Raw genomic sequence first — 576,716 nt, 5'->3', positions numbered from 1 at the left:
AGCTGGACAGGAATTCATTGGTAGGAGATGAGTAATCTGTACATTTATGTATTTTCCATCGCACCTCACTGCTTCCCTAGAGGAGAGACGAGAGAAGTCACATTATAAGATTTGACCTTTTGCTTACAATGTTCTGGCTGTCGGAAATGTTCTCTGTACCTCCCTGCACATCTCTGAATATGGCTTTTTTTTTATTATTTTACTTGCATTAGCTAAAAAAAAAAAGTGACACGCAAGAAAATATTCCCATAAAAAAATGGGAACGCTGTGGAAATATATACATTCCCCTCCTTAAGAGTTGAACTGTCTTAGGCGTGTGTACTTAGTGTATACATTGTTAAGCTGTGAGGTGTGAATACTTCTGGGCTGTTTCCTATGCATTTCTAAGGTGTGTACATTGCAGGCATAAATAGCATTTACCGTATTAGTTAAATTGTGTAAATTATTCTTCTCATTGTCCTATTCCCCCTTTTTATTTACCAAGAGTTTTGGATTTACAGAAAATGTTTTAAAGATAACAGAGAGTCCCCAATGTCCCCTGCCTTTAACATCTTACAGGGTACATTTATCAAGCTAATGAGCCAGTATCAGTGCACCGTTATTAACTAACATCCATATTTTACTAAGATTTCCTTATTTTTCCCTAATGTCATTTTCCTCTTTCCAGTCTGAAGACGGCTTGGGTTCTAATATTAAAATCTTTAGGTTATTAGCTGCTCGTGACACTGAGACTCAGTTTTCTCAACAGTAAAATACTAAAACTACGGCATCACCCCATATGGTTGTTGTGAGGATTAAAACAAATGTGTGTGACGACGCGTGTGTTACTTCTAACGTTCTTGAAATTAATTAAAGGCTAATTGTCAATATTTTATTTAGCCAACATATTTTCCTCGGTAAGTTTTGTATCCTTGAAAGGCAAGTCGCTGTTGTTTCTCACACACGAATACAACATAATAGCACCAGCCTTGTACCTACCAGGCTGAAGACAACAATTTGCCAAGTTGACTTTGTGAAAGTAAAACACTCTTAGAATTACATAAACTCTCCAGGTTGTTGGTGAAATGTTGGGCAAATTTGTATGTCTTCTACCTTTTGAATAAGTAGGGAAAAATGTTGTTAAAGATACCTTTTTTTTTTTTTTTTGGCCCTGTTTTTGTTTCTAAAGAACAAAAGAAATGTGTGGCTTCTCTGTGATAGGAAGATGAAATGAAAAGGAAAAAAAAAAGACATCTTTTTTTTTTTACAACAAGCTGATAATTTATGGAGGAAAACGCATCTAGTAGACAGGCATGAGAGAAGATGTATACAAGGGATAGAGTGAAAGCTTGGGGGGCGAAGGTGGGTCACGCTGGAGGAGCCGGGGCAGTGGGTAGGCCGTGGGAGGGGAGCTTGAAGCTTTCCATGAGCTGCCGGGGTGTACAGGCTCTGTGTGCAGACGGGACCTCAGCCGTTGCAGCTCAACGGGAGCGTATTCCAGTAAAGAGAGGACAGAAAGGGCAAGAAGTACAGTGTGGTGATAAAGGAACAGGTTTGGACTTGGATGTACTTTATTCAAATTCTTTTCCTACACCTACAAGTTGTGACATTTCAGGCCAGTTATCCAATCTTTCTAAACATGAGCTCCTTTTCACCTATTAAATGGAAAAACTAGGCCTACTGGACTGAAGGATTGGATGCAATAAATGAACTGATATTTGGATTGCTTGGCACATAGCAGATGCTCAATTCATTTTTGAATTACCTTTCTTTCCAGTTCCTTTTTTTTCTTTTTTTTTTATTTGAGAGACAGGGAGACAGTGAGAGTGCACGGGAGGTGGAGGGGCATAGGGAGGGGGAGAAGCAGACTCCCACTGATCAGGGAGCCAGACACCAGGCTTGATCCCAGGATGCTGGGATCATGATTTGAGCCCTGGGGATCACGACTTGAGCCAAAGGCAGATGCTTAACAAAAGGAGTCACCCAGGCGCCCCATCCCACTGGTTTCACTAATTTGTTGATAGTTTCCTATTGACATTTATACCTCTGACTCATGTTAATATTTAACTCATTATTCCTCTACTTCCTATCTGAGATCTTAGCTGTTTGTGACTATATTCATCTTTGCAATCAGGGCACTGCAGCTGCAAGGGGTCCGCTGTGCAATAAAGAATTGATGTTTGGAAAATGAACTTCCAAATCCAATAACTTTTTTCATAATTCAATGGCTGTTAGGTATGGATAAAATCCTTGCTAACATTTTATTTCCATATTGCAGCACAGGTCGGGGAGCGCTCATTTTACTTCGAGTATACACATGAAGAGCCCGAGATGGACAGAGCTGACCCCTGGCCCAGAGCACGCCACTAGCAAGAAACAGAATGCAATTCCCGACTCAGGCTAGGTCGCCGTGTGTGCTTTTGCTCTTGCAGATTTGAGGGTACTTTCAAAACAGGCCATTGCCCAGAGAATTACCAGCCCAGATCGCACTACTCCATTTGACTAATTTAGCACTCGTTGGTTCTGAAGGTTGGGAAGAAGTGGTTGTCCGGAGATTTGCAGGAAGACAAGCCATCACCATGAAGGAGTTAACCTCAAGAGACTGCTCGGAGCGCACTCACCATCAACCCCCAGAGCCAGCGCCTCTGAAGGGCACAGAAAGCCTGGTTTGATATTGTCAGAAAACTCATAAATGTTTCATAAGGGCTACTCACAAGAAGACGGAGATAAAACCTCACCAAATGACCTCTTTTGATTTTCTCATAATGGGAAGATTATAAATCCAGATGAAACATCAGGCCCGAATGAAGACCTGCCTTTTGAAAACGTGAAAATGCCTCGTCAGAATCCATTTTGTCCTATCTGATCCCGCACGTTCCCCGCTCCTCTGCACTTGAAGAGGAAGGAGGTCATCAGATTGTCACCGGCAAGGGCAGCTTGGCGTCCCCCAGGGAGGGAGGCCCACCCCAGCCCACCCCAGCCCATGCCAACAGGCCACCTGGCAGCACGGAGCCTGTCCTCGCTAAGAAGGACCTACTGGGGCTGGACCAGGCCCCTCTGCAGGCCCAGGAGGTCACCCTTTCAGGCTGTCACACGTCCCTCCGTGGCCACCAGGGCTCGGCCACAGCATGGCCAGGGGGGCACCTCCACTCAGGCACGTGGCCTGAGTGTCCTGCATATGAAGTACATGCCTGTGCACTGACACGCTTCAGGGGCCGCGTGGCACTGTGCCACACACTGCCGACGGACTCGTATTTCCCTGTTACTTCCCCGATAATGATTTTCACTGTGGAAAGACAGAGAACACCAACAAGCAAAAAAGAAAACAAAACTCTCATTTACTCAAGGGGCAAACACAGCCTCCTGTGGGTAGAGTGAGAATCCTCCTGAATAACAACTTTCAGGGAAGCTTAGTTTTCTCTCCAAAATTCTTTTTTCTCCCATGATTTCCCCTCTCTTGATGACATCATAGCCTCTGACTTAATCTAAATCAACATGTAGAGAAATACACACACACATACACACACATATGATTTTGGTGTGAATGGTTCCATATAGAAAATATACTTAAATCATGTATCCTGTATGGTTTTGTATATATTTTATTCTATAATGTGTTGATATATACATATGCATATGTGGCATGCAGCTTACAAAGGGTATATATATATATATATATGTATAAAATTACATAATATTTATGTGTATATATATTACATATGTGGGTAATTATATTAAAAGACATACACACACGGTTTGTATTTGATATGATGTCCATTTTGCTTACCCCCTGCTATACTTAAAATACTTGAACCCCCAATTCTAGTTTGCTTGAGACCTAAGCAGCCAATGAGCTTTAATGACCTAGCAAACCTCTTCTCATCCGTTGGGCCTGAGTTACACTATGAGCCTAGGAGTGTTCTGGGAGCACCTGTACCCAGGAGTACAGCAGTTGCAACAGCCTCCTGGCCCCCTTCATTTGATAAATCCCACTCTACCCTTAGAGAGCAATTCTGCCTTCTTCCTCTTCCATGAAGATTCTCTGAATTTCCTAGACTACAGTGAGTATCCCATTTCTTTGGATTCTTAGGACCACATACAATGTATGTAATTTTTTTTAAAAGATTTTATTTATTTGTTCATGAGAGATGCAGAAAGAGAGGCAGAGACACAGGCAGAGGGAGAAGCAGGCTCCATGCGGGGAGCCCGATGCAGGACTCAATCCTAGGACCCCAGGGGTCATAATCTGAGCCAAAGGCGGACACTCAACCACTGAGCCACCCAGGTGCTACTGTAGGTAATCCTATATTTCCTTCTGATAATGCTTGCATAAGAGACTTTCCATTTAGTGCCTCTTCTCTTTCAGAGTTATTGATCCTTGCTCTCGGGGTAAGGCTGTTTCTGTTCAATCCATTAACTTCCCTCTAACTCGGTTTCCTCATCTTCAAATGGCGGTTATAACGTGCTGGCCCTTTTGGATTGTCATGAAGTTTACAGGAGTTATAAATTAAATTTATATGTTAAATATATATAAATTAAATATATGTTAAATTAAATTAAATATAAATTAAATTAAATATATATGAGATTAAATTTATATTAGATTAAATATATATATAATGTGTATGTGTGTATGTATATAATGATGAATGGAGGGAAAAAGAACTCCAGAACTTAGTATTGGCCTATCAAATATTTGTTGAATTATATTAAAATGTGAATACACCTCTGAGCCTACGAGCCACTTATCATCATCATCATCATCATCATCGGTAGTTCTAATAGGAATTTGTCATTCTTAGCTCTATGGCTTATTCCCAAGTGGGTCTAAAAAAAAAAAAAAAGACTTTCTTCCTTTTGATTATGTCTTATTTTTACCTTATTTTTACCTAAGTTCCCTGTATCCAAAGTTCTCCATAAAGTACTCTAAGCTCCCCCAGTGAATCCATGTACCAGTTTCCTGTACACATGGTTGGTTACCTGGACCCATTTGTTCCTTTCTGGTCTAAGGTGTTTTTACAACTTCCACTTAACACTTTCCTTAAGGACATTTGAACCTCACTGAATTTCTGTTAGGGTGTTTTGTTGTGGTTGTTTACCAAGCTTTCTTTGCATATGTTACATAAATTGACTCCTGCCGCTCTGAAACATTTTCCATAAAGGCAAAAAATATTTGAAAATTGACTAACAAAGAATGGAAGAAATGCCAAATAATCAATTTTACACTTTTCTAAAGATCATCATTTTACTTAATAAATTTGGGGGCAAATTACATTAGTCATCACTGAAATCATATCAAATTAACCAAGTCTTGCCCCGTAAGAGCTAATTTGCAGGTAAGTACCGCTATTCAAATTGACTCCACTGCCCCTGGGGTAGGCATGTGGCTGGATGCTTAAGTGCCTTCCCACAAACGAATAATGGCTGGGATCACTGGCTTCTCATGCAGCATCTTCGTTTGCTGGGATAACCTCAGAAGCCCTTTTGCCTCATTAAGAACACAACCTTATTTATTTTATTGTATTTTTTTACTTGTTCCTATACTTCCAAAGCTGGTATTGGTTAGAGGAGGTGAAATCTTTTCCAGAAGGTGAAACTGAATCAGCAAGGTGTTTTTCCTTCAACCTTCCTAGTTTCTTACTTCCCCTGCAGAGGGAAGATAAGGCTGATTTTCCTCACATCTTTGCACGGTTCTCTCCTTCACAACATGCAGGTTCTGCCTCATTGTCCCTCCTCACAAGTAACCTTCCATGACCACCTGACTTCACACTGGTTTAATATCTTCATGAACTTACCTCAGGATTCCTCACCAGAATCTATGAACTCCGGTGGTGACTAATCCAATTTCCTCACTGCCCAGCTTCTCCTCAGTATAGACTGTCGGGCACATGACAGCCACTGAGAAACATATTTGTGGAAGGAAGGAGGGAGGGAAAGAAGAAAGGAAAAAGGAAGGAACAGTTAAGTGGTAACATTTTAACTACAATGGCCTTGACTAGGGAGGCATCTACAGCTGAAAATGTGCTTCAGTGGGAAGATCTCCAAAGGCTGGTTCTTACCTAAGCTCCTAGAGCAATGGCTAATGGAGCCATTTAAATTCTTGTTATAGTTCCAATTGCCAGAAAAGAAACCTGGACTTTAAAGAAGACTTAATTCCCCCGAATACAATGTAGATACTTCTCTGGAATGGCTCTGTGCACCTTTGCACTACAGGTGTAATTGACCTGGGAACCCAGGAGACAAAACTCCCTGACAGGGGGAGTCCAGCCACAAATAATGTTGACTCCGTGAGAAGAACAGAGTGGGATCTGGGGGAAAGGAAGGCAAAACCATTTGCTCAGGGCTCAGTTTTCCTTAGCCTTTGAAAGAAAGGCTTCAGGGGTGCCTGGTTGGCTTAGTTGAGTAAGTGCCTGCAGTTGGCTCAGGTCATGATCCCTGGATCCTGGGATTGAGCCCAGCATGCGGCTCCTTGCCCAAAGGGGAGTCTGCTTCTCCCTCTCCCTCGGTTCCTGGCTTGTTCGTTCTCTCTCTTTCTCTCATATAAAAAAAATAAAATCTTAAAAAAAAAAAGAAAAGCTTCAAAGGTCATCATAGATCCTGCATGAGGGAGTTCATCAATATAGGAATATAAAAAATAATTCAGGGCCGAATCACCAGGATGTTGTGTGATGATGCAGGTACACTGTAGGTGAAAGAAAGACATGTTAAAAAGAGATTTTGAAAATGCTAACATGTGCTCTAAAACCATACCTTAATTAATTGTATTCAAATCTCTCTAGAGCCACCTACTGATGACCTACCTCAGGTGCTCTCGCAGAAGCAGCTTTCCTCTGAAGGCATCTCTCACTCAAAAGTCACTCTTCCTCCTGCTGGCGAATAGATTCAACTCCTCTAGGATCCCGCTGCATCAAATATTTGGTTGCATAAGAACCGTTTTGAGACATAATCCTGCTTGACAGCAACCCCTTCCGTGGAAAGCAGACAGGCTCTGGGAATCCACTGGGGGTGCTTCTCTGCGCTCCGTGGGTTTTAGTCATCTGAGATAAGTCACCAGCTGCAGGCATTCTTCCCTCCTGCTTGCATGCGAGGCACCTGCACTTCCATTGGTCTCTACCAACCACAGCAGTGACACTGAGGCCATTGCCTTCTCTTAGCAGTACAGGGTGGGTCAGTGCTTACTTCTGAAGCCCCTGGCATCTCCAGGGAAGATTCCAGTTGTTGCAAATGGGTCGTACAGTCAGGAGAGGCCAGGCCTTATACAATAACACACGGCCCCAAACCCTCATGGTCTAGGGTAACAAAGTGGATTTCTTAGGCTCAAAATGTCTGTTGCGGGCACAATCAGAATTCCTGCAGGAAGTGGCTCTGTGAGAAGGGAGGCTTCAAATCCGCTCCATCCTTGCCCGATTGGCAGCAGTAAGAGAAGGAGCAGGGAACTGCCTCAGTACCTCAATACTGCGAACCCCACACAATAAAATACACCCACCTGCTTCTCCCCAGATGCTTGTCTGTCCCATGTTACTTATCTCAGGAGATGGGACCTCTGTTTGGCAATTTTCTTGTGCCTAAAACACAGACGTTATCCTTTCTTTGTTCTATCCATTCCCTGAGCCTTCCTATCACATCAGTAAGCAAGTCCTGTCAATTCTGAAATGTTTTATATGTTTCCAAGGAACTTGTTTTGATAATATCTCACCTGACCCCACTGCATATCCATCTCCTACCTCCATCTCCCCCTTCACCTCAACTTCTTCTACTCCAGCACCCACACATATCTCACCCTGGTGGAGGGCTCTAAACCTCTACCAATGGGTTCCATTACTCTTAGAGCAAATCTGAATATCTAACATCTGCTGGAAATCCTAGACTTGTCCTTTCCACACTTGCATGTGTTCATACTCCTTCCTCCCCACACTCCCCTCACTGTGCTTACACACAGAGTAGGGTTCCTCTGTTTTCAATTCCTCTATTGGATCCTGTCTTTGGAGTCCTTCACATCTCATGGGCTTCAAACATGATCCCTTAGGGGATCCCAGAGCCAGATTACCAAGAGTCACAGAGTCAGAGGTCTCACAGAAGGGTTTGATAGCAAGTCTTTCAGGTCCCAAAATGCATCCTCTTCCCGCTGCAAGCTGTTAAGTTGTGAGTATCTAGTTAATACTTGTTGGGTTGAACTGCAGAGAGAAGAGTAAATATAAAGAAACCTTAGAGTGAGTTGAGGAAATCTGAGAAGACGTGGCTGGCAGCTTGCAAGTATTTCTTCGGGTATTTCAGTGTCAATGAGAAATACTTAATGATATTCCTTTCCTAAAGACCACTGAAGGTTTATGATAGAAAGATAGGGAGTTTTAACAAATGTTATTAGAGCTCCTTTGAGACACTCAAAGAACCTTTAAAAATGTGATTCCTGCTTTCATCTTTATGACCAGAAATGTTAAGTACTTAATTAGCATTTTATCAAATCACTGACTCCTGGAAAAAGGAGTGTAGATCAAGTATGAAACTTTCTAGAAACAGAACACTGGATCCAGCCTACTCACTCCTGCATCTTCTGGGAAATAACCAACAGAACACAGAGAGCTCATTGTTGATATTTTCTCACTTGCCACCTTTCACATCCAACAACTGTTCTGCTGCTGTCAGATATTCGAAAAGTCACGCTGGCCTTGGAATTCAGTCTATTCCCATGGTATCCAGGGAAAATAATTTAATTGTTTAAATATTCGCAGTAAGGGAATCATAGGAGAAAATGAAAGCTGTATCTCGGTGCCACGCTCACTTACACAATCTGCAAGAAGATCCAGGTAGTAGCCACCAGTCTTTGGCTCATTGGTTTATGACAGTCTCTGTTTAGGACTCCAGGTGGGCTGCTGTATTTACTCCTCCGTGTATGAAACATCACAGCTGGATGAGGTAGTTCTGTGCATGTCTAGTTTGCAAATAAGGAAACTAAGACCTGCCAAAGGCTTTGTTAACATTTGCTAGTGCTTAGTAAGTACTTCCTGTGCCATAGATTCTGCTGTAAGTGCACTAATTTATTTATTTTTTCAAAGATTTTATTCAATTTATTTATTTGAGAGAGAGATAGAGAGTGACAGACAGAAAGCATGAGTGGAGCAGGGGAGGGACAGAGGGAGAGGGAGAAGCAGATTCCCCACTGAGCCTGGAGTCAGACATGGGACTCGATCCCAGGACCCTGAGATCAGGACCTGAGCTGAAGGCAGATGCTTAACTAACTGAACCACTCAGGTGCCCCCTAAGTGCACTAATTTCATTGTCTAATCCTCCTGTGCTCTTGAACTTAGATGCTCTCTAAGGAAGTTGTACTCTGGCTGTTGACAAAGAAATCTGATCTCCTACCACCCAGTAATGTTGCTATCTTAAGACTATTGTGTTTCCAACACTATAGACATGGAAGAGAGAACCTAAGATTAGTAAGGATGTTGCAGATGCCTGGACTGCAAGAGGAGGACATTATTTCCACCTCCATTCCACTGGACGCAAATCAGCATCATGGGCCGAGCCTCACTGCCAGAGAGAAATATTCTCTGCAGATGACAAACTAAGTAAAAAGCTCCTAATGTTACAATTGTTAGAAAGATCATATGTGTCTTTTTCTTCACTGATCCAGGACACAGGTTCTGATGGAGATTGTATTCTCTTAATAATGAGGGAGCACACAATTATACAAAGGAAGGGGGTAAAAACATGGGCTTTTGGAGTCATGCAAACCAGGGGTTCTAAGTCATTCTCTGTCATTCATGAATTCTGTGACTGCTTCCATGTTCTATAATTGTATCATACCTATTTCCTTAGCTATAAAATGGTACTTTGTTTTTGTCAATTATTTGTTCTTAAAACTGAGATTACTGGGTATTTAGGCAAAAAGAAAAAAAGATGAGCGAAAATAGATATCCCCTGGTCTCAAGAAAGTTATATAGTAGCAGAGAAGGCAGACGGTAATAAGATAATCAATAATCATAAAAATAAATGGAAAGCTGTATTAGTTGTGAATGTTAATAAGCATGTGTGCATGATGTCACTGGAATGTATAATGGGATATTTTTCAGAAGAAATGAGGGAAGGATTTTCTGACATGACCATGACCCCTGTGAGCTGTGAAGGAACAGGCAATGGGAAGTGGGGGCGTCTGAAAATGAATGTGAGGGCTCTTTACAAACACATTAAGTGAAATCAGAGGGATATATTGGACCGCGGGAGGTGAGCTTCTGTTTTCCTTACACGAAGAGATGCAATGAAGACAGTAAAAGTTGTGAGTGGCTTTTCTAACCCTGTGTACAAAGAAAAGATGCTACTGCACAACCCACCTGCCCGACACACACAAAAACTGAAACAAACAAAAATGAAAACAAAATCCTATCTCCCCTGAAAGGCAGTAAGTGACTTCTATGTTAGTGATGATGGTCACTTAGTGTGTCTCTGCTGCTCTTTGTAATTCATTGTAGGACATCTTGCACGGGGCTGCAGACTCAAGCCTAAGAAATCTGTGACTTATGAGTTTTTACCTATGCATTCTGTTGAACCTTAGAGATGGATCAAATCTCAACTGTTCTTTGCATCAAAATAATGACATGGCAGCCAGTATACAGTCAGTGCTCAATACTTGTTAGTTGTCGCGCTTGACCTCCACAGCCCTAGAAACTGAGACACGTATAGTACTGCATCTCTGTGCAGCCTATGCTTTATCAAGTGGATGCAGATGTCAACTAGCACATCCCTGAGACGCTAGAGTTCATGTGCCCCTTGATGACACATCTGAATATTTCAGGGCAGCATGTCTCCTTAGGCTGTAGGACATAGTCATGGATTCCTAATCACCATCTACAACCTACTAGACCTTGGCTTGGAGAATCATTGTGCCTCAAATCTGAAGAACCTAACTTCCATCTACAGTGTCCTATCTCATTACTATGAATCGTTCTAATTCAGAAGAAGAAAAAAACACATTAAGTTAGACAGAAATGAGGCACATCAGATACTTAGGTTTATTTTCTTATTTTTTTTTCAAATTCTAGGTGAGAATTATTAATTAAGAGTGAGTTGGCCTTTTCACAAGAGCTGAATAAAGTGTGTATTCCATCAGATAATTGACAACACAGGTTTCTGGGTGAGTAGAAACCTGTATTCTGGCCTCATCCTTGCTACTTCTCAGGAAAGAACATTAGATTCAGAGAGTGATATGTATAAATAGTGAGTTTGCCACTTAATGTGACTATTAAAGTGTTTAAATAGGATGGTATGTGTAGAGCATCCAGCACAGTATCAACCAGAGACCAAGGTTAGACAGCAGATACATTGATTGACTTGTCTGCCTAACTCCATTTGTTTATTGGTCATGATCTTGCCTGAAAGATTCTACATAAAACTTGGTAGCTGCATCTGGGCTCCACAGAGAAAAAGCCATGATGAATTACTGATGTCTTCTAGGGTCATGGGGAGGAGAGGTGATGAGGGGGCATGTGGCAGCCTCAGATTTACTTATCCGTCATCCCTGTAAAAGACGGTTACTATGTCTTCCCACATTCCACAGTGTTCCTTGGCATCAGTGGCCTCATCAGTCTAATGGGTACAGTCAGACCGACCATATGGGCATCCCAGGGTACGGGAGCTACAGCTGAGTTGATGCCTGGGAAAACTCTTAGCAAGGTAAGTGGTTGAAAAATGTTGTTTGAATGATTTTTTGTATTATTTAATCACTCACGGATCATGGAGTGGCTTATAGAACCTTATAATTTTATTGCCTCACAGAGCCTCAGGTTAGTAATACAAAATTAGAACAAATATTGTCTCAGAAATCAAATAAGTGTACTTTGACTCCACCGCCCCTTCCCCATGATCCAGACTCCTTGTCATAGCAGAAATTCCTGACATTATCTAGCACCAGTCTGTATCTGTGAGCACATTTTCCAGAACTCTACCTTGTGTTGTCATATCTCCTCTTGTAGTAAAACACAAAGATTCCTAAACATAAGAGTCTTGTCTGATGTATTCCTGGCAGCGTCCCTCAGGCTCACGGAGTCTGGCTCATCATAAGAAAGATTCTGTATGGCCCTTCTGGGATTCGCCCCTGGGACTGAAGGCTTTGCTGTCATGAGCAAAAAGATTCTACGTCCCCACAATATATATGCAGGTGGGTGCTGTGTGGCAATGAGGAGTTCGACACCGGGTGTGCAGCCGGGGGATGGAAGTAGCTCTCCACTATCTTCTGGTCTCTCAGTGGGTGCACAAGAAGACCCCTTCCATGCTGGAGATGGGAAACCAGATCTAGCCTCCTGATTCAGGGGACCTTGCTGTTGTTGAGTTATTCATCAAGACCCCAAGGGATAACAGATGAATAACTGAACTCTACATTAGAAACTAATGACAAACTATGTGTTAATTAATTGAATTTAAATTAAATAAAAAAAAAGACCCCAAGGGGATGACAATTATTTCTAAGTAAAAGTGCCACGCTAGGGCAATGATGACTACTTGACACAGCAAGTGGGTGCAGGTTCTTGGTAAGGGAATAAAGGTAAACATCTTGACCTAACACTGTCCACACTGAACTTACTCCAGATTTCATTCCTGACTCACTGTTATCCATTCACCACACTGCAACTTCTGGAATCATTTTAAAACATAAAATGATTGGACATATCACTTGTTTGTTTCTTAAAGTTCTTTGATGGCTTCTCATTGCAAATAGAGTAAAATATAAAGTCCTTCCATGTTTTAAACTCTAGGAGATACTCAAAATCTGGCACTCCCTGTCTAGCTTCCCAATGTTGTCCCTCTCCTACCCTATAATGGCCTCCAGGGCTTTATTTACATTTGCAAAGCTCTTCCCATGTGATGCATTGGAATTTCACTTTCTCTGCTTCTGGTTCTCTTTCCCCCACACTGTAGGTATCTGGCCCCTTTCATTTTCTTTTCTCATTTGAAACATCATTAAGTCCAGCCATCTTGTTAAAATAGGTGCTCTACACTGGCCTCTATCAGGAACACTGTTTTCTTCCTATCACTGAAAGCAATGTATTATTATCTATTCATTGTTCGTATTTTATTAGCTTCCATCTTTACTGGGTTGGACGCTTAAAAGCAAAGACCTTTTGGTTTGATCTTCCTCTGGATACAAGTATCTACAATTGAATCTTGCCTAAATCATTGTTGAATGCACATTGTAGGTCTTAATAAAATTTGAAGAAGGAAGGACAGGAGATGGGAAGGAAGGAGGGAGGAAAGGTGGGTGAGAAGAAGGGGAGGGGACTGGAGGGGGCAAGAAATGGACAAGCTCATGATGTTAGGGAGGGCTATGAATTCACTTGCATGTAGGAAGAGCCATCACTAATGTTTCTTCCTTCAACATCAAGTTCAAATGACACCTCTATGAAACCATCCCTGGTACCCATGGGTAGAATTGGGTGCTCCCTTCCCTATGTTGCCATCACATCCATTCTGTATCTTTGGAAAGATAAAGCAAAACAAGAGTTCTAATCTTATGTGATAACACTCCCACCCTGAACACCCAGATGACTGAGAGAGCCCTAGCACATTGTGTAGGGTTGGTTACATAAGATTCAGACAATAAAACTAATTGTAGTTGTTAACACTAGCTTTAGGGCACCTGGGTGGCTCAGTCAGTTAAGCATCTGCCTACAGCCCAGTCATGATCCCAGAGTTTCAGGATCGAGTCCCGCATTAGGCTCCCTGCTCAGCGGGAGTCTGCTTCTCCCTCTGCCCCTCATCCTGCTCATGCTCTCTCGCTCTCTCTCAGTCTCTGTGTCTCTCTCAAATAAATAAATAAATCTTTTAAGAAATATTAGTTTTAGTATCATAAATTGACTGTACTTTTTTGGTAAACTAAATCCAACTTTGTCCTCTTTAATTCCATATCTGTTGGTGTCAGGCTTATTACTCAGGACATGAGCCTCAGGCTCAGGCTTTTTCTGTGCTTCTGGCCCTTTTACATCAGCAGCATCAGTAAAGGCTATGCCTCCTACATGTGCCTTACAGTGGCTTTTCTTACATTTCATGTACAGACAGGTACCTGGGGATCTTGTCAGAGTGCAAATTCTGAGTCGGCATACCTGGGGTGGTCCAAGCCTCTGTACATCTAACAATTCTGATACACAGACCACACTGAGCAATGAGACTCTATTACACATTCAAATCCAGACAGTCAACTTGAAAGCACTTTATCAACCTCTGAAGGAATTTTCTTGTCTGATGACAGAAACCCCCCAGTAAGCCTAGGGCCATAATTCAGTGTCAAAACTAATTACAGATAAAGTGAATGTTAATGGCTATCACATAAACCACTGGTTATTGATTGGCCATGCATAACACGGGATTAGTGCTACCTTGTATTGACAGAGGCTCTTGAGTCAAACGACCTGGGTTCTCATCTTGCTGTGCCATTTGCTAATTATGGGACCCTGGTAAGCTGTGTAGCCCTTCTGAACCTCCGATCTCCTTATCTGTGAGATAGACATAGTAAAAATATCTATCCACTAGAGTCTGTGCAAGAAATAAGACACCGTACACTGCTCTTAGTAGAGTGCCAGCAAAATACAAGCGCACTATGTATGTTATCTGTTTTCTTTTATTGGCAGATTTCCTTTCCTGGGAAGCCATTCCCAATTCTCACTAGCGAGAGTTACTTATTCTTAACTCACTGTTGCCGAAAGAGCACTGCCTGGTAATGATCTGTTCCAGTTCCTTGTTTCAAATAGATATTACACATCATCATCCCAATGGGCTACCATCGTGCTGGGAATAAGTAGGATTTGTATATCTGTTGGAGAAGATCATCGAGAAGGCATGACTGCTGGCTGACCCTCAAACTGGACCCAGATAATCAGAGACTCCTCATCATCTCCTCTGTCCTTGGAACAGGCATTCTGTCCCCACCCTCATTACCACAGTGAGAGCCATTTCCACGGACGGCCTTGAGAAAGCAATGTGCTGCTAAGACTATCTGGATGGTATATGTAACTGAAACTCACCAAGACTTATCTCTAAACTTTTAAGATTCTGGTGAAAATTTTTAAGATTTTTTTTTTTTTTTTGAGGAGGAGGTGCAGAGATCCCCTCACCTAGTGCCCAAGACAAGACTCATATATGTGTTCCCTTGCTCTTAAAAGTGCCATCTACCCATCTGAAGTGGTCCACCTCTTTCTTCCATATTTCTCTTTCCTCCATGTATGGGGGACAATTTTTGAACCAACAGTATCCTGGGTGAATTACTAGAGTCTGATTTTGATTACTTGACTTTTTTGGATAAATCCGAAAAGTAGTGTCTCCACCACTATCTTTAGTACCAGACATTTTCCCACTAAAATATCTCTTTACAATCCACCTACCCTTGTTGTCAAGGTCCAGAAAAACCAGCTTCTTCAGGGAAGCCATTCCTGATACTCCCAGAGAAGCTCCCTCTTCATGGTCATCATCAGTGACACTATTTGTGAGCCTCCTCATGGCAGAGTTGAGGTGGTTTCTCTGCACAACTAGCTTCCATGTCATGTGTGTATGTATTTTCTTTTAGTTCTAATGTAAACTTAGTTATTATTAATTTTAAAAAATCTAGTCCAAAGAAAGCAATAGTCCCTCTCTTTATTGGTAAGGTCCTGCCAGGGCAATTGAATTCCATGTTAATCCCTGGACTCTAGAAATCAGATAGAACCGCAAGAGAACATGCAGACTTAAATAGGAAGAGTCTTGAAGTAAGTCAAAATCATGTCATATCAGCAAGAGAAGAAGGGACAGGCAAGTGGAAAATCATGTTGGCATGATTAAACATTTCCCTGTGAAAGAGCAGGCCAACTTCTTACAATGCCCCAAAGAAAACTGTGTGCTGAAATAAATCATGAAATAGTCCATAAAATATTTTTTAATGATCCAAATTGTGCAAACCATAGCATTGACTGACACAGCAGTAATGAGTTCCCCGCTTGAGATGTCTGACCCCAGGCTGAAAGGCCATATTAAATGAGGTTCTTAGCAATGCTACACAAGCATCAGATGATTGCTTAAACTAGACACCTTCACTATTAGCTCCAACTTTGAGAATCTATGATACTCTCTCAAAGCCACAAGAAGATAGAAACTGTGTCCTCATGTCAAGGCCTCGCACCCAGTGTATCCTCAAAGTACAGACTGAATGACTGAATTAGACCTCTTTTATCCCAGGCTACAGGGAAATAACTATCTGGCAGGTGCCCTAAACCTATCTGTGGACTACCAAATTTCAACGCAGAACTTTAGGAGCATTCTGGGTAGTGAATTAGCTTTCAACAGCCAGAAAAGTTTGAATGAAGAAGAATTTCTTACCCTAAATTTCCCGTTCTAATTGTGAAGACACAAGCAATAAATGTAATTACCTTGTATTCACATTCATGTCATAATTATTTCTTACCCACTGTCTGTAACTATCTCAATTATCTGGAATGGTTTAATGCCACAGACAAAAATAGGGTAGAGTTGGCAATAACAATAAAGCTAAAGAGGGTCCTGGCTACTTTATGACTCTGTGGAGCCATTATGTTCCTCAGCATCCAAGTGAGGCAGATAACAAGAGGACATTAAAATTTTAGCATCCTCAAACAACAGTATGGTTATTGCTTATTAATTATACCAAAGGAGCACAACTAATGAGTTTAATAGGTAGCATTATGCATCCCAGCGACAGATCGGAGGAAGGCAGTGGGCCATATAAAATTCTTTAGGGGAACAACCAGCACCATCTATTACCAGTTACTCAGCACACCTAAGACAAATGGAAATAAACATGAAAGGCTGGAAGAGACCTTGATTCATGGCCTTTTCGTCTTCAGTGTAGATTACAATTTGTGCATTGTAACAATGGTTTTCACAGGTATTTTTTTTTCCTTCAAAAAGTATGAGAAACAATTTTGAATCTTTTTTTTCTCTTGTCTCTCTTCTTCTCCCAGTGAAAGAAAGGACAAAGGAAGTGGAGGGCGTGAGAGAAATGTCTGCATGTTTGAGAAGTGTACCTATCATGAAGAGTAATTTATAGATCAAAAGGCAAGCATATTTTGAATTCACAAGATGATGCTGAGTTGTTTTCCAAAAGGATTTCTGAAATTTGTATTCCTATCTTCATGCATTAGTGTATATACTTCCCTACCAAAGGGTGATCATTTTAATTTCTTCCTGTATTTTTACATCCCCTATCTAATGTTGAAAATTGTATTTGATGGTTTTTTTAATTTGTATATCCTTGATTTCTAATGCATGTTTCATTATGTCAAGTATCTGCCATTTATTCTCTTATAAATTACCTGTTCCTTTCATTTACAGTTATTTTATTAAGTTGTTTTTCCTATTAGTGTAGAAACTACTTATGTATTCTGAGTATTGGTCAATAAAAACCCACAGATGTTGGGGTGATCAGACAAGGATATTAAAACCCTGATAAGAAACATGTTTAAGAAAAAAAAAGAAACATGTTCAAGGACATAGAGTTAAATATAGTTATGATGAATAAACAAATGAAAAATCTCAAAACAAATGGAAATTATTAAAAAGAAGCAAGTTAATGCAAATAATAAATACAATAACTGAAATTCACTTGAATGGATGGATGGATGGATGGATACATACTGAGATTTAGAATCCTAAAATACATGGATTTAGAATCCCAGAAGGAGAGGAAAAAGAGAATGGGAAGCAATATTTGAAGGTATATTTGGGAAGCCATATGCTTGTCATCATCCCCTTAACAGATCAGGGTATTCCCAGGAACTGACTTCTCTACTCCTAGATACCTTGCATTGCAATGTTCCTGCATCCACTCAACCCTAGATCACATCATCACAACATCAATATCTTCTAGACAATCTTCTCCTTAATATCCTGTTTTCTGACCCCTGTCTCCTAATCCTCAAGATGACTACATCTTGGAAGCTAAAGACAACAATATTTGTATCTTCTGAGACCTACAATTTGCCAACACCAGCACTTTTTCACTGTCTTTCATTTCCTATTGTCTGTACTTTCTCCTTCTATAGGTATGGAAATCTGTTATCTCTAGAAATGGCTTCCAAAATCCTCAGTTCCCTTGCCCTTCTATATATATATATATATATATATATATATAAACAGCCAATAAGTTTCTCCAATTTATTATTGAAAAAGGACACTCACTGAGAAGAGCTCACTCATCCTCCTTCTAATAAATCAATAAACTTTTGTTGTTGTTGTTGTTGCACTTGGATCCCTGTGCTCTGTGTTCTCCACTATTAAAATGGAAAATGAAAAATGTGTTGAATTTTACCAAGGCTACTCAACCAACTTGCATTTGTACACCTTGTTTCTATCCCCAGTTACCTACTTGAGAGCTCCCCTCAGGTGGTCGTCCTCTTTCTTCAGCTCTATCAATTTCTAACTCACTGCTAGGATAGTATCTGTCACATAGCAAAGTTCATTAAAATGGTGATTATGGTCAAGATACTACATACCTGAGCACTATACAGCCACTCTGCTGTAATTTCCTCTACTCCACTAGGCCTCTCTCCCAGTCTTTCATTCATCTTAATCCTGCCACTTACTCCACCATTGCACCTTTCTTATCATAATAAATGGCTCCATTTTTCTGACATTTGCTTCAACAAGAAACTTAAGACTTACCTCTCACCTTCCATACCTATCTTTTCCTCTCTCCCAGTATCCATTCCACTGGGATATTCTATAAAGATTGTAGATCTAACTGCAAGTTGACTATGTTCTCTCCTTCTACCATCACTGCCTCTCTAGTCAAAATGATTATCATATCCACATGAAAGATAGTGATCTCTGAACCAACCTTTCCTTTCCCTATGCTAACACCCACAAGAGTGTTCCTTATCCCTTAGAGTAATCTGTAAACAAACTTTGTGTCTTTGTACTATTTTTGCTTAAAATTCCTCCATGGCTATCTTTCATGCTTACAGTAAAATTCCAACCCCGTGCCTTGCCTACAAAGCCTTGCATGATCTAGCCCCATCTATGCTCTCAACCTCAATTCTAAGTATTCTCCCACTTTCCCATACAGATCCTGATACCCTTTCTTCCCTCTGCTCCTTGAACACATCAAGGTAATTCCTGTATTAGAGACATTATGATGGTTAGTTGCTTTGTTCTTTTGTTCTGGCTCTTCAAATGGGGGTCTTCCTCAATTGTTCAAATATCAACCCAAATTTCTCCTGTAGAGGGAGTCTTTATTTGTGGAAAGTCACACACACACACACACACACACACACATACATCTATTTCTTTTTCAAAATTTAGTGTACTTTGAAATTACTGCTTATTTAATGTCCCTTCCTCCCATATGTAAGATTGATGAGAACAGTAATCTTGCCTTACTTGTTTACAGCTGTATTCACATCACTAAGAATGACTCTGAGTATAGAGTAGGCACTCAATAAATGTTTATAAAATGAGTAAGCAAACGGGAGAACAATAAAATATTAAGCTAAGCTAGCTTCAAATTGCCTTCTCTTCCCATTAGCTTATGAACAGAGACAGGAGATGGCAGTATGGTGGTTAATATTTATATTTATGAATTCAATTCTTGATATTAGGGTGGCTCGGTTATGAGGATGTCTTTGTCAGGTCAATGCTTGCTTATTGGGCATACAGAAATATATATTACTTCTAAATTTAGGTTACTCTCTAAGAACTGGGATAGGATACAGTTAAAATCGGGACACATCAACTCTGATGGAAGAAGCATATGATAGTAACAAAAATATGATTTAAAACAATTGCCTCTTAAAAAGGAAGTCAGTATTTTGTAAGTGACCTTGGAAAGTTTTTCAATTTTTTAGCCTAAGTGGATTAAAGTGGATTGCATTAAATCTTATTTAAAGCCCATTGTAGAACTAACTTTCCATGCTCTATGATTGAGTATGTTCAGGCTGAAATCCAGGGAGAAAGCATGTGCGCACTGGACATCTGACTGTGGAAAGATATCCAAATTGGAAAACAGAAATAGTCAATATCTCTATCTGTATCTGTATCATATATGTCAATATCCTTACTGATTTAGGAAAATGGCACATTAAATAAGAATTCTTAGCTTACTGTAACTTATTATCTATGTGTCCTTGTCCAAGTCATTTCCTTTCTCTCAACCTTGGTTAATTCATTTCTAAAGTGAGGGAATTAATAACACCTAACACAGTTGCTATTATAAGTAAACCGTATACAAAGTCTCTATAGATTCTAAAGCCATCTGTAAGTGATAATTGTTTGCTGTTGCACAAATTTACAGAAATAGGAGAGAAACGTGTTTGTTCCAATAAAACCCAGAGGGTGATTACACTGCCTATGATTCAGGTTTATTAGTGGTTGTGTTATTTTGTTGATATCATTATTGTTGTTTATTTAGCTAACATTTTCAAGTGTTTATCATGTGCCAAACACTGAGTGAAACACTTTGTAACTCTTTAAACCACATCGAATCTTTGTCAAGTAAGTGTTAATGGAATTCTACTTTTATAGATGAGGATACTGAAGTTTTCAGAGTACTCAAGTTACTTTCCCACTGCAAGAAGCATCTGATAAATACTGGCACCAGAAGATAAATCCACGCCCTCAAACACCACATATCATGGTCTCACCAGCAGAAAATTAACAAAGATTAACTTGAAAAGTGAACTACAATGTGTTGGAACTGCCTCCGTCTCTCAAGACAGGTGTACAAACCACTACAGTTGCCTTGATCTTGTATGACTAGGAGAGGTTATGATGTAAAATGCAGGATGTCCAAAATTTTTAGTGTTCCTACACACTGCATAGGTCTCATAAACCATCCCCTGCCTTCTGGCTGACTGACCACCTCTTCTCCAACCACACCACTGTAACCACAGCAGCAAGCACATTCTATAATATCCGTTTACCCAGCATATTACCTATGCCCATAACACTGTCCATCTACACTATATATGGGAATGGAGAACAAGAACTTGGGCATTCATATGTTTGCTACTGATGTGCAGATAATTCTGGGATATTCCAGCTGCTGTTGGCCTATTATAATCAACCCAGATGTCTATCTCTTTGAACTAAAGCCATCCTTGCCTCTCCTGCCCAGCGCTCTCGCACTTCCCTTTGAATACAGAATATCAGCCACATTTTGTTAATATCAACAAATTCTGAAATTAAATTCAATATTCTGAATTTAATACATTTTAAAAATCCCTACATTACCTTCTTGACATATTGAACTTAAGATGTTTTGAAAACCAAATTCTCTAATTTGACTGCTTAATTCCTGTCTGTTTTTTTAAATTCATCACATAGTATGAAACCAACTTGATATATATTGTAAAACTTTGGCCAATATAAAATGACAACTACAATATGTGATTCTAGATAAATTTGTCCTGGCTATTTCTGCTCTGGTGAGAAATTCATTTCTTATTAAGATGGTCTAGCCAGTTAGTAGGCAGGGACAGATAGTAGAAAGTTCAATGTTATGTTGACCTCACAGCTACTCCCCAAACATATTTTCCTTTGTAGTACTCTGGAGTCTCAAAAGCAAGAAAATAATAATGTTAAAAACCAGTTCACATGCAGCCAGCACATTTCACTTTAAAAATCACAAAATATCTATCCTAATCATCACCTGAAGCTGGGAGACATATATTAGTATCTCCTATGTTACAGAGACCTAGATGATTATGTGGCTTTCCCAGGGCCACATTTTAGAATAAAGACAAAGCTATTACTTGAATACATTTTCCCCCTAACTTCTAGTTATATATTTTCTCTACTTCACTATTGCAATAGTGCCAATATTTAAAAATAATTAGCATCCTAACTATCTTCTCTGTTCCAAACGAAAATCCCTTGTTTAATGTTTGGAGGTAATCTGATTAATGTAAGCAATGTCCCAAGCAAAGGACTGCAATCGCCCTTTGCTCATGTTCTGCTTGGGTTTCGAGTTTAGTCTGGTGCTACTTGCTAAGTGCAAATCTAAGGAGAGTGACAATTTGTTAAGGGGTAAAGAAACTGTCATATGAAGATTAATAAAATCTATAAGAGAGGAAATGGCATTTGCGTTCAAGAGTTTGAACAATTTTTGAAAATTTTATATATTTTATGTAGCTCCAGAAACTAAATTAGGATAGCAGATACATGTTAGAGGAAAACTAATTTCAGCCCATTCTACTTTGTCTAGGTCAAGTCTAATATTTCATTATCTCCTGGATCCTTCCAATGAATGAACATACAAATTAAGGAAGAAGATATTTTAGAAGTCACAGCTTTCTGACTTGAAATTTGACTGCTCCACAAGCATGATCCCAAACACCTAATTCTCGAACCCTTACATGAAGTACTTTTCTCATGACCCACATTTTCATCCATTTCTCTGTACCTCTGATGCCCATTTTCTATTTTAAATCCCCATTAGGTCCCCAGTGAGTGGACCTCAGAAATAAATCAGTTAGGAATGCTTTCAGCTGCAAGTTAGTAAGATACTTGACTAAAAGTGCATGTTGTGGAGTTTTAAATTTCACCCAGAGTTAATGCCACAAAATGTAAGTCTGGAAATGCATGGCATAACACAGTGAAACTGACATCACTGAAGAAGCCAGATTACTAAATTCCAACAAAAATGAAATAAAAGGGATTCCCACAGTGAGTAGGAGATTGGTCCAAAGCAGCATTTCCTGACATGGGATTCGATAGCCATCTGAATCACATGGGCACACTGTGTACAATCCATAAAATTGGCTCTTGTGATTACATTATAGAAGAGATCACTCTGGACATTCTATCATGAAGAGATAGATGCAGAACAAAAGCAGAAACAGAGAGACTGGATGCAAATGTTTTCCATTGCTGCAGGTTGAAGAGGAGGGTTCAAATGAAGTAGAATCATCCATAAGTCATCAGATAGGCATCTACATCCTAACACTCTGAGGATCTAAAGGAAGGTCACACCCAATGGAACAGTTAGCATTACCTTTGAAGATAAACTTAATCTGACCTACTTTTTCGAGGTGTCACCAAGGTGAACCACCTATTCATGAAATTCTTTAAAAGTACAGAGTATATCCTCTGTTCATTTTTTAATATGTAAAGCTCTGATATTGGCATAAGCCCATTAGGAGTCAGTACATAACCTCCCAAACTCCAACCAACAACCAGATACCATAGTTATTTGCAGTAAATTTTAGAAACATGTCAACCATTTAGGTAAATCTTCTCTTGATTCCTTTAAATTTAATTGTATTGATGAATGTAGAGGCTAGTCATTTGGAATTGATTTCTATTGATTTGTGTCTAATTGAATTCAATTAAGCCCCAGTGATTTGCATTGAACAAATTAAATTGCACAGACTAATTGGATTGAAGGCATTCTCACTGAGATGGAGAGCATTCATGAAGATGAGCCCACTGTGATATGGCTCTAATATTGGCTCCTAGGGTGACAGTTATTGGAAAATTATTAAGACTCAACAAATGTTTCAATTATTAAGAACACATTTTACAGAAAGATGAGCTACATAGGTCTTGCCATTACATTGAACTCTTTGGCTCCCTAATCTCTAAATAGTTCAAGATTGGTTCTAAGCGCTGCTCTTCTAATGACATTTGACCTTATTTATAAGAAATAAGAAATGTCTTCAGAGAAAAGAGAGAAGGCAGATAACACTTATACAACCCTGGGTTGTTTTGGAACATTAATACTCAGAATATACCCACAAAGAATTACTTGCTTTGAATGCACCTTAAAATTTCATATCTTCCCAGTGTTGTCTGTTCATTATTCCTACTACCATTGCAGTGGCTGCTGCAAGGTGCACCCTGACAATGCCCCACCTCAGATACTTGTCAGTCTTTACTTATTCCCTGGGGCTTCTCTGTTGACCTCACTGCAAGAAACATCACAGGAATCCACAGGGAGGGGGCACCTGTGTGCCTCAGTCAGTTGGGAGTCTGCCTTCAGCTCAATCATGATCCTGGAGTTTTGGGATTGAGCCCTGAATCGGGCTCCCTGCTGAACTGTGCCTCACCTCTTTCGTGCTCTCTGTCTCTCTCAAATAAATAAATGAAATCTTTAAAAAAAAAAAAAAAAAGATCCACAAGGAGACTATTACATGTAAATTAACAATACAGGATAGTTAATATCCCAATGAGTGAAACTTTGAGTAAGGATGAATGAGAGCTGTTATGAACTGAATATATCTTTTTGTTGAAGCCCTAACCCCCAAAGTGGTGATTTTTAAGAATCAGGCTTTGGGAGGTAATTAAATTTGAACAAGCTCATGAGGGTGAAGTCCTTATGATTAGTGAGTTTAAAAAAAGAAGAGAATTACCCCCAAAATCATAAGATACCTAGGAATAAACCTAACCAAAGAGAAAAAGGATCTATACCCTAAAAACTACAGAACACTCCTGAAAGAAATTGAGGAAGACACAAAGAGATGGAAAAATATTCCATGCTCAGGGATTGGAAGAATTAACATTGTGAAAATGTCAATGTTACCCAGGGCAATTTACACATTTAATGCAATCCCTATCAAAATACCATGGACTTTTTTCAGAGAATTGGAACAAATTATTTTAAGATTTGTGTGGAATCAGAAAAGACCTGAATAGCCAAGGGAATTTTAAAAAAGAAAACCATAGCCGGGGGCATCACAATGCCAGATTTCAGGTTGTACTACAAAGCTGTGGTCATCAAGACAGTGTGGTACTGGCACAAAAACAGACACATAGATCAAAGGAACAGAATAGAGAATCCAGAAGTGGACCCTCAACTTTATGGCCAACTAATATTCGGCAAAGGAGGAAAGACAATCCACTGGAAAAAAGTCTCTTCAATAAATGGTGCTGGGAAAATTGGACATCCACATGCAGAAGAATGCAACTAGACCACTCCCTTGCACCAGACACAAAGATAAACTCAAAATGGATGAAAGATCTAAATGTGAGACAAGATTCCATCAAAATCCTAGAGGAGAACACAGGCAACACCCTTTTTGAACTCGGCCACAGTAACTTCTTGCAAGATTCATCCATGAAGGCAAGAGAAACAAAAGCAATAATGAACAATTGGAACTTCATCAGGATAAGAAGCTTTTGCACAGCAAAGGATACAGTCAACAAAACTAAAAGACAACCTACAGGATGGGAGAAGATATTTGCAAATGACCTATCAGATAAAGGGCTAGTTTCCAAGATCTATAAAGAACTTATTAAACTCAACAACAAAGAAACAAACAATCCAATCATGAAATGGACAAAAGATATGAACAGAAATCTCACAGAGGAAGACATGGACATGGCCAACACGCACATGAGAAAATGCTCTGCATCACTGGCCATCAGGGAAATACAAATCCAAACCACAATGAGATCCCACCTCACACCAGTGAGAATGGGGAAAATTAACAAAGCAGGAAACCACAAATGTTGGAGAGGATGCGGAGAAAAGGGAACCCTCTTACACTGTTGGTGGGAATGTGAACTGGTGCAGCCACTCTGGAAAACTGTGTGGAGGTTCCTCAAAGAATTAAAAATAGACCTGCCCTACGACCCAGCAATTGCACTGTTGGGGATTTACCCCAAAGATGCAGATGCAATGAAACCCCGGGACACCTGCCCACTATGTTTCTAGCAGCAATATCCACAATAGCCAAACTGTGGAAGGAGCCTCGGAGTCCATCAAAAGATGAATGGATAGAGAAGATGTGGTCTAGGTACACAATGGAATATTACTCAGCCATTAGAAACGACAAATACCCACGATTTGCTTCGACGTGGATGGAACTGGAGGGCATTATGCTGAGTGAAATAAGTCAATCGGAGAAGGACAAACATTATATGGTCTCATTCATTTGGGGAATATAAAAAAATAGTGAAAGGGAATAAAGGAGAAAGGAGAAAACATGAGTGGGAAATATCAGAAAGGGAGACAGGACATGAAAGACTCCTAACTCTGGGAAGCGAACTAGGGGTGGTGGAAGGGGAGGTGGGCGGGGGGGGTGGGGGTGACTGGGTGACAGGCGCTGAGGTGGGCACTTGACAGGATGAGCACTGGGTGTTATTTTATATGTTGGCAAATTGAACACCAATAAAAAATAAATTTATATAAAAAAGAGAGAACAAATTGAGGGTTACTGAAGAGCAGGTATGTGGCTGAATAAGTTAAATAGGTGATGGGTATAAGGGAAGGAACTTCTTCTGATGAGCACTGGTTGTTGTATGTAAGTTATGAATCATTAAATTATACACCTGAAAAAAAAAAGAAGAGAATTAGCTATCTCTCTATATGCCATATGAGAACTGGTCAAGACAACTATGGGTAAACCAGGAAGAGGGCCTCTTCCAGGAACCAAAACCTTGATCCTGAATTCCCCAGCCTCCTGAGCTCTGAGAAGTAATTATCTGCTGTTTAAGGCACCCAATTGACAGTATTTTGTTATAGCAGCCTGAGTAGACTTATACAGTAATTAATGTGTAAAAGTTTTCTCCATTTCTTCTCTTTTTTAAAAAAATATTTATTTATTTACTTATGATAGACAGAGAGAGAGAGAGAGGCAGAGACACAGGAGGAGGGAGAAGCAGGCTCCATGCCAGGAGTCCGACGTGGGACTCGATCCCGGGACTCCAGGATCGCGCCCTGGGCCAAAGGCAGGCGCCAAACGGCTGAGCCACCCAGGGATCCCCCCCATTTCTTCTCTTGAATGGAGGCCCTGAGGTGCTTTCCGTAGGCTTTTAGGGTGGTTACAGGGGACCAGTCATTCAACTCCCTAATGTATCTTTGCTTTAGCTTTTCCTATTTCAGAGCTTTGTTCCCATACTTACCTTGCTCCCAAAATAAAGTATACTTGAGCCTTTGTTTCAGGTTCTATTTCTGGGAAACTCAGGCTAAGTCAATAGAGTTGTCTTAGATTTGCATATAAAGAAGTTAAAGCTTATATAGATAATATTTAGTAAATATTTCACAGCACAAAGTTCACTGAATCTGCTTCAAACCGAGATCTGTGTTACCACATAACTCATAAGAGGAGGGAAGAACCCACTGGCAGAACTCCTTGCTCATCCAGAGGGACATATGTGATTTCTGATCTGATTCTTGGTGTTCTACATCACCCCAGGCTTTGCTTGTATCAGCTCTCCAAAATCGGACTGACATCCATCTATCTGACCAAGTTTCTAATCCAGTCAGGAGAGATTCAGGAGGCATTTCAGGATTGTCAATCTTAAAATTAATCTCTGCTTAAAATCAATCTCAACATGCCAAAAGGATGTGTGTAAGGAATGAGACCCAGGTCACTTTGTTCACTTTGGCTGCTGCATGTCATCCTCTCCATTTTGTTGGCCTTGGATTCTTCCTAGATTTCCCAGTGCTACCTGATTTAGGATTACTGCAGTTCCCTGGCCTTTGTCACTGGGTCCCAGCATGCTCTGTGCCTCTCAGGTCCCCATTTTGCTTGGAGCACTTTCCTAATTTTGAGTAGTGCCTGATACAATATGGCACCTTAATAACTGTGAGAAGTAAAGGTAGAGAATGGGGACAGAGATCCAAAGACAAGTGACAGAGAAAACCCAGGTAATTATTTCAGAAGCTATCCAGCCATATATGCTTTCTTATTCCTGCACAAGAGTTGGTTTTAGAGCTAGTGGATCCTTCCTTGGAATCTTCCCTGAAAATTTTGTGATTGACAGCCACTAAAAAAAGATAAGACTGTCCATTCTTAAGCTCATGACATCTTTCAACACCTATGGACATAGTCTCAGTGTCTTCAAAGAGTATTTTTTCTGATGCTTACAGTCTGAGTGCACTCATTGAGAATTTTGACAACACTCTAATGATTTTAGAACACAAGACCCCACATTTTCATTTTGCATCAGGCTCTATAAATTATGTAGCCAATCTTGGGTAAGTTATTGGAAAGTTAATAAAGCTTAAACTTTATATAAGGCTTTGGAAGAGTTTTAGCAAGGTGTTCACCTGGTTTGTGTTTCAAGAAAGTTTGGAAAATATGTGTTGTAACACTTCCTCGTCAAATTTTCAAAGCACTTCTGTGCATATGACTTATCACATCTACAAAGCAAATAAGGGAGGTTCTTTGGGGAGACATTTTATTTTATTTTACTTTATTTTATTTTATTTTATTTTGGGGGGGGAGACATTTTAATCCCCAAACTAGGTTAAGGGCCATTTGGAGTTCCCACAGAATTTTGTTTTCCTTTAACAGTTAGTGGCTATAATCTGTCGGAGTCCCTCTTCTATAGCAAATCACAAGTTCCCAGGGGATAGGACTCATGTGTTACCAACCTTTGTCACCCCACCTCTTGGCATGGAGCTGATCACTTAACAGACAATCCTACAGGTTTCTTTATCTGAAGTTAATATGTTTGCAAGACTTTCTGGAGAACTCTACAAAAGGCAGTATTATTTCCTTAAAAACTGGTAATAAATTTCTTTCTTTTCCCCTCCTCCATTGTATCCTTCCACCACAGAAAACTGAAGGGCACAGGAATCAAAGGACAGACAAAGCAAAAATATTTTGAAAGGCTTTTAAGAAATTGTGATCCAAACATTTTGCCTACTGAAGACCTGAGACATCTGTGCAATCCTGGGTAACGAGCTCATTTTGCCTGGTAACTAAGGAGGCAGCTCATGTGCCAGCAGGTCAGAAATTCATCCATATGTTCACATTTTTCAGTAGCATCTGGGCATTTCTACTTTGAATCCTAGAATATCAGAGCCAGAAAGGAGCTTGGAGAGCATCTGTTCCAGAACCGCATTTCATGTTCCGGATATTTGGATCCAGCAAGGACTTGAGGGTGTGCCCAAGACCACAGGGCACATCAGAGTCCAAGCCAGAACCAGAACCATCATCTTCTGGGTAACAGTCTCTTTCTGCCTAGTTTTAAGTTTTCAGTTACTGTCACCATCCCTTTCCCTTCTCCTTGCTCAAAAGAACAACGTGAAATAACTAAAAGCAGCAAAATATTTCCAATGATCCCACTTGAAATAGATCCTATACATTCTCCTTCAAATTATAGGGGCCATGGCTCTTTCCAACCTTATAATTCAAGTCAGACAAAAACAAGATCACAAAGCTGTGAGAAATATGACTGGAATTTTAGAGTTTCCAACCAGGAGGCAGGACTGGGACTGAATCCCTGGATGCTGCTCCCTCTGCATCTTGTTAACACCATTGGTTCTGGTTTGGAGCTTGGGAGCCCAAGACAACAAAGGTCACCTTACCGTCTCAATTTCTGCCAGTCCCTAGGGAGGTGACCAAACATGGACTACCTGAGTCCAAGGATGCATGCCTGTAGGTAGAAGAAGTATTCTGATGGGCTTCAAAAGCTTTGTCCCGGATAAAATCCACTCCACGGCCAGACCTGGCCTCAGTCTGTTCCACTGAACGCAGCTTTCCATTCCTTCCCGCTGATCCTCTCTCTTGCTGCCTGGCCTATCTGTACCTCCGTGCTGTGCACTATTCCTTTCACCATCTCATCTTTCTGATTCTTGTTTGGCCGGGCACTCTGTACCTGATCTCTGATGGGGACCTTTCTATTGCAAATGCTTTAGACGTGCAGTCTGCTGTTCTCCAGTGTATCAACCTCCCTCTCAGCTCCCACCACCCTCCTGCCTCTTGTCACTCTCCACTCCAGAGGTACGGACCCCCTTCTGTTTTGGTTTCTGCCACAGGACGTTCAGCTTTGCTCCTTGGTCGCTGGAGTTCCCCACACTCCACACCTTCCCCATATTCAGACACACATATGGATCATTCTCTCTGTCCCTTCAGGTCTCTGTTCAAATGTCACCTCATCGGAAAGCTTCCCCAGCCATCCTATAAGATGGGCATCTGCCCAGCTCATAAAACTGCATGCTTCTACTGCACGCCACTCTCTGCATTCTCCCTCCACCTCATTGTCACTGTGACACCCCAGTACACAATTACAAAATTACGGTTTTACATAAGTTTACCCTGTGACAACATAGCATATGGCTATTTGTTTATTTTCTCTCATCCACTAACTATAATATAACTCTATGAAGACAAGCACTTGCCTTTGTGTTTGTTTTTGTTCCCCTTTATTGATACTATATTCTACGTAGTATGTCCTTGAAAAATATTTGTTAAAGTAGATAGAGGTTGTAAGCATTTTTTTTTTTTTTTTTTTTTTTTTAGAGAGAGAGAGAGTGAGCACACACAGGTGTAAGTGGTGGGGGGATGGGGAGGGAGAGGGAGAGAGAGAATCATAAGCTGGCTCCACATCCAGCATGGAGCTCTCTGCAAGAGAGCTCACGACCCTGAGATCATGACCTGAGACAAAATCAATAATATATTATATGTTAATTGTTAATTAACATATAATATGTTAATTAATTGGATTTAAATTTAAAATTTAAAAAATGCACACAAACACACACACACAAGAGTCAGATGCTCAACCAGTTGAGCCACTCAGGTATCCGAGGTTGTAAGGAATTTTAATAAATGAAATATAAAGTGTTTTGATGTTTTATGTAAACTCTTAAGCTCTCTCTACATGAAAGCAGCCATGACTGAAAACGAATCAGCTTGTATCTCACAATCTCTAGACAGGGCAGTGGATTGTCTTCAACTCTTGTGTTCTGCCTTTTGCTTCTCTCAGGATTTTCTCTGTTTTCCAATGTCAGACCTTTAAGCTTCCCATCCTTCCTTCCAAACACACAGCTCTCAGAAATTGACGTGAGAATCACTTATTCACCCCTTGGTGTGCATTTATGCCTGTCACAAGGATAGATGCATTATACAACTCGTGTTCAGTGTGACAAAAAACATTCTGTGTTCTGATACAGCTTCTTCTTCTTCTTCTTCTTCTTCTTCTTCTTCTTCTTCTTACTGGTGTTTTTTTTGGCGGGGAGGGTGTTTTGTTTTGTTTTGCTTTGTTTTACGCAGCAGCAACAGACTGGATAAGTTTACTTAGGGCAACCAGAATACCTACTTTCCTACAAACACTTGCTTAGGAAACAGCATGATGAATGGGAAGAACCCAGGCCTGGGGATCGAGGAACTGTCCTTCTGTCCTAGCCTATCTTTACTAGGGAGACAGGATGGCCAGTGGCTACCTGTTCCTCTCCCAGGAGAAGGTGATGCAAAGCTCCTGTTCTGGCCCATGCAGTCTGCAGCCTGAGTGTCTCTGGAGATGATGTCTTGTTCTTCACAATGGGCACTTTAAAAATGCAAAATCGGTAAGAATAGGGAAGAGAATACAGAATAAGTACAAGATAATAGAAGAGAACTATATTACATATAGTAAAAAATTAAGAATGCACAAAGATAGGGAAATATAGATTATATTTAAGTCAAAAAAGTAAAGTTAAAAAAGCATCAATGCAGAACAAAGATTATGAATAAACAAGAAGTACAGAGTTCTTTAAAAAATTAAAAATGATGAACTAATAAAGAATAATTAAAGGGAATGAAGAGCCTACAGAAACTAACCCAAAACAGAAAATAAAAGAAAGGTAAAGTAGGAAGAAAGTCAAGACTAGAAAATTTGAGATAGCAGAAATAATATGAAGAAGGAGAAGAGAGAGAAAATTAGGGAACAGGTGGGTGAGTAAAGGGAAAAATGAAGAAGGGTGGAGAACGAGAAGTGAAGGAGAGAGGGTGAAAAGAGGCACCCAAAATCAATAGAAAAGAAATTCAGTGAGGAAATGAAACAAAACAATGTAGTTAAGGAAAAAAAGAAAGAGGAAAATATTTTTAAAAATGAGCAAAGAAACAAAAACACTGTGATCAAAAGTCATAAAAGTGAAAGTAAAATAAGGACATGGAAGAAACAGTTATTGGAATATTATGGAACTAGGAAAAGTGAAATAGAAGGTAAATAAAGTGAGAAAAATCAAAATTAACAGAAAGTTGAAAATAAGATTTTAAAAAAGCAGTCAAGGAAGAAGGATATGGAGGTGTGGACTCAGTTTCTCCCTCCAGTCATGGACAAGGAGGCATGCCCCCTTCATGGCGACCATGGGGAGACTTGACTTGCATAAAAGCTTTTGGGCACAGAGATGGAGAAAATTCAGGGTTTGTGTGTGAATGAAACCCTTCTGGAGGCTTCTTACAGGTGAACTTCCTCATGGGTGAGATATTGTTTAAGCCCAAATTGACAAATGCTTTATACCTCATACAAGACCAGGGACATAGGGATTCTCTGTGGAGGAGGGTGATGAGAGAGAAGAGGATAAAGGACCCTAATTTCAGAATCATAAACAGAGACCTAGCACCATGAACAATGGAAAAGGAAAGGTAATAAAACAAAATACTTACAATACAAAAGCACTAGGAAGGAATTAATTTGTGCACAAGAAGAAACAGAGAAGGTAGGGTGAAAGGAAGAAAAGAAGGAAGAGAAAAGATTATATAAAAGATAAAACAAATCGAAAGAAGAAAGAGTTAAAGGAAAGAAAATCATAAATTTTACTAGAAATCTGGTTATTTCGTTGAAATGCCTTTGCTATAGTTTGTGAGAAGTTGATTGTATGCCAGGGAAGAGAAAAGGTGTGGAGTCACTTAAGAGCTGCTTTTCCCAGGTTTTGTTCAAGGTGTGAAGCATCTGTAAAAAAAAAAAGTTCTGGGAAAGTATCATGATAGAACTAAGTTTCTGAATCAGCATTTCATCTATAAGATCGCCTTCCTCTCTAAAAAATAAAAATAAAAATAAAAGAATATTCTTGAATAATATAGCTAACCTAAACAGTTAATCAGCAAGACTAAGAATACAAATTGAGCTCCAGTAACAAAATAACAATTTAATATATTTTTAATTGGGAACAGGTTTTCTTCTGCTGGTTTTAAATCTTTAAAGTATAATTCTCCAATCTCACACAAATAATTCTTCTTATTTCCACTACTCTAAGCCTGATAGGCTCCTAAATCACCAGGATCCTCAGCCTCTGCGTGATCACTTACACCCTATCTTTTGTTTGGAACATGATTTTTCCATTTTCTGTCAAAACTCTAAAGGAAGGGGGTGACAGGAAGAGCAGAGACAGCTGATTGTGACTTTTTCTTAATGAACTTGCCTTCCTTGCATCAAGCAAACATCTTGATTTCAGAAACACCATGGAGGTAATGCCTGAGTAGTTCAGTCAGTTAAGCATCCAACACTTGATTTAGGGTCAGGTCATGATCTCAGGGTCTTGAAATTGAGCTCCACATCAGGCTCTGTGCTGAGCATAGGGGCTGCTTGGGGATTCTCTCTCTCCCTTTCCCTCTAGCCCTTCCTCAAAAGAAAGAAAAAAGAAAAAAGAAAAGAAGAAAAGAAAAGAAAGAAAAGAAAAGAAAAGAAAAGAAAAGAAAAGAAAAGAAATAAAAAAGAAAGAAAAGAAAAGAAAAGAAAGAAAAGAAAAGAAAAAAGAAAAGAAGAAGAAGAAAAGAAAAGAAAAAAAGAAAAGAAAAGAAAAGAAAGCCCATGGAAAGTAGATTAAATACTTGAATTTTCAGCCACACATTCTCTTCCAGATCTTTCTTTCTATGTTTAGGAGATACACTTCACTCTATTGTTTTAAAAAAGATTTATTTATTTATTTATTTATTTATTTATTTATTTATTTATGAGAGAGAGTGTGCAAGCAGCTGATGGTGGGGTAGAGTAGAGGGAGAAAGAGAATCCTGAAGCAGAGCCCCTGATGAGCACAGAGCCCAATGCAGGGCTCCATCCAAGGACTCTGAGATCATGACCTGAGCTGAAATCAAGAGTTGGCTGCTTAACCAACTGAACCCCCCAGGTGCCCCAACTTTGCTATTTTTTTAAAGATTTTATTTATTTATTCATGAAAGACACAGACTGAGAGAGAGAGGCAGACAGGGACAGAGAAGCGGGCTCCAGGCAGGGAGCCTGATGCGGGGCTCGATCCCAGGACCCCGGGGTCATAACCTGGGCCAAAGGCAGGCACCAAACCACTGAGCCATCTAGGGATACCCCAACTTTGCTCTTAAATATAACAGATGTCTATAGGGGGCAAATTCCAAAGGAGCACATTGAGGGGTTGGGCTCTCCCCAGAGTAACCTTCAAGGCAAGGATTCAAGGGCAAGTAGTTTATTTGGAAGATGTGGCAAGCAAGGATAGGGCAGTGAGAACAAGAGGAGTCGACTAGTAAAGGATGAGTTCTCAAGTCACCGTGGAGGACTGGACATGGAGAATCCCATGAGGAATCCCTGGGAAATGCCTGGGAATTAACCCACCTGAGGCCAAGCAACTGGATGTTTTATACACCGACTCTTCTCAGCCCTTGCTTGAGGGCAGCTAAGGGTCCATCATGTGTATGGCTTGCCCCCCTCCCCCAAGTTCTGGAGAAGTCCCCCAAACACAAAATTCAGTTACTGATAGATATTTGGAAGTCCCTGAAGGCACCTGGTGTGGTAGGACTTGGAAGATAAGAGCAGGACAGGGATTGCATCAGGGACAAAGTGAGTTCGGGAAAACAGCCACACAAATCTCCCATCTCTGGGAGTGTATCAGCATTAGGATTTCTCATGCATCACCTCGAAACTCTGTAACCACCCTATGGGGGAGTATGGTTTTCCTCATTTACAGATAAGAAAATAGTCTCAGGGGCATGAAGTTGCTTTCCTAGAGTCAATCCCCAGAAATGACAAGATTAAGTCAAAATCAAGATTTCTCTTACTAGACCCCTTAACCTCTTTTACTATAAAAAGTGTGTCCTGCAGAGAAAATATGAGAAGACACTAAAGCCCTCACTCCAGACAGATACTGTGTCTAGTGAGTCTGTCCTGTTGAGGGATGGGGGCTACTCTGAAAAGTGCTCCCAGGTCGAATCCATCACCCCGAGCCAGAATGTTGTCCCTGTTGATATCCTTCCTTTTTTCTCCAGTCACTTCGTAGGTCCCCTCCCAAAGTATCCAAATATAAAAAAAGATTTAACTACTGTTCCCACTAGGAAAGCACTTAGCAAAATAATGCAAACTGGAGGAAATTAGAAGGTTTACATAGTTCTTATAGTTGCTATTTTCTGTCAACAGTGATAGAATAAATTAGAACAGAGGCATAAAAATAATTAAAGATCATGGTCTATATGGCAAGAACTACTAGACACGTTACTTCAATTACTAGCAAGTCTTCCCAGCACTTCTTCACAACAATGGCATGGTGGGAATTTTAGTGGAGACATGCCCACCTGTTTACATTGCTAATCTTGGCCTGGTTCGTGCCAAGCCCTTGGCAAGGTGAACTACACCCTTAGAAAAAGATTGCAGAGAATTCCCTTGTCTCACTTCATATCAACAGAATACTGTGTTTGCTTGTTAATATTTTATTTATTGATTCATGAGAGACACACAGAGAGAGAGAGAGGCAGAGACACAGGCAGAGGGAGAGGCAGGCTCCTTGCAGGGACCCTGATGTGGGACTCGATTCCGGGACCCCAGGATCACAACCTGAGAAGAATGCAGACGCTCAACCAACTGAGCTACCCAGGCGTCCCAGAATACTGGTTTTGATATTGTATATTGGCCTCTCTCCAAGCCAAGGGGTTAGCCTGTTACTATTTCATGAATGTTGACAGATGACACAAGATGCCTGAGTTGGAGGTGAAGGACTTCAACCCCCTGGGGAAAAGCAAATGGATTATCATCAGCACATTACCCTTGTTCTTGCCTCTGGTGCTTATGGGGAGACGAGCCTGACATGGCCCAGATCATTGCTGCACATGCAGTGGGTTTGCTTCACATCTAAAGAATACCTGGTTGGGGAATTCTATTACCTTTATAGCAGGGTGTAAACCAGCCTGCTTTTTGTCCCGGAGGAAGTGCTACCTCATCTCTCAAGGTCACCAGCTACAAAAAACAACACTGAGAAATGGCCTGAGTAAAGAGCATTTCTAGCCCTCAGCCCTGGCATACCTGGAAGGGTACAAGAAGCCCATAAAGGATTGAGTTTCTAAGGTACCTGCACCCCATGTTTGCTGCAGCATCGCTCACAATAGCCAAGCTCGGAACAACCCACATCTTACTGTTTGTGGCAATGTGGATAATCCTAGAGGACATTATGCTGGAGTGAAATAAGTCAGTCACAGGAGACAAACATTACACGATTCCATTTACAGGAGGAATCGAAATTAGCCAAACTCATAGAAGCATAGAATAGAATGATGGTTGCCAGGGGCTACGAGGAGGCAAAAATGGGGAATTACAAACCAGCAGGCATTAAGTTTCAGTTAAACAAAATGAAAATGTTGTAGGGACCCATGGTACAACATAGTATCTATCCTTAAGAATAGGACATCTCCACTTTAAAATACTGTAAGTGGTGGGGCGCCTGGCTGGCTCAGTCGGTGGAGCATGCAACTCTTGATCTCAAGGTTGTGAATTTTAGCCCCAGGTTGGGTGTAGAGAGTATCTAAAAAAAAAAAAAAACCTTGGAAAATATACATGTTAAGCAGATAGATCCCATGTTAAATGTTCTTTACCACAAGCACACATACAAATACGCAAACACAAAAGAACAAAAGGGAATTTCTGGAGGTGGTATGGGTATGCTTAGTACCTTGGCTGTGATGATGGAATCTGAGTGTTTGCATATGTACAAACTTCTCAAAATGTATATATTATATAAGTGCAATTCTAATATATCAATTATACTTCAATAAAGCTTGTATATAGGGGGATAGGGATATATATAGGGATAGGGCAGGTGTTGAGGGGGTATTATGGAAACTAGACTTCAGTGTTCATATCTTTGTGGATATTTCTTCATATTTTAAAGTACGTAAATATATTACCTATTAAAAAGTAGATGTTAAAGTTTTTACTTTAATTTTAGTCAACATATGGTTTTAATTTTGTTTCAGGTGTGCAATAGAGTGAAAAAGTAAATTTTAATGGAAAAAAATGAAAAAAAGAATAAAAAAGAGGAGTGACTTTCTCCATATAGTGAACTTATCCATCATGACTTGGGATTTCTTTATAACACAAGGTAAAGCGTATGCTGTGTATAGAGTAACCCAAGGGCAGAAATATTCACTCATAGTAAGTGACATATAAAATGATTTTGTATGCAATATATTCAATACCATGTAACATGATTTCATAAAACAAACAGTGCTTGAATAGCTGTTGACTGTCACCTGCTTTGTTGACAAAACATTACACAAGCTATACAACCCATCTCTAGAGAGTACTATCTGTCTTGCCAGGGCATACTAATGACGTGTTTACATTTAATGGAGTCACAGTCCAATGCCCCACCCTCACCCTCCACAGGGCAAAACATTAAAGAACACCTAAATATTTGAGCATGTGATTTTAACAAAAGTCAAAGAATTTTAACCTAGCTCAATGCCTTTGAGTTTCACATTTATTCAATCCTTCATTCAACAAAAATGCATCAAGAACCTGAAATATCCCTGACATAAACAGAGTGCCAGCGATTCCACTTGGAGTAAGGGCATCAATCACCCAGTAGGGCAAAGAGAACTTGCAGAAATTACCCCACTTTGCAAACATTTCACTGAAAACCAGAAAGGTCAACTTGGCATATGGTCACCCAGCTGGGAAATGCTATGAGGTAGAAGACTTCACAATGCGAGGAGAATCTTCTCCTTTACCTAATAGGAAAATCACCCTCCTAACACCCTATTCCAAATTCTGTTTATCCTCCCCTGCTCTTCATGCTTCTCTTCCTTCTGCCACAGACACATAGACACACGATTCACAGACCCATCTCATAAGGGACAGAGCGAGCTGTCTTGTCCATATTCAGACAATGATTCCAACACACTGTTAGGTTCAACAGAGGTCATCCCAGCCAGTTAATTCTGAAATTGCCCCCTTCGTCCCTTCAGCTCTTTTCCTTCCTTAGCATTTCTTGATTTTATGGCTAGCTCTCACCCCTGATTGAAAATGGCACTTTTAGAAAGTTGAGAGATGACCACTGTGGCCATCTTTGCAATGACTCAATCTGTCAAAGGAAAAACAAAATCAAAAACCCCTCATGCGGGCTGGAGGCCCTGCTCATCCAGAGATGAAGTCATAAAACCATTTTCCTTGCAGAGTTATTTCTGTGCATTGAGTTCATGTCTAATTTTCTGGAGTGGTGAGTCTCAGGATTGAAAGTACTTGTGTCTCCCTGACCAAATATATTAGAGCTGACTGCCCTCAGATGCTGAGCTGCATGACTTCAAACAGCACAGACGCTGACACTTAAATTTGAAGATGCGAAGAAAAAAAGAGAGAGAAACAGCTGGAGGGCACCTATCCCCCAAAACTGTGAGACATTGAAGCACCAAAATCAAAGAACATGTGGGGAGCACCCAAACTCTGAGGTGATGCTGGGAGATGCTTTATTTTCTAGGAGAGACAAGAGATGAAAAAAATTAACTGAGGACAGTGTAACTCACTTTAAAGTCATTTTGACTTATTTGTATGAAGTGTATGAAGCCCCTGAGCAGAACAGCTAAGTGAGGGGTAGCAGGATCTGAGTGGAGGTGCAGGCCTTGGTCTCCTCATGGGGGCAGGGGGATGGGCTTGCATAGAGGTACCAAGAGTTCCTGTTCTAAGATAATAAAATAGAAATATTAGAGGAAACAGTTTGAACTTGAAGTGGAGAAAAAAAAAAGAAAAAACAGGAGACATTTCCCAGGAGAGACCATTCTGCATCCCCAGCATCCCAGATGCATGCTTTTCCTTTCCTCACTGCACTGAACTACCTTAAGTTTTCCTGCTCACCTGGACCTCTGCTGGGGCTGTTCTCCTTGCCTCCTTGCAGTCTGGTACTCATACGGGCAAAGGAGTGATCTTACTAAAAAGAGAAAATGTGGTCATGGAACTCTCTGTTTAAATACCCTTCCACCTATAGCTTCTCCTTGGAGAATTTCTGGTCCTTGAAGGCACCCCTGGAGGCTGCAATAGGCACGCTGTTCTCCATGTCAACATGTAGCATTCTGCTTGGTCAGTGAGCTTTCGCTGCATAACAAATACCCCCCCAAACCAATATTTAGCTTGAGATCCCCTGGGTAAGAGCCTAGTGAATCTTCTAGCCTGGGTTGCTTCAATCCTCTCTGCACAAACATAGACTTGTCTCTGACCTCTGGCTGAGAGCTTTACATAAGTTAGCTTATTTCGTCCTTTAAAGTCCCCCAAGCAGACACTACTAACTTTGCTTTACAGATTAAAAACTGAGTCTAAATATCTAAGAATCTTGCCTACAGTCATATGCCTAAAAAATGGAATGAGCTTTCCTGCACAGATCTCTCTAACTCTGAAGCCCATGAACTCTGCACTCTTTCAGCTTTAGAGAAAACAGGCAGGTCATTGACAGTAGTTTCTCTAATTTAAAAATTAAAATTAGGGGATCCCTGGCTGGCTCAGTGGTTTAGCGCCTGCTTTGGGTCCAGGGCGTGATCCTGGAGTCCTGGGACCGTGTCTCACATCAGGCTCCCTGCATGGAGCCTGCTTCTCCTTCTGCCTGTGTCTCTGCCCCTCTCTCTCTCTGTGTGTGTCTCTCATGAATAAATAAATAAAATCTTTAAAAAATTAAAATTAAACTCCATAAAAAATATTAACACTATTACTATCTACACATTGAGGACATGTATTCTAAGACCATTTGTACTGTAAGAACCACAGACTAGCTTGCTGGTAAGAAAGCCAGGCTCAGGTAGGTTCCCAGAACTTCAGCTGTGAGCCTTCAAGACTTGTGGCCATTGGGAAGTTCTCTAATATTCGGGGGCCTCGTATGCTTATTTGCTGGTACACTGTTTTAATCTATCGAAACAGTAATAAGATTACTTAGAGGGTAATTTCAAAGATTAAACAAGATCATCACAAAATGGTCAGTACCGTTATTATCACTCTGTCAAAAAGAAGCTATTAGGGAAAGGAAACTTGGATATTGTGATTTATAATAAGAAATACATATAGCGCCCTAAAACCATTAAAAGGTGTAAGAGATAAAGGTGTCTTTCGTTATGTTAATGAGGTGGCTTTTGGATTCTCTTGAAAGGTTGGAGCTGGTAACCAGGAGAACCAACCACATGAATAGAGGGTTGGAACTTTCAGCCCCAACCCCCCTCCCCGCCCCCCCCCCCCCCCCCCCCCCCCCCCCCCCCCCGACCTCAGGGAGTTGAAAGGAGCTGGAGGTGGAATCAATCCCTAATGGTCAATGATTTAATAACCATACCCATTGAGTGAAATCCCAAAAGGGCAAGGTTGTGAGAGCTTCCAGGCTGGTGAAATCCTGGAGGTGCTGGGAGAGGATCACTGGAGAGGGCTTGGAAGCTCCAAGCTCCAAGACTCTTTGAGTCTCTCCCATCTGGCTATTCCTGAGTTACATCCTTTTACATCATGAGTAAACTCATGATCTAGTAATTAAAAGGTTTCTCCAAGTTCTTCAAGCAACTCAGCAAATTCATCAAATCCTTGGACAGGGTCATGGAGACTTCTGGGGCTTATAGCCAGTTGCTCGGAAGCACAATTAACAATCTGTACTTGCAACTAGCATCTGAAGTGTGTGTGTGTGCTGGCAGGGGCTGGAGGGTAGCCTTACAGGACTGAATCCTTAACTTGTGGGACCTGATGGTATTTCCAGATAGATAGTGTCAGAATTGAGCTGAATTCTCGGACACCCTGCTAGTGTCTGGGAATTGCTTGTTGGTATGGGAAGTCTATACACATACACATACACATACACACAGAGGAATTGGGTCCAGGAACCCAAAAGAGTAGCTATTTGGGAACATGCGAAATGCAAGTGGTGGCACGACGCTGCATGGACACCAAACAAGGGCTAATCCCCTTCTTGTCACAAACACAGTGGAGGCCCGAGAACGGAGTCTGCTACTGGACGTGTCACACATTGACTCTTGACAACTAACGTATCTGTTACTTTGGACGAGCTATCCACCTTCTGTGTCTCCGTTCCATCATCTGTAAGATGAGAAAAATAACAGAACCTAATACACAGGGTTTTGTGGTAAGGGAGAAATGAATATATGCTGAATTGTACAGAATACCAGGCACATAAACATTCCTAATTACTATTAGCTACTACTATTATAGTATTTTCCATAGATTGACTTGCAAAGAAATGTTGAATCATAGCCAATAGAAATATTTGTAATTCCGTAGGGAAATATGCCTTCTTTGATTACATCTTTTTATTATGATTTTTATCAGCATTATCATTAACATGATCATTATTGCTGTTATAGTGGGTCATTAGTCATACTAATAGAGGTAAGAAGTTTAACTGTGCTGACATCAGCCATATAAAGGCATAATACTATTGAGCTACAAATCTTCTTGTTTTATTGGTTCCCAAAAAATGAAGGGGAAGCGATATAAGTATCAGATACTACACTAGGTAGTTTATATAAGCCACTGAATCACAGTCATCTTCTGATTTGAGTACATAAACTCTACTTTACACATGAAATTGAGGCAGAAACTAAAATTTTGCTTAAGATTACGGGATCAGGGGGATCCCTGGGTGGCGCAGCGGTTTGGCTCCTGCCTTTGGCCCAGGGCGCGATCCTGGAGACCCGGGATCGAATCCCACGTCGGGCTCCCGGTGCATGGAGCCTGCTTCTCCCTCTGCCTATGTCTCTGCCTCTCTCTCTCTCTCTGTGACTATCATAAATAAATAAAAAATTTAAAAAAATAAGATTACGGGATCAGTATTTGATAGATCAAGGCTTTGAACGCAAGTCTCACTAACTTGAAGTCCTGGTTCTTTGCATTATTCTACTCTATTTTTGGAATGGATACACTGTAGGGAATGGATTTCAGTTTCTAAGTTTCTAGTAAATTAATCAACACTGTGTTGTGATGAGATGTGCAGCAGACACAACATAAGGAGACTTACCTTAAGCCCTGAGCTCTTCCACTTACTAAGAATGACCTTAGGCAAGGCTATTTGTCCTCCTTGGGACTCAGTTTCCTTATCCATAAAATGGGTGCACATAGTCTTTACCCACAGGTGGTTGACAGACTTATGTAAGCAAAGGAGAGACTCTTAACTCTAGGGAAACAAACTGAAGTTTGCTAGAGGGGAGGTGTCGAGTGGGGATGGGTAACTGGATGATGGGCCTTAAGTAGGGCACCTGATGGAATGAGCACTAGGTGTTATATGCAACTGATGAATCACTAAACTCTACCTCTGAAACTAATAATATACCATATGCTAATTAATTGAATTTAAATGAAATAAGTTAATAAAAATGAGTATGGGAATGTTTTATGTATCATAAAGATGCTGGGGAATGCAGTGAAAAGTCATGTAGTGTCAGTAAATTTGTGATTATCTCAATTATTATATATCCTCAGGCAGTATCCATCCTGGGACCCCTCACCTTTGTCAGCCTTTTTAATGCAATCTTCAATTCCTCTTTTCTACCCCTAACCCAACCAACAGGAGCTCTGTTTAAAAATATATTCTATGTCCTTCCATGGTCACTACCAACTCCCTAGTCCAAGCCACCATCACCTGCAACTGGATGACTCATTGGCCTTGATGACTTACTGCCCTGTCATCACTTCTTCCCTTCAGAATCTATTTGCTCTAGATCATAGATCATACCACTTGCCTCTTTCCAAGTCTCCATTATGCTAACAATGAAACCCATACCTCTTGCTGTGACCTTAATGGCTCCGTGAGACCCAACTCTTCCCCATGACTCTGACTCAGGTCCCATTCCCCAGCCTCCCAAGCACATGGAGTGTCTTTTTGTTCTTCCATCACTCACAGCCTCTTTGAGCCTTAATGCCTTTACACTTTACCTTTTAGAAGCACTCCACCCCCAGTTCCCCATGTGCTTCCTTGGTACCATATGGGTCTCAGCTCAAAATGTTCCTTCCCATAAGAACCCCCTGGTTCCTCAATCTAAATAAGCAGCCCATTGCAATTTCACTCATAGCCATGCTATCCATGGTCTGTTGCCATTTACTGCTAACTGAAATTCATTCATTCGTTTTTGTGCTTTATTCGTTCACCTGTTTCTATTACCTTGACAAGATTTTGACTCCATGAAGGAGGAGCCTTGTCTATTTTGCTCACCATCAGCCCCCAGACCAGTGCATAGCTATGCAATTCATATACACCAGAAGGATTTCATTTTATTTTTTTAATAAATTTATTTATTTATTTATTTATTTATTTATTTATTTAATAAATTTATTTTTTTTTATTGGTGTTCAATTTGCCAACATATAGAATAACACCCAGTGCTCATCCTATCAAGTGCCCCCCACAGTGCCTGTCACCCAGTCACCCCCATGCCCCGCCCACTTCCCTTTCTACCACCCCTAGTTCGTTTCCCAGAGTTAGGAGTCTCTCATGTCACCAGAAGGATTTTAAAGGGCAAATCTCTCTTATGCTGCTGCAATCCTGCCATGGAATTTTCTGCCTCCTCAAATGTTGCCTGCATTTTTCTTAACCATCCTGGTCCTGTTCCTGCCTTGCTTTTCCCAGTTAGGGTGCTATTTTCTGTGTGAGAGCTGCTCCCACAGCCCTCCTTGGATTGAACACTAATCTACTCTTTTTTTTTTTTTCATTATTTAGATCTGTGACGGTGTCTCACCCATAGTGTATTTCTTCGAGAGTGATGGGAAGGGTGGAGTAACATGTCCTAACACTGGCAGTCAGTTGGCCATGTTATATGTCCATCGCCTGCTCTGAATTCTACTTCAGGACTTCAAGGATCATTTCTCCCACTTCACAGATGAGAACATTCACGTTCAAGTAACGGCCTTAGGGTTGCACACCTTATAGGTTGCAAACCTGGGGATAGATCCAGGTCTGACATCAAAGCAGATGTTTTCTCCACTGTGTTCTTTCTTTCTCCCCACCATGTCAACCCCAGAACAAGGCTGAACTTAACTGAAGAGATGAAAAGGATCAGGATGGGATGGAATGGGGGAGAAAACAAGGCTGCTTTGAAGGCCACCACTATTTCTCAGTGTGACCCGAGACTCCTATGTCACATCCTTGTTTACTCTCTGATCCCCTTGTCCTATTTCCAGATCCTCCCAAAAGGGAGGAAGGAGATCAGCTGCTGGGTAGAGCACCCCCTTCTGATCATAACGAGGGTTCCCTGTATCCCTGAGCTGTGAAGCTCATTGTTCCTTGGCATTTGTTTTAATGGTCACAACGAATGGATTGTGCCTGCTGGATGCTACTGAAAATTAGGTTTATTTGAAGATAGACTCACTTCAAATTGCTAAAACCTTCATCTCAGGTTGCAAATATGTCATTCATGCTTGAAAAGAAAAGAAAAATATAGCATCTCTCCCTCTCCCCGCCCCGCCCCCTGTGATCTATACGAGATGAAAACCCACCAAATTAGAATTACATTGTTCTCGCTGGCATTCAGCCAGCTTCTCACAATATTCAAGGCAATCATTTCATTTCAACAGCTCATAGAAAATATGTTTTTCTTAGTTAGAAAAAAATTGAATTAGAACTTCACATTTGAAATAATACTAGGAGCAGCCAAATTCAATAAGCCAGAACAGAGAATGGGGGTAGGTTTTGGGACATGTGTGTTTTAATCTCCATCCAGCACAATTTGCTGACAGCTCCTGAGTAAGTCATTTACCTTCCCCAAGACTCATATTCCCTACATGCAGAACTGAGCACCTGTTATGTATTCCAGAGCTGAGAAACATTATTGGAGTCGGAAATAGAAAAACACAGCCCTAAAACCCAGGTACCTTCACAGACGGGGCGTGTTCAAGCACATGTCTGAATCTCAATTTCTTCACTGGTAAAATGAGAAAAATAGGGCCTCCCTCACAGGGCTGGTTGGGGGTATTAAATGAGATGATGCACATGAAATCACCAAAATCCTGGCTGACTAGGTGCCAAGATGTTCAGTTGTGTGGCTGATAAGTGAGTTACAAGTCAGGGGTCAGCAAAGTACAGCCTGCACACCGGCTGCCTGCTTTTGTAAATAATTTTTTTTAAGATTTTATTTATTTATTCATGAGACACACACACACACACACACACACACACACACACACATATATATATAGAGAGAGAGAGAGAGAGAGGCAGAGACACAGGCAGAGGGAGAAGCAGGCTCCATGCAGGGAGCCTGACAGGGGACTCGATCCCAGGTCTCCAGGGTCATGCCCCGGCCCAAAGGCGGGCGCTAAACCTGCAGAGCCACCCAGGGATCCCTGTAAATAAAATTTAATTGGGATGCAGTTAATACCCATTTATTTAGATAATGTCCATTACAACAGCAGCATTGTGTGGCTGCTTTTGAGACCAGGGGGCCTTCAAAATTAAAAATAGTTACTCTCTGGCCCTTTCCAGAAAAAAATCTGCCAGTCGTGGACTGAGTGATTGCTAATGTCCCTTCCATCTCTGACTTAGGAGAGAATTCTCCCTCTGTTCTTTCTTTCTTCCTGTCCTTACAACGCTCTCCTCTACTTCCTGCCTACTGAGCAGTTTCCTCTTTCTTTGCCTGCCTCCTTTCTTCCTCTTCCTGCTCCTCTTTCCTTCTTTTCTCCAAAATAAGATAAAGCCCCTCCTTGCTGGTAGATGGAAGTGGAACTGGTCCAGGACCCATGGCTTGACCTCTGTAGCTGGGACAGGATGGCATCCTACAGTCACCCATGTCCTGAATGTCCTTAATCAGGAAACAACCAGTACACAGTTCCAAGTGGCCAGACATTTCTTGGATACTACTGAAGCTTTGTACTTGGTACCATGCTTTTTCTACTTTCAAAAATCAGTTTGTTCAAAAGAAAAAAAAAAAGAAAAAAGAAAAACAACTGACTCTTAACTTACAGAGAACTGGTCATTATCAGAGGGGAGGTGGGTGGGAGGATGAGTGAAATAGATGGTGGGGATTAAGAGGACGCTTGTCTTGCCGAGCACTGAGTCATGTAGAGAACTGTTTTTTTTTTTTTTTTTTAATTTTTTTATTTATTTATGATAGGCACACAGTGAGAGAGAGAGAGAGAGGCAGAGACACAGGCAGAGGGAGAAGCAGGCTCCATGCACGGGGAGCCCGATGTGGGATTCGATCCCGGGTCTCCAGGATCGCGCCCTGGGCCAAAGGCAGGCGCCAAACCGCTGCGCCACCCAGGGATCCCTGAGAACTGTTGAATCATATAGTGTACACAGGAAATTAATACAATGCTGTATGTTAGTCATATCTAAATCAAAACAAAGTGTGTTTCCTAGAAAAAAGATATTTCGTTCATATAATTATTTTATACTAGACTATGAACTTCTTAAGGATGGGGTTATCTTATTTGTTCTCAAGATCACATATATAGAGTTTACTCTTGAATGACTCTGGCATTAGGGGTGTCATCCCCCCATGCAGTCACAAATCTGTAACTGAAAAATTTAGCTATTAATAGCCCTCTTTTGAAATTAAAATAAATAAAATAAAAGCCAATTATACATATTTTGTACGTCATATGTACTATATACCGTAGTCTTACAATAAAGTCAGCTAGAGGAAAGAAAATGTCCTGAGGAAAATAATAAGGAAGAGAAAATACATCTACAGCAGTATACTGTCATTATTGGGAAAATCCATATGTAAGTGGACCCCATATTGTTCAAGGGTCAACTGTATATCAGAATGCCTGGCATTTAGGCTCATTAAGTTTTGTTGAACTGAACAGTTTTCTTCAGGATTACATGTTTCTTGTGAATTTCACATTATGTCATTCTGATGAATTCTATAGTGTGACTTGGTCTTGTTATTATCTGCGTGCTTAAGAGAAAATAGTTTGTGGAAAGCAGGAACCAACACTTTTAGCCCATATTATCGTTACAGGATGAATAAATGAAGAACAACAAATGATATGCTTTTTGTGATTTGGATGGTTCGAGGAGGTTATGCCCTTAAATTAGAAAACATCCAACACCCTTTCCTCCAAGCCTCTGCTCTGAAACTGTATTCAGTAAGGAAGATGCCTGGGTACAGCTGGGCTATAAACGAACCTCCACTCTTTACCCAAGTGTGACCACATCCACCTGTGAGACATGAAATACATTTCCATGATCTGCTCATCAGTTCAAAGTGGGTCCAATTAAAGCCTCATTTGCAGGAAACTATGATTAGTTTCCTGCAAATTGGAGGAAATGCAGTTCCAATCAAATACATAATTCCCCTTCCCTTATGAGTCAGCTTTCCTGGTGTTCTATGACATTTAGCAGTTGGCATAACCCTCAAAATTGTTCCTTTTGGGAAGGGATCCTTGCGTTATGAATACAATTCTAACTTGACTTTGATAGAATTTACGTTTTTCTGCCCAGCCTCTCCCAATATGACCTTATTACATTTGCAAACTTTGAGGTCAAGTCAACCATTTTTCCATCCAATTCTAGTACTGTCTGAGTGTGAATAACAATGGCTTCCACTTACAATATTGAATTGGTGGATACTTTCCAAAGGGCTTACCCACCTTATCTCATGTAATCCTCAAAATAACCCCAGGGGGAGCATGTGAAATTGCCATATTTTATAATTAAAAATATCAATAACAACAGCAACAAAACAGAAGTATAAAATGAGTCACTAAATTATTCAGAATTGCATAGTAAGCCATGAAGCACATTTCATAAGTGGGTCTACTTAATTCCTTACTCTGTCCTCAGGAGTATTTTATGATGTTGGTCTTCAGGCCAGTCAAGGATGGAACACTGGAGCAGGATACTGGACAGTCATCACAGTAATACTAACATTGCTGCAAGAAGCCACTGCTTTAGGCTGGATGTTCTGGTAATTGCAGTAATTGGAAAGGATTGGTAAGCCATTCCAAATCTGAGAGATCCTTTAGAGAAGGATCTGGAAAACTAAGTTTATCACATTTATGATTGTAAACACATCAAAAGGAACTACATTGTGCCATATGAAAATTATCTGAAATTCAAATTTCAGTATACACAAAGTTGTATCAGAACACAGTACCATTCATTTATTTTTGTGTTGCCTATGACCACTTCTGCATTACCACAGCAGAGCTGAGTAGTTACAACACAAGTCACATGGATAGCAAAGTCTAGAATATTTGCTATCTGTCCCTTTAGTATATTTTGGGCTGCAATCTCATTGTCATCTCCTGTGTGGAGGCTTGGTCTGTTTCTTTGCTCTCTCTTGAACATGAAAAGTGCCAATAATATCTAACCTGAGGTATATAATTTCACTGACACTGTCAGGACTGAAAGGCTTTAATTCCAGCTGGTCTAACCATGATTGATGCTTTGAAACCCTCTATAACAGTCCTGTCCAACAGAATTTCTTGTGATGATGGGACTGTTCTCACTCTGTGCTGTCAAATACAGTGTATGTAACCATATGTGGCTACTGAATCATTGAAATGTGGCTGGTGCGACTGAGGAATAAGACTTTGCAATTTGGGTTAATTCAAATTTAAGTCTCAGCTCCCACATTGGACAGTGAAGCTCTAGGAGTTCCTTGCTGAGTCATCATGAGGCCTCAACTTGACTGATTTAATGCCAGGCTTGCATTTTATCATCGAACAACTCTTGCTATTTGACAGTGATGTGTTTCATTGAGAAAAGTTCCCCAATAATTTATATACCTTATTTTTAGTTCAATCACCTGTGGCCATGAAAAATAAGCCTAATTTCCCTGACACTGTCAATCCTTCATACGTCTGAAGCAAGTGAGAATGTGTACCAATCCATTTAAATATGTTGAGAGGCATGCTGCATCTTCTAAGTTTGGACAGGAAGCAAAGGGGGTGTGAATACACCAAGTAGAACTAGGGCTAATAACATCACCTGCTGGATATTTTCTACCCAGCATGGAAACTCCTTTCTGTTTAGGGGCTTGGGTTCTAGTGGGTAGCAGGAATCCCACCAGGGAAGGAAGCTAAAGCTCAGGTAGATTGACTAAGCTTCTGTCAATGGCCTCAGTATCCACATTTAATTTGGGAAAAATTAGACAAATGGGACAGAGATAGGAGATTACTCAAGCAGAATGGCAAAGTCCAGTGACTGATTGTCTAATGAGAGAGTCTGAACCTATCCCTTGGCTATGTTCTCAGTTTCCTCCACACTTAACGTTTCAGTCCATTGTCCATACCTTAGTCTCCAGCCTTGCTATTGCTTCTCTGTGATATACTTTTAGAAATTTCTTGGCTGTTTAAGTTAGCCAAATTGATTTTTGTTATTTACAACCCAAAAGCCAGAGTGGGATAACTATAGAAATTACTTCTGTGGAGTTATAACTGGTTTTGAGGTTATTAATCAAATGTCCAAGGATCATTTTTTTTTTTTTTATTTTTAGAATGTGGCTGGTTTTGCTTGACTTCACTCACATGCAATGCAAAAGAATCAAGATTGGCTTGGAGATTGCCAAAACCATGTCTGTAACTCTCAAATGAACTAGTAAGGACAGATATAGCCTGGCCCCATGGGGGCCACATGGAAGAAATAGGTATGTGATGGTCACTATCATAACACGATGATCAAATGCTGGTGGGGAATATAAGGAGAGGGAAGAAAAGCCAGGAACACAATAACCCCCAGTAGTGTGAGTTACATGAAATGCTATTTTCTCTTTTCTGCCTTGGCTTTTAGCAAATTCAGAATTAAATTTAAAGCTTTGAAAGATAGAAATTTTATAAAACTATGTAACCAGGGGACTTGGCTTATTTATTTCTAGTCTCTTGATTTTGCTTTAGATTTTATATTCCTGTTGTAAGGGTCTTCTATGTCTTTTTGAGTTTAGGTTATCTCTAATGTTTTGGATGTGGATAAGGTACAAATTTAAAACAAATTATTCAGCTTCATTCAGAGGAACAAAGCTTTCCCTGTGCAAAGACAATGGCTAGGTGTGGGAATCAACAATGTGGTTCCTTCTAAGAGAAACACACACTACCTCTGAGGAGTGATCTGTGTAAAATAGTTCTCCAGAAGAGGCTTTGGAAGTTAAGTCTGATGGTCTAAGCCACTGGGAGAGGAAGTATGAAGCAGAAAAAGGATGGCAGTGAGGGGAATTCAGGGCCTAGTCTAGAGAAATAGACTTGCATTCAGGGAGTCAGGAGGCTGGTTGCCCTGGCAGATAGTCAAGATTTGCACAAGTGTGCTACAGGGATTCCTGTGGGAGCCAAATAAAAAAGTACACCAGGATTAAAAATGGTGCCAAATGGTTTCAGTAGAGGTAAACACGTTAGTTTGGAAAGATAAAAAAGGGCTTCCTGGAGCAGGTGTCTTGGACAATAGCTGAGTTTGGTGAGAACAAAGGAAGGGATTTACAAACTATGCTAGGTTTCTGCGTGTACACCTTGGTCCTGGGCCATGGCCTTGTACTGGGGGCTCCAAGCTTGCTGGGAAGAAAAAGGAGCTGGAATCATGTAGAGAATATTCCTCTGTCCCAAGCCTGCAGTTCAAGCAAGAGCTGACCCTGGCACTTAGAATCACAGACTAAGTCAGTAGATATTAAAAACCCAGAAGGAAATTCCCAAAATAAGTCTACCTCTTACCTGAGAAGTCTGGTTCTTCCAGCTGGTGTCCTTAATTCTTGGATCCTGGGGGTCAGACAGATCCTATGTGCTGTGTGACCTTGGGCAAGTCATCAAATCTCTTGATCTTTGGCTTTATCACCTGTAAAACCGAGTTGATAATACTCAAATTGTGGGAATTTACTGTGGATATTAAATGAGACAATGAACTTAAAATCCCTGGCATGTCAAAGGCTCTCAATAAGTGATACTGACAGCTCATGTCCCAAGTCTCTCTGTTCTTCCAGGCATGATTCTGTTGTTTGTGTTTCTGCTGCTTGGAACACACACAAGCTCCATCAATCTGAATCCCAGCCATTAAGTCGCAACCCATGTCTCCAGTTCCACGTGTCCTTCCTATGCTTTCTCATCAGAGTGACAGTCTACAACCTTGTCTTGTCAGTGGGGGAACTTAGCTACATTTTCCTACAGCACTTCTTTTTACCAAGCATCACAGAGATTTATGGCCACAACTTATCACGCCTACTAAACTATAATCTCCTGGAAGTCAGGGTCCAGGACTGCATTCATCCACATTTACCTCAAGCCCATTGCAATAAACCCTTACCCAGAGCCTGCTGTCTTCCAGACCCCATGGTAGAATCTGGGAACACAAGGATGAGTAAGTCACAAATTAGCTTGAGTTCTCCAGGGGCCAGCAATCATGACAAAAATAACAGCCACATGGTGTTAAGTTCCTAAGAGCTTCATCATGTCAATGTGTTTTCAAAGAATATGACTCTGGAAAGACAACCATGAGAGAATGTTGTCTAGAACTGTAGGTCTGTTTAGAAATCAGAATTTTAGAATCTTGTAAAAAAGAGGGTGGGGAGAAAGTATATAATACTAGCCATGAGCAGAGAAAAGATGCCAGGAATTACAACACATTCTGCAGTAACTGATGTTGGCTGGGAATCACATACACTCATGGTAATTGAATGGAAAAGCCAATCTTCCAACAGTGAAAAGTGTGCCCCCAAACTTTCATTGTTATTTCCCTCAAGAGCATTTACAGCATGTTTGCCAAATTCCAGACACTGAGTACTCTAGAGTTATAAAATTAATTGACAATACTTGCCTATAAAGAGCTCCATCAGAGAAGAAAAGAAAGTAAACATAATCACACCCAAGTATAAGTGCTATGGTGGGAAGAAGCACAGATACTATAGAGAAAGGGGAGAAAATTTTTCTTTATGGACATTGCAGTGAAGGAGGGGTCAATTTTATTTAGACACTTATTTATGTCCTTGATTCTTTCTTGATTCTTAACCCTCTGCTCTGTAATGACAACATCAAGAACCATGGCAGACATGGGTTTTGAATTAATAGTCAACAACATTTCAACAGTCAACAATATTTCAACTCCTTTAGAATAGGAGTCAGCAAACTATGGCCTGCCATCTGTTTTTATAAATAAAGTTTTATTGGAATACAACCATATACACTCATTTATATATTGTCCACAGCTGCTTGTGTACCAAGCAGCAAAGTTGAGTAATTGTGATGGGGATGAGTGACCCACAGAGCCTAATTATTACTGTATATATAAAAAAAAAGAAGGCCAACCCCTTTTTAGAATCACATTGGAGTCAGTGCTGGGGTTTATGTTACTGAGCACCCATATTTGTTTCAGGCATGGCTATGTCAAGGAGTAGAAGGAAAAATGAGAGAGGAAAGGAAGTTCATATTCTCTGTCTGTCTACCATCTGCCAGGCTCTGTGCTAGGCTCCAAAGTCTGCATCAACCCTCATGACCATCTGTAAGGTCGTCATTGCCCCCATTAACATATTATGAAAGTGAGGATCAGAGAAACTGTCACTTTCCTATTGTTATTCAGTTAATGACAAGCTGATACTTTATCTCAAGACTTTCTAACTCCCAAGCACTATTTGCTCTGAGACAACCTTGCTTCTTAAGGAGCAGAATATTAAAATCAATCAGCCAATCAATCAATTGAAGTAAGAGTACTGTAGGCATTGGTAACTTCATTGTGTGAAGTATGTAAAGTATATGATTTTAGTAACCTATGAAGTGATGCTCTCATTTCTCAGAACCAACTGAAAGATGACAAACACCAAAACAGGAAGGGTTCAAACATCACCTTTATCACTACTAAAGCATTATCAGAGGTTGTGGCTATGACTACAGCCAAAAGAACATGTAAGTAGTGCCTCCCAGAACTGAATTTACCTGTCCTCTTCTCAAAGCTCTGGGAACCCTAAACCTCCCTGTGGGTTCTGCAACCAAACAACTCATGGTGCAGAGCTTTGGAGAACATGTGCTTCTGCAAGGAGAGAGCTTAATGGAGGAGAAAGGAAGCAGCTGAGCCTATTTGCTGGAGCACAACAATACAGAAAGTCACTCCTCCCAGAAGGCACAGAGGATGAGCAGGAATTTGATTCTAAAGTCCTTCTACAACAAAACACAACATGGAGAGAGGGGGTCTCAACCAGCCGCTGTGTATTAGAAACTCTGTTCTTGTCAGAATCGGGGGCATGGGCTTCTTCTGTCCTCAGCCTCATACCCCAACTGATGGGTAGCCCTGGGAGCCTTTGGGTCTCAGAGAAGCAGCCTCGCCTTTACCATCAGACCCAGGTCCTGCTGTGCACTTCTGGTTAGCACTGAAGCCAGGCAGCCCTCACCTATTGGGGTCCTGCCTGTCCTTTCCTCTAGGATTTGAACTCTCTTCTCTGTTCTCCCAATTTTTGGAAGGGGCCATGTTTGAAATGAACAGATACTCCTTAAACTGTACCATCATTAATTTCCTGGCCATGAATGTCAGCACAGAAATTACCCAGAGATGGCTGCCATTCTTGCTAATCCAAGCAGATCAGAATCTGGTTACAGTTCCACATAATTTTAATAGATTCACCCAGGCAGGACATACAGAAATAAACATCAATGTCATACCAGCTAAAATCCTACAGAAATTTACCAGAGTGCCTTGTGAAAGCCTGCATGAGGGGTGCTGTCCTTCCTCCTTCCTGAGAGCCCAAATGCCAGAAAAGTCAAGTTTCTTCTTCCTGACACTGACATCACACCCTGCCCCCAGAACAGATCACAGAATTTTTATTACAAGTCTAAGAACTGAGTGATGTACTCCAAAGCAGACGGATGTTCCCCTTTGGGGGCAAATATCTCTCATGTGAGAAGTTCCAGAGGCTCTTGCAGCTCCTTTGGTAATTCCTGTTCATTTCCATTGTCAGGCCAGCAGAGAGATGAATGAAGTCTTCCTCAAAATCTAAGGTTACACTCTGTGAGCTGCTCTGATGACAGAAGAAAACCACAGATCATCCCTGAAAGTGGAACATGTGTCGTTAGGATCTCATAGGCCACTAGGCACGTGAATACACAGTGAGCATGACTACAGTTTGGTGGGTGTTCTACAAAACAGGCATGTCCAACATGTGCAGTGGGGAACAAGGAGGGTATGGTTTATTCTACTGGGGTGCTATCAGACAAAACTGGCAAGTAAAATTGAATTTTATAGGATTAACTCATTTTTTGAAATATTTTATTTATTTATTTAAGAGAGAGAAAGAGAGACTGCATGCATGTTGTCAGGGAGGTACAGAGGGAGAAGGGTATATTAGGCAGACTCCATTCTGAGCACGGAGCCCGACACAGGGCTAGATCCCAGAACCCTGAGATCATGACCTGAGCTGAAACCAAGAATTGGATGTTTAAATGATTGTACCACCCATGTGCCCCAGAGTAAATTCATTCTTAAAGAAGAAAAGGAAAGAATCTAGAATGATTAAGGTCATTCACAAAGGCATTCATGAAGGAGTAAATGTCAGGAGAAAAGAGTGAGGTTGGAGCCAAACCATATAGGCTTGGAAAACCCTATGACTCATCTGTTTATGCAGAGCAATCAACCCAAGGCCTGGCTCCCTGACCTCTGCACCAATGTTTATAAAATGAAACCATGGTGTGTTCAGAAGGATGCTACTTCATGCCTAAGGGAGGGGACTCCTGCTCTAGGTACAAACTGGTATCTGACAACCTATAAGATTTCAAGGATGGCGATAGGACAGGATAACAAGGGGACAGCTTTGGGAAATTCAGCAAGCTATCTAGTATTCCAAGAAGAAAAAATGGAGGAAGGGTGCTCTCAAAATAGGAGGAAGTTAAGGGGTAATTAGAGGAGGAAAAAATAGAATAAACTTGCTGTTGACATTTAGCTATTTTGAGAATTATAAAGCTAATTTATGGTGATTGCTTCCAAAAGGATATAGAGGTCTTGATTGTTTCAACAACTGATCCACAAACATAATGAATATCAACTATGGGCAAGATACATGGCTGGGTCAGATACAATGACAAGAAAGAAAATGGAATTTATTGAGTGCCTTCTGTGTGCCAAGCACTTTATCACTTTTAATCCTCAGAAAATCCTGTAAGGGATATAATTGTCTGCACTCTGTGGAAATACAAAAATGTGAAAGAGGATATGACTGCCAGAAAATAAAGGGCTATGGTGGCTGCCTGCAAATGACTGCTTCTGTAGATCAAGTGACCCTCAGAAAGAGGATCTATGATATGAGCAGGGGAGATGCTACCGTAGGGTTGTGTTCCACATGCCACACGGCAGCTTATGTAGCATCAGGTGCTGGTTCATGTGGGTTCCATGAATTGGGCCATAAGAGATCTGGCCTTAATCTATAGGTGATGGAAATTCATTACAGGGTTTAAACCCAGGAGTATGGTGATTTTTAAAATTCGGAGTGATCAACCTAGGAGTGGTATGCCAGGTGTAGTGAGATGGGGTAAGACAAGAGGGAGAAAAAGCAGTGAGGAAGTAGTAGTAGTAATCTAGACAAGAAGTGATGGGGGACAAGGAAAGAGCAGGGGTCAGGAATCCAGCAGGTGGAGAAGCTACAGAACTGGCAGGAAGGGGCAACTGTGTCCAGCAGGGTGCCGGGGGAAGATATAAGGAGGTTGGTTGGCTTTGAGTTTGAGCTTCAGTTCCCAGATGGGTGACTGTCAAGCACACACACAAGACAAGATTCACCAGTGAAACACACCAGCCACTTTTCAATTCAGACAGTTTACCACCTGAATGTGGTAAGGAAGGTCAACCAAAGGCACCAGCTCCCTGTGATCCTTGCTTCATACACCAAAAAGACAACATTGCAACAAAAGAGAGTAGATGAGCACAACATGAGCTGGGGGCATCCCGGATGGTACTGGATAGTGTCCCCGAAAGCATGTCTAACCAGAATCTGAGAATACGAGCTTACTGGAAACTAGTCTTTGCAGATGTAATTAGTTAGTCATCTTGAGATGAAATCATCGTGGATTTAAACTGGGCCCTAATTTCAACAGTCAGGGTTCCTATCAGAAGAGGAGAAGACAGAGGAACAGAGAAGCAGAGGCAGACAGTGGAGTGATGTAGCCACAAGCCAAGGGACACCAGAAGTCACCAGAATCTGGAAGAGGCATGGAAGGATGCTCCTTAAGGGCCTTTGGAGGGGGTGGCACCACACCAACACCTTAATTTCAAACTTCTGCCTTCCAGACAAATGAATAACTTCCTGTTGTCTCAAATTTCCATGTTTTAACAATTTGTTATGGCTGCTCTAATTAAATAACACACTCTTTTTCTAAAGAGCCAATATCAGGCTGCAACTGAGAAGTTTTATATTTTGAAACTCTATTTTGAGAAGATGGGGCAAAAAGCCCCATATTCCATGAGACCTCAGGAGGTGATGAGAAATTGTCTCATGACATCCTCCCAAGGGGACTGGGAATTCAGAAGATGGCTTTGTAGGAGGCCCTTCCAAGTTGCCCATCCCCACCTATCCCCTAAGGACCACAAAGTGTCCATCCAAGACTCAGATTAGCTGCAGGTCAAGCCCTTCTCTGCATGGGCCTATGTGGCTGTATGCAGGGCTGCCCAGGATGCCATGGCAGGACCATCACTCTGGAGATGCCATTCTCTGGCACTGCAGTCACTCACCAGAGATGCATGGCTGGGCACTCAGTAACAGACAAGAGCCCGCCCTTTCCTCTGAGATTGTATGGATGGAATGGAAAATTCTCAGACCTGAGCTCAGTCACATTCTCTGATGCTGAGACGACAAGATGGAGAAAAAAAGCAGTGAGGAAGCAGTAGGTTTAGGTTTCCTTGGCTGATACAGTCCTGATTCATGCGTGAGAATGATGCATGAATTCACTTCCAACACCTCTACCACCTCCCACCCTGGCACAGTCTTCGTCTCCTACTGGATTTGCCAGGATCCTCCACTGGGGCCTGACCCAATTCCCTAAGTACATTCCTGCTGACTCAACTTCCCTCAGTGACTGGAATGTGCCACCTCCTCCTTAGGTGGGTCTCTGATACCTCTGCTCTTGATGCATCAGTGAGGATTACTCTTAAAAACGAGAAAATTCTTCCAATGTCTTAGTGAACCTTCTTGTCTTCATATTTTATGACTTCATAGTGGACTCTTTCCTCAATTCCCTTAATTCTTTGGTTTCCCATGGAATGAAATTTCACACACAGATAATTTCTAAACTATGCTGATAGTTACTGCCCTTGGATTATATTTTAACCTGTTGGTTACACCAGCATGAACCTCAGTGATGGGGTCCTAAATCTTTGCCCATTCCAAACCCATTGGCTTAAACTTTCCTGGCTATCTGAATATAAAAATAAAAATATATAAATAAATAAATAAATATATAAATAAAAATATATAAAAAGATAAAAAATATAAAATATAACCTTGGATTATATTTTAACCTGTTGCCTACACCAGCATGAACCTCAGTGATGGGGTCCTAAATCTTTGCCCATTCCAAACCCATTGGCTTAACCTGTCCTGGCTATCTGAATATCCCCATGCATATATTTTTTTGAAATGTACCATATAATGGGGAAAGTAATCATATGAACCTTAAGGCAAGACTACCCTAGGTCCAATTCCTATGTCTGCTGCTTATGAGTTCTGGCTTCATGGACAAATTATTAAACATTTCTTGGCCTTAGATTTCATAAGAGAGCATTATAAGGATTAAAAGAGCTAACCTAAAATCACCTAGTACATTGTCACACAGTGGAGACTCAATACTCAGTGATTATCAGTAATGAGTGATGATACTAATTTTGGTAATGTTGATCGTGCCTGTATTTCTCCCCCACCCCAACATGAGTATTACGTTATTCTCCATGAAGGCACTCATCATTTTATAAGTATTAATACTGTCCATTTTTCTGGACATTTGCATTAAATGACAAATTCCTTGAAGGCCATCATCTTGTTTCAGTCATCTAGTAGGAGGATGTAGCATCTGCGATATGAAGTCTAAACAAAATTATTGTCATCACTCTCCTCCTCACTTTATTAATTCTTTAATAAGATGTGCAAATAGCCAGGTTAACTTGAAAGAAAAAAATAATGCTTCTACAATCTGTATAATTGTGTTGTATATTTATAAAATATTTTAAAATCTAAACTCTGAGTTACATATTGGATGATAATTATATGAACAGTCTGAAATGTAAACCCATATTGTACATTTTCCTGCTGGCAGAGATGCATTGAATAGAATTGTACAGTATTTTTTTCTCTCTTTAGAGGTTATTTAACTCTATCAATCTTATTTCCAGTTCAATTATGAAACCAACATGCCACACATACCATACGTCCAAAAATAAATTTAGTCTTCTGAATATTAATTAACATTGTTTCAAAGAGACGGGCACTGTTTATCATTGATTTAAATTAAATATTGAGAAGGAAATTAAAAAGATTTTTATTTCATTTATTCAGCAGCAACATTACAATTTATACAAATGAAGGCATAATTAAACAGTCTGCCATTAAATTACAATCTGCATCTCATGTAAGCAAACATATTAAAATTGAAAATGCTTGTCATGAATATAAAACCAGCTTGCCTGAATAGGAATTACTCCAAATGTACAATGCACATTTAAGCAACTGCTTTGTTTATTTTCCAAAAAGGATCATGGCTCTTTTGATATGATGAGACTTACAGGTTTCATTACTTTTAAGATATATAGTTGATAATAATTCTAATAGTACTAATAACAGCTAATGCTGCATAATCCCTGGTAAACATGTAACTCACACCAATAAATTGAGGATTTTAACTCATGAGATGGATAACCATATTATCGATGGCTTTTGTTTGTCTAATTGATTGATTGGTTCTGTTTTGTTTTATGGATGAAGAAAAGTCATGTGGACATGGCCCCCCAGAGAAGTAAACTCTGGGGAAAACCAGGGTATAGCCGAGGAAGAAAGGGATGGAACCATTCAGCAAAGAAAAAGTTCTAGGATGAGACTGGTTCTGGGATTTGCCTGGTGGAAGGCTCATACTCAGTTAAAGCATTAGTCCAGAACACTAGATAGTCACTAAGAAAACACCACTTTCTTATAATAGGTTGGTGGTCTTACATAGATTTAACTCTCTGAGTCTTCACTTGCTAATCTACCAAAAGAAGATGATAGGATTTATAAGCCTTCCCAACCCTCCATGGTGAATATCACATGATAATAGATGGCGGCTGGTATCTACTAGGTGTGCAAAAAGGACATTTATTGAATGCTTGAAAATGCAAACTAGAATTTAAAAGCATTTACAAGAAAGAAATGTCATCTCTACCATGTATCAAGAAATGGCTGTGAGAGGAAAAAATGGAATCTCAGGGAATCTCACATAAACTACCTTGCCCCTGTTTTCCTTCCCCTAGTCCTGCCCCCTTGATATCTGGTGGTATGCTTTGCAATCCGAATGGTCCCTAGTTACAATCTATAATTCTCCTAAAGACACAATACTCATGAATGCTCACCAAGGTAACAGCATCCAAAGCAGTAAACAGAAACTTAAATGAATAAAACAAGCAAGTTTACCCACAGCACTTCTAGGAACCATCAAATGCTAACTGCACAAAATTGATGTGACGTGATATACACTGATCTGACCAAGCAAAACTGGATTCAGGAGAAATATGTTTAGCTAAAGAAGGAATTTAATAATAAGGATGCATCTCAGAGAAGGACATGAACCCTGTTACCAGACGGGTCTGTTAATTTGACTATTAAAGATCCAACTTCTTCACCTGGAGTGTGCTTATGTGCTGATTTGAGCTTTAGTGATCCTCTAGTGCTTCAATAGAGCAACTGACCTGCCTCATGTCCAGTCAAGGTAGAGTGTTACCAATGGTGGCCCCACGTTCAGCCCCACTGAAACACTTCCCCACAAATCAGCTAACTACCCTCCTTTGTAAAGTCCTTCCTTTTAAAAGCCATCTCAGGGTATCGCCACTTTCTAATAATTCATGTATTCATTCCATATATTTTCAGCTCAGAGTCCCAACAGGGACTTTGTTAAATGTCGAAGAGGCAGCAATGCCCAGATGCTAAGGCTCAGAGCCCACTGTTCACCACTGCAGCGGTCTCAAGGTTTTTTGTTGTTGTTGTTTTGTTTTTAAGATTTATTTACTTATTTTGGAGAGAGAGAGAGAGAGAGAGAGAGCACCAGTGGGATGGACAGAGAGACGGAATGAGAATCTCAAGCAGACCCCACATTGAGCTTGGAGTCTGATGTGGGGCTCAGTCTCACAAACCTGAGACCATGACCTGAGCCAAAATAAAGGGTTGGCCACATAACCAAATGAGCTACCCAGGGGCCCTGCAGGGGACTCAAGTTTATGTGTTAGATTGCTCATCTCTCCAACAGTATTGGTTATGACGGTGTCTGGCTGTCCATTTTTCTGTTTACTAAGCACCCATTCCAGTGTTGTTGGCTCAATATATAGCCAAGACCCCTTGTACCTGTTGAATAGTTCTGACCTCCTCGGTAAGCACTCACTCTCCCACAGGTCCCTAGTCCACCCCGTTGCAGTGGAAAAGGCCACAGGAAAAACATATCATGGCCCAGCCTCCTCTGCACACCCCATAGCTGATGACCTAGTAATGGACTCCTAACCCAGCCAACCAGAAATGGGGACCAAAAGGGGCCCAACCGGGCTTCTCTGTGGAGTGGATCTGACAGTTGATGACTGACTGGCAGCTACTTCCTGCCATGTTTAATGGAAAACAGTGGCCATGGATGTGCTGATCTGAAATAAAAGACTCCTCAAGACCTAAAATGCTCAGGTCCTCTTCTTCAGGCCTTGTCCAAGACCAGCCTGCAGCCCTGCCCTTGGGTACTATGAGGCATTCCCCTTAGCCATGGAAGGAATCCCCTTGTTTTATTCAACAAACCTAAGGAGGTTACTAAAGCATGCACCCAAGTAGTCAACCAACTTAAAATCTGTATGTCTTTCCCAGCTCTCTGCTTCCCCCTCAGAATCAGCTTAAAGCCCTCTTGATCAGACTGTGTCCAGATAAACAGATGGTTTGGGGAATATATCCCACTTCTATCCATTTTCCAGTTTGATTTATTGAATCTAAAATCTCAGTCAAATTCTGCTCTGCAACACCCTCTCCAGAAACAGTCATGAACTTTCTCATTTCCCAGCTGCTTCCCATTTGGTTAGAAGAGCTTTTGAAAATATAATTTGAGCCTAAAATGTTTAATTTTCACTGACCAGCCAGGGTGTTTTTCTATTTGGAGATCTATCCTATATCTTTCTGTAGAACAACAGAACAACAAAAGTGTTATTAATAGAACATCCTCCATCAACCATGAGGACTCATGAGCTAGAAATTTAACTTCCTTTCCATGAGCTCCTGACTCTTACATCATCTTAGCTCTGGACACCTGAAGATGCATGGAAGTTTTTCAGTCAGAAATGCTTTGAGGACCACTTACTTGCCTTCATAATTCAATTAAAAGGATAAATTGCAGGCCTTCCAGGAGTTTCTTAAAGCCCCTTTTTTAACACAAAAGTATGACTATTTCAGCCGACTCTAATAGACACTGTGAGCTGTTTCTACCTTCCCTAGTCACATTCCTACTGCTTATCTCCACTAGGACTTCAGTTTAATAGCATTATATTTTGACTCAACTTTCTTTCACTACACAGCTCTTGTTTTGCTAGAGCAGAACATCACTTCTCCCACTCAGTGTATTTTATTCTCTCCAGCCAGCCCCAACCCATTTTTTCTGGGACTTATTTCAATGCCTCCAGTAAGCCAGTTTGGAACTCCTCTTATTAAGAAGCAGAGGTACAGGGATCCCTGGGTGGCGCAGCGGTTTAGCACCTGCCTTTGGCCCAGGGCGCGATCCTGGAGACCCAGATTGTATCCCACGTTGGGCTCCCGGTGCATGGAGCCTGCTTCTCCCTCTGCCTATGTCTCTGCCTCTCTCTCTCTCTCTCTCTCTCTCTCTCTCTCTCTGTGACTATCATAAAAAAATAAAATTAAAAAAATTAAAAAAAAAAAGAAGCAGAGGTACAAAGACTCAGGTCTCCAGCATTCTGTGTATGGCCCCTTTAATTTGCCTGATTTTCTCTTCTCATAACTTTTCCTTCTCAAAATCAGAGGCCATTTCAGCCTTTACAATGTCACACCTCTGCACAGACTTCACCATAAGAAGTTTCTTCATCAGAAAACATTCCCGTTGCAGGTAAGCTTAGCTGTAAAATGGACCATATAATGAGTCTTACTAAATGAAGGTTATTGATTGGATTGCTTTGGTAGACATTTGGTGAAATCAGTAATCATTTCTCAGGAGCCATGTCCCTGAAAATTGTTTTCTGTGTTGTTTCCTTTCATTTCTTTCCAAACTAACAGCGACTGCAAATGGCTCTAGATCTGGCTGTGATCCCTCCTGATATAATCAGTTGTCACAAAGAAAAATCATTAGCATGATGCAAAATTAATTAGAAAAGTCTGTTGCAATTTATAAATATGCATTTGTGGTTAAATAAATCTGAAGATGTGGATTTCGCTTGACGTCCCTCAGGGTGGATGTTTTGCATGCTTGTAGTGCACCAAACAAGAAACCTAATCAGATCGGTTCTGCCATAAATGAAAGCCATTTATTTGGCCCTAATTGGGATCTGAGAAGTTATTAAAGCATATTTTTGGAGTTTGTTCAAATTAATTATTGTGAAGCAAATGGATTTATAGGCAAGCTACTTTCTCAAAACATTTTCCCCCGAAACAGCTGTACCTTGTTCTAACAAATGAAAATTATATGAATAGAGAAACTGTAATGGTCTATCCGGGCTGGAAAGAGAAGTGGGGGGACCTAGATTTATGGCAGAGGCTTGGAAGGTTGTCAAATAAAACAGAGCTGTTTTGTATCCGAGCTTTCAGTATCCAACTCACAAATCCTTCTAACACATTTCCACTGGAAGAAATGAGTTTACTGCCAGGAAGAGGAAGCACCCTCCTATCCAGTTGATCCAGGGACGCACAGCTTTATTTTCTAGATCGAGACTTGTCCTTGATACTTAAGAAGCAGTCTGGTAAAGTAGCTCTAATTTCTCTAAACCCTAATTTATAAGGTTGCATGGGCTGGAACATTCTACCTCTAAGTTAAGGGATTCAGGGTAGAATTAACTGGGGTTTGGGGGGAAACTGGTATTTCATTATGTGGTGACTTAGAATTTTTAATGAAAGAAAACTCTAGATATTTATGTTGTTTACTCTTTCTCTACATTATATATACTATCTGAATTGAAAGCAGGCTTTGTAACAAATACGACATGTTATTATATTAATAAGTATTTCTACTTTAATGGAAGCCACCTATGAGAATATGACACTTAATGCCTTCTTTAACCCACATGACCACCACTATAGGAGTCCTCGTTCCTCAGAACCAGGCACCGTAGTCTTAACACTACTGACATCAATGACTTGACTTGTAGAATTATATTAGGGGCCAGTCGGTTCTTACCTGGGAATAAGGAAGTAAGGTGATGTAAACATTGTATATTATTTCACTAGCTCTACACATTGGCATTATAGAGGATGTTCTGCATCTAGCAAGGGATAAGATAGGTGGACTTTATACATATACAGGTCTTTTCCCCAAAATTCATCCAAATACATTTTGTGAAACAGTTGAATTTTCTGTTTATACTTCTCCAAAGGATCGGCAAACCTTTCTCATTACCCACTGGTTGCTGTTGTCTTCTTCATTTCTCTCTCCCTGATATTATTCCCGTTACAATACAAGCTTCTCTCTAGGGTGATTTCAGCAGCTGACAGCTTTCCATCAGCATATCACAAGCACAGCACAATCCTGTTTCCAACCACACCCTCTCCAACTCAGTAAAATAAAAAGGAAAAAAACTAGATAAGAAAGCATCATGTGCCATAATTTAAGGGTCAATCATAAGCTTTAAAGGTCAAGCATGATTTCCAAATAAATATAATTTGCTTCACTTTGAAAGAGGATTTGCGTCAACATGTGACTCAATCAATATTTGCTGAATCAAGCGATGAGTAAGTAAACAGGAGACTGTCTTACCGAAGCGTGCTTCACTCAGCTGAGCGTGAGGGGACTCAGAGCACAGCTCACATCCTCTTCTCTGAAGAACAAGGGTTGGAGTTCCAAGAGATTTCCTGGAGGGAAAAAAAAGAGAGAGATACACCATTTGAAGATTAGTTCCCTCCAAAGTTTTTATTGGTGCCTTGCCCCTAATTTAGCTTCTAAAACAAGGATGCAAAACATTGGAAGGTAAATGTGGATCCTGGGAAAGAAAGCAATGAAAACACTAATGTGAAGAGTCATTTTTGTAGTTTTAAAGAAAGATCAAACCCTGGAGAGAAAGCAAACAGTGATTCATCGGGGACTCTAGCCCAATCTCTGGGAGTCTGGGACCAACACAAACTAAGGAAAAATTCTGCCTGGAGTCTGCAACAAGAGAGAAGAGTTGGTGTCACTCAACTGTGGCATTATTTCAGAGGGACCCCAGAATGACATTAATGAGGTCCTACGAAGGTCCCAGGAAGCAGTTCCAGGCAGAAGGAAATGCAAATCCTCTCTGGAGGAAAGTATTCCACATATAAGACCTCAAATTCCCATAGTTTAACAAAGCATGAATTTTAGAAACAAAAATCACCAAATATGCAAGCAAAGTGCCAATAGAAATAAAAACAATTTAAGAACCCCCACTCACCGAATGATTTGTAAATTACAGATACATATTCTAAAATAATTTGTCATGAGATGTTGGTATATATATGGTATGGTATATATACCAACCATATGGTATAAAAATGGTATAAAAATATGGTATAAAATAAAATATGGTATAAAAATGGTATGGTATAAATAAACCAGCAAATTATATGGTATAAAATATGGTATAAAAAACCAGCAAGTGATAAGTTACTATCTGTAATGGGTTGAAATGTGTCACTCCCAAAATTCTTATGTTGAACTTCTAACCCCCCTATATCTCAGCATGTGACCTTATTTGGAAACAGGATTGTTTCAGATACAGTAAGTAAAGATGGGGTCATACTGAAGTGGTGGTCTAATTCGCCAGGACTTGTGTCCTTATTAAAGGGAGAATTTGACACACAGACACACACAGACAAGATAATGCCATGTGAACATGAAGGCAGAGACTAGGGTGGTGAATCTCCAAGGCCAAGAACACCAAAGATTGCTTACAAGCTGCTAAAAGCCAGGGAAAGAGGCTTAGAATAGATTCATCCTCACAGCTCCTGGAGGGCACAGGTCTGCTTCTACCTGATCTCAGACTCCTAGCCTCCAGAACTCTGAGGCAATAAATTTCTATTGCTTAAGCCACCCTGTCTGTGGTACTCTGTTATAAGCAGCGCTAGCAAACTATGCAAAATCCAAAGCAACCAGGAAGATTCATTTTAAAATAAATGAATAAGGACACCTGGCTGGTTCAGTGGTTGAGCATCTGCCTTTGGCTCAAGGTGTGATCCCCGGGGTCTTGGGATCGAGTCCCACATCGGGCTTTCTGTATGGAGTCTGCTTCTCCCTCTATGTCTCTGCCTCTCTCTGTGTGTCTCATGAATAAATAAATAAAGTCTTTTAAAAAATAAAAATAAAATAAGCTCTATTCAGAGCTTTGAAAAACAGGAATAAATTTGTCTAAATTTAAAACACAGCTAATAGTGTATCCATCTGCACTATGCATGTGAAAGAGAAACCAAATCATTGTAGGTAGATACAGAAAGGATTGAATGCAGTGTAACTGGTAACAGTCCTGTCCTTTCCCAGCATCCTGGGTGCTCACAACCAGTGGAAATGGTGGTGAGAGTGGAAGCTACTTCTTAATCAGCCTTGGGTAGGAGTTTGCTTGTCTGTCCTCTGGTTTCCCGAAGATGACCCACATGCATGGGGGGTGACGGTGGAATGAGATCTTGCTCCTGGAATAGCTATTAGGGCCATGCTGGTGGATCACTTCTGATGGTTTGGGGAGTCAATCCAGAAACAGATTATTTGGGGGAAAAAAAAAACAGATGCCCTGGATTTTAGCCAGTCGCAACAACCAGTACGTCGCTTCACCTCTTCATTTCATAGCTCACATAGAAACACACAGAATTCTACCTTCAATTGAATCTTTAAAATACAGTCTCCTACTATTTTGGGGTTTCCAGACAGAAGGTGATTCGCATGTAGGGTGAACAAGCCAATGATGAGACCCCAGCAGAGGGAAGCTCAGAGCATACTGAACACGGTAGAAGCCAGAATTCCTATGAGAACATGGACTTACTGATGTTCTCAATAATGTGTAATAACAATCTGAGGAAGTGGAAACAATAGAATCAAAAGACACTGAGGGGAGACTGTGAATGTCTAATAGAAGTTCTTATCTAGGGGGATCCCTGGGTGGCTCAGCGGTTTGGTGCCTGCCTTTGGCCCAGGGCGCGATCCTAGAGTCCCGGGATCGAGTCCCACATCAGGCTCCCGGCATGAAGCCTGCTTCTCCCTCCCCCTGTGTCTCTGCATCTCCCTCTCTCTCTCTCTCTCTCTCTCTCTCTGTCTATCATAAATAAATAAATAAATAAATCTTTAAAAAAAAGTTCTTATCTAGTAAGCATCCTAGAAGCAGACAAGAGAACAGAAAATGTGTCATATTTAAAGTTGGAATTCCTAAAATGGGATAAATAAGTCAAATTTTGATTCCTAGTACTTTTTTAGACCTTTGAACAACATGAGTCCACAAGTATAAGAAACACAAGGAATGCCAAATAGGATAAATGAAAAGAAATCTCACCCTGGTCACACGGTCATGAAATAGAATACAGCAAACAAAATGATGATCTTATAATCAGCCAGAAAGAAAGACAGATCAGTTATTAGAGAATGATAATTACACTAACAGCAAAACTTCTCAATAAAAAAAGAAGCTAGAAAACATGACAATTATACCATCCAAGAACAAAGAGAAATTAATTATCAACTCAGAATTGGTTATTGAATAAAGCTCTACTTCAAGAAGAGAGGCATTTCAAGAAAGCAAACAAAAATCAGAGTCTGTCCTTAATACTAGGTTTCTAAAGTATTTCTTAGAATCAAGAAGAATAGATACCTAGTAACAAAAGGTTGACAAACATGAGCAAATGCAGACACTGTCTGAATAGTGATAATGGTAATGTGGCTGCATCTGTGGTTTATAAAATGGGTCAAACCAAAATTTTGAACAGTCGTTGTCAATCATGTTTTGAATAGCAAAATCTCTTGTTGGGAAAAGTGATATTAACTATATGAAAATCCTTATTTTATTTATATATATTTTATATATGTTACATATAAAATGATGGCATTTGAAAGAACATAAGGGTTTGACTTTTTTAAAAAACCCAGTAGAATAAAAAAAATTGGAATAAAATAAAATAAATGATAAAACAAATAAGCTGAAAGTAATCAGTCGAAAAGAACTCCACTTAGGGTGAGGAAGCTGAGGAAGGTTAAACAATAATTATAAATGAGTTGAAAATGAAAAAGTATAAATGATAACAAAAAATTATAAATAAATTGAAAATGAAAAAGTAAGTATAAATGATAACAAAAAATTATAAATAAATTGAAAATGAAAAAGTAAGTCTAAATGCTCTAAATACTACAATAGACCAAATTCTTTATTTAGAATATTTTAACATAGGATAGGGGCGCCTGGGTGGCTCATTCGGTCAGGCATTGGACTCTTGGTTTGGGCTCAGGTTATGAACTCAGGATCCTGGGATTGAGCCCCGAGTCAAGTTTCACCCTCAGCTGAGAGTCGGCTTGGGGTTCTCCCTCTCTCCCCTTCTAAGCCTCCCTCTGCTCACTCTCTCATAAATAAATAAGTCTTTCAAAAATATTCTAATATAGGATTATGAAATGATCACAACAGTTCCCATTTGCAAGAGATACAAATCAGAAACACCGAATGTAAAAATATGGAAAAAAAAATACACCACACAAAGAATAGCCAAAATAAGCCAGGCTTAGCTTTAAAATGTCATACAAAATAGACTTTAAGACCAAAAGAATTGTCATGAATATAAATGGTTGAGTATGATTCTATAGCTCTAAGCTTCTGATAAAGAAGCCTCAGAATACAGACAACTGTGCTAATCAATTAGTTGTGGGGATCCTTTCATCTCAATGTGCACAATGCATCATCAAATCACCACAATGTGCACCTTAAATATCTTGTAATTTTTAATATCAATTATACCTCAACAAATCTGGGGAAAGTACATTGAAGTTCTCTTACCAAAAATATATGTGTAGGGGTATCTGGATAGCTCAGTCGATGAAGTGTCAGACTCTTGATGTCGGCTCAGGTCATGATCTCAGGGTTGTGGGATTGAGGCTTACACCAGGCTCTGTACTCAGCACAGAGTCTGCTCAAGATCCTCTCTATCTTTCCTTCCTAAAATATGTGTGTGTGTGTGTGTGTGTTTATGTGTAATATAGAGAACAGAAATAGGCAAGATTAAGAAATCCCCATCATACAGGGATTTCTTCTACATAACCTCTCAATTATTCACTCCCTCTGCCTGTGTCTCTGCCTCTCTCTCTCCCTGTGTCTCTCATGAATAAATAAATAAAATATTAAAAAAAATAAATTAAAATCTCACCACATTCTCAACCACAAAGCAAGATTCAACAAGTTTCAAGTAGCTGGTGTCATACAAAATTCTCCGACTTTGGTGAAGTTACGCTGGTGGCAGAAAGATCACACCCGTAGCCCCAAACTCTCTGACCTCTGCACTGATGCCCTTAGATACGGCCTCTCCCATGACTCTGAACTTGGCATGAGACCTGAAGCATTACTGAAATGAGCAGAACCTTGAGAAAGTATTTGCACACATCAACTTCCTCTCCTTTGGGCCCTGGCCACTACCCAGCCCGTGTCCATATTTTATGATGCTGCCCCATGAAGACTAGCAAAGGTGCATATGTAACCCACAGAAGGCACAGATGCATGAGTGAGACCAGCCAATACCGGATGACCTGTCCTGGCAATTCATAGGAGCATAAGCAAGCAATAATAAACTGTTATGTAGTTAAGCCACTTAGGTTTTGGTGGGGGGGAGGTGGTCTTCGGTGCTTTATAGTAGAGTGTAGAGGATACTATATTCCTAGATGTGGAATTTCAGGATAAATATATTTAAAATAGGTATTAGCAAATCATCCCTCCAATTCCAATGGTGCTGAGAAGAACTTTTACCTTAAGATCTCAATCTTTTGAATACAGGAAAGTGACATCTCATGTTATAATTTGCATTTAAAATACACCCATTGAATCAGGTAATAGAATATAAAGAGCTAAGCAGCCAGTAAAAAAAAATAATAATAATTATATGTGTGGGTACGTATGTCTATATTTTCACTCCATCGGGCAATTTTTATGAAGCACCACTTATGTACAACACCCCAGGACGATGAGACTTTGATAAAGCTCAGGGATTCCTCATGGACAGTAGAGCTTTTGAAGGCGGGTCTCTCTCTAGAGTCGCACGAAGATGATGCACCAGGCTCTATGTAGCTGGAGTAATTTATTTAATAGGTGCACCTGCTCCTGCCAGCTGTGAAACATTTGATAAGGTGACCTGAGGCTCATTCCAACTGCCTGGTGTCACCTGAATGGCACACAGGGAGGGAGGAAGTCGGATGTAGGAGGGAGACATTCGGGCACCTTTGAAGTGGAGGTGGTTGCTATGGAAACCCTTCTGGATGGAGTACTGGGGAAAGCCTGTCTCCTGAGTTCAAAGGACAAATTTCTGTGACAGGTGTCAGTTGGGGGAGGGGCTGGACAGGGAGCCCAGCCTCTTGACAGCTGTGTGAGAAATCTTAATAACTAATAACCCCGGGGAGGAGGGCGGGCAATGCCATGATCGAGACTCTCACGACAGGGCGCTCTGAAGAGAACCCCAAAGGGCACACAAGACATGAATCAGGTTTATATTGGGTGACAAGGGGATCCCTGGGTGGCGCAGCGGTTTGGCGCCTGCCTTTGGCCCAGGGCGCGATCCTGGAGACCCGGGATCGAATCCCACGTCGGGCTCCCGGTGCATGGAGCCTGCTTCTCCCTCTGCCTGTGTCTCTGCCTCTCTCTCTATCTCTCTGTGACTATCATAAATAAATAAAAATTAAAAAAAAATTTATATTGGATGACAGGATGTAAAGCCATCACATTTATAGGGAGTCAACCAATTTGGTGGAATGTTTACTCTGTGCCAGGCGCTGGACCCCAAATGGAGGATCCAACAGTAACCAAGACAGAGCCCGGCCCAAGTGGGGAGAAGCCCAGAGAACGTGAGGATGGCAAGGCTCGTGATGTGGGCAGCACAGGAGTCACAGAAAGCCCCCCAGGCTGGTGCCAGGGGAGCCAGGGGAGCAGGTGCGGGAGGAGGCGTGGCTGGAGAACACTGCCAGAAGCGGGCACCCCAGCACCAACATCGTGACTGGTGGGAGCCCGTCTGGGTTTTGATCTCATCAGTGCAACTGAAAAACTTTGGGACAACACATCTGTCAGACACTTGAGAATTGCCTGGTATGGTGGTTTTTTAAATTATTTTCCTAATTGTAAGCCAGTATTGCAGAGGACTTAGTATTGGTTAAGCAATTAGCTAAATAATTTTTTTTTTTTTCCTGCCAGAAACAGCTCCGTGAACTGTCATCCTGACAACTCTATCCTCGGAGCACTATCCTTACCTCCGCTGCACAGTGGAGGCGGCTCGGCATGGAGGAAAGACGAGGTCAAGAGCACCAGGCTCCCTGGCAGCAGAGCCTGTGGCCGCAGCCAGTGGGCCCGCGGTGCCCAAGCCTCACCGGCTCGCCCGCACCATCTCCGCGGCCACACGGAATAGGGAGCCCTTCCCTGGCGCTAATGTAGCAGAAGTGCCCCCTCCTTCTCACTTCTATCTCATCTAACAGTCACATCACCTGGCAGGCGAGGCATTAGCATCTCCCGGTGGCATGTGCAGGGAAGGCGACATTTGGAAATTAGGTGCCTTGCAGATAATCGGCTGCAGAGCTGCAAGTGGCCTAGCATCCTTCACGGCCTCAAAAGGTCACCGACATAGGTGAGGTCAGTTACCTCATTTGTCCACCTTGAGCTTCATGATGGGGAGTCGTCCTGTGCGCTGGGACCCCTGTCTCCCCCATGCCCTTTTAGCCAAGCGTTTTTTTTATGCAGGTGGAGCTGGTGGCCTGGAAGGCTGGAGAGAAAGCCCATGTGCTCCGGCCAGCAGGGATGGGGCAGCAACACGAGGAGAGGGATGCGGAGTCGGAGTAGTGAGGATCTGCTATGCTCCGGGTGTCTTTGTGGCCTCCGAGAGACAGATGAATAATAAAACGCCACGCTGCCGTGGGCAGAGGCGCCGGGAGGGCCACGGAAGCAGCACCGCCGAGCCAGCAGCCTTCGCCCGATGGGGAGCCGTTTCCAGATAGAACCCAATTTGTTATCTGCTCTTTTCCTGCCAAAAATCCCGATGAGTCAAAATGGGCCCGTCTGTCACAGCACTTGATGGCAGGACGATGCTGGGCAGGGGGACCGAGCGGTCCCCGGAGGACAGGCAGGCCTAGGAAGGATGCTGGGCATGTGCACGGCCCTCCTCCTCCCTGAGGGCGCCCACTGGGGTTGTGAAACCCCAGCACTGACTTTATAACCTTGACCGGTCGTCCCCACACCCTCCACCCCCAACCCGGGAGCCTACAATCCTCTGCCGTAGAGTTAATAAACCAAGGAGCATGCAGGACACCCCCGGTGTGCCTGCCATGGTTCCAACGGCTGTCCATGCACCAGCTGCTGTGCCACAGCCTGTAGCCACGGTAGTGTTAGGATCCTGCTTTAGATGCAGCGCCGAGGGTCACTGGGCTGAAGGAACTTGTCCAAGGTCACACAGTGTGTTAGTGGAAAAACCTGGACTAAGTTCAGACACGCATAGATGCAAACTTGGGGGGGCGGGCATTGAGGAAAACTGGGAGTGTGGTCATCTTAGAGGTCGGGATTGGGGTAGGATGGGAAGGGAAGGATATGGTGGAGGAGAGCAATGAGCGTCTGCGCAGAGCTCAGGACACCCTCGCTTCTTGATTGGCTCGTGCTTCCTTGAGGGTTCTCAATCTTTGCACCATTTTCCTTTTGGGATGGGTAATTCTTTGTCATGGTGGCCGTCCTGTGCATTGGAGGGTGTGGACTGGCATCCCTGGCCTCTACCCACTAGATACCAATAGCATGTTCTCCCTCAGTTGTGACAACGGAAAAATGTCTATAGATTTTGCCGAAGGTCCCCAAAGGTGCAAAATCTCCATGGTTGAGAACCGCTACTTTCCTATGATGTTCACTTTCCAAAAACCAGTTAGGTACATACGGTCATGCTGTGCACATTTCTGCACGGCTGCTACATTTCCCATTAAGGTCAGTTCAAACGAAAAGAAGAATCCACACAGTGCTTGGGATGGGGTAGGTGCTCCACATGTGGTCTCCTTTCCACGCTTCTTCCAGACCCGACGCCCCGTATCTCTGTGCACATCCGGGAGGCATCCTATGGCAATATCCCTGCATCCTACTTCCAGAAACCCAAGCCCTGGGTTCTACCTACATTTTACCCAGCCCGACTTAGTTACCTATCACCCATCTCATCATCTCCCATCCTCATTGTTTTGTGAATTTTTTTAACATAAAAAAAAGTAAACCTGCGAAACAGTAAAGCTATATAGTAACATATACCTTTAGGCCCATCGAGTCAAATCAGCGGATGTTGACATTTTGTCTCCTTTGCATCAGAAATTTTTATAAATAGGAATTGATAAATTAAAAAAAAAAAGATGTTTTTCTTTGTAATCTTCCCCAAATCCACTTCCCTTCCCCCGCCAGTGGAGGTTATATGATGAAGCTATAGTATGTTATTTCTGCTATGATTCTCCGCCTCGCCACATATACGTTTGTGTCAACAAATAACCTTAGTACCCATTCTCGTAGCTAATATTCCCGATCCTTGCACTTCTATGTCACAAAGCCAGCCCAGGGCTTCCCTTGTATTGTCTTGCTTATATTCGCAACAGACCTGAGACACCCACTGTGATTTCTCCCCATTTTACACGTAAGCAAACAGAGACACGGAGATGTTAAATAAATCCACCAAGATCACATAATTAGATTCTGCGGAAAGGTTAACTTTTGCAAGACGGTTATCAAGCAGACATCACAATTTGCTCGCCCATCTGTTTCGGCGGGTAGACTCTTGAGCTCCGGGGCACAGAAAATGTGTCCCTTTGTCTCAGCGTCCCTGGGGCCTATGAGAAGTGACACTAATAGATGGGCACACAAATGAACAAGTAAACAAAAGGATCAAGAATCAATAGACAATTGCGACTTCTCCCCCCAACGATTTCCTGTTTCCAATCAGGCGCTCGCCCTCCTCCCACCGGCTCCTTGTTGCTCCCACAGCAGTAGCCTCCTCAGCCCCTGCCTAAGACTGTGCTCCTCGCTTAAAATTCTCTTTGCAGTCGGGGCTTCAGAGGCCGCTTTGAAGTCAGGCGCAACAAGGTGGGAGCGAGCCCAGGGATATCGCACACGAGTCCGCCAGGGCACCAGGCAGGCCTGGAGGGGAGTTGGGGAAAGTGTTCTGCGGCCTGATCTGAGGCCATCAATGCTGGATTGCAAGCGGCTTGTCGTATCAATGAGGTCACTCCGGGGTGGAGGGGCGTGAGCTGGACACTGTGAGCTGCTGGGACAGGCCGGGGACACCTGCAGACATACCTGGGCACACAAATATACCTTCCTGTTAAGGGGCACCCGGGTGGCTCAGTGGTTGAGTTTCTGCCTTTGGCTCAGGTTGTGATCCTGGGGTCCTGGGATCAAGGCCTACATGGGTCTCCCTTGCCTGTCTCTCTCTCTCTCTCTCTCTCTGTGTGTGTGTCTCATGAATAAATAATTCTTTTTTTTTATAAAAAGGGAGGCATTGTATATAGATGCTACGGTTTTACATTTATTGTGTGTAGGCTGAAGGTCAACCTTCTGAAATCGAGGACCAAACCAGGATGAGCCTTCAGTGGGGTCTTGCAAGCGTGTGTGTCCTTCAAGATGGTGCCTGCAGGTGCTGGGAGCTCAATGACTGGGGACCCGCTGCTGCTCCTCCTCACCTGGCCCCAGCCCCAGCTCACAGCCTCCACAATCCCTGTCATCCAGCACCCCCGACTACCTCATTGCCAGCATCGCTAGATCCCCCTCGTTGTTTCCAGGGGGAGCCCGAACTCTGTGTCACTCACCCCCCTGCAGGCTTCCCTCCTGCTGGCGGAGAATGTCACATCCTCTCTGTGACCTTAGGATGCAGGGCGAGGGATCCCTGGGGGGCGCAGTGGTTTAGCGCCTGCCTTTGGCCCAGGGCATGATCCTGGACACCCAGGATCGAATCCCACATCGAGCTCCCGGTGCATGGAGCCTGCTTCTCCCTCTGCCTGTGTCTCTGCCTCTCTCTCCCTCTCTGTGTGACTATCATAAATAAATAAAAATTAAAAAAAAAAGGATGCAAGGTGAAACCCTACATCCATCGCCGTACCCATTCTAGTGGGGTGATGAATCTAGCGATTACAGTTGATGACATAGGTAACTTTCTAAAGTCATGATGCCGATGCCGGTGATGACCATGACAGTGACAGTTTCCCTCCCTTCTATCTGGCTCAGCTAGGTATCCACCGACAGGTATCCCTCGCTTTTCAAAAGGTCACCTTTATGGAACACCTGCATCAGTCCCTGTTTCCACGCACTAGAAGGAATCCAAAGATGATTTTTGCCTTTACAGAAAAGGGCAAAGAGGGACAAGTGTGCAGCACTGGTTTTTGCAGCAAGCTGGTTAAGAGGCAGCTCCGGAGCGGGGACAGTGGTGCCACCCAAGCGCCTTCCCTGGGAACTACACTCAGCATCTCCGCTTCAAAGCACCTGAGCCGTGGGCACCTGCGCTTCATCCCTGTTTATCCTTTGCACCCATAAGCAGCGTGTGGCCTAAGGTATCTGAAAAGCCCTAGAGAGGCTATCTTTGGGCCTGGGGACGCTCAGAAATGGTTCCACATGAATTAATAACGGTAAATGCTTCCTCGGTTTACATCATTTTAAGTTTTCCTGGGAACGCTCTACTTCCCAAGAGGGGAGTAAGCCTGTATCACCACCTGACAAATGACACTTTTACTTGCACCTGCTTATTGTTCTCTCTTCCTCCTAGAACATAACTTCCATCATGGTAGGTCCTCCGTCTCCCTGCTCACTGTGGCATTGCCGGGCCCTAAGTCACCACAGAGTAGGTGTTTAATAAATGCCAGCTGGTTAGAGGCATGAGTTGAGCACCTGCCCTGAGTGAAGGGGCATGGGAAGCACTCCAACACCCTGTCTCCATGAATTCATCAGAAACTTGGTAGTGGCCATCCTGACGGCCTCAGAGCAGAGGAAACGCAGGTGGGAGGGCCAGGAGGTGTGCAGAATGTGTGTCCAGAATGCAAGGTGTGTCCAGGTGTGTCAAGAATACAGGGTGGTTCTCTCCAGATGGTGCAGCTAAGTAAATAGCCATAAGGCAAGGCTGGAGCCAGGTGGCTCGGTCCTCTGCATGTGTCCTCTCCCCCTAGCTCACTCTGCCTCCAACACTAGGCTGGCAGGGAATCGATGAAAGGACTCCATCAAGTGTGTTTGGTAGACTTCGGTGCCCAGAACCGTGCTTGAAACATATCAGGCAATGAATTAATGAAGATCAAGTACAAGCAAATACGTCTCGTAGAAAGTGGACAGAGCTCGAGGTCAAGGAATTCCAGGCTTTCCAGGCTGGATCTGGCCAGTCATAAATCCCTTCGACTGCATCTCAAGAGGAGCTCCAGGAAGATGAGGATGGAGACTCGCACCTGCCTGGACAGGTCGCCCTGGCTCCCAAGCATGGCCCTCTGCTGCCCTCTCGTGGCTCACCTGTCGGAGAGCGCGCGGATGCTCCTCATCTGTGCACAACCTCCAGGAGCGCTCATCCACCCTGGACAGGATCCTGCTGTCTTTTCACTAAGGTTTTAGTAGCAGAGCCACAGCAGAGCCATTGCAGGGGGAACATTGGTTTTGGTTGGGGGAGCTTTGGGGACTCTCTCATACAGAGATCCCGACCCAAATAAGCTTATGCTCTGTGTTGCTTGTAGAATAAACCAACAACAAGGGTCCCTTTTTCTGAGCTTGCCCGAGCAAGAACTGCACACTGAAGGGGATCCTGGCCGTTGGAATAATGTTTTTCAGAACCCAAATTTTGCCGTTCTGACCGTTTTATGGATGGCAAACTGATTAGGCGTTGAGTGTTGTGATCTCAAAAATGTGCTCCTGCTCTGTTGATGAGCAGATGGTACTGTCCACATGGAGACAGAAGGTCCCATTTGAAATTCATGTTGAATTGTCACACAGGGTTAAGTAGTCCTTTACATTCTATAAATAAACCCTACTTACAACAAGAAAATGAAAACTCAATCCGAACTTCTAAGTTGATTTCAGTGGATCAGAGGACTGAATGCTTCCTTTGTGTTATAAAGTACATTTCTTTTTTGTCTCAGTGTATCTTTTGCCCTTGAATATGACATTTGCCATGGATTATGAAAGTGCCTGAGAGCATGCTTTCTGAGAACCTCATTAAGGAACCTATCCCGGGATCCCTGGGTGGCTCAGCGGTTTGGCGCCTGCCTTTGGCCCAGGGCGTGATCCTGGAGACCTGGGATCGAATCCCACGTCAGGCTCCCAGTGCATGGAGCCTGCTTCTCCCTCTGCCTGTGTCTCTGCCTCTCTCTCTCTCTCTCTCTCTCTCTGTGTGTGTGTGTGTGTGTGTGTGTGACTATCATAAAAAAAAATTAAAAAGGAACCTATCCCAGGCGATGGTGCTCCCACAGCTGAATCACAGACTCATGGGGGCATTCCATGTGGAAGGAGAGTTTGGAGAACTATATTCTCATTTTTGGCTTTGTCTCTGGAATAGAATTTCCTTCACTTGACCACAAACAGCAGCCAGATACTCAAGAGAATCATTTCGGGCTCTCCCAAAATCGCTTAGTTTTGTTTCAACTTTGAACTGAAAAAGAAAGAAAGAACATATATAAATTGCCGGCTTTGTATCAAGTATTAAGATAGGCGTTTTGCAACCGTGAGCTCATTAACTGTTACTGTGATGGATTGGCAGAGGCTGCTCATTTGTCTATTGCCGTGTGACAACCCTCTCAAATCTTAATGGTTTAAATAATTATTCTTTTTTCGTCACAATTTTCATGAGTTGACTGGGCTCATCTGGCGATTCTCACTTGGGCTCAGTCATGGGATTGCAGTTAGGCAGTAGCTACAGATGGAGTCTGCCGAAGGTGATGTCGAAGATGGGTCACTCACCTGACTGGTGATTGATGCTGGGTATCGTGGAGCCATCCAGCAGAATGCCTATTTGTGGCCTCTTCTTACAGTATGATGTCTGGGTTTGGAGAGAAGATGTCCCAAGAGTGAGCATTCCATGAGAAAGACAGTGGGAACTCCTGGGTGGATTAAGGGCAACATCTAAAATTGGGAAAGCATCCTTTCCACTGAATCCTATTAGCCAAAGAAGCCATATGTCCAGTCCAGATTCAACAGAGTGGAAAAATAAACTGCACCTCTTGAAAGGGGGCTGGCAGAGAAGTATGGGGATGAGACAGATTGCTGGATCATACATATCCTCCATATGCAAATTCTGCTTTCCACTCCCCCGAGGACTCCAGGACCTCAGCTCATCCCATTACAGTATCAGCTCAAAGCCCGGGGTCTCATCAGCCGAAGCAGACCCAGATGGGTAATCGTCCTACAGGCAATTCCTTGAATCATCTTGAGTATGATTGACTTCAATCTGAGGAACCTCGAACTAAAGATACAAAACCATCCACTGTGCTCTTGTCAAACACACAACCGAGCAAAGAATTCCTTCAATAGATATTCCTACCCAAGGGACAAAAATCAAGAGGTGCATAGCAACTAGTGGTCCATAGTGATTCCAGTTGTGCACTTATTGCCAGCGTTTTGGTTTGAGACCTGTCCTGTTCCCTCCCTGGTTGGGCTCGGTGTTCTTGGATCCCCTGTCGGGGTCATCCACCCATTTGCTACAAGAAGTAGACTATGTTTGCAGCTGACCATGGTCCTCAGCCTGATTCCTGCCCATAGGATGCCTCAAGTCCATTTTTAAGAAGACCCTCTTATATTTTTGACTATTTCTATCCAGGTTTCTCTAAGCAGTATTTCCGATGATATAATAAAAATAATAACAATAGCAACTAAATCACTATATTTTTTAAGATTTTTTATTTATTCATGAGAGAGCGAGAGAGAGAGAGAGAGAGAGAGAAGCAAGCTCCATGCAGAGAGCCCCACGTGGGACTCGATCCCGGGTCTCCAGGATCACACCCTGGGCTGAAGGCAGGCACTAAACCGCTGAGCCACCCAGGGATCCCCTAAATCACTATATCTTAAAAATGTTATGGGCTTATATTTAGTTTTATTGAGGTTTCCTTTATTAGATAAAGCCACAAACAACTCTTTTTGAGATATCTCTCTGGCATGAGCTCAGAATCACAGTGCTATGGAGGAAAATCTTTAACTTCCTTAAGAAGCCCTTATTTGTATAGCTGAGAGGGGACTGTGAACGTTTTCTGTATTTCTCTTTCTCAAATCTTAACAAAGCACATCACAACCACATACTTGAGATGATCTCTACCCTGTAGACATTTCTTTCTTTTTCTCCTTCTTCTTCTTTTTTTTTTTCTTTTTGGTAGCTTTTCTCTGCTTGAAATGACTGGTTATGAGAAACAATTGTATTTTTGAACCCAGAATGGCCTGGATTCTTGATAGTTCTTCTAAATTCTGCTGGAAGAGTGAACAGTTACTCTTTTTTTATTTGCTCGTTTTTTAAAAAGCTCATCTTCTGTAGAATATCCATGGCTAAAAGAAAGGACCTGGTACTTCTACCATGATGCCCGATAAGAGTTTTAGGCTAACACACCTGTACACCGGATTTTTCGTGTTCGTGTTTGCACCAGTTTTTTCTCAGATTTCTGTGAGTCTGTATAATGTTCCCCCCCGATCCCAGCATGGTTTGCTCATCTTCCTTGTGGATTCCACTACAGCCTCTCCAGGTTCTTCAGCCCCATCCTGAGATTTTGTTGCAGCAACATACATCTTCAGTCTGGTACCTGTTTCTCTCCTGGCCTTCTGTTGTATGACAAAACACCAGAAAACCTTGTGTGTTAAAAGCATAATTTATTTTTTGTTTTCCTCGTGAGTCTGTGAGCTGTCTGGGCTCTGGTGAATTTTGTTCACTGGGGTCTTCCATGATGCTTCATGAACCTAGATTACAGGGGGAGTCTCCTGAAAGCTCAGGTGGCTAGACTTCTAAGGTGATTTGCTTACACAGTGGCAGGTGACACTGGCTGATGCTAATGCTGCCGCTGAGGTAGGGCTGCTGAATGGTGCATTTGGGCATGCTTGAGCTATCACAGTACAGAGTCTGGGCTCTGAGCTGGAATATCCCAAAGACAAGGGCCCTAGGAGGCAGGACATGGATGTTGCCTGTCCAGTTAAGGGCCATGCCTAGCCTATGCCTGCAACTTGCACAGTGTCCCTTCTTCTGGGCCCATCACGATGGGCTTTATCATGTGTTGGGTTACTCTAAGATCACATTGTAGAATAGCTTGTGTGATGGGAGATATTTTTGTGGCCAACTTTGGAAAATTTAATGTGCTATAGAGGCACTGCTCTCGGGTTTTATACGTAAAAAAAGAAATATCAGAGTTTGGCACTGTCTCCCTTAGTCAAGGGCTTCGCTCAAGCAATGGTCTTCTGTCATCCTTATTTTTCCATTTTAAACAATTTGCTTCTGTCACCCCCCCCAAAAAGGCGTGCTCTAAACTCCCCTATTTTAAGGTAAAGACTCTCAAGTCCATATCAACCTTCAATGGATTCCCTATTTCTGCTCCTGTTTATAGCAAGCTTCATCTCTGCCCATTCTTTCTTAAACCCTCTCTGATCAGCTGTTGCCCTCTTTTTACCAACTTCTCATTGATATCACCAAACTATCACTTTGCTAAACCCAGTAGTTGATGGTTCAGTCCTCATGTTACTGCACATATAGTAACCTCTGACTGAGTTGACTTTTCCTCTACTAAATGCTTTATTATTTAGCTTCCCCAATAACAGACTCACATTGTTTACCGTCCACCTCACTGGCCAGACTATTTTTCCTATCTTAGTTATCTCTCATTTCATAACCTTAAAATATTGTAGTACCACGGATCTCAGTGTTTGACCTTGTCCCTTTTATTTTAAAAATTATATTATCACTCCCAAAAACATCGCCCAATATCATGGACTTGAATATCTTCTATAAACTAATGTCCCCCCCAGATAATATCCTCAGCTTGGACCTTGACTTGATCACCAGACCACATACCCAACTGATCATTCACCATCTCCGATAATGTCCAGTAGGCATCATACACTTAACTGATTCAAAATTGAATTCCTGTATTTATTCGCAAAGTTGTCTCTGTAGATCCCTACCTGAGTTAATGGAAATTCTGCTTTTCTATGATGTCAAACCAAAGAGTAGCAGATTATCCTGAATTTATCTCTTACTGTCAAACCATAGAACCAGCCCTTCAACAAATCTCTTTCCCTTACCTTAATAATATATTCAGAATATGAGCACTTCCTGTCTTTCCTCCATGACTATCCCAGTCTGAATTTCTACCAGAATTGTTTCAATAGCCTCTTTGCTGTCTTCCTTTATTCAAACTTATTTCCTGTAATATATATGCAACAAATCAGCAAATCATCCTTGTGAGATGTATGTCAGATTATTAGACTTCTCTGCTCAAACCCTGCAAAGGCTCTCTGGCTCATCCAATGTAAAGTAAAACTTTACAACGACCCATAAAAATATAATCAGCTTCCTACGGAGCAGCTCATTGGACTCCTCCAATAATTGTACCAAATCTTGGACTCAGTGTTGGTTTCTTGTCCTGACAGATTAAGAATTTAGCAGCAGCTGTAGCCTGACCAGTCATAGCAAGGAGACACTCCTGCTGATGGTCACATTCACTCCTGACACCATGGCTACTCTGTTTATGGCTCTCTCCATAAATACTGGGGTGGCTAAGGGCAAACATGGCCAACATGTCCTACCCACTAGATGTTCCAGCACCTCTTCTGTGGCAGATGCTCTCTGGTGGGCATCAATGTGAAACAGAAAGAGCCATACACTCACACACCCCTCTGCACTCCTCTTCCCCAGACATCCCGATCTCTTTTCTCTCAGATGTTGTACATTTTAAAGAATGCATACAAACCCTAAAGATTTACAAATTTCTATTATTTCACAGGCTGCAATCATGTTGTTCAATTGTTGAGGGACAGGGATAATACATATTATTGACAGAGCGCACAAATGAGCCATATTGTGTGCTAGATGGATTCGTGTATCCTATGTGTCCTCTCAACAGCTCTCTGACATGTGTATGATTACCCTGCTTATTGCAGCTCTCAAAGGGAAAGTGATAGCAGGGCTGTTAACTGGTCGAGCTATGATGGGAACCTAAGTGCATCTGACTCACACCCTGCATTGATTGAATAGCGTAGCGCTCAGTACATGGTGGGCTCTTATGAAATTCACTTCAAGGCCCTTTACAAAGGAAAGGATAATTCTCACTGGGGTAATATGAAACTAATAATGAGGTTTATGTAGGAGGGATTTGTAAAATGCAAGATGCTGAAGATTGCCATATCTGCAGTAAATCACATTGATCCCTGCTTCTCTAGTGTACTGGCTATTTCTTGAAATTAAAATCAGAAAATCATGATATTAGAGACTAGAAGGTGAGACCTTTAAGATGATCATGCCAAATGCTTTCGTTTTGCGGATGAAAGGGACTCAAGTGCAGGGAGAATAAGTGAGTTCCCTAAAATCAACTCATAAGTTAGTCCCAGTGGCTGAACAAAGACCCTGGCCCAGCCCAACTCTCTCCCCATTATAAAGTGAGACTTCAAATGGAAATTTCATTTCATTAATGTCTTTCATTAAGCTGGGACCCTTCTCCCAACCTCACTTAAGCAGAATCAGCCAACCTAATTCAAGCCTAAACGAGTTGATGAAACAGCAATTGTAACAGATTTCACATTTCACACCCCATGCATTGTACCGTGTCCACTGGAAAAAAAAAAAGCAGTGGCCATGGAGAGCTCACTCCCAATAAAAAAGTGGAGTGTGCACAGGTGGTCTTTATATTCGAAGCCAGCTCTACGAATCTATGGCTCTCCTGTTGGGGGATCTTGTTTCCTTCCCATTCTATGTCTCTGTTTCACGATTGCTTAAGTGGCAAAGATAAGAAAAATGGCACAAACATTTATTAGTTGGTTTATTTATCTTTGAAGCAGGATTTATTAGGTGCCAGCAACAGAAATCCACTCTGGCCATTGGAAAGGAAAAGTGAGGTGGGGATGACTGGGAAGACAAGAATTAGTTGAAAAATGAAGGCAGGCCTTAAAAAGAAATACATGAAGTCAGGACTAAATGAGTTGGCATTCGTGAGGCACTTCAGATAGTGCCCAGCATGCGGTAAGGACTGTGATATATGGGGAAATAAGAGAACAAAATAAAGACTGGGACCAGGGCAGCTCTGCCACTTGGCACAACAGTAGCTATGACATTTTTATTCATGTCACCATCAGTGCCTTTGTGCTGACCAAATTCCAAGGGCAGTCTGAGTGTCCCAGCATGGACTGTGATGCCATCCCCTGGCACGACCAGAAGGGGCACTTGACTGGCTGTCCTACTGATAGGGCATAACAAAGTGACAGAGGTGGCTTCTCAGTGCACCGCCGGTTCTGGCATCAACCGCAGTGCACCTGAAGGCTGGGCAGTCCAGAATGGTGCTCTCCAAAATTTGTATCATCCAATTCATGCAAAAATATTAAGGATTAATATTCAGTGTTAGGAGCCAACTCCCAAGGATGGAAACTCATGGCTGTGAGATTCATGAGAAATCACTTCACTCTTCTACACCCTAGGATTCTTGTTTGTAAAATGGGAGGGTACAATAAGAATGCCATAAAGGTCTTTAAGAGGAGCCCTAAAAAATAAATTTATAAAAAAAATCTCCCCCCCAAAAAAAGAGGAGCCCTAAAAGCATGGATGCTCAGAGCAGGCCTGACACGTCAGACACAATCAATCAATTGTAAGCTTTTCTCATCAGCCATGGGCCTTTGGAAAAGGTTCATGCTCTTCCTGAGTCTCAGTTTCCGCTCCTGAAAATGCAATCCGTATGCTATCAGCTCTGCAGCACCACAATCAGGGGATTAGATGTAGTAGAGGAACAACAAGTTGTAATAGAGTCGATGTCTACTGAATTATAGTAAGAATGAATTATTATCAATTTCATTATTGCCATATTTTAAATGAGGAAGCAAAGATGCAAATCATTGAACTCACAGAAGAATGGCTTTACTACTATCATTTTGGGCTTTGTTATTGTTTGACCAAATCTATAATTATAAGACTGTGGGTTATAAGCCAACCCAGGCACGGATGGGACCCCAATTTTCTCCTGCACAATGGTGTTCCTTGAACTATTCCTTACCGTAATCGATGGAAGGAGCTGGGCATCATACCATATGTGTCAGCCACCTTCCAGGATGTGCGATAATGGGGTGTGCTCTCGTACGACACTGTCAAGCCCTGGCAAGGGCTGTTTCTACATTTCTGGATTCCTGTAATGAAGGATGCAGTGAAAGAGTCACAATTTCCCCGCAGGTAAATGTTGCTCTTCCAACTCCACCACTGGGGAATCAGTAAAACTCAAGGACCTGAGCGAATTGCCAGCAGGTGTGGATATTCAGACAGCTATAAATTATCACTAAATTTGGCACCAAACAGAGCGGTATTTCTGAATAATTCTTTTATGCCTGTCATAAGAATTTGGCATGCAATTCTGTGCTGTAATACATGTCGTAAATACAATAATTTACGGTTTGTTTCTACCCAGTACTGTGCAGTGTCGTGCTAAACTTGGGAACAAGTACAATTAGAACTATAATCAGTTGTGACATTTCTTGAAATGTTTCTATTTAATTGTTGTTTTTTTTTTTTTTGCTACAGACTGACATTAATAGCTATTTTTTTTTGAAAAGACAAATCATAATAATTTCTCTAGAGAAAAAAATGACAAAGATAAATGATATTCGTGCAAGAAAACAGAATTGATCCAGAGACAGATGGTTGGCCGTGTGAAAAGGAAAATCAGAAGTTCTATGGCTTTAGTTTGGCACCCTGTAAGCATCACCTAAAGGACAAACAGGAAGTGGCCAAATGTATTTCCATCTCTTCTCCTCCTTGTTATAGCCTGCATCGCTCGGTGGCAGGTTGGCTCGGGCTCTCCTCCAAACAATGGGAAGAGTCCAGGCTTTGGAGGCAGGAACATCTGGGGAGCAACCATGGGATCACCAATCACTTTCTAACAATGGGACTGGGGGCAGCACTGCGCCACCTGTTTTCTGGGGGTTATACTACCAAATTTCTCAGAGTTGTTTTGAACACTTGTTGATATAAATAGGCAGAAAGGAATTGGGATTTTTTTAATGGGCTTTAGAATCAGACTAGCTCAGTTTGAATTAGATCTCTGCCACTTGCTAGCTTGCTAACTTAGATCGGTTAAAAATAATAACTGAAACTAAAACAAATTACGTCGAATCTACTCTGTTCCAGGCACTATATTAATCAATTACTTATCCATCCTCATTGGAATAGCAAATAATAATGTTGGTATGTATCTTCTATGCTGCCACTATGTAGGTATACCTTTTACGCTGCTCACCACTTGCGCGGTGCTCATCATACAGTGGGGTGTGTAGCAAGCACTCAGGAAGACTCAGACATCACTAGAGCTGTGATTGATCCGAGAAAATGTATGGTAAGCAGTATTTCTTCCCCCCTGTAACCCGCACTGGCCCTGAGACTGATCTTGTGGGCAGATTTCATGAGCTCTAATGTCTAGGACTAAATCATGGTTCCTGGCATCTGGAATTGTAATATGGAAAAGATTATGTCAAGCACTTTTAACAGAGCTACAAATTCTTTAGGGGGGCACGTGGGAAACATTAGTCAAACCCGAAGGTTACTGGGAAAAGAAGTTGCTATGGGGGATTGAAAAAAAAAAAAGCAAAAGTGGAGAGACCATTATCAGTATAGCTGGATAATTAAGTAAGCAGGACTGGGTTTCCCTCCTTCAGTGAGAATCTGTGCCAGGGAGACTGTCTGCCCTCTAGGGGTTGAGGATGCAGCTAGAATCCTCTTCCTCTTGCACTCATCACCTCTTGCACCTCCTTCTGTTGTTTCCAAAGCCCTCCACGGGCTGGAGTAGAGATGAGGAGAAGCAAGGAGAGTGGAGCCCTGCTTACCCAAATGGCACTCCCATCATCTGGCTTCCCATGGTCTGGGTCTGGCAGGGCTTAACGTAGCTCTCTCTCACTGTGGGTGACTCGGGGTAGGCCCCTCCCTAACATTTACAGTCTCTTAGCTGGAGACCCCTGGCTGGGAAAACACACCCCATTTTCGTGATGATGATCACTCACATATCTCCAAGCCCTAGAATTCCTGGCGTCGGACTCCATCTTCTCCTCTCATGACCCTCTTCTTAATGCTAATAATGTAAACTCTCTGTCTAGGTTTTCAACAGTCATTCTTTCTAAGAAGCCAACGCCATTCATTTAGTAAACACATCTGAGAACCCACTACATTCCAGCATCTTCCCAGTGCTGGGGGAACATCATTAAGTGGGAAGCCCCTGGGGGAGGCAGAGAGTAAGCAAACTGAACCTATGCACAGTAGTAAGCTCTGGGGAGGAAGAGCTGCTTTTGATTGAACAATGAGGAAATGCTTTTCCATCAACGTGGTAACCTGTGAGCAGAAAGTGAGCATAATGAGCAAACTGAAGAGCGGTCTGGCCAGAGGGGTTTGCATGTTCAGGGCTGCGAGGTGAGGACAGACATGGCATGAGACAGGAATGCATATGAACACGGGTGTGAGCAGTAGGTAGAGGAGCAGTGTTCAGTGCATGGATGAGCTCATCAGAAGGACAGGAATTCTGGGAAGAAGGGCTTCGTATCCTTACCTTACTCAGTAACCACGGGGGGATTCTGCCCTGTACTAGCCCCTTGAGATGGAGCCTCGACACCTGAAATGTGAGTGTGCATAGGTGTGGCATGACTCGTGCAGCTGACACCAACAACGATCTCTGCCTCCAAATAAGATAAAAGTTGTTTCCAGTCATTTAATCTCTATTAAAGGTGCCAACCGAGCCTTTATTGATTTTTCTGTTAAGAGAAATTAGAAAAAAGCATGAGCCTAATTAGGTTCACTGTCGTGATCACAGCAGCTGGACGCTGGCACTTCCTTTTCCAAGGTGTTTGCCTCAGCTGAAACTGGTGCTCTGGGCTCTGGGAGCCCCAAGTCAAAAGGCAAGGCTTTGGGAAATGGGCAAAGGGAGAGAGAGAGAGAACAGAGTGGAGGTCATATTGATGGAATTTCTGGTCTGAGAGCAATGCTGGTAACGCTCTCCAACACAAACAGTTATCTCTGTTGGTCTGTCTGTCACGGGAGACACCCTGCTCAAAGGTAAAGGAGACCTTTTAGGTCTGGGGAGGCAATGAGAACCTGACCTGAGCAAGGGGTGCCTGGCTTGTGATGAATCAATAGCCAATGTTGGACACATCCATCATCGCGTTGGGCTAGTGCAATCACAGAAGGTGACAGCGAGCCCTCTCTTCTCCGTCCAAAAGATGGAGAGTGATATTCCCTGAGGATATCAGGGAAACCAAAATAAGAGACATAAAGTAGGAATTATATTCAACAGAGTTCATTATTGGTTAAGCGTGAGCCCAAACCAAACCCCAGAGACTCTGGCCTTAGGCCAGCAGAAGGCCCTCACCTGGGCTGAGTTAATCCTTGGCAGATGGATCCCAAAAGGAGTCAGGGAGACCCAGCACAGAGCCATGGAAAAGGGTTCACTCAGAGGTTCTGGAGACAGTGACTATTTCCCAGACAGTACACAAGTATTTCCATACTTTAACAATAAGTGTGGTGCCAGTGAATACAGTCTGAACACCTGCTCTACCTGCCTACCGTCCAAATATTTATTTCCTAAAAAAATAAAAAAAAAATTCCAAAGTTTCTCTTTTCCCCTGGCTGCAGGTGAGCTATGGCATTTAACAAATGGATTGATTATTCCATGCTTCCATTCTGAGAATCTCAAGCTTTCATTTGGCATACGCTGGGGATAGAGGTTGTAACATTAATTTAAATCCAAGAAATCCATCCTTGTGCCTCCTCCTTACTTACCCACGAGGCAAAACAGATCTATAACATGGCCCTACCTTCAACGAGCTCTCGGTACAGGGTGCAGAGGGATCCAGAGTATGGTGTGTTCAGAGCTTTGAAAGAAGAGTGTCGGGGGGGGAGCACCTAAATAACCTCACCTGTGAGAAGAGACTTAGTCCAGGAAGGACATTCTGGAATCAGTGAGGAACATCCTTCCAGGTCTAAAAGGTAAGTTAGTGGATAGAGAAAGAAGGAGGGTGTTCCAGGACCTGGGAAAGGAGACTGAGCAAGCATCCTGGGAATGTGTTATGACTAGAGCATGTGGCATATGGGAATATGGAAAACATGGCAGGAGTTATCTGGTTTTGAAGATGACAATTGTAATCATAACCTTCTTATTAGTCTCCTAGGGCTGCTGTAACAAAGTGCCAGGTACTGGGCAACTTGGAACAACAGACATTCATTATTTATTATTTCACAGTTCTTGAAGTCTAGAATTGAAGTGTTGGCAGGGCTGGGCTCCCCCTAAGGCATGAGGGGAGGATCTGACCCTGCCTCTGTCCTTGCTTCTGATAGCTTCACATGTTCCTTGGCTTGTGGATGTATCGCCCGACACTGACTCCACTGTCACATGGCTGTCTTCTCCCCATGTGTCCTCACATCATCTTCCCTCTACGCATGTCTGTTCCTGTGTCCAAAGTTCCCCTTTTCATAAGGATATGATCCCCTTTTCAGATGGGATTAAGGTCTACCCTCATGACTTCATTTTACTTGATTATCTCTGTGTATACCCTGTTCCCAAATAAGGTTGTATTCTGAGCTACTGGAGATTATTAAGACTTCAATAAATCTTTCTTGGAGTCACAATTCAACCCATAAAGTTTCCCTGGTATGAGAATGGGATTTTCCATTTTACAAAGCTCTTTCTTATAGAATTATATATTATAGAATTTCCTTATAGTATATATACATAGCCATGAATGATGGATTTCACTTAATTCTTTCATGCACACAGCAAGGATTTATGTCATGATTATAGACAGCATCTATTCAACACTTAAGATTAATCAGCACTTTATATACTTACTTTCCAAACCCTGACACCAATGCAAAATATTATTAATCTCTGGTTTCCAAAAGTGCAAACAGAATCCCAGAGATAAAGTAGCTTGCACATGGACACAGAGCTAGAGAATAGAAAACTTGTGCATTGAACCTTGATACCCACAGGGAAGGCCAAGCTGGAGAGGCCTGGTGGAGGCGAAACATCTCAATGTGGAGCCATAAAAATGGAACAAAGACTTCTGGTCAAGAAGATGGAATTCATAACCCACTTCTCTGTGTCTCAGTGCAAAATTGTGCCATTTACCCCTCTAATCAATTAAAGACATGGATCCATTCTCAGAACCAGAAAGAAATTGGTGTAGATGAGGAGGAGGGAGCAGTTCCGAGGGGCAAGTGCTGGTGGAGGTGGATGGTAGAGCTGAACAGCTCCAGAGACAAGAGACTGGAGCCAAGTGTGGGACCAAACCTTAAGAGCACATGAAGGAAAAGAAGCCAAATATGGGGCACCTGGGTGGCTCAGTAGTTGAGCATCTGCCTTTGGCTCAGGTTGTGATCCCAGAGTCCTGGGATTGAGTCCTGCATCAGGTTCCCCACAGGGAGCCTGCTTCTCCCTCTGCCTATGTCTCTGCCTCTCTCTGTGTTTCTTATGAATAAATAAATAAAATATTTAAAAAAAGAAAAAGAAAAGCCAGATCTGACCCAAGTAGGAGCACTGGGTGTTATGCTATATGTTGGCAAATTGAACTCCAATAAAAAGAAATTAAAAAAAAAAAAAAAAAAGGAAATAACCTGGGTCAACTCTGCCTGCAGGGAGGATCTCGGACCATGCTCACATTACTGAACTGGACCAGAAATAACTACCCAATAGGTTTAATACCACTTTCTATGCTATAGAGACTAAAAAGAAGCATCCCCATATAGAAGTACTTTGTTTCGTGCCTGAACAGAACCACAATCTGCAAGGCACACCAAAGACACAAACCCTTTACTGTGAAATGCAATTGAGGAAACACACCAGATCCAGCCGTACAACCACAGAACCACTTTTCCCAAGGAGGGAAAGCATGTGGAGAAAGGCTGTCCCACTCAGGTTGCCACAGAAAAACATCAGTGCACCTGAGCTGCCATAAAAAACACATGCAGAAACAACTCAGATGCTTGCAATAGAACTCGTGAGGCAAATGTAAAAGGACTTTAAGGTAAATGTGCTTAGAATGCTGAAATGGGAGGAAAGAGCAATTTTGCAAAGAAAACGATGTTAAGTAAATTCTTAAAATGGCACAAAAATAAATAAATAAATACATAAATAAATAAATAAATTAATAAATAATAAATAATAAGAAAATGTTGGAATTCAAAAGTAAATCCACTGAAATAGGTCAGTAAAATAATATTCATAGTAAGCATAAATATATCAGACTTAGCTCAAGAGAGAATTAGTGAATTAGAATTTAAAATTGGAAAAAAATCCCCCAAAGACTATATATATACATACATGTATATACACACACATATACATATATATAAAATATTCATATATATTCATTATATAAAATATATACAAAATAGTGTATATATTATATGTTTATTATGTAATAGAGCATATAAAATAAATATTAAGTACCATATACATATACATGTATTTATTACATATATTTTATATATATTTGTTATACATAATAGACCATATATAATATATATAAAATACTATATATGCCATATATAGTGTTAAAGTATTGCATATATATTAGTATAGATAGTATTAGCATGTATTACTATAGTATTAGTTTACATAATATTGCATATGTATAGAATATGAGAAAGATTTATATAGATATACCTGTAAGTACATTATAGACTATATATAGATATATCTACACACGTAACAGAGATGCATGGAGGTACACAGATGGTAAGTATGAAAGCCAAGTAAAAACACCAAGAGAGCAATGGGACCTTCAATATCTGTCTAATGCATGTGACACAATACAGGGAGGGATAGTGAAGATGTGGGAAATATTATTCAAAAAGCCAATGGTTGGAAAATGTTTGGAGCTGAAGATTTCATGGTGTTCAGAACCCACAAAATAGTTTCCTCCAGCTGACCCATGTCCCCTTCCTCCCTTCCTCCAGCACTGACTCTGGCTTGCAGATGCCATTCATTCTCATTGCTCAGCCACCCAACTTCACCCTCCTTCACGTCATGATTCAATGCTTGGCTACGCCTCCCACCTGAAGCAGAGCAGATACAACTGAATCTTCTCCAACCACTGAGTATAACCTTGACAGCATGTCCCAATCAATCAATCAAGTGGTAAGCTAGACAGAGCTTTATTTTCTAGACCTTAGCTGGCTCCAACTCTGAGGCTTCCCTGATGGCATACCCTGTCTGCTGGGTAGACAAATGATCCATTGGCTCAGTGGATGCTACCCCTTTCTTCCTCTGCTCTCTGTTTGTCCTTTGCTGGGGATGACTGTTGCTTCTTAATTTTCTTACTCAAAGGAGGATTTTATATAACATCTAAAGTTTGTCCAAAACAGTTGTTCTGACCTGGACCAGCATTACCATGCAGTGCCAACTTTTTGCACTATTGTGTATGAGATTTCCTCTAATTCTTCACATATTCATCTTCGAATTTAGCCATATGTTAGGAAACAGGCAGAAATAAAGAAGGATTTCCATAGCTTGGAAATTCCAGAAGAGGGGGCATTCTAATAATCAGTCTACTGGTCCAAGGAAAGCCTGACTATAAATGTATTTAACATTACATCAGCATTAGATATTCTCAAAATAAGACAGCCTTGCACTAACAAATACTTGGTATTTTTTACCCTTACATGTTTTTTTCCTCTCTCTGGGAAATTGAACACTTTTGCTTAAGGAGGTTATTCTTCTATTGACTTACAAATGCTTCACATAGATGAGATCTTGGCTGGGCTCCTGCTTACTCAGTCATCACCAGTTTTAGGGTTGTTTCTTGACTTCTCTTTTTTTAACCCGAGAAAGAAACAGGTTCAGGTTCCTAATGGCTGGACATTTCCAACTCACAATCCATGACATTTTCTAAATGTTAAGCTTCCTAAATTCTAACTTTCTGATTTGAAAAATTTACTCAAAAGAAGTTATTTCTGAATGAGATAAAGCAAACAAGGCATGAATAGTCTTTTGATCAGATTTTTACTGCTACAAGAATGCAAGGTAGGTAATCTGACTTGATCAGGATGGAACAGTGAGCACTCAAAGGCATAGAAGTAAGAGCCACGGGTCTTACTTCTCACCCAGCACAGTCAATCTCTAATGCTGAAGATGTTATGACAACAGTGTCCAAAGCACAAGACCAAATGGAAAACACCCAAAGCCTGGAAAATCACCGCTGTGGCCAAGCATGAATCCTTTCCCTTTCCCTGCTTAAAAAAATCTCTTGATGAAAGCCAAAGTCCTCCATGTGGTATCTATAGTCCTTCCAGTTCTAAGCAGAATCTGTATTTCCAGACCTCTCTCCATCCACTCCCTGTTATCTCCAGCTTCCTCCAATGCCTCTTATCCATGCCCTGCCTCTTAACACTCAACAGGCTGTCCACTTACTGGAACAGGTGACCATTTGCTGACTTCTCAACCACTATTAAATCCTTATAAAATGACTAAGTAATGACTCAAGTCAGATTACTTGGGATTTAACCTTAGCTTTTGCATTTATAGTCATGTAACTTTGGGAGAGACTTTTAAATTTCTTTAGGCCTCAGTTTCTTCGTCTCTTAAATTAGAATAAATCATAATACTTACTTCCTATGGTTATTCTGATAGTTTTTACAAAGATTTTATTCATTTATTTGAGAGGGACAGACAGATAGATAGAATGTAAGAGAGAGTGTGAGCAGGGGGAGGGGTAGAGGGAGACTCCCCACTCAGGATGCAGGGCTTGATCCCAGGACCCTGAGATTGTGACATGAGCCAAAGGCAGATGCTTAACCACCTGAGCCACCCAACCACCCCAGTTATTCTGATAATTAACTGAGGCAATCCACATACATCTTAGAATAATTGTGTCTAATATATATTTAGGACTCAATCCATGTTAACTGCTTTTAATTTCTTCTTCATCTATGCAGGTCAATTCCAGTATCATTTCTTGGGAGACATTGCCATTGGCTCCTCCAGACAACACAATGAAGAAGGTCTTTTGGCCAAAGTGGAAGAAGTGGCATTACAATCTAAGCCTAAGCCTTCCAGATTCCACTAACACATTCTCGCTTCCTAAATTCCATCATTTAGGTTGAGTTGGTCAACTTAATGATCTAAGAAAGGTTACTGAACACCCAGCAACAAATGCCAGAGATATGGATGTGGCCATTTTAAACTACACTATTGAGCCACCAGGAGACTGCAGCCAGAGAAAGACCTCAGGATAATGAAGAGAAAAATCAGCCAGCAGATTCCAGCCCAAATTGCTGACCCACACAATTATATGCAAAGAAACAGTTGCTATTGAAAGCTATTAACTTTGGAGGCTTTCTGTTAGGTCTGTTACTCAGGAATAGGAAATTGATAAATTGCACATCTACAACAGAGCATGCAATAGTGTGCACTGGCCTGAGCCTTTTGACACATTGTCACATTCATTAATTTTTTAAAATCCTACAATAAACGTATCAGTCTACTCCATGTAAAGAAACTCAATCTTCAAAATGTTGTATTAACAGTCAATAAAGCCAGAGAAGGAATTTACAAAGCATTTGAAAACATCTACCTTAGTTTATAGGGATTCAAGAGGACAGTATAAGGCCTGGCATGTACCTCTGCCTCCCTCATCCACTTGTGTTTTTTAACAAATCAGTTTTGGTACATTGAAATGGTGATGTTGACTTCATGGACAACCCAAATTTTGTGAGAAGATGAACATTTAGTTGAGGGTTGCAGGTGCAAGTGAAACTCTTTGGTACATATCCCACAGAGAGACAAAAAAATGTTTTCTTGAACCAAACAGATACTATATATCGGTAACAATCTTCATACTTGTTTATCAAATTTTAAAAATTAGGGAGACAGAACATGAAAGACTCCTAACTCTGGGAAATGAACTAGAAGGGGAGGAGGGCAGGGAGTGGGGGTGAATGGGTGATGGGCACTGAGGTGGGCACTTGAAGGGATGAGCACTGGGTGTTATTCTGTATGTTGACAAATTGAACACCAATAAAAAATAATTCATTATTAAAAAAATAAATAAAAGTATATAATCAATCGATCCTCACAAAAAAAAAATAAAGGGAAAATATAGTATGACCTCCTGCATTGACAATTTTTAAATGTTAATTGTTTTTAAACAAAATATTTAAGCATATTCTTTATACTGCTAGCTATTTTGCAGCCCTATAGCCAAAGCAGACTTACTAATTATACTTAAACAAAAGTGTAAACTACTCCAACTCTAAGAAACAACACAAAAGCAATAGGACAGATGATGATTTGTTGAAGTAAAGCTATTCTTTAGTCTGTGACTATAGTCTAGCTGTTTGGGGCAGAAGCTCTTTTGAGTCTGTCCTGCCTATATTCTATGGGGCGAGGTAGTTTCTTGCCATTTTCAAAACCTGTTCATAGATTATGTTATAATATCATTGAACTGACTATGTATGTCATCTCCTCACCCAATGGCAGACAATTCTCCTGGATTATGATTCTCATAAACACAGTGGAGTCTGCAATCACAAGAGAGTCCTTATACCAAAAATGGTTATCCTGATGATTGTTGACATATCTAGATTATTGATTAGAATAAAACATTTAAAATCTTTATGTAGGACTTAAGGATCTGTGAGGATACTTCTAAGAACTCCAAGGGCTGGATGACCTAACAGGTTAGGGAACCCTGTTCTACGTTTCATATATGGCAAAGATCCCAGCAGTAATTCCATTGGATTTGCTGTCCTAATTGCTATGAACAAATCCAAAGAATCTTATCCCTGTGGCCAAGGATAATGGCAGCAAAAGAGAACCAGAAATGAATTCTATATTGATGGATTATAATGAGATTCTAGATCCTCAAACTGAAGCCTCCATAGGCTTTTATCAGCCTGATTTATAAGCCTTGCTGACCTCAAGTAGACATTCACAAAGACCTCTATTCCTCAAAACGTTAAGTGTAAGATTACCATATGACCCAGAAATTCCACTCGTAACTCTATACCCAAGATAATTTAAAACATATGTCCACACAAAATGTATACGTGAATGTTCACAGCAACAATACTCTCAAGAGTCAAAAACTAGAAACAACCTAAATATCCATCAATTAACAAATAACCAAATACGGTCTGTCCCATCCATGGAATATAATTTAGCCATAAATATGAATGAAGTACTAAGGCATACTGCAGCAGGAATGAACCCTGAAAACATTTTGTTATGTGAAAAAAGCCAGACACAGAAGGCCACATTTGTAGAATTCCATTTCTAAGAAATGTACAGAGTAGGGAAATCCACAGAGATAGAAAGTATATTAGTAATTGCTACAGGTTAGGAGGAGGGAGCATGGGCATGACTGCTAATGTATAAACGGTGATAAAAAATGGTCTGGAATTAAACAGTGGTGATGGTTGCACAACTCTGAAACTACACTAAAACTCACTGAATTGTATAAAGTATTGAATTTTATAGTGTGTGATTTAAATCTTAATAAACACAATATATTTTTAAGTGGCTTCAAGGGATTTTCATTCATATTCCAAAGAATGAGCAGAAATTTCCCAGGCAAAGTATTTATGGACCATTCAGACATTGTGTGGACGAATCGGCATGTCTGGACGACAGGTTTTATATAGGGAAGAGCTGCATATAAAGCAAAAAGAAAAGTCACTGACAGTGGATTATGAAGATCTGTTTATGCCATGTGAAGGAGTTGGGTCCAGTTTTCTGAAACTCTAGGTGGAAGGCGGCCATTCAAACAGGAACAATGAGCAATTATCATCATGCTTCCAAGACGTACAAGAGTATGCTTGACTGTTTATTAATTTTTTCTTGATTTGTTTTCCCTGAAACTTGTCTAACACATCATGAGTACCTCCTTTTTCTGATCCACCAAAATGAAAGATTAAGAAAAGGACATGTGCCAAGACATGGGGTAGAGATGGGAAACATAAAAACTCAGTGAAATGGAAATGAAAAAGGAAGTCTTGCAGCCAGCCAAAGCAGGGGAAAACACCTCAAAAACTATAGCTGGTGAAATCTTTGTGACCCCTGAAAATATCTTCCTTCTTTCTTGTCTGCATGGTACAGATTGCCTCAACAGACTCACTGTTTTGGCTGGAAAATTACAAATGATTCACATTGTCTTTAAAAAAAAAAAAACAACACCTGAGTGGTCAGGCCATGTGACTGACTTGCTCAAGGCTGATGGACTGGTTGGCAATCATGTAGACTCAGTCATTTGTAAGAACCTCATTGCAGGCAGATCCCCTAAATTCTCACCTCTGAATAGATAGAACTCAGAGGCTGGTGTCACTTCTGCACAGACCAGAGATGGCAGGTGGCTTAAGTAAGACGGTCTTTCCAGGCCTCAGCTAGAGAAGCAAAAACCAGATCTACTCTCCTTTCTTTATAGCTGGAGTTCCTCTCTCCACTATCAAGTAACCTGTTGGATAAAGAAGTAACTTTTTCCTGCATAAACTGAGGCCAGGAAGCGAATCCATCCTGGCATGGACTGCAGGCTTCCTCCATCCATGTTTAGGGAACTCAAGGAAGCCAGTGGGGTGGGAGTTGGAATGTCCCCAGATCAGTCAGATGCAGAACTATCTCCTCTCTGCTTCTTAAGGAAAATCTGCATTGTGGATTAGCTATTGGAGAAATACATGGTGCTATGTATTCACTGGGAGAAACAAGTACTGAACTATGACAAATGAAAATCTGTGACTGCATCAGTGTGTGACTTTCCTCACTGTGAGGTAATCACTCTCTTCTGTCGCTGGAAATACTGTTCACTAATATGACAAAAATACTGTTCACTGATATGACAAAAATGCTCCCAGTATTGAGCATGATACCTGGCACTGAGTAGACGGTCAGGAGCCTTATATGTTGAAACAGTAAACATTTAGGGATACAGTCCAAGAAATAAATAATATGCACAGCGATATCCAAGGTAAATCATATCAAAGAGGGCTTTGGAAAGTGACAAAATCGTAGCCCGAGTCATGTAGGGGGGCTAAGATTTCTCATCGGGGTCAGGGAATGCCAAGGACCTCTGGTCTGCAGATTATCTGAGATTGGAAATAGACTGTGTTGAAAATGTAGTGGATGTGGGGAAGAATCCTTGTGCTCTGGTGAGATGCCAGCTGTGGTTTCTGCAGCCAGCCCAAGCAAGGAAAAACACCCAAAAAAATCTTTATGTGGAAGCAGACATAGGATGGACATTTGCAGCCGGCTGCTGGAGAGCTGGTCCATGACAGTGAACCTCAGTCAGAAAGGCACCTGACCTCCTCTCCAACTCATTCCTCTCCTGCAGCCATGGCCCCAGACTGATGGGACAGACAGTCTTGGAGAAAGGGCACATTTCACCCTGACCTGTCTGCGGTGTAGTCTTTCACGTCCATGGTTGTGTGGTACTCTTGGTTTCTGATCCAACCCTATCTTGGTCCATTTTCAGAGGATTCTCTTTAAGATTCTTGGATGTACAAGGCCAATAGTCAATAGTCCAGTGGCTACAGCATCCTGTATATCAACACATGCTAACCTAGCACCAGCCCAGAGGTCCTAAGGTCTTCCCAATATTTTCTGGGAATAAGGGCTTAATGCCTAACCCACCTCCCCTCTACTCTACACACACACACACACACACACACACACACACACCTGTACATGCACACATGCACCATAACCACAATCCATTGACTCAAGAAGAATTCTCCTTCCTAAGACTTTCAAGTGCCCGAAAGGCAGGCTCTAAAAACACCATTTGCTTCTGGCCTCTGATCCTTTGCCCTGTTTCCACCTCCACCAGAACAGAAGTCTGCAGGCTCACTGGTAAGGAGGCCACAGCCCAAAACTGGCAGAGGTTTGTGGCCTCTGGTGTCACTCACCACCACTGTCATATGTACTCTTCTGCATTCCCAGAAGCACATTTTTACTGTAACAACAGCAACAACAATAAACCAACATTAGTCAAATGCCTGCAGCTTACTGTCTGTGAAAATCAGTGTTTCCGCTGACAGTATTATGTTCTCCTCAAAATAATTCCATTTCACAACTGGGAAATCATATACACACACTCACCGAGATGATTTATACCATATCCTGTGGTCAGTAATTAACAAAATCCACACTCAGACAAAAGTTGTCTGGCTCTCAACTTGCCATATTTTTATTATCCCAGAGAATCCTGTGTGCTGGCAAGAACTTCAAGAGAAATGAAGTGATCCAGCCTCAAACCGTGTCGATTAGAATGTAAGCTTTGCCTTGTGCAGTTAGCACTTTTGAGGGCTGGGAGGCAAGAGTGGACATCTCTGTGCAGATCTCGAGGGATGACAAACAACACACTCAACACAGAACTTAGTCCATAATTACTGCCTCGGACACTGTTTAATGAATATCAACAGTTTCTCACTCGAACGAGATGTGCAATTGAGACTTAAAGCAAAGTATATCCTTTGAAATGTTTACAAAGCTGTTTGTGAAGTAGACAGTATAGAGTTTTTTATGTTCTTGCCCTATGCTTCTGGCTGGAAAGCTGTTACCTTTCCATTAAGATGCAACACTCATTTCTCTGTGAATCGGCCCTGCCACTCCACCAGCCCCCATCTGAAGGCAAAATTCATCAGCCTTTTACTGGCCCCACAGTCTTCCCCATAGATCATTCTCTTGTCAGCATTGAAGGCATCTATTTAGTCTCTAATTTCAGGTGGCACCAAACTTCATAAAGGTAGGGGACATTCTGACTCAGCTTTTTATTTTTTAGTGTATAGTCTCAAGAACTGTGCAGACGCCTGCCACGGGACGATAAGCGACTCAGACAAGCAAAAACTTTAGAATCTATTCCTTATCCAGGGTCACAATGGAAGCCTCCCAAGGTAGGGAAGTCAGGAATAGCTATGCATTTGCATAATTGAACTCCATTTCCCTTCACTTGGTCTTGCTCAGTTATTGAGACAGATACAGGCACTTCAGGATTGCCCTAGAATTAGTGCCGCTGATGAATACTATTTAAATAGTGTCCTGTGGTAGGCCAAATAAAGGTGCTAATAATGCTCATGCCCTCACCCTGTAAACTGTGAATATGTTAGTTTATACAGTAAGAGGGACTTGGCAGACAATGATAGTTAAGGATCTTGAAATTGGAGACTAACCTGGATTATCCTGGTGACCACAATGTAGTCAGAAGGGTCCTTACGAGAAAACATGAAGGTTGTTGTCAGGGGTAAGATCTGATGATGGATGCAGGCTGGATTCTCAGAAGTGGCCACAAAGCAGGGCGCCTTGTAAAGGTAACCAAGGTGAGGACACAGATTCTCCCCTAGAGCTTTCAAAGGACCCCGGCTTGCCAACATCTTGCCCACTCAGCCTGATTTTGGATGGATGACTTTCAGAAGTTTAAAAAAAAAAGTTTAGGATAATACATCTTTGCTGTTTTCAGCCACTGAGTCTGTGGTAATTCATTGTAATAGCAATAAAAAACTAATCCACTGCCACTTCATAGCCAACACTATCCCTAATGATAGTGCTGTCGATCACAGGATCCCAAAGAAAAGATGGCAGCTCCATATGCAACACAGAACCCAACCCAGCTCTGTCCCTTATGTGGACTGTCCAGGTGTGGAGGAATGGGATGGGCTGCAGGGAAGGGGGCAACCAGAGGGGAGGGGGCAACCACTGTGATATCTCATCCTTTAAATATCATGCATGCCTCTTCCTCTTTCTCATTTGGACAACAATGCCTTTTTTCTACAAAGCAGGGAACAACACAGGTAAGGAAAATTTTCAAGTGTGCTGGCTCCTGTTGGCTGTGGTGGTTTTGCATTATCCCAGCTCATCCAAAAGACGGATCAAAAAAAAAAAAAAAAAAAGAAGACACCGTGTCCTGGTCGCCTTCATCATGGCCCCACCAGCTCCTCCAACACAGTGCTTCTACTTCAATTCTCCCCGCTTCTCCTCCCCTTGAATTCTGTCTCCAAGAGGGCATAGGGGCAGGGCTCACATCTGCACACATTACCTCCTCCAGAGGAGACAATCCCGTGGACTGTGGAGGAAATGACTGTCCTCCCCCATCACTCCCACCCCGTGCCCTGGTGGTGTGAGCTACTCCCTGCCAAGTGATTAACATTTCAGATTCATTTTCTCAACTTCGTAAAACCTTTCATTTCCGGTCTTTCATTTGGGCCATGTTTTACTTTTCATAATACATATTTCATAATTTACCATTCATTTACATTTCAATTAAGGATGCTGGCTGTTTGTAAAAGCTACCCTGATGGGGGAGTGTGAAATAAATTATTGAAGTTGCTATAATCTGCACTTCCATTACCACCTCATTTACCCTAATGACACTAAAAAGATTGTCGCCCTCAATACAGTTCTTCTCAGTAATAGAAATTCCCTTTGGAGTCCAACACACTGAGACTATAGATATTTGCATGTGGTGCTAGATATGTTAATGAGGCAGTTGCTGGCTGGACTTCACCCTGGGAGCCTTCATCTGGGACTGTCTCAAATAGAAATTAAACTGTATCCAGAGCCTCCCAAGAAGATGCCCATGGGCTTGAATAATGAACATTTAACAAGAAAGCCGTTAGATTATCATCACCATAGCCTTAATTCCCTGGTCGTCTTTGGCACCCATTTTGCACATGTCATTTTGCTTTAAGCCAGGAGGGAGGGTGGAAGTAAAGACACTAAGTATACAGGGCATCTGCTCTGTAAGGGATGTGTTCTGAGGACTTCCTCATATCATCTCCCAGGAATTTCTGAGGAATCAGTCATTGGGAAAAACTGGCATGTATGCAAATAACTACAATGTAAATTGTAAAGGGGAACAATGGAAGGGCAAAAACAAACATTTACTGAGCTCCTACCAAGTTTAGTGCATTTTGCAAATGTATTTTCTTCCTAATATTTCCTGCCTAAACTTATTCATTGTACTTTATTAACAACAGATAATAACTAATTGTTACTGCAAATGTATCATGGAGCAGCGGAGCAGCTGCCACTGCTGGCCTGCTCATATGCTCGTGTCATTACTGCTTCATGTTGTACAATAATGACCCAATTGCCAATTGACTGACAACATCTACATCTATTTGCCTAAGGGATTTCTTGAGTTGTCAGAGCTTAGTTTGTTCACCTGAGTGACAAGCCAATGGTGCCACCGAACTAATGCAATGCCTTCTCAACCCAACAGGTCTCATGCAATAGCTGATAGAAGGTGGTGTATAAATACCCCATCTCTCTCACCTCCTATATGCCTGAGGCATGTTCTGTATAGTGGATCCCAGTTTTGCCCATTGGGGTTAAGCTCCAGCTACACAAAAGTTGAGAAGCCCAATAACTCACCCCGTATTGAATTCCTTTCTTTGCCTTATTTCTCACTCCCTTGTAGATATTTTGTAATGTCACATGTTCAATCAACTATCTGTACTTGAATCCTAGTACCTAACCTAGGGCTGTAGCCCAGACGGACATGCTTGTTTGAAATCCATTAAAAAGAGTTCAGTCCTAAAAAAAAAAAAAAAAAAAAAGAGTTCAGTCCTGCCCCTGAACCCCAACTGGGACCCTGGGTTCCTGGTCCCTAAATATATCCAGACAGAGTCCCCAGGAATTGCCTAGTTGGATTTCCAGTTATTGCCGCTTTCAAACTTTGGTTTATTCTTTACATATTTGGAATGTGATAGACAGTTGAGTTGCAGTCCCCCAAAAGCATACCCACCCAGAAACTTAGAACATGATCTTATTTGAATAAAGGTTTTGATGATAGAAATAACATTGTCAAAAATGAGAGTGTGCTCTATGAGGGTAAGATCTAAATCCAATGATGAGTGTCCTTACAGAGAAAAGGAGAAGACACAGACATTCAGAGGGTAAGGTCATGTGAAGACACAGACAAAGATGGCAGCTATGCGCCCTATTACCTGGAGTCACTCAGACCCAATGAGCACAGTATGTTTCGTGACAAAAATAACATATGCTTTATATCTGTTAGAACATTTTAGTAGTTTTGTATTTAACAAAAACACGTATAATGCTTACTAGGGGCCTGTCACTGTTCTATGCATTCTATAAAGAACCTCATTCATCTCTGTAACAACAATATTATCTTCTCAATTTTACAGATGAGCAAATTGAGGCCAAGATTTAGGAAGACACCTTGCAACATCACACTTAAAACTGGCAGTGCTTGGCTTTCAATCTGAATGGTCTACTTCTAGAATCCAAGCATTTATATGCTAGACCAGCACTGCTCAAAGTGTGTTTCCAAGACCAACGTGTCAGTGCCACTTGAGAAATTATTACAAAAGCTCATTCTCAAACCCAAACTCAGATATGACAAATCAGAAGCTCTGAAGGTGAGAACCAGACACCTGAATGATAACAAATTGTCGCCTCAATTCTGATCCACACTGGAGGCTGCAGATGAGGACCACTGGTCTATACCTTGTTGCCTTTCCAAACAGGATTAACATTCAGGAACCCTGTGTTTAAGTCCTATATGGGCCACCAAATCATGCTGTGACCTCACTTGCCTGTTTAGAAAATGAATGTCATAAACTCTGTTCCACTGAACTTATTCCAGTCCTCAAAAAGAGGACCCCTCTAAAAACACAATGAGCTCTAAAAATGAAATAAATTAGTAGGGATATTGTATTTTCCAGGAAGGAGACACTGAGATTTTGTCAAGCACAGCATGACCTGCACCATAATCAGACTTCTAACTTTTTATCAAGAAAGATTATATTTGAGTTTAATCCTCACACGCAGGCAGGAGAGACTCAACAGGACAAAGCGTGGGAGGAGAGTAGCAGGGAGACACATGTGGACGAAGTCTGGCAATGAGGTTAGAGACTTTATTTAACAGGAACAGTGTGCCACAGAGGATCTTGGTCTGACTGCAATTTTTCTGATAATATCCAATAACAGTTCTCTTAAAAATCAAATCTCTCCTTCCCAACAGTGCATGTATTTACATGCCACATTACTGAAATCACATAGAGAAGCTTGATTGTTATCTTCCCAGAAGACAAAAACTATTAAAAAAAAAAAAAACTAACTTAAATGCGTGTTCTCATTGCTTCTGTCAAGGAGTTGAGGCATACACATAATAGTTAAATGGCAGATTTTTCCCACCTGTTTATCTCATTACAGATCTTTGGAACTACTGTTCTGAAGCCTCCCCCGTCTTCAGAGCTGGTACTCATTGGGTGCCACAGAGAATATGAGATATTATTCGAGGCCTGAGCTCATATAAACCCCCCTGGTTTCCAGGACTCTGAAATATTGGCGTCTTTACACCCTTTCTACCTCCTTTATACTTATCACACAAAACTCTCCCTACCTAGACCTTGACCCTCTGGGCTTCTTTCCTCCTGCCCCAGCAAAGCCCTCCTACCTCTTCACACAAGCTCTGAGACCCTCTCTCTGTCATGACTTCTCATTCTGTCTTCTGCTCTGAGCCTTATTTTAGGGTTATAATTCCTTCCTGCATTCAGGCATTGGTCTCACATACTTTTTACGATGTACCTATTCATTAATTCCAAAAATAAGTGGGATCATGTGCAACTTGATCCCTATCTCTGACAGTCCTTGAAGACTGTCCCATCTCTAATGCTCTGTGGTTACATGAATCTGGTAGCAGAACTCCTGTTGTATTCCTGCTCTGACAAGTATTAGCTGTAGAACTGATTCTAAAAGTTCAACTCTCTGAATGGTCAACATTCAAGAAGAATCGCTGCTGAGACCAGGAATCCCACCTCTGCCCCTCAGACCCACAGGCTGATAAGCTATCTGCAATTCACATTAGAGAAGAACATTCCACACTTCGCCTGTGATTTGTATAGCTGACATTTCCAGTGGTGTTCCCTTACCCTCCATCCAAATGGCAGCATTGCCTCTTTCACATTAAATAAATCAGAGGTATAAGAAGAAAAGAAGGAAATTTTTCGGCAGATGGCTCCGATTTCTCAGCTGTATCATTGCTGATCTAGGAGACTAACATTTTTGCACCACGAGATAAGTATCAAATTATATGCAAATGGGACTTCAGAGCACATAAAGCACAATAGATTCTCAGACATAAAGTGAATTGTTTCCCTTCTTTGTTGTTGTTCTTTGCAATGTATGGTGTTGACAGTAAACATTTGACATATTTTACAAATAAGAATCTGCTTTATCAGTACAGTCACCAAAGCCAAATAGCTCATTTAGGTATAACTCTGGAAAAAAAATGTCAAGGGTGATTGTCTGAAGGTACCAGGCTGGAAAACAAAATAAATATCCTATTTATTTAAACAAAATAAATATTTTTTAACAAAATATTTACACTATTTAACTATTAACTATTTAAACAAAATAAATATTCTTATTAAGGAAGCTAAGAGTTGGGTTCCAATCCATGATGCAATTATCAATTTGCATACGTTTTAACAAGTACCATGGCATCTCTTCCATGGTTGATACATCTGAGAAATGGAGCTGGTAAGTTTTTCCTACACACAAAACTCCAGTGAGAATAAAATAAGTTGATGAATGTAAATATGCAAGCCCCTTTATTTTTATTAAGTTTTTAAAATGAATTCAGAGAAAATGGCCCAGTGTGGCTCATACCATCACACAAACATGGCATTGCTGTAGCTCAGAATTTCTCAACCTTGACACTTGCCATTTTAGACCAGATGATCCTTTGTTGAAAACTTCCCTGTGCATCGTGGGATGCTTAGCATCATTCCTGCCTTCCATCCACTAGATACTGGCAGGACACTCCTGTCCGTGTCCATTGTGACAACCCACAATGTTCACAGACATTTACAAATATCCCCTGAGAAGCCTCTCTTACAAAACCACTTCATCTAGATCCTGCTGATTCTGTAGCTTTTCTTTAGGTCCTCTGGGTATTGAATCTCATTTCTAAGAATATGCAAAGGTGACCAGTCACAAGGGGAGTGATTCACAGTGGCCAAACTTGCATGGGGCAGATGGGGAATCAAGTGCCAATTTAATGGTTAAATTAAAAAAATAAAGCTGGCATCTGGCCCGCTGGAGTGCTCATGCTGGCTGATCAGTGCATGTTCCCCATCAAATAGTCTACATTCTTATCATTAGGTTGTTTGGCAAGGAGCATGGTTCAGAGCAAGTAGAGTGAGTTTGATCATTTCAAGAAGGATCTTTATGGAGTCAGGAGACTGTCCGGGTTATTTGGCGGAGTAGCAACCCCTATACGGTGCTGAAGCCATACTGATTATTTTTTTTTCTTTGGCTTTCTCCCGTTTCTCACAAATCTGTGAGTATCCCTATCTTCTCCATACACATCCTCTTCACATGCACACACACATGTAAAATACCATTAATTAAGCAGCAGGTTTCTTGATCATAATTACCATCATAGTATGGATTTTCTATAGCTTATTCTAACTCTAATTTTGAAAGACAGTCTTTGATAGGAGGATTTTTGCTCTTCCAAACTCTCAACAATGAGCATCATAAGGTACCTGTCTTGAAGCACACACATTTTTTTTATTTCTCAAGAAAGAATTCTGAAACATGAGGTGATTGGGTCAGATGCATTGTGCATTTTTTATTAACAGTACTAATGAAAGTGATGGGGTTGCTGAGGATGATGCTAGTAATTATTATGCATTGTAGAAATACACTACCACTGTTTCCAATCAGTTCAGAGAAACTATCGGCTTCTTATGCTTACCCAAATAGTGGTCCACCATGATTGCATGCACCCTATGTACCTGGCAAGACTCCCATTTTCCCTCCCCTCACCCAATATCCAGAGGCTCACCACCACGGTCTGCCAGGAGACCATCAAGGTGAACTCCAGGTGAGTGCTCTTTACCACACTTACCTAGGTCTCCATAGGAATCCTGGGACTCATTGTGCCATCAATTATTCCCTGGACTCTGACCTCCATGGGTATCATTGGGCAGTGAAGCAGCACCACCCTGGCTTCTGCATTCCCTCTCTGCTTCCTGCCTTGCTCTTTCTGCTCTCCTCAGCAACCATCAACACCTGCATAAAGTATCCCATGCTTATATATTTGATTACCCCTCTGCATTCTGACTGCAGCTCTAAGAGAACAGGCATTTTCCATTTTGTTCACTGCTGCCTTCCTGTCCTCTAGAACCATGCCTTGTGTACCAGGATGTTCAATTAAATAGAGCAGAATCGATGAATGAACGAGTGAATGAATATGATTATGGTAAAAAATGACTACTTTGGAAATTTGGAGAAAAGACAGGTGGGAGGAATGTGGAGAGCATCAGAAGAGGTTTCACAAAGATGGTGGGATGGGAACAAGGTAATTGATGTCAGCCCCACCTCAGAGCATTCAAACACTGCTTGCCTTGTCACCTGACAACTTTGTATCTTCCACTCCAGAGCACATTAAAAAGGAAGAAAAAAGAAACTCCCTTTCATTGTATTTGCTGACTTCCACTATTCCATAACCTACCTACTTTCTCCCAAGAAGTTCCAGCCTAGCTACTCAGCTCCCAAAACACTGAGATATATCATGACCTCATGATGGGTTTGGATGGTTTTCTATGACTTACAAATCCTGTTCACCCTGTAATTCATATGGCTCAGTGGCACCCACCACCCCACAGAAAAGCCCCACATCAATGTGACTCCACAACACCACACTTGCCCCACCTCTACATTACTCCAGTCTTCTCTTCCCAGCACCATTCTTGCTGGGAGAGAGAGCTCACACAAATGACCTCACCATCCACCTAGCTGCCCACAAGTTGGAAGTCAGGGAGCAGAGTCAACCTCCACATGCAACCAGATACACATCTCGCCCATTCTATTTTATTATTCCCAAAACTATCTACATCCCTCCAATCTCCTAAACAAACTTACTCATCTAAATATTGTTTTCCTGGATTACCAGAACTGCCTCCCTACACTAATCTGGTTTCCTCTCTGACCAATATTTTTCTAAATGAAACAACACAGAAAATTTGCCTACTACCATTTCATGCCTGAAATCTACAGACTATTGCTCAGCTTCTCAAGGGCACTCCCTCTCCACAACAGTCATTATCACAGTGTACGTGTTCTCCATGCTCACCTGGAGGCCCAGTATTGAGTTTTAACAAGTTTCTCGGCCTTGAGTGGACTCCTTAATCCAATAAAAAAAGAAAAATAAAACAAATCCTCTCTCTTCTTCATTTAAAATTTTTCTCTGTCTAATGTTTTCAGGAAAATTCCAAAGTCCTTAGCATGACACTTAAGCCTTTGGGTTCTGGCCCTGACACACTTTCTAGGTTCATCTCCCACCACAACCCCCTGTCTAATGTTCTATGTGCACCTGCAATCATGGAGTTGCATTCTCTGCCTAGGTCAGACTCCTGTACTCCCACCTTGTGTGTCCTTCTGCCCCCCACAATTCCCCACCTCCTATTTGTCTCCAACATTTCTAGTCAGCCTTCCCACTTAGGTGTTTCCTAACTGCAAGAAACCCACTTTTCCTATGTCCTCAAATCTATGTTATGTTTAGTGCTTTCATAGCATTCTATGAGAGGTGGTATTTTGTAGGGTATAAGCACGGATTTCAATGGAGACCACTAGGGTGTGAAAGGTAGCTCTGCGACTTCCTGCAAACCACTGGGCAAGTCATTTTACTTCTCTATGCCTCAGATTTCCCATCTGCAAAAATGGGAGTAATACCAGTGCTGACTTCGTAGGATAATTATAAGACTATTAGTTCTTAGGTATATGGTACATAAAGGAAGTGCTGCGTGTTACCACTATTACCATCTCTAACATCAAAATAGTACATCATTTTTATGCAGACTTATACATGCAAACCTAACATATAGTAGGTGTGTTATAAATGTACTTTAAAGGTATGGCTGAACTTGAATAGTGAGAAAATACTCAATTAAAAATCAAGCTTCAGAGACAGCAATATATATGTGTCCCATCAGAGATAATGAGGGATAATTCAAACCTCTTAATCTTGAAGGTTGATCCTCAGCCTTCCCATCAGGAATGAAACGTCCCAGTTTACAGTCATTTAGGAGAGTAAACTTAAATATTAAAAAAAGCAATAAACGTTAAAATCAGGAAACAAAATATGACCCACCTATTTAATTTTTTTCTCATATTTGTAGCTAAATACATGATTTAGATATATGACATTTGTGTTGGTTATACATTTCAGAAGGTCCCATAATGTGGGGAAAAAAGGCAGAGGGGGTTTGGGCACAAGAAGGATCACTGTGCCCACAAGCCGATGGCCAACTGTTGAATGAGCACAATCTCTCAGATCTAGTTTCCCCTCATGTGTTAACTTCAGAAATAATTTTTATCCTGCAAATTCCACTGCTTCTCTAAGGATAAAATGAGATAATGGATGCAGCAGCACTGTGCAAAATGTTGGTGATTATGCAAATGTAAGGGGCTATTGGAGAGAAGCACTCCATTGAGGTCAAGGAGATTCTTCTTCACGCATGTGTCAGGTCAAGAAAGTACGTGTTGAGGTTTTGAACGGATAGAGAAGTGATCCAGGGACATAAATCTTCCCTATTTCTGACTTTTTTTTTTTTTTATTTTCTTCTTACTTCTCCCACTGAACCTAAATAAGACATCGTTGATGGGAAAAGAAGTCCTTAACTCCTCCACTCCTCTGAATACACAGGTAGACAGTTGAAGCCTGAGAATGACTTCAGCCCCTGGCAAGATCATTTCATACTGTTCAGAATCTGCTCTACCCCCTGCAGGGCAAAGGGGGGAAAAATAGCTCTTTCTGTTTTTCCCTCAAGGTGAGAAATCATAAAATGAAGATAGAGACAGAATAACACAACTGGAAAAATACAGCCAAGAGCTCAGGGATTCTCAGGCTGTCAATTTGGCTTTAAAGATGAAGTGGGAAAAGGATGCTGGATGTCTGCACCAACCTAAGAATATGATGTGGAGGGGGATGGAGGAGAAGATGATGAATGGGGGCTGTTGCTGAAGTGGGCTCTGAGAGAAGCCCACATCTGAGCTGCTAGTGCCCTTTCCTTTGATTCACCAAACATGCATACCTCTATGAAGGAGCAAAGGATTTTTTACTATGGCATTAATCACAGTAGGTGGAGCCTGGCAGAAAGAGCACTTTTAGAGACGGTGGTACAATTAAAAGTACACTGGCCTTGAAATCATAAGCAATGGATCCATTAGTTATTTTATGCACTCAGTACCCCTTTATCAAGGGTCTACTCTGTGTCAGGCATGGCGGCAGGTGCTGGGGACATACAAAATTAATGCAACTAGGTCCACGATATGAATAAAAATTCAGAATCTCCTGGGAAACAGATTCTAAAACATACTTCAGGGGTGCATCATGGGAGATATAACAGTTTAGGTAGGTCAGAATGACTCCAAGGTAGAGCACAGGATGCATCATGTAGCCAGAGGGCAGGAATGGAGGCAAAGAATAAGAGCAGCCTTCCCAGAGAGTGGAGTCCCAAAGAGTCAGTACAGTTTAGCAAGGGCAGGTATGCTTTAGGTCCCTAAATCTTGTCTCCCAAATATGGTTCTCCTTTATGGTCCTAACTTAGAGAATTACACTACAGGAGCTGAGTCAGAAACCTGAGTGTCAACCCCGTACTCCCCATCAGCTGACACATGTGGGTACAGCACAGCACAGAGGTGGGAGTGGGCATGTTGAGGCCCGTGTCTGCCTTAGAGACTGCAAGGGCCAAGTTGGATCAGGAGCATAAGTAAACACCACTCAAGAGCTTGACTTTTCTCCCATGCATTCTCATTGGTGAACTTTACCCTTCGGTCAGCCTGGCTGGAAATAATTGTCAACAAATATGTGAATTAAATTCAAACCCTCCAAGGATCTCTTAACAATGTAAATAACCAAGCAAACAACATTCTACAAAGTAAGTCTGAATAAAAACAGAGAAAAAGAGGACTCATGCTTGCATGCAGGCTTGTTGCATACAGTAACATCTACCTCTTGGTGGCTTCAGTACCTAGTAAAATGGGGGCATTTCTACTTCCCATGCCTGGGGTTTAGAGGGTCACTGGCTGTTAAGGAAAGAAATTGTACTTGAAAGTCATATCTCTCTGACCCATCACACCTTACAAAATGTTGTGTGGGTCTCTGATTGGTACCATTGCCCAAGAGGTCATCAAATCATCTACTATCTGTGAGGCGTATGTGATAAAACCATTACACTATGGAAAATGACAAATCATCTACCGCTTATTAAAGCGCTTGCAAAGAGTTGATTTTTGCCATACAAAAATCTCAGGGCCCTGTTGTGATGTGCTTTTGAAAATTAAGCATGACTGGGACTTCAGAGAGTGGAGCAGGGCATGAGGAGCATTTGAAGAACATGCAGCTGCTTTTGCCCTACGGTTCATAGCAAGAACCTGTGGAGTTCTGTAGTTTAAAATAATAATGGATTAAAGGAGTCATCTTGTATATCATGATAATAGACCATCCCAGGTCTGTGGTCTTGGCACAGAGAATGAGTGTCCCCAAAGTTATCATTCCAGCTGAATTCCGACTCCCCAACAGCTCCAGCTGAGGATGTTTGAGAACAGATATTTATGCCAATTTTTAAAAATTCTTCATCTGCCTATTTCTGGGCTCTTCAAATAGTTTCTTAACCTTGCTGAATCTCAGTTTCCTATATATGAGAGGCTTGATAAAGTCTCATGCAGAGTCAGGATTAATGACATGATGTTAATTGTATGTACTAGTGCCCTGGATCACAAAGGTAGTGCACCTGGACACAGGCTTCAAATCCTACCCCTGCCACCAACTTCCTGTGAAGTTTGTGTCCAGGACCAGACTTCTTCAACCCTCAGTTTCTTTATGCAAAAGAGGAGATGTAGAGAACACTTCACAAAGTAGCTATGAAGACTTGAGACTATATACAAAGTCTAGTGCAGTGCATGAAACTCATAAATGTGCAAAAAATGGTAGCCATTTTCATAGTTAATTCAGAAGTACTTTGTATGCTGACCAGATCCTCACAGATACTAGGCCTCATCATCTTTACTATCAAGGCACAAGCAAAATTCATTGTATCTTAGAGTATTATTCTGTTGGTCCATTACACAACATTAGGTTTTCAACTCAAAGTCAAAAATCATTGGGAGCATTTATTATGCACTTCAACTCTTCTGGCAAATATATTGAAGGTGACTCAAAGAAAGACATGGATCAAGCCAGAATGGAACTTTTTCATCCTACTTGACTCTGGGGAACAGAATTGTATCATGAGCAACACAGTTAAAAGCATAAAATAACTTTACAGGCTTTGTAGCTCTTTCAAATCTGTTTTCTTACTTGCCCCTCACATGAGCACTGGTAAGTAGATGGTGTGACTTTAATACCACAGCACTAAAAATCAGCCATACCCAAGCCCAAAGTATTATGCTGAAGGTCCACAGATTAGGACCTTCGATTTTCTCATTTGAGGTCATATGCACTCTTTATGAGCACACCATACCTCTTAAGGCTGCCAGGGGCAGGAGGAGAAAGTAACCCATGACAAAGGGGAGGTAGGGGTGGACAGCCACTGCCAATGACAAGTTCTTTATCAGCATGTGGTATCTCTTAGGGGCTGGAGTGCCATTGGCAGAGATGGCATCAAAGGAATCAAAGCATCAAGGGAAAGGGTTATTCAATATTCATCCATTCAGGACAACTGTATGCTATCTGCCAGATGCTGGGGATAAAGAGATGAATAGGGCAAAATCATTGCCTCCAAGGAGTTTTGGTTTTATGGCAGAGACAGAGGCATTGGTGGACAATTATAAAGCAATGTGAAAACTCCACGGCACACCCATAGTAAAGAGGGTGGTCTGACGCTGCTTGAGTCTGAAAGGGTAATTAGGTTGTGATGAGATGAACATGGTCCAAAACACCTTCCAGATGCAGAGTCCAGCAAGAGCAAAGCCATGATTATAAGAAACAGCATGAGCATGAGGGGAATCACAGTATATTCACAAGGCAGGCAGAGGCTCCAACAAGGAGGCTGGGCGCATGGGCAGGAGCCTGGAATGCTGAATTACATTTTAGATACTTACTTTCAGTTTTCCTTCAGTTCTTAGGTCCCTTGCTCTCAAGGAGCGCACATTCTTGAGAGATGAGGAGGGAAGCAGGAAAGGACATCAATTTTCCTTCTGACCTACTTCAGCAAACCAACTGTCTAGTGCACAAAAAAAATGTGGACTTACGATAACCATAGACAGGAATTTATTCTAGCTCTGGTGTCACACTCATCCTCCCCAGCCTCCTTGGATCCCACGCCCTGTAGATTAACAACCATGGCATCTGTTGTGGTTCTTATTTTCTCCCTCGACATGGCTCAGGTTTATTATCTACACTGGGCTCTTGGGTATCTCTTCTAATGTATTATTCTAATCAGCTCAGAAATTATAAGACATGTTAAACTATAGAAAGGCAGTTGCTCTCCATTTTTAGCCTCTGAGCTTCAGATTTCTTATTTTAAATGATTAAGCAAGGGAAAAGCAAGGGAAAATACCCTGAAAGAGCAGACATGTACATATATGCATACAGAGTGTAGGCACTCAAAATAGTGGTAATTATTATAAGGTTTAAATTCCCCAGACCTGGGGAAAGTTCTATCTTATCCATTTGTGGCTTGTACAATGAAAATTTGACAAGAAAAGGCCCTCAATGTCTTCATTATTATTACCTCGTATTGCTGCAAAACTCTGCTACACAGTCTGTTCTATCTTGAGAAGAAAAGGTGTTTTGGTTTTATTCATCACTTCCATCTTTTGTTTCTCAGAATCGGCCCCCACATTCAGAGCTGCCATCTCCCTTTCTCACCTCAACATTTGAAAAATACCAGGGAATATCCATCCATGAATTCACACATGAAGTTGTTTATGGCAACCAGCCCTGCTGTTTCTTGGAACTTAGTTATGATTCAGTCTTCTGAAATTTAACCTGAAGTAGTAGAAATACACAGAATTTATCATTCATGGTCTTTTAAAAACACAGTTTATCGGGACAGCATTTTGTTTTCTCACAATGACAATGGTCAACTGGACTCTGAGCGAGTGATAAGACTTGTGTCTTCTTCATCTCAATATTTCCTATATCCAGCTTGGGTTTGAACTGTTATGTATGTAACATAAATCTCTCAAGTGAAACACTGACATATTATTCATCAGGTATTTAGAGAAAAGCATCTGATAGATGAGAAATCTGAATACCAAAGTGCTTATGTGATCACCTAAGTGGTAGATCTGGGAGTTAGCCTGGGAAGTTGAGTCTGAGTAAATTACAGTTAGCTCAGCTGGGACTAGGGCGGGGGGGCTTACCTGAAGTTTCAGGGGCAGAACAAGCTAGAGGTGAAAGCCGAAGCTCTGCAGTAAGTGGAACAGAATGGGGAGTGCAGAATGAATATAACAGGGGAGGAAGAGGATTGCGTTGTTTGGCCAGTCCATAAACAAGAACCAAACATGTTCTTCCATGTTCCAGGCTGCTCTGGAGGTGTGAGAAATTCAGTGTTGAGCAAAACAGAGAAGGCCTCTGTCCTCATTCAAGCTTACACTCTTTTTGTTTTCAGCCACCCATGATGAATGTGCATCAGTATAATTTCTAAAGAAGAAAAGAAAAGCCCCTTTTTCTAAAAGAAGATGTACTTTTTATCTTCATCTAGGAGGCTCCTGGACAATAGCAGGGAATGGTTCAATGTGTCCATTTGTTATTTCTTGGGGTTTCTAACTTCTTGGGTGAGTTTAACTGACCAAAAAAAAAAAGAAAGAAAGAAATTGTCTAGAAAAGAACTCCTGTTGTTGATCTGTTGGGTAGAAATTAATTGGATGTCTTCCCTTTCCCCAAAATGAACCCCACAATATTTATTTTTTTTATTTATTTTTTATTTTTTTATTTATGATAGGCACACAGTGAGAGAGAGAGAGGCAGAGACATAGGCAGAGGGAGAAGCAGGCTCCATGCACCGGGAGCCTGACGTGGGATTCGATCCCGGGTCTCCAGGACCGCGCCCTGGGCCAAAGGCAGGCGCCAAACCGCTGCGCCACCCAGGGATCCCACCCCACAATATTTAAAGAGAAGATAGCTAATCAAGTTGCCGAAAGGAAAATGATGTGATTGTAAATGTGATTTTTCATTCATTATGAATCAAAATCTCCACGAACATCTAATGTCTACATTCTTTCTCCATATAGAGAAAGCATTAAAAAATCCCAAGAATGATGATTTCAACTGCGAATGTGCACTGCATGGCCCTGCTGCCCACTGTGACTCTTGTTCTCTGATGTGTACCAACCCCTGCCCTCACACATTATCTGTGTTTCACTCATGTCTGGTGATGCCCAGGGTCAGACCTCAGCTTCCTTACTGCAAGAGACTTAAGAGATGAAATGCTTCACATAGAATCCAATAAATATTGAATGAATGAATAAGGGAAAAATGAATTAACAGGTAAAGGTTCTCAAAAATATCAGCAGCCAACAGATTTTTCTGCACAGACAATCTAAAAAATTGAAATAGTGTGAAGAAAGGACAGGTGCTGTCAAAGACATTCTGTGTGTAGAATGAATTACTCAAAATAGCACAGATTTATTGGGTTCTCTACAGCCTAATCTTGCTGTGGATGATGCAATGGGCACTTGATGCTATAAGTAACACCAGATATTTTGAATTTTATAAGTAAGCTCTGGATTCTCCAAGTCATTAAAAGTGGGTGCACTAATCATTCAATTTAGGGATTAGCTGGGCACCACTTTCCCTTAATCACCCATGCTTGTTCTCTTGTGAGGACTCTTTTTAAATAAGGTGGAGGCAGAAACCCCTAACAGACAAATCTCCTGAAAAACAGAGGTTGTGGCCTCAGCAAAGCGAACAGGATTCACCTCTCACCTGTCACCCTCACTCATGCTTACACCATCATTGTCGTCATGGGTCCATTATGAAAGTGCTTGAGTATCATCTCTAAAGAAGACAAGAAAAACCCCAACTGCCAAATGAACATGCATTCTGATGTGTGAGCAGAGTGCTCAGGAGCCACTGAAAGCTCAGAGAAGTCAGGAGTTGAAGAATCTGTTTCCAAGACACAGCCAGGCTTGCTTGGTTCCAACACATCCATTTGTAAATAACTTTATTGCCCTCTCTTGGAATGGAGAAGTATTGGCAATTTGTCATTTTGGATCACAGATCCCTTCAAAATACTGACAAGAAGGTAAAGGAGGGAAACTGAGTGGGAAAAATTAGAGAGAGAGACAAACCATGAAAGACTCCTAACTCTGGGAAACAAACAAAGGGCTGTGGAAAGGGAGGTGGGTGGGGGGATGAGGTAACTGGGTGACAGGCACTGAGGAGGGCACTTGATGGAATGAGGACTGGGTGTTATACTGTATGTTGCCAAATTGAATTTAAATTTTTAAAAAGTTAAAAAAGAAAACTTATAATTAAAAAAAATACTGACAAAAAGTACAAATCCTTTCACTCCCCAGGAAAATGCACACATATGAAAGAGAAAGAAAGAAAGAAGAAAGAAAGAAAGAAAGAAAGAAAGAAAGAAAGAAAGAAAGAAAGAAAAAGAAAAAAGAGCTTTATTGTGGTAATAAAGTTTATTTGTATTCCAGGACCTACAAAATTGAGCCACTCCAGTGGCTTAGCTCACATCAGATATCTAAACCAAATCTAAGGCAGCCTTCACTAACAGGAAACACCAATCAAAGAAAACTAACAAACACCAATCATAATCCTGAATTCAGCCTTAGTGAGCTTGTCTTATCTAGAAATAGGACCTGTCAGCCTTATAAGGAAATCCCTGACCCCGTAGCCAACAATGCTCTGCTTTCTAAGTTGTTTTTTCAAACATCTGTCAAACTCACTCTTGCCCCAAATCCCTTGGGAACAATGCTCCCCTGTTCTTAGGCACTAGGCTCTCCCAATCCACAGACTGTTTTCCTTGAACAAAGGACATCAGCCTCATTACTAAATTGCTTTAGTGTTGTCATTTGACAAGGTATGGCTTCTATACAAAAACTGCCATTTTGATGAGTTTGGACATATGTGTGCACCTGTGAAACCATCACCACAATCAAGGTAATAAAATTCTATTATTTCCAAAAGTTTCTTGGCATTTCTTGGTAAGAATTTTGAACATAGTTTATTGAGTTTTGTACATCCATTAAAGTCCATGTATGTCAAAGTACAATACACGGTGAGGAAAGACTAATGTATTTTTTTCTATGTATATATTTAGAAAATTAGATCTTGAATGAATCTGCATAAGTGACAAAATATGTGGACGTGGACAAGTGGAGATAGTTCAGAAACCATGGAATCTGAACCTGAGTTCTGCTACCTATTTAAAGTACTGCCTTAATTAAGACACTTAACTAAGCATCAGAGCTTAGACACTTGGAGCTGCATTTGGTGCAAAAGGAACATTAATGCCATTCTCAGCACAAAGATAATGCCTATAAAAAGTCCAGCAGAGGGCCTGCGAGATAGTTGGGTCTCAGTGCATTTGTTCAATGGAAATTAAATTTGAATGATTACTTACTGAATGGATGTATTCTCTTTGTCTAGCTATATGGTAGTCACAAGAAGAGGCATGGCTCAAATACCTGGAATGTGGGCACTGAACATGTTTAGGCCTGATTTCACCAAACTGATAAGTCATTGTTCTTACTAACAAAAAGCTAGGAAAGCTAGAATAAAAGCATGGCAAAGCTTGAAGAGACTATAGGCATTATTCAGAGGTGAAAATAATCATAAAATTCTAAAACTGAGGGCAGCCCAGGTGGCTTAGCGGTTTAGCGTTGCCTTCAGCCCAGGGTCTGATCCTGGAGACCCGGGATCGAGTCCCACATCAGCCTCCCTGCATGGAGCCTGCTTCTCCCTCTGCCTGTGTCTCTGCCTCTCTCTCTCTGTCTCTCTGTGTCTCTCATGAATAAATAAATAAAATCTTTAAAAAAAAATTCTAAAACTGAGTGTCAGGCCCTGTGTTCAGCAAACAGAATGTCTAGTGGCACCATGCCTGCCTCCATCAGGACTGGAGTGTCAGCAGCAGACCCCAGCGAGAATGCAGGTGTCTGGGCCCTTGAATTCTTCCCACTTGGGCACCTTTCAAGGAAACAGAGACCTTGACTGATCTCCATTCAATGAGAGGGAAGCAGAGATCTCAGGAAACATCCCTGTAGCATTGGATGAAGAGAGATTTTGCAAGATGCTGATGCAGGATTGATCAGGATACCAGAGCTGTCCCCTCTGCCTGAGTCTTCACCCTCTTTTCTGAGACAGTGATTAGAGGGAATGAATGAACAATGGAAGAATGTCCTGAGCAGTTGACAGTAGGGTCCTGATTCTTGACTCTTCTCAGCTTTGTTGTGAAACAGTACTTTTGTTAACCCCTGTAGCCTCTTGAAAACTGCTCCATCATCACTGGTTAAAGAGATAATGATAACACTCTCAGCCAGCCACAAGTCCATAGTGAGGAGTAAATGAGGGTCCCAGGTGTAGTGTGTCTTGTACAGGTATCTGCAGCAATGGGAACTCTAAAGGTAGTAGCCTCATGCCTCTCTGCACTCCCCATATTCTGCAGTTCATGGTGGGGTGTTCTCTAGCCAACACTCCGAAGTGGGGCACATGCTAGATGTTCTCTGTGTCCTTAGCCCCCAGAATCAGAGAACAGACCCTGGTCAATCAGGCGATTTCTCCCATCTTACAGGAAACTTCCTGTCACCAGAAACATGCTGCTGCACTGAATTCTTGCAAAGCACCACAGCTGGTTGCCTGACAGCACTTTTCTGAGAGCAGGGTGGATAATTTATAGGAAAGAAGCAGATGTGAAGAGAAAGGGAGGCTTCCCTTCTTTCTGAGAATCAGAGGCATAAATGTCTTCTTGCATATTCTAAAGAAATGAATGGATTCGATCAGCTTTGATCTAAAGGTATCACCCCTTGTGCAAATGAATGTGGAATTAGACCATGATGTTCACAGATAAAAGATACACAGACATTAAGTCATTGTGAACTATGTGTAATAAACCTCAGGTCTTTGATATTCTTTAATTATGTTAAGTTTCACACTGCATCAATAAGTCCCATGGTGCTAAATGATAGGTTTTTGTCATTTTTAAAAAGCTTTAAAAACCTAGAGTATTCTTAATTAGGATGATACAATTCTGTGCTTGTTCTGAAAACTTGTAAATGTCGTATCTATTGTTAATACTTTTAAGATTACTTTCATTTACTTCTTTGGACTGATTACCCAACCTACCAGAGGGAACCGACTACCTTGGTAATATTGCCAGCTCTAGAATCTAGGAGGGCAAATGGTAGCATAGAAAGAACATGGGAGGGGGAGGTAGGGTAGTTGTCTTATCCTCAAATTCAGGCTTTGCTTTTACTAATTCCTCAGTGGGAATAACCCTGTCTTATTGATCTTTTATGTATCCAGCAACATTCAATTAATATCTCATGAAAACATAATTGGCTGCATGAATAAATCAACCAGCCCATTCCCATGCATGCATGCTATTAATTCCCTAAATGGTGATGATAATGCTTTCCCTACCTCACGAGGTGGTTATAAGAAATAAATGTTTTATTAGGGCGGGGGGATAGCCAGATATATAAAGGGAAGCCAACCTGCACTGAGTATCTTATCCTATATCCAACCCTAAGCTTGCCATTGATATCCACTGCCTAACAGAACTGTCACAATAAAATTATTATGATGTCATTTCCCTTGTCATATTATAGATGAGGAAAGTAGAGCCCAAAGATGTTATATTACTTGCCCAAGTTCACATACAAATGATGAAACTGGAATTTGCATCTGCATCTCATTCCCTCACCCAAGTTTGAAGGAAGACAGGTTGTTGGGGCTGGAATATATTAACAACTAGTTAATAAGGGAAGAAACGCTGCTTTACATACCTCTCAGATTGTCAGCTCTGCTCCACTCCAGTACTCTGTAAATAGCGTTCTTCTTATCAGCAAGTAATGCTGCTTCTCATTTAAAACAAGTAGTGTAGTTAGAGTGTCCTTTGATGGTCCTTCAAGAGCGACTGGCCCAGGAAACCAGCAAGGGAGGGGAATATGGGGGGCGTAGAGTAAGAGGCACATATAAATCAAAGCAGGTCACTGCGAATCCTTTCCCAGAAGCTTTTACATGGAGCTTTTATGTGAAGCTTTTACATGGAACTGAGACTTGGTCTCCTCCTGGTGGGAGAATTGTGAGCTGTGTGTTGCTGGAGTCCTGGTTCCAGGGGAGGATGAGACCCCATGTGAGACCTCACGTAAGTATCTCTGAATAAGTCAATAAAACTTCCTTAATATCCTATTTCAGACAAACAGGTGAGTTGAGTTCTTGACATTTGGAATGATCTATTTTAGTGACTAGTTTCCTAAGTCCATTTAGGATGAATAAAGGCCAAGGTAGAAAGTCTTTCCTGTGCCACACGAGGGAAGTCACTGCTCGAAGTAAGAGATGGCATAGTCACTAGCACGTACATCTGTGGGCCAGATCCTCTCTCTGCCACCATTTAAAGTTTTTAATCATTCAACAAGAGATATTTGTGGAGTTATCTGAACTGAGACAAGGAGGCAGAACTACTCCAGTAGAAGGCAATTCCACGGATAGGTTCCAGGCCACCTGGCTCTTAGCTATTGGATAGTCATTTCATTATGTCTCTTTCACAACACCCTCTTCTGCCTTCCTTCCATTAATTTATTGATTACTCTTAATAAGGCATTTGTCCAGGCTCCACAAGAGTGGGAAGAAGGGAGTCACTTTCCTGGAAGAGTTCTGACTGGTGGTAATATTTAAACAATGATCTATAGCAGTTTGTGACCAGATTAAGAAGCCTACACCCTACAACACCCAGAGATCGTGTTCTGGGAACCCATTCTACAGACCCCTTGAGTGTCTCCCAAGAGAGAGGAGTATCCAATATAAGCCCTCTTCATCAGTAGATGAAGCCCTCATTAGAAACCTACATTTGACCATCCATTAATGAGGAAAGGAAGGAAGGAAGAAGAAAGAAAGAAAGAAAGAAAGAAAGAAAGAAAGAAAGAAAGAAAGAAAGAAAGAAAGAAAGAAGAAAGAAAGAGAAAGAAAAAAGAAAGAAAGAAAGAGGTAAACCATATATTTTATTTTATTTCAGCATAAAAAATATAAGTGCAAATTTGTCAAACTTTTACAAAGTGGCAAAGACTTTTCTCTGAAAATGACTTTGCCAATTACATTCAGAGTTGTCCTCCCATATACACGGCACACAAAATGAACCATCTTAATTGGAACATCCACTTTCATTAAACGGAAGTAGGAACTGAAGACACTGGGGAATTAACTTTAAGGTGTAATCGTTTTTAGATTTTGATCATTTTCCCTCAATATTTTATAACCACATCTAACCCAATAAAATTGGTGTGTGTGTGTGTGTGTGTGTGTGTGATTTATTTAATCAAGTCTTCCCAAAGCATTCAGCTAATTTTTCATGAAAGCATCAACACTCTCAATTTTCATACTCTTTTCCAGTCCTGTACATCATAATTAAATAATGTCATAGGCTTTGGTCAAACAGAATGGATTCTTGGTCAGTTTTATGTATCGGAGGTTAGAATGGAAATTTAACAAGCAATTACCTGAGTTAGATGTTGAGTGTGAAGAATCCTCAGTATGAACATTTTGAAAGAAAATGGTCATGAACCTATTTCATGATTCTCAAACCCACTTAGTCATCTGGAGAATATAAAATGGGATGTGAGTGTGGAGGGTATTTGGTCAGGAAATTGGAACCTATTATTAGTTTCTTGGCTTGCTACAATGAGGTAACACAGTCTGGGGTTTAACCAGCAGAATGTACTATACTGTATCTCAGCTCTGGATCCTGGAAGTCCAGAATCAAGGTGTCAACAGGGTTGGTTCCTTCAGGGGGCTATGAGAAGAGAATCTACTCCAGGCTACTCACCTGGCACATTCACATGCTCCCTATGTGTCTGTCTCTAAACCCTCCTTTTCTAGAAGGACATTAGTCATACTGGATCAGGGTCCAGCCTGATGACTTCATTTTAACTTGATCCTCTCTGGAAAGTCTCTATCTTCAAACGAGGTTACATTATGAAGAACTAAATGTTAAGACTTCAACATATGAATTTTGGAAGACACCATTCAATCCATGACAGAACCTCTTTGGTGGTGATGCGACCTAGTCCTTTCTCCCAGAATGGCACTGTCTCATTATGCCATGAGTTGGCAACAGAAAGACTCACTCCTGTAGGAAACCACTCAGCATCTTGAGAGCATGAGTGATGCACTTGGAAAGCAGGGATGAGCAGTGCTTGCCTCCTTCCTAGGAAGTCTAAAGCTGAGTGTGGAAAGGTTCTCACCCTTGCTGGTGAATCTAGAGGTCATAAAAAGGCTCTGGTGGTAGGATCAGGTGGTTGTTGCTGGGCTGGGTGGGCATGAACACTAGGATTTGAAGGACAAGGAACTATATGCCTGATTGAGTTGATGGTTTCAGCCATGACACTGTAATCCCTGAATTGTAATTGCAATCACTGAATTAAAACTATGTAAATGGTTTAACATATCTGTAAAACTATAACATAAGATGTTACAGAAAAGCCATGGGCCCCTCCCAAGTTTTTGTGTAGGATAAGGGAAGAATATCCCCAACTAAGACATTTGAAAGGGATAGTAAGAGACCAGAACAAAGGTGCCTTTCATCTGGCCATGAGCCATGCCTTCCAACAGATTGTTTATGCAACTGCAGCAGCATAGGAAGAGCCATGTTGGGGCATAGCAGTCAGGGACACCGCCACTCTGGGGACAAGATCACTGCGTGTTCAGAGCCATGACAGAGCCACAGTGTAAAGATGGAGCAACTCTAACTGTGGAAAAGCTAGAAGAGTTTTGAGTGGCACACAAAGAGATGATCCCAGGGGAACCACAGAAACAGGTCCTATATGGTGACACTGAGCGGAAGACTGATTAACTTTCATCGGTTCTTTCACTTCTCTGAGCCTGACTGTCAATAAGTGCAAAGTGGGAAATACTTGCTTCCCCAACATCAAATATGAAATTGCTTCATAACCTGCCAAGGATGCCACAAAGGTCAGACACTGGGAGAGCTGTGGGTAACAAGCACCCAGGACTAAGCCAGGGCTTCCTGGGACCACCAGACGGCCATCTGTGTGCTCTGCTTGGACAGGATTCACTCTGGGGCTGCTTCTTGAGGAATGACAGCTTCCAAGGTCCTATTTCCTGCAGGACAAATTCAAGCTCCACTACCTGAGAAACCCCCAGGATATGACCTAGACTAGGCTATAGCTCAGGGCTAATCTCTTCCCTGCTTCGATTTTGGACTCTAGAAGCACCAACACCAACAGTTATATTGCCATTCTGTTCAGCCCGTTGGGACTTTACTCATGCTATCCTCCTTGCCTAGAATAGTTTTACCTACAACATAACTTCCCCTATCACAGTGCAAAGGACAGAGGACAATCCAATGAGGCAACAAGAGAATTAATGACAATGGTCATTAACCACCCGACAGGAGCCCCTCATTTGCCTGGGGAAGGGCACATTTATGTGGGATCGCTGTGCTAATTGCTGAGCAGAATTAGGATCTCCCACCACAGATGAGGCCTCATAATCTTCAAGACACAAGAAACATTTGTAAGGTCACATCAGTAAGTGAGACAGGAAGAACACCCAGACACTTGGCTCCAAATTCCAGCTTTTCCTGCAATTCCACACAACCTTGGAGATAGCAGTTGAGGTGGAGACAAACATACAAGTGCTCATTGAACACTCAGATATATATTGAACATCTATTGTCAAATGCTCGGCTTCAAGGTGCAGAGGTGAACAAAACAGACATCATCTTTACTTCCAAGGAAATGGTAGCCCTGTGGGAAAGGGTCTTACAAAAACTGAAAAAAAGAAAAAAAGAAAGAAAGAAAAGAAAAGAAAAGAAAAGAAAAGAAAAGAAAAGAAAAGAAAAGAAAAGAAAAGAAAAGAAAAAGCCCTTATGGGGACGGCTGGGTGGCTCAGTGGTTAAGGGTCTACCTTTGGCTCAAGTTGTGATCCCAGAGTCCTGGAATCACGTTCCTCATCGGGTTCCCCACACGGAGCCTGCTTCTCCCTCTGCCTGTGCCTCTGCCTCCCTCTCTGTGTCTTTTGAATAAATAAATAAAATCTTTAGAAATATATTTCAATAAAAGCCCTGATGATAGAGGACACATCAGTAACAGCTGGATCTTAAGAACATAACCACACTGTACCTCATACCTGGCCTTCGAGTCCATAAACATGTACTCTGCGAGTTGTACTCAAGAAGATTCTGGAGTTCAAGGAAAAGGTATCTCTAAATGTCAAAAAAGATTTTCTTTATAAAAGAACCTTTAGGGCTCTCCCTAAAAGGTAACGAAAGGGGGGATCCCTGGGTGGCACAGTGGTTTGGCACCTGCCTTTGGCCCAGGGCACGATCCTGGAGACCCGGGATCGAATCCCACATTGGGCTCCTGGTGCATGGAGCCTGCTTCTCCCTCTGCCTGTGTCTCTGCCTCTCTCTCTCTCTCTCTCTCTGTAACTATCATAAATAAAAAAAATTAAAAATTTTTTTTAAAAAATTAAAAAAAAATAAAAGGTAACAAAAGTCCCCAAGTCTTAATTATGAATAAGTAGCAAATCCAAAATTTGGACCCAGGCAAATCCAGCCCCAAGTCCATACTCTGCCCAGATGATGTCCAGTCCACCTTCCTGCTCTCATTTGAACCTACTCCTGCCTGAGACGTTCAGAAAACTTACACTGTCTTTTTTGCAAGACTGGTTGGTGTATGGTAACTAGATACTAAAGAACAGTTGCATCACTGATTGATGTCATAGGTCCTCTGTGCTTTGCCCCACATCACTGACTCCAACCCCACCAGAGCTCTGTTTGAAATATCCTCACCAAGATGCCCATCTGCTACAAAACCCTCCAATTCTTTCATAGCTCTGGTAAATAATATTTATAGAGTCCTTATTGGCTTATATTTGAATATCACACAACATTATGGTATGGGAAAAAGATAAGAATATTCTTAGAAGATGTGTTGTCTCATGCAGCTCAACCATTAACTGGACATCAGATGTGTCATTACTCCCCTGGACTTGAGCACTCTACGCAGAGGCATCCAACACTACCTCATTCACTACATCAGACACTCAGTTAGTTTTAATAACTGGCACCTCCTGTGTGCCAGGAAGTGATCTGGGATGGTACTCACTCATTTATTTTATTATATTTATTTTACTCTCTAGAGCAGAGAATAAAACAGGCATCCAAAAAATGTTTGCTGAATAAATGGATAAATACACTAAAATACAAATGCTATTATTGAGCAAGTGAGAGAATTTTCCATACAAGATATTAAATTTGAAATTGCTTTTGTTACAAAAAAAATTACCAAAGAAGCCAAAAAATTAAAAATACACTATCTCATGATTGTAATAAGACCAAAATGATTAGCAATGCAGAGCACTTCTTTTACTTATTTTTCTCATGCATATACAAGGAAGAGCATCTATTTTTGATCAGTCAAATCAATCAAAGGAAAGGACTGTAGTGAGTTTGTACGTGTGTTAGATACAGTGCACAGTGCTGTGGATCTAAGAGAAATAAGCCTCTCACAAAACTGAATTAAAATCACTGTTTAGATGATTTTATGACAGAGAAAGGCCAAAAAGGTGATTTAAATGTGATGAGTGTCTTAGTGAAGGTGCATATACATAGGTCTCTTTGAACTTACTGCGTACTTGTCCTTTGGCTTCTGAGAAAAAAAAAAAATCTTTGAACTAGGTATTCCAGAACAGCTTGCAAATAATCAGAGAAAGGGCTTATAGGCTATAGGGCACATAGCCTGGAGAAAGGCATGAAGGTCTGAGGGTGTGCGATGCCCTCAGACACCTCTGGGCAGCACGGAGGCCACAAGAAGAGACCAAGGGGCTGGGGAATATGGCCACAGCCCAGAGATACTCTGTGTGAGCCCCCTTTCCCAACACTAGGCAGAGACAGCATGATTTTTTTTTTAATTTATTTATGATAGTCACAGAGAGAGAGAGAGAGAGAGAGGCAGAGACACAGGCAGAGGGAGAAGCAGGCTCCATGCACCGGGAGCCGGACGTGGGATTCGATCCTGGGTCTCCAGGATCGCACCCTGGGCCAAAGGCAGGCACTAAACCACTGTGCCACCCAGGGATCCTGAGACAGCATGATTTTATCCTACTACTGTGACCCCCTCCCACTATTTGTGCAGAACCAGGGGGAAGGCACAGAAGCTTGACTGAAGTGCAGGCAGGAAACAGCAGCATCAGGAGCAAGAATGACTGAACAACCGACCAACTACTTACTTCCAATCAGACAGTGCCTTTGAGTCAAAACGACGCCCACCACCTTGAAAGGTCTACTCTCTCTCTCTGTCATTTTCCTGTGGACTGGACAGGATCTGAGGTCGGGCTCAGGAAGAGAAAACATCTCCTCACATCGCCTGGAAACCACCTAACCCATTGGCCTTCTGGCAGGCATGTTCTCATTCAGCTGGATGTCACCCAGAATTCCACAAGAAGCTACTAAGTGTGGTAGCAGGTACTTGCTGGCTCTACTGACACCTCATTAGCGTGACCCCCAGTCCTGTCCTGATGCCCCTCTGCTTTTTTCCGCCCCCAACACTACTTTTGCTGGCACACCCCAGCTATAATGAGCCACCTCCATCTGAAGAGCCCAGTGTCTCTTTCCATCCAGATATGAGAGGGATATGGGCAGAAGGGCAGGTCAAAGCCAGCCAACACTGCCCAATACCACCCTAGTCTTAAAATAACACAAGGAACCCAAGGCACAAAATGAGACTGCTATCAGCCTCCCTCCTCTCCCAACCATCCCCCCACCAGGATCTTACATCTGTTTCCTTGGAAATGAAAGATTTTTTTGCAAATGCTAGATAACAATGTGTCATTCTGAGCGTTTCTCCATGTATATGTACAATCATCTTATTTATCATCATTATCTGCCACTAACCCACTTTTCTCCCCTTTTATCCTTACTATCTTGCTTAATTTGAAGTGTGTAGCATGAGAGGGGAAATTTCGTGGGGGAAATTACCAGTTCCAGCATGACATGGGAGGTATGTTTTGAAAAAAGTGACTGGGAAATCGTGAAAAAGTTCCATCCTGAATAATTGGTCCATCTATCTTCTGCTCTGCAGGGAGATGAGCCTCCCTCCTCCTGTCCATTCTAGTGCGCTGTCCCTACTCTGAAATGCTCAGCATCTTGTACTTGTCTGGCATTTTTCTTTTCACAAAAGTCTCTTCATTTACCTTCTGCTCCATGGAACTATGAGTGCTTGAACACAACAATGCGGTCTTATTTGCCTAGCCATGCTACCCCTCCTGACCATCCAACAGAGGTGGATACACAGTAAAATAACAGCTACATACCACATGCCATGACCCACTCCGGGGGCTTCCAGTGGGTTGTTTAATATATCCTCTGCATCTCCCTCCCAAGTGGATGATGCTACAACCCCCACATTAGAGATGGGACATACATACCACTCAGAAGGAACAGAGCCAAGATTAGGAAACAGGCAGTCCCATTCTGGAGACCACTCTCTTCACCACTAATTTCTACTGGGCTCAAGAAACATTTACTCAATGGAATAAAAACACATGCATAATTTTAGCCTAAAGGAAAAATATTTTGCTGGTAGGCGTGTGGCTGGAGGGACTTGCATCTGAAGGGTGATTTTGTAGAGAAGAGATAAGTCTTGTTCTGATAAAGTTTAGAGAAATAAAATAGAGCCAATTAGTTCTTGGGATGCATCTTTTGGCTCAAACTAAAGAAAACCTTCTGAAAGTCAGAACTGTCTGTCAAAGCAAGGAATCAACTAAGGAGTAGATTTCATGCTACTGGGGACTCACCCTACCCTGGAAGAAACTATGTCAAGAATCCTGCAGAAGGCATCAGTGCCCAGGGAGAGGTTGAATAGAGGGTCCATAAGCCCTCATGCAAATCATTGCAACATTCAGGGAGCCCACAGTCCCCTGATGATGACTGCACACAGACTTCCCTGGATTAACCATCCTCAGTTCTACAGGCACCACAAATCTCCCTTCATGAGGCCCCCAAGAGTTTGCACATATGCCTGTTGTGAGTTTACCCTTTTGGGTTTGTCTCAAGAAAGCTGTAAGCACCTAGGGAACATGTAGCATCCCAAGGATGCTCAACTCTGTACCAATAGTCATTAATAGGTTCTCAGTGAAGGTTTGCTGAGCAAATGTTGTTGATGAGTGAAGGAGCCTGGCAGAAAGGCAGACAGAGCATATCCCATGGGATGATTCATTCTCCTGCAGCCTGCCCGTGTTTGAGTTCTGGTGCTTTCTTAATTCCACTGTCTTGTAGTCCCTATAAAATCATTCATCAATGTATTTGTCAGAGCTCAGTGGAAAGAAACTTGTGAGGACAACAGCCATAGCTAACACTGATGAAGCTTTCATTAATGGAAGGCTCTGGGTATTTACATGCCTCATCTTACTTTATCCTTGAACAACTAAATGAGGGGGGATCATATTTATTATCCTCATTTCACAGAGAAAGAAACTGATGACTGATCCAAGGTCACAGAGAGTAAAATAGAGAAGTCAGGAACTCAAGCAGGCATTCAGGCCTTAGAGTCTACTCCTACCCACCACCCTATGGACCTACTGTGGTTCATTAACCAGCTACTTTGCAGGAATTATGTGAGGTTCTTTATATACTCTGACATCTAATCCCCACACTAAGTATACAAGATAAATACCACATGTCCAATGTAAATGATTTGCCCAATGACACAGTAAATTAAAGGCCATGGACAGGACCTGAACTTTCTTTTGCCTGATTCCCAAGCCATCACCCTAATGCAATTAAACACTTTGAGACACGGTATTGAAAACCAGGGATATTTGTTCAATTTTTTGCCAATACTTTTGCTTATTTGCTCCTGCCTACCCTCAAAACCCAAGCGAAGTATAACCATCATTTAATTCCTTCCCCTTCCCTCTCTCCTAAAGAACATTTTGGGGGCACCTGGGTGGCTCAGTGGCTGTGTCTGCCTTCAGCTCAGGTCGTGAGCCCGGTGTCCTGGGATTGAGTCTCCCTGCCTATGTCTCTGCCTCTCTCTGTGTGTGTCTCTCACGAATAAATAAATAAACTCTTAAATAATATAAAAGAACATCTCAAACATTTTGGTATATTTGCTTCTGGAAGCAAATGTATGCATACATACATTTCTGCAACACTGGCATCACAATCTACACACTGCCTCATAATATGCCTTTTATCATAACAACATAAAGTGAAAATTTTCTGACATCATCATCTACTCTACAGCAGCATTTTCAATTGCTACGTGGTATGTCATCTTTGTACTATAATTCAGTGACAAGTCCCTACTGGTACATAATGTCTTCTAGTTTTTATTGTTAAAATCAATGGAATAAAGTTCTTTGTAAATAAATAGCCTGGCATACCCTGTGTACATGTATGTGTACATGTGTGCACACACATACCATAGCAGTGCTTAGGAGAATTGCCAGGGTCAAAGTGCATGGACATTCGAATCTCATGATCCATGTTACCAAAGTGCTCTCTGACGTCTGTCCATTTCTAGTGCCACAGCAGCATGTGAGATGGATCACAGCCAGACCCTCAGCAACAGAGTTTTAAAACTTGCAAACCCCTTTTGTCAAATGGACTGCAGACTTCTTCCTTCTTCTTCCCTAGTGTGTATTTACACTTCTTTCAGGAACTTCTGCCATGCATTAAAGCTGGCTGAATTTGATTTTGCCTCCACTGCTGAGTTATGAGTTTCCAGAGAGCAGAAATTATATAACTCATTTTAAGTTGTAACCTAACCTAGCACACGAGCTGCTCCATAGGAGATGCTCAGAAACGTGTGCTGGATAAAGTCAAACTTTGCCAGCAGTGAAAGAAGGTCACCAGTAAACATTCTCTTGAGAATTCAGCCCCCATTTGTTATCAAGGTGGGATATCTGTATTTGTGATGACATAGTGCTGGGGTTCCCCAGTTCCACTGCTCCAAGCTCAAGACTCTGAGCCAAACCTTTCCTGAAGAACATACTCTGAACGTCTCTTTATTCATCTCACTGAACACCCACAGCCTGCTTCTTCATATATGGCACGCGAAATATAAATGTCTCCTCAAAATCCACAAAATGTAGACAAGTTAACTTCCGTGTGTCATCTTCAAAAACCAGTGATTTGTACCTCTGCATTTGGAAGGAAGCCACCTTCAGGTACAGGTATATGCTAATGATCATTTCCAATATCACTGAGACCCCTTGAACAATCACTGCTCAGACACTCTGCATCTATTCTTGGCAATTTACCCCAAGGGGCTTATGGACCTACCTCATCCCGATGACCTCAACTCTTCAAATTTATCTCAAGATATTCCATAACATGGATGCTTTGCTACATGTTTCCAGCTCTTGCCAGAATTATTAATTCATCAATTCATCCATTTATTATAAAAATAGCTAACATTTATAGAATATTTACCATCTGTGAGGCATTGTGCTAAATTCCTTACATATGGTAAATTATTTAGTCCTCACAAGAGTATTATGAAGTAGACGGTATTGTCATCTTCACTTTATGGTGACACAAATGAAGCTAAGGATCTTTCTTGAGTCTATGGTGTTAGGAGGTAGAAGCATGAGGAGGCCTGATTCCAAAGCCCATGCTCTGAAATGCTGTAACAGTCAATATATAGTTCATGGGATCTACAGTGTGCAGCCCTCCCCGCTGGGCGTCACTGGTGTGAACTTCATTCTTCCTACCTAAGATGCCTTATGTGAGATATTATAGATCAGGGACCTTGTGTGAGGACTCGCTGTGTTCTGATTGCAGCAGCCATAATCAGGCAAAATTATTTCCGAATGTGTTTTTTGTGTTGTTTAAAAGAAGCTACGACCCAGCAATTCACTACTAGGTATTTAACTCCAAAGATACAAATGTAGTGATCTGAAGGGGCACCTGCACCCCAATGTTTATAGCAGCAATGTCCACAAGAGCCAAACTGTGGAACGAGCCCAGATGTCCACCCACAGATGATTGGATAAAGAAGATGTGGTCTATATATACAATGGAATATTACCCACTAGAAAGAATGAAATATTAGACATTTGCATGGATATGGATGGAACTGGAGGGTATTATGATAAGCAAAATAAGTCAACTGGAGAAAGACAATTATCATATTATTTCACTCATATGTGGAATGTAAGAAGCAGTTCAGAGGATCATAGGGGAAGGGAGGGAAAACTGAATGGGAAGAAATCGGAAAGGGAGACAAACCATGAGAGACTCTTGACTTTATGAAACAAACAGGGTTGCTGGAGGGAGGGTGGGTGGGGGGATGGGGTAACTGGGTGATGGGCATTAAGAAGGGCATGAGATGTGATGAGCACTGAGAGTAATACACAACTGATGAATCACTGAACTCTATATCTGAAACTAATGATGTACTGTACAGTTGGCAAATTGAATTTAAATTTAAAAAATCTGAGTTCTCTATGTGTCAGCTATTGGTCTTATTCACCCCATCTCACTGTCATAGGCCTCACCATTCCCTGTTTGCTCAAAGCCTCATAAATGGTTCCCAATAATCTATCCTCTTAATTCTGTCCCTCAAAATATTATTGGAGTGGGTTTTCCTCAAACATAAACCCTATATCACCATCTTCCATCCAAATTTAATGACTCCCCTTCACTTCAAGACAAGGTCCATTTGGCAAGATACGTCTGTGGTCTGGCTAGACCTCCCTTCAGTCATGCAGGCCTCTCCATGTTCCCATTATAAGTCACTTTACTACATATTCTCTCCACTGTTCCCTTCTCCCACTGGTCACTATACCCTGTTTTTTACTTATTTAACTCTTCTCCAGTCTCTCAAGGTTACCAAGTCAGTTAACCCTAATCTGAAGGCACCCCCATTACTACTCTGTGTTCAATGAAATGCCCTTTTTAGTTTCTGCCTCCACACTTCTATAATGCTGAAATTTTGCCATATTACATATAATGCTCCATCAAAGCTGCTATAGACTAAAAGTCTGCCCCCCCCCTCCAGATTCATATGTTAAAAACTGACCCCAGTGTGTTGGGATTTGGAGATGGAGTCTTTGGGTGGAACCCTCATCAATGGGATTAGTACCCCTATTAAGAGACCTCAGAGAACTCTTTTGCCTATTGCCATATGAGGACACAGCACCAATAGCCAACTGTCCCCAGACTCTGGATCTGCCCATGGCATAATCTTGAACTTCCTAGCCTCCAGAGGAAAAAAAAAAATTCTATTGTTTATCAGCCACCCAGTCAATGATATCCTGTTAGAGCAGCCTGAACCAAATGAAACAAAAGCCATGCCTTTTAGTTTGGTTTCTCATAGAGTCTGTGGGCTCTTGGGAAAGGGGAAGAAATTATCTCTAGTCTCCATGACTGCCAGATTTTCAATAACACCTCACATTCTGCAGGCATGCAGGAGACTGCCCTTCTTCCTCTTCATCGCTTAATATAGTCTGACAATGACATTCCATCACTTCAAGAGCACCTGCTGCTGGTAAGATGATCCACATTCCTCCAGAGATATTTTTTTCTTCTTTATGTCTTCTCATTTCTTTATTTGTAAATTTGTTTTGTGTTCTTTTTCTCCTTTATTCTTATTATTCTTCCTCACTTTCCTCCTCCTTTCCCCTCATCCTTCCTGAACACACGCCTGAATATTTCAAGTATTACTTGGCACCTACAGTGTACCAGAAGCTTTAGCAAATGCAGCAGATGGGAAGGTACACAAGAAGAGCTCCTGTCTTCTGCTGACGCTTCCCTGCTATAAAGGGAAAATGAGGACAGGTAGCTAGGCATTTGTGGTGCAGATTCATAGTGATAGTAATAGTAAGAAGACAGCTCAGGGGTGCAGAGGTAGGCTCCTACCACAGCCCAGAGAGCAAGAGGCAGTCAAGGCTTCTGTGAGGAGAGTTTACTTTGTTGGGACATAAAAAGAGACAACAGTTAGCAAAGCAAACAGAAGAAGAGGCATTCTGGGCAGAGGGGAGAGCTTCAGCAAAGGCAGGAGAAGCCTGATAGTAATAAAAGCTACAAACACTGCCAGGGGGTGAAGGTGAAAGGGGACAGAGTCAGATGCTGAGGGATTAGGACTTGTGGGCACAGAGAGAGTTAGGAAGTTTCCATGTAAGACGTCGTCTATACTAACATTCGTGAAACAATTACCAAATGTCAAGTACTCTTATAAGTGATTTGTGTGATTTTTCTGCTTTAATATTCCTATAAAAACTTTGAGATAAGAACAATTTTTGTCTCCAGTTTAAGAATGGGAGACTGAGGGATCCCTGGGTGGTGCAGTGGTTTGGCGCCTGCCTTTGGCCCAGGGCGCGATCCTGGAGACCCGGGATCGAATTCCACGTCAGGCTCCCGGTGCATGGAGCCTGCTTCTCCCTCTGCCTATGTCTCTGCTTCTCTCTCTCTCTCTCTCTCTCTCTCTCTCTCTCTGACTATCATAAATAAATAAAAATTAAAAAAAAAAAAGAATGGGAGACTGAGGGAACATGGGTGGCTCAATTGGTTAAGCATCTGCTTTTAGCTCAGGTCATGATCTCATGGTCCTGAGATCAAGCCAGCGAGGAGTCTGTTTCTCCCTCTGCCCCTCCACTATTGCTATCGCTTTCTCTCTCTCCCTCTCTCTCACTCACTTGCTCACTCTCAAATAAATAAATAAAATCTTTTTTAAAAAATGGGGAACTGTTAAAATACCAAAGAGATACCACTACACACCTCCTGGAATGGCTAAAATCCAAAACACCAATAACACTAAATACAGATAAGGATGTGGACCAACAGGAACTCTTCGTTCAGCGCTTGTGGGGATGCAGAATGGTGCAGCCACTTTGGAAGACAGAGTGGTAATTGCTTACAAAACTCAATATCCTCTTACCATATGATCCAGAAACTAAGCTTCTTGATATTTACCCAAATGAGTTGAACACTTGGATCCATGCAAAAGTCTACACACAGATGTTGACAGCAGTTTTAGTCATAATTACCAATACTTGGAAGCAGTCAAGATGTCCTTCAGTAAGTGAGTGGTTAAACAAACTGTGGTGTGCCCAGGCAATGGAATATTATTTATCTCTAAAAAAAAAAAAAAGAATGAGCTATCAATGCATAACAAGACATGGCCTCACCTTAAATGCATACAGCTGAGTGAAAGAAGCCTTTCTCAAAGGGCAACAATCCCAATGATGTGGCGTTCTGGAGAAAGCTAAACTATGGAGCAATAGGATCAGTGGTTTACAAGTTGGACACAGAGAACTTTTATAATTGAAACTCTCCTATGATGCTATAATGGTGCATACATGTCGTTATTCATTCACACAAATTCTTGGATAGAAAACATCACCACTGTGGCTGGCTTCCAAGAAGTCAAGCAGAATTTGCCAGGCCCAGGCAAGAAATGTCCCTAGAATCAACACAGCATCCCTTCCATAATGTTATATTGGCCAGAGCACTTACAGGGCTAGATTTCAAGCAGTAGATACAGAGACCCCCCACTTTTGAGAGAGACAACAGGCCACAGTGTGGAAAAGCAGGCAAGATGGGACATAATGAAACCAGTTTTAGAAAAACACCATCTGTCACAGTCCTACAAATTAAATGTTTCCATTTGTTTCCTTGTGTTTTACTTTTAGGAAAAATTGGATAAAATCTAATAATTGCCCTTGCAGGCTAGGCAGGGGACCTTGTGCAACTAGACCCTGCCCTTCCTTTCAAATTTTAAAGTAAACAATGTCATTGGTGATTTTTAACCCAAAAAGGAAAAAATAATAAGTCCAATTTACTGTGACATCAATGCCTAGCACAGTTCCTAGCATATGGTCAGTGCACACAAAATTTTTTTTTCATATTATATTGGCAAAAATGTTTAAAATATTCAAAAAAAACAGGCAATGTGAACAGAGACAAGTCACTGAACTTCCCTGAGCATCTATTCAATAACTTGTTTTTTTTTTTAATTTTATTTATTTGTTCATGAGAGACATAGAGAGAGAGGCAGAGACGCAGGCAGAGGGAGGAGCAAGCTCCCTGTGGGTAGCCCGATGCAGAACTTGATCCCAGGACTACAGGATCACACCACTGCCGCTGAGCCACCGAGGTGTCCCTATTCAATAACTTGTAAGATGAAACATTTTAACTGAATCATATCGATAATAGCAACAGAGGTAACAGCAAAAACAAAACCAGCAAGGGACAGTATTGCTAATACATGCAGATTACAAAGAATATTCATATTTGAATAGATAGGACTTAGCTGTTGCTTCAGAATGACTTCTGAATTCCTCAATCCCAAATGCCCCTGACTTCCATCTTGGGATCCCCATGATTCTGGGTAAATTAGCTATCTCTGGTTCCAGAGGCAGAACACGTGACATACCTTAGCCAATTAGCATATTCATCTGCCTTGGACACGGAGACTGATCTAGGGTGACCAGTTTGATCCACTAAGAGATTTCTGCTGGGAAGATGAAAGATTTCCACAGCTCTTTGGGACCATGAAGAGAGTCACTCTCGGATATTCAGATCCTCAGCATTGTCCGAAAGAAAACAGAAAAATGCCCATACACTAACCACATGTGGCCCATGTTTCCACTTTTGTCATTTTAGCTTACTGTATTATTTCACGCCTTGTTCAAGCTTATAACGATCCTCCTGTCTAACCTGTATTTTTTTTTGTAGTTTCAAGTTTTTATTTAAATTCCAGTTGGTGTTGACATACCATATAGTACTAGTTACAGGTGTAGAATTTAGTGATTCATCACTTACATACAACACCCAGTGCTCATCACAAGTGCCCTCCTTAATGCCCATCCCCATCTAGTCCATCCTCCACTGACCTCCCCTCCAGTAACCTTCAGTTCGTTTTCCATAGTTAAGAGCCTGTTTTATGGTTTGCCCTTTTCTCATTTATATGCCCCCATACAAGTTTGTTTTATTTCTTAAATTCCACATGAGTGAAATCATATAGTACTTGTCATTCTCTAATTTCACTTAGCATCATACACTCTCACCATCTACATTATTGCAAATGCTAAGATTTTATTCTTTTTGATCACTGAGTAATATTCCATTACATATAATGGGTGAAGAAGACAGAAACTAGAGGCAACATGAGGTTGGAGATCTTGCTGCCTGGACCACTCCATATCCAATTATATATATACTGGAATACTACTCATATATATATATGTACACCACATCATCTCTATCTATTCATCTGTCAGTGGACATCTGGGCTTTTTCCATAACTTGATTATTGTAGGCATTGCTTCTATAAACATTGGGACGCATGTGCCCCTTTGAATCATTATATTTGTATCCTTTGGATAAATACTTAGTAGTGCAATTGCTAGGTCATAGCTCTATTTTTAACTTTTTGAGAAATTTCCACACTGTTTTCCAAAGTGGCTGCCCTAGCTTGCATTCCCACCAGCAGTGTAAGAAGGTCCACCTTTCTCCTCATCCTCACCAGCAACTGTTGTTTCCTGAGTTAGTAACTTTAGCCATTCTGACCAGGGTGAGGCGGTATATCATCCTGGTTTTGATTTGTATTTCCCTGACGTCGAGTGATGTGGAGCATTTTTTTCACGTGTCTGTTGGCCATTTATATGTCTTCTTTGGAGAAATGTCTGTTCATGTCTTCTGCCTAATTCTTGCCTGGATTTTTGTTTTTTGGGTGTTGAGTTTGACAAGTTCTTTATAGATTGTGGATACTAACCCTTTATCTGATATGACATTTGCAAATATCTTCTCCCAGTCTCCTCATCTTTGACATAAAGATATCGACTGTTCACTCACAGATAGATAATAATGATCAAGGTAGATTATACGAAGCATATACAGTGCCTAAAAAAACTACAGTTGAATGATGAATACTAGTTAGTTCACTGCCCACAAGTCTATAGTGGTTCCATGTCATTCTGTCTCCCTCTATTACCTATCTACAAAGAATTTTCATTTAGTTTGTTGTTTGACTTCGAAGTGGAGCCAGTTAGATTTTCTGCCACCAGTTTTTCTACCTTGGTCTGATTCATTAGTATTAATAGCAGCGACCCCTGGCATGTCAAAGAGTGAACATTAACGACAATGGGCTTTAATTATAGAAGCCAAGGTTACAGTTGTTACTTCTGTGGGTAATTTCCATTCCTAAGTTCATTAAACTCTTAAAAGTGGAAAGGTCAATAGTGATTTATTCCAGTGACAGCAAACTCAATAGCAATCCTGTACAAACAATCCTTCTGTCTTGACATATGGCGAGACTAATAGCTAATGGAGCTAACTTCATAAGGCAGTGAACTGCCTACTTAGATTCATTTTTTAAAGCCTGATGTTATACAAAAAGAGAACATTCCCAAGACACTCCACCTGGGTGAACAAGACAGAAACTGGGAGCAACATGAGGTTGGAGATCCTACTGCCTGGACCACTCCATATCCCAGCATCTAGGACATGGCTGGGCTCATGTGCTAAATGTATGAACATGTCCACCCTGGACTTTTGTTATGGTGTTGCCTCACACTGGCAAAAAATAGAGAAACAAAGAGTTGGCACTTAGATAATTCACATAAGCAAAGGGGGACAACAAAGGGGGATGGCAAAACAGAAGAAGCAAGATGTTTCACAAGTACAACTACAGAAGAACAGGGATTCTGAGACAACATGCTGGGCATGGGGAGAAAGATGGAGGTAGGTGAGAGCCACACTGGTGGAGCCAGGTGTGACTTCCGCACCTCGTGGTGTGCCATGGTCTGGAGGAGTCCTGGGCAAGAGGAAGGATCTGTGGTAATAACCCAGCATCAAGCGGAGACATTCCCATCATTTTTCCTGAGCTAATAGGTCAATGTAAGTTGTCTAAATATTTCCTGTCTCAAATGTCCAAGACACTCTATATAAACAAAACACCAAAAGAAAAACCACTTATCCGCTGTCTGTTCTGGAAGGGAGTCTGTTCCCAAGTGTTTTCATCTACAGGACAGAGGCTTTCTTCCTCCTTCTCTCCCTCTTTCCCTCCCTCTCTCTCTCACCCCTTCAATAAATGTGCACCGAAAGTCTACTATGTTCCAAACATTGTCCAATACAAAAGGAATATAACAGTAATGAAAAACACATTTTTCCTATGATTTCACAAGTTTACACTCTCCTAGGTTAGGAAATTAAATCAGGTAGAAAGGTAAACAGGATAAAATGAGTTTGGGAGCAAAGACAAGAGGAGATTCAGGTACAGAGTGTCAGAGGGGAGGACGTGGGCTGCCTGGCCTATATGGGCACTGATGCCCTGTGAGATGTGGATATGAAGGAGCACCATCAGTCCCGACTGGGACCCCCAGAAGGCCAGTGGGAGGAACAGTCACAAAGTCTGGCAGTTGTATCTGTGGTCTACACCATTCCATGGGGGGTTTACTCACCTATCACTTTAGGTATAGGGGCTCAGTGACGATTCCTTGGATAAATTAATATATAATGTATCATATTTTAGATATCTATCTTTGCTATTTTTGCTTCTATGTTTAAATTGAGTCATTAATCAAGCTTTTCTATCTTAGCCTGATGTTTTTCTTTCCTATCTCTTTTAACCTGATCAGATTCTGTTAATAAAATATATTTATCCCTACCCTTTTGCCCAGCATCTGATCTTGCTAGGACTGCTATAACAAAATACCACAGATTGTGTGGCTTCAACAACAAAAAATTATCTGTTTATAGTTCTGCAGACCAGAAGTCTAAGATCAAGGTGTCGGCAGTTTGGTTCTCCTGAGATCTCCTCCTTGGCTTGCAAGTGGCTGCTTCCTCACTGTACCCTCACATGGTCTTTTCTCCACATACACATAGCCCCAATACCTCTTACTCTTTTCATAAATCTGTACAAGGCACAGGGCATGGTGCTTGGCTGGGCACTGACTAAAAGATAAGTAATACATGATCACACCATCCACCTAAACTCTAAGTATTTAATGAAGGTTGTAATGACTGTGCCTGGTAAGCTTCCCAGACAAATCCTACGTTTGTTCCAACTCAACTGGCAACACATACACCCCTGGAAGGGCAGCCTCCCTGCCACATGGCTCCATTCAGACCCCAGTCACTGGGTCAAAGGTAGACACTCATGCAGTACTGAGTCAGTCAAAGCTGTGTCCTGGGGTTTTCTAGGTAGGTAGGTAGGCCCCAAAGCCTGTCACAGAAAACTGGAATTGGATACTTGCTCATGATACAAAGGAGGCAAATATACTAAAAAGTAGATTTTATTGTATTTATTTTGTAAATGAAGAAAATGAGCCTCAGAAAAGTGAGAAACAGGTGCATCACTCATGGGCACCATAACCATGGGTGATGCCTCTATTTAACTGATTGGAGATATATATATATATATATATATATATATATATATATATACACACACACACACACACATATATATAATATATCTTATAAGTAAATATATACACACAGAAAACATGTGCTGTGAAGATCTTGGAATATATATACAACATATTATATATCTTGTATCTTATGTAATATTATACATAATAAACTAAAAACTAAAATATACTTTGGTACCTTATTCTTAATAGAGACTCAAAAAATTGCTACAGTGACTTAAATTTAGTTCCCTCCAAAATGTATATATTTGCTTTCCTCTGAGTACTTGTCTCTGCGTCTAATAGGCTATTACAACCAGAGTGTTTTGAGGGCATTTTTAAAGATTTTGAAAATACCACGTAGAATCTAATGGAACACAAATATTATTGTCCATTGCTTACCAACCCGAACTGCAGTAATATGTTCAAGTATTATTTCCTCACCTCATTACCACTTAATTGAATTAAAGCTAAATTTGTATTTATGCTGTATAATTAGAAATTACAGGTAAGGGACAGGAACATTCCCATTATTGGCCATCTGTTTATGAAGAAGTAGCAGTAGAGGAGTCCCCAGAAATGCTCATTGTAAGGGTCTACACACATGGAATATTAGTGATGGAAGGATAACTTTTTGTTGCTGGAAGAGATGTTGCTCTGAGATTAAGAAGTCACAGAGCTAGTTAAAAGTAGACCTGGGCCAGAACCCTGTTTTATTAGCCAACTTATTTGAAATTTATTTTTATTTCTAGAACCATTCTTTCCCGGTATTCAAACAGATCTCTGTTCACCAGGCAGGAGAGTGAGCAGCCAACTTCATGAAGAAGTCAACCAAGAATCAAGGAAAACAAACTCATCTCCAAGTCTTTCCAGAGATCATCTCATGATTAATAATCAGTCCTGCTGTTCTGCTCTGACAAGAAACAATGCGTCTCTTCAATGAACATCAAGAGCATGTCTCTCTCTCTCTCTCTCTCTCTTATTTTCCTCTCTTGACATCTTCCTGGCATGTTCCACGTCACTGGTATGGTATTATCATTGGCATCAATGTGCATTCATCATCACATAAACAGGAGGGTGCCCCTATTTTACTATTTGGTAAAATGGAGACCCAAAGTGACTTGCCCCAGACAATAATAGAGCTAAAACCTGAACAAGGGGTATGGTCAGTGGGAACGTTTACTTGTCAACAAGAGCAAATTGTCCAGGGAGTGATGAAAACAGGGAGTGGTGGAACCACTGATGGCATGCTATACCACCCCAGATGGGTGGACATAAAGTTTTCATGTATGCTTTCACTCATGCTTGCATTATTCATTAATTTGCAGAGCTGTGCAATTGGCTCTGTTCTAGGTCCGGGAAGGTCCTACCGAGCAATGTTCATGGGGCCACGCCTTGGACTCAAATCCCTACTCTCCTGTCCCCTACTTGTATGACTTTAAGGAAAACACTTACATGTACTGGTTTCTGTGCTCTTAAGCAGAAAACAAAACCAACAGCACTCACCTCATGATTACAGTATAGCAAATGATGTGTAAATTCACTGATCTGGCAAATATTTGCCTGGACTCCAAGGCAGACACTGGGCTAGGCATATGTATAAAGGATGGTTGCTATCCTGATGCGGACCACACAAAATAAAACACAAGCATCTTATTCTCGAGACTTTTAATCTTGTAGAAGAGTTAAGTAGGGATGCCCATACCCAAAGAAGCAGCATATAAGCATCTGGCAGGGGACTTGGACTAAGGAGCATGAGAGATTCACTTGGGGGCTGGTCTGATGCCCAAGGGCTTCAGGAAGGGGGAGATCTGGGGAGGACCTCGAAGGGTAAGTGAAATGTTAGCTGGCAGAGGTAAACAGGACAGGCCCAGTGGGCAACAGGATGAAATAAATCAAGGCCTTAGAAGAAGAAAAGGCAGCTAGCAAAATATGGACAGACTGATAAGGTGGATTGGAACAGAACATGCATCCAAGGAGGTTGATGTGAAGCCAGAAGGAAGGTGAGGAACAGGAATGAGATTCTCAAAGAGATGGAGGGGAAAGCCTCTGCTCCAGGCCTCCAGGGAGGGGAGGGGAGGCATGCCGCTCTGCTCTCCATCTCCACCTCCACCCCTTCTTTCCAGAGACAGCAGCTGGCTGCAGGTAAATTGTGCTCGGGGCCCCGTGTCTCGTTTTTATGATTTACCAGTTCAGTCTTTCAGCAGGGCGAGAATATAGAGTGTGGTGGATGGCACATGCTCGGGGAATTTATGTTGCATAGCTAAACATCATGTCTGCCTATCTCTTCCCAGTAATCTCTGATAATACCCAAATGGGCTTTTTATTTTAAACATCTGGACAGCCTTATGGTGGCTGAGAATTAAGGTGCTGAGTGAAGAAAACAGCACAGTCATAAAGTCTGTCGAATAAACAAAGCTTTCTTTGGAACATTAACTCCTTTACTGAGAAATTGTCTCTGTTCCTCAAAATGCACTTGGTAACTTTACATCTTCATCTCCAGGTACCACTTTTCTCTTGCAAATACTCTCATGGCAGTTAATGGGGCCATTAAGGTAGGAAACTATGAGATATTAGCATAAAAAGAACATTGCCAGGAAAGAGATGCAAAAGGCCTTTCCTCACGCAAGCTCTTTTCCCCCCTTTTGGCATTTGCTTTTGTTTTATAACAGCAGAAATTCCCATTGTGGGTGGTGGTAATTTTAGCTAGATAATAACTCTGCCGACACCGTCATAAATTGGCAAAAGGTGTGTAACTCAGGGAGAGGAAAGACTGGAATGGAAAATAATCAAGTAGTTTCTATTTGTTTTTAATACACACAGCCATTCAATCAAGAGAGGTCTGCATTTTCTCTTTCTTCTCAGAGATCACACTAGGGTTTCTTTTCACCTGAAGAAGGTGATGAAGTCGAGATGGCATGGATAGTCGCAGCCTTTGCACATGCCCTGCTGTCTGCTGGCTGCTCTCCCTGTCCTGGAGTCTGAGGATCAACATTTCCTCACTCTGGAAGGCTTGGTTTATGTGTTTTCTACACCATAAGCCTGCCCGAACCCCCCAGCGGAGGATTGAAGCTAAGTTCTCTGAGTTACTGGAAAACCACAGGGGCTTCTCCCGTGGTTCTATCATTGCGTTTGTAGGCAAATGGTCCCACCCAATGGCTGTGGTGGACGGCCACAAGCAGGACTGGGCAGGGTGGCTACGGATTCAGGAGTTCTGGGTCTTGGGCCCTAGAACAGGGCCTAGAACAGAGTTAGATTTACTTTTATGTATCTGTTTTCTATAGTTGTAGTATAGAGTCTCATACACATTGCTGGTTAAAATAACTTAGGGGTCTAGGCAGGGCTAGTGGAGTCCTCTGCTTTGGGTCCCCTGTAGTATCATTTAGGGATGGATACTCATCAGAGGCTCAGCTGTGGAGGGAACTGCCTTCACGGTCACTCAGGTCGTTGGCAGCTGTTGGACTCCTGACAGCTGTCTTCTGCTTGTCCACGAAGAGAAGTCTCCAGAGATTCTGCTAAGTCGGAGTCTTCTATAATATGACATGTCCTATGCGCCGTGCCTTGTCATCTTTGTACATTCTATTGGTTAGACGCAAGTCACAAGACTCACTTCTTGGGAGGGGATTAAGCACAGGCATGAATATCAGGAAGTAGGATCATGAGGGCCCGTTTCATATCTGCACAACACATAAACGGTTTAATAAATCTCTCACCCAAACAAATTGCTTTGTTTTCCCCAATCACACCCGTCCTGAACCTGGTGTTGCTGCATGCCACATCTGTTTTCATGCATTTGAGATCCTTTACTTGATGCCCACCTTGTAATCCCCAGGTCCTCGCAGGGCAGAGTTCATGTCTGTCCAGGGGGCTGTATATCCACAGAACCTAGCAAGGACCGAACTGTGCTAGGTGCACAATATCATGTCTCAAATGAATGAATTCATTCATTCATGGGGAGAACACGTGAGTGTGCTCAATTCTTGGTGTGAGTCAGAGACTGTGGACCTTATATTCTTCTTTATGCAATATTTTCCCTACATGTTCTGTAAGTGTTGGCTTGGGAGTAAATAAAACACCCAACAGCCATATCTCATGCCAGTAACTCATTTCTTTATTTCTTTAGACCTCTTCTTGAAAGCACCTCTGCATGGACAACTCCCCAAACAGAGGATTCTGCCTCAGGCCAGAAAGCTTGGAGTTATTCAAACATAAAATAGGCAGATTTAAACCACAGTTGAAGGAGCACATGACTTTCCTGCAATAATCTTCAGGGCCCTTGTATTTGCATGCTCCTTGCTTCTGTCCCCTCTCCGTTCTCCACTGATTCCATGCTACGTAGCTGGTGCACATTTCTGGATTGCCCTGAGCCGTGATTTATTCTTTCCTGCACTATGCCTTTTGAATGCCTCCTCCCTGCCCCTGTATAGCCCTGAAACCTTTCTCTCTAATTTCAATTTGTACTTTATTTTCACTCCAGAAACACTCATATGTGATCGGTCACCTGCCCCAGGTTGACTGTGTTGGCTCCACTGCTACCGTCCTAGCAATGCCTCACAAGTCACAATGCATGCAGGTCTAGTAGCTCCAAATTTGGAGGCTCTTCTAGAATACCATCACCCTCTCCAAGATTTTATATGTAAAGGCACAGATACGTTCTAAGTAAATGGATGGGAAATATACACCATGCACAGAAAAAGTATATGTCTTAGGTAGCATAATGATTTCTGATAAGTTATAGTTTAAGAGTGGGCATGTTCAGAGATTAAAAAGAAAAAGCTCTGTGAGACAGGCAGGGGATGGCATTCAACCACACGGATGTGACAGATGAGAAAACCTAGACTTACAGAGGAGAGACTGACTTGTTTGACAGTGTTAGGCTTGGTATGGTCTCCCCACCAAATTACAAGCTTCCTAGAGGGAGAGCTCCCACCTTGTAAGTCTTCACACCCTCTGTACCTCACAACATGACCCTCGGGGAAGGCATTCCACAACTGATCATAGAGCGAATGATCTACTATCCACCATCAGGGCATGATACCCCCATGAACATCTTCTAAATTGCCATTCACAGCATAATGTACAAGATGGTTCTGATATGTCAGTGGAGAGCTAATGCCTGTCTTCCTAGGATCTCCCATGGAACTACCCCACACCAGTAGTCACACGGCTAGTGTGTAAGCTATTGTTTATTCAACATGACCCCATCTGGCCACTCTGGTTGACCCAGAAGTGTGTACATGATGCAACAGTGTCCTCTTTCTCTCCTTTCTTCAGAATTCTGAAACTAAAACTGAGCAGAACTCATTAACTGGTACCTGAACCTATAATGTATAGAATGCTGGTGTTACTTATGGCCATGATTATCCAAAATTGTTTTGAAACTTGGAGGATGCTGTTCGGGGAGAGACAACAACAACAACAACAACAACAAAACATTTAAGGAGAGAGAGGTGAGATAAAGAAAGAAAGCACTTGCATAGGTTCAAGTCCTCAGGCAATGGACCCCTGGAACCCATCTGTGTTTCCATTCAGGGTCCAACGTAGACCCCAATACTTTTTGAATGAGTCCTTCTTTAACTTGGTTCATGCTGTGCGTTGGGCTAAAAAATAAAAGTTTTGACCAATGTATTCATTTATCTCTTAGGATCATTTCAAATCAAGAATACCTCTCCTGTTTATAATCTTTTTAAAATGTAAAATAGAAGGATTACAAGAAAGACATTACAAGCAGCAACAGTAAGATCATATCAGATATATTTTGGGAGAAGAAAAAGGTTTGAAAAGTGTCCCTAAAATGTCACCATGTTGCCAGCTGCCTGTTCTCCTTACTCAGCAGGCCGGTTCAGCCTGGTGCATTGTTGGGCCTGCAGCAATATTCTACAGCAGCAAGGATAGCACATCATCCAATTACATGGTCTATTGTTTCATTATTCACCCTACATTGGCTGCACCTGCCACCAACCCCGCTCTCCTTCATTTCCTACTTGCCAGCTTACCTCCCTCTGTACGCACCACAATCACACCCCGTTCTGAGCCACCTCAGTATCCCATTAGTCTCAGTAAACAATATGCTTCACTTCAATTATGCATTTAGAAATAGTATCTCAATTCCTATCACCCATTTCAGCCAATATTTTACTGCAAACCTCGTAGAGTAGGAGTGAATCATGAAATCAGAAATTTCAGGGCCAAATCAAAGTGGCTCCTGTCCTCGATTGTTTCATGCTTACTTTGGTGCAGGTAGAGTCACACACCGTGCAAACACACAACACATACACAACACACATACATTACATACACACACAAAAAACACACATACAGGCCATACATACACACCGCACATACATACATCACATAAAACATACACACATACTACATACACACACCACAGACACATGCACACATATCACATACCCCCACATCACAAACAACATACATACACACATACATTTCACAAAAAACACATACACACCACACATATACACATCACATACAACATATACACAAACCACATACCCACACATCTCACACACACACACACACACACACACACACACAAAGCCAAACGGAATGCACACACTGTACTCATATCAAGAGAGCCTGGTGCTTGGTTAGAACAGTTAATTTACATAATATATTTTTCGAGCCATGTCACTTTTTCATTTGTGTTACGTGAAATAGTACTTGAGCAATACTATGAGACATGGGAGAGAAATGTAAACATGGTGTCTGCCCTCAGGGAAATTGCATTGTAGCAGGTGGCGGACATGTACACAGGAAGATCATTTCTGAACAATCAGATTCAGAACCTGAATACCTACACTCAACTGAATCATCAGCATCCAGTCAAGAAATCAATCAAAATCACATCAGCAATTTTAGTAGAAATAGTTTTATATCAGGAGATGGTTAAATAAGTAAAAAAAAAAAAACAGATAAGTGGTATGACTGGCTGGATCAGTTGGTAGATCATATGACTCTTTGTCTCAAGGTAATGAGTTCAAGCCTCACATTGAGCCTAGAGTCTAAATAAATAAATAAATAAATAAATAAATAAATAAATAAATTTGGGGCACTTGGGTGGCTCAGTTAGTTAAGTGTCTGACTTTTGGTTTCAGCTCAAGTCATGATCTCAGGGTCCTGGTATTGAGCCCTGCATCAGGCTCCACATTCAGCAAAGAGGCTGCTTGAAGATTCTCTCTCCCTCTCCTGCTGCCTCTACCTCCTCTCTCTCTCTCCCAAGTAAATAGATAAATAAATAAATCTTTTATTTAATTTTTTTAAAAGATTTTATATATTTATTCATGTAAGACACAGAAAGAAGCCAGAGACATAGGCAGAGGGAGAGACAGGCTCCTCACAGGGAGCCCGATGTAGGACTTGATCCCGGAACTCCAGGATCTCTCCCTGAGCCAAAGGCAGATGCTCAAGCACTGAGCCACCCAGGCATCCCAATAAATAAATCTTTTAACAAATAAAATAAATATATAAAAATTTAAAAAGACCAGATAAATAAAGGAAAATCCTGTGGTAAAGTAGTGGCAATAACTACACATATGAGCTGCCCTGTCTAGGGGCTGGGGAAAGGTGAAATCACTCAGGTCACCACTGGCACCTTTCCACTCTGCAGGAGCCCCCCAATCTCTGGTTTACATAGGGTAATCTGCTTGTCTTTCGTCTCCATGGTCCTCGTTCAAATAGCAACCCCACTAAGTCCTGACCACCCCCAAAAGAGGCACAGAATGAGGAGGGCAAAGGCAAGACAAGGATATGGCCTTAAGTGTAACCTGGAACAGAGACGGTCTCCTGCTACTAAATAGGTCTCACCCCACAAGGCCATCAAAAGGAGAATGTTACAGCCATTTTTGATAGGAGGGACAGGTTTAAGGAAAATCTCAGGAGACTAGTTGGCCACATCAAGTTTCTATCAATCACCTACACATCTAAGTAGGGACCTGGATGTGAGTCGGGGACTTGAGGGTGAGGTCCTATCTGAGACAACAATGTTGGAGCTATCAGCTTCCACCTGGTATGTAAAGCCATGACATCAGGAGAAGTCAACAACAGATAAAGGAAATGTAAAAAAGAAAAAAAAAAAAAAAAAAAAAAAAAAAAGCTTGAGCTCCAGAAGGCACCAAGCTTAGTGGCTGAGGGGCCAAGGAGGAAACAGTAAACAAGACTAAATTAAAACAGATAATGGAGTGGCCCTGTGATACCTGGGATACCAAGCTGATGACCTTGGAGGTGGAAGACTGATTATATTGTCCAATGCTGATATTCAGGATCCAGAGATGAGACCGACAGCCCCACTAATTATTTAAACAGGGAAAATCTGATTAAAAGAATCATTAACGAGACACTTATGAACTGAAAAAGGAAAACATTAGAGTATCTGGGAGATCAGAACTTCGGGAAGCTGCCACCAGCCCAAAGAGACTGAATTGATCAATGGAGATGATCAATGTAGATGTTTGTTGGAGGAGACACAAGCTTGAAAACTCAGGCATTCCAGGAGGGGATGCCACTGTCCTGGTGCAGGTATCTCCACACTCAAAGTGGGAGCTCCACAGAGCTGGGTTCTGGACTTCCAAAGATGTGACAGTGGCCAGCTGCTGCTGGTGTCTCTGAGGGACACAGCTGGATCTGTACGTGCAGCTTGGAACCACCAATGCCTGGATGAACAAGCATGCCAGGGTTATATCATGGGGATGGGAACCAAAAGCAGACAGGGAGTAGCCACACCCCTTCCCTTCTGAGGCCTTCCTTTAGGTCTCTGTGAAGCTGGACGATGGGAGTGGGGAGCTGACGTGAGGTGGATGACCAGAGATGACAAGTGCCTGAGCCATAGGGCAGGAGAGGCCATCTACATGTATATGAACTCCACTACCCATTATGGACAGGGTGCCAGGGGCTTGTCTCTAAAGCATAAGGGCAAGTCCTGGTGGTGCTGGGACTAGAAAAAGACCATCGAAGCCTGCAAACAAAAGTTCAACAAAAAGTGACTGAGCACCCAGCTTTATCTGCCATATGGAATTGGTATCTTAAAAAGCAAAATAGTGATTTGGACCAGGGACTGGCATATTTTTTTTTCCTGTAAATCATCAGATAGCAAATATCTGAGGCACCATGAGCTGCATGGGCTCCGTCACAACTACTCAACACCAGCAGTGCAGCAGTGGGGCAGTAATAAACAATATATAAATGAAAGCATGTGGCCACACGCTAAAACTTTATTTCTTGACACTGAAATTTGAATGTTATATAATTCTCACATGTCCTAAAATTGCATGCTTTTGATTTTTTTTTCAATCATTTCAAAGTGTGAAAGCCATTCTTACGTGGGGAGCTATAGCAGCCAGGAGGATTTTCCTGAAGGGAATGCTTAGCCACCTCCGGGTTTCTGCTCAGGCTCTGCCCTCACAAAACATGAAAATCTGCAGATAACAACCCACAGGCACAACAGTGTCTAGTCAGAGGTAGAAAAACATGGATGTGACTTTGGAAAGATATGCTGAGTTCTTTGCAAGTTCCAGTACCTAGGGAAACTTTGGAAGAAGTAGAATATTAGAGACTGCAATGTGCTGATCTAGACATGGAGGGGAAACCATAAGAATCCCACCAGCTCTCAGTCTGCAGAGCAGATGTTCGTGTTTGGGTAGAACCATGAATTACTCTTCACGGCCCCTCCAGAGCCTCTCTGTCTGGCAATTTTCCATAAAATGGCCAATATGGCAGGCTAGCAATCAGCATTTTCAAACTTAGTCTGTCTTTATGGATCGCCATTAACATGAGGTGTGACAGCAATCTGAGATGACAGGAGGGAAATGCCCAAGCTCTCCTAGACAAATGCCATTCACCACAGCATGAACATTTTCCCAAGCACACCAGGACGGCTTATAGAAAACACAGGGAAGGGGGATCCCTGGGTGGCGCAGCGGTTTGGCGCCTGCCTTTGGCCCAGGGCGCGATCCTGGAGACCCGGGATCGAATCCCACATCAGGCTCCCGGTGCATGGAGCCTGCTTCTCCCTCTGTCTGTGTCTCTGCTTCTCTCTCTCTCTCTCTCTCTGTGACTATCATAAATAAATTAAAAAAAAAAAATTAAAAAAAAAAAAAAAAAAAAAAAGAAAACACAGGGAAGGAAATAAACTATCTGGAAGAAATTAGCTGTTGGCCAGTTGCACCCGTCCTGGATTGCCTTGCTGATGTACTTTAGAACCCAATGGGATGAAGATCATGTTCCCCCTCACTGTGGCTCAGAAGAGCCACTCTGGTGCTACGGCATGGTCCTTTGTGCTTTCCCCACAACATACACACACACTCCAGTTTCCCAAAGCAGGTAGAGCAAGAGGGGCACTGATGCCAGCAAGGAAGGACACAGTCATACAAGGTGAATGGCTCCACGACTAGCCTCTGGGGGTCCAAATTCTGCTTCTGCCACTTTGTACTGTGAAACTTAAGATGAGGTGGATTATTTAGTTGCCTTGTACATTAGTTTTTTTAACTATAAAGATATGCAGAAAATAATGGCATCAATCCCACACAATTATGAGAATTAAATGGATCAATACATGTAAATGGCTTAAAATAGTGCCTGGTGCAAAGTAAAACATTTAATGAACATAATTGACTCTAGAGCCTGATATAAAAGCCATGGTTAGTCTTCTACAGCCTGGTGGACAAACTCCAGCCTCCTGGGCTTGAGACCTCACCTGTCATTAGCTACAATCACACAGGATTTCTGAATACTCTACAAATACCCCACATCCGTTCTCATTGACGCTTTTGTACTCGCTCTTTTCTGTACCTCAAAAGTCTTTCCCTATCGCTGTCCTAAAATCTCTACTCATCCTTTCAGATCTAGCATGAAAACTTCTTAATTTTATACTATCTCAGCCTACAGAAAGTATTAAATTCCTTCTACCATGAGCTCTCTGGGCACTTTCCTTGACTAGCACAATGTCTGATAGTTAAAACGGGTCTTCAGGAACTCTGGCTTTTGGGCAGTCCTATTATAAAAGATGAAAGTCCTTTTATCTCTCTGGTAAAGAGCAGGTTTTCCTACACACATTCCATAACATTAGTTAGCCTTTGCTTCATGCCCAAAACAGAGTTACAGGATTTTGTATTTGCAGAAGAATGCCCTCAGTGCTTTGGCTGAACAAAAATTTCCTTTGTTTGCTTCCCCTTGGTCTGTCTAAGAGAAACTGGATTTTTCTTAAAGTAACAAACATCACCTAAAACTAAAAGGGAAATATGCAAAGGAACACACATGTGCAGTGATCATGGAAAGCTCCAGTCTGGTTATGGAATAGAGACTCCAGATCTACTGGGGTGGAGGTTGGAACACAGAACAACAGGTTGTATGCTGAGTGCAGAAATGTGTAGGTTCAAATTCCAGCTGGAGGACCTGGTAGCCTGTCAACTTGGGCAAGTCTATTCACAGGTGAGAATCCTGAGCTAAACATTGGGCTGGGGCACCTGAGCGGCTCAGTCTATTGAGCGGCCAGCTCTTGATTTTGGCTCAGGTCATGATCTCAGCGTTGTGAGATTGAACCCTGAGAGGGGCTCCTCACTCATCAGGGAATCTGCTTGAGATTCTCTCTCTCTAACATAAATATATTTTTTAATTGGGTTAATACCAGAAAATTCTAATATGAGGAATAATGAAGTAGGTATTACTGACAACATTAGGCCTGGGCCTGGGCCTGATCAATATAGGTGTATATTTATCAAAATAACTGCCTTGGCAGCATTAATTGGAAGAAGAGGGGAGGATAATCTGGGTGTTGTATATCCTAAGGAGACAACCTTCCAACTCCAAAGGAATGCTAAAACTTCTCGGGAACTTTTCTATCTTATTTTTTTTTAATTTTATTTATTTATTTGAGAGAGAGTGAGAGGGTGAGAGAGAGGGTTGAGAGAGAGTGAGAGGGTGAGAGAGGGGAAGAGCACAAGCAGGAGGCAGAGGCAGAGGAAGAAGCAGACTCCCTGCTCAGCAGGCAAGTGGGGCTCCATCCCAAAACCCTGAGATCATAACCTGAGATGAAGGCAGATGTCTAACCAAATGAGCCACACAGGCACCCTCGGGAACTTTTCTTTGATTAATTTTCAGCTCCCAGCCTACTCTCCACTCTCAACAACCCAAGCAATTGATCATTCTAATGAAAGATTTGGAAGATCTGAAAGACTTTTTAGAATTTAAAGCACAGACCAAGGATACACACAAACTGCCCCTCCCTCATTTCTCTTTTTTTTAAATAAATTTATTTTTTTATTGGTGTTCAATTTGTCAACATACATAATAACACTTCATTTCTGGTTTCTAAGTACCATCCTCCCCATGATAGGCTGGAATTGGTATTGGAAATTCCCCACAAATATATATATAGACAGACAGATGAGGGCTAGCTAGCTGCCTCTAGTCTAGCATAACTATAAAATCAAATGCAATCATATTTATAAGCTAGAGAATATCTGGAGCTTTCAGGCCTGAGTCTTGTCAAAAATTTCAGGCCAGAAACAGTCAGATTTCTCCTCCACTTGGAGCAAAAGAAGGAAAGGTATAAAAAGGAGGAAGGGAAGAAAAATGAAAGAGGGGGAGAAGGAAGGAGAGGGGAGGGGAGAAGAAGGAAAATTAGCCAGCTAGGAAGTTTCTCTAGCACCTTGGATTGAAAAAAGAGACCAAGGAAAAACCAGAATGAAAGAAAGTGGGTCCAAGTAATGCTAAACATGGGGTGGGAATTGAATGCAACGTTTTCAGGAGAGAATGTCTCAAGGTGGAGGAAATATTCTAAATTGTGATGATGGTGATGGTTACATTTATTAAAATTCATCTAACTGGGGCAGCCTGGGTGGCTCAGTGGTTTAGTGCTGCCTTCGGCCTGGGATCAAGTCCCATGTCGGGCTCCCTGCATGGAGCCTGCTTCTCCCTCCGCCTATGTCTATGCCTCTGTGTCTCTCTATGTTTCTCACGAATAAATAAATAAAATCTTTAAAAAAATTCATCTAACTGTATACCTTAAATAGGTGATTGTTTTGTACATTAATTATACCTCAATAAAGCTGCTTTTAAAAAAACTCTGGCAGGGCAGGTGCATGGAGGCATAGTCGGTTGAGTATCCCGCTTTTGGTTTTGGCTGAGGTCATGATCGCAGGGCCATGAGATAGAGTCCCAAGTTGGCTCCATGCTCAGCATGGAGTCTGCTTGGGATTTTCTCCCTCTGTCTCTGCTCCTACCACACTGACCCCATGCATTCTCTCTCCCTAAAATAAAGGAATAAATCTTTAAATAAAAATCTGGCAGGGCAATCTGGGCTTGAGCCAAAAAGGAATGAGCCAATGAGTTGGGTGGGGCTTGTGCATCAACTTGGTGAGATGTGGGTTTGTGAACTTTTCACAGAATGTTAGAAGGTTTGGGGTTTGCATGAATGTTAGGGGTTTGCATACTCCTTAGAGCAGCTGCTGACTCTCCAGAGGGTCTATCTCTCTGGGAAACTCACTGAGTTTAGAGAAGGTGGCAGAAAATTTTATTTGGGGACCCAGACCAGAAGAAGTTTCTTTGGGGGCAGGAGGAAGCTGGGTTCCTATGGTCCCTGGGTGTAAGGCTGGCCAACCCTGAGGAAGAGAACAGGTGGGGAGGGCAGTCATTAACTCTAGGTCTCACCTGGAACAGGAGCACAGGTGACTGGGGAAGCTGTGGAAAGCTCTATCTAGCATGGGACAGAGAAGCCTGGTAGGGATTCCCTACAGGGAGGTCTAGGTTTCACACCAATGATGCAATATGGTATATAAAGGAGACCATGTGTGAACACTGGTCCAGGTGTGTAAATTCTGGTGCTCCAGTTGTCCTGTCTTTAAAAAGTTTATGCCGGGATTCATGTGGACGGAGGAGAAGAAGCCAGGTGCAAGTATGGCCAGTTGTCCTGGACTTTCTGGGAGAAAGCAGGGTAATACCAGACAGGTAAGTGATACAACAAGGAAAGGGGGGGGCAAGCCGGAATGAGTGGGTCACGCTCCTGTAGATACCTGTCCCACCCCCACCCCTTCCCCAAAGCTTTGGGTGCTCAGATTTCACCTACCTTCAAAACATAACTATCACTAGTGTGTGGAAAGGGTGGATATTTCACCCAAACTCCGGTTGCGAAATTTGCACAACTAGAAAATGGCAAGAAAATGCTATAGAGATACTTCTGGAAAAAATGGGAAGGGGATGAGCTGGGGTCTACATCATTAGCAAACACGTCAGTGTCCACCAAAGGTTTCAACTCAGGCTGTGGCACATCAGAATCACTGACATTGGTAGACAGTGGTTGAGAATCCTTGATAGTTTCTCCTTTTGACCAAATTGTTGTCTTAAATCATCCCCTTCTGACAAGTCTGCATGCAACCAATCCGTCTATATCAGATCTCCTGTGGCTGTAGTATTTTGTTTGATTTTTTTGCTTGTTTTCATTTTTTTCAAGTTTTTACTTAAATTCTAAGTAGTTAACATTTAGTGTAACACTAGCTACAGGTGTAGAATTTAGTGATTCATCACTTACCTACAACACCCAGTGCTCATCACAAGTGCCCTCTTTAATACCCATCACACATCTAACCCATTCCCCACCCACCTTCCTCCATAATCCCTCAGTTAAGAATCTGTTCCCTATAGCTTAGTGCCTGTTTTATGGTTTGTTTCTCTTTTTTCCCATTTTTCCCCTAAGTTTATCTGTTTTGTTTCTTAAATTCCACATATGAGTGAAATCATATAGTATCTGTCTTTCTCTGACTGACTTATTTAGGTTAGCATAAATACACTCTAGCTCCATGCATGTCATTGTAAAAGGCAAGATTTCATTCTTTTTGATGGCTGAGTAATACCCCATTACATATATAATGGAATATATTATATAATGGAGTAATACTCCATTGCATATTTTTATCCATTCATCATTGATGGACACTTGGGCTGCTTCCATAATTTGGCTATTATAAATAATGCTGCTACAAACATTGGGTTGCACGTGTCCCTTCAAATCAGTATTTTTGTATCCTTTGGGTAAATACCTTGTGGTGTAATTACAAGGATTGTGGGGTAGCTCTGTTTTTAATTTTTTGAGGAACCTCCATACTGTTCTCTAGAGTGGCTGCTTTATCAATTTGTTAAATTCTGAACTCTATCCCCATGAGGTAACTACTTTTTATTATACTCATTTTATAGACATGGTAAACTTAAGCACCAAGAAGTTAAAGCAATCTGTCAAAGTCACACAGTAACAAGTGAAAGATCTGAGATTCCACTAGAAGGCAAGTCTCATTCAGTCCAGACCTCTCTTTAAGCACCTTCAAAAACTGTGATGTTTCACGTTGATTGTAAAATTGCTCTGCTTATACAGGGACAGATCATCCATTGGTGAGCTAGTAATCAGTATTTAAAGCTTACTAAGTGTAGCCTGATTAGACATCTTATAGGAGTGCATTTTATAAACAGTAAACTGTGGAGGGTTTCCCAGGAAATTGATTACAGTTGGACATTTTCTGGCAAATTCTGAGATCTTTTAAATAATTCGCTTGTAAAGGAGAAGGTAATCCCATTAAGGTAAGAGGTAGAATTACAAAATAAACTAGGCAAGGACTCTGCCATGGAAAATAATTTAATATGACAAAGCAAGAGGTAATTCTAAGGAAGGTATTGGAAAAAATAATTAGCTATTTAGAGGAGGTATAATTACTTTGGGTTCTTACCTCCCCATATGCATCAGAATAAATCCCTCAACAATCAGTGGTAAAATTTTAAACAGTACTCACAGAAAAACAAATAAAATAAAGTTAAATTTTACCAAACCTCTGGGGAAAGGGTTGGGTGTTTAATTTCTAGAAAAAAAAAAAAAAGAAAAAAAAAAAACAAAGAAAAACTAAACCGATCTGAATATATAAAAATCAAAATGCTTTCTAAAAAAAAATAGGCAAACATGTCCTAGTATTTTCAGAAAATAATTTCCCAGGGGTTATGAACTTTATTATACAAAAGCTCAAGCATTAATATACAAAATGATACCATGTCTCCAGTAGAAAAATAGAAAAAATGGACAAAACATGGATAGTAAAGTTATAAAAGTGGAAGATATATATTTATCAAACATTTTAAATAGTCAAACTTAATCAAACAAATAAATATACCTAATATACTGAGAAATGGTTTTCATGCTTTAAAAGTAGAAGCTTAAATATATAACCATAGGAAAAAATAAAAATAAAAAATGTATTCATGGGTATATCCATGACATATATAAATAAAGACATAGCTCAATTCCCTACCTCGCCTACTCATGAATGGAGAAACATGCCCTCACTGTCATGTATTGCTACAGCATGGAAATTGGCAAAAGCCATTTAGAAAGTAATTAGGATGGACATATAAATGGCCAGAGAGCAATAAAAATCAGAAATTAATGCTCAGAACATATATTTATCCACAGACAAATTTAAACCCACTCATATAACTTGGAATGGAGAAGAAATCCAAACAAACCATAAACTACGAGACATGACCAATGACCTTTGTCTACCTCAAACCTGGGAGATGGTGACCAAAGCTGTATTAGGAGTAAAGTCATCCTCAGACACATGCTTGAGAAGGAAGAAAGAAAAGGAAAGGAAAGTTTAAAGCATAATCCATTATTTTTTAACTTTTTATAAAGCTAGAAGAGGAATGCTTCTTCCATTTTTCGTGTGAGATCTGAAAGACACGTAGAAATCCATTAAGTAGAAAGAAGAGAAGCACAATCCAAGCCAAGGGCTTGAGGGGACGAAAGAGAACAGACCAGGTCCTGGCCACACAGTCTCTATTGGCTTACGGTACTTCTCTGCTTAACCTAAGACCACTGTGAAACCAGATAAGGACTTACATAACTGATAATATTATTAATATTATCATGTACACACCCCATCCCTGTGTGTACGTGCCCCATCCTCATACCTCATGTCTCCCTGCAAGGTGGAAAGTGTGTTGAAAATCAGCAGGGAAGTATGCACCAGTCTGTTCAGGAAGCAAGAGAAGCTGGAAAGTCAGATGGGAGTGCTACTGGGTTAGAACTGAAGAGCTATGTGTAGCAGGTAAAGCATACTGGGCATCGTGATGGATTCCTGTGAAAATGACCTGACCATCATGGCTTTCAGGTGTTATTTATTGAAATGAGAAATCCTACAAGAGGGGAGGAGCTCAATTGGCCAAATGTACTTAATTCACAAACACCTGATTTTTTTAGTAGAGTCTTTTGGATTTCACAGAATATTGTATTGAATGGAGGGTTTTAATAGTTTTTGAAAAAATTCTTTAAAAAAGAAAAGATTTTATTAAGCAATCTCTACTTAACGTGAGGCTTGAATTTAGAACTCCTGAGATCAGGAGATCAGGAGTTGCACGTGTAAAAGTCACCAGGCACCCCTAGAAAATTTCCATAAATAGATAGATCAATCGATAGATAGATAGATGATAGATGATGATAGATAGATAGATAGATAGATAGATAGATAGATAGATAGATAGATGATAGATAGATAGATAATTTATTTATTTGAGAGCAGATTAGGGAGGGACAGAGAGAAAAAGTAAGAATCTCAAGCGGGCTCCACACCCAGTGCAGAGCCTGACATGGAGCTAGGTCATGACCTGAGCCAAAATCAAGAGTCAGATGCTCAACACATTGAACCACCCAGGCACCCCTCTCCATCTATTTTAAGGACTGTTTTTCATTGTGTCTTTGTGGCACTTCTGGGAACATTCTCTTTGCCAAAACGTAAGATCAATGAGTGGTTCAATCTGTTTATAAATATATTTTTTTTTCAAAAACTTAATCAGTAATCAGTATGTCTATTTTTAACATGGAAATCTTTTAATGTATGTTGATTTTATTATAATCCCATGTTATACCACTTTCTATTCTTTATTAGCAATTTAACATTTAGGATTCTTTGATTTCTGAAAGAGCATGTCAACATTAAATTGTGTCTGGCAATTAGTATCTAAATTTTAACACATAACAAAGTTGCTGTGCTGCCTTATTGATTGTGTTAAATGTTCCGTTTTTGCACTTTTGTGAATTTTATTTAAACTTACTTTTGAACTATTACAAATGTTTATTATGACTAATGTATTTAAAATCAGAAAAAAATAAAAATAAAAATAAAAATCAGTTTACTAACCACATGGCCCATTTTGGTAACTCCTTCCAGGCCTGCTCACTCCTTTCCTATCCCTTTGAACGGTTTCCCCCTACATGTATAATTTATTCTGTAATCAGCTATCAAACTGTCCTTCCTAACATCCTTGTTAGAACCAAATTTAAGCATTTTATTCACCACTGAACTGTATAAATACTTCTGATTTCTTAGGATACTTTCAAATATGATTTTCCTTCCACAATGTAAGCACTTTTAATACTTAACACTTTGATTTTTGGCCCAGTAAAGATGATTTCAGACTGCTAGCCTCCAAACTGTGAGAGAATAAATTTCTGTTGTTTTAAGCCTCTTAATTTTGTGGTAATTTGTCACAGCATTCCTAGGGAACAGTAGATGGTGAATGTACATCAGATTTGGGTTAGTTCTCTTTTGTTTATGAAAGCATATCTTTAACTACTATTAATAAATCCTAATGCCACTGAATTTGAGCGCAATATGAAAATATTACTTCAAAATCTTCATGGTCCCTTTAGGACTTTTAAAGAGACAGATTGGACTTTTGATCGCTAAAATAGTGTGGTAAAAGCTCAAGTTGTCCTAAATCCTCAGGAGCACCTACATATTGGAGTTCTTGCTTTAAATCCACTTAATACATACCTTACCTTTTCTGCACAGTGCCTTTGTTAGGAAAAGAGATGTAGATAATGAAAAGGCTGGCTTTGTCCAGTACCAGCACAGTTGGAGCCACAGACAACTGCCCCAATTATTCAGAAGAAAGAAGAAAGTACAAGATCTAGTCATGACAAACAAACAAACAAACAAAAAAACCTTCAATTTTCCTTTAGTTGTCTGGTTGAAATGTATATATATATCTGTGAATACTTCTATCAAACTTCTGATTTCTCTATTTACCATAAGAAGCTCTTTGTCTATCTTTAAAATACTGCTATGCAGAAAAAACTAAAATCTGTCAAAATAAAGCCTGCAAAAGTCTTACTGTCCTACAACCAGCCCATCCAATAGGATTTCTTGTGAATTTTGCAGAGTTAAATGAAACATATATTGGTAGACTTGGTGAGGTGGTTGTTTAGTAAATACATCTTTGACGACCACATGGGAAGTCCTAAAAGCAAACCAGGTTGGTGTAGGAGAGCTGGGTGTTGCTAATTCCACATGGTTAATTGTACGTGTCTCTGTAACACCTCATGGGAGATGGAGGAAGGCAGTTGAATGTGAGGTTCCAGGTGAGACTAGATCTCTACTTGAGAGAGAAGTGAATGTATCCTCTGCCATAGGAGCGCTGAAGCAGTGAGTGACAATGGGATCCCTCAGCAGAGTTGAGAACAAGCAGTGAGCTTTGGTTGGACTTCAAGAGTATGAATCTGCCACAGAAACTGGAATGAGGGATCCCTGGGTGGTGCAGCGGTTTAGCGCCTGCCTTTGGCCCAGGGCGCGATCCTGGAGACCCGGGATCGAATCCCACGTCGGGCTCCCGGTGCATGGAGCCCGCTTCTCCCTCTGCCTGTGTCTCTGCCTCTCTCTCTCTCTCTCTCTCTCTCTGTGTGACTATCATAAATAAAAAAATAAAAAAAATAAAAAAAATAAAAAAAAAAATAAAAAGAAACTGGAATGATCAGATGCAGGAAGAAAGCCATGTGATGACTAAGCCATGAAAGCCAAGGGCAGAAAGTCTAACCCAGAGGAGGCAGCAAGCCACTGAGACAGATTAATAAAGAGGAAAATTAGAAAGTGCCGTTTAGATTTCATAATAAAAAGGTCATTGACAACTTTAATGAGAGAGGTGCTTTTTTTCTCAGAAGCTCCACCAGAGTGCATTGAAGAGAAGGTAGGAGATAACAATAAATTGAGACAATAAGTATAAATAAGCATTTGAGGAGGAGGACGGTAGCAGTAGTTTGGAATGGTTGAGAGGGTCCCTACCACCCTCCAAGAGCAGAGACACCCGAGGATATTTAAATGCTGAGGTAAAGGATTGACTTTTTTATTTTTATTTTTTTCAAAGTTTTTCTTTTTTTTTAAATTAATTTTTATTGGTGTTCAATTTACCAACATACAGAAAAAGACCCAGTGCTCATCCCGTCAAGTGTCCGCTTTGACTTTAGAGTGAAGTTAGAAACTCAACAAAGAGAAAGAAATACCAGGAATAATAGTATTTTATTAATCTGGAGAATGTAGGAGGTGATGGGGACCACAGAACCAGAGAAGGGGCAGCACATCCTTGTAACTAAAAAGGAACAGAAATAATATGGGAGGACTTCTGCTCCCAGCCCAGATGGGGTAATAGGTACAGGGTCGATCCCCCATGTGAACAAGGAAATACAGATGAGACACAGGAGCCAATATTTGCCAAGATGCTGGTTATCAATGAATTGAGGTCTTTGTATGATGAAAATAGTTTAAGATGCAAAAATGAGTAAAATGCTATCCTACGTGCTCAGAAACCATACACCAGAACTGGTATACTACACATAACTCACCTAAACTCATGGTACAGAGACAGTGCTATCTTGTGTTTAAAAGACCGAACAGTTTGGTAGAGGCTTTTATAGAGCACTGGTTCATTTTCAAAGAGATGGACATCAAAATGCTTTATATTAACAGAAAGATATGGATACTACATTTTTCACACTATAGGTGAGCACTCTGCCATGTTGTGAAATATTCTTTTAATCCAGTCAATTATTTGTGAAGAACTATCACTCAATGCCCACATATGGGCAGTGGAGCTCATCTGGACAGAAGGAAAGAGTTCCTCTGTCTGGTGTCCTTTAGTGCTTGAAAGGGATGTCCTCAGTGAGCTGGGTACACCTGGTTCATTTGTAGCTTCACAGGGTACCAGTCCCAGGGGCAAAGGTGGAGCTTCTCCTGCTATCCATCTGGATGCATCCCATTGGGTCTCCTCGCCCCGGTCACATCACATTAACCTCATCATTCAACCTAGCTCTGTACTGCTGGGCACCCCCGTCCTACTGCCTGGGGCCACCTGGGATCCTGCAAGATGGATGGATTTGGAGAGTGACCTTGAATGTTTGCAAATCACTAACATGTCACAGCCCACAGTGCCCCAGAAATTATGTGCAACAGCCCACACTGCCTCAAAAACAAGAAAGTGTACTCTGCATGAGACTTCACAATTATATAGTCACTCCTGACTTGATTCTAAACAGCCCGCAAAAACACGCATCCAGGGATGACTGAAGTACTTACTTCTAACATCTACAGAAGACCCATGGTAGCCATTCCATTGAGGGAACCCAGATTGTGCCAACACGTCTTCTTGGGATGCTCCTCCCTGGAGAGAGTGTCTGCTCACCTCCCAGTCCCTCCCTCACTCTGGAGCCCACTTTCCCTGCCCCAAGCCCTTGGTGCCCTCACTCTGCTCCAGGCTCTCATAAGAACATCTTACATTTTACATTCTCCCTTCTTAAACTGTCTGCATGTTTTGAAATGGAGTCTGATATGTGGACGTTCTTATGCACCAAGGAGAAATCATCTCCTTCCTTCTAGACAACAAAACACGCTCTCACAGCTCAGCTTGAAAGCTTCCATTAGTCTCCCTTTATGGACAGCATCACTCTGATCTCCTTAACATGGCACCTGAGACCTCCCACTACCTGACCTCGACCCACCTCACCTATCTGCTCTCCCGCAGCCCACCCAGAAGCCAAGTGGCAGTGTCCCAAAAGGCATCTGCAAAGTGTGCCCCCCAAGAAGGGAACCATGAATCTTGAATGCGAATGGGTTGTAACATGCATAATTTTAGTGCCTGTGAACTGTCATACAATGTAATTGAGGCTCCATTTACAATGGATCTTGTTTATTATGTAGCCATGACTTTTATTTCTGGTGTCCTGTATTCCAATATCAAGTAGGGAAAATATTCCATGAGATTTTTACTTCTTCCTATTTAATTTTTATCACATAAGCTATTTAAGGAGAGTGATAATAAACATCTGGTAGAGGTGAAGTGGTTTATATGTTGTATATATTGTCTTACCTCCAATCCCTTCAAAACGTTGCAGCTCTCACCTTCCCATTGTGCAGATTAAAAACCAAGTTCCAAACAGACATTATTAACAGTGAACTATAAGTTAGGAATTATGTTAGACTCAGAAACATAAAGATACATCAATAAATTTATGTAAATATAATTATTCTGTAGCAAAGTCAGATTAAACCCTGAATATCCTGAGTATAATTGTTTTTATCTTGCATCCTACCAGTATCCTCTGCATATTTATAAATATATATAATATACATCTACAACGTGTTAATAATTAACTATCCTAGATGTAATCATTGTGCAAGGTTTGATCCATACAATTTGCTTAGTCTTCGTTATTCTTATTCTACAGTGGAATGGAGTTGTCCTTAATAGAGCTGTATCTAGTTGTTACTGGATTTACAATGAGAAAAAATTTTTCTAATGTTTCAGAAGTTCAGTGTTAAGAATTTAATGTTACCTGAAAATTTTCTGTGAGCGGATCATTAATTTTTGGAGAACAGAAGTGGTACACGTAGGGATAGAAATAAAAAGCACCATTAAGTACCCAAGGCTGAGCAGTAGGAAGTCATGAAACCACTGGGGACACTGATCCCCTTTTCCTCATCCCTATTATGTGCCTGGAAGACAAACACTGTGATTCCAGCTCCCAAAAGAAGGTACGTGCCTGCCAGAAGCCATGGGAGAGATCACTGTCTGGACTAGTAGTCAGCGACCATTGGACAAGTGATTTAACTTCTCTAAGCTACATTTACCAAACTTGAAAAATACAGATAATTTTTACCTAACTTTCAGAGTTAAGGTAAGAATCAAATGACAAACACAAAAGAACTGTGCCTTGTGTAGATTCAGTAAATTCCTTTTTCCTCTTGGATTGGACACAGAATGGAAAGGATACTGGAAATAACACACTGATTTAGCTTAAGTGCTAAAATATTCATTGGTTGAATGACTGTGAATTGAGTGCTCCCTAGTCCTTGACAGGGTAACTCAAGGAATCTTTTTAGTAACTCTTGCTTTTTTAATGTCTTGGGTAGGAAGTAGGGTCAGAGATGCGTGTTAGTCGACTAGGGCTTCCACACCAAAATGCCAAACCGGGGGTATTAAACAGTTGGCATTATTTTCTCACAGATGAGCAGGCTGATCATCTGAGACCGAGATGCCAGCAGAGCTGGTTTGCTGGTAAAGCCTCCCTCCCTGGTGTGCGAACGGACACCTTCTTGCTGTGTCCTTAGCTGGACTTTTTTGTGTGTAAGGACAGAGAGAGAGCATGCTCTCTCCACTGTCTTCTTCTTCTTACAAGGTCACCAGGCCTGTCCCATCAGGGCCCCACCTTTAGGACCTCATTTAACCTCAATTTACCTCCTTAACCTTACTCTTTCCAAATACAGTCACCTTGGAGGGCAGGGATTCAAAGTATGAATGGGAGGCAGGGCACAATTCAGTATTTCAAGTCTCATGAGAAAGTAAAAGCAGTGGGACTAAGATTTTGGTCTCTGCAAATCCCAGGTCCCCAAGTTCCTTCTAAGATACCCAGCCTCTCACTCCTTACCGTGCATAGCCAAGGTCCCCAATGCCAGAGCATCAAGATACAGAAACTAAGAAAATGCTCTGACAATGGGATCCTTGATCCTGGAGAGACAGTCCCTCCCAGGGTTAGCTAATTCCAAAAGAATTCTCCTGAGAGCCTTTGATGGCAAACCAAGTTGACTCCAGCCACACTGGGTTTCTCAGTTCTCCTCCCTAATGACCATGCACTGGCCACTTCTTCTGCTTAGAAAGTTCTTTCCCTAGATCTTCAAGTACTTTGACCCTTCTAATCATCCCCATCTGTGTCCTAAATGCCACCTCCTCAGAGAGGTCTTCCTTGACTGGCTTATGTCACTATTTATTTGGTCTCCATCTCGGGGCCATCCATATGTATTATATATATATGAAAGCCCTGCTAGAATGGAGCCAGGAGGCCAGTAGCGGGGGCTCTCATGCCCTATCACTCCCCACAAAGGAGAAGAGGCCTATACTTTACTACCCTGGAGGAAAGATTTTCTCCTTCCCCGACAACAGCCCAGCCAATGAGAGACTGTTTGACTCAGCCAATGAGAAGCCACTACACATTGTCCTCCCCATTTACTCCAATGGACTTTGAGTTTACAACAGCCCTCCCAACTCCCCATTCCTCTATAAAAGAGCATTCTTCTGCTTTGTTCTGCAGACTTGCTATGTTTGTTCTAGCAGAAGTGCCCAGAGCTTGCAATTCTCCATTCTTCTCAAATAAGCCCATTTGGGGTAGTAAAATAACTGACCGTTGTAGCTTTAGGGTTAGCAATATAATTGAAATTAAATTCACATGACATAAAATTAAAATGTACAATTCAGCAACACATAGCTAATGCAAAATACTGTGCAATTACCACCGCTATCAAGTTCCAAAAGATTTACTTCAAAATACCCCATTACTCCACTAAGCAATGACTCCCCATCCTCTCTTCTCTCACCCTTGGCATCTCATCTTAGGTTTCTTTCAATCCTATAATTCTTTTTTTTTAAAGAATTTATTTTCATTTATTTATTCATGAGACACAGAGAGAGAGAGAGAGGCAGAGACACAGGCAGAGGGAGAAGCAGGCTCCATGCAGAGAGCCGGATGTGGGACTTGATCTGGGGACACCAGGATCATGCCCTGAGCCAAAGGCAAAGGCTCAACGGCTGAGCCACCTTGGAGTCCCATCAATCCTATAATTCCTGATGCTATCATAAGCAGGAACTCTTTCTTTCACCCCTTTGCATTTTCTAACTAATTTTTACAAACATATTGGATTTTTGGTAAATTATGCATTCAGAAAACTTATTAAATTATATTATTAATTGTGATTATTTCTAGTTTTTATTTTTTTCTAGAAACAATTGTTCATTAAATATAACTTTTAATCTCTTCCTTTTCAATTTCTTAAGGAATTTTAATTATGTTTCTTATTTCATTGTGTGGACTTCTCCTCAACACTAGTGAGTAAAAATGGTTACAATGGTCATTCTTGTTTCTTAGTACAAATACAATTGTCTTAAATTTTCAACATCACTTATTTAAGCCATGGAAGGGAACTGAATTTTCTCAAACCATGTCTCTATATCTGTTGAGATGAATGTGTAATTTTGAATTTTATATGGTGAACTACAATAACACATTTTTACAATGTTGAATTACTCCTGTGTTGCCAGGATATATGCTGTTTGGTCAGGATGTGTATATTTTTGTGCACCTGCCCTTAATGCAATACTGACCATTCATCAATGTCTGTGGGCCTGGCTCCTCATGTCTAATGACTTCTCTTCTGTGTTAAAGTCTGGAAGTGTTTCAGCCATTGTCTCTTCAACTGATGTTCTTGAACATTCTCCTCTGAAAATATCTGATGCCTGTTTTAGCCTCTGAAACTATCTTTCCATTCATTTCACTGGTATTTTAAATTTCTATCTTATTGTCTCTCTGCTGGATTCTAAATTACTTTATCAGTACTGTCAATCAATTGATTACTTTTCAACTTTATCTTGGAAGTCTACAGTTTATCTGCTTATAACATGCTTTATTTCATTTTTTTAGTCTAGAAATATGTGTTTTGTATTTATGCTTTCATATTTCATTAGTGCCTGATTTTGTGCCTTTTCCACTCTTTTTTTAATAAATTTATTTTTTATTGGTGTTCAATTTGCCAACCAATAGAATTACACCCAGTGCTCATCCCATCAAGTGCCCCCCTCAGTGCCCATCACGCAGTCACCCCCACCCCTCACCCACCTCCCCTTCCCCCACCCTTAGTTCATTTCCACTCTTTAATTGAAGTTATGCCTTATTTATTTCTGAATGTCTTTTAAAAAATAATTTTATTTATTTATTTGAGAGACAGCCACAAGCAGGGGATGGAGAGAGGTAGAGAGAGAGGGAGAAGCAGACTTCCTACTGAGCAGGTAGCCCAACATGGAGGGCTCGATCCCAGGATCCTGAGATCATGACCTGAGCAGACACTCAGCCAACTGAGCCACCCAGGTGCCCCTGTTTCTGAACAGACCTTGTCAGAGTAGGATTAACATTTGTAATCTGAGTGTTGATTATTTCAGCCTCATTTAACACTGGATTTTCTATGTCTTAGACTCTTATTTTGATGCTTGTTTGAACAGAAGATTTTTTTTTCAGTTTTGTTTTGTTTTTGTTTTCTCTCTCTCTCTCTCTCTCTCTCTCTCTCTCTCTCCCTCCCTCCATCTTTCTTGTTATTCTTTCCCTGTAATTTGGTTTTGCAATTGTTTCCACTAGTTGTCTGTGGCAGCTGGCTAAAGGATGAGGCTGTGTGGTGATGGTGTGGCATGGCTTTCCAGAGATTACACTCAGAATATTTTAGCCCCGGTCACAGAGCCTGCTGGCTGTCTGGCTCCCTAATTAGCCCTGAGGCTCTGACACTTTCTACATCCTTTCCTAGGTAAACGGCCTCCAGATGCTACAATTCAGGTATGCTTTGAATAAAATTCTTTTCTAGCTCTTTTGAATGAGTAGTTAGTAACTCTTGGCCTCTTGGCCTGCACATGCTTAATTAGTAATTAAGTCATTATGTAAAAAATGATTATCTTGACAGTTATCACTGTGATTATTTACCAGAAAGACAAGGAAATGTCCTTGCCAATTGTTCAAACAGATTATTTGATGTATTGACTGTGGATATCCTCCTGAGTTATGTATTATTTCCATGTGCCAAATGGCTTATCTGAGGGACCAAAGGATTGTACAGGTATTCATGGCCAGGGATGGTGCCTGGGTGGTGGAGTCGTTTTTGCATCTGACTCTTGGTTTCAGCTCAGGTCATGATCTTAGGGTCATGAGATGGAGGCTTGCATTGAGCTCTGGGCTCAGCGGGAAGTCTGCTTGAGATTCTCTCTCCCTCTTCTGCCCTTCCCTCCACACATCCAGGCTCTCCCTCCCACTCTCTCTAAAATAAATGAATAATTCCTAAAAAAAAAAAAAAAAAAGATGGGGTACTGGGGTGGTTAGCTCAGGTCGTGATCCTGGGGTCCTGGGATTGAGTCCTGCATCAGGTTCCCTGCATGGAGCCTGCTTCTCCTCTGCCTGTGTCTCTGCCTCTGTGTGTCTTTCATGAATAAACAAATCAATTCATTCATTCATTAAAAAAAAAAGAAAAGAAAAAAACAAGTATTCATGGCCAACAGGGAGGAAAGTATTTAGAGACAGGTATTACTGATTCTCAGGAGGGATGTGAAATATGTTCATAGTATCCAGCTTTTTTGTCTTTGCTATTGTCCCTTTGGGTAAGCTGTCATGATCAGTTATGGCAACCAGAGGTCTTGGTGGCATTGTGGCTATTGCTGATTTGTTTGTGGACCCTTTTAGACACTGGTGTTCCCCATATCTTTTGCATGACATGGATCCAGCCACAGCATGCAATTTTGCAATTTCTTATCTTCCTAACCCCTGAGCAAATCCATCACTGCTTAGATATCCACAGTGTCAAATCTGAACCAAACTCAAACTTCCTCTTGCTGCCCATGAAGAATGAAGGACACTTAAGACTGATGCCAGGGAAAGGGAAGTCACCAGTTACCATCAGGAATAGGGACCCTTTGTCCCTTCTTCTCTTTCCTTCTCACTTTGCATGATGACTGATGTGCCTGAGGCACGTTTGTGATTCCTTCTGGTGGACTGCATTACTGTTGAGAATTACTGAGGCAGAACTGCAGGTGAAACTCTGAGCAACTAAGGGGCCATGGATGAACACCATTACGCATCGCCCAGAGTCCGCCTGTCCGGTGTGATGTTCCTTGGGTAAACTCCCCCAGTTCTCGGAGGGCCCACAGTCATCCCTCTCACAGGTGCTGAGGCAGAGAGTCACCTCTTATTCATTTCCAGTAAGTCGGTGCATTCGAGGAGAGACAACAATCCCACTGTTCCCGGGCCACCTGCATCTTCCCTCCTTCTCTCCTTTTCCATTATAAAGCCCTCTTCTTTATTCCATGACAGAAACCTGACTTTCTCTTCAACAAGAGAGGAAACATGCAGGTGGACTGTGTCTGAGCTACCCTGTGATGCTCTTTGTGGCCTGGCATGTTCTCGTACCCTCCCCTTCGACAGACTTCCTCCTCCCTCGTCTCTTGGTGCTGACCCACAGGTTCTCTGGGGAGATCCAGAATACACTCTGGCACAGAAAATCCAACTTGAAGGGGTTTCTTCATGTCTTTCAATCCAACTCCTGGATTTACAGCATAGCCAGCCACCTAACTTAGCAGCTTTAGAGTCAGGGGTGTCACTGGGGCTCTTCAGTCAGGGGCTGCGTCCCCACCCCCACATCCAGATCAGTCCCCAGAAGGGGCCCATGTTTGCCATCTTTGCTTCTTTTACAAATTCATCCCGAAAGTGCTGAATGGCAGTCTCACACAACATGCTCCCCACTCTGGTATATCTGCACTTAAAAGGATTCCTGCAGATCTGAAAACTCTGTCCCTAATAGAATGCCATCATCTGTGTAGGGAGATGGTGGAATATTTCAGGACAGAGGGATTGGAGATATCTATACTCATATTAATTTACATTTTGTTCGAAACCCTTCTCTATGTACAAGCAAAAATAAGAAGATTCTTGGGATGAAGTGTACATAATCCTAATTAGCTCATCACCTATAACCATAAGCAGCATAGGGGAAGGCAAGTGACGCCAATCTCACACTTCCTGTGGATCTCAGTTGCTTGATCTCCGCACTTTAACTCATTTAACTGTCAGAGTAAATGTGAGATGACTATTACTCCCATTTTACAGATGAGGTGACACCTAAAGAAGCTGAGGAACTTGCTGGAAATCTCAAAGTGATGATGATGATGAAATGTGAAACCAGATTTCAAAGTTAATATGCTACTCATTAGAACACTCACCCCAGGGCAGCCCGGGTGTCTCAGCGGTTTAGCGCCAATTTCATCCCAGGGTGTGATCCTGGAGACCCAGGATTGAGTCCCATGTCAGACTCCCTGCATGGAGCCTGCTTCTCCCTCTGCCTGTGTCTGTGCTTCTCTCTCTCTCTCTCTCTCTCTCTGTGTGTGTGTGTGTGTGTGTGTCTCATGAATAAATAAATAAAATCTTTAAAAAAAAGAATGCTCACCCCAAAAGAAGGAATTTACAGTTAAGGGGATCCTAGAAGCAACATGGATTAGGAGGGACCACAGCTCAAAGCCATGGGGTAGTACTCCTTTCACCCCAAGTTTACAATGCCAGGATGTAAACCTCAATCCTTTCTGGAACCTCCCTCAGGGCTGCTGCTCCTGCCTCCATGTGCCCGCTTTGGGGAGAGTGAGTCTCTCCCTTGGCACCAGCCTGTACTCTCTGGCAAAGCCTGTCCAATGCTGGAGCTACTAACCCTTGTCTTGGGTCCCCAGAACCCAGGAACCACCAAAGTGACTGCTCTGAAGTCCTGTCCCCACCTTCTTTGGATGGGGTCAATTTAAGGAAGCCACTTAAAGCCAGGAGGTCAGGACACAAACTGCAAGGACATACTTCAGTGACCCTTGAAACAGGCTGGTGGAGCTAGGGACAGCCTGGCAGCCCTGGCAAAGGTGGTGGCAGAGAATGCCTGTCCCGGTGATGAGGGAGCAGAAGGCAAGCTGAGGTTAAAGCACAAGTGGATACCCTGCAACTCCGCTTCCCACCCCCTCCACCCCCCTGCACCCAGGTGGTATGTGTGTACATTCCTCGGATCCTTCTGGTTGCCCTAGAACAAAGGAAAGTGGAAAATATATGGTTAACTGAGAGATCACCATCCCACAGGACAGGAGTCTCCATCAGTTTGCAACTGGCTTAATAGTTTACAAGAGAAAAACTATCTCCAGAAACCTATAGATGCAATTTTACCCTCTCCTCCATAGGATAGAAAATCTTCCATAATCAGTCACTTCTCACAACCCCAGTACAGCTCTTTCTGCTAATAAAAACACCTTTTTGTACTGAAAACATCTCAAGAATTCTTTCTTGGCCACTGGTTTCTTCAAGCCACTCTATTTCAAACCACATCACCAGGAACTGGGAGGTTCCTGGGAAGAAGTGGGAAGTGGTACTGGCTTCACCTAGCAGGTCTCCCATAATGCTGCTGCTTTAAGACAATGGCCTGCCCTCCATGGGGGGGGGGCGGGGGGCTCTCCCTCTGATCCTCTAGCCCAGACTCTCCTTACTCTCAGGAAGTTTCAAAATCTGGGTGGAGCCCTGCCTCTCTGTATTTCATCACCCTTCCTCACCCAACCCCGCCCCCATACACACACTCTTCACTATAAGCATATCCACTCACCTTTATCTATACAAGACACATTAATTTCCTGACACAAACCCAATGAACCAACTTGAATCTGATCTGGTCCCTCCATCTGTTTTTTGAGATGGAAAAGTTATCCCCCCGCCATCCATGAGCAGCACCTCTCCCGGGACCCAGAGACCAGCTCTACCCATCACATCTACTTCTCTGGTATGTTCATCCCACTAACTGGAAACACCAGAAATCTAAGTAGCTCAAATCGGAATTTGACAAACAACCCTTGAATCTACTCCACTCTCTATACCCCCAAATCCAATTTATTATTAAGTCCAGCAAATGAATTCTGGACTCCCCTTCTCAGATCTAGATTTCTGGGGATCTAGACAACGGGAATGGAGCTCTTCCCATGAGGGGGTAATGAAGGTGACACAGAATGAGGAAGCATGCTGGGAAGTGGGGACGGAGCCCAGGGGCCTCGGCAGCCCAGGGGCCTCTGCTTCCCAGAGCCTACAAGGCCAAGCTGGCAACTTGATCACAGAGCAAACTGCCTCAATAGACTAAATTTTCTAGGTCCTTGAAACACTCTCCGCACATTTCCCCCTTTTTAAAAAATCCCTGAGTCATTCCTTAAAGTAGTGTTTAAACATTAGTTGCCACTTAATCTCCAGCCAGTTTTGAAAAGTGAATGAAAAAAACCTCAGGCCTGTGCCTAATGGTGATTGTAGCTAAAAGTAGTTGAGCGTTTAGGGTCTTGGGCAGATGCTAAGTACTTTGCATGTGTTAATTAGTTTAATCTTCACACGAAATCTATGAAATAGGCACAGTCAAAACTGTTAGTATTCCCATTTCACACAGGAAGAGACCGATGGTCACAGAAGTTGAACAATTTGCTCAAGGTCAGAGAGTTAGTAAGTGCAAGTTTGCAGACAAGAAAACTAAGTTTAGGGACGCCTTGGTGGCTAAGTGGTTGAGCGTCTGCCTTCAGTTCAGGGCATGATCCTGATCAAGAGCATCAGTAGGATGCTAACTGGTTTAGTGGATACAAGACCAAGAGCATTATCGGGCTGGTTGGCAGGCGGAGCATTAGGGTGCAGTATTGCCACCAAGGATGGTTCAGAAATTATAAGTCAAATAAAACTAGGAGCTTTATCCTCAGACATTATAGAGCGAGACACACTTTATGAACAATTCAACTCATTTCCAGAACTTCACCATTAAGTCTGCCAGCCATGGCCATCTTTCTTTCCTGAAAACAGGCGCTGTCTGATTGGTCATGATACGGAACAACAGAAGCCCTTCCCGCCTTATCCAGAACAACAGTTTTTGTTCTATTTCTGGGGACTGTTGCAGGACACCAAGGAGAGAACGCACTGCATGACAGTGAGTGGAATGAACAAAAGGAAATTGAGTGGTTTTAGTTAGAAGGGAACGTGGCAGGAGACATGCAAGGCTGCTACCACAGGCCTTTATAATTCAGCACAGATGCTCAAGGGTTGGGCTGGTAATCATAACCAATTTGGAGCTCACACTGTGAGGTGAGAAAGGGATTTTTTTTTCCTTACAAATCAGATGTAAAGTGAAAACAAAACTCATTCTTCCTCCTGGAAGAGATAGAAGGAGAGAACAGCAGGGGTAAATTTGTACATGAATAGAAGAGATTCTAATGCCTGGGTGAGAAAAAAAATAAATCAACCTATGGTTGGAACCGTCCAAGACTATAAATTATTTTTTCCAGGGTCTTCCAGTATGGCTTGCAGCATCTGGAGAGGGAAGAAAGGCTTGTGTCTTGAGAATAACCTAAAGAAAAGGGCCTCAAGTTGACTTCCAGACTTCTTATCCAGGTCAGTGGCTTTGGCCACAGGGGTTTTAGGAGATGTGATACATCTCTGGCCATTTTGTGGTCAGTGTCATTGCCATGAAGACATGTTGGAAGTAGCCTGATGGAGGATATGTGATAAGAAAGGTAGATTCGATCAGGGCAGTTGGCTCAGTCACAGGTGGCCACACTCAAAACACAGCCAGCCAACCCTACACCTGCCCATGAGTCCATTGAAAATCTATAGCACCTCTTAGCCAAACCCAGGTGACATAAAGACATGAGCAAAGAATACTGATAGTTGTACACCCTGAGGATCTCAAGTTGTTTGTTATACGACATTCTTAAGGCAATGGATAATTTATACAGGGGAGGTCTACACCAGCCAACTGGAGAGTAGGAGAATGGATCCAAGTGTAACTGCCAAAGAATTACATCAATATGGCCAGAGGACTGTGTAAAATGTCATATTAGCAGAAGTCCACAGCTAGGCTCCTACATTGAGTCCAGATCTTCAAGTGTGCAAGCAGAGCTTATACGCGGGGGATCCAGGCGCTGCCTCGGGCAGAGGCTGCTAACAGATTCTCAGCACTTCCCACGTGCCCAGCGCCACTTTCACATACACCCGCCAGTTTTTCTCAAGGCAACTTACATGAATTAAATATTTATATTTATATATATATATTATTCATTTATAACAGATAATGTAACAAATACAGGGAAACAATCTCAAATGGGATATAGGGAAATGTAAATTTCTTTCCCATCTAGTTATGCATGTTTCTGTCATTTAGGACAACCAGTGCTGCTAGTTTCTGTGTATCGCTCTAGAGAGGGGCCAGTAAGCAATGCACTTCTCCTCTAAGTGCTGTACTCCATACAGATGTAAAATCACAGAAGCCAGCCTACCGTGGTAGCGCTCGCTGGTGGGATGTCCGTCTTCACGGGAGTTGGTCTTTCAGCTCCCTGTTCACCAAACCCCATGGTGGAAACACAGCCTCTGGGGGGAGCACAGTCATCTGTACGTTAGTTACTTTGCTTTTTTTCCCTTTTGTAACAGGCATAATGCCACCTGATGGTAAAAAAAAAAAAAAAAAAAAAGCCACGCTATGGAGAGTTCAAAGCAGTGTGTGATGCCTCTGTGAAGAAAGACCCCGTATGCCATCCTTGAAACTCTGAAAGTTTCAAACTGACAACAAGCTGCATTTGAGAGAATATTTCATTCCTTTCAACAGCACAGGGGCTCCCTTGGTAGCCATCTCTCCCAACCCTACCAAGCACCATGGTTTTGTAGCCTGACCCTGCCTGCTTCCTGACTGTACAAATCAATCCCAATTTTGTGCTTAAAATGGCAATAAGAACTGAGGACTTTTTAAAAAATAGCTTTTTAATATATAGGTGTCCTCGGAGGTTCCCAAGCGTATTTGAAAACAGAAACTGATAAATGAGGATACCAACAGTCAGAGTCTTTGCCTCCTGTAGAGGAACTGGATTTTCTATGGTCCTCGTGCTGGTCCCCAGCCAAGTGTCAAAGAGATGAGGACAATCTCTCAGAAGAAAGGTAAACAATTTAAGTCATCATGTGAAACTGTTCCTTTTAAAACCCATCCCCTCTTATTATGAGCACCATTGGAAAATCTCCAAGTGCCACCTGCAATAGCCGAATAATGACACTTTCTGTTTCTCATAGGAGACTATAGGACTTAGTGACAGGCCCCACTGTTCTCAGTTAGTTGGACACCGCTCCCCGTCCCGTTGTGCAAAGGGAGAGCTCACATTACCTCCAAATGCCCTGCTAAAACCATCAGTCTTCCCACCCCAACAGCCAGGCACCATTTTTTTGTACATAATGAAAATCTACCTGTTTGTATTTTTAGACATGTGTGTCCCGTGGATATATGAGAAACGAAGATCATAAGCATGACACAAAGAGGACTCTGAGTAGAAATCTGCATAGACCAAGGTTTCTGTCCTGTGAAAGGAATCAAAGGAGCCAAAACCACCCGGTGCTTGCTGAAATGCACACCTATTGGCACCCGTGGAAGATGGACCTTACACTTGGGGTGTCACTGTCCCTCATTCACCACCAGCCTATGAGGAAACTCTGTGTCTGTACCTCAGGGCTGTTGGTATGATTGAAAAGGCCAAGTTCTGGCAGAAAGCTGTGAGCCAGGGTGTTGTATTCCGTACAGATGTAAAAAATAGCTTGTGGGCAAGGTGGGAGGCGGGGTGAAGGTAAGTTATCTTCTCTGACGATCAATTTGTTTTCTAGAAAATAAAACAGTTTGACAAGTTTTTGTCCTTCGAAGTTCTGAAATTTCCATCTCATTTTAATCAAAAGAATCAGTATGATCTAACCTCCAGGAGAGGTGACATTAACTGGGGGGAAACTTAAAACAACTCTTGTTTCCCCTCTACTCACCCCAGGAGGATGGATGGAGGGAGAATTAACTTGTCTTTTCCTTGGGAGAGCTCCAGATGTAGAAAGATATTCCGTATCTCCAGCTCACACTTTGTTCCTCTGCAGTCTGGTCTAAAGGGAAACTCTGGTCTAAAGGGAAACTCCATTCGTCACTTTCTTCTTTGACAGAGCCAAGCAGCCTGCTACTATGGGCATAATGCAACTTTCAACAATGAAATAAACTGTGAGCCTCAAACATGAAACATTATAAGCAGTTAAAAAGCAGAATGGAAAGTTTCTACCAGCGAGCAAACTCAGGACTCATCATCTCTCGAGAAGGCTGCCTTTTAATGTGTAACGTTGAAGCTGACACCTGTCATTTCTGTTAAAATGCAAAGGGTGGTACCTGGGAGGAGGAAGGAGCTGCGAATATGTCATCTGTGGAAAGACCACCTTGCTTGCTCATTTCTCTGCCATTTGGGAAAGCTATTATGGGCTCTTTTTTGTGAGGCATTTAAAACCTCTCCAATAATTTTGCTGAAATTCCCCAAATTTCCCCAATTAAATTGTCAGAGGGGGAGATGTACCTGACAAATGTCTTCCGATGGGTGATCCTTTGACAACCCAGTATTTGGCATCTCTGCATGCTCATGGACTTGGGGAGTGGAAGTAAGGGAAGGTGGGAGAGGACCCTCAGCCTTGATATGAGATTCCACAGTCTGAAGAGGAACATTATCAGCTGAATGTGCATGCTTCATCTCATCTCAGAAGATGCCAGTGAACATCCATTTGGTTCTCAGAGGTTCCTTATTAAAGGTTTTGAAGTAAGACAAGGGCTCCACCCCCACCCTCATCCTTAGTTTGGTCACCAAATTCATGTGTGATCAGAGGAAAATAAACTGAAGATAGGAAGAGTCCTTACCTCCTGGAGCTGTTGTGAAGATTTAGTGGGATCATTTGCTTCAGGCACTTGGAATAGCCCTGGATCCACACTTTCTCTGTGTTGGAAAGACACTGCAGCCGTGAATTTTGCTTCTATGGCTCTTTATTCTTGCAGTGGTCAACTTGTGAAGCAGATGGCCATCTGCCCTGCAGTGGCTGAGTGTCTGACTATGAACTAATGTCTCTCCAAAGTCTAGATTCACTGAAGGTCATGGGAGGTCTCATTTCAAACTCCAGTATAGCCTTATTATTAATAAATGTAACTTATTACATTTATTACATGCATATCTGTAAGTCTCCTCCCATTTTGATCTGACACCTTGAGTTAGTCTATAAGCGGTGAAGACTCATGGGATGATGGGAGACTGAATCATTGAACATCACCAATGCTACAGATTCTACATAGGTGGCAGGGGGTTGGGAAGACACTAGCCAACCCAAAGGGATGCACACAGATCCTCAGGGTCCCCCTAGCATCACCATTTCATAATTTAGTAAGCCATACTTTCCCCACCTTCCTTAAAAAGCAACCCCTTCCAGTCTTACTACAAGGAAAAATAATTTCTTTTGATCAGACATGTATTTTGCCCCATCAGGAGACTACTCCATTAGGTACAAAGAGGAAGGCAATATGGTCCCTGTCTCTAGGAAACATGTCACAAGTGAAAGAGACCAGGATGAAAACAATTAATACAATACAACCTGCATTCGTAATCATGAGTATCATGTGAAATGTCCTGCATCCAACTCTCACCAGCAAGGTGGCCTTGGACAAGTTAATTAAGCTCTTCAAGATCCTCCTTCATGACCTGATTGATAGAATATTCTCCTTTCATGATAGGGTTAGAGACAATAGACCTCTACCAATCTCAATGCCAATGTCAATACCAATGCCACTGTCCAGTGAGTGGAATTTGAGAGCCTTCTAAAGAAGGTAGATGGTGCTACCCTTTCATAGGAACTTTAACCAGCATGTACTTGCCTAGAACCAGACAGGAGATCCTGGGTCTAGGCTTACTGATTTTATAAGAGATAAGGTGTCTTATCCTTAAAAATATTTAGGGGGAACTACTAATATGGAGGGCCCTATAAGAAATTAAATTTGGGTCAAAAACAGGTACAAAGAAACAGCCTTGAATGTTTTGAAGAAATAGCTGCCATTTGTCATGGAAGAAAAAAAATCAACAATAGACAAGGTGTGGAAACACAGAATCTCTATTGTGCATGATCTAAAGGCTCAGTATTATGTACTGCATTGACACCTTGTGAAACCAAGAAAGTATTGAATGGCCTGACTGCATATGCTGCTCCCCACCCTGCTGCCATGGATAACCCTCCCAATAAAAGGACCCAGACACAGTTTCTGCCCCTGCGTGAGTAGGAGGTTCCAAAGTATTCATACAAGCCAATCACATCCTCCCATACCTCAACCTCTTGATACTACAAAGCCTGCCTTACACAGCCCCTAGTTCTCTCCCTTCTCAAATGCAGTGTTTGTGGTATGTGATATGCCTTCCATGCATGTGACATTCTCTCCCCAGGCTTTGAGTACATGTGGTTAACAAATTGCTCTTGGTCTCATCTGTCCAGTGTTAGGTGTCATGTATTTGGCCATCCCCATATCCCTGAGATGGGAATCTCTCTTTCACCAATGGCACACAGAGGATGCAACTAACACAATTGTTCATTGATGGTTTTATTTGTCTGCATTTCATGTCATTCCCAGCCTCCAAAATTATTTACTTTCTTCTTCAAAATCTGAATGAATTCTTGATTTAAAAAATAAGACAAATCCTTAACAAAATTTTGATTCAGTCAGACAAATCAGGAAATAGAAATGTGGGCTACAAAACAAAGATATGTGGAGATCCCCCATTGCAACTGAACCTATGTGTCCAGGCAAATTCAAACAAATGTGTTTGCAAATACCAAATATTTTTCTGTGCTGCCAATAAAAGCTCTATTTCCTACACTTCTAAAAGATTCTCAAATACCTGGGATTTATTTTTTTAAGATTTTATCCCCAAATGCTTGGGATTTAATACAATTTTTAAAGAACACATTTTATCAATTACTTCATGCAGTATCATGATGAGTTTTGGCTCTGATTCCATTCCTAAATTGATCATGCTTGGGGGGAAAAAATATCTACCTTTCTAGACCTGAGAGTTTTCCTCCCCAAACATAATGTGGGGGTTGAGATATCCTTTTCAGTCTAGCATTCTACTGAGCACCACCAGCATCTGATCTATCTGAAAAGTCCATGTGAATTTTCCAAGTACAATGTGACTCTGATTTTCTAAGGGAAGGTTAGAGAGGCAAAGAGGGATTAGGTTTGCTATTTCAGATAACTCGTCCTTCCTACAGTTATGCTTTCCTTTATAGGCAATGCAGATAGAGCCCAGGATACATTAAACCAATCAACAAGAACAAAAACTAAGAGAGAAAATAGTATCTGACCGAGGGAAGAAGCCCGGCTGACCGTGTCGCTGTCCATGGTCCTTAGTGGTGCGGCGATAACCCGCAGTCCTCCTGTTACTCTGACCCTAGGAGAGATACACCTTCATTTTATTCTCAGAATCAGTGGACTTTTTTTTTTAAAACGTTTTAACATGGTTTGACGGAAGAAAAATTGTAAGTGGAACTAGTTTAGTTATCTTAAGTAGCTTCTGGTGCAGTTATAATAATGCTGTTTTCTTTAATCTTTATTTTTTAAGAAATCCTACAGATGGTTAGAAGGAACATTCTCTGCAGGTCTCCTCCTCAGGTGCAAGGACTCAATGGGTGTTTTCTCAATTCAAAGAAGTCATCTCTATTCACACGTGGCTAAATAAATAAGACACAGTCCTCCTGGCCATCCTTAGAACTATTCCGTTTGTTGTTTCTGTGAACTACCACAGGTCATCATCAGAAACATGTAGTTCTGACATTCAAAGTGAAGGGCTTCTGCCCTCTGCAGCGTGGCTGTGCTGCCCCTCACAGTTCTATCTCCTTTATGTGGGTGTAAAATGACCTTCTTCTCGCTGCCGTGCTCCACTGCAGAACAACTCAGAGTGGGATTAATTAGAATAGCCCCACAGTCTACTTGCTACGGAAGATTATCTCTCATTAGCAGAAGAAGGGGTGCATCTGACCCTTTGGGACAGGATCCTCCTTGTTCATGCTCCTAAAATCTCTACTTTGCCCAACTCCAACTCAGATATTGGTAACCACTAACCCAGGCTCTGCTTATCTCAGTTGGCATTCACACATTGACTTTTGGTGTTCCAGATGAGAAGGCACATTATGCACAAGGTAATATCAGAGCTCTTCCCTCCCCAGGGCAAACATACGCAGAGAAATAATCTTAAGCATCTTAAGATCTTGGACATGTCAATCAATTGGCTTTGACATGAAAGACCTGGCTTTCAAAGTCTCCATAGTTTGGCCCCATGTCCATGAAACAACATCCATTCTTCAGAACTCTGCTCATGCCTGACTCTCTGTAACCCCATCCCAAACTTCTGCGGCCCACAGAGGAGCATCACACATGGTGAAACCCATCAGAGTTCCAGAGGTTCCCTGGAGGAAGCCTAGGGACAAATTGTCTGAAAAGATGGCTGTCCCCAGGAGGACGGAGAACAACATTCCTTCATCTTCCTGAAAGTTTCTGCCTCAGTCCAACAAAAACTTCTCCCCAAATGTACATGTTGTCATTTTGTAATGAAAACCCTGAGTAAAACATGATCCAGTTGTTAGAAGTCTGCTGGGGTATTTTAAATTCATAGAATAAAATATGATGTTATTTTTAATATATTTCATTGACTGCCAATATATTCTACTAATAGGTATATTCTCTGCCTTGTCTCTATTTTTTGGACTCCAAATAGATGATAAACTATTGGAAGCCACAAACCTCAACCATTTCAATATTCTTCTCTGAAGAAGTTGCTGTCTTGACTGCATTAACCTGGATGACCTTTGGTAAATATTGATTGAGTCAAATTAAATTGAAAGACAGACTCTCTCCAAGTGTGATTTTAGAATTAAAAACACAGTGCCTACATGGTGAACTTGCGGGCATATTTCCAGGGACTCAAGGGCAGCTTGAGAAGGGTGAATCTTACCCCCTGTGTGTTCAGTGTTTGAATAGCTTTGCCAAGTCAGTGCAAGCGGAGGAATGTGTAAAGGAGAGCTGTCGTCCAAACACAGAGCCCTGGATCAGTCAGGGCCTCAGTTTGCTGTCACTCTTCACTTGATTCCATTAAAGCTTGGATACCACTGAGATCTGGACATCTTCATGAAGACACCCCAGGGCCATGTCTTTCTCAGTATATTCAAGGCTTAGCCTGACATATGTCTCCCTAAATCCCTTCTGCTTTATCCTACATGGGTTCACTCTTGGCTGATATTTACTATAGGCTGTTCCTGTCCCTCACCCATTCTGCTCCCCGCTCTGCCATACTCAAATCCCAAAGCTGAAAACCAGGTAAGTGGTTCTCAGTGTCAATAAGATGGTCAGTATCATGACATAGATTTCCCCATAAGCAGAGGTCAGCCTTTCTTCTCAGCACCACCTCTATCCTTACATGCACACATGGTACAAAACTACAGGAGATTCCTACAAAGCAGCAGGTCCCTCGCACCTTTGTCTATGCTGATTCCTTGAAGGGGATGCCTACGTGCTGATCTTCCAAATCTCTGCTCATCTTTCACAACAACAGAATTACCCCGGGGAAGATGCCTGTCTTATACTTCCCAGGTAATAAAGACATGCCGCTTACAGAGCTCCATCTAGATTCCTCTGTCACTGTGCTCATTGCACTGCTTGACACTTTCACTGGGCAGAACAGGTATTGCTTTTCTTCTCACCTTGGTCTACTACAAGCTTTTTGAGAGCATTTTTGGTTCATTCTTGTAAATTCTCTCAAGCTTTCGGTTCATTGGTGTCTGTTGTTCAGATCCTCTATGCCTCACTTATAGTCACTGTTCTCCTAGTCTTGATATCTGTCATCTGTCAATGGGGAGGACAAGTCACTGAACCGCTCTGAACTCCAGCTTCCTCCTCTCTGAAATAACCTTACACGTGTCACTCAGAATATGGCAGTGAAAACAGAAAATAACTTTATAAAGTATCTACCACCATGTCTTATTATTTTAATGTTTAATATCCCCTTAAATCATTCAATAAATAGTTTTGATGTGGATACTTTGAACCAGGAAATGTGAAATATTAGGGAAATTCAGACCCATGTCATGACATCACTGGGCTTTTGGTTTACTGGAAGAGAGAGACAATAATTAAATAATTACAAACACACACAAATACACACAGTTGTTCAATAGATACTATATTAAATTATAATAAAAGAATCAATCTAGACCAGCTTAGGGTTAGAGAAGGCTTCCCCGTGGGAACTGATGGCTGAAGAATAAATAAAAGTTGACTAAGCACAATTGGAAGGAGCAGAACATTCTCCTTTCTTCTTTCTTGTTCTGATTCTCACTTCTTATGAACCCAAAGAAGCAAGCAAGCACACGCACTACCCTTCATGCCCGGTCCTCTGGACTAGCTCTGTCCTATAGAACTCTGTGATGATGGAAATTCTCTGATAGCACAGCCCAGTAGAGAAACCATTACCTCTTCATGGCGACTGAGCCTTTGAAACATGACTGATGAGGCTAAGAAATCAAAATTTTATTTTAACTAATTGAAACTTAACCTTAAATAGCCACTTTTGGTTACTATCTTAGACAGTGTCTCCAGATTTATCCTCATTCAGCCTGATTCATGACGGCTTCTAACCCACTAACTTAGGTCTATTTGGGAGAAGCAGAAAGGCATCTTGGCCTCTTTTATTTAGAGTAACAGTGATAGATACTGACTCAGATTTATCATAACTGATTCATTTGTCTGGAACAGGTTGCCACACCAGAGGATGGGTTTACTCTCAAGACATCTTATCAAGAATATCATGCTTTCCATTAAATATTAAAAAATAGCTGGCTCTTCCCTTTCCCTCTAAATCACTGTATACTGGAATCCGTTCAGTTCACATTTGCAGGGTTCAAGAATAAATATTGGGGATGAAGAAAGTAATGTCTCTGTCCTCAAAAGGCTTTAATATTATTAGCAGGAACAAAGAGAAGCAATGCAATCAGAGCTTGGTGAGGTGTGGTTAGGGAACTCTCTGGGGGTGACTGCGTGAAATAAGGCTTGCAGGGGTCAAGATACAAGGGCCAGATTCCTGGCTTTTTATATGTCATTTAGAAAGTTTGATATACTGGCAGCATGGAGGGAAGAGAGAATGGGACAATGAGACCTGTTAGGGGCTGAACCATTGCTGGGGTAGAGGGAAAATATGAATAAGCCTATACTAGGGAGGTGACAATAGGACTTCAGAGAAGACCAATCTGAAAGATGTTTCAGAAACAGAAGACCAATCTCATGGAGAGAAAATAATGTAGGAGTCTGGAATGACCCCTACATTTCTGTTTGGGTGATGGATGACAACAGCATGTTGCAAAATCTATCACACGTGAGGAGATGAAGTAAAGGAGGAAGACCATGAGTGCCTGTGTGTGTGTGTGCGTGTGTGCATGCATGCAGGTGTTCATGCACATGTATCCAGAAAAAGAGAGACTGATTGATTGACATCCCCTCTACAACAGCATTCTCAGCTCTCAACAAGCAGCAATTCTGTCCCTCAGAGGACATCAGGCAATGTCCAATGCCCAGGGATGTTTTGTTTGAATGGGATGCTATTAATGTCAGGTAGGAAGAGGCCAAGGATACTGCAAAACATCCCACATTGCACGGCGAAGACTGGCCAGCCCAAATGTCCACAGTGCTGAGGTTGAGTAACGTTGTTCTACAACACAAATCAGACAACTGCACGGGTGTCAAGGGGTAAGGCACGCCTGAATTGGATCTCCCATCTACCACTCCGTTGCTGTGTGACCTTGAGGATGTGATTTCTCTTCCAAGAGCCTCAGTTTCTGTATGTGGAAGAAGGAAGGCAATGTCACTGTCAGAAGTTATGTATTAGAAATTGATAAACCTGAAATAGATTTTAAAAGATTTTTTAAATTTATTTCAGAGACAGAGACAGCAATGGAGAGTATGAGTCAGCAAGGAGAGGGAGAAGCAGGCTCCTCACTGAGTAGGGAGCCCAACATGGGAACCTGGGATAATGACCTGAGCTGAAGGCAGATACCTAACTGACCAAGCCACCCAGACACCCCTCCAAAATAGATATTTATCAAATGTCTCCATTCTTTTCCTTAAGAACCATAGATGGTTAATAAAATATCATTACTTTCTATTTTCTATGGTTGCGTATTTGCCTGCAGAAACTAGTGCTGACACAGAAGTCCTCAGTGAACCTGGTGGAATTTCTCCAAAGCCTCATATGCTCTACTGAATGTCCCTTTCCCCATCGGGTGCCAACCGTCAGTGCATTCACTGCATTGTGCATCATTCATTTCTCCACATTCAGGTGGTAAAGCCCCTTGTGGCCAGGATCCTGTCAAATTCAGCTTGCATTCTGAATGCCTTGGTGCCACCCTCCTTTCTGCATCACATGTTGTGGCACAAGGCTCCTCCTGTCCTCTCTGCCCCACCCACTCTCTGGAGGTGACTTCATCAACTCGCTTGGCTGTAGGTGTCATCTATTTGCCAATGTCTAGGTGGTAGAAATGGCTGGTTATTCTCCTCAGTAGCCAACCAGTCCTTTTATTTATAATAGAATCCTGATTTTATTCAGATTGACAATATACTCAAATTTTAACCTGTTTCTGAGCCTCCCTTGCAGATGGGCATGAGCTTCTGGCAAATCCTTCTTGTCCCTTGTGCCCTTCCTCCCCAGCACACCTGCTATCTAGGGCAGAGGTAAGATGACTGGATCTCCAGAAAGCATCTTGGCACAGGAAGCCAGTTGAATGCTTGAAACTCCTCAATAACACTTGAAGAGAAGAAGGAGTCTGGGTCCTTAATGACCCAGAGCCACTGAACCAGCTCAACGCTTTCTACCCTTGGGGATTTTTCAATGTATGCAAACAATAAGCCTCCTTTTTGATAGTAATTTTCATTCTCGTTACTCACAGCCAGTCACTCTTTGTAGTTGATACCAACTCCCAGTTTTACATAAACAGTTCAAAACATCCAGAATTACAGACTTTCCATGAAAGTCCTCACAAACATCCAATATGCCCCCCACACAAAATATGGGCAAAATGAAGCTCCTCCTTTCTTCTTGAAGACATGCTTCTCTGCAGGATCCTCATCCTGGCAGACTCTGTTCATCTTCTTCTTCAAAAAAAAAAGATTTTATTTATTTATTCATGAAAGCCACAGAGAGAAAGGCAGAGACACAGGCAGAGGGAGAAGCAGGCCCCATGCAGGGAGCCTGATGTAGGACTTGATCCCAGGACCCCAGGGTCACAACCTGAGCTAAAGGCAGATGTTCAACCTCTGAGCCACCCAGTGCCCCTCTCTTCTTCTTCTTCTTTGTAATTAGTCCTACCAGCAACACCATGATACTTCATTTCTAATACAAAGCTCATCCTGCACCTGCTGGTTTCTCTCTGCTGCCCCTTGTACGGTTTCTTCCGAGCCATGCGTCTCTTCTCTAGACTGCTGTGACAGCCCCTCACTGTTCCACTTCTGCATGTTGACGATCCAATCTCCATGGAGCAGCCACACTGGTTTTAACAAGCACGTGTGTTGACAGCATCTCCTGGCTCACAGCCCATTGCATGGTGGGTACCAGCCTTACCTGACTGAGCTCCCCAATTATACATCCTAGACCTCGTCTCAAACCACTCACCCTCCCCCAGGGCCCAACCACATCAGAGGTGCTGCATGAGCTCAGACCTTGAAAACTCTCACGAGCATGTGCCATGTATTTGTACAAGCCATTCCCACTTCTAGGAGAACTTTCCCCTCTTATCTCTGTGTTCCCAGATCCTACTTGTTAACCAGAACCAAGGTGAAGCGTTACCTCCTCCATGAGTCCTCCCTGACCTCTTATCTAAAATAGATAGAAACTAACTTCCTATCTCATTGCCCTATTTTAATTTTCTGCCCAACACTCATTAATTTACATCCCTTTTGTTTATTTTAGCTTATTTAATATTTTTACTTCTCCCTGGAATGGAAGTTCCATCATATCAGAGATGCTCTCCACGTATCCTTAGCATCTAGAATGGGGCTCTCCCTCTGATGGCACCACACCAGTAGTTTTGTGTTAAAGACATGAGAGTAACTGTCCACTACTTCAACCCTCCTGTTGGAAATACCTCCCTCTGCCTCTCTGTATCCATACTTAAACAGGTTGGTCTTTCAAGTTCCTTCTCCCCAGCTCGATTTCAAGCTTTTCAGGCTGTGACAGTGCTTCGTGCTCACTTGCCCTGAGGGCACCACATGGTTTCCCCAACCCACCTGCTCCTACAATCTGGCCATGTGGAGCTCGCCTCTGCCCCAACCCCAGCACGTTTGGCTTCCTCATGCTCCTCCGGCCTTCACTCGCTGTTCTCAGCGCCAGCTGCCCTTCTAGTCCATTCCACATGAAGTCTTCCCACATGTCCTTCAAAGCTCATTTCCAACATCTGCAAAACCTCCCCTTACGCCTGCAGCAAGACACTCATTGCCTCTTTTGTTCAAGTGACACTTTTCGCATCCCCATACTATTACACATCACAGTAATGACATGCCTTGTCCATGAGCCCGGCTACTTCTCTAGCCTGATTGTGAGCTCTGTGAGGTCAGGCTCACCCATTTCTCACCCATTTCTATAGCCCCACCTTCTGGAACAATCTTTGTCATATGGTCTCTTCCATGGAATGTCCTCTGATGCTGATAATCTGGTTATTTTTATAGGTTTTTATGGGAAGAATGGCAGATTTTCCTCCCAGACTAAATATACTGTCAATGATTATTTTAAAAGAACTTTATTTACCCAAGTCTGTTTTCTCCCCCAATTTTTTTTCCTGTGCCTGAGGGGCCCCATTTCCAGGTAAGTGAGGAAGAGAGATAGCTTTGCTCCTTCTTTCTTTCTTCCCCCACCCCTTTGGCCATAAAACTCAGAATGACTTATGATTCCATGAGGTACAGATGAGAAAATGAAGTGCATATTTTTCACAGGGACTGACTTCATCATTTCCAACAGGTGGACATTGAAGCCGAGGTCACCATCAGTGGCTAAAAAGACATCAGTCTCAAAAAAGAGAGCTGCACCTACCAGAGCCACCATGGCCAACGAGCCACATCTCAGAGCCTTCTTTTGCCCACACTTGAGAAACCCCACACACACTTCTTTTTTTTTTTTTTACATTTTTTTAATTTAAATTCAATATGCCAACATATAGTATAACAACCAGTGCTCATCCCATTAAGTGTCCCCCTCAGTGCCCGACACCCAGTTACCCCATCCCCCACACCAGCCTCCTCTTCTGCAACCCTTCGTGTGTTTCCCAGAGTTAGGAGACAAACCACGAGAACCCTCCACTTCTGAGGCTAGATGCCTTCAGGATCATTGTCTCACTTCCTCATGAGCAGAGGAGGTGCCCCAGGATGGGGACAAGACCCTCTAAAGTCAGTTTGAATTGAAGTTATTTAGGATGATTGACTGGCTTAGTGCGTTAGTGGTGGATTCTGACCTGGATCTCAGCCCACTGTGCCCCCCGGCACCCTGCACACAGCACCATGTTACTTCCTCAAGCTCTGATCCCCATGTCTCTCCACAGCTGCCTGCACTTCCCTTCTCAGCAACCTCACGGAATCTCTTATAGAGTGTGGGTTATTCCTTCGATTTTCCTGCTTCTGTGCTGGACTGTATGCTCTCCAAGAATAGAAATTGTATGTGTTCTTCTCCTGTGTATCCTCCACTCCTTGGGCGCTGTCTCACAAAGACATTCAGTGACCACTTGTTGGATGCCTACATTAATAACAAATTAATGCTTTTATTCTCTCATTCTCTTTTTTCAATAGGAGACTCAAATTTCTTACTTAAATCCCCACACGGAAGAGTACAGAAAAGCCCATGCCTCCAAGGAACTGTCCAAATCTCTCTAGTTATAACCTTATATTTAACTAGAACTGTTATTATTACCTATATACAGTTTGCCTGAGGACCTAACAGCAGAGAGATACTATTTGGAAATCAGAAGCCACCTGAGAAAATAACTATTTGGATAACTTTTCTCCAAATATACCCAAAGGCCTAGGCTCCTGTCATGTGATTTTCTCGCCTCCATCTTATGGAAAGAGAGAATATTAATAAAGATCCCTATTCTTAAGCAAGGCAGATCAAATTCACAAGGATCCTTCCCATAAAGTATCTGCATGTCTGAATAAAAAAAAAATGAGTGTTGCTCTAATTTTTTTAAAGTACATATAGGTTAAGAGGAAATTTGCTCTTTGATTCCAAAGAAGGCAAAATTAAGTAGAAGAAGGATTTCTCCATGAACCCACAATCCCCACCCTGGGAAGACATGCTGTAGAAATATGGTGTTGCTAATCCACAGAGCCCACAGATATGTTGCCTCACATCAACAAAAGGATCTTATAGATGTGATTACAGGTAAGGCCCTTGAGATGGAGAGATTATCCTGGATTATCTAGATGGGCCTGATGTAGTCACAATCTTCCTTAAAAGTGGATGACCTTTTTTGGATGTAGTGAGGGGGCAACGGGACCCCAAAATAATACTCGAAGGGCTACAACATCATTGGGCTTGAGGATGGAGAAAGGGGATGTGAATGAAGGAATGCAAACTCGACCTCTGAAGGTCGAGTTCCTGGCCAGTGCTCGCGTCCAATAGACAAATGTACCCTCCCCTAGGGCACTGAGCAAGGATAACAGTCCTGCCAGCATGCCAGGGAGACCCATGCTGGACTTCTAAGCAGAAGTTGGCTAATAGGTCTGTGTCATTTTACAGTACTAGGTTTATGGTCATTTTTTATGGCAGGAAAATAGAAAACTAATTCAGAAGAGTAATAAAAAGAGTCAAGGAAATCCTTCTCAGTGCTCCAGGGATGGGAGAGCCTGACTGAGTGTGCAGTGTCTGGGCTGTTGGGCTGAGGACAAGCCCCTGGTCATTACCTGCCTCTGCCCACCAAGCTTGGACTAAGAACTGTGTCCACATGCTCCTCCGCAGGCAGCAGGCTGAATGTGAGTTTGGGGCATCTGAAGAAAGATGCGCAGGGTAGGGAACTCACCCACTTGCCTGTTTCCTCTTCCTTGCGTGGTGCCAGTGGGCAGAGAGAAATATTTTTCTGTGTATAAAAGCTATCTGGACGCTACAGGTGATCTATAGCAAGGGAAGCATTAAATTCTTAGACTGATCTTTGTTGTAGGATATCCAGAGAAAAAGAAGTTTTCTCACCAGCCTAACTGGTCCTAGGAGTCAACAAATTGGAATTCTAAAAAGGCACGTGATATATCTGGGGTCATCTAGTAGATTTGAGAGAAAAAGAGATCAGGGGCACAATTCTTGACCCTTTCCCATGTGCATCATGCCAGCCCACCCTAAAAGCTGGAAAATCCATTAAAGAGGCAGAAGGCAGACCCATAGCACAGATTACTTAGAGTATAAACTAGTATTGCCTTTTAAAAAAGATTTTATGTATTTGTTTGAGAGAGAGAGAGAGAGAGCACATGAACAGTGGGAGGGACAGAGAGAGAGGGAGAAGCAAACTCCCCACTGAGCAGGGATCCCGGGATCATGACCTGAGCCGAAGGCAGATGCTTCACCGACTGAGCCACCCAGGCGCCCCTAAGCCAGTAATTTCAACACCACAACCTGTGCAATAAAAGCTGGCATGCCATGACCATTTGCAGAAGCTTTAGATAAATTCACAGAGGGCCACTCTATCTCCCTCTCCCTGTGGAGAGAAGAACGATGCCCACGTATGGATGAGTTACCCATCCAAGTTCCTGCCATCGAGCCCTGAAAAGCTAGACTGGGACTGAAAAGAACAGAGGCTTGAAATTTGGAAGGAACACTATGTGGATCTTGACTTGGCAGCATAGGAGAGTGTTGGACGCGAGCCCTGGCCAGGAACTCGACCTTCAGAATCTTTGGTTTGCTTGTTATAAAACAGGGATAATAGTGCACGCTTTGCAAAGTGATTGTAAGGATTTATTCGTTCAGTAAACTATGAAATGAAATTACATATATGCATGGGAGGTCATACAGCCAGTGTCCAATAAGAAAGTTTCTCACCCGGCCCTTAATGCATTTTCCCCCACCGTCAGAAAGCTTGATAAAATACATGTTGTCTGAGAAAGGGCTTGTATGTGTGCTTTGCAAATTCCGAGGATAAGTTGCCCTGGCCCCCAAAGGGATGAGCTTGATGCTGGGTGGTAGGGGGTCCTAGTCTGGTCTTTCTTGCTTGGATCCTTATTCCTGGTGATTGCGGACTCACAGCACCATCTCGTGGGCATCGGTGGAATTTCCTAAAACACCTTTTCCTGACTTTAGAAGCAAAATGCCTATTTGAAGAGCTGTGCATGCATGCATGCCCACAACTAAGAGAAGGAAGAGAAGCCCCTTTAACACAAAAGGATGTGTTTCCAGTGAGTCAGGGAAAAAGAGCCTCAGGAGTGCCTAGAGAGGACTCCTAGGGGAGGTGGCCGATCCCAAGAGTCACAGATGACTTGCATTGAACATGTTCAGGCCGAGTGTCATCGTTATACATGCTTCATGTGTACTGACTCATTTAACCTTTGCAAAACACAGTGGGCACAGAAGGAAAGCTAGTGTCTGAATCCCAGTGGTCGGGCTCCTAGATTCAAGTTCTTAACTACTCAGAAATAAATGCTGGTTACCACTAGCTACTAGTCACCTGCAGTTCAAGTCGGAGATAAGCAGTGGCTGACATGGGCTGAAGTTCACTTTCCCTGACTCCGATTCCCTGCTTTCTTTTTTTTTTTTTTTTTTTTTTTTTTTTTAATTTATTTATGATAGGCACACAGTGAGAGAGAGAGGCAGAGACACAGGCAGAGGGAGAAGCAGGCTCCATGCACCGGGAGCCCGATGTGGGATTCGATCCCGGGTCTCCAGGATCGCGCCCTGGGCCAAAGGCAGGCGCCAAACCGCTGCGCCACCCAGGGATCCCGATTCCCTGCTTTCATATCAAGAAAATGCCCTTCGCCTGGAGGACTCAGTCCATTGAGCCTCTCACGCTTGGTTTTGACGCAGGTCATAATCTCAGGGTTGTGGGATTAAGCCCTGCCACAGGCTCCATGCTCATATGTGGAGTCTGCTTGAGATTCCCTCCCCTTCTCCCTCTGCCCTTCCTCCCCTAAAATACATAAATAAATCTTTAAAAAATAAAAAAGAAAAGAAAATGCCCTTTGTTCAACTAAGCCATGGTCAACACATAGGATTTTTAAAAACCACATTATATATATATAGTGGGCAGGTGAGGTGGCGGGGCTGGGATTGGGGCGAGCAAACATTCAAAGGCAAAGAAGGAATATGGGCAAGATAAATGCCCATCGGCTGGAATACACTGCAGAAGTAAAGGGCAATTGCGAGAAAGGGTGGTCATGCCACGAGGTCCCGAGAGAGGGATTCAGGGGGATAGCAGGAGGCGTGTGTCAGGCCCTCGGGGAGGGGAGAGACTTGGACACTGAAGAGTAGATTCGAGGTTGTATGATGACTTCATCTTTTGAGTTCTGTGGCCTGGACTAAGTCACACTTAGAACCTCCAACAATGGTTTCTCTGACATGGGGAGCATCGTGGTGTGGGTTCCAGGAACAGCAGCAGGGGTGCAGAAGAGGATGCAGGGCAAGACAGGGGAGCCAGAACAGGTAGGCCCTTGTGCGTGGATGGAAGGGTCTGATTCTGGATGTGACAGAGAACCCTCCGAGGTTGGGGCAGAGGAATGGCATGGGATGACTCACCTTCTCAAAACGACTTCACATGTTATCATGTACACGAATCCCACAGTGGAGAGGGGGAGAGGCATGGCACAAAAGGACATGCACTGTGTTCCATTTACCTTAAGTGGGAAGGTGGACCATCTGCTCCTATGTGGGCGGGACGGCGGTGGAGAGACCCCCCAGAGCAGCCCGGTGACTGGCAACCATCAGGGGCAGCTTGAGGACGGCAGGTTCTTGGGAGGCTTCAGTTTGTAAAAGTTCCTTGAGCCATGTGCTAATTGTATGTGCTGTTTTCTGTATGTAGCTTATATGCTAACAAAAAGTTCAAAAGGTGAAGCGCCTCGGTGGCTCAGTTGCTTGAGCCTCTGCTTTCAGCTCACATGGTGATCCCAGGGTCCTGGGATTGAGCTCTGAGTTGGGCTCCCTGCTCAGTGGGGAGCCTGCTTCTCCCTCTCCCTCTGCCCCTCCCCCTGCTTATGCTCTCTCTCTCTCTCTCTCTCTCTCTCTCTCAAATAAATAAAGTCTTAAAAAAAAGTTCAAAGGCAATATTCTTGGGGGTCCTATATGGTAAGAGATGGCAGAGAAATAGACAGGGGACCAGTGAGGTGCTAACTCAGCCATCCTGGCGAGAGACAGTGGGGCCTGGGACCTGGTTATGTGGTGGAAAGTGACCACAAGTGGTCAGGTTCCTTCTCCCCACCTCCATCATCACCTGCTGCAAGCCAAAAGGTCTCCCTCTCCTTCTAACATGTACTTCAGTCTTTGTACCTCCCCTATCTAGACCCATCCTCCTTCCAGAGCTTGGTGAGCTCTGCAGCACAGAATCACCCTTCCCTACTTAACAACCGCCCCCCCACCGCGCAGCAGCTTCCTGCCTGTGTCCCCCCCACCCCCCCCCCGCCCCGCTCTCCTTCCTCCCTCCCTCCCCTCACCCTGCTGCAGATGCCCTGCTCACCTTGCTCATCTTTGGCTCACCTACCAAGCCCTTTGCCTTAGCTCTTTCCAAGCTCCTCAGCTATATTCTCATTTGCATTGTTTATTCTCCTTGCCTATCGTACCACCAAGAATATAAGCTCAAGAGCAGGGATTCTACTCTTCCCAGCATATGCACAAAGTCTGGAGTGCTGTATGCCTCATATTTAACTGCTTGGTAAGTATTTTTCCTGCGCTTGGTCATGGGCTAAAGGGCAGTGTGGTGTGGGGTGGCTTCTGCAAACCCTCCACCTTCATTTAGCATCATCTGTCCTTTGCAATCCTATCCCACACCCTGACTTCTGAGAGCTCCCCTGCACACCACTCTTTGTCTCCCTCCAATGCCACTAGTCTGGTGCACTCCCTGTCTAGATCGAGGGTCTCTCCCTTGGGAAGGCTGCCGGAGGCACCAGAAGTGTAGATGTGCACAGCTCTATCCTGCCCACTGCATGCTGGCTCATGAGGAGCAGCCTCATGTGTCTTCCTCGCAGAGCCAGGTCATGGTGGCCTCAGAGTCTAGGAGGGGTAGGGGTACGATGTGAACAGAAAGCAACTCAGACATATAGGAGGCTCCTATCCTGTGCTCTGAGAGGGGAGAGGAAGATGAGTCACGTCACCTGGGGGGATCTGGATGCTCTAGAGAAGAGGAACACCTGAGCAAGGTCTGGAGTAATGCTCGGAGTTTGAAGCTGCGTCGTTGGGAAGAAGAGGTCCCAGGCTGGCTGTGCAGCTCACACAGAGGCAGGAATGGGACACAGCAGAGCCTCCGTGAGTCCTCCACATAGGGCCTCTCCCTACCATCAGAATACCTCACCTGCTGCCTCAGAGCAGCAAGCTCAGAAGCCCAAAGAGTTATGCTGCCACTGCCGGTGACAGAAGGATGAGTCTCTCTGGCCCACATAATGGCCTACCCTAGGCCCTGTTGGTGGAGGATTGAAGGAATTCTTAAAACCGCTTCCCTGCCCTGGATATATCATGTCCAAGTATTTTGAAGTGTGAAGCTGAGGTTGCTAGAAATGAGACTATTTCTTCCACACAAGCAGGAACTTGTGGAGAGGCCTGTGGGCCTGGAGAGTCCTGTCCTTGTGAATCACATCAGCGGGTTGGAGCTGCAGACCACAGCTGAGCGTCTGAATAAATACATCCTACTCCTGTAGATGTGCAGCCTCCTAATTAGTTCCTAGAACCTGGCTGACAGAAGCTCAGGTTCGGAGGGTGGAAAGAAGGCCAGGCCGGCTGCAGTGATTTGCTTAATTCACGTGTTTGTTGTTTTCTCTCTCATTCCCACTAACATATAGCCTTGCACGCAGTAGGTGTGCAGAGTAGGTTCTCATTAGTCAAAATGATATGAAGTGTGTTTGGAAGAAGAGTCAGAAGGAGCCCCTAAGTGATGATCATCTGTTATACAGATCACAGCGTCTCTACTCTTGTCAAACGAATAAGGCAAGAATAAAATAGCCAGCCGACAACTGTTCATTTTAGGTCTACCTTTGTGTAATCATGCAAGACGGATGGTTTGAGAAGTCTTCAGTCTCGGCCACTGTATTCAAGCCAGAGAAATCCAAGCCAACTTTTCCCAAAGTTGGTTAAAAGGGTATGTTGTGAGATGGACTCTGGTTGGAAAAATGCTGGATTAAAAGAAAATTAAGTGGATCATGATTTCCCAGATTCTGCAGATTAAGGCACATTTTGAATCTCCAAAGTGTTGTGTATGGTATTGTCCTCCCAACCACATTGACTCCTGAGTACAGGATCTTTTGGGGTTAATGTTTTCTAGAACATACTAGTGACACTCAGACCTGAACTAAGGCAAAAGGCTACGTTTTGTCAGTGACACAAATGTGTCTTTCTTATATTAACACTAGAGTCATCATAACCAGATGTGCTGACCAATATCTAGTTCAGAGGACACGAGATGCAAAGATACTGGAGTTTATTGAATGTAAACATTGACTTTTGCAGATGAAGAATGAGCTCCAGATTGGTTCAGAGACTTGTCCTAAATTCAGAGCTGGCAGGGCCAGGCCAGGACTCCTGGTCCCTTAGGATTTCCTCTTCTCCCTACTTCCCAGCTTGGTAGCGTCTGTGAATCGTTTCTCATTGAAAGGGGCAATAATGCAGAATTAAGATTCGATATCTGTATAGACCTGAGTGTCATCTTGACTCACCCACTCAATGGAGTAGTGTTAGGTAAAACACTCGACATCTCTATCTCTGAGTTTCTGCAGCTATAACATTGCAAAAAAAAAAAAAAGTATTATTAATCATCTATAAAAATGGCATAACAGTATTAATGACTATTTCATGCGGTAGATATAAAAATAGTCGGGGAAAACATTTAGTACCCACTAACACACAATAAGCACCTAACAAATATTGCTTCAGTGTAATAGAGGTAATATTTAAGGTAATATATAACACAGGTGGGTGGAGAAAGGGACTTAAGTTGTGGTAAGTTCCCTATATCCCACCTGAAGTGGTAAAATGTGGGTAATAACAGATCGTGATAAGTTTTATACATATACGTAATCCCTAGAGCAATAACTGATAGATAGATACAAATTTCGAGATATACTCAAAAATATTTTAGATAAACCAAAACAGAATATTTTTCAAAAAGTAACGTGCCCTAAAGAATGGCAGGAAAGAGGAAATAGATTTAAAAATAAGTAGGAGAGAAAGAGAAAGAGAGAAGCCTAATTTAAATCCTGACATATCAATATTTACGTTAAATAGACCAACTGAAGCTAGGGGTTGGTAATGTGAATAATAATTTTTTATTATAAATTCAATTAGCCAACATGGTACATACTTAGTTTTCGATGTAGTGTTCAATAATTCATCAGTTGCGTATAACACCCAGTACTCATCACATCATGTGAATAGTAATTTTTATAAAGCACAACTCATTTATAGGAGGTCCTCAAGAAATTCCAGTTAATGTGATAATAGGCTAAAATTTAAAATATGGGAAAAGCTTTGCCATGTAGATCCCAGTTTAAAAAAAAAAAAGCCTGGAGTGCCTGTATTAACTTCAGATAAAGTAGTCTTCAGAGCAAGTCAGATCATCAAGGACAGTAAGGGACATCACCGAATGATTCTATGGTCAAGACACAATGAAGACACAACAATCTAGGTATATACACCTATTGACAGAGCTTCAAATACATGAATCAAATCATACAACCTGAAAGGGAAACAGAAAAATCTAAAATTACAGGGGTGCCTGGGAGGCTCAGTTAGTTAAGCATCCAACTCTTGGTTTTGGCTCCAGTCATGATCTCAGGGTTGTGAGACTGAGCCCCGTGATGGGTTCCATGTTCAGTGGGGAGTCTGCTTGAGATTCTCTCTTTCCCTCCTCCCCTGTCTTTCTCCTCCTGCCTGGTCACTTTCTCTCTCTCTCTCTCTCTCTCTCAAATAAATAAATAAACAAACAAATAAATAAATAAATATCTTTTAAAAAAACATAAAATTATAGTTGGAGATTGAATCTCTCTTATTTGAATAATCAAAAATTTAGTAGGCAGAAAACTGGCAAGGATATAGAAAGACTGAACAAAACCAACAACCAGCTGGTTCTAACTAAAGTACAGCCACTCAAGAGCATCAGACACACCTAACTCTCTAACGGTATCACTGAGTAAAATCCATAGGCCATATAGTTCACCAATATAAAGACCAGTGGGTTTTAGCAGACCCACAGCATTTTGCAGCCATTAACACCTTCTAATTTTAGAAAATTTTTCCCTAAACAGAAAGAACATGTTAAGAGGTTGGAATTAAGGAAAGAACCTTGGAATGAGTAAAAACACATAGAAACATAACTGAGCGTCCTTACCCTCGTGAGTTTCTTAAACCATATTTGATGGTTGAAGCTAAAATCATACCACCCTTCAATATGGTGCTCAACACATAGAGAGGAAACACCTAACATGGTTATGTAAAGGTTGGGAATATAAAAGGTCCCAAATGAAAAGAGATTGTACACCCAAACTGGGAAAACACCAACATTACAGTAGATTGTGCTAAGTACGTATATCTTAATAGTGGGAAAACACACCAAGAAAACTTAGGATCCCTGGGTGGCTCAGCAGTTTAGCACCTGCCTTCGGCCCAGGGCGTGATCCTCGTCCTGGGATCGAGTCCCACTTCAGGCTCCCTGTGAGGAGCCTGCTTCTCTCTGCCTGTGTCTCTGCCTCTCTCTCTCTGTGTGTATCTCTCATGAATAAATAAACAGAATCTTTAAAAAAAAAAAAAAGAAAACTATACCAAGTGATCCATTGGAAACTACTATAAATAAGTCAAGATGTAAAAAGTTGTTTGCATAACCCACAGAAAGGCAAGAAAGGACAACAGAAGAATGAGAAACTCAGGCAGCAGACTGAAACGAATAATAAAATGGCACATTCAAACTCTATATGTCAATAATCACCTTAAAATTAAAAGATTTAAAAGATTTCAATACAGGTGCACCTGGGCAGCACAATTTATTAAGCATCTAACTCTTGGTTTTGGCTCAGGGGCGATCTCAGGGTTGTGAGACTGAGTCTCACATCGGGCTCCCGGCTCAGAGTCTGCTTGCCTTTCTCTCTCCCTCTCTCTTTCTCTGCCCCTCCCACTCATTCTCTCTCTCTCTCTCTCTCTCTCTCTCTCTCTCTCTCTCTCACACACACACACACACACACACACACAAATAAATAAATGAATCTTTAAAAAAAGATTTCAATATACACATTAAAAGACACTGATTGACAGAATTATAAGAGACAATAAAGCTTCATTAGAGGCAAGGACGTCACAGGTGGACTGTGAGACCTGTGGGATTGACTAAGTTGACACTGAACATAAGTGATCCCAAATGGGAGGTAGAAACAAGGGATCTTTATGTTAGTTTATATATTTTGAACTTTATTCTAAAGGTGATGACAAGCCAGCCAAGGGGTAAGAGAGACTTTATCATACTTATGTCTTTTAACCAATTGGAGAATGCAACAGTGGAAGGCCAACCAGGTAATATGATAGTTCGTTTCAAGTAAGTATGAAGCTTGGAACAGGAGGTAGCTGGGAATACGGGAACAGTAGGGTGACAGATAAGACATACAATTCAAAAGGCGCTCAAATGGATGGGGAGCGTAAATTCACTAGTCATCCACTGTGGGCTCCAGTGGCAAACACCACTGACAGTCTTTCGAATTTGGCTTTCTTTAATCTTCTTCTCTATCTTTTAAGTCATGGAGGGAGTCATCCATCTATCATCTTAGCTTTCCAACTGATTGATCACAGCCCTCTGTAAGAATACATTGTACATCAGCACAATCTGGCCCATGGTGTGGGAGTTTACACACACATGTGCACGTACACACACACACAGAGCACAGATTTGAAACAAAGATATAGGAACCTATGTTTCACCATCTAACTGGGATGTGCTCTGATATTGCTTATTCACATTTGCATCCGTCCCATTCCATTTCTTTCCATGCCAGAGCATCCTAGCTTGTTGAATTAAAAACAGTGTTTTGAACCTACATACATTTCACTATATACCAAACACTAATGACTTTTTATTCATAGTTTGAAAACTTGTGCTGGATGTGATGCCCACATGCTTTATGAACCTCCATCAGTGTGACAGATTGGAAACAACCTGCCAAGTGCTCTCCTGCTATTCCCCTCCCACTTTCAGAATAAATTGCTTCAGACCTTGAGAGTTTTGACATTATTTATAAGGTGGCAGGAGAAAGCTGTTATCTAGCTTCCAATGGATTTAAGCATATTTTCCCTCCAACAAAGAGTTTTCACTAATTTCAGTGCGATGATCACAAAGAGACACACTGCATAAGCAGTGATTCCACAAAGCTACCTCTATGCATGAACAAGAACAATTCTCTTCTCTTTTTTAATTCAGCAGTGAACTTCCAAGACATATAATTATGAGGTCTCCATTCTATGCTTTATCTGCCAGCATATTTCAAAATATGTTCCGTGGGACACTCCTTCCCCAGAACACACATATGTGTCATAAGAAAAAAACGATTTCGTAGTCAAATTGCTTTGGAAAATGCTGGTCTAAAAATGTATAAAGTAGTTTGTTTTACTGCAGGACTTCTTATAGATTTTACTAAACTACATATAAATTTATATGTATGATTTCTTCCCTAAGTTCTTTTTTAAAATTTTCCCCCTAAATTCTTAATAGTACCTCTAATTTGAAATCTGTCTGAATATTTCATTAGTGACTCAACTTCAACATGGACAAAACACACCTTTGACTCTTCCTTCCCTGATATTTGATCTCCTCCTTGAAGTCTTTTCGACTGGCAACACTATTTTCTAGGCACCCAGGCCAAAACCTTTAGTTTTATATTTGACATCTGAGATATAAAACTAAAGCAACCATCAACTCCTGCCATTTCATACATTCAAAATAAATCCCAAAAGCACCTGAAATGATCTGGTCCAAACCACCATCACTGCTAGCCAGCATTATAGGAACTTGTAAATGGTCCCCCTCCTTCTGAGACTTTTTTAAAGAATATTTTATTTATTTATTCATGAGTGACACAAAAAGAGAGAGCCAGAGACATAGGCAGAGGGAGAAGCAGGCTCCATCAAGGATCCTGATGTGGGACTTGACCCCAGTACTCCATGATCATACCATGAGCTGAAGGCAGATGCACTTAAATGCTGAGCCACCCCAGCATCCCTCCTGCTGAGTCTTGATACACATCTGTCTGTGCTCTACTTGGAACTCCGAGTGGATCCTTTAAAAATGCAGTAGGTCAGTCCCTCCTCCTTCTCTGATCAAAACCTTCCATTGGCTTCTTTTCGTATTTGGAATATCCTTACAATGCACCTCAAAACACTTACCATGGACCTCAAGGACCAATATCGTCAGACCCTAGCTACTTAATTTCTCATTTCATTTCCCACCAACCTCCCCCTCAGCTATTCCTCCTTTCTCTTTCTCAAAGGTGCCAGGTTCCCTCCCAACCCAGGGAATTTTCATCTACTTTATTCTGTGCCTATAATGCTGTTTTTTCTGATGCCTTTGTGTTTCACTCCCTACATCATTCCAGTGCTGATTAACACAACAATTTTCCCATCCACACTGCCCAGAGTTGCATTTTTGGTTACTCTTTATCCCCTTTCAATGACTTTTCCTTCTCTCTTGGGATTTATCACTACCTTACAGTATGACTTCCTATATATCTGTTCACTTTCTGTTCGCTCTGTCTTCCCAACTAGAATACAGAGCCCCATGACGGCAAGGATTTTAATTTTATTACCAGCCACAACCTCTGTGCCTACAAGTATACCTGGTTGACAGTACGCATTCAGTAAAGAAGCACTGAAAAATAATGAATATGATAATTTGGATGATTTAATACAGTATTTTTCTCAAATGAAAGTTTGTTTTATTTCCCATGGAACAGCTCCCTGTCATCAGAGGTCCTCCTTTTTAACTCTTAACATGTCCTCAGCCTCCACTTCAAATAGAAGTACAGGATGGATACTTTGCACAGAGCTGATTATGACTTTATCTAGAGCGACCTCAGCCTCAGTCTGGCTTCATCTCTCCTGCATCAACTCACACCACACATTTCCGTCTGTCATCACCAAGTGAAGCACAGACTCTTGCTAAGGACCATCACAACAATCGGTTTTTGATGGCCTTAAGAAAGTGATGAAAATAAATATGGAAGAAGGGGTTTGGTGTACCTTCTTTATTTCCTGGGAGATAGTTTAGATCACAAGACAATCTTTACCTCCAAAAACTGCACCTGGAAATAAGTCCATGCTGAGACTTCTGTTCTATCTCAGATTTGGACTTGGTCACAGGAAACATTAAAGGGTGTTTGAGGCTGGTGAGTGGAAGGTGTTAGAGAAGCAGGAGGAGGAAGGAAGAAGTAGAGGAGAAGGAGGAGAAAGAATAAGAGAGGAATGGAGGGGAGGAAAGAAGGAAGAAAGAAAGGGAGAGAGGAAGGAAAAAATTGAGGAAAGGAAGGAGGGAGGGAGGAAGGAGAAGGGATGGGGGGAGTGGTAGCAGGAAAAGCAAACCAGAAGAAGCCTGAGAGAAACTTGCAGGGAAAACAAGGCACAAGTTAAGAGGGATGAGGAAGGGGAAAGAAAGAGTGAATTACTTCTAGGAAAGCACAGGAAAAGACAGAAGGCACAAGATGAAGAATTGCTTTTCAGCCTATGGGCCCAACTTCCTATAAAACCATCATTGTGGTTGTAACAGACTCTTAAACACCTTTGAGAAAACACACTGAGGAGAAGAATCTACTGATTATACCCATTTAGTGAGGGTAAAATCAGGCTGGGAAGCCTGAGCTGTAAATGACAAATTGCTGGAGGTTCAGTGGGGACATCTCTGAGACCTACAAACTCCAAGGAGACCCAGTCATTTGGGGAAGGGGGTACAGTATTGTGAGGCCTACCTCCAGGATGTTGGCCAGGTTCCCACAATACATATCTGAGGAAAACACCCTAGTGCCTCCAGCAGGGGGTGGGGAGAATCATCTTGAAATATGCCAGAGTTCTGAGTTCTTCTTAATGAGGCCTACCCTCAGGAGAAACTAGTTAACCAGAGCCTCATTGGCTTGGGTATTGTCAGAGTCTTATTGATCTGGGGCAAGGAAAATACTCAACTCCAGATCACTCTAGAAGCAAAATAACAAGAAACTCTAGAGAAATTCAAGGCCAGAGGCACAGGCTCTCTAAAAGCCTGAGACCTAATCATGGAATATAGAACACTTCCACTCTCCCATGCTTCACCACCACATTACTAAAAATCCATTCACAGCAGTTCATTTTACCCGGTACATTATGACAATGTATGCTAAAAAGCAAAACAAAACAAAACAAACCCACAATTTGAAGAGACAGCAATCATCAGAACCAGATATGGCAGGGATATTGGGATTATCTGACCAGGAGTTTAAAACTACTCTGATGCACCTGCTAAGGGCTCTGCTGGATAAAGCAGACTGCATGCAAGAGGAGATGAAATGTAAGCAGAGATGAACATTATAAGAAAGAACTGATAAAAAGGTGTTGGAGGTCAAAACCACTGGAACAGAAATGAAGAATGCCTTCAATGGGCATACTAGTAGACCTGAAGGGTTCTCTAAGCTTGAGGATATACCCATAGAAACCCCTAAAACTGAAAATCAAAGAGTACAATGATTGAATGTAACAGAACAGAGTATCTGAGGCCAGTGGGACAACTATAAGGAGTATGACATACTCATAATGGGAGTATCAGAAGAGAGAGAGAAAGAACAAAACACATATTTGAAAGTCTAATGACTGAGATTTCTTCCAAATTAATGTCAGAAAACCACAGATACAGGAATCCCAGAAAGCATTAAGCCATGTAAACATCAAAAAGCAGCTGGGGCTGCAGGATCACCCCATCTATCAAGGAACAAAGATAAGAGTTACATTGACCTTCACCTCACAAACTGAGCAAGAAAGAAGAGAGTGAAGTGAGATATTCAAAGTGTGGGAAGAAAAATAAAATGCCAATCTAGAATTCTGTGCCCTGAAAAATTATCCTTCAAAAGTGAAGGAGAAATAAAGACTTTCTCAAACAAAAATTGAGGGAATCTATTTCCAGTAGATATGCCTTAGGAGAAATAAAAAAAGAAGTTTGTCCCAGAGATGGAAAATTATATAGGTCAGGAACTCAGACCTGCATAAAGGAAGAAACACCAAAAGAGGAATAGGGAAAGTAAAACAAAAATGTTTATTTTTCTTATTTCTAATTGAGCTAATGGACAAAACCTTGCTCTAAATGATAATAGCAGCAATGCATTTGATTGTGTGAGTGTACAGACACACAGACACCCACACACTTATATCTGTTTACCCATAAGTACAAGGAACAAGAGCAATTATAACAGGAAGGGGCAGAAGCAAATAGGATTATTTTCTTATTATAAGGCACTCAAACTACTCATGAAGTGTTATTTGAAAGTAGGTTTGGATTAGTGATATAATGCTAACCCAGGGCAACAATTAAAAAGGGTAAAAAAAAAGAAATATAAGCAATATGCTAAGAACATATACTTTCTTATGCAAATTCAATAATAAAAGGCTCAGCTAAAACCACAAATGGAAGAAAAAGAGTGAAAGATGAAAACAGAAACAAAGAACAATGACAATGAATAGAAAACAGTAACGGATATGGTGGGTATCCATCGAACTATATCGATAACCACTTTGAACGCTAGTGGGCTAAATGCACCAATTAAAATACATATATTAAAAATAAATAAATAAAATAAATAAAAGATATTGCCAGAGCATATATATATAAAATAAGACCCACCCACTTTTTAGCTATAAAAAATCCACTTTAAATGTAAAGATGTATAGATTAAAAGTCAGTGGAGAATAATATACCATGTTAACACTAATAAAAAAAAGAAAGGAGTAACTATATCAATTTCAGATGGAGCGGCCTTCAAAGTAAATAAAGTCATTAGAGACAATGAAAAGCATCACATGTTCTCCAAGAAGACATAACAAACTTCAACCTATATGCAATGTATAACAAAGCATCAAACTTGGTGAAGAACAAGCTACTGGAACTGTAAGGAGAAACAGAAGCCTCAACTGCCATGGTGGAGGCTTTGCACCCCCGCTCCCATCAGAACTAGAGGGATCCAGCAGGCAGAAAATGAGTAAGGACTTGGTTGAATTCATCTACAGCGTCAATCAACCGGACATAATGGACATTGGAGGACCACTTAGTTCAACAACAGTCAAATACATGTTCCTCTCGAGTTCACCAAAATAGCCATGTTCTGCGCCATGATCACACCTGAACAAATTTAAAAGGTTAGAAATCACACAATGTCTGTTCTCAGATCGCTATGGAATGACACTAGAAAGTAATAATGGAAAGATGACTGGAAAATCGCCCCACTACCTGGAGATTGAACAGCACACTTCTAACCACCAGGTGTGTCAAAAAAGAAATCCCAAGGAATGCCTGGGTGGCTCAGTGGTTGAGCATTTGTCTTTGGCTCAGGATGTGATCCTGGAGTCCCAAGATCGAATCCCACATCGGGCTCCCTGCATGGAGCCTGCTTCTCCCTCTGCCTGTGTCTCTGTCTCTGTCTCTCTCTCTCTCGCTGTGTCTCTCATGAATAAATAAATAAATCTTAAAAAAAAAAAAAGAAATCCCAAGAGAAATTTTAAAATGCTGTAAAACTAAATGGAAAAACAAAGATGTGATTTATCCAAATCTGTGGGTTGCAGTGAAAGCAGTGCTTAGAGGGAAATTTATAGCACCACACATCCACATTACAAAACAAGAAAACTCTACAATCAATCCTCTAGGTTTCTACCTTAGAAAGCTAAAAAACAGGAGTCAATCAAATCCAAAATAAGCAGTAGAGAGGAAATAACAGTAGTAGAGGAATATCTACTGAGAACCTCAAATAACATGTTGCCAGAAGACAGTGCCTTGGGCCACCAGGTCAAACAGGTGAGAGTATGACTCAGAACTACAGTATGGAGGGTCACCTCTCTGTGGGACACATGCCTCCTGCAGCCCTCAAGCAGCCTCACTAGGAAGGACAGTCCCTGGAGAGCACAGGGACACCCTCAGGTGCTCCTTCCCAGAATGGGAGGCTCAGGTGCTGCCCCTCCTGCCTCCACACTCCCACCAACAGGAGACCCTCCTCCTGCCCCACAGACCCTTCTCTGTCCTGGAGGCCACTCCTGGTTGGTTCCCCACCTATGTGCTGGATGCACTGACAGGACAAAGTGCCCTGGCCTTTGAGAAAGCTTCTGGGTTTGAGAGGCAGCAGATGGGAATGTGGGTGGTGACAAAGGGCCCCTTATACAGACTCACCAAGAACGTCCCCCTGCATGCCCCCCTTTTCTATCACCCACTGCAGCCCTGTGAGGAGGCTGTCATTATGGGTTACAGACCAGGGTGGAGTCTATGGGACTGAGGCCCTGGTGTCCAAGGCCCCAAAGCTGGTATTTGGTAAACCACTGACCTGAACTTAGTCCTTCTGGCTTGAGGTTCCTTCCTGCATGTCCTCACGTGTGATTAGCCTTTATTGGTTGTTAGCATTCACTGGGCCCTCCAGGACTCTGTTCTGAAAATAAAAACGGCACCTATTGGCTGATACTTTGGGCTGCTTCCCAGGAACCAGACACTCTGTGGAGCTCCATGCGCTCCATCTCATTCTGGCTGCTTGGGTGGTGAGGCATGATTATGTCCATTCTATTAATGAAGCAACTGTGACAGAGAGAATTTTAAATTCCTGGATAAAGGAGCATTAAAAATTGATTAAGGAGGGATTTCAATCTGCTTTGGTCTGCTTTTAAAATCCATGCTTTCACCACCTGGACACGTCCAACTCCTGCCTGAAGAAGCCCATCGGTGGGGGAGGAAGTTGCATAGATGCACAATTATAGACCAGTGTTGTGTGCTAACATAGTGGTGTGCACTGTGCCTTGGAGGCAGCCCCATGTCTGTCTAGGGTGTTGACTGGACATCTGGGTACATATTAAAAGTTAAAAGGACAAAAAAATAGAACCAGATTGAATCCAAACTTTTGCCTCTGAAGCTCATGAGTCTTTAAGGAAATGAGCCAAGTGTTCTCAGTACCTTGGTTTCCTACCCACAGACTACCCATGTGGTTCTCAACAGGGCATCTGCTGTTCAAAGCTGTTTTCTTTCTAAACAGCTGGGCACAGGGCATTGTTTATAGGATAGCCTGGCTGCCAGGATGTCTCTGGAGCAGGTTTCACTGCAGGACCTGGGAACTCTGTGGTCACTCAGCACCATGACCCAGAACTACATGTGACTCTATAATATTCACACTCCCTTTTCTTCTCTCTCTGGAGAGAAAACATTGTACCAGTTCTTGGATTTGTTAAATAATCCAGAAGGCCTTCTCTCCACTCCCTGCCTGGCTCTCCTTAAAGCAGATGGGGGGTAGTTCATTCCAAGGGATCAGCAGCAGCTAGAAGTCTCTTAGGAGAGGTTAATGGGGGGTGGGGGGAAACAAGTGCTTTAGAAGTTTTAGGGGCTTTTTCTTGTACTGTTTTCAGCATGAGTCAATAGTATCATATGGGGACACACATACACCAAGCTCTGGCAGCCTTTATAAGAATATCACGTCTGCAGACAAAGACTGGTAATGTCAATCTTCCCCTACTTGGACTCCTATGTTCTGTTTTGAAGCCAATTTTTCTATTTTTAAGCATATAAATTGAATGATATGTTAATCAGGGCTCATTGGCAGAGAACAGAAGCCCATCTAGCTACTTTCAGGGGATTGATTAGAGCGTATTAAGCAGGTAATAGGATCATTAGGGAGAAGCAAAGGACCAGCCTGGCTCCCAGGACAGAACCTCAGACTGTCCCAGGATGGTTCCCAGGACAGAACCATCCTTGGGGGCCCAGCTGATGACTTCCCTCCCCCCCCAACAACTCCCCCCACCCCTCGCTTTAGATCTGTTCTGAGTCCAACTAGATGCATTTAACCGAAATGCCCTAAATCATATCTGGAACTCTAGAAACAAGCAAAGATGGGGAAATGTGGCAAATAGGTTTCTGACCCCAGAAGGACAGGGTTGCACAGAAGAAAGAAACTAGAGTGCATATCATCTAACCAAACCACAAGATTCACAACAAGCAGCTTTTGTATTTGCCTCAAATGCTCTGAAGTAAAAAAAAAAAAAAAAAAAAGACAAGAATTATTTACTTTTCTTTCTTTTTCCTCTTTTAAATTTTCATTATTCAGCACAGAAAACAGGAAATCACATATACATAATAAAGAAATGAGAAACTCATCTTTCTACGAAGAGATTTATGTGTTCTAGTCTGGGGAAAGGACAATGGTATTTTATGGCGCACATGTGCAGTGCAGCAGTGGGGTTCTGGAAGAGAAAATTCTCTGAAAGAGAATGCTCCTCCTCACCCGCCATGCAGCCTTGAGCACATCGCATGCAATGCCAGCTGAGAAGAAACGAGGAGGCTGATGTCTGGAAACAGGTGTTCTCCAGTATTTGGAGCTCCTGCGTTGTGTTCAGCGGGCTCCAAGATGGTCCTTGCGAGTGGCTATTAATTACACTTTAGAAAGACCTGATTCACTCTCACACTTCTCCAGTATCTCTTGGGTGATTAGTTTTTGAGAAATGTCCCAGCAGCATCCAGGCACTCAATGACTTCTCTCTCCCATGTAATAAAATGGTGTGCTTCTCACGGGCATCATCATGTCCCCCCTTTGCCTGAAGCATTAAGTGGTTCATGCACAAGTGAGGTCTGGACTTCTCTGGGCATCTTCACTCAAGGTATCCTCATTTGGGGAGAGAGAGGAAATTCAAGGCTACAGAAAAACATAAAGAAAAACCAATCATAGGACGCCTGGGTGGCTCAGTGGTTGAGCATCTGCCTTCGCCTCAGAGTGTGATCCGTGGTTCTGGGATGGAGTCCCACATGGGGCTCCTTGCATAGAGCCTGCTTCTCCGTCTGCCTATGTCTCTGCCTCTCTCTGTGTCTCTCATAAATAAAAAATAAAAATAAATAAATAAATAAAATCTTAAAAAAAAGAAAAAAAGAAAAACCAACCACTATATTGTTTTATGGAATAACTTAGAAAAGGCCTAAATCAGCAGCTAAAATGGTAGATATGAGGGTATCAGAAGAAACATCCTTCTGAACACCTACCTGGGCTATTTATTCTTCTGTGATTTTCTTGTTAGTGGAGGAATCCTTATTCCCCCTTCTCATGATTCCATGGGGCATGTCTCAGCATAACATCCCTCTCCAGATCCCATCCTCTTCTGATCCCAAAATTGGCAGTTTTTGGTACCAATTGTTGGTGATGCCAATGACTATAGCAAGGAAAAATACAATTCATGGGCCACAGTTTAAGGTTTGAGAGAAGGCTATGCACAGTAGTTAAGCCTGTGTCCAGGCCTCGTTCAACAAACAACTAGTTTTAGGTTTAGGGGAATAGGACTATTGCAAGAAAGCCTGGCTGGCAGTCTGGAAAGTTCTAATGCACTCCAAGCAATCACCAGGATTGGCTTGGGATTGGGTGCTGGCCTACACCGAACAGGGCTGCAGAGGGTGGGAGGGACAGAAGGGCTCAGACAGACGTTGTGCTGTTCTGTGCACTTACTATCCTCACTCCTCCCGGGGGTGTCACAGGGGGCTTGGAGGGCTCTGGCGGTCAGGACCCTGGTGTGCTACTTCAGAACCTGTACGTGTTTACACCGTGGCTTCAGGAAAGTCATTGAACGTTCTCAGGTTTCATCATCCCCAGCAGAAATGACAGAACAGGGAGTGTGTGTATATGTAGACAGCCCTCTAGAGCTGAAAAGTGCTTAGGAAGAGCTGGTATTCTTTACATCAGAAATGAAAAACAAATTAATATGGTTTAAATAGGAAGGTGTTTTGGCTCATGAAACTGAAAAGCCCAAGGTATAGCTCTGATTGCAAAAATGATCCGCTTTGAGTGATTCTCTGGATCTAGTTCTTGGTTCTGCTTCTTCTGGTTGGTTTCACTCTCAGGATCTACCTTATGGCATCCAGAAGACACTACACTGTGAAAGTGGAATTGTACAGATTAGATTCTACATTGCCATGGTCATTGTGCCCTACCTGGTAGGTTAGAGTAAACCAAGGCTCACTTCTGAGTGGTGCGGTGTAGTCAAACTGTCCCATCATCAGGCCTGGGGTCCATCCATGGTACTGCCTGAAGATGGAGGATGATGGCTCCAAGCAGCATGTCTAAAAGAAAAGAAATACAGTGTGAGTCACATAGGTAATTTAAAATTTTGTAGTAGTTTTATTAAAAAGGAAGAAGCAAGAAAAATTATTATATATGACAACTCAACATGCCACAAATACTATCAAATCAAAAATTAATGAGATATTCAACATTCTTTTCTTTTTTTTTTTCTTGTACTATGATTTTGAAGTCCACTTACAGAGCACCTCAATTTGAGCGAGCCACATTTCAGGTGCTGAATGGCCCATGTGGCTACTCTATCAGATAGTGTGGGCTGAGAGCAAGAAGATAATGATGTACCGTCTTTTCATGGACATTATGACACTGGATTACCCCAACCCTAGGTGTTTTTAATCCAAATGTAACTTTAAGTCAATTGAGAAATACCTGACGCCTTCCAAAAAAACGGACTGGAGTTGACTCTTCACCACCTGCTTTTTATTATTATTGGGTTACCACAAGAGGCCTCATGTGTCAAACCCAATACCCAGCTCACAGCCCCCACTCTACTGGGATCCACTGAACTTATCAGAGGAGAGCTCTCATCAGTTTTTTCTAGGATTCAATTTCCTGTCCCCATAGCTGTTGGCCCAGGCCCGATCCTGTGCTCCAGTTCTAAATGAATATCTTATCTCAGATTTCCCTTCCCTGACCCCGATTCCTACAGCCTGTAGATTATCCACTTGTTTCTTCTGTAAAAATATCCATATGGATAGTCTGTCTAAAAAAAAAAAAAAAAAAAAAAAAAAAAAAAAAAAAAACATCTCTCTATACCTTATTCCACATTTCTTTTCTTGCTTAGCCCCTGGAATCTTGCCTCTGGATTACAGCTTTATTATATGATCCCTCCCACCTATCAGATAATATGCACCCCCATCCCTGCCTCCAGTTCTTTCTGTCTTAACAGAGAAGTCTCAGAATCCAAGTATTTCCCACCAAAACAATCACTCAGTAGGTAACAGGGCATTTGTACAGGATTTGCCTTGCCTCTTTTTCTGGATGTCATCTGATCTCTAATTCATCACATCCAGACATTCACCCTGCCATTCTGGTCATAGTTGGGCACCTGTGCTAATGTTACCCTCCACCTACCCTGGCTACGAAAGGGCATTATTTCTGTGCCATCCATTCCAAATCTATTATATCATGACCATGTGATTACCAGCCACCTTTTTGTAGATGACATTCTGCACTTAGAAGGCTCTGTGTTATAGGGGCTGGACACTCCACACTTACTGTCTCATTCAGTTCTCACAAAACCTCTGGCATTGGAATTATGCTCCATATTTTAAACATAAAGGAAACTGGGACCCAAGAAGTCTAATAAAATTGTCACATCTTGGGACACCTGCATGGCTCAGTGGTTGAGTGTCTGCTTTCAGCTCAGGTCGTGATCCCAAGGTCCTGGGATCAAGTCCCACATTGGGCTCTCCAAAGGGAGCCTGCTTCTCCCTCTGCCTCTGTCTCTGTTTCTCTCTGTGTGTCTCTCATGAATAAATAAATAAATAAATAAATAAATAAATAAATAAATAAAATCTTTAAAAAAATTGCTGCATCTCAACCTAGTAAGTGACAGTGGTAAATCAAAACCCAGATTTATATAAAGACAGCCACTGGCCACTTGACCAATGGCTCCTTCTAAAATAGCCAATTTTTTAAAAAGGCTGAATTAGGACTAATGATCCAAGACAATTTGTGTTGGATAAATTCCATCTTTCCTTATTCTTGTTTACATACTGGGAAGGAGAGGGGATAAATCTAGATAAAGAATTATACCCCCTTTAAAAATTTTAATTGGCAGACTTTGAGTCTCATCTAATCAATTCATTTGGATGTTTATATTGCAAGTCATCTTTCTCTGTCTATTTAATCATTCTCCACAGTGCTACAGTGCTGATGGCCCCAAGCACTTTTTCTCCTTGGTTTCCATATTTCACATGAAATACAGTGGTTTTTTTATATATCAAAACAGCAGAGAGCATCTGAACAAGATCCTTCAGGAACCAAGAATCAGACTTGTCTTTTTTTTCACTTTGAAATCCATTGTTTGGTCTTTTTTCCTCACACAACATAGAATTTCAAGTATTTTTAATAAATAAAAGACCCAATTCTTTTGAAGAACAATGGTGACTTCCCTCTGACTGCCCCATCCTGCTACAGTAGTCAACAAAACCAAATAATCTTGGTGGAGAAAGTACTTGCTACTAATCTCCAACATCATTATGATTTGCAATCATAAAAGATGCAATGAAGTTGTCTGTGAAAATTCCCAGCACACAGTAGGTGATAAATAGTAGTTCTATACTATTCCTTTTCTATTAACATGTATAAGGCAGTATTCAAGCTCCCATTTTGCTAGAAAATAATCTCCATGTTTAGGTCACACAATCTCAAATGTCTGTATTGATTACAGTATCTTGCAGATCATCTGCTCTTTTCCAAGTGCATTGACATTCAGCATCTCTTTCTTACCTCAGAGCCCCAAGAAACAGCCAGTACAGGATTAAGATCTCACTTTAGAGAGTAAGACAAAGGATGAAAGAGGCCAACAGATCTGTCAAAAGCAAATCTGTTCATTAGAGTAGGAGGGAGCAGTGGGTCTGCACATGTAATCCTCATTGCAGTGCTCACTGGGTTTGCAAAGGAATGAAAGCTAAAACTACATTTCCCAGACTCCCTTGCAGCTAGCACAGGCTAAAATTTAAAATCCACCAATCAGAATCATGAACACCTGTGTGGGGCTCAATTTGGAACTGATTCCAGTGGAAAGAGGTAGAGTACTCAGGCACCCATTTCATTTGGATGACCAAAGTGGCATAATTTCAGATATTTGAAGATGAGGCAATGATTCCTGATTTCTAACCTTGGTAGAAGCAGCAGCTCCCTGGGTGGTGCACTTCGGCAGTGTGGCTTTGGAAGTCATTCCAGAACTCCCCAACTGAAGCCTGCTTCTCCAGCCTAACCAATGGTTCAGAGCCTTGAACCTGTTAAATTTCTTTCCAATTAATCATCTGGAGGGAACTCTGTTATCTGCAAAAGGAACTGTAGTTGGTGCTTATAGCTAAGCCAAAGCTGAAATTCAAGTTTTATTGAATCCAAGTCAAAAATCAAGCACTTTGTATAATGGAATATTTTAGAGACATAGGATAATATAAATTTTTAAAAAGACCTCTAAGCTATAGATATCTGGACTCAAATCTCAACTCTGCTACTTGTGCATGTGGCTTAAAGTTAATAAAATGGTAGTAAGGTTATGTAGAGTTTTTAAAAATGAGTCATATAGTTTAATGTAGGCATGTTTGGAGGTTGAAGTTATGCAAAGGGGATATAAATATTGACATGAGCTAGGTACATGGTCTTAGTGGTAATAAAACTGTGAAGACAACCTTCTGTATGTCCTAGTAAATGCTTTTATAATAATTATGATGGTAATAACTAGAACGAAAATGGTATAAATATGGTAACAAAAGGGTAAGGCTTAGAGGACATGCAGATAAAAGTGAAAGGCACTGCAGATGCTCTCCAAGCCTACCACCGACTGGTTGGGACTCAATCCATCTACAAAATGCCACATGCTGGGGTGGGGGGGTGGCGCTTATAAACAACAGGAACCTATTTCTCATGATTCTAAAGACTGAGGGTCTGAGATCAAGGGGCAGCATAGATGGGTGAGGGGCCCCTTCTAGGCTGTAGCCCTCTTGCAGTGTCCTCCCCCTGTGGTGGAAGGGGTGAGGGAGGTCCCTAGGATCTCTTTTATCTGGTCACCAAACCCATCTGTGAGGGCTCCACCCTCATGACCTTATCACCTTCCCCCACCATGCCCTACCTCCTATACCAGGGTCCTACCTCCTATACCATCACTGTATGCTTTGGTCCTTTGACACACGAATTTGATGCGGGTGGATAAAAACATTGAGACCACAGCACCATTTTTTCCCCCTGGAAGAGGATGTGGCTCCTAGAGGCAATGCAGTAAAAAGCAGCAGAAGTAGGTGCCCGGCATAGCTACCAGATAAGATGCAGAGAGGGCTCAGCAGCATCTAGTAGGTTTCATGCTGCACATCTTTCTTCCAGCAAAGAGAATAACATGCATTAGGAGACATTCCTTTTGGGCACTTTTTCAACGATATCAAATCAGAACATTCTTGCACATGAGAACTGTTCAAAAAATTGGAAATGATCTATTTCACCACTAAAAATTGTCTTTCTTGGGACACCTGGGTGGCTCAGTTGGTTAAGTGTCTGCCTTCAGTTCAGGTCATGATCCCAGGGTCCTGAGATGCAGCCCCACACCTGGCTCCCTGCTCAGTGGGGAGTCTACTTCTCCTTCTCCTTCTGCCCCTCCCCCAGCTTGTGCTCTCACTTTCTCTTTGTCTCTGTCTCAAACAAATAAATAAAAATATTTAAAAATTATCTTTCATGGGGCGTATGGGTGGCCCAGTTGTTTGAGCATCTGACCCTTGATCTCAGTTCAGGTCTTGATCTCAAATTCACGAGTTCAGGCCCTGAATTGGATTTCACACTGGGTGTGGAGCCTACTTAAAAAATAAAATAAAATAAAAGTTTTGAGTTTCCTAAGTAATAGCATATCTAGAAATGCCTCCACTTTTCTCCTCTCTGGATGCTTTCCATGTATAGTTTTTTTCTCAAGGCAGATTCTGTGAATTTTCCTAAGCCACATCATCACATTCCTCTTAATCCTCCCCTAGAAGAATTTCAGCTCTGTCTAAGCAATATGCTTTCCAGCCAGGCCTGCTTTATTCTGCTCTTCATACTCTTTCTCCAGAGCTGCCTGGTTCCTGAAATTTTTCTTAGTCTCCAGTTCCAAGGTCATATTTATCCATAAGACAGGTGACCATTTGGCTTATCTGGATTCTGAAAATTTATCTCCATCTGCATGATAACATTTCTTGCAGGGTTGTTGGAGGAGAAAGTAGGGTAACATTTAACATGTGCCTAGGCCATATCTCTTTAAGACTACTAGCTCTCATCTAACACAATTTCCTTCTCTTTCTAGACACGAAGCCATATTTCATTTCTCAGCTTCCCCATGAGTCTGAGTTCTAGCTGTTGGAGTGCTGGCAGAAGAAAGGGAGCTACTTCCAGCCTTCCTCGCACATAAACAACTGCCCACTGTCTTCCTCTTGGATGCCTGTTATCAATATGCAGGGCAATGTTAGAAGTCAAGCACTGAAGACGGGACAGAGGCTGTTATCCCAGGTGCTGAATGCTGAGTGCAGGAGAACCTTCCTTACCAATATAAACCATTGCCCAGAACTGGTACATGAGGGACCATATCATGGTAAACAATTGAAACATTGGATTCCATTTATTTTGCTAGACTTCTTTACTCTGACATACAGGTTGTTTCTGTCAAGCAAGAAATAACATGATACAAAAATCAGATTTGCACAAAGAAATTTAAAGGATCTGGAAAAAAGACAAATATAAATATATAAATGCATTTCTCTCTAAAAAGAGATTCTAAAAGAGAATGGTCTAAGGCAAAAACAGTAGCAATGTACTCTGGCTTTGGAATATACATAAAGTAAAACAATGCATGACAAAAATAGAACAAGCTAATAGACTGAACTGATGTTGTTGCAAGGCCATGAGCTTACAAAAGTTTACATAAAATGGTATATCATTGTTCAGAGGTTGGCTGTGATGAATTACAGATACATATATATCTGTGAACATTTGTGACTGCCCATTCCCCACCATCATCCATTTTACCTTAGTTAGCATTTTCTTATCATTTTTCTTTTTTTCTTTCTCTCTTACCCTTTGGACATAACTTTCTGTTGAAGCTGTTCTTTAGCTTGGTTTTAGTACTGTAAACTGCTTCTGAGCAAACACAGAAATTTAGCAAAATTATGTAAAATTGATCCTGAAGTTTTAGAATGGCAAATAAATGTATAATTGTTTACATAACAGAAAAGGCTAGGCAGAAAGTAAGTTTCAATATGTTAGTATAGAGGCTCTACATTATGTAGACTTAAATTAAGGTAACCATTAAAAACTTAAAAACAGAGAATATACCAATGGTGGAGATAAAATACACAAATACATCCAGTTAATCCAAAAACGGGAAGAAAAGGCAAAAAAAAAAAAGAACAAAGGACAGATAATACAAATAGAAAACAATTAACAAGATGATATATTTAAGCCTCAAAATGTAAATAAATAATATAAACAAATTAAATATAAATACTCCCAACACAATAGTTTAAAGGCAGATATTGTCAGTTTGGAGGACAAAAAGAAAGGCCAAACTATATAATACCCTTTTAAAAAAACACACACATATATACATGACAACAAACCATAAAAAAATATACACATAGATCACCAGGAAGCATGGAAGAAAATGTACATTGCAAAGGCTCGTTAATGCAAGCTGTTGCAGCAGCATTAATATTACACATATAAGACTTGAGAACAAGGAGTTTTACTGGGAATAGTGAGGGGCACTATAAAATTATAAAGGAGTTATTTCCCAAGAAGACATAACAAACCTAATTTTATATCCATCTACCAACACAGCTTCAAAATACATGAGGCAAAACCAATAGCTCTAAAATTAAAAAAAAAATAGACAAATTGACAATTAGCACTAGAGATTTCAATACTCCCCTCTCGATAATTGGAAGAACAAAACAGACATTCAACAAAGACATAAAAGAACTTAACACGTTGTCAACCAACTTGATCTATTTGAGATTCACAGAACATTCAGCAACAGACAGAGTTTTTTCCTAGCGAGGTGGAATCATTCACCCAGATAGGCCATATTCTGGGGAGATTGTGAGGATGGGATTGTGAGGGATAAATTGTATATTCCCTGGCCGCATGGATTTAAACAAGAAACTGACAGGTAACTGAGAGTAAAACCCTCAACTATTTGGGAATTGAACAACACACTTATAAATAATTTAAAAATACTTTAAATCAAATGGAAATGAAAATATGACGTGGCAAACCATCTGGATGCTGCTATGCAGGGCTTCAAGAGACATTTATAGCATTAAATGTTTCTATTAGAAAAGAGCAAAGTCCTCACGTCAGTGATCTAAGCATCCGTATTAAGGAGGTGAAAAAAAGCTATTGAAAACATCAAGCAAAAGAAAGGAAAAAGTAAAGAGCAGAAATCAATGAGATTGTAAAGAGAAGAATATAGAAAATCAATGGAAAACAATGGTACTTTGAGAAGATCAATAAAAAATGATAAACCACTACAGCCTGAACAAGGAGGAAGGAGAGAAGACGTAAGTTGCCATATCAGGAATGAAAATGAGGGCAGCTCTATAGATTCTTTAGACATTGACAGGTTAATAAAAAAATATAAACAAAATTACGTCCTATGGTCAAAAATCTAGGTGAAATAGACAAATTCTAGGGGTGCCTGGGGGGTTCAGATGGTTAAGCGTCTGCATGATCAAGTCATGATCCCAGGGTCCTGTGACTGAGCCCCGATCCGGCCCTGTTTTAGACTCTCTGGTTCTCTATCTCCCTCTGCCTCTCTTCCCGCTGTGTTCTCTCTTATTCACTCTCTCTCTCAAATAAATAAATAAAATCTTTAAAAAAAGAAGCAAATTCCTTAAAAGGCATAAACTACAGAAGGAACCTCGGTGTCCATCAAAAGATGAATGGATAAAGAAGATGTGGTTTATGCATACAATGGAATATTACTCAGCCATTAGAAATGACAAATACCCACCATTTGCTTCGACGTGGATGGAACTGGAGGGTATTATGCTGAGTGAAGTAAGTCAATCAAATAAGGACAAACATTATATGTTCTCATTCATTTGGGGAATATAAATAATAGTGTAAGGGAATAGGAAGGGAAGGGAGAAGAAATGGGTAGGAAATATCAGAAAGGGAGACAGAGCATAAAGACTCTTAACTCTGGGGAATGAACTAGGGGTGGTGGAAGGGGAGGAGGGTGGGGGGTGGGGGTGAATGGGTGATGGGCACTGATGGGGGCGCTTGACGGGATGAGCACTGGGTGTTATTCTGTATGTTGGCAAATTGAACACCAATAAAAAATAAATTTGTTATTTAAAAAAAGGTCAATTAAAAAGAAACAGATTACTGAATTCATTACAAGTTATGAAATAATTGAATTCATAAAGATGTCTATACAAAATATGGAAATATTCAAAATCAATAATCTGAATTTATGTTTGCAGAAATTAGAAAAAGAATAGCAGATTAAACCCAAAAGAAATGGGCAAAAAACAATGATCAACATAAGAATATAATTTAATGAAACAGAAAACAAGCTTCCTCAGATAAAAATCATCAAAGCCCAGTTGGTTCTGTGAAAAGACCAGCAGAACCCCCTGGTAAAATTGACCTAAGAGATGGAGAGATTACAAGGAAATAACAAGAATGATAAAACAAGAGAGCATGCCAAGTCCTACAGACATTAAAAATGTATAATAAATAATTAACAGCTGCATTTGAAAATGCAGGTAAAATGGAAAAAGTGCTGTAAAAATGCATCCTCCCCCAAACCAAAACAAAGTGAAATAGAATCTGAATAATCATACATATTAAAAACAACAAATATGTACATGGAAACATCTTCAGGAAAAAGACAGCCAGACCAATAAACCCTTCTAGGCATTTGAAAGAAGAAATGACACTGTTCTGGTGCTCCCTTTTTCCTCCTCAGAAAATGAGAAAATAAAGAAAATTCTAACTTTTTTGATATGGAAACTTGAAAAGTAAGTTACAAAAATGGAAAACTATTGACTGATCTTTCTCACAGGCACAAATGCAAAAATCTTAAAATATCAATATATAATGAATAGCTAATCTAAAATAGAACACACAGAAAATGCTTTTCAATCAAGTTGAGTTTATTTTTAAAAGTACAGGTGGCTTCATAATTGCAACTTAATATAATTTGGCAATATTAACAGAATAAAGGAGAGCCATCATGTGATCACCACAGTAGATGGAAGGATATCATTTTATTAATGCCAACATCACTTCACAATATCAAGGAAAAACTCTTAGCAAAGAATAGAAGCAAACTTTCTTAATAAGTATTACCCACAGATTCTTTTATAACCAGTGCAATGAAACCCAATATTTAAAGAGAACATATATGGATTGAAAGAAAGAAAAATATGTTACTTGCAGATGCTATAATTTGCAAAAGTAGAAAATGTGATAAAGTTGACCAGTCATCTTTTAGAATTAATAAATCAATTTAGAAGATTGCTGGATGCAGATCAAAATACAAAATTCAATTATCATTTCTATATCCCATCAAAAACTTTAAAATATGTATTTTAAAATGCCATTTAAAATAGCAAGAGAATGTCAAATCTCTGGCAGTGAATCTCATCATAGACATCCAAAACCTATATTCACAACACTACAAAACACACTGAGAAAAATTAAATAAACCTTAACTGAAAGGGGAGATGCATTCTGATAGATTGGAAAAATCACTGTGGTAAATATGTCAATTTTATTTAAATTAAACCATAGATTTGTGGTTATTCTAATCAAATACCAAAAGTTTTTAAAATGGAAATTGATAAACTGATTCTAAAATATATATGGTGTTTCAAAATGACAATAAAAGTCAAGACAAATTTAAATGAGAACAGAATCAGATGGTATTGGCAGATAATAACACTTATAAAGCTTTAATACCTATGACATTGTAGAATTGGTAAAATTGTAAACTACAGAGCAGGGCAGAGACCAGAAACAGACTTACATATGCATGGTTTCTTAATTCACAAAAAAAGATAACACTCCCAGGACCCTGGGGAAAGGATGGATTTTTCATTAAATTGTGCTGTTGATGGATACCCAAATGGGAAAAAAAAATGAACTTTGATTTCCACCTCATGACTGGTATAAATCAATTTAAGACAAATTAAAAAATTCTCTGTGAAAGTGCAAACAGCCATGCTGCTGGAAGAAAAGGTACAGTATCTTCTTGATGCTGGAATAGGATAGAGTTCTCACATAGGACATAGTAAGCTAAAGCCATAAAACAACTCTAGCCAACCATCCTTAATCAAAAGACACAACTAAGAGAATGAAAAGACATTGGGATGGATATAAAATATCCTACCAAGAGTACATACAGTAAATATAATGCTCGATGACATCAATGAGAAAAAAAATGTTAACACAAGTATTAAAGGCAAAAAATACAAGTGAAAATATCAAAGTGATCTGTATGAAAACGGAAGAATGCTCAACACTGTTAGCCATCTGAGAAATTAAAATTCAAACCATAATGAGATTTCATTACCCAGTTCACCTAATGTCTAAAACTGCAAAATAATGGCAGTATCAGCCATCAGTGAAGTAACGAAGTAACTGGACTCTACATATACTAGAGAAGGAGTGAAAAACCGCTTTGGAAAAGTGTTGGCAGTACCTACAAAACCTGAAAACATGCCCACCTTTTCCCAGCCGCTCACCCCTAGTATGTACCTACAGAAATGTGCGCATATGTGCGACAAAACACATAGACGAGTCTATAGTCTTAATATTCAAAATATTATATTCTTAACACTCAATAATATTTTTAATGTTCAAAAATGGGAAACATCTGGATGTCCATCTAAAATTAAATGGGTACATAAAATTGCCATATAATCGTATGGTGGAATACAGTGACAATGACTGTTTTCCAAAAAAAAAACACAATAAAAATGAAATTCACATACATAATGCTGAGTGAAGGAAGCCAGACACAAAGGAGTAAAAAGTCTGATTCCATTTATGTCAAGTATAATATCAAGCAAATCTAATTCATGGTGGCAGCCTTCAGGACAGCGATTGCCTTAGGAATATATAGTTACAAAAAGGAACAAGAGTTTCTGTTGTCTTTAAAGACTTGCATTTAGTGTATGGGTGTAAAAATTATTTTAAAAGATTCAAAACAAAACTGTAAAATTTATTGAACCATTCACTCAGGACTTGTGCACCTTTTTGTACAAAATTAAACTTTGTACAAGACTACTACAAAGCATTGTTACCCTCTGGTAGCACTCCAAGGTTAACATCACAGAGTTTGGAGCCAAAAGGGCCAGACTTTGAATTTTTACCCTTTTCTTTAAAAAAAAAAAAAAAGATTTTATTTATTTATTCATGAGAGACACAGAGAGAGAGGCAGAGACACAGGCAGAGGGAGAAGCAGTCTCCCCACAGGAAGCCCAAAGTGGGACTCGATCCCAGGACCCCGGGATCATGACCTGAGACAAAGGGAGATGCTCAACCACTGAGCCGCCCACGCTTCTCCACCTTTTTCTTTATTGTTGTGACTTTGGGCAAGTTGTGTAGTCTCCAAACCTGTATCTCATCCGTACAGAGGGTGTGACAATAATATTCATATCATAGAATCCTTATCAAGGTTAAATTACATAGTATATATTTTATATATTTTATGTGCATAGCATCTAACGCAGTGCCTGACCCCACATATACCCCCAAAATGGTCCCTGGAATTATCAATGTGTATCAGTGATGTCCGACAGCATCTGGCATGTGGTAAGCACTCAATGTCAACAGCCATCATTCCATTAAGAGTATTAACAAAACCAACATAGACATCATTTTAGCCCAATGCCTATCGCATATCGTTGACTCTCTAACAAGTTTCTAATATGAATATGCAATATTCATTGAAATTTCAAAGGCATTGAAATTTCAAAGGCAATCAGGCTGGCTTCTCCTTGGTCCTGAAGCTGACAACTGTGCCAAATCTCCTGTTTCTCCTGGAGATGGTATTAAAAAAAAAAAAAATAATGTAAGAACAGCTCTCTAGCACTTATCCCTGAAGTATGGGGACCATGTTGGTCATAACTAAAAGTTGCAATTAGAGGAACTTCTTCACAATGCCTCTGGGTACCATCACCCTGGTTTCACTACAAGAGTCTTTAGCCATTTTCAATCTGTGCCTCATTAGACAGTTAGCAGCATGTGCATCCTGTGGAGACATTTGGAAAATAAGCTTTGTAAAAAGGGGTCCTCCTTCTCCTCCCCCAATCTCTTCCACTCTGCAAGTGTTTGTTCTGAAGATGCTGGGGACATCAAAGGGTGTTTTGGACAGAGCCATCCCACATCTGCACCATCCCACGTAATTTTGTTCCCTCAATTTATGTGTGAGAAAAAAAAAAAAACATGAGAGGTGTTTGCCATGTTATCATATCCTAAATTATTTAGCTCTTGTGGAGTGTCCTCACTTTCTTGTCACCTGACCAGACATCTGGCTCATCCAAGACCACAAATGCTCCAGTTGAATGTGACCACTTTATCCTTGGATGGAAGAGACATAAGAGAATGCCACTACTAACTTTCATGGCCTTGAGAGAGCCGCTCTATACCTCAGTTTACCGTCCTGAAAAATAGGAAAATATAAACTGCTATCTGGTCAGCTTTGAGGGTTGAAAGGGACCTAGAGTCCATCATCAACTTTGCCTTTCAACCTCTTCACGTTTGGACCCGAGGGATTACCTCTGCCAGAGCATTACCCCATCCAGCCACACCAGACTCCAGGATACCTCCCCAAATAAACGTTCCAGCTTTTATCCTCCATCTTTGCTCAACAAAGGACCCCCCCACCCCATATCCCATGTGCTCTTTCTTTCCAGATGTGCCCATGGGAACAAAACACTACTTTCTAGTGCAAGCTTTTTATCCTCGTTAGAACTAAGCTCCTCTGAGTCTAGTGGTTCTCAAGCTGGGATGACTCCCCATCCTGTTCCAGGGCTATTTAGCAATATCTGAAGATATTTTTGGTTGTCATTACTGGGACGTACTATCTTGTGGGTGAAGGCCAGTGCTTGTGCTGACATCCTATAACATGTAAGACAGTCCCACACAGAAAGAATGATCTAGCCCATAATGTCAGTAGTGCTGAGGTCAAGAAGCCCTGTCTGCATCTGTTGTCTGGAACTTAATCAGAGACTACATCTTACCTCCATCCCTTTTAGCAGGCCAGCTTCCTCTGCATATCCCTCTACCATAACTAGTGAGTTCCCAAGGAGAGAAGGGGCTTTAACAGGGTATAACTAAAGTCGTGGTGGTAATTGAAGGCTTGGGTGAGCTCCCATTGCCTATTTTCCAACCAGATTCATCTGCCCAGTCAATTAAGGAGATGTCCACCATGTGGCTACCAACAAAGTGTTCAGAATGTTCAATGGAACATTCAGTTAGGCCGATTGGCATTTGCTGACCTCAGAGAGAGAAAGAAAGGGTTAAGGAAGGTCTCCCCCATTGCTAATCATATCATTGGGAGACCTCAAAAGCCAGGGGTCATTTTGAACCATTTTAAACATCTATCTTTTAGCCTTTTCAGACCGTTGTTATATATATATATATTTTTTTTTTTGCCCTTTTGTGAAGAGAAAGCCCAATGATGAGTGATAACTGTAGCTTTTATAGGCCTTTGAAAGCATCGTGATGGAGTCTAGGCTTTGAAATCCCCTGAATGAGTCTACAAAGTGTCTCTGCTTTCCATTTTTCTCTTAAATTTTCTGCTTCGCCAGTGAAAGGTCATCCAAAAGGGCAATGAGGAACACTGGTCTCTGGCATGAGGACCCAAACTTGTGTCTTTCGCCCTTACTTGGGGCAGAGGATGCAGGTCCTGGTCAAATCTCAGCAAATGGTATGACTTTCAAAGGAAGACATTGGCCTGTGAGAGGCTGGCATTTTGCTGTGGTGAATGTGGGACTCCTAGCATGGATGTTAGCCTGCTCCAAGGTGTACGTGGAAGGATCGGAAGTCTCCATGCCATGCACTCATTTGTTTCCAAATAAATGAACTGGTGTGGTGTGTGCGTGGAGTGGTGTCACACAAGCCCACATGCATAAGCATGTAGCTGTTCCTTCCATAGTAGAACCTGTCACTGATTAAGCCTGCAGCAGTTGATGCCACCCAGGAGCAACCTTGGCTCCCGGATGACATTTAGCAACGTGCGGAGATGTTTTTGGTTGTCATAACTGAGGGAGAGGATACCCACCAGTGGGTAGAGGCCCAGGATGCTGCTAAGCACCCTGCAGCTCACAGGACATGCTTCATGATGAAGGTTATCCAGGCATGTAGGTCAGGAGTGCGGAGTCTAAGAAAGGCAGTGGGCACGATGGTGCCAGGTGTGCCCTTCAGACCCCTCCTCTTTTTTTTAGACCCCTCCTGTTTTATTTAAGATTTTTATTTATTTATTCATGAGAGAGAGAGAGGCAGAGACATAGGCAGAGGAAGAAGCAGGCTCCGTGTGGGGAGCCTGATGCGCGACTTGATCCCAGGACCCCAGGATCACGACCTGAGCCGAAAGCAGACAAGCAACCAGTGAGCCAGCCAGGTGTCCCCCTTCAGAATCTCCTGTGGTCTGGCCCTGGATGGGCTCTCAGCATTCCAGGCAGCACTGGTCGCCTCACACGCCCTTCAGTGCCCTCCTTCTGTGTATAATGTCTGAAATATTAGAGTGCATGAATCCCACCGGGATGGGGCAGGTTTTTTTGCCTGTGTCACTCACCACTGCGCCCAGAGGTGCTCCGTGACTAACTGCTGGATGGGTGAGCAAGAGAACAGAGCTCAGTGTGTGCCCCCAAGACATGCACGAAGCACCCCCTTGCTGTTAGAATGGCTCAGTCCCTCCTCTCTGACGAGGCCAAGCCCTACTTACCATGCAAGCCTCACCTCTCTGAGATGATCCTCCTGCCCCAGCGTCGTCCTACCTCCTCCACTCTGCTCTTTAGTGTCTTTGATCTTCCTCTATCTTATCTCACAATGCTCTGCAATCTATCCTCCCCATGCCTGTCTCCTCTCCACAACCCCAAGGGCCTTCAAGGCAGGCCTGAGTCTTATTTATTGAGCATCTCCAGCCTTGCCCTGAGCCTCCTCATCTTAGTAAAGATGTTCTGAATGAATGAACGAAGAGGAAATGAGTCCATGCTCTCTGTGCGTCAGGCCCAGTGGCACTCAGGAAGCCGGGACGTGGGACAGTCACTCATGCTCCTCCTAAGACCTCCTCCTCACCACCTGGGAGGGGGCACAAACCTCATGGGGTACACTTGCTGTGTCTTCGGAGTTGTTTTGGATGTGAGCAAGGATTTGTGAGGATAGAAATAGGCTATTATGTAGATTTATAAGAATAAAAGAAATAGTGCAAGATGAGGAGGATGTGAGGTCTAAGTTGGATTTATAAGAATAAAAGAAATAGTGCAAGATGAGGAGGATGTGAGGTCTAAGTTGGACCTTCTAGGCACTTTTTGACGTTTCCTAGAGAAGGAGTCAGGAGAGAGGCGTGAGAGGAGTTGGTGTCTTAGGCTTGAAGCAGATACTCCAGGAGGAGGCAAGAGGCCCCTTGTCCCCAAGGGAGGCTGACTCTGGGCAGGGCCAGGGCAGGTGGGCCTGGAGGAGGAGGCGAGGGTGGGGAGTCAGCCCCTCGACGGGACTCATGTTCAACACAGTGAATGCCCCTCATCCTGAGGCCGGTGGGAACAGCAGCTGTGCTCAGACCTGGGCCCTGGGCCAGCCTCAGCAGGGGAGGCCGGCGGCTGCCTCTGCTCAACAGCCCTCAGCTTGTCATCCTTGGCATGCGTCTAGAGAACGGGGAAGACAGGGACCCGGGCAAGTTGTTCCAGGAAACAGTTCACTAAAGAGCAAAACGAACTTGGCAGCAGTCTGCATTCCCCTGCGGAATAAATCCACAAACACCATTTGTTCAAGTAAACATTTCAGTCAGAATAAAAAAAACAGTTTCTTAATTGACAAAATCCAGAAAGTGGTTAACCTGCGATGTGGTGCCGCCGTACACCGAGGGCCCTTCACTTTCCATGGGAAGAGGTTTGGGAGGAGGTCAGGACATTTCCACGGCCCAAAGGAGAGGGGGGTATTCTCCTGAAATACTAGGACACTGTCCACAGTGCTCTGAGAGCACCTGCTATGAGTCCAGGGAGCTCATCAAGGAGAGTGTTGGAGGCCAAACCAAATAGTTTTGGGAACTTCTATCAGAATGCAGCGTTGAGGACACGTGGGTGACTCAGTGGTTGAGCATCTGCCGTCAGCTCAGGTCGTGATCTCTGGGTCCTGGGATGGAGTCTCGCACCAGGCTCCCTGCAGGGAGCCTGCTTCTCCCTCTGCCTATGTCTCTGCCTTTCTTTCTGTGTCTCTCATGAATAAATAAATAAAAGCTTTAAAAAAAAAAAAAAAAGGATTCAGTATTGTATTTTGGCTAATTTAGTGACAACATGTATTCTGATTTTCCAAACTAGTTCAGAGCCCTTCATAAGGTTTACCTGTCCCACAGACCAAAGAGTTTACAGAATGGTGACCCACTGGGCCAAAGTATTTGTGCTGCGGTATTTAAGCCTCACAACAATCTGGCGATGTACACAAGTTTTTTTATCTCCAGAATATACAGGAGAGAACTGAAGTTCAAGAGGTGAGATCACTTTTCTGAGTTCTCACTGTTGGCTTTGAACTAGGGGTGGTGGAAGGGGAGGAGGGCGGGGGGTGGGGGTGAATGGGTGACGGGCACTGAGGGGGGCACTTGACGGGATGAGCACTGGGTGTTATTCTGTATGTTGGTAAACTGAACACCAATAAAAAATAAATTTATTTAAAAAAAGGATATATACATTTATATCTAAAAGAAAAAAAAAAAAAAGAAAAACCAAAGCACTTCCAGGGCACCTGGGTGGCCCAATCAGTTAAGCATTTTGATTTTGATTTTCCAGCTCTTGATTTTGTCCCCTCCCACTGTGTCAGGATCTGTACTGAGCATGGAAACTTCCTTAGGATTCTCCTCTCAAAAATTAAAAAAGAGAGCACTTTGGATGAAGGGACAATGGATTGCCTGAGTGGATGAGTCAGTGATTGAGTGAAGGAATGTATGAAACACCCAGTTACCAGGCGTGAGCATCGCATCAGGGTCAGACATAGTGATTCTCAACCCAGGCTGCACATCTAAGTGACTGTTTAGAAACATCTATCCCTAGGCTCTGCCCCAGAAAATCTGACTGAATTCAGGGGATGAGTGGGCATTCGGATTTTTAAAAGCTCCCAGATGATATTAACGGACACTCACTTTAAGAGCCACTTCATTAGGGAGAAGGACATTCTTCGTTGGACCTAACTGCTTGATGAAGAGCCTCTGGGCTCATGCTGGCTATTTACTGACGCCAAGAATGTGTGTCCGTAACAATTACGGCTGGTGATTCCCACCTTCCAGCGAGTTTGGGCATCACTGCCCAGGCAGTAGGATCAGGCCTGGTTCTGCAAGGGGGTGAGGAGAGAGAAGACTCCAGGCCCCACCTACAACAGGCAGGAGGAAGTCAGCTGGCTAGAGTACAGGAGATGCCCCAAAGAAGCCAATAATGTCCTGCCCTCCAAACTGAAGGTCTCTGAATATTTGTGTAACTTATATTTAATAGGGGCTTGGAGTGATTGATCTGAAATTAATGCAAAATGTAGGCATAACAATGTGTTTATTTGGTTTGAACATGTTATTGCTGTGCCAGCATTTAGGAAGAAGAAAAACCATTTAATAGAAAATGCGAGTTTTTATTTTGATTTTTGTTTTCAGTCGTTTTAATTTCCAACTTTGATAGGCAAGACACCATGTTATATCAAACAGTTGGCTCTGTGGATATTGATAGCCCCTCATTATTATTGCTTCTAGACTAAAAAGCCGCCCTGAGACTGTTCCAGAAAGTAAGGCAGGCCCTTTTCTGAAAGACAAATCTTTAAAAAGCAGCGAACCCTGCCCTCCAGTGGAGAAAAGTCTAGTTGCAGGGACGCACTTGCAAAACACAAATCTTGGAGGCGAGCTGTGTTCAGTCAGAGTCACCACCTCTGATGAGAAAGAGAGCTAGGTAGGGGTTCAGCCTCACCTAAGGCATCTTGGAGGGCTCACTGTGGGTCTTCTCTATGCTGTATCCTGTCCTAAATACCTTGGAAAGAGATGAATGAAACGGACAAAACCCAGGCTTTCATGAACTTTATATTCTACTTGGAGAAAAAAAGACAGTGAACAATTAAAAAAAAAATCCATATTAAAAATGGGCAAAGGACTTAAATAAAGGTTTTTCCAAAGGAGGCAGACAGATGGTGAGCAGGTACATGGAAAGGTGCTCCACATCATTCATCATCAGGGAGATGCACATCAAACCACAATGAGATACCACCTTGCACCTGCTAGGAAGGCTATTATCAACGAGATAAATGGCAACAAGGGTTGTGAGGATGTGAAGTAAAGGAAATCCTCCTGCACGGTTGGTGGGGATATAGATTATTGCAGTCACTGTGGAAAACAGTATGGAGGTTCCCCCAAGAAATTAGACATAGAACTATCACATGATCCAGCAATCCCACCGCTAGGTATGATTCCAAAGGAAACAAATCTCTAAGAGCTATTGCACCCCCTTGTTCATGGCAGCATTATTTACCAGTAGCCAGGGTATGGAAACAACCAAAGTGTTCCTCAGCAGAGGAACAGATAAAGACAATGTGGTGTCTAGGCCTACAGTGGAATATTATTCAGCCTTTAAAAAGAGGAAAATCGGGATCCCTGGGTGGCGCAGCGGTTTGGCGCCTGCCTTTGGCCCAGGGCATGATCCTGGAGACTGGGATCGAATCCCACGTCAGGCTCCGGGTGCATGGAGCCTGCTTCTCCCTCTGCCTATGTCTCTGCCTCTCTCTCTCTCTCTCTGTATGACTATATAAATAAATAATAAAAAAAATTTTAAAAAAAGAAAAAGAGGAAAATCCTGCCATGTGCAAAACATAGATAGAACTAGAGGGCATTATGCTGAGTGAAATAAGTCACATGGAGAAAGACAAATATTGCATGGTATCACTTATACGTGGAATCTAGGAAAAAAAAATCAAACTCGTAGACACATAGGCCAGAAAAGTCGTTACCAGGGGCTAGGGATTTGGGGAAATAGGGAGATTGATAAAAAGATAAAAAGTTGCAGTTATAAGATGAGCAAGTTCCAAGGATCTAACATATCACATCATGACTATAGTTGATAACACTGTTTTATATAACTGAAATCTGCTAGGAGAGTGGACCTTACACATTCTCACTCCCCCAAATACATAAATATATGGAGTAATGGATGTGACAATTAAATGAAGGAGGAAATTCTTTCTCATTGTATCTGCATATTAAATCATCATGTTTTACATTTCAAATATCTTACAATTTTGTCAATGATACCTCAATGAAGCAGAAAAAAAAATCCACATGATTGTCAGTGTTGGCAGAGAAAAATCACAGGGGCCAGAGGATGACGTTAGGGTGGTCAAGGAGGATTCTCAGAGAAGGTGAAGCTAATCTGAGTGGCAGAGGACAGACCATACAAAGGCCCCGGCCTTCGGACAAAGGCCTTGGGGTGGGGAAGGACAAAGGCCTTGGATGTGTTCTATGTGGCTGGAGCACAGAGAGGAAGCGGGGCAGGGGGAAGCAGAGCCACAGTGCTGAGCAAGGGCCAGATCGTGGAGGACCCACAGGGCCAGGGTGAGGGGCATTAGTCCAACTAAAATGTGAAGCCATTTGAGGATGTTAAGGAAGAAGATAAACCATGTGCTAGTTTCAGTCTATCCATAACCAACGTGGTGGCAGGGCTAGCATTTGTGGTTCTTATTACGATTGCAGGAAGCTCTCTACAATAATCATCAGGAAACTTTGAGAAGGAGAAAGAAGAAGAAGAAGAAGAAGAAGAAGAAGAAGAAGAAGAAGAAGAAGAAGAAGAAGAAGAAGAAGAAGAAAGAAGAAGAAGGAAGAAGAAGAAGAAGAAGAAGAAGAAGAAGAAGAAGAAGAAGAAGAAGAAGAAGAAGAAGAAAGAAGAAGAAGGAAGAAGAAGAAGAAGAAGAAGAAGAAGAAGAAGAAGAAGAAGAAGAAGAAAGAAGAAGGAAGAAAGAAGAAGAAGAAGAAAGAAGAAGAAGAAGAAGAAGAAGAAGAAGAAAGAAGAAGAAGAAGAAGAAGAAGAAGAAGAAGAAGAAGAAGAAGAAGAAGAAGCAGCTCACCAGCTCACGGATTACAGGTCCTGGAAAGCACAGGGGGCCACACCGTGAGGCTGTAGGCAGAGAGAAAGCAGGTGCACAGGGCCAAGGGGTGCTGCTTTTATTGGGGTTGAGGATGGGGGCTTAAATCTTCAGGGCTCATTCTTTAGTGGTGAATTTAAAATGTAAGAAAGGAATGGGGGGGGGAAGCAAGTGGCCCACGTGGTCAGTTATGGAAATCAACTGAGATGAGGGGGTGGAGAGGGGGAGGGTTGGCTCTGACCCAGTCCTGTGGCTGGCAAAGTGTTTATTGGAGATGACTATTTTGAAGTGGATGTCTGGCAATTATGGTTAAGTCAGGCACTTGCATTACAGAAAAAGGAAACCCAGCCTTCAGGCTGCACTACAGGGAGACCTGATAAGCCTTGACTTTGCTTTGGAAGAACAGGTGGTAGTGCTCAGCAGGGAAAGTTGGGGAGAAAGGAGAATTTGCAGTGATCAGATGATGGTGGTCGCTTGAACAAAAGTGGGGCCACAAAAAAGATGAGACGCGGTCCAGTGGGGGGTGTGCTGTGATGGAAGCATCCACAGGACTCAGTGAGGAGACGGGCACTGGCCAGTGAGGAAGGAGAAGGTCTGGGGGTGGGGGATGCGATGCCCGATTGGGACTTGCATGTGAAGTCCTTGGTGCTTGTTGGGGAGAACAGCTCTGAGGACGGAGACCCCAAATTCTGATTGACAGAAGAATGTACAGAAGAAGCAAGATGAAGAGGGACAGGGAACATCATTTTGCTAAACATCGTGCTAGATACAGGAATGGTTAGTTCAGCCCAACCACGTTTACTGAGTAGCAAGCATCTCATGGGAACCTCTCCACCTGCCCTCAGTAGTGGGTACTGGTTTCATATTCTAACGGAGGCCACTTCCTGTAGCTTTGGGGCCAGAATGCAGTGTTCACACGGGGTCTGTCTCCTTGCAGAGCTGGAGCGCTTTCTTCTCCCCGGGTGGAGGCAGGAATCAAGGAGGGAGCATGCGGAGCTTGTATGGGCCTCCCTCCTCTTGTCCTTGGGGCTCTATCAGTTCCATCTCTGCAAGCGTACCCACTCAGGTGCAAGATCTCTTTACCTTTTTAAACTCATTTTGCCACATGCACTGGCAGGAACAGAGGAACACTTCATGGTTTCTTGGACTATAAGCAGGACAAATGTGTAGCTCCTAAAATCTAAATTAAGTACATGTGTTACAATGAGCTCTTATTTTTCTTCTTCAGTTTTTTTTTTTTTTTTAATGGTAATCAAGGAGGCATTGATAGAATTTGTATGGGAGACTAAGGAGGATTTTTTTTTTAATATCCCAGATGTAGAAATCTATGATCTTCCCATCCAGAACTGGTTTAGGCCATCATCATCCACAGGTCTCTCTCCCCTTTGCAGTAGCACGGAAGGGAGGCTAACTTGCCTGGGTAACTTGGCCCAAGGCAGTTTCTGCTTTGACACTTTGAATGGTTGTTTCCTGTCTGACTTTTTACCAGTTACAGTGCTATTGTGCTGGGAAGAGTGTCCACTGAGCTCCCTTCTGGAAGTCTCAACCCTTTATCCAGGATGTGTACACTAGACTGAGGCAAGTCCCATGGTCGGATGCTCCCTCTACATCCTTTTTTTTTTTCCCCTCTACATCCTTGATGCTCACCCCAAAGCAGGTTCTCGGAACATGGTGGATGAGGGAAGGATAGGGTCTGTTATGAAGCTCTGCGATCCAGATCCAGCTCCTGGGCCGGGTTCTGGAGATTTGACGATGAGCAAAAGAGGCACAGTTCAGAGCAGGCTGGATCAGGTCAGGTCTTATAAGAAATTTAGCTTTTACTCCAAAAGCAGCTGGGAACCACTGCAGGATGTTAAACAGGTGGCGACATATCACATTTGTATTTTTAAAAGGTGAGTCTGTGAAATGAGCTTTTTACAAATGCAAGGGCTGAATTTTTTTCTTCCAATGGAGCTCTGAGCCCAATATCCATTTTCAATTACTCTGACTCATTTCTAATTATCGTTCTTTCATAAGAGGACAGGCCACCATGGGCCCTGTCACCATAGGTGACTGGAAAAAGGCATGAAGAGAACATGGCCCAAAGCCTTTTCCATTTAATTTATTGGAAAGTTCCAATTAATTTATTGAAAAATATATTATTGGAAGGATTTAAGATAATATGACACCAGAAAGCAAATATTGATGTTCAACCTACAAGCCCTAGACTTAATGAGAACTCATTCAACAACTAGTCTCAGAGTAAAGGGGCTCAGAGCATCCTTGTGGTTGAAGTATGAGTGAAAGCCACTCTTCCTTTTTCAGCCATATGTACATCTTTTAAGGGACAGGGTGGAGGCATGTACACCCCAAGGTGTACATTTGGGACAGGAAGGTTCCCAAATACAAGCCTCTGCCCTACATGGCATCACCCACCGATGGAGAAGCACCTGGAGTGACCATGCCATCAGGGTTGGCAGGCTCACTACACACCTCCCACAGACACGTGGGAACTCGGGTGGCCTTGGGGCCAGCACAGGGCTGGGGATGGGCCTCCTGGCCACCTGTACCTGGGCCAAGAGGATGCACTGTGTGGCCTGGAGCAACTGAAACACTCTTTCTCCATCTCAATTTTCTCGACTGTAAAATAGGGTCATTGAATAGATGCTTTTAAGGGAAACTCTTGGTTCCAAAGGCACTGATGTTTCTGTATCATCAGGAAAGAGGAATTGGTTTCAGTGTGGCCAAGAGCACTGGAGCCTGAGAATACCTTAGCTGATTCTTATCACTTTTGCAAACACTGGCCAGCAGGTGCTTCATCTGTGGCCACCTAAGTACTCTCCCTCCCCACCATCCAACAGATGTCAGAGCCTCTAATAAACTTTCTGGAATAAGCCTATTCATCTAACATAAAAGTAAATAAAGAGGGACAAGAAAAAGAGAAGTTGAAATGAGTCCAGGAGTGTGGTTTTTAAGAGCACAGACTCTGCTCCCAGATGCCCTGAGGTGGTTTCCTGGCATCCTCGCTCCCCTGACCAGCTGCGTGTTGTGTTGCTGGCAAGATACAGTCTGAATTTCCGTTTCATCATCAAAAAAATGGGAATAATATCCATTTATATTTCATGGAGTTTTGAGGATTAAATGGCATAATGCCTGTATTCAGCTTTTTGAAAAAAAGAGAAAGACTAAATGAGCAACAAGCAGGTGCCATAGAAAGTTCTACTGCCCACAGGGACCTGCCCAGCACAGAAGCAAAGTTCTGTGGTATAAGGGTCAGTGGGTGAGAAGTGGAGTATGTCTTTTAAAGTCAGTGGCCTCACACACTACCTGTGTCCACTTTAGGTAACCACATCTCTTAATACTGCTAGTTCACGAGTCTCTGCCCTTAAAAACAGTATGTGGGCTGATGGGCTGTTAGGTGCTGGGCCAGTGATTGCATGCGACAAGCTTCCGTCTTGGGACTATGGCATGCAATTGCCTTTGCCTGGTTAGTCAGCCTAAGGTCACCGTCAGCCAGCCAGATGTTCAGTGGACCACACTGCATCCCATGCAATGTATTTGGGAGAATTATTGGCATATAATGACATCTGTCAGCACAATTCATATCACGTAAAAAATACACATGTAAGAAAAATATTACCAACTAGATTATGGTTGTTTTTAGAGATAGGCCAAGTTTCTTGACAATCCACCACTCCAGAGGTGACCAGCATTGATCCAGCACCTGTCAGACTGATGGACATGCTCACTATGGTTGAGCATGGATCTATATCATGCAGCTTGTCTTAAACTTTCTGCATCTCTTTGCTGTGCTACTTAGAGCATAATTGAATATTAAGCATTTTTTGCACAAGCTTGGTTACACCATTGCCCATCATATGTATGCACTTGCCCATTTCAGTTCAGAACATGGGATTCTGAGGCTCTTTGGGTCTCACCTCCAGCCAGCACCTCATCCCAAGCCCTCTCCTCTTCTTGTTGCACGACAGCCCTCATCAATCTCCAAATGTGGATCTCCACACACCATTTTCTGTGACTGCACACTGTCCTCCACAACCTCCACTTTCAAAACCCAGTCATACCTCATTCTCACTATTAACTCCCCCACCCAGCTGCCCTTGGCATCGTTGATCTTTTGTGCCTCTGTGTCTCTAGAGCTCTTTGCACCTCATTTCACCTTAGATTATCTTTGGGTCTAAGTTTATTCCTCTACATGAATAATGGGACAGTAAGGAGGAAGCACTAATATTTACAGATCCCCTCAAGAGACAAGAAGGTCAGCAATGATTTACATATGCAAAGATTCTAGAAATGTGCATGGGTAGGGGCTGACAGTAGAGGGAGTTCAGAAAGTGTCCTTGCAAAGCGTAGCAGTCCTAGCCCTGCAGATGGAGCTTGATTTACCTGGGGTGGGACACAGGGGGATGGGGTCAGAGAAGGGATTACCATATGTCTTTATTTTATAGCATGTTGTACGAGCACAGAGCTGGTGCCCCTCCTGCCTAAGCAGAAATGGAATGTTGAGCCAAGAGATCTTGCTCAGCTCTTGTTTAGCTAGATTAGCCTGGAGCTGTCTCTGAGATTGAAATGACATATTGTTTGGTATTTTTAATGGGGGAGAAAATAGAGGTGTGAAGGGGTTAGATTTAGGGGGACTCACCTGCTTTAATTTATACATTTGTTTCGATGGAAAAGGAAATGGTGCAAGTTGCTTGTAGGAGCTGAAGTCCAGGAAGCAGACAGGAGGTAGCTGCTTCAGGCAAGATATTTGTCCCCTGAACCTGAGCTGAGAGCCTGGGGGAAAGGCTGTCCCCTCTGTCCCACCTCTATTTTGGCACCCTGGGAGCAGCCTTGGATGCTTATCTGGGCTCTCATGGGGGTCAGATCAGCAGGGGTCCCAGAAGGAAAGCTGTAGGACAAGGACAAAGTCACATGGCCAGAAAGGGGTGACCTGGTTTCCCTGCAACCTTTGGAAGTATGTGGCATATTCAAGTTATTGCTACAGTTTTAAAGATGAGGAATTAGAAACCTAGAAATGTCCACCCATGCTTTACTTCTCACTGACATGTCCAATGGTCATTCCTTCTAGAAGTTTCCAATCTGATGGACATTAGTAATATTATTAATTATTATTAGCAATAATCATTCTAAATAATCAATAATGTTATTATATAACATGATGTGCACTCAGAGCCAGGCCAAAAAAATACTCCAAGGAAAGGAGATGAAAAATAATTCCATCTCTGGGCCCCCCGGGGAAAAGTTTCTGAAGAAGGCAGCAATATACATACCATCTTCCCTCATCTATTATGTCTGCTGTCACTGTCGGCTTCCTCAGTAGGATGCAAGCTTCATTAAGACAGGCCAATGATTCCGGCTTTGGCAAACGATTCTCTTGAGTGCTTAAAACAGAGCCTGAACAGTGTTGGCTTCAATAAATATTTGTGCAATCAGAGCATGATTTCCAACTTCCTAAGGATTTCTTTGGCCCTGCAGGAGGCAGGGGGCTCCTTCAAAATGGAAGTAGCAAATACCATCTTTCAGAGAGGAACTGGGGAGCCCCTGTCTGAGAAGGCAACTCTCCAGACATCTCCAGATCATCACTGAACGGTTAGCTAATTCAGTTAGGAGAACAGCCTGTCCTTACACGGATGTCTTTTCCTGGCACCATGGCCTGCATCCCCCATGCCTCTCTCAGGGCGTATGGACTGCACCAGGATAAATTCATTCACCTTGTTTGTTAATCCTAGCCAAAAATTCTAAAAAAGTCATGCTGTCCCTCTCTGCTTCTAGCTTCTTGACTTCCATGCTCCCCTTTTGTTCCCCCAAATAAATCCCATCCTTCCTTTCTCTTGCTCAGCCTGGAAGGGAGCTTGGCAACCAGGACCGGAATCACCAAGTCCATGGGTGCCCCAATTGCTGGTCTTTGGACGCCCTCTGCAGGTGGTATGAATCCATCTCTGCCCACCGGCCTGCCTCACGTGTGGGAGCTGTATCCCTGCAGCCACGGGCTATTTCCCCCCTGGGAGGAGAGGGTAATAATGGGAAAACGCTGGAGAGGCCCCAGGTGTGAGGCCACAGAGCTGGTGAAGGATGCCCAGGGAGGGAGGGAGCCGCCTCTGGCAGAAAGGGCTGCAGCTTCGGCCCTGGTTAGCCCGTGTCCAAATGCTCATTCATTCATTCATTCACTCATCAAATGTTTTATTAAAGCTGCACTATGTGCCAGGGTACTGGGATCCAGAAGTTGAAAGCAGGGCAGAAAGCAAAAACAAATTCCTCCATCAGGGAGCTGACATTCCAGCAAAGAAAGGCAATAAATAAGTAAGGAAGACATGTAGCACATTTGACTGTGGTTAAGCACGGAGGAGAAAATGTGGAGCAGGAAGTGGGGTGTGAAGGGTCCTGGGCTGCGTGGGGAGGCGGGAGGCCCCAAAGCAGGGAAACAGGGAAAGCCTCATGAACAGGGCGACTCTGTAATAAAAGCCAGAGGGGAGGGACGGAGGGAAACTTGGAAGAGTGGGTGGCCAGTGGCGGGCCTGGGGCAGTGCTCTACTGGTGTAAGGAAGCAACAGTGAAGCAGCCCATGAGCTCAGGCAGGTGAGAACAAGGAAGGATGAAGGACGAGTGCAGGGGAGGGAGCAGATTAGGCAAGAGCAGCACAAGGGGCCAGATGAAGCAAGGTCTTGTAGGTAACTATGAGGAGGAAATGAAGATCCCCCAGAGACCAATGCCAAGCTCCAGGGTGAACCCAAGCAAGTTGCCCAACCAGTCTCCTCCGCCATCAGATGTGGACAGGGACACTGGCCCTGAGGTTTAAGGAAGTGCCTGGCCGGCTATCTGACACTGAAGGGGTGTCCCGTGGACCCGCTTGTCCCCAGCCGCCCACCCATGTTCCCCTACACATCACATCTGTACAGTGACTTGGGATCTCTGAAATCCAAGCCCGAGGCACGTGGTGAAATTGGCTCAAACTGTCCTCCGCTCCCACCTCCCATTGATTCAGCCCCTGGGTGCCCTCCCACATCCCCTTTGAGACTCACTGCTCCCCTGCCACGTGCTCCTCACAGACAGCAGCGACCACCAGAAAGGGGTCTTCAGCTGTATCCCCACTAAAAAGTAATGGAAAGGACAAGCAGACCAAGAGGGGAGACTGGGCACATTCTTTGCATTTATCAGTGACATAATTTTGGTCAAATGGTAGAACTCTCTGCACCTTTGAATCTGCATCTGCCCCTCTCCTGCCTTCCGGAGCCTGATGAGGGTCCCCTAGGTGAGCGTGAGCACCAGTGTCATCTGTGATAACTGCAGTGCCCCCTTTTCCGACACTTTCGGGTTCCAGAGACTCATAAAATGTTTGCATAACATCGAAGCTGGATGTAAGTCTTGCCATCATCACTCATTATCGTGGAAACAGGGGGTTAATTTCATTAAGTCTCCCGGAGTCATAGTTTCTTTTTGCCTAAGTTGGGGTTAATCCTATATGCTCCCCCTCCTTTATGGGCTTGACTGGAACCACAAATGTAGAGAACCTGTAAAAACACACAGAACATAAATATGGGAAGAGTGTGTTTAAGCTGTGTCCCTTTTTACCCTGACTCACCGGGTTCTGAATGTCCCTCCTTCAGGGGTCCTGACCCTCACTTGGATGCAGGACCCTTAGTGTCGCATGGGAATCCCAGGGCCCTGGCCTCCTCTGATCCTACAGAGACTGGGGTCAGGGATCCAAGGCAGGTCCAGGGGCTGGTCGCCCTGCTGCCCTGGGCGTGATGAGCCACCTCCCCCATTAGCGCCCTGCTCTGCAGTGACCCAGCCTGAGCAGGTGGCTTTCCTCTCCTCCTACTGCAGAAGCCTGATGCTCACTGCAATCCCCAGTTTAGATTCCAGAGATATCCTTATGGGTTTGGCTAATTTTCTCCACCCCTGTTCTGCCTGCCTGCGGGTCTACAGAAGCTCTGTCCTTGTCCCATCATCCATCCCCAGTCCTGTGATCTGTAGCCGGTGGGGTAGGGCCAAGTGGTGTGGACTCCAGGCTACACCAACTGTAGAACCGCCCAGGGGCTCCTTTACCAGCACGAGCTGTGGTCAGGGGTGGTCTCTACTGGAACCAGACTTTGGGCATGGCTTTCATCACGGCCAACCTTTCAGTACTGTGGAAACAATGGACCTTCCCTCCCTTGGCATGCTGCCTCTGGGCTCCAGACAGGCCCAGCCATGCTGTGCAGAGACTGAAAATGCATCCCTCCAGAGGCACTTTGAATGAGCAACTCTGATTATTAAAAAGTCCAACTAATCCGGGAACCTTGAATAGAGGGATGAAGACCAGGGTGGCCTGTTCACCAAATGACATCTCCCATTTTCTGACCCCACCCTCCCAGGGCCCCTACTTGGTGTTCCCTCCCTGCTCCGTTCAGCCATGTGAGAATATCCCAGCTCCCCCCCTACAGTGTGGATCCCAGAAAGAACCACAACGCTCCCAGTGTCCTCTCAACACACGTAGAAATCATTCCTTCAGCCCTAAAAACGTTCCTGGAGAGTGGCTACTGTGCATCCCATAAACACAAAGTCCTGGCAAAACAAAGTCAAAGGATTTTATTATTGTTGTTGTTGATCATTTATACACATCACAAGCTACACAAAATGCCAACCGAAGAGCAAGTGTAGAAAAATAGTAGAATTATATTGGCACTATCAACTTGGTTATTACTATTGTTGTTTTGCAGACAGTGTTCAGGGGTGTGCGGGAGGTGGTGATCATTGTATACAGGTATTGTCACCAGAATAGATACACATTAGGAATTCACAGTGGCATCAAGCTGTACATTCAAGTTCTTTTTCAGAGAAAGGGACCATGCGAAAGACCCTGCCTCTCTTTACCTTCTACGACGCAGAAGGTCACATTTGAAAACTAAAGAAAACTGGAATAAAATAAAATAAGTTCCAGAACCCTCTGCTGTCTGAGAATAGACACAAGCCACAGGCTAGCTCTCGGGGTCAAATCTGAGCATGGCAACGCTTACAGACACTACTGCCTTGCCCTTTATACTTGATAAGCTGTGTTGGTCTATTAATTTGAAAAGAACTAGTAAGACTAGTCAAGGAGTGATAGGCCACTCAGGTGGTCGTGTTTCTTGACAGATTGGGCTGTAGCACGTGCAAATTTCAGCTTCTCCTTTAGTAACTTCCTTAACTTGACACTGATCTGGGGAAGGGTTGCCCCAATGAAGCTTTCAAGTCCTGAGTGGCCTGGCTGAGGCCATAAGGGCCTCTCACCTAGGCTGGTTTTCTGCCTCCAGACCCTGAAAGGATGTCCAAACCCCAATGCCAAGGGTGATTTGTTTTAAGGGGCATCGGGATGTTGATATTCTCAATGTTTCCAACCTGGTCTCTTGGCTTATTATCCTATGTACATGAACATTCCTCTATGTGGGTATCCACTCCCCCTACTAGATTATAAGTTCTTGAAGGGCAGGGTCTTCTGTGGCAAATTACTGTGGCCAGCAGGGCTTAGCATAGAACTGGGCAGAGACGAAACACTATTTAGAAAGGAATGCATTCAAGAATAAGTTACAGGAATTGGTGAATGAAGCTAAAAAAATTACAAACTTTCATGTTAAGTTACATACAGACAAGACAGTAGATGGAACAGAGAAGTGCTCTCTTGAAAAGAAAAAAAAAAAAACAGGCAAAGACGTATGCACAGGCTATCGGACATACCTGGATTGTTATTAAACTTTCTGGAACTAGAAGCATGAAGCAGGCTATTTTTCCCATATGCAGCAAATTTAACCTTGAGCTAAAAGACATTTCAAGGGGTCTCTTCAGTTCCATGCAGTAAGGAGATTCTGAATGATGTTTACAGAATTTGAACTTCCAAACGCCTTAAATGAAATGTAGTATTGTTCTCGGCGATGTGTCACGTTCTTGCCTCTTCTTGACCCTCAAATTAAAACGACTATACCCTGAGCAACAAGAAAACAGCTTCACTCCATAGACATTCCAATTATGCACTGAAATGAGCTGAAAAGCTCCGGTTTGGTGGCTCCTGGAATCACAGTGGAATGTTCTGAATGCAGGAAGCTTAAGCCTGAAGTTTCATTCAAGGTGATCCCCCTCAAGGAACCAATCTCTTTGAGGCCCATGGAGACAACTTCTTAGTTTATTACAAAGAAAATTTCCTATAGCCAAATTTTTGTTGTAAAGTATTCCTAGGCTACCCACCACCCAATTTTAAAACACCTGCTCTACGCAGGCACAGTTCCAGAACCTCTATTTCCCTCTCATTCATCTGTAGGTACCAACTACTTCTTGAAGTATTTTGAACTTTTTTTTTTTTTTTTAATGGCTAAGGTAACTTAACCCTGTCTCGCTGGTTTCAAAGCATGCCCTGGAGATAGAATGGCTCTTCCCATTTAAAAACCTACCAGTATGATCTTTGATCTCAGGAAACTACTTTCCTCTTACAGATTCAGAAGGTTACAAGAAAAACATGGATCAAGGTCAAACCCTTCCTGCATCAGAATCAGCTACCGTGGAGAAGAAAATGTGAGCTTTCAAAGAGGAACTTACCCTCCCAGAAGATTCTCACTGAACCCCAACTCTGTGCCAGGCCACAGAGAGAGCAGCAGGGAACACTAACAATGTACACCTGGTTTCTGCTCTCAAAAAAAACTACATGTGCACCATGTGGGAGACCTACGAGGACACACACAACATTGTCATACTGAGAAAGGAGTGGTTCCTGGAACCTTAAGAAGATTTATCTCTGATGGCAGGACAAGGAGCCCAGACTCACCCCGAAGCAGGAACAAACAGTCCACAAAGCATTTAGTGCATGCTCAAAGCTCATGGGCACAGGGCACGGATTCCTGGGTGAATATTCAAACGTGGGGGTAGCAGAAAGAGGCAGGAGGTGTAAATGGGAGCGTGGTCTAGGGCAGCTGTGGGAGGAGAGGTGTCATGGTTTTGGGAAAGTGGTTTTGGGTTAGCAGGGGAAGAGAGCCTTGAGACACAGTGATTGGGGAGCATAGACGCCAGCGAACCATGGACCATGCTTCCAGAGCATGCTTCCTAAAACCACCTTTGTCATGGAATTGTCCACCATCTGATTGCTGGTTAGGAAAGTGTCTCTTATATAGCAACACGTTGTATGAGAAAGCTCACAAGATGGTGGTTTAGATGATGAAGACTGAAACTGGCATTGATTTCAACAAGATGTTTGACTTTTATGATTTATGAACTTCTCTGGGTTGGAGGAATCATAGCCTAACAGACAAAATGGAAGCTCGGGGAGATGTAGATGAGCGTCTGCCTCCAGCTCAGGTCGTGATCCCGGGGTCCTGGGATCCAGTCCCACATCAGGCTCCCCGCAGGGAGTCTGCTTTTCCCTCTGTGTCTCTGCCTCTCTGTCTCTCTGTGTCTCTCATGAATAAATAAATAAAATCTTTTAAAAAAAATGGAGGCTCTGGGATAAAACCTTAACTCCACTTTTGGCGAGCTGTGTGACCTTCATCAGGTCAAACTTGACTTGTACCAGCATTGCTTGTATGTTGTGTGGCTTTCTTTCTTTTTTTTTTTTTTTCAAGATTTGTTTATTTGAGGAAGAGAGGACATGCAGGAGTGGGGAGAGAGGCAAGGGGAGAGGGAGAAGGTCACGCAGATTCTGCACTGAGTGAGGAACCTGATGCAGGGCTCAATCTCATGACCTGAGCCATAATCAAGACCCCCCGAACTCTTAACCAACTGAGCCATCCAGATGTCCCTGTTTTTCAGCTTTTAAAGATGAAATGAAATCACACATGCAGAAGACCTTGCCAACAGACGTTGAACACGGAGTGCTATTTCTATTCATTTGCTCCTTCATTTGCGAAAAAGGAAGCAAATGAGCCTGAGGTTTGTTTAACCTCCACAAGTTCTGAATCTGTGATGAACCATGAAGGCTTGAGTCTGAGGACGGTTTCAAAGCCATATTATCATAACCACTTCCATGAAATGAAAACAAAAGCACATTCTGAACTTTACAAATATGGGACATAACCTGCTTTAGAGATCAGTGAAGCATGACCGAGCAGCTTCCACACGTTAACATTCGACTGGAAGCCCAGCTCTACACACTGGGGACATTCCTTCGTGGGACAGAAGCCATTGGGGCCCTTCTCCCTGAAATTAAAATTGGTGCACAGAGCTTAGCCCATTGGAAAGTAGAGCGTATTGTTACCATTTCACATGAAAAGATGTGGGAAGGGCTCAGCTTTGCTTACAAGGGTTTTCAATGGTGTTTTCTATTGAGACATCCCTAGTATTGTGTGTAATGCTGAGGTACCATGGAAAAAGCAAAAAAAAAAAAAAAAAAAAGCAAAAGCAAAAAAGGTGGGACATAGACTTGTAATGTCACTGCAGTGCATCCCTACTTTGTGATATGTGGACAGAGACACGTGTGCACAGAGTTTGGAAGAGCAAAGCTCAAGATGTGAACCATAGAGTCTGGAATAAACATTCATGGTTCCTCTTATGGTGCTGAGGTCTCATAGCTTTAACTTCATAACTAACAGTTAAAAATAAAATCTTAAATGTTATTATCCCACAGGATCCCTTTAGTATTTAGGATTATGTGACATATGTTAATAGCTCTATAGTCTAGTACAGAACTCAGCACAAAATAGGTGCTCAATAAACCATGGGACGAATAAGCAAATGAAAAAAAAAAAAAAGAGGAAACAAAGAAATGAAACACCAGGGTATGGTGTTACCGTCGGTGCTCAAATCACATGGCAAAAAAAAAAAAAAAAAGTGACAATTAGGTCTGGGGGCTTGCAAACACCCAGCTTTTTCAGCTCAATGGACGTGTCTTGGAGAGGTGCCACTGTCTCACACAAGTGAGGGTTCACCGAATACTCTGTCATGGTCCCAACACAGGAAAATCTGGGTCCCAGGCTGCCATTTCCACTTTGTCCCTTCCATTCGCACATTGTGCCGGCGCCCACCCCCACCCCACCCATGGGCTCTTCCCATGGCTCCCTGCGAACCTGGCCTTCCCCACCTCACCACACCTGTGATTTTCCGCGAGCCCCGGCCCCATGCATCCTCCATCAGGACGGGCTGCTGTATTTCTGTCTGCGTGTCTGCGTTTGCTCTGTGACCCACAGCTGGCCCGTGGCCGGCTGCAACTGAACCGGGACCGGAGCTTCGGCCAGCTGTCAACTGAGCCCCGGGCCCTCACTCGCCCACATAAACTGTGCTCAAGAGCGGTTAGGGCGGCCACCCCCACCTCCACGGCAGGACTCCCCCCTGAACGCTTCCACCCACAAACAGAAAAAGAAGAAAATGGTAACAATAATGCTCAATTGCAATAATTTTAACCAAACAGCCCTTCCCTCTTCGTGGCTGTTTACATGATGCTGTTTGCTCCAGCTTTCCTCCATGAGAAGCCGGGGAGACACATCACCTGTGTTGTCGGAAGTGAGTGGAGGGTGAGCCCACATGGCTCTGGGCTCCCCAACAAGTTGGGGGGGGATCGGGTGTGTCCTACGAGCTAACCTGGGAGAAGGATGTGAACACAGGGAGTTGGGAGAGCCCCTGCTTCCAAGAGGAAATTCTCCTCCTAGTGTGAACGATGGGATCTCCTCCTGGAAGAGCAGAGGGCCCCGCAGGCTGGCTGACTGCTTACTCCTCTGCCCGGTTACTCCGGAGCCCGGCGCCGTCTCCATCAGCCTGTCCAGTGAGCCGAGGGTCTGGGCTCCCCCTCTTCGAGTCTTTCAATAATTCTGCTCCTTCTTGGAGTTGCCCACAACCAACCTTCACCAGGCCAGCCCTGACTCAGTCCTGGTGTGTGGCCGTGGACTCTCTGGCAGAGGCCTCTCCTGACCCGTCACATCTCCAGTGTGGGCTGGGTGTCCCTCCTCTGAGCACACTCCGATCCCTATTCCTGGGTGGCACCGACCTCCTTCACTTTCCCATCTGGGACTGGGCTGCGAGCCACTCACTCTTACCTGTACATCCCTGGCACAGCAGTCCCTCAATACATATTTGCTGAATGGATGAATGAACTAATGGATTAATGGATGGATGGTTGGATGGATGGATGGATGGATGGATGAACTGATGGACGAGTGCCCTTGGTGGTGACACGCTATGCAAAGCAAATATCTTGCTCACAGCCTTCTGCAGGGCATGGATGATGGGTCTCCAGCAGCGCTTGCACCTGCCCCGGGCCTCGCCAAAGCCCTCTTTCCATCAGATCGTCCTAACAAGGCTGCCTCTCCCTTGTGATCTTTGCGGCGGGGATTGTGCCCTCCATCTCTGTGCTCCCATCTGGCATGGAGGGAAGTCGCTTGGCAAACACCTGTGGACCGTGGGTGCCAGCAGGAGCCTCCCCTCTCTCCAGCCTCTCCCCGGGCTCATAGCACTCCAGCACTTTCAACCTGCCATCGCGCCATTAGATTAGCCACCAGGTGACTTTAGGTACACATCCACTTCTTGGATGAATTTGGCTTGTGAACAATGGATTCCAATCAATCTCAACAGTAGCAATTTTTATTTCTACCTACTTCTGAGAAACTTAAACCATAAAAGCAAAACAAAAAAAAAAAACCCACAAAAGTTATGCTAAGAATGAAAACATACTAGACCATTATCTTGGCAGGCATTTTGTTTATAATTTTATAATAAATAATATAATGTCCCTGTTTTACATTATATATATATATATTTATGTATATATATATTAGATATCTATACTTCAATAGAAAGAGACATAAAAAAGCCTTTTCAAATGAGGCATGACACGCAACACTGGACACTCTTATTTACAATATAGAGATGTACTTTCTACACAATAGAATAGATGCTCAGAGGCCAGAGAGGGTTTACAAAGACAGCAGATCACCCCCATAAAAAAGGGGTGCACCATGCAGCTGGACGTTTATTGCCATTAGTTCTCACTATGTCCAGACAGCATATTGAAGTTAAAAATGGCATCCGGTTATTGGGAAAGACGATGGTCATTGGATTCACCCTGGCTCCATAACCACCGGCTACACGGTCTTTCAAGTGACCGGGGAATGACAAACCTTGCTGATGGGTATCGGAAACAGAAAATGAAATGCTCTCATCAGAGGGGCAGGGCTCCTCGTTTGGCCAAAAAAGGAGAAGTTGCTACAAACGCATGGTCCCGTACTGAGCATGAACACTCGCCTGGACCAGGAAACACAACGACATGGGCTCCACTGCAGGAACCCATTCCTCCTGGGTTATAGTGTGGTTCGGTGTTCACAAGCAACCAGTCTATGCACATCGGGAACTTGGAAAAATACCCACAGGACTTAACTGATCCCATATGGGTTAGGCCTAGGACAAAATGAAAGTTTGCAGAAGACCCACAGAGAAAGTCTGACTCCACCGTGTGGAAATCTGCCTTTGGGGCTCATTCAACTCCGCCCCCACCTTCTTTCATGAGAAACCCACCAGTCTACCATCCTGCGAAGCTGCCTACCTGCACTGGTCTCTCACGGTCTGCGCTTGTTTCTGCAAAGTCCCATTGTTAACACGGGAGGACTGGAATTCTCAGATGGGCCAAGATTTACTTGGTTTTAAAACCATGGCACCAAAAAAAACAAACAAAAAAAAAAAATAAAAAAATAAAACCATGGCACTGGTGACCGAAGGGCTCGGTCCAGGCGCTGGGACCAGGAACCTGGTGGCAGATTAGTTTCCGCACGTTAGGAGGGGAGTCTGCAGAAACAGGAGCTTCTGCTTCCTGAAGATGGGTCTCTCGGGTGAGTCATCCCTACCGTCCTGGTTCACCCGTTCCTTCAGTGTGACTAGGTGATTCTCCAGGCTTCCTTTAGGCCAAGAGTGGGCTCAGTCTCTGGGACCCTATCAAATACCCTGGCAATTTCCAAAACTTCCCTTACATGACTTACCAGTAACAATTTGAGCTGGGTCCTCAATCTGGCTGCGTCCTCCTCTCTGATCTCACTGTCGTCCCTGCCATTTATTGGTTTTTATCAATGGTGACCTCTCCTAGCCCTTTATTTTCCTAAGGCAAGAAGACATTTCTATTGAAAGATAACCAGCACCTTCTTAGAGCTCCCCTGAGGTTTAATCCAGCACTCCTCCGTTTAGATGTTTCTCCTTCCACGGAGAGGAGAAGCAGCTGGCCATGTTAATGGTTTTATTTGTATTTGTATTTCTTTTTTTTTTTTTTTTTTTTTTGCAATTGCATCAGATGCTAACGTAGCATTTCTTTGGAAGAATTTCAGCAGGAGCTTCACACGCGTGCATCAACCTCAGTGCCCCCTTCTGCTAGGTTTGATCTAAGTCCGTTTTCCCGACTACAGACAGAGATTTAAGCAATCACAGAAATAATCTGTGGGCCAGGGCTCTGCATAGACAGTCTGGAGGAGTGGGTGAAGCAACTAGTCCACCACGTTCCCTCTAGTTGTTTTTCTTTGTAACAAACCTGCATTTCCCAAGAGCATTGCCTTTGTCTGGCCCCCGTACCTTAAATCCCATTCCCTACCCCACCCACTGCTGTTAATGAAAGAGAATCGGAGTTTATAAAGCATTCCTTTGCCCCTTGTTGAGAAAACATGAGAGAGAATGATCGTGTGGGCATCACATCGTCTTGCACAAGTGGCACATTTGAATCTAGTAAGGATTATATTTACACAAAGACGTTCCACTTCCACACAGAGGTTAACCTGAGTTCTGAAATGCTTGTATGCACTTAATTTAATCAGAATGATAAAGCTATGAGCTAGGAACATACCGGACAGACCTAGTAACACTGGAGCAATCTCTGTGAGCCAGGGGTGGGTAAAAGGTGGGCTCACCAGGTCCAAGTATTCTGCTTCTTTATTTTGTCATATTTCCCTAGAAAGCATCTTGAAAGAGACTCCAGGTGGCTGGACAGGTTCGGGCAAAGTCTTGTCGGTGACACTACCGGACCCGTTCAGCGTTTCCCAAATCTCCGAAATGGAAGCACCTGGAATGGCCGGCCCCACCCCTCCCTCCCGGCCTCGGGGCCTTCCTCTCTGAGCTCCGCCTGGAGTGGCGGAGGGCCACCAAGGATGTCTCGGCTAACGCGCTCCCGGGGTCGCAGAGCTTCTGGCCCGGCCCCCAGGCCGCTACTTGAAGTAGTTGAGCCCCGCCACCAAGAAGAACTTCTCCAGGAAGAGCTCGGAGTCCAGCACGGCGATGTGGGCGGCTCGGCCGATCAGCGCGTTGGCAGTGTTGGGCAAGGCATGGAACACATTGTGGCGGATCAGAGTGCAGTCCTTGGCCTCGACCAGAGGGCGCAGGAGGTTGTTGATCATCTCTGCATACACGGGCCCTGGGAGGAGGGAGGGAGGGGAGGAGGTGAAGTCGGGCCAGCGGGATCTAGAGAAAAGCCCGGGGTGTCCCGGGTTCCTGTCCCCGGGCGCCCTCGTGGGCATCAGCAATTTCCTTAATTTTACTTGTGCTTTTTATTTTTCTTTATTTGTATTTCTTTCCTGAAGCTCAATTTGCCAACATACAAGTTCGTGGTTCGTTTCAGACGCAGCGTTCAATGATTCATCAGGTTGTGCGCAACACCCGGTGCTCGTCCCATCGCTGCCCTCCTCCGTGCCCATCACCCAGCACTCATTTTTTTTTTTTAATCAAAAAGTAGGTTAAAAAGGAGACATGAAATGTGGCTTACCTGTGTGTCTGTCTTTGAGGGCAGTTTTACACATTTCGATCCTGGCTGAGTGAAATGGCACATAGCGATCCTGGGGAGAAGCCACCAGCACGACATTTTTGAAATACTGCAGACCTGCAACGAGCCAGAAGGGAGCTTTTCACCAGGTCCTTACCTGTGTGCAAACCAGGTGCAGCCCCGGGTTTGCACAGGGCAGTGTGGACTCATCCTGCAGAGAGGAAAGGCGGGGAGCCCAGCTGGCTGCGACACTGTTGCTGTCCCTGCCTCAAGGAGAAGGGGAGGCCCTCAGAGAAGCTAAGGACACAGGAGCAAGCTACTCTCAGGAAGGGGAGGTGAGCAACATGCAGCTGATGACGGGGCCTTTCTGCGTGGCCAGCACTAAGGATCCCCAAGGAATAAAGCCAGGACTCTGCTCCTCCTTCTCATGGGGACAGCTCCTAACTGCAGTGCTCCTCCCGTCACCACTGGATAAAAACAGCCTCTGAGCGTGCTTCCCTGTCTGCAGCCTGTCCCCGGCGCTGAGACAGAGGGGTTGGAGGGGACTGCGTGTTCCCACGTCCTTAGAGCCCAGCATGGGCTGCAGACAGACACCCTGCAGTGCACCCCACCCTGGGCCCGCTGCCCACACTGCCCCCAGTGCCTCTCTACCACATCCTGAGACCACCTGCTGGGGGCCAGGCTGCCTCACTGACCAGGGCTCTAAAGACCAGCCCTCTCCCCATGCCAGGACAGCTCTGCACGGTCGCCCCAGCTCCCGAGCTCTCGGTGGTGACCACAGTGCTCTCCCGACTCCCCTCTGCATAGTCCTCCTCCCTCTTATCCGCCTGGGGTTGGGTGGGGGAACCCTGAAAGCTCAGCTTGGCGCAGAGGGACACGCTGGGTCAGGGCTTGCCTGGGGCCTCACATTCAGAGAGGTGCAGAGATGTCAGCAGGGGCGGTGTTCACGGGATGATGGAGAGGGTGACATGGGACAGAGGCTGGGCCAGTGGGCTTGCCTGGCTGGTCACCTCTCTGCTCCCTCACTGGACACACAGACGGACCCCTGCTGTCCTCTGCTTATTTTCACAACACAGGCAGGGGCTCTGACACTTCCCATGAAAGCGTGACCTCTGCCCTGCTGGGAAGGACCCCTGTCTCCCTGCTATGGTGTCAACCTAAATGGACGGTGCTCACCTGCCCTTTCAGTGGGTGGATCTGTACTTGGGAAGGAGCAGTGAGTGGGCTCGCAGACCCAGGGCTCATTCACGATCAGGGCATGGAAAGCCTGGCAGGAAGTAGAGGCTACAGCTTTCATGTGGGCAGATGACCTCTACGTACGCCTTGGTGCATCTGTGACACCCTTTCTCGGGAGCAGCTGGTTTCCTGGGTAGCTGGTGGCCTCCCTGGGAGCTGAAGAGCCTGTGCACACAGTACCCCCTGACCTCACCCTTCCCTGCATGCATCGGCGCCCTGATGGAGCGGTTCTGGGTCTCAAGGCTGGACCTCCAGCTCACGCTCATGGCCACAGCAGCCTGCTGCCAAGAAAGGCACTCACCTGTTTTCTGGCTTAGTTGGTAGAGGAAACATTTGCGCAGATCGGCGTTATCCCTGAAGGTCAACTGCAGAAGGGACCCAGATTTCTTCAATTTCTGCATGAGCCACAAGCCTAGAAAGACCAAAAAGAAACAAAACAAAAATCAAAAATATAACATAAAGGAAGCCAAAAACAATTGGGGAGAGATTGATCTGAAACTGAGATTTTTTAGTTAATTTTAAAATAAGAGACTAGTAGACGCTGGGGCAAATTCTTGGGAAGCTGGAGGGGAAAATCTGTCTCATGTACTTGTGGCAAGGATATAAAATCATCCTGCAAAATGACACGGCGGCTGGCTTCAGGAGTCAGGACACCTCTGTACCCTTTGACCTATTCGACGTCCTCTCATAAGTCTAGCCTAAGGAAACAATCCCAAATATAAAGCCAGTGTATGCACGTTCCTTACAGATCCACACAGTGCGTGGAAGAACCGAAAGCAGACTTCTGAGTCAGAGTCCAACCTGACCTCGGTTGGATACGACCGAGAGGTATCTGGATCTCAGAAATGCTGATGAGTATTGCACCACTGTGACAAAAGTGAGCTTGATAAAAATGCAAGGAAATGGATATAATACAGAACTTTTTGTAATGTCGCAAGATGACAAGTGTGAAAAAAGTTCAGTGTAGTTTAATCATTTAAAGCTGCCCAACAATGGCTTCCCTGGTTTGTAAGGACAGAGACAATGGCAAAGGGATGGTCCTCCATTCGTTACGATCAACGTTTCAAATGATGTCCTTAAAATAAGAGAAAGGTGGTTAGGGCAACCGGGGACCACTGAAGTCTTTGTTAGTATGATTCAATAAAGCAGTTCTTGGGACACCCAAGTGGCTTAGTGGTTGTGCATCTGCCTTTGCCACAGGTCGTGATCCCCGGGTCCTGGGATCTAGTCCCACATCAGGCTCCCCGCAGGGAGCCTGCTTCTTCCTCTGCTTGTGTCTCTGCCTCTCTCTCTGTGTCTCTCATGAGTAAATAAATAAAGTCTTAAAAAAAAAAAAAAAAGAAACCAGTTCTTACTATATGTGACCTGATGCCCCCGGTGGGCTGCCATCTGCCAGCCATGGTGCAACTACAGATACCAGCACCTGGGTAGTACCTGTGCGGCCTGCAGGTTCCTCTAACCCCATCACATCACATGAGGCCCTTCATCATCAGGCTTTTGCTGAGAGCTTCACTGCCACCCCCTGCCCCTCTAGCTCATCCTATATTTCTGTCACAAAGAGCCACCTGTGGTCTACCGATTATGCCACGCTTCTATGTTGTCACACCTACTGTTTTCTTCTGCACAAAACACTTGTCCCACCACTCACTGTCTTGGAAATTATGTTCATTGTCCGAGATTGCTCAAGATTCCTTGAGCCTTGCTTCCTTACACTCCATAGTGTCCCTAACCTGACAGAGGCAATTCTGAGAGTCTCAAAGCTGTGGGCCGTGTCATTTCGTTCCAGCAAGAAGTATAGAATCCTGCTATGGTTGACGTCTCATAACTGTTGTCAACTTCTTTCTGCCTTCTCCTGCTTAATCCTCAATAATTCGGATACACATACGGATCTGATGGACACATTTATAGACATGCACAGGTACATACATACCTATGCCTAAAAATCATAAATGTATCCATACATATACACAGACATACATACAGACATTAGCTCTGTTTTAAAAATAAGGACACTAAGTAGCAGGGAGATTAAACCATCTTGTCTAGAGTTGTCCCTACATGTGTGGAGTCAGAACTTGGCCACAGGCTTGCCCTGGCAATGATATGACTCAAAGCCCATTGCTACGGGCTGAGCAAAGGTGCCACCTATGTGGTCTTGTCCAGCCAGGACCTCAGGGCATCAGCTTTCCATTCTCAGACAAGGTCTTGGGTGATATCTAGTCTGACCTCACTGGACTCACACAAGAGAGGCCCTCTTTGTAAGACCCAGGTCTTCAGTTAGCATCCCACGCTGAGAGAGGCTCCAACGCCATAGGATTCCACCAAGAACCTGCTTCTGCTTTCATCTTTTCTCCACTCCAAATGGATTGTGATGAGTGATGGGCTTGGAGGAGTCTTACCTGTACTGACCAGCGTGCTGTTGTTGTACAGGGTCCCCAGGTGAGGCCCAGACAGCGACAGGAATGTATGGAGTTTGTTGAGGTAATACCGAAACCGGGGCCGTGTGAGGACCGACCGGATGATGATGTTGCCGAGGGAATGGCCAATGAAGCTGTTAGGACAAAAGTCACACATGTGAGTGTGGCTGCGGGAGGCCAGCTGCTATGTTCGGGAGCACTGAGGGGTCACCGCCCTCCTCCACCCCAACTCGGGAGATCTGACAAAGAGGGCTTCCAGCCCACCCTCATTGGGTTTCCAGACTCTGGTCACAGTGAGCCTGAGAAGGAGACCCGGGGCACCAGGCCTCTGCCACCCAGGGTGATCAGAAGAGAAACATGGGTGTGTGGCCAGGCTCTGTATTGTTAGAGCAGCCCTGCCTGTGCTCTGTGTCTCATCTCTGGCCACCTGGGGGTCCTGGTCATTTACAGGGTGAAACCCCACTTCCTTGGCTGTTCATGACCTGACTTCTGACTCCCTCTGTGATTTTATTCCTTGCCCATCATCATTACAAATGTATGGAGTTGCCCACTGCTAGCCCACGCTGCTGGACGCCCCTCCTGTATGCTCTGCTTCAGTCACACTGCAACACACATCTGAGGATCCAACACATCATTATTTTCAAGTTGAGTGCCTGTTTATGGTAACCCAACCACATGAGAGGTCCATAGCTCTGCTCATGGTGAACACAAAACAGGCCAAGAAAGGAAACAAGCGTTTGTCTATGGAATTGTTTTACCTTGCTTTTCAACCTCATCTCCATAGGCCTCTGACTTCTCATTTGTAAAATAAAGAATTTATAATTTATCTTGGGGGCCTCAAACAACTGATACACGTGGACTCACCACCATGTCCACATACTGCATGTGCACAGAAAATGCAAGCCATAGACTATCACCTTAATCAGGAAACATTTCAGACAAGCTAATTTTGGAGTATAAGGACTGACATCAATGCTAGTCTCACCCAGAAGGTGGAGAAATGGAGGCTCAGAGGTTTGGAAAGCCTGAGACAGGCTGCATGGTGGAGTCAGTCCTCGGACTCTAACATATGAGTATTCGAAAAGCAATCCAAACCTAGGGATTTCCGAGGTCCAATCCCCTCCTACTGAGCTATGAAATGCTCCTCTGTCCCCACTTGCTTCTGCTCTGAAAGTCATCTGACCAGTAAGCAACAAGTTAGCTTAGGAAGGTGGTAGACAGAAGGCATCACGCTGAACTTGTATATAGTCAACACCCAGAAATGTCACCCTGTTCCCCCAGCATTAACTACCTGTGGATTCCTTTTACCTAATTCGGGATATGGAGAGGTTGTACAACTGGATGTGCTGAATGATTTCATCCAACAACCGATCCGTCATGGTATCAAAATCTGCAAATGTGTCCATCTGGAAGAAGAGAGAGGGAATGGGTGTTGGGTGGGGTCACAGCGAGACCAGGCTCTGTGTACAAGCCCACCTTCTTCCATGGCAGAACATTCTGGGAGGACGCCTGAGCCTGATGTTGGGCTAACAGATGGGGGTTCAGCACCAAGGAGAGGGGCCCATAGATAGGGGCTCTAAGGACACTGGAGAATCCTCAGTCAGGAGGCTGGCTGGAAACCAATGGGAGAAGCAGGTGGGCAAGAGCAGCACGCACACAGCATCTACCAACAGGTCATCATGTGCCAGGGGCTTCATGTGCCTGTGGACTCCTGGCCCCACTGCACCAGAAGGAAACAGGCTCAAGCGGAAGCCCATGCCACCAGGACTCACACCCATGCCCATGCTCTTCCTCCAGCACAGCTTTGGGACTGCACTAGCAGGCCATGTCCAGAGAAGGATCCAAAGCCATCCGTAACTCAGCAGGGGTGGTCAGAGAATACAGGCATAAAAGGTTGAGGAGAAACATCATATATGACTTTGAAAATCTGAAAGGGCAGACATGGGAAAGACATACTGCATTGGTGTATATAACTTCAAAGATGAACTTTTGGAAACCGAAGCCACAGGAAGAGAGATTTGGGGTCAAGATAAAAAACACTTTCTCATAAGTGGAGTTGTCCTACAGTGTTGTGGGCTACCTGGAACTATGCCAAGAGCCAAGCTACAAAGGTGGACAAGAGGCTTCATGAATATTCATGAGGGTGGGAAGAAGGAGCAAAAAGAAGGCCTGTGGCTCATTGTCACCTGCCACACAGTGGTCCTTGAGGGCACTGCAGGGATGCAACACTCTGGTCACTTTCTTAGTGTCCATGGAGTTAGAGAGACCCGTGCTTGCAGACCAGCAGGCCCTGTGCGGGCAGCTTGTCTTCCCTGGGGCGAGCCTGCCTCCTCCTGAGCCCTGCAGGGAAGCACGCAGCCTACTCCTCACACCAGTGTAAGGCTTGGGTAAACTATTTACAACACATCTAAGACAGATGCTGCTGTGTTCACTACCCTCTAGCCTCTCAGACGCTGTCTCTTCAGCATATACTGTGAATTTAACAGGATTTATTGAATAATTGGTAGTCATTTTAAGGCCTGAGTTGACCTTAATGAGAAATGTTCTGGAAGACACAGTAGGTTTAAAAAGTGGTACCAAGAAATCCCCAGCCAGGGGATGTACTTCTAAAGGGATGTACTAGAAATCCATGTTTATGAGGCTTACTTTTAAGCAGTAATGACAACATGTTGTGGAACATAATCATTCTTGAGTGACCATTCCACACGCACAGACATCAGTTCATTATCTCTGTCAAGACCCAGTCAAGTCATCCCTATGGTACCTCAGTCAAATCCCTCTGCCATGGGAGCTGCATGACAGGGGCTGGATGATGCCTATGACAGCACCCTTAACCTAGTAGAGATGCATGGACATCCAGATCATTTATGCTCTGAGCTTCCACCTACCCTGGGGCCCCGGCCACCTGACCCACATATTCTTACATCTTACTCTTTCTTAACCCTCCCAAAAGGAAATAATGAGTCTTTTCTTTACAGACCATCTAAGTGCCTGAAGAGTGTTCTTTGGTGAGGTCCCCTTCTATCTGAGCATCCACAAACTATCAGGGTGGCTTTAGGAGGCTCTTGTAGACACGATTCAGGGATTCTCTCAATTCTGATGTTTTTGTCATCATACCTGATTCTTCTCAGACATTAGGAAGTCCAGCTTTCCTCCAGGAAGCCCCAGTTCTATGAAAGTCTTTACCAGGCGGAGGTCTGCACTGTTCCCTAAAAACAACAGATAACCCCACCCCAGACCCATAGTTACTTATATGAAAATGGACACATGAGGGATTTAGGTCTCCCTCTTCTCCCATTTTTCTTTCTTTTTTTTTTTTTTTTTTTTAGTTAAGCAGATAATAAAAACAATGAAAACAAGTCCAACCTAGTGGTCCTACGCTCCACCCCCTCAAGCCCTATCCCCTGGCACCCTGGCACAAGGTCAGGACCTTTCTAGCAGTCCTACCTCCCTAGACGTACTCACTGATCTACAAACATGTGGTTCATGAACATTTCACACACAGCTGCAAGCACACTGCTTCCTCCTCTTCCACAGCCAGTTCTGTTCACTGAGGACATTCTGCATACGGTACCACTTGATGGCTGACATGGCGTAACCGACATGTCATGTCCCATCTTCAACTTCCTGCTTAATAAAAAGACTAGTTCTGCTACCTACAAGCAGCCAGCAAGCCCCTCAGATGGGCCAGTCAGGGCACAGGTTTGTGCAATAAAATAAGAACTGCCCTTAGGACCAGGAGTTATGAATGTGCCAGCTCCGTGGATGCCATCTGCTCCACAGTGACCACCAGGATGGAGGAGCAACAGATGAGGAATCTAAGAGGCCACTGCTCATAGCAGAGCATCCTTGTAGTGTCTGAAGTAAAAATCATGTGGAGAATGGATCTGCTATAGCCCCAAAAGCTTCTTATTCTCGGATGGCTAAGGGTACACTTCACGCAGGCTCTAGGGTTCAGTTGCATCCTCCTGAATTTTTGACCTATTCCTCAGATGGATCCCTGTAGAGTCAAGAGTTAGAAGCTACTTATTGGAGAGAGAGGGAACCTACTTTACCAAACAACCAGAGTTTCAAAGTAGTTCGTAAACAATATCACTTACAGTGCTCTAACCATAAGCTATATCTCTAGAAGTGATATCGTTTACAAACAACTTTTATCATTCTTCCTGAAACTAACAACTGACTCAAAGGATGGTGGAAATGCCACACGGAATTTAGGAGAGCTACAGGCATCTGAGGGTATCCCTAACCATTAAGGATGACCCAATATACCCAAACACCTCGTGCGATGGTGGCCCAGTAGAGCACATGCCCAAAACTTGTGGAGTCACAGTCACAAAATGCTCTTGTTATTATGGGCAAGGTTTCTATTTTGTGTTTTTAAGTTAAATTTTATTCTTTCTGTTCATTTCTGATAATAAATTGGGCTCTTTGGTCCTGCTGTTGTTCTTATTTAAAGCAACCTACTGACCTTCCAGGTCCTGGCCTTAAAAGAAAAGTAGCGAGTGTTTATATTTAGCGTAGTGAGTCTAAATAAGGAGCAATGATGGCCCCTCTCCTTCAGCTACTGAGCGAGAGAGAACTGTCTGCAGAAACTTTCTCAGAAAATACCATTTGATAAGGTGTTACATTGAGACCATTTACAAGAATACCAATCTTCGGATTTTGGCACATCATGAGTTGTGTGAATATTCATTAACTCTTATTAACTTCTTTAGTTCTCTGTTAATATAGTTATATCCTTGGAAGTGACATCAGAACAAGTGGGTCTTGTACAACTCTGTAGAGTCTGGATATATATGTACCTTGAACCAGAGAAACAACCTTCAAAAGCACCTACGCGTGATATTGCTTGTCTCTTTGATGACTTTATGCCCAGGTGATAATGCCATAATTGACAGCTCTGTTTTCTGACACAGCTCAGAGATGGATGAGGCTGCTCCATCTTTATAACCTCCTTGCTCAACATACATGGTGGACAAAAATAAAAGTCCATGGCCTCACAAGACTTCTCACTTTCATGAAGAAATGGAGGGTCTTTCTCATTTTAATTTAATATCAGGTAAGTAGGAGGAGCACACTACTCATGAGTGACATGATGCTAAGTTTTCCATCGCACCTGCATTGAAAGTACATCACGCTGATGAGTGAGAAGGTCATTCTTTGTCTTTCTTGCAGCACTGCTGATTGGAAGTCCCAGTTAAAAACAAGTATGTTTTCACGGGTGCCTTGGCGGCTCAGTCAATTGAGCATCTGACTCTTGATTTCAGCTCAGGTCATGAGCAGGGGCTCCACATGGGGCTCCACACTCAGTGAGGAGTCTGAGATTCTTCTCTGCTGGCCCTCCCCCTGCCTTCTCTCTCTAAAATAAATAAATCAAAACAAAAACAAACTCCACAGGTATGTCTTCATTAGCTTCTTACTTTTTAAGAAAGAAAATGAGTCTCAAGCCCAGTCTTCTGACAGTTGGGCCAAACTTCAAGAGGATTATTTTCATATCATTGTAATTATTTTTAGGTTACTCTCCCTGCGGGCCAACTGGTTCTAGTATTTCATTTGTGGTAGTGATTTGAGGTTTCTTTTTTTTTTTAATAAATGTATTCAAAAAGTATTCCAATTTCAGTACAAATTTTGAAATCCTGGTACATGGTACCTGGGTGGGGTAAAATTAGGGAAAGATATGTGAACAGTTGGGCCTTGGAAGCACTGATGTCAATGCTGAGTGGGGACAGCTCACCAGAGAGAGAGAGCCTGGGGTGCCTAGGCACAATGGTGTGGGATGGCAAACGTCCCTGGGAAAGGCGCAGAGTTGATGTAATGGGAGGAGCAAAAAGGGAGGAGATGATAGTGGGGAAGGTTAGAATACAGGAGCTTTCTAAAAGGCTTATTTTATTTTCTGAGAGCTACAAAAATTGGTTTTTGGTAACAGACTGGCATGACCAGATCTGGTAAAATTTTTAACAGATGACTCAAACAGCGATGGGGATGAAGGTTTGGATGGGGAAAGAGATGAATTTGTTGGCATAAGGCAGAATGAAACCCTGGTCTTGGGAGTCTGACAGTTGGGTTTTAACCTTGGCTCAACCACATTAACTAAGGGAACTTACACAAGTTAGTTAGCTGCCCTCTTACTCAGTTTCCCCAGTTGTAATGGGACCATAATACCACCTACTTTGCAGGGCTGTTGTGAGGATCAATGACATTAATATATGTTAAGCATTTAGAATGGTGCCTGGCCCCTGGTGACAGATATGCCATTGCTGCTGCTCTTCCTCGACTTCCTCCTCCTCTTCATCTAGAATGTATTATTTACCACTGGATTATTTGACTCTTGACCAAATAGACCTGTTGATTGAGCGTCCCGGTTTCCAAGGCATACAGCCAGACAATTACATGCATTAGCCCCTGGACTGGGAATTAAGAACATTGTGTCCTGGAAGCATAGCACACCACCACTCCCTAATAACTTATCACCAGAAGACTGTGACCACAGGTTTTGCCACTCATCACCCAGGAAGGCCTAAAGAAGTCCTTTCCTTTATCTGACATTAGTTATGCACTGGAGTCCATATAAAGTGGATGTGAAGACTTTTCCAGAATTCATGTTCCACATTCCAGTTTGCAGATCAATTATGATGTAAACTTGAGCTTGAGGAGAACTCAGATGCCCTGTATCTCCAGCTGCTCTGATTGCTGTCTTTAACCAGTTAGGGTGAAGCTGGAATTCACAAGAGGAAGCAGGACCAAGGGTTTGACTTTGGTCCAGGCTGAGTCGGGACCTCAAGATCTTCTGGCAGAGCTAAGTTCTGTATCTTACGGAGATTTTGGACTGACTGAGAAACCCTAAGAGATCTGATAGTGGGGACTAGGTCCTTTGGAAAGTGGGACAGGGAGAAGGAGCCCTTCCTGCTCCCTTCTCTCCTCCCCTGGACCTCTACAGGACTGGTAGATAGTTCTTTTGTAGCATTCAGCTCTCAGTCCATATTTGCTGATCTCACAAAATTAAGAATTTTTTAAGGTCAGGAACCATGTTGGGTCTCTGCAATCCCAGAACTTGGTACAGTATCTGACATACAAAAATTGCCTCATAAGTGAGAAATGAATAAAAATAGGCAATGAAACAGTTTGGGCCACTAACCCATGTCCCTTCCAAATGAATTCATGCATTCATTCCACTCCATTTCTTCCCTTGTGCTATTGACACATGGGTTCCATTAACCCATACACTCTAACTATTCATGCTCCCATTAACATTTTCATCCCAATAATCCACCCATCCATCCATCCATCCATCCATCCACCCTCCCATCCATCCATCCATCCACCTATCCACTCCAGTCTTTCTTTTATTTTTGTTCATTAGTTTCATTAATTATTCATTCCAATATTTATTTATTCCATATATTCCTTCACTGCTTTATTGCATTCATTTATGAATTTCATTTACTCAACAGATTATTGTGCCAGAGAGATCTCTTCCTTGGGAACAAGGCCAGGCCATTTCCCTAGACCTAGCACGCTGCCATCCCATGGTTGCTAATAACACTGTTGAATGAATACCTGACTTAATTTATAAATGTTAAAAATTATGTATAATACAGAATTTGGGGTGGAAACCTTTTTGGCACTCACCATCTAGGCCATGGACACAGACTACCAGGTGAATCCCATCTTCCAAATTTTCTTCCTCTTCCTCTGGTGGGAAATACGGTATATCAGAAGCTAGTACAGATAAGTCACTGTACAGAAATCCATCAATCTTCAGTTCTTTTTTAAATTTTTCTTTGGCCTGATAAAAACTGGAGAATACACTAATTAATCAGAAGCCACACTGTGTATGCCGTGTTGAGCAGGAGATGAGTTGAGCTGGCTGGGATGCGGGAGTGATGAATATCTACAAGGAAGTATCGGCGAGCAACAAAGGCAGAATAGGAGGCTGCAGGAGATGCTGGTGAGGGAAGCTTTTTCTCAACAAGGAGATAGGAAAGCGTTCCAGGAAAAGTTTTGTTGGTTTGGGTTCTGCAGATTTCTATGTGGTTCCCGCATGGAGCAGGACTTCTATGATTCCATTCAGCTCCCAGGATCCATCAATCCTTAAAAAAGATCTCCCCAGAGTGAAAGCTTCTTAAAGTGGCCCACAAGGCTACCATGGCTTGGCCTCCACCCGCTTCCCAGCAGCATCTCCCCACCTCCAAAAAGAACACATTTCTCATGATTCCCTGCTTGAATTCAGTTTGCTTATTTTCGTGCCTTTGTGCATTCAAATCTCTCTGAAATGCGTTTTCCCCAGGGTTACCACAATCTCTACCTGATTATTGGACAAGGTGTAAGAGCACAGACTCAGGAGTCTGACTGCTAAGGTCAGAATCTCAGCTTTCACCCTTACTAGCTGTGGACTGACCACTTAACTTCTCCGCACTGAATGCCCTCATTTGTAGAAGGGGAATACACTATTATCTAATTCACAAAGTTATTTTGTGTGTTAATCGTTATGGTCTATGCAAAAATGCTTAGATTGGTACTCAAAACTGATTAAATAGTAAAAAAAAAAAAAATTATCTGTTACCAGCCTTATCACCATCATCATTCTCACCATCATCACCATCCTATTACCATCCCCATCATCATCCTCACCACTGTGTCTCATATTTGCTAGGCAGCCACCTCTAAAAGGTTCCCCCAGACCATCATCTCTAGGCTCACTCGATGTCCCCAGCCAGATCAGTTCCTTCTATTTCCAGCTCAGCTGCACACACACAAGAACCCTCCTGTTTACCCAACTACCCTTGTTCACTTCTCTCACTTTCTGTCTCCCTATTAGGCTGGAAGTACAGTAACAGCCAAGACCCCACAGCCAGGCATTGGGCAGTGCTTGCAGTCTACTGCAATTATTAAATTGATCTGATGAGCATAATAGGTACTTAATGTTCTTTATAAAGCAAAGGACCCAAAGTTTACCTTCCTGTGCAATCTCTTTCATGGGTATCATTAATATGTACCTCTTCAGCATTTTGCAGAAGAGTAATAAAATGATTCTATAACATAATTAATCAAATGTAGAGTTTATAGATGAGGGAGCGATAATGAATGCAAATGTAAGGCAAGGATAGGGACAGATTTTGGCACGGCAAAAGACTGATACACATAAGAACTGCACAAAGGGGCTGAGCAGACAGATCTGCTAAGGGCCCAAAGGCCCTTAGAGAACTGCCCTCTCAAAATGTGCAAAGACAGAGGTATTATGACACTCAAAACAGAGTTATCATCACAAAAACTGGAAAAAATAACTCAAATGTCCCTTTTTAAAGGAGTTTGTTAATAAATCATGGTACATCTATATGATGGAATATGGTTTAAACATTAAAGTGATAACGCAAAAATAAATTTACAAGTAAAGAAATGTTCCCAATACATTAAGTTGAAAAAAACCTTACAGTTTGTACAGAACTATCCTATTTTTGCATAAGAGGACTAGATAGAGATGTAAATAGAAACAAGTGTAGGACGACTTACGCAGTGGCTGCATTTGAGAGATGGGCTTACTGATAGTTTTTACTTATACTATTCTGTATCTCTGATTTGTAGGACGTAACTATATTACTTTATCTAAATCAGGAAATAACTCCTATCTCAAGGTTGAAATAGTATGCATGAAATTGAGAAATATGTGGGAAATGTAAAACTGTGCTGGGGAGGTTAAGCCAGCCGTCAGCTTACCTATACATCCTTTCACTGACTTCTTCCTCCAACTTGCTGGAATGGGCAGAAACAACTCCAAAGGAACCCAAAGGCTGATGAGTGATGGGCAACGGGGTCTGTTTGGAGGCGAATCCAGCCCGGGCAGGGGTCTCCTTGGGCACAGAGGAGAAAGGAAGACACGTGGCAGTGCAAGACACGGACAGGTTGACAACCTCCACGGCTTTCAGGCTGTCCAGAGTGAAGGTCTCTGCAGGGGTCAGGTGGGACACCATGACGGAAGTGACTGCCCTTGGTTCTTGGGTTCCTAAAAGCTGGGAGTTAATGGAGTGAGTCACAGTGGAGCACACAGTGCCTGCTTCACGTCCGGCCTCCAGAGGAGCTTGAGATCCTTTGCTAAATGCTGCATCATCAATGATGCAAGGTGAGCTGCTCTGCTCGCCTGTTGAACCCAGGTCACTGGCATCAGCGGCTGCTGTACAGCTCCATTCAGGCACCTTATGGTGGGCGACAGTCTCATCATCTGAGGTGCTGCTGTCGGAAAGAGCTCCTTTCTCCACATTCAAGTCTTCAGGCATGCCCTTTGGAGTCTCCATTAGTACTCCAGGACAAGATCCATTCTGAGGGTTTTCAAGTGCTATGATATGTGGTATTTCTAAATTAAGAACTTTGGTTTCAATGTCTGGAGGGTTCTCAGTCCTGTCATCAAGACAACAAGGTCCTTGAGGATCAAATTGACTCTCTTTACCTTTGGGGATGTCTATGTAACCAGGGCCCTGCTGGTTGTCAGCACCTGAAACCACCTGCCCAGGGCAAGAGTCTGTCCCGGCACCTGGAGAGTCTATGCTCTTGATGGGTATGGCTGACCTTTCAGCAAGACCTCCACGTTGCTGCATCGTGTCCGTGTCTTCAGAGGACTCCTCTGGGCTACTGATCTGGGGTGCAGACACAGACTTGGTCAACTTGGTGTTGGCCAACTCCCGCTCTTCCTCCTCAAAAGGCAAAGAGCTAATGGAGGTGAGAGATGCCTGGATCCCACTTGGCAAACTCGTATTGCTCTCTGTGTGTCCACCCTCTAAGGAGTTCCTGTGCAGGGCATGTCGTCGAACCAGATGGTGCAAGACTTCTCGATCACTGGGTAACTCCAGGGCCCTGCTTCGTGCCTCGGACCAGGCAACAGAGCTTGGCTCGCTCTCAATGCCTGAATCAGAGATGATGGAAGAGGACCTCTTGATGACCCCAGAGAGCACCGACACTTCCTCCTGTTCCTCTGCATGAGGGTCCTTTGGGGAAGCCCTAACATCCAAGGGATCCCTCAAAGTGGAGTTTAGTGGATCACAGGGCTCAGAGGAGATGAGCTTTAGACTTAGCAGCACCACCTTGCCCTCCTGGTCTGCGACCTTTCCTAGAGTACTTAACTCATGGAGTGTTGTTTTCTCCGAAATGATGGCGTTTGGACGACTTCCACCTGCTATGTCTTTGCCTGGCACAGTTCTGTCTGATTCATAGTTATCTTGAGAGTCCCCGCTCTCATGCTGAGCACTAATGACCACTGTGGGTTCAGTACTGCAAGGCTTCTTATTGCTAGATTTCACATCAATGTAGGTGAGTACTGGGGCCTGGCCATCCTCTGGACCTGGACTCCTTCTGGGCAGGTCCTCATCTGCCAGTGGGTGTGTTCTAACATCAGACCTCTGGCCAGTCCAACATTCATCTTCAGGCAAGTCTGCCTTGTTCTGGAACTCACCAATTGTCAGATACACCTGAGATTTGGAGCACACATCCACATGTTTTGGTGTGGTTACGCTGTTGTCTGGCTCTGGACACCTAGTAACTTCCTCATCAGAGTCCATCTGAGGTGGTTTCATGGTGGGCAAGACAAGGTCTTCCCTAAAAGGTGATTTTCTGTTTATAATAGGGTTCTCTTCTGTGTCTTTTAGATTCATTATTGCAGGACTTGTTGGAACATCAAAATTAGGGTAAACACTCAAATTGCACCCTACAAAAAGAAGAAAGAAAAATGTACTGTAGTTTAAGAAACTATGTCCACAAACTATCCCAAAGCCTGACTGTATAATAATAATAATAATAAAAATTGGCTGAACTTTGTTCCTGGTTCCTGGGGGACAACCTCTGAATTTGGGAAATTTCCCATTTGATGGAAATGTCTTTGCTATTGGTGGCAAGCCTTAAAAGCTTATACTAACCAGGTGACTCATGATGAGTCCTTTAATAGTTTGTACTAAGGAGATGACTCAGGATGGGGACTGGCCATGCCAGAAAGACCAATTATTTGGTTGGGGCTTTGAGCCAGGTGGTATCAGTACAACATCTGGGAAGAGTGGTTCAATCATGTGGCCAATGATTCAACCAACGATACCTACATAATGAAACCCCAATAAAAACTGGATAGTTGGGCTTGAGTAAACTTCCATTGGGCAATACACATTGATTCACCAGGATGACCAGCTCTGGAGGCATGGGATCTTCATGTTTGGGACCCTTCCATACTTTGCCATATAGGTGTGTTCTTTTGGCTGGTTTTTATTTGTATCCTTTATATTAAAACTGTAATCATAGGCAAAGCACTTTCCTGAATTCTGTGAATTGTTCTAGCAAGTCATCAAACTGGAGGGGGTGGTGGTACCTCCTGGATTGGTAGCCAGTTGGTCAGGAGAGCAGATGGCCTAGGAACCCCCAAGCTTCTGTCTGATAGGAGGGTGGTCTTATCAGAGGCTGTGCCTTTAACCTATTTGACCTAACACTAGGTAATCAGTGTCAGAATCATATTGCACTAATGAAAAACTGTAAAATACTGTAATTCATGATTTGCCTTTTACTTATTTTATTTTTTTAAGATTTTTATTTATTTATTCATGAGACACACAGAGAGAGACAGAGAGAGAGAGAGGCAGAGACATAGGCAGAGGGAGAAGCAGGCCCCATACAGGGAGCCCAATGCGGGACTCGATCCCGGGACTCCAGGATCACACTCTGGCCGAAGGCAGGCGCCAAACCGCTGAACCACCCAGGGATCCCGTGTCTTTTACTTAATAAAAGTTCTTAACAATTCTTCTAAGTATTAAAGAATTTCTCTACATCACGTAGCATTTACCGTGTGGAAAGAGCTTTCTGCTTTCTCATCCTGACACTGGCAACCCCCAGCCGTGAGGCCTTCGACAATGATGGAACTTAAATACTTAAGTTTTCGTCCCCCCATTCAAGCTCACTTTCCTCAACTCTAAGATGGGCAAATTCAGAGCAACCAGCAGGCTTCACAGACACAGCTCACAGGAGAGTCATGATATGAACTGCCACACATGGAGAAGACAGAGTCCTGCTTTCTGTAGAGAAACCCTCCAAGCTTGAGCTCTGTCACCAGGACAATTATCCTGCACGGCATTCAGACCACAGAAGTTCCCAGATCACTCTGATCTTCCTGGTAGGATGGTGGGGGTCAAAGCATGACCTTCTTTCTCTTATTTTTCTTTAGGGTAAACTATTACCTCTTTCATCCTATCTCTCCATCTGTTCTCTCTTTTCTTTTGTCTCCTCTTCTCTCTTCCTCCTCCTGGCCCTCCTCCCTCTCCTCCTGCAGCTTCTCCTCCCCAAATCTTTCTTTTTCTCTCCCTTCTAATAAAGCATAACTGGAAGAAAACAAGTGTCTCCCATGTCTATCTCTAGCATATCTCTCCTGAAAAAGCCATCTGATATGTTATTCAATTTCCATGCACACCAGACACAAAAAGAGGGGACTGGGATTTTATTTCATTTAAAACCCTAAATCGGGATCCCTGGGTGGCGCAGAGGTTTAGCGCCTGCCTTTGGCCCAGTGCGCGATCCTGGAGACCCGGGATCGAATCCCACGTCGGGCTCCCTGCATGGAGCCTGCTTCTCCCTCTTCCTGCGTCTCTGCTTCTCTCTCTCTCTCTCTCTCTCTCTCTGTGTGTGTGTGTGTGTGTGTGTGACTATCGCGAATAAATAAATAAAATCTTTAAAAAAATAAAAAAATAAAATAAAACCTTTAAATCCTTCAAATGGTTTTCATAGAAGTTAAAGGACTATAACCATTCTTGGATGTTATGAAGTGAACCACTTACAAACCACATCTCCAGCTCACATTTTGGGGTGATATTTATGACTGGGTCAAAGATTAGAACAAAGAGGGAAAAAACGGGTCTCTTCCTTATGTGGATATATTCTTTGCATCTTGAGAGATGAGCAAATGTCCCTTCCTCTGGGGGAGTTTCCCCATAGCTAACAGCAGGTTAGATGTCCCCTGAGCAAATTCCCAGCATCCCCTCTACACACATGGACTATCACATCACCACCACCATAGAACGATCCCCTTGTGCATTTCCTGTCTCCAATAGAGAGAAGGGTTGTAACGTAAGAATATTGGTGCGCCCACAGCTAACACCATGGGCTGCCACATAGTGAATTGTGTTCATAAAATGAATTGAGAATAGAACATAAATGCAGCAGAACAAAGACTATTACTTTCACTAGATGTTTATGTTGGTTTGAAAAAACCACAGCGTCAATGTTATTTAATCCATGAATAAAACATTGGCACAGCTTTGCACAAAGCCCTATTACTAGGCCATGGGTTAGGGAGAGGGCAAGTGGGATCGGTTATAACAATGAACTAGTCTCTGTCTCTAAGGGATTTTCAAAATATTGGGAAGCATACAAAGTACAGTGCAGTTGGCTCTCCCACCCAAAGCACGTGGGTTGTATCCTAGAGAATATGAATTGGGTTCTTCAGAGAAGGAGATTATGAGTCATAGGAGGCAGGGAGACAGCAAAGGCAAAGACCAGAAAACTAGTGCATAGTCTAGTCAGGCATCAGTTAGATCCCATGTGGCTGGAGCAAGAGTGAACAAGGGTGTCAAGTGGGCATGAGGTATAGGGAAGCCACGATATGGATGGACTTGAATGCTCTATGAATGAGGGGTCTGGTCTTTACATTATAGGCAACAGGAAGATTGGCGGATTCTTGAACGAAAAATGAAAGATGCCTCTGATTTGTCATTGACAATTCAAGACAGGACACAGAAAGCCCAGCAAGGAAGCAGATTGTCAAAAATAGCAACACTAGTTTCACTACCACAACTGTGGGGAAAATGAGAGTGGCATTGGGTCTAATTCAAAGAGAATGGCTTTAGTCAGATACTAGCTAATGGCATTAGCTGACATCCATTCATCACTTCCTCTGTGCCAGTCACTCCTAAGTGTCCTGTGGATGGATGTATCCACTGATCATGGCAGGCCTGCGGAATATAAATTACAATTCCTTTTGTCCAATTACACAGTCACCGATGGTTGGGGAAAAAATTCCAATTCAGGCAGCCTGGCCAATGGTTAAGGCCCTTGGGCAAAAGGTTCAATTGCCTTGGGACAGAGGAGTGAGGGGTACCTGGGAGAAGTGATCACAGACCATATAGACAGACTTTGCAAGGGCCTGGCACACAGTAGGTATCAAGACACAGTACTGTAGCAGACCGGGAATAAATATTCCTATTTTAATGTGGAAATGGGACTCTTATTTCCATTTCTTCATTACACTGCAACAATGGAATGCAAATCGCACGACCTCATTGCAAATTACATTAAGGTCACCAACCCCTGGAGGGAAAGGGAATTCATTCCTTATCTGCTGATGTTTTTGCTCAGGGATTAAAGTGTCATCAGAGCACATGGTGAAGGAATAAAGGTCAGGAAGAGTTTTGAGTGGGGAAATAGTCTTGGGAAAGGGAAGGGAGAGGTGAGAGATCTGTAGAGAGGAGTCTTGGGGAGACAGCCAACCCTCTGAGAGCAATTGACTTGGGGTCTTTCTGGGAAGACCGGATCCTTTGTGCTGGGGTCACAGACTCAAAGTTAAGTTCCCCGTCCCAAGCACTCTGCAGACACAGGCAGAGATGGACAATACGAAGCTTCGAGGAACCTGCAGGGGCAGATGGCCTAGGAAAGGTGGCCCCCCAGCCACACCTAAGTCTAGGGCACCACCTTGGCGTGTAGAGGAGGAGGGCCGGCAGCCCCTGGCAGCCCGCGTAAGCCCAAGGTTGACTTCCCAGCTGGTGCTACCAAAGGGATGGGGCTCAGCTGGTATGAAGATTTATAAAACATAAAGATATGCAATACAATTGTACGCATGAGTCGCAGGAGTGAGATTTACGTCCATTGTGGTGTCATTCATATGGAAAGGAAAACAGATCAGAAGACCTGCAAAGAAGCCCAGTTGCAACATCCCAGGGTCCGATTGCCAGGGCTGATTGTAAATTTTTTCCCTCCCTGTTCAAGGGTTCTGTAGCTACCTGATGTCACTGTAATGAAGACGAGAGCACAGGCACACACACGGACACAGGCATACACACGCAGCCTGGGGCCAAGTGTTAAGCTCTTTGGACCAGCTGCTGAGGCTGCCATCTCTGGGGCGCGTACCTTCCAGCTGTCATACACAGCATTGACACTAGATGTCAGGGCACAGCTGAGAACCAGGAGCATCCTTCCACCACAAAGCTGGACTGTCCTTGGAAGTCCGCCTGGACTTTTAAAAGAGCCTACAAATCTCTGCCTGCAGAAACTCTGGAATTTAAGTGGCACATCATTTAAACGATGGGTATCCCAGCATCAGGGTTTGAACCGCCTCACAAAGATGGTAGGACAGACCCTGGGCCTTGGAGCTGGAGTGACTTGCTTTGAATGTTGGCTTTTATTTGATTTACTTACTTTTTAATTTTTTAAAAAGATTTTATTTATTCATGAGAGACACAGAGAGAGACAGAGACACAGGCAGAGGGAGAAACAGGCTCCATGCGGGGAGCCCGATGTGGGACTCGATCCCAGGACCCCAGGATCACAACCTGAGCCCAAGGCAGGCGCCCAACCATTGAGCCACCCAGGTGCCCCGAACATTGGCTTTTATAAGCTGTAGGATCTTTAATACATACTTAAATTTGTTGAGCTTCAGTTTCTCTCTATGAAACAGGGTGCATAAGCTTTTTTTTTGTTTTGTTTTGTTTTTAATAGGATTAAAAAGATAAAACATGTAAAACCTCCAGCCAGGTATTTTCTTGCTCTTTAAGGGGTTGTGATGGCTTGTGGGCTTCCATGAGCAGGACTGCAGGAGGGGACAGAGGACCAGCAACCATAGAATACCCCGTCCGCACCAGGCTCTCTCCAGCTAACCTATCAGTTCCTTAACACGCCGCGCAGAACAGCAAGAGAAACCGTGGTGTGGACACAAAGACACAGATCCACACAAGCATGCTGTCTTTTCTCCCTGAGTGAGCGGCTCACCCACTAATTCAGTCACTGGGGCAGCCCACTTTCTCGAATACCGGGTCTGGTTCGTGGCATGAACCAAGCTCTCCATAGGAGTCTGAACTGAATGCCGCCAAAGTTCAACGAGACATGACTTCATATTTGTGTCGTGCCTCTGAGATAAGAAAGGATGTCTGTCCTCTGCTCAGGGTATTCTGGCGAGGGGAGACTATGGTTCCTGTTTTATAGATGAAAACACTGAGGCCCCTGGCAGGATTTTACCCCAGAAAGGGTCAGGAAGGGGATCTCTGTCATAGCTGTCCTTCTGTGACGCTGATCTGAAAATTGCACTGACACGAAGTCACCCCAAATAACTAAGCTTAGCCTGAGGTTTTGCTTCCCCTCCACAGCCTGACAAATTACTGCCTTGATTTGGTCCCACTGCTGGCAACTGACAGGGGACCCACGGAGGAGCCTTAGTGTTGAGTCTTTCCCGAGCAAGGACCAACCTGTTGCAGGGCAGTCCACGTATCTGTCCTCAAAGATAACGGGCAGGGTGTTCCAGTCGCCATCGATGTCGAGGCACTCCGCGGGCAGCGGGGGCATGGTGGTGAGGTACTCCGAATTCCGGATGTCCAGAGACAGCTGGCTGTGGGTTTGTATCCTGGGGACGCACGGATTGGGTTAGCGTCAGGGGAAGTTTAAAATGCGGTAAGAATCATTGCCCCAACCCCTGACTCCAAGAAAATGTTCAGCGGGCTCTGACAATACACCGTCTGTCTGTCCATCCTCTTCCTTTCTCCCTGCCAACCACCCAGCCAGCCCCTAGGGCCATGGTGGGAACTGGTCTGGGCACTGAGCCTAGAGGTCACGGATGGTATGATCAAGGCACGTATCATGTTCTGTTTCAGTGGGATGCACTAAGTAACACTAGTGGAGCAGGAGCTGAGCTTCTAAATGGCGAGGAATCTTAAATTAGTCCTTTGGAGAAAAAACTTCAAGCTCTACGTATCCTCTACTCTTGCTTTTCTCACCTCCTACAGGATGTTAGGGTCTGAATGCTATGCTGTGGCATAAGTATTAAAACCCATCTAAAATGCTTTATTTTTTCTTGTTTTATTGCTTCCTGTGTAAACACCAGCAACCTTGACTGGGGTGTAAGTACCCTTAGTTTTGGAGCCATGTGTTTTGGTTCCTCCATGTAGGATAATAAAACGTAGCCTGACTTCTGGAAGCCCCCATGTCACTCCTCAGCCATGTAGGCAGGTCACCTGCTCCACAGAACAGCTCATAGCTACAGAGCTCCACACAAGCCCAGGGAAAATTCTCTCATTCTGTACTCTCAGGAATAAATATAATGAACGTATATGCCCATAGGATACTTTATACACGTATTTTGAATATGCATTTGAACTACGAATATTTTATTTCTTTATTTCTCAATTGGATTTTAACCTATGATCAAAAAAGATAAGCAGTGTGAGGCACCTGGATGGCTCAGGTTAAGAGTCTGACTCCTGGTTTGGGCTCAGGTTGGGATCTCAGGCTCATGAGATCCCATCCCAAGTCGGGCTCTGCGTTCAGCAGGAAGTCTGTGTGGGATTCTCTCCCCCTCCCTCTACCCCTGCCCACTTTCTCTCCCCACTCCCTGTCTCTAGAAAAAAAATAATAAAGAAAAGAAAAATAAAAAAAAGAAAAATGATAAGCAATGTATTCTCTTCCTCGAAGCCACAAAGGCTGCAGCAACCTTATAATATAGTGAACCTTTCCTGAATACTTAAATAGACTTTTGTTGCAATCAGTTCTGCACTTCTTTACTGTCATGTGAACCTAGACCTTTGGGTCCAGTGTTTAATTTATTAAATAAGTCTACTGACTGGACACCAATGTGTGGAGGACCAGGTCTATAAGCTAGGGCATATACCTACAGGATGGAAACTTGATTCTGGACCTAAAGAGCTTATAGTCATGAATTAATGAGGTGATTAACCAAGTAACTATAACACAGCACAAGAGGTTCTACAGAGCTGGGTCCAGGCTACTTTATACAGGGCATTACCTCTTGCCAGAATGTGGCTTCTTGAGCGTACAGGCGTCGTAAATGTGACCCAGTACCTACAACAGTGCTTAGCATATGTTTAAAAAAATGACTAAAAATTCTAGAGCACAATTCTATCATCTCACACCTAGGATGGCTATTCTTAAAACAAACACAAAGGCAAGTGTTGGTGAGGATGTGGAGAGGGTGCGGCCCTCATACACTGTTGATGAGGATGCAAGACGCCGCAGCTGCCATGGAAAACAGTACAGAAGTTCCTGAGAAAAGTAAAAATAGAAGTACCCTAGGATCTGATGATCCAACTCCCGAGTATTTATCCAAAAGAAATCAGGGTCTTTAAGAGATTTGTGCACCCCCACATGCATAGCAGCACTATTCACAACAACTCAGCTATAGAGACAAGCTAAGTGTCCATGAACAGAAAAAGGATAAAGAAAATGCAGCACAATGGGATAGGATTCAGGCTTAGAAAAGAAGGAGACCTTGTCATACATGATGACATGGATAAACCTTGAGGACATTATGCTATGTGAAAGGAGTCAGCCTCACAAAGACAAATCCTGGTGATTCCACATTCAGGAGGTATCGAAAAATAATCAAATTCAGAGTCAAAAAAAAAAAATAAAGGAGTGGTTGCCAGGGGCTGGGTGGAGAAATGGGGAGATGCTGGTCAATGGGCATAAAGTTTCAAGGGAGTAAGACAGGTTCTAGACACCCACTATCTGGAGCACCCAGGACCCAGTCCATCACCTACTTATCTCCCTGACTCCAGGAGCTTAGCCAACAACACACAGATCCTTCTATTTTGGAGGTTGAGGAATCCACGTTCAGTTCTTCAGGATAATGGTTAACCACTATAGACCAGATCCACAGCAAGGATGGTAGGAATGCAGGATCTGGACTCCAGTAGATTCGTGTGTGTATCACATGCTTGCCGTGAGGTCTAAGATAAGCTACTTAACCTGTCTGAGCCCAGGTTTTCCCAGTTTCTTCCTTGGTGAAGTGGGGATACAACCAGTTCCTAGCTCAAGGTATTAGTGTGGACATTAAATGAGCCAATGCAGGAAAAGCGCTTGGCTGGGCTCTTCTTAGCAGAGTCATCTCAATAAACAAAGCACCAAAAAATAAAAAAAATAAATAAACAAAGCACCAGGAAGGCAGGGCAAGTGCCTCTTGGGTTCAACGCTATTGACATAGCATCTTGTAAAATGAGTAATCTTTAAAACTTAGTCCTATACTTATTATTATAGAAAAACACAAGAAGCAAAGTGATAAGTCAATTGTCACTGTTACAGACGTTACATCACCAAGACAGGTTGTCCTGTACATCAACACTTCTGCATTCATTCATTCATTCAAGAATCGCTCATTGAGCCCTTCCTTGCTGCATGAAAAGCACAGGCTTGACACTCGTAAAGCAGAAGAGAGAGACAATAAAACACACCCTTGCTACCAGCCAGCCCTAAACCACTTCTAAACACTGCAACGTTGCATTCTTAAATCCTGCAACCATGGCAAGAAACAATCTCCATTTCGCATGGCGACCGAGTACAAGTGCACACTCCCAGAAGCACACACTGAAGTGAAAGTTTCAGAAACGTGTCTGTCTCGTACTCTCTACTCCATCTTATTCTGTCTGTTAAAGCCCATCCTATCCTATCCTTTTCATGTGGAAGCGCGATGGTGGAGGTCACAGTGTACTCAACGATTGTGCTTGAGAAACACAATCTACTCTGAGCTTGACCAAGACGGGTCTTGACAGATGAGCGTCACCGGGGCCATCTTGTCTGTCCACTTGTCCATCCTGATTTGGGAGGATGGCTCTGTCTCTGATGTACACCCTCCCTGTCCGGCTCCGATCCCCAGGGGGGCACACCCATGCCCACACACCCTTGCTAGCATGGCCTCACCCTGAGATGAAACTCTGTTCATAGCACTCTGTACCTTTACTCCAGGAACCTTCTCAGTCTGACATAATGTTCCCCTTTCGGTTCCATAACTCTTACTCCTAATGATCTAATTAAATTTTACTTCTTCCTGAATAATATTGCTGCTAGCCTTGTGTATACTTTCCCTTGCAGGTTAATATCTACGAGCGAGTAGCACTAAGTTCCTCTCGTGCTGTTCTGTGAGGCAGATGCTCTAGTCTCCTGGGTATTTGCAGGGCTCAGTTCGTGCCTGCTTCAGACCTCTGGCTGAATGTCATCTTCTCGGGGACTCTTCTGTGATAGCTGGATGGCACAGCACCCCCTCATTCTGACCACACTCATATATTTCTCTTTGGCACTTACTGCATTTGGCATACCATATTTATTTATTTGTATGCCTCCTGCTGTGAAAATGTAAGCCCCATGAGATGAGGGATTCATCTCTTTTGGTCACTGCTGACTAATACCCACAAGAGTGTCAGGCCCATAATCAGCACTAAGCAAGTATCTGTTGAAGGAAGGATTCTTCTTTTCATTTCTAGGCAGCAACCTAGGAGAGGTGCAGGAACTGATCTGGTGTCAGAAATATTGCTGGTTACGGAACCAAGATTTCAAACCATGTATAGGAGTTTGAGATCAGGTCTTTCCACCATATTACTTGTCATCTTTTTAAAAAGGCCTGAATCATAACTGTCACGGTGCCAAGTCTGAATTCTCTATCCTGGTCCATCAGGTCTCACATAGACTGGTCCACCTCGCTGGTCCTGCCTATCTCCCCTCTCGTTCCAGCTCCCTCCATCCTATAGCTTTGTTTGCCTTCCAGCTGCTCCTCCAACACCCTGTGTTCCCATACAAGAGCCCTGACACCAGCTTTTCCTCCTGACCGGCCTTCTTTCATATCAAGGTCTGGCTGCCTATAACTCCGGTCTCCATTCAAATGTCACATCCTCAGAAAGATTCCCTCCCAGCACTTGCGCTACAACGGTCCTTATCTCACACCCAGTGCTGTGTTGGAGCCAGTCCCACCAGCTTGCAAGAGCCAACTGTGCACATCCCTTCCGAGCCCCCGTGTTCAGAGAGAACATATTGGCGGCCTGAACACCACCGTGGTGGGAGCATTCACACAGTGAAAATCAGTGAGCACTACAGACCTAAGTTGTTTTTGTTTTTTCGGAGAGCTAGTCCTTCACCGAGGATGCTGGCCATATCCCTTCTCATCATGTTCTGTGTCCTCACCTTGATTTGGTTTTCTTTACTTGTCACTACCTGAGATAACTGGATTTACGTCTTGCCTGCGGCTGCCCTAGAATGAGAGACCCACAAGGACGGCATCAGTGACGTGTCCCTTGCAGGGTCGCAGGGCCTACTTGCACAATCCACGATTGTGTAACGTATTAGTCATCACCTAACATTTTGTGATCAGTGTCTGTGGCTTGACCAATGTGTTTCGTGTATGGATGTTGGTCCTTACAGCTATTGTCCTGCCCATTTTAGAGAAACTAAGATTGAGTGAGGGGAAGAGAAAAATAACAACCCAGCAATAGAACAGTACTTTCTCAAGGATCTGCTGTAGGCCAAAGGAGGAATAGGACCCTGATCCCAACTTGGCCAAGTACCATATCCTCTATACTTGGTATATAAGTGGTCAACATCTCAACAAAACTCCTCTACAAGAGTAGTTGCCTATGTATCTGTCCCCTCCACGTGCACCCATCCATGCCCCTTGGGCACACAGCACAGTCCTGCAGTCGAGAGCTTGCCTATCATGGAGACTCAGGAAGCAGGTTCCTGCCAGGATCCTGATTCACAGCATCTTGCCCAGTGGCCCTCATGGTTCTGTTCACATTTGTCACGTTAACTCTTCTCATCTTAGCTGCTGGACAGAATGAATGAATATGAGAGTGACTGGAAGACTACCTGGTTCCAGACAAGCTGTCCTCTCCACAGATGTATTTTCTCTGCCCCAACCCCCCTCCAGATTCCACAAGACAAACTGTCGGTGCCACCATACTTTTCCAACATGATGATGTGTGCAGAGAAGGAAGAGAAGGTCATAAAAAAGAGGGCGAGAAGGTTTTCAGGTCTGTCTTGCGAGACAGAGGAACCTGAAGTATTTCTCCTGCTGGATTTACCAGGCCATCTCGAACAATGACTCCATCCACATTTATTCTTTGAGGTGAAGGTATGATTCAGAAACAAAAAGAGCCCCTTGAACTCGGTTAGCAAAGGCCAACCCATCTTGGAGGGACCCATCTGCTCCTGCCCACTGGGGAGATCTATAAGAGAATGACCTCATTTTCTGTCAACCCTCTGACTCTTTTTGTATGTTTTCCCTTTTTTTATTTTTAATTTTGGAGGAAGGCAGACTCAGAAATTCATCAGTCCTCCTAATTAGGTAGTTCCGTCTTCATTCTTATGCGAAATGCGTTTCGAGGCTACTGCAGAGTCTCCAGTGAATTCTGTGTTTTTTCTGACATAGCTTGTGGCCATGCCACCTGCTTCTAATTCGTTTTACAAAGAAGACTCAGCACAGATGTCTTCAGGGACCTAGGAAGTCTTGATTCTGTCTATAGAACCATAATAACATTCAACAAAAGAAAACTTTGGCTATTGACCTTCTCTGCCACCTGCCAGCTCCCGCCTCTGCAATTTGTCTGACTCTTTTGCTTGCAGAGAAAATGTAGCCTGAATGTGCAGAGGTGGGCAGACTTCTTTCCTTTGCAGTCAGAGACGAAGGGAAGAAGCGCCTTTGAACAAGAATGTCTTGGGTGGCCACTTTCACAGTGTGATGTGGGCATGCAATTGGTTACTTACAGATTTTCCTGGAAAGTCAGGACTGCAAGTTTTTGGTGCTCCATGTAAAAGAAGGCCTCAGAAAACCTTCGGACCTGAGGAATAAGATAATGCAAACAGTTTAATGCACTGGGTGGGCATGATCTTTAATTTCCAAAGGGAAACTGGGACTCACAGAGGCAAGTGGTAGGAACAAAGGAGAGATAAGTCCACCACCAAGAGGTTTCAAAACAAGCTCTTCCATAGGTTCCCTCTCTCATCTGGGGCACTTAGCCTAAAGCTGGGTTATAGACACAGTTTAATGCATATTTATGAGAACCTGTTCTTGCATTGTTTTCTATACTTTGTTTATTTAGGTCTTATTTCTTCTACTAGAAGAATATACTTGAAGACCAGGACCGTTAAGTAAATGCAGACGAACCAGAGTTTGCAAAGCCAGTCATGTAAGTGCAACTGATAAGTATTCTGTGGGCTCAGATACTCAGTCTTCTTGCTGTAAATGAGGAGACCAACATCTTCTATTATGCATTAGTACCATCCACATAGATGGCAAAGAAATACACCAAGAACAACATCTTACATTTCAAAGCACTTCTCTAAAACATTTGCAGGGCACGTGTAACACCCTCATGCTATCATCTGGTAGCCAAGGCAGGTGTTAAATCAATGGTAGAGGCAAAGGTTTCAGAAGCTGAAGAAGTTCATAAAGTTGAGAGCTCACGGTTCATAAAGTCGAGTGCCAGGACTGGCACTCATGTCCATGAAGTCAACCCCAATTCCTGTTCTGCCCAGTGAACTAACTGTTGGAAAGCTTCCTCAAGGGTCCACTGGCATGTGATTAGAGAATTCATACCATTTGACACCTTACCCTCAAGGTGTGATGTTCCTGGGTGAGATAAGTGGTCACCTGGGAGTGTAGAGTCACCGTGTCTAGGAACTGGGTCCACAGAGCCATTAGGTGAGAGGTGAGCCAGGCGAGATCCTTACTTATCTGCTCAGCTATCTTCTCTGGATTGTTCAACATCTGCAGAGGAAAAATGGTGGCAGTAAAGGACCTCTTCTGCGTGAATCTACTGCAGGCTCCCTCCCGAAGCCTTTGCGGACTTCCCTGCTTTTAGTGAATCTCTCCTTTCTCTGGACTCTGTATCACATTCCATTCTGGGCTCAGTCTTCTACAGTCATTATGGTTTCTACGTCTTCAGGGCTATTTGACAGGGAGGGCACTAGGCATTTTGTGTGTGCTCCCCATTTCACGCTCACCATTACCTTTTAATAGAGTTCTTGTGCATCATTTCACATAAAAATAAAATGAGAATCAGAGGAATTCAGTAGCACAGCCAAGGCCACACGGAGCTGGGATTTAGTGGCATGGCTGACCACAGACCCACCACACCACACTGCCTTTTGATAGTAGGTGTTGAAAACACTTCCTGAGAAATGCTAATGCCTTTATCATCTCAGAGTACCTGACTAGTTAGGTGATTTGCACAGGGTGGGTGCTCTACAGCCCTACCACCGTCACTCCAAATAACTTAAGGGGGATCCTATGTTGCCTTAACTACACCTTGAAGACACCAGCCTAGAGAGGGCCTAGAGCCTTTGAAGGGGAACCTCTGGGTGGCCTTAGTTTAGAACTGGGAAGTCATCCATTAGGGGGTGGGGCAAACTTTGATTCTGCAGAAGGGAGAGAGGAGATCAGGTCTCTGAGAGAGACAGGGAGGCAGGTGTTAAAACCTGACACTGAGGGATCCCTGGGTGGCGCAGCGGTTTGGCGGCTGCCTTCGGCCCAGGGCGCGATCCTGGAGACCCGGGATCGAATCCCATGTCGGGCTCCTGGTGCATGGAGCCTGCTTCTCCCTCTGCCTGTGTCTCTGCCTCTCTCTCTCTCTCTGTGACTATCATAAATAAAAATTAAAAAAAATTAAAAAAAAACACAAAATAAAACCTGACTCTGAGTGCTCAATCTCGTCATGTATTCAGCAAGCACTTGATGTGCATCTTCCATGTCTCAGGCACATGTTTTGAATACACAGGGACATGAAAATGAATAAGGCTAGGGTCACTGCTGGCAGGAGCCTCACTGAGTGGAAGAGGCAGCAAGGTGAGTTAAAGCTTAGGAGTGGTGGGAATCACTCTGCCACAGAGATGCATCAGGACACAACCATAGCCATTTCAAGCCCATTACTGCCCTGTGCCTCAGTTTCTTCATCTGTAAAATGCATATGCAGAGCAAGTGACCACTTATAGGATGTAATAACAATAGGGAAAGTAAATTCAAAGCCTTGCTTCCACCCGTGGAAGTTCCTTTTGTTAGTCTTGGGCTAAAGGTTGATGCTCAAGGAAGGCAGCTGGGCTAGAGTGAGGCATCTACCTAAGAGGAGGGAAAAGAAGGAAGAAGCAACTTGGCAGTCAGTAAGGTTCTTAGAGTTCTTGGGAATTGTTATTTAATGATCAAGGACTGGCTGCCAGATACAGGGCATCAATCAAGTGGAGCATCTCTGAGCCACTTCTTCCAAGAGGAAAGGTCAGTCTTTGATGAAGACACCAGTTCCAAAGCTCCAGAGGGGGAGAATGGCTCTACTTTCTCCTGATGGAAGGCTTCTTTCCTGTACTGGCTCTATTGGGAGACAGGGGGCAAACTGGGACTGTCCACTCTTGGCTCAGCCCCATAATCTGTGGCCAAATGTGTCAGGAGCAGAACACATAGGAGTGGGTTGGGGAGAGTGGGGGACACGGTCATCCTCTGGGGAACCTCCAGGCTGCAATATGAGGTTTTTGGATAGACCAGAAGTGGCTCCTCTCCACCAGTTACCCTTGCCAATGAGCACCAAACACCTGCACCAGCACTTGGCACCATTTTACCCCGATGCCATGGCCTGCCTCACCTCTGGCTACCTTCCCTTCTGGCCACACCACCTGCTCACCGTGACCTGAACACACCCAGTTCCTTCCAAGTACTAGGCTCTGACCACACTGCACATCCTCCTTGGAAGTTCTTCCCCTTTCATCTTCCAGACTCCCTTCTCCCTTGCTTCACCATTCAAGACGTGTCTGTTCTCCCCCAGGGCACTGTTAAGGAGCCAACGCAGCCCCCCTGCTTCTGATGATTCTTTAGGAACGTCTACTCTGCTCCGAGGGGACGTCAAACCTCCCTGTGCTTGAAGTGGACCTGACTTCACACACACGCTCTCATGGCACCACTGGCCACACATTGTTCCCACGACCCTCCGCTACCTGCGTTCCGAGCATTAGACTTCTCTGTATTCCTGGTAACTACACGGTGGTGGACAACTCATGGGGCTTCAGTAACTCTTTATTGGAAAAAGTCAGGTGACTCTGCATTGATGCGAGGCACCCTAGGCCTCAGTAACTGGACTTCCCTTGCTGGGCTGCTGACTCCGGCCCCCACAGCTTCTGCCATCTTCACTGCAGTGGCACCAGCCAACACAGCGTGAATGCTGAGCTCAGCCGCCGGAGCAAAAAGGAGAGAGAGCAAAGCTACTCACAGAACGTGTCTTTGGGAGAATGATCTTTTTTCCCCTTGGTTGATTACGGAAATGGCTTCAGATAAGGTTAAGGAAGCTTCTAATTAGGCCACAAGAGGACTCTTCGCCTCGCACAGACGCCCGGGCCTGTGTAATTACAGATGATGGGCATGGAGGGGCATCTCACGCAGGATGAGGAGAGGCCCTTCAGGCGGACGAGGACACAACGTGGCCCAACGCTCTTTCAAGTGAAGCTGCCTGAAGAATGCTCAGCCACTCACCTCTGCACTCCTGCCACGTGTCTCATCCGGGCTCTCACCATGCTCTCCTTTGTTCACTCGGCCCCGCTCACTTTGCTTATTGAGTGATTGTTCTATGTGAGGGGTGTGCTGAGCCCTGGGGAGCCACAGGTAAAAACACCCAGGCCTGGGAACAACCTGTATTGTGGCTCAGTGACAACCACGTATTTAGAGAGTTATAATACACCTACCATGTGCTGTGAAAGAGATATATACTGAGTGCTGTCGGAGGGTCATGGAGGCTTCCTGGAGGAGGTGATCCCTATGCTGGGTGCTCAAGGGAAAGAGAAGCCTCCATATGTTTCCTGAACTAACCACATTCCCTGGCACCCAGAGCCTTGCAGCTACTGAAGAGGCCCCTCTGCAGCAAGGTCAGGTCCCTCTGGGTCCATGGACCCCCATATTCGAGGGGAGGGTCCCGGAGGGCACTCTGGGCATCACTTCCAAAGCCCCACTCCTCAGTGGGGATGCTCAGGAGGCCCTGCAGTTTGGGGGGGCGGGTCACATAGTGGAAGGGAAACCAGGCTGAGCAGAGTCAGACTCTGTGCTCAGCCTCACGGCACCACTGCACAGACACCTCCCGGGAGAGTGTTAGAAATGCACAGTCTCCCGCCCCAGCCCAGATCAAATCAGAATCTCTATTTTCGCAAGATGGCCAGGTATTTCGTATGCATGTTCAAGTCTGAGAGATTCTAAAATTGGACAGAGATATGGATGTTACTCAAATACGTCGCCTCTAGAGGAGCTCTGTCGCTCCCTGGCAACCCTAGACGGGATATGAGTGATCAGAGCTGTGACCTCCCTCCAGAGCTCAGCTCAGGGGGACCGTGGCTAGCCAGGGAAGAAGTCACCATGATCACAGGGGACAGGCACTCTCTACACTTTTAGTTTCCTCTGCTAGGGAGCTAGGCTAATAAAACCTACAGACCCATGCAAGGATTCAATGAGATGTCATGAAACATCCCTATCAATGGGATCGTTTTGAACCACATCACAAAGATGTTTTCAGGCTTAAGTGAAATAATTTTTTAAAAAACCCCCTGGCAAGGCAATTTGCAAAAAAAAAAAAAAAAAAATCCACACGATTCAGTAAACAAAATAAGGAAAAACCCAGGCCACCCCAACTGGTAGCTGTTTGTTTATGCACCATAACTTAATTTTTAGTATTTCCTGCTAGGAGGGCACAGCTCAGGGAAAGGCCATTCAGCAATTTAGGATCTCCCAGAAGTTTATGGGGGAAACCCAGAAAGAATTTTTTTTCTGTGACAGGAAACCTGGTTTTGCTGAATTTTTTAAAGAGAACTGGCAACTGCCTTCAGGTAGGTAGTCAGCACATGTTGAGCCTGTCCGTTGTGCCCAAGCAGGTGGCTGAGTTCCAGCGGAGTAGAGAGCACACTGCATCCCTTCCCTGATGAGACTGCACCGCAGGGACCTTACCCTGTGCCTGACTCACCCTTCCAGCCCGGCCCCCAGGACAGGCTTCCCGCGGTCCGGGATTGTGTGGCTGTTCCCTCCCTGCCAGCGGGCACACCCTGACCCCTGCATGGCGAGCCTCCCAGACAGCCAGGCACCCCCACGTCTTACAACCCCTGGTCGAGCCCTGACCCTACTGGCAGCTTCTGAACAAGCCTCTTCGTCTTGAGTCCTGGGAAAGTGTCTCCAGTGTCTCCATTGTATTCCCAACGAAGAGCAAAGTGGCCGCCAGCACACCGTAGGTGCTTGATAAGTGTTGACAGGATAGATTCACTTGGAATAAAGATGCATACGAATTGCTCCATGACTACAGAACTCGATGTTTTCAAATTCTCTTAAATCACAGACACGTTTCCATGCCTACGCGCCACCCCCTACCCAAACCTCATCTATTCTCTTTGATGGACAGTTAGCGCCCTGGTGTGGCTGCCCAGTAGGTGGCGATGTCCTGCCTCTAAATGCTTGGTGGGCTTTGAGCGCCCTTTTGGGGGTGTGAGGGGGGGGGCTCTGTTTCCTCCACTGAGAGCATCAGGGCAGCTTTTTAGCAAACAACAGGATGGGCTGAAGCCCACCCCCGCTTCCCTCCCCATCACCCAGCTGTATCCCTGCATCTGTGGGCTAACTAGTTTGCTCTGTACAAAATTAAGCCTGCAACAGCGCAATCACTCAGAACCAGGGGCAGTATCCCTGCAGCCCTGGGCCCGGCGCCAGAGGAGGAAGGTGACCCATTCCTCAGCTTTTCGTGAGATGCATCGGAGAGGCTCATTGTCAGCCCGAGCTCCCACCTGAACCCCGCGGGGACGATGCACCGATACAGCAGAAGCTTTACGGAAGGGACCCTTCGGAGTCCGCTGTGGCAGAATGAATGGGGACACACCTGTAGGTCCCCCTGTATTCTCAGGGCTGCTGCGGGGCAGCGCCCGGTGCATCGCAGGTGGGAGCCAGCGTCCGTCCGGCACAGGGCAACTGGCGTTGGCTGTAAATGCGGTTCGCTACCCTTCTCTGCCTCGAGACACGCTCTCCTCCATCCACGCAGCCCCCTGCGAGCTTGTCACCCTCCTGCATGGCTCCCTGTCACCCCGGGGCTCAGCCCCCTCCCGCTGCCTCCCCTTCCCAGAGCCACTGCCTAGACAGTCCTCTCACCGGAGGCCACAAAGCCTTCCCTCACTCAGCCTCCCCTCTGGGGTCCACGGCATCTGCCCCCCCATCCCTGGAGGCGGTTAGTGACACATCCTCCCAGGGTCCCACAACCATACACATGTCTGTGTCCGCATCTGCCGTTCCCACAGCTCGCGAAGACGACTGGGACAGGGTCAAGTGGCAGCGGTACCGCGTGCCCATGTGAGCTCATTTCACCCTCAGAATGGCTCACCCCACGTGGGCCACCAGCCACCCAGAGGGGACACGGCTGCCCAAAGTGCACAGTCAGCCCACACGCCCAGCACACATCGTGCAGTCCACGCGGACGTGGGCTCCGACTGCTGCTCCTCCTTGGTGCACGATGGCACAGCATCGCCCAGGGGCCTGTGGAACCAAGAAAGAGCATGCCACCTCCTGCCTCGGTCTGTAGATGAGCCAACAGCCTCGGGGGGGTGACAGCTGCTACAGGCTCCCTCGCTCCCTCACCTTCGGTGGCTTGTACGTTCTTGCGACTCATTAGTGCACCTGTTCATTACAGGAACGAACCCTCTGGCCAGGGGGGGTTTGAGAGTCAACCAGTCACTTCCGTCGGCTGTGAGCCCCGGAGGGCATGGGGTCCTGTCCCTGCTGAGTCCCCCGGGGCCCAACATGCGGCCTGGCGAGGCCTGGGCACTCACAGAGTGTTTGCTGAGATGAGTCAGAGCTCCTGAGCCAACACTCTAGGGTCACCCCCACGGAAACCTGACTCTTCGTGGTCACCGAGAGCAACGTGGCCTCTGAACCACATTCCTGGCTGAGCACGTGTGGCAGCGGGAGCTGTGGCCAGGGACGTGACAAGCCAGAGCGCAGTGAGAACTGATCCAAATGCGACAGTTAGCATTTCCTGCATTCACCGCCCTGCCGGCTGCATGCGGATGCTTCACAGACCCGACCTGTGTTCCCTGCAGGGGGCGCGTCTGCTTCCCCGGACGGCACCATGGTGGGGAGAGGGGGCTCCAGCGTCGCGGCCACCAGCGCCTGATCCTGTGCTGCCAGTGCTGTGACTCTGGGCAAACAACCCCTCCTTCGTGAGCTGAGCCCCGATTCCCAGTCCCCTGAGAACAACAGGATCCCTCAGGCCAGGCCATACACCTGCTGGGCCCATTAAATGAAGAAATGCGACGCCAGCAGCTGGCCAGTGTGCAAGCTTACTGACTCAGATTAAAAGAGGTTAATAAAAAACAAACGGTTTTAGCCCCAATTTACAGATAAGAACATCAAGGCCAGGGCAGCCCCGGTGGTGCAGCGGTTTGGCACCGCCTGCAGCCCAAGGTGTGATCCTGGAGACCCGGGATCGAGTCCCACATTGGGCTCCCTGCAGGGAGCCTGCTTCTCCCTCTGCCTGTGTCTCTGCATCTCTGTGTGTGTGTGTCTCTCATGAATAAATAAACAAAATCTTAAAAAAAAAAAAAAAAAGAACATCAAGGCCCAGAAAGGTTAAGCAGCTTGTCTAAAGTCGGAAGATCTCCTGGCTCTGATGTGACTGCGTCTGCAACACATCACGACTCCTCATCACATCCACAGTCCCCCAACCTACCAACCACCACCACCACCGAGTAAGGTCTAAGGAAGAAACAGGGAGGAGCCCCTGCCCTGCCCCCGAGGAGTGTGGCACAGCGGGAAACTGAGGCAGCGGGTGGGCTGGGTGCTGTGCCATCTGGGAGTGTGTCCTCCATCTCCCTCCACCACTCACTGGGTGCCCTGGCCAAGTGCTTCCATAAAGGCCAAGTCTCGGTGGTTACAGGAGACCAGAGGAGAGTCTACACGACAAGCACTAAGCCTGCACCTGGCTCAGAGCACGCGCTGGCTAAATGCAGGTTGTCCTTGCTCCTGGTGGTGGGATGCTCTGGTGAAAGCACCGGGGGCTAGCCTGCCTTCCTGGGCTTCAGAAGAGAAGCTTCTGGGAACCTGAGAGCCAGCAGAGAACCCAGAGGACACCCCATCTCGGACCGCTCATCCCGTTGGCAGTGGCAGCAAAGGTGTGGTGAGTAACAGCTGCCAGCAGCTGCATTTTTTTTAAACTGCGAACATGAAATTTTTGATAATGTACAGATTGCATCAGTGTCTCCTTGGGACCCTGAGCTGCATCCAGGCCTGGAGGGAGAGGCCAGCTCTGCGCAGCAGACCCGACCTGTGAGACAAGAACTGGGTGCTCATAGGGTCCCCTCGTGAGCTCTCTCCTGGTCTCACCACAGCCACGACACACAGATGAGGAATCTGAGGGCCATAAAGACCCTACATTGCACACCCGGGATCACACAGCTGATGTGCAGAAGGGCTGGAGTGTGCACTTGAACCTGCAAAGCCTGCGGGCTTTTCCAAGGTGATGCTGCGCTGGGTGCACTCCGGGGAGGAAGGGGGAGCCCTGTCCCCTGGAGTCTTGGGCCCTGAGGTCAGCTTAGCCGTCCCTCTTAGCACTGCCTTCACCTACTCCGGATTGAGGGAGTGGATGCTCCACACATTAGCATCTCCGTCCTTGGCCGGTCTTTCCCCACCACACTCTCTAAATGGACCTCTTGTGTCCCTCACGCATCCCCACCTTTATCAGGACAAGCACCTGCAAGGGGACTCCTTGATGATCCGACAGCTAAGTCTCACCCTTTCTTCAGGGCTCATATCACATGGCCCCTCCGCCCTAGACCCTCCCCGACCCCAGCTCCCGGCACCACCTTTACACTCTGCCTTCCTGCCCAGCTGCTGCCTGTCCACGTAACACTGAGCTTTGCTGATTTTATACCACGCTCTAGGGGCGCCTGGGTGCCTCAGTCGGTGAAATATCTGCCTTGGGCTCAGGTCATGATCCCACGGTCCTGGGATCGAGTCCTGCATCAGGCTTCCTGCTCGGTGGAGAGTTTGCTTCTCCCTCTCCCTCTGCTCTCTCTCTCTCTCTCTCTCAAATAAATACAGTATCTAAAAAAATATAACGTGCTCTAAAGCAGGTGTTCTCAACCGTGGCTGCACAGCAGACACATCTGGGGAGCCTCTCCTAAGTTTTCTTCTTCCAGTTTTACTGCGATACTAATAACGCACAGCATTGTGTACATGTAAGGTATACAAGATTTGATAAATGCATATATTGTGAAATGATCACGAGAACATGAGCAAACAAACCCATCACTTCACATACTTCAAATGATGTCCCTGGGATGAGAACTTTTAAGACCTACACTCACTAACTTTCTTTTTTTTTTTTTTTTTTATATATAAAGACAGGATCATTCTTACTGATTTTCCTTTCACCTCAAGCTCCAGTGTGGCTCTACATAGCACAGTTACTGATCCTGTCTTTTTTTTTTTTTTAATTTTTATTTATTTATGATAGTCACACAGAGAGAGAGAGAGGCAGAGACATAGGCAGAGGGAGAAGCAGGCTCCATGCACCGGGAGCCCGACGTGGGATTCGATCCCAGGTCTCCAGGATCGCGCCCTGGGCCAAAGGCAGGCGCCAAACCGCTGCGCCACCCAGGGATCCCACTCACTAACTTTCAAATACACAGCAAGTATTACTAACTCTGGGCCCCACACACTGCATGTTATATTCCGAGAACCGATGCACCTTAAAACTGGACGTTTGTACCTTTTGATCACCTTCACCCATTCCCTTGTCCTCTGACAAGCACCGATCTGTCCTCTATTCCCACGAGTTAGGTTTTTGTTCGATTTACATTTCACGTGTACGTGGGATCCCCCATTACTTGTCTTTGACCTCTTGCACTCAGCACGACGCCCTCGGGATTCGTCGTTCACACTGTTGCAAATGGCAGGATTTCCTTCTTCATACGGCTGAGTAGAATTCCACTGCGTAGATGCACCGTATCTTCTTCATCCACTCACCCGTACGTGGACACTCAGGTTGTTTCCACGGCTTGGCTATTGTGAATCACGCTGCAGTGGACACGGGGATGCAGACATCTCTTCGAGTCCGTGATCTCATTTCCTTTGGATACATACTCAGCAGCGAAATGGCTGGATCGTAGGGTGGTTGTATTTTTGTATGTTCGAGGAGCTTCCGTACTGTCTTCCACAGCAGCTGCTTCGGTTTCCATTCCCAACAGTGCACATGGGCTCCCTTCCCTCCCACCACATCCTCAGCACCCTTGATGTCTGTCTTTTTGGTAGCAGCCACTCTAACAGGTGTGACGGGATATCTCACTGTGGTTTCCATCGAGCTGGGGAGCTATGACTGTACAAATGCCTGAGCTCCACTCCCTGATACTGTCTCCACCCTGTTTAGATGGGACCCAGGCAAAGGTACATCTTTAAAGTCCCAAATGTGGGCACCGGGGAGCTATGACTGTACAAATGCCTGAGCTCCACTCCCTGATACTGTCTCCACCCTGTTTAGATGGGACCCAGGCAAAGGTACATCTTTAAAGTCCCAAATGTGGGCACCGGGGAGAGGGGGGCTCAGTCACTTAGGTGTCTGCCTTGGCTCAGGTCATCATCCCAGGGTCCTGGGGGTGAGCCCCATAGCTCCCTGCTCAGTGGGGAGCCTGCTTCTCTTTTCCTTCTGTTTGCTTTCTCTCTCTCTCTCCTTTTTTCTCTCTCTTTCTCTCTCTCAAATAAATACATAAATCTTAAAAAAAAATAAAGTTCCAAATGTGTTTTGACTGTGCAGCAAGGGATGAGAACGCTGGTGTGAGAGACGGCGATGTCACTTTGCAAAGAGACAGTCTTCTGAGTCCAGCTGCCGGCACTGATTAGCAGTGTCACCAAGCCTGAGCTGCCACCCTGGCTTCCATCTTAATCTTGCCTTTTGCTCTAGAAGGACGACGTGCAGTACCCACCCAGACCATCCACACAATGAGATGGGGGAAAGTGTTCCAGAGGTTGCAAAGGACAATAGCAGGAATTTGCCAATAGGTGTCTATTTAAGCACCTATCCCTAATACATACTCAATGGATTTTTGACAGATGCGTGCTACTGTTTTCAGGACCAGCGTCACCATGCTGCTAGCCCCCTGCCATAGCTGAGGCCATCTGGGCACAGGTGCAAGGTCTCCATCGCCCTCCAGGAGAAGCACATAGCTGGTAGTCAATACATTTTGTTCAATGGACAAGTAAGAGACAAACGCAGTGTCGGCTCCAGGGACAGAGACCTGTTAACCTGTTCGTTTTTTCCCAAAACATCTAGCAGAGAGCTAGACACGCAGAGGGGTCAAGTGGACCCTTAACAACAGAGAGTGATGGGACAGAAGAGGATCTCTTCAGTTTCTGGTCTAGCGTGAGCTCATACGCCCTATGCTTTCATCTCTGATTTCTACATCAAGCCGGGACCTATGTTGGTCCTGAATTGCACCACTGCCCTTTGGGCCAGTTTTCTAATTACCTGTAGCTCTGAGCACAGCTGAGAGAGCGTTTCCTCAACTCCAAGGGACTCTAGGAAGAAAAAAGAAAGACGGACAATTAAATGGACACATGTGGAAATGCTACAGTCACTAACTGCAATAAAGCAATATAGGTTCAGGTTGGCATGAAAGTCACAGAAAGATACACAATTCCCGAGGACTCTCCTCCTTTTCTATTCTAATTTCCTAAAGGGGTCATATTTACGAAAAAAAAAAAAAAAGGTTAAACCTGATCTGGAGCCTTGTGACCCCACACTAGATAAAGAGCAACAAAATCTCATGGATGCTTTTCTGAGGAGGAGAAGGCCCCCAGGTCCACACACTAGTTTGTGTGGTTCAATGTGATCCCACAGCCTTTGGGGTTTTTGCAAACATGTGCATCCAAGCGTGCACGCACCTGCACCTACCTGTGTGTGACACCTGTAGGGCATGGATTCAGATCTCCATCATATAGGTAAATGCTGGGAAACAGAGAGTAGTGGAGCAAGCAGCACAGCTGAGCCCAGCTCCACCCACTGTGACACCCACGATCATCACACCCCAGAGAGGAGCCTGTGATCTCAGCTCTTCTTAGCAGGAATCTCTGGCCTCTGGCCATTTGTAATTCAATGTTGGCAGCTCCATCTTTGAATTCCCCCCTCAGTTCCATGATGCTGTGGTCAGTGGTTTGCACCAGGCCACGGCATGGGTTCTACTTAAAGCACTGCTGCTCAGGTGAGTGGGAGCAATTCCCTCACGCCTCTGGATCCTCACTGATGGCCTGATGAGTGCAGTGCCTTTGCCCCCAGCACCTTCGTTGGCTCTGGGAGTCCCACCAGGCACAGTGGACTTTTGTCCCACTGATCAGGCTCTGTCCGTGGCGCCTGGCACACAGCAGATACCCAGTAACAATACGATCGTGAATGAATGAGCAAATAAACCTAGTTCCTTTGGGTAAAAAGAAATTAAAGCAAGAAGTCAACTAGCACTGCACCATCTCCATCTTCCCTGTGAGCTTCGGAAACTGGCTCTGATTCTGTGCGTGTCTTTTTTGTGTGCATAACATTTGAACCTGAAAAAAATTCAGCTTCACTATTGTGCAATTCAAAGAGTAGCGTCTGGCTTGTCCGGGGTGTTAAGGCTGATAAGGCCAGATGCTAAGATGGCAGGACAACTCATCAACAGCACCGCACCTACTCCTTGATCCTACCTGCCAGGCACTGTGTGCAAGGGATCTGGGGGGGGGGGGGCTCTGTTCTCAAGACCCCGCGTCTAGTGGGGAAAAGAAACATGCAAATAAATCATTGTCACCTGGCGTGTTCAGTGCAGTAATGGGCAGTGTACGAGGCTCTAAGGCTGTCCCAGTAGGTGAGGTCCAGGGGTGCGTGTGGGGAAACTGAGCTACCCCCAGCAGGATTATTCTTAACCTTGAACCAGGCTAAGCAATTGGCCTCGGTTCTGGAAGCAAAGGGGCCTCAGTAGAGGACTATGAGCAGAATCATACTGTGTCACCTGCTGCAAATGAGGGGGATGACAGAAGGGACCCTGCCCCAAGAGTCAATGCAGGAGTCCCCGTCTCTCGTCTTGTTTCTGCCACGCATTGCTGTGTGATCCTGAGCAGTCACTGCACCTCTCTGAGCTTCGGCTTCCCCATCTGTCAGCAAAGAAGGATTCAGGCCCAATGATCTCCATGATGTCTGAGGATGTGCACGCAGCTATTCATCCTCAGAAAACCACATATGAAGGCTGCTGAGAGAGCTCTATAATCATCCAGATTAAAAAACATATAACATATGTATAAAATATGTATTTGTATACATATACATGTATATGTATACATGCTTATATTTATAGCATATAGAGAATTTATGTATATTCTTTTGGGGGTTGTTTTACACTCTTGTCATTTGCAATCCTATAACTACTCCCCTTAGCAAGCGACTTGACATTGTGTACAGCGGTGCCAGCGGTGTGGCAAGTGTGCACTAAACGCCTGGTGGGTGAACAAATGCATGACTGCACGTGCCTCGAGGTGCTCCTGCCCTTTCCTCCTGCAGGTGCACGTCCGAAACTCTCTCCTGCTGGAACGAGACACCGCACAGAAAACATACCTGGAAGAGCACTTGTCACCGTGGCGCTTGCAAAGCTGCAAGCTTTTTCAAGCCAGGCCCCAAACGGGGCAGCTGGGCTGCTGGCCTGAGGCTTCCCCCGAGCCCGGGCCCTTACCCAGCTCCATGTGCGGCAGCTCAGGGATGTCCCTCATGATGACCAGGAAGTAGGCGCGGAGCCCCCGGTAGGCGTGTAGGAGCAGGAAGCACAGGTCCCGGTGCCACCGGTGGGCGTGCTGCATGCAATTCTCTGACGGCACATAGAAGCTCCCCTGCGGGTGGGACAGACACAGAAGCTGAGGCCACCATACACCGGCTCTGACAACAGCCGTGGAGGGCTTCACAACCCCAGGGGAAGAGAGTTTGAGGCCCTCCCCCCACCTGGGTGCGTGGGGAAAACACCACCATCTGCCAAGCCTCTGTCTTGTATGCTCATATTAAAATAATAATAATAAAAAATAAATAATAATAATAATAGCAGCAATATTAAGAGTGAGGATGAGGTTGATGGCACTGACCCAGAAGGTCTGGGGCCACCTAAAGGGACCCACTCCCAAGCCCTCGTTCCCTGGCTGCTGCACGGCTCACCATAGAAGACGGGGACAGACAGAGGGAGTCCCTTTCACAGGCGACATGGTATTTGTGGCGACCCTGCTGGGAGTTGGGTGAGCGGTACGTAATGCCCAGGGGGAGGAAGATGCGCTGCTGCAAAATGTGAGGTTAGAGACTCAACCCTGGCTGCTGCATTTGGCAAGATGCCAAACAGGAAGGCACAGCATCAGGTGCTCTGCACAATGTCATCTGCTTGCAGGTGGAGAGTGCACTACACCGGTACGATGACCTAACAGTGCTCTGTGCGATGAGGAAAGAAGGGCCAAGTCCACCATGTATCTGGAGACTCAGACACGGCGGAAGAGAAGACACGGGCCAGGCCTCACTTCCATGCAAACTCCAGAGAGAAGGATGTCTTGGGGTGAATTTCAGCGGGGATTTGTTTATGGCAGCAGAGAAAGGAAGCTCCCGAGGAGAGGCATGGGCAGCAGAGGAGGGGGGCGCCAGCACAAGGCTGGAGCAGTCCATGGGAGTGGGACCTGCCTGTCCATCTACTGCTCACCCAGAGGTGAGCAGGGGGGAGGGACACAGCCCTTCATGATCCCGTGCTGCCCAGTCCGTCCTGTGGGAAGAAACTCCACCTGGGGAGTTGGTTCGATTCCCCGCTCTGGGTTCTCGCGAGCCGGTGAAGTAGCAACCTCCGGTCCCATTTGGTCTCCTTCCTTGCTGCTATCAGAGAGGAATCTGTTGGTCCTTGGGGGCAGGTCTGAGAGGGGTAAGTGGCCATCTGCAAGTCACCTGCTCTCCCCATGGAGAGTAGACGATCGTGGGTGCATTAGACTCGTGCTAATCACGGCATCGTGATGGGTGCGGCACGCAGGGTGCTGCAAATCAGGAAAGGGGGATGGAGGTGTCGGGTTGGCTGCTGTCACCCGGCTTGGGGATGGTCAGAAGTCAGCTCCCCAGGAAGAAGACTCTGAGACAGAGCTCTGTCTGTGGCAGGTACTGGGTGTGCAGTAGGGAGTAACCCTGTGGGATCGCAGGAAGGGGCAGGGGGAGGAGCTGCACTCACGGTCACGGTCATGCAGCAGCATAGAGACCTCAGCATATCCCATGGGAAGTTCTGGAGTTGCAGAGCCCGTGGCTTTGGAGGAAGGGCCAGGTCTCTGCACTCGTGCATTGCCCACTACTGAGCATGGGTTACCCCGGGAAGGAGGCGTGACCTCAGTCAGCAGCTCTCTCAGATGAGCAATCTCCAGAAACAGGCATGACCAGGGGCTGTTGGCTACCACCACCCGTGGCAATTTGAGAAAATGAATTACTCAGGCCCGGGGGCAGGATACGGATGGTGCAGCACAGCATCCTCTGGAGAGAGTCCACTCCCTGGGACTCCATTGAACCCGGGCTTTGCTTTCCGAGGCCACAGGGTCCCTTTTGAGTTGAGCTTATGAGAGACATTCAGTGAGGTTTGGAATCATCAAAAGACTCTTCCATTTCATAAGCAGAAAATAGCTAGACACTCAGGGTAATCCCTATATTCCCATTTCTCATCCTTCCTTGTATGCTAGGAACAGAAGACAGTAGAGTTGTAGAAAGACGGGCAGAGCTTGTGCATAGCAGGGTGTCAGGGTGTGCGTGTCGGACTCCAGAGCCCTATGGAGCGAGAAGGAACCCACTGTTCACGGCGCATCTAGGTACTCCCACTACCTTGATGTCATGTGGTGCTCAACAAACTGTACAAAGCAGATACTTGAATTTTGACTTTCAAAATTAGAAGACACATATGGTGAAAATCACAATATTACCCAAGGAAACACAACAAAAAGTACCACATTCCTCACAGTCCAATCATTTCTTGTAGATCTTTCTAGAATACTTCCATATGCATATGTGCATATACGTTTTATATGCACTTAATATACGAATATATGTCCTGGAAACACACACAGACACACCCACAAGTCAGAAAATGCTCTGGATGGTTCTTTGTTCCTTGCTTTTATCACTTAGCATGCCTTAAAAGTTCCTTCTGATTACATAATAAGTGGTTAGGAACTCCAATTTCTATTTCACAGATCAAAAGATTGTGGGTCAGAGAATCAAATGACTTGTACAAGGTCACCCTGCTTTGCCCGCAGAAGAAATGATTCTCCGATTCAGGTGCTAAATGGGGGCAGTGTCTTCTCAGTGTGCACAGGTGCCCTGGAGACCGAGCCTGGCGGAGGACAGATGCTCCATCAGGGTGGCTTGCTTTGACCGAGGCATTAATTAAAGTCCTGCAGAGCCTCGAGGAGCTGTGACTAAGCGGAAATGAAAGCAGACAGGGGAGGAACAAAGGCATCAGACCCAGGAGCTAGGAGCCCCCTTTTCTGTTTGCCTCAAGCAGCCCTGAGCATCCCGTTTCCTGGTCCCGCCACCTGCTAGCAACCGAATTTTCTTATCACCAATGCCTCCAATGGAAAATGCTTCGGGACCTATTGAAGGCAAGGGATCCTTGAAGTCTGATATTAACTTTGACTTTGGAAACGAGATACCAATATCATATAGATTTTTCAAGAGACACATAAGGTAATCTTTGGGGAAATCTTCGCAAGGCTGATTCAATATGATTATTGAGGCAACATGAAGTCAAAATGGTAACCCAGAGAGAAATCCTCAAAAAAGGCATGGCTTGAGATTATTATGAACAAAACAAATCTTGTTCCCTAGAAAAGAGTCAACAGCACAACTTTTCAAAAGTGAGTGAGCTGCTGCAGAAAATCCCTTTAGCTGTCCCCTGGGGTCTTGCAGAGCCAGTGAAGAGGAGCATGTGTGCCTCCACTGGCCCTGCATGGAGTGGGCCAAAAAATCACCCTGCACGAAGAAAGGCCCCTGGAGCACTGCCTGTTCCCACAGCCTGGAACAGAAACCCTAAAACGATATGCAGGCCCCATACATGGCCAACAGAATACAAAGTTGTGCCTGAACTCACCATGGTGAGCTCCAGATCAGGGCCCACAGTACAACAGCCACAAAGGGATGTACAGAGGGGATGGTCATGACATGGCCCCTTAGGGTGGCTGTTAAGGATCAAACAAGACTATTCTAATAGGATGTGGACTTCTGCAATGTCCCAGGGTAACATCAGGGGGCACGAAAAGATGCATCCATCAATGGCCTCCAGGAACACACCTACGGATTATGAGGCTCAAACATCAACGAGGATCCACTTAGAAACCTAAACAATGGATCTGAACTCAAGTGAAGCACTTCGGGGGCTCCACTGGGGTGCGGTTTGATTAGAATCTGGAGATCAGTAGGCCTGACCCTGGCTTGTGGGTCAGTCCCTCAGTAATGGTGTGACCAGGCGAGACCCCATCCTCTGAAGTGTCTGTGTCAGATGGGAAGTCGGGAGAGGAATAGAGCCGAAGGGCTCTCAAGAGTGCCTGGGTGACATTCAGCACCCGCCTAGGTGCTAGTTAGGAAGGTTTGCTTTTTTTTTTACTTCATTCATCACCTAATCGAGAAAGCAAGCTGGCCATCAACTCTGACCTTATATCAACGCGGGTCACATCAAGTGGCAACTACTGCCCTGGGCTCGAGATCTCTGTTCCAGAGTGCTGGCTTGATGCTTGCCTGCTGTCAAAGTGGCTAATTGGCATCCCCCTGACCCAATCCTTCTCTTCCCTCTGGAAGAACCACTTGGACCCATCTGGCCCCACATCCTCAATAGCTGAGACATTGTCCCAGACTCCAGCTTTCTGTCTCACCTCACAATCTGTAAGAAGGTCTTAAAGGTTTTGCCCCTACCATGCTCTTGCTTTTGCCCTAGTTTGAGTCTACGCTGCTTCTTTCAATTATGAAAGCATCCTTCTATAGGGTCTCATCCCACTGGTCTTTCCTTCCATCTGTGGCATCAGCACATGCAAGTTAGTTTATAGTGTTACCTGCTGTCTACAGGATAAAGTTTGAATTCATTAGGATGCCACTCAAAGCCTTGAGTGGTGAGTCCCCAACATATTTCCAGGTCATCTGCTGCCTCTTGTTCTACATCAGAGCTGTAGTTGCTTTTCTCCTTTTCTGCCTGTAACTCATCACCAAGACTCAGGTCCAATGTCATCTCCTCTGTGAAGCTTCTCCATCCTCTCCCTCCTCCCAGGTCCTGCACGCACCTCCTTAGACCACAATGGTCTCCCCAACACCCCCCTCAACACCCAGAAGGTAGAAGTGGTTTGTCTTTAAACCTGAAACAGCACACAGAAATTTGATGATTAAAGAAAGAAAGAATAGGGGTGCTTGGGTGGCTTAGTCATCGGGCATCTGCCTTTGGCCCAGGTCCTGAGTCCCTTTTGGGCTCCCTGTTCAGCAGGGAGACTGCTTCTCCCTCTCTCTCTCTCTCTCTCTCTCTCTACCACTCCACCCTCTTCGTGCTTGCTTGTGCTCTTTCTCTCTCAAATAAATAAAATCTTAAAAAAAAAAAAAGAAAAGAAAGAATAAATGAATGAGCTGTAGCATCCTCTGGGAATCTCAAGAATACAAGACAACACAGGTCCAGATAGAAGGTCCAAATAACCATTACCTCCCCCTTTTTAAAACCATGGGTTTTCACACAGTTTGGGGCTTGGTATTGGGATTTGCCAGATTGCCACAAAAATCATGCTATGGATCTTTATGTCCTATACAAACACACTTACTTATGCTTTATATGAGATACTTACACAATCTGATGTTTATTTGGCATGTGGTAAGCACTGATAACTTTTCATTTAATAAAAACACGCCCATGAAACTTGACATAATTTTTGTACAGAAATATCAGTACATCTTCTGTGTTACAATTGTGGAAAAATGCATATGTGGAATTGGGTTTTAATATTCTGGATGTTTATTTGAAATAGGAATGCAGCTCTATCAGACCTCACCATCTAGAATTCTATTAATAGTAGCCACTGTTCAGTAGATGCCTGCTGTGTGCTTGGTATTATTTTTTTTGGTCTCTGGATGCTGGCTCTTGGTAATTCATGGGTTTTATCATTATCATCTTATTTTTAATCAATGAGGAAACTACGATTGCATTAATAAGCAGCTAACATTTATTATTTGACCCTATTACATGCCGGGCACTGTTCAAGCACTCTACATGTATTAATCATTTAATTCTTATGCCAAACCTAGAAGATAAGTACAATTATTTATCCCCGTTTGGTAGACTGGGAGTCTGAACCCCAGAGTGGTAAATAACCCACCTACAGGTCCGATGGCCAGCAAGTGGTGGATTAGGCATGGGCTGGGTGGGAAGCCTCACAGCACTGAGCTTCCTCTTAGAACCAAGCTGGAGGAGGTTTATATAGTTAGCCTGTGTTCCCACATTCAGGATACAGAAGAGTGAAGCCTCCAGCACCGATGAGGGCCCAGGTTTAAAAAGGAACCTCACTCTATAAATTCCAAAGGGAATCGAAAATCCCTTGGGCTACACTTCCCTTTGCAACCAACTAGCTGGGATCCCAGATAACAGTGCTGTCTTTCTTTCTTTCATCTGGTCAGCACCAGACCGCTGCCATCCTGGTGAGCAGTGTCTGATTTGGTGCTCCAACACACAGGGCGGCAGTGACTAACTGTGGGTTGAATGCCAACTACCTCTTACCAAAAACAGTTAAAATACAGAAATCACAGCTGATTTCACATTAATACGACTTGATCTAAGTTGCCCCTACGGTCCTCTTAACTGACAGCCCACAAGGCTCCCTGAGCAGGGAGCAGTTCAGGCACAGGGGTCAGCGAGGTGGTTGACAGACCCTGGTCTAGGGTGCAGACATTCCCACTGAGGCACGTCTCCAGTCTACATTATGTGCTGGCCGCTCTCCACCTGCACATCGCTCCAGCACCAACAGATCCCCCAAATGACCACTGAGTGACCACAGAGAGATCTGTGCGGCCCTGGCCATAAAAGAAGTGAATGTGGCTTAGTGTTTCTCTCCCTCCATGAGTTTGCTGTATCTGCACCTCCTCTTCTGGGAGTCGAGGACAGGATAGTACTCATCTACTCCCAGTGGCCTTCACATAGCGGGCAATGCATATGTCCAGATGACTGAAGCAACGGTGAGAAAAGAAGAAGAGCTATAGTGAAGCCGAAGAGCTGCCTTGAACCTTCTAATGGGTTGTCATGGGGACTGGCTGCACAAAGTCCCACCAAGGGGGTCTAGAGGCACAAGCTGTGGGTGAGAACACTCTTCTCCACTCTTGATATGTTTTCAATGTGCAGGAACACCCATTAGCATGACACCCCTGGCTCACCTCTGCCCATTTGCTGGGCACACAATGAGTTGGGGATAAAAAACTGGACTCTTCCTCTTCTTTCTTCGTGACAGCAAGTCCTCCCAGGGAGGCACTTGTCTCTGTCACCCTCAGCCCTGGAGGAGGCCTGGCAGAGGAGACTCTCACCTGGGGAGGCTTGCCTCTGTCCAACACTCCTATACCTGACCAGGTAAATAGTTCCTTCTAGAGTTCAGTATCCAGGAGCCCCCTTGGTCAAAGATCTAACACCTTGGACAGGGACTTAGCTGCCCTCACGGAGTGAGAGTGAGGGTGAAGGAGGTAGTTCTCTACCTTCCATAGAGAACAAGAGACATGCAGCATTAGTCTTAGGATCATTAAAGGGAAGAACTCCATATGAATCCTTCCATTGATGTACTTTATGGCATTTCCTTTGGTAAACTGGTCAATTCCTGTATCACCAAGAGATTTTTGACCTGTTTCGAACTTTAGAAGGTAATAATTCATGAGTAATTAAATAGGTTGATATAACGACTCTGAATAATTCATCACTTAAAAGACATCATTCATGTCTTGTAAGTTACCTTAATGCCTGTGATGAGTTTCGGGCAAATGCATACACATTGCTGCTATTGATCTATTTGACTTTAGAGAACTACATTTTCACATGGTAGGTATTATGATTGAGAGTCCCATTGGGTTTCTTTATATTCTTCACCAAGTCAATGGAGTCATTCCAACTCCATGTATCACCATGAACCCAGTCCCTCTGTATTTGGTGCCTCCTGGTGCCTGTCCCCCTGCTATAAACACTTGAGCTCCAAGGGCCCCTGGGTGGCTCAGTTGGTTAAATCTCTGCCCTGGGCTTGGGTCATGAGCTCAGGGCCCTGAGATCGAGCCCTGCATCAGGCACCATGCTCAGCAGGGAATCTGTTTCTCCCTCTCCCTTTAACCTTCCCCCGGCTTGTGTGCCCTCTCTCTCTCTCTCTGTCAAATCAATAAATAAAATCTTTAAAAATAAATAAATTTAAAAAATAAACACTTGAGCTCCTGAGATTAGCATGCACTGCCCCCACCTGGAGGAACATATCCTCCAGCTGGAGGAACCAGGGACACAGATGCATAATTATAGGTAGATGTCACACTGGAAGAAACTAGGATGTTGAGTGTGTGGAAGGGTGTGAGCGGGGAAAGCTTCCTAGGAAAGGTGATGCTGCAGCTGGATCTTGAAGGGTTAGGCAGGCAGAGAAAGGATGAGAGAGGGCATGTCAATTATAGGAGACACCATTAACAAAGATACAGAGTGAACAAATAAATACAGTGCAGAGAACTACAATCTGAACTATGTTGCTAAGGCACATGAGTTCAGGAGAGAAAAACTGGAGACAGACAGGTGGGATCTAGTCATGGAGGGTCATGCATATCACGTTCATCAGAAAAAAACAAAAACAAAAACAAAAAGCAACTCAATTCTCAGGAACCCAGAGACACCTAAGAAAGGTACAAAATGTGTGCCAGTGCGCTTGCCAAGGGGAGATAGGAAGGCATGTGTGGAGGCTCTGTTCTAGGACTCTGGCTTCTCCCTAGCTGCTGCATCTGGTACTCCAAACCTCCAGCGAAGTTGAAATCATAATGTAAACTTACAAAAGTAGAAGGAGCCCAGAGAGATGAGGTAAATGGCCCTTGATCCCATAAATGCTAAGAGGCAAGTCCAGGTTTCCAAAACAGCATAGCCATGCTCTTCCATCCCACAGGGCACTATTCGGAATTCACCAGAATCAAAGTCTTCCCAACTGAGGGTAGGGCAGTGAGAACAAGGATAATGGCCATCAGAAATGCTGGATTAATCATGCAGTGTGTGAAGGGCTGAGCGGATATTACTCCCATTCCCAAGAGGTCAGAGACCATCAACTCCAACGTATCTGCAGGATGAGGGAGCTGTCAATTGCAGGGGGTTACTGTGACCATTATAACTGTTTCTACTTTGGAAGCTAGAGTGGTTCACTATGATCTCTTCAAGGTGTAAAATTCTATGCTTTTGTGATTTTAATTATGAAAGGTATTAAATTCCTTCAACTATCACTGGGGCAGGCATAGACTCGGCATCTACAATTACTCTCCTACTGGGAGATTGTGGATTTGGTCCTTGTCTCTCCTCCTGGAATATCTGGTGGGCTCTTTCTATATGGCTCATTCTGCAGGGAACCTGGAAAGTAGACCAGAGCAGACCGGCACTGAACACGGATTCAATGTTCTGATAGCAAACGTACAAACACCCACGTGTCTCCCCATAAACCTCCTTATCTGAGATGCACAGAGCACCCAGACTCATGTCCCAAGAGCAAGGTGGAGGGAGCGATAGTGACTGTCTGTCTTGCAGTCAGATGATCAGTACCCAGCATGGCTATGGCTTGAATGAGGCGAGCCTGATCCCAGAGCCCACACTTCTAACCACTGCCGATTCCTGCCTCCCTGTAGAAGATGCTCAGCGAATGTGGGCCCTCACTTGGCCTCTGCTGAAACAGATAAGTCTGTTCTGAGAGATTATCAAGGCAAATGGGAGGCCACTGCATCAATATTACCACATTTAGAATGTTTATTTCTATAGAAAACCAGCTCAAAGCATGAATGGCTTCCATTACAATGATTGTGGCAATAGTAGAAACCAAAACAAAAGCATGTGTATAATAAATTATAGTCTATCTAGAGCCTTTAAATCAGCCCTGTAAGGTACAGGTCATTCTTAGGCCCATTCAATGGATGAGGAGGCACAGTGGTGGATCTGTCAGACATAGTGTCAGGAGCTGAGTTTCCTATGAGAAAAGAAATTGTCAAAATTAATAGCCCCCAAATAATCCGAACACATTTTTAGTAAAGTTTGGATCACCTCTCTGGCCAGGCTGTGATCAAATAGAGCTGTGCCGTTCTATGACTTGCATCTGCCTCAGGTTCAAGATAAAGCTATTAAATGGATGGCTGCCAAAATGACTGCATTGGCACTGCACCGTGACACTTAATCGAGGCTATGGCATCCACGCTGTCCATGCTGCTCCGCATCTATCGACTGCTTATGACTTGGTAGTACTCTGTCAAACACGGCGGGCACCCTCCACGAGGTACGGAGCCCCCATCGTGTGTTTGTGATCCTTTCCTGCCTCTCTTATAATAAAGGCAATTATTTCCGAGCACGATGGTGAGGCGCAATGAAGGCAGGCTAATGGACGTAAGGTGCTGAGAAGAGCAACTGGCAAAGAACACTGCACCCGGGGAACACCAAAGAGATGCAGGCCAGCCAGTCTGCAGGGGTGGCAGGAGAGGACGAGTCAGAAGGTTGCAGGCAGGGTGAGGATGCTGGCCATGATCCTGGCAACCACACTGTGCACACGCCACCTCGCTTTTCTCTGAGCCGAGGAGAATGAGGTATAGAAAGAGGAAATAAGAGTGGACCAGAACCCACTTCCCTGCAGTCTTCCAAACACAGGGGACCCTCTGGCCTTTTGCTTTTCAGTATTGTACACAGAGCCTACAAATGATGTGAAGAGGCCACTTCACCGCTGTGTTTATTAACAAGGACTCTGCAGACAGTAAATTCTTTAGCTAAGGTGACGGCACTCAATACATCACTCCAGTGCAGAAAACACTTAACACTCCAACATTTGAAAGTGCTGGATCTATCCATCGAAACATTTATAGCTTTGGCACTTCCAGTTTCTGGTATTTTACTTCCATTTGTTCTTCATTAAAAGCAATTCCCCAAACTGTGTGCAATGTTCAGCAATTTTGTTAGCAGTTGGCAAATTGGATTCTTAATATTTAATCTAATTGAGAACAACATTACACAACTCACACTGAACAAGCAATTTAGTTGTCAGATCATCATAAAACCCCAAACACCTTTCTGATGAATGTATTTTTACAGTCTAGCTGGAGGAAGGCTCTAATTTAAAGAAAAAAAAAAAACTATTCTCCAACTCTATCAGCTGCGTCAATGTCTCTTAAAAATCACCAGTCACTACATGTGATATTTTAAAAACGAGAGATGGTGTGTTGTGTGAAACGAGCGTATGGTCAATCGTCGGAGTCAACCCAAACTCAAACACTGGCTTTGCACACTGTAACTTTCTCAGGGTTCCTCACATGTACACAGAGTCTATTAAAAACAATTTTGGAACAAGATGCCATCTCTACCACTGTTGGCAGGATCTGTTCTACAACAAATCAAATGCCGGGGAGATATTAAGTGCATCGTTTGGTTACTCCGTAAATAGTAGATACAATGAATAAAATAATATTTATTGTTATCTTTATGGTTAAGCGTATTATTTTTATCAGTACCATTAGAGTGTGATAGAGCGTCACCTCATTTTTTCTCATCAGTAGATCACACTCACGAGTTACAGGAGGCAGGCAGATGGAGCGACGGGAGAGGGTGCTTACATTCTGTGCGTTGTTTTCGATTTCGTGCAATTCTCTTTTGTTTTAAGCGATGTCTTCAAATCTTTAAGACTTGGCTCTCCAATCTGGCAGAAATATCTTTCGGGGATAGGATTTGTAGCTGGTTGAGGATCCAATGTGGAAGAAGTTTATCTCCCTGGCAAGCTGCTGCTTGTGGATTGAAGCAAGAGGAGGGCAGGTGCAAGAAGCGAAAAGAAACAGGAGAGCGGTGGCAGGCTGTCTAGAAGTGCAGGGGCCGTGGGGGGCTCACCGGGGAGCGGAGGGAGGGCAGCAAGCCCCACCGTGCTGGGGCACACTTCGGGGCCAGCACCAAGCAGGCACACAAAGAACAGGAGGGAATGACAGACATGAGCACTCCCATCCCTCCGGACACTACACCCAGAAGTCAGCCCTTATCCTGACTCGGTGACTCCGCATGTAGCCCTTGCTCCCTCACCCCCAGAGAGCAAAGCTGGTCATCGTCCCCGTTGCTTCACCTGGCCCGGCTTTAACTGCCCCACAGCAGGCTGCTCTGGCCCTGAGACTGCTCCTCCCACCCCAGGCTCGGCGCCTTCACCTGCCCACACCCGTGTCGCAGATGGCCGGACAGAGTCCCACGCCGTCCCTCCTGGTGAACCAGACCTCTTCCCTGTCGGGAGCTTCTCTGTTATCTCCTCTACTCAATGTTGCTGCTAGTGATACCGCTACCCTGAGGCAGAGACACCTCTTTCAAGGAGAGTTTGGGATGCTTCTGAGCTTGATTATGGTTAGTGTCACTCCACACAGTGATATTCTAGAATTAAGTAGAACAGAGGACATGCTTAACATGGTGCCCAAGTCACTCATGCATTTACTCAAGAATTATTTAGTGGGGGGCACTTGGGTGGCCCAGTGGTTGAGCGTCTGCCTTTGGCTCAGGACATGATCCCAGGGCCTTGGGGTCAAGTCCCCCCATTGGGTTCTCTGCTCAACAGGAGACAAGCCTTCTCTTTCTTTTTCTCTCTCTCCCTCTCTCTGCCTCTCCCCAATGCTCATTCTTTCTCTCTCTCAAATTAATGAATAAAATCTTAAAAAAAAATAAAAATAAGAAATCAGCAGGTAAAAGTAGGAGGGGGGGAATTTCAAATGTGACGAGCAACCTTTTGCAGATGTAAAAATAAAATTGAGATGATGTCAGCAGAGTGTACATGTGGGGTCAAGGCTGAATGAAGGAGGGTTTCGGGTCTGAGGCCCGGGGCAGCAGGAGGGCCTCTATTCTTTGTCATGAGGATGATTTTAAGGTTCACCATCTCATGGGAGCCAAGTGGAGAGAGCGTGGAGGGAAGAGAATCAAGAGAAAGCAGGTAAATCTGGAAGCTGTGCGTTGTGCAGCGGGAAGCATCCGCGTAGGCAGCGGGAGGGGGACGAGGAGAGGTGTGAAAGTGAAGACAGGTTAGAGAGTCTGCAGGGAGTCCGTCCCTGGCATTGGTGTGCTAGACAGGAAGGGACCCGGGATGATTCTGAGGCTCCTGGAGACTCACTCGAATAAGCAACACAGAGCACAGGCCGTCATTCCCTCCCGTTCTTTGTGGTGCCTGCTTGGTGCTGGCCCCTACGTGCACCCCAGCTCCCCAGTGAGCCCCCCACGGCCCCAGCGGTTCTGGACAGCCTGCCACCGCTCTCCTGTTTCTTTTTGCTTCTTGCACCTGCTCTCCTCTTGCTTCAATCCACAAGCAGCAGCTTGCCAGGGAGATAAACTTCTTCCCAGCAGAGGAGATGCAGCATCTGAGATTGAATCTCCGGAACCCCACCAGTGGGATTGGAATCCCAGTGCCTTCCTGACTTTGGGCCACCTTACTGATTTCCATAAGCCTCAGTTTCCTTATCTGTAAAATGGGGGGGGGATACTAATAGCTTCTTCACAGGGGTGAGTGAAGAGTAAATCAGAGAATGTGCACACAGCCAGTAAGATGGGCTAGAAAAGGGACGCCTGGGTGGCTCCGCAGTTGAGCATCTGCCTTCAGCTCAGGGTATGATCCCGGGGTCCTAGGATCGAGTCCCACATCGGACTCCCCACAGGGAGTCTGCTTCTCCCTCTGCCTGGGGAGTCTCTGCCTCTCTGTGTGTGTCTCTCATGAATAAATAAATAATTTTTTTAAAAAAAGATGGGAAAAAAATGATGGGCTGGGAAAGGGGAAGAACTCTGCAGTTTAGCTAATAGTGTTCTATTGATTAACTGGAAGCACGGAGTATGGTCTGAATATTAGCCACGGAACCACATCCCTTACGTCTCTGAATTCACCCCCATGATCACTGGAGGCAGCTGTTAGGTAGCACACTGAGCACCTGTATTGGGAGCCTTCAATCAAGCACCTAAAGCTCACCATGTGGACAATCCTTGACAGGTTACTTCCACCCCCAGGGTCCAGGCTCCCCTTCTCTGAGAGGGGTTAACTAATTCCATGGCTGTGATGATATTCAATGAAATATCAGGACCAAAGGCCTTTGGGACAGAGAGCATAGTGGAACTCATAGATAGTGTTGCCATCACTCGCCTTATCAGTGCTGACTCTTGAAAAGTGTTAAGTCAGCCATCCCGGGAAGTGTGCATGGGCTGTGCACGGCCCTGGCCCGCCTCCACCCCTGAAGGCTCACATCCCATAGGCAAGCTAGGCAAAGGTTAGAGTATTCCCTGAAGCCACCAGCTGACTTTCTGGCAGCCATGAGCAAGCATCGGTTTCGCTGAAAGTTCTCCTGGGAAAGTGAATGAGATCAATATGGAACAGGATTCTTTGCTACCCAGAGAAAGCAGCCAGTGAGGCAGAGAGAACAGCAGAAGGCAGTGAGGGATGAGAGTCATCTCCAATAATAAATCCTGGAGCAGACTACTGCCACAGTGAAAGGGACAGCCAGCACAGCCCTGGGGCTGCAGACAAGCACCCTGTCTGCAACCGCATCGGTCTGGAGGCCAGATTCCAGGAGGGGTTCACTGTTGTGTTTAGGTTAGAAATGGGAGGTCCAGAGTGAGAGCTGGCAGGGAGTCTCTGGTTGCCAATAGAACTGTAAGTGACTCCAACAAAACTGGCTATGAAGACACTGGCAATACAATTTACAACAATGGGGCAGCCCGCGTGGCTTGGCAGTTCAGTGCTGCCTTCGGCCTGGAGCGTGATCTTGGGGACCCGGGGTCAAGTACCATGTCGGGCTCCATGCATGGAGCCTGCTTCTCTCTATGCCTGTGTCTCTGCCTCTCTCTCTGTGTGTGTCTCTCATGAATAAATAAATACAATTAAAAAAAAATTTACAACAGGTGGGGTGTGTATGTGGGGGTGGGGTTCAATAAATGAGGCTGGATCTACCACACTCAGGGATCGGACTTGGATTATGCTTTGTGAGCACTCATGCATACGGCATGCACCAAGTGCAGGTGCTGGCCCACACCAGGAGGCCACAGCGTGAAGGAAGCCATGGTCTGCCCTGGGGCCTTCCCGCTAGCAGGGAAGACAGACAGCTGTCTCCAATGGGGTGGGCATTGCACCAAGCAGGCAGCATGAGAGAGTGAGGTTTGTAGCAACCTGGGTTGTCAGGAAGAGCCTCCTTGGGAAAGGAACATTCGACCTGGATCCCGAAAGACGGGCCGGAGGAAAACTGAAAAAAAAAAAAATCTCTCATGTTTTGCCTTTTCCACTCATTGGAGGAGTATAGGCAGTCATTCCTCTGTTTACATTTGTGAACAAGATGGCTCTTGGAAGCCATCACTGCTTCTACACTGGACTGAACAGCTGGTGATGGAGGGGATGCTGGAGAGTGAGAATCAGCTCCCTGAATTCTGATTTATGCACGACAACCTTTGTCCTGGCGGACACTACAAGAAGCATGCTCACATAAGCATAAGCCATGTCTTTGGAAGAGAGCCACAAGGGTCACTGTTTTGTAAGGGGAGAAACCGAGACCTGAGACCACATATCTAGTGGGCTGCAGAGTTTCCTCAGGCCCTCACCTATAGAGTCTACCAAATTTTTTCACTTACTAGTGGTGTGAATTTGGGCAAATAACAATCTCCCAGTACCTGTTTCCTGATGACACCATAGTTACAACTATGGAAGCCTCGTCGTTGTTGTGAGGGTTCATGGGGTCATCTACAGCGTTGGCTGTCATTAACATCATCATCAAAATTGCCATCGCCCTATGGCACCTGGCAAGCATGCCCACTTATGTTGAATCTGCAAAGTGTTTTTGCAGTCTACATTTACACAAGTGGAAACTAGGTGGAAAACTGCGCTTTCTGGCTAGAATTACCTATATATCTCTGGATACTCATCTGGATACTCATATATAGACAATAACATGGTACAGTTGAAGGAGCTCTTAGCTTAAATGTTGAAAGAACTGATATTGGAATCTCAATATCCTCTTCCATAGGATGGGAAAAAAATCAGCCTTACTGCTGCCCAGAGGGTTTCTCATCTGTTCCCTCATCATTGCCTTCCACAGCAACAAGGAGTGAGCATCCTTCCACGTGCAAGGCACTGGCTACACAGTATTCAAGAAAGACACAGTCCCTTCCTTGAGCTTTTGCAGTGGTGGGGACAGATTGGGAACAAGATAAGACATAGAATGTTACAGGAAAAGAATCATGGGAAGAAGACAGGAAACGTAAAGGGTTTCTTCTGGGCAGGCTATAAGTTGAGAGAATTCTCATTTCTATAACAAAAACAATCTGTCTCTGCTAAGTGACAGAGGGAATATCTGTGGAAGGCATTTTTAAACTACATCCTTTCATACCAACTATAATCGATAGACTCTAATGGATGCAAATTTAGTGTTTATGGAAACATGATAACTGAGATTACTTCCAATGATGTGAGCAATGAGACTCTGGCGGAAAACAAAAACCAAATCTATGTAAACGTAGCTTTTGAGTTAACCAAAACTTTTTTTGTGCACGTGAGTCAAAACAGTAATAATTCTATTTCTATTACTTCTGTTTGTAGCTGTGCTAAAAACAGGGAAAAAATAAAAACTGGAGACGAGCGTGCCCACTTATTCAATCTTCACCACGTGCTGGTCACTGCAAGTACATTAACCATGAGAACAACCCATGGGGCTGGCATTATGTTCTGTTGAGAATGAATAAGTAAGTTAGTGCAATACACAAAATTCACAGAACAATCACTTCAGAATTATATGGAGTTGGGCCAGAATTTCCGTTCAAGTAACTGCCCTTAGGAAAGACATCTAGTCTGTCAAAGGCTTAGTTTCTCCACCTGTAGAAAGGGCCTCACGCTTAGAAATGTCGGCGGATGTAGAAGAGACAGAAGAAATGACTTTTGCAGAAACTGAACACTGGGTATAACATAGTGCCTCCCAATGTGTGCTATAGCCACTGAGTCTACACTCCTGAGACCTTGTTCAATGACCTGTCTCCCCTGAACACACACACACACACATACACACACACACACACACACACACACACTATGTGTGAATAGAATGGTTCCTCATTACAGAGCAACACAGAAACAGCTTACCGGGCATTGGTAATATGCCCTTCAAGAAAATTAAATCTAACCAAACTAGCAAATAAAATCATTTCTAAGATCTCAGTAATAAACATAAGTTGAAATGAGTTGAACACATTACAGGTAGATGATAAATATCATGTGCTACTTACCAGGAGGAGCCAATACACGCACATGGGCAAATGCCATTAATAAACACACAGCTGAACACCAGCAATTTGGTCTCCATGGGAACAGAAGGTAATATCACACCACTGTTCTTTGATGGATCTTTTATTATTTCAGTATTTGAAAACTGATTTTTCAAGAGGATAGAAACTATCAAACATATTCAATTATGCATAACATTGGAGATACAAAGTGTGGGGTCTGGAATATTCCTTTGGTCCTGCTCATTTTTCAGGGAGGAAAGAGGACACTGATTAGGGGAGCAGGGCGATACTTTGGAGAAGGGATCACAATATCCAGTTGTCCTGTGATTACTAGAATTGCCAAGCCCTGAACCTGCCCCTGGAAGCATTCATCCCAGAGGACCGACTTCCTGCCTTCAGTCATTTAACGAACGCCCACCAGGGACCAATGAATGCCCAGTGCCCTAATCAACTCAGGGAGACCACTCAACAATCATGTAATAAAGAACTTCAAATCTGGTTAAATATTTGAGATGGAGACTAAGAAAATATCAAAAGAGCAGTTTAAGGTAACATGGGAAAGGCCATACCATTCCCTAATTCATCAAAAACAGGAGTCATGCTTGGATTTTCTCCTTCACCTAGATCTACTTATTCTCCTGCTAAAATGCTCCCCACTCTTTACCCTGCCTCACTTTCTTCTTTCATTCCTTGGGTTCGGTTCTGGCCTGGATTGCTCTAAGGGCCTCCTGCCTGTTCTATTCCCTTCCTCTAGGAGCTTCTTGGGTGAGATACATGGGTACCCTCCTGCTAGGGATTAGCAGTTACTAGAAACCAAGAACAGTATTAACAGCTTATGGGAGGCTGGCCTGTGCTTCGCAGCATCTTATGTATTTTAATATGTTAACTCATTTACTTCTCACCCCAAACCTGTGAGTTTTACACAGTAATGTTGTTTTGTATCTTACTGATGAGTTTGCCTCAGATATAGAAAAGAAAAAGCAACTTGCATAGGATGATACACACCTTCACACACCTGCTCACACACAAGAAGTGGCTGAGTCTAGAACAGAACATAGCAATGGGGATTGGAGTCTATGGTGGATATCACAGGCACTTGCACTCTAGTAGGTATTTAACTTGGGTGATAAATGTTTGGGTTACCCAAAGATGACAAGAGCCTCCTGGCTCATGGCTGGATCATCATTCTAGCCTGGAATCCAGAGACAACCTGCCATTTCTTTCAGACCCAGCTTCCTTCTAAATGCAGTTCAAACATGACTTTGGTCAGCTGCAGTGCTGCTCCTCTCTCTAGGGCAGCCTGTAAAGGCCCTGTGGCATTCAGCTGCTAGGAAGAAGCAAATAGCTTCAATTGTGGATCCTGGAAACTCTGAAGCCAGGGTTCATATTCTAGGTGCTGCCCGGTAACTGGCTCCTTGAGCTTTATGTGTTTTCCTTTCCTCATCTTAAAAATGACATGAATAACAACCTGGCCCAGAAGCTGTCATTATAATTAAATGAGTAAATCAGTGTAAATATCTTAGAAGTATATTTGGCACATCAATGATGACAATGATGGTAGTGATGGTGGTGATGGTGATGGTAAGGATAAAGAAGCCATGTGTATATACCTCTACTCCCTATAAGACTTCTAGGAAAATATATATTCAAGGCTTCTATTCAATTAGCTTGTGTAGATTTCAGCTCCTGGTTTACAAGGAAACAGAAAATATAGTAACAGCAACAACAGTGTCTGTACCTACATCCATATTTAAAGGTTCCACCAAAAGGGGGGCTGGAAGGAGGGGCGACTGCTTGAGGCAACAAGGAGTAACAGAGACCAAGGTCACACTCTCATTTGTAAAACTAAAAATCCACATAAAAACATGAGGTAATGGTTTCTGACATTGGCCATCAGGCTGCACAGACTACAACTGAAGTGAGTTCTACTACTGTCCTAACATACTGCCCGCAGGAACTTTCCAGGACATGGCATGAGAAGGCGGAGCTTATGAAAATCCTAGAAGCCTCCCTGAGTCAAGCAGATGGGGCTGAGAATTCAGGAGACTAATGGCCTAGAGTTCACAAGACACGGCGCTAGGGATGAGAGCACAGGAAACAATTCCCAGAGCTTGTACACAACTAGGCATGATGAGTGCATCCACAGACCAGTAAGACCTCACAATTCATGGGACAATGAGCAAAGCTCAGAGGGGCACTATCTCAGCAGCTGGATAAAATTAGCCCTAGAAGAAAAGCTTAAAAGCAAGCCTTGGAAGGATCAAACTGATTAGAAAAAACTTAAATGCAAAAAAAAAAAAAAAAAAAAAAGAAAGAAAGAAAGAAAAGAAAAACTTAAATGCATCCCATAATGAAGCTCTCTCCCTATGTATATACACTGATATAAACATATTTGTTGTATATGTACTTGTTATTATAAATACATATTTTATTTTTATTTCATTTACATAATGAAAATGAAACTATTAACACAATGCCTGGCATGGAATCAAAAGTACTAGACATACAGAGTCAGGGATATGCAACACATAAGGGGGAGAAAAGTAAAACAGTAGAAACTGATACAGAAAAAAAATGACACAGATGACAGAGTGGCTCTCAGCAAAGAGAGTTACAGCGAGGAAAAGGAGGTGAGGTAGAGATGGGAGGTGGAGACACGGGTGGGGGGGAGGAAGGAGGAGATGGGGAAGGAGGTAGAAGCAGAGAGAAAAGGGGGTGAAAGGAGCAAGTCATCTAAGCAGAGGGAGATTTGAGGGGAGAGATGAGGGGAGAGACGGGTTATAAGAGGGTAGGACAGAGTTAGGGGCAGGACCAGAAAGTGACAAGAAAGCACATAAATGTGACGACACAAAAAGAGTGGAATAGCATTGCCTACTCTGCTTCTTTATAACTCTTATCACAATGATAGCTTATGACTTATTTATAGAATTAGGTATTTAACAACATATGAGCACGCCAGTGCCCTGCTTATCCATGAGGCCAGGACAGCATGTGTCTTACTCACTGCAGTTTTACGGAAGATGATCACAGTCCAAGAACATAGAGAGTGACCAGGTTGGTGAATACGTTAAAGAAGAAAGGGGACAAGTATTATTGTTACTTTACTGACCAGGGGAGGCTAAGTCTTGAAGTTTTGCTGACTGACTCAAGGACAAAAGCTTGTAATGGCAGAGTCCAATTTAGAGATGGATGTCTTAGCTCCAAGTCCAGGGATTCCTAAGAGCCAGAAAATAAAATTATTCTTTTTGGTAACTCATGCCAAGTCTTCAACTCTTCAGTGAATAGTTGTGCTCACATTATAATTTGTATTTTCTCAGAATGGAACAGTTACAAGCACACAAAAAAAAATCAGAGAGCATTTCTGCTATATTTAGGAAAAAGAAATGTTCTGTACAAGCTGCAGGTGAGGGCAAGGACACCGAGGGACAGTGCGTGTTAGTGTGGGAGGCTGCTGCTAAAGAGAGGAGGTTCCTGGGGAGCCTGAGTGGCTTAGTTGGTTAAGCGTCTGCCTTTGGCTCAGCTCATGATCCTGGGGTCCTGGGAATCGAGCCCCACATTGGGACCCTGCTCAGCAAGAGTCTGCTTCGCTCTCTCCCCACCCCTCACTCTCTTTCTCTCTCTCTAAAATAAATAAAATCTTTCTTAAAAGAGAGAGAGAGAGAGAGAGAGAGAGAGAGAGAGAGAAGAGGTTCTTTACACTGTGGACTAGGTCCTTCCACATGTAGATCTTAAGGTTACGCACACAGCACACAGGTGTTACACAGTGTGCCACACACAGCTATCCTTTGCAGCTTCCTATCTGTGTAACCCGAGGCAAGTAAGTTCCTTTCTCTGAGCCTCAGTTTCCTTGTGTCCAAAATGCAGGTGATTAGGTTTAGCTCAGACGGTTGTCAAGGGCATTAAATAGGATGAAGCATAGAGACAGTGTCAATAGCCCCATGACAATGGTTACTCACTTAGGGTCCACATGTGGGGGTAACTACTGTTCTGGAGGAACAGTTACTGCTCCCAACACCTGTAGTCTCACAGCTCAAAGTCTAGTGAGGGACTGGCTAGAAAAGTGGCAATGCCAACAAAATGCAAAGGTTGCAGTGGTAAGAGTAAGCAAGTTATCTGGGACCCAGAGAAGGGCCTCCTAGCCCAGCCTGGGGTCAGGGGAGAGGGGAGAAATGGGGAGGCTTTCAGAGGAAAGGATCCCTAAGGAAATATACAGAAGTATATGTGATGGGGCTTCCACTGCCTTCTTCACAGACACAACACAAATCCCCAGTCCAGCCAAGAATGTTCTGGAGCTCTGACTCCATGTGGAGTGCTCTGTGCATTACCTCTAGCTCAGAGGTGATGAGTGCAAGGACTAGAGTGATAGATCTTAAGTTGGAACCCAAGTTCTCTCCAACTCCAAAGCCTCTACCTGTTGGTCCATTCCAGGAGCCCTCAACGGGAGGAGGCATCAGAACCACCTGGGGAGATGTTTTAAATTCTGCGGTCTAAACCCCAATCTAACTGTGCCTAAACAAAATCCCTGGGAGTTGGGGCACCTGGGTGGCTCAGTGGTTGAGCGTCTGCCTTCGGCTCAGGTCATGATCCCAGAGTCCCTGTGGGGAGCCTGCTTCTCCCTCTGCCTGTGTCTCTGCCTCTCTGTGTCTCTCCTGAATAAATAAAGTATTTTTAAAAAGTCCCTGGGAGTAGGGCTCAGATTGGCATATTTTAAAAAAGCTCCCCAGGAGACTCTGCTGTGCATTCCTGGTTTATAACTGCTTCTCCCTTTCCAACTGCAGGGGCAGCCCCAGGGAAAGGGTCTCTCTGTGGGTGACCTTGTACCATGTTCAAGGCTGTTTACCACCACTGAGCTACTAAGAGGTATGAATTTGTTGGACTTCTGATGTCTATACCTATGTTAACATATACGCTGACAGCAGGGAAGCTGTGAAGCTTGACAGGCATATGTTGGCAGTGGATAGACCTGGGTTTGACAAGGTAGGTTGATAGGCTGAGCTGAGCAGCCGATTCCCCTGAGCCAGCTTACTGGGGGAGGGAGGAGGGGAGGTGGCACACATGCCAGCCTTGAGGCTGCCTATCTCAATTTCTCTCTCTTCCTCTCAAAAGTGCAAGCCGATCTTTAGTCCAGGGTGAGACCAGGAAGAGGAGGAAGGAGGGCAGAGGGCAGGTAGGCCTGCAAGTCCTACCTGCATGGTGGGGAGGGGCTCTGATGACCTCCTGGTTTCCAGGACTCTCCCCACCCTCTGCCTGCAGCATCTGCCCCGCTCGGCCAGGTAACATCTTAGATGGAGGAGTGAAAAGCAGCAGCCTTGGAAAAATAGGCTTGCTCCATCCTGCTCCTCTGCTTATTGGGTTCAAAACAGAACATGGCTGGGATGCCTGGGTGGCTCAGTGGTTGAGCATCTGCCTTTGGCTCAGGGCATGATCCTGGGGTCCTGGGATTGAGTCCCACATCGGGCTCCCTGCAGGAAGCTTGCTTCTCCCTCTTCCTATGTCTCTGCCTCTCTCTTGTGTCTCTCATGAATAAATAAATACAATATTTAAAAAAACAACAACAGAACAGAGATACTTTGGTGGAAACTGCCTCATTTCTTCTGCTAACATAACTGGATGTGCCTGTGTAAGCACTCACATGTGTATGTGTGTGCACATCACACTCACAGATGCTGACAATTCTGTTGCCCAACAGCTGGTTAGCTGCTAGGTACTTTCATTATGGGGGGATGTCATTTAAGAGGGTCACTGAGTTCATTTCCTGTGTGCTCTGCATTACACCTGCTGTGTATCCCTCCTTTGGCACCCTCAGAATGGGACCTGCTAGAATGAGCTTAAGGGAATCACCACCAAGGACGTCTGGACCAGGCACTGGAGACCTGCTGTGATCTGGCCCATCCTCCGTTAAACCCCACTATGAACCCTGGAATTCAAGACCACGATATAGTCTCTAAACAGGTTTTGTGCATCAGACTTCTGGTCTTTGATATTTACGGATGCATTTCTCCAGAGACCCATAGTTACAGTCAGGGTAGGTTTGACAGAGCTGCAGTAACAAATAAGCCTGAGAAATCCATGCACAACACTGTGGGAGCTGAGTCATCACCCACACAAAGGCCACCGTGGATCAGCAGTATTGTGGGCAGTTTTCCTCAGAAAACTGAGACTCAGGGACCCAAGCGTGTCCCATCTTGTGACACTCCCTTTGCCATGTACTCTTCAAAGACACCACAGAAGGACAGATAGCCTGGAGCATCATGCACAATATTTTTAATGGACAATTCATATGACCCTCAACTATCTGCAAGGGAGGCTTGGCAAAATGTCTTTACATGTGCGCATTAAGAGAAATGAGATTGGTGAGGACACAGCCAGTCGGCCACCACCATCATCCTGACCACCAAGCCTGCTCCATTCTTCTTCCTATCCCTACTACACTTCACACAAGATGGGGGTGGCCCTGGTCACAGGCATTCACGGCCTCCTATTCCAGCTGTAGGATTTCTGGGTGGTGGAGGGTACAGTTGACGCTGGAGCTGATATGGCCTTATTATCCCAACAGCCAGAGACCTAAGAATATAAATTAACTGCCCTTCTCAATGGGGAATGGTAGACACAGGAAGGAGTAATGGACATGGATGCTCCCATTTGGGATGGAGAAGAGTGAAGGATTCACAGCAGACATTGATCTGCTGGGTTCTAGATGAGGCATATGATGGAACTCCTCAGTCCATCTCCCTGGATCCATGCAATACACAGTCCCTGGGTCTCCTGCTCCCTGGGAGCCTGGGGTGGCAGGGGGCGTGTGGTCCCTTGAGGGATGCACACCAGGAGGGAGCCCCAAGGGTTGAGATGAGCCCCGAACAGCCAAACAGTCTTGCAACCCAAGCTTGTGGTTTCTTCAGCAACACAATTTTTGGGGGAAATTTTGCAGGCTGTCAATCTATTTGTTTCCAGTCATCTCCCTGGGCTCTTAAATCTGCTGCATTTCTCTGTTTTTTTGGCCCCAGGCCTCTGTAGAAACTAAACAGGAGCTGCCTTGGAGCTTTCTGGGTAGACACATAGGAGAGCTGAGGCATTAATCTGGTTCTTGCCTCAAGTCACCATCACTTTATTCAACCAAGAAGTTTTCTTGGGGGTCTGTCGAAGTTCCTGGGTGTTGGTTGTTTTGAAAACAACCTCCGTGTGTTTGTTCAGAAAGAGAAACAGGCTTTTCCAACGTTGCCAGTCCCCAAATGCCCACAAGGACTTTCCCTGTCTGTCCCCCCTGCTGTCTGCGTGAAAGCCGGCTGATTCGTATCCTGAGCTCACCTGCCTCTGCGACACTTCTCCAAACACAGCTACGGGTGCTGCAGAAGCACGGCTGATGCTCGCTCTCCCAGCTTCTTCCTCCAGGGCAGCCGTTCTCAGCCAGGGCCGGTTCTGCCTCCCGGCGGGGGGGCGGGAGGTGTGTGTGTGTCAGTGTCCAGGGGGCATTTCTGGTTGTTGCGGGGGGGGGGGGGGGGTGCTTTTGGCATAACAGCATAGAAACCAGGGATGCTGCTAACATGCCCTGAAGTACGCGGGGCAGCCCCCATCCCTATGCCCCCCCAGCAAAGAATTATCCCCAAATGTCAGTAGTGCTGGGGCTGAGGGCCTGCCCGAGACACAGCTCAGCAGCCTTGGGTCTGCCCTCCATGGCCCCAGAGCCAACCAAATGCTCCGCCCCTGTGCAACGCAGATCCCCGTGTGCCCACCTTCTGACAGCTAGGTCTCCACTTCTAGATTCCTGCTCGCTAAGGTCAATGCCATGCTTTCAGGTTTTTGGTAAGGCGAGACCACAGAATGTGCGAGTTTTTATTATTATTATTATTATCATTATTATTATTATTAATTATTTTTAATTATTAAAGTAACACTAACTTCTGTGATAAGCTATCCATAAATCTCAGTTACTGAACATGGTTTTTTTGTTGTTTTCCCAAAGTCCCATACCGCTCAGTGGCTCTCCTGTGTGGCTCTCCTCCAAATGGTGTCTCCTCACCCCGGTCCTTTTGTTTTGTGCCACCGCTGTCCCCAAACACAAGACCCCTGAGGTCACCATCGAAAAAAGGAAGCCTGGAGCATCAAGTAAGATGCGCGGGGAGCAAGGAGGAGAGAGGCTCATGTCATTTCTGCCCCCATTTCACTGACCAGAGCCTAGTGTCCCGGCCTCACAGAGCTGCAGGTGTGGCTGGGAAGAAGGAGGGGAGCATGGGGTCTCCTCCTCAATGTCTCCACACCTGCCCCACCTGCACAGCAAGGTTCTGCATCTCCCGAGTTGGCCCATCTGCCGTGGGCACAGCACACTCTCTGGGGAAAACCGGCTCTGGAGGCTTGAAATCCTGGCTCCCGTGTCAGTGTCCATTCCACTGAGACCACATCGCATAGGAAAGGCCTTCTCTACATCCACCGGCTGATGTCTACCCAGCTGGATGGCGGGGGAGAACCAAATGCATTGCCAGCATTCTGGGTAAGTCAGTTACGGGTTCTTGGCATTCAGCAAGACGTGGTTTAGAGATTTGGGACACATATCCAGGGTGAAAGGTTTCATGTCCAGACCTGGTGTTCAAATTCCCACAACATGGGACACACCTCGACAAGAGTCTGATCTAACCCCCTGGCCTTTAGGACTCGGGCCTTTAGGACTCGAACTCTGCTCCGTCTCCTAACCACCACCTTGCTAGCACGGCTGCGTGCGGGGTGCTGGCTGGAGCCCAGCTGACCCTGCGGGGGAGCGAGTGCTGCAGGGGAACTTGCTGCAGTGCCTGACAGTGGCTACCCCCGCTGCAGGGTGTGCAATCCGAAGATCCTGCCAGGCACCGTCTGGGTGCTTCACCCCCGCACCGTGCTTGCGCATCACCATCACCCTGGGGGCTCAGCCGGCTTCCTCAGCACACAGTCTGCAGGTTCCTGCAGGTGACAGCTCCCCACCACCACCTCAGGAGCCTTGCTCGCCTCCCTTCCCACCTCAGTCACTTGTCCCAGGCCCAGGGCTGCGGGCGTCTCATCACATCACTTTCTCCCACGCCAGGCCTTGGCCACCGGACCCTGAGCTCAAACATTCTTCCTCTTCCAGGGCCACAGTGAGTCCAGAGGGTGCCCTTATGCTAACCAGAGTTTCCCTCTTGGGTGGATGAATGGGGAGAGGGAAGGGCCCTTGTCTGGGTGGAAACGGCCAGAGTGACACACAGCTTGGCAAGTGGAGGGTGGGCGGGATGTCAATCCCAACTCACCTGCTCCTCCAGGTGTCTTTGTGTAGTATACAACTTGCACAGCTGTACAGGGCAGCCCTAGTCACCACCCCCTGCCCTCACCTCTGGCTATGTCTCACTCTTCACATCACAGCCTAAATTCCCCTTGCTCAAGGAAGCTCCTCTGTATGCAGACCAGGCTGGGTTCCCCAGAACAGCAGTGCCTTTGCATTTGTGAGGATATTATTAAGTACAGATCAATGTGTCTGCTTGCACGTGTATCTTGCTCCTAGCTGAACTCCCAGGGGCTAGTGCTGCAGGTTAGATATGCAATACGATGTTTATAAAATGAAGGATCAAATACGCGTAAAAACGCATATCCAGCCTCAACACAAGTGTCTGGCCCTCGACTTTATGCCTTTTCTCCCGGGACATCCTCCTCATGGCAATGGTACCCCATTGCTGGCTCTTGAGCAAGTGGGTAATGGAGGCAATTGTCATACTGGCGCCCGGCAGGCTGCTGGTGTGCTGGACAATATGGAACAGGATCTGCCCAAGAGCTCAGCTCTGGTGCCTGAGCAGCAGCACACAAAGCCCTGACCTCCCAGAGTCCCTAATGCTCCCAGTTCAGGCTTCCACGTGACACACCATGACATGCATAAGGTGGGCACAGGCAGGAAAGTGGCAAAGAGCTCTGGAGACTGTCAGCCTACTGTGAGGGTCCTCGTTCCTGCTTAAAACTCTGGTGACTGAGCCAGCCTGTCATCTGTTGGCTTCCTCAAGGTGACCGCTTGGTGATTCATCCTGGGATAGAAGGGTGACATGTCCTTGGAGGGATTCAATTGTGAGCATTGAGATGAGTGGCTATGCCCTCACGGAATGCTTTTAAGTGGAGCCGAGTGATGCATTAAGCAATTATTACATTCAGACAAGACAGCAGAGACATGTCCAAAGTGTAAATGTAAGAGAGAGAAAATAGCAGGTTAGGGTACCTGTGTGGTCAAAGAAGCGTCATAGTGGTGGCAACCACTGGGTTGGGCTTTGAAGGATAAATAGGAGTTCTTGCAGGGGAAAGCGTGATGAAAGAGGGTCAGAGGATGATATCTATGGCAGAACGAGTAGCAGATGCCCCCTTCTTTGAGTTAAATGCTCATTTAAAAAATGTAAATGATGGAACACCTGGGTGACTCAGCAGTTGAGCATCTGCCTTCGGCCCAGGGTGTGATCCCGGAGTCCCGGGATCGAGTCCCACACTGGGCTCCCTGCATGGAGCCTGCTTCTCCCTCTGCCTGTGTCTCTGCCTCTCTCTGTGTGTCTCTCATGAATAAATAAATAAAATCTTTAAAAAAATAAATAATAAAAAACCGTAAATGCCTAAATCAGGGTCACCCAAAATGGATGCTCTTAGCCATTCTCACTTTAGCATGAATCAAATTTGCCAGTTCTCCTTGTTAGGTAGCTAGCTCACAGCCAGCCCTTCGGACCCATGACAGATGACCACCACCTGTGCTTATCCTTCAGGTTCCCTGCATTCTACTTGAGTTACAGCCAGGACATCCCTTCATCTCTCCGCTCTGCTCGCCTCCCCTGCACCTTGCCCACTCCCTAGTGGGCCGCCGCAACAGCGCACAAGCTTCCCTCTCTGCCCCGGCCCTACCTCCTCCAACCAATCCTGTACGGAGCAGCAGCAGAACACGTCCTATCGCACGGATCCCCTCATGCAGTATTGCCGTGGCTAACCAGCCTTACAGGGCTCCCGCGGATCGGGCCCCCGGTGACCCTCCCAGCCCCAGGTCTGGCCGCACTCACTTCCCTGGCGGCCCCAGAAGGGACATGCCCTTTCCCTCACTGCCCTCGCCTTCACGCTGCCCTTCCTCACCCCTCCGCTCCCCTCCACAACCGACAATTCACCCCCTTCTGATTCACATCAGTGCTCCTTCACTCTGGGAAGTGTTTCTGGACTGTGTCCCAGCCCCGGGAACCTGGTCCTGTTTGGTTCTTCATGAGCAGACGCCAGCACCACCGAAAATGGCTGATTTCCTGCCGTGTCAGTTCCTGTCTGGGGTCTGCGTGTCTCTCCCTAGGCTGGGCTCGTTCACTCCATCACTAGGGCAATCGAGTTAGGTGCTCTGGGAAAACATGTTAAGTAAAGCAAGAAATAAAGTTTCAAGGAAAAGACATTCTTTCTTTTAAAAATGATGGGCCAGGGGTGCCCGGGTGGCTCAGTCGGTTGAGCATCTGATTGTTGATTTTGGATCAGGTCATGATCTCGGAGTCGTGAGATCAAGCCCTGCATCAGGCTCTGTGCTGGGCATGGAGACTGCTTAAGATTCTCTCTCTTCCTCTCTCTCTGCCCCCCACCTCTCTCCCTCCTTCTCTTAAAAACACACAAACAAACAAAACAACAACAACAAAAAAAAACCTAACTGAGCCAGAGGACTTGGAAGGCCCCTACTAATGTGTGGCTTTGGAAGACAAAGGACATAGAAAACCACTAGTCCACGGCAAGAGATGGAAATAGAGGCAGAGTCCTACATCCTGTTCCTCCAAGTCCCTCCCTCCAGGAAGCTCTCCATCAATCAGCCCTGGGGGTGAGCCCCTGTCTCAGGTGTCTCAGCAAACTACAACACTCAAGACGAATTCTTTCTTAATGTTTATCTCCCATCAACTTACTTTTTCAATCTCTTTCTCTTTTCTGCCTAAATTACCAACTCCATAAGGGTAGGTTCGGGGCTGACTTGTTGATGGTGGTTCCACTTCCTCTTCCACCTGAGTGTTAAATACAACCGCTGTCTCGATGAGAGCAGAAAGCGTGGCTTAGGCTTCGGTTCCTCAACCACCAAAAGGAGCAGACATCAGCAGAGACACCTGTTGCCACCCGCCCGCTCGGCAGTAAATATGCAGCCCATGGCCACCCACTTACTGGGAGGGTCCCAGGATGGAGAAGGTAAAAGCAATTCAAAGGGGACCCAAGGTGAGTGCCGGACACCAGGGGACCTGGGCACCTATCTAGCTCCCCAAGGACCAGCTGCCCAATGCCTGGAGACTCTCCGAAGTTACTAGAGTTTTAGATTCCTCACCTGTAATGATGTGAATCTATTCCAGGAGCCGTGAGGAAGCACAGCAAAAACGGTCAGCACACAGCCTAACACGTGTAAGGGCTCAACATGCAGCTGACATAGTTATATCAGAAGGCCAGTGGGATGGGTGGTGATGTTATCCCAATACCCCTGGGTCAGAGGGGAGGGAGTGGAGAGAGAGGGATCCCTAAAGGACGAAGGAGCTTTCCCCTCAGGAGTCCAGGCAAACCTTACAGGGTGAACATGTTTCATGCTCCCCCTATAGGAAAAGAAGACAAAACAGAGGCTCAGAGTGGCCAAATGACTTGCTGAGCTCTCACAGGCCAACCTGACCTTGCCTTGCAGGTTTCCGTACTCGAGCCCAGTGTTCTTGCCTGAGTGCTCTGCTGCCCCCCCTCACCTGGTGACCACTCAGCCTGCGTCCACAGGGTGTCAGCTGCACTGGACACAGGACAGGCTGGGAAGGGATACCTCTGGCCCATCCTTGCCCCCTGACATCCCATTGTGCCCAGAAACTCCAGAGAGGAAGAAGGCCTCCGAAGTCAGGTGATGATAAAGGCAGTTTTCGCTAATGAAAAGGATGGGGCATAAATAAGTGATACTGCAGACTTTTGCATGAAAAGCCCATTTTCACGGATTTATATTCTTTTGCGGAAATGACCCATGGAATTTCATACCCACACGAATGCAACGTGCCAGGGAGTCAAAGCCTGTCATAGCTCTGTGCCAGGTAGCAACTTGCTGTTTGTTTTGCAAGGTTTTAGTAAATCAGATCAGGGGATCCCTGAGTGGCTCAGCGATTTAGCGCCTGCCTTTGGCCCAGGGCGCGATCCTGGAGTCCTGGGATCAAGTCCCACGTCGGGCTCCTGGCATGGAGCCTGCTTCTCCCTCTGCCTGTGTCTCTGTCTCTCTGTCTGTCTCTCTCTCATGAATAAATAAATAAAATCTTTTAAAAAATATAAAATAAAATAAAAAATCTTTAAAAAAAATAGTAAATCACATCATCACGTACATGAGAAAGCGTTAGAGGATCTCATTCTCATGGAGAAGATAAGTACGACCATGCTTGACATCTTAATTGCTGAAATAGCAGACATCATTAAACCCATTTTTTTAAGCGATAAAATATGTTTTTCTTTAAATAACTATTGAGATTCCCTGATGACTTCTGATTCTTCCCCAGGTAGTTAACCTGATAGCGTGTTGCTCACAAATTTCAAACGGTTGTTCCTCTGTGCTCAAGCATCTCACCACCACACCAGTGCTCATGCCACACACTCCCCATGCAGGCATCACGCTGGGGCCAAGGAGGGAGCTGAGTTCTAAGCGTGCACCTGCCCACCACAGGAAAATTGTCTAGGTATACGGGGCACTGCTTATTTAGGTCTTATTTAAGACCTTATTTAATCAGGAAGTAAAAATGAGGGCTAATCGTAATTGTTCCCAGAGCCGAATTATGCCTTTGATGGGCCCCAGGCACTTTTCATCTGTTAGAAAATATAAAAGAAATATAAACTTAAAATTCTACTTTCATGACTGCATTGATATAATTATATACCATCTATCTGTCCATCCACACATACTTTGTCTTGATTTTCCAAGAAATTAAAACATTTCATTGGTCCTTCAAGTATTGTGATGCCCGTGTCCTGTCTACTGTGTCTGAGGGCTACGTTGGCCGTGGTCACTCCTCAGACATCATCAAGAACCTGATGATAAGGACATCTGGGTGGCTCAGTGGTTGAGGGTCTGCCTTTGGCTCAGGTCGTGACCCCAGGGTCCCGGGATCGAGTCCTGCATCAGGCTCCCAGCAGGGAGCCTGCTTCTCCCTCTATGTCTCTGCCTCTCTCTGTGTGTGTCTCTCATGAATAAATAAAATCTTTTTAAAAAGAACCTAATGGGGCAGCCCGGGTGGCTCAGCGGTTTAGCGCTGCCTTCAGCCCAGGGCATGATCCTGGAGTCCTGGGATGGAGTCCCACATCAGGCTCCCTGCACGGAGCCTGCTTCTCCCTCTGCCTGTGTTTCTGCCTCTCTCTCTCTCTCTCTCTCTCTGTGTGTGTGTCTCTCATGAATAAATAAATAAATATCTTAAAAAAAAAAAAGAACCTAATGGGGGGATTCTTGGGTGGCTCAGTGGTTTAGCGCCTGCCTTCGGCCCAGGGCATAATCCTGGAGTCCCGGGATCGGGTCCCAAGTCAGGCTCCTTGCATGGAGCCTGCTTCTCCCTCTGCCTGTGCCTCTGCCTCTCTCTCTCTCCCTCTCTTTCTCTCTCTCTCTGTGTTTCTCATGAATAAATAAATAAAATCTTTAAAAAAATAAAATGAAAATGAAAAAAAAATAAAAAGAACCTAATGCTATACCATCTCACCTCATCTATACCTCCAACGCTGAGGGAGCACCTACAGCATGCCAGCAGCTCAAGTGGGTGCCAAGGGTGACAGAAATGAAGATGCCCCAGGTGGAGGCTGAGGCTGCATTTCCCCATTAGAACCTTGTCACCAACTTCTTGTCTCATGTCCGAGACCTAATAGGTGCTTGCGGGATATCTGATGAGCAAATGGACCAATGGCAGGATCTCTGCTCATGGAGACGTCACAATCCAGAGGTAATACAGTGATGTGTTAATGGCAATAATGAATGTCTGTCCTTCGCTCTCGGACTCTGGATCCCCAAGAAAGGAATATGAGGATGTTTACAGTAACAAGCAAGGGTAAGTTTAAAGCAAGGGTGAAGTACAAGGAACCCAATAAAAAGGGAGGCAAAGAGGTAAAAAGAAAGGCGAGACTAGGAGGTGATAGACGTCTGTCTGGAAGTCAGCCCTGTGCCTCAGTTTCCACACCCCAAACCCCACCAGACACATGCCTGCCTTGAGTGAGGGGCTGCTCAGCACAGGAGGCTTCGTGAAGCTCAGCGCTTCACCTCTGTGGGCATGTTATTCCCTCCCAGGAAGATGCCGTTTTGCAATTCTCGGCAATCCGACTTAAAAGGGAAGTGACTCCAGAGCTGCGATCTAGAATTTTCTCTCAGTGCCATGCTCCTGGGTCTGGAAAGCACCTTCGAAGTCACACTGAGGATGGAGGGGTTTCCCTTTGGCAGCCAGCACATGCATCTCAGACACATTCATCTGCTCTGCAGAGTGCAGCCCGCCCCTAGCATGACTTCTGCGATTTCCACAGTGAGCCCAGGACCAGGGACACTCAAGGTGCCAGCTAGACCATGTCTGTTGGAAAGTGAAAGACCTGACAGTCTACTTGCAAGGGCTTTTGTTCTCCTGAATTTGGAAGTTCTGGGATTCCATGGGTTTCTGACAATCGTGCATGTGCACTGCCCCAGGCATGCACACAGACAGAGCAGAACCACAGCCGGACCCGCAGCGCAGGAATCAGTGCCCCTTCCCTGGTCCCCCATGAGACCCTTCGGGGCTGAAGAATGGGTGTCGAGACTGCAAGAGGCTGCAAGGCTGTCAGCTTGAACTTAACCTCTATCCCAGGTCCTTTCTCTGTAAAAGGAAATGCGCCTCAGTGGTCGAGGAGCCCGTGTGCACCCACGACTTAAGAGAGCAAGTGTCCAGACATTCGATGTGAAATGATTGACATCATTTTACACACCACTGCACAATTTTAAAGCTTCAGCTCCTGCTTTGTCTCATGCGCTAGACCCCAGGACCCACTGCAGGGGAGACAGAGGTGCTTTCTTTGTAGCCCTGCAGCACACAGGTGCTAGCACACAGTTGGGGCCTACTATGTGATCAATGCATGAGCACAAGCACACTGATGTCCCTGCCGGGGGAGGCCGAGCTCTGAGGACAAGGAGAGTCCTCAAGCCTGTGTGCCTCACCACCAGGCTGCTATCCTGCCCTCGGGCAGTGGAGCAACCCAACAATTTCGGTGACACTGGGAGGGTGTGGCATACCTGGAGGGAAAAAGGGATTTGTTGGGTTTGGGTTTGGATTCCTGATCTTCAATGAGCGTCCGCCAGAGCCTCAACATTATTAAGTGTGATAGCAACTCCTATGTGTCAATTTTGCCAGGCCACAGTACCCAGCTCCTTGGTCAAGCATTATTCTAGATGTCTCTATAAAGTCATGTTTTAGAGATTAGCATTTAAGTCATCAGACTCTGAGGAAAGCAGATTATCCTCCATAACATGGGTGGGCCTCATCTAATCAGGCGAAGATCTTAATAGAAAGACTGATCCCCCCTCTCCCATACCCAAAAAGAAGAAATAATTTGGTCATTGGGTCAATAGACTGCCTCTGTGCTCAAACTGCAGCTTGGTCTCCAGCTGGAGTTAGTCTCTGGACTAACCTGATGATTTTGGACTTGCTGGCCTCCGTAATCACACGAAACAACCCCTTAAAATAAATCTGTGTGAAACATCCTCCTGGTTCTGTTTCTCTAGAGAATCTGGACTAATAAATCAAGCATGTGTCAAATGCCCCCAATTGCACCAGGCAGGGACAGGGAATCCTGGGTGGGGAGAGGGGGCCTAGCACAATCTCATCCAATCCTCGTTCTACACATTGGGAAACAGAAAGCCAGAGAGGGCAAGTGTCTGACTCAAGGTCAGACAGCAGGTTGGTGCCAAAGCCAAGAACGAAAGCACACCTAAGACCCTCTGTTCTATGTCCTACCCATGAGACTCCATGGGGGCTCTTGGAGTGACATTCAATTTAATTATGTGGATAAACCAAAAGAAAAATAATCCAACAGAGGGTTTTACTGATCACTTTGTGCCAGGCTCTAGGCTCCAGGCTTTTATATGCTTATGTCACTTAATCTTCTCAGCAACCCTGCAAGGCAGGCATTAGTGTCCCTTTTTGACAGATAAGCTGCAAATCAGAGAAGGAAAATAATTCCCACAGGGCAAAGCTGCTGGCTTGTGATGGGGAGGGGATGCAAGCTCCAAGTCTACATCAGAGGCTCCACCTCCAGCGAGCTGCGTAAGTGGAGGGAGGGGCTTGGCTACTGGAGAAGGGACCCTCCCCTCCCATGTTTTTTCACATGGTCAGCTCATTTTGCTATGGAACTCTAGTTTCTGCAAACATCTTTGCACGGAAAGGCTTATTTTGAAGGGAACACCTGGCCTCTAATCCTTCCAGCTGATGCTGCAGTCTGCACGGATTCCCATGTTATTTGCTAATGCACTGGGCTTCTTGGGGATTTGGATGCGCAGCTCCTAGGGGAGGAAGGGGGAGTGGATTTTATTCTCTGCTTGGCAGCCCTTGCCTGGTGGGAAGGCACGGGGTGGGTGCGCAGCACTGAGCCTGCATAATTGGATGGGACCCAAATGGAAAATACACAGGAAAAGATTCAGGTCCTGAAAATAACCCATTGAGCTAAGCTCCATGAGCAAGTTCACTGCTGAGCACCCACAAATAAGCTATTTTATCTGACTCTTGTAAAAGACAGGGATGTCTTGGTTGACACACATCCCCAAAAATAGCCAGGAAAAGAAATAGAAGGGGGGAAAAACTATACTGTATCATGTGCCTGCTATGGGTCTATTTTTGTACTGTCTTGATACATATTAACTCCTGAGATCCTCTCTAAAAGCAGGTATTATCCCATTCTCCAGTTGAGAACTTGAGTTTCCAAGGGTGAGTCAACTCCCCCAAGTCACATGGCGCTGAGGAGCACAGCAGGCGCCTGAGACCATAATCTTTTCTCTCCCACATCACACTCTCTCAAGGGCAGGGATATGGCCGGGTCATGCTCAGCCTCTCGGATGCCAGGATCCATGTTCCCTGCCCCAGCCCACCCCAGGTCTAGGGCTCTGAAAGGTCTCCAGCCCTGCCTGGTGCCGGGCCTGGGCTTGTGATGCTGAGTGAGCTTGGTCTCTGTCCCCAGACGTTCAGACACCAGGGGAGGAGAGTCTGAGCTGCCTAGAGTCAAGCCTGGAGGAAGTATTTTGGAGAGAGAACCTTTTCCAAGGAAATCAGAGACTGCTTCTCAGAGGATGTGCGTTAGACTTCCTTCTGCGAGACACTATATCATAATCGTCCTCACAGGCTCCTATGGATCCAGCAAAAGGCCTGTCTTGGAATATGCGTCAAAATGCTTTGAATTGACCTACGGCCTCCGATGTTCCCTAATGTCCTATGCCAATTACCTGGAAAATGGTCTGAGCTGGAGATTTTCAGGTCCATCTCTGGGGAGGCTCTGTGCCAGCACATGTAGGGGAGAGAGAAGCAGGACCCAGCTGAGGGTGCAGTGGGGCTGTGATGTGGTCACAACAAAGGTTTCAGCCCACCCACAGGCAGTCTGGAGCCAGGCCTGCAGCAGGGGGTCGGGGCCGATCCAGGGAAGCACACAGCATCTGCTAAGAAGGAGGGGTCAGTGGGTGGCCCTGGGGATGCAGAGGGCACAGGAAGTCCTGGCCTTCCACTCCTTCCCAGTCCTATGCCGGAGCCTAAAGCCATCTGTGTGCATGAGGTAATACAGACACACCCACCTCCCCTGCCTGGCTGGCTGGTACCCTGGCCTCCACTCCCTGCTGGGTCCAGTGTCATCACCAAGGACATGGGTTCTAGAGGCTCAGTGGCTGCCTGAGATCCTACATCCACGAGTCGCTAGAGTCCACCTTCAACGAAGTGCTATTTGGCTTTAAAGTCTGCTCCTTTCAAAGCACAGAGCCCTGTCCTGGGACCAGCCCCTGTCCCCCAGGAGGCTCACAGCAGCTCTCTCTTCAGCTCCCCACATGAGGACACATGACATAGAAGCCTGTCCCAGATGGACACGTGACTTAGGGCAGCTTTCGCAGCCAGGCCTCCCTGGCTGGGGCTCAGGCTAGGAGAGGTGATATCATAGGAGAGCCAGAAGAGCAGGGGACTGGATATGCTGGACCCTGTGAACCAGGAGTGGGGCTGCACAGCACAAGGGGGTGCCTCTTGGGGGGCGGATGGGGGACAGGCTGAGTGCAGACAGCCTTCCACACTTATACTATGGGCTGTGGGATGGTAGTTCAAAGTGTCAACCCGATGGGCCACAGGGTGTCCAGACACTTGGTTAAACCTGATCCTGGTGTGACTGTCTGGATGAGGCTGACGTTTGAATCAGATCGCCCTCCCGACATGGGTGAGCATCACCCAACCAGCCAAGACTGCAGAACCAAAGGGCTGAGCCAGAGAATGTCCTCTCTCTGCCTCCCTTCCAGCTGGGGCACCAGTGTTCTCCTGCCTGCACATCCAGGCTCAGGCTGGAATACCACCAGCTGGGCTCTCCTGGGTCCCAGCTGGCAGGGGGTCAGGTCTTGGGACCTGTCAGCCTCCTTTACCACGTGAGCCAATTCTGTCCAACAGATCTTCATGTATATGTATAGTGTAGACATAAATATGTCGATGCTCGTTGGAAATACTCTAATCTGTTCCTCCATCTATCTCTTGCTGGTTCTGCTTCTCTGGAGAAGCCGGGCTAACGCGGGCTGGGTATTTTTGAGCAGGTCCCTAATAAAAATGCTTCTGTGTTGGCTCAGGAGAGACAGAGGCAGAGTAATGCTGAGTGTGGCCAAAGCCGTGCACCTTACAGAAGGGTAGGGATGGGTGCTGATGGGGAGGAAAGAACGAAGGAAAGGTCAGAGTATGCATATTTATTGAGCACCTACTGAGTACCAGCATTGGGCTAGGAACTTTACATCCATTACAGCCACGGGTACACACACGACCCCAGAAGATTATTAAGTTTTCATGACCTCACCCTTCGGGGTGGGGCAGGGAGGAGAGTTAAGACCCAGAAAAGTGAGCAAGTGAGAGACGGGGCCAGGTTTTGAAAACAGCTCAAGGCCAACAGGCTTTTAAGGTTATGATGTCATCCAAGGGAGGCCCCTCACAGGGGACCACACAGAAGAGACGCATGTGAGGACCCTGGGGCCAGTGTCTGCCCCAAGGCCGGCATCAGGAATAGGTTTCACAAGAAGGCAGGGATGGATGGGCAGATGAGAGGAAGGGACACACACCCCACGCCCTGCAAAGCCGAGTGTGGCCTCAGGGCCACGTCCCCGTGCGGACCTTACCTCTGAGGATGTCGGCTTGCAGTATCCGGCTCCGAAGACCAGGTTTTCCAGAGAGAGGCTGGACTGTTCTGGTCCTGTGTCTGGCCCGCCTTTACCAAGCCAGGAGCCTCTTCCCGGACGGGTAAAACTGCAAGGCACGAGGATTGGAGAGGGAGAAAAACAGTGTCAAGAGAGGGATGATGCCAGGAGCTCAGCCCCTCGGGGCTGTCAGTGGGGCGCTGGGAGCTAAGGCATTTAGGAGGCGTAGTTTGCCCCGGCCTAGGTGGTGCACCTGGCATGAGATCTTGGCAGGAAAATGGCACACATCCTAGAGGCCGACCACGTGCCTGCCGAGAGACACTGAGGCAGGGCTCCAAGGGGACGGGCTCCAGGCCAGGACGGGGGGCTCCAACCGGTACCGTCTGGGTCTTGCTTCTACTCCCTTCGAGGTACAATCTGGAGTGAGCTCCTTCAATCCTCCCCGCTTCCCTAAGCTCCTATTGTATTTCCGCTTAATTCATTTATTAAAATATGTGCTAGGTGCGTGGCACACAGCCGGCGGCGTGTTCGGTGGCAGGGAGGCCAGCGGGTGCAGCAGGCGTAGGCCTCTCTGCGAAGACACTGTGGCCTAGGGAGGGAGCCGGGTGTAGTAGGGGCAAGGTGAACTCAGAGCCGTGAGCACCGAAGAGCAGCGTCTGGAGCCAACCGGGTGAAGGAGGACCCGTTCATGGAGAACGGCCCGGCGGGCTCCAAGCCCAGGGGCAGCACCCACAAGCTCCGGGTGCCTCTGAGGGGCTGGGACGTGGGAAGGGTTGGTCTCAGCACCTTCCCCGGCGGCCCTGAGGATCCCATGAGATGAGCCCAACACAGCTTTAAGTACAGCATCAGGCAAGCGGTAACGATTCCATAAATGCTCCAGCTGTTGTCGATCATGCCACAAATATAATAAAATCGAACGCCGTCATTACCGTGTTTAGATAGTTACTGTTGATAACAGCACAAATATCACGGGGTGTAATATAATCATCACTCTCGTGTGGCTGGAGCGGCGATGTAAATCGAGCGTGCAGTTTAGCTACAAATGGATAAGAGGGATGTTTCGGGGTAAACATATATGCCATGAGCAGCGATGCTCAGGGCACGTTCGGGGGCAGGATGCAAATGAATAACTGGAGTCATTGGTTATTTTACTTAACTGTGGGCTCGGCTGGCTTTCCCAGTGGATCCGAATCCCTCACGCCAAAATCCAGCTCTTCCCATTTAAGGATTAAAAAGTAGATTCTCTTCTCCGGGGTGTTTCAGGAAAGGCGGGAGGCCTTTTGAGGTTACATTTTAATTTCACACCTGCGTCTTCCTGATTGGTTTTAACTGACACTGCAAAGCTCACCTTTCTGGAAAAACCAGAGCTTGCCCTATTTGACAGGTATTTCCTATAATTTTAAAGGGTTTCCTCTGTTCTCAGCCACTGTGAGCGAACTAATAGAAATCCTTCCTGTAGAATCCAGAGAACAGAAGACAGTTCTATTTTTACCCCCATCCCTGGAGAAGCAGGCTTTGACGTTGAATGTCTATGTGGGCTCCTCTCTGCTGCATCCGATTTGCAAGGAGCTCTTTCCGTCAGGTTACATGTTCTACGAGGAGTTTCCAGATCCCAATTCCTCGTTAGATCGTATCAAGGCTCCCAGCAGCAGGAGGAGTGACACCTGCTTCTCACAGCTGTTTAGGTCAGTGTGAACACTGAATCTCCTAGTTGGACCCTCGCTGGTCCTCCTGCCTCCACCCTGATGTCACCTGCAGCCCAGCCCACTCTGGCCACCAGAGGGATCTTCATGGTGTAGCTCTCAGGAGGTGATGCTCCTGCTCAAAACCCCCCATGCTTCCTTCTTCGACAGCAAATGGATTCTCAAGTCTGTAATGTGTTATTAGTCACATTGTTAAATGTGAGCTTTACCCACCCCAGTTTATCACTCCCTGTGTCCGACTTAAAGGCTGTTTCTTCTCTGAAGCCCATCCTGGTTTCCCCTGAGCAGAACTATTTCTTCCCCACACTTAAAGTTTTCTCAATTCAGAACGTGCTTGTTGGGTGCTAGCCAGGAGGCCGAGATCGGGGCCTGTAGGCACTGTGTAGATTTTAATCAACTGAATGCATGGCCAGGGGCTCGACGACGTGTACTATCTCATTTAACCCTTCTAACAACCTCCTGGCATGTAGTGACACAGAAGCCCCGGGAGGTGAAAAGTCACCTGTGTGAGCTAAGATGCTTAATCTTAGCAGGAGACTCAAAATGGAACCCAGAACCCAGATCCCTTGCACCCCAAAGCCAACCCTTTTAAGCCCATCCTACATCATGCTCCCAGGGTGGTTTGCATACTGATCTAGACTTAAATACTTAAATGTGTTTCTGCCCTGCTGGGCTCTAAGCCCTTTAGGGTCCCAGATCTGATCCATTCATCCCAGAGCTTCCTGGCTCGGCCTTTCCAGAAATGGCTAAAGCTTAATACCCACCACTAATCAAGCACGTGTTCACCATATGTTGGCGCTGACTGTGTGCTTCATCTCACCCCCTTCATCTCCGTTGGGTTAGTATCACTGCTAATTTTGGTAAGTTTCCTTCCTTCCTTCCTTCCTTCCTTCCTTCCTTCCTTCCTTCCTTCCTTCCTTCCTCCTTTATTTCAATGTTGAGCCAGATGTCTAGAGAAGTCAGACACCCCTCCAAGAATCTCCAGCAATTACCTGGTGGTGCTAGACATCAGGATGGGTTCTGATGCAGCTGAGGCACAAGAGCTCCATCTCTGGAACCCAGAACTGCCTGCAGGGAGCTCTGCTTTTCCCAGCCGGGTTGCTCAGCTCACCTTTAGCAGTGGAGAACCAGCCACTCACAGGACACCACCTTTGGCCATCAGCCCTGTGTCGCTGACAGCAGACAGACTGTGTCCTCACGTCTGCGCCAAGGCCACTCTCTGCCAAGCCTCAGAGCGAGCACACAGCCAGGGAACATCCTTAGCAGGATCATCATACCCTCTGCAGCTTTCTGGATTCTATGTCTCCTGCAGATTCCCAAATCCAGGTCTGCTTTCCTCTGATTCTGTAATGTTTCCTGTCAAACGCAGCATTTGCCATATGATGATGCCATAAATGCAGATGGGCTCCCTCCATCCAAGTCTGCACTCCTCAAGGGAATCGTCTATCACAGTGTCTCTCTAGTATACTCTTCATGTCCTAATGCTGTTCCTGGGGCACAGCAGGCCCTTAAGAAAGACCAGTGAATAGTCTTATGGTCTCCCTTACAGAGGCACCTTCTTTTTCCTCAGGGTCTAGTTTTCATGGAAGAGTTCAATCCTCGATGGGCAGGAGAATGTCTACTCTCGCTTGTAGAATGCCGAAAGCCAGGCACTCCGCAGGCACAACCCATGACGCCAGCTCTCTTCACCTTCAGTGGCCTTGGCTCCACTCATGGGCTCTGAACTAACCCCCTGCCGTGGGCTCTCCCTAGGTCAAAACCCAGTACTGCTGAAGGCTCACCCTATGTAGTGCCCCTTTCTCCCAGACACCATGTTCTTTAGCCCACTGAGCCTTGATCTCCGGGTGACACTTCTCAATTTGGGGATGATGGTTGATCTGACACATAGCCATCAGGTCCACCATTCAAGGTCAATGTCTGAATTGACCCCATCAGCAAACGCAGCCTGGGAAGGAGCTCGGCCGAGGGCCACAGGGATGGAGTGAAGGCCGCCAGGAACAGCACCTGTTGGCCACATCACCTGGCTAGGATCCGGGTTCCTCCTTCCCTACTCGGTGACTCCAGCAGGTGATCAGAGCCTGGGCCTCACCCAGCACTCAGTGGGACTGGAGTCTCTCCCACAGTCATTTGAACTCCCAGTTGGGGAGTCCCAGAAGCTGTCCTGAAAGGGGACACTGGAAAATCAGCTCCTTCCTGAGATGTCACACTGCAAGACTGTCTCCCAGAATGGCCCTTTGCACATGTGAACAGCCCATGCCCAGTGCATGGGCAAGGTTCTGAAGTGATCCCGTGTACACATCTGGCCATGTCAGGTGCATAATGCAACGTGCCAGCTCCATTCCTGCAGTTGTGGGATTCAGGAAGCCTCAGTGGTTTATGGGGTTTCACTGACTGGAGAAAACATGGGGCCACACAGGTGGTCTTGCTTTTGAACAAAGAGCAAGCTGGGGAGAGGGAAGAAAAGAGAGCCCTGCCCCGGGGCCTGGCCACATCCTCATCTAAGAGTCACGGGATACATGAGCGCTCCTGGCTTACAGATGAAGACTGTGTGTCTTGGGGACATGTGGGGACTTCTCAGACAAGGCACAGTTAGAAAAAGCAAAGCCTGGCAGGTGCGTGGGTCTGACCCCTATCGAGTCTGGATCTGACCTACCGCTGGCAGGTCTTCAGCACACCCCACCCCTGTGCCCTCCTGAAGCCCTCTCCACGGCTCCCACCCACTGCCCACCTCTCCTCTGCTCATGAAGGAGGCCCAGAGCCTAGACTGTCGGCCTGGGAGACACTCCTCTGGTCTGTGCCCATCAATCCCGGCCAGCCCGGTGCCCCTGGGCCATAACGGGGACCGAGCAGAACAAGAAATACAAGGCGGCACCCCCACACGTCTCAGATGCTATCCATAACCTCATACCTGATCAAGGGCTGCTGCAGAGCCACCAGGGCAGCGTGGATGGTCACCGAGATCACTGACAGGTGGAAATAGTCGAACATGACGGGGACCTGGTGGTGCAGACCCCTCCGGGGGTGGAAGTGCAGGCCTAGCGTGCGGCTGCTGATCAGAGGTGCCCCCGCCACGTCCCTCAGCCTGGAAGGCAAGTGAGCGAGCGCACGTGAGTGATGGCAGGCCATCCCTGCTGTCACCCAGGCAGGTCTGCGTGACAGCCTCACCCTGGGGCCAACCACCACGCACACATCATCTTATTCAATCCCTACAATCACTCTGTCTGGTAGAAATCATTTCTCCCATGATCGGCAGCTGAAGAATTTAAGCACCCAAGAAGGAAAAGAACTCAGGAGGCATCACACAGCTACCTCTGGGCAGCCCCAGGGCTCAGGCTCTGCTGCCAGGGACACCAAGCCCTTTGTCGGGCCAGTGATAGAGATACTCCCAGATGCATTTCAAGGCTCATCTCAACACTGGAGCCACCCTGAGCTCCCTCCCAGCCTGCCTGCCTCCCTCCCTGCTCATCTCTCTCCACCCACAGCCAGGACAGCACCCCCTTTGTAAGTTTGTATTTTCTATGAGATCTCTGCCTCCTGAGACCAGGAAATGTGACTGACTCGCCTTTCTATCTCCACCACCTAGCATCCTATCCATCATACCACAGAGGCTGGCCCAATGTTTGCTTATTAAAAGGAATAATTGACTGAATGAGTAAATGAGTCCCAAGTCATACTGGTTAAACAGTCTGACCACTTTCATCAAGGATTCCTCTACCTTTGCTCCAGCATTTTGTCCTCGGTGTGAGTCTGATTCCTAACAGATGAACTGGCTGGGAGCCAAGGTCCAACCAAGCCTCTGATGATAAAAACGGGGTTGATTCTGCTCTAAATGAAGCTCCTCCAGTGCTAATCCCAAGCTCTAGAAACCAGTCACTCGGCTTCTCTCAAATTTCTCTGAACCAGGGCACTTGGGACTTGAGAAGCTCTACTTCCAAGAGTAAAGCAGAGAGCTCAGAGAATAGTCAGAGGACAGGCTTCTCCTTCCTCCGTAGATGGGGAAATGAGACACAGAGAGTAGAAGGGGAGCAAACCCCCAAGACCCAGCCCAACAGGTTATGCTTCCTGGAATCCTTGCTGCTTACAGCTTGTGTGCAAACCGACGCCAAGTATATAAATCGCTGCAGCCCAGTGTGACTCCTTAAAAGACCACAAACAGGGCTTCCTCTCTTACCTGGGAGAAACCTGATGGGGAAGGGGTTAAGAGCACACCTTCTGAGCCTCAGAAAGTCATTATCATTTATAGTCACTTTAATTCTGAGAACAATTTACTGAGGTCTTACTAGGAACTGAATCCAGTGCTTTTCCTGCAACCCGTATGACCATTGTATGAGGTCTTTTCTAGTATTTACAGATAAGGAAGTAAAGCCAGCCTGAGTTAACTGACTTGTTCAAAGTCATAAGATAAAGCCAACCATGCCGTCCATTCTGCAGTACTTGACTCTATTACTTAGAATGCACTTGGTCACAGGGTTTGTAGGAATCACAGAAATATTCTTAGGCTCAAACAACAACAGGAGGGGAAGTACATGTCAGGGTAGCAAAGGCGTCAAAAATGTGAAGAATTTAAGCCACATTAATAGGAGTAAAGACCTCAGACTAAAGGAGGTGATAGCTGTTTTGTTCTCTAAAATGGCTAGAGCTAATCAATGGAGATAAAACTCAGTTCATGGGTTTCTCAATTTTGAAAAGATGGAGATAAACCTGAGAGCACTGAGAAGACACTGTCTGTGTTCTTATAAAGGAACTAAAAAAAAAAAAAAAAGGTCAAACAAACAAACCCACAAAACACGGAGAAAGAGCCCTGATATTTAGTTGGAGATGAAGAGATGACTTTATTGAAGAGTCTTGTTATCTGATCTCAAAGGGTCATCCTGACTGAGAATTTTTCTAAGGGGTTGCAAGGACTAAAATCGAGGGCAAGCGAGGGAAGGCACACCAAAAGGACTTGTTCCTTAAATAAAGAAGAATTTCCTCATAGGCAGAACTGTCCAGGGATGGAATGGGATCAGATGGCAAGGAGGGAGCTCGCTGTCCCCGTGGAGGCGTACGCTCATGGGCCTGTACCATGTAGCAGGTGCAGGTGTAAGGGTAGACTAGAGCAGGGTGACGTTGACTTTGGGGATGAGATAATGCTTTGTTGGGGAGGGAGTGCTGTCCTGTGCGCTGCAGGATGTTCATCGGCATCCAGAGAATCCACCCATTACAGGCGAGTAGCACCACCCCCAGTGTAACAATCAAAAATGTCTCCAGATGTGGCCAAATGTCCCTGGGGCACAGAATCGCCCTACCCACAGTGAGGACCACTGGAGGAGATGGGTGTCAAGGGGTCTCCCCAATCCCTAATATTCCACACCACACTTCTCTAGTTTGGTCTCCACTCTGGCCTGCATCGTTTTAAAGAAGCCATCTGTGTGGGGCATGTTTCAAAGCCTTATGTCCATCCCCAGGATGGGCTACAGACGCTGTATCATCCTTAAACCCAATTTATGAAAATGAAAAAATATGGCATTATGAACTCTTCCGCAGCCTCTGGCTTCCTGCTCCTCTTAGCTAATCTTCTCCTCCATGAAGCCCCCCTGCTCTGATTGTTATTAAGCACTCTGCATTACAGGGAGGAAGGGACACAGGGGAGCCTGGCCCCATGTGCATTTAGGAAGCCACAGAGAGGAAGAAGGCATTGATTTGGCAGGCCGCACACTTGAGATTTTGTCTCTGTTAATCTTCATAACAGACCTCAGAGGCATGATTGTATAACAATGTCCATTTTATAAATGAGGCTGCTAAGATGTTCAGGGACCTGACCAGCATCTCATGGCTGATGAGCACAGAGCCTGCACTGCTGATTTTCATACACGCTGGGCCCATCTCTGTCGACTACTGTTTTGATGGCAAGTCTCATCTTCTGGGTCTACCATGACTACCATTCAGCCTGCCTGGTGGAATGGATGGCAAAGGACTACAAGGCTGACTTGCAGAGTTCTCTGATGCCTTAGAAACGTCCACCATGGAGTAATGGATGAATGTCTCTGAAGGAAGCAGGCAGAAGAAGGTAAGGCAGGGTGGGTTAACGAAGTGGGTGAATGATAGGAGCCGCAGATGGTGGAGGGGGCATATGAGACCAGACAGAGGGGCTTCACTTCTGAGTTTATAGGTTAGGAAGAGGCCAGCCTCCTACAGGGGCTGAGTTCAATATGGCACTAGAACAGCAAACCCTGGGAATGGTATGAGGAAAATAAGATTTTCCAAGCATCTACCATCTCACAAAGGAGTAAACAGCAATGATGAGGGAAGCAGGTGGCCAGAGGGGCTTGGGTCCAGACAAAAATGAGGAATCTGTGATATTGAGCCCAGACACCATGGCAAGACCATGGACAGATACTTTGACTGCCCAGAGACTAGACATGACCATCTGCACATCAGCAGATGCCCATTCTCAATGTGCAGACACATCAGGTCATGGGCAACTCAGAGAATCCCATCTGATTCTACTCCTGTGTCATGGAAACTTCCATAACAATCAGACACATCTTGGGGATGGGACAGCCCTTGCGGAAAGGGAGAAAGTTCCAATAGGGAGTCTGGACTTGGAAGGGATTGAGGGATTGTCTTGCCAACATAAGACCACCTGGCCAACTGGTTCTCCATTCTCCATAGTAGAATGTGAAGCAACTGCTGAAGAAGTACAGACACCAGAAGTGCAGATTAATTTGTGGAGAGTGGTCAGAACAGTTCTCTGAGATTCTGCTAACAGCACAGAGGAAAAAGGAGTGTCTTCCCCATAACTGTGAGCCTAATGAAAGAGATCTTCAAATGAGATTGCCCTGTGTCCCCTAGAATCAGGGGAACATAGGTCCTTGTACCCGACTCATCCTGTAGAAGTCCTCAGGAGAGAAGCTGAGGGTGGCTGCAATGACCAAAGGAAGAGTGAAGAAGACTGCAGGGGGAAGGGAGGCCCCATCAGCAAAGGATTCAAGTGCCTTTGTTCATTTCCCAAGGATCAGATATGGGTTCTTTGGAGAAGAATATGCCAGAAGAGCTTCCTGCAAGGGGTGAATGAACCAGCCATAGGAGGCATCACTATATCAAAGCACTGCAGGATTGGGGAGGCGGTAGTGAGGGAGCTTGCCTAATTTATGGATAGATCCCCACACAATGTATAGGGATACCTCAAGAGCAAAGAACCTAGCAATTCAGACTCTACTACATGGAAAGTCCTGCTTGCTAAGGAACCTATCCCACATGAGCCTTGCCCTCTGCAATCTCCTTCCTCCTTACTGCACTTGACCCTGCAAGATCCACACACCTGGGCAGAGACGGGGCCAGGAGCAAATATGAAGCCACCCACCGTGCTGCCCCAACCACCACACTGCCCCTGGCCTGGGGGCTTCCAGATCCGAGCAAGCCCAGAGCTTGCTCAGGGTGGTGGTAGAAACAGGAAGGGAAGGGAGCAAGGAAGAGGTCATAAACTGGATGAGAGGTTGCAGTTTTGGAAATATCCTCGAATAGACTTATAATCCTTGAAACAGGGCCTAGTTATCTCTGACCTGATAGAACCTGCGGCTGACAGCTCACCCAGAGTAGGAGGAGGCGGAGGCCCCAGAACAGGATGAGAGGAAGCAGTTATGGGGAAAGAAGAGTGCCTGTCTCCTGCCTGTTTAATCAGCAGGTTACAAAATAAATGGATTTTCCTTTTTCAGAGTCGAAACACAATAGCAGGCATTTAGTACAAAGATGCAGAATCTTGGCCAAACCTCCTGTGATTCAGAAGGAGCTTTGAGACTTACCACCTCACAGGGTCATTAATTTAAAGACCGAATTAATGCTGCACTGAAAATGAATGGAGGTGTCAGGCATGAGAAGGTGCTAGATAATTAGGGCAAGCAGGCAGGTGTTTTCTGTGCGCGCAGCACTTGAGCCATCTGCCTAAAATGTGTGCAGTCTGAAGTGACCACGTAGACACTCCCAGCCCCGTGGTGGGGTGGGCTGTGGCAGTGGAGGGCACTGCAGTGTCTCAGGAACTGGGTTTCAGAGAGATGTTTTGGGGTTCATGGCCACGAGGTGCCCCAGGGGTAGGGTAGGGTTGGAGGAAGGAATCCATACCACCACGATTCAGAGATTTCGGGACACTCACTGTTGTTCACTGTCTGTGAAGTGCAGATCCACCTTGAGCTGAAAATCAACTTCACTTAACGCCTCTTCCACCTGCAAGAGAAACAAAGCGCAAGGGATTGAAGAGTCAAATCTGGCCCAAATGAGAAATGCAGCTGACCTATTTCTCAAAGTTTAGGAAAAGAATCTCGCCACAAAGTTGACATTTATTCATCAAGCAGAATTCCCATGCACGTTCTCTGGAATTCTGGTTGAAGGGCCTGTGAGTACTTCCAGGAAAACAGGAGGGGATTTATGTGGTCACACATGGGGAAAAAGCCAATTTGGAAAAAAAAAAAAATGTTAAACAAGTTTGCTGTATCGCAGGACTTTTGAGAACCTTCTCTCCCCAAAACAGCTTCGATCTGGGATCCTTTTAGGCGGGATGGGAGGGTTCCATGGCACCTGCTCTGGGAAGGGCTGGGGGAGCTGTGAACTCGTTCAGAGGAAACCCCATTTGGCTAGTGATGGGATGATGTGGGAGGTGACATCATCTCTGCCCTCAGGCACGCCCGCCTGGTGGGCCCTACTGTCCGGGTGTCCAGAGGAGGTTGCGATGCTCAGGAGAGTGAAGTTACTCTGCAAGGTGGCTCAGCTTCCTAAGACGGCAGATCTTTCATTGTTGTCTTGAGGGCCCTTACATTCAACCATTTACACCTCAAGACACTTTGGCATGTCCTGTCCTATCCACAGCTGCTTTCATTCTTGACTTTCCATTTTTCACCAATTGGCAAAGGAATCTATTTGTTTTAACTGCCAGCTTCCAACATGCATCTATTTTTTTTAAAGATTTTATCTATTTATTCATGACAGAGAGAGAGAGAGAGGTAGAGACACAGGCAGAGGGAGAAGTAAGCTCCTTGCAGGGAGCCTGATGCGGGACTCAGTTGCAGGACTGGGATCATGCCCTAAGCTGAAGGCAGGCTCTCAACCACTGAGGCACCCAGGCATCCCTCCCACAAGTGTCTAAAAGATGGCACCCCTCATTCTCCTTTTCCACACTGGACATCATCCCCCCATCTCCAGGGAGGTTGCTTGCCGAATACTAGGTCCCACCGCTGCCCCAGCTCAGCGGAGAAATCCAGGTCAACACGGTGCACCTGGGCCAGGACTTGGGCTCCTCCCTATGCCCGGGCTGGCCCGAGCCCTCCTCTCTCCCCTGCAACACAAACCCCTGGTTTCTAATTTCTATCTCAGCATTCAATGCTTCCTGTTACAATGGTTTCAGGTTCCTAACCTGCAAGCCTGTGAGCCAAATTATATCTGCAGATACATTTTGTTCAGTCCACACAGAGCTGCAAGTTGCAACTCACAAATTGCAAACATTAAAAAATCAGGCAACTTCACATTTCTATTGCAAGTTTCCAGCTTCTATTAAATAAAAAAGTCCCTGGATCTGGCAATGCAGGGCTGGCATCTGGAAGTTTCGTTTGGATCAGGCTCACAGTGCTCATTGACAATCCTCATCTGGCCTGTGGCTAAACCCCCTTGGCCATTTTCTTGCCTCCTGTCCACAGTAATCAGTCACCATTAAGGGAGAGTAGTCTTAATTTATTCTGGATCTCCAGCTCCAGGAATAGAGCCTGCCACATAGAAAGTATTAATGTATCCTGAGGAATAAATAAAGCTCTTCTCCACCCCCATTCCTCTCAGTTTTTGTTTCTTTGCAAAATGTCCTCATCCCACAGCGGTGGAAATCTCTTACCCAGAGGCATCTCTGGAAACGCGTTCCTGGTTAAGCATAACTCAGGCAGAGACATATGGGTGGAATTTATCTTTAGGTCCCCGGGGTTTTAAAATTTGTTCAAAAGAAAAAAAAGCATTTAAAAGTTAACATTTTGCTGGATCCAAGTGCTATGAATAACTTCCGCTTCTAGCTTTGTTTTGCATAATCACAAACCTTGCTTCGTACACACAACCCAAGCAACTGAGCCTCTTGCCACCCGTTCCTAGGAAGTGAGACTGGCAAAGTTAGCCCGCCTAAGCATCTCCTGAGCCTGCTGGCTAGCAAAAATCCACTGTAAGTTCCAGTTTTAAACTTGCTGCAATTCCTTTGGAACTAGGAGAGGAATCCCGGGCCAGGATGAGCTGGGGCTAGATTGAGCCTGGCTATGACTTTACTGATGTCTCAATAATTGAATTCCAAGATGCTTCAGAATGACGTCACTGGCTTCTCTAACCATTGAGCTCACCATTGGCTGTTGGCTGCCTTCCCCTCCCTCCAAACACACATGTACACACACACACACACACACACACACTTGCACATGGATACATGCAGAAGAGTGCACACACATGCATGCATTTGCACATGCACATATGCACACACACTTGTACACATGTCTTTCCACTGCTCCGTCCTACTTGGCTAAAGACATCACTTCCCTTTAAGAGTCAACGTTTAGCACCAGGAAGGCTTTTGGCGTAGCTCTGGACATAGTGGCTAGTATTTGCAGAGGAGTTCCTATGTCACAGTCCACTGCCCATACTGTTACTCAATGTGAATAAAACTATGGATTCAAAAATATTGTCCCCATTCACAAGTGAGGACACTGAGGCTCAGGGTAGTAGGGAATTCCAAATTCAACTTCCCCACGGTGAAGTCGTGAATGAGTCCCACAGTCCAGATTTGTTCAAGGGTCTGTCCACTGCTCTGGCCTATTTTGATGGTCTCATCTGTGCTGTTGGGTTGTGTGTTCTCTCCCTGGTTGGTTTTGACACCCCTCATCATGGTGACTCTCACATCTTCCCCCCTCCGTTCTTAGGTTCTCTCTTGAGCTAAATCACAGCCGGGCGGGAAAGAAGGCGGCATGGGAGCTAGGATACATGGGTGCCATTCTTTGTTCTACCCTGGGCCAATCAACCTCTCTAACTTGATTTTCTCATCTGCCAAATGAGGGTGAAATGTTACTCTTCCTCCTTAGACAGCACTGCTATTGTGTGACTAAGAAAATGCACACCACGGGCTGAACATAGCGTATGAACAAAGATCATTCTCAACAAATATCAGTTATTGTTATTATTTCTAAATTACTGAGGTCCTGGCTCCCCCCCCGCCCCCCCGCACTGACTCCACACCGGAGGCCTGAATACTGCTTGTAAACACAGGCGTCATGCTCAGATTGCCTGGGATCAAATCTCAGCTCTCCCACTTCCGAGCGGCATGACTTTGCACAAATTACTTCCTTTCTCCACATCTCTGTATCCTCATCTGTAAAACAGGCACAGTAAAACACATCGCAGTACTGTAGCAATGATTCGAGATCTTCCAAGAAAGCACTCGACACAACGCCTGCCACACGACACACACCTAATAAATACAAGGTTCTATTCCTGTTACAATCCTGAGGATGTTAATATGACTCAATCTGAATTCCTATCACTTCCCAAAGGAAATGCCTCTTCTCCTAACTACCCAGGGCTGTCAATGGACCCCAAGCCCATTTCATGGCCAAACCATACAGTCAACTCCCACTGAACTTTCTTGACTACAGGATGTGCTGCATCCCCTCTGCTTAACCTGAGCCCCAGTCTATGGGCTGTCCTCCCGATGGAACAGAGCTCACTCTTTCCACCTGTGCCCACTGTTGCTGCCTCTGCACTGGTGCTCACCAGCATTCGCATGGGCCACAGCACTGCCTCCATGCCCTGGGGCTTTGGGCTCCACATTCTATATTTCCACCAGATGGACTTTTTGGAATTCTAGCTCTCCTCCCCCTGACTCCCAAGGGCGCCTCCTGCTTGCAGAACAGGTAAACATATGGTGTTCAGCAGAGCACGCATGGTGCTCCGAGATGTGTCTTTAACTCTCCTGTCCAGCCACACACCTGTGCCACCTCTTACCCCACTGGAAACGACGCTCTCCTCCCCAGATCTGCCATCTACTTCGCTGCATTTCCCTGCGCTCAACACGCTACCCTTGGTCTCGAAAGCTCTTCACAGCCTCCTGCGGAAATTCCACTCATTCTGTACAAATTCAAAATTCTTTATATCAACTCCCTGTCCCCTCTGCCTGACTCACTAGGTCTGGGATGGCTTGAGTAGCTGCATTTTGAACAAGTACTGTGGGGGTTCTGTGGTGTGAGTACAGTACGGAATCCCACGTTGAGGGATGCTTTTCATTTTTAAGCCTATAAAAATGCAACCTTGTTGATTGATAAACGCTTTTCAATATAATCTGTTCCTCGTCCTCCTCAGGGCACAAAGCATCTTGCTGTTAGTGATTGTCCTTTTTGCCTTGGCTGCTGGGAAGCTGAGGGCTGGATGTGTTGGCTGCCATTAGCAACGTTTAGCGCCATGCTTGCATATTTTGGTCTATGACATTCATCCCAGGCTTCCAGGCGTTTCTGCCCCCTTTTTGTATTTTTCCTCTACTCTGGCTCACTCTGCTGTTGTTGTTGTTATTGTTTTTTTTTTCTTTTACTATTCCATGCATTTTGTCAGCCTTCCCAAATCCTCTGAGTGATTGCAGAGTGTATATAAATAAAATAGTCATCCCACTTCTACACTCATTCTTGGCAACTATCATGAAAACATCCATCTTATGCCTTAAGCAGCAATGGCTTCTGTCCATGGTCTCGTCCTGCACTGACCCGTGCTCTCACGGTGCGGGCAAAATCTTCATATCTGCATTTCCCAAAGCTCGTGCAATAGTGTGCTTGATGCGAAGCCATTACATAAGTGTCTGCTGTTCACAATGACGGGCTGTGCGCACCCAGGAACATGAACTCTGGCCAAGTGGCTATTGGAAGTGCTTTGGCTGCCAAACACAGACAGATATTCCCTGGGAAAGAGCTAATGTATCCATTCTTGATATACAATGTTTATGGACATATCTAACTAACTTTAATTGTCACTGATATGGATATAATGATTAACTGCAGCATTGTTTGCTGCTGTATGGATTACCTCAACACGATAATAAATTATTAGCTTATAGAGATGAATGACTTGGCAGAAGAAGGAAGCAATATGTACGGTCACATGGACTCCCTGTTCAATCTTAAAACCAAGGCTTGTTACAACCTCACATGAGCTAAACTTCGGTTTTGGAAAAGTCTACCAACTGCAGGGGCAGGAGCGAGTGCTGGAATTGAGATGGAAGATGACCAAGACATCTGAGCAATGTCCAAACTCAGCCTCCCAACATGACTGCTGCCTGGAACGGCTTTGAGGTCAACGTGCCAAAGGATGATGGCCCGTGAGAGGTAAAGTGATGTTCTCTTGCCAGAATCTGGGCAAGCCAAGTGTGAGTGCACAGCCTAATTTGGAGTTCCTTAACAACTCAAAACAACCTCAGGGATCTCTTCCTAAACTGGGTTTGGGAAGGGAGCAGATGATCCACTCAGAATGAAGAATTCGTTCATCCCAGGAAAGGGATGATTCACAATGGTGTGGGGAGGATTATGGAAAACCAGAGAGGATGGCCAGTGTGGCAGGGCTGGTCAGCAGGACATCTGTGCTACCCTGGACCAGGAGAAGCAGGCCGAGGGAGTGGTTATCAGAACTGGAGAGAAAGCTACATGAAGTGAGCCCCTTGCCTTAAGCTGAGATGTTGGCTAAATGTTTAAATCTGGCTCTCAGAAGGAAAATTTAAAACCCTAATTTGCAGTATTGCCAATTCCTCCGGTGCAAATGGTGCAAATATTCCCACCAGAATCGATTTCCAGCCACCCATGTGACATCCTTGAATGAGGAGCTAGAAAGAGACGTGTACCTTTGGCTCTCACAAGCTAGCCTAAGCAGGCTCCAGCACATGGGACAGGCAGCCCTCTCTGAGCCAGCATGGAAGGAGTCTCTGGCCACACTCTCCTCCCTTCCTCCAGTCACCACCAGGCCTCTCACACGCTGAGCCCAAACAGAAACCAGAAGGTAAGGATGCAATTCGCTCTGGCATCCAAAGCAGGTGGGAAAGGCAGAGAGAGGTGATGTGCCAGCTGTCAGAAGACAGCCAGCGCAGCTAACAGGAGCTGGTTTGGGTCTCTTTGATTGCAATTACAGATCAAGTGTTCATAGTCACCGTGATGGCACTGGGGAGCTGGGGCTCAGAGTAACTGAAGGGTAACAGGGCACACTGGGGATATCCGTTTCTGTTTGGAAAGAAGGGGGTTACAAAGCCCCTAAAAGGAGGGCTTCCAAATTCAGCTGTTCATTCACCAACTAAGTCCCATCTGCCCACACGCATCGGGTGTCATACATGGAGTCCCATGGCAGGCACTGGTGTTGCAAAGACAGAGGAAACTCCAGCCCTGAGAAGCCCATAGACTGAAGGGGGGTGGGGAACAAAATCTAAGACAAACATCATGCCCTTCCACCTTTCTGGCAAAATCAATGGCTCCCCGTAACCCAAGAATAAGCTCTGCCTTCCCTCCCGGGTCCCATAACACCAAGTCTGACCCCATCTACCTCTCTAACTTCACCTCCTGCTCCTTCCCTCCACTCACTGTGCTAGTCACCTTGGCTTTATCGCTTCTGCTGGGACACATCACCTCATTCCCACCTCACAGCTTTCATCTTTGCTGTGCCCTCCTCCAGGGACGCATTCTCCTGAGCTCCTGGCATGCCTGGATCATCAGCACCGGGGTCTCAGCTTAATGTTGACTTCTCAGGAAGGCCTCCTCTGTCTATTCCCCTCCAGGGAATAATCTCTAGCTTGTGTGAAGGTTGTGTAGGAGCTTGGCTCTGGAAAATGGTGAAGCAGGAGAAGTCTTGCAGAGGGGACCTGCCGTGAATTCTCTTCCGCTTTGGGTCCAGGGTAGCCTCACAGGACCTCCAACAGGGGTGCCAGGTCCCACTCTTATGGACTTTTTGGGTGCCTCTTATAGATGAGTACGTGGAGCATCTAACAGTGGGACACTCAGTGATAGGATGTACTTGATTTATTTTTTTGACTACATTGAAATGTATTAGTTTAATGATAAAATATAAGCCCCACGACACCAGGGCTATTTTCTTGGTCACTATTCTATCTTTAGCCCCTAGCAGGTGCTAGTTGGGACTCAATAAATCATGAATGGATGGATTAGTGAATGACTGAAGAACAAGAGACAGGTTTTCACCTCCACACAGTGGAACCTGGTAACCACCTAGACCATAAAAGATGTGGATGGAAAGCCATGAGGCATGAGAGGAGGAAGGTAATGCCTGGTCCTGCAGGAACCATTCCACACACCACTTAGGGAATGTGAGTGGGGGACACGCCTCTAATCAGACTTTCTTGAAATGGGAATACATTTCCACATGTTTAAAGGTATTCTAGGAGGAAATGAGCAGCTGGAATGTGGCACTGGAGATCGGAGGTGGGACTGGGGAGCCGAGAGCCATGCCTTAGACCTCAGATACTCCTTTGAGATGTGCTAATCTGAGGAATAGAGAATTTTCTATCAAGTCTCCAACAAATGGAATGAGACACCCAAGGTCTATGGGTTTTTCCTCATGCTGACCCCCTGCATGGGGCATGGGGCATTCTTTCTACACCTCTTAGTCTGAGGAACTCACAGTTTGTGCTTCTCAAAGCTGGTTCCTTGGTAGAACCATCGAAGCCTCCTACAGAGCTCATTGCTCCATCCTTGGGGCCCTTTATTTATACACACAGCCAGCCTTGTGCATGTCACCCACCAGGGTGGTGGTTCCTATACTTGTTTTCCTCTTAAATTCCCCATCCCTGGCGGGTAGAGTTCCTGCTGCCTTCTGCAGCTTTGTCCCTCAGTCAAGGGCCCAAACAGAGCCCTGCAGAATGCAGATACTCAGTAGGTGTCCACTGACTGGCTCCTTGACAGAGTGCAAGAACAGATGAACAAACAGGCCCGTACACCATGAATAAAAGCATCAGTAAGCTAGTTAAGGGAAACTGCTTGGAATACGGCAGGAGGAGGCATATGAATGAAATAGTATGTACAAAAATGAATAAATAAGTAAGTGTAGGAGTTCTCTAAAGTCATGGATCCCTGTTGGACTTTAGAGCAAATCTACGGTGTCTCCTTCACTTACCATTTACCTCGCAGTGGATACAGATGTACCTGTGGCTGGCGGCAGATGCCATGACTTACCCTTTCTCCATCTAAGAGCAAATGAGCTCGGAAGATCACAGCGTCATTTATGGGGACCTCTTCATTCCTGTATAAGATCTGAAAGACCCGGCTGTGCACGACGTTCTCATGGGCGCAGGCTGAGTGCAGGCTGCTGCTGTCTGAAAAACAAGAACCAGCGGGAGCCCATGAACTCCAGTCCTGTCCTGTCCCTCCAGCTTGCTCAGGTGCCAGTCTGGCTCAAGGAAAGGAATGGCCCCCAAATACAGTATGGTGTCCAAAGATTAAAACCATTGAAGGATGACATCCCAACCTATAAAGATTCCTGTTGAGTGAACTGGGCTGGCATCTCAGAAGAACCTTACCAATCCCTCACAAACTGTATGATCTGGTCATGCGGCACTCCTTGGCTGAAAATCAATGCCTGCTAAATCTCTCACCTACTCACATGTTCCCCTACACTATGAGGTCTTCCATAATACTCCTCTCCTGAAGTCAGGGAGAAAGAGGAGAACGGAGAAATACGGAAACTTCTTTTCCTTCTCCAAGGACTTCCTAGTACCTAGAGAGTCTCTCTCCTGAAAATGTTGTTTATACCTCAGGTACCATATGGCGAGCACTATGTCTTGAGTTTTAGGTAAGTGAATTCTAATTGTATTAGACATCAGGTTTTTAAAGGAACTTGTTCGACTCTTTGTCTTCCAAAGCATTCTAAATATACCCTAGTCCCTAAACACTGTCTGCAAGTTGAGTTCAACTTCAGGAAGACACATCTATCCTATGATGACAAGAGACTTGGCTGCATCCACTGAGCAGAGTTATGGAAAGAGAACAGCTGAATTTCTCAGAACCACTTAACACATAAACTGCACACTAGGGAAAATAGAAAAAAAATAATCTAAAATAAATAATGGTAATATTTATATAATATAAGGCAATGATTACCTACTCATAAAATGACCAGCCGTGTGGTACTTTACAGCTTCCAACATGCTTTCCTGTATGTTACCTAATTCCTTGATCCTTGTAAGAAATTGCTAGGGAAGATTTTACTTCAGATGAAGGCTCAGAGGAAAAGAGGCGGGACTCTTGGTATTTGCTATGCGACAAGGCATTGTGTGGATACATCCTCGCATCTATCTATTTAGCAACCAAGAAGTCTCAAGTGAATGAATAAAATGCACCCACCTCCTAGCAAAAGGTAAGTCCTCTGTAACTCACTACAGAAAGAATGAAATAGCATGTTTGCAAAGAAAGCCCAAAAAATATTAGGAAAAATCAGTGCAACCAACAAAGAAATGCCTCAGCTTAAATGCCTCATGCGTTGGCCTCAGATGGCTTGAAGAATCCCTTGGAAACAGGAACAAAAGGTCACTCTTACCCCCCAGTGCAGAGTGACACCCAAGCCAACACCTGCCTTGTAGCTTCAGAGGACAGAACACAAATGTGTAAAATTCCAGGTCATTGCCAAGGCTGCTCAGATGTTCCTGCTCTAATTTGCACTTCGTCATGAAGGAAATAGAATTACCAGGCTAATGCAGACCTATTTAGACCCACTGGATTCAAATTGATGTGGCTTTTAAATAGAAGTGATCCTTGTGTGCAAATGCCCTTCTGTTTTTATTTGCTGCACCAGCCCTTTCTCTATCACTGTCAAGGTCTAGTTGATCTATCAGCCAGCCCGACACCGTGGCAGAGGATGGATGGGGTAAAGACTCTGAAGGTCAGAGCAGCACTGAGCCGTCTAGTACCAGGAGGGACAGCCAGCAAAACAGTTCAATCACCAGCCTTTCTGGGCAAGTGACATCACCCCTTGTAACCACAGCTTTCCACGTGAAAAATGGTCATATCCACCCTGACCTCCTGGGATCCATATAGATACAAAGAGCATAAAATAAATTAAGATCCTAATACCAGGCACATACTGGATGTGCAATATGCAGTAGGAAGACTCTTTAATTTTGCTTAGAAAAAGGTCTAAGTGCTTTCTGTTGAATACAGTTCCACTGACCACATTTCTTTTTTTTTGTAAGATTTTTAGAATTTATTTTAGAGAGAGAGAGAGCGTGTGTGCATCAGTGGGGGTCAGGAGGAAGGGACAGAGAAAGAGAGAGAATCTCAAACAGACTCTCTGATGACCACGGAGCCTAATGTGGGGATTGATCTTACAACTCTGAGATTATGAGTATGATGCTTACCCAACTGGGCGGCGACCCAGGCATTGCCTGTTGGCCACATTTCTATGGGAGATTAAACTCCTCTGACTTTGAGCATATTGACAAACTAGACCACAGGACTCCATGGCATTTGAAGATCACTAAATCCCAAAGTGCCCCATTAGGCCCAGGATGATGCATTTCTTATGCCTTATGGGACTTTCTGTGTCATTTTTTTATCACTGTTAAGGAGGGCATAAAACAGGTGTCTACTTACAAAGGAAGGCTCACTGATCACAGATACCCTCTGGGATCGTGGGCATCACTGAGACAGTGCCTGCCTGCTTTGCTACCACTCAGCTTCTTCCCCCAACAATGACAGTGCACACTCTGATACCTTGCCCATTATCTTGGCTCTCTCTTCCTGACATTCTGAAGGAAATGTGACTTTCATCTTCTTGGCGAGGCCTCTTCCTGGAATTTCTAGTACTGGCTCTCCAGCTCATTTTATAGAGTTCTCGTTTGCAAACAGAAAGCACTTGTTGCAGCTCACCCGTCTTTTTTGCACCAGGCACTGGGCACCTAGAGATGAGGAATGTGCATGTTCTCTCCATCCTTGGAAACCTTGGGGATATTCGGGATGCTCCTCTTTCTTAGCTGTGGGGTAAAGAGCCATGTCTCTCTTTAGAATATTTTTACTTGATGGTAACCAGATTTCTACTCAAGTGGTCCAATAAAAAGGTATAGACTAGAATCTCCCCAAACATCTGTCTGCTTGTGTGTGTGCCAGGGCTGGTATTACATGTAAGTATCTGAAAGGACAGCCGGAACTTTAAGTGGGAGGAGGTAATGTAAAAAAAGGTAGGAGAAGGAAGAAAAAGGAACAGAGAGGAAAAGGAGAGGAAAGGAACAGGGGAAACAGAATAGGGCAGATGTAGAAGGACTCCTCCATGGCTCCCATCATTCAAGAAGCGAGTTTCAAACATCATAATCTGGAATTTCAGGCCAGAAGGCAAGAGTAAAAAGACTTTTATGCTCTACTGAGCTACACACACACACACACACACACACACACACGATACTGACAATCTGCATATCTGTGTTACCTCTAAATGTCTACAACTTGAAGGATGACCTTCTCTCTGCTGCACACCCTCACCAGCCCCAGAGGCCCCTGTGAGTGCAGATGAGACAGTGTAGGTTCTGTCCATCTGACACGGACCCTCTGTCCCAGAGTCCAAGCCTGCAGCACTCTCATGGGCATTTACTTGTGGAATGAATCCCATTCTCAACTCCAAGAACATGGCCATGGCTCTGCCTGCACACAGGATCTCCCCAGAGAGTCAGGTTTGTGCTGAACAGTCAAATCTCTGGGAGACTCCTTCCAACCCTCTAGGTCTGGGGATGGCTGGGTGAGACATGGGCTGTTGGCCAAAGAAGATGTTGAGAAGCCATCACTGAATTTCTTCAAACCCAGGCCATGTTCCTACATGAGAATCCTCCAACACAACAGAGCTCATAGGAGTGGAAAAGCCAAGTTACATTAAGAGCAACTCAAGGTCAGGACCTTGGCTTTCTTATCATTTAGCAAAGGACCCTGTTCAGTGAGGCAAACTTACTTTCCTAGACTTGCCCCTCTGCTTTCTCACTGTATGGCCCTTGGGCATCCCATTCAATCTGAGCTTACATAAAGCAAGAATCATGCCCGGCCTAATTTCCGTAATGAATCTGAGATTCTGATGAGTTGAGGAGTAAAGGAGTATATTTAACTGTAAAGTTCTCAAAACCCAAGCAGATTTCCTAGTAAGGTGAAGATGATAATGATTCTTTAAACCAAGTGGTTTTCTGGCTATTTCTAGGAACAGCAAGGACAAGAAGTCACCTTGAAGCCAAATTATTATTTTTTTCTAACAGTTTCAAAGAATAGGCAGAAAAGAAAACTCCCTTGTAGCAGATGTTTACTGTTTCTTTAGAGAATGACCAGAGTGACTTCCCCTATCACCTACATGTGTTCTGGCTGGTAGGGCCAGGTAACACTCATTGCCAAGCTAGAGGGGTATGACATGACCTTGTGTGACCCCACCGTAGCTACTACTTTCCTTGGAGACCCCTGTCACAAGACCGCAAGTAAAACAATCCATGCAGGGAGAGTATAACCCCTGGGAGAAAACAGCCAAGGTGTTGATGACTCTTTCTGGAATTTGGAAAAGGGGAGACCCTTCGGACCGGGAAGAGACTTTCTGCAACCAAAGAGGTGTTAACATACTATATGGATATGGTAAGGACTACCGTTTTCCGGAAATAAAGGTAGCTTGAGGAGCAGTGGAGCCAAGGATGATGACTCTGGATGTTCATAATGGCCCAAGGGTTCATGAGTAGAAGGGTTGGTTTGGTTACATTATGAGCTGAAAAGTTCTGTGGGTCCATCAAACTTGGCACAAAGGTTGTGCTTTGAATAGCAACATTCAATGCTTTGAACATGTAAATGTCACCTAAAAAATGGTAATCTGAAGTCCTGAGGTAGGACTCCCAAACCCTATGCAGATGCCTGGACCAGCAAGGAGCTCACCTTTGAGGCTACAAGCTTCCTAGCACTCTAAAGAACCCTCTTCACCAGAGCACTTGTGTGGCCATGAAAAAGCCCCAGTAGCAGGAGACTAAACAGACCCAGATCCTTCCTAACCTGGCTTTCAAAAGAGGATCCCATTTCATCATGTAGGCCCAGGGCTCCTCCGCCAATGTGAGATGGGGGAAGCGGGTCAGCATTTCTGCTAACAGGGCATTCAGATACAAAAGCGCTTCTGTGGAATATCTGAAGAGATGTAAATGCACTTGTAACTTCAATTTCTGAAACACATTATTTTGGTGACATTGATAAAAGGCTGTATTTTACTTGTCATTTGTATTGCCATTTGAAAAAAATACAAATGTTTTCCTTGCTTTCTATTTAAAATATGTGATGCCCGTGGAATATGGAATACTTCGCTTCAATTGACAAGGATAGGAGTTTGAGCCTTACCCATAATCCCAGATTAATGGGTTTCTGTGTTTTTTGTGATAAGACATGTTCATGTATTCATTAAATTCTTATTAATCGGGATCCCTGGGTGGCGCAGCGGTTTAGCGCCTGCCTTTGGCCCAGGGCGCGATCCTGGGGACCCGGGATCGAGTCCCACGTCGGGCTCCTGGTGCATGGAGCCTGCTTCTCCCTCTGCCTGTGTCTCTGCCTCTCTCTCTCTCTCTGTGTGTGTGTGTGACTATCATAAATAAATAAATTAAAAAAAATAAAAATAAATAAATTCTTATTAATCACCCTCTATGTGTCAGGTCCGGTGGAGACACTGGAATTCAGAAATGGATGATCAGAGCACCTTATGGGGTATATCTGTCTTGCTCATCTGTCTGTGGAGTAGGGAATGGGTCATCCCTTTGTTGCTCATTTCCACAGACATCTCCTTGTCTGAATTCCTTTCTCATCTCTCTGGATACACTACATTATTTACAACATCTTTTTTTTTTTTTTTTTTTTTTTTTTAGGCATCTTATATGGCCTACGTAAACAATTTGAACTGAGGTGGCAAGTTATGTACAACAAACTGGGTTTGAGCGTAGACGTCATTATTTCTTAACTACATGGTTTGGAAACATCACTTCTCTGTAAGGTATAATAAATACAAATCTGTTCACCCATTGCAAATTGCTCCACAGCAGTTAGCCTGGGATCGGTTGGAGTCCTCTGTATCCCTTATCTCACTTGACCTTGGGTATGAGAAAAATCCTCATAGGAAGGAAGCTCAGGATCTTGAGGAAGCTCAGGATCACAGAAGTTAAGTTACATCCTCAGCATCAAATATGGTAGACGGTCCATCGGAGACTCCATCCTTTCATCCCTAAGTTTGTTTACTCGCTCATGTGTTGTTTAACTAAACAACCACACAGGCAATATGGTAGACATAATGCCAGTCACGGGTGATGGTGCAACAAAGACAAGGAATATTCTTCAACATTTAGTCCAACATTTCCCAGCTTTGTTCTCTCCTCCCTGGACTCACACTGCTCCATCACTTATGTTTTGTAGAAGAAGAAGTGAAATCCTAGAACGACAGAACAGTGGGCTGTGCATACAACAGTCGCTTGGAAATGGCATGGAATCAATCCACGACTTCATGACTAATGAGTGTGGGGTGAAAGAAAGGTGGGGGAGGGGGACGCTCAGAAGTTTCTGAATGCCAGCAGCAGTCCCGGCACCCAGGATGTCAGCCTCCTAGCCTATCCCGCACAAAGACTCCTGTTACCCAGCAGATACTGTGGTCTGGCAAAAATTCATGTTTATAGAAACTAAATCAAAGAATGCAGAGAAAAACCACCATTTAACCTACTGAAAATGAACAAGCGCTGCCACTGCAAATCAGCGGTGAGCCTTCCCCCATCTCCACGGAGCAGGCTTAATTACTTAATTATAACCATTGTGACCTACCTATTAGAGGGAGCCCAGTAAGGCCAGCAGCTGATAATACTCTGTTAGCCAATAACATGCATGGCTATATAATCTCAAATAAAAAGGCCAGCATGTGGCCTCCAACAGATGCCAGTGACCCACTGGGTTTCCTTCCGATCTGTCCTCCCCACCCAGCCAGCTCAGGTGCTTCCATGTGCATTTCCATGGCAGAGTCAACTGCACGGCCTCCGGCTTCGGCAAGGACAAGAAATGCTTTTGAGCTCAATGCCACGGATGTGCCCTGGGCTCTGCCATTTGTACATTGTGTGCTTGTGAGCCTCAGTTTCCTCCCCTCTAAACTGGGGATGGGAGAGGAACAGAAGAAGTGAGGGCTGGAGGAACTGGGGGCTGGAAAGGTTGAACAAGATGACCCATGAGAACATCTGGCACAGATGCTAACAAGCAGCAGGTGCTCAGAGAAGAGCTGGTGCCACACAGGCAGCAGCATGTAGTCTACCAACTACGGGTAAAAGGCTCAGGGGATGTGCGAGGGGGAATCCTCAGGTGCCTTCAGCTCTGGGGAGAATGCAGGCTTGGGCCAGGGCCATGGGCATGGCTCGCAAGGATGAAGAAGCATGGAGACTCCCCCTGCTTTCTCGTTGGGAGATCCGGGGGTGGGGGGTGTATATTTTTAATGCTCCCAGCTTCAGTTCTGAGAAAAAAATAATAATAACTATGACTCTTCATTGCTGAGCACCTTGCTTCCCCCTCGATCCCATAGGATGTCTCTGACTGTGCACCCTGCCTCTCTGGGGCGTAGACCCCCATCCGGGTCTTAGACCCATGTCTCTTTTCCTTTATGGGCTCTTCTCTCTCCCCAGGGGATCTCAGTCCCTTCCCGCACTTTATATACCACTTAGAGGCTGAGAGCTCTCAACTATGTGATGCTGGCCTCGTCCCTCTCCTGCATCATGGGCATGATCCCTCAGCCCCAAGACGTTATGCCTTTGACGTCAGATACCATCAACTTACACATCCAAGGTAGGACCTCTGCTTTAGTTTCCCAGAAGTGCTCCCTGCCCACCCCATCTCCTACCCCTAGTAGTACAGTGCTTCCTGGTCATCTCTGATTCCTCTTCTCTGCCCCCCGCCCCACCTCCTTTGCCAATCATCTGCGAATCCTGTAAATTCACATTCAAAGTGTGGCTCTGATGAATCTAATCCTTTCTCTGTCGTTTTGGGATTTTCTCTCAATATTGAACATGCTTCTACTATTACCACTCTTGAGTCGATTAATATAAAGTATAAACCCGGTATCACCGCCTCTCATGACACTTAGAATAAAATCTAAATGCACCGGTCCTAAATGATCAGTGTGGACACTGCAGTCAAGGGGAGGGCTTAGCACAGAGCCAGTGCTTCGTGAGGTGTCCAGGCCGGGCAAATATTTATAGAATGTGCAGCTGCCCAAAACTCCAAGTGACCCAATCCCGGAGAATTTGGCAGTGGTATTTAATAAACATTTGTGGAAGTGAGCTGAGTCTCAGGCTCGAGCCGCTAGCTCAGGAGGCTGGCTCTGCTTCCTGCTACGTCCTCACAATGGCCCGGCACCCACACCGATCCATGCTCCCCTCCAAAAGGCATGCACAAGTACGCCTGCAAGGCACAGCATGGGGCTTTCTGAGGAGGGTATCAAGCCCCGTCTTCTGATCCTGAAGCCCGTTCTGTTAGTAAGTCATTAGGAGACAGCAAATGGGAGGCAAAGAGCCCTGTTTATGTGATTCAGACTTTTCTGAGCCATCTGCCTCAGCCATATGCTTCCCAAGGAGAACGAAGAACAGCCACAATTGCAGCTAATCAAATATTTGTGGGAGCTGTAGCCACCACGCCCAGGCCCAGTCATGGTCCCCAGGATGTTCCAAGGAGTACAGAGCCATTCTCCAGTCCATGGTGACCTTGGTTTGGCCTTAACGGGAAACCACAGGATGTCAGGGACAGTTGTGACTTGCTACCACAGTAGCAGGGAGCACCCAGCCTCAGTCAGTGCTGAGCAGCTGAGACCAGGTGGTCACTCTGCCTTTTCCTTCCACAGAGATGGAAGGTTTCTCCACAGGGAAGGCCACCCCCACTGCCCGGGGTTGAGCCAGGACTGACTAGTCTGGAAAGATCAGCAGCCTCAGCCCCCTTCTCCCTCCAAGGGCTGTCCCCCAACCCCTGCCCCTCCCCAAGCCAGGAATGAGCAGAGATCTTTCCAGTCATAGCACCTTCTCACCTGAACCCTGTCCTTTGCCTTATTTTTCTCCTACTGGACTCCTCCATCCTGCTCATTAGGGCATATACCTGGGCTGTACCTATAGTTGGGGGGGGAGTGCATATTCCAAGTTGGTTGAGTGCGGTTGCCCACCAATCAGAATACATGCCAGGAAGAGTGATGAGCGGGACCCTGAAGGCCATCTGCTTTGCCAGACATAGCTCCCTGAAGTATGGATTGTAGGGAATGTGAGGATCTGGGGGAGGGGCCAGGCCAACTAGCCAATAGGTGGGGTGCTTGGAAGGTTTAGGGCAGCGGCTCCTATGACGACTGTGCACTCCAGAATGCTGCCCCTGGTTGACCTGAACACGGCACCTTCATAGCCTGTGCAGCTCAGCCCAGCCATCCTTGCCGAGACCCGGCCCTGCAGCCAGGGTTTGTGTTCTCAGCCCACATCTTTCATCCTTCACCTGCTCCCTCTCAACCCTGGGGCAGCCCAGAGAGGCCTGAGCTGGTCCTCCAGGGCACGGATGCTCCTGCACACCCCCCTCCCCCGTTCCCTCCGACAGCTCCTTCTCCTGCTGCTGTACATCTGTGCACCGAATGCCACAGAAGCACGGTTTGGCCGTGTGTGAATGTGGGTAGTACCCCAGGGCCAGGGCTCCCCTCTGCAACTCAGACCTCCCCTATCTCTCAGTGCTCCCAGGGTCTCCCAGCTGGCCCGCATGCCTTAGAGCCCCGCCTCAACTGGTGATCTGGGTCCCTGTGGGTCACCTTGACTCAGACCTGGCCCTGGCTGAGTCTGGTAACTGACCTTCAATGCCACACGCAGCACGTGCAGGACAGAAGGGCTGCTACCACACACCCTGACCAAGCTCTGGATACTTCTTCATCTGCTCATCTGCACTTGCCCCCACTCACCCCCACCCCACCCCACCCCCAGCTCCTGCCCACAGCCGGACCAGTCTCAGGCACAGCTGGAGCATATACAGCAGCCAGCTGCTTATTTGGTGTCGACACTTCAGGGAATAGGAGCCCGAGGGCCTGATGCAGGAGCTGTTCCCTTTCCATCTTTCTGACCTATTTCAGACGCTCTCGCTGGGAGCAAGCTTTCCCCGGCTGCCACGGCCTAGAATGAACGTTCTCCCCTCCGGATCCCATACATCGACTCCTCAACACCACTTAGCATTTAGGAGATGCTATTGTTCAATCCACCGCAAGCCCTCAACACACACACGCTCACACCACTCAACAAGAATATTGAGAATCTAAGGCCCACACAGGGCTTAGACTCAACACAGCTCCTGTTCTTAACAAGGACCATGATCATTGTGTCTCCTTGAACAAAGGTTATCATTTCCTCGGTGGTATCACCTGTTGAGTCTTGCACTGCTGACCTATACAGGTGATCAGTACCGTAGGTTTGGTCAATTATAGAGATACGTCGAGAAGGTGTGAGGAACGTTCGAGCGGGGGGCACTGAAAAGCTTGGGTTAGAGTCTACATTTTTCCTTAGTACAAGGACACGCACGATGCTCCTTTCATCCCTCCACTTTCTGTAAAATGGAGCAGAGTCTCTTATTACAGAGAGGCCACAACTATCAAGCCAGGCAACGGAAATGAGCATCTAAGGTTCACTATAAATGAACACTATTGTTCACGGTTCTGATCACTTTCTTAACTATGTTTTTTGGTCAGGAGGCATTGGCTCAGTGACTTCCACCACGCCAAATACAAGTACCTTCTGATTAGACCTATTTGTTGATTTTCAGAGGTCCTAGCATAGAACCTTGCCCCAAGTGGGTAACCTATGAATATATATATTTAAAGATTTTGTTTATTATTGAGAGAGAGAGAGAGAGAGAGAGAGAGAGATAAAGAGTGTGAGCAGGAAGAGGGCAGAGGGAGAGGATCTCAAGCAGACGCTGTGCTGAGTGCAGACTCTGACATGGGGCCCTATCTCCCATCTCTGAGACCATGACCTGAGCCTAAATCAAGAGTTGGATGCTGGGATCCCTGGGTGGCGCAGCGGTTTAGCACCTGCCTTTGACCCAGGGCGCGATCCTGGAGACCCGGGATCGAATCCCATGTCGGGCTCCCGGTTCGTGGAGCCTGCTTCTCCCTCTGCCTATGTCTCTGCCCCTCTCTCTCTCTCTCTCTGTGTGACTATCATAAATAAATTTTTAAAAATTTAAAAAAAAAAGAGTTGGATGCTTATGACAGAGCCGCCCGGGAGACCTTAGAAATATTTTTTGAATATTCTTTTTTCCTCAGACATTTTTCCCCACTTAGCTTTCTGCTTCTCATCCACCAAGACCTCATTTGTTTTGTCTCTTCTTTGGGAGTTCTTCCCTCGGCACCCTAAGCAGGGATAATTGCTCCCTCCTCTGTCACCAGAACATTTTGCACCAGTTTGTTAAGGACACCTGTCGTGCAGAGGTACAGCTCTCTGTGTCTTTCTCTCTCTTAGAGAGACTGAAGGTTCTCTAAGCTTGCAGAGTACATCGCTCACCACTGTGTTCTCTTGGCTTCCAGCAAGGCGTTTGGCATTAATGGCACACGATTAATATTTTTTAAATGAATCGAAAGCCTCATCTTCATCTCAAAATCCTACCTGTGTCTCAATGACCTTTCAAATGTCACCTCTTCATGGAGATGTTGCCCTTTGGTGTAGTGACAAGCGGTGGAAGCTCCGAAATCTGATCTCTATTCAAGTTCTCTCTCTGTTCACTTGTTAATTGCTTATCCTCTTGAGCCTAATGTTCTTCATATATAAACTAATCATGCGGCCTTCTTCTTCTAAAGGGTCATTGTGGTAGATATGACAATGACTGGCATAGTTATTGTTACTAAAAACACGCATCCACCCCCACATTATCCTTCCGCCCTTACACCATTGTTGCATCCCACAGGGTCCACTTTCTATTTATTCATCTTGAAATCACCTTACCCCCACCCACATACTGCCAGCTTCTCTGCCCTCTACAAGCTGTGGGAAGTCATAGGCAATAGGCTGGTCATTTGGGTCTTCCCAGCAACCTAGGTGAGCACTTGAATAAACTAAATGTTCAACGGGAGTCTAGCAAGATAAGGGTATGGTTGGCCTGGGGACTGTGATTACCCCCAAGGGAAGGCTGAGGCCTCACTAGAAAAGGCAGCTTTTCCTTTTTCATCTCTGAGCCACTATTTTAAGTCTGAGAATCCATGTGTTCAAAATGGGGGCCGAGGGCCAAAAGAAAATCGCATCATTCTATAAACCTATTTCACAGATAGGAAATGGGAGGCTTAGGGAGAATCCAGCCCAAGGGCAGAACCAGCAATGGAATCCAGACTCCAGCCTCCCAATCTGAGGCCCTTCCTCCTGCCCATCCCTGTCCTCCTACTGTGATGCTCCCTGGGGCACTGAAGGACTCTTTCCAAGGATCTCTCAATGCCTTTATGTCTGAGCAAATTCTATAACCAGCATCTGAAAGTCACAGCAGCATCTGCCTGGGTGTCAGCCAACGCTTAGCCAGTTGGCTCCAAAATCAATGCACGCTTAGGCCTACGTCCTCAGAATCAATTATTGCAGCTTTAGATTCAATCACCAGATGGCCTGCTAAGTCATGCTCGTTTGTCTTCACATCTGAACCTTGGTGTGGAGGCAATCCTGCAAGCTTGTTGTTTATGCACCACGGTCACTATCCACCAGCCAGTGTAAGCTGTCGGGGTCAGGGGACAGGGACAGCTGGACGTCCTGCGCACTCAGCCCCGACCAATGCTGGGCTACCATGCACACTGCCCCATGCTCCTCGGGGCCACCCAGCATCTTGGCATTGCTGGTCTACACATCTGGGTGAGTTTCTTGGGGGCACAGTCATGCTGTGGTTCATCCCAGCAGCCACGGCATTTGGCACAGGGTCAGAGAAAAAGTAAACTTTTAATGACCATTTCAATTAATTTCTCTTCTTAATTTACATATTCAGCTCCTCCTAAACTAGCTCCACCTCCATGGCTTTTAAATACAGTCAACTTCCTCTCATTAGAAATAAAACACATACAGAAATCAAACCTCCAAGCACCTCCGGCCACCACCCTACTTCCCTTCTCACCACAGCAATGAACTCACCCCAAGAATGCCTACTGGGGGCCCCTGTTCTTCAGTACCCCACCTGCTCTTCCAACCTCCCTCCCCACCCCGCAAAAATAAAACCTGGTTTCTACCTCCTTATCACCACCAAGGGAGCACCCTACACACTGCTCAGATTTTAAGATAAGTTTGAGCCCACATCAGGCTCAATCCTCAGCAGGGTCCTGCAATGTGGGTCAACTCCTCAGCCCTGAAATATGCTCTTCTCTTGGCCTCTGAGAAATGACTGGTTTTATTCTTGACTCTGGTAGCTCTTCTCTGTTTCCAGGTCAGAATCACCTCTCTGAAAGTCAGGGATGCCCACATTCCCCAGCGGCGCTTCCTACCTCCCTTCCGCTGGTTTATTTTACTCCATAACACATTACCACACTGGAGGCTTATTGACGATCTGTTCTTCCAGCCAGAACCTAAGCGCTAGGAGAGCAATAAGTTTGCCTGTTCGGGCATTCTGAGTACGGTACATAAAATGGAACGTAGCACATGGCCACTCAATGAAAGTTATGTTCCTAACCCAGACGTTTTTCTCTAAGTTCACGACCTGTACATTTGATTGACGACCTGAAGTCTTCCGCTTGGATTTTTGAAGGCACCACACATTTAACATGGTTAAAAATAACTTTTTCAGGGGCACCTGGCTGGCTCAGTCGGGGGAGCATGTGACTCTTGATTATGAGTTTGAGCCCCACACGGAATGTGGAGATTATTTAAAAATAAAATCTTTTTTTTTTTAAAGTGACTTTTCCGTATCATCACTAGAACAAAAAAGAAAAAAAAAAAGCTAAAAACCTGGTTTCTCTTCCAAGATTCCTTATTTTAGTAAGTGGTTCTATGATCCAGTCTCTTGCGTAAGCCAGAAATCTGAGAGCCACCCTGGATTCTCCCCTCACTCCCCAAATGTAATCTCCCAGCAAACCCTCCCACTTCACTCCATCTCAGCCACCAATGGGTTTGCCCATGCTCCCCCTGGCCCTCACCTGGACCACAGAGGGACTTGGTTCTGCTGCACCTGCCCTGTTGCAGATGGATTCCCCACCATGTCCCCAGAGAAGAATGTTTCCAATATGCAAACAGGACCAACCTGTTCCCTTGATCAAAAGCCTTCAGAATATTTCCATACATCTTAGGGGTAAAGGAAAACAATTCCTAGTGGAGTCCTCAACGTCCATTTGCCTTGCCCATCTTTCTCTCTGTCCTCGTCTCACCCCTGGCTCCCTGGCTCACTGCCCTGCAGCCGCCCTGGCCAGCCAGTCCCTCCTTGTCACATCACCTACACCCACGCTGTTCCCACCACTGGCAGGGGTGCTTCCCTTCCCCAAGGACCCAGCTGACTTCCGTTCATCCTCCTGCCCTCAGTTCAGGTATCTCTTTCCCCAGGAAGTGTTCTCTGATCTCCCTGACAGGGAGTGACTATGGGCTCTCATTACACAGTGTACCTCTCTGAGGGTCTGTGATAGTAGCTGGCATATGAATGGCCGTCTCCTATATTAGACTAAGTCCTCAGTGTCTGCAAGGTTCTCTCTGCCCAAACAGACCCAACGCCTGTAGGGTAGGTTCAGGAGCTGCTTGATAGGTACTTGCTGAATGTGGAGTTAAAAAAATATATGTACTAGTTTTGCAATAAAGTATTATAAAGTGTAAAGCTATTAACTCATTGACTGTTTTAATTAAAAAAATCATCTCCTTCTCACGTGACCATTATAAAAATTAAAAAAGAGAGAAGTCCAGTTATCCATTTGAGAAAACAAACTTAATAACCCAAGTATAGCAATGCCTCAGAAATACCCAACTTCCTTGACTCTACTCATTTATAAACTCACTGAGATCCTGTTTCCTCCTTTGAAAATAGGAACAGAGGTACTTCCCTCCAAAGACTGTTCAGAGTTTTTATAATATTTACAACAAACCAAGCACAATGCCTGATATACTCAGTTGCACAATCAACGGTAATTTATTAGTGTCATTGATACCGATCCATAAAAATACGGGTCAGCCATTGGTACGTATTTCAGGAAACTGAGGTGAAGTACATTTACTTCAAGGAAGATAAACACGAACATTCATTTTCAGGAGTCATGACTTTTATTGTGCTTTAAACTTTAACAATATCGACCTGAACTGCTCTAAACCTAAGCAATCAATACTGGGGGATGTGTGCCCAGGTGAAGCTCTCAAACAGACAGAGGTGAGAGGGGGAGGGCTCTTTCACTGAGGTCTGGGAGTGATGTGAGAGTCTTGTCATTCACACTCATCTCTCCATCCACCCATCCATCCACTGACTCCGCATGGAGCCCTGAGTGATGGAGACATGTCGCTGGCACTTGAGCGATGGCAGCAAGGAAGAGAGAGAGTTCTGTCCTCCTGGGACTTATGCTATACTAAGGGGGGAAAAAAATCAAAAATCTCAAGTAATCCTTTAGTTATAACATCCTAAATGCTGCAAAAATAAAGATGGAAGGAGATATGGTACGTAATATGGAGTGGGGGTGCTCATGGCCTAAAGATGAAAACAATTGTTTTTCTTAACAGCAACAAGATTCTTTTATGAAAGCTCTTCATATAATTGACGTTAGGAATCTTTGATGGTAACATTCAATTACCACATATGAAACACAGTACCTCATTTTTACATTATTAATTATTTCAAATGATTTAAATTCACATAATGGGTTTCTCTCTCTCTCTCTCTCTCTCTCTTTAGATTTGGAAATGTCTTTTTTTTTTTTTTTTTGCATTTGTTTAAAGTGTTTAGTTCAATTCCAGTTAGCTGATATACGAAGACAACCATTTTTATGGGTTATTAAAACCCATAGAAGTTTGACAGAGGCCACAACCAAGCCTGCAAAGCAACGTGAAGAGCCAGACTCAAAAGCAGGGCTCCGGATGGAGAGGTTGGGAACCACAGCTCTTGACCTTCAGTTAGGCTCGGGGATAACATGGTGTCAGATGGAGATGGAAGACAGGATTCTGGAGAAAGCATATGTGCAGATGTTTGGAAAGAGTCCTTGCTGTGAAGTCAGTCTCTATTTATATCTTCTCCAATGGAGGAGAGCAAAGAGGTGTCACCTTCTTACAACCAGACGTGGAGGGCCTACTCAGAGAGCCCAATACAGATCCCCGCAGTCTGGGGACCAAAGGGCCAGTGCACGTCTCACGCCTTAGAAAGTGAAGGTCAATGGGACAGAGGCTGATGTATTAGGATAAGCTTAGGTATGTGGAATTTGTTGAGGGAAAAAAAAGGCATTGTTTATGGGCTGGAGTTGAGGCATGTGGGGAGCGGAGGAGAGCTGGCCTGGGGCTGTTTTAAGGCCAGACCAAGGGGATCACTTGGAAGAACAAGAAGACTCCAGCAGGGAGCATATGTGTAGATGAAACAGGCCCAGTGAGGAAGGAGGTGGAGAGGCAGGGCAAGCTGAGTCAGCAGGAGGTGCTGAGGAGCAGCGGGCAGGGGCCCTGAGGGTTGTGGCAGTAGCAGCATGGAGCCCTGGTTCAAAGGCAAAGTGATAATGACGCCAAAGAGACCCAGCTACAGATCTTGCCTCACCCTTTACCTCCCTAAGCCTCTGTTTCTCCTCCCGTAAATGGGGGTATTCATTGCAACATCAGATTGTTGGGAGGAATGAATCATCACAGTGTGACAGGAGGGCTCATCTTGAACGGACCAATAGGCAGGATCTTTGATACATTAGACTTCAAAGCTGGACTTTCTTTATGACCAAAATTACCTGCAAACAAAGTTAAAGGGCACGCTACAGCCCAGGAAAAGAGATTTTCCACCGGACAGATCAAAGAATTGCTCTGGAAGATGTGTTTGTCCGGAGGTAGGAAGCCAAACTGTATCACAAAGGAGCAAATGACCCAAAGAAAAAGAAACTAAAGTCATAAACGGGAAATTCACAGAAGGGGAAATAAAAATGATTAAGACACACACGAAAAGATGGGTCAACCTCAGGGAAATGCAAACGAAAACAAGATACTAGATGTTATCCCTCTAGACTTGTGGGGAGAAAGAGCCTCATAATCTGCGTGTGGAAGTTTAAATTGGCCCTGTGAAATGCAGTTTTGGCCGTCATTGTTAAAAAAAAATTAAATCTGCACATCCTATAACTGATTTAGCAGTGGGGCTTCTGGTTATCTCCCCTAGAGAAGCTCTTCACACATTTGCACAAGGAGGCACGCACAGAAATGTTTCCTGAGTCATCTCCATTTACAAAAGCCCCCCAGATAGTGGCATGCTGGCACATGGTTAACTACTGGTTTTCCAAACACGCTGGGTGTGTCGTGTCTGTGGATTGCCTGCTGCAACCAGTCCCACCCATGGTCAGTTTTAAGCTGCCTCTGTGAGGCCTCTAAACCGGGGAAGAGAGGAACCCAGCCAGCTCTCGTGAGCTGCTGCAAACCAACCGCAGCACACGTACCACGGCCCCCAAAAGTGGGAACAGATTTTGTAAAAGTAAGAAAACCCAACATCTACGTATTACCTGGTGGTAATGAAAATGAATGAAAAAAAAAAAAAAGAGAGAGAGAGAGAGAATATTTACCAACACATTAGCAATGCTTTCTTTGGGGAAGAGTGGGGCCATGCCTTTACATAGTAATCAAAGATATCTTTAGCCTTCTTTAGAACAGGCTCAAGGAGAACGTAGTCACAGATCACTTACGTAACAGAAAACAATAATGTAAACACCGAAGTGACATAGTTGTATTCTTTGTGGGGCACATTAATGGGATGACCAATCAATGCGGAGTCCTCCAGTATGCTCCCTCCTACCACTGCCAGGGCACTCACTCTGAGGGAAACGAACCAGGTCTGCTCGTGCAAGCATTAAAGGAGTGGTTGCTGAGTGCCTACTTTGTTCTGCAGTAGAACATGGTGGTGAGCAAGACGTGCATCAAATCCCCCGACCTGGGGGAGCTCATAAAGGCTGGTGGAGAAACATTTAAGGAGTAATATGTACTATACAAAGGGTATACACTTTGCTGAGAAAGGAAGAAAGGAGGCGCATAGTAGGTGTGACACTGGCGATGTCTGGGGTGCTGGGCGATCCTTCCACCAGAAGGATCTAGAGTACAGGAACACGGGGGAAGCAGAGGGAAGAGCAAGGGAGGAGCAGCCACAGCATGGAGGGGGAAGATCATGTGAGAGGCTGCAGGAGAGGGGGGGAGAGAGAGAGAGAGAGAGAGGGAGGGAGAAAGCCAGCGCAGGGGACATGGGGGGGTGCAAGAAGCCACCAGGGCTGGAACTTGGCCGGCAGACAGGCCCAGGCCCCAGGCCGTGTGGAGAGCTGACACCAGGCGGGCAGGTGGGCCGGCGCCCGGAAGCTCCGAGGCCAGGCCCACATCGGTCATCAAAATACCTTTATGTCAGAAGCAAACAAAAACATAAAATTCCTCAAAAACAAATCCCCGGATGACAAAGCCTCCTGAAAACCTTTTTCTAGGACATGTGTCTGAGATTACTCAGCCTGTGGGGCCTGGAAGGGGGGCCGTCACGTTGCAGGTCTGGGTAAACATGGGTTTCCTTCCTGTTGCAGCAGGGCCTCTGCAGGCTGGTCCCCCTGACGCCCTGACGCCTTCTGGAAACAATCCTCCCTGCATCCTCTCGCCTGTCATCCCAGCACCTTCCTGCTAAGCCTCTCATTACCCACCACCAACCTGAATCCTCATTTCCTTGGGCACATGTCCAGTTTCTTTGTGGATGAAAATCTCTTTCTTCTGTTTTCTTCTCTCCCTCCTCCCTCCCTCCTCACTCCCACCTTCTTCCCTCCCCTCTTCCTCCTCCCTCTCTCTTCCATCCCTTCCTTCCTTCCTTCCTCCCTCCTTTCCTTCCTTTAAATACACTCCCAGCTCAGCCAGCAGCATTAGAGCCTTTTCAACTGTCAATCAAATCTCGGAGCATCACTTCTCAAAGCAGGCGGATTCTTGCACACTGTGGTCTAAGCCCCCACAATCAGGAGAAAATCAGTTCATAATCACCATGAAACCCCGCCTAACAGGAGCCACCAGCCTTGGATCACGGAGGCTTTTCTTCTCAGTTTCTACCTTGCACTTGCCCCTCAGAGCCGTTGAGTGGGTCGATCGAGTGATCAGTGAATCATACACCTTCACTCATTCAATAAATAGTCCCTAAGCTCTGCCTTGGCTCTGGACCCTCCTCAGCAGCCTCATGTCCTCCCAGGAGACTGTCCTAGGGCGGGGACCAGGACACCTCATTCTCCAGAGTCATCCCAAGTGCAACCCCTCTTGGTACTGGGCTCCCCCGCAGCCTGCCGGCCCAACAGCTCTGTTCTCACACCTACTTCTGGAATCCATGATCCACCTCAAGCCTCCTGGGAGCTCCTCCGAGCACCAGCCAAAGTTTTTCTCTTCGTCTCACTTAATGATCATGAAACATCCAATTAACTCAAGTGGCACGGCGCCACCAGCCCTGCAGTCACCTGGTGACGTGAGAGATGGTCTGCAGCATCGAGGGGGAAGCAGCAGACACAGGAAGCAGAGATGGTTCAAGGTCGTACCAGGCCAGAAGTGTAGCCTGGACGCTTTATAAAGACGAGACGCCGTGTCTGGAGCCTTGCAACAAGAGTTTAAAAATGCTGCACTAATCAAAAAAATAAAAATAAAAATAAAAATAAATAAAAATGCTGCACTGCTTCTCAGGAGCGATCAACAAGATACTTGAGAACCCTACACCAGAGTCCCGGTCATGAAGCACTGCTGCCAGGGTAGGGGCAGGTGGGGAAGGTGCTGGATTCAGAATCTGTCCACCCCTGGTGGGGGAGAGGCAGGTAAGAAAGTAAAGGTAGGGTCTGAGGCATCTGTTAGGACGGGAGCAAATGAGTTATTCTGCATGGGGGAATGTGCAATGACATGGGCAGGGGGGGTGGGATTGAAATCTGCAGAGAGATAACCCATGGGAGGTCCCCATGGCACTTTTCCCTGGATCCCTCTCGGTCTCAGAAGGGCAGTACATGCCTGCATTTTATTTCCTTTGTAAGAGAACTCAACTGACTCAACATACCCTACACACTTTACCTCTCACGTGTGCAAGTTTTTTTTTTTTTCTTTAAACCTTTCTTTTTCTCCTAATTCCAAGGGGAAAGGCCCCACTTAAGACGTTCAAATTTGGTTTGGGAGATCCAGCTTGGTCCTGTTGTCAATTGTCTCTGTTGATTTTCACTCCCTGTAGCTTACTTCCCCACTGGAGCTATCTCTACTCAGGAAAGCAGAAACGCCTCCAAATCCTTGGAGCAGAAAGGGACCCAGTGCAGGGATTTGGACACAGAGGTACTGGAAGGGCTGGAAACGCCCGAGGGCGGGGGTGTCGGTGCAAGGGTGGCTTCGGGAAGCCCCCGCTGTCCCTGGAGCAGGAACTTGCTGTTGCTCACCTGGACACACTTGCAGCACCCCCGGGGGCTGCTGGGACTCACTGCTGATGCAGAGTGGGATGCAGGGATGCTGTGCAAGCACCGCTGAGACTCCTGGGGCCCTCTCCACCCGCCCCTGCTGCTACAGCTACCAGAGGCACCACCAGAAATGTTGGGGGGAAAGGAGGCAGGTGTTCTCCCTCCTTCTTGACTTCCAGTTTTCCTCCAGTGGCTTCGGGGGACAGCAGCTGGGGAGCCCAGCTGGAATGCGTGTTCGAGGGATGCAGGGGGTCACAGAAGGGAGACACAGGGGGTGGGGCCCAGAAGCTGGGGTGCCTTTGTGTGTTTGGAATTGTTTTCTGAGTGTCTGCTTGCAGTGGAATGTGATCTGTGAAAATCCCTAGGATGTGGATTGAGGATGCTCTCCTCCAGCACGGATTTACATCTGTGCCTAATGAGTGTCTGGGGTTTGCACTAATTGGGACTTCTCTACCCTTCCTTTTCTCTGCTCATGTTCCCGGGGCTGAGCGGGGAGGCCCATGCCTGAGGCTCCTGGCCCGAACAGATATCAGCATTTGTCCTCAGAGACGCCCCGCTTGTTGTTATTTTCATGTCCTGGTGTCTCTCTTCCCCATCCTCCCTCCACTTCTTTTTTTGGGGGGATGGGGGTGGATTTTTTTCTTACTTTTTTTGTGGCCTAGGCAATATATTGTATGCAGAAGTTTGCTATGGTCCATCTAGGATCCTCTTGTACTGTAACAGAAGGCTTTTATGGAATATCTAATCCTCTACACAAGATTTGTTGTTTTAATTTAATGCAGCAGCTTTGCTACCATTTATATTCTCTGAGGAGTTTGGCTATCCCTTCCCCACAGTTGGCTTGCCTCCCCCAGTCCCAAGGTGTACCCATGCATCCGCTCTGATTATGACCAAGGCTCAGGCAGGGTGAGGATGCAAAGCCACATTTCTCAGCCGAGCGTCCTGAGTGTGGAGCCAGGTGCCATCCCTTGGCTACCTCCACTTTCTAAGTACTTCGGGTATTAGAGAAAGTGGTCAGGGGCACAACTAATTGTCTCCCCCCAAGCCCCCCCTCACACACTAGGCCCTCTGCTTCCACTCTTTGTGCACTGTCTGCCCTGCACTGGAGCTTGTCCTATGCATACTTTTGGGAGGACCTGCTATTTCACCCCGTCCTCACAGCTGTGTGAAGTGTGTTCATGAGTGCCATTATATGGAAGCACCAAATGAGGTGGGAAGACTCTGCATGACACAATCGAGGTCACAGTGCACACGGTGAAGGCAGGATGCTGTCCTGGGTACTGGCTTCCATCTTTGCTCCACCACAGAAACAGTGACTGCAAGGTTGACAGGCTCCTCTGGTTGCAAAATCCAACCGTAAAATTGTGCTTTCTGTTACCCTCCCAGGTGTGTCCAGTCTTGGGGCACTGTGGACTGGTCACATGAGTTCCCGATTAGGAAAGGCAGGGCGGCGTCTGCTCCACCAGCATCCTGAGCCCCACGTGGCTCTCTCTCCTCCTCTTTGGCAACTGCTCTGCTTCAGTCGGAACTAAGCAGTAACTGATAAAGGCATCTTACAGCGAGATCCAGACGAGGAAATACATTGTGCTGTTTGTTGTGGAAGGGGTTCTGTGGATCTGTGGAAGGACGTGAGCCACTCTTCAGGCTGACACTCCCCCAGCTCATTGTTTCTATCACTCACTGAACTCGTTCAGCAAGACCATGGGCATTGCCTGTTAGCTCTTCCATTTTACAGCTGAGAGAGTTGAGGCTGACTTAGGGAAAGTGACCTAAGACCCTGTCAGCCTTTGTTCTCATGGAATCCAAAACCAAGGCAGGGGGAGCAAGTGCACACAACCCCCCAGTGTTGGGCCAAGATGCAAACTCACTTCGCATTATGCACTGCTGCTTGTAACAGGTGGCAGGGGACTCTCTGCACCTCCATACCCTGCTGTGTGTTCTTGTGATCTGCAAAATGTATCAAATATCAGCTGTTTGTTATGCAGAACTTTTCATAAAATGCCACACGCTGAGCCAGCTGATAGGAGCCTGAATCTGAACAAACAACTTGGCTGAAAAGTGGCTGGATCCAGGTAGCTATATTTAGACTGGGAGAACAGCAAGTCTTCCTGAAAGATTGGGACCTCAAAAGGTCATCTATATGCATGCTCATTAACTAGGCACTTGGCTATTGTAAGACATTTCTAAGGCAACAAAGACATTGGCGGAACTCAGACACAAAATGTTCATCACGTCATCATTTACAAGAAATGACACTAAAGTCAAACTACGCAACCCAATGGAGAGGTTAAATAAGTCACCCAAGACCCAAGACATGGAAAATTATGAAGGAAGTAAAAAGATGCAGCTCCTAGCACAATTAATGAAATGTCAACATTTGTAATAAAAATAAAATATGCAAGCTGTGGAATTACCTCAATTATATATGTATATATATATATATATATACACACACACACACACACACCTCATTTTATATATATATGGAGAGAGAGAGATTGGAAAGAGAGGTGCTTAGAAAAAAGCATGAGAAGAACAGAAATAGAGAAGAGGAAAGAGGTGATGAGGAAAAAAAAGAAGGAAAAAAAGAGAAGGAAAAAATAGTTTGAACAGATAACTCACCAAGTGCTATGCTTATGTGATAACTGGATGGTGGCATTATGGGGCTATTTGTGTTCTTATGCTTATTATGTTCTTATGCTTTTGGTTTTAAATATATTCTCAGCGAATATGCATGTGTTTTGCAATCAGGGGAAACCCACCCAGAGAACCCCCACCTGCCTAATTAGAGGAGGAGCAGAGATGCGGAAAGCTCCATGTGCTCACAGCTGTAATTCAGCACTGGAAGGGGATTTCAGCCTCATGGCTGTGGATCAAGGACTCCTAAAAAGACCGTTGGCCTGGCCTCTGGGGAGCTGGAAGAGGCTGGCTGGGTAAAAACTGCCAAGGCGACACCTGCAACTTCACAGTCCTCTTAAACAAATTTAGCTTGAAGTACATCTCCCAGGTCCTTCTAATGCTTAAAGTATGGTGGACTCCAAAACATCATGTGGCCTGTTCTTCAGTCTTCAAAGACACTTAAAATTAAGGGGAAGTTAAGAAAACTCTTATTTATTAAACATCTGTGTTCGTGAGAAAGCGGTTTCAGGGGTCAGAAAGTTCAACTTAAACTGTCTTCAACGAGAAAGAAAACTCAATCGTAACCCAGTAGCAGTTCCAGCTTCAAGGATGGCTTCATTCGTTGGCTCAGGGATGAAACCCAAGACCCTGATTTCCCTTTCTCTGATTTCTCTCTGATTGTTGTGTAGACAGCCCAAGACTCTATGACAGAAAAATGGACACAGCAGTATCAAAACTCATATCCCTGCACCCCAATATCCAGAAGAGTAGAGGGAGAAGACAGGTCCCTCCCTGGACCAGGACCAAGGGATATGTTGATTGGTATAAGCTCATCAGAGCCAGGCCTGCTGCTGGGAATTAAATCAATCAGCCACATGGCTGAGAAAATGGGAGGGGTACATTTCCCTAGGAAAAGTAGGGTACTGATGGTAGGAGCAGGGAGGATAGAATCCATGTCAACTGCCATGAGAGTGTCATGTGCTATGCTGGGAGCTTCCCAGCGCTTGATCCATTTGGTTGAACAACACGAGGCCTCTTCTTCCTCACGGGAAATTAAAACTCAGGAATCTTAAATAAATTCCTCACTATTCCAATGGCAAATGGAGGGCCTTTTCTCACCATGGAATAGAAATTTTGTTGAAGACAAAAATATCCATTAGATTTCAAGTTCCTGAATTTAAAATATCAGCTTTTCCACTAGTGAACTGGTGCTTGGCCAATCCATTTAATGACTCTGGGTCTGCAAGGTTTCCACTGAATTTTTAAAGCCCCTTTGGCCCTAAAGCTTTGTGGAATTTCCCATTTAATTCCCACTTCTGAGTTCTTCTGGTTCCTATTTCAAAGACCTAAGGCGATGACCTTCAGAATCCTTTGTCAATGAAAGTAAACTCACCAGAAAGAAGAGTTAGACCATGAGAGACCCTCACACCCTCCTGTGTGGAGGATTGTAAAATTCCACCATTGCTGCTTCATTCCTTTGGTTAATAATCCCTCTGCTCTGGTCCCTCACGTGCACAAGCCCAAGGAGGACTGACATCCCATGACGTCCAAGAAGGGTGCTCGTCTGAGAACCCGGCACGCATGTTTCCATAGTGGCTTTGACATTGACTCTTAGGAGCTACCATTTTATAGAGGAGACAGGTCCTCTTATCTGGGGAACACGGTTGCTGGCCCTGATGGACATCAGGCATCAGGGGATGGATCATGTGTTGAGAATACACAGGAGCAAAATCAACATGGTCCCTGCCTTCACTGAGCTTGAAGCTGCAGGGACCCAAGGGAAGAGCCAAGTATTTCCCCACAAATACATGGTGGTGGTGATGAATGCCACGGAGCAGAGGTACCCGGCGCCCAGCCAGGCCAGGGGAGGCTTCCAGGAGCAAAGAGCCTGTGGACAAAGCTCTGAAGGCAGAGGGGGTGTAAAGGGGGGCAAAGGGCAGGGGAGACAGAGGGAGATACATGCAAATGTCCTGTATTCTAGCGCGGCACATTGGAGGGAGCACTAATCCACACGGTGCACACACGTGGCAATTAAGCAGTAGGATTCATATGGGAGGTTCAGATAAAGCATTAGGAAAAGATTATAAGAGGTTGAAATTACTGCTGCCTGGAGGACAGAAGGCTCTGTGGACGTGGGAAGAGGAGCCTGAGCTGAGGAATGTGATGGTCCAGGAGGACTTGACCAAAGAGTCTTTGGAGGAGGGGATGAGCACACAGGGTGGGTGTCACAGAGACAGCAGCGGGAACAGGACCCAGTCCAGGCCACGCCAGGGGATAACTTGATGAGCTATATTTCAAAGGCCTTGACGCCAAAATTCAGAAATGTGTCCCTAATGGATGCTTTCCGCTCCGTCTCAGAAACCTGTCCCTAACTCTGGCCCCGAGACTGAGTGAAAATCCAATCCTCCTCTTTGAAATCCAAGCCCACCCTGGCCTTTTCCTCCAGTTCCTCCTGGAGCATCTTCACGAGCTTCTTTTCATCTGCCCCCCTCCCCACGATGTCCAACCAGCCCCCAAAACCTCCACATTGTTAAACCTGTCTGCACCTCAGGCTTTAACCTCTGGGTGTTTGCTGGTGACTCCACACGAATTACCCACAGCTCAGCTCCTCCCCGGAACCAGCTACGACTCCCCCACATGCGGGCATTTGTGCACTGTGCCACACTGAATTATTTTCAGGCAATGGAATCCCTTGTCTTCCTTCCAGACTCTACCTTACGTGGAAGTCGGATCTGTGAAACTCGGAAGTGTGCTTTTATTAATGTCATTTAGTTCATATACCGCAAATGTATAGCATTTGCTAAAGAAAATCAATGAAACCACGAAGCCATTATGATGGACACACAAGCTTGACATCAGCAGCTAAGGAGGCACGGATGAGCTTTCTTTTCCCCTCGACCGCATAAGATACAGTATATTTAACATTTACAATAATTACTGTTTGTAAGTGTCGGCGATGAACGCCTGCTTGCCCCATCCCTGTTCCCCAACATAGGTTTTGGGTCTTGGTTTTAACTCCTGAGATCACTCTCTGCGATGGTATTTCCAGAGCCCTGAAAGTGACTGGGAAACAAAGGTCTGTCATCAATTTCTGTTGGAGAGTTCCATCTCTAATTATATCTAACAAATGCTCATGCTCTTCCTCATGAATATTAAAGTCAAATACGAAGCAAGGGGAGCTCAGAGTAAGTGCTGACGTTGCACATGGTACAATATTATTGTGACCCGGGATGCCGTCTGTTGTCACATCATGGAGCCAATCTGTGCTGAGCAGCTGTGGCAGCCGGGCCTGGCATCCGGGCCCCTCATGGGTGGGGGGCGGGGGTGCGCCCACTGGCACCAGGTCATGTGATTGGACATGTGCACCTGCTGCATCTCTCCCACAGTGACGCACAGCTGAAAGATGGCCAGAGAGAAAGGAAATGCCATCATGGGTTGACGACGGTGACAAGGAAGAGGATGGCAGCTGACATGACATCTGACCGCTATTCCTTGGAGACTCACGTTACCTAACTCAGTCTTCGATGGGACCCTGTGAGGGAGAAACTTCTGCCCAGCTATCATTTCCGTACAGAGAAACTGAGGCACTGGGCACCTGTTTCACTATTTCAAAGAGGTGGAACCAGGATTCAAACCCGGGTAGACTGTAGATGTTGCACTCTTCAGTAGGTCCTCAATGTGTCAACATTTACTGAGAAAATAATACAAGCATTTCATTCATTGCATTTCTTATAAAAGTTTCAAATATTTAAAGAGTAGGATCGGGGTGGCGAATGCAATGCCCTTTACAGCTGTCCCCAGACATGGGCTGGGCAGCCCCTGCAGGCTGGGTTTGTCGCTCCTTGGACAGAGCTCCTGTGAATGACTCTTCTGTAAAGAGGGACCCACCACCTGTAGGAGAGGCAATGATTTAAGTCCCCTCCCATACATCAACTATTTAAAATATTCTATTTCCTGGCACATAGAAGGCACTCGGTAATGATTTACTGAAAGGGGCATTATTATTGAATCTTAGAGGAGACACAGACAATAAATGAGAGATGATAACATCAGTCGAAGTTGTCTGAAGAAAACTAAAGCAGAGGAAGGAACTGAGTGACAACGAGAAATCTATTTAGAAACCTACAGCAAAAACAAAAAACAAAGAACAAACAAACAAAAAAAACAACAACAAAAGAAACCTACAGCAAGAGGCCTCTCTGAGGAGTGACATCAAGCAGACACCTGGATGCCTGAGGCAGGAAGCCAGGCAAAGGTGGAGGTTCCAGGTGGCAAGATCCCCAAGTCCAGGAGCTCTGAGCAGGGAATGAGCTTGGAAAAGTCAGAGGGATGGGGCCGAGGGGCAGCAGATGAGAGGGAGGGGTCTGATCCCGGATCAGATCATCTGGCGCCAACCATCGCCTGCTAGTGAGTTTGTATTTTGCTCCAAGGTATACAAGAAGCAATGCAATGTTGTAGGTAAGAGCCAGACTGCCTGGGATGGGATCCTGACCCCACCTCTTCCCAGAGGTGTCCATCAGCATCTTCAACTGGAAAATGAGGATAACAGTACCTCCCCTCTAGAGTTGTTGTGAAGAAGTGAATATCTGCAAAGAGCGGGAACGGCGCCAGTGCCCATCAAGTGTTACGTAAGCATTAGCTGCCGCTCCTGTTCTCCACCATCCTCATCGTCATCATCCGCGGATCTGAGCAGGGAACCAACATCATGTGAATTATCCACAAGTATAAAAAGAGTACGGTGGCTTCTGGGAGTAGGTTATCAAGATGGGCCTTTGGCAGCGGTGAACTGACCCGCGAGAGTGCAGGGGACAGACCACTGCATCTCACGTAGATAGAAGCAGCGGACTTGTTAGGCTGATGGTTCTGTGCATGGAGCTTTCAACATTCCCCCGAGAATATGTATGTTCTGGGTCAAGCTAAGTCAAGTCTTTAAAACCTACCGCCTACCTAAAGTGGATGTACTACTACTCAAAAAGGGAAAAATAAATAAACAAAAGCAGTGTCAGAAAACAAAACAAAACTCTCAGGCTCTTTCTTCAAGAACATTTGGAGTAAAAGCCAGACCTGAGAGAGAATGCATTCCTCCTGGACTCTCCTTGGGACAGTCCCTTAGTTAACAAGACAAAATGGGAAATGAGGTTCTGAAACTGCTCAAATATAATATAGATGTGAAGAAAAGTAAGAGGGGCATTTTTTGTTAATTTTCCTGCATAAGAAAAAAAATTAAGATTTTATTTATTTATTCATGAGAGACACAGAGAGAGAGAGGCAGAGACACAGGCAGAGGGAGAAGCTCCTTGTGGGGAGCCCAATGCAGGACTCAGTCCCAGGACCCTGAGCCAAAGGCAGATGCTCAACTGCTGAGCCACCCCACGTGTCCTGCATGAGAAATTTTTTAACAAAAATTTACCTCTGGCTGTCTTTGGAAAGGAGGGACATTGGACAGATGCTCCGAAAGCCAAATTGTGGGGATCCCACAATTTGATCTAGGAGTCCCACTTTCCAGGACAACCTGGCTCTGGGTTAAAATCTATCTTGTTCAAATTTGTTGGCCTCTATGGGAGAATTTTGCCCTGTATCATTGTCCCAAATAATATTTTCCTAATTTTTTACTGGGCACACACAAATAGGGCAAGGAACCAGAGGCACTCTATAAAACTGAGAGTGCCTCTGAATCTTGCTCTTTTGGGAAATAAAAACGGCTCGCGGTGCAATGTAACTGTTCAGACACTGAACTGGAAGCTTTATACCTACTAATGGATTTAATGTGGCCAATTGCCCAACTTCAGTTATTTACATAAAACCCAAGTGATTTTTACTATACCCCCAGACTACTTGGACTGGCAGGACTTAATGTTTGCAATAATTTGTTCTGCTTTAAAATTTACCTAAAAGGGGATCGGTATCATTCTCTTAAATAAAAACTAAGGTGTTGTTGCTTTCCATACATAGGAAATATTGGGGGATGCCTGGGTGGCCCAGTGGTTGAGCATCTCTCTCCGGCTCAGGGTGTGATCTGGGGTCCTGGGACTGAGTCCCACATCGGGCTCCCCACGGGGAGCCTGCTTCTCTCTCTGTCTGTGTCTCTGCCTCTCTATGTCTCTCATGAATAAATAAACAAAATCTTAAAAAACAAAACATAGGAAATATTGGTGGAAAAGTGTGATAGATTCACAATGGAATAAGCATGGTTCCAGGAGTCTGTTTACAGCAGAGTGGGGATGGAACCCAGGTACATCTACAACAGGAGGAAAATGGACTTTGGACAAAACACAGCTTAGCCCATCCTGGAAAACATCCTCATGCTCTGGACTGAAACAGAGGTAATGCAACACTGTTAACTGGACACCCAATCACGTATTAGACAGTTTAAATGTTGTCAGCACCAATCAGAATTCTTTCAAACGCCTTATGGAAGCTTGAATCCTTGTGTCTTCAAACCCCTGCCTATTGCCTGCAGCTGGGGGCTGTCTCTGGCTGTCTCTGTATCTCCCAGATTGGAATCCCTAAGACCCCAAATAAATGCATACATTGATTTTGCACAGTGTGTCTTTTCTTGTTTGGGGAAAAACAAAAAACAGTGTTTAACTAAAGTCTAGCCAGATACTCTTGACAGGTAATAGAGACGATCCTGCCCCTGCTCTCCTTGCTTTAAAAAAAAAAAAAGGAAGATTAGCAAAGGTTTATTATCCTAAAACACATTTTTTTTCTCTTGAATTAAACAGTCTTGAAAGAAAATTAAAAATGAAGAAAGTTTTCCGTAGGAATTACTATTCAGAGCATTATCTCATAGATCCGCTAAATTCATCTTGATTATTCCCAGCAGTCTCGGGCAAGGGCTCGTAGTGGCAGAGGATAAATCAAAGGCTCTTACTTCCCCGAGACACTGGGCCCACTTCAAAGGCTACTTTTCTCAGCATCTCCGTTTCTCAGGTGTGGCCACATAAGTAAATGCTAGTAAATGAGGTGTAGGAACATCACTCCCCGACCTCTGCTCCCCCCAGGAAAAGGAAGGGACTGCACACCCTCGGCTCTGCTTTTCCCTCCCTCTAGCCTGTGGCTCACAGGCCAAGGCCAGGGCTTCAGAAGTCAGCCTGGGCCCTAAGGGGGTCTTGAAGGTGGGTTTGATGGCCACGCGAGGACACCGTGCCATGTGGTCTGCTCACATCCGGAGTTTAATGTGAGTGAAAAGTCATCTTTTATCTGGCTTAAGCCCTGCTATGTCATGTGTGCGTCACTCACAATCCCATACAATTATTAACCAATATTGGTGTTAACACCACACTGTGGGAAATGCCTACTTAGGCCCTTTAGCGTGCTGTGAGGTACAAATTATGATCCTCACCCTACAGATAAAAGGCCCGAAATTCAGGAAGATCAAGTGACTTGCCCAAAGGCACAAAGGCCATACCAGACTGAGCCAAGATGTGAGTCCACCTTCCTCTGCCTTCAAAGCCCCTAAGAACCTATTCTTTCCCTGGCACAGGGCCCAATTTGTCCTATTGCCGCGAATGAAACTTAGTTCTTAAAATACATGTGGAAAAAGAAAATTTCACTTTTTCAGCATCGAAATGGTCACTGAATCAACCTGCCCAGTAATTCTGGCCTGTGCCCCATATGTAGGACATTGGCCCATCAGCAAGGGCTGTCTTAGGGCTTGGCCACCATTGTCAGGATGCCTGGTGTCTACAAGCTGCCCGAGGCCCCAAATGGTTGAGATTAAATCAAAAGAACAGTATTCAAGATATAAACAAAACACTGCAAGATCCAATTAACACTTCATTAGTAATTCCTCAGAACAATACAGTGGTCACATTTAGTCCTCACACACATATTACACTGCCCTGGCAAAGATCTTGTAGGTAGACTGTCTTACTGTGCAAACTTTCCTGAGCATGCAGAAAAATCACAACTCTTCACAAATAATTATTTGGAGCTAATTCATTTTAAAAACAAATTCTAGGGCGCCTGAGTGGCTCAGTCCGTGAAGTGCCTGACTCTTGATTTCAGCTCAGGTTGTGATCTCAGGGTCATGAGATCGAGCCCCGCTCAAATCAGGCTCTGAGCTGAACATGGAGCCTGCTTGGGATTATCTCTTCTCCTCTCCCTCTGCACCTTCCCCCCTCCCCCAGCATGCGTGCACACATGTGTGTGCTCTCTCTCTCTCTCTAAATAAAAAAATAATAAAATAAAAACCAATTTTAAAGAAAAAAGTGTGTACTCAATGTGGGAAATTGGTATATTTCAACATCTCTGAGGAAGTGGAGGGGGAATCGCCAAAAGTAAGAGCAGCTGGGGCCAGCGGGATGGAGGTTCTGAAGCAGCTCTCAGGACCCAGTGTGGGGGCTGAGAATCCCCCTCAGTAGGAATTTCACCTTGAGAATGCTCCCCCGCCCTCTATTCCAGAGGTTCCATATACCCATCCTTGATCCCTTAGATCAAAAAAAACCCCACATGTGATGGGGACATAGGCTCCCTCATTTTAACTGTGGAAATCCTGGACAAGACTGACTGGATCATTCCTCCTGGTGGACAGAAAGCCCTGGGCCGGGCCAGGGTGCATGTCCAGGAGGGTCTGGACTACACAGAGACAGGCTATCTGCTGCTTACGCAGTTACTAGTTCATGTGCTCAACCACCTGACTAGCCTGGGAACAAATACTTCTTTGCACGATTACACTTTTTGCATTGGCACCAGATGAAGATGCACCTGGGAGCAGATCAAGACGGAACCCTCCAATGCCTGCTGATTCTGGCTCCTTCGATAAAACTAAGCAGCCAGAATTAATTGAAGGCGTAAGATGTCAATCTCCTTTCTAAGTGCTTTCGTAATATTCACCTTTTCAATGCTCAGGACCCCATGAAGAAGGGATGAGGATGATGACTCCCATTTTTCAGAGGAGGACAATGAGGCCCAGGATGGGCAGCAGCAGGTTCTAGGTCACCCATGAGTGAGTGGGACCCAGCCGGCTGGTATAGAGCATGTGTGTGTGTGTGTGTGTGTGTGTGTGTGTGTGTGTGTGTGCACGCCCTGGAGACAGACACTGTTCTCTCCCCCACCCACAAGGAAGGCCGGCCTGCAGCATGTGTCATATGGCCTCTACCCTCTGTATCCAGGGTCCTTCGTTCACCCTCACTTTTCTCTCTGGGTACCCGTCCCTAAATCGTGCTCGGCAGGTGCAAGCTGCCCCCACATGGGTGCAGGCTGGTGCTGCTGCTGCTGGGGGGGGGGGGGGGCAGGGAGCCTGACTCAGTATGGGGGAAATAGCAGGGCAGGTGTACTGACCCCAGGTGAGCTGAGCCCATGAGGACTTGCTCTCTGAACACAGAGATTGCCCTGAAGATCCCAGGCCAGGGACACCTGGGTGGCTCAGGGAGCGATCCCAGGTCCAGGGATCAAGTCCCGCATCAGGCTCCCTGCAGGGAGCCTGCTTCTCCCTCTGCCTGTGTCTCTGTCTTTCCCTGTGTGTATAGAATAAATAAATTTTAAAAAGCTCTGCTTCAACTGCACCTCACAGCCGGCTTTCAGAAATTGGGTTTGATGCTGAGTCCCTGCAGAGAATGCACACCGACCATGGGGTGGATTAGGAGATGATCCCTGCCGGACGTGTGGGCAGCCGAAGCAAGGAGGCGATGAGCTGCTGTGAGTGCTCATGGGGGCTCCCAGGGCACCCACACACATGACCTGATCCCCAAAACAGCCCTACAGGGTTGCTTCTATCACAATTACCCTATTCACAGAGGGGGCTACGCACAGAGCCTCCTGGCACAGGGTCACGAGGAACCCAGGTGATCTCAGGTATGGCTAACATCACGCTCCACTTCCTATATACAACTTCTAGTGGTTTCTGGATACAGTTGATAAAGCAGCAGACCCAGAGATGAGGGCTTGTGTGCCGGCGACATATTACGGATGTGCCCCAGTAAGCATGGCATGGGGAACGTGGGGCAGGGAAAGCAGGGGCAAGGTGGACAGGGGTGCATTTCAGGGAAGGTCCCCAAGTGGGGAACCAGCCTGATCCTGCAGACGACACTGGAATATGAGTTACATCTCAGCCTATCCCATCCTGAGAGGAGGCACTGGGCTTCCCTGCCCCTGTCCTAATAGTCATGGGTGCAGGCAGGGGTTGGGGTGGCTGTGGGGGACAGTGGCATTCCAGGCTCAGGCAAGTTCAATTCTGGAACAAAGTGCTCCCGGCAGCCTGGGGTGGTCTCCAAAGCCACATCGCAGGTGCCAGGGGATGAGAGCATATTGAGAAGCTCTGGGATGAAGCTGGGAGAAGCGTGGCAATGGGGGAGCTACGTGTGTGTAATGCAGTTGTGAGAAGGATGCACAGGTGGGGAACTGGTAATTCAACACGGCAAGCCATGGCCCTCGTGGAACTGGCGTCGGTTCTTCCTGCCAGTATCTTGGACCCGAGGGAGCAGGAGGGAGGGGCAGACATTCAGACTGGAAGGAACAGCAAGGGCAGAGGCAGAGATGCAGCAGCCTGAAGACAGCTTCCCGAGGAGCGCCTCACAGCTCAAGGACGAAGGAGGAGCGACACTGGCTTGGCCCCTGTGGCAGCTGACAGAGCCGACTCCTGACCTGCCCAGGGGTCAAAAGTGAGGGATCTGGGCTTCAGTGTTTGAGCTGACTGCTGCTCTCGGAGGCTGAACAGGTGGGAAAGCATCCCTCAAGTCTCGGCTTGGCGAGAAACACCTTTCCCAACAGCCCTGAGCAGCGCTCCCTTCTGGCCCAGAGCCTGGAAGCTCGAGTGTTTCACCTGCTTAAGACTCTCCATGAAAACAGGCATATTGATATTTAGGTGCATTTTATCTTTTTTTTTTAAGATTTTATTTATTTATTCATGAGAGACACAGAGAGAGAGGGAAGCAGAGACACACGCAGAGGGAGAAGCAGGCCCCATGCAGGGAGCCCGATGTGGGACTCGATCCTGGGTCTCTAGGATCACACCCTGGGCTGAAGGCAGCGCTAAACCACTGAGCCACCCGGGCTGCCCTTTAGGTGCATTTTAATGGACCCCAAAAAGACATCAAGTTGATGCATTTAAAGAACAAATGTGGGAGATCTGGGTGGATCAGTGGTTGAGCAGCTGCCTTTGGCTCAGGGCGTGACCCGGGGTCCCGGGATCAAGTCCCACATCTGGCTCCCTGCATGGAGCCTGCTTCTCCCTCTGCCTATGTCTCTGCCTCTCTCTCTCTCTCGTATGAATAAATAAATAAAAATCTTAAAAAAAAAAAAAAAGAAAGAACAAATGCCCCTGCCACCCCCTACAACATGATGAAACTCCTAAAGGATCTACGGAATGGAAGTCACCTCTTAAAACATTACTAAAAGTAATCACGGTAATTTTTATAAATTTCCACGATTACCCATTCTGGTTTTGATGAGCCGTGTGGAGCAGATGCCCATGTTATATGCAGCTCAACCCCCCACCCCACGGGCCAATTTCAGTTGTCACCCCCTTCCACCCCCCAGGGAACATCTTCTAACACCTCCAGGGAGGAAGAGAAGGAAACATCTATGAACTAGCACCCCTGTGGTAGAAGGAAATCCTCACAGTTCAGTAGATGTCCTATTTATTCTCAGGCAGGGACACATCGATTAGAGGTAGCCCTGACCCCAGGAGAGAAGAGACGATGATTCTGGGAGACCCACAAAAGGTAGGCAAGGCTCTGAGGCAAGCAAATCACATCCTAAAATTTCTTGCTTCTGGTTTCTCTTCCTGTTACACCCGAGGCCTCGCATTTGAAGTCACCAGAATTCATCTCTGTCTCTCTGAGGTCCCAGGACTTTGGTTTGTAGGAGGCATCTGGAAGGTTTTGGAATAACCGAGAGATGTCCTGGCCTCGGTGGGTCATCACGGGATCACCCGTAATTTACACTTTTCTATATCTGGCAATGACCCAGACCCTGTGGACTCCAGATTCCCACTGAACACCAGGGCCAAACGTCCCCCACTGTTCACATGCCCACAGAGAAGGAGCCTCCTCTGTGCCTGCCCCCAGTTCCCGGAGTTCCTGGGACACCTGTCACCCTGGGCGTGCAGTCACCTGACTGCACGCGTGTCTCTTCTGTAAGGCTGGGATCTTTCAAGAACGCCTGGGGGGATGGTCACTTCCGACTGGGGGAGCTCAGAGCCCGTCGCATCTATTCTAGGAGACATGCAGTTAACTCAGACAAGAAGAAACCTTCCCCAAGTCACCTTTTAAAAGCATCTTATAAAAAGAACACACCATGGTGTACGTTTCACATGGGGGAATCATTCTTATTTCTTACTTACAGAATCTAACCATAAACATCGAGCCCAGAAAATTCAGTGAGCAATCGTTTCGCATCTAGAGAAGCGGTATCTAAATCATCTGCCTAAATGAAGCCGTCTCTACGTAAAGTGGCTACCAGAGGACAGATATGTTTAAGTAGGGAATAAAAATGTATAATTCTGCCCCTTAATTTATGAAACAACTCGTGTTTGAACAGCCTTGGATCTGTGTCTTCGGGATGCTCTCGTTTCATCGGGCCAGGAAGGAAGGCGCACTTGGTGGGCATGACGCGGCCGCCAGCCCCCAGACCCACCTGCAGTGCCTTCTCTCCTGCCCCCTTTCCTTGGCCCTGCCACCCCCCATCTCTCTTGCCCTGTGCTCGCCCTTGCACTGCTCAGGCCCCGGTCATTTTGCTACATCTGCCCAGATCATCCTTCCCTACCTTTGTCTGCCGAACCAACCTCTGCTCCCAATTCCAGGTCTCACTTGGGACCCCCAGCTCAACGTCCTCCTCTGCTGGACTCTCAGAACCCTCTTCTGCCTCCCTGGGAGGACTGTAAGCTCCTCCCAAGCAGCAAGGCAGCCTCCGATCCCCAGTGATGTGTCCCAGAGACCTTCATGGGGCAGGATGCTGCTAACTCAACAACCACGGTAGGGACAACAGGGACGATAGGGACACTTACTCCAGCTAACAGGTACTGTGAGCTCACTGTGTGCCAGGCACTGTTCCGGGCATTTCCTTGCATAGTGCATCCGATCCTTAACACAAACCCAGGAGGGATGTACCTCTTACCTGCCCCAATTTTACAGGTGAGGAATCTAAAAACCAACCAAGCAATCAATCATAATTAAAAAAAAAAACTTTTCTTTTTTTTTTTTTATTTTTTAATTAATTTTTATTGGTGTTCAATTTACCAACATACAGAAAAACACCCAGTGCTCATCCCGTCAAGTGTCCACCTCAGTGCCCGTCACCCATTCCCCTCCAACACCCGCCCTCCTCCCCCCTTCCACCACCCCTAGTTCGTTTCCCCGAGTTAGGAGTCTTTATGTTCTGTCTCCCTTCCTGATATTTCCCAACATTTCTTCTCCCTTCCTTTATATTCCCTTTCACTATTATTTATATTCCCCAAATGAAAAAAAAACTTTTCTAAAGTCACACAGCAGAGAAGTGTTGGGAGTAGGATTTGAAGCTGGGAAGCCCAGAGCCTGTGGCTCTCACCACTACTGAATGCTGCGTCTCTAGATAACAACAATCTTTTCTATTTGTTTTAGAGGTAAATGAAACAAACAAAAAAAGTCAAATTAAATCATCTGTCCCTGCAAGACCACTCCACTAATGGGTGTCAAAGACACCATTAGGTCCCATGTGTTTTGACTCCTTCTGGTTGTTTCTCAGTACATCCTATCTCATGATCTAAACATATATTTGTCTTTCTTTTTGCTTGCTTGGGACTACATGTAGGTGATGGAAATCAAGTCTGGATAATTGTATGCAAACCTGACTGTTAAAATAACTGCCTTCATTGTTGTACCTGTAGAGGGCGTCCCGTGGGGGGGGGGGGGGTGGAGTATATTCCCTTCTCCATGAAGGTGGGCTGGCCTTGACCAGTGCAATGTGGGGAAGGGACTCTGTGCCAGTTCCCAGCCCAGCCTGTTAGAGACCTGAACCACCTTTCTCCCCGCAAACCACACCCTCCCTCTTTCAGTGAACTCAGCAACCACATGAGAGGTCAGACCACCCAACTGAAGACAGAAGCTCAGCCGTTCCCTCCGGCAGCCCAGCATCCCAACCAAGGGATCAGACATGAGAATGAAGACACGTCTGATGTCATGATCTTTGGCAATCCATCCTCTCTGCAGAAACCTCAGCAGAAAGCGGCACATGAATGACCTGGCTGAGCCCAGCCGACTCAAAAAATCAAGAATAAATCACGGTTTTAAACCACTCAGTTTGGGCGTGCTTGGCAATGCAGTGGTATCTAACTGAAAATAATGCAACTGGAAATTCACTTAGAGTAAGAAATCAAAAATGCTCTCTTCCTGACTCATGGAGCAATGCTCATGGTAATTGCTGCTGGCCTCTGCATGAGCATTCTGTTCTAAATAGTATGCTTGCGCAAATCCCAAGGGCATAGCCAGTGTACCCCAATTATCCCTGTGTCGAACCAGACTATAGAAGAAGAAAAGCAATTTTTTTCTCCCCCAAACTGCATTTCTTTTTTCTTTGTTTCTCTGTGGCAAGTCCTCCTCTTCCCAAGCCCCTCTCAGGGCTCTCTCAGTGGCTGGATGTCCAGCAGTCCTCTGGTCCTCATGGTGGGGACCTCCAGCTCTAAGAGAGGCTCAGCTGGTGACAAGAACTGAGCTCAGGTGCTAGAGTCATGGGATAGGAACAGAGTCCTTGTCAGGAACCTGGGGATGGCTGTTGGCAGGTAGGCCAGGGCATGGATGCTCCCCGCTTTCCAGATCCCAGCCTCATCCCTGAGAATAGACTTGGCCTCACAGCCCCGATCATGTGGCCCCTCACAGGTCAGAGTGGCTGGACACTTACTTTGGACCAGTTCCTCTCCTGGCAGGTAACATTTATAATCTCCGTGAATGTCCTTCTTCCTTTACAATCTCTAAGACAAAAACACTACAGAGGATGGGTTGTTTTATTTTGCTTTTTTAGTTGTTTATTCATGAGAGACAAAGAGAGAGGCAGAGACACAGGCAGAGGGAGAAGCAGGCTCCCCGCAGGGATCCTGGGATCATGCCCTGAGCGCAAGGCAGTCGCTCAACCACGGAGCCACCCAGGCACTCCCAGAGGATGGGTTTTGATCTTCATTTTTTTGGGTGAGGAAGTTAAATTTCAAGTTACCAATGCCTGGGGTCACACACGAGTTCATTCAATGTCAGGGTTCCTACTCCCACAACCAATTCCACCAACCTTCTAGCAGAACCCGAGGTGGCGATGGGGTGCTACACAGCAGTCCTGGAACAGGGAACTGCAGGCTTAATGCACACAGGACACAGGGACCCGGTGCCCACCAGTCTGTCACCTGATTTCTTCCCCGGAGAGAGGAACAGAGTGGAAGTTAAGGAACATCCTGAATATGTGGTGACTTGCCTGTTACTTGACACTTCCCTCCACCCAGAGTCAGAGGAGGAGCAAGTGATCTCCAGTATCTTTCTATTTCTAGACCACAGGCTCTGGACAACCCGCTGCCCATACACCACCAGCAGTTCTTGATTCTTGCTGTGTGGACCGAGTCCACTGCTCTGCCCCATGCCTCCCACACCTCCTCCAGGGAGAACTAAGTTAACCACTGCGTCTACACTGCCACTCTGTGGGTATTTCATCGCACGGGATTCCGTTCACCAGAACACCTCTGCCAATAATGAAATGGTCCAATTGCCAGGGAAACTCCAAAAGGAATCTTTGAATGGCAGCTATGACCTGAGCTTTTGACTCTATTGGACTTAATGTCTATAATAATCTTTACTACCTCTATTTGTGTCTTTAAAGTTAAGTAGATTTTCCATAGTTCTTTCTTTTTAATTCCTTATTCTCTCTCTCTCTTCCATCCTTATATATTTTTTAAGATTTTATTTATTATTTGAGACAGAGGGGAAAGAATGAGTAGTGGGGAAAGAAAGAGGGAGAGAAGCAGAATCCCCGCTGCAGGAAGCCCACCACAGAGTGGGATCCCAGGACCCTGAGATCATGACCTGAGCCCAAGGCAGATGCTTTACCAACTGAGCCACCCAGGTGCCATCTCCATCCTAAGGTACCAACACATTCCCCCAAATGTACTAATGTAAGTATTCCCTCTTGGTGCCTATCCTTACTTCTTAATGTAATAAATTCTGTATTTTGGACTCAACAACACTTGATCACACAAGCACCTGCTGAGAGCCCTGGATGCCCACTAATACCCAGGCTCCTCCAAGTCAGAACCTAGGCTGTCCTTGGCAATCATTCTCCCTAAGCTGAGAGTGATGATTTTGACTCCTCGTGGAAGGAAGAACTGCCACAATGGCCAACTTATTCAGTCCTCTATAACTAGCTGATTATCAGCATTGACAACAGGATGCCATTTGCCAACCTCTTCCTCCCTGACTTGGTTGTAGCCAACCCTTGCCAGCCAGGTTTACCCCTGGGAGAGTGTGTTCTCCTTCAACCAGGCTCCGCTTGCAACACTGTTCACAGATGGCTACACCAACAGTGGGTGTCCCCTTCCAGAATTCAGTCATCCAACATCCAACATGATTTACTGAATGTTGCCATCTTTGTTGCACTCTGCTCTTCACCGGCAGGTAGTGATAAGTGATGGCTTACCAGTGAACAACAAATGCCCCCCTGCCATCCCCCTGCTCACCTGTCTGCCCAGCGATGGAGGCGCTCAGTCTGTGGGGGATCCTTGAGGACACCTTCAAGGTCACTCGGATCTGGTAATACCTAAGGAAAGAACAGAGGACAGGCTGATGAAGATCAGACTCCTCACTGGAGGCTTATCCTAAAAGTACCTACACTTAATCCTAAAGGCCATAGAGAAACATGGAAGTCTGCAGGCAGCCTGCATGATCATTTGGCATCAAGGAGGGACAGTGGGAGAGGAATAGGATGGAACCAAGACGGAGACAGGAAGTTGAGTTGAAGTGAGATCATTCGAGACACATACAAGGTTGGTGGTAATGGGGAGAGGGAAAGGGATAGTAGGGTTGGCCATATAGCACAGGCACATTAATGGGAATGGCTTTCCTTTGGTCAGAAAAGTCTTCTACAGGAAAATGGAAGCTTTAACACATGGTGTAAAATCCATACATAAATTGAGTTGCTGTCATGTGGCAACACAGACAATTTCTTCCTTTAGAAACACAGCAGCTGGGATGCCAATCCTGAGGGTACTGCCAACCACTTTTTCCAGTGTATTTCCGTGCCCTTATTTATAATCTGTCACTCCCATTTCAAAATTCCATCATTTCAGGACCTTGTGCAGGTTCCCACCCTATCAGTAACCCTCCTATCTGCCCATTTCTGCCCCAGGTGCAGAAGCATCGTCTCGATTTCCCTGCTTGCAATTAATGGCCCTTTTGCTTGCAAGCGCACAGGAACATTTCTGGCATCATGACTGCTCCTCTCTTCTACCGATTTCAAGCCCATTGTGAAATGGAATGTGAATAAAACAAAGTGAAATAGAGGTAAAATGAACCATGAACACATCAGTCTCCAATGGCTCATTGAGCTTATGGCTGGAGGTGACACCGTACTGTGATATACTCATAGAAGGTTCTGTGGACATGCTCGTGTTTGTGGTACATGTGTGCGTGATAAGCAGAGGAGATGTAGAGCAAAGAGCAAGGGTGCTAGATTCATAGCTGGAGTTTGGGTGACATAATTTGTGAGCTGTGTGATTTTGAATACTCACAACTTCTCTAAACTTGTTTCTGAACTTTTTTCTGTATCTATAAAATGATGATTTAAAAAAAAATACCTCCCATGACATCTGCTTCTAAGAAAGATGGCATACACATACTTTTCCCTATTCTTCCCACCACATACAACTAAAACATTATATATATAATGTATAATGTATATATATATATATATATATATATATATATATATATAAAACAAAATATTTTTACAGATGAAGAAAGCAAACAGTCCAAGGACCTCAAGGTCCAAAAAAAGATACGGCAGTGAGTTCTCTTCATTTTCTTTTTGCTTCCTATATCCCAGAGAAAAGCCAACAAACCAAAAATCCTAATGGCTGTAGACAAAAAAAAAATCCCAAACAAAAATGCCTACTTTCCCTAGAAAAGGACCAGAAAAGGAGCAGCCAAGCAAGATAAAAAACTTTTAGACAATAGTGGTTGTACTCCAGCCATACTACACACAAAAATTGTGGCCTCACCTCCACCCATACCAGCAAAGGCCAAGTGGGAGCCTAGATGTCCTCCACTGCCAAACTTTAATGAGGCACCTTCCGCACCTGTCAAGAGGTCTTCTAGTAGGGAGCCAAATTTTCACTGCTATGGATAGTAATGAGAACCCCAGCTTTGTAAAGTACAGACTATGTGGGGGGCCTGAGTTTCTACTCCCGCCCAGCAGTAACAAGGGCACAAATATGCTCAAATGGGGCAGCCCTGGTGGCTCAGCAGTTTAGCGCTGCCTTCAGCCCAGGGCCTGATCCTGGAGACCCAGGATCGAGTCCCACGTCAGGCTCCCTGCATGAAGCCTGCTTCTCCCTCTGCCTGTGTCTCTGCCTCTCTCTGTGTCTCTCATGAATAAATAAATAAAATATTTTTAAAAAACTAAAAATATGCTCAAATGATTTCTGACAAAGTTCAAAAGCAATTCAATGGAAAAAAGGTAGCCTTATCAATCAATGGTCCTGAAGCAATGGGACATTCACAGGCAAAACCATAACCAAAACCAAACAAAGAGCTCAACTTAAATCTCACCTAAATCTAAACATTCTACAAAAACTAATTCAAAGTGGATCATAAACTTATGTGCAAAATGTAAAACTATTAAACCTTCAGGAAGAAAAACAAAAGAAAGCTTTAAAGTCTAGGGATAAGCAATGAGTTCTTAACCAACAGCAAAAGCATGATCCACACGCATAAAAAAATTGATAAAAAAGAAAAGCTGACCACTTTTGTCCTGCAGTTCATGCCACTTAGAGAATTATAAGACAAGCCACATGGTGAGAGAAAACGTGCAAATCACACACAGCTGACCATCATTTACAGATTCTGTACATGTAGATTCTCCTACAACCTCACATGATATTCAGGGGCTCTGCGGTCACTCAGACATATGCTCCCACAGGTGCAAAGTCTGACTCACCTCTTGCACCTGTTTCCACTTGAGGTCCAACAACACAATACCACCTTCTGTTTCAGTTCTCATGCCATCAACACATGTCCTCTGCAGCGTATTTAGTGCTACTTTTTAAATACATATTTTTGTGCCTTTTGTGGATGACTCTGATATTTAAAATGGCCCCTCATGTAGAGTTGATGCACTGTCTGGTGTCCCTAAATGCAGGAAGGCTGTGGTGATAATGCATTAGACAAGCTGACCTCAGGGCTAAGGTATAGTGCCACTGGCCATCAGTTCATTGTTAGTGGATCAAAGATAAATAGAGAGATGATGATGATGATGATGATGATGATAGATAGATAGATAGATAGATAGATAGATGATAGATAGATAGATAGATAGATAGATAGATGATAGATAGATAGATAGATAGATAGATAGATGATAGATAGATGATAGATAGATAGATGATAGATAGATAGATGATAGGAAAATAGATAGATGATAGATACATGATAGATGACAGACAGGAAAATAGATAGATGATAGATTATAGATAGATAAATGATAGGAAAATATATGATAGATGACAGATGATAGGAAAATAGATGATAGATGATAGAAAACTAGATAGATGATAGGTGATAGATGATAGATAGGAAAATAGATAATAAACAGATGATAGATTAAGAGACAGATGATAGATAGATGATTGATGTATTGATAGATAGCAATGTCTTAAACAGAAACACGCCAAAAACAAGGTTATGTATTAATCAGTTGACAAGCACGTTGTGACCAGAGGCTCCCAGCCCCTCACTCTGTTTCCCTGGGGAGCAACAACTCATGCCACGGAGGCAGTCTACTACCATTGTGAAATCCATGGGGGAAGCACAATCACAAATTAGCTTATAGGCTCATGCATCTGTGTGAGGGAGACTGAGGCATCAGGGAAGCTTCTGGCCTTGTCTAGAGGAGACAGCTGCTCCTTAGCAGTTGCTAATTACCACTGTGCAGAAAGGTTGACTGTGTATTGCTAGATCTTTTGGGTTTTCAAGGGAAGACAGAAGCTTGGATTTTTAATAAAACATCTTTAAAATGTTGAATGTTGCTTCATAAATTAATGACAGTGGCAGGAGCAACAACAGGCACAGTGAAACAATTAGAGGCAGCCACCGCGGCCACAGCATTCACCATCAAGCTCCGTGTCCACAGAATGGAACACATTTGTGCGCGAACTCCCCATGCGCCAATAACCGGCGCACTCTGATTTATACAAATACAAGATGTCGCTTCTGGTGTTTCTTTAATAAAAGACTCATGCATTTCAATAATACCGTCATCAGCGGAAGAGATATAAATCCCTCCACCACCACCAGTTTTAATATTCTAATGGCTTCTTCTCTGAACACAAAATGGGGCACTCGTTGCCAGAGGCCATATATCACTTTTCCATCGCTTTTCTATCAGACCATATATCACACTCCAAGCTGTGCTTAGAGCAGTTAGAGTTATGCTCAAGACTTACTCAGCACCACTGTGCCAAGGCCTGTATCAGGAACTTTCATGGACGCAATCTTGCTGGAGCCTCTATAAATCCTCCGTGAGAGAGAGCATCATCTCAGGTGCTAACCAGAGAAGATACTGGGCCACTGGAAATATCAAACTACTCATCCAGTAGTAAAAGGGCAGCCACCATTCTAATCCAGGGATAAATGTATTTTTAAAACTTTTTTGCCTGCTACCCGTCACAGGAATCACATTTTATTGCATACATTAAAACCTTTTATAACCAATTCCAAAGCACCGTCTGAGTTCTTATTTCTTAAAAGCACTTGATGTTGCTGGGTCTTACTTCAAGGGATCAGTCATCATTTTGAACTTCAGGTGCTTGGCAGGCATATGTTGAAAGAAAGAAGCTTCAATTAGACTGGCCCACTTGGGCTCTGCCCTGATTAAACAGAATGCTTAAACCCCTTTAATAATTCTCTTTTCTCTGCCAAGAATTTCTGCCAGGTCATATATCCATAAACCAAGCCATGTGTCATACATGACATACCTGACATCATTTGATCCTTGCAGGAAATCTTTGATACCTGTGCTATGATTTCCATCTTAAAGATGAGAAAAATCGCCCTCTGGAGATGAAGGGATTTGTCCCAAGTTCACACATTCAGTAAGTAATGTTAGCACATCTCCAGGAATGACCTTATTATTTCACACATGGATTTCCTCTACACATCTTAAATGCACCTTCTTCTTCGAGTGTCATTCAAGAAGACACTATGGAGAAGGGAGCCGTGAGCTCAGGTCCTTGGAGGGTGAGCAAGTGGGGGGGGGGGGGCGGTGGGAGAGTGAGTTGCAGTCGGAAGGAAGAAAGAAACGGAGACCAGGAGGTAGAAACCTTCAGACAGTGCGCCAGCATGTTTGAGTAGTCTGGATTTGCACATGACTCCTTTTGGGATATAAATATATATAGTCACTTTTTACCTTATGGGCTTCCATCTGTGAGGGTGGCGTAAACTATGCCCTTTACATAATGTGGTAGGCAGAATAATGCCCCTTCCAAAGATAGTTACGTCCTAATCTTCAGAACCCGTGAAAGAGAATTAAAGGTTGCGGATGGAATTAAGGTTGCTGACCACCTGGCCTTGCAATGAGATTATTCTACGTCACCTGGGTACACCCACTGTAACCACAAGAATCCCTCCAAATGGAAGAAGAAGGTAGAAGAGGGAGACAGGGTAACTCAATGTGAGAAAGACCCTACCAGCCGCTGCTCCCTTCACAGATGGAAGGTGCCATTGGCCAAAAAATGTGGGCAGCCAACATGCAATGGAAAAGACAAGGAAACAAATCCTTCCCTAGAACCTCCACAAAGGAATACAGTCCTTGCAAAGCCAGATTTTAGCCTAGTTGGATGCATTTCAGGCTTCTGACCTCCAGAGTTGTTAGATTATAAATTTAGGTCATTTTGAGCCACTTAGTTTGTGGTGATTTATTACAATTAACGAATGCATATAGGCTGTCAAATTTCTTCCTCATGACAAAGCTAATAGGCAGGAGTGATGATCCTCATGTTAACAATATAACAATTGCTCAGAGAGGTTAGTCAATTTTCCTACAGTCATAGGGCTAGTTAATGGAAAGTTTAGAGATTAAAATGCAGGGCCATTTGACTCAACCCAGCTCTTATTTGGGGAGGCAAATTTAAGAGCTTTAAACTTCATTAGGCTCCCCTCAACTTCCTCATCACTATTGTCACCAGGTGTCCAATCATATTCTCCCTCTGATCACTAATGTATGTCCCTTTGCTTTCTCAAAAGCACCTTTGGAAGAGGTACGCTATCTTTTGCCTCTTTTGTATTCCCCCAAGCTCTGAGCACCGTATAAGGAGAGAAAAGCATCTAACAAACATTTGTTCTTGGTTGATTATAGAAATATCCACTACTACCAGCTGCTGGAGGAGGAAAACCATGTCCAACCCATCTCTGTATTTCCAGCAACCAACATGGTGCTCGTAGTAGTTGGCATTCAATCGGTGTCCAAGGAAAGAGAAAGATCGATTCCAAAAACAGAGACTCCATTAAAAACCACGGGGTTATACAATCCACTTCCAACATCTACAACTCTGTGAGTGACTAAGAATCCACATGCATTTTTTATGAAACAAAATTAGAAATGATATTCTATAATGGGAATACAGAGATCTATGACATTTTCTTATAATCATTTTCATATCAGGCACAATATGAAACAACCACTCTGACCCAGAGACAGGTGACATGACCTGAAGTATAAATCACTGTGTTTCCAAAAAGGTCAAAACTGAGACCCGTGAGTCAGAAAGCCTAGGTCCCAAAGCCAAATAGGCAAACTTCAAATAATAACTTTCCTTCTCTGAGCCTCCTTCCTCACAAGTGATGCCATCTGTACCAGCCTCACAGAACTGCCATGTGCTGCAAACAGGAGGTGCATGTAAGGCCCCTAGTGTGATGCTCAACCTTTAGTATTTTAAGAGAAAATATTGCTGTTACTGTTATCTAAGATATGTAGAATAGACATCATCCCCCAACTGTGACCCCAATCTATCCAATCCATGGCTGGGGTGAAGCTGGGGGAAAAATGATGGCTTGGGTGGGACAAGGTTCAGAGATGCCTGTGGCATGTGTTACTTGATAATGCAAAATGGCAGGCACAAGAAGAAATGCTCTGCTCTGGCATGGATGTGCCCATATGGCTGAGAAGAAATCCTCTTTCTTTGAGTCCTCTGAGGCAGTATAGCATAGTGGCTTATGAGTGTGAATTCTAGAAATCTGCCCTGACTGGCTGTGTGACCTAACTTGACAGTGGAAGACCCACTGGTCCCAAGGTAAAACTCTCTGGCCTAACAGGGTAGATGGGGAAGTCATGCCAGTAAGAGAGGCCTTGCTGTTCTAAAAAATCAACTAAAAAAAGAAAAAAAAAAAAAGACCCAGGAAATGACCAATATATTTTTGCTGTACACTCATAGACTGACTCATCTGTTCTGACAGTGTCCACCCACCATAACAGAACTATAAACCACTCTGTTGGGTTTTATTAGCCTCAACAGCAAATAATGAGATACTTTTTTTAGGAAAAGTCCACTCTTTCAGCAAAGCTTGTCTGGAGACTTCAATATTATCAAAATATAATAGTTACCACAAATCAGATTCCACTGATGTTTTACTGTGATGAGTTTTCTCGTTCCTTCAATCCCATCTCCGTGCTCATCTGGAAGGGTCTGTGTGATGCTCACATTCTGACCTGTCTGCTCAATATCCACGGTCACTCCCCTCCTTCTTTGCAAAAAAAGATCAGATTTTGCCAGAGAAAGAAATATGCCTACCTAAAAAGTACTTGCCCATCCCGAATCTCTTGCAGCTAGGAGATATCATGTGATCCTCTCCTGGCTAATGAGAGAAAAATCACACATTGCCAGATGGAGCAAAGAGGGACACTTTTAAGGAGACGTCTTGGGCTATCTGTCCCTTCTCTGACTTTCTCTCCTGACTTGACACAGAAATAAAATACTGGTGAGTGTTAAAGCAGTCATGCTTTGGCCATGAGGATAAAAACCATGTTCAAAGGATAGTAGAGCAGAAGGACAGGAGAAGTCTGAGTCTTTTGTGTCTCTTGTGACACGGTGGTCCTGTCTACTTCTGCATTTCTTGAGACATCTTATAACTGTTAAGCCAGGATTAGTCATACATCGGATCATCTGAAGCCAAACACAATCCTTGTGGATGGAATCTGATTCCAGACCCTCCTGAGGCCACATTTTCTCTAGGGAAAATTTCAGAAGAAGCGACATCAGCAACCTGATATCTCTTGCTGTCTTTTTTCTTGACAGTAGAAAATCTTAAAATCTTTGAACACAAGTTAGACTTTTGGGGAGAAATAAAGCAGATATTTAGTCCATAGAGTCAGTCTATGAGTGTACAGCTCCAGTGTACAGCTGGAGTTTAAAGCTGCTTAGTGAGGGAAAAGGATCCTTTCCATAAAGCTGAACCTAACCATTGCAATGCATTCTCCTACAAGGTTTAGGGGTGGAGCTCCAGGTGACAATAAAGCGTGTTTTGCTTAACTCTGTGGGTATGCTGTGAGTCTGTTGGTATGCCCCGAAAACGTCAGGGATGCAGGTGGTCAAAGGTTGAAACTGTCAACCCCTGTGTCCTTTCCAACTGTGAAGAAGACCTGCATTCTGCCGTTAACATCCCATCCTTCATGTCCAAATATGTAGCATTTTCGCCAACAGAAACCACATTTATTTTTCATGAGAACTCTTTGAATTGTATATTAAATTCCCACAGACAGGTACAGAAATAAGATTTTTCAAGGGCAGCCCAGGTGGCTCAGCGGTTTAGTGCTGTCTTTGGCCCAGGGTGTGATCCTGGGGACCCGGGATCGAGTCTAGCGTCGGGCTCCTTGCATGGAGCCTGCTTATCCCTCTGCTTGTGTCTCTGCCTCTCTTTCTGTGTCTCTTGTGAATGAATAAATAAAATCTTAAAAAAAATCCCCTCAGTCTTGGGTAGTTTCCTCACGTAGACATATAGATCAGCCCGCAATGAGAGATCTTAGGGTACTGCTCGGCACATCCCTACTGTGAGCTTGCATGCTTGCTCTCTCTCCTGCTCTTATGCACTCTTTTCTTTCTCGCTCTCTAATAACAGAAGTGTGTTGCAGGCACTTAACAAATATGGGTTCAATCAAATCATTTTTAAACTAAATGTCTATAAAAGTCCATATTCGGGATGGGTGAGTACTTTTTAAGTAGGTACAGTTACTGCATGTTTTATGGTGCCGCCCCAGCCACACAGTGATGTGTCAACAGTTTACAACTTCATGTGTTTTGACCTCAAAGTTGGTAGCTTGAAACTGGCCAAGGTAAGAGTATTTACACCATGTAAATCAAAAAATGTAATGATCTCGTTTTTGTCATTTTTTTTTTTTTTGGAGCCACTTTTAAAACATTTCTCAGTATGCCACTGCACCCCTGGTGACCACTACTCTATCCTTCTAACTAAAGGAGATATGGAGCCCACACAGATTAAATAATAGGGCAATTTGGAAGAGTTCTAAGAAAGTCACTGTCAGGCAGGCCTCCAGCTGCTGATCCTTCAGGAAAAAAATCTATCTCATTGCTCTGAGATACCTCACGTAAAAAGCTATACTCATTATGCTCCTGGGATAATTCTGGGAGCAGGAGGGAAGAATGTGACCTCTGCAAGAGGCATGCCCTGTGCGTGTAGCTTTCAAAGTGTGCACAGAGTAGCTATCCTTCTTCCCCCATTACTCACATTAAAAGCGAACTAGGGGTGGTGGAAGGGGAGGAGGGCGGGGGGTGGAGGTGACTGGGTGGCAGGCACTGAGGGGGGCACTTGACGGGATGAGCACTGGTTGTTATTCTGTATGTTGGCAAATTGAACACCAATAAAAATAAATTTATTATTTAAAAAGAAAAAAAGAGTCTAGATCCTAAAATAAGAAATAAATTTAAGAAATTTAAAGGAAAAAAAAAATATACTATGAGAAGGATTACAGGGAAAAAAAAAAAACAAAAAAACAAAGCCAACCCAACGTAGCAATAATAGCAATGATGAGGCTTCTTGTCCAACATAAGACAATTTAAACTCTCTGAACTCTCTTTTTTATTTGCAAATGGAGATGGTCTTTTACCTTTGGGAGTTAAGATTGACAAATCAGAATCAATGTGCAGAGCAACCCTGGGCTTTAATAAACGTGGGTATTGTGTTTTATGTATCAGCCTGATTTGCTGGTGAACTACCATCCCTATTCACAGGAACTCAAATCAGCAATAGGAGTTGCCTAGTTGGAGATGTTATGTATACAAAATGAGGTTGCCAGGACCTGGGACACTTCAAAGTGCCTCCCCATGAGTCACACTCCCTGGGGAACCTGTTTTTCCACCTAATGAGTTAACTCAGCTGGGGTTTCTAATTTGCATGAGTGGCCATGTGTCAATGCTGGTCTCAGAAAAGTTTCTGGTGTCAATCTCCAGGTCCCCCAGAAAAGAACCACTTGCAGGTAAAATGAAGACTCCTTCTTGACAGCCGGGATGGAATGGGACTCCATCACAAGACACCTGGGACAAGGTGCATCTTCAACAGGTGCCAGTTCACTTCCCTTTTGATATGAGGTAGCACTGGATTTTCTTTGCACTTGTGTGGCTTGATTAAATGAGGTTAGGTGGAAAGCAGGCTTTTAAGCTTCTTGCACAGCTTGAAATGACATGGGTAATTTAAAACCTCAGACCAGAAAATGTGCTGTGCAAAATCACACTGTGACAGGGGTCTCTGCAGAGAGAATTTTTCTAATTGGCAAGACCAGATCCGACATCTACTTCCGAGCAGTCGGAGGGTGAGGACAGGTCTTTCGTGTAGAGGGATCAGAGGCGTGGTGTGAACACGCCCTGGGGAAACCAAGGCCCCGGCTTCTGCATCAGACAGACTGGGTGTTAAATACCGGACTCGCCACTTTCTGCTGGTGTGTGACCTTCAGCTGTCCATTTTACCTCCCCGAGCACTAGTTTTCTCATCTTAAAAATCAATCGTTGTGAGGAACAAATGGGATACTATAGGCAGAGGCCCTGATACAATGCATGAAACACAGAAAGCAATTCCTTTTAACATATAGTTGTGACTATTATGACCAGATGTTGCTAACAGTAAGTAGACACAGAAAGGGGTGGGGGGGGGGAGATCCTCATGTCCACCCAGCTAGTTTGCAGAGTCCACAAAAGAGCACAAGACTGCTAATTTGGGCCCATCATCTAATCCATTATACCAGTACATTTAGACATAACTTACTTTTAGGATATATATTGATATTAAGTGATAAGAAATGACACTCTGCAAGGAGGTGTATAAACTATTCTATTGTTGCTTCTGGATACCTCATAAATATCTACAATAACAACCGCACATCAGAGCAAGAATGAAGGAAGCCACCCATCCTTGCAAGCCAACACTGAGTCAGGCACCAGACCAGATGTTTTACATGTGATATCAGAGTCTACCGGGATAATAGTCATTAAAGATGGTCATTATTTCCTCCACTCATCCTACACAGGAGCTGAAGCTCCAAAGAAGTATACCTCACTCATAGGCTTATAGACCATAAAAACAAGTAGTATGCAAGCTCATGGCTATGAAACCCCAAAGATCTGACTTCAGCTCATGATCTCAGGGTCTTGGGATAGAGCCCTGCATGGGGCTCCCCACTCAGCAGGGAGTCTGCTTGTCCCTCTGCCCTCCCCCCACTCTTGCTCTCTCTCTCAAATCAATAAAATCTTAAAAAGAAACAAATAATTAAAATTTAAAAAAAAAAGTCATACCAGTGACCGTGGTGGAAAAAGATGCCGCAAGCTTTCTACTTCATATTCTTACTACTCAGTCATGGTTAATGGTAAACTGGCCAACGTGGGTACTGGGCCCCAGGACAGAGGTTGAGCACCCAGAGAAAGGACACAATGGTCCCTGCCCTCAGGAGCTTAGAGTCTAGCGGAGAGAAAAACTAACTTCACAGCTAGTAATTATAATCCTAAAGAAGCTCTTGTAGCTTCCAAAGGATGAGATAAAGGGCAAGGTTAGCTCAGAGGAGGAAGATATGGCCTCGGCGGGTGGCAGGGATGAATTAAAACTGGCCCCTAGAAGACAGTAGAGTGTGCAGGAGAGATCGCTCATATCAAGAAACAGGAATGTAAAAAAAAGAAAAAATTAAAAAAAGAAAGAAAGAAAAGAAAGAAAGAGAGAAGAAGAAAGAAGAAAGAGAAAGAAAGAAAGAAAGAAAGAAAGAAAGAAAGAAAGAAAGAAAGAAAAGAAAGAAAGAAAGAGGAATGTGAGCTGGGGGTTCAAGACCAGGAACAACCGCAGAGTGGCTGGAGCAGAAGGCGGTATCTTTGATGTCACCCGTTTGCAGCAGGGCCTTGTTGCAGTGCTGGCCTCGGGGGACCCAGCTGGGACCGTGAGCCACAGACCAGACTCCCCAGGGAGTCACGGCGCCCCTCTTTAACACGAGAGGGCAGGCTCTGACCCAGAGCGTGACTGAGATCCTGGTAGACGGAGATGCTCTGTGACGGAATTTTGTACGTGCTCCATTTTGCTACGCCTGAGTTCACTGGACTTATCCAGAGACTGATCCATTTTACAAATATAAGTCATGAAGCTGACATGACATGCCATCAAAGCTCCCCCTTGAGGAATGGGCAGGTCTAGGCCATGGTGGCATTTGTGGTAGAGGGAAAGCCTGGAAAGACACAGAGGGGTGGGACCTGGGGGTGTGTGGGGGGCTAGTGGGGAGCTGAGTTGGGCTGGAGCACAGGATGGGGAACGAGCAACTCCAAGTCGATATTTCTTTCCCAAATATTGACCCTGGTGCCTACTACGGTGTAAACAGATGGTCAACACTACCCTCCACAGAGGAGTAAGTGTAGTGATTCAAGACACCAACTGTGAAATCGAACTGAGCTTTGTTAAGTCTCAGATTCATCCCCTCCCAGCTCTGTGACCTTAGGAAAGCTACTTAACCTCTCTGAGCTACCATTTTCTCCTACGTCTCCCTTGCCTCCTCTCTCCACCAGTCGAGCGTGAGCCATGTTTCCTATCCAGGTGATGAGGGCAGGTGACACAGGCCGCTGAATCTTGCATGAGAGCAGCTGCACAGGAGACAGACACACAGACCTGCCAACTGTTCTCTGGGGGGAAGAAACCTCAGCCGATTCTCCAGCTCCTTCCATCAGAATGTGTTTTTTTTTTTTTTTAAAGATTTTATTTATTTATCTATTCATAAGAGACACACAGAGAGGCAGAGACACAGGCAAAGGGAGAAGCAGGCTCCCTGCGGGGAGCCCGATGTGGGACTCGATCCCAGGACCCCAGGATCACGCCCTGGGCTGAAGGCAAAAGGCAGACAGATGCTCAACCACTGAGCCACTCAGGTGTCCCAGAATGTGTCTCTTCTGAGAAGAAACTGTCACAACCCTGCTTAGTGTTCCTCCCGCAGCACCCCCATCTCTTAATTGCCTTTTGATATGGAAACTGCCAGGACCTGAAGCCTGCCTGGAGATTTCAGGGGATTTCCTCATCTGCGTAAAAATTCTCATTTCCTCATCAATCCAGTCTTTATTTCTGCAGAACTGTTCCGACCGAACAACAATGAAGTCCCTCAGCTCCATTTAAGAGATGTGCTCTGTAATTACAGCGGACGGTGTTTGCACCAAGCGGCCGTCGAGTGAGGCATATGCTGCTGCTGCAGAATGGCGGGCCAGCAGGTGCACCGAGCAGGGGGCGGGGGTGCGGGCTTGGCCGGATACGGAGGGGGGAGCGGGGGGTCTGCCCCCCAGCATGACTGGGAGGCGCTAGAGAGGCAGTGGGGGGTCAGGACTTCGCACCACCGGCCACAGGGCCAGGCCAACGCCCAGGCGACGTATGCAAGAGCAGGACAGGAGCAGCCGTCGGCCCCTCGACCCCAGGCCCGTGGCAAGGACACAGGGAACACTGGCCGCCCCGTCACCATCCCCTCAACACCTCCTGCTCAAGGCACTGCCCTCTCCAAATAAACTTAGTACAATCACTAGCTACCAAGCACATGCCACTGCTCAGTCCAGGACACCTTTTCTGTAAGCTTCGGTGACCTAAGTGGTCATCTTCATCTTATTAATGAAAGAAACAGGTTCACAGAGGTTAAGTCGCTTTCCCAAGGCTCTGCTGCTAATAACGGTGCAGCGGGCGTTCAGAGCGGCTCCGTCCATCCTCAAGGCCCGTGCACTCTCATTGCCTCCTCACCCCACGTCTTCGTCGCAGGACTTATATTCTGGGAGTTTCAGGCAATCAATCATGCCCATGGTGAGCTGTCAGCCTCTCTCAATAAATCTGTCATCTTCATTCCTCTGTCCTTAGCAGGCCACGCAGAGTTGGTGCTAGAAACGTTTTCTGACTTAAGACAGAGACCCCCAAACCATAAAGTGCTGAGTAATGAGAGACTTCAATCATAAATGCATTATGCGAAGACAGAAATATACTTTGCCCCCTCTGGCATGCATTTTGTCATCTGACTCAGGCAGATAAGGCACTAACTTTGGGGCATTTTAATCAAGAATGTGCAAACGCCATTACGACTTAAGTTGTGAAGAAATAAAGTGGCTCTACTGTCCTGAGGATGCAGAAAATAGCGTCATTTCTTTTTAAAAGTGGGTCTAAAAGTGGGCATTATCCCAGAATATATATGAGAAGAGAGGTTCAGAGAGATTGACTGGCTTCCCCAAAGTCACACAGCAAAGATACAGGGGAGCTGGGATTTTATTTTATTTTTTAAAATAATTTTCTTTTGTTTTTTAAGATTTTATTTATTTATCCCTGAGAGACACAGAGAGAGAAAGCCTGAGACATAGGCAGAGGGTGAAGCAGGCTCCCCATGGGGAGCCCAATGCAGGATTTGATCCCAGGGCCTTGGGATCATGCCCTGAGCTGAAGGCAGACACTCAACCACTGAGCCACCTGGGTGTCTGGGGAGCTGGGATTTTAAACCAAGGTTTATCAGACTGATAAACCAGAACTCCAGAAAGCTCTTCCAAAGATAAGACAACACAAGTCAATCCTGAGTAACCTCACACTGATGACAAATTAGTGGAGATCTGATCAAAGTCTTTACTCTCGAGTGGCCCATCATTTTCTGGTCGGTTGGCTTTCCACCTCTCACATCGCAGGCTGGGTTGAAGCTGGGATCAAAAAAACCTAGCAAAATTGGGGCAGAGCCCCCCAAAGCTCCCAACATGGATTCCAGCATGTACAGGGTCCCTGGTATGTTGCCACGGGATGCCTCTGGGAGAGCAGAGTCACAAGTCCTCAAACCCTGACTGTCCGGATTCACATGTGGCCTCCGGCGAGTCACCCCATGTCCCCAGGCCTCTCTGTCTAGAGGTTCAAAATAAGGAGATTGATCTACAAAGTTCTGAAGCCCAGATTTCATTCCTGTTCCAAACTGACCAAGGAGCCCTTCGGCCGTGCTTAGAACCAATGTTCAAGTTCCCGGTGAGCCTGGGAGCCATGTTTCCATGCTTACTTGCAAGAAGAAGTGAAAAGGATGGGTGCAAGGAAGAGTCTGTCCACTGCTCCTCTGATTGATGATGCTCTCGGCGGGGAGGTGGCGGCCGAGCTTGGCTTTGCACCTGGAAATGCCTGGTGCATAGTCCACGGCCCGGGCACCACATCCCGTGGAACCCAGACAAGACTCTTCCACGAACCCAAGACTGAACCCTTTGGCTTTCGAGGTAAGGGGACTTCTGGGAGCCAGTGCCTACAGTCCACAGCCCTCTCTGCTCCCAGCTTTCGAATGATGCTGCCCCTCTCAGGGGCTCATAGGAGCCCTTCTCTTTGGTCAGGACAAAAAGGACTGCGTTTGCTACCACCCACTCCTCGTAAAACCCCCGGGGATATGTGAACCGGGTTTTCAAGGGAAGTAACAGTTCAGAAAGAAACACATATGTGGCAAAAAGAGTCCCTTCCCTCTCACCCCAGGTCAAGAGATCAGCAAAATCGTGGCGGGCAGAAGAGCCTGGCCGGTGAGATGACCGGTTTCAGGAGCTGCAGGCACACCCACGAGGTGCTGCAGGGGGGCAGCGAGTATGGGGGGGGTGTGGGGGGGCCTCTGCTCCCCCTCTAAGGTGTCATCATTTTGCACATGCCTCCTGCTCTTGCACACCGCTGCACTTTGCACACATGCCTCTGCCCCTCCCTGAGATGCCAGCCTCGAACATCCTGGAAATCACTCACACGCGTCGGGACCCAGCTCAGAGGCTCCCTGGCTGACAGCCACCGAGCGGGCCCCACCTGTCCCGGTCCTCTGCTGAGCGTCTTTGTACGGAGGACGCTGCCTGGCTGCTGGGCAGTCTGTCCCCCCACCCCCCGGAAGCCTATCTTCTTCCTCCTTCCTGCTTCCCCCAGCACAATGCCTGCCTGGCACCCAGCCCGCCCGGTCCCTCGGCAGGGATTAGGAAAGGATTAACAGGCACATTTTATCTATTCACCCCAAGCCCCTGGCTGTGAGCTCCTTGCCAGAAGAACCTGTGCCTTATTGATTTCTACAGACTCCTCCCTCCACCTGCGTATTTGAGGGATGAGTGGATGACTTAATCCTGATTCACTTCGGTGGCCAGAATCTGCCCACGGATTTCTTGATCCTGACCTCCCCCTCGCTCTGGCAATGCTTTTGCATTTTCACATCATCCAGACTTTGGTCTACAGCAAATGGCTGTAGATCTCCTTAGAACATAGTCATTCACTCAACTTTTAGTAAACAATCAGAAAAAAAAAAATCAGTGTCCAATGTACCCAAAAAAATCTTATTTTTGCTTAAATTGCTGACAGTGTATACATGTAGCTATATTCATGCAGAGACGTCTGTAAGTTTTCTAAAAGTTCCGTAATGGTTTTGAGGAATAGGATCTGTGTTACTCGGCATTTCCTAATTTACATAAATGAATATGCATTTTTGCACAAGAGGATAAATGTAATATGGACCTTGGGAGGTTCCCCACAAAGACAGAGTCCAGGGTGCTCTTCTGAGCTCTGGTACAAACCGGTGCTCGTGGTGAAAATGCCCTGTCCCAGAGCCACTGCTAGGAGTCCATGAACCAGACAGGCACCTGTGTGGGCCGCTCCACACAGAGCCCCCCCGCGCAGGGTGACCGACAACCAGGGGCCACCAGCAATTTGTGTGCATTTATAAAATCCCAATCATAAGACTTTAGTGGCTGTGTGGCATTAATTCAGATTGGATAAAAGTCAACTGCATCATGCTTACAAAACTAACTCAACATATTTCCTACACATAAACAGTGCAGACGCGCCCCCCCCCACCTCCATGTACGTCTCTGCTGCCCTGAGGCCAGGAGGTCAGGGGTGGTGGCACCCAAAATCTCCAGCATGCTTCCAGGATATCAGGAACCAGGGGACAGGGTTGCAGAGCCTAGGCAAGCACAGTGAGCTCTGACAAACCAGGGCCTGGACTGCATTCCAACGATGAGACCATTCCATCAGCTGAGCGCTGCAGCATCACAGTTAAAGCTACAAAACTCTGAAGACAATCCCTCCCCACTCACCCCTGCCACCCAAGCCCCTCAGTGAGGTCCACCCTCCCACCCAGTGCCCTGGGCAGGGCTGGCCTCAATGGAGAGGGGGCCCTCGGCTTCTAGTCCAGCAGCATGTGAGGCAGGTGGGCCCCTGGAGGGGAAGATGCAGGTGGTGCCTTATCCCCGCCACCGCCCAGCCCGGCCTGCAATGGGCATGGCTCCTCGATGTGATTTCCTCGCAGCTAACCTGTGATATCTGGGGGCCAGGCCCAACCCATCCTTTGGGGATGGACAGGAAGCTCTAAGAACTCCTTTGCTACCCCTGCAGCCGGTCCCTGGGACCCTGCCCAGCTGCCCACGGAGAGCAGGCCATGGGGCTCTGGGACAGCAAGGCCACTCCAGCACTCCTATGCAGAGCATCTCTGCCCCTGGGTGCAGGCAGCGCCACCTCACCCGCCCTCCACACTGCCCCGTCCTCCACGAGAACAAAGGAAAAGAGTACAGAGCAGTGACAGGCACTGAGCCTAACCTCCAGCTCCATGCAAGTGTCTTGGTGACTCCCTAAATCCTATAAGAGCCCCATCCACGTAGATACCACGGCCTCCCTTTAGCCACATCACTCTGTCCATGCCATGATCCGTACTGTCACCCACAAATAGAAGACGGGCACAGCTCCAGGGTGGGTGACATGTTGGGGTCACACTGCTGGTGAGCCGACCCAGGGTGGCCGACTCCAGGCCTCCTGCCCCTGCTCACTGCTCGTATCTGTAACCGAGGACCCGACCATGACACTGCTCTGCTTCCAGCCATCCTCCTGACTGGGTGGCACCCACATCCCTTTGCCTGGTACACGGGGTTCCTTGTGAGCTGGCCCTTCCACGTGCATCCCCTCCTCACTTATATGCCATGCCTTCCGCATCCCGAATGTTCCAGCCCCAGGCCCATGAGGCTTACTCCACCTAGATGTCTCTGTGCCACTTTATGTCCACTTGCCCCGGAAGGGCTGGTTCGAGGTTCACTTCCTGATGACCATGTATGACCACACCCTCTTTTAGGGCCTACATCAGGGGGCAGCCTGGGTGGCCCAGCGGTTTAGCGCCGCCTTGGGCCCAGGGCGTAATCCTGGAGACCTGGGATCCAGTCCCAGGTTGAGCTCCCTGCATGGAGCCTGCTTCTCCCTCTGCCTCCCTCTGCCTGTCTCTGCCTCTCTCTCTCTCTTTCTGTGTGTGTGTGTGTGTGTGTGTTTGTGTGTGTGTCTCTCATGAATAAAAAAATAAAATCTTTTTTAAAAAAGCACCTATATCAGCCCTGTCCCCCTGGGCTACACAGTCCAAAACTGAGCACTTCCCTGGGACAGGAACTCGGTCTCACTGTCTCTTCTCCTTCTGTTCCCAGCACCTGGGAGAGACTATGACATAAAGTACTCAGAAGGTGTTCGGATCTGCATGTCTGCCTGAAGAAAGTGCGAGCAGGGCCTCAAACAGACACTGGCACCCTGAGGCCATGGCAGGGTTAGTAGCCTCAGTCGCCAAAAGGTGGAAGCGACCCAAGCATCCACCTATCATCAACAGACGCATGGAAACACAAAATGTGGTCCGTCCACACCATGGAACATGATTCAGCCTTAAAAGGGAAGGAAATTCTGACATCTGCCCCAACACCGATGAGTCCTGAAGACATGCTGATTGACGTGAAAGAGCAAGCACTGTATGATTCCACCTGCATGAGGGCCCCAAGTCACCAGGTGCATGGACACAGAATGTAGGTGGTGGTGCCGGTGCAGGGGAGAGCGGGGGGCTAGTGTTTGATGAGTCTGGAGTTGCAGGTGGAGAAGAGGCAAAGGTTCTGCAGACGGATGGCGGCGATGGATGCACAGAGAAGTGTATGCACTTAAGGCCACAGAACCGCACACTTACAAATGATGAAAAGGGGACATTTTTAATGTGTATGTATTTTGCACATTAAAAATCTGTTTATTTTTTAAGTTTTTTTTAAAAGATTTTATTTATTTATTCATGAGAGACACACACAGAGAGAGAGAGAGGTAAAGATATACGCCAAGGGAGAAGCAGGCTCCATGCAGGGAGCCCGATGTGGGACTTGATCCCGGGACCCCGGGTCACGCCCTGAGCCAAAGGCAGACGCTCAACCCCTGAGCCACCCAGGCGTCCCTATCCCAATCTGTTTAAAATAGGAGAAAAGGCAAACCTCTCCTGACAGCACCCCACCGCCCTCAGACATGGCTGGGTGCACGTCTCCTGCTATCACGACCCCTCTTGTCCCAAAAGCAAAACCATAATGTCTTGTGTCTTTCTCAAGAGCTTCATGCAAGAGCTCGCTCTGCGGGAAGACTATCAAGCTCCCCGAGGAAGGGCAGGCATGGGATGCTTAGGACAGGCCCTCTGTCTGGGAGCCTCTCACAAGCTCCCGCTGTGCGCTGTCTACTGTTCAAAGTGCTGGGCATGCAAACTCATCTCAGATGCTCTCAGACTTCTCAAACCAACAGATACAACAAGCATTTGGCCCGACAAGCACTTCGCCCATCTTTGACTCTGCCATGAATTACCAGTAGGAGCACCTACTGTGTGCCATGCACTGTGCTAAGATCTCTGTACTTCACCTCTGACCCCTGAAATACCACAAAATAGGCTATGATATAGAGAAAACAGGTCGACTGGGCTCCCAGACATTACAGCAGCAGCCCAAGTTCTGGGGAGGCAGGGCCATGATCCATCCCAGAGCACCCGGGAGCATGCTGATCCGGGCACGAGTGACCAATGGGGAACCGTGAGCCACAGAAGTGCGGGGACTCTTCGGGTCCCACCAAGCAACTGAGGACTTGCCCCAGAACCTCTTCAGCTCACTGTCAGCAGGAACACCCATCTACGCTTTGACCTCTAAACCAGCTACAAGGAAGCTAAAGGCACAGCCTCCTTTCAGATCAGAGAAGAGGGAGGATGCTTTAACCTGTGCTTGTAACACAGCCCCTTTCAGGTGCCTTTAAGGGGTCGCTGTCCTTAAACTGTCCTTGGAACACAGCCATGCAGACCCCGGGAGAGAGGAGGGCGTCTGAGAGGGTGGTTAAGTAGGAGACTGTGATGCTCAGACTTCATTTTTAGCACAATGAGGTGGATGATCAAAGAATCACTTGGGGGAAGGAACACAAGAAAGGAATAGCACCAGGACTGCTCCCCAATGCCCAGGACCCAAAGCACCTCTGCCTGCATCCCTTCCCAGACACAACCCCCAGCCTCCTTCTCTTGTTCTATAAGTGGCTACACTGACACGGTCCTATTCTCTGATCCCTACTCAGCGGCCTCACACGGAAGCTGCATCCCTGCTCCGCTTCAAGGGAGTGAAGGAAAAGGGATGGATGCAGAAGGAGGGGATGGGTTTTCCTTTGGGAGAGTTGGGGGGGGGTGTCCCTCTGGCTGTTGATGGGCACTAGGCTGGCTCAGTCAGAAGAGCACGGGACTCTTGATCTTGGGGTCGGGAGTTCAAGACCCACACTGGGTGCAGAGATCACTAGGAAAATAACAAACACAACTAAACAAATAAAATGCTGAGTGAACCACGTCTCTCCCCACATTATTCCTTCCATGCATGAAGCTCATAGTTGCTGTATACTCATGCCCTGTCTGGCAGGACCCTCAGTGCTGAGACCCACCAGACAGCAGAACAGATAAAACCCTTGTCCTCGGGCAGCTTCTGTTTTCGGGGTAGGATCAAAGCAAGACAGATGTCACAGATGAGCTAATTACCTGGCTTCTTGGGAGGTTAGAGGCAGTGGGAGGCAGGAAGCTGTACCTGTAGTAGTGTGAAGTGTAACCAGAGAAGGTCATCTGAGCAAAGACTTAATGGGAGGTGAGAAACTGTGCTGTGCACACATACCGGGAAGAATGTTCCAGATAGAAGGGGGGGGGGGAGTCCCACAGGACCCAAGGGTCCATGGAGGAGGAACAGGGCAATGGGACTTGGGCTTCTGTTCTGAGGGAAGCGGGGAGTCAAGTCTTTGGGAAATTTGGTGCCGAGAATGACGCTCCCTGGCTCAGATTCTGAAAGGACCCCTGGTTGCTGTGGTGACAATACAGGGAGAGTGGGGACCAGGAGGACCCAGAGAGAACAGATGGAGGCAGCGACAGGCTCCACGAGATGTGATGTGGCTGTGTTGGGATGGCAGCATCACGGATGGTGGGGAGAGTAGCTGGGTCTGGGGCTCTGGTAACTCTAAGGCATTGCCTGAAGGATAAGAAAGATAAGGAGAGTCACAATAGAAGAAAGGTCAAGAATGACTCTGAAGTTCAGTCCAGTGTGGTCGTCTGTAATTCTCAAAGGTGGGCTGCCCAGGGTGACAGTGGGAGGTCCTTTAGGGGGACATCCTCACTAGAGCATGGAGGCCACGCATCATCTGGTGCCACTTCCAGCTGCCACAGTGGCCTCAGTACATTTTTTTGGACTAACTTGTTCCCTTTTTTTTAAATAAATTTATTTTTTTATTGGTGTTCAATATGCCAACATACAGAATAACACCCAGTACTCATCCCGTCAAGTGGCCCCCTCAGTGCCTGTCACCCATTCATCCCCACCCCCCGCCCTCCTCCCCTTCTACCACCCCTAGTTCGTTTCCCAGAGTTAGGAGTCTTTATGCTCTGTCTCCCTTCCTGATATTTCCCAACATTTCTTCTCCCTTCCTTTCTATTCCCTTTCACTATTATTTATATTCCCCAAATGAATGAGACCATATAATGTTTGTCCTTCTCCGAATGACTTACTTCACTCAGCATAATACCCTAAGTTCCAACCACATTGAAGCAAATGGTGGGTATTTGTCATTTCTAATGGCTGAGGAATATTCCATTGTATACATAGATCACATCTTCTTTATCCATTCATCTTTCCATGGACACCGAGGCTCCTTCCACAGTTTGGCTATTGTGGACATTGCTGCTAGAAACATCGGGGTGCAGGTGTCCCGGCATTTCATTGCATCTGTATCTTTGGGGTAAATCCCCAACAGTGCAATTGCTGGGTCGTAGGACTAACTTATTCCTGTCGGGAGCCTCATCCCATCTCCCTGCCCCTCCTTTGGCCTCATTTATCGCCCTCAATTTTTTTAAATTATTTTTTAAAACTTATTTTATTTTTAAAAATTAATCTTCAAGTCTCCTATTAAGTGCTACTTCCTCTAGGAGCCTCTCCTGAGCTCTCAATCTGAACAAGGTATCTCCTAACATATTTCTATGGCCACCTGCACTTTATATCATAGCACACATTTCAAACTTTCAAGGTGAATTATCTACCTAGACAAGAGAGCTTAGGCTTGATGGCCATCTCTCCCACTGGACCTATGTTATGTGAGAACTTGGGTTATGACTGTGAACGTGGCTAGACCTGTCTCAACTACATAGTAAGACTCTCAATAAATACCACTTTATTGTTCAAAAACTCAATGAGGGGAGTCACACTTATGAAATCATCCACTTATCAACAAGCTTTCACTGAGCCCTGACTGGCAAGCCTGGGGGGAGGAATTGATGGGAGCCAGATGCCAGGCCCTTGCAGTACAAGAGGGAGGTGATTAGCCTAAGTGGTAGAACAAAGCAAAGCAGGAAGGAGGCTCGTGACCCAGGCTGAGCCATCAGACAGTTGCCTGAGACAGGTGGCATCTGAGAAGAGACAAGAAAATCTGAGCAGGAGCTAGCAGGGAGAGAACATCATAGGTAGAAAGGATGCTCTAAGCAGGGGTAGGGGCAGGTGCAAAGCTCAGATAGGTAGTAGCCTACATTGCTTCAGGTAAGATATTTTGCTTTATTCTTTGTTGAAGATTGTTTGCTCATGTGTAAAATAAGGAAGATAATATCTGCTTCTCCAGGATAATTAGATGAAATGATGTAGATAAATGCCTGGCTCAATCCCTAGGACAGAGTAGGGACGAAGCACAAGCTGGTTCATTTTTTTTCCTGCTATGTATTTGATACATGCATGATGAGAAGAAGAACAAAGGGATAAAGGAATAAGCATGTGGATAGATGGATGGATAAACTCAACAGAGGTGTTTCTGCGGCCCCATAAAAGCTACGCGTTCTGGAGGCTAAGACCTACAAAGTGAAGCCAGCGATGCAAAGCATGTACAGCTGACCCTTGAACAACATGGGGACTGGGGGGCACTGACCTCCATGCAGTCAAAAATCCACCTGCCAAAATTAACTGCTAACAGCCCACTGTTGAGTGGAAGCTTGACTGATAACATAGTCGATGAGCACATATGTTGTACCTTATATGTATGATATACTGTACTCTTACAATAAAGCAACCAAGAGAACAAAAAATGTTACTAAGAATTTCATTAAGAAAACAGGGGCACCTGGGTGGCTCAGCCAGTTAAGCATTGGGCTCAGGTCATTATCCTGTGGTCCCATGATCAAGCCCCGCATGGGTCTCCTTGCTCATGAGGGAGTCTGCTTCTTCCTCTCCCTCTGTCCCTGACCCCAGGTCTCTCTCTCCCTATCTCTCTCTCTAATAAATAAATAAATAAATAAATAAATAAATAAATAAATAATCTTTTTTGAAAAGAAGAGAAAACGCATTTACAACACTGTACTGTACAAAATCTGTGTATTAGTGGACCTGTCCAGTTCAATCCTTTGTTGTTCAAGGGTCAACTGTACAAGAAATATAAGCCCTTCAGTGAGCCAGATGTAGGTGTATATCTGGTTGTGCCACCAACCAGCAGTAGTGATCCCTTAGGTGAACTGTGTAATTACCACAACGATGATGATTCATTGTACACATAGAGTGAAAATTTATCAGGATCAATACACACACATGTCGTTTCTTGTTTGCAAAAACCCTAGGAGGTAGGTACTCTCATTATCTATATTTATCAGATGAGAGGAAATAAACTAACATGTCTGTGGTGATACTGCTCTGATGTCTTCGAGCCAACACAACATAAACTGGGCACTTTGAGATCAAAGCCCAAATCCTGGCCACTGAAGAGATCCCTGAGTTTCTTGTGTCCTCATCTGAGAAGTATCCTCATTTACATGATACTTCAAAGATGTAAATGAACCACCCTATATGGAGTACTTAATATGAGAGGGATAAATGCTATCAACCCTTCTTTCAGCTACATCCCCCCCTTTTTTTTAGATATTATTTATTTGAGAGAGAGAGAGAATAGAGGGAGAAGAAGAAGCAGACTCCCTTGTCAAGCAGGGAGCCCAATGCAGAGCTTGATCCCAGGATCCTGAGATCAGGACCTGAGCCAAAGGCCCAACTGACTGAGCCACTCAGGTGCCCCAGCTATGTCCTCCTTACACAAAAGATGACTGGAAACCAGAACACAAGGTAGTGCACTACTCCCAGTTGCTGATGGAATCCAATCCAGAACAAGTCGGCAGATCTACCCTTTTGATTGATGAGAATAAGGCACTTGGAAGTTATTCTCCAAGGGATGTGCTTTGGGGCACCAGCATCTCACAGCCCACTACACGTGTGCATACGCGCACACACACACACAAGAGCACACAACACGATATGGTAGGCAGAGAAATATGATTGCAGAGAACATCCCTAAAGAAGGATATAGCAGGCTGCCTGAGTGGGACCCAGGTTCCCCTGAACACATTTTGGGATATTTTCGTTATGAGACAAATGGTCTGGATTAGCAGTTGGGAAATGGGAGATCTGAGAGGATTCTTCACCACCCCGCTGTCTGAGTATTGACAAGGCCAAGTCCCCTCAAATGTGTGCAGCCTTAGTTGCATATGCAGTACACTGACCTGGATGATATGTAAGCTTCCTCCCAGGACTGTCACACCTAGGCCCAAACACTGGTCATATCCATCCCCTGGGAACCCTTGTGGTACCCATTCTCCAAGAGATAATATTCATGGTCATGACATCCAAAGTCCTTGTAATGTGACCTGCTTACCTCCACAGGGTCATCACTCAGCATGTGCCCTGCTTCACCTGGGGTGAGCTGCTCACGGTGGTACGCATGAGAAGTCCCTTTTTAGTGCTAGAAGTCCTGCATCCGTGGAATGCTCTCAAGTCTGAGCAAATCTACACAACACTGTGACTCTACATACAGGTCATGTTCTTTCAAGTGTCCAAATTCTATTCCCTCTACACAAGCTAGGAGATATCATCTGTTAGTGGTTGAGTTGTGTCTCCTCAAAGAGATATATTCAAATTCTAATGCCCAGTATCTGAGAACATGGTATCACTTTGAAATAGGATCTTTACAAAGGTATTCAAGTTGAAATGAGATCATTAGACTGGGCCATAAGGGCCATAATCCAATGATTATTGCCCTGATGAAAAGGGGAAATTTGGTGTTTTGTTTTGTCTTTTTTTTTTTTTTTTTTTTGGAAAAAGATAGAGAAAGCACAAGTGAGAGGAGGGGCACAGGGAGAGAGAGAATCTCAAGTAGACTTGAGCACAGAGCCTGAAGCCTGACACAAGTCTCAAGTTCACAACCCTGAGATCATGACCTGAGCCGAAATCAAGATTCAGGTACTTAACCAACTGAGCCACCCAGGTGTCCCTGAAAAGGGGAAATGTGGACATAGGACAGACACACACAAGGAAGGTGAGGTTTGGAGACACAAGGAGGGCACCATATGAGGATGAAGTCAGAAACTACAGAATGTATCTGCAAACCAAAGACCATCAGGTGACAACCGGAAGCCAGGATGGATGCTTAGAACAGATTCCCCCTCCAGGACTCAGAAGGAACTGATTCTGCCAGCACCTTGATCTCAGACTTTTGGACTCCAGGCCTGTAAGACAATGACATTCTCTTGTGTAAGCCACCCTGTGTCTAGCACCCTGCTGTACAGCCCTGGGAAACCAGTAAACCACCAAGTCCTGATCACTTGCAACAGTTACCTTTGGTTAACAGGGTCTTTTCCTACAAGTCCTGGAAGGGACCCTGGAGTCCTTGACATTACACCCTAAGTACCACCACACTGGGGCAGGGAATGCTCAGCTTCCATCTCCTGTGTTTGTCAACCACAACCTGCGCTTCTCTATTCCTTTCATTCAGTTAACACTTGAAGACTAACTATGATGAGCCAGGCCTAGTTAAGGACACCCAAGTGATATCAGTGAACACACAAGGTGTCCCTCCTCCCAGGAGCTTACAGCCCATGGTGGGTGTGAGGGGAAGGCAGACACCACCAAAAACATATAAATAAAGCAATGTAACAGTATTCATGGGGCTGGGATAGCCAGCAGAGGGGACTGCAGTTTTGGAGGGAAGGTCAGGGCAGATGTTTCAAGTTGGATTTCCTGATAAAGAGTCTCTGAATTGGAGATGTGCATGCAAAATAACGACTGAGGCATGATCTCAGGGTCATTCCCATGGGGGAGTGAGGAAGGTAGGAATGGAGGGTGGGAGAGATGGATGGAGACGTAACTGCAAAGGAGATTCGGTCAATCCATGGCGAGCCCAGAATCTGGGATGGTCTGTCAGAGATCCCCCTGATTAGGGCAAGGGGGAGAGGCCTTTGCAGCACTCATCAAGGGGATGGGGTTCATGCAACTTTGGGCAAGGCAAAGGCTTCCAATAGGGGTAACTTCCCTGAGACGGAACCCAGCTGCAGGTGCCAAGCAGCCTGTAACCAGCTGCATAGCTAGAGACCCCGGCAGCAGGTCACAGCATCTACTACAGGAGAGGACTTCCAGCAGTGCTTTGGAAGAGTGAAGGGAAGAATATTCCAGAAAATAGGAACTACCAGCACAAAGGCTCCACTGCAGGATCATAGTCTGTCACAATGAAGGAGATACAGAGACACCTCTGTGGCAGGTGGGACATGAAGGAGGGGAGAATAAGCATCCGTCATAGGGACTCTAGCTTTCTTCGCAGCAAACGGAAGAGTTCTTGTAGACCAGGAGCAGAGGATCATCACTTTAGAAGGACTGTCCGGCTTTTACGTTGTGGGGAACTCAGGATGTCGAAGGTGGCATCAGGGAGACCAGACAGGGAAGACAATCATACAAATTCAGATGGGAAAGATGGTGGCTTGAACCAGGGCATTGGCAGTAGGGGTGAGAAATGGTATCTTCTGGATGCAATTTGAAACGAGAGCCGACAGGATTTCTGGCTGCAGTGACATGAGGTGGGAGGCAGAGAGAAGTGGAGAATTGCCCTCCGATGTTGATCTCCACAACCAGGGGATGGAGCTGCCATTAACCGAGGTAGGGTGAGTGACGAAAGAGGTTTGGAAGGGAGAGTGGGAGATCAGGTGTTTGGTCTCGGTGTCATTTAGGTAACAAGATGATGATTAGTCAAACTCGGTGCTGGGCAGATCTGAAATTTGGAAGAGGGAAGGGGCTGATGACATCAGCCAAGCAGCCAGTGACACAGGATAGCCTGGGAAGTGAGTGTTCATAGAGGAGCACTGACAATGGGATTGGTTAAAGCCTGTGACACTGTATGGGATTCATTTTAATAAAGGGTGGGATTACTTTGCCTTAAATATCAAGAACCATCCATAGTCTTCTATCTGCAGTATATTCCTTATATTCAGTAACTACAGTTCAGCCAATGGACCCTGGGCCCCTCCTGGGACCCAAAGATCCATTCATCTTCTCTCCTTCTCTCCCTTCTTGCTGCCTCTAAACACTTGAGTCTAAAGATTTATCTCCATTGGAGTAGGGAGAAACGGGAAGAAATCCCATCTCGGTCTCCACGCCTATGCTTAATCCTCACTGCTGGATCTATTTTCTCAATACCCTGCACTGGGAGAGTATTAGGAACCATCCCAGCTATAAATAAAGCGCACTGGTTCCATTTCATTACTGTTTCTTATGGTTCTACAGCTCACTAAGTCATGGGAAGAGAGAGATCAGTGGTGGGATTTGTGCTTCGTACAAAGCTTGGAGATTGCTAATCAATAGGATTTGGAGCACACTAAGAAACCTCTCTGTCACAGGCTCAGTCAATGCCTCCTGCACCATCGCTACACCGTTCATACAAGTAACCTCACCCAGTAACTATGAGTCCAAATATATGCGTGCCAATCCTCTTCACCACAGACACTGCTCTTCCTCCTGCTACAATCTCTTCCCTACACTTCAGCCAAATAACATGCTGATCCAAATCTGACTGCTCACCTACTTGAAACATCCTGTACTCATCCCTCCTGCATCAACCCCGCAAGGAAAAGTTCCAGCTCCTTGGTATGCATCTCTGCCTCCCCCAGAGGCCCTCTCAGTACTCCTCTTCCTCCCCAGCAGCATCAGCTCAAAGGGGGCAATAAGTGTTGAATGGCCCCACGCATTAGCTCTACTTGGCTTGACCACACTGAATAGTGAACCCCAGTTCAGGATCCCACTCTTCCCAGTATTCCCAGAGATGTTCTTCTGCAGGCCCAATTCACATCCATCTGCACACCAGGCTGTCTGGCTCCATGCTCCCATCATACAGACAAATTGCTCTGACCAAGGCTAACCTTGACCACCTGAGACCAAATTCAAGATACTCTGGGTCCCCATACCCTTTGATCTGACTGCAACATGTGACCCCGGGGATGCCCCCCCCCCCTTCAGGCTCTTGCATTTCTTCACTTCTGTGATTTCTCCTCTTTTCTGGAGCTTCTGACACCTCCTCAACAGCTTTGCATGTTTCTCTACCTTCAAATGTATTTAAATTGTGATTTTTCTCATGGAGCCTCCCTTGCCAACAGAATAAAGAGCAGTGTTGATAATCCTGACTTTGCAGACAGACAGCCATGAATTCAAACCCTGGCTCTGCTGTGGGAGAGCCACATTATCTCTGGGCCTCAGTTTACTCATCTGGAAGGTGAAAAGGTGAAAGTAAAAATACCTAGCTCTTAGGGCTGTCAATAGCACTGGGTGAACTGATGTACTAAAGGTCCTGGCACACAGTCTGAGCTCACAAAGGGTCACAAGGCACTGAACACCCAGGAGCTGACAAATCCCAGCCCAGATTCCTGCCTGTCCTTGGACTCAGCTCCCTTGTTGCCTCTGGATCTTTCACATCATCTTCCCCTGCTGCATGGCTCCCTTCTCCCCTAGCTTCATCTACTAATTCACCCAAGGGGAAAGCTGATTTCCACTGCAACTCCTCCCTTCCCTTCCACATTATGTAAAGGTGTCAATTCTTCAAGCATTTCCCAAGTGTTTTCCCTCCGAGCTATCCTCACCACCTTCATTTTACTCACCCCAAGTATCTTCCTCTCCCCTTCTGGAGAGTCATTTCTACAATCCTCACAATCCCTAAACCCCCTCCTTCAACTGTATCATAGCCCTCTATTAGCTACAAGGTGCCATTCCGGCTCCAGGACACAACAAACCTACCCTTCATGATGACCAGGGCTAGTCCTGCTCTCCCAGTCTATGGAAAAGGCCATCTCTACGCAGCGGTCCTGGACACCAAGGCACTTCATAGGAGATGTCGTGCTTTTTCATTTCTGGCCTTTGCACATGGAAGTCCCAATGCCTGGGATTCCTTCCCAATCTTTATGTGACTAGCAAGCCCCCTCTTGCAGGTAAGCTGTCCTGATGCCTCCTGGGTTGAGGGGAGGGTATCCTTGCTGAGCTCTATTTTCCTGTTAGGGACGTCACTCTCTTTATTTGCATCTCTAACTTCCAAAGTCTGCTGTGAACTTGAGTTCATGCCTCTTTCTCCTTGTTCTGTCAGAATTCCTAGGGCAGCACTGAAGAGAGCAAGAGTTCAATGTCCCCTGCATGAGTCAATTAATGAGTTCATAAATGCATAGACAAAGGAACAGGAGATGACACTGATCTACTTTACTAGGGGTGATGTGTATGGGAATTCCATGGGAGGGAGGCCACACATTCCCTCTTCAGGAGAATAACATTGGGGAAGGTTCTAATGGGTAAGAAAAAGGGGGAACAAAAGTTCATCTGTGAGGGTCCTATTTAGGGGAAGAACTTTTGTCATGGAGATGTGAATATATTTGGTTGAGAATATGAACTGGTGCAGCCACTCTGGAAAACTGTGCGGAGGTTCCTCAAAGAGTTAAAAAATAGATCTGCCCTATGACCCAGCATTGCACTGCTGAGGATTTACCCCAAAGATACAGATGCAGTGAAATGCCGGGACACCTGCACCCAATGTTTATAGCAGCAATGTCCACAATAGCCAAACTGTGGAAGGAGCCTCGGTGTCCATCAAAAGATGAGGATAGAGAAGCTGTGGTCTATGTATACAATGGAATATTCCTCAGCCATTAGAAACAACAAATACCCACCATTTGCTTTGATGTGGATGGAACTGGAGGGTATTATGCTGAGTGCAGTAAGTCATTCGGAGAAGGACAAACATTATATGGTCTCATTCATTTGGGGAATATAAAAAATAGTGAAAGGGAATAAAGGGGAAAGGAGAAAAAATGAGTGGGAAATATCAGAAAGGGAGACAGAACATGAAAGACTCCTAAATCTGGGAAACGAACTAGGGGTGGTGGAAGGGGAGGAGGGCGGGGGGTGGGGGTGACTGGGTGACGGGCACTGCGGGGGGCACTTGACGGGATTAGCCCTGGGTGTTATTCTATATGTTGGAAAATTGAACACCAATAAAAAATAAATTTATAAAAATTTTTAAAAAACAGTATTTTCAAAACTAGTGTGAGCATACAAAGCCACTCTTCCCTTTTCTTTCTTGCTTTAGGGATTGTAAACTATTTTGCTTTCACTGGATAAATGACTAAAAATATAGAATGCATCCTCTTGATTAAAATTATGTCTCTCCTCTGGGAAACAAACAAGGGGTAGTGGAAGGGGAGGTGGGCGGGGGGATTGGGTGACTGTGTGACAGGCACTGAGGGGTGCACTTGACGGGTTGAGAGCTGGGTGTTATACTATATGTTGGCAAATCAAACTCCAACAAAAAATATACAAAAAAAAAAAAAAAGCACCTCTTGTGCCTACCAGTCACTGGCCGGGAGGATTTTATTCCCCATACATCACCCTCTCATTATGCAAGGAAGAAATCCAGGCAGGTGCCAGGTAGCCAGGAAAGGAAGTCTGGGTATGATTTCTCCTTGATGGTGGTAGTTTGCAATTCTGTTGTTTGCGGAAGTAGAGTGTTTACCGAAGGGGTGACACAGACATCATGACATCTGTACACCCAGTCTGGCCCAAGGGAAACAACCATGCCTGGTGGGGTAGAAAGAGATTGCCCAGACTCTGGGGTCCAGGCATCCCCAAGAGAACTACTCTACTTGCTAGTCACATAAAGACCTCACTGGCCGGGACGCCTGGGTGGCTCAGGTCATGATCCCCGGATCCATGATCAAGTCCCTCATCGGGCTCCCTGTGAAGAGCCTGCTTCTCCCTCTGCCTGTGTCTCTGCCTCTCCTCTCAATCTATGTCTTTCATGAATAAATAAATAAATCTTTAAAAAAAAGAAAAAAAAAAAAGACCTCACTGGCCAAAGTGGGAACCTTAGCAGACACTGCACCTATGTGAGCCCCTGCTTCCTCTGCAATTGAGGGATAAGAGTCCTCATCAAGTGATGAGAGGTTATTTGTAGCAATACAGAATTTTTTAATTTTCTTCTCCAGTGAAATTCTGGTTGACTTCAGTGGGTTGAGACAGAACTCAAGAGATGGTTTCATCAAATGAAATGAAAGAGAGTTTTTTCAAGGAAAGATAAGAATGTCACCCTTTGGGAGAATGGAATGTGTTGGTGAACACAAAAATCCTCCTATTTTTAGGAAGAGCCAAAAAGGACTAGTGGTGACTCCCCCTTTCCCTAAAGTCCCCAAACAGTAACTTCAGAGACTTGAATGTCAGCATGTGGGATCAGTGGAGCCATAGAGACCCCCGGCATTGACTGCAGGGGAGATTTTCAGACTTCTGCCGTTTCTAAGAGCTCCTCTCACTGGAGGGACAGAGATCAACTGCCGGATGGCACAAGTCACTGAATTCCTTGGAGCTGGACACTATGCCTTCCCCAGGGGGTCCCAGAGGAGGTGGAACAGAGTTCTGGGAGTAAGGACAGTTAGGCTAAACATCATGCCCTTCTTTACCTTGTCAGATGATAGAAGTGCTTGGTCAAGCACAGCATTAACCTCCATCTACATTACTAGGGACTTGGAAGCATATAAAGCAGCAAAATTAAGTCATTTTCAGGGTAATTGGCTTATATTATCAAGAGAGAAACATTTCTTAATTTTAAAAAATGTCATGGCAAATTATAAATAATAAAATGCATTCTAATATTTTTTTTTAAATAAAATGATGTCCAACAAGAGGGCACTGGTTAAGTAAATTATGGCTGAACCCTGTAATGGGATCCTTTGCAGCTATTACACATGTTGTAAAGGAATGCATAGGGTTACAGGAATAGTCTCAGCAGGGAAAGAGAAAAAATAGAGAACAAACTGGTCTACTACATTTTTGTAAAGGCAAATACATGTGCAGATAAAACAGTGTTTGCTCAGTGAAAGAAAAGAGAGGGAGGGAGAGAAAGGGAGAGGATGAGGGGGAGGAAGGGGAATGGGAGAGGAAGAGAAAGGAAGAGGTGGAGGGACTGGGAAGGAGGTGGGAAGGGCAGGAAGGGGAGGGAGGGAGGAAATTTTGATTACAAAAGTGATATATGTGTTGTGAAAAATGAGGAAAAGTATAAGAGGGAACTGGCAACATGATTCCTTCACTAGGCAAAAATTATCTTATTTGTGCCTATATGTGTAATTGAAACTTAAAATGAAGAAATGTGACAAAATACATTCAAAAACGGATTTTGACCAGTATTGGATAACCAATAGAACCAAATAAAAGCCATTAAGGACCTCATTCCCTATCCCTCCTACTCTGACCCAAGATCCATTCAAAGAATCTTCTAGAAAAGAAACATCTGTGATTTAGTACACCTGTATTGACTATACTTCATGAGAGTCCCCAAAGCAATTATTTCTTCAGAAATGTATTGTGCACTTAGAAGTTGCTAAAAGAGGAGACTTACACATGCTCAACACACACACACACACACACACACACACACACAGAGCAACAATTATGGGAGGTGATGGATGTGTGAACTAACCTTTCACAATATATACATATGCAGTATCAGCACATGTACACCTTACACTTACATAATGTTATAGGTCAATGATACCTCAATAGGGCTGGAAACAATAAGAAATGTGGCATTTTCCCCTTGCAGATCCCAAATAGGAGGTAAAGAACAAGAAGTAGGATTTCCCCCACTGAGGACAATACGAATCAGCATGGTGTCCACTAGGTTTTCCACTGACAATTTAATTTTTTTTCATATTTTATTAATTTATTTGAGAGACGGAGAGAGAGCATATGAGTTGAGGGGAAGGGCAGCAAGAAAGGGAGAGAGAGAAGCAGACTCTCTTCTGAGCGAGGAGCCCAGTGATGATGCAGGGCTGGATGTGGGGCTGGACTCCCCCGGGATCATGACCTGAGCCAAGTCAGATCCTTAACCGACTGAGCCATCCAGGCACCCCTAATTTTTTTTTTTTAAACCAAGAAGGCTTTATCTCTTCCTGGGAGATTAGTTGTGGTGACTATTAAATCAGCTGCTCACTTCTCCTGCTCCCTCATCCACCAAGGGGTATGTCCCTTGTTCCCCCCTTTCCTATCTTGATACTGGGATCTTTTTTATACAGGAAAAACAAAACAAAACAAAAATAAATAAATCAGCTGCTCAAAACATAGAAGGGACACCCGATTCAGACTCCAGCCAGATCAGGGGTCCGTTTCAGGCCATCCTGACTAGTACTGCAAGGTCTGGACCTCAGTTTAACTAGGAGCTTTACAAATATTCCCTCACTGCCTTCTAATCTGATCCTGCAAAGCCAGTGAAGAAATAGAGCCCAGAGGTTAGCAGCTTGCTCACGGGCACTTGCCTAATAACAGAAAAATCGGGATCGGAATCAAGATCTGTGTCTACACTCCTGCCCTTCCACTACTTTCATGACCAGACACCTTTCGCTCCCCTGAGAGGCCTTCACAAGAACAGCTTTGAGTTCAAAACTAGAAAGAGCCACACTGCCCGGGGGCTTTTGCCTCACCTCTGATTCCCGCAGGAGGGAGAGAGGCCCTGTGCACAGCTCCGAGCTCAGCAGAGGCATGTTCATGGCTACAGGCAAGGCTCAGCCCCCTGGAAGGGTCTCTTCTTCACAGACCTGCTGAGCATGTCCTCAGCCAGGGGTTAAGAGGATAAAAGGCTTAAAGCAGCAAGCTCACGGAAGTCACAGATTCAAAGGTTAAAGAACTAAAAATGGGACAGGGTGTTGACAGGGATGTGGATTTGCTAGAAAAATAATCTAGCATGTCCAATTACATAAATACCTGAGTACATCCTAGGAATTATCCTAATAATGCCTTTTTATGGGGAGGAGGGAATCAAATGTTTACTAAAACAATTATGGAATTTTATTCTTAAGAGACCCTGAAGCCAACCCACACTCCTCCTTGTGCTGGATGGAACCCTTGATGCCGAGTGATAAAAATCCTGAATCACACTGACTCATACAAAAGTAAAGGGAATCCGTATATTTGCTCACGTGCAAAGTCACGGGCCTGAAATGGTGTATTAGATCCACGGCTTCTGTGCTGTGAAAATCGTACCCACTGGCCATTCATCAGGGCACCCGCTCTGTCTTTGCAGCAAAGGCATCACTGTCAAAGCCCTGGAGATGCTCCCCCCAAGGGTTCGCATGGGCCCTGACCTCCCAGAGCCATAGCGGCCTCTCCTTTACCAGGCAAAGTTGGACATCCAATGGGGCTCTCAACCATTTATAATCCCTACTCCCTTTCAAAAGTGACGGAATGAATGAAAAGGATCGCAACATATTTCAGTAAGAGAAGTGAAGAAAAGGATTGTTTCTGACAGAACCAGACAAATCAATTAATTGATCTCTGGCAAGCAAAGATAATTGTATTTCTGAGTCTATTAAGGCACATCAGGGCTGGTTAACTCATTTCACAGGGAGAGCTGGCTGTCTCTGGCCATTAGGCTGTGATGGGGACGTCGAGGCATAAATACAAGATGGCATTTTCTTTCTGGAATCCCTTGACCTATGACTCCACCGTTTTCACTCCGGTAGAGAAAAGGCAGGTGAGTTTGTTCAAAGGGGATTTCAATCCTAATAGTTCCATGTGTGTCTGACCTTAGACATCAGATCTGATAATACTGATTGTGGGTCCTTTTGTGCAACTATTCTGTGGGTAGGACAGAGTGTCTCTGCAATCACCTAAAACGTCAGGGCAGAGAATCTTCTAAGTGATATTGTAGAGAAGGTGTCAGAAAGGCCAGGCGATGAATCTCAGTATCAGGGAAAACCTTCGCTCAGGAACAAAAGTGAGTTTGATGTAGAGCTTTGTGTGAATTAAGATTTAAAATGAAATTTGAATACATTTTCAAGGACAAATGTTGGCTCCCTTTCAGCAAACAATATTGGGAACGAAGGTTCACATTCTCATACATAGGTATAAATGAGATATTAATAAATTGATGACCTATAAATATTTACATAGTGTGTGGGGAGGTTATACTCATATATACTTTATACTTGCTTACATAAGTATTTCCTTATGAGAAAACTGTTGTAAATGAATTAAGATCTTCCTTTCTGCTTTCTGGCTTCCAGAATCCATGCTGGAAAGCTAATGCAAAATCTCCATGGGCTCTTGAGCAGGAGGCATGCATTTGCAAAGGGAGGCGAAGTCCAGTCTCCTGCTGGGGAAGGAGATGCCATAGGTCTGCTAAGAAGGAAGGGACCTGGGTCTGTTCTCTTTGGAAAAAGATGTTTCCAAGCAAAGCTGAGGTCACTCAGCATGTGGACTCTTCCCTTGGTCTTAAGCCAGTCATTCTTCAGCTGGGAACAACCTGGGAAACTTTACAAGTGCTGGTGCGTGGGGTCTCACCCTAGACATTGTTTGTTTAATTAGCCTGGAGGGCGGACCTTTCCATTCTGCAGATGATTGTAGCACACAGCCTAGGTTGATACTGTCATAGAAACATCCTGTGCTGTTCACTCAGACTCAGCTAGAGAACATGTGAAGACACGGTTTCCTGAGCCTCTCGACCAGCAATTCAGATGTGGTAGGTCTGAGACAGGGCCAAGAGTCTGCATCTCTAACAAGAGTATAATGGTGACCCTGCTGCCCTCGGGCCATAAACAGTACAATAGGAATTAGGAACTGTTTTCACATTATTGATATCATTTAACAAAGATCCCTGTGACCCCATCTGAGTTGCAGAAGTTCTGAAAGAAGCAGCAAGTTCAACCAGGGCACATACAAGCTGTTACGGGTCTCCCAGGAGTTGCCAGGCTCTGTGCCAGACTGATCACCAGCCATATAAAGTCAGGTAAGATGGGGTCCTTATCCTTAAGGAGCCTCATGCCACCTGACAAGAAGACAAAGCCAGGTGGGACATCACCACCATTCCCTTCTGCAGCCTGGCTCTGTCTCCCTCCACTGCCATCTCTGAAAGTCTGTGGCCCTGGCATCCCTATCCTCACTGGTCTAACAAGAGACCGGGTGTGATAAGCCCTGTGATTTCCACTCCCTCCCTTCTTACTCCGCCTTCTGGGTGAGCTCTGACATCACTGACCCATTCTGTGGTCTCCTCCTTCCAGGTCCTTTGCATGGCTGACTCCCACCCACCTTTTGAGTGACAGCTCTGTGTGTCTCCCTGAATGCCTTCTCTGACTCTGCCCACACAGTGGCTTCTCCCTGCTGTTTCTCTTGATAGCATCCACAATCTGTCTTTGTCACAGAACTTATCCCACGGTGTGGTCATTTCCTATGTGTGTATCTGCCTCCCTCGTTAGTTGGTAAACATTCTGTGGGCAGAGTCTCTCATCTTCACGTTTCCAGAGCCTATTACAATAGTGTTTGTAGTAATGACTGTGTGAGTGGAGGGAAGACTAAAACACGAGGGGCAGGCTTTTAAAAATGAATGGGAATGAAGGACGCTTGGGTGGCTCAGCGGTTGAGCATCTGCCTTCTGCTCAGGTTGTGATCCTGGGGTCCTGGAATCGAGTCCCACATCGGGCCCCCCTCAAGGAAACTGCCTCTCCCTCTGCCTGTGTCTCTGCCTTTCTCGCTCTCTCTGTCTCTCATGAATAAATAAATAAGATCTTTAAAAAATATATAGGAATGAAACAACAGATGTTGGTGAGGATGCGGAGAAAGTGGAACCCTCTTACATTGTTGATGGGAATGAAAACTGGTGCAGCCACTCTGAGAAACAGTATAGAGATTCCTCAAGAAGTTAAAAACAGAGATACTCTACAGTTCAGCAATTGCACTACTGGGTACTTAGGTACTTACTCAAAGGATACAAACATATCCTTTGAACCACAAATACAGTGGTTCGAAGGGGCACCTGCACCCCAATGTTCATAGCAGCAATGTCCACAATAGCCAAACTATGGAAAGAGCCCAGGCGTCCATTGACAGATGAAGGATAAAGAAGATGTGGTCTATATACACAATTACTCAGTCATCACAAAAATGAAATCTTAACTATTTGCAACAATGTGGATGGAACTAGAGGTATTATGCTAAGCAAAATAAGTCAAACTTATTTTTATTAAGACAATTATCATAACATTCCACTTATATGTAGAATTCAAGAAACAAGACAGAGGATCACGTGATAAGGGAGAGAAAAAGAAAATAAGAGGAAATCAGAGAGGGAGGCAAACCATGAAAGACTCTTAACTCTAGGGAACAAACTGAGGGGAGACGGGGTAACTGGGTGATGGGCATGAAGGAAGGCACGTGATGGGATGAGCACTGGGTGTTGTATGCAACTGATGAATTATTAAACTCTACCTCTGAAGCTAATAATATGCTGAATGTTAATTAACTGAATTTAAATTTTAAAAATAAAAATAATAAAAGTATGGGAATGAGGGATTCATACAAACTGGGCCGAGTACAGTAGGTAAACATCAATAAACAAAGAGTCTGGACAGGAGATTATATTTAAGCTAGAACTTAATAGGGTAGAGTTTTCAAAGTAGATATCACAAAGGGGGAGGGATCAGGAATGATCTGAGCACAGGCAAAGTACAGAAGTTTAAGGTCAAACCATTCATGCTGTGAACACTAAGCCGAGTGAGAGCACGAGCAAGTGGGAGGGCTGTAAACAGGAAAGCAAGGTGGTCACATCATTAGTAATAGAAACGACAATTGAAATAGCGTCTACTAGATACCAGGCACCATGCTAGCTGCTCCGCATATACCAATTAATGCAATTGATACCATAAGACTTCTGATTACCCCCTGAGACTGTGTCATCACCGTTTTACAAGTGACCAAATGGTGGCCCAGAGTGTTTTAAAGGGACATGTTCACGCTCTCAGAGTCTGCAAGTGGCAGAAACTGGCTTCACATTCAGGTCTGACCCCCAAGCCAGGCTCCACAGCACCTCGCCGCCCCTGCTCTTTCGTCAGGATGAGTCTTGCTGCCCAACACCAGTTGTCAATTCACAATGCTCGTTGACTGGTTTCAGGAGATGCTTTTCCTTTGAGAATCTGCTGCAGTCAATATAGACGTGGGATAAATGCAAGGTGGCTGTTTGCACAAGGCAAACATCACCAACAGGCAATATGCATTCTGGGATAAAAAAAAAAAATCCACAAGCATAAATGTGCTAGAAGTAAGCCATCCCAGATCAGGGCAGAAGCTTGTGCAAGGGGCGCCTGGGTGGCTCAGGGGATCAACTCCCACATCGGGATCCCCACAGGGAGCCCGCCTCTCTCTCTGCCTGTGTCTCTGCCTCACTTTCTGTGCGTTTCATGAATAAATAAATTAAAAATCTTTTTAAAAATCTTGTGCAATATTCTCAGTTCTGCATCCACATGGTTCCAACGTAGCATCTCACAGTGAATCAAGAGGGAGTATCTACTACTGGCCAGAATGGGGAGTGATGATCTGGGATGTCAGGACATGTCTCATTAACTGAAGAAACTGCTAGAACCTGGATGCTCATAATCGAATTCAGTCTGAGGAAGGGCACCTTCCTTGCTTTGCAACCCCTGGCTCTAATTTTTACTCCCAAGGACCTTTGGAGCACATCCTGACACCCCACAATGGGCCAGCCTCCCCCAGTGCCATCTTCCTTTTCTTCAATGACATGGGGAATCCTTCATTTTCTTTCACGTGGGGCACACACCTCGCCTGCTAGGCTTGGATTGCAATCATCACTTCCCCATGGAGTGTTTGCTGGGTAAAGTAACTACATCTCACTCTGAGCACGGCTCCTGTGGGACTCATAGCGGGAAAATCCTTGGCGCTCGAGCAGCACAGACCATGCCTGGCAGGTGCCCCTCCAGCAGCTGCAGAATCCTGGCTTGCACGGCACCTAGCCTGTCTCTGCAGCCTGATCCCAGCAGACTGGGGACTTTCAACCTCAAGGGCTTACTGCTGATAGGGCTTTACAGATCTTAGAACCCACTCCATGTCCTTAAGTGTTCTAACTGCCTTCATCCAAATGATGCCCCACCCTGTTCATGGCCATGGCTGCTACAAAGCCCACTGTAAGCATGTGGGATCATAAGATTATGCCCTCATCACATCACCTCATCCATACCAACATCATGAAGTGCTGGCATGAAGATCTAGAAGAAATTTGTGAGAGTCCTTGTTCCACTAGACCTCTGGTTACCAACTACCGATGATTTCATACCTACAGTAGAAACATCATTGAGCAACGCCAATATATGTCTATCTATTGATAAACACATACATGTACAACTGCATACTCCTATGCAATATGCATTGTTAAGAATAGAAAAAGATGTTTTAAAAGATAAGGGATGTAATATTCCATGTTTTAAAAATTAATTACTTTTTATATTAAAGAACACATAACCTTTTTTGCTCTTACTAAAAATATGCATACAGTGATTCAATGTTCTGGTTTTAATTTAGTCTAATTAAATATTAGACTTTGGCGGTGAGCATGGCTACACAAGAAGACTCCCCAAAACACACAGACCTAGAGGGTCTTAGGCTTGCTGAGTGAGTCATGGTTTCCACGCTTGTCTTGTAAACTCCCTAAGCAACTGCACAGGGCCCTCTCTGAGTTCTGGATGTGCCCCTTGAAAGATCCTGCTAATGGTGACGATTTCATACAAGACTTAGTCAATACTTGAAGGCCCAGAATGTAATTAGGGTAAGGTGTATTAAGAATAATTATGGTTACAAATCTATATATCAAATAGTTCTTTAAGTAAGTTTGAATTTCTCAGCCTATTCATTTTTGAATCTGATCTGCTCATCATCCCACCTCAGTGTGTGTGTGTGAACAGGCTTGTCTAGAAGCTCAGTGTGGTTGTCATTTCCACCTGTTTGCTATACTTTTGTTAGTAATATTACTTTCAATTCATGAGTGTTCTAAAGTATTTTTTAAAGATTTTTAAAATTTATTTATTCATGAGAGACACGGAGAGAGAGAGAGAGGTAGAGAGACACAGGCAAAGGGAGAAGCAGGATCCTTGAGGGGAGCCTGATACAGGACTCGATCCCAGGTCCCTGGGATCACAACCTGAGCCAAAGGCAGATGCTCAACTGCTGAACCACCAGATGTCCCTACAGTATTTGTTTTTAAGCCACTAGCTATTTTATGAGGGCTAGTATAAAGATAGAACACAATTTACATATGTGCATAACTGCCCAGTCACAAGCCATCATATTTTGTAACTTGAGAGCAATGTCACCAACTCATGAGTGCAGTGGAACGCCCTCTTTTTATCTGATACCAGAGTGACTGAGTGGAACTCACAACTGTGTGCCATATGGACACGGAAGGCTTCCAGGGTCAGTCTGGATTCTAATTATTAACAGGGCTTGATCTCTCTTTCTGATTTTTGATGAAAACAGTTGTAAGCAGGAATCTTAATATTTTCTCCCCACATCTTGATAGATGTTTTGTGCAGCCCTGGGGAGAAGGCAGCCCAGGCTGGAGACCAGGCCTATATAATAGAAAAAGGGCAACTCAGTCTCAGATTCTTACTCTATGTAACAGCTGCAGACTGTTTCACCCCCTCATCCCAAGTTACCTGTCGACAAAATAAAGATACCATCACTCACTCTATAGTTGGTGATGAGGACTTAGGAAATAATCAGTACAAGTGTCTAACACTATGATAGACACATGATCTTATCAAACCTGAAGACCAGAATGGAGCGAGGTACTAAAGGGGCTCCAGGAAGCTCCAGGTACCAAGCCAGGACTCAGAAGGCTCTGGCCCCGAGCCCAGACTCTCTTCACTATGCCACACAATTTCTGATTAAGTGAGGGAGGGGCAAACCAAAGGTGATGAGCTGCTAGAGGATGCACAGAGCTTTGCTTCCTCAAAATTCAACTCCAGAACTCCGGCTACAACCTCTCATGTGCCCCTGTCCCTGGAATACAGCTGGTCAGAATCATCTCCTTTTCCCCTCACCACCTGATTTGGGTCACCTACCAAAATGACCCAGCCTCTGAATTTCACCTCATGTAACAAGGGGCCATAATATACAAGAGGCACTTGAAGCATTAACTTCAGAACTCTCCTTCTGAAACTGGAGACGAGCCCCAGTAGCAGACTCTAAAAGTGTGCATGGATCCTTCCATTTCCATCATAAGATTGTCTCTACTTCTCCACCCTGAGTCTAGATGCTTTTGCACTTGGCTTTGGCCAGCAGAAGACCAACGAAATCACCCTGCATGAGTCTGAGGCTAGCTACCAGGACATCGTGTGTATTTCCATTCCTGCTTGTAGGGCTTGTCTGCCATATAAACAAGTCCAGGCTCACCTGCTGCCTCCCAGCCGAGGGCCCAGACCTGGAAACAAGTGCGGATGAGAGCAGCCAGGCCTGCTCCTGCTCAGCAGAACCGCCCATCTGGAGCCTGCTTCAAACTGCCTGCTCTCAGAATCATGAGCTAAATGGAAAGCTGTTGTTTTAAGCCACTAAGGTTTAGGGCGGTTTGTTATGCAACAAAAACAAATCGATAGATGGAACCATTGATCCTGAGTGACCCTAAGTCTACCATGAAGACCTACTGAAATCATGCGTGTAAAATATCCAATTCAGAGCATATCCTCAAACATTGCAAGCATCTCTATTTTAATTCTGCATTTAAAGAGGGCATCATAAATTTTCAGTTCTTGAGAGATCAAGGCACAGGTTTTAAGATCTGCAGTTTTGGGGAGATGGCTCCTACAAATATTGATCATACAAATACCTTTTTCTCAGAGATACATAAGCAAGATTCATTTCTTATAAATTCCTTTCCCTTTAAAACTGACTGGCTGACATAAGTAATGGGAAGAGCAACACAGAAGAGAGAAGGTGGCTGGAAGTGCAGGAGGAAGGGCACAAGTTAGCATTCTCAAGTCTGTGGGTATATGGGTGATTTTCAACTGTCCTAAACAAGTGGGCAGGAAAAATAATGAAAATCCTTTTCTCATTAATCCAAAATGCCCTATAACCTGACTTTTCCACTTCTACTTTCTACCAGAAGAAATACACAGACACAGAGACACACACACACACTCACACAGAGGACCCTTGAACAATGATGGGGTTCAAGGCACCCACCTACACCCATATAGACGAAAATCATGTAGGACTTTTGATTCTCCAAAAACTCAACTACTAATTGCCTACTGTTGACCAGAAGCCTTACTGATAACACAGTCAAATACACATATTTTGTAAGTTGTAGGTATCAGACACTGTATTCTTACACTAAAGTAAGCTATAGGAAAGCAAATGTTATTAAGAAAATCATAAGGCACAGAAATGACATCCACAGCACCACACCATATTTAAAAATCATGTACAAGTGGACCTGCCCTATTCAAACCCATGTTGTTCAAGGGTCAACTGCATATGCAGACACACACAAATAGATGCAGTGATGCATACTTACCCTCTCTGAAAGAGATCCACATTATAAAATTTATGTAGCTCTACAGAAAACTCAACCGTTCCTTGTACTTCAGACATGATCTTTTTGGTTCATTACCTGAAAAAACAAGAGAGAAAGCAACAGGTTGAGATCTACATAAGCCAAACAGAGAGCCAGGGCTTCCAAGAGGGGAACCCAACGTACCCGACCAATGGGACCATGGGGGGTCCACTGGATGTCAGTGCTCAGAGGTTCCTTTGATAGGAAAAGACACAGAGACAGGAAGACACACTTAATGTCACTCAGCTCAGTCCTGGAAGGACCAGACTTGGACCCGAGTATCCTCATCCTAAAGCGGGGCTAGTCTACCACCCTTCCTCACCTGTCAGTGCCAGGTAGGCAACAGCCGCCCAACTGTGAGCACATGCTCCATGGCCAATGGAGCAAGAATCCCTGCTCTTCCACCTTCTACCTGGGGGACTTTGAGCGAGTCACTTAACTTCTCCTCTATAACCTGAGCCCTGATAATAGCACAAAACTGATAGGTGACAGACAGATTAAATGAGTCTACCACACAGAGCACTTTGCACAGTTCCTGACACGCATAATGATTAATAACAGTAATTGAAAATGACTTTATCACAGTTAGTATAAATACCATCTCTAAAGTGCGAAGGTGCCTGGGGTGGCAGGGCCAGATGTGCTTTCTACCAAGCACGGGAAGCAGAGGGAGTGGGTGCCGTTGCCAAGCAGATGTTGAACCCAACTTGACAGGATGCTAATTTTCCAAGCTAGGAGATCTTAGGGCCAATAACAAGAGGGCTGGCTGGGGAAGATCAGAGAGAGCAAAATTAAAAGAGTCCAAGGATGAGAAATGCCTGGCTGGCTCAGCGGTTGGGTGCCTGCCTTTGGCTCAGGTCATGATCCCAGGATCTGGGATTGAGTCCCACACTGGGCTCCTGCAAGGAGTCTGCTTCTCCCTCTGCCTACATCTCTGCTTCTGTGTGTGTGTGTGTGTGTGTATGTGTGTGTGTGTGTGTGATGAATAAATAAATACATCTTAAAAAAAGAGAGAAATGAAGCAAGAGGAAGAAAGACTCGAGGCGGGCTGAATTTTCTGAGGATATGAAATCATCCAGACATCAATGATATGGAGAAAGGGAAAGAAACTGACTTTTATGCAGCAGCTACTATATCCTTGGTGCTGCATAAAGTATTTTCTGTAAGTTACCTGATTTTCTCCAAGAAGAATTCTGTGATAAAAGTTACTGCCCCACAATACAGATAGGGAAAAGGATCAGAGACGCTCTCATCAGGACCCATTTTCCACATCTAGAATGTTCTTGTGGTGTCTGCACTTTCTCCAAGCCTCAGTTTGCTACCATGTGTAATGGGGTGATACAAGCTACCTAGGAGGAGTCCCCATGGGACAGGAGGTAATTACTTGCCATGAACAGGTTCTTGGGGAGCCAGCAGGTTCTCACTGGGAGGCAGCTGGCATGATCTTGGGGAAGGGGAGAATGCGAGAGAGAGGAGGGAAGCTAAGAGGAGATCCAGTCTCTCTTGGCTGGCACCTGGGTCTCCTCTCAAAGTCTCTCTTCCATTTGCTCCCCTGACGTCTCAATGACCAGACCAGCATCACTGGGGTTCAGAGCCCGACCTCACTGTGCAGTGAGTCATGCCAAGTGCAGTCATGCCAAGCCAGAATAAGGGAACAAGAGCTGAGCAGGGCCTTAACTCTGCGTCTCAGCTCTGGCAAGGGTACCAGGCAGGGAAACGTTTCTGAAGACACAGAATTCCACTCACCAAATTAAAATGCAACAGATCCTAGAACGTAGCCTCTATAAATCCTGCAAGCCAGTATTTCAAGCTGATGCGCCCAGGGATGCCTGGCGCACAAAATGTGCTGCAAACCTCTCTCCCTCATGGCAGAGGCCTCAAGGTGCGTAGCTGGGCCAGTCAAGGTCAGAAACCCACTGCTCAGTTTCAGTGTCAAGGTACTCCCAGCAAGAGCTGGACAGAGGGCCAGCAAATAAAGCCACTCTGCCCTTGACTTCATTATCACTTTCAACACCGGGACAGCTGCCTCTCCCCCTCTTCCCCGACTCATGCTCAGCCTCCATCCTGACGATACTGCAGAGCCAGCAAAGCCACCTGACTCCTGCTTGTGGCTGCCAGTGTCAATCATTCCTGACCCTCCCTGGTCCCTGACTGGGTGAGGATGTTGCAGAGTAAGGAACAGAGAGGGGACAAGGACAGCACACGTGCACACTCCAGCCTGCTGCACACCAAACACTGCCCGGGGTGGGAGGGGTTCCAAACTTATTTCACGTGTTCCGTGAAACATCTCTGCAGCGGGTGGTACTGGCCCCCGCTCGCCATACAGAAGAACAGCACTGACCCTGAAGCCTGCACTTCTGACCCTCGGCAGTGGAATGGCTTGGGAATTAATATCAAGAAGAAAAAAATACTTCGTGCATGGAGAACACCATGCAAAATACTGTTTTCTCCTGGGAAAATGCACCCCTCCCATCCTACCACTCAGGACGAATAAACTAAAGCCCTGAACTTGTTGATGCAAACACAGCTTATTGGTGAAAAGCTGACTGTTCCTTTTGAAGATCAAGTGATTCATTATCAGCAAATACCCAGTTAGTCAATGAGGAAGATGAGGTCACATTTAAAATACCAGTTCTACAGCATGGAGGTACCCCCCCACACCCAAAATTAAAAACAAATACCATATGATCCAATAATTCCACTGCTCGGTATTTACCCAAAGAAAATGAAAACACTAATTTGAGGAGATACATGCATCCCTCTGTTTAATGCAGCATTATTTATAGCAGCCAAGAAATGGAAGCAACTCAAATGTGTCCACTGCTAGATGGATGGATGGATGGATAAGGAAGACGTGGTATATGTCTGCACTGGAATATTACTCAGCCATAAAGAGGGATGAATGAAATCTTGCCAAATATCTGCAGCCACATGGATGGAGCTAGCAGATATTACCCTAAGTGAATGGAGTCAAACAGAGAAAGACAAATAACAGATGGTTTCACTTATATGTGAGGAATCTAAAGAATAAATGAATAAACAAAAAAAACAGAAATGTCTCACAAATACAGAACAGAAACTGGCAGTTGTCAGAGGAAAGAGCTCAGCAAACAGGTGAAATAGGTAAAGGGGATGAAGACGTACAAACTTCCAGTTAAAAAAATAAATAAGTCACAGGGATGAAAAGCACAGCATAGGGAATACAGCCGATAACACTGTCATGAGGTGTGGTGACAGACGGCAACCACGCTTATCATGGTGAGCACTGAGTAATGTACAGGATCGTTGAGACATGCTGTTGCACACCTGAAACTAGTGTGATGTCATATGCCAACTACATGGCCATAACAATTACACAGAATAAAATAAAATGTTTTATAACTCAATATTGGGACATCTGGGTGGCTCAGTTGGTTGAATGTCTGACTCTTGGTTTCAGCTCAGGTCATGATGTCAGGGTCTCAGAATGGAGCTCCACGGTGGGCTCTGTGCTCAGCACAAAGTCTGCTTCAGATTCTCTCCCTCGCTCTTACTCTCTTTCAAATGAGCACAATCTTTTAAAAAAAAAAATCCTCCCTATTGATTTTGCTGGTGATTGTACTTAGTCCAATTTGCAGATATTGCAGGAATCTGCAGGAATCCAAAACCAATGGCTTGGATCCCAACTGTCTCTTTTACTCTTTCTATGTGAGTAGAGAGAGTGTGTCCAGAGGAGTGGTCTACACATGTGGCCCTCAGGTCATCAGCTTCAGCATCACTTAGTCTGAAAGCAAAGTCTTGGGTCTCACCCCAGACACACTGAACCAGAAACTGTAGGGACGAGGCTCAGGAATTGGTGTCCGCACCTTCCAGGGAATTCTGATGCCAACACCTCTTTGAGAACCACTGGTACAGAGACTGGAGGTTGGAATCAGGCCTGAGATCACCAGCTCCCAGGGGGGCTACATGACCTTGTGCCCGCTGCTTTGCTGGATTTCTCTGATCCATGGTGTCCTCATTATGCATCCAGGAGTAAAGGAGAGCCTGCCCCATAAGGTGGTTTTCACGATCAACAGAGATAGGAAGTGCCCAATATGGGGTTAGAGCCTGCTCACACGTACATGCATTTTTAAAAATATAGGCCAGATTTTGTTGTTAAAATTTCACATTGGGCAGGAAGATGCCAGCTCTGCAGGACAAAGTGCCACACAACCGTGTTCATAAATATACAAATGGCTCAAAGAGCGGTCATCTCCATTGCCCAAGCAGTGGGGTTCACTGGCTTCTCAAAATACAGAATGTGTGGACTAGTAGTGTGTGTGTTATGTATCTAATGCTACATAACAAATGACCCAAATGGTCCATGTGCACACAGCAGACATGACACACGCTCAAAACACTCCACACTCATGTTACACTCATAACACCCAGTGCACCCTCAGACAAAAGCACAAAACACCCATTATACACACATAATACCTACACGCCAACACATAATAGCCATCAGACACATGGGATCCCTGTGGCATGTACCCAGCACACATCCAACATGCAATACACCTGACCCACGATCCACACATAGACACCATATCCACCCCCCTCACACACACACACACACACACACACATACACACACACACACCACAGATGACCCTGCACTAACTTCCTACTACCACCAGTGCCACCTCCAGGGCTAGAGACGGCAATCATTCAGCCACATCTGATGAGATGCTCAACTCCCAACTTGCATTTCCTGAAAGCCTGCGCATGTCCAGATGCTACACCTAGTGAGCTTAAAGGTTAACCTTGTCCTTACAATGCTTAGGACTGGGACAAAGCAATCAGGTGCCAGTCACAAGGAGAGTGATGAGGACAGAGAGTCCTGGATGCTTCCCCGGGTGGAAGGCACATGGGGAAGGCAGATTCTTGAGTGACAAGGTCATGCCAGGCCCAAGCTTATCTATGCAAACCTGCCTCTGCTTAAAAGGGATGCATCCACCTTGATGTTTACAGCAGCATTAGCCCAACTATGGAAACAGCTCAGATGTCCATCGGTAGATGAACGGATAAAGAAGATGAGTAGTGTCTATCTATAATGGAATAGTACTCGGCCATCAAAAAAGAATGAAATCCTGGGGACGCCTGGGTGGCTCAGCGGTTGAGCGTCTGCCTTCGGGAGCCTGCTTCTCCCTCTGCCTATGTCTCTGCCTCTCTCTGTGTCTCTCATGAATAAATAAAATCTTTAAAAAATAATAATGAAATCCTGCCATTTGCAATGACATGGACAGAACTAGAGGGCACGATGCTAAGTGAAATAAGTCGGAGGAAGACAAGTGCCGTATGGTTTCACTCATATATGGAATTTAAGAAACAAGCAAAGAGCAAAGAGAGAGAGACAAGCCAAGACACAACTCTAGAGCACACACACTGATGGTCACCAGAGAGGAGGGGGATGAAGGAGGGCGTGACGAGCACTGAGTGTTATATGGAAGTGCCGAATCACTGTTGTGCACCTGAAACTAATATTACACTGTATGTTCACGAACTTGGATTTAAATAAAACCTCTAAAAACAAAAAGCAAGGAGAGCTCCCCACCTCCGTGGGTCCTCACAGCCTCAGGTCACCTGGGGTAGGCACACCTGCCCTGCTATTTCCCCCCACACTGAGCGAGGCTTCCCCCCCACTGCCAGGCATGCACCTGGCAAGCATGATTTAGGGACGGGCACCTAGAGAGAAAGGTGAGGGTGAATGAAGGACCCTGGATACAGGGGGCAGAGGCCATGTGACACATGCCGCAGGGCGGCCTTGCTTGTGGGTGGGGGAGAGAACAGCGTCCGTCTCCAGGGCTCACGGACACGCACACACATATGCTCTGGACCAGCCGGCTGGGTCCCACTCACACTGGGTGACCTAGGACCTGCTCCTGCCCATCCTGGGCCTCATCGTCCTCCTCTGAAAAATGAGAGTCATCACAATACTTTCTTCATGGGATTGTTAAGTGAAAAACGTTAATACACAGAAGGCGTCCGCGTCCGGATCCCGGCACAAAGTCTGGCTATTGTCAATTTTATTCCAGGAGGCAGAGTGGAAATAACACGCGGTGGAACTCCCACCCCCTCTGCTCTGCATTCATTCAGAACAATCATTATGGGGCGCCCCCCCCCACAGGTCTGCCCTTTCTGGGAGACTTGTGACGTCACATCTGCCCCCCTAGGGATGGGCCCATATCGTGAGGCAATGAAAGGCCAGGCACAGGAGGAGCCGCGCCGCTCAGGGATCCCGGGCCAGCATTGTGTTTCGGTGGCAATGAAATGCCCTCTCCGCCACAATGTCCTAAGACCCCGTCATCCCCAGGCCGACCACGGGTGGCTCTGATTAACAAGACACAGGACATAAGGGTCAGAAGAAAGCAGAAGAGAGAACCCAGCTGTGAAGTCAGGGAGCCGCACCTGGGAGCCAATGTCCACCTCCTACCGAGTTACCCGCCGTGTGCGTCTCATCGCCTCTCAGAGCCCGGGTTTTCCCATCTGCACAACAGTGCAAAACCAACCAAGAGAACGATAGGCAAGGGTAACCAACGAAAGGGATTTTTTCCCAACTATTTAACTGTTTTCGTTGTCAAATAGGGTCTTACTACTAAAGTAATGAACAAAAACTATTTTGGAAAAAATAAGCATGGTGCTTAGTGTTCCTTGCAGGTGGAGAGATGTGTGTGGCCCTTACAAGCAGGAGTCAGGTCGGCTTACGGCTTTCTGAGCACTCCAGGGCTCACACAGTGGCTGGTACACAGGAGAGGTTCACAGACATGTGTGGGGTTAGTGAATCTGGGACAGTATCAGGGAACCGAGCCGCAGGCGGAGTGTGAGCACGGAAGGGAGGCAGATTCAACAAGGAGAAACAGAGCGACGCAAAACACAGGCTCTCCAAGAAGGGGTGTGAGCACAGGCGTGGATTATGTGGGGGGAGAGCACGTTCCTTGTGATTCCAGATGCTGACGAGGCCGGCCAGGTGAGCCCTTGTAGACTTGTCCAGCACTGAGGACCGGCCCCGGGTTCTGCAGCAAGTGCAGGTGTCAGGGAGGAACCCTGCAGGACGAGGGAAGGACGTTATCCTCACCTCTTCATCCACAGCACGGCAGGGACCCCACTGCGGGGGAGTCCGATCTTCCTCAACATTTGGGGCAAGGACCTTCCCCAGCAGAACCACCCAGCCGATTCCTGGGTCCCACACCCCGATCCCGTAGTGAGACTCGGGATGGGATCTGGGAACACTCGTGCTAAAGTGGGAAGCCCAATGCAGCTTTTCTAGCCCCAGCTCTGATGGGAAAACCAAGCAAGTAGCCACATCCTGTGCCAGAGACCAGAAAAACGCACCTGCTGCCCACCTGGGTGACCTAAGGAGGCCAAGGCAGCAGCTTTGGGAAGAAGAACTGGATGCTTCTGTTTCAGAAATGAAGCTCCTCTTCTTCCAGAACTTCAAAAAGTGGTCTGGATATAGCAATTGTCGTGCAGAAAGCAGTAATTCTAGGCGGCATCTGGAGCAGGGCCTTCAGGGCGGTGTGTGTGTGCATCCGTGTGCGTGTGTGTGTGTGTGTGTGTGTACAATCATCAGGTCTGGGGATAAACAAGCCAGGAGCCAGCTATCTGCTCGACAATTTACTGCAAGTGACAAAACTCTGCAAGCCTCAGTTGCCTCCTCTGCAAATCTGAGATAAATCTTTACCCCCGGGGGTAACACAGAAGGCTGACAACAGATGTTAGTCCCAACCCTCCAGTGACACATAAAGCTTAAGTCACCAAGAATAACTGTTAATGCATTCACAGTTAATTGTGGGAATGCTTCATTTTGAATTTGCTTTTTCCTTCATCACCCGATTTCATTGAGCTTTTTCTTTCTGTGTGTTTGCTTGTCTCCAGTTGGAAGCCACTAGGATCCAGAATGGTATATTCAACGGCACGCAAAACTCACGATGTGGGTGGGAAAGGATGCTTGTTCTCTCTTCCAGAACCGGGGCCTGCGGCTCTCTGCCCTGGGAACAGAGCCAGGAGATAGAGGACGCTCCGCTCCTTACACCCGAGGCAGGAGGGGTGGCACCCAAGCGGCCACCACCTACCCCGTTGTCTGGTGTCAACCGGGCATCAGCAGGTGGTCCCCCCTTCACCTTCCCATATTCTGGGGTATAACTGTGTCCTCCCAAAATCCATAAGTTGAAACCTAACCCCCAAAGTGAAGTTTCTGGGAGGCGAGTAGGTCATGAGGGTGGAACCTCCATGAATGGGATTAGCGCCCTTACCAAAGAGACCCCAGAGGGCTCCCTTCCCCTTCCGCCATGTGAGGACACAGAAGTCTGCACCTAGACCATGGCCCTCATCAGACCCTGCTGCCCCCTGACCTCGGACTCCTAGTCTCCTGAACCATGCATGAGAAACACGCATTTCTGTGGTTCATAAGCAACCCAGGATGGTATTTTGTTCAGACCACCGGAATGGACAAAGATACCCCCAAAGACAACCAGTTCTGACCACCGCTTCTCGAATCCAACCCCTTCTCTCCATCTCCAAAGCCGCCACCCTGGCTGTCTTGGTCACCACCCTCTTCCCCAGGCGGTCCTCCTCCTCCTCCGGCATCATAGCTGAGCCTGAGTCCTTACAACACGTGACCCTCTTTAGTCTCCACCTGTCCACAGACGTGGGGGACGTGCCAGTGTGTCAGCTCCTGGGGCTGGAGACCATCAGGTGCTAAAGAACTTCAGCCAGTTCCTGGCGGTTGGCAATCACTCAGCAGCCAGCGGTGATTATTTGATTTCTGCCTTCGACACCGCTGGCAGAAATTCAAAAGATCGCTCACGGGATCCAGGCCTCCCTCCTTTCTTTTCCAAGATCCAGGGTCCCTGGAGGCCCAGCCTCCACGCCAACTAACATTGAGTAATTGTGAATCTTCTTGCGATATTTCTGAAATGTTTAACCGGTTATTTGCATTTTCTCATATGTTGTAGACCAGCGTCGGTTGCCTCTGGGGAGATCTGTGGAAAACATCCAGACTACCGTGGTCCCTCGTTATCCACAGTTTTGCTTTCTGTGGTTTCAATTACCCGGGTTAACCGCGGCCCAGAAGCAGCCGGTCCTCCTGCTGACACATCATCAGAAACTCAGTAGTGGCCTAACGCCCTGTCACAGGGCCTGCGACATCCCCTCACTCCCTCTCGTCGCGTGGGCCTCTTGCCATATCCCGCCAACACGAGAAGGCGAGTACTGTGTTTCGAAAGAGAGAGACCACCTTCCCGTAACTTCTATTACAGCGCTGTTATCACCGTTTTATTTTATGATTAGTTACCGCTGTGAATCTCTCGCTGTGACTAATTTATAAATGAAGCTTTGTCCCCGGTATGGACGTACAGGAAAAAAAAAAAAAAAACATCCACATAGGGTTTGTGCAATCGGTGGACTCAGGCATCCATCGGGGGTCCTGGAACACATCCACCGCAGATAAAGGTGGATAACAGCTGTGTTTTGGAGAAATACCATCATTTCAACACCTCATTAGATCCCGTTTGGAAACAAATCCTTTTACAAACACATCTCCCTTTAATATGTATTTTTTCCTTTAAAACATCAATCTTCAAAGTGCGTGGCCTTTGAAAGATTAAATGAAAAAAAAAAGAAGCGTGTTGATCTTAATGCGTGTCAGCATTTACTTTATGAAAAGGGCACGCAGAGCTAATGTGCTCAGAAGATTATAAATCAAAGAATTACAACAGGGTAAGTGGGGACAGGTTCCGGAAAGGGCCCTCTCATGCTCCAGAGCAGAACGGTGAGGACCGAGATGGGAAACCAGAGCACGACACAGAATGTTCTAGGGGGAGCCACGCCGGAGCCTGGAGCACCCCATCAGAATGCGCTGCGTTCCCCGGGGCCTGAGAGGACCCGCGAGCAGCAGAAATCTTTCTCAACCACCTGTAGCCACATCACTGGATCCCATCCCCCAGGAGATTTACTCCAGGCAGACATGCTACCCAGGTACTAACTCCAGTTTTCGGGCTGGCATGATCACCTCGAGGAGAACCTGCTGCATGTTCCAGGAAAATGATCTCATCAGGCATGAAAATCAGCATTTCTTCATCAAGGAGGGAGGGCGACCCAAGAAGTATCTGCTGTGAGAGCATCTCCCTGGCATTGGATCCCAACCCCGGGGCCTTACTTCTCTCCAGGCACATGGACAAGTCATGTGACATCTCTGAGCCTCAGTGTTCCCATCCAGAATGTGGGTCAACACTGTCCTGTCAGAGCAGTTGCTTAGGAACAAAAGGTGGAGCCTCTCATGGACACGTGCCTTCTTTCGACACCCGGGGACCAAGCACACAGAGCACCAGAGACACACAGCCACCGAGCCACGGCTCTTGGGCCCTCAGAAGACACAAGCCAGAAAGGAGAGAGCCAGGTCACAACTGTGGTCCACGTGGGTAAGTGCCATGATGTGAGGATGCGCAGAGAAGTCTATGACCCACACAGGCAGCCTACATGAGCCTGGCCAGACCAAGGGATCCAGAGCTCAGCCCTCAGCAGCTGTACAACCTCAAGCAAAACCATTATGACTCACTGTGCCTCAGTTTCCCAACTGGAAATTGCCTTGGAGCCTGGCCTATGGTAAATGTTTAGTAAGTGCAAGCTCTTATGATCACACCGCTCTGTCCCCTCATGTTGGAGCCGAGAATGTGGGACATCCGGGTGGCTGAGGAGCTATCCAAGCCTCAGAGGCATCTAGGGGTAAAACTGTGTCTGGACCTTGGGTAGCTGAGTCCCTTGAGTGGGATGCTCTGCGCGACTCTACACACAGCCCAGCCTCGGGGCAGGGGCAGCCCACCCTGACACACCAGACCTTAACCTCAGCACAGCACAAACTCTGGGCAGGAACACCAGGCCCTGCAAACTCTGGGCCCTTCCTAGCCTGCAGCCCATCCTCCCTGTCTCCTCACCTGCCGGAACCTTCCCCTTGGCCTCCTCAGAGCATTCACCCCCTCGGGACATGCCCTCCCTGTACTCAAGCTCTACTCCCCCTGGACAGCCCACCTCTCATCTCCACCTGATGAGCTCCCAGGCTTCGGTGTCCAAGCAGCAGCTCCAGGAAGCACCCCCATGAGCAGCCAGGCCGCCCCTCCCCGCGCAAGGCCCAGCTGGCTGCGTGCAGACGGAAACAGCCCTGACCACCTGCACCTCGCCTGCAGGTTAGACCCTGAGCTCTTTAAAGCAAGGGACAGGGCAGCCCAGGTGGCTCAGCGGTTTAGCGCCACCTTTGGCCCAGGGCGTGATCCTGGAGTCCTGGGATCGAGTCCCACGTCGGGCTCCCTGCAAGGAGCCTGCTTCTCCCTCTGCCTGTGTCTCTGCCTCTCTGTCTCTCATGAATAAATAAATAAAATCTTTAAAAGAAATAAAGCAAGGGACGGCCACCACTTTTAGCAATAAGACAGGGCAGAGAAAAGTACACGGTTAACATGTGTGGGGTGAAGGAGAAGGCGGATGGAAGAATCAACAAATCAAGGGCGGGGCACGTATGCACGATCGGATGCACGCTGATTCCTCTTCTTTCTAATCAAATACACTTCCCCTGAGACGTGGAAGCAGCCACTACCCGGGACGGAGGTGCTAACTGGACCCTCTTGTCTTGAGCGCAGGCCCGAGCTCCTTCTGTCCCTTGCGCGTGTCCACCAAGCGGGAAGGGGCGGCGGCGTGGGCCGTGGGCATCCTGAGGGCATCCCGCAGAGGAGCGGCGGGCGTGGGGAGGCAGGGATGCCTGGGCCACCCCCCTCCGCGGACGAGCGCTCTATTTACCCTTCCTGACGCCTCAGCATAAACAGGAGAGGAGGTGAATGCAAGCCGCCGGGCCCCCAGCGCGTGAGTCAAGGCTGGCATTTCAGACGCGCAGTGTGGGCCCGGCTGCCACGCCTGGGCACCCAGCTTCGCCGCCGCCTGTCATTAGCTTCCCAAGCGCGGCAGTGACTCAGGCTGCGTCTGCGTTCGCACTGACCACCCACAAGATCTGCGAGCCTTCTCGACTTTCTCACACACGCGTGGGCGCCCTCCTCCAGCCACCCTCCCAGCCAAAATAGAAAGCTAAGCAGGGACAGGAAGGGGGGTGCTTAAAGCCGCGTGGAGCAGCGTATCCTGGAGCCTGCCGGGCGCCAAGAGGAAGGGGGACAGTCCGTGTGTCCTGCGCGGCGTGAGGGCAGGTGATCCTGGGGGTTCCTCCTTCTGCGGGGGCGCATGGAGCCTGCAGGGGCACGGACCCCACTGGGGATGGCCTCTGGAGGGGCCAGCTGTCAGCTCGCAGACCCGCAGAGCTGGAGGGCCTCAGCGGTCGGTGAGCCCAACGCCTCCATTCCACCAAAGAGAAAACTGAGACCACTCAGGGTAGGGGGAGGCAGCTCTGTGCAGCGGAGGCATCAGAGTCTGGCACCAAACCACCATGACGACAAAGCCTGACCTTTATTAGTCCCTGGAGCGGATGCCTCAGATTCTCCAGGCCTCGATGCTCTCATCTGCGAATAGGGCTCATAACACCTCTCTTGCGGGGTTAGCTCAAGAACGTGAGCATCTTACCGCCACAGTATCTGGCCTACAGAGAACAAAGTGGCTGCTGCTTTCCTGGTGACAGCAAGCACGCGGTGGAGAGTAATCTGGAGGAACAAGGACCCTTCCATTCAAGGTTAGAAAGAGGCTCTCTTGAAATGAATGGAGGGGTGTCATTTCGTATTTAAACACGTCCCTGAAAACCTGCCCTGCAAGTATGACCTAGCAAGAAGCTGTCCCAGGACGGTGGGGAGGAGTCCAAGAGGACATCTCACGGATGGACAGTGTGGGGACAGGGCAGGTGCAGCCATTACCCTGACCCGGACGTGTCCGCCGTCGAGGGCCAGGTGGTGTCCCAGGACCGGCAAGGTTCATGATCTCGAATGGCCACAAAGAGTATTCCCCGTTCCTCCCAACCACAGAAATGCCCCTTTCAGCCCTGTCATCTATTGATCCAGACATCAATGAGGCAGATGCTCTCTTCCAGCTCCAGAATAAACGATTCAGAGGCCGGAGCCCGGAAACCCACAGGTACCCAGAGTCCACCCCGTTACTTGGACTTTCTCCTCAGGGCCCGGAAAGCCAGACTGGGTCTGGTTCAAATCCCAACCGGGGTGTGTCTTTCTCTGTAAACTTAAAGCCAGTGGCTGAACACAGCTGGACCTCTGGCTTCTTCACCTGCAAAAAGCACACTCATCTCCTAGGAGAACGGTGGAGATTCACGGACATAAGTGCAATCTGCTCACAAGAAGTACTCGAGTTAGCTGACGTACAGGTGGGCGGGATCCCGAGGACTCTGCGTTGCTATTTTCTCAATTATTCACATTATTTACTTCTAAAAGCCTGAGAACAGGTGTATGAGAGCACAGTGGGGAGGGAAGGCAGCGAGAACACTGTGGTCCTGGATGCCCAACATTAATTTCAGAAAGTCCTGCCATTGCAAGACATGTTCTATAGGGAGGCTAGCCCCCGGCCACCTCCTCCGTCACAGCCTCCCTGGGCCCTCAGCTGGTGGACACAAGCCCCCACCCTGGTGTCCCTGCCTCTCCTCTGGCTCCCTGCCTGCAGTGTGCTTCCCCACTCAACAGCATGAGGGACGGGCTCTTTCGAAGGGCCCCATCACGTCAGCCTCCAGTGGCCCTCCAGCTCCTTAGTAAAGCCATGGCCAGCGTGCCCCCACGTCCCCTGCCTCCTGGCTCCACTGTGGGTAATTCACTTCCCTTAGGACACCCCTGCACATGGCTCCTCACTATTCCTCCAAACCACTGGGCCGGGGTCCGCATGAGGTAGTTCTCAAAGGTGCTCTCAGAACCCGCCCCGGGGCTGGCCCTCACTTTTCCCCTCCTGGTCTCAGCTCAAATGTCATGTCTGCAAGGAGCCTTTCACTTCCTGCCAGTTCCTACACACCATGTCACCCCTCTTTTATGACATTAGGAGTGGGAACCCCCCTCCCCATGGGACTCTTCCCTCCCTCCCTCTGGGAGGGCAAGGTCTCGTCCACTTCCGAGCTGTCCTATCCAGTGGCAGGAAAGGGCCTGACTCCGTCCATCCCTACTGAATGAGCCCAAGGTCAAAATCCAGCAGAGTCCCAAAGAAGGTACCGGGTGTTCCACGCAACCGATAAATCACTGTGCACTGGATCTAAAACTAAGGATGCACTTTATGGTGGCAAACACTCAATTTAAATTTTAAAAATGAATAAATGAATTAAAATAGGTATAGGATTCAGGAGCCAAGGGCATATTTGGAAGAAATATGAAACAAGAAAACGTGTATTTAAAGCACAGGGGACAGGGGAGGTCTGGCGGGAGGGGGGGTAAAACTTTCAGAACAGCTATGATACTGGATCCTTGATCATTTTGTTCCACTCAGTTTTCACAACCCAACCTAACAGATCATTCTAAAAAGGCCCACAATTTTGTGGGAGGAAAAAGAAGGAAAGGGAGAGCCCACCACTAACAAGTATCAGGACGGCCCCACCAGGGCAGCACGGCCTGGGCTACGGGCCCTGGGCCGTGAGAAGGGGTGATGGGCATTCTGGAAAACAGACCCAGGGTCACGCGGGGGCACTCGGGGAGCAAGGGGGGGGGACAAGGTTGGAAGCAGAGAGCCCAGGACAAAAGGACAGTGGAAGACCTAGCAGCGTCCGGGATTTCGGCAGTTACCTTCATGGGTCACTCAGGACAAACCCGCCGCAGGAACCTTCATACCGGCGTGGATATTGATCTTTATGAAATGACAACAAACAACCTGTGTAGGGGCATGAATTAATCATGAACTGATGCTTTAAATTTTAAAAACAATCTCCGCCCTACAGATGTCTCAGCGAAGCCTGCTCAGGCCACCTCCCTCATCACGATGAGACCTGTGATTCACTCAGTCACTGGGCAAACATTACTATTGACTAGAGGCCACGTGTGTGTCGGCAACCGCGCTGGGTGTCGGGGAGACATAAATGCTTAAAACAGGAGTTCAAGAAAGGTAAATGAAAATAAATAAATAAATAAATAAATAAATAAATAAATAAATAAATTTTTAAAAATAAAAATACTTTTAAAAAAAGGGAAATGAGACACTAGGTAATTGTTATGCACTACGGGAAATACTCTAAGGTGACCCCTCGAGAAGCCTAGCACGGGGCCCCGGGGGCACCCAATCACCTCTGTGTTTGTGTGATGAGTCAGGGAGCTGGAAACCGCCATACAGGCCCCAGGCCCCATAAAGGCTGAGCGAGTATGAAAGCGCCCGCCAAGTGACACCTGTCCCCGACTCAACTTGACATATTTAAGGCATATACGAAGTGTTATCTGACATTCAGGAATTAAAGGTGAATGGTAAACACTTCACATAAACATGACCTACAGTTGTGCAGACAAGCCAAGCATCACGGGGCGGGCGGAATGGGGTGCATGGAGGTGAACACAAGCAGAATCAGACTTCCCCAAGGATCTGGGGCCCGGCCTCACAGGATCTGTCCTTCTCTGGTCCTCCCTGCCCAGCCTCCCATAGTCCCCATGGCCAGCGCTACAGGGACCCCGGGAGTCTCTGGCATCCTTGGGCTCTGTGGGTCAGGGACAAGGGAGTCTGTCCACGAAGAGAGCTTTGGAGAGAGACAGACAGCGAGAAAGAGAGAGAGAAGAAAATACAGTCAGAAATATATCTACTCTATCCCACATTCCTCTCCCTTCTCCTTGTCCCTGTTTTCCCCACAGCCTGGCAGCCACAGGATGGAGAGGAAGTGGATGGAGCTGCCAGGGGACCGGATCTTCAGCATCCTCATCAGACTTGAGCAGGAACGCATCCTCATGCTGCTGGTGGCGATGCTATTTCTGCTTCTCAGAGCTCTGCTTCATGCTGGGCCCATGGTAGGCTGTCTGAGACCACCCGGCCACTTAACCCCAAGCCTGCTCCTGGGTGGACGGTACTGTTAGGGCCCCTGTTCCATACAGGGGTAGCTGAGGGTCGGAGGCAGGGCCTGACTTACCCAGTGTCAGAAAGTCAATGCCCGAGCTGTGAACCAGCATCACTCAGGCCCCTGTTATCTCTCCCCAAGTGATTGCTCTGCCTCATCTATTCTCACCCAGAAACCAGAGGGTCTATTCCTATGAGAATCCACTCCTCTAACCTCATTGGTTTCCCTTCCACCTTTAAGTAAAAATCAAGTCCCTCTAAAGATGTACAAATGCCCAACAAGCACATGAAGAGAGGGTCAACATCATTAGTCATTAGGAAGATGCAAATCAAAGTCACAGTGAGAGGCCGTTCACAATGAGCTTACATCCGCTAGGACGGCTATTAACGGGCAAATAACCGAAAACAAGCATTGGCACGAATTTGGAGAAACTGCAGTCCTTGGATGTCGCCATGGGAATGTAAACAATGACACGGTCACTGGGGAGGACAGTTTGGCGGTTCGTCCATGACAAAACCCAGAACGACTGCCTCACCCAGCAATTCCACTCGTGGGGATGTGCCCCTCAAAACTGAAACTGAATGTTCCAACAACAACCTGTCCCTGAATGTTCACAGCAGAATTATTCACAATAATCAAAGAGTAGAAAAGGATTCAATCTTCCTCGACGGATGAATGGATACACAAACATGGGCTCTCCATACGGTAGGATATTACTCGGCCATGAAATAGAATGAAGTGGTGCCACATGTACAAACCTTTCACGTTATGCGAGGTGAACAAAGCCAACGCAAAAGGCCCGTGTCATAAAATCTCATTAATAAGAAATGCCCAGAATAGGAAAGTCATAGAAACAGTGAGCACATCAGTGATTTCCAAGGACCGGGAGGAGGGACATGGGGGAATGAATGTTAACAGGTGTCGGGGTTCCCTTTCAGGTGATGAAATGGTCCAGGACAGGACAGTAGTGGCCGTTGCACGGTACTGCGGATGCACTCAATGCCACCCCATTCTACACTGCAAAATTGGGGCAAAAAAGGTGAATCTTCTGTTATGTGTATTTTATCATAAAAGAGGGAAGAAAACTGGGTCCCTCCCCTTCATCTTCTTCTGAAACTTTCCTCCTTGAACAATTTAGCCCCAACACGAGGCCAGCTAGGACAAGGATGCCCTATGGCAATGATGTGTTTCTATCCTCTTACACATTCATCTCCGGAATGCACGCATGGACCCAACCAGAATAACCCTCCTCTACCTCGTTCTCCATTTAGCATTGCCAGACAGAGCAATTAAAAAGACAGCAAGTAATGCAAAGTGGGGGACCTACCTGCACTTAAAAACAAATAAAAAAGATGAACTATTTCTTGGTTTATCTGAAATTCAGATTTAACGGGGCAGCCCATCTCACCACGAGCTCAGAGTAGGTACAGGATACATATTTATGAAACGGTGAATAAAGACAAAGTCCCTAGCCTGGTAGCCCTGTGCTCACTAATGAGGAATTGTCACCGTGTGTGTGTGTGTGTGTGTGTGTGCACATGGGTACCTGTGTGCACGCCCATCAATGAAATACTCTAGTGGGCAGAGAAAGCAAAATGAGAAGAGGCAGGTGGTGAGGTGGCCACATCTAGATAGGCCTTCTCCTTCCCTCCGTCCCCTTCCTCGGCTCTGTGGTGGTGCAGAAGCAGAATAAGCACGTGAGATATCAAATAAGCAACGTGAAACTGCCCTTGGGAAATCTGCAATGGGAAAGGGGAGACAGGGGAGCAGCCGTGATGACCCTGTGAGTGCCACCTGGGGACCAGAGGCTTCTGCACACAGAGAGGAAGGGTCACCCTCAGAGTGACTTTCCAAGGATCTGGACCCTCCAGCAGGATTTTAGAAGATGGGATGAACATGAGTAAGACGCAGCAAAGGGCCGCTGCGAAACCAAAGGGCCGCCTGCTCCCACGCTGTGGGGCCACCCTCTCCCTCCCTCCCACCAGCCCCTGCAGCCCTGTTCTCCACTAGCCGACCTCCTTCTCTCTGGTCTTGGAGACACAGGGTTTGGGGAGACGCTAGTTGTCCCAATCCCTTCCAGCGAATGTCTCCTGGCCTGTGGGTGTCATTATTCCCATTTTATGGATGAGGATCTAGAGCTCTGAACCCCTCCTGCTCTCTGCCTCCTGGGCCTCTCCCACCCCTCACCTCCAGCACCCGCCCCCTTCTCCACCCACCCCGTCAACCTCTCTACCTGCCAGCATCGCGGAGACCCTACTGCTGTCCAGAATATTCAAGCAGTTTCCTAGTGTCCTCCAGCCTAGCCTTGCATAGACTATTCCCCTGCCTTGATCTCACCTCTCCAACCCAGCAAGTCCCACCTTCCCTCCAGAAGGACTCAAGTGCCAGCTGCCCTCTGACACCAAGCAGGGCAGCTGGCAGGCCCTCGGTCCCGGCCCCGCTCCAGCCAGACCTGCTCTCAGCCCCCATGGTTGTAGGGTACCGATCACATTAGTTGATATTTCCTGAGCTCTCCCTGTGTGTCAGGCCCCATCCTAAGATTTCATACCTTTGATGTAATCTTCCCAACAACCCCGTCCACTTAAGTACAACTACAATCATCCCCATTTTACACACGAGGCACAGACGGTTTAAGCAATTTGCCGGAGCGTCACACAGCTCATGAAGTAGCAAAACCCACATGGCAGCCAAGGGGGTCTGGCTGTGGTCCCAGCTCCCCACAGCTGCCCTGCCTCTGCCCCCAGCAGGCAGCGCACAGGGAGGGAAGAGGTGCACCTGTCTCACTGGCCCCCGGACCTAGCCCAGGCAGGAGCACAGGGGCCCAGGGTACGCGGTGAATAGAATTAACTAAATGAAACTGCACAGCGTATGGAAAACACCTTGCACACCTAATGCCACACATTCAAATGGGTTTGGGCTTTAATCATCTCATCACAATAAAAATTTGCCTTTTTGACTTTGCAACTGTCTTTGCAAACTACCCCTTAATCTGGCCTCTGGCCTAGGAGCCCCTCCCACCCAAACCTCGCTTCTGCTGGCTTCTGCTCCTAAGCCATGTGTACCTAGAGTCTGCTTCGCAGAGCTCCCTAGGCCAGAAGATGAAGCAGCACTTTGCTGTGTGTGAAAACATTAGCTAATTAGGGTAATTCTCACTAAGGTGTGGATGAAGCCAACAGGTGGAGGGAAGCAGGGAGGGGGATGCATTTTAAGGCAGGAGCCACACAGATCCTGTGCTGGTTGCAGGGGCCTGACCTTTCACTGCCAACACTCCCCATCGGCCCGTCCACCTCCCGTCCTTTCTCGAGGTCACAGAGCTGATCCCACCAGCGTGAGATTTTTCTAAGCCAAAATGGAAAAAGAACTATGCTCTGGAATGAGACCTGAGTTTGAACCTGTCTGCTTTCCAGCTTTGTGACCTCAGGCAAGTCACCTCACCTCTTCTGAGCTCCCAGGTGCCCACCTGTCAAAGGGATCTGGGGGGATTAGCCCGACAGGGTCCCAGTACAAGCAGGGGACAGAGGTGTGGGTCTCTCTTCCTTGTGCTACTAACCTCTATTCTCCCCCTGCTTCTTCTCTCCCCCAAGCCTCTTGGAAGAATTAGACTGTGCTCTGAATATATTCTTTATTAAGTGTTTCTTCCTGAAAGACTCTCTTGGTCAAATAAATTTAGGGACCCCCCCCCCCGACTAAACAAGGTCAGCCCTCGATCCTACAGGACTTCTCAGAGACTCTAAGCAGCATTTAACACACCAGTGTTTAGTGTCAGTCTCCAAGGTGGGGGGGGGCAGAGAGGTACTCTCTATGACACTGATTTAATCCAAAAAAAATAAAATTTAAGAGTGTGCTATGAGCCACAAACAGGGTCATCTACAAGCAATGAACTTAGCTTCCAGGCTGGAGGGGCAGACGCACTAGCAGAAAATCGCCCTTTTGCCGGAAAGGATTATTTTGATTTCAGCATGGAGTCCTCTGCATGGAGGAGAACCTCAGTGGGTATCCCCAGGCTGAATGTCAGGCAGTTTTCTTTCCAGCAGCCACTGGGCATGTGCCTAGCACTCCCCTCCCGGACCCGCACCCTCTGTGCCGTTGCCTTATCCCTTTGGGTGTCTCTGGAGACACTGATGTCCTGGGGAGCACAGCAGCATGTGCCACACAATAAGCAAGTGCACAGTACTGCTGAATGCATGGAGGGAGGGATCAAGAGATGGACAGATTGATGGACAGATGGAATTGTGAGAGCCAAAGCTCCGTCCAAGGATCTCCCACAGGCACACCATACCCCCGCGACCCAGCCATGCACCTTCTGAGACTCGGTCTCCTCCTTTAGGAACCAGGCAGTTGGGCCAGACTGGGGCCAGGCAGGTGACATGACTGAATAAATGGAGGCTCTAGGGCCAGGTGATGGGTCAGAGGACAGTGCCCTGAGCCCCAGGGACGGTGGGCCCTCCAGCAAAGTCGGCGCAGCTACTATGATCATCCCCATTTTACAGATGAAGGAGCAGAGGCTCAGGAAGGCTAAGCAACTTCTCCACCGTCAGAGAATGGCATTGGAGGAGGTCACCTAGGAGCCCCCTCCCCTGGTCCCTGTCCCCACCACAGGCTTTCCCCAGACCCCACAGCAGCACAGGGACGGTCAGCGTTCCTGTCTTATTGATGAGCTCAGAGGGTCAACCTGGCCATGATAGCCCAGGTCCCAGTGCCACAGACTGGTGGAGATGGATCCTAACTCAGGTCTATGCAATGGGAAGAGCGGGGCTGGGCTGAGGCTGCCCCTGTGGACACACGGGGAGGCTGGTGCTTTCACTCTATTTCCTGAGAGACGAGGGGCATGTGTAGGTGGGGTGGTTGAGGTACAGGGGGTGGCAGGTGGACAAGGACAGAGACACAGAGGCTCAAATGAAAGTCTCGAGAAGGGACACTGTGACCCAACCATTTAACAGGTGTGGGTACAGTTGGGTCACGGCGTCCCTTCTCGAGACTTTCATTTGAGCCTCTGTGTCTCTGTCCTTGTCCACCTGGCCCCACACACGCTTCAAGCACCGGCACTGAGCCAGCAGGATGCTCCCGCCGCAGGGAGTTCATACCTCTCTCTGGCTCTCTCCGTGCTGCCCCCCCGCCCCCAACCAGGGAAACACGCCCAACCCCAAGTGCCTTTATCTAATAAGACCGCAGTTACATTAATTATATTTAAGTGTATCCGCTTGTACATAAATTTGCCTGCACAGCCCTGCCATTACCTTGCTCCCAAGACTCCCTCGTGGTCTCTGTCCTCTGAGGAATTCCCTGCAGAAGCAGCAGCCCCAAAATAGAAGGAGCCTGGCGGAGAGATGACACTCCTCTCCTTTGCCGGGAGGTTTGGTCCTACTTTGCATTGCAGATGGGCTCTGCTCTGAGCAGCACAGGGCTCCTGGAACACCAAAGGAGCTCTCAGGTAAGAGGAGAAACTGAGGGTCAGGCACGCCTGGGTGTGCTTCTGTGCTCTGCCACTTACCCGCGGGGTGGCCTTGGTGCTGTCCCCTCTCCTCCTCGAGACTCGGCCTTGCCAGATCCTAGGGTTTGGATGTGGGCAGGTGTGAGGAGGGAATCTCATCTTTCTAGGTCCCAGGTGGGTCTCCTTGGAAACAGGTCTCATTTGCGCAGCAAACATTTATTGAGCACATATTATGTGCGAAATAATATGAGTGGCACTGGGCATTTGAACATTGCAGAGAACTGTTGATCTCTGTGCTCTGGGGGAGGGGGGCAGAGAGCAGAGAAATTCTGGACCCATAAAGACCTTGATTTCAGCCACTCTGCCGCTTAACAAAGAGATGGCTTGAGGTCAATTATTTGACTCTGTGGCGCCTTGTTTTCATTATCTGCAAAATGAGAACAGTGGTCACCTTTGCACAGGTCTGTGATGACTGAAATAATGCATGCAGAATCCCGACCCCGGTCTTCGGGTCACGGCCTGTGCTCCACAGAGTGATGTGGTTATTCTGCTTATTTCCTGCAAAGAGGACTCAGGGCATTCGGACTACAACACCAGCTTCCCTGCTGTAGCTTCACGTCATTTATTTTCCCGTGTATGGACCCGAGTTGACCCACCCGTGCAATGAAAGCGCATCTCTGCTTGCTGAAAAGAGCATGGGCTTTGGGGTCAGACTAGCCCCTTCCTGGTGGAGTGGCCTCGGGCTCCAGATCCTCGGGGGGCTCCTCTCACTGGTGTCTCCCCACACAACCATGAGCCCCGTGTCTGCCCCTGCCCCTGACCATGTGTCGTCTATCAGGGAAGCACGGTGGCCAGCCTGTGAGGCTCCACTGTCACTCAGCATGAGTAGGGAAGGAAAGGGACAGAAGGTGGAGATTGGCAGCTGCGCTGTGTAGACCATACGAAATAGCATAAACTCATTCTTTCCGATTTTCTTTTTTTATTAAGTGATCTCTTTGCCCAATGTGCAGCTCAAACTCACAACCCCGTGCCACATGCTCTACCAACGGAGCCAGCCAGGTGCCCCAGGGTAAACTCATGCCTGAGTCTGTTCAGGTGTCATCTAATCTACTGAGTGCCCAGGACACAGGGATGGGGTGGGGAGGACAGAGAGGGGACTAGACCCTGAGCAGAGTCACCTGCCCCGTCTCCCCAACATCCAACACAGGCCCCAACACACGGTCAGCGAAGGCTCAGCAAAGAGCATGGATGCATTCATTTATTTACTTAACCCTCACGGCACTTTGTGTCCACCAGTGACTACTGGTGGGAGACTAGGGCCCACAGCAAAAGTGCAGATCACGGGTGTGTGCGCCTCTCCCACGAGCTTCCCCCACACTCAGAGAAACCTCACCCAGAGGTTTGACTGGACTCAAACCCAGGTGCTCAAAGCACCTCAGGGTGCTGACTGGGCTCGCCCCACCTCCCCACCTAGAGCTGAGCAGAGCAGGGAACACTTGGCTGCCCTCTCCCCGGAGCTGCCCCAAGGCCGGAGCTGTTTCCTCTCAAAGCACACACGGGGCCCCCGCAGGTGGTTCATTGGGTCCCGCAGCCTGAGGGGCCCAGGGGCCCACACTAAACGTGGGAACAAAGAAGTTTCTTTGACCAACTTGCCTGAGAGCCCAGCAAACAAGCGCCTGAGCTGGGGTGTGTGGTCCCCTCGCTGGGAGAGCAGGGCAGTGACCCAGCTAACCAGGTGATCAGCCCCGGGCCCGAGCTGCCCGAGGTCAACGCACGGCTTCAGCATAAGCAGATCCCACAAGCAGACGTGATCCTGCACGGGGCCCGCCTGTGCGCCTCCCCGAACTCTGCACAAACTGGGCCCGCGAGCAAGAGCCCAGCCCCCCACCATGGGCGAACCTTGAACACATTACGCTCAGGGAAACAAAGTCAGACCCAGGAGGTCATGTATCCTACAACTCTGTTCCTATCGAATGTCCAGAACAGGGAACTCCTTAACGATCCCGGCTGCGGTTTCCGGAGAGGGGACGAGACGCAGGAGTGAGGGCCGCTGACGGATGCAGATGTTGGGGACTAGACGCACCGCATCGTGGAGGTGCTGAACAGACACTTGAAATCCTAAGTTTTATGTTACATCAGCTTCGCTTCCAGGAAAACGTGCAATCGCCAATATGCTGGTGTTATGCTACTCTCCCAGCCAACAGCTCAGTAAAAAGTAATTCTTTCACTCTGAAAAAAAAAATGAACTATTATGATTTTTATCATAACAACTTCAAGGCTGCCCGGCCCTCCTCGAGCTCCCCTTGTGGGTTCAGACTTCCCCGGACCAAGTCTCCATCTCGCACAGGACAGAGCTCCAGGGTTCACGTCCCCAGAATATTTTCCTCTGAAGACCACACACACACACTGGGTCATTCGGCCTCAGAGAAGAAAGAGGCACCGCCTCACCCCTTGCCCATCATAGCGCCAGGCCATGGCGGCCACCTCTCTCCCGTGGGCACTGCATCTCTTCTCCCGATTCTGAGTGCAGCCCAGGCTCTGGTGCCTTTCCACGTCCTGGGCTTGGGTGCAGAGCTCCCCTGGACATAGGCCTCCTCACCAGGCCATCAGCCCTGCCTCCTCGCTCAGCCGGAGACAATGCAGACTCAGAGGGGGGACAGGGATCTGCAGCCCACTCTTCAAGGACCTGGGATGCCGGGTGAGCTGCACTGCAGCTTCTGCAGCTTCTGTAACATGGGGACAATGCCACCGCCAATGCTCATGGGGGCTGAGAGCAAGCAAGACATATTCACTCCCAGGGGTGGGGTGCTTCTGGGGTGCAAGCCGTGGAAAGGCCCAGGATAGAGTGACCAGCTTTTCAAGGGTATGAGGATGCTAAAAATAGCAGTGCTTCTATGGATGATTTCACATTAAATCTACTCAATTTACATGTCAAAACCTTGCTACCTCTCTTCCCCACCCCTGCTAGCCTCAGGTAACCTAGAACAGATGCTCACAGCACATGCAAGAGTGAGCCATGGGTTTTAAGAAAAATCGGCCAAGTTCAGAGCCCGTGGAGAAGAGTCCAGCTCACCAACCTGCAGACCCAACGCCAGGCTCTGCAGAGACTTGCTCTGGGGATAATGCAAGCATTAAAAGCTCTGATGGGTGGGCTGGGAGAGGCGGTGCTTGGAGCAGGAAATGGGTGGACGACATTCTCCCAAAGTGGAGATCTCCCATGAATTTTAAGGCAGAACATTGACATGATGGTTTTATGCCTATGCTGGAAGCTGCGTGAAGCAGCCACCGAAACGAAGCCACTGAGCTGTCAGTGGTCTGACCCCAGAGAAAGAAGTAAAAATGCCTCCTCTTTCATTGTGGCTCAGTCCCCACCCTGCCCTGGCCCCACCTCAGCCTCTGTTTCCCCTAATGTACAGTATGGTAAATCCTTTGAGAGACTCTTCCCGGAAGTTTGACTAGGAAAAGAATAAACACCTGTTACTAGGACTTGAACTCCGATCTCCAAGACCCTGGAACAGAGCTCATTCTACCACAACACCTTGTTAAGGATATTTACACTCTCAGTCTTGTCATTAATAAAAGAATGGGAGTCATAATACTAATTTTTTTAAAAAAAGAAACATCGATTTAGGGCTGTCATTCCATAGCATCATCTTAATTAACTCAGACGTCCTTATTTTCTGGAGACTGCCCCGTTAACATCCAGTGTCCCGGTACAATGATTAAGAGTGTTGGGATCCCTGGGTGGCGCAGCGGTTTGGCGCCTGCCTTTGGCCCAGGGCGCGATCCTGGAGACCCGGGATCGAATCCCACATCAGGCTCCCGGTGCATGGAGCCTGCTTTTCCCTCTGCCTGTGTCTCTGCCTCTCTCTCTCTCTCTCTGTGACTATCATAAATAAATTTAAAAAAAAAATTAAAAAAAAAAAAAAGAGTGTCCCCATTTGTGTTCGGAAGTGGTCAGGTGTGAACAAGCCCTTGTATGATCATCCTCCCCATAGCAACACTCTAAAATACGCCTTATTACTGCTGCCTCTTTACAAGTGAAGCGATGGAAGCTCAGACAGATTAATTATTTCAGCTAAGTGGCAGACCAGGATTCAAATTTAGTCTGTCTAAAGTCGAGGCTGAGCTCTGATCTCTACCCAAACATTACCTCTCAAAATGGGTGGTTTTCAGATCGTGCCTCTTAGCCTTGGGCAGGGAAAGGCATTCCTTCGGATCCACAAGGGAACTCGGGAAAACCAAGAGAGTAGGGCTGGGGGGTCCTACTACCCCCACCGTGGGCAGATCAAACCCCTTCTATCTATTTTACAGAGGCAGGGTGGAGGGGGAGGTCTCTGCAAGATTTCCTTGGGGGAGGGGGGAAAAGTCTAATATTTTAAAAAATTGAACAAAATGATTTCTTGATTTCTGTACCACCAGTACCTAGAACGATGCCGGGAACACTGGGTCCCAGTAAATGCTTCTCGAATAAATGACTGAATGAACTCTAGTCATTACCTACTAACTTCCCAGGCTAACAGCTACTTTGAACTGACTAACACAGACTTCCTAGTGACCAATTATAGTCACAGCAAAATTCACTACCAAAATACTCATGTTAGAACGATCCATCCCAACTCCAGAGGGCATATCATGGAAATACACAGCAGAAAGTCCTAATTATAGAAGGAATCCTTGAGCTCACTTGGCCTTGTAGGTAAAAAAATATACCCTTGGCAAGGTTATAAAGAGAAACCAGGAATATATATCATCATCTGTTGACATGATCTAGCAAACTTTTGATTTTCTCCTCAAAGCTGGCCTTTAATTAGCATGCATACTCTCTGAACCCCCAGTGCCTGTATGTGCATCCATTAGGCTTACCCAGAGCATAAGACAACTTCTTATTCACTTGTCTTTCCCTTCATGCCAGAAGCTCCAGGATTTAGGTTTTATTTGGATCTATTCCCCAGAGTTCCTGTGAGTACCTGGCACTGTGTAAAGACTCAATAAATAGCAGATGGGTGAATGGATGCTTGAGGTCAAGGAATCCCCTGTGTTGGATCTCCCTGGAATCTGGGATTCGGGTCACTGGAAGCATGGCAGTGCTTGGCTGGGATTGTGCCTAAGGTCAAACGGAAGGCTGGCTAATGCTGCAGCCAGAGGCGCTGCTCAGCTACCCCAGCTCAGACAGGATGGGAGGATGCTAATGTCCCAGACCAGGAAACATAAGGCAAATCACTGTGCCCCTTACCCAGGGCCTAGAACAGAGTGTCAGCATGCCAACTCTCAGTTCTGGAATGGCTGGGGAGTAGGAAGGATGCTGCGCCAGCGGTCCGAGACTGGGTGGTAAACCAGAAGCCTGATCATCCTGTAAGGCTGAGGTCCCAGTGTCTCCCTGGTTTCTCCAAGTCTTAGCCTCCATCCACTACCTCTGCACAGAAGTGGGAAGAAGGGAGGAATGAGAGGAGGAGGAGGACCGGGAAAGATGAGTCAGGAAAAGTAGGTCAGACGCCTACTCTCCAGCAGAACCCCAAATGTGGAAGGAGCTGCTTGATGCAACCTGAGGAGTCCCCCTACTTCTTTAGCATCTTGTTGCTCAGCCTTTGGTTAAACCCATTCAAGACGGGCCACTTACTACCTTCCAAGGCTGCCAAGACCTTTCATCTCCCTGGGCCACCCACCGCTTCATTCCACACCTATGGGAAGTGACTCTTCCAAATCCCAGGCTCTGATATGCCCTGGACATGGAATATATGAGAAATACTGTCTCCGTTGAAGAGCTGAAACACTGGTAAGCTATTTGCTGCTAATTGTCTGAAGTTTGGTGGCTTTCCACAAGCCAACCCATCAACCATCTTAATACCTCTGATCGGATTTCACAATGCAGTATGTTTAACCAGCAACTTGGAAATGCAGGAAACTCACTCACAAAATGCTTGGGGCCCAAAGAGAGAGCCCTTAGCGATCTTGTACTTGAGCATTTACTTATAAAATTATGAACCTGGACACTCTTTTATATGAAACATCAGTTGGTGTTATATCAAAAGAGGTTTCCATGTTCAACCAAACTTGGAAGAAACTGGGTTAAACAGATGTCAAACCCACAGTATTTCTCAGAGACTTTTTTTTTTAGAGACTTTGATATGATTATTTCCTCTATGACACTCCAAAAAGTACAGACTCCCTCTCCACCTTCCCTCATGTGGAATTCTTATTTTGTGGGTTATCATGGATTGCTAGACCGTGGTATACTTCTATAGAAAATCTAATCTACTCAAATAAATATCCTATTAAAGACCAGGACAATCCCATTTACCAGCTCTGTAAACTTGAGCAAGCCAAACATTATATGGTCTCATTCATTTGGGGAATATAAAAAATAGTGAAAGGGAATAAAGGGGAAAGGAGAAAAAATGAGTGGGAAATATCAGAAAGGGAGACAGAACATGAGAGACTCCTAACTCTGGGAAACGAACTGGGGGTGGTGGAAGGGGAGGTGGGCAGGGGGTGGGGGTGACTGGGTGATGGGCACTGAGGTGGGCACTTGACAGGATGAGCACCGGGTGTTATTCTATATGTTGGCAAATTGAACACCAATAAAAAGTAAATTAAAAAAAAAAAAAAAACTTGAGCAAGCCACTGAAACGTTGGAACTTTGGATGCTTCTTTTGCAATCCCCATCCTAGAGAACCAGAAGTGGTATAATGGAAAACCATGAGCAAGCACACAGGAGACACATGGCGCTCATGTTGGCTTTCTCCTGAGTGGCAGCCGCAGACTCGGAAGGAACCCATCTGTTTACCTGCATGGCCTCTGAGCCAAATGCTGGTCCCAGGGAGATTTCACATCTATCATCCCAATCTTCAGTAAATGTAGTCTCTCCCTGTAGCAGTAACGACCAATTGCATTTCCTTTTTCAAGAGCCTGGTGATGAATGGGACTGATGGGCCAGGAACACACCATCCAGGGTAATACATCTTAGGGTGAAGCTATGAGACCTGATCATTTCTGAGCACCGTCGGGCTTAAGTGGATCTTCACAGAAAGTACCAGCGTCCTGGGAATATAGGCACAGTTGACCCAGGCAAGCCCTGACTTCCACAGAGAGTTGTACAGATCACATGCCAGTCAGCTGGCTTGCAGACAGTTACCGAGTGCCTGCTGTGTGTCTGTCACTGTTGTGTGTGTATGTGTGTGTGTGTGCATGTATGTGTATGTGTGTGAGACAGAAAGACAGAGATTGCTGCAGAAGCCCTCCAAGCAATAGGGCCTCCATGCAGAGCAACAGGAAGAAAAGGCAGCTAAAGATAAACTCCTAATTCTCTGGGGTCTTAGAAACCTGGGGACTCAGGACTGTTTGGAACACTTCCTCTCAGGCAGCATCAACCCTTCCCATTGGCTTGGTACACACAGGGCATTTCTGGTATTGTCCTAGGTCCTACAAAGCCAGGTAAGGGATTTCTTATTTTGCTTGGGAAATAGAATGCACATTCAAGAAACAGGGTGAGGAATGCAAACTGGCACAGCCTTTATGGAAAAGAGTATGGAGGTTCCTCAAATAATTAAAAACAGAACCAACATATCCAACGGTCCCAAATCTGGGTATGTACCCAAAGGATTATAATCCATGATCTCTTTTTTTTTAAGGATTTTATTTATCTGTTCATAAGAGACACACAGAGAGGTAGAGACACAAGCAGAGGGAGAAGCAGGCTCCCTGCGAGGAGCCTGATGTGGGACTCAATTCCAGGACCCCAGGATCATGACCTGAGCCGAAGGGAGATGCTCAACCACTGAGCCACCCAGGTGCCCCTATAATTCAGGATCTTAATGAGACACCTGTACTCCCATCTTCCTTGCAGTATTATTCGCAATAGTCAGGATATCGAAACGACTTAATTGTCCAACGATGGACAAATGGATAAAGGACATGTGGCATATACATAGCTTTACTTCCGCATCTTAAAAAAGAAAGATCCTGCCATCTGCAACAACCTACAGGGCATGAGGCAAAATGAAATAAGCCAGAAACAGAAAGACAAATACTGTACGATCTCACTTATGTGTAGAATTGTAAAGAGGCTCATAGAAGCAGAGACTAGAGCAGCAGTTGCCAGGGGTAAGGGGGAGAGGGAAATGGGGAGGTGATTGGTCAGAAGGCATAAAATTTCAGTTACGCAAGACAAATAAGGTCAGGAGATCCACTATACTGCAGAGCAACCACGGCTGACAATGTTGTGTTACAAGTTTAAAACCTGCGGGGAGGGTAGATCTTGCATTCAACGTTCTTACTGTAGAAAAATTAAAGAATAAGAATAAGAAAGAGGATAGGAGGAAACTTGAGTGGATGAGGGGCATGTGGGGCCTTGATGCCGGTGATGGTTTCCCAGGTGTGTACTGACCCCCAAACTCATGGAGTTGTATATATTAAATAGATATGGATTTTTATTTTATTTTATTTTTTTTTAAATTTTTTTTTAATTTTTTATTTATTTATGATAGTCACAGAGAGAGAGAGAGAGGCAGAGACACAGGCGGAGGGAGAAGCAGGCTCCATGCACCGGGAGCCTGATGTGGGATTCGATCCCAGGTCTCCAGGATCGCGCCCTGGGCCAAAGGCAGGCGCCAAACCACTGCGCCACCCAGGGATCCCCTTATTTTTTTTTTTAATTTATTTATGATAGTCACAGAGAGAGAGAGAGGCAGGGACACAGGCGGAGGGAGAAGCAGGCTCCATGCACCAGGAGCCCGATGTGGGATTCGATCCCGGGTCTCCAGGATCGCGCCCTGGGCCAAAGGCAGGCGCCAAACCGCTGCACCACCCAGGGATCCCCTAGATATGGCTTTTTACGTGTTAATCGTATTTTTTTTTTAAAGATTTTATTTATTTGTTCATGAGAGACACAGAGAGAGAGGCAGAGACATAGGCAGAGAGAGAGAAGCAGGATCCATGCAAGAAGCCTGATGTGGGACTCGATCCCAAGACTCTAGGACCACACCCTGGGCCGAAGGCAGGCATTAAACCGCTGAGCCATCCAGGGATCCCTCAATCATACTTCAATAAAAAAGTTTTTTAAAACAAAATCCTTGGGACGCCTGGGTGGCTCAGTGGTTGAGCATCTGCCTTCGGCTCAGGGCGTGATCCTGGGGTCCCAGGATCAAGTCCCACATTGGGCTCCCTGCAGGGAGCCTGCTTCTCCCTCTGCCTGTGTCTCTGCCTCTCTCTCTCTCTGTGTGTCTGTCATGAATAAATGAATAAATAAAATCTTTTAAAAAATAAAATAAAACAAAATCCTGAGCCGGGACAGTGTTCCCACTATAGTAAGAAAGCTGACACACACATACACACACAGGTACACACACCTGCAGGCATACATGTAAATAAACAGGGAAGAACTGTCATGTCCAATCCCATGCTCAGCCCTGGATGTCCCTAACACAGGTATGAAAGGACGCACAGCTTCTTTCCTACCATGACCACCTGAGGCAGGACCCGCAGCTTTGGCACAGTCGAAAGGCACTCACCCTGGGCCAGACATTGTGCACACTGGCCCTCTATGCTAGCTCACTCCTGCCCAAGGACCTGGGTGCTTTCTACCAGGAGCGAGGCAGAGGAAGGCACAGGAGAGCAGGTGACCTGTCCAAGGCCCAGCAGTCAGGGCAGGACCAAGCTGGGACCCAGCACTCCAGTCTGCTCCAGAGCTGGGGCTCTCAGCCACCACCCTGTGTGGCTACCGGTCTCTGCTCCCAGGGCAAAGGTGGGTGACAGAGATTCAACTGAAGTTTGTGGAAATGAGAAAAGATGACCTCTGTTGACTGCACAGCGGAGCTCCGCGATGGTCCCAGGAGACAGCTCCTCAACGCGCTCCCCTCTAGATGCAAGCCTCCTCCATGCCTTCTCCTGTTCGACCCTCCCAAAGTCGAGGCGGGGTCCTCACACTCTACTCTCGAGCCCCACCCACCCAGCAGAAGCTACCAGAACCACCTCGGAAAGAGGCCCAGGAACCAGGACCCGCAGACTGGTGGCTCGGGATGGCTCCGCGTGTAAAAGGGAGTCTGGTGCCATGAAAGGTAAACCATCTCACGTTGTTGCACAGACATTGTTTGATTTTGTTCTTACAACAATCCAGAAAGTAGGGATTTTAATGTCTGTTCTACGGGTGAGAAAACAAGGCCGCAGGTCTGAAGTGGCTCCCAGCGCCCACGGAGAGTGGGCTGGACCTTGATCCTGTGTTCGGGGGACAGTGGCCTTGAAGCTTGGCCCCTTCAGCACATTCTACACCCGCCCCCCCCTCAGCTTTCCCTCTGCCCAGTCCCTTTTCTGTGCAGCACAACATTCAAGAAAGAATTTTCTCAAGGTGCCTTATAGTGCAAAAAAGGTGCTTTTATGATCACACGGGGAGAGGACTCGTGGGCAGAAAGAGCCACACTTGTGACTGTGAGGAGGGACTGCTGATATACTTTTAGGTTTGGGGGGAGCAATAGAGATAACGTGTCAGTCCCTAACGGGACTTTTGCACGTGAAGGAAGAATGACAGGATCCTGGAAGGTCTGCTCTCGTCAAGATAAGGTTGCTTTGAGTCTCTAGCGAGATGTGAACACCAAGGCAGCCATGAGATCCTTGATGAATGTCACGCTCTGCAGGTCTCGGGGATTTATTTATTCAGTGGACTGCAAGTTGTAAGGAGATTTAATTTGAGCTACATTCCCCTTGCCTTTGTTCACCTCATCACAAACACACGATCCCCTCAGCATCCATCCGCGGTCACACGTTCAAAAAAACCTTCCGGCGTGTTTGACTAGTACAGGGCAGAGGTTCTCAACTGGAGGCAATTCTGCTGGAAACCCATCGAGGCATTTTTGTCTTTCACAACTGGGGAGGGCCACTGGCATTCAGTGGGGAGAGACCAGAGATGTGGGTACATGTCTTGCCGTGCAAGTCCTTCCCACAGCAATCCTGGAAAGCTTGAGAATCTTGGGCTCAAGGGACACAGAGAACATTAAATGCCAAGAAAAATCCTTCACTGTTCTGAGTGCATTTCATGTATTGAGTTAAGCCATCTCCAAAAGGGACTATGAGCCTCGTGATACTCCTATCCCATGGAAGAGGAGGGAATGGAAGCCCGAGACGCTACTCCCGTTGCTCAGGGCTACAGAGTTGGGATTGAGACCCCAAAGACCAATTCCAGAGCCCACACTCAACACTGTTGTCCTAAGATACTGTCGGTACTTCATCCCGGTGGTGGGAGTGAGACTGCACAGCACCAACCATAGAATCAAGGCCAGAGTCGACTGGGGGATGTCATGGGGTGCTGCGTGTGTGCAAGAAAACCTAGAGAAAGCAGACACCCAGCCCATGGGGCTGACATTCTCAGGGAGGGCTCGACTCCAGGAGAGGATGACAAAACCTCTAAGGTGATCTCCTCCTCGTGGCAGAAGAGGATCTCGTGCTCCTGGGACTTTGGTGAATATTCAATGCGATATGGGTCATGCAGCAGGAAGCCTCTAAGAGGGCGGCATAGACCTGATGTCCTGGTATCTGTGCCCTTGTGTAATCCTCCCCCAAGACCACAAAGGTTCTGGCTCCCACTCTGTTTGCCCTCTCCTTCTCTGTTAAGAGCTTGCTACCCACATGGCAAGGGTTTGAGGGATCCCCAGCCAACAGCTTGTGGGAACCGAATCCCGGAGACCACCATTTCAATAAGCCTGAAAAAGGAGCATCCATAAGAGGACTGCACCCTCCCAGGCAATAGCTTCACTGGTGAGTCCAGGCCAGACTGCCCAGCTAAATCACACGTGGATTCCTGACCCTCTGACACTCTGCATGTTGTTTGAAGCTGCTGCCCTTTGAGGTCAGAGGTAACTCATACAGTGTGCTTGCTAGATGCTTCCTATGTGCTGCTTCGCATCTTCTGGGTTTTTTTTTAATAAAAATTTTATTTATTTGAGAGAGAGAGAGAGAGAGCAAGAGCACAAGCAAGGGGAGAAGGAGAAGCTCCTTCTGAGGAGCTCAATCCCAGCACCCTGAGATCAGACCTGAGCCAAAGGCAGACATTTCAACTGACTGAGCCACCCAGGCACCCCAACTATTTCACATCTTCTTGACCTCACCTGACTCTGATCCAAATCATCTCAGGGATGACCAGTTCTGTTGGGGCTCCAGTCAGCTTCGTCAAGGAGGGATCTTGCCTGAGCTTACACTGAGCTTACACTGCACTCCCTCCTGCACCTGCCTTGCACCCCTGCATGTCCAATCTGGACATGCAGGGGTAATAACTTGCCCTGGAACAAACTTCAGTCCAAGAACAGAAGAACAACAAATACATGGTTTCCCTCTTTCCAGGTATCTCATCCTGAGATACATTTTATACTGCTTCTCAGTCACTGTCCTCGCACCGATGGGAGTAGGTAAACAGAACTGTGGACACGGCCACCTGGCTCTCTCTCTTCTTCCATTCTTTGCTTCCTTGACCCTGGGATCACACTCCCTAGTATTGTGTGCCCACAGCTCTTATCTCCAGCTCTGCTCCCTGGGCTAGCTAGCCCAAGACGGACAGTATCCAACACAACAGAGATGCTGAATCCATGGGAATGGTCAAGCTTTCTCTCTCCATGGCTGGGTGTTCCCAACTGTGTCCCTTCTAGTTTGAAAGTTTAACGGTTACAAATATTGTTACGTCATTCTCATAGCTTCCCACCTTCAGCAGAGCACAGAGCAAAATGGAAGCAACAAGAACATGGGCAATGAGCAGGATCTGGCCTGCTCCTTCCCTTTCTCCCTCCCTGTCCTGCGTGCCTTGACATTCTCCACCTTAGGTGTCCTCCACCTCACCATCTGTTTCAGACCTCCAAGGCTTTGCTCATCTGTTCCCTTTGCTTTGAAGAGCCTCCCGCCTTCCAGTTAATTCTTAAGTATTCTTAATAGCATGCCTTAAGGGTCATCCTATCCAGTAATCTAGGACATCTTCCCCAAAGACCCCACATTTGGTCTATAATCCCTTGTCTAAGATGTTGGAAGTACCTTGGGTATAATATGCCTGCTTAAATTATTCATTTTTCTCAAAAAACATGGCAAACTTAACTCTGACAGGGATGCATGCTCTTTCATCTGGCACCCTGAGTGCTTCATTACTTTTCTTTGAATGAATGGGTGCATTGAATAATGAAAGAAGAATGGCAAAAACTAATTTTCCCTTGAACATAGTGATGACAAGTTTAACATCAATCCAAAAGCTCTTCACTCCTGTTAGAAGAGAGGGATTGGAATAAAAACACATATTCTCCTACCATTTCTAAATTCAGCCGACAGTGTGCTAAGCCCCTGGCTCAGTTCAGCAAAGCCAAAGATCCAGCCCTACTCCTTGTGCATTTGAGAGCTTGTGAAATCACCAAGTAAACATGCAGAGAAAATCTGGGGAGAGGGTGGCGAGCATTTTTCACATCTCCCTTTTCCCAGGTTAGGCCAACCACCCTCACCTCCCAACACCCCACCTCCCATGCGGGCTTTATATTCAAGAGCAAACACATGAAGCATCCAAAGCTCTATAACCTGAGAAATGTGTCTACAGATTGTGGACTTTAAAATACTTAGGAACTTCTGGGATAATTTAATAATTGAATCTGCTTAAAATCCTTTACACACACATACATACTCACAAACATGCACACACATTCGAAAGGTGGGAAGCTCATTACTACCTGAGATAGCTCATTTAGTTTCCAACTATGTAATGAATGGAGGGGAAATTTGATATGTCCTCTCCTAGAATATGTGAACTGGGACAAGTCACCTGGCCACTAAGCCTCAGTTCCCTCACCTATAAAATTGAGACATAATGGCCTGCATGGCCTCACATGATGGACAGCAGTGACAGTTACAGGAAATCATCTGACTCTAAACAGATGGCTCCTTCCAGTATAGACCTCTGTCCCTGAACCACTCTCTACTCAGGGTAACTGGGAACTCTGCATTCCCACCTCCAGAAGAGAGATGGGACAACAGAACTGCAGACATACAAAGGGAAAAGTCGGTTCTTGATTGTAAGCTTCGAAACAGACTTTGGAATTTAATGGGAAAGAATGTCATTTGATAGCAATGACTTTAGAGTTTCCAAAGTCTAGGAATTAGAAGAAGTTTAGAAGTTTAGCATGTAATCAGTCTTTCTCCCTCCCCAACCTAGAAACTAGATAAAGTTTGGTTGGATAAGAGCAATTTGAGGGAGACTTGAAGAGGAAGCAGAGATGACTATACTCCTGGTTCATTCTCTGCTAAAAGGCCCCGTGCTCCTCCCCCACCCTCAAACCCTGCCAAGTGCTCTTATTCTAAAGAGAGAATGAGAATCCCCACATGACCTGGAGGAAGCTCTGTGCAGAAAGTACCTATTACCTGTGTCCTCATCCCTGGGTTGAGCTTGGGGACACAGCAGGTCCACAGAATTCCTCAGGCACCAACTGGTATCCTATCAGAAGGACCTTAAAGGCTCAGGGAGCCAGGAGTGGAAGCCCTGGGGTAAGGGCCAAGAGGCTGATGACTGGGGATCCTATGGGAAGACGTTAACTCAAAGAATGCTGGTAAGGGTAGATGATGATCAGGGGCTAACCACCCAATCTCTCACCGTCAACCACCATATCTAACATTGTGGCTTTCTGCAAGTTCAAGAAGTTGGCTTCAACCTCACCAAACCGTGAGGAGAGATTCTGGATTTTGTTGTCATTCTCTATGGTCTCAAGGTTAAAAGAGACACAAGCTTCACCTAGAGAAACACAGCTACCTCTTTTGTAAATCTAAATTGGTGAGCTATGTCACCATGACTAAAGGGCCTCGCACAGTCTCTGGCCCAGAGCAGGTGTCCAGTAAGGAGCAGTTCCCTCTCTGACCTTCCTGAAATGCTCTACGGTTCCCAGTTTAGCTATCTGTGTGGTGACAATGACAAAGGATTTAATCATAGAATCTTTGCCCAGTGGGTAACTTTCCAGGCCAGCTCTCTCAATATAGAGTTTGGAACAGAATCCCAGGGAGACCAGGACACTGCAAGGTAGCAGCAGAGACAGAGCTGGGACCCAGTTCTCTCTAATTCATGCCGACCTCCTTATATTTATCATGAAGCTTCCCAAAAAGCAGAGCCAAAGATGACTTTGCAGGAGATCATAAATGATCTAAGTGGCTAAAGACAGAAGGACAAAAGGCAGTTCATTAGTGTAAAGAGCTAATTAAGGGGATATGGCCCCAGGGGCAATCCTATTGCTAATGACAGTGACACAGTAACTTAACTTCCTCTCACCCTTCAGCTCCCCTTAGGTTCATCTACTTACTCCTTCATCACGTGCCTCCCCAGTGGTTCTGGAATTTCTGGAATCTAAAGTCCTCCTCTCTGGCATATCAGTCATTCAAAGCCCTCTCTGTGTTGGCTTCAATGTACTTTCTTAGTGTCATCTCTCACCCCAGGCTTCCAGGGAACCTCCTCTTCCTTCCCTTAGCCACAACATTTTCTGAGCCACCCAACACACACTTATTTTATAAATATTATTTCTCAGGTGGTTTTTCAAAGTATACTCTCTACGCATTGCTACCATGCAACCTTTGCAATGCTCAATTACCCACAGTCTGCTCCACTGATTTGCCTCTTCAAAACGGGTCTGTCACAAACTGGTCTGCATCCCAAAGCCATGCTGGGCCAACCACATGGTCATCATTATCTTTTTTTAAGCCCCCAAGTATTACCATTAATAATAAGATCTAGCATTTAGTGAGTGATAAATAGTTGCCAGGAGCTCTCCTGAGTATGTTATACTCATGGACAATTTGATCCTTACAATGATGACCTTTGAAGTGGGTGAGATTACCCCAGTATTAGGTTTGAAAAAGGCTCAGAGAGGGCAAATAATTTAACCAAAGCTCAAACAGAGTAAATGAGAAGCAGAACTAGATCCTAAAGCACATACTTTTAGGCACTGTATTTTAGCTCCAAGTACTTACTTGCAAACACCAAGTATAGTCCCTGAGAAGACAAATCTCACTCTGAGTAAGGCCCTATTAATAAGATGTGATTGTGGAGAGAGTTGGAATGGAGCCCATTCTTGAATTAATAAATCCGTTCAGGGAGAATGCAGTCTTATCTCTTGGAGGTCTGCTCCCAACAGTGGCCATATTAGAATGCCCATTATTCATAAGGACTCTACTCATTGGATTATTTGAGCATCCCATTTGGAATGGCTCTGGGGCAACAGTGAAGTAAAGGTGAACCAAGCCTGTTCATCCTCCTTAAAGTGGTGAGAACACAGGACTGGCATCAGGATTGGCCAGGCGTGGCTTTCCATCCCAACTTTGCCTCTTAGGCAATTTTGACCCTGGGCTTTACCTGAGCTTTGGCCAATGGACTGTTTGAGACACTGCCCCTGGTGCTGAAACCACACAGAGGCATGAGGCTCAGGCGATGCCCACAAAGAGTTCACAGGAATTGGATAATTTTAGTACATTACAGTTAGCTCAGCAAGAAAGGAACTTAAGTCTTAAATCATACACCAAAATACTGTGCCAAAAGGCCAATAATCAAATGAAGAGATACTCAATTTCATTTACCATCTTATTAATGCAAACTAAAATCATAAGATACGGCTTTACACTGACCAGAAGAGCCAAAAGCAAAAAGGCAGGCAATACCAAGTGTGTGAGGAGGTGCAGTAATGGGAACCGTTATGTACTGTAGAGAAAGTCTGAGATGACCGCTTTGGAAAACTATGTAGCAGTGTCCACTAAAACTGAATATGCAAATACCCTATAACACAGCTGTTCATTCTCCAAAATACACCCAACAGAAACGCATATACATATGAATTAAAAAACAGGTAAAGAGCGTTCATATCATTTTTACAATACTCCAACAATGGCGATTACACAGATCTTAGTAGAATGGGTGAATGGATTGTGGTATATTCATTGGACACTCTATGGCAATGAGAATGAGACACTGCCATATGCAGCAAGATGGATGAACTGCATAATCATGTTTGAGCAAAAGAAGCCGAGCACAAAAGAACACATACTTTTGACCCCATATCTATAAAGCTCAAAAACAGTCAAAACTAATAACTTGGGATCCCTGGGTGGCACAGTGGTTTAGCGCCTGCCTTTGGCCCAGGGCGCGATCCTGGAGAGCCGGGATCGAATCCCACGTCGGGCTCCCGGTGCATGGAGCCTGCTTCTCCCTCTGCCTGTGTCTCTGCCTCTCTCTCTCTCTCTCTCTCTCACTGTGTGCCTATCATAAATAAATAAAACAAAATAAAAAAGTTTAAAAAAAAACTAATAACTTATATGGTGCTAGAAGTCAAGGTAGTACCTACACTTGGCAGTGGTGGTGGGCAGTAATTGGAAAAAAGCACAATGGGGATTTATCAGAATGTCTATGATGTCATTTCTTTTTTTTTTTATTTTTATTTTATTTTTATTTATTTATGATAGTCACAGAGAGAGAGAGAGAGGCAGAGACACAGGCAGAGGGAGAAGCAGCTCCATGCACCAGGAGCCCGATGTGGGATTCGATCCCGGGTCTCCAGGATCGTGCCCTGGGCCAAAGGCAGGCGCCAAACCGCTGCGCCACCCAGGGATCCCCATGATGTCATTTCTTGATTGTGTGCCAGTTAAGCTAGGTTTTTGAGTTTGAGAACATCTATTGAGATTATATAAATGTATATTTCAATAGATTTTTTAAATATTTTATTTATTTATTCATGAGAGACACAGAGAGAGAGAGAGAGAGGCAGAGACACAGGCAAAGAGAAAAGCAGGCTCCTGCTCCTGTAGGGAGCCTGATATGGGACTCGATCCTGGGACTCCAGGATCATGCCCTGGGCCAAAGGCAGGTGCTAAACTGCTGAGCCACCCAGGGATCCCTCAATTAAAAATTTTAAGCTTTTCCCATGACACTGATATGTTGAGATATGCCTTTTACCTTGATTTTTCCAAAAAGTCATTATGTTTTATCCTGAAGCAAAAACTACATTTCAAAGACACAAGGTAAACCTTCTGAGCCTTGACCCATTAGACAAGAATTATAACATTTACCTTCACAAAGTGGGTATGAAATTAAATTAGAAAATCTGTACCAACAACTTACTGGCACAACACATGCTTGCAGTGAGTGAATCCCAGCAACGCCATTACTCCAATGCTCCATGGTTTGGAAAACTATGTAGCAGTATCTACTAAAACTGGACTTGCTAATATCCTATAACACAGCTATGTCAATTTAATTGTACAATATAGAGGGTTTAAACAGATTTTATATCATTCTCTGATAATTTCCCCTATTTCAATTTATATTGCCTGGATGCACCTTTCATTCTTGCTATAATAAACCCCCTACTTATTCCACACTCAACCCATTTTGTTTCTGCACCTGGTCTTGACTCCGATGTTCTGTTTTTTGGAATCCCCATCTCATCAACCTGTCCAGAGCATTCCTATTTTTCTCAATGTCCATGCCTACCACATGCAAACCTACCCAAAGTCCTCTCCCACTTTTTAACTCCCATCCTTTGTCTACTCCTCCGAGAACAACAGTATCACTATTATAGTCAGTTCCCACTTACTGGGTATCAACCGTGTGTTAAGCTCTGGGATACATGCTTTACACACACTACTTTATAATCCAATCAATCCCTGAAACGACATGGATGCATTGTTGGACAGTTTTAAAATAAAGAAATTATGAAACAAGTTGATAGACAGAAGAAATTAGAGGAAATTAGGCGTTATTATACCAGTTTTCAAATAAGAACACAGAGTCTCCAGGCGACTAAGTAACACATCTTTCTTACAAAATTCGGAACAAGATCTGGGGTTCAAACCAGGTGTAGTGGGTTGTCATGCTGAATGCTCCATCCCAAACTACCTCAGCCTGTCACTGACGAATGACTGACAGATTTCCAGTACTGTGGATCCAGACATAAGGCTATCTCTCGAGGTAACACAATCATGATTTGTCCATTTACAGTCAGGGAAAGTGAGGCAGAGGTCTATGTCAGTGCCTAGGTCACTGTTTCTTGTGCAACAGAGGAATCATAAGACTGGAGTCATGTATGTGCAGAATGTCCTCTGTAGCAGTCAAAGAATCAACCTGTGTTACTTTATCTGATCCTAAGAGGACAGAGAATATTCTCCTCAGTTTGAAGATGTGTTAACTGGAGCTCACAGGGGCTAAGCAGCAGTGGGACCTGGGCTTAGAACCATCAACCTTAATGATTTTATGCCAGGCTCTCGCCCGCACAAACCCTCTTCCCTAAAGATTCAGATGTCAATGAGTCTTAGCACGGATCTCTGCTGATTCTGTAACAAAGGGCTAATGGGGTCACACTTTTCTTTTAAATTGTCAACATTTTCAGGTTTACTTTTGTTCCTACTGTGTTGGATGCAGGCTTCCATTCAACCTTCAAACCCTAATTCACATATCTCATTCCCTCAGAAGTCTTCTCGGATCTTTTACTCCCTTATTTCCCTCAAAACATTGCCCCCAAAGGCCTATGATTTAGGTATCAGTAGCCAAGGTACGGAGGCTTCGACGGTGCATAAAAAGCCATCTTCCCATCCTTCCAGTGCTTATGTGTGTGAGGGAGGCTCACAGGCATTGCTCTCAAATGCAATGTCCAACTGCAGTAGGTGCTATGAGTGAGGAGTATGGGGAGCCTTAAAACAGGATACTGGGGCACCGGATCCGGCCTTGGAGGTCAGGGAGACTTTCTCAGGCACAGTTAATTATCCATCGGCACTCACATCACAGCACTGTAACCTGTTTTCCTGTGTTCCCACAATGGTCTATGAGTAACACAAGGACAAGACCATGTCTTATTCATGCTTCGATCCCATGTCCTAGAAGTCCTGGGTGGCCCATTGTAGGTGGCCAACGGATGTTATCCTCTTGGCATTATGCCTTGCGGCCACTGCCATCACTGAAGAAAAGTGTAGGGAGGAGTGTTTGAGTGAGTGCAATCCCCATGTGATGACCTCTACTTAAGGTCACTTTCTTGACACCTAACGAAGGAAAGAGCACTTTGTGGATGTCAAAGGAATGAGAAAGCTGACTAGCTCCGACTTCCTCTCTGGGAGGCTAATTTGCTCTCCATCCCTCCTCCTCAGCCTCCTCCAGAAGCTTGTAGCAGCTCAGCTTTCTGTTTGTGACTCTTCGCAATCCCCGAGCCATGACTGTTTTGCATCAAGCCTGTTTAAAACACCAGCTTACAAAGCGGGGCGTACACGCAGAGGTGTCATCCAGCCCAGAGCAGAGATCAAAGATGCTGTCTCAGCACCAGAGAAAATCAACTCGTAGGTACTTTAAAAATCAGACCTGGATTTTTTTTTTTTTTTCCATCTGGAAGGCCCCTTTCAGAATCCTCTCCAAGCAGCACAAGGGACAAAGAAACCGAGGTCTGAGAAGATCAATACCAGGACAGAGAGAGCCAGCAAGGGACAACACTGGGGCTTGGGCCCCAGCCTTGCAGGTTTTATTTGTTATCCTCTATTATTTTTTTCCTCCCAGTACTTTGTGGACGTACTTTGTACGTTTTTTTGAAGTTGTGGTAAGAGCGCTGAACGTGAGATCGACCCTCTCAAGTTTCTAAGTTGGCAGGATATATACTGCTAACAACAGGCACGGCGCCGTGCAGCACATCTCTAGAACGTATTCGTCTTACACGACTGTAACTTCGTACCCACGGCACGAGAAGCAAGGGATTCAGCTGAGGCAGCACTTCCCAGACAGGAAAGCTTACACAGATTGCAAATGCAGTGAGCATTTTTCACTCCTGCACCCAATCCCTTTCAGAGCCGTAGCTGCCCCACCTTCGCCCAGTGCCGCTCGTCCTCATGCACCTGCCTTGGCCCCTGGGGTTTCCACTTCCATCTGCACCCATGAGAGCAGACACTATTTATGGGTCACTTGTGAGCCACCGCCCACTCAGACTCTGGACATACACCACCTCTAACGCTCAGAAGCACTCTGCAAGGACATTCGGCATGTGTTCTGGGCATCTACTGACGTGTAACATCACCCCGGAGCTCACTGACTGAGAGACATGAGGGTTTTGTTTGCTCCCAATTCAGTGGATCAGGCATCTGAGCAGAGCTCAGCTGTGACTCCACACCCAGCCTGGGAGCTCTCCGTTGAGGCTGGAAGGTGCAAAATGGTGCCTGGCCTCTCTGGACTCAGCCTCTTCTCTCCTGCTGGGCAGTCAGGATTTGACTTGGTGCCCGTCTCCAAAAGAGAACATTCCAGAAGGTGAGGGTGGAAGCTGCTGGTCTCTTTGGGTCCAGGCTTGGAAGGTAAACAGCAGCACCTCAGCCACGTCCTGTATGTCAGGCCAGGGGAGAGGGTTGGCCCAGATTGCAAGAGAGGAGAAAGATAAGGGGGAGTGGGAGGGACACCTTGCAAAATGGCAGGCAGCATGGGACAGGAGGTAGCTTTATAGTTATCTTTACAGGTACCTCTGGAAATGCATCTACTGGATTGTACTGGTTACTGGTTAGGACCATGCTCATCTCATCTGTGCTTTCTGCTGTGTGTCCAAGGACAAGTTATCCTACCTCTCTGAGGCCTGCATCCCGCACCTCAGAAATGGAAATAATAGCAGCCAATCTCATACACTTACATAAGGGAGTAAATAAAAGTATGCCTAAAATGAGCTTCACCCCTTGTCCCCCACACGACAAGTCTCTATGAACAGCTGCTATTTGTAAAGTGACCATATAACTGATCATCTAATTCAGGATACTTTCCGTGAGGAGGGGAGGGGCTTCTTTGGGTAACAATGTGGACACAACAGGTACACACGGGATTTACAGTCACCTCTACCTAATATTATCATTAAGCCTTTGGAAGTTGGCAAAATTCAACTCAAACTGAAATTTGAAGAGATTAATGGATGAGCTCACCCAAGGTCATTCACTCACTCACGTGCTCCTTCACACATCTGCAGAGCTCTTCCGTGCCACGTGCCAGAATGAGAGAAAAATGTGCCCCTACCACACTGGAACTTAACATTCCAGTAACAGAGGAACTAAATCATCAAAGAGGTAAATAATGAGTTTCCTGTAATGCGGCTCTTCATTAGATGAATCAGGGTAAAAAGAGTGAAAATGTGCTAGTGGACACAGCTCCACCTGCAAGAAACAGACAATCCTTACTCAGTGGCTGCAACCAGTGGTCCATAGACCATGGCCCATGGGCCTGGGTTGGTACCCATCCTGGTTAAAAAAAAAAAAAAAAAAAAAAAGTTCTATTGGTTTACATTGTCTTTATGGCTGGTTTTAAGCATCAGGTGCTTGTCACAGGTGGTCACATGGCCTGCAAGTCATAAAATATTTCCTATCTAGCCCTTTACAGAAAAAGCTTGTCCATCGCTGTCTTAAGCAAGTCAGACATGTAAGAAACATTAATACCCCACCCTGTGCTCCTTAATTACTGAAGATTCACAGGAAGGGGGCATCATGTGTCCTGGTCACTTCCATCATGATATGCTTGAGCTCCTCCCATCTTGCCATTCTCTGACTTTCAAATTACAGCTTTATCCAAGACTGTATCCCTTTAAGTTTGCAGGGTGGCTAACATCCACAACATCAGAAAGAGAAGAGACCAGTCCCAAGAGTGCCTCTCTTGGGAGGAAAAAAAAAAAATCAATCCTTCCTTGAGGGCCTCACAATGTCCCTCTGTGCCTCTCCATCCAGAACTGAGTCTCCTCTCCTCCCTGAACCAGGCACTGGGAAGGGAAGGGGACCAATATACTGGGCTAATGTCAATCAGAATAATCCCCTGGGGCTGGCGCTGGGATCTCTGACTCCTAAATCATGTTTTGGAGGGGTACATACCTAAAAATTTAAGAGCCCCGGGCGGTGAGGATATTAGCCACCAATGGTGTCTGATGTGAAGAGTGACTGCAGTTGGCATAGGGTCACAGCTACCTTTAGAAAGAGCATGCAGAGAAGGACTCACAGGACACCACCTCTGAACACAGCCCCGAGCACGGCAAGGGGCAAAGCTTGCAAAGATCTTGTGAAAGAGCTTTCGGGTACAGGAACTGCTGGTATTCAAACCCCCTTTCTCTGATCCAAAGCCTGCGTGGTCCCCACTGCTCCAAGCTGTCTGCAAAAACTGCCTCTTTTCTTCAGTTACAGGCTCTCCTATCATGGTTTTCCTCAAGTCTTTGATCATGCCCTGCAAACCAGGGTGTCCTCCCATTTCAGCCTTCTTCCCCAGCCCATCCTGGTGCTTCTCTCACTCCCCTTGGTGGACACTTAGGTGTGAATTTGTTTTGCCTTCTCGTCTCCTATCAGAACACGAATCCTCAAGGTCAGTGACCGTACCCAATTCAGAGCCATGCTACACAGCAAGAGTATACATGCATTCCTGACGAACAGCCACTGAATCACATACAGAAGTACAGATCTGTGGCACGGCTTGCTCCAGTGTGCTGGGGATGAAGGGGCCCCAGAAGACCCTAATCTTCTTGGAACAGTCTGGGTATCAAATCAGAAGGTATGAGGGAAAGAAAACCAATGGAAGGGTAGCCGTTGGGAGACTCTGGGAGACTCTGATGGGAAGAAGTACAAAGTCAGAGCAGCCGAGGCAAGAGACAGGAAATAGTGTGCTGTACACAGACAGGGAAGGGAGGAGGATGCACGTGGGGGAGGTGTCTTCGTAGGCGCACACAGAATGCCATAATAAAATTAGGTCTGATTTTTCCAGTTATGAAGAAGCCACTGAAGAGCGAACACAACTTACTGTCTATCTATTTTATTTCAGGAACTGTGTAAGCTAATTTTTATACATTTAATCCTCATTTTAAAAAAAAAGACTATGAAATAGTGGCGATCTCTCTTTCAGAGATGATGAAATTCATACTCAGCAAGGTGAGGTGGCTGAGAGTCACATGTGAGAAAATGGCAAATGCCCAAGTCAGTGACCTTTCTTCTCAGCTGCACAGGTGACCCATACTCGAAGCATTCCATTCAGGAAGAAGAGAGAGAAGAGGCTTGCTGGAGAGGCAGAGATATTAAAGGTTGGGACACCCATTAGGAGCTGTTGCAATAATCTACAGCAGAGGATGAAGTCTGGCTCTGGGCATTGTTAGCAGACACCAATCATACTTGGAAACTAAGCAGGTGCAGAGTGGGCAACAGGTAAAGAGGATGAAGAGGCACCCCCCACCCTGGGAAGTGGGCTATGAGGAGGCAACACCTTCTCTGCTTGTGCCCCATCAACAAATCAAAGCATCAGCAAAGCTGCCCTTGGGACTCTTTGCTCTAACGGCGGGCACACATTCTAAGCTTAGACGAGCTTTAGTCACAAGGACGAAATATTATTAGTTTAGCTGTGTTTTAGCTCCAGCTCTCGCTATGAATCATGTGTGCATGAATCATAATCACCACTCTTCATATTTTAGAAGCAAATGTATAATTTTTCTTACCCAAGGAAAAAATTAATTGCTGTCTAAATATGAATCTAATGTTGTTTCTGAAGCTCTTGGATTTATTCAATTCTGAGCCTTCGTTTTCTTTGGGAGTAAAAATAATTAGGAAAGTACAAAAAAATAAAAAATAAAAGTGACATACTGAGTGTCTGCCTTGTCCGTGATTCTGCTCTATGCTTTTCAAAGTCAACGTAGATGTTAAAGTGTTCCCATTTTACAGATGAGGAAGATGAAGCATATATAAGCAATTTATTCAATTTATTCCCCCCTGATAACCCAGCTAGTAAGAAGAGAACCTTAGGATTCCAATTATGAGGAGTTAGACACCAAATCCCATGCTGACTTGAAGTTTGCCCTGTCTCAGTAGGTCACAACATGAAGAATGGTCATCAAAGTGACTCCACGCTATAGTTCCTTCTGGAAATAACATTCAAAACTCTCCCCAACGTGGCTATGACTTTTGCTGTCCATTATCACCTTAGCACACCGCATAGTTGTCAGGGAGCTAATTATCTCTGAACCTGTCCTCTATGTATGAATTGGGGGCCCCAACCAAATCTGGTTCTCAGAGGTGATATGAAAAATGCATGGTTCAAGTAGGTGAGGGCCTGTGCCTGTATCATGTAACTCCCGAGTGGTGGCACCAGGCATAATGGGGCCCTCTCAGCTCCAGGACAAGCCCTGAGCAGTCACACTGCCTGCCTCTGACCACGAGACTCCTGGAGCATCCCCGTGTTCCCCCCGGAACACCTCCTCTTCCAAGTCTGCCAGAAGCCATGTGTGAGGCTCCATGCTTGGCATCCCACAGATGCCCCCTAACCGCACAGCAAGCTGAGAGTATTACCTTCGTTTTACAGGTGTGCTGTTTTACCATGCTGCATCACCCCTGTATTCAAATATGGCAATAATACCATTAGATTACTTATCAAAATACAATGACATTATTGTACTAAATATTATTCACCAAATACAGTAACAATATCCAAAATAACAATTTACGAATACAGTTCTGGAAGTTTCCCTGTCTCCTCAACTACACTACCTCAATTTTCTCTGATAAATAAATAAATCACACAAACAAATCAAAACACTTATTGGAAGGCCACCAATGGCCCTCTGGTCTGCTCTCAAAACAATCTTTCTAAATTGTAGTTTTGGTCCTGTGGCTCCTTTGTTTAAAAACAAGGGGAGACTTCAAAGCTGATCCCCAGTGGAACTGCAAGAAGTAAGCCACGCCAGTCATCGGCTGAAGGCTGCGGGTCTGGATTCAGCAGATATTCCCAAACCACCTTGTTACCACTGCTGTGTTGCCCAGAGATATTCTGACCTCCTAACATCCCACATTTCCTGAAGGCCTCACAACCACAGCTTCTGTGACAAGCTGTGTGCCCTACTGGCCTGACAGGGCTGGAACAGTCTCAACTTTGTAACGACGACAGTGCCCCTAAAGGGTGCGGCCGGAGTCCTCCACCTTCATACAACATGACATGCAGGGAGCATTTACTTCCAGGTTTGTCATAGATGTGGCCATTGGGCCCTGGAGAGGGTAAACACAGAACAAAGCGGTGTCCCTGGTAATCAGATGACAAGAAAACTTTGGATGGATCCACAAGAAGAGAAGTTCATTGGGTATGACATGGCAGGAAGGTGTATCTGGAGTGGGTGGAAAGATTACACTTTAATGGGCACATTTTTCATTTCCCTGGAAAACCCCCTGCACGGTCCTTCCCATGATGTGTTGTGAGTATGAAATCAGGGGAGTGATGGCAGTGCATCGTGGAGAGATGGCTCACTCCACAGAAATACTTGTCAAAATGTATTCATTGGAGCTGGACAGCAGGGATGAGGGCACCTGCTGGTTTGGGCAGTGAACACCATGTCCTGAGTCTGGCCTTCCATGAAACGCATGGATGCCTGTTCTGTGTTCCCAGCACAGCAACCTGCATCAAAGACCTCATTTGAGCTTCATAAACAATTCTACGAACAAAAGGGAAATGAAACAGCAAAGACACACCACTGGATTTATCCCTGGGCAAAGCTGCCTGAAAACATAAGCATGCCGAGGCTGGCATGGGTATAATGGGAAGGGCGTGCTTGGATTTCGCTGGTATGGTCAGGATGGAAAATCAGAACGGTGTCCGAATGTGAACGTGGCAACTGTGTGTCCACCCTGAACAGAAAATCCTTACACAGCATGTCAACACAGGTGGCATAATCGACTCGGATGGATTTGGCCATCAGATCTGATCAGAATGTGACTTTTTAAATGGTGTAAGAAGGGCAGGGAACTGACTTGAAGTTAAGCAAGCTGTTGACATATTTAAGGGCTATGCAACCTTGGAAAAATCCTTTAATCCTTCCAAGTCTTAGTTTCTTGCTCTGTAAAACAGAGATGAGGGTTTTTGCAAGAAGGGTTTTTGTGAGAATATCATTTGGCAACCTGTTTGCTACAGGGTCTGCTCACTGGATATGCTCCAGAGAATGGAAATCTCCTTCCCCTTGCCTTTGGACCACTGAGTGCTGAATATTAAAGCTGGCAAATGGGATGATATAGAAAACAGAAAAAAGCCCAAATGTCTTAGCTTTATTTTTGCCCGGCCTCCCATCTGACCTCGACGAACACTCTGCCCTTATGTCCTCTAACTGCCAGCACCAAAGCCCCGTTCCCAGTCAGGGGGTCTGTGATGAACTGCCATTTCTGCCAAGAATGTGTTATGTTCCTCAGGAGTTTAGAAACGCAGGAGGGGGGGGGGACGTAATATTTGGTAATGATATTGGCAGAGAAGAATGCGGGAGTCTTCATAGGAATATAAAAAAATACAGAGAAGACTATCGGAAGAATCTAAGAATCAGCCAAACCTGAGTTAAAATTCCAGCTCTGAAGCTTCCTAGCTGGAGGACCACAGTTTAACTGCCTCCGTTTCCTGGGCTGCAAAGCAAAGATAAGACCCACCTCACAGCAGCCTAAAAGGTAAGACCTACCTCACAGGAGTACTAGGAGGAAAACGATGCAAACCAAGTGCAAGGCAGGATGTCATTCGGGAAGTGGCCGTACAAATACTCTCACCCAAGCACAGTCTTCATGAATCCCTGATATCATCATTGTTATTCTAAGGAGCGATGAATTTGGGCAGTACAGTTGCTGTGCTCATGCTGAATTCACCTGTTCTCAGAACATCTTGGTCTGAAGAAAGAATTTATCTGTGCTTTAATTCACTCACATGTCAAAGAAAAAAAAACACCCGAAAGTACAAAAACAGTCACCTTCTTTGTCTGGGAAATCTGCTCATTTTAATTAATCTAAAAGGTTTCTAGCAATTCATGTTTGTTAAGCACCTTGACATCCTAAGAATAAGAGGCAATTTAAATGCAAAGTTTTATTATAACATCTTTTGATGATTATTACTCAAGGGGGCTCCTAGAATTCCACGTCTCTCGTCTAGGAGGTGGCACTGCACCACCCAGTTGAGGGCCAGGGTCCTGTGGACACCCTCTGCTTCCTTAGCAAGAATGTGGGGTAGAGTTGGAAAACACAGCAGAAGACAGAAAAGAGAAAGAGAGTTTCCATGCCTTCCAAACACCAGCTACCTCCCTCCTAAATCTACAAATCAAGGGCAATGAGCACTCCTATTATTGCACAACTGTTTGCTATTTATATGGCTTTGAACACAAGGGCACGGCACCATCCCTATAATAGACTAGAGTCTTGGGACACCTGGGTGGCTCAGTGGTTGGGTGTCTGCCTCCGGTCCAGGGTGTGATCCTGGAGTCCTGGGATCGAGTCCCACATCAGGCTCCCTGCATGGAGTCTGCTTCTCCCTCTGCCTATGTCTCTGCCTCTCTCTCTCTCTATGTCTCTCATGAATAAATAAATAAAATCTAAAAAAAAAAAAAAAAAAAAGACTGGAGTCTTCTTGGCCCCAAAGACCAGAAGACAGAATTTGGGAAAACTTCAACCTCTGTACAGTGAGGCAGAAACCTACAAAGGAAAGAAGCAGAGAGGGAACCATGCAGTGTGTATAATACACATCCTGTCCAAATCCCTGGCTGACCCCCATGCCAAGCACGTATGGGGCAGACTCCAAGGTAGCCAGATCAAAGATGAAATAACAAACTGAGATTTGAACTGCTGCCCAAAAGGCAGAGATTGCAGTTTGAGGCGAACCAAGTCAATTGCTCATTCCAACAGAGAAGCCAAGAGGACAACAGGAACGTCAACAACAAAACACGCATCAGAAGAATGTTATAGAAGCCGGAGTCTCCACAACGCAACATTCACAATATCCAGGAGGGAGTCCAGAATCAGCTTAACAGGACAGAAAATAGGAAAATGTGACCCATTCTTTAAAAAGAATCAATGGAGACAGACCCCCAGATGACACAGGTGTTGGAATTAGCCAACATTAGAACTGTACTCAATGTTGTAATGGAAAATAGGCTCGCAATCATTGAAAATTAACTATGCGTGGAAATGAAGCTGGCATGTCCCCCACTTCAAATGAAAAAAAGTGAAGAATCCTATAAGGTTGGATGCTTTTTCTCTCACAAAGATACTAGCTTTTGAAATATTTTGGGGGAAGTATTTGAATAGGTCAGCTACAGGAGCTTGAGAACTCAGTGTAATAGTTAATTAATCAATTAATTAACTCAACAGGGATCCCTGGGTGGCACAGCGGTTTGGCGCCTGCCTTTGGCCCAGGGCACGATCCTGGAGACCCGGGATCGAATCCCACGTCGGGCTCCCAGTGCATGGAGCCTGCTTCTCCCTCTGCCTATGTCTCTGCCTCTCTCTCTCTCTCTCTCTCTCTCTGTGTGTGACTATCATAAATAATAAATAAAAGAAAAAAAATTTTTAATGAACTTAACAGATACCCACTGCACACATACCATGTTCCAGCCATATTTCTAGAACCAGCTTTAACAAGTTACCAGCTTTCTTAAAACTTCTGTTCTATATTCACTAAGATTATCATTGTTCTGCATGAGGCAATTAGTTTATATCATATAATTGACAACTGAAACTATTTTATCTGGGTCTCCTAAACCTCATTTCATGAATTCTGTACCCATCTTCTCCTCAAAGCCCTCATTTATTGACTGAAGTGTCAAGAGGCTGCCTCTCCACATGCACTGTGCATATATGAGCCCATGTATGTGCACATGACAATTTGTGTGCATGTGTGGGTGTGCATACAGAGAGAGAAAAAGTAATATAATTTTGAATCATGATAAATGGGATGAAGATAATAAATAAAACAGAAGAAAGCAAGTCTGGGGTAAGGGGTGGCTGATTTCCCTGTCTCCTATGATTTTATAATACAGGATTTGTACTTGCTCTTGGGCTGTCAGAAATCATTAAAGACCCTAAAGTAGCATGAATTGCCCTAAATGATGGACCAGCCTCACCTCCTGCATATTTTACAAAGAATCGTGGCTGCCCTTGTAATATACATCGACATTTGCACTTTCTTTCCAGTCTCCTCCCCATGACCAATAAAAAGGAGAGCCTTCTGAGCATGGAGGCCACGGCTTCTTTTTTCTCCAGCCTGTGTCTAGCCTGTCCCTGGCACAGGGTAGCCCTAGGCCAACACTGGTCAGGCTGCTTAATAGAACCTAGAAATAACTGAAACCAAGCTGCCTTCTACTCCTCAGCATTTCATGTCTTTCAATGGGATGGCCTTCTTCCCTCTAGTAGCCATGGAGACTTGGTGGGTGGGATGGGAGAGGCTACTGTGCAAGCAGGTTAACAGTGACAGATGGGACTTCTGTTCGACAACTTGGTACCTGAAAAAAAACAAGTAGGTCATCACATTAGCTGGACTCAGGACATCTCTCACCAGACCATTAGCCTTTGGAAAACACAGATCTCAATTAACTTTCATGGAAATTAAATTATTTCCTGCCCATTTGAAGGCCTTCATTTATCCACGGGGAGCTTTACCAAGCAAAGTTTCCAGAGCATGTATCCGTGGAAATCTTTGTTGAGGGCCAGCACAAAGACGGCCAGGTCACAAAAGTTCCCCCACTCGAATGATCCCTTGTTGTTTCATAATGGTCCCGGGTGGTCAGCAGGAGGGAGATCTACAGCACATGGAGCAATAAATGAGGCTGTGGGGTTAAGTAACTAATTACACATGAAACCATCTCGGGTGAGCCCAGGCCTGCCTGGTCCCAAAGCCTAGATCATTCCTCACACTGTGTGACCTCAACGGTCCTCGCTGGTCATCAGCAACAGTCTCACCTTCAACCTTGAGGGAAATGCTTCACACAAACCCAGATGCCACGAGAGGAAGGTTTCCCTTCGACTGCTGGTCGTGGTCCTTCAGATTCTGTGAGCGGGGTACTGCGTATTACCAAAAGGGGAGAGAACCTGCTTCCTGTTCAAGCTCTTTAGGTGCAAAGCCTCTACAGTCCCACAGCAGTCTCTGATGTCATCCCAGCTCCTTCACCAGGTGAGCATTATTGAGCTCTGGCTGTAGAGGCTCCCAAGGAATGTCATGGACCCCAGACACACCAGCTGTAGGGAAGACAGGACTGCTCCAGAAACTAGGTATGTACTGCTATCCGCTATGTGCCAAACACCACTCCAGGATCTGTGGAAATGTAATGATGACTATGAACTTGCTCCTGACTTCATGCAATTGAGAGTGTAGTGGGGGTGGCCGGCCATACTCAGGTCAAAGAAAAGAAGTGGTAGTTGTTTTAAAAAAATCCTCTGGATGCTAAGGTCTGTGGCAGGAAATTAATGACACCATTTCATTAAATAGCTCTATGGGGAAGGCCTTAGAGGCCCCTTTTCAGATGGAACAGTTGAGATTCAAGGATGGGTAAGTCACTTGGATACACTCACCTAGCATTTAAGTGTCAGACTGTTGGTTCCACTTCAAGACCATCTAGCTCCGAAGTCTATGTCCTTTCCCTCGCACTTCTGCCTCAAATTCAGTGATAATGAAGTGCAAAGGAGATACCACTAGCTCTGTGATGAAACACACACATACACACAAACACACACCGCCCACATGTATGTTAGCTCGGAAACCACGACTGAGATGAGAAAGGGCTTTAAAGAAGGGGTGACAGGGAAGGAAGCCTTGGTGTGCACAGATTATGTACAGACAAATGGGCGAGGGGTAGGGGAAATCACAGGCAGAGGCGGGACAGGAAGAGCAGGAAGGAGGCAGGAGAGCATGTGACCTGCAGGAAGAAATGAAGCAACATCATCAATGGCCCAGGTGAGCCAGTGTGTAGGAGGCTTGGATTCATCCTGCGTGCCACGGTGAGCCACTGCGATGCTTTAGCCGGAGGAATGATACATTCACTTCTTTAGAAGAAAGATGATCTGCTATGAAGGAAGGATGAAAGCAAGGTACAGGGAAGGAAGGAGGTCGGGTAAGTCCTGCAGTAACGAAAGCAAAAGGCAGTAAAAGCCTAAAACTGCTGTACTCGAGGGAACAAGAAACGGGATTTTCAAAACCCACAGGAGGCAAAAACTAGCAAGACTTGATAAGCCTAGTGGAAGGTGGAGCATGAAGGAGAGGAAATCAAAAGACCACACCATGTAAATGAGCCTGGGTTGCTAAGTCCCTGCACATAAGGACCCTCAGGGAGCAGCAAGGAGGAGCCCTCCTGACTCCATCAGGACTGTCACCGCTGTCACGGGTCTGTCTAGCTCCAGCACTCAGCAGATACCCTGCCACGACAGGTTTTAGTTTTGACTTTCCGGGCTCTGTTTTGGGGCTATTTACCTTTTCTCTCGCACCTCCGAGCCCACCTCTTTATGCTCTGAGTCTGGAGCTGGGAATCTGCAAGCCACACTACTCTGACTCACCAGTGGGCTGACTTCCTATTAGAGGCTGCTAATGGAAGGTGCCAGAGGGAGAATGGGAAGCAACAAAGAGGGGAAATAGCCTTCTTTCATCTTTTCAATTCTGGTCTGTGTGGTCCTAGCAACAGGGCACAGCTCCACTCCAGACATCCGTTTCCTTTGGCACCTGTCTCCTCTTCCCTTCAAAGCTACCACCAACACAATGGATTGTTTCCCTGTCACTCAAAGTATCACCTCCAGAGAGCCCACCCCAGAGGATAGAGCAATAGCTTAGCAGCAGGCTCCATAGATGTTGAGTATTGAGCACCTGCTGCTTGCAGGTTTCCCTGGAGGTGTCTGCTCTTAAATCCTGGTCTCTAATTCCTCCTTTTGGTTCACTGACCCTGGTAATTATTGCCTCTTCTTGTACTATCATTCATCAATAAGTCATGAATAATCAAAATTACTCATTATTAATCACCGAGTCATCTCAAACTTCTTGCTTTGCCCATCTTCTAACACTTACATCATCAATTCCCTATACTAAATACCTCTGTCTGAAAAAAAACTGCTGATGATTCTGTTCTTCTAATGAGGCTTTGTAAACCACGTTCCTTGGAACCAGACCTAGTCCCAAAAAACACACCCACAGAGACAGCTTTGCTTATGCCTTTAGAGCCAAATGTGGTGCTGAGCTCCATGTCAGTGCAAAATGGGATGCTAATAATCCAGGGAAAGAGGTTGTAGGACAGTTAATTTATTTACTGCCTATGCATCCTTGGGAGGATGCACCTGTTCCCACAAGGGCTTTGAAGACCATGTAAGCTGCTGAACTTGGCTTAAGGACACTGGGTGGGAAGGCTTCTTCTCACTTCACCAGAGAGACAACAAGAAGAAACAAGATCTAGGCTTCAGAGTACCATCTCCACTCCGCTCTGGTCAGAGAACAAAGACTACTTCTGTGGCAGCTTTTAACAGAAGCTCTTACTTTTTGTAGACACGGGACAGATAAGGCTACAAATCAAAACCACACCTTACTTCTGCAACTTGCCTAATTACAAGTGAAGCTGAAGTCACTCACCAAGTCTCTATGAACTGGGAAGGAGTGGGATGCTGACACTTTGAATGGGCGCCCCTTGGCTGGGTTCAGACCAAACTGGGAATCTTTACTCATTAGCCATCATTGCTATTATTGTGTAGAGAACATAAGGCATCGCACTTCACCCAGCCTGACAAGCTAGCTGCTTATAGCTTTCCTATTCTTTTCCCCACTAGCAAACAGATTGCACGACAGCAAGGGATTTTTGTTGTTTTGTTGCTTGACTCAATACCTAAAAACAATGCCTTCACGTAGCAGACACTGAAGAAATAATTATTGGACAAGGGAGAGAGAGAGAAGCAGCAGCTTGGGAGGGAAGAGGGAGTAAGAGGGTAGATAAAGGAGAATGCTAAAAAATTCCACATACTAATACACTGAGGTGTAGACTGGAGCCAGTTAGCTGGAGAGTTAACATACCAGGTTGGGTCAAGCAGTCTTTATGCAGCAGGTGAAGGACGTAAAAGATTGCTTAGCTATCCCTTCCCAACCCTTTTACAGATGAGAAAGAAGAGGTCTCGAAATATTACTTGACTTGTCCAAGGTATACACCACAAGAACAGAATTCAGCTTGTTGGAGTCTGAGTCTCATCTCTACTTTAAAAACAATCAAGTCGGGATCCCTGGGTGGCGCAGTGGTTTGGCGCTTGCCTTTGGCCCAGGGCGTGATCCTGGAGACCCGGGATCGAATCCCACATCAGGCTCCCGGTGCATGGAGCCTGCTTCTCCCTCTGCCTATGTCTCTGCCTCTCTCTCTCTCTGTGACTATCATAAATAAATTTAAAAAAAATAAAAAAAATAAAAACAATCAAGTGTAGTAAGAAAAAAAAGATGGGAAGTGTGGTAACTATTGATAAATGTCTCTTTACAGGTCACTGTGTGTGCGTGTGTGCGCGCGTAGCATTAATTTGCTTAACACATATTTGCGGAGCACACTTCCTGTGTGCCAGGCACATACAACATCCCTCAGATAGATGCCATTTATTACCTCCTTTCAACAGGTTTTTTCAACCTTTCAAATGGTTGTGTGTATCTAGAGCTTGGGTTCTACCTTCCAGACCTAAAATTGATGTATTTTTTCACTATTTTGTCTCCAAATGACCTCCACTACCAAACACAAAGCAAAATAAACAAAGCTAAAGGACACAGAGAGAGAGATGGGGAGTGGGGGAGGGGGGAGGGAAGCCATCAAAACGATTCTGGAGGGTGGCCAGAACATTATGCCAGGCACGCCCCAGAAAGCAGAATGTAAAAAAGTAATAGATCTTCAATTCACCAAGTCCCTGGAGTAATGAATTCCAAGCAACCGTACTGTGTCAAAGAGCCTCGCGGTGCATGGGAGTCCCCCCTCTCTGGGGAGAAGGGAAGATAAGATGTGCTGTAGCCCGGGCTATAATTTGATAAGAAAAGAACAGCAATGGAGTTTGGGAAATGGATCGATTTTAATGCAATGGCACTGACAGATCAGAAAGGCCCAGACAATGGCTCTCGGGAGAGCCTGCCTGCATCGCCTGATGGTTTACCTGGAGGATGGCTTACCTTGAATTAAGTTGGGGACCGCAGCTGGATGGCTGATTCTGACGATGAAGAAGGACCCTTACTCAGACCCACATCAAGTGCAACGCAACCACCCCACGAGGTCCCATCCCCAGACAGAGCCGTGTGTTCGTGGAGGTGTGTGAGGTAGGGACACATAGGCCGTGATCAACCACATTGCTGGCAGGAATTGCTCATTTCTCAGGGCACCTGGGTGAAGGAGATCTCAAACCCCAAATGACCAGAATGGGAGACTAAAGCTCCCAAACTAGTAAGTGATTTGGACAAAACTGAAATCTAGTCTAATGGACTCTCATAAACTTTGTTTTCTAACTAGGTCATACTGGTTCCAGAGGAGTTCTCCAAAAGGAGCCAGGAAACGTGAATCCACTTCATATAGTCAGCTACATGGGCGCACTGAGGCGTCTGGGCCTTTCGCTGTAAGGAACAGAAACAGGAAATAAAAAGCAAACCAAGAGATACCGTGTGATCTTCTAAAATCTTACATCGAAGGCAGAACTCAAACAAATAAAGCTTCTAATTAGTCAATCCAAGACATCTTCATTTTCAAAACTGTCACTCAATTCAGTCGCTAAGTGTTCCCTAGGCACTGACTTGGGAAGACCCAGTGCTTGAGGCACCAGAACAGAAACCCTCTCCCCGGGGGGGACAGGCAGCAACAGCAGCCGAAGGGCAGCAAGGACATGCGGCACCTGTCAGGTGACGGGAAGGGGACAGTGTGCTGGGAGTCCGCAATCACGAGCACCCTGTATTGTACGTGAGGGTCCTCCCTGGGTCTCCCTCCCCCATCCTCCACCTGCCTGCCTGTGGTGTCCCTCCTGGCATCCAGTTCATTGAGCTGAATCAGGATGGAGCTAATCTAAGGGTAAAGTCAGAAGCAGGGAAGCCACAAAGAGCGGCGGCTCCAGTGGGAGGTCAGAGCACTTAAACTCCTGGGACTGGGTATCAGGATGGTTTGGGGAGGGAAGTAAGAATCAGAGAGAAAGTCCTTGGGAGACTCTCACTATCCACGGGATTCTGGAGATGGGCAAAGAGAGGAGGTAAGGATCTTTTTTTTTTTTTTTTTTCTTTTTTGTGATTAAGTAAGCTATACGTCCAATGTGGGGCTTGAACTCATGACCTGAAGATCGAGAGCCACATGCTCTACTGACTGAGCCAGCCAGGCACCCCGAAGGCATGAGATTTCAAAGAGGACTTCCTGGGAGTGCCTGGTGGTTCACTGAAGCATCTGCTTTCGGCTCAGGTCATGATCTCAGGGTCCTGGGATCAAGCCCCACATTGGGCTCCCTGCTCAGCGGGGAATCTGCTTCTTCACTCTCCCTTCCACTTCCCTCCCACCCTGCTAGTGCTCTCTCTCTCTCTCTCTCTCCCTCTAATAAATAAAAAAAAATCTTTTTAAAAAAATGACTCTTGTTCTTCCAGAGAGAACCCTCTTCCCAACACCCATCTTTGTTTGGGGAGCTTTTCTCATACTCCAATTTCTTCCATTTTATTGTTGGTATTGTCCAACAGTTTCTGTCCAACAGTGATCTGTTTACTGTAAATAAACTGAGGCCACACGAGGTCCCAGTTTACTCACAGGACAAAAGCATCCCCTGGGTGTCTGGCACATTCCAAGCACTGAGGACCTGGGCTGGACAAAAACTCACACTCTAATGGTGAGGAAGGCATTGGGTTGCAATTCTCATGAACAGCCACTTCACGCAGCTGTACTAACTGGGGTAAAAGGCACCCTCTGTGTGCAAGTCTCCTGCGATGACCATAGGCTGTAGATTAAAGAGGAGGAATGGAAAGCCGGGGCAGGTGGGGGTGTTAAATGTGATCATAACTGAGAAACTGACAGGTAACATTAGGTCTCATCCTCCAGACAGAAATTTTTTACATCTGGGATGCCTGGATGGCTCAGCCTTTGGCTCAGGTCGCGATCCTGGGGTCCTGGGATTGAGTCCCGCATCGGGCTCCTCACAGGGAGCCTGCTTCTGCCTATGTCTCTGTGTCTCTCATGGATAAATAAATAAAATCTTTAAAAAAGAAAAAAAAGAAAGAAAGAAATCCTTTACATCCACATAAAACATGAGGATCTTCCTTGCGCTCTCAACAACCTAACACTCATTCCATTTCGCCACAGAAGGATCTGATTCTCAGCAGGGTATGCGTTTTTTTCCAAGGTGATGCAGACAGGAGAGCTAAGGCTGGAACTCCTGTGTCCCGACTCCATGGCCTGGGGTGGGTGCCGAGCTCTCTCCAAACAGGTAGCAGAAGAGAAGCACAAATCCACTCAGGCAGGAGGAGAAAGGAAAGTGATTGCAGGAAAGCTCCTTTTAAGTCCACAGCTTTTAAAATGGAAAAGAATACTTTTGAGAATGCCTTTGTGACAAATGGCCTAAGCGTCTAAGCCATCGAGTGGGGCAAGGTTCTCTTCAAAGGCCAATTCTCCCAGCTGAAAAATGGGCTGGGCCAGGGTCAGGTGGGTCATGTCCCACTCTCCCCTTCATCACTGGCATGGAAAATCAGAGCCCTCCGTGTCTCCCTGGAATGGAGGCTCTTTCGGGATTTAGAAGCTTAGTACACCTGACAGGTGTTACAAAATGGTGGTCAAATTCCAGCATCTTCCCCTGGAAAGGACAAAGGAGTTCATCTATCTGAACCACCTCATTAAACGGCGGAAGAAACTCAGGTCAAACATATGATAAAACTGTCTTGATATTACCAAGCAAATAGCGCAGAACCAAGATGATACTAGGGTCTGACTGAGTACTCTTTCTTCCCCTATTGCTCATCACTTAAAAGTAGGGGGGAGGGTAAAAAAGGATCTATGTGGTCAGAGATTTATTTAAGCTCACTCTGATGCTGCTGAGTCTTCAGAGAGTGTGCCCCTGGACTTAGAACCAGCAAGGGTGGGACCAGTTTGTTGCTGCAGACCTACAACATGCCAGGTAGTCAGCTAGATGCCCTGTACATAGCTTGTACTCTCCCCAAGACTGCAGTCCCCTTGAAAACAAGAGGGATTTCTTACCTCAATATTATCAGCCCACAGCCTGGGGCTCGGCATGTTGTAGGCATTCGGCCAACACGTCGAGGAAAGGAATGATCTCACTTAAATCTTAAGCAACCAGATGAGTATTGAGTTAAATAAATGAGAGAACTGAGTCTCAGCCTCACTGGATGATCTGCTCAATCTATTCAGGGTACAAATATGGGAACTAGAAGTAAGTGTGTGACCTTCAGAAAAAGGAAGTCTCTGGGGCTCTATTTTAATGTAGAAGTAAGATTGCTTCGAATCCAACAAATACAGTTGTTGGTACACAAGTCCTCTTGCAGTGCTACGGAGGTTAAATATGTCCCGAAGCAGTTATGTCGGTTCGGCCTGTTTGCCCAGCAATTCCTTTTTTTTTTTTTTTTTTAAGATTTTATTTATTTATTTATTTATTTATTTATTTATTTATTTAGAAAGACAGTGCAAGAGCACAAGCAGGGGGAGAGACAGGAAGAGGAGAGAGAGAGAATCTCATACTCCCTGCTAAACACAGCCTGAGGTGGGGCTCCATCCCAGGACCCTGAGACCATAACCTAAGCCAAAACCAAAGTCAGATGCTCAAAAGACTGAGCCACCTAGGCGCCCCTGCTCAGTAAATTCTTTGACCACAGATGGCAGAAATAAACGGCCATGGGCCTCAGTGCGCACAACTATCATGGATTTCAAAGCCACTAATGTCCAGAGTAATCAGGTTTGCAGAGTGTATAAATATCAAGTAGTTGGTCCGACTACATCTCTTAATCAGTTTCAGCCTGCTACATGAAATTAAGTATAAGATATAGTTTAATAATAATAAATAATCAAAACATAGAGTTGAAATAATAATAAAAGTAATAATGACATAGTAATAATTAGAAGTGCCAGAGCTTTACAGGTTCTAAGAGCTTTAAGTGTACCACCTTATTTAATCCCCACAACAAAACTAAGAGGTAGGTTGTTACTGCTATAATTATGGCCATTTTGCAGATGAGGCAACTGAGAAAAGTAGAAGTATTTAAGTCCAATATACTAATGACTTCTAAATTCTGGCTCTCCTTCCTTTTATCTGGCATTATTCTCCCTGCAAATGGATGGGTAGGTGAATGACTAGGAAAGTGGATGGGTCAGTGAGTGGGTGGGTGGGTGAATGGATGGATGGAGAGATAGATTGGTGGATGGATGGATGGATGGATGGATGGATAGATGGATGGATGGATGGATGGATGGGTAGATGGGTGGATGGATGCATTGGTGGGTGGATAGGTTGGTGGGTGGATGGATGCATGGATGGACGGATAGGTGGATGGGTGGATGGGTGGGTGGGTGGATGGATGGGTGGGTGTATGGGTAAATGAAAGACTGGAAAGAGATAGGAAACAACTAAGACAGTATCACTGCTATGGTATCCAAGCTGATCCATCATTCACAGTGTGGAGAACTGTTGTGTGGGCTGAGTCATGCTGGAATTGCTGCGGAGGCCAAGAATGGTGGTTATGAACTCAGATACACCCACCCATATGCAGGCTCCACAACTTACAAGCTGTTTGCCCTTGGTATGACTTCTCTGAGCCTCAATTCCTATTTCTATGAAATGGGGGAAATGACTGATCAACTCAGAAAAGCATACGAGGATCAAAGATCATGCTGGCACACTGTAGGTGCTCTGTAAAGGTATCCTGAAAGAATAAGTGGATGAGTCAACAACATAATGGCATCCCACACATAAAGGGGCCTAAATTAAAGTCAGGATTCTGTAGGTCTCCCTTGTGTTATGGTTTGGGTTACAAAATCCCCCAAATGCTACAACACCGTGAAAATCTCCAGATTTATATTTTAAACCCTCATGCATACCATTGGGCATGTAGTCAAAATGTTTTAGCTTCGCTCACATTCAAGTTATCAAAAATGAACTACCTCCTAATTGTGATCCACCAAGCCAGGTAATCTTCCTAATTCTTTGTGTCTTTAAACGGCAGATTTACACTTTGCCAAAAACACATGCATTTCTTAAATGGGTGAAGGGACTTGGGTGAAAGCATTTTCACTCAGAGACTACAAGGCAGGGACAGGTGTTAGCTTCTTTTTGTTTGCTCCTTAACTTACTAACCCTCGCACCCAGCCTAGAGAGAAGGTAGTAGACAGTGCTTGCATGGGAAGCCTGCCTTCAAGATCATGGGACTTTGGAGGAGTGGGCTTATCTGGGTCTCCTATGAGCAGCCCCACTACCCCCCCCCAGGTAAGATTTAGGCACCTGGTTAGAAAAAGTAGATCATTTTAAAGTCTTCATGGCCTTCATCTTCACTAGATTATTCACCAAAGGGTGGCTTCCCCATATTCCCTTGAAGCTCTTTAGAAGCATATTCTTCTCCATCAAAGGGAAGATGAAAGGATGTTCATGTTGTAAGAGAAAGAAAAGGACCCAGGTTATGCCCCACATAGATCAGTACTTACTAAGATGAAGGGAAGCTGAGTGGTGGAGACCAGCCATACTCCCTTCCTCAAATCCTCCCATATTTGAGGGAAAGATGAAACAAATCGCCTACACAGAAAGATGAAACAAATGAATGGCCAGGACACTCATTCTGGGGAACTTTGGGGAGAACAAAACTGGGACATAAAGAAGATGTAAAGAGAAAAATAAAGGGAACACTAAGGAAACTTTAATGTAGAATGTAAAATACTGAGTAATAAAAGAGCAGCCAAAATGTCTCTGGAAAAGACACTGCAGTAGATCTTGGAAGATGCCCAGGAACCAGATAAAAGAGAAAAGGCACAAGGTATGTGTGTGCAAATAGGAGGGAGGCAGGGGCTTGGAGATGTGGGGAACAGGGAGAAGCTAGAGGCGTGCCCATCACGGCACACCAGAGAGCTGAGGAGTAGAGGCTGCAGCGTCTGTGCAGACCGAGGTCAGTGCTGCACGCCACACCAGGGTCTCACCATACCACTATCCTGGTCAAAGGTTCTCTAAGTGTGATGCACAAACCAAGTGCCTCAACATCACCCAGAGATGGTCACTGAAAATTCAGATCCCAAGTCCCTTCCAACATGTTATGGCCTAAATCATGTCTCCCTGCTATGGACTGACTGTTCATGGCCCCCAAAATGTAGAGGTTGAAGCGTAATCGCAATGTGATGATGGTATTTGCAGGTGGGCCCTTTGGGAGGGCCATGATTTGGGTAGGGTCATGAGTTGGAGCCCCCACAATGGGATTAGCATCCTGTTAATAGGATGAAGAACCCAGAGCTCGCTCCCTCTCCCTTTCTCTGCCTCCCCCTCTCACCCCGAGGAGGGTACAATGAGAAGTCAGCCATCTGCAACTCAGAAAAGGACTCTCACCAGTCTGACCATGCTGGCACCACGATCTTGGACTTCCAGCCTCTAGAACTATGAGAAATGAATTTCTATGGTTGAGGAGGTCTCCAGTTTATGGTATTCTGTTATAGCAGCCCATCTGACTTAGACCCCCTCAAATTCATGGTAAAGCCTTAACCTCCAGCACTTCAGAGCTTGGCTGTACTTGGAGACAGGGCCTCCAATGAGGGGAACAAGTGAAAAGAAGGCCTATAGGGTGTGTCCTAATGCAATCTTATAGGTGTCCTTATAAAAAGAAGAAATGTGGATGCACAAAGAAATACAAGGAATGCAGTACACAGAGCAAAGACCGCGTGAGGATCCAGGAAGGTGACCGCCTGCACATCAAGGAAAGAAGTCTCGGAAGAAACCAACACTGCTGACACCTGAACTTGGACTTTATCCTCCAGAACCTTGAGAAAACACATGTTTGTTATTTAAACCACTCAGTGGGGTTTTTGTTATGATGGCTCTAGCAAACTAATAGATGAGGCGTAACCAATCAACTCGGCGGAAGGCAAATGACCAGCTCTAGTGCCACCCGTGCCCCAGGTGATTCTCATTTACACTAACTGGGCGACCTTCCACCAAGGACTGGGGACCCATCAGAAAGTGTTAAACAGGAATCTGATGTTCATTCTTCCTCTCATAAAGATCTTCCTCATCCATTGTGCTTTACAGTATTTACAACAATGGCCAATTTTACATATAAATTATACAGTCTCACTAGCATTTTATGGTTTTCTTATTATAGGTTTCCACACAAAACTGTAAACTCTATGAATGTGGAGACCGTGCCTTTTTCTGTTTACCTTTGAAAACTCAGCAGTTAGCACATGGCAGCCTGTCACGTGGAGGAACTCAGTATTTATCACATGAATACGTGAAGGGATGCACCAATGCATGCATGCTGACAGGAGTCTGGATGACAGAGTAGAGGACGGGGATCTGAGACAAGACAGCAGAATCTTAGATAAACCAGATGAGAGGATTATGGCCTGAACTTCAATGGTCAAGGTCACAATGGGGGAGAAGGAACAGAACCCAAAGTCTCTGGAAAATATTTCCTGAATATGGGAAGGAGTAGACATGCCCAGGGAATTCCATGCTTCCTTCCTGGCACCAAACCTAGTAAAAATCTGGTCCATGTAAATAAAGTTTTATTGGAACATGATTGCAGCCATTCATGTATATATTGTCTGTGGCTGTTTTCTCACTACCAGAGTGGAGATGAGCAGTTGTGACAGAGACCATATGGCCTGGGGAACCTACAATATTTACTCTTTATCCAGCCAATTACAGAAAATGTTTGCTGACCCCTGACTTAGGGGCTCTTTTAATTCTCTGCTGTTTTAGGAATTACACTGACTTCAGAGAGAGAGTAGCGAATGATTTTCCTGCCAGCACAGGGCTAATTTAAGCAGAGGAAAAGTGAAATGTGGGATTTTTGACTTGCAAAATTGCCAGCATGTGCTGGTGGCCACAGAGCACATGAGTGCGGAAATTCCTTACACAGACAAGCCCAGGCAAATACAACAAAATCTTGGCTTCTGAATCCACACGGCACCCCCAAAATCTGCTGAGAGCCAAAGGAACAGGGGAAAGTTATGACCACCATGGCTCTGAAATTCTGTGATGAAGAATGACAGAGACTCAGCAGAAATAGTAACTAATGAACAATCAGAGAAAGACAGACATTACAGCACTCGGGCTCTTTGCCATTAACATCAGCCAGGCTCCAAAAGCATCAGTTTGGGGGCATTAAGGGGATTTGTTGATTTTGTTCCAGAGCCACTTCTCACAATTGCCAAAATGCTATAAGGGGGAAAAGCTGGATAAACAAGGCAGAAAACAGCAGTGGGGAGCTGGCAGGAAGACAGGCACGAGGCTGAGTATCAGGGACAGTTGTAAACCTCCAGGACTGCAGGATCGGGAAATCAGAAAGTTGAAAAGGCACTTCAAAAAATCCTCCGATATCATGCCCAGCCTGTAGCCAGAGAAGGCTGCCTTCAGATTATCAACAACCGTGAAGACCTTTAATGCCTTGAACACCTTTAATGCCTTATCAGCAATCTCCTAAAGGACCAGGCTGATCCTGAGAGACATGGATTGTGTTGATACGATATTCAAATATGAGAAATAGTGATGCATGGTCAGTCTCACCCTCTCCCATCCTCTCCAAGGACAACAGCACCTTGAACCTCAGCTCTGCACGGATTGGGATTCAAATCCCAACCAAGTAGGGCCCAGACCCTACAGAGGGGCTCCTAGCATCCTACAGCCAGAGCTCTTATACTCAGAAAGCTCAGGTTTTCCTGTCTCCTTTTCTAACCTGGTACCAGTGGAAGTGGAGAAATAATAAGCAGACTTCTTTCAACAGTCTGTAAGTCACATGAGCATCATGACTGGCTATAAGCATGGGTCCAGGGTGCCTTGATCTAAATCCCAGGTGACCCAAAGGGGTCACTTCATATTCCCGTGCTGGTTCTTTCAGCCGTAAATGAACATAATAATAGCACGTCCTGCCTGAGTTTGTTATGAGGATTACCGGATTTAATAGATGCAAAAAATGCTCTGCAAGAGCAGGGCTCACAGCAAGCGCCCTGTCACTAAGTAGTAACTGTTCCCTCCTTGCTTCACCTGCAGGCAAAGCACACCAAGAGCCGGACACTGTGCTATAAGCACTGTTCTTTATGATCACAGTCTTCTTCTCAGTGCTCTCTGAGGCAGAGGCGTCACCTACACTTCTCAGGCGAGGACCCTGAGGCCCAGAGAAGGGATTTCATTTATTCAGAGGCACATGGCTAGGAGGCTGTGGGGTCAAGATGGGAGATCCTGTGGACTGAGTGGCTTGGAAGCCCATCAGTTGGTCAACCCGGTACCATCTTGGTACACCCGACATCCACAGTCCTGGAAGCTGAAGCCTAGAGGCTCGAAACACAATTCTAAAGGCTGAAGCACATCCACCCAGAAGTGGAGGAGAGCAAAAAGCACAGCAGAAGTCCTGGAGCTTCACAACAAACAGGGGATTAACCCAAGCATGGTAGATGCTATGGGCTGTCTAACCCAAGAGCTATTCATTCCTGGTCTCTTCCACTTGTGCGGGCCTCCGACTATAAAGACTAGTGAAGAGAAGACAGAGATTCAATCCCCCCAGCAGTCCCTCTAGTTAAAATAGCCATGCAATCCTGCTTTGGCTAATGAAATAAAAGGAGAACTATTCTGAGAGGCTTCTGATAAGACTTTTTCTTTTTTGGCATTGTTAAAAAGCGACAGGTGATGGAGGAGAATGTCTGGGGCTGCACTACCCTGGCCTACCTTGAACACAGATGTGATGTTTGGAGCTGCAGTCATCATATTGTGACCAAGAGACAACAAGCCAATAGTTAAGGATTGTAAAGAAGAATTTCATTCGGGAAACAGAGTGGATCTTTTTTTATAAGTATTGGGGTGGGGAAAGGCAGGAATTGGTTACCTCAGGCTTGTTAAATAAATAACAGTTGAAGCCACCACGAGTCAAATCTTCTGTGACTAAGAGCTAACAGTAATCTTGGCTGATGCTCCAAGGCAGCTCAGGGCTACAGGTAGGTATTAAGTACCTACCATGAACCAGGAAACAGACCAGGTGCAGGGGATAGGTCCTTACCCCCCAAAGACATATCCTCTGGGATATCAAGTTTCATTTGCAAAAAAGGAAATAAAGTCCGGATGTCAGAAAAGGTCTGTTTCAGTTTGGAAATTCCATGCCCTTTTCTAAGAGGAACTATTTGAGCAGTATTATGACATGGTTAAGGCAGAGTCTGCATACAAGAAATTACCAGAAGAGGAAGCTGAAGATGGCCTCAGGATTGACAGAGGATTCACTCCTGGTTTCTGAATTCGTGCTAACGTATGCAAAGAAAGTGTTAACAAATATCCCGTTTCTACCGGGCTACTCTATTTGGGACCCTTACCAGCTTTCTAGCACACATCTCATTTCTTCTTCATGATAACCCTATGAAATTAATAAGATTATTCTGTTGAACAAAAGATAAAGCTCATAAGTCAACCCAGGACCTCACGGCCAACTGTGACTGTGTTGGGAATCTAAGCCCCCTCTATGGGCCAAGGGCACAGTGACCCTGTTCCCTGATTCTTCTCAAAATAGCACGTACTCAAAAATGATGCTCTTCCCTCCATTGCATTCAACCCACCAGGGTGGGAGAGAGCTGCTAATAGCCACCCACCCAGAGCAGCATGACTCACGTGGCCGTCATCCTGCTTAAACGACACAGATAGCATTATTGAGCTGATGGTCTCATCTCAAAAACCTGGGTCAACTTCATGGTTGGCTCAATAGGTACAAATAATAATGATGAGTATATATCTCCATCGATCCAATGTCAAGACTTCCAGGATCCAATGTATACATACATCAACTCTCCTCTCCCCCTCTACTGATTTCTACTTTATCATATGCCGAAGGTCCTTTGGGGACAGCACATTTTGTTCTATTGCTCTTTGCATTTATTTTTGTTCTTGTAGCTCTGCAGAATGCTTTCTTATTTGGTAGAGCAAGTCACATCCAAGTTCTTTCAAGGATTCAAGAGGGTGGGGATTAAGGCCCCAGTGTTCCACCATAAACTAAGTCATCTCCAAGAGAGGCGGTCTTACTGCTGAGCACATATTTGCAGTGAGTCAGGAAAGAAGTGCAGAGCTCTGGGTCTCTAACCCTCCTCCTGAGAGCCCCAGGGCATAGGCGAGAGGTGGACAGCATGAAAGCCAGGGCAAGGAGTGAGGCTCTGGATCCCCAACCCATGATTCAATCCAAGCAGTGGTCCTCTCTGCCTACTTTCAACATAGGGAGTTTTTGTTCAATTTCACTCAAAAAACAGGGAGTTGGTGCCCTTTTGTAAGTATGGAAAAGAAAATGCTGCAGGGTTACCCATCTAGCAAGGACCAGCCTGAGGTACAAAGAAGCAAAGTGAGTGAAATGCAGACATGAGGGAAGGAGGCTCCAGAGCACATCAGGATGAGGGGCATATCATGGCAGATCATAGGAGTAATTCTGACAGTAACAGCAGATAATAGTACAATAACAACAAGAATCAGCATTTACTGAGCACCTAAAACAGCAAGTTTTATGCCACACCCTTAAAGTATATCATCTCATTTAATTTGCTCTGCAATAATATGATGTAAGTATTTGCCACCTATTTTTACAGGCAAAGAGCCAGGTGCAGAGGGCTTATGGAGTTATATTCACTCATTCTGCACCAGATATTCTTTGACTCTCAGACTTTGGGCCAGCCCCCATGAGGTAATAAAAATGAACAAGGTGGGCACCATCCTTGACTTCAAGAAGGCATGAAGGACAGGAAGATGGCCAAGATGTCACTAAGCAAAGGTCAACCAAGCAGATATGGGAGGTGGACATGGTGCTCAGAAGGCTTTTTCCTTCCCTCCTGAGCTGGGAATGGGCATGTGCTTGGTCTGCTGTGTTCAATTCCCAGGATGGGACTTCACAAACAGCCCCCCCCCCCCCAGATCCAGACCTGCACCCAGAGCCTGGCTTCTCAAAGTCCTCCCCACCAGGTGCATGATGCCAACAGAGAACACAACATGGATCTCCTCGGAGCAAGAGTTCCACATGCACCTCCATGCCCTCTGGCCTCAAGAAAACCCACAGGCAGGAGTCCCTTTCAGTGTCTTCTAAACATAGAGTCAACCTTAGAATTCAGGATGAGGAGAACGTTCTGAGAAAGGAGGCAAGGCAGCCAGGAGGTTTGCTGAAGCTGCAGTGTGATTCGAGATGGAAAAAACCAGGATGGAAGGGTTTCAGGATTCTCTGCCATCATCCCAACAGAGATCCTTGGGGCTGGAAGGCAGTGGGCCTGCTGCCCGGATCGCTAGAAAAACAAGCCAGGGCCTATTCTCGTGGAAAAGGCATCCGCACATTCTGGAACGCTGCATCAGGTGGCGAGACAGGCGCCCAGCCCACCCGGGGCCCCGGAGCAGGGCGGCAGCGGCGGTGACGGGAACTGTGTCCGTCTGTACCCTGGCACTCAGAACCTACCTGCCTCAAGAAGACACTTCAGCGAGGGCAGAAGAACACAATCGGAGGTCGGGACAAACTATCGGCTGTGCTCATTGTTTAAAGAACAATTAATGAGGAAACAGCGGCACGCTGGAATCACCAGCTCGAGGGCAATTTTGCAATTAAGAAAATTAAAGGCTGCAGCTTCAAGAGACAAAGTGTCAAGTTGAAAGCAGGAAGAGAAAAGGATACACAAACTGAGCCTGGCTCTCGTGGCTTCCAAGCAAGTACCGATGTGGGTAGTCCTGGGTGGGAGAAGGAAGGAGCTGCGTTTACTGAAGTTCCCAGGGATTGTGCCCCAGATGGCATCGCTCCATTCCCCTTCCTGATCCTTGCCCAGTGGGCGCATAGGAGTGCCGACTCTGTGCTTTTCCAGACACAGCATCTCAACTAATCTCCACCTTCCTGGGAGGGGAGAGTCGTATCCCCAATTCACAGACGACGTGCTGGGGACATATATAAGGACAATGACTTTGTCTTAAGATCTCAAGGTGAGTAAGGGGCCCAGGACTCCGGGCTGTCCAATACCAGATGCCTTGTTCTCGTCACTCTGACACCTTGTTCTTAAATTCTGCTGAGCTTCCTCTCTGGAATTCCCTCTCATGCCCATGGGTCCATTCTTATCACCAACAAATGCAACCTCCATTCTTAGGCCCATCAATGTGCTGTCATGCAACACCCTGTCTCTCTGCCCAACCCACTCTTCACTTCATGAAGCCACATGCAGTCAGTGGAAGCCCTAGGAACTGCAAACAGCCAACACCCTTCTCCTGTCCGGCCAGTCTGCCTGGCACCTAGCCCCCTGCTCAGCAGCCCTCATGATCCCCTGGCTGGTGGAGAGTAAAGCCCCTACAAGTGATAGAGAAGAACCGGCCTCTGCTCTTGATACCTCCTTTCTAGCAATGCAGCTAATGACAGGTCAGAGCAAGCAAGACAACTGCACTGTGACCCAGTTAAAGAGAGTGGGTCAGAATCTCGGGCAGGAGTAGGAAATAGGTCAGCATCAGGCTGAGAGGGAAGGAAGCCCGTACAGAAGACTAGAAACACTGTGTGAGCAGGTGAGAGCAGGAACCAATGCATAAGAAACGGCCATGCCATTGGGTGGGCAGGGACACCTCGAGTTTGTGTAAGAATCAAGGAATGGACAGAGCCACCAGAATGCCCACTGGAGGATACTTACGTGGAAGAGCTGGTGTCTGACACTAGAAGTCATTCACTGAGGTTTGCTCAAGGAAGGAACAATGGAGCAACTGAATTAAAAACACTAAAAAAAAAAGAATGATGCATCTTCCGGGATGAGAGGTAAGGGAAGATAAACATATCTATGCCAATGCAACTAGAGTGGGTTGTAAGAAGCCTCTCTACTTTTCAAAGCTCCCAGCTAACCATACAGAGCGCTGGGATGTTCTGTTTAATCTACTTTGTCTAGTTCGAGAGAACGTCATTTTTGCATCAATCTCTATTGTTAAAGCATTTTTCTTCCCTTAATAAGTATGGTGTGGCAAATTTATATAAGCCTTGCTTTGATGATTCAGGATCAGACAGTTGTGTCATTAGTGAAACGCTGCCTGTTATCACATGGGCATGTGTATTAAGGAGGCGTGACAAAGTGGGAAGAATGCAAGCAGATCCCGGAACTCAAGATGGTGAAAAACGTATGTGGTTGTTTTCCATAACTCACCTCTTCACTCAAAAGGCGAACTCCAAGTAAGTCCCTTAGTCACTAAAGTTTGTGGAATTGTCTTCCCCAAATGTGGATCAGAAGACTGTGCCTGGCCTATGCTATACACCTGCAGGAGGAATTGAAAATCATAGTCTGTGATTCACCACATGCTATCTTAGACTAGTGGTTGACCAGTTCAACCCTAGAGTTCACTTCAGGGTGAACAGAACTAAAATGATTTCTCTAGGAATACAAAACAAATTTAAAACACCCTTGAGGCATTCCTGTTGAAATACTGAACCTGAATGTACTCCAGCCTCTAGATCCATGCTATTCAATAGAGTTGCCACTAGATACGTATAATTTCTTAAATTAAGTAAAATTAAAAAAAAAAAAAAAACATCCCTTGGTTGTACTAGCCATATTTCAAGTGCTCAATCATCACATGTGGCAAATGTTTACCATGCTGGATAACGTGTCTAGAACATTTTCATCATCACAGAAAGTTCTACTGGACAGTATTGTGTTAGACCTCAGTTTTAGCCTTTCTGAAATACAAGGGACAGAGACCAAGGTAAATGACATTGTAAGAAAACAATCATCCTAAGAAAAAGGTAGGGGAGACGCCTGGTGGCTCAGTCGGTTAAGCATCTGCCTTCAGCTCAGGTCATATCTTAGGTTCCTGGGATCAAGCCCTGCATTGGGCTCCCTGTTCAGCAGGGAGTTTGCTTTTCCCTCTCCCTCTGCTACTAACCCCTGCTTGTGCTCAATCTCTCTCTGTCAAATGAATAAATAAAATCTTAAAAATAAAAAGAAAGAAAGAAAACAATCAGACAACTCTAGCATGTAGGGATCTTTGTAACCCAACTGGTCTACACCCTCCAATAAGTCAATATAATGAGCAGAGGGCTGGGAAGAAAAAGGTGAACCACATCAGCTTTTTCTTTTACTGGACCACATCATGCAGCTGTGCAAAATTCAGAATCAAATGATGGGGTGTAGCTTGCCAATATCCAGTGAGATGTGACACTGTGGGCTCAGATGAAATCCTTCCTCTAACTATATACATGTGTGTATAGTTTTCCTTTCTTCAACAGCCAGGCTACTTAAGACTTTATTCTTTGACTAAAACAGCTAGGCAAGCTATTTCTAGCGCACATCTGTTGTCTCATGGGGCCTCAACTTTTACTCTGCTACACTTAAACCACTTTTCTTATTTCAAATTTAGATTTTTACCCAGTAAGTAAATATCAACCATTACCATTCATTTCTGCCTACCAATTTGTTCACTTTCCATAAAACAACCATCTTTGTATTATAAAGGTATTTGGAGATCCATTTGAGGTTTTATTTCATTTTCCTGTGTTGTGTCAAATAAGGGAAAAATGGAGAAAATAAATATGCTAATATTAGCTATAATGCAATTAAGAAAAACTTGGAGACAGCACGAAGTAAAACAAACCTCTTCAGTGTGAGTTAGATGAATATTGGAAAACTAGTTGATTATATGCATAATTCTGAGGGAAAAGAAAATAACTTAAAATCTATAAGCCACTGGTAATTTATTGTTGAAGATTATATAACTAAAAGTTAAAGAATTAAAATGGAGGAAACAGATATTTTAGAAAGTTATAGATTCAGAGTCCCTATAAATAAAATGTCCTATTGATCCTCTAGAGAATTTCATAAGCTTATACATCATCTCACAGATGGTTTTCTCTAGATTCTTAGTTAAAAAAATTTAAAGACCAGACCTAGTCTTCTTCATATCAACTTAAAAAAACTAATTTGTATAGAGCAGAAATCAGTAAAATTGAAAACAAGAAATCAGTAGAGTAAATTGATGAAACCAAAAGCTGGTTCTTTGCAAAGATCAATAAAAACAATAAGCATCTAGCCAGGTTAAGAAAAAAAATAATAAAGGACACAAATTACCAATAGGAGAAATAAAAGACATCATAACAGATCCCATGAACATTAAAAGGATAATATGGTATAGAAATATTATGTATAACTCCATGCCCACAAATTTGATAATCCAGATGAAATGGACCAATTCCTTGAAAAAAACAATTAGGCAAAACTCATACAAAATGAAACAGATAACTTGAATAGACCTGTATCTATTAAAAATTGAGTCAATAATTAATAACCTTCCAAAATAAGCAGCACCAGGCCCAGATGCATTCAATGGTGAATTCCAACAAACATTTAAGGAAGAAATTATACGAATTTCCTACATTATCTTTCAGAAGATAGAAACAGAGGGAACACTTCCAAATTGAGTCTATGAAGCCTTCATTACCCTAAAACCATAAGCAGCCAAAGACATTACAAGAAACTATAGACCAATTTCTTTGATAAATATAGATGTAAAAATTCTCAACAAGACATTAGCAAAGTGAATCCAACAATGAATAAAAAGAATTATAAACCACAGTCAACTGGGATTTATCCTAAGCATTCAAGGTTGGTTCAACATTCAAAAATCAATTAATGTAATCCATCATATCACTAAGGTTAAAGAAGAAAAAGCACATGAATATATCCATAGATGCAGAAAAGGCATTTGACAACATCTAACACCATGCCTGATGTAAAATGTCGGGAAACGAAAATGATAAAACTCCTAGATAATAACACAAGAGAAAATGTAGATGGCCATGGGTTTGGTGATGCCTTTGTAGATACAACCTCAAAGGAATGATCCATGAAAGAAATGGTCAGTTGGACTTCATTAAAATTAACATTTTTTTGCTCTGAAAAAGACACTGTCAAGAGAATGAAAAGACAGCCACAGACCAGTAAAAAATATCTGCAAAGGACATATCTGATAAAAGATTGCTATCCAAAATATACAAAGAAGGGGCAGCTGGGTGGCTCAGTCAGTTAAGCATCTGATGCTTGACTTTGGCTTAGGTCATGATCTCAGGGTTGTGAGATCAAGCCTCATGTCAGGCGCCATGCTCAGCATAGAGCCTGCTTAGAATTCCCTCTCCCTTTCCCTCTGCCCCTCCCCACTGCTCATACTCTCTCTCTCTTAAAAAATAAAATTAAATTAAAAAAAGATCTCCTAAAGCTCTACAATAAGAAGACAAACAGCCCAATTTTTAAAAAATGGGCCAAAGACCTTAATAGACACCTCACCAAAGAAAATACACAGATGGCAAATGAGCATATGAAACCACATCTGGGAAATGTGGGAAATATTAAATATGTCATCAGGGAAATATTAAAACTATGTATACCACTGCATACATATTACACCAGGACACTGACAGCACCAAATGCTGGTGAGGATGTGAAGCAACAGGAACTCTCACTCATGGCTGGTGGCAATGCAAAAAGGCACAGCTATCATGGAAGACAATTAGGCGATTTCTCACGAAACGAAACATGGCCTTACCGCATGACCCAGCAGTCATTCTCCTTGGCATTTACCCCCAAGAAGCTGAAAACTTATAGTCACATAAAAACCTGCACATGGATGTTTATAGCAGCTTTTTTCATAAGTTCCAAAACTTAGAAGCAACCAAGATGCCCCTCAGCAGGTTAATGGATCAATAAAACCTATGCTACCCCCCAGGTTAGTATTATTCAATGCCAAAGAGAAATGAGCTCTCAAGCCATGAGATGACATGTAAGAACCTTAAATACATGCTACTAAATGAAGGAAGTCAGTCACGCTGTATGATTTCAACTATATGACATTCTGGAGAGGCAAAACTGTGGAAACAGTAATAAGACGAGTGGTTGTCAGGGGTTAGGTGAAAGAAAGGGATGAACACGTAGAGTATAGAGAATTTTGAGAGCAGTAAGAATGGTCTGTATGATACTCTAATGGTGGATACATGTCATTATACCTTTGTGTAAACCCACAGTATGTCAACACCAACAGTGATCTTATGTAAACTATGGACTTCAGGGGATAATGATGTGTCAGTGTAGGTCCATCAGTTGTAACAAAATTACCTGCTGGCAGGGGATACTGATGATACAGGATGCTAAGTATGTTGGGGGCAGGAAGTATGTGAGAAATCTCTGCCTCTTCTCTTAATTGTGCTGGAACCTAAAACTTCTTCCCCCAAAATGTTTAAAAACAATTTTATTTATTTTAATTTTTTTAGATTTTATTTATTCATGAGAGACACACAGAGAGAGGCAGAGACATAGGAAGAAGGAAAAGCAGTTCCCGGCAGGGACCCTTATGAGAGACTTGATCCCAGGACCCTGGGGTCATGACCTGAGCCGAAGGCAGATGCTCAACCACTGAGCCACCCAGGTGCCCCCAAAAACATTTTTTTAAAAAGAAATACATTACACTTTGAGTAGATACTGCTTAAAAAAAAATAGCTATAAGCAACTTTCTGGAACAACTGGGTAAATGTGAATGTGGAATATTCACTGAATGGTATTAATGGAATTGTCAACTTTCTTCAGGGTGGTGATGTCGCTGGAGTCGGAATGAAGAATATCTTTTCCTAAGTAAAGCATGCTGGAGTATTTGGGTGGTACTGGAATCTGCAACTTATTTTCAAATGACCTAGGAAAATACACATAGATTCATATGCAGATAAAGCAAATATTCCAAAATGTTAACAACCGTTAAATCTAGGTTTAGGAAACGCCGGCATCCACTGCTCCTGTCTTCAACTTTCCTGTGTGATTGAACATTTTCGTAATAAAATTTTTGTGAAACCACCTCCCTAAGGAATTTACAGAACCTGACGTGTGTCAAAACTCTAAGGCAGTTTGTATTTGAAAGTCCTTTTTGCTTTTCTTACCTCGTAATGGAACATTTCCATTCTTCTAACGCTATTTTATTTACGTGTGTCAAGGAGATCAAATGAGAAGAATATCTTTATTATGCCTTCTGACTCATCCGCTTTTCATGACTCATTATCCGTGGACAGAAGAAAGCTTGCACATTTTACTAACATGCGATTTTCATATACTTCTCCCAGTTCCAAGGGAATCAATTCTATTATGATCCCTGTTTTATTTTCCTTTCTCTATTCTTCCTTCTTCCGTTTGAAAGGGTGCTGGAATTTACATGCAGTGAGTGTGCCCCCTAATTACCATATCAGGCACTTCCTTCCTCCTGTACCTATTACAACTCACTTTTGATTCAGTCAGCTCAAATGAGAAAGCCTCCTCTTAAACTCCAAACCTTGAAATTAAAAATTATAAGAAAATAGTTTACTCCAAAACTAGAATAGTTCCTCCCTCCCCCATGTCAGGAAGAGCAGAGGTAAACAAAAGTAATCCTGCTCCTGGGGTGAATATTCGAATTTCATGATAAAGGGTTTAAAAAGGAGCTGGCATGGGCCAACCCAGGAAAGGCAGGACTTTTTATAGGGCAGCCAGTCACCAGGCACATCCCTGAAGAGACCCAAGTAGCTTAGGAGGCAGCTAATTTAACACAAAACCTGGGTATTAATCGGGGATCCTGAGATGGCAACATGCATCTGTATGGTGCCCAGACCCCTGCACCTTTTAGGACTAGAGAAAGTAAGTAGGGAGAGAAGGGTAAGGAAAACAAGAGAGCATTAAGCCCACTCATTACAGACAATGGATTTACCTTGATACCAAGGTATGGAAAGAAAGCCCCCCCACCCTAGAACTTCAAGTGTCAGAGATTCCCTGATTAATCCCGTAACCTCATTCGCCTTGAAACAAGGTGGCACGGCAGGACAAATATGGGATTAGAATGAGCAGATATAACCTCTCTGAATCTTCACACTAATGCTGCCTAATGTCACCGAGGGAAATAGAAGGGGGATGCCATCCACTGTTTTTTTTAACAAGCTTAGGTGACAGTTTCTAACAGGACTCCAAGCATTTTCTACAAGCAGCAACACTAATTGGGAAAACATAGCAATAGCTGCAATGCAACCAGCCCAACACCTGGCATGTATTGGTGGATCTATTTATTCACTAGTTACTAAGTCAGCCCCTGGGATGCGGTGGCCAGCACGTTAGGTAAGGAAGTTATAGCACGCTGTTTCAGAAGTTAGCGAAAGTGGACATGTTCTCTTCCACCTAGAGCATGCAGGCTAATGAGGAAGGCAATAAAGTAACTACAGAAAAAACTGTAAATTTAGAGATAAGGATCACTGTTGGGGAGCCTGCGTGGCTCAGTAAGTTAAGTGTCTGCCTTAGGCTCAGGTCATGATCCTGGGGGTCCTGGGATAGGGCCCTGTGTTCTAAGGCTCCCTGCTCAGCGGGGAGTCTGCTCCTGCCTCTCCTTCTGCTCCACTCATGCTTGCTCATGCACTTTCTCTCTCAAACAAATAAATAAAATATTTTTTTAAAAAGATAAGGATCAGTGCTATGAATGATATAAAAGCTGAGCTGAAATCTGAAATACATAAATAGAAAGAAGCCAGTTGTATCTCAGGCATAGACCCTAAGACAGGAGAAAACATGTAGATCTTAGTATAGTGTTTTCTAAATGTTCTGGAATACACAACACAAGCAGGTCATAAAAACCACACACACACACACACACACACACATAGGCACACAGATATCATATTCTGTGTTCATTTTATATTTACACATTAAATAACAGCAAAAGTCCCAGTATATTTAGAAGCCAGAGCTCACTGTGGATGTGGGTAACTGTAAATCTCTACTTCAAATGGTCTTCCTGATAAAAATTTTTAATGCATTATATTACTTAATTAGATCAACTCTGTGTTTTAACTTGCAATGTGGCTGGAAAAGGCTTCTATTTTATTTCATTCATACTTTAATTATCAACATTCTCTTCAATCTGTAGTTTCCTTGCAGGAATGTTTTAAAGTTCATTTTGTGGAGGCTGTTTAATTAGAACTAAATGCAATAACCCACAAATGTACATAACTGGGCCCTATAAATAGTATAGTGTCACAATAAAGTGAATTTGAATGGACAAGTAAGGACACCACTCTAACCTGCCTTGGTAGGTGTACCCCTCCGTGCAGGACACTCGTCACACTGCACATGACCACCTGACAGGTAGACAAGTGAGAACACCAATATCAGGCAAAATATTCAATATTAGAAAAGCCCAATTTCTTACTTTATAATTATAAAAGCCATATACATAAAATTTCTAGCATTTTCTGTCTGGGCCCCAATGAACTCTCTCAAGTAATCCCTGAAATGCGTGCTTCTCAATCCAGAAACCACTCCTTTAGGAAACAAAGGAGGAGAAAGTAGGGAGAATGTGGGGCTGAGTAATAGAAAGACTGCCAGAAATATAATACTGAGCACATTTTCTTAAGGGTACCTGAAAGTCTCTGAGGGCTTTCTAGTGAGAGGTGGGAGGTACAAGATCACATCTGCATTTGAGGAGTTCCAATGGATCTGCACTCAGGAGAGGGTGTGGCTGGCATGTGTAGGGGAATCTGTTAGAAGATTATGCCTCCAAATGAGGTGAGCCTCACCAGGGTCACAATGGGGAGGGTGGAGATAGAGGAAGATTCAGATGGGGTGGTGAGAGGTATGAACATCAATCAAGTGAAACCTCACGGAGGTGGAGGGGAATAGCCAGCAGGCTCCACCCCTAGTCAACTGCAGACCCAACCAGAAGGGATGCACTTTGCAAGTCCTACCTAGCAAGTCAAGCCCATACTACTTCACTACAAGAGAAAAAGGACAGATTCTCTCCTCCCCCAGCGACCACCCAGCCGATGAGAGACTGTCACAGCCCAGCCAATGAGAAGTCACTATATTTCATTCTCCTTGTTACTCCAATGGACCTTGAGTGTACAGCAGCCCTCCCAACACACCCCCCCCCCTTCCCTCTATAAAAGGGCATTCCTCCCTACTGTTCAGTGGCTTGCCTGTCCCCAGCTGCACTTCTCTGCTAGTTTTGAATAAACCCATTTGCTCATAGAATAACTGAGGATTTTGTTTTTAAGGTTAACAGAGGAATATGTGGGAAGAATGACTCCTGCTCCTGGCTGAGGAAAATGAATGGATGATCCAGTAGGAGAAGATTCTGAAACGGTTAAGAATAAAAAGTACTGACCTATATCCAGCCTGACCCAACCCATAGCCACACCTCATGGCCACAGAATAATCCGTTAAAAAAAAATCCAAAATCTTTTCATGTCATTCCCTTGCTGAACAATCTTGTAAGATGCCATGGTGCCTGCAAGAGGAGGCACAGCATGCCTGGTACGCCTTTCACAGTTCTCTGCTACGTAAAGTCTCTGCTGCTTCTCCAGGCTTTTGTCCTGCTCCTTCCCACCAGAGCCCATATTCTGTGGGAAATATATACCTCAGGGAGCTCCAAACTCTTATAACCATTTCCCTTCTAACTGCTAAGAGATGGTCATTCTTAAAATGGGGACAATGAGGAATCAAAGCCATTGCTCCAAGCAGATTCCGATTAATGTCTTTTAAAGCAATTTCCTAAAGGCTCTCTGGATACTGAAGGCAGCTATTTGCTGCCAAAGAGAATAATGCACTAGTAATTCACTAGCATACAACCAAGAGATCAGCCATCATCAGAGCGATTAAGAAACAAAAGTGAAAACAAATAAGAACAGAACTGTCCTTGACCAACTGATAGTGATTTTGGGGTTACTTTCTTTTTTTAACCTACCAGTAGTAGAGAGAGAGAAAAAGTGAGTGAGCAGCGTGATTGTCTATTCAGTTGTAATTTTATTGTTTTAACTCAGGCCAAGCATTATGTAAATTGTGCATAAACTATAGCCACCCCTGAGGATCACAGTGCTACAAAGAGTGCCTTGGGATTGATTTGTTATGCACGTTACATAAAGATCAGTATTTCATGTTTTATTTGACTTTATCAACTTGTCTTACAGAAAAGTTTAAATAGATTCAGTGATTCTATCTGAGAGTCGCAAAACCATTGTACTGAGTCAGCCAGACAACGGGAAGTAAACACAGCCCTGGTTCCTTCTTTCCAGCGTGGAGAGCTGAAACGTGCCCAGTGGAATACAGTGGACAGCGCTGCCTGCACCACTTGTGGAGGATGATGTAGGTGGCTGAGCAGAGTGAGCACTTTGAAGCCAGACAGACTCCAAATAATATGCCAGTTCTATCCTTCCTTAACTGCGTGACCTTGGGCAAATTATTTACTCTCTGAGTCTCAGTTCCTTTGCCGCAAAATGAGAATAATAGACCTACCTATCTCACAGCTTCAGGGACAAAGGAGAAAAGGTCAAGTGGAAGTACAGAGGCCAGCATCTAAGGAGACTCAGTCATAGCTCTCTCTTCTTCTGTGAGTTTTACTTCTGTGTTCCTTTTCCTGCTTCTCTTATCTTTCTGTAGGAAAGAATTCAAATACTCTAACTGGGGAGTCACATCAAATCTCATGCATTCAACTACAACCTTCAAGCCAATAACACCTGTATTTCGGTCCTCATTCCAAACCTCTCCCAACAGTCATGGACTCTGTGGGTGGCTCCTGAGGAGACACCATATTACAGCTCTAAAACCTTAGCCCTTTCTCCTTTATTCCTCCGTGTTTGTAAGTAGCATCATTATCCATCCCATCTCCCCAAAAGGAACCTCAGAGTCATCCAGATTCAACATGCTCCCTTAACACCCAGAGGGAATCTGTCACCAAGATTTGTCAGTCAAAACCTGCAACAGTTCTAGAATTTGTTCACTCCATCTCCAGGTCCCACTACGTCCTACCTGGAAAGCAAAATACCGACAACACAAGATCCGGATAGGATCTGGGGCAATAGGAACTCTCATTCATTGCTGATGGGAATGCAAAATGCCTTAGCCACTGTGAAAGACAGATACGCAGTTCCTTATAAAACTAAACATATTCTTATGCTATGATTCAGCAACCGTGCTCCTTGGTATTTACCCAATGAGCCAAAAACATGTCCACGTGAAAGCCTGCACACTCATGTTTATAGAAGTTTAATTTATAATTGCTAAAACTTGGGAACCAAGATTCCTTCAGTAGGTGAACAGAGAAACTTGTACATCTGGATAATAAAATACTATTCAGCACTAAAAACAGATGAGCTATCAAGCCATAAAAACGCATGGAGGAAACTTAAATGCACATTACCAAGTGAAAGAAACCAATCTGAGAAGGCTACACACTGTAGGATTCCAACTCTATGACATTCTGGAAAAAGGCAAAACTATGAAAACAGTAAAAGGATTCGTGATTGCAGGGGTTGAAGGAGGAACAGTTAAGAAGGCAGGGCATGGAGAATTTGTAAGGCAGGGAAACTATTCTACATGATTCTAAAATGGTACATATAGATCATTATAAATTTGTCCAAAGCTATAGAATATACAGCATCAAGAAGAACCCCTGATGTAAACTCTGGACTTTCAGTGTTAATGATATTGCCAGTATGGGTTCATCAACTCTAAGAGATGTATCACTGTGGTATAGGATGTGGATAGCAGGGGATGCTGTGCATGGGCGGGGCGGGGGGGGGGGGGGCGGCAGGGATATATGGGAACTCTCTGTACTTTCTCCTCAGTTTTTCTGTGAGCCTAAAAATGCTCTAAAAAAGTGAAATTTCTTAAAAGTACACAGGAAACAAAATAGCCTCCCATCCAGTTATGGGGGCCCATCACAGCCCTATCTCATAATCCACCACAAAGCCTAAGAATGGTTCCTAAATAAAAAACCTGTTCAGGGTTCCTTGATACCAAAAACCCTCCCATGCTTTTCAGTAGCCTACAAATCAAAGGGCTCTGGACAAAGGGTTAGCAAGTGTCTTTCCCCTTCTGAATTAAGAACCTGACCACTGCATAAACTTTCTAGTCTGTTTCCTTGGAAACAGAGAATGACAGTTTGTGTCCACCATAGCACTACACAACACTGCTTCCTGTGAAATGACCCATTGGGTAGACTGCATCTGGACTGGGAGAACTATGGATATTTAATGGGTGCCTTCTTGGGATTCCTAAAATGTAGAGATATATGTGACTGTAGGGACTCTACGAAGTGATGCCTAGGGAGTTTCTGCAAGAGACAGATGGCTTCTGAAAAGCATGAGGTTCTTTAAGCCAGACTGAACTCTGTGTCATCCAGTGCAGGTCGTTCCTCTTGGCACCTGAGCCATCTACGGTGTAGCTCCTACAAAGATTCCTGCTGAAGAGGGACACCTATGGCTCCTGAGAAGGCAGGCTGCCCCTCCAGTTGGCCTCCTCTCCTCTTTCAAGCCTCACATCTTTGCTCCCTTTCTATCCTAATCAGTAGGATGAAGTATAGACATTTGCCAGCAAGTATCATGTGATCTCATTCCTCCAAACCTTCCTGCATGTCCTCACCTCTTCATTGTTACCTTCCCATGCTCTTCCTACACTCAACCCCATGGTTACTTCCTTGGGGCACTTCTACCCAGACCATGTCCCACATGGGGTGAAGCACTCCTTCATCTGTCCCCTACTTCACCATTGATCTTCCTTGCCCTATATTATCATCATGTTCACTTATTTACCTGTTTGTTCACTATGAACACTCCACCCTTGATGGTTGCAAGATCTGCCCCTTGGTGGTTACCAAAGCCATTTTTGTAAATATAAGCTGATCATGTCAGTCACAATGGTGGGCACTGGTATTTGCTAATCCAACATCCACCCTTACTAAACAGAACCTTGATTTTTTTTTTTTCCGGCACAACCACATGCCCAAATAAGCACCTCTTGAGATGTCCTTTTGGTTAGTGGTTGCCATGAGACCTAGCTCAGACCAAGCAGATGTTAGAAAACATCTACTGGATGGAATTATGATAAAGCTACTGTTTTTCTGATCAAAAGAGATAAACTTGGCTGACACATGCCAATTCCTCCTCACCCTTCCTGCTTCCTATACATCTGGAATATGGACTCCATGCCTGATGGTAGAGAAGAGGTCTTGCAAGCATGAATCTGAAAAAGAAAACTTCAGGCTAAAGATGGCAGAGAAGGAGGCTTGGGGAGCCTGGGTTCTTGATTTCCCACAAAAAAAAACTATACAAGCCAGACCTATAGTTGCATGAAAAAACCACGTCTCTATTTGGATATGCCACTGTCACTGGATTTCAGTTGCTACAGCTAAAGCCAGTTCTGACTGATGCACAACTACACACAGTTTCTTCTCCCACAACAAGATACAATCTCAACCCATTCCCATGACACCTCGTTCCATCCCGTTGCCTGCAAACCTTATCACTCCCACCTCCTGCCACCTCCTCATCACCACATGTTCTCAGAGCCCCAGCCATTCCAGCTGGTCTAGTAACAAGTCCCCGGGAAACCCCATCTTTCGGCAGGTCCCTATCTTTGCACGGGTTCTTCCTCTGCCTCAGGATGGCTCTTCCCTGCCAGCCCCACCGTGTAGATGTACAACGGGCCTATCAGACTGAGGTACACATCACCTCCTCCACAGAGCTTTCCTTGGCTTTATAGTTCCTCCTTTCCTTGAACTTCCAGAGAGCACCCTATGACTGCCTTTGCTACGGCAATTAATGAATTACTTTTAGGTCATCTGTCTTAATCATCGGCCTTCTCATCCATAACCTGAAACCTGTAGAGCAGTGCTCTCGCCTTATTGGGCACTCAAAAGATGTTTAAAGGTACTTCTAAATCTACTATCTCTACCTACGAAAGCTGTGATCTTTATCTTCTCTAAATTATCTGTAAAATATAGGTAGCCCTAGGGCCGCTACTTTATAATTCCAAGTAACACAACTCCAAGGGATAATGCGCTGTAGGTAACAAATGTCCTACCTTCAGGTTTCTATAGAATAAAATGTGAATTGCATCTCTGGAGTTGGCCACTTTACAGATTAAATGCTTAAATGCATGCAAAGTGCTTAACATCATGCCTGCTACAATAAGTTCAATCACATTAGTTATTGGGATGACGCTGAAGATAATGATTGTATCTTCCTTTGTATACTCAGCAGTAGACTTGGCCCAAGGTAGGTGCTCAGTAACATTTCCTGGATGAATAAATGACATGAAATTATCTTGGTTCTTGGTTCTAAATTATAAAGCACTCTGAAGTCTCAGCCCAAAAGGGCACGGAATCAAATGTTATCCCTGGGTACCTAATTTTCCCCACCAAAATAACTCCTGATGTTTATCCCCTGGAGCTTACCCCATTAGGCAGGCTCAATGTCTGCTTCTGAGCCCTGGGGCAGGAACTTTCCAGAGAGGTTCTCCTGGGAACCAACTATGCAGGCTGGACAAAGCTAATAATAAACCAAACTCAACAATGCAGCCGTTAGCTGGGTCTGGATGCCCAGATCGGGGGCCCTGAGGAGTTCTGCTCTGGATCTATCATTCCTGAAAATTTGATCTTCCCATGCAGCTTCCACAGGGATTCTCTGTGACATGAACAGGCTGGAGCAAAGCAAGAGCCACTTCCAACCATTGTCAGCTCAGGGGGACCCGGTATGGGGAGCAGCGGTCAGTGTGCTCAGGTGCTTTAATCCACTGGTTCCAAAATATCTGCACCATGATATAACTGGGATTGCCCGATTTCTGTGGGCCATGCACTCAGGTTGTATGATAAAATCCTACCTGGACAATTAAATAACATAAACGTTTAGCATAAACCTGTGGTAGGAAAGGACCATAGAGAAAGAGGGACTGAAATGGGTTCTAGCTCCAATTTCCCAGTCTACTAGGGAGGAAGACGAACATAGGCAAATGCCTCTACTAAAAGAGAGGAAGCGAGGGGGCATAGAGGAAGAGTAGCAGGAATGGGATGGGTTCCGAGAAGGGGCAGATTCAAAGGAAAGAGAAACAATTTGTAAGTGGAAGGAAGCCCAGCAGAAAGGACACAAGGCATGACCTCTTCAACCCTTCTCATTTTACAAATGGAGAAAGTGAGCTTAAGAGGAGCAGGGTGGCTCATCCCAGCGCACAGTGCTCTTCGGACACTCCGAGGGTCTCTATGGGATAGCTGGGCTTCAAGAAAGAGCTCTGGAACCGAATCGCCCTGAGCTGGAATCTGGGCTTTGAGACTGATCTGTGTGATTCCTGGCAAGTCACCTGATCTTACCCTGAGCTTCAGAATCCTCATCTGTGGGAAGGGACAGGTGGGATGCCTTTACCTCACAAAACTGCTAGGAAGAGGACATGAGCAAATCCATGGTACGTGTCTGGCCCAGGGAAAGCGTTTGCACATTGCTGAATGAATGCATGAATGAATGAATGAGTGTTCAAGAGCACTGTCTGGCAGAGGAAGAAAAAAAGAAAATGACTGCGTGCTATTTCTGGCTTCTCCCTCCTCTACTCACTGGAAAAACACAAGTTCTAGGAGAGAGGGACCAAGTCTGTCTTGTTCTCAACAGCAACTGCAGGCTGCAGCATGATGCGTGGCACACGCGGTGTACTTGATCACACTTCCTTTTCTAATAAATTCGCCATCCTCCCTCCAGTCTTTTGCACTGTGGCAGGCACTTGGCTAAGTCCTCTGCATGCAGTAGGCATGGCCTTTAATCATCCAGGCCATCTGTGAGAAAAGTGGCTTGGTTTTCCCTCTCTTACTGATGAAGAAACAGGTTCAGAGAAGTTCAGTAACTTTCCAAATCAGAGCTACCGAGTGGCAAAGTTGGAACGTGGCCAGGACTCTCTGAACCCAAATGCTCTCCTTGCAACCTTCAGGGAAACGTGTTCCTACATCGCTGCTGGGGGTCAGGGCTGGGAGTGGGGCTGAGCAAATGGGAGCAGAGCTCGGCTTTGAGCAGAGCATGACAGGCACACCCAACAGCTTCTCTTGGGTTAATGCCGGAGTCAAGCTAAGCCCAGCCACTGCGGGCGGCCAGAGGGTATAGACGGATGTAACAATCCAAGGAACAGGGAGAGGCTTTTCCAAAGAGACAATAATTGAGGGGAATCTGAATCAGCAAGGAGCTTGCCCAGAGGAAGGTGTGGGGGGGGGGGGGTGTGTGAACATGTGCATATGTGTATTTGAGGGACAATAACACACTGTGCTGAAAGTGTAAGCAGATCAACCAGCCCCCTGTTCGGGGACACCTCACTCTCCATCTCCCTGGCAGCCATCATCAGGACCCCGTGATTACCTGCAAAGGAAGCTTCCAGGCCAACGCACTTCATTCCCCCTGTGGCTCTAGACAAGCCTCACACTACAGCCAACCCAGCCTCAGTTTTAACCTAAAATGAGATGCATGTTAAAGTAATATATTGATTTTAAGTTCAGATGTATACAATATATTACACCAGCATCCCAGAAGTTTTGACACATATGTTAATCACTTAACTCTGAGTGAAAACATCCAGGGGGACACTTCAATTAAACCACACAATGGAGAAAAGCCAGATCTGCAATCCCAGTAAATGTATTTGCTTTCATTTCGCTCTGACACAGTCAATAAAGTATAAAGTGGAAAAGTAAACACCTAGAATTTTGACTACTCACCTGAGCAAGTAGGGAGAACACAGATTGCCCTGGACTCCTGGACTATTCCTCCTCTTTCTCCTCCCCCTCCTTCTATTCCTTCTACTACTACTTCTTCTACTTCCTTTTTTTTTTTTTAACCTAAGCAGGCTCCTAATTATATAAACTGTCCTTCCGAGTAATCATGCTTGCAGTTTTCATGCATATTCCAGAATTAAAAGGTGTTAGAAGCGGACCTCATGATAGGGATCATCAAACAAATCCCCTCCTCACCTCCCCCCTTCATATTCCAAGTCAAACAGAAGCCTACTCACTTTCTCAAATCCACACCCAGCTGAGTGGTCAAGGGCCAGATATTTTGACTAAATAGTCCTTGAGTTTTGTTCTGGGTTTTTTGTTTTGTTGTGCTCTTATGATCCACAGCTGACTTTTAAATGTCCTTCACAAGGGACATCTGCAAGGTGGCTGAGAAGGGACAAGCTTCAGGATCAGACCGGTTGGGGGGAACCAGTCCAAGCTTCATCTCCTGCAGCTGTGGCACTGTGAGCCAATTACTTCCCCTCTCTGTGCTGAGTCTCCTCGGAGCTCTGGAGAGGGCTGGTACTAGCTCCTGCATGAAGATTAAATAAAAATATAGCCAGGGAAAGGACTTCCTACAGTCACCAGCAGGAAGTAAGTACTAGAAAGGGCTTCCTTTCCCCTCCTACTGGCACCACCGGGTCATTTGATTCTAGCCTGTCACTTACAGATGATTTATGATCATTTTTGTCTCCAGCATCCCCCTGCTCTTAGAAAGAAGGGGAAAGAAAGAAAAACCAAGTAAATCTCATTCTATTATTCAGGAGAAATTATATTAATATTCATTTTATTCTCCCAAAAGGCCAACACAAGTCAGCATGTTAAAATACCGAGCTTGATGAATTCTACCTTGGGCATAAGATTCCAAGGATAATCTTATCTTTAAACATTTCCTTTAAACAAACTAAGGAGGGGGGGAAATGGCAATCCATTCTTCAACGCATTTTATATTCTGACTTAAAAATCAACAAGTTTTCACAAAAACCGCCAGCTCAGTCCCCCATCCGTTCCTACACCAACATCTCGGCTAGGATGACATATGCCCAAAAATTAATATTCCAGAAAACTTATACCAATCCCTTCCATACTAAATACTTTTATACTTAATTTTAGCAATTTCTGATGTAGCTCATTTTAGAAAGTATACTCCCCTGCCTTATTTCAGCAGAGTTTACAGACTATAATTTAGTTTTTCCTGATGACTCACCGTCACACTTCTGAACATAAGTGATGGCTTATCACTTAGCACTCGATGCCCTCAAAGACCCCTACTGCGTGAACATCTCTAAAGTTCCTACACTGAGGATCCCACGGTCCTTCCTAATAGATATACCTTGGTTCACCCCGTGGGGATGTTCCATTCAAGGAAAGGTCTCACCCAGCCTCCTCGGTTTTCATAGTAGAGGGTCAATCTCACCATCCACTTTGTTGACATTAAAGTATACATGTCAGCCTCTAATCAGAATAAACACTGATGAAACACCGACTGTGGGTCAATGATGATAATAGATTTTATTTAACTTTATTTATTTATTTTTTTAAATTTCATTTTCATTAAAAATTCCTTATGGGTTGCCTATTATCATTGTTTTCAAGAAACCCAGCGGTTTAGCGCCGCCTGCCGCCCCGGGTGTGATCCTGGAGATCCAGGATCGGGTCCCACGTCGGGCTTCCTGCATGGAGCCTACTTCTCCCTCTGCCTGTGTCTCTGCCTCTCTCTCTCTCTGAATGAATAAATAGATAAATCTTAAAAAAAAAAAAATAAAGAAACTAAGGTCACCACAGATAAAGTAGCACAATATCCTAGAGAGAAGCTGGGATTATTACCAGGTTATCAGGAAGACTATTGTGGAAACTGTATGCCATAGAAACTGCCCCCCAGAGTGGCGATAAAAAGGGGGGTTATAGAACAAGAGAGCTAATGAATTAAAAGGAGAGAGATACTTGACCCGAGATTGGCATGAAATAAAAAATGGCACCAATGGAAGAATTTAGCAAGCGAGCTAAGCAAGCAGGCTGTGTTCAACAGATGATTTGGTATATATATATATATATATATATATATATATATATATATATATATATCAGGTATGATATATGAATGAAGGCATACCGGAGTGGAATAGAGGCGAAGCTCTCCAAGCTGAGACAGTAAAGGCCAAGGTGCTATAGGAGTCATTGAGCTGGCCATGGAAGGCATCCAAGATAATAACAGTAGGGACTCAGGGTGTTGAGGAAAACCAAGGTCCAGGAACCAGAATGATCAGGGCCTGGAGAGTAGGCTATGAGCAAAAGGCCAGTGCGTGACTGGTCAGGCTAGTAGGTACCAGTGTATCTGGCATCCCACTGCAATCTGCCCTGACCCATGATGCTTTCAAGAGAGGAGCAGGAGAAGGCATGGCTAAATCAGGAAGGGAATTCACAGCAGGGCTCTTTGGGTTCCGAGCATTACAAAGTTCAGGGAGATTTTTTTATAGTACGTTTTCGTGACTTCCTTAGGGCACAGACATTCTATGAGGATCACAGGGTCTTGTGACTGAACGTCATAAGACCCAAAGCAGTAGCTTTGTCTTATAGGAAGACTTGGGACCAATAGTGGAAATACCAATTAGAATGTAGCCAACGCAACTGACGTCCCACCCTCACACCCTCTACCAGGCTGGTACACCCATCACCCAGCTGCTGTGGCAGCTTGATAACAACCCATCATTGCTCTACTCTCCTGAGAATCTTCCTCAGCTGATCCAAGCTGCTTTGCTGGGGAATACCTGGCATATATGCCTCCTGGAGTCGGATTTAGGGAAATGACCTTGCCTCAAGGTGGAAAATGTTGTAGAGCCATGTGTGCCTCACAGCTCCCCATGTGAGCAGGAAAACCAGCTAAGTCTGCACGTACATCTAGGCCCATTCTCTTCCTCATCCAGCTCCTCTGTCCTCCCTTCCTGTCAGGTTTCAGCTGAGAGCACCTCTCCATCAAGTACCTGTACAGGAGCCATTCCAGGCTCTATGCTCAGGATGTAGAGGGTAGGCCTATATTTCAGGATCTAAGAGAGGAGCCTCTATCTCCTGAGGCTAAGTAACTGTCCAGGGTCACCTGGCTAACAAATGGCAAAATTAGAGAAACCAATTCGGTTTGTCCAGGACTGGGGGAAGAGGGAGGGAGGGCTTCCCAGGAGGCAAAGACCTTCAGTTTTCAAACAAGAACAGTCAGTCCCAGGAAAAAAGAGACTAGACAGGTCAGTGTACTCCTGAACTGGAAGCCTACCACCTGACCAGGAGTTCTAAGTGGTACTTACGCAAGGCTATGGTTATTTGTGTTTAAACTGAAAAATTGTTATTCCATTATTGAAGATTCCTGGCATTCTTTTCTTCTGTATGTGCTTTGATAAATATTAGCCACATGCTCACAGAGTGCCAGGAGATGTTCTAAGTGTTTGGGGCAGCTGTAAACATGGCAAAGTCCCTGCAACCAAGGAGCTCACCATCTTGCAGAGGAGAGAGTCGATAAGAAAAGCAAACAAACACATCTGTAATAATATTGCCGGTGCACACACAGGGATGGATGCTATGGAGAAAAACACAGCGAGGTCCACGACTGGTGACGGGAAACATTTGTTTGGAGGTGGTGGTCCAGAAAGGCATCTCACAGGAAAGTCTTAGATGAGGCAGAGAAGGAACCACGGAAACATGAGGCAGAGACTTGTCCTAGCAGCAGTGTGGAATGACCGTAAGAAGCTCTGAAGGCAAGGGGAAGCTATCGAGTGCGTTTGTCTTTTTTGTTTCATTTTGGAAAGGGCGGTGGTAGAGACCCGGTGATCCTAAAAGAACATCTTTATCACCTCATGCTATGTACTTCCCTTGGGTGATCAAGTTTACTCCCCTGCTCTCAATTAGCGTCTATGTGCTGATGATTCCCCAAGTCTATATTCAGCCAAGTACTCTATTCTGGGCTTGACGGGAATCTTTAATTGCCAAAAATGTACAGAGATGTCCTCAGAGACCTAAAAATCTACTTATTCAAAACAGAACTCATGTTCCCTTTCAAACTCTGTTCTTTTGCCTGTGTCCTCAGGGTAGGGGACAGCAACAAGCCCATTCCTTGAGGTCAGAAGACTAAACATCATCCTTGATGCCTCTCCGCTTTTAGACATTGTATGCTGGGTTGTCCAATGCTCCCAACAGGCTACTGCCTTAACAGCTCTTGAATCTGTTCCTTCTTCATCCCTATAACCTTAACTTTGCTGATAGCCATCATTACCTCCACACACCCTGGATTTCCTGCAAGAGCCTCCCACCAAGTCTCTATGTTTCTCATCTTACACCTTTCCCATGCATTCTGTATCCTGCATCCTGAATCCAAGACGTCTATGTGTCTCGGTCTTCCAGTATAAAACCCTTTCACTGTTAAACAAAGCTGGAGGCATCACATTTCCCAATTTCAAATTATATGACAAAGCCACAGGAATTAAAACAGTATGGTACTGGCATAAAAACTGACACATATGCCAATGGAACAGAATAAAGAGCCCAGAAATAAACCCACGCATATATGTTTAATTAATCTCTGACAAGGGTGTCGACAATGCACAATGAGGAAAGAACAGTCTCTTCGATCAATAGTATTAGCAAAATTCGATATTCACATGTAAAAGAGTAAAACTAAACCTTCATTTTACACTATACACAAAACCCAAAATGGATTAGACTTATACATACAACTGGAACTTAAAAACTCCAAAAATAATAAATAGGGAAAAAGCTTCTCTGACACTGGCCGTGGCAATGAGTTTTTGGATATGACACCCAAATCACAGGCAACAAAACAAAAAAAATAAACAAGTAGGACTACCTTGAACTAATGGTGTCTGCATAGCAAAGGAAACAATCAACAGAGTCAAAAAGCAGCCTACAGGATGGGGCTATATATTTACAAGCCATTTATCTAATAAGGGGATAATATCCAAAATATGTAAAGAATTCATATAATCCAAGAGCATAAAAACAAATAGACAAAAAATTGTCAAAAAATAGACAAAGGACCTGTATTGACATATTTCCAAAGAAGTTCCATGTGTATCTCTTCTTACTCATCTTCAGTGGGTACATGAAAAAGTGTCCAACGTTGCTAATCATCAGGCAAATGCAAATCAAAACTATAATGAGATGTCACTTCACATCTGCTAAAATGATTATTATTTTTAAAAAAACTAAGGTAAGGGTTGGCAGGAAGGTGAAGAAAAGGGAACTTTGGTACACGGCTGGTGGGAAAGTAAATTGCTAGAGCCATCATGGAAAACAACATGGAGGCTTCTGAAAAAAATTAAAAATAGAATTACCATATGACTCAGCAATCCCACTTCTCAGTATATGTCCAAAGAAATTGAAATCCAGATTTCTAAGAGATACCTGCATTCCCATGTTCACTATAGTATTATTCATCATAGCCAAGATACGGAAGCAAACTAAATATCCATCAGTGGATAAATAAGTAGAAGAAATGTGGTCTAAACATACAGTGGACCATGACTTGGTCTTAAAAAACAAGAAACCCTGCCACTGTGACAATATGAACAGACCTGGAGGTTATCATGCCATGTGAACTAAGACAAGCACAGAAAGGCAAATACTGTATGATCTCACTTAAACATGGAGCCTAAAACAGTCAAACTCGTAGAAGCAGAGAGCGGAAAGGTGGTTATCAGAGGCTGGGGCTGCTCAGCGGTACAAAGTTTCAGGTAGGCAAGATGAGTAAGTTCTGCAGAGCCAAAGCGGAGCGTGGTGACCGTAGGTAATCATACACTTGCAATTTGCCAAGTGTTCTCATTACATCTGGTTTTAGTTTGACAAAAATCCCTGTAGCTGCTACGCACAGAGCAGAGGCAGAGGCAGGGATGTCAGTTAAGAGCCTGGTGTATTTGTCCAGATGAGAGATGAAGGGGCTTGAACCAGAGTAATCATAGTAGGGACCAAAAGAAAGACCTGAGTGTCACCCTTGACTCCTCCCTCCCCTTGACCTGCACCAATAGTCATCACATGTGTCCCATTGATACTTCTCAGATAAATGATGCCGTGTATTCATTTATCTGCCAAGTCTCCTAGAGGCCACCACATTTCTCGGCTGATCCAATCTTCTCTAATCCAACCTCTACTCTCCAGCTAGAGAGAATGTTCTGCTCAACTCTAAACCTTTCCAAGGCTCCCATCACCTTCAGGTTAGACCACACGCTCCGTAGTGTGGCTCCCGAAACTCTCAATGATGTGGCCCCTTATCCCCTTGGCCTCAGGGGACGCCTTTCCATTCCTTGCGCCCCAGCCCTGCTCATCTGTTTCAGCTCTCTGCTACCTCTTGCTTCCACAGCTCTGCGCGTTACTTCCTCCTCCTGATGGCCCTTCCCTGCCGTCTCCATTTGGAAATTGCCTCAGACTTCAGCTTAGAATCTCTCTCTTCTGTGAAGCCTTCCTTGGAGGCCCCTACCAGGAAGCATGTTAAAAACACCTTGTCTTTTTCCCCCCTACAGAACCCTGTGTTGGCTGGTTTGCCCTAGTCTATCCCCACACCTGCTCCCCCAGCTACATGGGGCAGATCCCGGTGGTGCTCACAGTTGACTCTCAAGGCCTGGCAGGATGAGTGGCACAGAGCAGACTACGGACTCAGATTTCCTATACTGGGCACACCACAGTGCCTCTCCAAGCACAAGGCAGGTGGAAGGCCACAGGAAAGAGTCCTGGCCCACGGCTCCAGTCTCCTACACGGTGCTAAAATCTCCCTCAGGAATTACTCCTGAGATTGGTGTGCAGCCACCTAGAAATGATTCATGTTTGAACAGAAACATTTGACACTGCTGAGCACTCAGAGTCTGGGAAGCTCAGTGAATATTAGAGATGTCTGCAAATCTCCTCCAGCTCTCTCGGGTAAGATCGGGCTTCAATCAAATAGTTTTGTCTATTTTGGTTTTGTTTAAGATTTTATTTATTCATTTTATTTGAGGAGAGGAGAGAGAGAGAGAGAGAGAGAGAGAGAGAGAGAGAGAGAATCCCAAGCAGACTCTCTGCTGAGCTCAGAGCCCAATGTGGGGCTTGATCCCATGACTCTGAAATCGTGACCTGAGCCGAAACCAAGAGTCGGATGCTTAACTGACCGAGCCACCCAGGTGCCCCTAGTTTCTTCTATTTTGAATGAAGGAGGTCTTCCAACATGCACAGAGCAGCCTAGTATCTTATCTGGGGCTGGATAAGAATTGAGCTGGGTTATGGATGAATAGCATACAGTATTCAACACTTTCTAAGTCCCAGGATCGCCTAGGGGACACTGGTCTTCTAGACTGGGGAAAATTCTAAAAGAAAAGAAATATGCTGGTTATACCAAATTAAAATGTAAAGTTTGGACAAGTGACGAGTCTTGATAGAAAGGACAGCCAAGAGTCACAGCCATAGCTTTGGTGAGGAGGCCCGTAGTATGGAAATGCTGAGAAAGCAGAGCTAGATGGGGCCATGGGAATCCTTCAAACCAAGGCCCAGAGAGGTAAGGTGAGGGCCCAGGTCGATAGTCCTGTAAGCAGTCTGTGTCAGGGTGGGAGTGACGATTCAGTCCAAAAATCGAAAGCTTTATCTTCTTCTACTCCCTCGTGGCATCTCGCATGAGAGACTCTCTGGGTGTACGTGGTGTTTTCCCTCTACCTCCCCACCCCCCAACCCCAATAAGGAAGGTAGATAAAATACAAGGAGGAAATGGTCCCAGTGCATTTCCAAAAATTCCCAAACCTTCTATTACTGGCAATTACAGGTGTACTGTCCTGGTGTACATCTTCCAACCCATCTTGAAAGGTGGCTGTCATTGTAACACTACCCAGGTAAGGCAAAAGGGCTGATGGGGACAAAATGACTTACTGAAGGTCACCTGGAGCTAACAAGCCCATCTCGTCTGGTGCAGTGTAACTAGATGTAGAGATTTTTGCTCATTTTCCAGAACAACAACAAGAAAAAAAAAAAAAGTAAGGAAAATAAATAATTTATTGAGTAGAGTATTTTACAGTTCATGAACTGCTTTGAGTGCATGGCCACTCATTCACTCCAAGCACTCAGCACCAATGGACAGTATTATCGTTCACGCTTTACAAATGAGGAAACTGAGGCACGAGGAGACCAAGTATCCTAGTTCCAGGTCCCCACAGGACCAGATTCAAACTTCTTGCTCCAATCTATGTCCTTTTCCATAACACTAGAGCTGAAATCAAGGAAAGAAATTGAAAAGAGAGAAATGCGTTTTAAGCTTAAAAGATTCCATCAGATGTTTTCAGCAAATGTTATATGAAGGCCATTCAGTACTAGATTACAGTTATTCTAAAGTACCCACTTGAAAAAAAATGAGCATTTTAAGGCAAAATATGTGTTTCTGTTCTCCTTCACTGTGCTTCAGTGGGCTGACCCTACGTAATGCACAACAACCCAGCAAGCATCCCTCCGGCTTGCTGCCCATACTGAGACGGCAGGAGGCGGCTGGGACAGTCTTTGTATGAGCCTCTCTTCCGGTGCAGGTGGTCATGCTGCAGGTAAGGCTTCTCCACTTACTCAGCCACTCACCGGGGTGGTCGTCTGCAAGGTGCCAGGGCCACAACTGTGCTAGAATAAGGTGAGGTTCCTACCCTCAGGAAGCATGAACTCTAGAGAGTGCAGACATACGTGTGAGCAACGACAACATGACACAGCACAGGCTGATGCAGAGCAGGTAGGTCTACAGTGCTGTGGGAGCCCAGGGGAGACAGCTCGGGACGCCTTCCCATCGGAGGAGGCATTGGAATTGGGTCACCAAGAGAAGTGGGAAGTGCGAAATGGTCATTCCAGGCAGAGAGGCCAGTGTGAGCAGGGTATAAAAGAGCAGAGAATAGTCTTCATAAGGCAGTCCTGGCTCCTTCCAGAAATTATGCTTCCCTCGGCAATTACATCAGGCGGAAAGCATTCAGTCAAATTGGGCAAACATTCGGTAAGCATCTACTATCACAGTGCAGAGTTGTATGAAGCTGAATCCCGCCCACAAGGAACTCACAAAATGCCCAATGTATCCGCCTAACCAACATTTAAACGAGTCCCTACTATGTGCAAACCCCTTTGGACACTCTAGAGCACTTAGTCCAACTCTGGGGGGAGCAGACCTCAGTGTTCCCAAATTCTGCATCGGAAGCCAAAGCCCTTGACCTTCAACATTTGTAAACAAGGATGACATGCTGTGTTTCCCCCTGATAAAGGCCTCTTTAGATTTCCCTGAGTGTATCTTGGACCAGATTACGGCGTTTCAACTGTGAGTCACTGACCAACGTTTCTGCCCCTGTTTCCAAGCTGATGTCTGTGTAATGACTTGCTGATCTGAGCAAGGGAGCCTCCTCAGAAAATGACAATTCTTTTCACGTGCACGGCACATTAGGTTTTGAAAAGCCTTTCTCCTCCCATCTTCTCCATCATCCCACTCGATTGTCACAAGAGCCCGGCAAGGTGCAAGAGCTGTCAGCATCCCCATTCTACAGATGAGAGGAAGGAGTCACAGCACGGTGGAGCAAATTCAAGGTCACACAGCAAGTGTATGGCGAAACGAGAGCTCAAAACCGTGTCTTCTGACTCCCCAATCTCGTCCTCTTTTCTCTACACCTTACCATCTGCCTGGAATACAGTAATACCATCCTCATTATGACATGAATCCCAGATGAAATGCTGGTCAAATCACATCCCCTCAGGCAACATAACTACAGCATAAATTAAAAGCCCAATTAAAGAACAAGGCCTTTTTACTGGGACTTACCACTGTCCCCCGAGGCCAGGGTATAAAGAGAAAGCCCTATAAAAGTCGGTGGCTGCCCATCCTGGAAATTACCCAGAGACCCATTTACCCATATGCAAGAGCCTTTAGACCCAAATCATTCACCTAACTTTATCAGCCTTTTCTATGTTCTTCTGTGGCGCTGGCCCCCACGGAGCTGGAATCACTGCCCACACCTCTGCCCCTCTCTCGGGCCTGAAGACGCAGGTGACAGTCCATCCCTCCGTGTGGACTCTCAGCTCTGACACATACATCTCTTAATAGGAGGAGCCTCAGAACCTGATGAAAAACCAATGCTTCCCTAGTTCAAAGAGGGCACCCAAGCAAAATTCTCTAGCTGTCTCAAAGTGAGACAGTCTGCCAAAGGCTGGAGCCCTGGGTGGCCAAGGGGACAAAGAGTGTTATTATACTCCATGGAGCCTTGTTTTGCTGACAATAGTGGTGGTGGGGGGGTGGGGGGGAGAAGGAGGGCTAGAAATGAGGTGAGGAGAAAAGGAAGGGGCATTTGGATTGCTTGTTCCTAATCCTCCACCTAGTCCCACTCCACCCCCAGCAGTCAAAGGCGGTATAAGGTGATAAACTCCAGGGATGCCCCTGGGTCCCGAAATGCTAACAGTTACTACTTCCCTTGCCCGAATGTCCCCTCCGGGTGCTGGGGTTGAAGCCGACTTTTACAGATCCAGAGCTGGTGCGCGCTCTGGCTCCTCTGCATGTCATAGCTGAGCTGCAGTGTCGCCCCCCCCCCCCCCCCGCCTCCCGCCCCCAGCTCTGTCCCCAGCCGAGCCACAGGGAGAACAGGTCTGTGGGTCAGCCCGGATCCCGGAGCATCGCTCGCACCGCCCCCGTCAACCCCGACACCGGCTCCTCCGGGCTCCGGGCTCCGGGACCGCCTGCACAAGGGTCTGGATGTGCTCCCTGCAGCCTCCACCTGGGACTTCTGCGGGGACCTCCGCCTCCGCCCGGCGTCCCCGCACCCATCAGCCCGGACGTCCCCACCTGCCCGGAGGTGCCTGGAGGCCACAGGGCAGAGGGCGGGGTGGGGGTGGGGCGGGGGCGGCCCGGAGGGGAGGCCGAAGGGGACAACCACGTTTCGCGGCGGAATCCCTGTTAAGTAACAGAAAAGCCGTCCAACGGGCGACCGCGCTCCCGGAAACGTCACCGCCACCGCGGAGTTTGCAGCCGCCGACCGAGCGCTCACCTGCCGCCTCCCGCTGCAGGGCTCCCGGGCTCCGCGCCGCGCCGCTCCCTCCCTCCGAGCCCGCTGTCCGCCGCGGCGGTGGGCGCTCCGCGGGGTCCGGGCGCCCGCGCTGGGTCTCGGGCCCCGGCGAGGCTGCCGGAGGAGGAGCGAGCGCCGCCGCCGCGCCGCCGCGGTGCTGATGCGGTTGCTATGGTTATGGGCCCGCAGCTGCCCCCTCCCGGCGCAACAGCTGCCCGGCCGCGGCCTCCGGGCAGCCCCGCCAGCCGGGCCGGGCGCGACGCTGCGCTCGGGGTCGGGGCGGCGGCCGGCACTGCGGAGGGGCTCGCGGCCGGCAGCGCTGGCGCCTGCGGGTCCGCTCGCGGCTCGGGCTCGCGGCTCGGGCTCTCGGCTCGCGGCTCCCGGCTCCCGGCTCCGCGCCGCGCCGCGCCCCCGCCCCGCCCCCGCCCCGACCCCGCGCCCCGCCCCGGCCCTCTCCGCGCCAGCCCGCGCCCCGCACGCTGCCCGCCGGCCTCTGGGGGGCGCCCGCCGCCGCCGCCGCCGCCGCCCGCACGAGCATGCTCAGTCCGCCGCCCCGGGGCGCCCTCCCGCGTGCGGGGCTGGGCGGCGGCGGCGCGCGAGGCCCCTGGCGGAGCCCCGGGGAGGCGGGGGAGGGGCCCCGGGGAGGGGGAGGCGCGGGGGAGGGGCGGCCCCGGGGGAGGGGGAGGCGCGGGGGAGGGGCCTCCCCGGGGGAGGGGGACGGGGAGGCGCGGGGGAGGGGCCTCGGCGGGGGAGCGGGACGGGGAGGGGGAGGCGCGGGGGAGGGGTCGCCCTGGGCGAGGGGCCTCCCCGGGGGGGAAGGGTCGCCGCGAGGGAGGGGCCTCCTCGGGAAGGGGGAGGGGTCGCCCCCGGGGGAGGAGTCGCCCCAGGGGAAAGGGAGGCGGGGGAGGGGTCGCCCCGGGGGAGGAGTAGGCAGGGGAGGGGTCGCCCCGGGGTGGGGGAGGGTCTCCCCGGGGGAGGGGTAGCCTCGGGGGAGGGGCCTCCCCGGGGGAAGGGTCGCTGCGAGGGAGGGGTCGCCCCCAGGGGAGGAGTCGCCCCAGGGGAGAGGGAGGCGGGGGAGGGGTCGCCCCGGAGGAGGGGCCGCCTCGGGGGAGGGGCCGCCCCGTGGGGGGAAGGGTCGTCGCGGGGGAAGGGGCAGGGGGAAGGGTCGCCCCGAGGGAGGGTCGCCCCAGTGGAGGGCGGCTTCGAGGAGCGGTCCCCCGGGGGAGGGCGGCGTCCCAGCAGGTGCGCCCCAAGCGAGCTCCCGCTTCCAGCAGGACGTCAGGGGCAGACACGTGGGAGCTGCGGCCCGGGGAGGCGCGAAGACTGAGCGCGCATGCGCGGATCGGCTGCCCCCCCCCCCCCCCCAGCCTCCCTCCCTCGCCAGCCACCGCGCACGGAGAGGCCTCCAGTCCTCGGCATCACTGCGGTCCCAGGGCTCGCGGCACCGGCTCTAGGGATGAAACAGCCTGAGGCTCCGAGACGGGAAGGAACGCGGGAGACCCGCGCACGGTCCCCCGGACCCCGCTGCCCCGACTCGCATCCCAGCCAGGCCCGCGGGAGCAGCCACCCAGGGGCAGAGAGAGGTCCTCGGGGCGAGGCGCCTGAAAGTAGGGACAAGAGGAAGGGGGGGGGGGCGAAGTCTGGGGAAGGATGTGCCACCCAGAGAGGACCGAGCGTGCAAAGGCCTGGAGACCAGACGGCCGGCCCTGGGCGCCATCCGCGCGAGGGATCCGGTGTAGCGGGAGCACCGTGTGCCCCGAGAGGTGCAGGGGACCCGCGGGTGCACAGCCAGGGTCTTGGGAGCCAAGGCAGGAGGCTGGAATTCGACCTTCACGACAACAGGAAGCCCTGAAGAAGCTTAAGCAGGGCAAAGGCTGGGTGAACAATTTGCCAAAGTCACCCCGGTTGAAGTGTGGGCGGTGGGGGTCAGGTGGGTATGAAAGCCACAGAAAGGGGTGTCAGGAGGAGGGTGTCGCTGCCCTCCTGGCGGCCTCCTTCCTGCAGCGCCCAGCGGGGCATTGGACGACATATGTGTTCCATAAATGTTTGGTGAATGGCAAATAAATGAATATTTATTTCTCCATAGAGAAAATGGATTCCCTTCTTTCACAATTTTTTTTTTGTCTTTAAAATGTGATCAAAATCATGTGGCTTTTATTTTGCCATAAACATTGCATTTTTATGCAGCCTTATTTTTGAAAGTCACTACAAGTCCCCAGCGCTCTCCTCTGCATTTTCAATAGTCCGAGGCAGCGCACAGATATGCAGAAGCACAGGGTTTGCTTGTATCCTGTTAGGTTTCACTCGCTGGATAAGAGAGCAGGGGGATATATTGCTACGTGCGAGAGCAAAGTGCAGATCGGTGTTTATAATCAGATAACTCTTGGGAGAGAAGTGGGGGAGACACCGATGTATATTTGAATTTGCTTGGACTGGCATAAAAATTCGTTGGACGGCTATGTAAGAAACTTGCAGACGTTAGCCATGGGGCTGGAGTGGGTGGACGACTGGGCGGACAAGGTCTGGGCAAGAGAAAGACTCTCAATTATACTTTATTTTGAACCAAAAATAAATTACACACATGCATAATGTGTTGCCATCTGTGTCTAGAATCTTAATGAACCTTGAGATAACTTTACATGCAACATGAAACACGTCCCAGATGGACATATCCCAAGACCTGTGGCACATGGCACTATGACTTAGTACTGTTATGTCTTCCTCGTCAGTCCTGCTGTGCTCGTGGAATGGAGGTGAAGGGAGAGGAGGACACAGAGGCCGAAACCGAGGCTTCCAGGAGGCCAGGGTGACCAGTGGAAGCACTGGGGAGCTGTAGGCCATGGTCCATGGTGGCCAACATGACACCAACCAATCATCTAGCTGGAGTGCTGCCCTCTGGACCTAGAGCTTCCCTCACCCAGTGTCCTCCTCATGTCCATGCAATGTCCCCATTCCGAACTGGTACATCCTCAGGCCCACTGGGTGAGGCTCTGAGCAGGTAGGGCCCAGAGGACGTCTGGAAGAGAAATCCTGAGGGCCACCCCGGGTGGAACTGACTTGAAAGCAAAATAGCGCTCCACTGCCATCCCCCCTCTCAGGGAACGACCCACCGTCCGAGCATACGAGCCAGAACCCCAACGTCATCCTAGGTTTCCTGGTCCCTGTCTCATTCTCTCTACCCACCTCATCTCCCACACATCTAATTAAATACCAACTTCTGTCAATTCCACCACGTAAATAGCTCCCAGAGCCATCTAAAACAGGGGTTCCACAACAGTTTTTTTTTAAGTTTGTGAGTGACGGTGTCTAGAGAAATGGGTGGCATCTTAGCCTTACGATCGGAGGTGAGTAGCTGCAGGTAGCACAGGAGGACTTGCTTCTGGGACAGATGCAGAGCCTGATGCAGGCTTCCGGTGCAGCTGGAAGGTGACACCCCATTGGAGAGAGCTGAGCACCGAGACAGACAGCTAAGCACCGAGATACCTCTGGCCAAGTTTGGTTCTGGGGGACGGCAGCTCCTCTCCCTACAGGGCCCTGGGGGCTCCGGCTCTTGCAGGATGAGTAGAGAATCACCGCAGAGCAGAGCAGACCAGCGTTTTCTCACTTGGTCAGGGAAGGCAGGTTTTCAATGGCGACATCGTGTGGCAACAGGAAGCAAGTGTCATGAAATGCTTCTCAGATGCAGCGCACTCCAAGGGATGGATGGGGAGGAAGTTGGGATGGGCTCCCGCAGGGACTGTGTCAGCCCCCGCTGTGTTGCAACAATTTGAGAGAAGAGAGATCTTCCTGCCAACAGAAGAACTCAGACTGGGGCAGCTCGCCTGGCCTTGAAGCCTGGCTTGCTCTTCCCTTCCTGTGTGTCCTTTAAGATGCAAATGTGACCTCACTGCATCTCAGAGTCCCCTCCTCTAGAACAAGGATGGTCACAAAATATAGGTCACAGGTTTACCGCCAAGAGTAAATGGATTAAAACTGAGAAGAGTCCCTCATGCGGAGTGGGGGCTCTGTATGAACGGGAGCTGTTAGTTTTTAAATGTTGGAATGAGTTGAGGAGACAGTAGAGGTGCTCAAGATGCTGGGTTATCTTTTGTCCACACGCTGTGACACCTCCTTGGCCCACCTGATTTCTTATCTGAAATACCACAGTAATTTCTTAACTGATCTCCCTAATTCTGAAGTTACCCCTAGTTACTCTTCTGCCGCTGATATCCTATTGATCTTTTAAAAATGTGACTCTGGGGGCACCTGGATGGCTCAGTCAGTAGAGCCTGCAACTCTTGATCTGGGGGTGTCATGGGTTTGAGCCACACATTGGGTGTAGAGATTCCTTAAGTAAGTAAATAAAAGATTACTTAAATAAGTAAATAAACTTTTAGAAAAAACTAACTCTGATACAATCACTCCACCTCTTAAGATCCTTCAGGCGTGATTCCAGACTTTCAGAATAAGCGCCAACCTTCACGGCGTAACATTCTTAGCCAGCTAACATCTGATTCCCACTCAACGTGCACCCTTGCTCCATTTGGTCCAGCAAGACTAAACCTCCCGTGCTTTCCAGAAAACCCCAGGCTGTCTAGCACATCCACGAATTCTTGCTCATGCTTCAAACCTGTGTCTACACATTCCTTCCTTCATGGAACCTGCTCACGTGTACCTCAGCGTTCATACCTCCTCCGCTGAGCCTCTGATACACACTTGGATAATGTTCTCAGAGCTTCTTAGTATAATGACTTATATAAAAATGTATTTCCCACCCTAGACTGAGGACTTCTTGAAGGAAACTTTTAAAGAGCCCAAGTCTTTTCATCTTTCTTTACGCGACCCACAGCACAGGATCTGGAACATAGAGACCATGCTCAAATATTTTAAAACTTTACTTGAATAGATTTCCATGTGATTTTCCTCTCGTGTATGTATCTTGTCCTGCCAACCAAAAATAAAAAGTTTGCTTTGTCATCTGTGTGCTTATGACAGGTGCCTGGTTACCATGTTCAGTTTCACTAAGAAGTGATACTCACTTGAGAGCCAGTTTGATTGGCACGGAGTGGGGAGGACCGCCAGGAGGAGGCCGACTCCGTTATGCCTTGGGATGGGTCTTGAAGGGAACTACTTAGCAGCGCACCAGCACATCAGCCCAGGCCCTCGCATTTTTGTTTTATCACATTCTCCTCTCCTTGCTTTATTTGCAATGCGTGCAACAGTGAGACTAGCAGACACACAGCTGGGCTTTTATGGCTCTTAACACACTTCATATGATAGCTCATTTCACCTGCACATCAACCTGACGAGAGACCTCGTAGGAGCAAAGGGAGCCCAGGCAGCAGACCTTGACTAAAGGACACAGCTCTAAGGGGCCAAGCCAGATGTGCACAGCCAGTCCCTGCTCTTCGCCACTCAACACACTGCCTCTAGTCTCTTTATGAGCATTGCTGCCGTTGTCTGTGTGGCTTATGTTATAAATTATATAAGGATCTTCCTATCATCATCTAATGCAATCTTCTCAATCTCGGCATCATTGACATTTAGGACCCGATAATTCTTCATCCTGAGGGCTTCCATGTGCATTATAGAATGCTCCACAGACATCCTGAGCCTCTGTGACCCCCTTGACAAGGGGGTCACTGGTAGATACCAATTGTACCACTCCGCCCTTGATTGTGACAACCCAAACGATCGCCAGACATTCACCACTATCCCTAGGGGACAAAATGGCCCCATTGGCCAAAAAGTAGATCAAGGGAAAATTTTATAACAAATGATAATGACTGTAAATCCAATTCAAATAAAATTATCAATATTTTTTAATAGGCCAATATTTGTTACATGTGATCAGATCAACTTCGGTTTTACTTGGGGACTGGCCTGGCAAAGCCTTTCTTCTGGCAAAGATCCTTGTTCAATCTTTCTTCCTGGTTCTCTTGGATTTCCATCATATGTGTCTGCCTTTAATTCTTCTGTGTGTGTGTGTGTTTCACAAGGGTCTCTCTAAGCCCTCTGACCCATTTGTGAGGATCGGTTTAGTAAAAACACTTATGTAATCGTAATTCAGTTAACTAAGCACAAATAGTCCGTGGCATTTCCCATTATACTACTGTCCCATTTTGCTCATCATGAGATCGTCAAAACTATCCCTCAGGATGAGGCAAGGCAGGTGCCCAACGTTACATGGACTAAGTTAAGGTGTCATTGTCAATCCTCCTATTAAACTTTAGTGCAGCTTAACCATTTTTTGAAGACAGAGTTCAGTATAAATGGACATTTTAATACGTTCCGGCTGCACATTCTAAAACATGGATAATCCTGCATCTGCCCATCCCAATCTGGAGGTCAGCAGTGTTCTTATGAAAACCACACAGGCATTAGAATCAAAGGGACCCAATTTGACCCCAACAGCCAGTTGCTACCTGTGTGACTTGCAGCCTGGCATGGGATCCCCCTGAACGTCAGCCCTCCTTATAGGATGGGGACCTCAAGACTGAGTCCTCACCCATGGTGATATGTCACTTCCTGTGTGCGGAGATAGAGCGTGGGTAGGAGATATATGCATATGCACATAACCTCTCTTCTACCTGTACAAGAGAAAACAAAAACCAAACTAATGAGAAAAAAATAAAAAGGCCAATTTCAAAATGAAGGTAGGTCAGAGCCATGAAGTCACCTCTGAAGCTCCTAATGGTAATTGTCTGGGATCCATAAGATTGATGGGGCCAACAATTAACTCTTATTTATATTGCTGAGACTTCAGCGTTTATCTGGTGACATAGCACTGAGTAGCCTATTTTGACTAATGTAAATGAAGGAACACAGATACACAAACCACTAGATAATCATCTCAAAACTACAGCAACAGCTCACTTGGCCACACCAGGAGATAGGTGCTATTATTGCTGGCCTTTTTTTTTTTTTTTTCCAGATGAGGGGACTGAAACTCAGCTAACAGAATTTCTCCAAAAGGCCAGAGCCAGGGCTGGATCCTGAGCCACTGGTCCCAGGATCTGCACATGTGACTGCCACTCAGTTGTCTGGACACCTCGAGAGTTTCCCACAACATCTGAACTGGCCTCCAAGTGGAGGACACGAAGATATGGAAGGAAGCGGCCGGCCACTCCAGATGGGCAGGTGCCAGGTTGGATAACAGGGAGATTTACTTACAAGGCCTGTCTTGGCCAAAGGACGAGGAGATCTCCATCCTCAGCCACCAAGATCTTCAGAGCTTATAGAGAAGCCTTCGGAAGATGTACTCACTACATCACCCAAGGTGGCAACACTTCATTGTTTCTCACAGCCTTGAAAATGGCTCTCCTGGGGAGCAGAACTGGGGGCCCATCCAAGCACAGAGGAAGGGGACAAGCTTCTGGCTGCCCAGGGCCAGCTTGCAGGTAAACCTGTGGTCCTGGCCTCCCCATGACCTCCTCCAACCTTACTCTGAGGACTGGTAAGGAAGGTTTCTGTAATGAATGAGTGATGGAATTCAGGGCACAGGATTTATGTTTACTTATCACACTTAATGACGCTCATTATTTTACTGCTGAGAAAAGCTGGAATCACTACCGAGAAAAGAAGTTAGTTGGTAACAAATAAATCATTTGTGTTTTAAAATGTCAGCAACTCTGATAAAAAAAAAAAAAAAGTGGGGACCACGGAGTGGAAAGCGAGTGTAATGACATTAACAAACACCCTTCCTAAGCCGAACGATAACGATACCACTCTTCAACGCAGTAAAAGGATATACCTACATATATGATATTAATCTCCATCATTTTAAGTTGGCGAATCATCAAATTAAATGACTACAGTAGGACTTTGGGGACAAATTCTTCCTTTTATAAAGGACACAGCCTTGGGAGTTGGCCAGAGCCTTCTCACTTCTCTTAATCGAAGTGTTTGAGACTTCAGTATTGCTCCTGTCTGCAGAAACTCCAGGCCCTGTTCCAAGGCCTTCCCTTGGTGAATTATAATGGGGAAGAATTTGTCTTGAGCATGTTCCATCCCCTTTTCTCTGAGACTCATTTCCTCCTCTGTGTAATACGATGTGAACACTGCCCCTTGTGGGATCTTCTGAGGGATTCAATGACAAGCGTGTAAAGTGCCCAGCATGGACTCGGCACTAACCGGGCACCCTGTACATCGTAGGCCCATTTCCTGTCAGACTCCTGAAGTCTGGTGCTGGCTCTCCTTCCTTCTCAGATTCCTGTCAGGGGATGGAAGAGGTTCAGGGACCAGCAGATAACATCCTTAGAGCAATACAGTCAGGGAGCCACAAGGCTTGCTTCTAGTACTGAATCTGCAAGTAATGAGCTCTGTGACCTTGGAAAAATCACTCTGATTCACTGAGCCTCAGTGTCCTCATCTCTGTAATGGACAAGATTTCCAAGAAAATCACTAAGATCCCCTGTGATTTGGGTAGACCTGCATCCCATCCCCCTCACACTTTTGTTGCCTTGCATGAAAACGGGCAAGTGGAACAAGAAACTCAACTCAATATATTACTCTAATTTATCCCAGCATCTTCTCCCTTCTTAATTGAATGTTGTTTCTTTTGTTTTAAGAGGTTTTTTTTCATATTAAGCAGATAAACATATATACATGTATATTATATACACACATACAGTATAAGCATATATGTTCATTAAAAAGTGATAATAAATTTTTAAAAGTGGGTGTAGCCAATCCAGTTAAGGAAAAGAACGTTGCACAATAACCTTTTTGTCCTTTCCTGACCCCCATCCTGATCCCGTGCCTCTTCTTTCCCTCATCAGATGACCTTATTTTGAATTCTATGTATTAACTCCCATGTGTTCTGTACATGTCAACATATATATTATCTCATAAAGGGCATCGTGTAGTTGTTTTAGTAAATGGAATGAAGTTATTGGTATTCCTTTAAGAATCCAGCAGGTTCCAGGGCACCTGGGTCCCTCCATCAGTTAAGCATCCAACTCTTGGTTTTTGGCTCTGGTCTTGATCTCAAGGTTGTAAGACTGGGCCCTGCAGGGGGCTCCAGGCTGAGCATGGAACCTGCTTAAAATTCTCTCCCTTCTCCTTCTCCCTCTCCTCCTCCCTGTTCGTGTTCTCTCTCTTTAAAAAAAAAGAAAAAAGAATTTTTAAAAAAGAATACAGCGGGTTTCCCTAAGGGATTAAGACATTCTACTACTGAGAGATATTTGAGTCATTTCTTCTGTGAATATGTGTGTGTACTATCTCCAATGAGAATGTTATGAATATGCAGATAGTCAGGAATATTCATGAACATTCCAGGTATGCATCTCCTGGAATACCCATGCCAGTTTTTCTCTATATTTAGGACAATTGCTGAGTTATAGAGTTCCAATTTACTGGGTAGCACCACATTATTATCCAAAATGAGTGCATCGTTTTACACTTGCCTCAGCGGGGTACAGGAGTTCCCATGGTGGCGCATCTTTCCAACACCTGGTAAGGTCAGGCTGCTAGTTTGCCGATCCAATGGATTTAGAAATGGCATCTCATTCAGAACTGGTTTTCATCTGCACGGGTCTGATGACTAGTGATGTTCAGACCTTTATAGGTGCTTACTGGCCATTTGTCTGATTGCTTGCTATTCTACTGATTTTAATTCTTGGATCCTTTACCTTTTTCTTATGGGATTTTAGGAATTCTTCAATTGTCTCTAGCAATTTTCATGACTTGTGGTTCTTGCTTATCCATGTCTCCGTGGTGTCATTTGGACCAAGTTTGCCCTTCCTTCTTTATCTTTGCTCTAGGGACACTTTTCTATCTTGAGGGCATTAAGACTCTCTGCTATATTTTTATTTCTTTTTTTAAATGATTTATTTATTTATTTTAGGGGGAACGGGGCAGATGGAGAGAGAATCCTTAAGCAGCCTCTCCACGGAGCAGGGAGCCCAATGAGGGGCTTGACCTCAGGACCTTGAGATCATGACCTGAGCTGAAGGCAGACGTTTAACTGACTGAGCCACCCAGGTGCCTTGAGAACTTGTTTTTTTGTTTTTTTAGATTTTATTTATTTATTTATTTATTTATTTATTTATTTATTTATGAGAGAGAGAGCGAGAGAGCATGAGCATGCACAGCAGGGAGGGTCAGAGACAGAGGGACAAGCAGAACCCAATATAGGGCTCAATTTCAGGACCTTGAAATCGTGACCTGAGCTAAAATCAAGAGTTGGCCACGGACGCCCTTATGTTATTATCTCTTAAATTGTATATGTTTGCTTTTGATTTTTAAGTTTTCCATCCACATACCCAGCACTGTTCATCATCTAGCCCCAGATCCCCCAGTAACCTGCCACACCAGTTCTGTTGTGGATGAGGTTGGCATCCATGGAGGGGACTGGCTCTGGGCGATCTGTGGTGCTCCACTGATAGTTTTCTTTTCCCTTTTAACAAGACTATGCCACCCTTTATAACATTATAGTTTTGCACCAAACATTTTTTTATCTAGTAGGATAATGCTGCACACCTGATTCTTCTTCAGGAGTATATCAGCTGCTCTTGACAACACAGGCTGTAGCCGTCTGAAAGGAACAGGACCAAAATTTCCCTCTTCATTTAAATTTTAGGTTTTGTGAAGCTTCATGACAAGGCCATTTGGGTTTTTTATTGGAATTACATCAAATCCATAGAGCAACTTAGAGTAACTGACATGTTTTTGAAAATGACTATGCATTTATTTTAGTCTTCCATTGCAATAAAACCTTGTAATTATTTATTAAATCACTTGCAAATATTTTGTTAGATTTAGCCCTAGGTACCATCCCTATATCTGTTATTAATTTAACTGTACTCCTTTGAAAATCCCATGTTCTAACTATCAGTCAATAGGAATGCAATTGACTAGAACATTGTTTTTTACTGGCCAGATATTTATAATCTCTTACTAATTCTAATAATTTGTCTATAGATTCTTTTTGTTTCTTATGTGGAAAATTGTGTAGTATATGAAAAATAGTTGTAATTCCTCCTTTTCCTGTTTTATACAAATTATTCCCCTTTCTTGTCATCATTGCCTGGCTGAGCTCTTCTGCAGAACCTAGAATAGAGGAATGATAGTGAGTGGTCTTAGCTTAATCTTTATTTTAAAGAGAATGCTTTTGAACAGTTCAATAAACTATACATCATCCATTATTTTATCTGTATATATTCGTTAATTACTAGAGTTTACTGGAGTTTACTTCTACTCTTGCATTATTAAACTTTTAAAATAATAAATGGCTATTGAAATGCTATGAAATATTCTTTTCTATGTCTATTATGATAGAAAAGTGATTTTTTCTCTTCACTCCTGTTAATAGAGTAGGTGACCTTAATGTGTTCCATAATATTGATGTGAATTTGCATTCCTGGAATAAACCCCAATAGGTCACAATGTACCATTTTTTTTTTATAGACTGTCCTCCTCAGACTGCCAATGTTTTACTGAAATTATTTCATTATGTTAGAAGCCATTTATAAGATTTAAATAAAAGTTTCCTTGATGCTACCAACAATGTTCATTTGTATAATCAAGGTTATATCACCCTTTTAAAGTAAGTTGTTTCATGAAATATTATTCTGCCATAAAAAAGAATTTTCAATGACATGGATAGAGTTGGAGAATGTAATACTAAGTGAAATAAATCAATTAGTGGTGCACCTGGGTGGCTCAGTAGTTGAGCGTCTGCCTTTGGCTCAGGTCATAATCCCGGGGTCCTGGGATCGAGTCCCCCATCGGGCTCCCCGCAGGGAGTCTGCTTCTCCCTCTGCCTATATCTCTACCTCTCTCTCTGTGTTCTCATGAAAAAATAAATAAAATCTTTATTAAAAAAAGAAATAAATCAATTAGAGAAAGACAAATACCACATGATCTCACTCGTATGTGGAATTTAAGATACAAAACAAATGAACAAAGGAGGAAAAAAAATGAGAGAAAGACAAGCCAAGAAACAGACTCTTATATATAGAAAACACACTGGTGGTCACCAGGGGGGAGGGGGTGGGGGATGAGGGAAATAGTGGTTGAGGATTAAAGACTACACTTATTGTGATGGAAATAAAATACAATGAAAAATAAATAAATAAGGAACTTTATAAAAAAAATAAAGTAAGTAGTGCCATCTCCCCTCTCTTCTTCTTTGATGTACTTTATATAATAGAGTAATCTCTTTCTTGAACATTTAACTGGACTGTAAATTCTTTGGGGAGCAAGAGTCTAATATTTTCTTTGTGGGAAGAGATTTAATTATTGACTCAGTTGTTAGATGGAAGAGTAGAATCACTAATGGAGCGCCAAGGATGGAGGAGGGATTTTTTTCAGAATTGAGCCCGTTTATAAACTGAGAAGAGAACCATAAAGGGGAGACCGCAGATAAAGGAAAGAAAGGGAGGGAAGGAGAGGAGGCCCTTGCCAGGGCAAGAGGAAGTGCTTATAGTGTTATAGTGCCTGGTGGGGAGCTGGATGGACGGGGTGGGGGGGGGGAACACCTCTGTTCTTTAGAGACAGAGACAGAATGGAAATACAAGACAATGGGGTATATTGAAAGATGATAGAGAATTGAAGAAGGAGCAAAGGAGCTCTTGCCTGATGGGATTTCTCTTCCTTGTGGAGAGGAAGGCTTGGAATTAGGACTTGAGGAAAACAGGAAATGTGAAAAGGTGGAAGAGGACAATAGAGTTGGCTTGATGTGATGGGAGATGGGATAGAGGAAGGTCACTGGGATGAGCTTGGATTCCAGGGGCCTGTAGCAGATGCTGAGGGGCTCCAGGTCTATGAAAATAAGGGGAAATACCTGACAGTGGTTGAAGATATGGGTCATGACAGACTGGAAGGGAGTGAGTCAGCTCAGAACTGGAGAGGTCTGTGAATCTGAAGTAAAAATACTTGTAGTAAAGGGAGGGACAGAGGGAGAGAGGGAGCTGAAGACAGACCAGTGGTCAGAGAGAACAGGTGTGGATGGATTCCGGGGTGTGGGGGTGTCTGGGACTGAGCCAAGTTAAACTCAGGCCTTGGGACATCATGAGCAGGGACAGGAGGTGACCCGGAAGTGAGGAGCATGCACAGAACCAACATAGTGGAGGCGTTCCTCTCTTTGCTCTGACCTTCCGCCCTGCAGGGTGTTTGAGAATTTACATACTTTGTGCAATTTAGCCCTCACCTCAGGACAATGACCTGGGTCCCCATATTATCTCCAATTTACAGATGAAAAGTTGATGCGTGGACAGGCAGAGTGCCATGCTCAGCGAGGACATTTCTCAGATGCAATTTGAACATAGGTCTTTCTGATCCCATAGTCTTTACGTGTCACCAGTACCCAATGCTGCTAGAGAGGCCAAGAAGTCGATGAGTCATCCCCAGGACATGGAATCCTTCCAGAATAACAGCAGGACTTTTGGTGGAGAAAGAGCCTTAGAGCCAGCACAGGCCAGAGTGAGAAGTGGGGCTGTATTTTCTCATGGGTCCACGTAAGGTGGATTCTTTGAAAATGAATGTTCCTGTGGGTTTGCACTGTGCCAGGCACAATGGCACTTGTGGTCATGGAGATCATCTCATCTGGCACATTTGCACATACACTGTGTGAGTCTCCCCTTCCTCATCCCTATTCTCTCTCCCTCCAAAAAAGTAGGCTCCTGATCCTTGATGCATCTAGTTCCTGTCCTGGCAAAACCTGAATAGAGCACTTCATAGCATCCTTTCCGATCCCCATTGCCAGCTGTGAGTTAGATACAATCACCCCCACTTCACACAAAACAAAGCTTGAGTACAGAGGTGAAGTGGTCTGGCTAGGAACAAACATCCCTTGCCACTGCAGAGCGTTTTGAAAAAAAAGAAATCATGTACTGTATGATTTTGCATCCACGATCTTCTCTTAATTTTGTTCTGCTATATACTCCCTGGTGGGTTAGGATATAGCTTGACTCCCTGTTATCCAGTATGGGGGTGGGAGGGAAGGGTGGGGAGGATGCTGTTCAATCTTCCCTGCTCTGCCCACTGCCTGGATGACTGGGCGCCGGAGCGGCAGGATGCCACCTCTCCATCCTCCAGCTCTGGCCTCTGGATCTCCCTCACCCTACCTGTGTTAGTACAATCTTGCTCTGTACAATTGGCCTTTTTACACAATAAACCACCCTCAAAAAAAAAAAAAAAAAGCCTCAAAGCGTCCTGGAAGAGACAACTCCAGTTACCCTGTGGGTAGGGAAGTATTCCTCCTTTTTTTTTTAATAATAAATGTATTTTTTATTGGTGTTCAATTTGCCAACTTACAGAATAACACCCAGTGCTCATCCCTTCAAGTGCCCCCCTCAGTGCCCATCACCCATTCACCCCCACCCCCCGCCCTCCTCCCCTTCCACCACCCCTAGTTCGTTTCCCAGAGTTAGGAGTCTTTCATGTTCTGTCTCCCTTTCTGATATTTCCCACACACTTGGAAGTATCCCTCCTTGATTCAAGCCTCACAACCAGTAAATGCTGAAGCTGGGACTAAGCCCTGACCCCAGTTTTGCTCTCCCATGACCTTTGCGTGAGGACCATGGCACTTCCTCCAGAATCGGTGGCAAAGGGCCAGTCTCCAGGCTGGAATGTCAGGCGTTGTGACCCTGCCGAATTGCATCAGTTTGGCTCAGGGCTTCCTGGACACCTTGTTAAGCTCGGCATTCCCCAGGGCGCCCTGTGTCCTGAACCACCTTGTCTGTAAGGAACAGTGGAGGGAACACCACAGGCTCCTGCAGAATGAGAGCCCAAGGTCGGGGTGTGAGCATCAGGGCCCCTGCATTGGACTTCATGATGAATTCCAGTTCAGCCACTCACCTGCTGTGGGCTCTTGAGTAGGCTCTGAACTCCTCCGTACCCCAGTGTCTTCATTTCTCATTGCTCATCGCGATGTGCTATTCCAGCTGTACGAGGCTACTATGGTACGTGTTCCTCAAACATCAGCATTCTATAAGTTTTACTCATAATAGATGTAAAAAGTGAGGCCCAGAGAAGTCAAGGGAATTTCCAAGTCCCCACACTAGGTCAGAAGCCACTGTTCTGTTGTGTTTATTTTACCTCAGCATCCTTCTGACTTCATGGGGGTGAGCTGGGGTAATATTGGGAAAGTACTGTATCAGTCAGCTCCTGCTGCTGTAACAAAGCATCAGACTTGGGGATTAAAACAACAGAAATGAATTTTCTCTCAGTCCTGGAGGCCAGAAGTCCTCGATCAAGGCGTCGGCAGGCTTGGTTCTCCTGATGGCAGTGAAGGTAGGACCTCCAGGTGTCTCCCCCCAACACCTTCACAGGGTCTCCCCCCTGCATCCCAATCTCCTCTTCCTGTAAGAACACTAGTCATGTTAGTGATCTCATTTGAACTTAATTCCCTCTTTAAAGACGTAATTTCCGAACACAGTCACGTTTTGAGGCATTTGGAGTTAGGACTCCGGCTTCTGGATTTTGGAGGGACACAGTACGGCCCAGACTAGATACTTACTTAGCACAGATTCTGACACAGAGAAATTGCTCAGAAAATATTAACTTTTACTGTCACAGCACAGTTATGACTGTGCCCTATGTCTGGAGTTGGATGAATTTCCCATATTGACAATGTGTAATGTCTGCGGCAGGAGCCCCTCACACTTGGCCCATTGCACATGCCCCAGGAGGAGGTCACACCATTCTAGGAGCAGGCTGTGGCCACAGGAGCTTTCTAGGGAAAGAGAACCCATACACCTTTCTCTGCATAGAGTTGCTTTGGCTCAAGACATGAGCACGGAGTGAATCAAGTCCTATGACCTGCCCACAGGACTTTGTTCAGACCTGGGTGTAGGGGCGAATGCAACCTCTGTTCTTTGTGAGGCACCAACCTCTGTTCTTTGTGAGGTGGGGTTGGCCTCCAGCCAATGGTACACATTATATAGTTTGATGGTTATGAATCCTCTCTTTGAAAGGGACAAGCAAGCCAGACTTGAGTTTGATTTCTATATGCATTCCATGAAAAAAAAAAAGACTCTGAAACACCTTTCTTTATGTTTCTTCTCTTGATTTTAAAATGCACAATCCTTAGACACAGGGTCTTTTTAATCCCCTCTGGCAGCTCCCAAGACTTTTCCAGCTCCCAAGGCCCACTGAATTTCCTTCCCCCGGAGTGTCCTCCTTATCAATAAGGCAAGTGGCAAAGATAGGATTACATGTCTTCCATTTGGTCCTGAGCTAATGGGCTCAGTGAGATGAACTGGAGTTCCTGTCCTGGGCCAGAGCCAGAGCATCCCTGGGCTCCTTCCAAGACCAGTGCCTTCGAAAAATGGGCATTCTGTGAACCAGAGGATTGCAGAAAATATGCATGGAGGTCCTCCCCAGCTCTAAAGATCTGTGATGCAGTATACAGTGTCTACATCTGGGGTGCACGCACCCCTGGCTGTGCCTTCTCCCCTCACATGACAGCAGAGCCAAAGCCACAGAAGCCAGCTCACATCTCTGCCACTGCAGGGAGAGAGGCTGGGAATAATGGATGGAGATGGATTTGACAGGATGATTTCAGTGACTGTGTGGGTGGGCATGTGTTTCCGCCTGAAGAATGCAGGAGGAAATATTATGTCCATGCATTTGGTTTTTTCCTGTACCAAACGAAGAGGGTGCTCTGGTCCCTGCACTATGGTTGGCTCTGGGAACACAGACGCGCTCAGCATCTTGCAGGGACCACCAGTCCATGAAGGGATCACGGAAAACTCCAGGAAGCCCACCAGAGGGCAGCTCACTCAGCCCCGGGGACACCTGAAGAGGTTTCAAAAGAAGGGCTCTGGTCATTTGACTGTGGAGCCCCTGACAAGCCCATACACAGCACGGCTGGGAGGACAACCGAGGGAGTTAAGGAACTGTGAATGCATTACACATGCTAATTATTATTAGGAGGGTGAGTGCTCTCGGGCACAATGAAGTTCAAACTGCTGAGCATGACAGCCCAGGCAGCTGAAACCCTGGCGCCGGTGACACCACCTCCGCAAGGCCACCCATGCTCCAGACACCCAGGGCAGCTCGCCATCTCTCAAACCACCTATATCTCATCATGCCTCCGCGCCTCTGCTCCCTTCCTGCTTCCTGTTTGGCAGATAACCGCTTATTTATTAGAACTAGATTGCCGCATCATCCCACACACACATGCATGTGCACGCACACACACGCACACACACACACATGCACACACAGACCTAAGGAGGCACCACTAGCTGTTCTCTCCTGGGCATATCGTTTAATCTCAAAATAAATTGGGAAGGACCACATTTATGAAGTCACCCTCAGTCCTCTTCTCAAGATACCCCCTGATTCTGATAAACCAGGGGGTGTGAAAGAGCTGAGGTGTGTTCCCGACCCAACCTGCAAATTCTCAGAGTGAAGCGTGGTGCAGTAAACTCAGAGCTGACCTTTGTCCTGCAATGAGAGGATGCCCACCCCACCCCGCCTGCAGTGACTGGAACTGGGGGAGACCACTCTAATGTACAGCATGGAGGGGACTAGTTGAATACAATAAAGGTGTCAAGCCATAAATCACCTATCAATGGATGCTTTAAATGTATTCAAAAATAAAGAAACACAGTCTGCTAAATGGAAAACAGACTTTATAAGAACTTTATGGTGTGATTCCTTGTTTGTACAAAACTAGTAGAAAGAAAAAACACCCTGAAAATATACCAAACCAAGATGGGCTCTAGGGGTTGGGAGTGCAGGTGACTTTAATTCTCTCCACTGTTGCCACAATTTCCAAATACCCTACAGGAAATCATTCTTTATATCATCAGGCAAAAATAAGTGTAGTTCAATTTTTTTTTAAATCACCCTGATTCTGTAGGGCAGGCTGCCCCAAGATGGTCCACTTTACCATGAAGATGATTTTGAATTAGAAGGCCATAAAAACCCAGCAGATTCAAGAAAATCACTTTACCTCCCCCTCTACTGCCTAAAGAGAATTTCACTACTAGGTATTTACCCAAAGGATACAAACATGGTAGTGATCTGAAGGGACACCTGCATCCTAGTGCTCATAGTAGCAATGTCCACAAGAGCCAAACTGTGGAAAGAGCCCAGATGTCCATCGACAGATGAATGGATAAAGAAGATGCGGTCTATAGACACAACAGAATATTACTCAGCCATCAGAAAGAATGAATTCTTACCATTGGCAATGATGTGGATGGAACTGGAGGGTATTATGCTAAGAGAAATAAGTCCATCAGAGAAAGACAATTATCATAGGACATCATTCATATGTGGAATTTAAGAAACAAAACAAAGGATCATAGGGGAAGGGAGGGAAAAACAAAATAAGACAAAATCAGAGAGAGAAACAAACCATAAGAGACTCTAAACTCTATGAAACAAAATAAGGGTCACTGAGGGATGGGGTAACTGGGGGATGGGCATGAAGGAGGGCATATGATCTGATGAGCACTGGGTTACATAAGACTGATGAATCACTAAACTCTACCTCTGATACCAATAATACATTACATGCCAATCAATTGAATTTAAATAAAATTAAATTTAAAAAGAGGATATAGGGAGAGGGCCTACTCCAGGGAAGCATGATCACCCAAATAACTGCATTGTGATAGGAATGAATATGCAGACAGGGAGGACTAGCAAAGCCCGTGGATCTTGTTATCTGTGTCCCTGGATTCTGAGTGGCTCAGCACACATTTGTTTACCAAACATTAACCATTTTTCATCTTCTCGTGAATTGTGTTCCTTCCTCTTGAAGTCCCAGACCCCTACTCCCTTCTCCTTACTTCGGAATGACATATGTACCCCATTTTGCCTGTCTTCACAATTTCCCTGTCTATGTGGATTCCTCATGTGTACGAACTGAATTTTATTTTCACCTGTTAATCTGCCACATGTATTCCTAGTCCTGCTGGAAAGGCCTTGAGAAGACAGGAGATTTTTGCTCCCCGGCAATTCAGACAACATAAAATTTTAAATTTTAGACCTTTGTGTGTTTTAATAGTCAGCCATCCATCCAACTATCCTTCCTCCTAACACATCCATCCATCCATCCATCGGTCCATCTGTCCATCCATCCATCTGTCCATCCATCTGCCTATCCATCTGTCCATCTACCCATCTGTCCATCCATCCATCCATCTGTTCATCTGTTCATCTGTTCATCCATCCATCTGTCTCTCCTAAAAAGAATAATTCATCTCACTGCTTTGGCCTCACTCCCTGGGGTCCTTGGGGTATAACCAAAGGCAGAAGGAGGGGTGGAAATCTACTTATGTGGAGGGAGGAGGTGTTGGGACCATGGAGTGACCCTCCCTTTACAGCTTATCTGCTTTACATTGAGATCTAAGTGCACGTCATGAGAAAAAACAAGGAACAGCCCTTTGGTTCCAAGCAGGTTGGGCACAGGCAGCCAAGAGCAGACCAGGAGAGGCAGGATGTTCAATCATCAGGCCAGAGGCACACAGACCAAGCCAAAACTGAATTCTAAGCCAGACTATGATTCAGACCGAGGTTCAGAGAACAATGGATATCAATGGGAAGTTTGGCTAGATGAAGTTCTCAGAAGTCAGGCTTGGTTGCAATAGTGATAACTAACAGGTGTCAAGCCCTTTATTAAGTAACAGACCCTGTGCTTTACCAGACCTGTGCAACCCTCTCATTTATTACCGAGGAGAGACGTGAAGCTCGGGGCCACCAGGCGCCCCAAGACACTAGGAGGCTGAGCCCTGCCGAGCACCCTTACCCCCGGACCCCACTGACACTGGGGCACCACTCACTGGCTTTGTGACCTACAGGGACTGTCTCAGTCACAGCATCTGTTAGTGAGGACAATGACTTCAGCATCGCCTGCCTCCCAGGTTCTCTCAAGCAACAAAAGGACTAAGAGACATGGAAGCCCATCCAAAGCTTCCACTCCCTGTATGTGACCTGTGATGTCCATCCATCAGGCACGTTTCATGTTTGCCCACTTCATTTTGCAGAAACCCAAACCATCCCACAAATAGTTTTCACACAAATGCATCTTCAGGACCTGAAAATGTTCCAGTTAGGATTTTGATATTTAAAAGAAAATACACACCACCTCTTCTGATATAAAAGTAATTTACTAACATCCTACCTAAAGGATTCTTTTCATTTAAATGGAGAAGAAATCTTAATAATAGATGATTGCTTTATGAATATGAAAATTATATATTCGTTGCATAATCAACCATTTAATTGACACATCATTGCATCCCCCCTGGAGTGTGTGGAACAGATTTGAGACCATGTGACTGATTGTTCCAGTGCTTCTTTTAGAAAGCAAGAGGCCTGCTGTTCAGCTGATGGTATAAGGGAGTATCAAATTCAGATCCTCTATTACTTATTTAGCACCTGCTGTATGCAAGGAGAGACTGGTACAGAACTTATAATCATCAGAGAGAAATCCCCCCCACCCATGCAACAAGGTGCTCTAAGCTCATGCCAGTGTTGACTCTGTGGGAGAAGGGGCTCAGCAGACATTGGAGGCAGGAGGCTCCTTGGCAGGTGGTGTTACCCTAGGACAAAAAAACTGTACGACCTAGAGTAGGGGCAAAGGGGTCAGTTTGGGTCATCTCAGGTGAGATAACAGGCTGGGTGTGTGTGTGTGGGGGGGGTGGAAGTTAAGGAAAAGGAAGGGGTTGGGGCTCAGTTGGGTGGCTCAGTTGTTTAAGTGTCCAATTCTTGGTTTTGGCTTAGGTCCTGATCTCAGGGTCATGAGCTTGAGGCCTGGCATTGGGCTCCTTGCTCAGTGTGGAGTCTCCTTATGATTCTCTCTCTCCCTCTGCCCCTCCTCACCATGCTAGCACACTCTCTCCCACTGAAATTAAAAAAAAAAAAAAAGAAGAAGAAGAAAATTTTAAAAAGAAAAGGAAGGAGTCAAAGGTACTCTGAAGAAACCCAGGATCTGCCTTCTTGTCAGAGTAAGGTTAATAAAAGTAAAGATGCCAGTTAGATTAGATTTCCAGGTAAATAACAAATAATTTTTAGTCTGAGTAATTTTTAGTATGCCTAAAATAGTGCACAAAACACTTCTAAAAAGGTGCCTGAAATTCTAATTTAACTGGGCATCATGTGTTTCGTCTGTTGATTTTACCTAGAAGGACATAAACTCTAAGTGCACCAGTGGATTGCTCTATAGAATGGCTCTGAGCACTGTGTCAGCACCACCCACACCATCTGCAGCTGGCTGAGTCCGTGTTGGGGGCCATTGGGGTGCTGCACGGACCCCAAAACAGAGCACCTTGCAACCCTACCTTGCACAATAAGTAACTGCTAAGAATCTGAGTGTCTGCTGTGGACCATAAGGAATAAACAAGAGGGCAGGTATAGGCAACAGCAGGATTCAATAAAGGGACAGACACCCCGGGTAATTACTTCAGTTATATTCTGAGAGGGGCATAGACACCAAGACTCTGTAAAGGGAAAATCAAATTCTGCTTATCCCTGGTTGTCTTCCCTTCCTCCCATTAAATAAATATTTATTGACTTCCTAGAATGTGCCAGACACTGCAAACTGCAGTTGTAAAGATGAGTAAGCTGTGGTACCTGAGAGGCAGCCTCGTGCACTGGGTTTCAAAAGCTGGCTACGCCACTTAAAAGTTGTCAGATCTTTCACCGATTCTGTTTCCCGACATGGAAAATGGATGTAATAACGCATCCATGCAAGGTTGTTTTAAGGATTCATGCAAATGAGATAAGCCTGGAGGCCCCTGCGTGACTCAGTGAGTTAAGAGTCCAACTCTTGATTTTGGCTCAGGTCATGCTCTTGGGGTTGTGAGATCAAGCCCTGTGTCCAGCTCTGTGCTGGGTGTGGAGCCTGCTTGAAATTCTCTCTCTCCCTCTTCCTCTGCCCCTCCTCCTCTTTCTTTTCTCCTCCCTAAATAATAAAATAAAATTAAAAAGTTAAGCACAGAACACTACTCACTAAAAATTATTGCCTCTCTTGGTCTCCATCCTCATTCATGGAGAAAAATGATGATCTCATAATCACAAAGTTGTGAAAAAATGATGCAATGTTTCAGGAGCCCAGAGGAAAGAGCAAGTATTAAAGGATGGGGTACTCATCTGTGTCCTGAAGAAGGAACAAGATCTGCTAGACATTGGGCTTTTACGTTTTCAATCTGCTCAGGGTCCTTCCTATGGAAAGCTACCCTTCTTCCATCCTTAATCATCCCATTTGACTCATTGGTTTGCTTTGGGCTCCTCTGGTTCCCAGGACTGGACCAGTAGAGCTGCCCTGGGTCTACTGCAAGAGCAATCTTGAAAGCTCTTGGCTCTTCTCTGAGATCTGGATCCTTGGGGATCGTACAAGCCTGAAGCTTCCAAGACACTCTGCCATCACCCAGGAACCAACCACACCTGGGAATGAGGACAGAAAGGTGACACAGCTCAAGCCTCTGTGCTATTGTTGGAGCCAGATCTCCTCCTGGACTTCCCATTCCATGACCCCATAGAAGTGGCTTTTGCTTAAAACACTTCGGTTCAGGGCTGTCACTAGTAACTAAACAGCTCCCATGTGACGTGACATCTTACATTAATTTCTCAAATATTCAGTGTTGCCTATATTACCCGAGAAATAAAAAGAAATTATATATTTTAGAGAAAAGTCGTATTCTGCCTCTATTAAAGCTTAAGTGATCCTTTCATCAAAAAGTTGTTATAAGACTATTGGGATCCTCATCACAACTGGATTTTTTTGTTTCTCTGTTTGAAGATTTTTTAAACTTTAATTAATTAACATATAGTGTATTATTGCTTCAGAGGTAGAGTTTAGTGATTCATCAGTTGCATATAACACTCAGTGTTCATCACATCAGGTGCCTCCTTCATGTGCATCACATAATTACTCTATCCCCCCACCCCCCCATCTAGTAACCCTCAGTTCTTTCTCATAGATAAGAGCCTCTTATGGCTTTTTAAAGATTTTATTTATTTGAGAGAGAGACAGAGAGAGAGAGAGAGAGAGAGCATGAGCGGGGAGAGGGAGAAAAGCAGACTCCCTGTTGAGCACAGAGCCTGATGTGGGGCTCAATTCCAGGACCCCGAGATCATGAGCTGAGCCAAGCGAAGGCAGATGCTTAACCAACTGAGCCACCCAAGTGCCCACCCCCATCTCAAATATTTTTAAGGTGACACATTTCCATTTAAGTTTTATTTTTGGAGGTGGAAACTTCTTCATATATTGAAAAATAATAAAGCAGCAAATATCCTTATTGCTCAAGATACTAATCAATTTCCATTTATTGGCTCTAAAAAGGTGTTGATAAATCTGCAGATAATCAATGAACTCTAGATTATGGCCAAATTCTAAGGATATTCAAACTGAGTTCATCTTGTCCTTGCATGCTTTAAACATTTCTAAGTTAGCTTCAGTAAGATTTTTTTTCCCTAAATTCTAGGGCACTTAAAGTATTAGAAGTTCACTTTTCTTATTTTCTGGGAATTTTAGGGATATTTAATATTTCTATTTATACAAGCACTTTCTTGCCTCAATAAATCAATCAGAACAGAGTACTTTTAATTTAAGAGACTTCATGACCCAGTTTATTCATACCATATGGACATCAGGGACCATAAACCACTCACATAATGACAGTTCGAGGCCTTTGTGGGTTACAGACATACAGACATGGAGACCTCCGAGCCTCAATTTTAGCCATGGAATAAGACACATAGGAAACTAGAACTCACACATCCAGATTTCAAAAACAGTTCTCCTTTCCAAAAGACACAAAATACTTAATTTGATCTGGGCCCAAGTAGACAGACACATAAGCACGCAGACTAAAGATGAAACCCTGGACTCTCTGTCATTTCTCACCCAACAGAGAACAGATCCCAGGGCTCCATCAGTTCTTTTGCAGAGCGTACCAAATGGTAAACCACAAAGCCAAACCCCTAGTCATTGCTGCCACTGACAGGAAGTAACCTCATGAGGTGCCCGTGAACCCAAAACAAGAAACAAGTCGAAGAGAGGAAAATAAACCAAGTCAAGGGTCAGCAAAGTTCTGTTGCCCTTTGGAATTGCCTCTGTAAGCCAAGGAAACATGGGGCTGGGCTTAAGATATTCTTTTCTGGCCATGTGGTTCTTTACCAGGCTTACCAGGTGAATCCACAGGGCATATCAGGGCATCTTAGTGTATGAGTTCCCAGTCTGTGAAAGAATATTTTTGCAGGAAATTATTATTTTTTTAAGTAGGCTGCATGCCCAGCATGGAGCCCAGCATGGAGCTTGAACTCACAACCCTGAGATCAAGACCTGAACCGAGACCAAGAGCCAGAAGTTTTACTGACTAAACCACCCAGGCACCCCTTCAGGATATTATTTTACACAGGTAAAATTGCAGGTCTTACACAAATATAAAGTGACTATATGTCAGCCATTTTATTCAATTTACTAACAATGAACAGACCAGTAGTATGTTACTATAGGTTCAATTCATTGTTTTAACTTTAACATGGGCTGGAAAAAGGTACATTGACAAACAGTATTTTGACTCATTAGTGACGTCCATCCTGAGTGTGGATTGTGTGAGTGGCTTTATGCAGTCCCCACAATAACTACTTTTATGGCACCAAAAAGTGTGCCTGTGTGTATAAGCTTGTAGGGTAAATGCTGATGATCAAGGAGGCTGTAAGCATGAGTTCCTAAGGCAGCATCCTGGAGTGACACTGCTTATACCAGTTTCACACCACACCTGTGTATTAAACAACCTCATGACAGTCTGACATCCAAGTGTTAAATTCTCCGAGGCCAGGTGAAGTACTGGAAAAACAAACAATCCATTTGTAACAGAAAAGCACTTACTCTTGCCTGTCTCCTCAACAAGATGCTGTCTCAGGAGCAGGTAACCAGACTGGTCCTCCCTGCATTCCCCTTGACTGGGGCCTTGATTTACCTGTACTCTTTCCACAGGTAATAATTCCCACCTGTTCTCCTTCTAGTGATGAGCTTTGCAAGTTCTTCCCAGTGCACCAGAGGTCCCTTACCTATTTGCATTTCTGTGACTAACAGAGAACATTCAAGTGGTTCTTTGCAGAGCAATGTAGATCTGATTCAAGGTAGGTTTTCTGACTATTTTTGAGAAGTAGTTAATGACTTATCTTGCTTGAAAAGGAAAACAGTAGGGCCCTCATAAATTTCATCCCTCAGAGCATCCAGGAAAATCCAGACTTGTCAATAAACGGTCTTCCGATCTCAAAACAAACAAATAAACAAACAAATACTCTGGCATCCTTAGCATCCTCTGTAATAGTCAAACGTCATTATTGCAAGTAAGTGGCCAACTTCATAGAATTGAATAAAAATGTAAAAGTAATAATGCAAATAAATAAATTGGAATGTATTTGCCCAAGTAACAGGGAAATGCCACGATCAAGCCAATTCCAGGTAAAACGTAACTCTGGTCTGGTTCTGTCTGTTGCTACTTGACCACATTCATCAAAGAAATGTTCCACATATGGTGAACAAAGTGGTCTCCAGGAAGTCCAGCCTGAAACACATTGTCTACAACAGCAACAGAACCAGCTAGTATTCTACAGGTACTAAAGCCACGACCTCCAAAGATAATCCTTTACTACTGGACAGGAATCTTTTGCATCCTTACTAGAGAAAGTTGACACATGAACAGGAAATGCCACACAGAACTGTCAAGTTGCAAAATGAAGTGGTAATAAATTGCCCCAGATAATTAAATAATCCTTAGATGCACTTGTTAAACAATGCCCCATGATGACACTGTCAGGATTTGCTATACTCTCTCGGTCTGATTTTCATGTTTTGGGCATGTTTTTCTAATCAAATATAATGTTATAACAGATAAGTCTAAGAACAATAAGGTAACCATAGAGGAAAATATTCAGTGTAGAATAATAAGATGTACTAATCTGTTAGTGGCCTTTATTTACTTTTTACTAGCTTGTTCTTATACTACAAAGAATGCTGTCAAATAATGCTGCTAAGTTAATGTACAGCAATTAATGCTCCTAAGTGAATATACTGCAATTCAATATATGATGAGTAATTTAATATAAAATCAGCGAGTGTAGGGTGCAGGATAACCATTACGAGAATGGCAAATTTAACCTCTTTTGACAAATATAGCTCATGTGAAATAAACAAAATAATTCTCTATGATAAAAATTCTAACAATTATGTTTCGATAAAATAACTCTGATAGTCTAAAAGTTATATTAATAAATAGATCTGAAGATAATTTTGAAGCTGAATCTTGAAATATTGTGGAAAGTTTTGTGCTATCAGAAAACAAACAGCAATGCAATTTTAAGATAATTAGACATGGATCAAAATTCTGTGGTCATCTCTCTTATCTTTCTAAACAAAGAATATCTTAGTAGTGCTTTGCATTTCCATCTTTTCTGATTTCTTCATGAACTTCTGATATAAACTGTGGTTTCGGGTTTAGAATAAACTGAAACAAAGTATTGGGGTCTCTTATATTTGTTGCTACACTTAGTAAGTAAAGAAGTCTCAGTAAAGGAAGTGATGTCTAAATTTAGGTCTAAAAAACAGTAGGAGTTGAGTTAATGAGGACCAGGGAAGGCAATTCCAGACAATAGGAGGAACAGGTACGAATGTCTTGTGATGGGATGAATCATGCCGTGTTTGAGGAATTCAAATAAGGTCAGTGCACTTCTAGGGCAAAATGGTCCAGGACATTATTGTGAAATAAGCCTGGGGAAAGGTTGGTCCCTAGGGTAAGGCCCAGTTGAGAGTTTTATTCTTTATCCTACAAGGAGTGGGATGGCATTGATAGTTTTAATATTGAGTTGGAGAGAGAAGTATAGTTAGATTTGCTTTTTAAAGACAATAGTTTGGTCATTATACAAAAAGGACTAGAAGAGCCCAAGATGGGCTGTGGCTACACCTGTTAGGAAGTAGCGCGGTGGTTCAGTTGAGAATATGAGATGGATTGACATAGTGGTGGTGGAAATGGAAGTAAGTGGGCCAAATTGAAAGTATGAAACTCTGAGGATACACAAGGAGGCAAGGAAGCAAGAAGAATTGAGTAGACATGGTAGGACTGAAGGAAAGGATACAAACTGATGAGTCATGGGAAGAATTTAGCCAATTCTACTAGGTCATTTGGGATTGCAAAGGAAATTCACGTAAAAATCAGATTTTTGTCTTCTCTTGGAAAATTAGATGTTAATACTTTGATAGTAATCTTCCTTGGCAACTACCTGCTATCATTGGTAAGTGGAGTCCTAGACTGGAAATACCCTCTGCATAATAATTCCAACACCACCCCACTCTTCATTGCATTACCCTGTTTCTGCTCTCATTCGCTTGGTTGGCCCTATGCATTAATAGGTCTCTTCTGTCTGTCAAAATATTTCAAAAAGTTGAAAAATGACTCTTGGAAATGTAGAGCGAACATGTGTCGAAGATGAATTTAACGCATTAACATGGAAACCGACAAGATAGTAAGGCTAGTGCAAAGGAGAACTCAAGAAACAGAAACAAATTCATATGCAAATACACAATCCAACAATCTTATTTCACATGTGTGTGTTTGTGTTTGTGTGTATTAATGAATTTATTTCGTATAGAGTGGAGTCAAAATTGGTTTACATCCTATAGGTCAATAAAACTTTTTGAGGAGCTTTGTAGTTGGTTTCCTCACAAGGAAGAAATTACTTACATTTCTCCAGTTCAACAGTCAACTTCAGAAATTAATAGTCAACTTAAGAATCTGGAACCTAATCAATAGTGTGTAGTAAGTCAGAGAATTAAGTACTCCTTGGGTGTGCCTGTTAGACAATGTTCCAGTATAACATCAAAAGGGCATGTAGTCCTTCTTTGCTTATTTCTAAGTATTACAAAATTATTTTCTTTTTAAAAATGTTTTCTTATTTATTTGAGAGAGAGAACTTGAGTGGTGGGAGGAGCAGAGGGAGAGGGACAAGCAGACTCCCCACTGAGCACAGAGCCTGCTGACATGGGGCTCAATGCCTTGACCCTGTGATAATGACCTAAGCCAAAATCAAGAGTTGGACACTCAGCTGACTGAGCCACCCAGGTTACCCAAAAATTACTTTCCTCATATACTCCTGGTTTGGATGAATTTGAATTGCCAGGGTTGTATTATGCCAGGACTTCTTTTCTAATCCACCCAGAAGATCACAACTGCTAGCTTTAAAGGTACATTATTCTGCTATTTGTTCCCTTAATTTTCTAAGAAAACACAAGTAAATTTAGAATATATGGTTAGGAAACTCAACTCCCTGCCATTATTTCTAATCAGGCTCCTACCTATTACTCCCTCTTTATCCATTTGCAAGTAGTGCTTTTCAATTAAGCTGCTTCGCTCCATGAATGGAAATCAAGGCTTGGGTTTGGCTGGAATTACATCATTTACCAGCCCCTCTATTTCTCTGAATAATGACTGGTCCTATCTCTGCTTTATTGTTTGTTGTCCAATTTTCCTTTGAGAGCAACAGCAAGCTGTGGCTGTGTTTAAACACAATGAGTAAAGTGGAAAATTGACACAATTATTCCAATAATTTGGGCTAAAAGGAAAACAATAATTGAATAGAAAAGTAAGATGTGTTTCAGCAGACACCCCACAAATGGGCTGTCTTCATTAGCCACACTCATCCTCCTAATGGCTTAGGTCATGGATTCTCTCCAGCGGGCTCTATGATCAGGGAGTTTATTGTATATGACATGTGAGTCAGTTCAGTGTCTATTTGCTCAGGGAGAGATTCTGGTGAGATCTCTGCTACATTTTCTGCGGAGTGAAAGAGAAGGAGGCTCTCCTGGGACAGAATCACTCTTTCCTATCTTTGGCACTGGCACCAATCTCAGTGCCTCCTCTCCCTGCTCTGTCAGATGGAGATTATGATGCAAACGCTCCAAATTATCATGGGGATTAGATGAAATTGTCTACAAGTGAGCCGGTGTCCAACATCCAGCAGGTTCCAGTAAATGCATCCTCACACCCCCTGCCCTCCTTCTTCCAGGGAGTCTTGAGCTGGAGGGAGGGGTTCAGAGAGGGCAGGACATGGATTTAGAGTGTGGAGAGAGGGGTCCTCCAAACTCTTCTGCTGCTAAGAAAGCCTGTGAGTATGAGTCAGAAGTATGAATGAGCATGTGCCAGTCCAGACCCCTGAGTCAGATTCTCCAGGGGAGAAGGTGGCCTGGGGCAGAAGGTGATGCTCAGTTCACAGATTTCATGGAAGAGAGCATCCTGAATCTCAAATAGAGGACACCATCTCAGACCCTTAGGTAACCTGGAAAACTGATGTTTCAAACAAGGTTCTTTGTTCCTTTTTGCAGAACTGGTTCCTCGATCAGATCTAATTGGTGGTGGAATATAGGAAATAGGCAACGGAGCCTTCTGGGTAGAGTCAGCGAGCGAACAGGACTTTCCTTTGTGGTGCACATACTATGGTAGACAACACAGTGCTCCCCTACCCTAATATGTCTACAGCTTCATTCCCTGAACCTGGGAGTACGTTGCCAAACATAGCAAGAGGGCATAAATTAAGGATGAGGAAACCATTTGGGTAATCTGTTTGTGCCCTGTTTAATTGCAAGCGTTCCTATAGGAAGGGTTTAGGATTGTCAGGGTTGGATAAGGTGTTATGATTGGAAACAGGTCAGAATGATGTGGGATCATGAGCTAAAAAATGCAGATGATCTTTAGAAACTGCAAAAGACAAGGAAGTAGACTCTTCCCTGGAGCCTCTAAAAAGAGCATAGCTCCACTGACCCAGTTTGGACTCTGACTTTCAGAAGTATAAGAGAATGATTCTGGATTTTCTTAAGCCACTGAGTTTCTGGCAATCTGTTAATGACAGCCATAGGAAACTAATACATATGCTCACATATTCCTCTTAGTACAGTAAAAGGCCATCAAGGTGGGCAGGAGATATTCTCTGAGATGGTGCCAAGAAAAGGTCCCAGATCCAATCAAATGGAGGGCAAAATTGGCCAACGTCACAGTGGGGCATGTCAGCAGCATCAAACCCTAACCAGTCCCAAGTTCTAGCTCAGCTCCACCTCCCCCAATGCCCAAGGCAGTGTCATTAGTTGGTAACAACAATAGGACAGTCATAAGAGCTACCATCTACTCAGGGCTGCTGTATACAGCCACAGAGTTGTGATCTGCACAGCTCAGATGGGAACCTTTCCCATGAGTCATAATAATGAGGGGTCTTGGAGCCATGTAGTGTTCAGCTTGCATCATCTTGCTTGGAAATCTTGGCAACAATATCAACACTGCTAGGCACTAGGGATGCTAATATGGGCAGCAAGCAGTCCCTGCTCCAGGGCATTTGCACCCTTATTACGTACCAAACACAGCACCAGCCCAATACTACTTGGCCTTTGCAGCCCATGCTGTGAGATTTGGGAACTTTATTCCTGATATGATGGTATGTCCTTGGAAGATTTTAAGTAGGTGAATGACATTGGTTTATTTTTTTTATAAAGATTACAGGTATGGGAAGTGTGGCCAAGAAGGATAAAGAGATGGACCTTGAAGAGCACAGCGACGTAGAGCCAAACCCAGGTCAGAGGGCAGTACAATTTCAAAAAGGGAAACAGAAAAAAACATTTTCAAAAAGAAAGAAAAGAAGAGAAAATAAAATTAAATTCATAATGAATGAATGAATGAATGACGAATCTAAGAGGGACAGAGAAATGAAATGAGTCAGCTCTTGAAACTTTTGGGCGGCAGCTCCATGAGAATTTGGATCTTTTCTATCTTGTTCATAATTATTCCTTAATGGCTACAGCAGTGCTCAGTTTATGGTATTCTATAAATACTCGTCCAAGAGTAGAAGGGAGGATGAAGGGAGGAAGGAGGAAGGAAGGAAGGATGGAGAGAAGGGAGGAAAGGGAGGGAGGGGCCATTATACTATTCAGCAAAGCCCTGTGCTACTACCCAAGGAAGTCAGACACTCACATCCCAGATCACTAGATGCCGGCATCACCATCAAGAGACGACCTCTTCCCTGGCGGTTTACACCTCTCTGAGTACCTGCCCTTGAGTATGTTACACAATTCCCTCAGCTGTCAACATGCTAAGCATCCTACCCTTTAAAACAGGGGAAAATGCATTAATTATAGGAGAGGATGACCAAGGAATAAATGAATGAAGGATGAATAAGCAAATGCAATGAGACAGAAGTCTGAATTCAAATTATGGTTCTGCACCTTCCAATCAGCTGAGGAACTTCACCCCTTAATTTATGTGACGCTGTGCCGCATGGTTGTTGCAGGCATCTAGTGATGCTCTTCTATACAATTCCTGGCTGGGACATGAGGAGGACTCAAAATAGGGCAGTTACTGTGGTATTAAAACAAGGCTAACCCCCAGGAATGCTGTGACTCAAACGAGATAATCTGTAGAGCATTTATTGCACAGTGACAAATGGCAGTGATTAGAAGTCTAGTTCTGAGCAGCAATGAGTCCGTGACACAAAGCAGATTTGTTTTCCGGGTAAAGGAGGTACAGCCTTCAGTGAGTCAGGATAAGAACACCAAGCGAGTGACCATGAAGAAAATATTCACTGTACACATCATAATAAGAGACATTGTGGGGATTTTAACGGGTTTATGACTTGTTCCGTTCCAAAAGTCATATATACTCATTTAAAAGGATTTGGAAATTATATCGAAGCAGGAAGAAGAAAATAAAATTATTCACCCAACAGCCAGAGACATACTCTGTTAGCAATGTTAATATGTTTCCCTCTACGCCTTGATTTTACTCTTTACAGGTTTTAACAAGAAACTTTGTAGAATTTATTCTTGGACCCAGCAGTGAAAAAATAATATATAAGATTTAGCATTTTTTATTTTGCTCACTTTTCTTTACAAAATAAACATTTTCTCCATCTTTGCTTAGGCGAACACAATCATGATTGCCTATCAATTATCCTGAGTGTATGTGCCCGTTTTACTCATCACCATTAGCTTGCTTCTACTTTTGTTGATCTCAATAACAAGCAAAGTGAGCATTTTTGCATGTATAGTATTCTTGCAAACTTTAGAAAATCTTTTGCATTTGATCAGTATTTTGTTGTTTGTAATGTTGGTCCGCCTTATCCAATCGTCTGATAAAGATTGATTAAGCATTTATCACGTGTCAGGCATGGCTCTACGTACTGGGGATCCAACACAGAAGGAGGTCCTGCTCTCCTGGATGGTAGCAGAGTCTAGGAATTGTAGACAACATCTCATCGGCCATTGTATTTGCTTGGTTTTTGCAGGCACTTGCTACTATTACATTTTAGGAATGAGGACCTTGTAGTTTCAGATGGGGCAGAATGATACTAAAAAGGATTGTCCTGGATATAGGTCCAGTGTGATTTTCTGCCTTCCTGCCTCTCTACCCCTGACCTATGCAAGGAGAACAGATGGCTGGTCCCTTACCGTCACGACAGGGCCAGCAGCACCGCCGTGAGTTTCTGTGTGTGTACATCAGCCCTGCTGGGCGGGGAGCTCATTAAGGGCCAACACGTGGGCCTAACATCTCCACATCCCCAGTGCTCAGCTCCCAAAATGGCCTTCAAGAAATGTTTACTGGAAAACTTAATGACTTTGTCTTCTTTTCTTCTCCCCAGTGTCTATTCTAATGAAGGTGCCCCATTTACCCTCCTGTCTGCAGAACCCAGTTTCTACAGCCCAGCTGGGAGCACCTCACCAACTGTGCAAACCCTTCCAGGAATCTGCTGTCACCATTGAGGGATTGATTCTCAGTCCTGCTGTGAGCCCCAAGGTGCCTCCCGAGTTCAAACTGCACGCACCCTCGCTGGGGTGAGCCGTGAATGCCCCAAGAGGTAGGGTTGGGGGAATGAACCCAAGTAAAACCACAGGCACGAAGAGCAGGGTTCGATAAGAACAGCGGGATGCTTTCCATCTGGGTGTGAAATGGGCTTTTTCTCTGTGGTTAATGAGAACAGCCTGTTTCCAATTTGACTAATGCCTTCCATTAGAGCTTTGGCACAGTCCAGCAGAGAGGCACGACTGGGGGCTTTGCCGTCCTTTCTTAAAAGCCAGAGATTGCTTTGTCATTCAAATTTTTCCTTTGATCCCACCCAATAATCTAAGGCAAGATTTACTCAGGTGGATCTAAAAAAGAACCCACCTCTCCATTTGCCGGCTAGCTAGTGACTTTGGGCAAGATTCCTCACTTCTCTGAACTTCAATATATTCTTCTGCAGAGTACAGAAATTATCCAGAAGGGCCCAAAGACGTCACAAGAGCTCTCAAAAATGGCAGTCAGAGAGGGTTGCCTGGGTGGCTCAGTTGGTTAAGCCTCCAACTCTTGGTTTCAGCTCAGGTCATGATCTCAAGGTCATGATCTCAAGGTCAAGAGATCGAGGCTCATGTCAGACTCTGAGCCCGTGAGGAGTCGGCTTTTGATTTTCTGTCTCTCTCTCTCTCTCTCTGCTGCTTCTCCCCTTGCTTGTTCTCTCTCTCTCTCTCAAATATAAATAAATAAAATACTTCTTAAAAATAGAAGAGTCAGAGAAAGATGTCACCATGGAAGCAAGATCAAGGTGACATGATGTAAATTGGACTCTACCTGCAGTTGTCAGCTTTGAAGATGTTGGAAGGGGTCATGAGCCGAGGTATGTGGGCAGCCTCAAGAATCTGGAAAAGTCTAGGAAGTAGGTTTTCCTCTAGGGCTTCCAGAGGCAACATGGCATGCTCACACCTCGACTTTGGCCCCTTGAGACCCGTGTATGACTTCAAACCTATGGAAGTGTAAGATAATAAGTGTGTGTTATTTTAAATTTGAGGTAATTTGCTGTATAAGCTGCAGAAAAACAATGCACTCTTCTTCTTCCTCTTCTGTTTCTAACAGATGAGCAAACGGAGAACCAAGAAAATTAAATGTCTTTTTCATGGCCTATCAAATATAGCTAAATAAAATCCATATTCCAAAATCAATCCCTGCCTTGCACGCAATGATTATTGTTCACAAAAGTGCCGAGGGGCACGTTCTGCTATATTGATGTTAAAGGAACCCAGGTCCTCCCTGTAGCAAAACCCACCAGTATGAAGCCCCAGGCAGCCTACCTTGTCCAGGCTGGGTTCTAACATACTGAGTGCAGACAGACTTGCATCACTTCAGAGAAAAGTTGTGGCTCTTGAGCTGGTTAGAGCCCTGGGGAATGTTTATAGACCTGCTCACTTGTTTCAGAGCCAAATTAATCAGAGACATAACAGGGGAGGGAGATATTTTTCATTTCTCAAGTTAATGAACAAATGGATTTCCTATTCATTATTCATTGACTTTTGAAGTTTAATGAATAGCTCAGGGACAATCACTAAATTTTGGTATTTATGGAAAATAAGCAGCAGCCAGATTCACTCTGCATCAAGTTTGCAGCCATCAGCTTATTATATATAATGAATTTCACTTATTACTTTATCTGGTATTTATCAATTTTCCATTTTTAATGAACATAAAGTGATGAATTCATGAAGAATGCCCTCACTGCTCACTCCCCTTTGATTTTATTCCTTTTTGAGAACCAGATGGAAGTTTCCAAGAGCCTGCCTTGCCTTTTATCTGTGTCTGTGTTCCAAATGGTTTTTTGTTTGTTTGTTTCCAGGAAAACTAATCTTCTCCTGGACATTCATCTACTTTTCCCATCCATTTCTTCTTCTACTGGAAAATTAATATCGTTCCTTCTCTTTTCTCCAGAAAAAAAAAATGGCTCTTGTGCTTAAGGATGGAGTAAATAGGCAGAAGAAGAGACATTTTAAGACTAATACTTTGTGATACCTTAAAACAGGAGCAAAAATATAAGAAAAAGAATAAAGGCCCACATCAAAACCCCTCACCCATTCCCCACAATCTACAAGTACAGATATTTAAAGAGAATAAACTTAGAGAGACTTTCAAAAGAAAAAAAATAAGAAATGATATCATCCAACAGAGCCTTCTGATACATTATTATTATAATAATCAATATTATAACCTTTGTTTCGGGGAAAAGTGTAAATATGCCAGAGGCAGAAACATGAAACTGTTTTACTTTTCCAGGAATGATTACCAGCTGGGATCTCCTAAAATTTCCCTTCCCACTGAGCAGTGGTTTTCTTTAGCATCTCAGTCAGATTCAGTATCTTAAGTCATGTTTAGTTACTGAAGCCGTCTTGTTACGTTCCTAAGGTCCACTTGATCATTTTAATATTTCTTCTTTTAAAGATTTTATTTATTTATTTGACAGAGAATGAGAGAGAGAGAGAGAGAGAGAGAGAGAGGCAGAGAACAAGCAAGGGGAACAGTAGGCAGAGGGAGAGAGAGAAGCAGGCTCCCCATAGAGCAGGGAGCCCAATGCGGGACCATTTAACATTGCAATTCTATATCTGATGCAAGGCTCCCCACTTCCTGACTCTACCACCCCACTCTGGGCAAACGAATTGGTGGTTAATTTGTGGACCTAAAAATGTGACAGAAACCTGAGCAGAGAATTCTCTGCTCTCCATCTTCATCCCCATCTTAGCCTCTGATTTGGGGGAAAAGAGCAGAGAGAAGGGCGCTCCATAGGTGGCCACCCATGAAAAGTTTGATGATGGATGTTTGCTTCATTGCACCCCCTTTGCAAGGGGGCTCCCTCCCAACCAGAGCATGTCTTCTCGCTGAGCCACTAAGGCTGACCCTCATGATGCACTCCATTCTTCTGCTGTAAGAATTCTTAGCTCCGCATGTGAGGGTCCTCAACTAGCCCAGTCTCACGCCACCGTGGTCCCCAAACTCTGTGGCCTGTGACCTGTGCATGGGTTATATCCATTACTATAACTCTTGGAAATAGAAGTAGGAAGGAAGTGGTCAACTCTTTATTTCCTGTCTGAACTTGTTACCAGGCCAACCTTCTGCAAAACTCTGTTGCCAAGAGGATCAGCCAGGTCAGCAAGCCCAGCAAATAAGGGGCATCCAACAGTAGACTCTCCCGCTCTTACAGAACCTCCCAATTTGTTCAGTTTTATAAGTCACTCTCAGGGCCCCCACCCTTTGGCTTAGGTGACAAAGAGACTACCCTAGGGCCTCCATCCTATAGTTATACCCTTTGAAATAAGAATGGCAACCAGCACCTCCCATTAAGTGGTGGTGTCTACTCTGGTCAACAGAAGGAGGTGGGAATGGTTGTGTTACTCCTGAGCCTAGGCTTTAAGAGATTGTGGACACTCTTGCCCACTCTTGGAATTCTCCCCCAGCACTTACACTTTAAGGGATGATACTCAAGGATAATATTTTGGAATGGAAATATCTACTGTGAGAGTTTTAATGATAAGCTGAGTGACACAAATCCATCCTGTCTTCACTACAAACCTTCCAACTCTTCAGTAGGAATGAATTCCTCTGACAAAGTTTATTGTCTTTTGGAAATGAAGAGACAGGTGAAGGGATTGGAGTCACATCTGAATCCGTATAGTGGAGACCCAAAACTTCAAGGCAGGAGACCCCACAGGGACTATGAGATAAAAGAAATGAACACCTTTCATAAATTTGTATGAATTTGGACATTTTTGGACTACCACAGGCTGTGGAATTCAGAACACCAAGTCGATTTCACCCAGAGGGCTGTGAGACGCTTCACCCAATATCTGGGTTGCATAAAGATGAACAAAGCCTGGTTCCTGATCTTGAAGAATTGATACTGTGTTCCTATCTGACCCTTCTGTGCACGCCGGGTTTTCATGGTCAAATATCTCTAAGACTGAGCTCCTCCAAATGCTGTGCACATTGCAAAGGCAGCACAGCTCACAGGGATATCACTGACTTGGAGGGAAGATCCTAAATGTTGACCTTGATTCTGGCACTGGATCCCGGGGTGTGCCCTCCTCTACCTGGGGCTCAGTTTGTGTGCATTAAGCAGATATATTAGGAATATCCATGGTCTAAGAGATGACTTAAGTGAGGTGGAGACAGTATGGAGTGGGGGTTTCCTCTACCTTCCCACCCGATGTATTACTCATTCTTCCCACAGGGCCATTCAATGATCACCCTAGGAAATAGATAAATAACCAATGCAGGAAGAGCACATGCAGCAGACATGGAGACTCATTCAGAGAGACTTGCTGATCAATAACAGTCGCTCGGGTCAGGATTTGCTTCCCCGGGAAGGTGGAAGAAGGGATGCTGAGATCAGGGTCATGAACCACTGAACACTCCTCTTTCCTCAAGCAAGACGGAGCGTGTGTTTCTGTGGCTGGGTAACATTTGAGTGAGACAGAAAAGGCTAGACGTTTCAATGGTTGCTAGGCAGCCTGAAGGCTTTGCAAAAATAAATACATTGAGGTCTGGTGTTCAATCTTTCTTAATATTATTTTTTTCACCCTTGCAAGGCTGTGGCTCTAGGGGATGCCAGGGCAGAGTTATTAGCAATTACGAACTGTGGTCGTCTGGAAAAGGTCGACAGTGAACAGATTTTTAAATCCTGTTTCGAGATGTTCCCCTCATTAAACCACATAAAAGCTCCCTGACTAGCACCTAATGTATTCATTCAATTTGAGAGTCCATTAATATATATTGAGTGCTATATGCTAAGCACAGGCCTGGACACTTTAACTTGGCTTGTATTTTTTTCTGTGCTCACCCAAATCCTTTGAGGTAGGAATTAGCTGGCCATTTACAGACAATGCGACTGAGGCCCAGAGAAACAAACCGGCTTGTTCGAGGGCTGAACCAGGGCTGGGATCCCATTTTCCTGACTGTTGAATGATGCACATTTGTTAGATATACTCCTTCTCTCTTTTCGACAGTCAAGTTTTATGTCTCAAGATGAAATCCAAACAAAATGTAGTTTTGTTTTGTTTTAATCATCATAATGTATTTCTTTTGTTTGGTTTTTATTATGTGTGGGGCATCCCCATTTTTTTTTCTATTTTAAAATTTTCTTTTTCTCACCAACATATTTCCTTCCCCAGAGCCTAGAATAGTACCTGGCACATAGTTGGTGCTCATTAAAAATTTTTTGGTTTTTCCAGTAGAAGTTTATTTGTAATAACATTTCTTTATTATTTTTATCATAGCCATCACAACTGATGCAGGTGTCTGTTCATCCCGAGTAGCCTCTAGGGGTTTATTTAAAGAAAAAAATGAAAGGTGCCTGTAGAAGAATATGATAGTAAACTAAGCACAATATTGCTCTCGTCCACACACCAGTGAGGCTCCAGTCTGCTCTCATCTCACTTCCTCTTAAGGACTAATGAATGGTCAAAGTCTAAAAAGAAAACTTATAAGTTAGAAAATGCTTTCCCTTTTAACTAATGTGTTTCCTGTGTAATTCTACAAGCAGGAAATTATATTTTCTTTATGCTAATTTATGATCACATTCTATTAGTATACAGTACTAGCAATAAATCTTATTTTGGATTGCAACAAAAGGGCTAAATATAAGATTCTTTTTAAAAAAGATTTATTTATTTGAGAGAGAGAAAAGAGAGACAGTAGTGGGGAGGGACAGAGGGAGAGAGAGAGAATCTCAAGCAGTTCCCCACTGAGCACAGAGCCAGACACAGGGCTCAGTCTCACAACCCTGAGTTCGTGACATGAGCCAAAATCAAGAATCAGATGCTTAACCCACTGAGCCACTGAGGTGCCCTTAAAAATATGATTCTTAAAGAAATGCTTTCATTTTTTTAAGGGCTTTCATTGCGTGTGTGTGTGTGTTCCAATAAAACTTTATTTATAGGTACTGAAATTTGAATTTCTTACATTTTCACATGTCATGATATATTATCCCCCTTTTGATTTAAAAAAAAAAAAAACCTCCAGTGTAATTAACATATGGTGTTATAGTAATTTCAGGAGTACAATATGGTGATCCAAGAATTCTGTAATTACCCAGTGCTCATCATGGTAAGTGTACCCTTAATCCCCATCATATATTTCCCTCATCCTCCCCTACCCACCTGCCCTCGGACAACTACCAATTTGTTTTCCATAGCTAAGAGTCTGTGGGCTTTTTTTTTTTTTTGGTCTTTTTCCTTTGTTCATTTGTTTTATTTCTTAAATTCCACAAAGGATAAGATCATGATATTTGTCTTTCTCTTATTGACTTACCTTACTCAGCATAACACCCTCTAGATTCCATCCATGTTGTTGCAAAAGGCAAGATCTCATTCTTTTTTATAGCTCTATCGTATATCTATATATACACCACTTTTTAATCTTTTCATCTATTGATGCGCACTTGGGTTGCTCCCATAATCTGTCTATTATAAATAATGCTGCTATACACATAAGGGTGCATGTCTCTTTTCAAATTAGTGATTTCATATTCTTTGTGTAAATATCCACAAGTGGAATTACTGGATCATAAAGTAATTCTATTTTTTAATTTTTTGAGGAAATTCCGTACTGTTCTTCACAGTGGCTACACCAGTTAGTTTGCATTTACATTTTTTGAATGGATGTGAAATCCTTAAATTCCTTTTCCTTTTACTCAGAGAGTTACTCTAGAGAATCTGTCTTCTCTTTTCTGGATTATAAGCTTTTCAAGAGCAAGAACCCTAATCTTCTTCATGTCCCCAGATCCTACAAGTATCAGAGAAAATTTATTGAAATAAGTGGAACATGATCAATGCTGACCTAAATAATCTATATGGATAATAGCCAGCTACCCAAAACAACAAAACTAAGACGTTATGGCTCAAGGAGCATAAGAAATCATTCAATCAATCTGTTTTAACACTAAAGAACCAAAATATTTCCAATACCATAGAAATGGTTCACACTAAAGCAATTATTATTTCCTTTTTTATCTTTGTGGGGTTCTTTCTTCTTTATTTATTTGTATCATATGAGTGGGGCTTCTGGAGTGAACAGAAATAAACCCATATCTTCAATTCTTATGATGAACAAGAAGTCTATTCTGTTACTCTCAATGTCCTCCAAAGCATCACTCACATGGTTAATTAGCATTCCCAGCTCTCCAATCCCTCTAATTCTTATCAAATGCTCCCTAGTTTTTCAAGTATATCAAGTACTATTGTAATAACTCAGGGATCCACTAATTGAGAAAATACGTAAAAGTCGATATCTCCTATGAGTTTAACCTATGCCTGGCAGTCAGTCAATAGATAGTAAATATAGATATGCTGGATTAGGTAATTAAATCAGTATTTCTTGAATGAATCAACTCTGTAATCATCTATAACTCAAGTATATATGTTATATTGACCACAACAGCCTCCATATACATTTGAGATGACTTCATAGAGAACAATTGGTACATAATATGAATTTTGTATTTGCTCCTATGTGATTTTGTCCATGAGAAGCACTAGGTGGATACAGAAAAACGCATCCAACTAAACCAGACCACATAGGAATACCAAAACATGTACCCCTCAAATCTCTGTGTGCTGCCTCTTGTCGCCATGTGTCAGGAGCCATGCCCACCCCAGAGGGTATGACAACTCTCCGTCTCACATCAGGTAACCTCCCTGTACCACTTCCGGGGTGGCAGGTGCCCCTTCGTTTCACTACATCTGCATCTTTGGGGTAAATACCCAGTAGCACAATTGCTGGGTTGTAGGGTAACTCTATTTTTAACTTTTTGAGGCACCTCCATACTGTTCTCCAGAGTAGCTGCACCAGCTTGCATTCCCACCAACAGTGCAAGAGATTTCACCTTTCTCCACATCCTCATCAACATTTGTTGTCTCCTGTCTTTTAGTTTTAGCCATTCTCACTGGTGTGAGGTGGTATCTCATTGTGGTTTTGATTTGTATTTCCCTGATGACAAGTGATGCTGAGAATTTTTCATGTGTCTGATGCCCATTTGTATGTTTTCTTTGAATAAATGTTTGTTCATGTGTTCTGCCCATTTCTTGATTGGATTATCTGGTTTTTTTGAGTGTCAAGCTTTATAAATTCTTTATAGGTCTTGGATACTAGCCCTTTATCTGATATGTCATTTGCAAATATCTTCTCCCATTCTGTAGGTTTCCTTTTAGTTTTGTTGACTGTTTCCTTTGCTGTGCAGAAGGTTTTTATCTTGATGAAAGTCCCAATAGTCCATTTTTGCTTCTGATTCTCTCACCTTTAGAGACGTGTCTTACAAGAAGTTGTTGTGGCCAAGGTCAAAGACGTTGCTGCCTGTGTTCTCCTCTAGGAGTTAAGCTTCTTTTTTTAAATTGTGTCACTATTGAAGTTTCTGAGGGTTGAGTCCTCGGTCTCATTTTCCATTTTGTTCCACTTGAACAGCACAGTGATTTCTAGGAATAAATATATTACATTATAGCAGAACTAACTGTGCACATATGTTTAAAGCATATTAATTATCCAGTCAACCCAACCTTTCTATAAACTCACGGATTTAGGCATGGTGTCAATTATAGTTCTTAAAGCTATAAAGTGGTAATTGGTTCTGTTTTGTTTTTCAACACTTCTGAGTCAGAGACCTTATATCATTCAAGGTTTGACCAAAGGACAGACCACCAATAAGTAGCAAATAATAGGGATTTGTTACAGAGATTAGACCTTGTACCACTTTAGGAGCTAGTGGGGAAGCCAATGCAAATTGTTGCCTCAACAATTGTCGCTATAGCGCCTTCAAACCAGTAGCTGGAGGGGAAGCTAGACCTGCAGTAGAACAGAATAGGGACAGGCCAAATCCTGAGGACAGACTTATTTCATTGGGACAGCTGTTCCATGTTTGATGATTCAGTGATCTGCAGGAGACCCTTGTCACGGAAGTGTACGCGTGCCTGACCCTAGACTCAGAGAAGCTGAAGGATGCAGGCTGATGGAATCTAAGAGAGCTATGGACCTAGTTTGTGACTCTAGAAGATTTGTGATGATGTGAGAAAGCTGCCAGAGGGCCTGGTGCTCTGTGCCAACCTTCAGAGCATCAACATGGCTGCGATTCCTGTTCCTCTTTCCAAGGGAAAAGAGGTTCAGCTTTCAAAACAGAAGAAGTTAGGACAATATTTCCCAAATTAGATCTTTCAGAGTGTCCAAAACACCTCTGCCAATGTCCAGCGATCCCCAGACCTCAGTGGGAAAATACTGCCTTAAAAGATAAATGCTGTGATTTAGGCTCCAGTGTAAGCACAAACACAAATATAAATGCAGCCCCAGAAAGTTTCCTATAAGGTAGTTATCCAGGTGGCCCAGAGTATGTTCATGTTAATTTTAGATTAAATTAGAAGGAAAACATTTTAAACATTCTGTAGAGAACCTATGGAACCCTGAATTTACAATCCCAGTTTGAATAGCTCCCTGTGTAGTGGTTACAAATTGGATTCTACCAAGGATTGCTTCTACCAAGTAGCTATTTGACTTTGTGCAAATACCTTTAAGTTCTCTGAGACTCAGGTTCATTCTGTATGAAGTGGGCAAATAGCAATAATTATATGCTTCTATTGTGAGGATTCAATGAGACATTGGAAGGGGGTAGTGGGGTGTGCAGTTCCTCAACAGCACCAGGAGAATGTGAGCTCTTGTCTCCCAGCTATCACTACTGTTATCATTATTGTAATCATTAAATGATTATTTCCATTATTTAGCTAATTCCTTCTGACTGGGATAAGTAGCAAGATCCAAATATGTGACAAATGCTCTCTGAGAAGTTGAAGACAAATCTGAGCTTGATGCCCTCAAGGTCCAGAATAAATGAAGACAGGATCAGTTCTATGAGCAGAGTTTTCTGACCTGAACAGGGCACCAGCTATGTGTGCACACTCGGCAGTGAGCACAGTTTCTATCTCCTGGAGAACTGCTGGTCTGTGTAGAGAAACTTGATAGAATGGAGGAGCTCTGGGTAGAGTGCTGGGGACTCTCATCTGTTATCTGCTCTGCCTCTCATTGCTATCATATGTGAGCCAAGCCCCTCTCTTTGTGGCCTCCATCTGGAGGAAGAAAGAAGGAACAGGGGTTAAAATCTGAGGTCAGAAACGGGCACTCACAAGCCATATTTTTTGTTTGACCCACAAGGCATGTTGAAAAGTTTTGATCAGAAATCAGAAACATATACATGAAAGTCTCGTCCTAAAAATAAATAAATAAATAAAGTGTGCAATCTGGCATTTCTACCTGCCACCCATCTGCTTCTGGTAGACGATAGGCTCCACATGTCACCACCATCACCGCCCCCCCTCCCCGTATCCCTGACTAGGAGTCTGTCACTTGGCATTTATCATTGTCCTTGAAAGGATGTTCTTCTTATAATATAGATACACTTTTCTGCATCTGAATCAAGCCAAACCTGGGGCAGGGTGGGGGGGGGGGAATGAAAGATGGATCTCCAGATCATTGGATTACAGCAAAAATGAGCTAGAATATATTCATGAAAGAGAAGTCTATTCCTTCCTGTCTGTATGCAGAGCCAATGTGGGTCAAAAGTTACAACTTGAGAGGTTATTGTAAAACAAATCATTAAAGTTGAGGCTGCCAAACCACCTCCAGGGTGTGTTCTTCATTTCTCTGTTGGTATGGACATGCTGAAGCTTTGGCTCAGGACACCATGAACCCATAGGTGGAAATGCAGCTCCTATTGGGCTGGTGCAGTCATTATTCCGGGGTATGTTTCAGTGAGGCATGCACCTCTTACGATGTATGGAAGCAGTGTTTGGGGCTTTAAAACTGCATGCCTATTTCCAACAGAGCAAGGTCTGAGACTTTGTCCCCCATCCAGATCACACTTTTGTAACATTTATTGGATTTACAACTTGAAGTACACAGTAGGAGTGCAGGTCAGGGACATCTGCCCCATTCCCCTGGGCATCAGCCACATGGTGAGGGTTTTCCAGAGTTAAGGTTTGGAAATCTAAAAAAAATTAAATTAAATTAAAAAAAATTGGAAATCTAGGAAAGACTTTGGCTTTGAGAAATAAGATACTAACTATGTCACCAGGTCTTGTCTTCACTGTCTCCTTGGGACGCAGAGACAGGAGGAATAGAGTTAACTTCTCTGATCATTCATTTCTCCATCTTTAAAATGCCCTACCTATCCCAAAGTATGTAGGGTAAATGCCTAAGATAATAGATATGCTTCATCCACCCAAAGTTACTATTTTTCTAAGGCTGGCTTTATTTATTTATTTATTTGAGGGAGAGAGAGAGAGAGAAACATATACAGGGGGAGGACCAGAGGGAGAGAGGCCTAAGCAGACTCTGCACTGAGCATGGAGCCTGATGCATGACCTGAACTGATGATCCTGAGATCATAACCTGAGCCAAAATCAAGAGTCAGACACTTAACCAACTGAGCCACTCAGGTGCCCCCATCCAGAGTTAATATTCAAATAGAAGCAATTTCGGAAGAGTGTGCCATCATGAGAAGGACATGGACTTCAAAACCTCTCAGTCCTGGTCAAAGTTTGCTGTGCCACATGTACATCCCCAGCCTTGGGAAAATCAGACTACTTCCCACTCCATTTCCCCAAGGATAAACCAAGATCCAGTAGGACATCTTGAGACAACGTGTGCACAGCCCCTTGCACCTGTTATGAGCTGGAGAGGTACAAACTGTTGTTTCTTTAAACCTCTAGTCTCAGGGCACACAGCCTTGAAACACATGACTGGCTCTAATATTTGAGTCTGGAATCTTGAGCAGATACAGAGAAACAGCATCTCTACTGCAAAAGAATATATATTTGCATCCTGGCAGCCTGATTGATTTGAGCTTCATGTCATAGACAATTATCAGACCAAAATAATCCCTATCAGGATTTCAGCTTTAAGATATGGGTGTGGGGTGGTTTTTTTTTTTTTTTTGGTTGTTGTTTTGTTTTGTTTTAAATCTTGGCCCAACATGATTTGCCAAGTCCTAGCTGTATATTTTTATTGAAGGAAAAAAAAAAAAAACCTGTGATTTCACACTTCCCTATGACTGTTTGCTACCTCTTGACAGCTTTCACTACTTGGATTGGAATTCTGAGTTTGTCATGGACAGATGAGGTGAGACATTTTAAAGTTGCTGATGTTCCCAGGGAGCACAGACAGATCTGCTCAGGCTCATGCTTTAATTTTCCACCTCGTCAATTCCATGTCCTGCAGCCTCCCCAGCCCTGGCAAAGGCTCCTAGGGGCCGCGCAGTTGTCCTGCCTGTATGGAGTCATCTGTGTCTAGAATCCCTCCCCTGACTCGTCTATTTGCTCTCATGCCCTCATCCTCACAGATAAGCCCCCACCCCAAATGTTTCCCTCATCCAGGACGAATTGGTTTCTCCTTCCCCTGGGCATCTCGTTCTCATTTCCTTCCTAGGATCATTTCCTGAATGTCCACCACGTGGTGGAGTCACAGATCAATGCTGAGGGCTCAGAAGATCTCCTTCAAGTCATGGAGCACAGAATCTGTTTAGGGAAATGAATGATCCATTATCGGGTAATTACAAGTGTGTGCAGCACCTCAAGGAGGCGGGTGTTCATCCCGGTCTTACCAGTCAAATGTGCAGATGCTGCTGCAGGACCCCCGCCACTCACAACAGCCATGCCTCAGCCTAACAAGACTCATACAGTGATCTCAGATTTCCATCGCCGTGTAACTAATAAGCACAAGCCAGCAGCCTATGGCCAGACACGTTTGTCACCCCATGTTTCTGTGGGTGAAGCATCCAGCAGGTTTGGGTTGATTCCTCCCCTCAGGATGCCACAGGCCGACTCGACGTGTCAGCGGGGGCCGTGTCTTCATCTGGAGTCCTGATGAGGGAAGCTCTCTGAGGATGTAGGCAGAATTGATCCCCTTGTGGTTTTGGGACTAAAGTCCACATTTTCTTACTAGCTGTCAGCCAGGACCATGCTGAGCATCTAGAGGACACTCGAGAGTCCTTACAATGTGGCCTCCTCCTTATACCCTCTCCTCCTTCAAGTCTTCTCTTGTAGGATTCATCTGGTTAGGTCAGGCTCATCCTTTCTATTAACTCACACTGATTAGGGACCTTAATCACCTTTTCAAAATTCCTTACAGCAGCACTGATACTATTGCTTGACTGAATAACTGGGAGAAGGCGTGTATACCAGGGAGCAGGACTTTGGGGCGCCATGCTAGAACTCAGCTTGTACAACACCATAGTGTATTTCTGCCTCGTGAAGCCCCTGGGTGTCCACCCTGTCCCAAGTGCAGCCCTCATATGCCCCTTCATGGCGTGTACTTTCCTACCATGGGTGAGCATCTGCCATTAACCACGGACAGTGCCACCCTGAAAGGATCACAGGTTAGTCTTGTTCATATTTCTTTGACCAAAGACCATCAGATGGTACTGAGTAACTTGAAGGAATTTAGGGAAATAAAATTACAGCCTGTGTTAAAAAGAGCTGTGTGATTTGGGGTGAGTTGCTTAATTTTGTTGTGTCTTTATTGTTTTTAATCTATTAATAAAAAGACACATTTGGGCAGCCCTGGTGCTCAGCGGTTTAGCGCCACCTTCAGCCCAGGGCATGATCCTGGAGACCCGGGATTGAGTCCCACATCGGGCTCCCTGCATGGGGCCTGCTTCTCCCTCTGCCTGTTGCAATAGTCCCGACCCATCGAGAGCGTGTCAGTTGGCACACAGAGAGTCGCCAAGTTAGCTATTCATCCTATGAATATTTGTCAAGCACACATGTGCTCCAGGAAACTGTTATAGCCTCTGGAGCCTGAGCAAAGTTCTGCCCTCCTGGAGTTCACATTCGAGAGGAGACAAAAGACACACACTTGTGCCAGCTGCGGGTGACTGCTGGTATGGAGGCCACAATCCAAGTGAACTGGAATCTGAGACAACGAAAGGAAGAGACTGGCATAAGATTCTCAAGGAAGGTCACAGATGTAGGCGGCATGTGTGTAGAGAGCAAGGGCAGGGATAGAGCCACCGGGTAGTCCCCGGGCAGAGCCACAGGCAAGAGCGAGCTACTGCAAAGAGGCGAAAGCTCCAGCATGACCCTTTGCCCTGGGGGTTTGAGGCCTATCAAGGACCCAGTGTGCAGATGCAGCAAGCAGCGTGGGCCCCGGAGTGACAGGGGTGGTGGCTGGGAGCAGGGAGTGAGGGTGGAGCAGGAGGCCAGCATAGCTAACATCAGGCTCTGCAACTCATTATCAGGAATCCGGCTTCTCACCTGAACAAGAGGGCACCCAGTGGAATGGTTGGAATGGGGTCATTATGTGAGCCACATATTTTCAAAGAATTTCTTCAGGGTTTGGGGTTTGTTCTGAATCTAGCCTGCAAGGCTGTGAACTCCACACCCAGCATGTGTCTCAGGCTGGGACATCTCTGATAGGCCACCCTACAGGGTTCTCTGGTATCCTCTCTGTCCCTCTCTTCAGACTTCTCCCCCAGTCTGGCCCTGGGTCAGATGTCCCCACTGTGGTTGCTGAGCCCATGGCTCTGGGTGGATGCAGTGCTCAGGACATTTCCCTGGCCATCCACTCCTGGCTCACCTGCACTAGAGAACGTCCTCCAGGACGGACAAGGACGACTCTGGGTCAAGTTTCTTGACAGCGACTACAAAAAGACACTTAACCCCTCCACTCCTACGGATGTGAAAGATGACTCTGTCCTCACGGCTGTGGCTGGCGCAGTGGTCAATTGCTTTTTCTGAAGCCAACGACACAGGTTGTAATGAGCACTTGGTGGGAGGGAGAAATATTAACCATGATTCATACTGCAAATTGGAGGCAGGACCGGTAGTTTTGGAACATCCTGATTAGATTTTCATCTTGTGTTAGCAGCCGCAGGTCACGTTACTGTTTGCTCCACACGGTAGCATCACGCAGATTGACATGCAGGTAATTACGCTATTTATCTTCTTATGAAACTCTCTCAACAGGGAACCGATTATTAGGGGCTGGAGAAGGCCAGGGACAGAAGTCACACGGCAGGACAGGAGGACCTACGTCCTTGACGGTGGGCGGGTGGGTGCAAAGTCAGGGAGGTGCGCCCTCCCCTCCCAGTGGGAAAGGCAGCTTGTTTTTCTGGAGCTTTCACCCCTTGGGTCCTGTGGTTGTTCACACAGCCTGGGTTCCAGGGCCCAGGCGCCTGGGGCTCCTTCGCCCTCGCCTCCCTGCAGAGCCTCTAGCTGTTTTGCCATCCTCCCGCCGTCCTCCTGCCGTCCTCCCGCCATCCTCCATCCTCCCGCTGTCCTCCCACCTGCAGGTTGCTTGCAGACTGGCCTGTGCGGGGTCTCGTCTATTCCTCTCCGGTAGGTCCTCCAAGGATCTCCCTCTGTCGCTCCCTCTCCTCTCAGGAGTTCATTCACTCTCCATGCAGCAAGCGATCGCTTTTCTGAAGCACAGGCCAAATCACATCCCTCACTTGCTTCAAAGCTTTTACTGGCTTCTTATTACCCACAGAATAAGACCTTCAGGTTAGTCTCATACCCGAATCAGCCTCCATTTGCCTTTGAAAAGCCTCTTGCTGCCTCACTTTGCAAGAGACCCAGTCCCTGCACCATCCACGCACAGGGCTCCTCGGTTTTGCCACCGTGCGTGCTTGCGTACCAAGGCCCATGTGAGTGACACGTGCCACAAAGACAGGACGCCCTCACTCCTGAAAGCCATAGGGAGGGACAGGGGCCGCGCCCTGGGGAAGAGGCCAAGAGTGGGGCCGGAGACAATGAAGGAAGTGAGCTTGAGCTCCAGGTCCTAGATTTCAGCACGTACATTTGCATACTATATCTGTAGGGATGTATCCATCTAGATGTGGGTGTAGGTGGGACGCGGATGCAGACATGGGTATAGACATAGAGATGCAGATCTAGATGGATGCAGATCCGGGTAGATGTGGACGTGGACACGGATCCAGATCTACACACATAGTTTACGTCCATCCCCACATCCCTCCCTAATCTTCTTCCAGAAAAATCCCTTACAAAATTCAGTTGTCCTCATTGAGCTCTCTCTCCAGACTCTCACTTGTGATGTGCTCCAACCAGCCCACAGGACACTCACACCCCTCACGACCTGGAAACGGGCCCTAGCCACCTCGTGAGCTTGCCCAGCACCCCAGGCTCAGCCTCTGCCCCCGACCCTTCTGCAGCAGCACTTGGCCACCCCACTTCTGCATGAGGACCTCGACACCCCCCAGGCCGCCTTCTGCCTGCTTTGCCCCCTCCTTCCCAAGCTTCCCCTGGATGCCTCCCCCTCCAGGGACTCAGGAGCTGCCCGGTGCAGGGCAGGGCGCTCCCCTCCCAGAAGGAGGGGGAGTGGAGCAGGGGTGGCCCCCAGGGCCGTGGCTGTTAGATGCCATCTCTGCTGAAAGCCCCCAAATGCTCACCCTTACCTGGGGCTCCTCTCTGCACTCCAGGAACACATGTCCAGCCCCCTGGGGTGTCTCTTTTAGGAGTCATCAGGCATCCCAGGTAACCTTCCCAAAGCAGAACTATTGATTATGCTACTCAATCACTTGCCAAAATGTGAGAATCCTCCCCACCCCCTGCACATCTCATAGCGGTACAGTCCTTTGGCAGGACCTGCAAAACACTCAAAATGGCCCCTTCCACCCCCAACCCCAGCTGCCAGGCTGTCCCAGCCTGTCCTCCTAACCCGCACTATTGCAACACCTCCTGCCTGGTCCCCTAGCTCCTACCCCGCTCCCCACTCCCCTAAATCTGCCCGAGAGTCATTCCTGAAGACCTTTCACTAGGTCTTTGTCACTCTTAGAATCAAATCCAAGCCCCCTACTCAATCTCCGAAGGCCTGATGCTCTGATGGGCCCTCATTCTCTCTGATCTCAGCTCTCTTTGTTTTCCCCCAAAGACCCTCCGTTCAGAGTCCCTCACGCATGACACGCTGTTTCCTGCCACAGGACATTTTTGCTGCAGCCGGAGATTCCCTCTCTTCCCTGCCAGAACTTTGCTCGGGCGTCTCCTTCCCAATGTCTGAGTTTCAGCTCAAATGCGATCTCAGGAGATGTTTCCCCTAATCTCCCCGAGTCAGATACTCGAGTATATCACCCCATTCTGTCCTATTTATAGTCCTTTTCAGTATCTTCGTATTTCGTGTTTGTGTGTCTGCATCTTTAAAAGTTACACTGTCTCCATCTCCACTAGAATAAAACTTGCTTAAAACAGGAATAATTACCTTGAATCCTTTATGCCTTCAATGGTGTCCTGTTAACAATTGCTCTCTGGTAAGTTTTACAGAGCACATCACGTGTAGATGAAGCGGCGACCCAAGGATGTCATACCTGGGTATGACCTTCAGGAAGGGGAGTAGAATCCAGGGAAGGGATCCTGAGGGGAGGGCATGGCTCTGGGGACACAGGGTGGAAGCAGATCTTCTCCGACCTTCCCAGAATGGCTCTGCACTCGCATCTGGGTGGCCGGGTGGCCTGGTGTGCAGAGTAAATCCACTCCTGGACTCCGCTCAGGGGTGGCGCTGTGTGTTGAGTCTTGCATAAGCATTCTACTGGCCTTGACAGTGGATGAGCACAGATGCCAAGCAGAGGAAAGGGGCACGTCTGATGGGTGCTGGAGCCCCAGTGGGGCCTGGAGGGGGTCCACCTGGGGGGTGAGGGAGCGGACAGCGGGCTCAGACGCCAAAGCCATTCGGGTGAGGGCCATGTCCATGGGGCGGTGGGGGGGTGGAGTGTCGGCATCTGGGCATGGGCCGATTGACAGCAGCAGGACATCCAGGACCATCACAGGGACCCGTATATTAGGGATAACCAGGCCCGGTCCTCAGTGTTGGAGAAGAGAGGGAAAACCAGAAAGAACCTGGTGGTGTTGGGGATGCCTGGGTGGCTCAGCGGTTGGGCTCCTACCTTCCCTCAGGGCGTGATCCTGGGATCTGAGATCGAGTCCTGCATCAGGCTCCCTGCATGGAGCCTGCTTCTCCCTCTGCCTGTGTCTCTGCCTCTCTGTGTGTGTGTGTCTCTCATGAATAAATAAACTCTTAAAAAAAAAAAAAGAACCTGGTAGTGTGGATTAAAGCCAGAGATGGTGAAGTCATTTTTCAACGAGAGTGTAGACATTTTATGAGAAGCCAGGGAACGATGCCTTCGTTCTTGTCATGATAGGGCAGCAGTACTGTGTGACTCCTGGGGACCTCCCAGTGAAGGGGACGTCAGAGTGGCCACCCTGGTGTATTTAACCGGAGCCCCAGCTTGACCCCAGGCTTCCTTGTCCTAGAGTTGATGTGGGGCCACACCCTCGGAAGGTGGAGACCACTCCCCCTCCACCCCCGACGCTCTCCTTCCTGCCCCAGCACCCACCACCGTCCCACACACCCTGTGCACCCGGTGGCTTCAGTCAGCCCCACGCACGCCCACCCTGTCTCACACTGGCTCCTCGAGTCCCCTCCTCTTTGCCAGGCTCCTGGGTGGGTTATCCACAGGCCATCACTCCACTCGGCCTCGCTGCTGGGTGGAGGGAGGGGATGTCCTTGGGATCCTGGTGGAGGAACAGAAGCATCACCCACTGTGGCCCCAGGACAGGGACCCAGAGGGCACCAAACGCACATCCTCTGAGCTGACCCTGGGGCAGGTCGCCGGCGCCCTGTGATGATTGGACAAAAGGAAAAGGAGGATGGCCGGCTCTTCCTGGCCTCTTGTCATGTGTTGACAGCTACCTGGCCTCAGAAAGGGCAAGGGGATGCAGGGAAGCTCTCCCAGCATGCAGTTAATGATGCTAATGATGACGGTGGTCATCTCTGCTGGTGTTTGTTTTTTTTTAAGATTTTATTTATTTATTCATGAGACACACACACACACACACACACACACACACACACACACACACATGAGAGGCAGAGACACAGGCAGAGGGAGAAGCAGGCTCCATGCAGGGAGCCTGACATGGGACTCGATCCCGGGTCTCCAGGATCAGGCCCTGGGCTGAAGGTAGGCGCTAAACCACCGAGCCCCCCAGGGATCCCCATGCTGATGTTTTCATTATAGACTTATTCTAGGCCAGATATCACTAGAAGCACTTTTCACCGAATACTGTATTTCAACTCCCCGAGTGTTATAAAGAAGGCCCTTTTAGTTCCCGTTAGCGAACGGAGGACACCGAAGCGGAGAGGTACTTACGAGACTTGCCAGAGAAACATGGTGGGAGATCGAGTCCTGCATCAGGCTCCCTGCATGGAGCCTGCTTCTCCCTCTGCCTGTGTCTCTGCCTCTCTCTCTGTGTGTCTCTCCCCCGCTGCAGAGAAGGAGCCGGGACTCACCTGAAAGCTGGGCGTCCAAGTCTCCCTGCAGGTGCACCAGCCTCTGCTTGGCTGAGCCGTGGGCATCCAGCAAAGGCTCCAGGCAACGACAAGGACAGGTTGGGGGAACCTCCAGAGGGGGCCAAAGACGGCGTGGGTGACTGTAAAGGGCATCCTGGCCCAGGAGACATGTGGGGACCCCAAGGTCCTAGGGATGGCTGAGTGGGAAAAGACCTGAAGGCCGTCATGCTGGGACTTGGGGCCTGAGAGGCAGCTGACGCGCCACACAGAGGAGACCGGTTGGCCGCACACGCCGAAGTGTCTGGAGGAGGGGGTGGGAGTGCCAGTCACCACCCTGCAGCTGCCAAATGTGGGAGGGGGGCACGCTCTGAAAACTGGGGACACGCAGCCTGGGACTTGCTGCCTCCCCATCCCCACCAGGCCTCAGAGAGCGTGGAGGCTGGGCCCCACCAGAGGCGGGGAGGGAGCCCGTCTCCATCCACGGCCCCAGAGTGTGCACGTAATGGAACGTCCTCAACCCCATTAGAATTCCAGACACAGAGAATGTGGCTGTTAATGACCAAGCTTTATGAGCCTCCCTAAGTAGGGGCTCTAACAAATGGATTCTAAACAGAGAAAAGCCCTTGACAAGCATGTATTCAGTCAAACAAAGCAAAGAGGCCTGCTTTTTACTGGAGGGCAGAGAAACCTTTAAGTCTGAGATGGACGGGTTTAGTCTGAGAGCAAGCCCGTTGTGTAGCCCCCGCCAGTGAGGGACGGGGTCCCCGACTCCCCCGTGCGCAGCGAATGGACGGACGTCCTGTCGGGACAGGCCACGCAGGGGCTGGACACTCAGCTTCTCTCTCGGGAGGGGACCTCTGTTCTCAGCAGGGAGATTCCCTCCACCTGCTGAGTCAGGCCCTGGGCCTGGCCACCTTGGCCCAGAGAATGGGGTGGGGGAGGCCGGCTCTTCTGGGGCTCCAAGCCTGATGGCCAGGGATCAGGGCTGGGCAGCCAGGAGGGGTCTTCGGAGAGGGACAGTCCCAGAGGGGGGGAGGTGGCATGGAGTGAGAGCAGGGCGGAGGGAGGAGGCAGGTGTGGGAGGTGGAGGGGAGAGCCCGGGAGCCTGGAGGAGGCAGGGGAGAGATCCAGGGGAGGGCCAAGTTCTCCCCTGGACCTGGACGATGCAAAGGTGACCATTTATAAAGGAAAGAGAACAGTAGAGAGAGAGGCAGACAGCTGAGTGGGGCTGTAGGGGGGAGTGGGGGGAGAGATGGGTTTGCCAGAGATGGGGAACTGGACAGAGAGAGATAGAGAAGAGAGACAACGTGGGGAGAGAGATGGGGAGTTGGGGGGAGACAGAGACACCGGGGAGAGAGACATGCAGGGAGAGATGGGGAGAGCAGGAAGGAGACTGGGGGTGGGGGCAGGGGGAGAGGGGGAGAGGCTAACCCCGGGGAGCTCCCTCCTAGAGGGAAAGGAGGAGGCAAAGAGCCAGAGAGGTGGGAGATGGGGGGGCAGGGAGGCAGCAGGGAGCAGCTGCCAGGAGGGAGAGGAGGAGGGGGAAGGGGAGCACAGGAGCCGCAGGCAGGAGAGGAGGTGCCAGGCTGGCCTGGCCCAGAGACGGAGGGAGCGGAGGGAGCGGCTCAGCAGGTGCACCTGCAGAGGCTGCCCTGGGAAGGGCCACCTCTCTCCCCACAGCTCCCAGCTCCCGAGCCAGAGGACCCCTCTCTTGGTTCAGGTCCAGGGAGGCTGAAGGGAAGGGAGGCTCCCCCACCGAGAGCCTGAGGGCCGCTTCTGTCCCCAAGGGAGGGGAAGGCAAGGTGGAGGCAGGCGGTCCCCCATCTCTGCAGCCGGGGTGCCGCCCACTGCACAGCTCAGCCTCCCTCAGAGCCAGCAAGCGAACCCCAGGCCGCTGACCCCTGAGGAGAGGAGGTGGCCGGGCGCAGGGAGCGCAGGGAGGTGGCCTGGGCCGCACTCAGCGCCCAAACCCCAGGTAGACTCTCCAGGGCCCCCCAGGCCCCGGGTGGGTTCCTCGGCTGCAGGTGTGCAGCGTGATGGTGACAGCGGGAGGGTCCCCACGGCCCGGTGGTCGAAGCAGGAGGAGGGCCCCTGCCCGACAGGGAGCGAGGCAGGCGGGGGACAGCAGTTGGCCAAGAGTGGACCCTGTGGGGCCTCTGGCACCCCAGCTCTGGGCAGCTCCGGGGGCAGGTGGAGTGCAGGTGGAGGGGGACCCGGCCCTTCAAAGCAGGGCCCACTGTCTGCAGCTCTGCGGAAGGGCTGTCGCGGCCGCCAGGGTGACAGCGCCGCCCCCCCCCCCCCCCCCGCCAGGATCCCTTTTCTGCAGGTGACATATCACCGGTTCTGTGTGGGTCACGCTTCCGGTCCCGATCAGTGTTCTGGGGCCACAGCAGGCCACGTGGCTCCTGAGTCCATCCGGGGACCCCCCCCCACTGCCCAGAGCAATCCCTGCCCAGGAGGGGGTGTTCCAGTCCCTCCAGACTGTGGCCTCCCGGAGGATGGGTGTGAGTCCTGCTCGGCTGCTGTACCCCGCGCCTGCACCGCCTGCTAAGCCTACACGAGCGTCCATCTGGGAAGGGTCACCGTCTCCGCCGCGGCCCTTGTCCACTGTGTCCCCGTCCCCCCGCCCACGCCACGCGCTGTAGAATAGGACCTGCTCCCAGTGCAGCCGGCTCTGTGATTCCCGCCAAGTTCTCCCTTCTTGTCTGACTACAGGGAACCTTCCAGAAGGGAACCCAGGTGACACTGGGCCAGACAACCTCCTGAATGTCTCCATGGCAACAGCGTGTCCCGACCCCCACGGAGGATGGAGGTTCTCTATGCAGCCACAGGTCAGGTTGCCGGCGTGAGGCCTCCTTGAAAGTCTGGGAACAGGCCTGGCCTCCTGCCTGTCACTCCCCGTCCCGGAGCCCCGGGTTGGAAAACGTGGAGACAGTCGCCCGCCACCCCTCGGGGGGAGCAGGCACAGAAACGGGAAGATGATCTGGAAATGGGCTTTGTTTTATGCATCTCTTTGGGCCTCACTACCTCCAGGACAGAAGCGTCCCTTGCCCCTGGGTCCTCTCCCATCCTCAGTGAGCCTCCCAGCCAGCTCCGTGGTTTGAAGTGGGTCTAGTGACTGCGTCCACAGCCCCGCGGTGCGCTCGTCACCCTGACCGCCGCACCAAACGGCATCATAAAAAGAACCCGAAGATTGGAGGGGCACCCGGGGGGCTCAGCGGTTGGGCGCCTGCATTCGGCTCAGGGCGTGACCCCGGGGTCCTGGGATCGAGTCCCGCATCGGGCTCCCTGCATGGAGCCTGCTTCTCCCTCTGCCCGGGTCTCTGCCTCTCTCTCTCTCTCTCTCTCTCTCTCTCTCTCTCTGTCCCTCATGAATAAATAAATAAATTGAAGAAAAAAAAACAGAGAGGAAAGACAAGGAAAGGAGGAGAAGCAAAATCACGGCCCTGAAAGAGCACCTCCCTGACGGTCCTAAACCCAGCCTGAAATGCAACCCCCCCCCCCTTGTGTTGTTGATAATTTAACAAATGGCACCTCTCTTCCCAAGGAGACTGTGCGTAAAGACGTGCATTTGGGGCCGGCCCTGGCAGGCAGCTGGAGAGTAGGATGCGTGCGCTGCTCCTAGGAAGGAACTGGCGGGAAGCAGACAAAGGCCACTCGGGGCCGAGGCTGCGGTCTGGGGGCTCCCTGCACGCCCCAGCCTGACCCTCCTTGGAGCTGGAGAGGCCAGCGGGCTGTGTGCATGTGCGTATGTGTGTGAGACACACGTTCCTAACTGCTTAGGGGCGAAGAGCCACTCCCACCCCCTCACAGGTGTGTGTTGAGGACCACGGGAAGGAACATGCTTTGGAAAACATGTGAGGCAGCTTTATGGTCTGAAGAGAAGGGCTTCTGTACCAGGATTTAAATAAACAAACGAGCAATGTTGATTCTGGAGCAGATCCGAGAATTTATAGGGTCAGTAGAAAAGTGTCCTTGTAAAACTGGATCACCGGCCACATCGGGGTCATACTGAAGTAGTAGAATGAGTCTTTGTGCCTAAACACTGGGAAAATCACTCTGTCTGAGCCTCTTTTTTTTTTTTTTTTTTATCAATTGTTAAAAAAAAATCAGGGTTTGGACTAAAGCAGGGGCTCCCAGATGTGGGGATTATGAACTGGGAGCTTAAAAAATAATCTTGGGAACTGATGTGAAGCTACGAGACCCCAATCTTTATTTCTGGCAGGTAAACATCTAAAAAAAAAACAAACACAAAACCCTTTACTCCCTCACCCCACACACTCTTTCTCTCACAGGATAAGACATTTAAACCCTAAAAGTTAGCCAGACGGCAGGCTCAGAACAAAGGATCATCCCTCAGACGTGATGTCCTGGGTTTGGCTTTCTTTTGCCGCTCCCCGCCCAACCCAACCGGGTGTAGACGAGCAAACAGCTCACCCCAGACCAGCACTGGGGAGCCCCTGAGCCCGTGCCCGCCAGGCTGCCTTCTGGCTCTGACGGGCAGTGACTCTGTACAGACGTTCCTGGGTCCTCCTGGAGGGTATCATTCCCCTCTGCATTTCAAAATGCCCTAGACAGGTTTAAATTCCACCTCCCTAGAGATGCCTGGGTGGCTCAGGGGTTGAGTGTCTGCCTTTGGCTCAGGTCATGACCCTGAGGTCCCAGGATTGAGTCCCACATCGGGCTCCCTGCATGGGGCCTGCTCCTCCCTCTGCCTGTGTCTCTGCCTCTGTCTCTGTCTCTCTCATGAATAAATAAGTAAAATCTTAAAAAAAAAAAAAAAGAAAGAGAAATAAATTCCACCTCCCCGGTGAACAGTGCCTTCCCCACACCCCACACCCCACCCCGCCGGCCCCCGGGGGGTCCCACGGTGGAGACCAGATGCACCACCCAGCAGCCTCTAGCACAGCTCGTCCTGTGCTCCTCCTGCGGTGGCGTCCATCCCTGGCACCAGACGATAGCCCCCCAAGGGCAGGGAGCACCCCAGGGTGCATAGCAGGTGTAACCGGAACAAAGGTCTGTGGGAAGTGCCCCAGAATCCTGGTGCTTGTATGACCCGGAATCTCCACCGCATCGTCCTACTACCTGAGGATTTCTATCTATCGACCATCTCACTTTAGGGCCCTGTCCCTCACTCGGATGCTGGGACTTCTTGAGATGTGACACCAGTGACCTCTCAGGGCCGCACAAACGGGACAAGATCCCCCTGGCCTGCCTCACTAAACACGCCGTGCTCTTCTGGGGCCCTCGAGGGTGGCTTTAGCATCCAAGGATCGCAGAAGGGGATGTAACAGGCCCCTCCCGTGGGAGGCAGGGGGCCCCTGAGCCCGGCACGGTCACCCAGCGAGGGGTGCTCCCTCCCTACTGTGGCTCCCAGGCCTCGCCCCTCCTGAAGAGGTGGGGGAAGGGTAGGGATAGAACTGCTTGCTCCCAGCTGCTGGAAACTTCCAGCAAGCCATGGAGAAGAGAAGAAAAACGTAGTGGGTTGGGATCTCAGGAGCAAGAAACATTAACTAGTTCCCTGGGAGCAGGGAGGTGGGGGGTGTAGACGCGTCTCTATGTAGACCAGACCTGGGTGTTTCATTTGAGCCCCCGGCGGGGAGGACAGTGCCCTGGATGGGACGCCCTTGGGTCTGGGCACCCATGGCCTCACCAGGGACCCTCATCGAAGGCCGTGGGAGGTGGCAGGACTCCAGGCTGCTGAGCCCCCCTTGGGTGGGGGCGGGTCAGGACTGGCCTCCTGGAGGCTGCTCTGTACCCTGCATGCTGGGCGAGTGGCTTCCCCCAAGATTAAGCCTCACGTGGTGATGGCAGGTGAGGGTGCCCCTGCCCTGTGGTCCTGGGGGCGGCCCCAGGTGACAGTCCCAGGTAATGGATGGTTGACTGAGCCACCCCAGAACAGAG

At 45.2% G+C, this 576,716-nt stretch overlaps 1 protein-coding gene and 1 long non-coding RNA gene across 3 annotated transcripts; one reads left to right on the top strand and one right to left on the bottom strand.

The window, feature by feature from the left end:
• Positions 1 to 62,727: 62,727 nt before the first annotated feature.
• On the top strand, positions 62,728 to 74,358 carry LOC140595127 (uncharacterized). 2 transcript variants are annotated; one of them, XR_011996493.1, is made up of 3 exons: positions 62,728 to 62,869; positions 70,490 to 70,916; positions 71,030 to 72,557. It is a non-coding gene; the product is annotated as an uncharacterized lncRNA (long non-coding RNA). The 2 variants fall into 2 exon arrangements; XR_011996492.1 differs by having other exon boundaries at positions 62,792 to 62,869; positions 70,490 to 70,921; positions 71,030 to 74,358.
• Positions 74,359 to 241,882: 167,524 nt separating this feature from the next.
• FAM135B (family with sequence similarity 135 member B) lies at positions 241,883 to 518,873 on the bottom strand. Its single transcript, XM_072733864.1, has 20 exons — positions 518,740 to 518,873; positions 421,872 to 421,967; positions 378,893 to 378,972; positions 339,294 to 339,433; positions 331,229 to 331,299; positions 326,006 to 326,179; positions 321,377 to 321,503; positions 284,308 to 284,461; positions 282,084 to 282,133; positions 271,187 to 271,342; positions 270,340 to 270,413; positions 264,048 to 264,202; positions 256,294 to 258,271; positions 254,209 to 254,375; positions 249,694 to 249,785; positions 247,885 to 247,982; positions 246,559 to 246,710; positions 244,461 to 244,571; positions 242,927 to 243,040; positions 241,883 to 242,578 (listed from the first exon to the last, which is right to left on the bottom strand). Exons 2-20 carry the CDS (start codon positions 421,946 to 421,948, stop codon positions 242,373 to 242,375), a joined length of 4,176 nt encoding a protein of 1,391 aa, XP_072589965.1. The 5' UTR covers positions 421,949 to 421,967; positions 518,740 to 518,873; the 3' UTR covers positions 241,883 to 242,372.
• Between the last annotated feature and the right edge of the window lie 57,843 nt (positions 518,874 to 576,716).

This window comes from Vulpes vulpes, chromosome 13 (assembly GCF_048418805.1).
Source record: "Vulpes vulpes isolate BD-2025 chromosome 13, VulVul3, whole genome shotgun sequence".
Taxonomy (NCBI): domain Eukaryota; kingdom Metazoa; phylum Chordata; class Mammalia; order Carnivora; family Canidae; genus Vulpes; species Vulpes vulpes.
Note: the sequence above shows the minus strand (reverse complement) of the source record. Positions and strands in the feature narration are given on the sequence as shown.

What these genes read in the sequence shown, in the direction of transcription:
- FAM135B (XM_072733864.1), bottom strand. Translation starts at nt 421,948, where the DNA reads ATGTCTGAAGTACAAGGAACGGTTGAGTTTTCTGTAGAGCTACATAAA. An exon ending in GCTGCCGCACATGGAGCTGG is followed by an intron (nt 282,134 to 284,307) that starts GTAAGGGCCCGG and finishes TTTTCTTCCTAG; the next exon opens with AGTCCCTTGGAGTTGAGGAA. An exon ending in CTGTGTCCATGGCCTAGATG is followed by an intron (nt 249,786 to 254,208) that starts GTGAGTGCCAAA and finishes TGTTGTTTTTAG; the next exon opens with GGAACAGTGCAGACCTCCGC.